Source organism: Schistocerca cancellata, chromosome 2, assembly GCF_023864275.1.
Source record: "Schistocerca cancellata isolate TAMUIC-IGC-003103 chromosome 2, iqSchCanc2.1, whole genome shotgun sequence".
NCBI classification, from domain to species: Eukaryota; Metazoa; Arthropoda; class Insecta; order Orthoptera; family Acrididae; genus Schistocerca; species Schistocerca cancellata.
The window spans coordinates 1141126576-1141703291 of record NC_064627.1 but is presented as its reverse complement, the minus strand read 5'-3'; the positions used below and the strand labels follow the sequence as shown (position 1 = coordinate 1141703291).

General features: G+C 42.6%; 2 protein-coding genes across 4 annotated transcripts; one reads left to right on the top strand and one right to left on the bottom strand.

Moving 5' to 3' along the window:
- Positions 1 to 12155: 12155 nt before the first annotated feature.
- On the top strand, positions 12156 to 87300 carry LOC126161280 (cytochrome P450 9e2-like). The gene is made up of 7 exons (XM_049917019.1): positions 12156 to 12516; positions 38686 to 38823; positions 48609 to 48811; positions 48904 to 49096; positions 57202 to 57423; positions 71573 to 71836; positions 87134 to 87300. Exons 1-7 carry the CDS (start codon positions 12156 to 12158, stop codon positions 87298 to 87300), a joined length of 1548 nt encoding a protein of 515 aa, XP_049772976.1.
- Positions 87301 to 287772: 200472 nt separating this feature from the next.
- On the bottom strand, positions 287773 to 574081 carry LOC126150178 (androgen-dependent TFPI-regulating protein-like). 3 transcript variants are annotated; one of them, XM_049915858.1, is made up of 5 exons: positions 466184 to 466435; positions 354387 to 354527; positions 309685 to 309905; positions 292091 to 292248; positions 287773 to 288418 (listed from the first exon to the last, which is right to left on the bottom strand). In XM_049915858.1, the coding sequence occupies exons 1-5, from the start codon at positions 466400 to 466402 to the stop codon at positions 288348 to 288350; spliced, it is 810 nt and encodes a 269-aa protein (XP_049771815.1). In that variant the 5' UTR covers positions 466403 to 466435; the 3' UTR covers positions 287773 to 288347. The 3 variants fall into 3 exon arrangements, with proteins under 3 accessions (XP_049771815.1, XP_049771818.1, XP_049771816.1); XM_049915861.1 differs by lacking the exon at positions 466184 to 466435 and adding an exon at positions 573882 to 574081 and having other exon boundaries at positions 287774 to 288418; XM_049915859.1 differs by lacking the exon at positions 466184 to 466435 and adding an exon at positions 412510 to 412706 and having other exon boundaries at positions 287774 to 288418.
- Positions 574082 to 576716: the final 2635 nt, after the last annotated feature.

The following is a 576716-nucleotide window of genomic DNA, read 5'->3' as shown; positions in this document are numbered from 1 at the left end:
ATTCTCTTCTTGTCCAAACTATTTATCGTCCATGTTTCACTTCCATACATGGCTACACTCCATACAAATACTTTCAGAAACGACTTTCTAACACTTAAATCCATACTCGATGTTAACAAATTTCTCTTATTCAGAAATGCTTTCCTTGCCATTGCCAGTCTACATTTTATATCCTCCCTACTTCGACCATCATAAGTTATTTTGCTCCCCAAACAACAGATCTCATTTACTACTTTAAGCGTCTCATTTCCTAATCTAATTCCTGCAGCATCACCCGATTTAATTCGACTGCAGTCCATTATCCTCGTTTAGCTTTTGTTGATGTTCATCTTATATCCTCCTTTCAAGACACTGTCCATTTCGTTCGTACGGAAATACGATGTGTGTGTGTGTGTGTTTTGCTCAGCTCCCGATACGTTTGTATGTCCCAGAACGCGAGTCATCAGTAAACAGAACATCCACACTTTGAAATTTTTTCCCATGATTAGCTTAGTAGTGATATTCTTCTCCCATTCTGATCTCCAGTGGCCAGCGGCGGTAGTCATGTAGGCTAGTGTCTTCTGTAACCTATTATTGGTAGATGGTTCTCGATGGCGTGACTGCTAGCATGTTGTGATTCAGCATTAAATGGCGAGCTGTCAACACCTTTATGATGCCCCACTGCCTGTGTTTGCAGTCCAAGCTAGACGATGGTGAATTCTGGCATGCGCGAAATTGACCACAAGGCGAGCTATCAACACCTTTTATGATACCCCACTGCCTGTGTTTGCAATCCAAGCTAGACGATGGCGAATTCTGGCATGCGCGAAATTGACCACAGCAGCTGACGCTGACCAAAGTACGTAACCCAAACGAAGTACCCACGGTGAAATGTTCCCCGGTGACCCTAAAAAGACCGTCAACTCAACAGTGAAGATACAGTTGCCCATTTCTCCGCCCTGTACTACTGTCCGAACTGTATGATGTTATTGTCAATGTTCCTGTAGCACAAGAAATAATTAAGCTGACTTATTCTCAGTATCAATGGTAAACGCAGTTGTAAATGCAGAATACTCAGTTATACTAACACGTAATGATGTTCTCTGATATGAAAGGTTGCAAATTAGAAAGTGCAACACCATTAAAGCCACCATAATGGAGCCTTGCTATTTTCAATAAAAAGAAATGTACTTTTCTTGGGCGCCTTAGTCCCAGAAACTTTAGATTTCTGAGGGCCTGTCGTTATTAGAATAATATATTTCACGTACCTTTCGTCGTTTGCAGACGCGAAGTGCCGCTCAGTAACACGAAGTGTTAAAGTGCACCAAAAGCTTGACGGTTGCGTGAAAGGCTGATTGTTGTGCGAATAATGTTAATTTCTTTTCAACTGCGAGTTTAAGCAGTCTAGCGTGTATGTTTTTAACGTATAAGACGTGAAATGTAGCAAAGCTAAATGTCGCGCACATTAAAATCCGACCAGCTTCATTGTTCTGTTAATGAGAAGAGACTCTGGGCTTTCTGTGAGGTTCGCATTGAAATCTTGTTATAGAACTGATTAAAATTCTTTGAAACTATTTTCTATTTACATCAGAATTACAATGATTTTTTATGTAGGGAACCGTGTGAGACCTGATCCGTGCTGACTGGTCCAGGCTAACACAAAAACGGTTTCTGCAATAAAATATTAATTCACTTTCAAGTGAAAGACTTAAGCCGATAATTCTCAGCGAGTGAGTTCCTATTTTTAAGCCGCGTGGCGTAATGAAAAACTTAAAATTATGTTCTCGCCCATAATGGCGTTTTTGAAACAAAATCAGCTCAGTATATGAAAACTGCAAGTTATTCAGTAATAATTATGGGATGCCTTCCCCTACACTATTGAAAGGAAAACACAAGTTTGTACATTTATAGAATTAATTATTATCATAAGAATGATTTTTCTTACAGTATTAATAGCCAACACATACCATTCTCACCAATAATCAAGAAAAAAACGAAGAGTAGGTAGTTTTTTCTCTGTCTTCCTCTTTGTTCACAGATTATCCTTGAAATACATAGTTTTCGTATTATAAGCAATTTTCATTGTTATTTTTCTATATCATTTTACAATATTTTACTGCAATAATCACAACACGTCGTCTTTATGGCTTTTATCAATATTTTCGTTATTACGGTTGTTTTTATATCGTCGCACTAGTTTCGTAAATTTCCACTATAACGTCATGGGAATGGCACAGCCACGATGACATAACAGCAAAGAAATACAATGAGTTTTCGGTGTCTTTGTGATGCGATTCTGTGCTTCGCTGTCACTGAAGGTCGGATGTCGTCACTTACGTGTAAAGCCGCACTTTTCCAGTCGTACGGAACATAGGAATGTAAGTCTCCGTGTGAGACATCGGGTACAATAATATGATGTAAACCGAGGTTACTAACTTTTCTGTGGTGAGTTCTCCATTTCTCTGAAGCAACATTAGTTAGAGCAATTATTCTGATACGATCGTGTGATCTCGCCGCCACGAAAGTAATCTTTCATGCAGATTACTAGTACATTTGTTCATCCTTCCCCAGAGCTCGGCACTGCACGGAATTATGTTCAAATTTGTTTGCCGTTTCAGTATTATTCCGAAACACACTCTACACTTCTCCTAGACACTCAGAATTTCAATTTGATGAATAGCTGTAATAAGGATAAATTTTTATTGCAGTTTTCCTATCATCAGTTTATTAACTGACGGTAGTCACGTGAGGACCCAAATCAGGCTGATTGAGGTTTTTCTATCTTCTCGTGGGTCTGTGCGTCTCCAACGAGGTAATGGTGCTGGGGACTCGATGTTTATGTTCCAGTCGCTCATCCTGTTTCGGTGACATCATAGGAAGAAGTAGTTTTTAACAATCTGGTGATAGCATTACTAATTATCCATAGTCAAGGTCACAGTCGTACTTTTTCATTAACTTGCTCAAGTAACGTAATTAAATTTAATGAAAAATTTAAAAAAAGGGGGGGGGGAGAATTTCAGTGACAGCACAAAATGGCAGTTAATGGTAATAATACACCTTGATTAGGAGATGTACTTCACTTCATTAGGAGATGCGAGCTGATAGCTGACATCGTAACTGTCTGATCAGACGAAACTTTCATCTGTGACGAAGAAAAACTTTTGCGTCACTAACACATCAGAAATGTGTCCGTAAACGTAGTAACCCATTACTTTATTCTTCTTTTTATGTTCTTTGCATTCTGTCTTTCCCACAGTTAATCCTCTCTCTGTTCTTTCAGAATACAGAAAGTACATTACTAATGGTAGTTTAATGTAAGACACAGGATATTAACATGTCCTATCGAGTGGTCCCATCTGCCCATATAATGCTACGAAGTGAGCAATCTCGTATTAGCCTTTCCCCTTCAGCAGCTTCTTTGTGTGATATGACTAATCAGCACCAGCATGAAGAACAGCGCGTGGCCAGACATTGCCTTGTAATATGGTCACGTAGTTAGATGCAGATACAACGACATTTCGGCTGTAGAAATCAGGAGACTTGCCATCTTCAGTTCTTTTTTAAGAGCAGTGAGTCGTGCCATCCTCTTTTCGGCGATAAACATAGAAATGATGCTACGAGGTTCCGGCAGAACTGAAGAGAGACCATAATAGAACAATAAAAAGTACGGGTTGAGGGTTCCATTACCATTATCATTTATACTGTGTCTGATCTAAGAAATTTAAAAGCTTCCACTACAGAAAATAAGATAAAAAATTCTTCGTGTGCTGAACACATTGTAGAGACGTATCATTCCTCTGCTGGATAAGGTGTTAATAAATAGAGCTTTCCACTACTTTTTGCCACTACCTATAGATAATACGTCTGTTATTTTGCGAATAAAACTGTAGATCGCTGGTACGTTAATAACCGGTGTAACCACTAGAATGTTAAATGCAGGCATTCAAATGTGCATGCATTGTGTGTAAGTTGCCTAGTCAGCTTCCTGTGAAAGTTTCGAGCTATTGCCAGTATACTTGGTGATTTCTGTTTTGTAGTGATTAGACTATGGTCAAAGGCACACCTAATGCATGAGAAAACCTCGGAGGCTATAAAAGGGCGTCTTCAGCAATAGTAGACGAACCTTTAGGCACTGAAACAAAGCCTCATTGCCCATATAACAGAAATCACCTTCTCAATTGTACCTACCGCAGGAAAAACCCGGGGAAACCAAGGAAACAATGGGAACTGCTACAGATTGTTTAGAGCCGACAACTTCTCTTTGTATTTTGTTTGTTTGTTCTCCATATAATTGGAACCGCACGTCATTCAGTGTTAGTCCATTGCCTATTTTATGCCCTTACATATTATAAATGGCACTTTATAAGTAAAGAAAATTAGTCGATCGCGTATTTTCTGCGCTTTTATCTAACGAAAGCAATTACTTTTGAGGCAAGTACAGTTTGCATGCTCAAATATAACAAAATACTAAATTATTGTTGTTTTTTTGTACGCAATACAAAGTGATCGAAGGGAAGAGTTTCCTGCTATTAGTGATATGCATGGAAGTTGTTTATAAATAACAGAAACAGTCCGACGAAGTATTGTAGTGATGTCTGATATATTTTTGTTTTGCAGGTTTTTTATTTCATATTTTGTGCGGGAAACTGCATTTTTTAGCGCTATATAATAAATCTGTACTGATTTCTTTATTTTTATTGCAACATCCCTGTGTTTCACGTTTCAAATGAACAATTATCGACTAAGAGCGGAATTAAACATTCACAATTTGAGTTTTGCTGTAAATAATATTCATTCTTAAGAAACAGACAGGAGGGTAACTATGTAGAACAAAAGTGTTCCGTTGGTTACCTGGCCCTGTATATATACCTTAACTCAGTTTCTAGACAGTTCACCGCTTCCGGTTTTCAGAGGAATCTGGTAACACACTGATCGCATACATAAAAAAAGCGGTTGTTATGATGTAACACCTAATAGATATGCAACACACCTAATATACATGTAATATGGGTATGACCTTAACCGACCAGAGCTGTTAGGAAAACTACCGTAGTCTTTACGTACTTATGGTAGTTTATGGTAGGCTACAGTTGTCGTACAACTCTACGTACAGCGCATGAGTCGCCGGCGGAAAGATTGCCACCATGATGTGACACAGGAGAAACCTGAACACTGCCCCATCCGACCTATGGACATTATGGTTATAATAATGAAGGCTGGGTTCAAAATGGCTCTGAGCACTATGGGACTTAACATCTATGGTCATCAGTCCCCTAGAACTTAGAACTACTTAAACCTAACTAACCTAAGGACATCACACAACACCCAGTCCTCACGAGGCAGAGAAAATCCCTGACCCCGCCGGGAATCGAACCCGGGAACCTGGGCGTGGGAAGCGTGAACGCTACCGCACGACCACGAGCTGCGGACAATGAAGGCTGGGCCCTATATATTCTCCGCCACGTTGTTTAACATGTTTTAAGTTTTGTAAGTACACATGTATTCTCATAACTAGGTGCTCATGTGTCTGTTATTACTTTGATATACAGGCGTTCAGTCACTATCATTGTTTATTTCTTGTTGTTTAGATATGCACGTAATGATGTGACTAGAAGCCACGAAACCGGTAGGGCGTAATAAAATTGGTTCAAGGTAGAGCTGTATACGGAGTTGTTGCTACAAAATGTACTAACACAGCTGATAATGCCTCAGTCACAGAGTCGTTTTTACTAGATGAGAGTTTTTTACATTATTTAGTCCAGTGAATAGTGTTTCTGTCGCATCTGTGTTTCATGTACAATTGAATCTCTGATTCTGACTATGTAAAAGATTTCATTATGCCTGTCTTAATAATCAGTATCTTGGTTGGTTGACAGGTTGTGTAGTCCCACTGCTTTTTACAGACTAAGAACACTGTTGACGACTGACGCTGTTATGTACGGGGGTCATTAGGAAAGTAGAGAACGTTTTCTTTTGCAGAAATTTATATCGGATATAATTAAACGGAACTGTATTTTACATACAATTTGATACCCAAGCTACTTTTCTACGTATCCACAGTTCAAAGTAGGCACTTGTACCATCTTACTAGCTTTTCTATGCCTTCTGCATACTCAGTTGCCGCCAAATTTTTGAACCACTGATTGACGGTTTCTTAAGTTCATCACCACTTCTGTAGCGTTGTCCACTGAAAAAATCTTTCAATTTGGTAAATAAGTGATACTTACTTGGAGCTAAGTCCGGACTGTGTGGCAGATGTTGAAACGTTTCCCACTGAAACCGTTGAAGCAAGTCCTGTGTCACCCCACTGCATGCGGACGTGCGTTATCTTAAAGGAAGATGACTCCAGTGATCAGCAATCAGCGCTGCTTGTTTTTAATGTTGCGATGATGTCGTTGAAGCGTCTGAGAGGAGGCCGCTGCATTTGTGGCCTCACCTCTGGACATGTAGTGGAAGAGCAGGACACCTTCACGATCCCAGAACACCGTAGCCATAATCTTTCTGGTGCTCAATTTTGTTGTTATTGTTGTTGTTGATTGTTTTGTTCGGGATTGCGAGTGATGCCATTCCAGTGACTGGTACTTTGTTTCTGGTGTAAATGTGATATCCAAGTCTTATCACCAGTGACAATCTGCATTAAAAATTCATCACCATTCTTTTCATAGGGACTGGGAAATGTCAATGCAGCTGGCATTCGTTTGGTTTTCTGTTCCTCTGACAAAATTCGAGAAACCCACATGGCACACACGTTTTTTTTAAGCCCAGATCTGCTGTAACAGTCTCGTACGACACAGTTCTTGGAATGTCTACATCTACATATACATGGTTACTCTGCAATTCACACTTAAGTGACTTGCAGAGGGTTCATACCATAGAACCATTTTCATACTACTTCTCCACCATTCCACACTCGAATGGCGCGTGGGAAAAAGGAAAACCTAAATCTTTCCGTTCGAGCTCCGATTTCTCTTATTTTATTGTGATGATCATTTCTCCCTACGTAGGTGGGTGTCAACAAAGTATTTTCGCTTTCGGAAGAGAAAGTTTGAAATTTCGTAAATAGATCTCACCGCAAAGAAGACCGCCTTTGTTTCAGTGACTGCCACCCCAACTTGCGTATCATATCAGTGACACTCCCACCCCTATTGCGCGATAACACGAAACGAGCTGCCCTTATTTGCAGTTTTTCGATGTCCTCCGTCATTCCTACCTGGTAAGGATCCCACACCGCGCAGCAATATTCCAACAGAGGACGGACAAGTGTAATGTACGCTGTCTCTTTAGTGTGTTTGTTGCATCTTCTAAGTGTTCTGCCAACAAAGCGCAGTCTTAGTTTCGCCTTCCCCACAATTTAAGATGCTCGTAATTGTAATTCCTAGGTGTTTAGTCGAATTGACAGCCCTTAGATTTGTGCGATTTATCGTGTACCCAAAATTTATCGGGTTTCTTTTAGCACCCATGTTTATGGCCTCGCACTTTTCTTTGTTTAGTGCCTATTGCCACTTTTCGCATATACAGAAATTCTCTCTACATCATTTTGTAATTGGAACTGATCGTCTGACGATTTTACTAGACGGTAAATTACAGCGTCATCTACAAACAGTCTAAGGGGGTTCGCAGGAGAGCTTCTGTAAGGAAGGTAGGAGACGAGATACTGGCAGAAGTAAAGCTGTGAGGACCGGGCGTGAGTCGTGCTTCGGTGGCTCAGATGGTAGAGCACTTGCCCGCGAAAGGCAAAGGTCCCGAGTTCAAGTCTCGGTCGCGCACACAGTTTTAATCTGCCAGGAAGTTTCAGTCTAAGGGGGCTTCTCAGATTATCACCTAGATCATTTATGTAAATCAGGAACAGCAGAGGGCCCATGACCCCACCTTGCGGAACGCCAGATATCACTTCTGTTCTACTCGATGATTTACCGTCTATCACTACGAACTGTGACCTTTCTGAGAGGAAATCACGAATCCAGTCACGCAACTGAGACGATATTCCATATGCACGCAATTTGAATAATAGTCGCTTGTGAGGAACGGTATCAAAAGCCGTCTGGAGATCTAGGAATATGGAATCGATCCGAGATCCCTTGGCGACAGCACTCATTACTTCATGGGAATAAAGAGCTAGCTGTGTTGCACAAGAAGATATTTTCTGAATCCGTTTTGGTTATGTATCAATAAGTCATTTTCTTCAAGCTGATTCATAATGTTCAGTACAGTATATGCTACAAAATCCTACTGCAAATTGAGGTCAGTGATATGGGTCTGTAATTCAATGGGTTACTCCTATTTCCTTTCTTGAATATTGGTCTGACCTGTGCTACTTTCCAGTCTTTAGGAACATACCTTTCGTCAAGTGAGCGCTTGTATATGATTGCTAAGAAAGGCGCTATTGTGTCTGCATACTCTGAAAGGAACCTGATTGGTATACCATCTGGACCGGAAGATGTGCCTTTCTTAAGTGATTTGAGTTGTTTCGCAACACCTAAGATATCAACTTTTATGTCACTCATGCTAACAGTTGTTCTGGTTTCGAATTCTGGAATACTTACTTCGTCTTCTTTCGTGAAGGAATTACGGAAAACTGTATTTAGTAACTCCGCTTAAGTGGCACCATCATCGGTAGTATTTCCATCGCTATCGTGCAGTGACGGTATTCTGTTTTTGCCACTGGTGTACTTTACATAATTATGACCAGAATATCATTGGGTTTTCTCGCATTGATGTCCGTGTATTTCGAGCTTCCGTGAAACTTAGCCAGTCTTGGGGATTTTGTCTTCTTCTGAATTTGGCATTTTCTGCAAAAAAATGAGTGCGTTCCACCAATTATGAAACGCCTGTCTTCTTGGATTTTCGTTGCAGTCCTCGTTTTGAGTACGTCAATCATCACAGAGGGCCGGCTAGAGCCATCTTCGTGAAGATTCTTCCGTCCGCCATTATAAATAATACAGCACTTCCGGACTGATGTTTCGTTCATTGCATAACCATAAACCTCAGTTATCTGTCCATAAACTTCGACAGGTCGGGCTTTTTGCACGTTTAAAAAGAGGATAACATTGTGCACCTCACACTTGGCGGGGTCGTCAATTTGTTCTCACATTTTAAAGTCACACAGCTAAGCAGTAGGAGCAAGCGTATTGGATCATAGCTGCCGTCAAACTGAAGTGGATGAGTACCAAGGTCAGTGGTCGATCGGCGATTGTGGTCGGTGGGACGCGGTCACGTGTCAAAGCAAAACGTTCTTTACTTTCAGAATGACCCTCTTATATACATACACTCAGTCGCAAAAGTATTCGGACAGGGGGAAATTTCACAATGAGTACTCGAGAAACACTGACTATGAAACCCAAACATATTTATTAGCAATATATATGCGTAACAACATTAATTACAAAAGAATTATTGTATTATTTCGTTTCCAAAACATAAATAACAGAAATATTAACAACAAAAATGAAACATCCTGCACACCCTGCTGCTACAAAAGTATTCGGACACTGTCCAATAAATATTCATAAGTTGTACGAGGAAGATGTCAATACCTTGTGAGTTCCCCTTTCATTTTCAATACCTCCTCCAATCTACTAGACATACTTTCCACGAGTTTTTTCGTGAAATTTGGGCCTATATTTGCCCATTCTTGGCGCAGTTTCTCTTTCAACGTCTCCGTATAGATGTCGTTTCAATTTATCCCACAAATTTTCGATTGAGTTAAGATCTGGTGATTGGGGAGGGGAGGGGGGTGCAATACTTTCAGGCAATTGAAGAGCAAACACATTTGTACAAAATGCGCGGTTTGCTTGGGATCATTATCCTGATAAAAATGAAAGTTGTTCGCAATACCTAGATGTCGTGCACTCTGCTTCAAATGTCCTCGCAGTATATTCAAATACGCTTCCTTGTTCATCATATCATCAATGAACACTAAATCACCCACACAATTGCCGGACGTGCATCGCCACACCATGATGCTCCCACCTCCAAACTTCACTGTTGGTTTGAGGTTCCTGGAATTCAGTTCTTCATTGGTCTTTCGCCACACATTTGCCTTTCCGTCGCTTTGCCATAATGTAAATTTACATTCGTCGCAAAATATCACACGATTCCACCAAGCCTGATCGTATTCGGCGTATTCCCTCGTAAACTGCGTAAGTTTCTTCTGGTTCACTGCATTTATGAATGGCTTTGGTCGTGCTGCCACTCGACCATGGTACTGCGATCGTCGTAGTAGTCTCCGCACGGTTTCGGGATGAACTTTTATACCGAGGTCTCCCTCCACCTCACTTGCAATTCTTGTGGCAGATATTTTCGGATTCTGTTGTACCTTTCGCACAATCACACGTTCATTTCACTGTGAAAATGTCCGTGGCCGTCGTGTACTGCAACGGAATTCCAATCGGTCTTCTTTCTCGAACCGTTTAATAATGTCGTGAACTGTACTTCTCTTCATGTTCACTATTGCGGCAATTTCCCTGCAGGTTTTCCCCTTCGCGTCATGATAAACGATAAGTTGCCTTTGCTCGAACGTAGAACACTTCCCTCCGCGTCCCGTCGTCGACCTGCACAGGCTCACAATACGTGTTTACTAATTATCGCTACCATCTCGCGGAAATGTCGGACACATTGCAGTCGCTTCACCCTCTGTGCGTCTCGGAATGAACTATTCTCTCACGTGGTCCCCCTTTGTCTGAATACTTTTGTTGCACCTTCCCATGCCGTTTTCAGGAAATATTACGTAAGAGACACATGTCCAACAACAATTCTTCGTATTTGACGCGTGTTTCACGTTGCGACATCGTACCCAGAGCCCCAAATACATTAAAAAGTGCAATTTCTGTATTTGTTCATGCGGCAAACTGCAAAATTATGCGCCGTTACGTGCTGTCCGAATACTTTTGCGACTGAGTGTAGATAAGGCTGCTTGTTTTATTGTTGTTTTTTATCACGCAAATGTCATTCGTCAACTTCGTACAGGTTGCAGGATACCATGAATACAAAAAGTAAGTACAGGGTTATTACAAATGTTTGAAGCGATTTCACAGCTCTACAATAACTTTATTATTTGTGATATTTTCACAATGCTTTGCACACACATACAAAAACTCAAAAAGTTTTTTAGGCATTCACAAATGTTTTTTTTTGCAGAAGAAAAAGGGGCCGTAAACTTTAAACCGTGAGATTGCACAAAACACGTTAACTTTTGGTGAATTGCGAATTTGCTGCACGAATGCGTGAGTATTCTCTACCGCCCAGATTCGCACATTGTGTCTGTTCACTTCAAAATTAAGAAAAAATGTTGCTTCATCACTGAAAACAAGTTTCGCACTGAACGGATCCTCTTCCATGAGCTGTTGCAACCGCGCCGAAAATTCAAAGCGTTTGACTTTGTCATCGGATGTCAGGGCTTGTAGCAATTGTAAACGGTAAGGCTTCTGCTTTAGCCTTTTGCGTATGATTTTCCAAACCGTCGGCTGTGGTACATTTAGCTCCCTGCTTGCTTTATTCGTCGACTTCCGCGGGCTACGCGTGAACTTGCCCGTACGCGTTCAACCGTTTCTTCGCTCACTGCAGGCCGACCCGTTGATTTCCCCTTACAGAGGCATCCAGAAGTTTTAAACTGCGCATACTATCGCGCATGGAGTTAGCAGTTGGTGGATCTTTGTTGAACTTCGTCCTGAAGTGTCGTTGCACTGTTATGACTGACTGATGTGAGTGCATTTCAAGCACGACATACGCTTTCTCGGCTTCTGTCGCCATTTTGTCTCATTGCGCTCTCGAGCGCTCTGACGGCAGAAACCGGATGTGCGGCTTCAGCCGAACAAAACTTTATGAGTGTTTCTACGTATCTGTTGTGTGTCGTGACCATATGTCAATGAATGGAGCTACAGTGAATTTATGAAATCGCTTCAATCATTTGTAATAGCCCTGTATTCTGCTTGTTAATGGCTGCTATAACCAGTCCACATAACCGAGGTCGCTAATGAATGATTGTGCGGTGTCGCTCGATTAGCAGGTAGTCTATTCAAAATTGAACAGTAAAATGAAAATTCACATTCAGTGTTTGGCTGGCAACGGCTAGTAGGGTAGCTGGATCTGCCCCTACAGTTCTCCCAGCCGGATCTTTGCCTGGTGACTGGTGTGCGACTTTCCTCCTACAGATTATGGTGGCCGAATGCTGGACAGCGATGGCGTCGCTGGCGGTGTTCTTCGCCTCGCTGGTGCTCCTGTGGTTGTACCGCTACCGCACACACTTCGCGCGCCGAGGCGTTCCGTCCCTGCCGCCTGTGCCCTTCGTGGGCAACATGCTCCCTGTGGTCCTGGCTCGCGAAGCCCTCTCCGAGAGGGTGCTGAATCTGTACCGCCAACTGCAGCCACATGCTTACGCAGGAGTTTTCTACTTCAGAGAACCCGTCTTTATGATCAACGACCCAGAGATCATTCGCGCAGTCACCGTCAAAGACTTCGACCACTTCACCGATCACTTGCCATTTGGGGTCACCGATAGAGCTAATCCATTGTTCAAGAGGATGCTCTTTTGTCTAACAGGTGAGAAGCTAATACCTTGACTGTGGAAGTTACTTGCATATCTCTTTAGTGAACACTAAATGGAAATAAGATCTATTCTGTAGATCCATAATCAACAATCAGTAAAGGGCGTGCATGCCACAAAGACAAAAATATATAATGTATATTCAGAAAATGACTGTTACCAATGTTCCTCCACAGATGCTAAGTCAAAAGTGCCACTTACTTTGCTGTTTGAATCTTGAGTGGTACATTTGCTGAGGAGTCTCCGTGCGAAATCGAATCTCTCTGATGTTGCCTTCATGGTCTTTTCGCTAGATATATGTAGAAGCAATAGGGTACACCAGGGCTGTTCCACTCATTTCAACGATAAGCCCTATATGAAGGGCTTATTTCTATAGTGGTACAAGTCCATTACCACTTTTCTGCCTATAATGCTTATCAAATTAATGATCCAAACAAACAGAACGAAAGGTTCATCTCTAGCAAGAAGCGATATGCTTGAATATTTCGCGTATCTCAATTGCAGATTCTTCAGCGCTCATTTAACTTTAGGACTTTGTATCTCAAAATGAACAAAAAAGGACTTGTACTACTATTGAAGTAAGCCATTCATATAATACTACATGAACCTTTTTAAAACAAAATCTGTTAGTGTGATACATTACAGTATGTTGATTGTGAATACATTTCAGCATATTAAAGGCCGAAATTCCTTTGCACGAACAAAGTGTTAAACAAACATCCAAAGAAGGCAGAAAGCATAATATATGAAAGTAGTGCGACAATTCTACCCAGTTAAGGGGGCTACTCCGCCCAGTGTATTTCAGTGTCAAAATCGGAAGCATTTACAAGTGAACATTTTTCGTCTTTTTTTGCACCCACGCGCACTTTAGAAACGAAGTAGCACACTTTATCCAGAGAAGCTCCCTAGAACACTTGTTATTGCTTGTTTCATATCTTCCTCAGACCATAAAGCACTTGGCTTTTTCCCCTTTGTATGTATTGACCATCTCAAAAAAAGCCAAGAAAATGTGTTCTCCACAATTTCGCAATAAAATATCAATTAAACTAATGATTTAACTGAGCGGAAATAATGACACGTTTATGAGCCAAAATAGTCCCATGTGCATACATTTCTAAAGACGCAGAAAATGAGACCATTGTGGAAAAATCCAGCAATATTTGTTGATACAAACACGATGTAATCTGTGTTCTTGTGCAGGTAACATGAAGACTTTAAAATTTCTCGTTATTGAGCTTGGTAGATCTTAATTTGTTAGGGAGTATTCTTTAAATACGGGAATAATCCATCACAATTGGCTTACTTCTATAGTTTGTTCTGTCGTGTCAATAATGTAACAGAAAACACCCTTACTACAATCACATGCCGTGTCAAAGAGAGACTGGCACACACTGAAGGCAAAACGACTTGACTCTGTGAGGAACTACCGCACTGTTGCAACATTTATTATTTCAGGCGAATTAGCCTTGTGAGGGTAAAACTTCACTGTACGCGACACTGGGTGACCCTTTTCGGTATGTTCTCTGAATTTTAACAGTGAAATATATCGAGATGCACAACACCACTTTTGAAGTGCCTGCCACTGGTGTTCGGACGACCATTTCCGCAGGGCTTTCGAGTGTACAAATCAACCCATGACGAAACAGACTTGCCACGGTGAGTGCGACTACCCTCGTCGGAGGTTCAAGTCCTCTCTCAGGCATGGGTGTGTGTGTTTCCCACAGCGTAAGTTAGTTTAATTTAGATTAAGTATTGTGTAGTCTTAGCGACCGATGACCTCAGCAGTTTGGTCCCATAAGACCTTACCACACAAATTTCCAAGTGTCCACGAAACAGACTGTCCTTCTCTAGATCTTTTGTGCTGTATCAGTCTATTCTATCTCATAAGAGTCAAAGACGAGCGTTTTGTAGAGCTACCTTCATAGTGGATGGTCAACACTTCATGAGAATTCTGCCAATAAATTTGTTCGGCACCTGCCCTCTCTACGATTTATTTGATCATTCTACTGTAATTCGCTTCCTACCCATGAAACAATGACGGGTCTTTCCACCTATTCTTGCGCAGTAGGCTACATTTTTTTATGTTAAGGGTCAACTGCAATCCCTACAGTTATCCCCTATGTTTTTATATACGAGGTGGAGCACAGGAAACGCATGTTTTTCACTATTGAATGACTGGGACACAGTTTGATAAAAATAATAAAAACAAGCATTAAGTGATAGATTTTTAATGCAGTTTTGAAATACACATACTTTAATTAGTTTCGAAAAATAAAGCCTTGGAGATGACGACCACCTTGCTGGATACAAATTTGGATCGTCTCCCGAAAGTTACCCATGGCTCTCTCCAACATTTCATCCGCCACGGCTTCAATTTCCTGACGAATGGAATTCTTCAGGTGATCGATTGTGCGAGGCTTGTTCATGTAGACTTTTGATTTTAAATATCCCTACAAAAAGAAGTCGCATTTCGACAAATCGGTTGAGCGAGAGGGCCAGTAAACACCACCATATTTCGAAATAACATGTCCTGGGAACATTTGTCGAACCACTTCCATGGTGCTCTCCCCATGTGAGCTGTGGCACCGTCCTGCTGAAACCATATTTATCTCACGTTCACTTGACGCCTTTCAAGTCCTGGACGAAGAAAGTTGTTTAACATTTTAACGTAGATCGCTGATGTTACAGTAACTGCAGTTCCGTCCTGTTTAAAAAAAATAAGGTCCAACAATCCCCTTCCTTGAAATGCAGCACCACACTGTTACTTTTAAACTGTGGAGAGGTCTTTGGTGTAATTCATTTAGGTTCTCCGGCGCCCGATACCGACAATTTTAAACGTTGACGTAACCGTCTACATGAAAATGTGCTTCATCACTCATGAAGACTGTAGCATCTGCATCTTCTGTAAAAATTTCGTCCATTACGCGACAAAACTATCTGCTCTGCACAAAATCCCCTGCACTAAGCTGCAGGACGATCATTACCTTGTACGGGTGAAGCTTAAGATCATCATGTAAGATAAGGTGAAGCGAACGACGTGACATACCCAGCGCTACAGCCTGTCGTCTAGCCGATCATTTCGGACTGGGAAGAACTGCCGTTCTCACTCGGTCTACATTTCCCGGAGTGCGAACTGAACGGGGAAGACCAGGTGGTTTCTTTTTCATCACAGATCCAGTACTTCTAAACGCTGTAACCCATTGGAGTACAGTTTTTCGTTCAGGCACTGCACCTCGACGTCCAACTCTAATAAAATTTTGACGGAAAAGACGTTGGACTGTGACTACAGAATCATTGTTTCTAAAATACTGCTCGACAACGAACACACGATGCTCTACGCTCCATAGTGACTGAAACTGCGTTGTATGGGCAGTCTGCCAACATTTATTCAAGGTCAATCCAACCCCCCCCCCCCTCTCGTCGTCGCGTACTAGCGGTTCAAAAAACATGCGTTTACTCTGCTCCACGCTGTATTTTACGCACAGTAATAGTCCTGTAACATACCCTTGGGATCCGCCTGAAGCTAGGTGAGGGGAGAATGAATGGCCCATACCGCTAATATTAAATTTGCTAATTTCATGACCCAGTTTCTCGAGAACTACTTTATACACTCTAATGAAACTTTTGCAGGTTATTTACATCAGGGGCGTCCAATAAGTAATATAACACATTTTTCCCCTGAAGGCAGGCTGGTTTTATTCAGGATTCAATTACGATTATTCCCTGTTCTTTTGGCCACAAAATCCTATTTTGTTCCATGCGACGGCCTTACGCCACCTTCCTTGTAGGGCCTACATGCCCACATGGTACCACACTAGTGGTCGGGGGCGGAGCGGACGTCTTCCTGCATAAGTAACCTCCCTATCGTCCACGTACTGTTTCCCGCGGGGTGCATTCTTCATTGGGCCAAACGGATGGAAACTGGAAGGTGCGAGATCAGGGCTGTAGGGTGGAGGAGAAAGATCATTCAAGGGAAATTTTGTGAGCTTGTAACACGCCCGGGACTGCAAATGGATGGGGTACCTTAAACTGGCTTCTCGTTCCTGCTTTTCTAGACCGTGCGCCCTGTCCACACCACGTACCTAGTAATCCCGCGGCGGTCGTACTGTTCTGCTCCACACTGCTGCTGGCTTGCCTGAAATTATCTATCGAAATATGCAAGCCGGGTTAGGGGAGCCACTCAACGTTAAAACAACACTGTTCTACGTCTGGTATGAGCAACTATATTCTGAGACGATAAAGAAACTCGCAGATTGGACTGTTTACATTCTATTTCAGAAGTGTTATCCCGATTAATGGTTGATTAACAGTCCACAATATCATTCGGACGAGCGCACGCGTAACCGACACGACGCGGGAGATTGTTGATGATGCGGAAGCCGAACGATCGGACGTAAGTTCTTACGCTCGTCACGCATACACAGATATTTGATACCAGTCCTCCTTGACACTACTAACAGATTTTAACACTGTTCACGAAGTTAAGTTTTACAGTCCTCAGTTGTACGAGCGTGCGCGTAACCGTCGCGGCGCGGCTGATTGTTGATAATGCGGAAACGCGATGACCGAACGCACCTCACGCTCGCTACAAGACACTGGCACTTGTTTGCAGTCTTTTGTGGTAACTAATTTTACTGATTTACATTAGTTCTTTCTTGGAGACCGAACACGGCACGCACTTTCCTCTGAACCATTTCCATATATATCATCAATTTACTATAAAAGCACTTCTAGCAACACGTCAACCTGAATACCAACAAAGCCTCCCATCTACAGAGCTACACACTACACAACATAACAGTTCTGTGTCCCGCACTTGACTCGACAGACGCGACTGCCTGCAAAGATACTCCACAACTAAGCCAGCGATATGATAACAGGCTTACAATCTCCTCTCGGGTGCGCTGACTTGTGTGAAGCCATGCGTTGTAATGGGAAAAGAGAAGTTCTTTTGCATTTTTGCGGCGACGAACACGCTGAAATCGTTTCTTCAATTTCCTGAGGACCTCACAGTACACTTCAGAATTGATCGTTGCACCGTGTGCGAAGACATCAAACAGAATAACCCTTTCAGAGCCCCTAAGACCGTCACCATGACTTTATCGGCTGTGGGTGCGCCTTTGAACTTTTTCTTCGGAGGAGAGCTGGTGTGCAGCCACTCCATGGACTGCCGTTTTGTTTCCGGTTCGAAGTGACGAACCCATGTTTCACTGGCTGTGTACGATAAAAATTGTCCGATCAGCCTCATAAAGCCGCAAGCAGTTCCGCACAAATGGTCCTTAGTTGCTCTTTACAGTTTTCTCTTAGGCGGCGAGGACGCCCTGCAGTCACAAACCTTTGTGTACACCAACAGGAGGACGAGTGTGTTAGCACTACCAACAGAGGCGTCAAATTGTGCAGCGAGGCGTTTGATTGTGATCCGCAGATCACCTCGAATGAGAGTGTCACAATTGTGTGCGGCCGGCCGGCACGCGAGAGGTCGGACAGGCTTTGCGCGACCTTGTTGTGATGATGACGGACGCCTCGCCCAACGACTCACCGTGCTTTTGTTCAGTGCCAGGCCTCCGCAGAGATTCTGCAAGCGCCTATGAATCTCAGTGACATTTTTTTTTTTTGCGTGGAACGCGCCTCCGTTTTGAATGCTACGTTTAGCGCCGTGGCCCATCGGATCTTCATGAAACCGTAGGAGCTGAAGTGGGAATGTTCCACGTTATTCCATAACAAATTCCGCATTTTTTTAACATAAACTGGCCGGCAAAAATGTCTTTCTTTACTTATTGAACTCCCCTCCTACATGCTTCGTATACTTACTCCCTTAGTTTGGTCGCAATATATATTCTAGGAGGTAGGACAAAATTATTTTTCTGTTGTATCTTTTCAGCTACAGTTTTCCTTAAAATTTTGTACATTTCACTGGAAATATACAGGCGATCTGTATCATTATAGAGCTGTAGTGTCACATAGGTATTATGAATTAACTTTTAAAAATCAAGAATCTATCTTTTTTAGGAGCACTGAAAGACCTAAGTCTAAACAAGGCCCCGGGAGTAGACAACATTACATTAGAGCTACTGACAGCCTTGGGAGAGCCAGGCCTAACAAAAGTCTACCATCTAGAGAGCAAGATGTATGAGACAGTCGAAATACCCTCAGACTTCAAGAAGAATATAATAATTCCAATCCCAAAGAAAGCAGGCGTTGACAGATGTGAAAATTAACGAACTGTCGGTTTAATAAGCCACGGCTGCAAAATACTAAGACGAATTCTTTACAGACGAATGGAAAAACTGGTAGAAGCCGACCTTGGGGAAGATCAGTTTGGATTCCTTAGCAATGTTGGAACACGTGAGGCAATACAGACCCTACGACTTATCTTAGAAAATAGATTAAGGAAAGACAAACCTACGTTTCTAGCATTTCTAGACTTAGATAAATGTTGACTGGAACACTCTTTCAAATTCTGAAGGTGGCAGGGGTAAAATATAGGGAGCGAAAGGCTATATACAATTTGTACAGAAACCAGATGGCAGTTATAAGACTCGAGGGACATGAAAGGGAAGCCGTGGTTGGGAAGGGAGTGAGACAGGATTGTACCCTCTCCCCGATGTTATCCAATCTGTATATTGAGCAAGCAGTAAAGCAAACAAAAAAATATGGAGTGGGAATTAAAATCCATGGTGACGAACTAAAAACTTTGAGGTTCGGCGATGACATTGTAATTCTGCCAGAGACAGCAAAGGACTTGGAAGAGTAGTTGAACGGAATGGACAATGTCTTGAAAGGAGGATATAAGATGAACATTAACAAAACAAAACGAGGATAATGGAATGTAGTCGAGTTAACTCAGGTGATGCTGAGGGAATTAGATTAGGAAATGAGACACTTAAAGTAGTAAAGGAGTTTTGCTATTTGGGGGGGGGGGGGCAAAATAACTGATGAGGGTCGAAGTAGAGAGGATATAAAATGTAGACTGGCAATGGCAAGGAAAGCATTTCTCAAGAAGAGAAATTTGTTAACATCGAGTATAGATTTAAGTCAGGAAGTCGTTTCTGAAAGTATTTGTATGGAGTGTAGCCATGTATGGAAGTGAAACGTGGACGATAAACAGCTTGGACAAGAAGAGAATAGAAGCTTTCGAAATGTGGTGCTACAGAAGAATGCTGAAGATTAGATGGGTAGATCACATAACTAATGAGGAGGTATTGAACAAAATTAGGGAGAAGAGAAATTTGTGGCACAATTTGACTAGGAGAAGGGATCGGTTGGTGGGGCATACTCTGAGGCATCAAGGGATCACCAATTTAGTATTGGAGGGCAGCTTGGAGGGTAAAAATCGTAGAGGGAGACCAAGAGCACACTAAACAGATTCAGAAGGATGTAGGTTGCAGTAGGTACTGGGAGATGAAGAAGCTTGCACAGGATAGAGTAGCATGGAGAGCTGCATCAAACCAGTCTGAGGACTGAAGACCACAACTACAACATCTTTTTTAGTTCCTAAGAAAACGGGCGTTTTGTCTGAGAAAATTTTGTTTATCATAAATGGCAGTTACAAACTAATTTAAATTAAAATTCAAAATTTAGTAAAACAACATTTAAAATGCTTGAGCACTGTAGGCTACATTACCGTCTACATTGTTCGAATGCATCCACTTCCTTCTCTTCGAAGATCTTACCTCAATTGACACTTTTTGGGCTCTTAGCTCAGCTTTGTTGACTCGCTTTTTGTACAGTTCTTCAAGTATGGTTCGTGTGTCCCAACCAGTCTTCACTCCCAGCCCCATGACTTTCAGTCTACCAGTATTACCATCATTAAATGTGATGACAGCATCATACACAGCAAACCTCGATATATGGAACCCCACAAATACAGTTTTTGGGATTTTTGTGTAAACTACTCTGCTGACTGGTTCATTCAGATTTTCTTTTTTCCCTTGATGACTGGGTGTTGTGTGATGTCCTTAGGTTAGTTAGGTTTAAGTAGTTCTAAGTTCTAGGGGACTGATGACCATAGATGTTAAGTCCCATAGTGCTCAGAGCCATTTGAACCATTTTTTTCTTTTTTCCTAGTCACATATTTCTTCAATCGATCTGTTTTTGCCAAATCCCTATAAACGCCAATAGCTTCAGGTAAAGGGTTGTTGTCGGTAAGCTTATCTGAAGTTACAGCTGATTCAGCTTATTTATATTTACACTTCTCGTCTGAACAAAGGCTGTGAATCGGCTTGTCGTCTGTTGATATTTTATGGAAAAACATGTCGTACATAGCCTTATTCATATCATCTATGTTTCTATCGGTACTTGTATTTTCTTGGCCACAATATTCTGATAGTCGATTGATGGCATTGTCTAGCCGATTCTTGCTAATAGTTTTGCCATCAGACACCCGTCCTTTAAACAACTCTGTTTCCTCCATTATAATAAGAATATGGAATGCACAACGTAAACAAGAATATGACTGTTATTCCAATCCTACCGACTTATGCAGCAAGGGTTTCCACTAGGATTTAAATCATACCACAGCCTTCTAGACCTTATGGTTCTTGAGGTATTAATTTTTAACTAAGCAATTATTTATGATATCCTAAAATCGTCCTACACAACTAACTAGATTAAATTAAATATATTTTCATTCAGCCAAATTTAATAAATTGTACACCAAATTAATCAGCAAATTCCAAGTAATATTTCTACATAAAAACAACAATTAAATTTTTTCAAGAAAATGGCCATTTATTCTCCCTTCTTGAAAAGGGGCAGTAGCCTGTTCAGTAGTTGCAGGAGCAACAGTCTGGACCACTGAAAGCCGTAATTTTTCCCAATGGCATGCAGCTCTACTGTCTGGTTAAATGATGATGGAATCCTCTTGGCTAAAATATTCCGGAGGTAAAATACTCCCCCATTCGGATCACTGGGATTTGCTGCTCAGGAAGATGTCATCAACAGGAGAAACAAAACTGGCGCTCTACGGATCGGAGCATGAAATGTTAGCTCTTTTAATCGCGCAGATTGTTTAGAAAATTTGAAAAGGGGAATGGGTAAGTTGAAGTTAGATATTGTGGGAATTAATGAAGTTCGGTGGCAAGAGGAACAGGACTTCTGGTTAGATGAATACAGGGCTATAAATACAAAATCAAATAGATGTCATACAGCAGAAGGTGTAATAATGAATAAGAAAGTAGCTACTACGAACAGCATAGCGAACGCATTATTGTAACCGAGATACGACATAAACCCAACACCCACGACAGTAGCACATGTTTATATTCCAAGTAGCTCCGCAAATAATGAAGAGATTGGACAAACGTATGACGAGATGAAAGAAATTATTCATATAGTTAAGGGAGACGGAACTTTAATTGTGGTGGGCGACTGGAATTCGATAGTGGGTAAAGGAAGAGAAGGAAAAATAGTAGGTGAACATGAAATGGAGGAAAGGAATGAAAGAGGAAGCGCTTGGCAGAATTTTGCTTAGAGCCATCGTAGATATTTGGTTTGAGAATCTTGAAAAAATACTGTGTACGTGGAAGAGACATGGAGACACCAGAAGGTTTCAGATGGATTATATAATGGTAAGACAGAGATTTCGAAACTAGATTTTAGATTGTAAGACATTTTCAGGGGCAGATGTGGACTATGACCACAATGTATTGTTTATAAACCGTAGATTAAACCTGAAGAAATTGGAAAAAGGTAGGGAATTAAAGAGATGGGGCCTGTATAAATTGAGAGAACCAGAGCTTAATGCGAAAGGAATACAGTACATGACGAATGGGTAGCTTTAAGAGATGAAATAGCGAAGACTGCAGAGGATGAAAAAAAGGCCAGGCCTAGTACAAATCCTTAGATAACACAGGAGATACCGAATTTAATTGATGAAACGAGAAAATTTAATAATGCAGCAATTGAAGTAGGTGAAAGCGAATAGAAACATCTAAAAATGATACTGAACAGGAAATGCAATATGCCTAAGCAGGAATGGCTAGAGGACAAATGTAAAGATTTAGAAGCATATTTCACTAGAGGAAAGATAGACCGCCTACAGGAAAATTAAAGAAGGCTTTGGAGACAAGAGAAGCAGTTGTATGAATATCAACAGCTCAGATGGAAAACCAGTCGTAACCAAAGAAGGCAAAACTGAAAGGTGATATTCTTAATAAAACACATTATTTGATTGTGATAAGAAATTCGATAGAAGGAATAGGATGAGTGAACTGCCAAGCAAATCTTTAAAACTTCTCTGCAGCTGCATTTGATTAATAGTTAAATTTTTTGTGGTTGCCGGCAAGTTATTTAAAATCTTTGATGCAGAATTACAGAAAGATTTCTTGACTAGTCTAACGGACAAAGATTTTATAGAGATACTTCTGGTTGATAGTAATTCGCTTAACTTAGCTGTTCGTTTGAATGAAACATTTTATTTACGACATATGTCATTAAGAAATCAATATAATGAGCAATAGTAGTGCACTCTGTTTTTCTGAACAGGTTTCTATAGTACCTTCTTGAATATAAAGCACAAATTATTTGTATTGTGCATTTGCATCGCAGAACTGCTAAGTTTGTCTAATGAATTATTCCATTAAATGGTACCATATGACGTCATGGAATGACTGAAAAAGTATCCAAGTTTTATTACCTTTACTTCACCATTCTCTGACAGTATCCACTGCCCAAACAAACATTTGTTTATGCAGTAAGCAGAATTTATTATTAAGTCACAATCTCAACATTCTAACTCTATCAACCAATTTCGTCCACAAGTCCTCATATTTTAAGCATGTGCTTGGTGGAAAGCTCTTTCACCATTTGAACAGCCTATAACGTATTTTTTTCCTGATCTACATGTAGTGAGGTTTTCCTTTTTATTAAGGTTTAGTGATAGTGAACTGGCTAGAGACTATTTATATGCTGATAAAAAATTGATTAACCGCTGTTTCTAAAACAATTTCTGATTTTACTGTATTGATTTCAAAATGTCTGTTTATGTTACTGAATGGATGTCATTCATTGACATACTAGCAAGAAAAATGAAACGTTGTGTAATGAAACCTTTTGGAACACCACATGCAGTTAGCTTTCAGTCAGGTAGGGATTCATAGATTGATTCTGGACTCTTTTCTGCTGTGACTTTCGATTCCTACGAGAGACGCACGTCAAGAAATAGAGGGTCATATTTTTAAATGTCTGAACACTATCACCATATGTTACACATGTTTAGCTGCTGCAGCAAGAACAGGACTACTTGGGAGACTCAATTGGACATTCTGTGGATCTTAAGGGGTTCTTACGTAATTTTATGGCTGGATATCACCGAGTAGCGTGTTGGTACGTTGGAAATCATTCAGCAAAAACTAGCATTCATAGTTCAGTTTCCATACTATTGTGCCCAATGTTCCGTAAGTGGAGGCTTGTGGCCAGCTTGAGACCTTATAGTTGAAGACCGTAATACATGTAGAAATTTGGAGTGCTTTATTCAACAGTAGCTGTCAAATAGCTAATGATGGTGAACGTGATGAAATTCTGTAGGTAGTGTTTGAAACAAAGTTGTTTTCTAAACAATGAAGTGAGCTATCCTCGCTTCAAACATATCTCTAACACTGAATCAACAATAAATCATCAGAGTCCGTATGATTAGACTCTACGAATAAATAACAAATGTTATAGCGTCTGTCTTTGTTCTCAATAAATATATGTCGAGTTGTTGTTGTTGTTGTTGTTGTTGTGCTCTTTAGTCCTGAGACTGGTTTGATGCAGCTGTACATGATACTCTATCCAGTGCAAGCTTTTTCATCTCTGAGTAACTACTGCAGCCTATATCCTTCTGAATCTGCTTATTGTATTCATCTCTTGGTCTCCCTCTATGATTTTTACCCTCCACGCTGCCCTCCGATACTAAATTGGTGACCCTTGATGCCTCAGAAAATGTCCTACCAACCGATCCCTTCTTCTTGTCAAGTTGTGCCACAAACTCTTCTTCTCCCCAAAGTTGTGCCACAAACTCCTCTTCTCCCCAATTCTATTCAATGCCTCCTCATTAGTTACGTGATCTACCCATCTAATCTTCAGCATTCTTCTGTAGCACCACATTTCGAAAGCTTCTATCCTCTTCTTGTCCAGACTATTTATCGTCCATGTTTCACTTCCGTACATGGCTACACTCCATACAAATACTTTCAGAAACGACTTCCTGACACTTAAATCTATACTCGATGTTAACAAATTCCTCTTCCTCAGAAACGTTTTCCTTACCATTGCCAGTCTACATTTTATATCCTCTCTACTTCGACCATCATCAGTTATTTTGCTCCCCAAATAGCAAAACTCCTTTACTACTTTAAGTGTCTCATTTCCCATTCTAATTCCCTCAGCATCACCTGAGTTAACTCGACTACATTCCATTATTCTCGTTTTGCTTTTGTTGATGTTCATCTTATATCCTCCTTTCAAGACACTGTCCATTCCGTTCAACTGCTCTTCCAAGTCCTTTGCTGTCTCTGACAAAATTACAATGTCATCGGCGAACCTCAAAGTTTTTATTTCTTCTCCATGGATTTAAATACCTACTCCGAATTTTTCTTTTGTTTCCTTCACTGCTTGCTCAGTATACTGATTGAATAACATCGGGGATAGGCTACAACCCTGTCTCACTCCCTTCCAACCACTGCTTTCCTTTCGTGCCTTTCGACTCTTATAACTGCCATCTGGTTTCTGTACAAATTGTAAATAGCCTTTCGCTCCCTGTATTTTGCCCCTGCTACCTTCAGAATTTGAATGAGAGTATTCCAGTCAACATTGTCAAAAGCTTTCTCTAAGTCTACGAATGCTAGGAACGTAGGTTTGCCTTTCCTTAATCTTTCTTCTAAGGTACGTCGTGTTCCAACATTTCTACGGAATCCAAACTGATCTTCCCCAAGGTCGGCTTCTACTACTTTTCCCATTCGTCTGTAAAGAATTCGCGTTAGTATTTTGCAACTGTGACGTACTAAACTGATAGTTCGGTAATTTTCACATCTGTCAACATCTGCTTTCTTTGGGATTGGAATTATTACATTCTTCTTGCAGTCTGAGGGTTTTTCGCCTGTCTCATACATCTTGCTCACCAGGTGGTAGAGGTTTGTCAAGACTAGCTCTCCCAAGGCTGTCAGTAGTTCTAATGGAATGTTGTCAACAGTTCATTACCAATACATTGTGGTCAGAGTCCACATCTGCCATTGGAAATGTCTTACAATTTCGAACCTGGTTCCTAAATCTCTGTCTTACCATTGTATAACCTATCTGATACCTTCTAGTATCTCCAGTATTCTTCCATGTATACAACCTTCTTTTATGATTCTTGAACCAAGTGTTAGCTATGATTAAGTTATACTCTATGCAAAATTCTCCCAGGCGGCTTCCTCTTTCATTTCTTAGCCCCAATCCATATTCACCTACTATGTTTCCTTCTCTCCCTTTTCCTACTACCGGATTCCAGTCACCCATGACTATTAAATTTTCGTCTCCTTTCACTACCTGAATAATTTCTTTTATCTCATCATACATTTCACCAATTTCTTCATCATCAGCAGAGCTAGTTGGCATATAAAATTGTACTACTGTAGTAGGAGTGGGCTTCGCGTCTATCTTGGCCACAATAATGCGTTCACTATGCCGTTTGTAGTATCTTACCCGTACACCTATTTTTTTATTCATTATTAAACCGACTCCAGCATTACACCTATTTGATTTTGTATTTATAACCCTGTATTCACCTGACCAAAAGTCTTGTTCCTCCTGCCACCGAACTTCACTAATTCCCACTATATCTAACTTTAACCTATCCATTTCCCTATTAAATTTTCTAACCTACCTGCCCGATTAAGGGTTCGGACATTCCACCCTCCGATCCGTAGAACGCCAGTTTTCTTTCTCCTGATAACGACGTCCTCCTCAGTAGTCCCCTCCCGGAGATCCGAATGGGGGACTATTTTACCTCCGGAATATTTTACCCAAGAGGACGCCATCATCATTTAATCATACAACAAAGCTGCATATATCATACACGATGTAAATAGTGTAAAAATTGTGAGTAGTTTCTCCAAACTCTTCCATTGCTTGTCTAAAGCTTGGGCAAAGAAAGCAAAATGAGAAATGAAGCGCATTATGTGAGCAAGTCTCTTTGACTGATTTTCTATCAATTGCACGTAGTTTGTTCCACAGAGGATAAGAGTCACAACGTACTACTATAAAATTGTGCAAAGTGAATTTTTCCAAGAAATCAATTTTTCCAGGAGATCCTCTAAGAGGATCTAGGCTTGTTTAACAATATAAGATAATGAACAGTTGAAAGTCTATCTCAACCAAAGTAAAACACAGGTGTACGTCTTCAAATATGGTCGACGAATGAGATATCATACACAGTTACCGGTATATTTCGTCCACAAAAAGAATTACTTAAGCGAAAGCAGTGTTTAATTTCAACTGATTTCGTTTTGCTTACTTGCTGTAGTGCTTATTTTTGTCACACAATTGTGTATACGGTGTAATTCTTATTAACCTTTAAAAATCCCTGAAGCGACTTAGATGACGCTGAGACAAGTAATTTAATATAAGGTATATGGGGTCGCAAATGTCGGGAAATACTCCAAAATTGGTTGACTTGTGATGGCACCAGATGACGTACTTCCCCGCACGTGGAGCTGTTGGGCTTGTCGATCCTACCTCGCTTGTTGGGGGCAATGCTACTTACACTTTTTTAATGGTATAGGTTTCTTTAGAACAAAGCTGCTAGTAGTTTCATTAGTGTCTATTCTTGCCATGAAAGTGCAGTAGTCGTTTTTAAATCGTAGGCCAGTATTTGAACACATTTTGTGTTAGTTACCAGCTGGATAGTCGCGATCTAGGCCTAGTTTAAAAACCTAACCCAGAAATCTTAGTAACGCGAATTCTCTCAAACCAAGACTCTACTACAGGATTCTGAGTAGGGGGGATTCATTGCCAGTGATGTAGGTAATATTTTATTTTCACTTGAGGGGGGAGGAGTAGTGTAGTGGCGAAGAACGTTAGAGAAATACAACAAGCTTTCTCTTCTGCGTCTGATATCGCACAGTATGCAGCAGGAAAATCTTGACTGAAGAGCAAGAAGGGAAAATATAGGGCCTTCAGGCAGTTCGAGGAAACAAGGAAGGAATTCATCAGCATCAAGGGAGACAGAGGGAAGGAGAGAAGTTTGGAACTGGCAGGAAGAGAGAGAATGCGATTTGATAGTTTCATTATAAACACTAAAGACAGATATCTACCAATGCCAGAGTTAAGTGGAGAAGAGCCTCATGTAGAACTAGGAGCCGGAAATGTGCAACACAGCTCAAATGGGACCAGGAGACATAGCAATATGCAAAATGTTAGGTAGAGGAAAGTACTGCTGCTAGGTGGCAACCATGGGCGATGTGTAGGCTTTCAGTTTCAGGAAACTTAAGGCAGTATACCACCCCATCAGCAATTTTAAACCAAATGCAGGACTAAGTCAAGTGATAGATGACTTACGATATTTATGTAAGGATTATTCGAAAGAGGATCTTAGTGAATGGGGCGGGTAACAGTTTGGATAGGGGTGGGTGCCCTGACTCGTGGTACTATTCCGGGTCATTATCGGCCACGCTTCAATAGAGCTGTGATAGTGATTAATGTGGGGTTAGAAACAGCACAGGTGTGCAGTCGGGAATATCAAAAGAGGGGTTTCAACTAGGCATGTCCTATATCTGAACAGGACTAGGAATGGAAGAATGGTACAGCTGATTCATGAAAGTATAAGGGGTGGATCTTGGGACATGCATCGTCAAACATTTGTTGTCATGGGTAGGAGAAGCACGTTTCTTTAAGGATAAATGCAGAAAACAGCTTTCCCTGCCTAAAACTATTTCCACCAGTTTAAAAACCCTTGTATTGAACACTCACAAGATAGAGTCTGATACAACAAATGCCGTACTCGTTACATAACATAAAAAAGCCACTCGATGAAATGACATGGGAAATTTCACAGGCTTTACAATCTTCCATCCAAATACGCAATCAATAAAAAAATAAAGTATAGCAATTTGAAGTTGAGCTCCATGCTTTGAACTGCACAGAAGTTTGTCTCACTGAGGATTTAATATTAACGTTATATGAAAGGACGCACCCTTACTGTAGGACTGCTTTAAACGGTGGATTTTCATATCGCAATTTAAATCAAGACATGACCTCAGTGTAGTATGCGATGACAAGTAGCTTGAAATAGTAGGTACTGAAATAACAGAGCTTGACATGAACAAGAAATTAATCATTTTGTTTGTGTATTGGTCATCTAATGGTCGTGTGGAACGTTTTTCAATAAATTAACAGAGGTTCTACATAAAGTTTCAACAAGAAGAAGCAACATAACTTTGTACTGAGATATAAACATAAACACAAATAGTTTTTGATGTTGCTGAGCAACAGTCGCACAGTATTTTTTAGAGGAACACACCACCATTTGACTGTTTTATTGCTTATTTACGTACAAGGACGGTTTCGGCCTTTTATTCCATTTTAAAGTATTTGATTTTCTGTCTTAAACAAATACTGCATGACATTTAATATGTTGTCAAGCTTAAAGTTGGCCATAGATTAAGAAAAATATTGGCTCCCCACGAAATGCCAGATGGTGATTTTACATCTGCTATTTCGTGGGTAGCCAATATTTTTCTTAATTTATGACCAACTTTCAGCTTGACAACTTGTTAAGTGTCCCGCAATTTATGTGAAACACACAAAATCAAGTACTTGAAAATGGCATAAAAGGCCAAAAATTGGGTTTTACTTAAATAAACGGTAAAACAATCAAATGTTGGTATGTTCCTTTAAAAAACGAACACAAATGTCACAAATGAAATTAGTAGGACCCTTGTAATGCTCCCTAGAGTGCCGAGATGCCCTTGCTGGCCAATAGTGGAACAAGGGTAAGTACAATGACCGCATCGGTAAACGACCATGTGGCCATAAATATGGATAGATAAATGTTTGATGTAGTTATCAAAGATCTTGAATTCTCAGACTTTTTCTATAAAATAATACCAGTAAAATCAAGTGTGGAAAAGTTCGTAAACTCCAGGCCTATGAAAGATGTTTTTTTCTGAAATCAAAACTGAAAAAAACTTTCGAAAAGAACTCGTAAACAAAAGCAGGAATGACTTATATAGGGAAACCAGTCAATGCAAAATTGTAAAGACATTTACAAAAGTATTAGTGTCATTAGTAATGTATCCCATAAACAAAAGGATAACAGCACGTTTTAGGGAGTCCTCTCAAACCCTTCAGTACCAGAGCTCATAAATTTCTGTCATGGGTATAAAAAGATTTCCAGGAAACTGCTGATCGTTACAAAAAGTGTTTTAATGACAAAGTATTATGAAATGCAGAGCGTAAAAACAGGACGATTGGGGATGATATTAAACAGGAAACAGGGAGAGACAAACAAAACCATAAAAATAAATTAATAAGGTAGGAGTACAGAGTAATACATGGCCCACACCACCTAGCAAACAATGTGAATGAGCATTTTTCAAGGGTTGCAGAGAAATCACAACATAAACTTCCAAAAACAAGTATATGCAAGAAGTACAATGATGTTATTACCAAACACAGGGTATGAAGTCAGTAAATGGTACAAAAACTAAAAAATTTAAAAAAATGCTGGTAAGTGCGAATAGGACCTGCGCTTTGACAATTCTGTACAAACTTCATTATGTATGTAGATGGTTCATTTGTAATCTACAGATATTGAGTGAGTTTGCATCAAAATATGTGACATAAATGGCCATATCTTTAGATCGCATTGACTCGGAAGCTTAATTTTTTTACACCTTTAAGAGGCCGCAAATCTCAATGTTTTACATAAATTTCAACTTGATACCTCTACACGTTACTGAGAAAAATGTGTCATAACAGACGGACAGACAAACTGAAAACAAAGTGGTCCTGTGTTTCCCCTTTATAGTGACTTAGGTATGGGACCCTAAAATAGTCGGTAGGCTTCGATGAGGAACCAACACGTGTGCTGCAACAAGCGCACAGGGTTCGGTATACAATCTCCCTTAAAGAACTTAATTAATGAGTCTTTCACATCAGGGAAGTTTCCTGAGGATTCAAAACAGCCAGTGTAGTGTCTCTACTAAAGAAAGGTAATGCAGAACACACAGAACACTAGACTCCCAGTTCCGTATGGCCATCATTCGCAAAAATGATAGAACCATTTAAGAAAGAAAGATTAACTAATTACTTGAATACATACAACACTGTAAGTGAACCACAGTTTGGATTCCGAAGCGTCAGAGATACTGAATCAGACATAGGAGAATTCACAAAAGTGGTAAGTGATGCACTTGACCAGGATCAGGGTGGCATACGCATACTCTTATATCTTTCTGAGAGTTTTGATACTGTTGACCACAAGATTCTACTAAATAAGCTAGCATCATCAGGAATAAAAGATGGAGCTAATGACTTTCCAGTCATACCTAGCAGATATAGTACAAACAGTAGAGGTAACAAAACGTCAGAAAAAGCTAAATATTCAGTGACAAAACTGTAAGAAACACATTAATATAAAGGTTTCTCAGGGTAGCATAGTAGGACCAATATTGTTCCATATGTACAGCAATAACTTTCCATGCAGTGTTAATCATGGAAAAAAATTCTCTTTGCTGATGACAGCAGTAATATAATCACAGAGAAAACAAGAGAACTCCTTGCAGAGAAAGCAAATGAAACTCCTCAAGGAAATTTGCAATAAGTCATTATTCAATAAGGTGACATTGAAATTTTCAGGCAGATTAAAACGGTATGTCGGACCAGGGCTTGAACATGAGACCTTTGCCTTTAACGGGAAAATTCCACGTTCGATTCCTGGTCTGGCATACAGTTTTAATCTTCCAGGAAGTTTCAAATAAGTGCACATTTTGCTAGAAAGTGAAAATTCATTCTGAAAACATCTCCACAGGCTGTGCCTAAGCCATGTCTCCGTACTATCCTTTCTTCCAGGAGTGCTAGTCTCGCAACGTATGCGGGCGAACATCTGTGAAGTATTGAAGATAGGTGATGATGTACTGACAGAAGTAAAGCAGTGAAGGCGGGTCGTGAGTCATTCTTGAATAGCTCAGTTGGCAGAACACTTGCTCGTGAGAGGCAAAGATCCCAGGTTCGAGATCCAGTCTAGCAAACAATTTTAATCAGCCAGCGCAAAATACGCTGCAGAAAGAATATTAATTCTGCTAAGTGACATCGAAAATAAATGCCACAAATTTCAAATAAATGCCACAAATGAAAATAATCAGAGGGAAAATGACGCTCTACAGACTGTGTAACAAACATAAAATTTCTATGAATGAATTCTGCTTCTCAGTTCAAGTGGTGTAAACTTACAAAGACACTTTAAAACATAATATCATCAGCATAGAGTCCTATTCACATCTACATCTACGTGTTTATCTGCTATTCACAATAAAGTGCCTGGCAGAGGGTTCAATGAACCACCTTCAAGCTGTCTCTCTACCGTTCCACTCTCGAACGGCACGCGGGAAAAACGAGCACTTAAATTTTTCTGTGCGAGCCATGATTTCACTTATTTTATCGTGATAATCATTCCTCCCTATGTGGGAGGCTGCCAACAGAATGTTTTCGCAATCGGAGGAGAAAATTGGTGATTGAAATTTCATGAGAAGATCCCGTAGCAACGATAAACGCCCATGTTTTAAGATTGCCACTCCAATACACGTATCATGTCTGTGGCACAATCTCCCCTATTCCGCGATAAAACAAAACGAGCTGCCCTTCTTTCAACTTTTTCGATGTCATCCATCAGTCCCACCTGCTGCGGATCCCACACCGCACAGCAATACTCCAGAATAGGGCGGACAAGTGTAGTGTAAGCAGTCTCTTTAGTAGAGCCGTTGCACCTTTCAAGTGTTCTACATCTACATGTACATTTATACTCCGCCACCCACCCAACAGTGTGTGGCGGAGGGCACTTTACGTGCCACTGTCATTACCTCCCTGTCCTGTTCCAGTCGCGTATGGTTCGCGGGAAGAACGACTGTCTGAAAGCCTCCGTGCGCGCTCTAATCTCTCTAATTTTACATTCGTGATCTGCTCGGGAGGTATAAGTAGGGGGAAGCAATATATTCGATACCTCATCCAGAAACGCACCCTCTCGAAACCTGGCGAGCAAGCAACACCGCTATGCAGAGGGCCTCTCTTGCAGAGTCTGCCACTTGAGTTTGTTAAACATCTCCGTAACGCTATCACGGTTACCAAATAACCCCGTGACGAAACGCGCCGCTCTTCTTTGGATCTTCTCTATCTCCTCCGTCAACCCGATCTGGTACGGATCCCACACTGATGAGCAATACTCAAGTATAGGTCGAACGAGTGTTTTGTAAGCCACCTCCTTTGTTGATGGACTACATTTTCTAAGGACTCTCCCAATGAATCTCAACCTTGTACCCGCCTTACCAACAATTAATTTTATATGATCATTCCACCTCAAATCGTTCCGCACGCATACTCCCAGATATTTTACAGAAGTAGCTGCTACCAGTGTTTGGTCTGCTGTCATATAATCATACAATAAAGGATCCTTCTTTCTATGTATTCGCAATACATTACATTTGTCTATGTTAAGGGTCAGTTGCCACTCCCTGCACCAAGTGCCTATCCACTGCAGATCTTCCTGCATTTCGCTACAATTTTCTAATGCTGCAACTTCTCTGTATACTACAGCATCATCCGCGAAAAGCCGCATGGAACTTCCGACACTATCTACTAGGTCATTTATATATATTGTGAAAAGCAATGGTCCCATAACACTCCCCTGTGGCACGCCAGAGGTTACTTTAACGTCTGTAGACGTCTCTCCATTGATAACAACATGCTGTGTTCTGTTTGCTAAAAACTCTTCAATCCAGTCACACAGCTGGTCTGATATTCTGTAGGCTCTTACTTTGTTTATCAGGCGACAGTGCGGAACTGTATCGAACGCCTTCCGGAAGTCAAGAAAAGTAGCATCTACCTGGGAGCCTGTATCTAATATTTTCTGGGTCTCATGAACAAATAAAGCGAGTTGGGTCTCACACGATCGCTGTTTCCGGAATCCATGTTGATTCCTACATAGTAGATTCTGGGTTTCCAAAAACGACATGATACTCGATCAAAAAACATGTTCTAAAATTCTACAACAGATCGACGTCAGAGATATAGGTCTATAGTTTTGCGCATCTGCTCGACGACCCTTCTTGAAGACTGGTACTACTTGTGTTCTTTTCCAATCATTTGGAACCTTGCGTTCCTCTAGAGACTTGCGGTACACGGCTGTTAGAAGGGGGACAAGTTCTTTCGCGTACTCTGTGTAGAATCGAATTGGTATTCCGTCAGGTACAGTGGACTTTCCTCTGTTGAGTGATTCCAGTTGCTTTTCTATTCCTTGGACACTTATTTCGATGTTAGCCATTTTTTCGTTTGTGCGAGGATCTAGAGAAGGAACTGCAGTGCGGTCTTCCTCTGTGAAACAGCTTTGGAAAAAGGTGTTATTATTTCAGCTTTACGCGTGTCATCCTCTGTTTCAATACCTTCATCATCCCGGAGTGTCTGGATATGCTGTTTCGAGCCACTTACTGATTTAACGTAAGACCAGAACTTCCTAGGATTTTCTGTCAAGTCGGTACATAGAATTTTACTTTCGAATTCAATGAACGCTTCTCGCATAGCCCTCCTTACGCTAACTTTGACATCGTTTAGCTTCTGTTTGTCAGAGAGGTTTTGGCTGCGTTTAAACTTGGAGTGAAGCTCTCTTTGCTTTCGCAGTAGTTTCCTAACTTTGTTGTTGTACCACGGTGGGTTTTTCCGTCCCTCACAGTTTTACTCGGCACGTACCTGTCTAAAACGCATTTTACGATTGCCTTGAACTTTTTCCATAAACACTCAACATTGTCAGTGTCGGAACAGAAATTTTCGTTTTGATCTGTTAGGTAGTCTGAAATCTGCCTTCTATTACTCTTGCTAAACAGATAAACCTTCCTCCCTTTTTTTATATTCCTATTAACTTCCATATTCACGGATGCTGCAACGGCCTTATGATCACTGATTCCCTGTTCTGCACATACAGAGTCGAAAAGTTCGGGTCTGTTTGTTATCAGTAGGTTCAAGATGTTATCTCCACGAGTCGGTTCTCTGTTTAATTGCTCGAGGTAATTTTCGGATGGTGCACTCAGTATAATGTCACTCGATGCTCTGTCCCTACCACCCGTCCTAAACATCTGAGTGTCCCAGTCTATATCTGGTAAATTGAAATCTCCACCTAAGACTATAACATGCTGAGAAAATTTATGTGAGATGTATTCCAAATTTTCTCTCAGTTGTTCTGCCACTAATGCTGCTGAGTCGGGAGGTCGGGAAAAGGAGGCAATTATTAACCTAGCTCGGTTGTTGAGTGTAACCTCCACCCATAATAATTCACAGGAACTATCTACTTCTACTTCACTACAGGATAAACTACTACTAACAGCGACGAACACTCCACCACCGGTTGCATGCAATCTATCCTTTCTAAACACCGTCTGTACCTTTGTAAAACTTTCGGCAGAATTTATCTCTGGCTTCAGCCAGCTTTCTGTCCCTATAACGATTTCAGCTTCGGTGCTTTCTATCAGCGCGTGAAGTTCCGGTACTTTACCAACGCAGCTTCGACAGTTTACAATTACAATACCGATTGCTGCTTGGTCCCTGCATGTCCTGACTTTGCCCCGCACCCGTTGAGGCTGTTGCCCTTTCTGTACTTGCCCAAGGCCATCTAACCTAAAAAAACCGCCCAGCCCACGCCACACAACCCCTGCTACCCGTGTAGCCGCTTGTTGCGTGTAGTGGACTCCTGACCTATCCAGCGGAACCCGAAACCCCGCCACCCTATGGCGCAAGTCGAGGAATCTGCAGCCCACATGGTCGCAGGACCGTCTCAGCCTCTGATTCAGACCCTCCACTCGGCTCTGTACCAAAGGTCCGCAGTCAGTCCTGTCGACGATGCTGCAGATGGTGAGCTCTGCTTTCATCCCGCTAGCGAGACTGGCAGTCTTCACCAAATCAGATAGCCGCTGGAAGCCAGAGAGGATTTCCTCCGATGCATAGCGACACACATCATTGGTGCCGACATGAGCGACCACCTGCAGATGGGTGCACCCTGTACCCTTCATGGCATCCGGAAGGACCCTTTCCACATCTGGAATGACTCCCCCCGGTATGCACACGGAGTGCACATTGGTTTTCTTCCCCTCTCTTGCTGCCATATCCCTAAGGGGCCCCATTATGCGCCTGACGTTGGAGCTCCCAACTACCAGTAAGCCCACCCTCTGCGACCGCCTGGATCTTGCAGACTGAGGGGCAACCTCTGGAACAGGACAAGCAGCCATGTCAGGCCGAAGATCAGTATCAGCCTGAGACAGAGCCTGAAACTGGTTCGTCAGATAAACTGGAGAGGCCTTCCGTTCAGCCCTCCGGAATGTCTTTCGCCCCCTGCCACACCTCGAGAAGACCTCCCACTCTACCACAGGTGAGGGATCAGCCTCAATGTGGGCAGTATCCCGGGCAGCCACAGTCGTAGCTCGATCGGGGGATGCGTGGCCGTCGAGCTGGCCGTCCCCGACAAACCCCCATCCGGACCCCCACAGTGATGCCCATTGGCAACAGCCTCAAGCTGTGCGACCGAAGCCAACACTGCCTGAAGCTGGGAGCGAAGGGATGCCAACTCAGCCTGCATCCGAACACAGCAGTTGCAGTCCCTATCCATGCTAAAAACTGTAGTGCAAAGAACGTCTGAACTAATCTACAGAGAGCGCAAACAAATCGACACAAAATTTAAACGGTTATTAAAATACAAGATTGCCTAGTAAATGCAGTAATGCTGCTACTTGCGCACTGCTGACACACTGCTCGGCGGCGGAAGGAGACTACGCGATTTTACACTGTTCAGGTACTAAAACGCGATGCAACTATCAAATACGATAATACGCCCGAAATTTATGAATTAAACAATGCAAGTACCAAAAACACGCAAAGAAATTAAGAATTAAACTATGTAACAAATGAGTGAGCTAGGAGTATACGACTTGCTGCTGCAGCTGCTTATCCAACGGCGGCAGGGAGCACACTGACTGTGACCAACCGACACTGGCCGTTCAAAACAAAAACAGAAGACAAACGACTACGCGATTTTACACCATTCAGGTACTAAAACGCGATGCTACAACTCTCAAATACTATAATACGCCCGAAATTTATGAATTAAACAATGCAAGTACCAAAAACACGCAAAGAAATTAAGAATTAAACTGTGTAACGAATGAGTGAGCTAGGAGTATACGACTTGCTGCTGCAGCTGCTTATCCAACGGCGGGAGGGAGCACATTCTGCCAATGAATCGCAGTCTCTGGTTTGCTTTACCCACAACACTATTTATGTGTTCGTTCCAATTTAAGTTATTTGTAACTGTAATTACTAAGTATTTAGTTGAATTTACAGCCTTCAGGTTTGTGTGACTTAACGCGTAATCGGAATTTAGTTTATTTCTTTTAGTACTCATGTGAATAACTTCACACTTTTCTATATTCAGGGTCACTTGCCACTTTTCGCACCGTAGCGATATCTTGTCCAAATGATTTTGCAATTCGTGTTGGTCATCTGATGACTTTACACGACGATAAATGACAGCATCATCTGCAAACAATCTAAGACGGCTATCAGATTGTCTCCTATGTCGTTAATATAGATCAGGAACAATAGAGGGCCTATAACACTTCCTTGAGGAACGCCGGATATTACTTCTGTTTTACTCGATGATTTTCCGTCTATTACTACGAACTGTGACCTTTCCGACAGAAAATCCCGAATCCAGTCGCACAACTGAGGCTATATTCCATAGGCACGCAGTTGGGTAAGGAGACGCTTTTGAGGAAATCTAAAAATGTGGAATCAATTTGATATGCCCTGTCGATAGCACTCATTACTTCATGAGTATAAATGGCTAGTTGTGTTTCACAAGAAAGGTATCTTCTGAATCCTTTTTGACTGTGTGTCAATACATCGTTTTCTTCGAGGTACTTCGTAATGATCAAACACAGTAAACGTTCCAGAACCCTACCGGAAATCGACGTTAGTGATATAGGGCTGCAATTCAGTGGATTAGTGCTACTTCCCTTTCCGGGCATTGGTGTGACTTGAGCAGTTTTGCAGTCTTTAGATACGGATCTTTCTGTGAGCGAGCGGTTGTATGTGTTTGCTAAATATGGAGCTACTGTAGCACCATTCTCTGAAAGGAACCTGACTGGTATACAATCTGGACCGCAGGCCTGTACTTCATTAAGTGATTTAAGCTGCTTTGCTACACGGAGTATATCTACTTCTATGTTTCTCATCATGGCAGTTGTTCTTGATTGGACTTCAGGAATATTTACATCGCCTTCTTTGGTGAAGGAGTTTCTGAAAACCGTGTTTAATAACTCTGCTTTTGTGGCACTGTCATCAGTGACTTCACCGTTGTTATCGCGCAGTGAAGGTATTGATTACATCTTATGTCGTAACATGCAGTCAGTTGGTGACCGAACCGCACAATAACCCTGGGTTCGGTGTGTGGGGGGGGGGGGGAGGGGGGGAGGGGGGGCGGTGGGGTGAGTGGACTGCTGTGGCCTGTTGTTGGGTTGTGGACCACTGAGGGCTACGGCGGGACGAAGCCTCTCCGTCTTTTCTAGGTTCCCATTTCCATACGCAATACACAACACACTCTCTAGGCAGATACTAATCAAATTTACTTGCGGGTCACGCAATAAAGTACCGTGTGCAATATGTTAGAAATCACAGCCATAACTGCACCCTCAACACCGGCGAGCCACACGTTCGAAAAAGTCAAGTGTGTGCTCCGACCGATAGGACCACTTGACAACTGTTTGCAGAGTATAGATGTAGTTGTAGATATCTTGTTTTCCTTTTGCTTTACGTGTATCACATTTTCTGCAGTTTTGTCATACGCTAAAAAGAACTATAAAATTATTTCAAGACGGATAATGTAACTGGCATTTCTTACAGTTCTTAATATTCTTTCTTTCCTTTACTAAGGAATTTTTTCTGCTTTTTAGGAAAGGAATGGCAGGCCATGCGCTCGACACTCTCTCCGGCTTACACGACAATGAAGATGAAGAATATGTTCGTGCTGATGTCTGAAATTGGCCAGCAAGTGGTTGACTATTTGATGAAAGTAACCAACGAAGATGAAGGTAATTTCAAATGATCAATGTTCACATTGCTTTTGGACTTACAAGAATCAGCTAATGGACGTGGAAATTACTTAGAGTACATTAAAATGATGGATGAATCTGGGACTTGGATTCACCTGTACCAGCCTCAGCAGTAACCACGTCTCATGACTTATTCTGGGAATTTTTTACATCTCTGGAACACTTCCTTATCTATGTACATCGAATGTTTTTTTAGGTGGTAGTGGAACACTTCGGTACAAATGCAATTGGATTCATCAAAATAGTTGCCATTCTGAGATCCAGCTCAGTTTTTACTAATTACTATAATCAGCTGGTGGGAGTTTATTTCAGCACAGATGATCGTGCCACTTTGAACATTGTGTTGTGACGCTCAAAATCCTTGCTTCAAGGATTACTTTTACTCATAATGAATTGAACATTTCGTTCATTGGTGAGCAACACGTGTCTGCGTCCACTGTATTACCAGTTCTTTTTTTTTTCCTTTATTGTAATTTCATTCCACCGCCCAACATGGGTTGGGGAGGGCTGGCAGCGGCACAATCTGCCGCGCTCCAGCCGAGTGGCATACAAATAACAAGAGGAGACTTACACATAAAAATGGCGGAAAAAGGGGATATAAAAACACAGTAAATGGAGACAATGGAAGTTAAAATACACACCAATAAGGAGACGTTCATTGGGGGACAGTTAAAAAAGTCGTGATCAATTTAAAATAACACATTCAGCAATTTGTGGGGCACTTAAAATACTCTGGAGTCACACACATAAGTTAAAAGTCGGACACAGAGAGAGAGAGAGAGAGAGACACTTAAAAAAATCACTGTAAGCGATGGAGCACACATGAAAAATAAAAACTGCTGTTAGGGACCTGTCGAGGGATGGGAGGTCTCAGAGGAGAGAAAAAGAAAAGAGAGGAAGGTGCAGTGGGGGGGGGGGCTGGTGGAGGGGGGGGGAAGGAAAATAGAGGGCAGGGGGCACACCAAGAGGTAGGAGATTGGCGGGGTGGGAGAGGGAAGGCAAGTCAGGAGGGAGCCCAGAGACACAGAAGGGGGCCACAGGGAAGGGGGGTGAAGGGGGGAGGAAAACTGCTCAGGGGATGAGGAGGGGAGAGAGAGCCCTGATGAGGAGGAGGGAGAAGGTGAGGTTAGAGTTTGTAGGAGGAGTAGATATCAGGGCGAAGCTTATAATCTGGGAGAGGTAGGTGCTGGAAGTTGCATTGGGAAAGGAGGTAGGGGTTGTGGAGATGGAGAGAACATGGGACACTACGGTAAAGGTGCGGCAACAGGCTGGGGCTGGAGAGGAAGGGGGGACCAGGGGGTGGGGAAGATGATGTACAGGATGTGTTCAAGGATAAGAAGAAGATGGGGGAAGGGGATGAAGTAGTAGAGGATGGACGGCAAATACGGAAGATGAGGTGGAGTGCATGGCATTGTAGGACTTGGAGGGCTTTATAGAATCTGAGAGGGGTGGAAGTCCAAGTGATGCTGCCATAACAAAGGATGGGGCGGATCAAGGATTTGTAGGTGTGAAGGATGGTGAAAGGATGCAATCCTCATGCCTGGCAGAGTCTATTGTGGGTTTTGTATTGGATTGTAAGGAGGTGGGGACTCCAGGTGAGGTGATGGTCGAGGGTGAGGCCAAGGTATTTCAGGCTAGGAGTAAGGTGGATAAGACGAGCATATAAAGTGAAGTAAAAATCGTGGAGCTGGAAGGAGCAGGTTGAATTACTTATGATGATTGCCTGGGTCTTGGAGGGATTGATGCGAAGGAGCCACTGGTTGTACCTGGTGGTGAACTGGTCGAGGTGGGATTTGATGGGTACGTTTAGACTGCTGAAGGGTAGGATAAAGGGCCAGGAAGTAGGTGTCAGCAAATTGGAGGAGGTGAACAGGCGGGGCAGATTTGGGCAGATTGGCAGTATACAGGAGATAGAGAACAGCCCTTGGGGCACACTGGCTGTGGGATAGAAGGTACAGGAGCTGGTATTGTGGATAGTGACATAGGAGGGACGATGGGAGAGGGAGGAAGCAACGAGACAGACGAAACTGATGGGAAGTGCATAGGTCTGGAGTTTGAAGGGGAGTCCAGGATACCAGACATGGTCATAAGCGTTCTGGAGGTAGAGGGAAACAAAGATAGCAGAGTGACAGGAGTTAAGTTGGAGGGACAGGAGATTGGTAAGGTTAAGGAGCTGGTTGTCAGCTAAGAAGGAGGACCAGAAGGTGGTGCTGGTTAAGGTGGTGATGAATACAACAGGAGAGTATTAACTCAAAGATGTCACTGAACATGATAAGGAAGATGGGATGATGGGAAGAGATGTCAGAGGGGGTTTTGTTGGGCTTAGGGAACAGCAGGACATGGGAAGTCTTCTATGGGTCAGGGTTAAAAGCTGGTGGAAAGGAACATGTTGTACTGGGTAGCAAGGGCAGCCAGGAAGGACAGGGGGGGGGGGGGGGAAGATTCCTTGAGTTGGCAGTAGCTGACACAGTCATGACCAGGAGCAGTGTTGCGTTTGGTGCAGAGGACAAGTTTCACATCATGTGCAGTAATGGGAGTATTTATGTCTGAAGGGGGTAACAGATCCAAGTACTGAAAACAGGTAGCAAGTGGCAGGACAAAGGTATCAGTGCATTCAAGGACAGTGGGGAAGAAGGGGTAACAAAATGGTGATCATGAGGAATGGAGAAGACCTTGGAGAGGTCAGAAGTAAAATGGTTAGCCTTACTGAGGGTGTCAGGGAAGGGGTGGTTGTGATGGTGAAGCGGGTATTGCAGGGTAGGATGGTTATCAGTAAGGCGGTGGAAAGCAGACCAGTACTTGGAGGAGTTGACAGAGAGGATGAAGTTGAGGCATGTACATGTCTGGCGCCAGACCCGGCGTTTCATTGCTGTGAGGAGGTTGAGGATGTGTTGTTATAATTGCTGGTGGTGGAGGAGTGAATTCTGGTCACAGGAGCAGAGGAAGGAGCGGTAGAGCCTGCAGGATTCATGGAGAAGAAGGTTGGCCTGTGGAGGAAGTGTTGGGTGGTGAGGGTGGATGTGTTTGGTAAGAACTTGGGCCTCCATAGAGTCAGTGATGGTCTTCTGGTGGAAGGAAGAGGCATGGGGGACATCAGCAGGATGGTGAAAGGTAAGGGGGTGGTTTTCGACATGTGAAACAATGGATTCCCAGTAGGCATCCCAGTTTCTTTGGTGGTAGTCATTGCCAGACTTCAGAGAGGCAGCAGAGCAGGTGACAGGATGGGGGCCATGGGCTGAGGAGAAGGTGAGAAGGATGGGGAGGTGGTCACTACCAATGAGATCGAGGATGTCCATGGTGATACAACCAAGAAGATTGGGGGAAGCAAGGATGACATCCAGGGTGGAGTTACTTTCAGGATGGGTGTGCTGCACGAGGGGATCAAGATCACTGTGGAGGGTTGAAAGGAACTGATGCCACCGCCAGAGGGTCATAGCTGTGGATGTTGAGGTCGGCAGCAGTCACATAGGTGGAGAAGGTATGCTCAACAAGGGAAATGAAGTTGTAGGGGAGAGGAGCTGTAGGGCAGATATAGTTGGTGGCACAGGTGATGGTGAGGGAGGGAAAAAAGATGCTGAGGAGAAGGTGTTCGGTCGGGTCATTGAGTAGGGGTTGTGGCTGGACAGGGAGATGATTGAGATGTTCAATAGTGACACCACCTCATGCCAGGGGAAGGGGGTTGGTGCAGTGAAGGAAATAGGGAGAGATGGAGACAACATGATAAGGTTGGAGGAAGGTTTCATTAAGAATGAATCAGTCGACGTGGTGCAGGACAGGGCATGCATGAAGAGATATTTGTTGGCAGCGAGGGAGCGAATGTTTAGGTAGAGGAGACGATACTGTTTTCACACCAGGAGGTGGGAGGGGGAAAGGAGTGGGGGGGGGGGGGAGGAGAAACGGGCTTAAACGAGGGTATCTAGGTGGGTGAAAGTAAAGTGGGCCTGGTTGTGGGAGGAGGTGGCGTGCAAGTAGGTATTCAAATGGAAGACAGAGGGAGCGGCGAGGGAGATTTGCTGGAGGATGTGGGGGCGTAGGAAGGGGAGGATATTCTGCAGGACGATGGTCAGGAACCAGATGATGTCTTCAACCGTAGGGGGAGGGCAGAGGGAATTGTTGGGGTGGATGGGCTGGTCGATGGGGCGAACAGGGACATTGAGCTCAGGGTTGGTGGGAGGGGGTTTTGGTTTGCATTTGGAGGAGTAGGTGGGGTGGGGTTCGTTGCAGGTGTTTCAGGAAACAGGAGGAACGAGCTTAGGACACTGTTTAAGTGAGCGAGAGGCTTTACAATGGCGGCAGGTGGAGAGGGGGTGGGGATCTTGCAATTTTGTGTGAGGTGGTCGTTGCATAGGAGACAGCATTGGCAGCGATAGGATTGAGGAGGGGAATGGGACGGGTCAACGGTGTGTCGGCGGTTGAAAATTAGGGCTCCCTGAGTGAGGGGGTGATCTATGGAGGAGGCAGACTCGGTGAAGACACGCATGAGGAAGGTAGGGCCGGAGTTGTAAATACGGCGGGTCGCGCTGATTTCGAGGGCGGAGCGGGCATCCAGTTCCGCCAACATCTCCGCCTCCGTGACCACAGGGCTGAGTTTTGTGATCACGGCGGCAGTGAGGGTCGGCGGACGACGAGGATTACCAGTTCACAATACTGAATGTCTTTGTAGGTAGAGTAGGGGAATCCTGTACTTGTTCTGGAGTCATACCCATTCCGTAACGCTAGCGCAGATTCAAAGGACAATTATTTCTGGAACATTATGTTTACACATTAATTTGACGCATATTTAGAACGGACGTATAGTTACTTTTCATTAGAACCACAACCGATTTGCATATACACTGAGATGACAGAAGTCATGGTATGGCGATATACGCGTATAGAGATGGCAGTAGTATCGCGTACACAAGGTATAAAAGGACAGAGCACTGGCGGAACTGTGTTTTTGTACTGAGCTGATTCGTGTGAAAAGGTTTCCGACGTCATTTGGCCGCACGACGGGAATTAAGAGACTGAACACGGAATGGTTGTTGGAGCTAGATGCATGGAACATTCCATTTCGGAAACGACAATATTTCGCGATCCACAGTGTCAAGAGCGTGCCGAGAATATCGCATTTCAGGCATTACCTCTCACCACAAACAACGCAGTGGCCGGCGGCCTTCAGTTAACGACAGACAGCAGCGGTGTTTGCGTAGAGCTGTTAGTGATGACAGACAAGCAACTCTGCGTGAAATAACCGCAGCAATCAATGTGGGACGTACGATAAACGTATGCGCAGGGGCAGTGCGGCGAAATGTGGCGTTAATGGGCTATGACAGCTGACGAGCGACGCGGGTGCGTTGCTAACAGAGAGACATCGCCTGCTGCACCTCTACTGGGCTCGCGACCATGTGGGTTGGACCCTAAACGACTGGAAAACCGTGGCACGATCACATGAGTCCCGATTTCAACTGATAAAAGCTAGTGGTTGGATTCGAGCGTGGTGCAGACCCTGCGAAGCCATGGACCCAAGTTGTCAACAAGGCACTGAGGAAGCTGATGGAGGCTCCATAACGATGTGGGCTTTGTTTACATGGAATGAACTGGGTTCTCTAGATGTTCGGCTACTTAGAGACCATTTGCAGCCATTCACTGACAATGTGTTTCTTAACAACGACGGAAGTTTGTAAGTAGGCTGTTTAGGTTTTTATATTGGTAACGCTCTGTATGAAAATCACTGACTGTGCTGTGTGCAGTCTGTGGATGGTTGGCATTGTTCAAATATTCGCTATTGTAGTGTTCGGCAGTTGGATGTTAACAGCGCGTAGCATTGCGCAGTTGGAGGTGAGCCGCCAGCAGTGGTGGGTGTGGGGAGAGAGATAGCGGAGTTTTGAGAGCGGATGATCTGGACGTGTGTCCATCAGAGAGAGTAAATTTCTAAGACTGGGCGTCATGAACTGATATATATATTATGAATTTTGAACACTATTAAGGGAAATACATTGTTTGTTCTCTATCAAAATCTTTCATTTGTTAACTATGCCTATCAGTAGTTAGTGCCTTCAGTAGTTAGAATCTTTTGTTTAGCTGGAAGTATTGGTCCTCGCGGTATTGCAGTAGTTCGAGTAACGAAGATTTTTGTGAGGTAAGTGATTCATGAAAGGTATAGGTTGTTGTTAGTCAGGCCCATTCTTTTGTAGGGATTATTCAAAGTCAGATTGCGTTGCGCCAAAAATATTGTGTGTCAGTTTAGTGATGATCAGAATAAGTAAAGAGAGAAATGTCTCAGTACGTTCAGTTTTGCTCAGCTGTTTGAAAATCAAATAACGTAAGGGCTTTACCATCACAGTAACTCATTAATTTTTCTGAGGGGATGTTTCAAGTTTTATAGATGACAACGCTCCTTATCATCGAGCCACAGTTGTTTGCGACTGAAGAACATTCTGGACAGTTGGAGCGACTGGCTTGGCCACCCAGATCATCCATTATGAATCCCGTCGAACATTTATAGAACAAAATCGAGATGTCAGTTCGTGCTCAAAATTCTGCACTTCAACACTTTTGCAGTTATGGGCGGCTATAGAGGCTGCATGGCCCATTACTTCTGCAGTGTTCTTCCTACGACTTGTTGAGTCCATGTCATGTCAAATTGCTGTACTAAGCCAGACAAAAGCAGATCCAACACGATAGTAGGAGGTACCCACGTCTTTTGTCACGTCAGTGTATATTTTTGATTCTGACAAGTACACCTGAATACAACGTCATACAACCATTCTCCCTGCTCTTTTAGTCACCTTAGCGCATCGTCCTGAAAGTCGACGTTCTTTGCAGGTGTTTCCACCCAAGTAATCCTTCTACTATGGAACCAAAAGCTAATGTGCCAGTTGGTGCGACACGTCGTTCGTACCACCGTTTTCATACTTTGTCTACTTATCGCTTAATTACGTTTTAGGACGTGTCGTATTACGTACGACCTAGGCCCATCGTGAGCTACACGATTATTACTATAGACGTAAGATCTTGGTAAAGTTTCAGGACGAATTAAGTTAGTCGTGAGCATAATTTCTAGCAGATATAGAAAAGTCACCATAAGTACGAGAAAGTGGAAAGGTATTTAAGAACAAAAATATTTTTTAGAAGACTCTATGTTGAGTGAAACATTCTTTACGTCATCGTTTGTGGTTTCTCTCTAATCAGTACATATTGTAAAATGAACTGCATGAAGTTTTCAACGGAACTGGATAAGACCATTCGATGGATACCTCCATCACATAAAAACTATCAACGCTTCATTGGTGCAGTAACAGCAACAGCTAAGAAGTGTATGCCAAGAGGATACCGAAAAGAATATGTTCCAGAATGGAATGATGAAAGTGAAACACTGTACCAACACTTCCACCAAAGTGCTAACCTAGGGATAACTATGGAACTCTTGTCCAGCTTGGACATGTCTCGGAGGCAGAAATGGTCAGAAACAGTCGAAAATATGGACTTTACCCAGGAAAGCATGGAGTCTTCTGAGAAAACTGGGAGGAAGTGCACCAGCATGCGGAAAAAAATTCCCAAGTAACACCAGACCAAATTGCTTTCCACATCATTACTACCTCAAGAGTACCTCCTGACAAGAAACATACAAGACATATCAGACGACAGCTTCTTGACCTGAAAAAGAAGGCATCTCCCTCATCTGAGTATACCCATCCCTTCACAGTTTCATACATTGACTCAAATCTCTTAAGGCGCCTGGATTCGATGGTATCCATCTAGAATTCCTGATCCATATGGGAGGAAAAGCTAAGAAATGGCTGGCAGAATTCTTCACTGACATCCTGCTGACTGGTCAACTTCCATAGGAGTTTAAAAAGGCGAAGATAATATATGTTCTGAAACCTGGCAAACCCAGCAACAAGGTAGAAAGCTATCGCCCCATTGCCCTACTTAGCTGCTGCTACAAGCTTTTTGAAAGGCTAATATACAACACAATAAGTAGCGCTATCCTAGAGAACGTTCCAGTTGATCAGGCAGGCTTCAGACCAGGGCGTAGCTGCTGCGACCAAGTATTGTCGCTCACATCCTTCATCGAGTCAGCATACCAAATGAAGCAGAAAACATCTGTGGCATTTGTTGATCTAACTGCAGTCTTCGACACTGTGTGGAATGAAGGCCTTATCTACAAATTTCTCCGCATCATACCATGCAGAACAATGGCTCTACTGATTAACGGCATGGTAAGCGATCGGAAGTTCCAGGTAATCACTGGAAGCAACATAAGATCTACTCCAGTTTATTGGCTTCCACTGTTAACCGGTATAATGCCTCCTGATCTACGCAGATGTACTGCCCTTATGAGAACATTCCACAAGATCTCCAGGAATTCTAGCCTACCCGTGCGTAGCGACCTGCCACTTTTTAATCGTAAGAGAATGAAATAACGCCATCCAACTATGTGCTATGCTGCTGACATTGTTGCTAAGGATTTCAAACCTCTTGAAGAATGGAAAGGTCGGTGGGAAGCAGTGACAGATGTGCACCTGCATAACATCTTCTCAGGTGCCGAACTTCCAAGTGGATTCGACCTACCACCGAAGACCTGGACTACCCTCAACAGAATCCGTACCGGCCATGGGCGATGCAGGGATGCTCTCTTTAAGTGGAAGAAGCTGCCTAATCCAGCCTGTGACTGCGGGGCTCCATACCAGACTGTTCACCACATTGTCAGTGAATGCAGGATTCGAGCCTATCACGGCGCCAAAGAGGACTTCCTGCTAGTAACTCCAGGTGCAGGACTGGATATTGAAGGACTGGATATTCAGTTGTAAAGACAAACTTAAGTTTCTTGTGTGTCAATATGTACATAAGTATATGTAATTTAATTTCATGATATGTCTGTATTAGCCATACGTTAAATAATAATATAAAATGAAAGTACGTTTGTATGAACGTATGTTCCACTTCTCCTCCTCTGGCTTGAGTCATTCGTTCCTTGGAATTTGCACGTTAGGTATCGCCCTCCTTTTCGAGAACTTCTTTATCTAGCTTACACCGTTTGGCTTATCTTGGAAGCTTATTTGCTTAGGATCTCTGTTGAAGCTGCTCTTGCTGTTTTTGCTACTCCTTCTCTACGCGTCGTTTGCGTTGGATGGCAATCAAAGAAATCGTCACTAATGCACTATTCACTATTAATATTGGTATTTGATTGTTGCAAACTGTTAACAAATTCGCTTTCTTCACCTGCGATCCAGCTCTGGCGATATGTTACAAGTTGCAAGTCTGTAGATCATCGGGAAGTTTGTACCGAACAGACCGACGGAGAGACAAGAAAGCGAGTTAATGTTGCATTGTCATCCAGTTCCGAGATATGTTTGAAATTTCAAGCCTCTAGCTCATCGGGAGGTTAGTTTAAAATCAACTGTCAAATTTGTACCGAATAGACAAACAAACAAGAGAGCGAGTTAATAAAGACGTGGTAATAGTATGCAGAAAAAACTTGCCGGCTCATTTTAAAATTAATGAGATTACCTGGATTTAATGGTTTTCACATATGATATACTCAATCTTGAAGGATTACCAAGGTTATGAATGTAATAAAATTTGCACAATAAAATGAAGATTATGGCAAACTGAGATATGAAACAAATTTAAAAAATCAGGAGGAAATTGGTATAAAAGATGGTGCTAATTCTGCTTAAGACATTTACGTACTGCTTTAGATAATATAATAAATTTAATAACTTTGGTTCTTCTTGCTAACCATATACTTTGGTGATCTGAATGCTGTGTTGCTCTAGACGGCTCAGTGACACTGGAGATGAAGGACTTCTACGCCCGCGTGACAAACGACGTAATAGCTTCAACGGCCTTCGGTTTCCGAGTTGACTCCATATCGAACCCGGACAATGAGTTCTATCGCATGGGACGCGACCTGACAAACTTCAGCGGGCTGCGGGGAATCATCGCCATAGGCTATATGATATTTCCGAGGCTTATGGAGGTATGTAGAGTTCACTTCAAGGTAAAAAAAAATATCCAAATTACTGTATGAAGAATCCAGTAAGCAAAGATGTCTCTTCTTCCGTCATCTAGTTTCTGAACATACCGTTCTTCCATCCCAGGACGGAGGGATTCTTCAGATCCCTGGTTTCTGAGGCAATCAGAGTACGTGAAGAACAGAAAATAGAGAGACAGGATTTGATTCAATTACTTATGCAGATCAGAGGTGGTGAGCGTGCATCTCAAGCAGATGAAGACGGAAGAAGCTCTGGAAGCAAGAGAACAGGTATGTAATAGTTGAGATGTAAATATACTTGGTTATGACTTTCAAGTTTACAATACGCTGTAGTGAATTCTGAACTTAATTCGTGGCGATTTGTGATACCATGCAGCCAAAACCTCATTACGTAACTGATATAACGCTTTACTAAGAATGTCCCAGCACACCATAATATCCTAGCAGATATTGATGACACTTGATGGTAGTGTGAAGATTCTGAACCTTGCAAAATGCAGAAACGTAACAAACATTTTTGCAATTTCAGTAAGCCACTACTCATACAAATGCTTAGGTGTAATACTTTCTATTATTATTAATTATGAGAACATGCGCAGTAGACTGTGCTCACTCCGTAGGTAGTCGTGTTGAGAGGTTTGGAGTGCGCTGTACTAACAAGTTAGTACAACCCGGTAATAGAACCAGTGCTCCCTGCACGAGTCAACGATGAAACGTGAAGAAAATAATCTTTTGATTCGTTGGAAACGTCGCAGTTACTCATTACTTTTTTTGTCGTTCAGCAGAGTATACGCTGTGATGGATCTCTGTAGTGACAAGTTAAAAGTGGGGTCGAACCGGGGCGGGACCCCTAGTTTTCATGGGCAGTGTGCTGCGAATAGAGCCGCACACACGGCTCGGATATTCATCCCGCTGCTCACCTCTCTCCACACCTTACGAATACACACAGCTTCTCTCACTCTGCTACTATGTGCGGTGCACTTAATTCTTAAATTATTCCATCTATGTAAACTGAGAAGGGAAAGGCCACAGATATGGCCAACCGAATCGGCTCATATTTGGCAGGTCGCTTGAGTACAATCTAAAATGAAAGAATAAGATACAGGGTGTCCCTCTCAAACCTCCCTGATTTCAAAGACCCAGGAAAAGAAACCACAGTAGCTACGACAATGAAAAATGCACCACATTGTAGAGCATCTCAAAGAACTCATTTATTTATCATCAATACACCTCTACATGTGAACCATTTGTAGTACAAAGAATATCGAGTCTATATTAAATTTCTTGCCAAGTTCTTTGTAACATTTCCTGTGTTATTGTTGCAGTCGCATTAGTGATATGATGCGCAACGTAGGAATATAGTCCACTTTGGTCGCATACACGCGGTCCTTCACGAATCCCTACATGAAGAAATCAAGCGGCGTAATGTCGGTTCAACGTGATGGCCAGGCAATGGGTCCGCCTTGTTCGATGCAACGATTGGGAAATTTCCTATCCAGGAACTTGCGAACAGCCATTGACCAATTCAGTGGAGCTCCATCTTGTTGAAAAATGATGTTGGTTTGCAAGTCTTGTATCTGACGGTACACAAACTGCTCCAGCATGTTCAGATACACTGATCCATTCACTGTTTGTTCCGAAAAGAAGAATGGTCCAACAATCCTATCATGCAATACCTCGCAACAGATGTTTAGTTTATTTCTATCACGGAGCTTTAGCCGAGCTTTAGGTCAGTCAACACAAGAAATTTCTCAGTATGGACAATCACCGTCCATCGAATCGTGGCTTTGCACCGTAACACTTGCACATTTCTTTGGAGATGATGAAGTAGTTGGGTGATCTTCGTTTTAGTTTAAACGAACAACTGTGGAATATCATCATAGTGTGATAGAACTCACAGCTGTAACTTTCTTTCAAGACGACACTGAAAAGCTGATGTACCTCCGCAACTAGCGGCACATTAATAATAGTGATTATGGTGAGAAATATCAGGCTGTAACATAAGTAATGAGCCTTTACTGCTAGTGCTGCTGTTTGTAGACATGTGATTGGGAAAGAACCACCATTAACCACTGAACGGTGGGACTGCTTACACAGTCCACTTGCTGAAGTGTCAGCCTACAAAATCTTGCTGTTATTACTGAACGGTATGCACAGCTGGCGTACTCGATTCCTTTGAAGTCCTAGAACACATAACGGGGGCATTGTGCCACTCAATGAGACGGTATACTTCTTTAATGGCCTAGTGGAGAGAATAATACATCGAACCGCTTCGGGACAGAGCCTGGGACTAGCAGGGGCATTGCTGTAGCAGGCACACCTTCTGATTTACATCATCACCGTAATGATTATCATCCCACACTTGATGTCGTCTGGGCACATGTTCTACCCAGGCGCGGTGGCAAGTGTGGGGGGGGGGAGGCATTACGGGAGTATAGCCCCCCCCCCCCAGCCATGGAGTATTGTATTACACTGGATAAAATGGCTTGAGAAATCAGAGAATACATTACTCCAACAGATTCAATCATTTTTTTTAATAATTACGCAGCAATATAGCTTACAATGTCATTTAACTTAAAATAGGTGTCTTATTATTATTATTATTATTATTATTATTATTATTATTGGTGTTTTGCCCTTAAAGAGCGCATTTGGACTAAACTACATGGCCAGTTCCTTTTGCTGCCTTCCTTGCTGCCCAAACTTCCCTCATTCGCTCGCTGTGTTTCTGTTTCCGGTCCTCTGTCCATGCTTCTTGTCGGCTTCGTGTCTTCGGCTTCATCTTGATTGCCTTTTTGGTTGCCCATATTTCTTTCATCTTCTGGCTGTGATCTTGCTTTCGTTCTTCGGTCCATTTTATGCCTGTTCGTTTGTCGCATTGTATCTCATGTAGTTTACTTTTCTTAATGATGTTTCTGAACTTTATTCTGTCGTTTATTGTGTCTGCTGTTATGTTGAGTTGGTTCAGGTCGTTTTCTACCTCTGCCACCCATTTCTTGTTTCTAGTGGTTACCCAGTCAAAGATCTGTTTGGTCAGCCTGTGTGATGGCATTCTGTATAGGTGTCCATAGAATTGTAGTCTGCGTTTTCTAATCTTTTCTGTGATTGTCTCCGTATGTTTGTACAGTTCCTCTGTATGTTTCTTGATCTATATTCCATTGTTGTTAGTTGCGCCAAATATTTTCCTAAGTATTTTCCGTTCTACTTTTTCTAATTGTCTTATACGTGTATGCCCTCGGATTAGTGTGGTCTCTGCTGCATATAGTGCCTCGGGGAGCACCACCGTGTCGTAATGGCGTAATTTGGCTTTTTGTGAGATAGACTTCTTGTTGTAATGATTCCACACTACTTTGTATGCCTTGTCCAGTTTAGTCTTTCTTTCTTCATTTGAGTCTCTGTTATGTCCACTCAGTTGTAGTGTCTTATTTTTTTATTTATTAAAATACATTTTTTTACCCTGAACTCCGAAACAATTACCAAAAACTACTTTGAGCAACACTAAATTTTTCCAATTTGTCGGAAAGGGCCCAAACTCTCCTTCTGTTGAGCGATATTCCGTTCCCCGAACCGCCCCCCCCTCCCCATTAGTTCCCCCCCCCCCTTTGACCGACTTTTAGAATAGCCTCTGGTTGAACGGAATAGACAGTGTCTTGAAAGGAGGATATAACATGAAAATCAACAAAAGCAAAACGAGGATAATGGAATGTAGTCGAATTAAGTCGGGTAATACTGAGGGAATTAGATTAGGAAATGAGACACTTAAAGTAGTAAAGGACTTTTGCTATTTGGGGAGCAAAATAACTGCTGATGGTCGAAGTAGAGAGGATATAAAATGTAGACTGGCAATGCCAAGGAAAGCGTTTCTGAAGAAGAGAAATTTGTTAACATCGAGTATAGATTTAAGTGTCAGGAAGTCGTTTCTGAAAGTATTTGTATGGAGTGTAGCCTTGTATGGAAGTGAAAAGTGGACGATAAATAGTTTAGACAAGAAGAGAATAGAAGCTTTCGAAATGTGGTGTTACAGAAGAATACTGAAGATTAGATGGGTAGATCACATAACTAATGAGGAGGTATTGATTAGAATTGGAGGGAAGAGGAGTTTGTGGCACAACTTGACTAGAAGAAGGGATCGGTTGGTAGGACATATTCTGAGACATCAAGGGATCACCAATTTAGTATTGGAGGGAAGCATGGAGGGTAAGAATCGTAGAGGGAAACCAAGAGATGAATACACTAAACAGATTCAGAAGGATGTAGGTTGCAGTAGGTACTGGGACATGAAGAACCTTTTACAGGATAGAGTAGCATGGAGAGCTGCATCAAACCAGTCTCAGGACTGAAGACCACAACAACAACACCTGGTTCTGCCCAGCTCTGTTTCGTTTTAATCAAAGCCGTAATTACATCTCCCAAGCCAGCTTTTTGCCTGACACCTTTACTCGTTTTCTTGTCTCTCGTAAGAAATCCCTTCGTGCATCTTTTCAGTGCTCACTGAACAACTCTCAATTTCTGAGTGGCATCCGTAATGAAAGTCTGTTCCTCGCTGCCCCTTTTTAATGCGTTCACTTGCTAGTGGCACACTTTAGTGCACGTAATTACGTAACTAATATTAAATCTGAGCCTTCATATTTTAACTAAACAGTAATCACACGGTAAATTGTTATTCTGGTGAACCATACCAAGCTGTCTAGCCTACCAATTATCCACAACTCTTCCCCCACAACTCCGCCGAGTCTTATAGCTTAAGTAATTGATTACCACTACTGTCACTGATAATTCACCACACGAGTTGCTGCAAATAAGCTCTGCTTGATATTCGCAGTCTGTGAACTGATAATGATAGGTCGAGAAATCGGCGATGGTCCTATGAAAGGAACGAATGCTGGGGTTCTCCTTAACAATTTTAGGTGAACCACGGGAAACAGAAATCAACAAAAATTTTAGGTGAACCTTGGGAAACAGAAATCAACAAACTAAATCAGAACTGTCTGACGAATGTTACGAGGTGCATTCAAGTTCTAAGGCCTCCAATTCTTTTTCTCCGGACTGGAAAGAGATAGAAACATGCGCATTCTTTTAAAATGAGGCCGCGTTCATTGTCAATACGTCCCAGAGATGGCAGCACCGTACGGCAGATGGAATTTTACCGCCAGTGGCGAGAATGAGAACTGTTTTAAATACTTAAAATGGCGACGATTTCCTTACTTGAACAGCGTGCAATCATTCGTTTTCTGAATTTGCATGGTGTGAAACCAATTGAAATTCATCGACAGTTGAAGGAGACATGTGGTGATGGAGTTATGGATGTGTCAAAAGTGCGTTCGTGGGTGCGACAGTTTAATGAACGCGGAACATCGTGTGACAACAAACCGAAACAACCTCGGGCTCGCACAAATCGGTCTGACGACATGATCGAGAAAGTGGAGAGAATTGTTTTGGGGGATTGCCGGATGACTGTTGAACAGATCGCCTCCAGAGTTGGCATTTCTGTGGGTTCTGTGCACACAATCCTGCATGACGACCTGAAAATGCGAAAAGTGTCATCTACAGGGTTTTTCAAAAATGACCGGTATATTTGAAACGACAATAAAAACTAAACGAGCAGCGATAGAAATACACCGTTTGTTGCAATATGCTTGGGACAACAGTACATTTTCAGGCAGACAAACTTTCGAAATTACAGTAGTTACAATTTTCAACAACAGATGGCGCTGCGGTCTGGGAAACTCTATATTTTCCACATATCCACCATGCGTAGCAATAATATGGCGTAGTCTCCGAATGAAATTACCCGAAACCTTTGACAACGTGTCTGGTGGAATGGCTTCACATGCAGATGAGATGTACTGCTTCAGCTGTTCAATTGTTTCTGGATTCTGGCGGTACACCTGGTCTTTCAAGTGTCCCCTCAGAAAGAAGTCACAGGGGTTCATGTCTGGCGAATAGGGAGACCAATCCACGCCGCCTCCTGTATGTTTCGGATAGCCCAAAGCAATCACACGATCATCGAAATATTCATTCAGGAAATTAAAGACGTCGGCCGTGCAATGTGGCCGGGCACCATCTTGCATAAACCACGAGGTGTTCGCAGTGTCGTCTAAGGCAATTTGTACCGCCACAAATTCAGGAAGAATGTCCAGATAGCGTGATGCAGTAATCGTTTCGGATCTGAAAAATGGGCCAATGATTCCTTTGGAAGAAATGGCGGCCCAGACCAGTACTCTTTGAGGATGCAGGGACGATGGGACTGCAACATGGGGCTTTTCGGTTCCCCATATGTGCCAGTTCTGTTTATTGACGAAGCCGTCCAGGTAAAAATAAGCTTCGTCAGTAAACCAAATGCTGCCCACATGCATATCGCCGTCATCAATCCTGTGCACTATATCGTTAGCGAATGTCTCTCGTGCAGCAATGGTAGCGGCGCTGAGGGGTTGCCGCGTTTGAATTTTGTTTGGATAGAGGTGTAAACTCTGGCGCATGAGACGATACGTGGACGTTGGCGTCATTTGGACCGCAGCTGCAACACGGCGAAGGGAAACCCGAGGCCGCTGTCGGATCACCTGCTGCACTAGCTGCGCGTTGCCCTCTGTGGTTGCCGTACGCGGTCGCCCTACCTTTCCAGCACGTTCATCCGTCACGTTCCCAGTCCATTGAAATTTTTCAAACAGATCCGTTGTTGTATCGCTTTTCGGTCCTTTGGTTGCATTAAACCTCCGTTGAAAACTTCGTCTTGTTGCAACAACACTGTGTTCTAGGCGGTGGAATTCCAACACCAGAAAAATCCTCTGTTCTAAGGAATAAACCATGTTGTCTACAGCACACTTGCACGTTGTGAACAGCACACGCTTACAGCAGAAAGACGACGTACAAAATGGTGCACCCACAGACTGCGTTGTCTTCTATATCTTTCACATCACTTGCAGCGCCATCTGTTGTTGAAAATTGTAACTACTGTAATTTCGAAAGTTTGTCCGCCTGAAAATGTACTGTTGTCCCAAGCATATTGCAACAAACGGTGTATTTCTATCGCTGCTCGTTTAGTTTTTATTGCCGTTTCAAATATACCGGTCATTTTTGAAACACCCTGTAGGTGGGTGCCACGAATGCTGACGGACGACCACATGGCCTGCCCGTGTGGCATGTTGCCGAGCAATGTTGATACGCAACCACAGCATGAATGGGACTTTCTTTTTATCGGTTGTGACAATGGATGAGACGTGGATGCCATTTTTCAAACCAGAAACAAAGCGCCAGTCAGCTCAATGGATGCACACAGATTCACCGCCACTGAAAAAATTTCGGGTAACCGCCAGTGCCGAAAGAATGATGGTGTCCATGTTCTGGGACAGCGAGGGCGTAATCCTTACCCATTGCGTTCCAAAGGGCACTACGGTAACAGGTGCATGCTACGAAAAGGTTTTGAAGAACAAATTCCATCCTGCATTGCTGCGCGTGTGCTGTTTCACCAAGACAACGCACCCGCACATCGAGCTAACGTTACGCAACAGTTTCTTCGTGATAACAACTTTGAAGTGATTCCTCATGCTCCCTACTCACCTGACCTGGCTCCTAGTGACTTTTGGCTTTTCCAACAATGAAAGACACTTTCCGTGGCCGCACATTCACCAGCCGTGCTGCTATTGCCTCAGCGATTTTCCAGTGGCCAAACAGACTCCTAAAGAAGCCTCCGCCGTTGCCATGGAATCATGGTGTCAGCGTTGTGAAAAATGTGTACGTCTGCAGGGGGATTACGTCGAGAAGTAACGCCAGTTTCATCGATTTCGGGTGAGTAGTTAATTAGAAAAAAGATCGGAGGCCTTAGAACTTGAATGCACCTCGTATAAGCACGTTTTTCTGTCAGTTTTCTCATGAGTGGGTCCACAGCGTCGACGTAATTTGCAAATCCCGAAACCATTTTAAATGTCCACCGTAAGCTGTCAAATTCTTTGTTCAGATGAAACCTATTGCATCATGTATTACACTACATTATTGGTCAATTTCGGCCTGTGGCCATTTTCAGTTACAGTTTTTGCTTCGTCACAATATACGCAAACACATTTCGGTTTTTCCCTTTCTACTTCTGCTCCGGTCAGTGGCTGTGGTACTGGCACTGATGCGAAACAGTATTCAGATCGACCTGGCCATTCTGATTTGGGTATTCCATAGTTTTGCAAGACGCTTGTTGTGATGTTTCAGCGGAAAAGGCGACGGCAGGTTGCTGCACCATCCTCATGCAGTCCGAAACTGTGCTGCACTTCCAATGCTCCTGTTATCGACGGGCCATTAGACCTTAGACTCCCTTCTTATTCTAGTAACCTGCGGTGGTTTCTTTGGACCTGAACCCTCTAATACAGTGCTCTGTTTGTTTTTTCAAGTCTTGGACGAAGACGGCATCGCGGCCCAAGCGATGACTTTTTTCTTCGCCGGTTTCGAGACTGTATCCACACTGATGACATTCTGCAGCTACTTGTTAGCCACGCACGAGGACGTGCAGTGGCGGCTACACCGGGAAGTGAAGGACATAGTGGAGGGCAGCGGCGGGCAGCCCAGCTATGAAGACGTCATGGGGTGCCAGTATCTCGACATGGTCATCTCAGGTGAGTTGCGGTGACCTGTGGACCGAACCAACGATGGCGAATAAAGTTGCGTGACAGTGTCTGTCGTAGTACTCATCTTTTCATTTTGCTATCGCGTAGCCGCATCACCGAAGTTAAGCGCTGTCGGGCGTGGTCGGCACTTGGATGGGTGACCATACAGGCCGCCGTGCGCTGTTGCCATTTTTCGGAGTGCACGCAGCCTCGTGATGCCAATTGAGGAGCTACTCGACCGAATAGTAGCGGCTCCGGAGACAGAAAACCACCTTACGACCGGGAGAACGGTTTGCTGACCCCACGCCCCTCCTATCCGCATCCTCCATACCGAGGACGACACGGCGGTCTAAAGTGGCCCGAAGACGGAATGTTTTTTTTTATTTTTTCATTTTTTAATCGCGTAGCCGCTAATGCGTGCTTGGAGGGGTAATTCACGAAGCTGAAGAACAGATTGCTTATCTTACAAACGAGATAATGTAACGTTTCTCTCCTCTATTTATAACCATACCTTTGGTAATTGGACGATGGCGGTGGGTTGCTTGCAACGACTATACATCGGGTAAAAATTATTTTTAATCGTGTAGTCGCACACGATTACTATCGTTACTTTTGAGATGGTCAGAAATGATCCTGACGTAAGAATTTTTCCAAATTCATCTGAACTACTTAGCTTACGTTCCAAACAATGCACTTGTGAAGCTTTTTTAAACCACAGTCATATAACTTATTTGGACACAAAATAAACTCCAAAGTTCAAAGAAGGGCAGCACGTTTTGTATTATCGTGAAATATGGGAGAGAGTGTCACTGAAATGATACAGGATTTGGGCTGGACTTCATTAAAAGAAATTCCAATCACCAACTTTCTCCTCCGAATGCGAAAATATTTTGTTGACACCGACCTACATAGGAGAAACTATCACCACGATACATTTAAGGGAAATCAGAGCTCGTACGGAAAGATATAGGTGTTCGCTCTTTGCGCGCACTATATGAGATTGGAATAATAGAGAATTTTGAAGGTAGTTCGATGAAGCCTCTGCGAGGCGCTTAAATGTGATTTGCAGAGTATCCATGTAGGTGTAGATGTAGATGTAGAAGACAAAAAAAACTATGCACCACGAATAAATTTTCTGAAGGGGACGTAAATCAGTAGATGTGACGTACATGTACGGACAAACAAATGATTACAGTTCAGAAAAACTAGATGATTTATTCAAGAGAAATAACTTCACAAATTGAGCAAGTCTATAACGCATTGGTCTACCTCTGGCCCTTATGCAAAACAGTTATTTGCCTCCGAATTGATCGACAGAGTTGTTGGATGCCTTCCTGAGGGCCAAATTCCCTCAAGTTGGCGCATTACATCTTCAAAATCCCGAGCTGACTGCACTTTTAATGTTCCAAATGTTCTGAATTGGGCAGAGATGCAGCGGCCTTGCTGGCCAAGGTAGGGTAGCAGTAGAAACTTTCGCCGTGTGCGGACGGGCATTATCTTGCTGAAATGTAAGGCCAGGATGACTTGCCATGAAAGGTAACCAAACGGGGCGTAGAATATCGTCGACGTACTGCTATGCTGCAAGGCTGCCGCGGGGTCCTGCTGTGAAGTGAAATGTCAACACGGACTGTCACTCCTGGTTCTCGAGCCAAATGGTGGGTGGCAGCCAGGATATCTCATGGACACTTCTTTGCTGGTCATTGGGCCCTGAAATCTCGCTGACCGGAGTGGAATTGTCTTCAATGACGAGTTCCTGCCTGACTGTCACCCACCACCCGCCCCCTTCCCAGAAGCGATGGTCTCGGATGCCGTCCACTTTTACAGCAGGACACCTTTGGTTTTCATTGCCGCCACCCTTACAACACAGTGGCACGTAGACGACATTCTACTCCCTGTTCTGTTGCCCTTCATAGCAAGCCATCTTGGGGTTACATTTCAACAAGACAATGCCCTTACAATGATGGTGAGAGTTTCCGCTGCGTGTCTTCGTGCTAACTAAATCCTGCCTCGGCTAGCAAGGGTGCCAGATCTCTACCCAATTGAGGACTAGTTATGGGGAGCTCGTGAATGAGTCGTTCAAATGAACGCTTCACTCCAGTTAAGTGTGAACTAACCACTCAATTTCAATGAACTGGTACTTCAAACTCTTCACAGATAGTACACTCCACACTTTTTTCTAGTTCTTTCACTCACTCTCTTCCCCTCTCCCAATACATCGGCGCTACGTCACTCATTCTCCCTTCACTTCAGTCCTCCCTCTACTGCCTGTCGACGAATCGCACGGTGTTTGTGGAAAACGATAGGTTTGCGAGGGTTTGGGGTGGTGAGGGGCGAGGGGAAAGCAGCGTCAGTTGCTTCCTGCAGTGCTGACATCATTACCCGTGACTATTTGGTACTGGTACTTCAAACTCTTCACAGATAGTACACTCCACACTTTTCTCTAGTTCTTTCACTCACTCTCTTCCCCTCTCCCTCTCCCAATACATCGGCGCTACGTCACTCATTCTCCCTTCACTTCAGTCCTCCCTCTACTGCCTGTCGACGAATCGCACGGTGTTCGTGGAAAACGATAGGTTTGCGAGGGGTTGGGGTGGTGAGGGGCGAGGGGAAAACAGCGTCAGTTGCTTCCTGCAGTGCTGACATTATTACCCGTGACTATTTGTGCAGTTACACTTCGCGTCTACGGATAGCCTACTGTTGGCAGCGCTTGCAGACAAATGAATATTAAAGATACAAACGAAGAAGCTGGCTATGTGAGCACGCACAGCCAACAGGAAAATAAAAGGTTTCTTAATAACACTGAAAGAGGGATTTTACCTGAAATCGAACCAATGACTACAGATGACAGTTTACGTTTTGTATCTGGAGGGTTATTATTCTCAACAAAAATAAAATCTACAGGAAAACTTCTGAATGATTACTTAACGTAGGTATATAGACTTTGTGACAGTGGTAAACATACTCATTCTGTTTTGGATTAAATTTTAAAAGGAACATAAAATTGGACTGCATTTCCTTGGTAGTCCTAGTTTTCAGTCAATGAATACAACAAATAATGTTTCATTTGGCAGATAAAGACTTTTTTGGGCGCTCCATGAGAAAATGCCGAGCAAGATTAAATGTAATACCTTCCTTATATGTGACAGGCTTCTCTGTTTATCTTTCCTTTGTCCCCTTCGACCATGCTCTATTTAAGTTAACTGAGGCGCTGTAAGAGCGTAAAACGTTGCGTGCACGTTACTGCATAGTTCGGCCATCTGTTGGTGAAATTGTGAAGTACTACGAAGCTTTATTGTACGAGCGAGGCGGGGCAACTTCGCCAGGCTTCCGTAATTCATGAATGAACTACTTCATTTAGTGAAATGAATGAAGTAGTTCATGGGAATGAACGAGTTCGACCCATCTCTATTGAGGACGTTTGGAGCATTACGTCCAGGCCTGTCCAACCAGTTTGCGATTTTGATGATCTGACGCGTCAGTTGGACAGAATTTGGCACGATATCCATCAGGAAGACATCTAACATATTTGCCAATCAGTGCCAAGCCGAATAACTGCTTGCATAAGGGCCAGAGGTGTACCAACGCGACCGGCCGCTGTGGCCGAGCGGTTCTAGGCGCTTCGGTCTGGAACCGAGTCACTGCTACGGTCGCAGGTTCGAATCCTGCCTCGGGCATGGATGTGTGTGACGTCGTTAGGTTAGCTAGGTTTAAGTAGTTCTAAGTTCTAGGGGACTGATGACCTCAGATGTTAAGTCCCATAGTGCTCAGAGCCATTTGAACTATTTTTGAACCAACGCGTTGTTGACTTACTCAAATTGCGAAGCTCTCTCTCTTGAATAAACCATCCGGTTTTCCTGAAACTGTAACTGTAGATCTACAAAAAATTTTCCGATTCCTGTCTTATTCGAATAATTACTTAGTGGTGCGTCGTCTTTTTTTTTTTTTTTTTTTGGGGGGGGGGGGGGGTATGACTCCACCGCTTCAAGGTTTGCCATTGCGAAATACTCTTCTGCTTATTGAAATCATTCCAAAAGACCACTGTCCCAGTAAGTTGTTGATAATGGTTGTCCGCCCCCGGTAGCTGAATGGTCAGCGTGACGGATTGTCAATCCTCTGGTCCTGGGTTCGATTCCCGGCTGGGTCGGGGAATTTTCTCCACCCAGGGACTGGGTGTTGTGCTGTCATTATCATCATTCTATCATCCTCATCGACTGCAGGTCACCACAGTGGCGTCAAATTGAAAGACCGGCACTCGGTGAACGGTGTTCCCCACGTGGGGCCCTAGCCATACGATTAAATAAATAAATTGATAATGGTATTTGCTTGGCTGAATAAGTGAATGTAAACGAAATTTGTAACACCTTCTTCCTGCTTAAACCAGGCGTAATTACGTAGAACCTGATATTTTCAGTATTTTGGTTTATCGTCTCACCTGCTGTCTTTCATTTTGGGTAGCTCTACCTGTAAAGGTAGCTAGCTACATTCTGTCACTACAGCGACACGTCGTCTGCACTGTTTTACACTGACGAACGAAAATGTATTGACCACTGCCCTCCACGAGACTGACTGCCTCCTGGTGGCACGTGAAGTTTATAAGCGTAGCAAGGCGAATGGGGAATAATTTTTGCGATAACAAGGGCTGCAAATGGGGAACTGCATTGACATAATCGACTTTGACGAAGGGCAGGTTGTTGCAGCTCGTTGCCTGGGACGAAGGAGCATCTCAAAATCGGATGAAGTAAGTCTGTTGTTGAAGTGCTTATGTCGTGAGTGTCTGTGGACAGTGGTCGAACTACGTTGAAACTACGAGTAGGCGATAAACTATTGGACGTCCACGCCTCACCACAGAACATGAAGATCGGAGGCTCGGCTGCTCTGTAAAGCAGGATAGGCAACAATGAGCTGCAGATATGGCGACGGAACAGAGTGCTGGTGCAGGCGTGAGTGTTTCGCAGCACGCTGTGCAGCGCACATTGTTGAACACGGGCCTCCGCTGCAGACGGTCCCTCCGTGTTACCGTGTTGACCCAACGACATCGTCAGTCACGACTACAAGAGGCACGACATCATCAGGAGTGGACCGTAAATCATTCGAAACATGTCATCTGGCCGCGTGAATCGCGCGTCCTTTACGCCAGGGACCTGTGGTAGTAATCAAAGGCACTATGGTGTTTATAGACCAACTAAACATTGTTGTGGACCACCTGCATCCGTTCGTACCTGACGTCTTTGCCGGCGGCGATGGCATCTTTAAGCAGGGTATCTGTCCGTGTCACAAGACCAGGATCGTGCTACAGTGATTTGAGGAGCGTGATTATGAACTCACGTTGATATCTTGGCCATCAGATTCGCCTGATCGGAGCCCAATGGAACACATCTGGGATGCCATCGGGCGTTCGTTCCGCAGCCACAACCACCGGCCCTTAACGTACGGGAAATGCGTGACCTGTGCGTAGACCAGTAACCTAACAAGCACATGTCTAATTTTAGAGACGCGGAATCGCTACTGCATTGCATTTCAAAGATGGACCAACACTCTATTAAGCAGATGGTTATAATGTTTTCGCTCATCATGTTAAATCAGCAGCATCCATGTAATTCCCATTCCCCCCCCCCCCTCCACCTCTCCCCAATAATAATCGCGTGCAGTGTGGAACATTTTTGCAAACTAGAGTTCATGGCCGTGGGAGAAAGAGAAAATAAAAGGTATTCGCAAACCGAAGCCTATCGCCGTCTCGCTTCACGGACGCGTCGGTTAGTATCAGTTTGAAGAATGCCAGAATACATAACGGATATTGAGCAATAATAAGATGGCCGCAGCCACTTATCTCAAAAGTATTTCGTAGCTGAATCCCAAATGGCTCTGCAATCTTAAGGATGTCATTCAATTCATGTCACTTTTCTCCAGATGCCACCAATATTTATAACGATTGAATTGTGAATATAGAAAGTATTTGCAAATATCTGAATGTTAACTACTTGAAAGAAAAATGATAGATACATATCTCATAGCAAATATACTATCTTCGTTAAGCGCATTGTAGGTAATAGGTAACTACACTACTGGCCATTAAAATTACTACACCACGAAGATGACGTGCTACAGACGCGAAATTTAACCGACAGGAAGAAGATGCTGTGATATGCAAATGATCAGCTTTTCAGAGCATTCACACAAGCTTGGCGCCGGTGACGATACCTACAACGTGCTGACATGACGAAAGTTTCCAACCGATTTTTCATACACAAACAGCAGTTGACCGGCGTTGCCTGGTGAAACGTTGTTGTAATGCCTCGTGTAAGGAGGAGAAATGCGTACCATCACGTTTCCAACTTTGATAAAGGTCGAATTGTAGCCTATCGCGATTGCTGTTTATCGTATCGCGACATAGCTACTCGCGTTGGTCGAGATCCAATCACTGTTAGCAGAATATGGAATCGGTGGGTTCAGGAGGGTAATACGGAACGCCGTGGTGGATCCCAACGGCCTCGTATCACTAGCAGTCGAGATGACAGGCATCTTATCCGCATGGCTGTAACGGATCGTGCAGCTGAGACAACAGATGGGGACCTTTGGAAGACAACAACCATCTGCTCGAACAGTTCGACCACGTTTCCAGCAGCATGGACTATCAGCTCGGAGACCATGGCTGCGGTTACCCTTGACGCTGTATCACAGAGAGGAGCACCTGCGATGGTGTACTCAACGACGAACTTGGGTGCACGAATGGCAAAACGTCATTTTTTCGGATGATTCCAGGTTCGGTTTACCACATCATGATGGTCGCATCCGTGTTTGGCGACATCGCAGAGAATGCGCATTGGAAGCGTGTATTCGTCATCGCCTTACTGGCATATCACCCGGCGTGATGGTATGGGGTGCCATTGGTTACACGTCTCGGCCACCTGTTGTTCGCATTGACGGCACTTTGAACAGTGGGCGTTACATTTCAGATGTGTTACGACCAGTGGCTGTACCCTTCATTGGATCCCTGCGAAACCCTATATTTCAGCAGGATAATGCACGACAGCATGTTGCAGGTCCTGTACGGTCCTTTCTGGATACAGAAAACGTTCGAGTGCTGCCCTGGCCAGCAAATTCTCCAAATCTCTCACCAACTGAAAGTCTGGTCAATGGTGGCTGAGCAACTGGCTCGTCACAGTACGCCAGTCACTATTCTTGAACTGTAGTATCCTGTTGAAGCTGCATGGGCAGCTGTACCTGTACACGCAATACATGTTCTGTTTGACTCAATGCCCAGGCGTATCAAGCCCGTTATTAAAGCCAGAGGTGGTTGTTCTGGGTACTGTTTTCTCAGGATCTATGCACCCAAATTGCGTGAAAAATCTAATCACATGTCAGTTCTAGTATAATATATTTGTCCAATGAATACCCGTTTATCACCTGCATTTCTTCTTGGTGTAGCAATTTTAATGGCCAGTCGTGTAGTATGTAAGGTGATTAGAATAAGAAACTTTGCTTTTCTTGGGAGAAATTCAGCTTTCTTCCTTCCACCTGTCCTCCTTTCTGAAACTTTTAGGACTGTACTTCCCCTCCCCCCCGCCTCCATTCTCTGTAAACTCCGCGCTGCCAGCCTCATCAGAGTGAAAATCGGCGATACTCATAAGTAGGCATGTTTTGAGTAGTTTGGTAGCTCCTGAGTGTATATTTATGAAGATTACTGTTATTTTTGAGCTGTGAAACGTGACTAACAGTGAAGTCTGTGGCTAGATTTTTATACTGAGGAGACAAAAGTCATGGGATACATCATAAAACCGTGTCGGACCTCGTTTTGCCCAGCATAGTGCAGCGCCAGGACTTAGCATGGATTCCACAAGTCGTTTGTAGTCTCCCCCCCCCCCCCCCCTGGAAATATTGAGCCATGCTGCCTCTATGGCCCTCAATAATTGCGGTGCAGGATTTTGTTCAAGAACTGGCCTGTTGATTATGTCTCACAAATGTTCGACGGGATTCATGTCGGGTGACTTGCGTGACGAAATCGTTCGCTCGAACTGTGAAAATTGTTCTTGAAACCAACCACAAACAATTGTGGCCCAGTGACGTGACACATTTTCATCCATACAAATCAGATCGTCGTTTGAGAAGATGCAGTCCATGAACGACTACAAATGGTCTCCAAATAGCCTAAAATAATCATTTCCAGTCAATGATCGGTTCAGTTGGACCAGAGGACCCGGTGCATTCCATTTAAGCACTGCCCACACATTCTGGAGCCACCATCTGCATGCATAGTCCCTTGTTGACAGCTTGGGAGCCTGGCTTCGTGGGATCTGCGCCACACCCGAACCCCACCGTCAACTGTTACCAACCGAAATCGGGACTCGTTTGACCAGATCACGGTTTCGCCTATGTTTTTATCTGCCTAAGTAATCTGCACCAGGTACACACATGGCGGGAATTCTGGCCGTGCCCATCGGCTAGTCCTGCTCGCTATTGCCTTTATAGGCGAGCTAATCTGCCACCCAGTACTGGTACGAGGTAAGATGAATTTGTTGTATAAGTGAACGCTAGCGGGCCCAAGACTCAGGGCGACCTGTATTGACAAATCCGTGGAGAAAGACGAGCAGCGTCGCCGGAAATGAGTAAATTCCAAAAGCTGGGAATTTGGACGGCTATTACTCGCATGGCCTTTGTGCAGGAGATGCACCAGCAATGGCGGGCTTTCAGACAAACTGAGAGACGGCTTTCTACACCTCTTTGAGAATGTATAATAGTTTACAGTCAAGTATTGAAGCAAATCTCAATACATGTGCGATATCATAACAATGAGGCACATCCCGTGACACAACAATATTTCAATATCTTCAAAATTACAGGAGTTAATATCCCACAGTGAATAAAGATTTTCTCCGTGAACCACTGAATTAAAAACTTTTAAAAGCTTCATTCGATTTCAACAAACGATATCTCAGATGATAGCATTGCACAACAGCTATCATCCCAGTAGGCCACTCATCTATATCTATTTCATTTACTGACGTATGACGTCTTTTGTACCAATTGTATTATGAAAATGTTTGCCAGAACATCGTATTCTCCAGAATAACATAGCGTATGCATACGGTATGAATATCTCACATATGGTATACTTGTGTAGTTATTTAATGAATAAGTTACTATTTTGCCAGTAAATTTATTTAAATGGTGACTGCAAGTGCTATTAAAAACTGTGGTAATTTAAAAATAGTCAGTCGCATATGTTAGCGGACACCACAATTGAAAAGAGACCCACAAGACGCCTTTGTCAAGAACGCATAAAACAACAAAATAATATTTAACCACAATTCGTTGTCATTTAACATGAGTGCACTTGCGGACGAATACTGAGTCAAATTATGTCTTTGGAGCTTAAGAACTATGTATTTTTTTGGGCGGGGGGCAGTCTGCAGCCATTGGAAAAGCACTCAGTAGAGGATCAGAGGATCACTATGGGAGTCAATTGAAGACTGACACTTTCCGAGTGAAAAGTTCAAGGGAGCGATTCTGGGCAATTGGATTTTCGTTCTGGAAGCAGGCAGACCTGCCTATGGTAACGATTGGTACTGATTCCGGGTGGTGAACGGCTACCGTACTTTAACTTCTGAGAGGACTTTATATTTCGAGAGGTCTGAATGTGATCCAGTGTAGGACTGGAATTTTATCCGCTTGTATTTCGGAACTGAGGATGCGCAGTGTATGAGGCACCATTCCTTGTATCGCGGTTGTCAATTTGCGATTCATCATGTTGAACACTGAACTATTGTGAGATGGTGAATATTTTGTGTATCGTGACCAGTAAATGGACTTAGGTTTCCCGTTACCTTCGATTATAATTTAGTTTGGGGGTTTTGCTACCATTCTTGTAACGCTGTCAATGTAATTTTACTTAATTTATTCTATCTGTATTTTAACTGAATATCTTGGAACCACTTACTTGTTATTTGAGATGTCCTTTCTTGCGTAAACATTATTAAAGATAATTCTCTGTTGTCTACATCAACTACAGATGCTAGAATAGAACCCATTTTTGTTAAGTTATTCATTTAACTTCTATCATGCATTTCTAAGTATTTTATTAAATCGAAATTCTAACCAGTGCGCAGACTACTTAATTGCATTATCACAGCTCCACATTATCATTTGTATCTTGTTAGATATGGGGCATGAAAGCAGTCGTGCGCGGCTCGAATCTCTGACTTCATCGAGCTGTTCTTATTTATGGATTCTTCCGTTGCTTCTTGGTAGAACAATTCCATATTTTAGGTTGAATAACAAGTTCACTGTTTTTGTTCTATTAATTTTTGTTGATATAAAACTAATTTCGACTTGTCAGGCCATCTTCAGGTAATAATTGTTGTTTCCTAAAGATGGCCTAATATGCCGAAAGCTGATTTGAAATAAACCAAAATCAGTAAAACAAAAATCGAGCTATTCTTTTTCAAATAGAGCCTTGCTTAGCTCAAGTTGTGACGGTACGTCACATAAATGGACATTTGGAGAAAGGGAAAAGAGGTTTTTGTTATGAGATGTGTGAATTATAAATTATTTCACGACTGTGTACGTGTACGCGATGTATAACAAATAGTAAAGAACGTGAGTTATTATTATTATCAAAACACAAATATCGATGTAATTAACAAAACAAAGGTTTTTGGTATAATCTCTGTGTAACATAGGCCATGAAGATCAGAGACAATGCTTTGATTGAACAAGCTCCTGTTTTTTGTTTCATCTAGAGGTAGGCCGCCATTGTAGCGCTGGGTAATATTTAGTGTAAGTTTAGTTGTAATTTAGTATAATATACTTATAATTGTTATTAGAAAGTGTGTATTATTGATTTATTTGTCACCTCTTATGATCGCAACCATTAATTACAATTAACAAAATTTTTACAGAACTTCGTAATGCAGGGAGCTCATCTCCCCTAGCAGGATTTAGTCGGCCATTACGCTGACTGTATTGTTTAATTAAAATTTCATGTATAATGTTAAATGTAAATGCGAGAGATTTCTCAGTTTTGATCTTTCATTAATTTCAAAGTAAAAAAGCGTAGTAATAAATTTCATTTTCTAAAATCCACAGCACTGAATGAGTTCAGTATGCTTCATTTTGGCCGCCTAACGGCAGATGAGATTCTCTCCAGTTTTGCCTTGCAAATAACGAACAGGAAATATTTAAAATAATTACATTCCGCGATATCTCAGTTAATCTTTGTGCAGTTTGGTACATAAATAACCAGTAACCCCTGACACCCATATTATTAATTACAGTTTGCGTAGGAATGCGTATATTTTCTTTTCTAAATAGCAGCGCTCACGCAAACTATTTATTAGAAGGCGGTGAGTCGCGCGTTGTGTTTAAAAAATGTTATAGTGTACGTACTTCGGGGCAACCGATGCCCGTACTAGTGTTATTGCGGTATAAGTTAATTAAAAGCCTCATCTAGCCCGCAATATTTAAAGCCATCCCAACCAAAATCATAAAAAATAAAAATATATAATTATCCTGTGATAAGTGGGCCCCACACACATACAAACACATATACACTTATACCATGATAAAGCACCTAAAGCACGAGTAACAACAGGTAAAGAAGCTCCTGGTTTGCTCGTAAAGACTCTGTTCCTGGGAGACGGGGCCTGTTCTCCAGCCTGGTATTCCTGTTATCCAACCAAACGGATGATGATTTGGGCCGCCATGGTGTTTTCAAGGACGTAGTGTACTGAGTTCCTTGTCGTCCATGTTGTATATTAATAACCCCTTGCGGAAAATATTAATCGTAACGTCAGACTTTTCGTAGATGATGTAGTTGTTTGCAACGAAGTACAGTCTAAACGAAACTGCACAAATATTCAGTCAGATCTCGATAAGATTTCGAAGTGCTACACTAAGTGGGGGCACAAAATGGAAAGATCACATAGGCTCAGTCGTGGGCAAAGCACGTAGAAGACTTTGATTTATTTTTAGAATACTAGGGAAATGCAATCAGTCTGCAAAGGAAACTGAATTGGTTACAAATGACTTGTGCGGTCTGTCCTAGAATATTGTTCAGTTGTATGGGATCCTACCAAATAGGACTAGAAGGGCATAATGAACGTATGCAGAGAAAGGCAGCACGAACTGTCACATGTTTGTTTGTCTCTCGGGAGAGTGTCACAGGGTACTCAACTGGCAGATTCCTGAAGATAGACATAACATATCCCGAGAAAACCGACTAGCAAAGTTTCAAGGACTGCCTATAAATGATGTCTCTAGGAATATACTTCAGCCCCCTATGTATCGCTCCTATAGTGATCGTGAGGACAAGATTAATCACAGCATACGCAGAGCCATTTAAATAATCGTTCTTCCCAAGCTCCATACGTGACTCGAAAGGGAAAAAAGCCCGATAAGTGCTACAGTGGGAAGTACCCTCTGCCGTGCACTTCGCAGCGGTTCGCAGAGTATAGATGCGAATGTAAACTGTTTGTGGCACTCAGTTGTGATTTAGTGGTAGCGGCAGCACTAACCCTGTCTCACGGGATAAGCGAACGTGGCCACCCTTATTTAGACTGATTGTATATTAACATTCATGCAGTGAATTATGAGGTTAATTCAAGTTCTAAGGCCTCCGTTTTTTTTTCTGCGGACTGGAAAGAGATAGAAACATGCACATTGTTTTAAAATGAGGCCACGTTCATTGTCAATACGTCCCAGAGATGGCAGATGGAATTTTACCGCCAGCGGCGAGAATGAGAACTGTTTTAAATACTTAAAATGGCGACGTTTTCCTTACTTGAACAGTGTGCAATCATTCGTTTTCTGAGTTTGCGTGGTGTGAAACCAATTGAAATTCATCAACAGTTGAAAGAGACATGTGGTGATGGAGTTATGGATGTGCCAAAAGTGCGTTCGTGGGTGCAACAGTTTAATGAAGGCAGAACATCGTGTGACAACAAACCGAAACAACCTCGGGCTCGCACAAGCCGGTCTGACGACATGATCGAGAAAGTGGAGAGAATTGTTTTGGGGGATCGCCGAATGACTGTTGAACAGATCGCCTCCAGAGTTGGCATTTCTGTGGGTTCTGTGCACACAATCCTGCATGACGACCTGAAAATGCGAAAAGTGCCATCCAGGTGGGTGCCACGAATGCTGACGGACGACCACACGGCTGCCCGTGTGGCATGTTGCCAAGCAATGTTGACGCGCAACGACAGCACGAATGGGACTTCCTTTTCGTCGGTTGTGACAATGGATGAGACATGGATGCCATTTTTCAATCCAGAAACAAAGCGCCAGTCAACTAATGGAAGCACATAGATTCACCGCCACCAAAAAAATTTCGGGTAACCGCCAGTGCTGAAAAAATGATGGTGTCCATGTTCTGGGACAGCGAGGGCGTAATCCTTACCCGTTGCGTTCCAAAGGGCACTACGGTAACAGGTGCATCCTACGAAAATGTTTTGAAGAACAAATTCCTTCCTGCACTGCAACAAAAACGTCCGGGAAGGGCTGCGCGTGTGCTGTTTCACCAAGACAACGCACCCGCATATCGAGCTAACGTTACGCAACAATTTCTTCGTGATAACAACTTTGAAGTGATTCCTCATGCTCCCTACTCACCTGACCTGGCTCCTAGTAACTTTTGGCTTTTTCCAACAATGAAAGACACTCTCCGTGGCCGCACATTCACCATCCATACTGCTATTGCCTCAGCGATTTTCCAGTAGTCAAAACAGACTCCTAAAGAAGCCTTCGCCTCTGCCGTGGAATCATGGCGTCAGCGTTGTGAAAAATGTGTACGTCTGCAGGACGATTACGTCGAGAAGTAACGCCAGTTTCATCGATTTCGGGTGAGTAGCTAATTAGAAAAAAAATCGGAGGCCTTAGAACTTGAAAGCACCTCGTACTCCGCGTCCACTAATAATTGGTTCCGAGAAAGTGTGCGGAACAGTAACAGTACGTCGTGTTATTTGTCTCGCGTCGCGCTCATTGTTGTGGTTCTGGCTGCGGCGCCCTACTCTACGTAACAACTGATGTAAGGACGAGAAGGGACGCCCCAAAGACATATTATCCTCATTACTCGTTTCTGCACTGCTCAAATATTTTTACTACTCAGTACATTTTCTTGTAATGCGCTCCTGCTTAGGCTTCAGCGTCCTTCTTTTGTTCACAGAGACGCTGAGACTGCACTCTCCCGGGGCTGTGCTGGATCGCCAGTGCACTCGCCCGTACGTCCTTCCAGCCACAGAGACTTGCCCAGGAGTCGAACTGCGACCTGGAGATGGCATCTGGGTGCCCGTCCACGGCATCCACCGCGACCCCATGTACTTTCCGGAGCCAGATCGCTTCGATCCGGAACGATTCAGCCCGAAGAACAAGCACCTCATCAAACCATTCACCTACTTCCCATTTGGATCTGGACCTCGCAGCTGCATTGGTGAGTTCTGTGAACAGTGAATCCAGCGAAAGCTCTAGGATTATTCCCAGCTGATTAAGGTATCCGTGAGAATCTACGATACATGTCCTCATCGATTCCAGAAATCGTTCACGTCATGATACAGCCCTTTCTTTTCGTTTAACGAGAACCATTAGTTGATTTGGAAGATAAATTCAAATCTACGACAGTACTTTATTGGCGTGTACGGTCAAATGAGTAACACATTACTCTGCTATTGCCTGTCTCTGCCATAATATTTTTATTTGTATCAATTCTATGACGGTACCATTTTCATGCTGTGATCGGATTCTTTTTAATCTTCAACTATCGCTGGCTGTAGCCCTTGAGCAAGTAACATGATCCCCTCACCTGAGCTTGTGGCAGAAGCCTTTGTATGCTAATTTTTCTCCACTTTTACGCCGTCGCTCGTCTTGACTGTCAGTCTACGTTCATCACTGTTGTGTCACATATTTCTCTCGTCATCGAAAATAATCCAGTTTTCATCAATAAACACTTCCGGGCTAAGTTGCCGTGGTCGATCTGTAGAACTACTTCTCCCTGACGTTTCGTTCTCAACTACGGAGAACATCTTCCGAGGTGAGTCGACGACTGGCTGCTGGGAGCTGGGGCCGCCGCTTATATGGATATCGCAGGGGGCGCCACCGCACGCCACGTGGCGTCGATGTGCAGCTATCTCTGGCTATCGTCTGTTCTCTCGATTGCAGCCAATCGATTGTCACGTGATTGATGCAACGTCGACCGCCATATCTTATCCAATTTTAATCCTTCTTCTTTACGATTAAAATTGTATTGATGTTTGTGGTTTTCAATTGCCTCTCTATACATACGTGTATAATAATGCGACGTCCTCGCTAGCACGCTTGTTTCACCAAATTTTATTTCGTGGTCTCCATCCTTAAAAACATGTTCCGCTACTGCCGATTTGTCGATATGTCCCAAGCGACAGTTTCTTTTGTGTTCCGTCAACCGTGTATTGATGCTTCTTTTTGTAGTTCCTATGTAAACCCTGCCACAACTGCACGGAATTTTATGTACCCCTGGGGTGGCTAGGGGGTGACGAGCATCTTTTGTTGATCTTAGGCATTCACTAATTTTCTTAGTAGGTCTGAAAATGGTCTCTACCTGAAACTTGGCTAGTACTTTCCCAATGCGATCCGTGATATTATGGCTGAACGGAAGAAATACTTTTCCAACTGAAGGTTGTTGCTCTCTCCTATTTTTAGGCATTTTTCTATTTGGGTGAAGTGCTCGGTTAATCTCGTTTTTCGTATAACCATTTTTCGCAAAGGCCTTTCGTAAATGATTTAGTTCTTCTTGTAAGTAGCCTGGTTCACAATCGAGAGAACAGACGATAGCCAGAGACAGCTGCACATCGACGCCACGTGACGTGCGGTGGCGCCCCCTACGATATCCATATAAGCGGCGGCCCCAGCTCCTAGCAGCCAGTCGTCGACTCACCTCGGAAGATGTTCTCCGTAGTTGAGGACGAAACGTCAGGGAGAAGAAGTTCTACAGATCGACCACGGCAACTTAGCCCGGAAGTGTTTATTGATGAAGACGCCAGCTGTGAAAGCCTGCATGGAATGATAATCCAGTTTTGTTCCTCTGATTTTGTAAAATTATGTTCTTAGTGTACAGGATATTTCTAATTATGGAGCTATCACTATAACGACAGTCGCTTTGTGATTTTATGTATTTTATTTGTGGACTGATTTCTCTATCTGGGGTAGTTAGAGTTATCAGGGCCCCGCCCTTACCTATCCAGGCATCTACACAGTTTACATTATGTACATCATGAAACATGTGTGAAAAGATATCTTACATGTATTATGGGATACAGCAATTAGAAATAATTGTGACATAAATAGTAGAAACATTAGTAGCTATGGTAGAAGAAAACATAATTTATATTAGTTCATGAACAATAGAACAAAACTGATAAATACGGATGCGTACATTTAAACTAAGAATCCTGACAAAAATGGTTGTGAGAAAAGAGAGAGGAGAGGAGAAGCAAAATGCACATAAAGAAGTGGCGAAAGAATGTGACGTAAATTATTGAGAAAAGAAAGGTAGAAATGCGTAAATGGGAGAAGTTTGGAATATTTGCTGTAGGCATACTGTTTGCCCACATACACTTACTGACAAAAAAAGTAAGGTACCTAGAATGCCAGGAGGGAACGGAATGAAACTTAACGAGTTGAGAGAGTATATGATTTATTTCAGTGGTTAAAAAATCGAATCACATTTGCAAATAACTTGGTAGTGTACATCCACTAATTAACATGACCAGTGGCTGCTGCAGTGCAAGAGCAGAGGAGTATGTAAACACCTTAACTTTCGACACCTTGCGGATTTATTGCTTATTTTTCTTTGAATGCTGTTAAACGTAACATAGATGTAACAGTCTGAAAGATATGGCACTTATTGTTAAATCTATCGCGCTGCTGCTCCTCTACACTCCGTAAAACTTGGGTGGCGGGCACACCTTCGCTTGTGCACGTTTTAAGGAGCCTCTGCATATGCGCAACTGGCGTGACGTAGTTGCCCGGGGCCACTCTTTAAGTTTACGTCACTGCCACCAGGTGGTAGCACACTGCAGTAAACTTTTATCTACGTTTGCCAAAAATCCCGCTAGGACACTTCACAGATATGCGAATTCACTCACTATATAGTAAAATTAGGTCGGACATCAGTACATGTATAGTTTTACTGACAGAAAAACCTAATTTGTTGGATTCGGAATGAGACATAGTACATTAAATTCTGGATTTTATCATGGAGTTAACCATTTGAGACGCTGAGTATCACAAAGCACATCATCGTCGATTGGGAGGCTGTAGCATATATTCATGCTTCTGACATCTGTCGATCTAATGGCGGGTTAGGTTTATCTGTACTGTAGGGCCACGTTGTACGTATATCTGAGCATTCACGAGTATCTGTCTGACTGGTTTCTCTGATAATCACAAAAGAAAGGGGTGTCGAAGACGGTGTCGACTTTTGGTCTTTATGGCTCTCAGCACCTCATTCGTATTGCAGTCAAGTGATTTTGTTGGTAGATAGTACTATTTGCAGTTAATCATGTACGCAAACGGCAGTTTGTGTTTGAAATAGTTTGTCGACTGTGCAGGAATAGGCTTTTATGTGGAGTGCAACATGGAGTCTGTTGATCCTGTATTAAGCGTTAATAGAAAAGAAAATTACCCAGAAAAGTTAACTGCAAACAAAGTATGGCAATCAAGATCAGATACGTTGTCTGACAAAGCGACGAAATCAAATAACTGTGACTACAAGCGAACATTTAACAAAGAAGAGTATAATAAGCCTAAATTTTTATGTGAGTGCAATATAAGAATGTCTGATTTTCAGCGCAGAAGTTAATTCGTTAACTATACATGAATTAGGGATCTTGTACACTTGTACAAAAAAAAAAAAAAAATTAGAAAAGCGCGAAAACTCCAACTTACACAAAAATGCGAAACGGAGAGTAGCGAAAGCTTTAACTTTATTTCTTTCTTCCCATAAACTGTACTTAATTGTGTACAAAGCAACAAAATTTCACAAAACAGTTCTTCCTTTTTCCAGACAAGTTATGCAAATTATTATTGACAGTGGCTGAAGTAGTACAAATATGTTAATAAGCCTGTCATGCAGCAGATGCTATTAATTTCGCACTCTCATATTTATCTGAATTTAAGAATTTGTAAACGCCCACAATGTATAGTCACGAGCCGTCCTGAGTACGACTTTGGACTCCGAGTAGCTTTAATGCACTGATACGGCTGGGTAGGGTTTCGTAAAGCCTTCGTATCATCTTTTGAGACTAACTGGGTCACAAATGTTGAAGGCCTTGATAACCAGGGTTCGGCATGACTGTAAGCGTCAGAGTTCCCTCAATCGCTAGCAGCCGAGAGCCGAAGCCACACACGATGACTGCACAAAGCATGACGTCCGAAGTAACACTACTGTGGCTCTCCAACCAGTGGGAGAATGGGACGTCTCTACAGGTCACCACACACGGCGGCGTTGGTCGGCTGGGGTAGTGCAGAACCGCGATTCATTGCATCATCATCGGTCCTTGCTTCCTTGTCACAGCACCGTTCCAAATACGGCCGTTTGTGTTTTGGTGTCAACAAAAGCCTTTGCGTGAGACTGTAATTCTCTAGTCCTGTTGGTGCTAGTTTCCGACCAGTGATTTGGGATGACATAGCATGCTCCAGTGAGTCCATTATTTGTTCTAGAGCGGCAGGTGCAAATGTGAGGGGTTACGATGTGCTTGGCGGACGATACGGTAATCCTTCCTTGTCATGGTCAACCGTGGTCGGGTGGAACCTTGACGGCGAGTTTGCCCGGCCTCACGTGCCCACGCAGTCTACTGTCGGACAAGTGTCACACTTCGATGTTCCAAAAATCTGGATATCACACGGTTCGACCAGCCGGGCAAACAGAGACCCATATACTATCAAGTACTGTGCGTGGGTTGTTCGTAACGCCGAAGGTGAACGTGTATTCCTTACAGAATCTGTTCCACATACACGTCTCGTACTATCGTCACACTTGTGAAAGTTTGCCAATCTATCCAACTGCATAATTGAGGGGTTAAAACACACCTGCTCGTTCTTCTATGAGGAAGCCGTTTTGCTTGAAAGTCAGAAGTTGGCAGCAGTGTAAGTTTAGATGCACTCAACTTTTTGGCGCTGGAGCTGTGGCCTGATTACCAGGGCAGTACAGCTCTGTATAAATGGAAGTACGGCCATCCTATTCTGCTGCATTTGTCGCCATCCGCAGTTCAGGATGGACAGAAACCACATCACGACATTAGCAGCCATTGTGGGCCCAAGCGTTATTTGTGAAGCATGGGAAGTGTTGTGTAGTTTCGAAGTTTTAAATAGAATAATGCCTCAGTGCTGTGCTTTCCGCTGTTCGTTTCGAGGCAAAAAGGGAGGAAAACTGTACAGAATTCCTTCTAAAGGGAGAGATGCAACAAGGAGGAATATATGGCTGATGAAGAACAGCAGAGCCAACTGGCAGCCCACAAGAGTCTCTTGCTTGTGTGTGGAAAGTACAGTTTTTATTTATTGGTGCAAATCACCCTCAGGTTTAAGATTTGCTGTGTAACAAACTTGCTGTATTTCGACTCACTTCGTGATCAGATTTGGTACGTCATTACACGTGGTTATCCTCAAGCTGGTGAAGTTTGTTTTTAAAAGGTGTATGCGTTTGCAAGCCTATTTTTTTGGACAATCCACAATGAAAGCTACGAATTTATAATAAATCTGTAATAAAAAAAAGCCCTCCGCCACACACCGTTGGGTGGCTTGCGGAGTATAAATGTAGAACTCGTCCCCTTGCAAACTCTGTCACATGCTGATAACATATTTTGAGACGAGCATGCGGCGTCTCTGTGTCCTACACAGCGGTCACTCAAAGTCCGACTCTGCTCACGCCCCTTACGTACTCTACCTAGCATGGTAACAATACTTAAAACGAACAACAGTAATGCGCTCTGGTTGCCGTTCTACCTGCCACAGAGAATTGCAACAATTATTATTTAGATAGCTACCGATAGTGAACAAAGTTACAATGCCATCGGACCATGTCCTGTGGCTGCTTCACTTTTTTTTGTCAGAAAGTGTTTGTTAATTTTTAGGAAAAATGTTGTGAGCGTGAGAAAAGGAAGAGCTTCAGCTTTTTCTGAAATGCAGTAGGGCATTTAAAGGAACTGAGAGTGCAGGGTAGTCTGTTCCAGATTCGAAGAGCACGAATGGAGAAGGATTTTTCGAATTGTTTTGTTCGAGGGATGTCTTAACACTTTTGCTCCTCTCACTGTAGCTGAAATGTTCACCTAGCGGTCACAAATGTAGTCAAGGTCATTGGAATTTAATTAGTTGCAGGCAAAGGAGTTATGTACGGCGAATGAAAAAGGCAAGGTTGAGAGTTGTGAAAGTGTGCCTATTACCAACCCTATGTCTCCACTCCGGTACTTTGGCATTGTTTGTAGAACTTTTCACTGAATGTTAGTAGACAATGTAATTTCCTTGGTTACAGGTAGTCTTTCATAAGAAATATTTGCAATTATAGTCACTGTGTATTACAGACCAAATTCAGACTCACAGTACTTCAGTCCGCAATTGCACTCATCACTGTCTTTAAAATACTACAGTTACATTTAGTTTGAAATATTTTTCATCGAATTTACCGAATCTTAAAAACTGTGTCAGACAAACACCATTTTTCAATATGCGCGTGCGATTACTGATATTAAACACTTGATCTAATGATCTTTCGACACATCCTCTTTCAAAAATTACATTGATTCCTCCGTATTCTTTGATTATTTCACTTGTTTTTACCGCCCTTCCACTTACCTCATTTCCGCAGTATAGGGAAAATATAGATTGCTACCTACGTACGGTAAAGATGACACAGTTAAGTTGCAGACAGGCACAACGAAAAGCCTCTCACAAATTAGTATTCGGCCAAAGCCTTCTTCAGAAAAGGAAAACATACATGTATTCACTCACATGAGCGAGCGCCTAACGCACACATGACCGCCATCTCCGGCAGCTCCCATTGTTTCGATATTTATCTCACTTTTAATTTTAATAATAATCGATATAGCTTTTTTTCTATGTCCTACAGCGCCACTCTTCCGCCCTCTACCCTCGGTTCGTATCCCCTGCCTCACCAGCGTTGCCAACCCCAGAAGATAAAATTATGGCATTTTGTATTTAAATTATCGTTTTTTATCTAAAATTTTCGTATACTGATAATCTTAAAAAAACAAAAACAATAATGCTGATAATATGTGTGACGTACACAATATTTGTTTTCAATCGCGAATGGCAGTCTTATCATCTTTTAAAATTTTTATCCATAAAACCTCCTAATTATGAACCAAAACGTCTCTAATAGCGATGCTAAGTACTAAAAATACGTTCAGAACCAGATAAACTCGGAAGGGTCCAAAGCATCACAGATTTTATGCAAGGAAAATTCGCTAACCCCGATCGAAAAGTAGTACTGTGTACGTAATATAATTAAAAATAATAATATAATTAAACTCACCCTAATAAGCATCGTTGTCGAACTCCACATCGACGAAATCGGCGTCACTATACCGATGAGATTCCTTATTCTTAGCATAAATGTTCGACGCGTTCATTGATGCAATCATTGCTCTGGTTGGTTCGAACTGTACACAATTCATCACACGCTGGCAAGTGAGCATTACTGCGCTGACTGTACCCGAGTGTAACTTATTTCTCAATGGTGTCTTCACTAGATTCATTTTTGAAAAGACCCGCTCACAATCAGCACTAGAATGTGGTAAAACTAATATATCTAGCACAAAGATTCCTATTTGGAGGAACTCTTGGTTACCATGAAGGTCCCTAGCGTTCTTTATGAACACCCAAAATTCGTCCACCTCTTTAGACCGTAGATTTTCGGTAAATTCTGCATGTGGCAACGCTCTCCACTGATCATCTATCATTTGCATAAGCCTTTTGTCTTTTGGAGAAATCCTCTGAACCGACTTTATAAGTGGAACAAGCGTTGACGGCCTTGCAGCACTGTTTGACAATGCTATTTCTGGTGTTAACCAACTCAACATTTTTAGAACACAATTGTTGAAATCATACCGTTTTTTCATCTCACAACAAGGTACTATAAGAAACTGTTGCACTCTGTAGTAGAAATCAGTCACTTTAGATGTTTTCAGATTGGCTCATGAAATCCATCACACCTACACCTAAATACATTTGCGTATAAGGCACAAGTTGGGCTGGGTTTGCTGGATCTATGTCTGTCAAATCAGTTTTATTGATATAATCAGGAGACATATAGCAGAGAAGGATTTCTTTGTACGTTTTGCACATTCTATCATGCAAAGAGCAAATTACTAATTTCTCGCTTTGAAAATATTGATTCAGAGACACAAATTTCGGTAGAATCCACTCGAGAAATATAAAAAATACACGTACAAAGTTGTCCCTGAATACCTTTGCTAACTGTTCAGCTGCATACAGTCTTTCTTCTTCCCACTTGCAAGTGAAAAATAATTGCAATGCATTCCATTGTTCTAGAATACGTGAAACAACAGTTAACAAAGATAACCATCTTGTTTGAGACGGACGCAGTATCTTGTGAGGTTCGACATTACAAAACTGTTGGAATTCCACAAACTGGGCTATTCTTTTTGGATTATGCTCCCTTGCTGTGTCTTGGTAATTGTTTGCAAGCCTCACTTGCACATAGGTGCATTGAATGACATATGCATTTCTGTATAAAAATATCAGGAAAATCTCTCATTATTAGACTAGCAACAGAATTATCTTTCCCCATCATTGTGTTGCACCCATCCGAAACAAATCCTACTAAATTTTCAGGAGGAATATTATGTACTGACAAGGCTTCACGCACGAGATCGTACAAACGATTAGCAGTGGCACCTGCATGAGCGGACTCTGCGTTTTTCTCGTCAGACAGCTGTAACAACTGCCAAAATTTAGTATGTATTTTGGAGCTATCTTCATCAAAATACCGCACACAAATACACAAATTTTTCGTAGCGGAAATGTCGGTAGATTCATCAATTATGAAACTGAACTTTTGTCTCCGTAATACTTCATTCAGTTCATCCAAATGACTATTACCTATGACATTCTTTATCACCCCTGTGGCTTTTGTTCTACCCAACTGCAAGTTCTCAACTACGAGGTGCATTCAAGTTCTAAGGCCTCCGATTTTTTTTCTAATTAACTGCTCACCCGAAATCGATGAAACTGGCGTTACTTCTCGACGTAATCGCCCTGCAGACGTACACATTTTTCACAACGCTGACGCCATGATTCCATGGCAGCGGCAAAGGCTTCTTTAGGAGTCTGTTTTCACCACTGGAAAACCGCTGAGGCAATAGCAGCACGGCTGGTGAATGTGCGGCCAGGGAGAGTGTCTCTCATTGTTGGAAAAAGCCAAAAGTCACTAGGAGCCAGGTCAGGTGAGTAGGGAGCATGAGGAATCACTTCAAAGTTGTTATCACGAAGAAACTGTTGCGTAACGTTAGCTCGATGTGCAGGTGCGTTGTCTTGGTGAAACAGCACACGCGCAGCCCTTCCCGGACGTTGTTGTTGCAACTTTTCAATTGGCTGAGGACAGCCATAGCTGAAGACAGGAGAACCACCACGAACGGAACTGGAGGTGGGAGCAAACTGCAGAAACAACGGATGTGCTACTGGGATTCCCACATTCCGTTAGTATGGGTAATATACCCATCCTGATAATTTCCATGCACACAAAGGATAATAAGCACAGTGGCTATAGCCTTACAAATAATGCCAAATAATTCGAATAAATAACAAAATATAACAGAAAAAATTTTGTCTTTCAAGGTTACTATAAATTCACCATGCTTCCCAGCCTTTCCCGTTCACCATTACACTATCAGTGATATGTCAAACAGATTGCTTGCAATTATACCTACATCAAATATGTATATATGTCTTATAACTGTCATTCTACGCCTTTTTTTATTCACAATGTTGTAGGCTTACTTGCGTTTCTTAATATGATTACTGTACATGAACAGAGAAGCGTTTGTTATAAAAAAAAGTGCAATTTAACTGAATGATTTTCACATATTTATTATTTTGAATGTGAATAGTATGCGTTGTTTTATTGTTTGGTTAGTGTTTATAAAGCAGATGTTACGCCATTTCGGGATAGGACAGTCAGCTAGAAACGAAGCTTTATTTTCGGATATCTTAAGCTTCATGCTATTGTTTGTCAAAAAGATTTCGACACTCTTGAAAGTGTTTCACGAAGTGGTATGTTGTGTTTCAGTACCTGTGCCGAGCCCGAATCTCGTCCGACACAGAGCGGAATGAAACATCACTGTTTCGATACAATTAGTCCGTTCCAAGCACAGGTGGACGGAAGCAGCCTTATTTTGAAACAACGATACAGTTTTCTGTGTCTGGCTCGAGATCGAATCTGGTCCGGTTATCCGAGAAAGGGGCGGAATGAAACACCACTCTTTCGAAACAGTGAACCACAGCCGTTCCGAAACACTGAAACAGTCCACGTATCGATACACCGTATCGAAACGTAGAAACAGTGGCCAAGTCTAGTACCCTTACAGTAGGCACAGCTTGGATACCAGGCAAGTGAGACCTTGTGTTGCAGTTATGATGACAGGTCCTTGATCTCTGATGCGAAGGAGAGAGGTGCATACGTGCTGAGGAGCTGATGGAGCGGACATAGCGCGAGGTAACCACGTTACTTGTCCGACTACAACCACCTTGTAAACCTGTGTAGTGGCACTCGACTCGGAGCTTGAGCTGTAAGAAATGACCATGTCTCGTGCTTGGTTTACAACTACAGCAGATGTGACGATGCAAACACTTCCTGATGACCAGACTGTTCGCTAGTTAACTTGCGTTAAATACCGAAATTCCCCAGTGCCTCATGCCGTTCTGCTTCGTTTTGTGCTGAGCACTCTTCGTGCAAGCATCTGCACTGGGCGCTATTTCGGCCGTCTGCCTGTCCAGCGCTTCATGTGTAGATGTGAAGTGCCGGTGACTGTGATGGATACAGCTGGAGTACGGTAAGGTGTTTCTATCGTAGGTGGTGAAAGGAGAAGTCCTAGTGTCGGTACTTAACCTCTTCGTCTGAAGTAGTACATAAGGGCTGTCGAATTTAACGTCTCCGGATCACCGTCAACAGTATGACAAGCTGTCACTCCATGGGTGACTGTAGAGATACACTGCGTGTTGTATGACAATAACGTACCTTGAAACATATTCTTACATTTGGAAATATCTTTAATTTTTCAGAGTAATATTTGTAATTTCAGAAAAGGACTACAGCACATTAAAAGAGAAAGCCACCATATACGAGGTGCATTCAAGTTCTAAGGCCTCCGATTTTTTTTCCAATTAACTACTCACCCGAAATCGATGAAACTGGCGTTACTTCTCGACGTAATCGCCCTGCAGACGTACACATTTTTCACAACGATGACGCCATGATTCCATGGCAGCGGCGAAGGCTTCTTTAGGAGTCTGTTTTGACCACTGGAAAATCACTGAGGCAATAGCAGCACGGCTGGTGAATGTACGGCCAAGGAGAGTGTCTTTCATTGTTGGAAAAAGCCAAAAGTCACTAGGAGCCAGGTCAGGTGAGTAGGGAGCATGAGGAGTCACTTCAAAGTTTTTATCACGAAGAAACTGTTGCGTAACGTTAGCTCGATGTGCGGGTGCGTTGTCTTGGCGAAACAGCACACGCGCAGCCCTTCCCGGACGTTTTTGTTGCAGTGTGGGAAGGAATTTGTTCTTCAAAACATTTTCGTAGGATGCACCTGTTACCGTAGTGCCCTTTGGAACGCAATGGGTAAGGATTACGCCTTCGCTGTCCCAGAACATGGACACCATCATTTTTTCAGCACTGGCGGTTACCCGAAATTTTTTTGGTGGTGGTGAATCTGTGTGCTTCCATTGATCTGACTGGAGCTTTGTTTCTGGATTGAAAAATGGCATCCACGTCTCATCCATTGTCACAACCGACGAAAAGAAAGTCCCATTCATGCTGTCGTTGCGCGTCAACATTGCTTGGCAACATGCCACACGGGCAGCCGTGTGGTCGTCCGTCAGCATTCGTGGCACCCACCTGGATGACACTTTCCGTATTTTCAGGTCGTCATGCAGGATTGTGTGCACAGAATCCACAGAAATTCCAACTCTGGAGGCGATCTGTTCAACAGTCATTCGGCGATCCCCCAAAACAATTCTCTCCACTTTCTCGATCATGTCGTCAGACTGGCTTGTGCGAGCCCGAGGTTGTTTCGGTTTGTTGCCACACGATGTTCTGCCTTCATTAAACTGTCGCACCCACGAACGCACTTTTGACACATCCATAACTCCATCACCACATGTCTCCTTCAACTGTCGATGAATTTCAATGGGTTTCACACCACGCAAATTCAGAAAACGAATGATTGCACGCTGTTCAAGTAAGGAAAACGTCGCCATTTTAAGTATTTAAAATAGTTCTCATTCTCGCTGCTGGCGATAAAATTCCATCTGCCGTACGGTGCTGCCATCTCTGGGACGTATTGACAATGAACGCGACCTCATTTTAAAACAATGTGCATGTTTCTATCTCTTTCCAGTCCGGATAAAAAAAAATCGGAGGCCTTAGAACTTGAATGCACCTCGTAAAAATGGAATAAGAAAATATATTAAACTTCTCTTACAGAACTGACTAGTGGCGACAGCCTGAAAAGTGTCCCAAGGTACAACATTCTCCCAAACATGGAACATAAAATAAACGCAGACCACTGTACTGTACTTTGACACACACTGCACGATGTAGGAGAAATGTCACGTAATTTGTGAAGTGATTCCACATGTCAAAATTAACCGATATAGTCCTGCGAACATGTGTCTGATTGTCGATTGCTACGGAACTGGAGCAGGTTTAAGACTACACACATCCACGAATGAATAAGGAGACAAATGTGAATATTATGTACAGAAATGCCGTGTAGGGGCTGTGGTGGACAGAATAATACTGTGACAAATGTCTGATCCATCCTACAAGATATGTTGGAGTTCTCCAACAGGTGCCAGCACTGTGACGTCACACCGAGGCAGCAGCTGAAAGTACATCCAGTATGTGCTTCTGGGTTGGATCAGTGATCAGTCGTGAGGTTGTGTCTGTGTCGTGCTTGAGTGTTGTTTAATAGAGCAATTCTGTTGTGTTTGTGAATACCAACAGGCCACATACAAGCATCCATGCAGAATACACTGACATGTTGTTTGTGTACAGGTACAGTAACGGCAGTGCCCGTGTGTCTATGACAGAATACCGTAGATTTTAGCCTGACTGATGAATCCTCCTGCACCAGATTATTTCCCAGGGTTTTTCAAACATTACATGAAACCAGAACACACATACATGTAACATCTGAATGTGTGGCTGTCCAGTCAGCTGAGGAAAGAGAAGACATTATTGTAATGGTACATCAGAGTCTTACCACCAGTACACAGCCCTTTAGCTGTCAGCTCGATATTCCACAAACTCAACTGTGGCACATGTTACATTCAGATGGCTTCAAGCATTCCGCGTGCAGGCTACGCAACATCTGTATCGAAGTAATTCAGTAAACAGACAACAGTTTTGTGAATGGTTGGCTGTACACAGAGATGTTGTGCAGTACACTTTATTTACAAATGAGGCAATGGTATCTTGAACACCCTGAAGAACCCACATGACACTGGAGAAGCAAGATTCCGAGTTAGGTCCCCAGTGAACATCTCGTGTGGTATGACTGATGATATGATAATAGGACCTGTGTTCCTTCCAAATAGAATGACAGCTACAGCTTATCCAAATTTCTTGATAGAAGGTGAGAGAACACCTATCTGCGCCTTTGGAAGACGTCTCACTGGAACAATGACAGCAAATGTACCTGTAACATGATGGATCACCGATTCATTGTACCAGACAAGTATCCCAGTATCTCAGTAACACATTTCCTTAACGGCGGATTGGCCGTAGCAGACCCATTGACTGCCGGCCGCTGTGGCCGAGCGGTTCTACGTGTTTCAGTCCGGAACCGCGCTGCTGCTACGGTCGCGGGTTCGAATCCTGCCTTGGGCATGGATGTGTGTGATGTCCAGAGGTTAGTTAGGTTTAAGTAGTTCTCAGTCTAGGGGACTAATGACCTCAGATGTTAAGTCCCATAGTGCTTAGAGCCATCTGAACCATCAGACCCATTGACTGGCCTGCCAGATCACCTGAACCAACTTCATTAGACTTCTGTTTATAGAGCTGCTTAAAGGCGGATGTGTTCGTTACGAAGGTGAAAGCTTGTCGCTCGCATCACTGTTACTGTAGCTCGCATTAAAGCCCGCCGAGGTCATGTTCGAAGTGCAACACAATATACCCTTCAACACGCTGACAAATGCACTGAAAAGTTGAGACTTTTTGAACCTTTCTTGTGGGATGGATCAGTCATCTGGGCCACTACTGCTCTGTCCACCAAAGCGCCTACACAGCATTTTGGTAAGTACTATTCACACTTGTCTTCATATTCATCTATAGATGTCTGTAGATTTCAACTCGCTCCAGTTACATAACGATCGGAAATCTGACGCACGTTCGCAGAACATTTTCAGCTTATTTTTGTGGTGTGCGTACTGTAAGAAAAAAATGGCTCTGAGCACTATGGGACTTAACATCTGAGGTCATCAGTCCCCTAGAACTTAGAACTACTTAAACCTAACTAACCTAAGGACATTACACACATCCATGCCCGAAGCAGGATTCGAACCTGCGACCGTAGCGGTTGCGCGGTTCCTGACTGAAGCGACTAGAACCACTCAGCCACACTTGCCGGCCGTACTGTAAGATCTTCGGTACACACACCATCAGATTATTTGACTTGTCGCTCTAACGAAGTAGGCGAGTGTCGGCAATATGTCTCGTGGTCTTATCGTGGCGTGTACACCTTCTGCCGTTAGGTCAGACAATAGAAATGCCACTTGCACACTTAGAGTAGCAGATTGATGGTGACCAACTCTAAACAGAACTTGATTAATTTTCACACACATTTATTAAAATAGTAACAAGGATAAACCTTATGTAACTTGATTCTGGATGCTATTTATAATTGGCAATCTGAAGTTCCTTTGGTCTTGGTACGTTAAACTTATTCTCACATATCTCTGATACTTGACAAAGTGTCTATACATTTATCTTCATGGCTATGTACAGGAATATGGTAATCTTATTAGGCGCAGACTGTAACTTGACTACAGACTGGAACAGAGAAATGCAGACTGGTACAGACTAATGGAGGCTGGCTAATTGGAGGTCTGTACACTCGTTATAATACCTCGCGCGTTTATGTATCACTGCACAAGTGTGATCCTCGAGGAGAAAAGGTTCTACGTTAGCAGCAATCTCATTGGCTGCGTTAAATATTAATACACGGATCGGCGGAAGCAGAATTTGGTCCATCTCTAAGGCAGCGCCATCTCGTAGTGTGGAGACGGACGAGCGCTGAGCCTGCGCTGTTGTGCTTAGCTGGGCGCGCTCTAGTGGGAAATTTGTGTACGCGCTGACTACACGGAACTATGTACACAACAATTTTCACATGTAGAATCACTTCACAAATTAGATGACATTCCTCCTGAACCACCCCTAATGTTTTGTCTTCTTTGAAAAAGTGAAACATCAGAAATAATATACGAATTTGTCTTTCTGCAGCTCAAAGGTTCGCCTTACTGGAGACGAAGGTGCTGCTGGTTCATCTATTGTCTCGGTTCCACCTGCAGCTGGACCCAAGGACCGTCATACCACTAGAGCTGGACACCAAGAACTTTGGGCTGAACATCAAGGGTGGGACGTGGCTGTGTCTGCGGAGGAGAAAATGACTGCTGTTCCGGAAGGCTCTTAGATAAACATCTGCGAAACAAATAACACAGATACTTACGTGTAGGCAAGGAGTGCATTTACGGCAGTGCGCCTGACAAACGGTCGTTGTTTTCTATGCCATTCACTCATCCATCCATTATGTTTCGTAGGTCCCATCAAGACAGACTGCGCATAGCGTATACGTTGTTGACAAGGCGGGAACAACTACTAGAGACTTTACCCGTATAGTGTATGAACAGTAACCTATCACTGCACATGGTGTAACAAAAAGGTATGGCCGCTCTTGCAGGAAACATTCCTCATATGTAGAGGACGAAAGTATGTTATATGCACAGTGAAACTTCTTTATTTAAATGATTGTGTCTGTACTAAAATTGCTGAATGACTGAGATGCGCAATATCCTAGCCCAACGCAATCTGACTGCTCAAAAAAATATAACCTGACTTCAATCAATTAATTCAAAACGAATGGCCCTAACTAAAAATAAATCCTAACAATAACCGATACATTTCATTAATCACTTACCTCACAAAAATTTTCATTACACGAACTACTGCAATACAGTGACCGCCAATACTGCCAGCTAAATGAAACATTCTAATTACTGAAGTCACTAAGTACTAATAGGCATATGGTTAGCAAAGGAAAGATTTTGTTGCAAACCAAGTAATGTATTTTTTTTACCTAAATAATGTGACATCCAGTTCAAACACGAATATAAATCGTCATTGACATCCAGTAAAAAGGTATATAATCATGAATAATATACAATCTCCAAGTCAGACACTTCCATATCGTTAGCTTACAATAACACTTCAGATCTCTACCCTTCATCAATGTAACTTCTCACATCTGCCATCCATCACTGGTGGCTGTTCACATCCAACTGCCCAACAGTACTTCCATCACTGCTGGCGACTAACTTCCAACTGATCAACAGTACAGGAGATTAACTTCCAACGACGAGTCCGACCAGCCACAGAGTCTCTTACAAAAAACGCGCAGTCAGAGATCCAATGCAAAGCGCTACACAGCGCTGCCAACACACAAGCAGCCTACTTACAACAGGTGTCCAGAAGCTCTGTATTTCCATGTTAAAGCTAAGTTCCTACAACTCTTAAACAGATTAATCATCTGCTTTGAAATGAAGCCTCATCCGTGAACAGCACGTTTGCACTAAAGTTGGGGTTGACACACTACTGAATGAACCATTCGTGGCCGCGCAGGAAATTTGGCTGCTGCTGAAGTTTCCTTGTCCTTCTAGGTCTCTTCAGTCTCGAGTAGTAGACGTAACCGTTCCGTGCTCCCTAAGATGACGATCAGTTGCTTCATGCACTCTCCTGTCGGAGCACCATCATTCTGGAAATCTGATCCAGAACAAACGTTGAGCGCTAAGGCCATTACCATCTGCTACTCCTACTCCGCATTTGAGTATGCATCCATTGTGCTGTACCGGAAACGAAATCCGTGATGATGGCACGTGCTTGATGTTAGTAGAGCGATGAGGTCAGTTGCACGTTAGCACTACCTTCATGTAGCTGGAGCAATTAACGCTGGTAATGAACGTAAGAATTACAGCTTACTACACATTATGGCCAAAAGCTACCAAGAAGGTATTTTGAACATTTCATCTAAGCAAACATTACGATGAGAAGTAAAAAGCTCAACAAGGAAATAAAGCGTTTCCAGACCCATGTCGATACAACACATTTTATCCCTTTGTGTGAGGGATGTTTCCTGAAAGCTTGGCCATGCCATTCTGTTACACCCTCCATTTCTGAGTTCTAGTTATGCTTAAGCTAGTAAATGTAACCTAGTAAACAAACAGGAAAATCGCATTTTCATAAAAGCTGCTGCCTTTAAAAGAGGCTGCTGCTCCCTCAGCTATATTAAATAGCTGTCGTTATGTTAATCCTGAAAATGGGAACTACTGACATAAAATACAGGATTATAAACTTATTGCTATTTGCACACGAGTAACTTTTATTATCCTCGTGCGGTTACAGGGTTCCACGAAAGAGAAAAGCCGTCGAATATAATTTTTCTTTGTATCAGCATACACTAGATAATTTGTTAAAATTAAATTCTAGTTATAAGTTTTAGTTGGAAAACTTTTAGAACTTCATTCCAGACCTACAGTTTTCAAATTAACCTACTTATAGTATCTCAGAAATACAAATCATGAACCTGGAAATTCAGTTGTAATGTGCCATGCAAGAACTTTCTTGCAAAGCTAGGTGAGTTTTTAATGGCCAAAAATAAGTGTCTTCAGACAAGAGGGTGGTCATGATATAATGAAACGTAATTGGACATTTTCGTAATTGTTTTAATTAGTTTGTTAGTTACGATTATTCCTGTATAGTAAAAAATACAAATTTAATCAAAAAGTGAACAGGAGATAACACAAAACTTAGATGAAAGCGTAATGGGTTGTCAATATTCAAAATTATTTTGAAAAAACGATGTATTCGGTCTAGATGATCACTTACTTTAATTTGTTTACGATTAAAAGGTTTAATGTGAAACTATCACCATTACGTACTGTATACGTACATAGCTGTGTTGTGAAGAACATTGTAAAATATTAAAGTTTATCAGTGCATAACGGATTGCGATTTTTCAGAGTATTGCCTTGTTCCTGCAGACATCCTTCCGCAAACGCGAACTGTTGTGAGAAACTAAAATTCTTTGGAAAACATTTTAATTAAAGAAGAAAATGTTCTAGATACAGACCAACCACATGACTGACATTTTTTTCGAGGCTAATAGCTGGTGAAGTATCGTAATAATTATTCCTCGTTTGGTTTGAAGTGATATATCAGGAAATGGACCTTACATGATGTATACGAGAAAAAAAAGATTAGTATTTGACACATCGTACAATGACAGTGTCATTTCACACAGAGCACAAATTACCTTGCTCAAGGATGTGGCAGAAAATCAGGCACGGAATTTTCAAAGGGACTATACCCGTATTCCTATGAACTTGTTTACGGAATGCACAGAACACTCGGATCAGGATTAATTAAAGAAAATTTCAACTCTGCTGCTCTCGAATGTGATTTCAGTGTCTTAAGCACGGTGCCATCTTGTATGGTTGTGCATAGTATCCAGAAATATTTACAAATATCGCAGGATACCAAAAACTGTTAGCGATATGTTAAGGCTGTCCAGTTGCTCGACAACTTTCCAGACAATTGCCACGTTAAAGCTTTCCACACAGTTTTGAACAAGAGAGGAGCCTAAATGCAAAACACCAAAATAAAGGCCGATGTGATGACTTGAAATGTTCCTTCACAAAGGAAAATGAAGTAATGTTGCAATGATACAACAGCAATACCACTGTTAAAATGAACGACTTAGTAATCGTTACTAGGGGTGAAGAAACTTGAATAAGGCCTCATGACCAGATGTGGTCCCTGACAAGTTTTGTAAAAAAATTGCAAGTAAACTAGTTCCACATAATTTACAACGGATCCGTTGAGCAGGAAGATATCCACTGTAACTGGGAATGAACGTAGGTGGCATTCATGTATGAAAAAGGAAGCTGAACTGACTTCGTATATGACTTAACATATGTTTGTAACGGGATCCTAGCACATATTATGAGCTCATAAATTACGATCTAACTAGAACAAAATTATCATTGGTTCTGAAAAAATCGAGCACGTGCGGCTGAACACCAATTTTCACATAAGATCTCATTGCCAAGTATAGAGAAACCTTGTAGTTCTGGTGTTTGTAGACTTTAGAAAAACTTTCCATGCAGTGCCACATTGTCTTGTTTTTTAAAAAAGGATGTTTGTGTAAGGTATGGAACGAGGCTGACTACTGCATTCATAACTTTTTTCAAGATGACGACGGTCCTCCTCTTTTTCTTCTTTTTTGCCAGCTATGCTTCCATTCACACAAATGACTGTGGCACAGGGCTTACCTTAACTCTGATCATTCGGTTATAGATTTTTAATATATGTACAATTTCTTACAATTTCATTCCTATTCCTACCTGCTTGCTATCTCGATGCCCCACAAGGGCATCTAGACCACTCGCGGTTCATTCCCAGTGTATCAAGATTTCTTTTCCTTGCAGTTGTTTACTCACCGACACATTGTTATGTTATTACTAATCAGCGCCACAATTTCTCTGGATGCAATTTCCTATCGTTTTGCTTTGACTGGACCAGAGCAAGGAATGAAGCGTATGGATATATTTCCATCCAAGTGTTAACCTAGTTTTTGGTTCACACACCTCTTTTTTGCAGCTTGTTAGTAACTTTATCAGTTGAAAATAATTAGTTCCACAGTTGGGAGATGGAAAAGAAAGAAAGAGAGGGAGAGGAAGAAAGAGAGGGAGAGAGAGGCAGAAAGAGAGAGAGAAAGAGAGAGAGAGAGAGAGAGAGAGAGAGAGAGAGAGAGAGAGAGAGAATTGGACACTTCTAATAATAATATTCAACAGCTTCAATTATAGTCGTACAACAATGGATTGTCGATGAGATTACGAAAACGAACGGAATGCTGACAACAGTCTGGCAGCTGGTACGAAGATATGCGTGATGCGACAGTCCAAGAAGACTACAAGATACAGATTGAAGGTGGGAAAAGAGGAGCTGTGACAACCTTCGAACACTCTCACAGTGATCTTGGTAATGGATATAAAATTCACATTGGTAAGCGAATACCAATTTTCCACACGGATATCAGGTACTGACTCTGAATTGTGTTTCACAACATTCATCGCTCTCTGGCACAGGAAGTAATGGCATCAAGTTGTTGGCCAGCGTCCTGGAACTTCGCTAAGCCACAACTGCGTCACACATAACAACAGTGGAACACGCCGTGTTCGCCTGTGCAGTCTGCGACGTGGAAAGAGCGAGTTGTTTACTTCGCTTCGCCACCCGCCGCTCACGTCTTTGTGGATGACAGTCGCGGTTTGAAGCCTATCCAGAAGCCACCGTCGATGGTCATGTTGAGTCCCCTGGTGGTGAGTCGTATGGAGGTCGGCGTCTTCTCCACCGGGTGCAGGCTGTAGCGCGACAACAGCACAGACAGCGCCACCTTGCTCTCCATCAGGGCGAAGCGTTTCGCTAGAAACCACAAACGAGAATATCACATAAGTTCAAACGTTTACTGGGACTGATTATTAATTTTTTTAGCTGTGTGTAAGGTTTGTTACTTAATAAGTAAATATAAGAAGCAGACACGAAATAGAGTTCAGTGCTGCGAGAGAGGAGGGGGCTCTCTGTGGTGTCACCGCCAGACACCACACTTGCTAGGTGGTAGCCTTTAAATCGGCCGCGGTCCGTTAGTATACGTCGGACCCGCGTGTCGCCACTATCAGTGATTGCAGACCGAGCGCCGCCACACGGCAGGTCTAGAGAGACGTCCTAGCACTCGTCCCAGTTGTACAGCCGACTTTGCTAGAGATGGTTCACTGACAAATTACGCTCTCATTTGCCGAGACGATAGTTAGCATAGCCTTCAGCTACGTGAATTGCTACGACCCAGCAAGGCGCCATTATCATTTGCTATTTATCTTGTGATGCATTTACCATCAGACCGATGTTCACCAATTATGAATTAAAGTTAAGTATTCCAGAAGCTACGAACTATTTTTGCTACTATAAATTCCCTTAAATGTTCCAGACCTCACGCCAGCCTGCGTGAGCTTAACGCGTGCCTTTCGGCTACCAATCATAGTGGCTTGGCTGTCTTGCCAAGTCACAACAGTATCATCGTATATAACTTGATGTCACGCACTTTTCTAACGAGCCACAGGTGCCTAAGATATAAAAAATTAATAACGACACATTATTCTTAATGTGTTGAAATATCTTATATAATTTGTGTACATCAGTGCTTAATACAGAGCTTCAGTATAATGTCAACAACATTACAAATCAAATAGATGCATCATCCGAAAAGCGTTTGTCCAAAAATTCGAGAAGTACCTGCGTTATGCAATTGTTTTAAGAACTGTAACCAGTGCTTTTTTTATTGGGGAACGCTGGGGGATGCCTACCCCTAAACTTCTTTGTCGCAAAGATTTATTTCACGGACATAAATTTTTTATTTCATTTTTTCGTGTTGGTAATTGCAATACGAACGATACCAGTTCAGTTATTGGTGGGAAAAGCGATGTCATTGACTGTTTCAAGCAGAAAACTAACAAACTATTTTACTTGTTCTCCTGCATCTAAATAACCAAAAACTGTCAATAATTCGTGTGCGAGTGAAAAGCCAGGAAGTTGAACATCAGTGGATGACGAAAGTGAAACTGTAAACCTGAGCACTGAACCTACGTGTGAAAATGCAGTGAACGAACGTGTGTATGATAGAAAATTAAGTGATCGTCCAGAGTGTTGGACTTTGGAACAAGTCCGATACCGAAGCTTCCTGGCAGATTAAAACTGTGTGCCCGACCGAGACTCGAACTCGGGACCATTGCCTTTCGCGGGCAAGTGCTCTACCGTCTAAGCTACCGAAGCACGACTCACGTCCGGTACTCACAGCTTTACTCCTGCCAGTACCTCGTCTCCTACCTTCCAAACTTTACAGAAGCTCTCCAGCGAACCTTGCAGAACTAGTACTCCTGAAAGAAAGGGTATTGCGGAGACATGGCTTAGCCACAGCCTGGGGGATGTTTCCAGAATGAGATTTTCACTCTGCGGCGGAGTGTGCGCTGATATGAAACTTCCTGGCAGATTAAAACTGTGTGCCCGACCGAGACTCGAACTCGGGACCTTTGCCTTTCGCGGGCAAGTGCTCTACCATCTGAGCTACCGAAGCACGACTCACGCCCGGTACTCACAGCTTTACTCCTGCCAGTACCTCGTCTCCTACCTTCCAAACTTTACAGAAGCTCTCCTGCGAACCTTGCAGAACTAGTACTCCTGAAAGAAAGGATATTGCGGAGACATGGCTTAGCCACAGCCTGGGGGATGTTTCCCGAATGAGATTTTCACTCAGCAGCGGAGTGTGCGCTGATATGAAACTTCCTGGCGAGCACTTGCCCGCGAAAGGCAAAGGTCCCGAGTTCGAGTTTCGGTCGGGCACACAGTTTTAATCTGCCAAGAAGTTTCATATCAGCGCACACTCCGCTGCAGAGTGAAAATCTCATTCTGGAAAGTCCGATATCATTTTTTTTTTTTTTTTTTTTTTTTTTTTTTTTTTTTTTTTTTTTTTTTTGGTAGTTCGGCATGTTGATGACGTCATGGCTAAAAGCAGACGGGTGGTACCCCATGCTTCAATTATAAGTATTTTTCGATGCATTACGTCCAATGTCGGAGTACCCTCAAACTTTTTTTTATAAGAAAAGCACTGACTGTAACCAACAAACATGCACAACTTTTAGTTATGCTTGACATTGTCAGGAATAGAGAAAGCGGTATTTATGTAATTTATTAAAATTAGAAAAAGTTTTTTTAGAAACATCTTTTTTAACGCCTAGACAGTATTTGCTTAAGGTAATTAAGAAAAGATAACTACCTAGTTTCGGTTCTAAATAACAACCGTCTTCAGATCATGCATATACTAAATGCGGTTTGAACACGAACTGGAAATACCAGTCGTAATCATCATCCTCTAACAGACATTGTTGTCGAAAACAAGAAGTATAAGAAAAAATTTTGAAGCTAACGATAACAATAAGACTGAGCCACTCTGTCCACCCCCGAAGTAGATCCAACGTCAACGCAATACTTGTCATCGGCTACCCTAGTATTCCAAACATCTGTTGATAAGGACTTTATTCTTGCTTCTATGCGGTAAAATTTATAATAATTTATAAAATTTCCGTACTGAGTAATTTCTGGATCATTTTCTTTGAGACACATATTGCTAACTAGCTGGCTTCATAATCCTATAACAGATTGTCTTATATCGAAATACTAGTACGACTTCGCGTAAGTAGATAAAAATTTCAGCACACCAAACTATAAAGAGCGCAATATCCGTGTTATGATTCACACACACACCCCTCCCCAGCCTCAGCTTGTTTTTTGTCAGTTTCCTGTGCCTTTAGTTTGTCGATTCCATCTCGATGGTACGTTTCCTACGGCCAGTCATGCCACAAACCAATCCACGTGGGCTAACCCCTAAGGAACGATACTGGAAAGTGTTCTGTATTAAACTGAGCTTGTAATTTTTTATAATCTCTTGCCACTTTTGGGACTTAGTTTTCACAATACTGAACTCTCTGAAAGTTATCTGAAAAATCTGAAATCCGATGTATGTAAAAAGCTTTTAGTAAAAAGTTCTATCTATCTATATCCAGATTCCGCTCCAGCTACTGCCGGGTCTGGGTGCTGACGAGTCCTCTCCATTTGGCTCGGTCCTCCCACCACTTTTCTTCCTCCACTTGCTGCCAGGTCACACCTCTCCTTTCCACAGATATTCTCACTCCCATTTTCAACCGTGTTCTTGGGCGCCCTGTAGGTCTTATCCCATCCATCTTTAGTTCTTCCATAATTTTGGGGAATCTCTGCCCATGCATCCTCTTAACATGCCCATACCATCTTAATATCTTTTTTTCAATTTCTTCTCTCATACTTTCTTGTTTAAGGTCCTTTCTGATCTCTACATTCCTTACTCTGCCAATTCTTGTTTTTCCCTTAACTGCTCTGAGAAATTTCATTTCCGCTGCTTGCAGTCCGCTCCAGTCGCTTTCTGTCATTGTCCATGTTTCTCCACCATAGGTGACAATAGGTAAGTAACAATTCTTATACATACGGAGTTTGGTTTTTCTGCAACTTCATTATTCCAAATCAGGTGTTTTATTGTTTGGTAGAAATTGCCTCCCTTCTGTAACCTCCTATTAATTTCGTTAGTTATTCTTCCACCCCTAGATATTTCACTCCCTAAATAAGTGAAACTTTCTACCACTTTGAAGGGTTCTCCATTCTAGGTAATATTTCCGTTGATCCCTTTCTCTCTTCCAAATACCACTACTTCACTCTTATATATTTTTAATCCATACCTTTTCATTATTTCCTTCCACGCATCAAGTTGTAACTGTACATCTACCTCTTTGTCACTCCATATTACCATATCATCTGCAAAAATCATCTGTTTGTCTTTTTATTTTACTATATCTTTAACTGCCCTATTCATACCCTCCATGTCAACATTATAAAGTGCAGGAGATAGAATACTTCCTTGCTTAAGTCTTTGTCTTGTTTTGAAGTATCCAGAGTTCCCCAGTGGTGTTCTATAATTGTGTCCGCTGTACACTGTCTTTATTACATTAATGTATCCATCTTCCATATCTATCTTCTTCATTTCTGCCCAGAGTCTTTCCCTGTTAACTGAGTCACATGCCTTTTCTATGTCTGTAAAAACTATTATCACTCTTTTTTATTCTTCCAATCTTTTTCCATCAGTTGACGGATAGAAAATATCAGGTCGATCGTGCTTCTTCCTTTCCTAAACCCATGCTGTTCTTCACTCAGCTCCTTTTCTATCTTTTCACTTATTCGATTTAGTAAAATTCTTTCAAAAATCTTGGCTGTATGACTCATAAGGGTTATTCCTCTGTAGTTTTTACAAAGTCTTTTATTGCCTTTTTGAAGATGGGAACAATGTCTCCTGTTCTCCAATGATCAGGTATTGTACTATTTCTCCACACGCTTGATAGTACTCTATACAGCCACTGCATTCCCACTGGACCTGCTGCTCTTATCATGTCCACTGATACTTCACCAGGTCCTGGGGCTTTCCCCCCATTCATCTTCTTCACAGCTATTTCCATTTCGTCCATTGTAATTTGTCCTAATTCTGCTTCCCAGCTTCTCTCAATTTCTCCATTATTTGTTGTTTCCTCGTGTACCTGCTCCTCAGCGTTTAACAGTTTCTGAAAATGTTCTTTCCAGAGATCTTTTATATTCCCTGGATCTTCAATCACGGTACCGTCCTCTGTTTCCATCTTTACTGGTACTTCAGAAGCCTTCCTTTTATTTTTCATCATTTTATAGAACATTTTCTTAATGCTCTTCACATCTTCTTCAAGTTTTTTTGTAAACTCTTCCTATGCCTTTTTCTTTGCTGTTTCCGCTATTTCTTTGCACTTCTTCTTTTCCTCTATATATCTTTTATGGTCTTCGTCATTTTTAGTTTTCCACCACTTTCTCCATGCTCTATTTTTTCTTCTAACTGCTTGGATTGTGGTATCATCCCACCAACTTGTCTGTCTTACTTTTTCCTTTCCAGATGTTCTACCACATACTTTTGTGCTGCTTCGACTAAAGTGTCTTTGAATAATCTCCATTCTTTTTCTACATCACAGAAAACTTCTTTAGGAAAATTTGGTGCGAATAATTCTCTGTACTTCTCAGCACTTCCACTTTCCTTCAGTTTCCAATCCCGTATCCTCATCACTTTCTTCTGTTTTCTGTTTTTCACACACTGATTCATTTTCCATTGTCCCACCAGTAAAAAGTTATTTGGTGCTAACGACCACCATGACCCCCCCTCCCGTATCCCCGGATCCACGCCTCGTAAGCAGCGCTCGTAGTATGTAGAAACATCAACTGCTAGGTGAATTACTTTTATTTTACAAGTTTCAGTCTTTCATAGCATCTTCAGGTACAAAAATATTACGACAATGTACACGTTTCACAATATGGTTTCCGAAAATTATTACCAAATAAGTTTATGTTAGAAAATCATAGTGTGGGCAGGTGTACGCAGTGATCGCGTTTTTGTACCTGAGGATGGCCTGAAAGTGTTGTAAACAAAGTAATTCACTGAGCTGCTGTTCATGTGTCTATACATTATGTGTTTCGTATAGTGCTTATCAGCTATGGCGCATCACATAGCAAAAAAATGTAATAAATATATGTTGCTGGAAGCCGTACAAAATTACGGACACGGAAGTATTACATCCGCACGGACCTAGCGACTTACAATGTAACGGTGATCAAATATCGTGACAATGGTGAAACGTAAATAATGAAAGAAAAGTCGCAGTTGTGCAGCACCAAATCACTAGTGACGTTTTCTTTATTTAATCATCGGAAAAAATGACATTCACAACTGATGAAAATATTGCGAGACCTGAGTTTCTCCTGATCTATACAATTTTCAACCAACTTACTGGTATTCGGCCAGGTAACATTTACAGCGACTGCCAATTCTTCGGCGGGAGTACACCCCGCCATTTTCAAGGCACAAACTGCAACGAAGAGGCGATGTACAAGCAAATTTAAAGCCTCGGTGCTTGGAGTAACTGAGGAAAAAAAAAAAAAAAAAAAACACACACACACACACACACACACACACTGAACACTAGTGCCACCAGAGATGAGCAAAGTCAGAAGTATCGATAGTGAAAGACTATGAACTAGCAGGTGAGGTAACATTTACTCTGTCCCTCTGTTTTTTGACAAGGGAAAGAGCAGGATTCCAAGCAGAGTTTAAACAAAAATGTCCATCCCTGTTTATAAGGTTGCTCGCTAATTTAATCTCAACAGCTTCTTTAATAACTCTGTCCCAATAGCTGGACGTGGACGCCAATATCTCGGCATTGTTAAATAAATAGGGTGACCAGTATCCAAACAATGTACGGCAATAGCAGATATACTTGGCTGCTGTAATCGTGTGTGCCGTTTATGCCCAGTACATCAGTCCTCCACGGTCCTGAGTCTGACCAATGTATTCCACGCCACAGCTACAAGGAATGCGTTTTACACCCTCCTTACGCAAACCAAGATCATCCTTAACAGAACCCAGAAGCATTCCGATTTCCGTAAAATACGACCGATCATGTTGGAAGTGCTTCCTGCGTAAGGCAAAAAGACAGTAGATTTAGATGTCGACTCAGTGTTATCATTATTCACCCGATCACAGTTGGTTGATAGCGCACCGCAAGTTAAATTGGTCTTTCACTATAACCATTTTGAGGAAATGTAACTGCAAGATGGGCCAGTCCAGCTGGCAAAGTCTCAGTGTCGGAAATGGCATGTGCCCTGTGTACCAAGATTCAAACTACGCCTTCACGCTGGGCCGGATGGTCGCAACTACACTCATGCTCATAAATTAAGGATAATTGCAGAATGTGGTGTCACACAACGTGGCACTACACAAAACAGGCGCTAATAGCGTAGGCTCATAGGGAACACACACAACACAGATCTGTAAGTCCACAGTATTAGTGATAAGCTGAGAAAACGCCACTGTTTGCTGCACATGTACCCCGACATCAATGTGGGATATGATCACCATGCATACGTACGTAGGCTGCACAACGGGTCGGCATACTCTGGATCAGGTGGTCGAGCAGCTGCTAGGGTATAGTCTCCCATTCTTGCACCAGTGCCTGTCGGAGCTCCTGAAGTGTTGTAGGGGTTTGAAGACGTGCAGCGATACGTCGACCGAGAGCATCCCAGGTGTGCTCGAAGGGGTTTAGGTCTGGAGAACAAACAGGTCACTCCATTTGCCTGATATCTTCTGTTTCAAGGTACTCCTCCACGATGGCAGCTCAGTGGGGCCATGTGTTATCATCCATCAGGAGGAAGGTGGGACCCACAGCATCCCTGAAAAGGCGGACATACTGGTGCAAAATGACGTCCCGATACACTTGACCTGTTACAGTCCCTCTGTTAAAGATATGCAGGAGTGTAAGCGCACCAATCATAATCCCACTCCACACCATCAAACCACGACGTCCATACAGGTCCGTTTGAAGGACATTAAGGGGTTGGTATCTGGTTCCTGGTTCACACCAGATGAAAACCTGGAGGCAATCACTGTTCAGACTATACTTGGACTCATCCGTGAACATAACCTGGTACCACGTACTGTGTTCTTGACACCAGGCTTTACGGGCTCTCCTGCGACCAGGGGTCAGTGCAATGCACCTTGCAGGTCCCCGGGCGAATAAACCATGTCTGTTCAGTCATCTGTAGACTGTGTGTCTGGAGACAACTGTTCCAGTGGCTGCAGTAAGGTCCCGAGCGAGGCTACCTGCAGCACTTCCTGGTGATCTGCAGGCACTGATGGTGAGATATCGGTCTTCTTTTGTTGTTGTACACTGTGCACTTCCTGTACTGTAGCGCCTGGATACGTTTCCTGTCTGCTGGAAACGTAGCCATAATCTTGAGATCACACGTTGTGGCACACAGAGGGCCTGTGCTACGACCTGCTGTGTTTGACCAGCCTCCAGTCGCCTTAGTATTCCACCCCTCATAACATCACCAGTATGTGATCTTTGAGCCATTTTCAACAAACAGTCTGAAAACGGCTGCACACTTACTCGCTGCACCGTACTCTGACATGCACCAACACACCTCTGCGTATGTGGACTGCTGCCAGCGCCACCGTGCGACGACCGCAGGTCAAATGCACCGCATGGTCATACCCCGAGGTGTTTTAAACCCGCAAACCGCCCACCAGAGCATTGTCCGACCATGTATCAGCATTATCCTTAATTTATGAGCATGAGTGTATTAGCCTGTAAATACAAGTCAGTGTGAGTACATTTCCAGTAAACTGCATGTCCCAATGGTCCAGCAACCTTCCTCGTAACCAAAATATAAAGAAAGGGAAGGCAACTACTCTCTTCCACCTCCACTGTAAAACGAATGTTCGTGTGCGTCGAGTAAACATATTCTAAAAAGGCATTCAAATTCTCCCTACCATGAGGCCAAACAGCAAAAGTATCATCAACATATCTGAAGAAACGGGCTGGTATCAAAGGCGCCGACTCCAATGCACGTTTCTCTAAGTCTGAAATATGTCATGTTTAACGCTGAGGTTAGGTGTGGTTATGTTATGGATTATTTTTGTTGCAACTGACAATTTGAAAGTTTTTACAACACAACTTTAATTTACATGAGTCTACATGGAAACGACTGAATAACAACGAAAAGTCACAATCACAAAGACAGTAAGAATTTCCTACTATGGGCAACAAAAGATAACTTCTAAGTTTCCCTCAAGAGTCCGTGGCAACACACATACACTTAATTCCAAGTCCTATTCCGATAGCGAAGACGTAGTCTTCCGTGGAGACGTCTTTGAGGTCGGTATTCGGCGTGAACTGTCGTCCGGTATTTTTTTTTTTTTTCCTTTATTGTGATTTCATTCCCCTGCCCGATATGGGCAGGGGAGGGCTGTCAGCGGCACAATCCGCCGCTCTTCAGCCGAGTGACACGACAACTTAAAATAAGAATAAAATGATACATACATAAGGAGATAAAAAAGGGGAACATAAAACAGAGTAAGGGGAGAAAATGGAGGTAAAAATAGACTGACATGGAGACATTCATGGGGGACAGTTAAAAAAAGTCACCAGAAAGTTAAAAAACACAGTTGTCGATTCTTAAAACACAGAGAAGACACTGAATGCACATGCACAGGTTAAAAGTCAGCCACAGTATTAAAAACACTCCGGAACAACATACTTAAAACCCACTTGGAGCACACACGCCGAAGAATAAAACTGCCGGGTGGGACCTGCCGAGGGAAATGTCAGAGAGGATGGAAAAGGAGGGGAGAGCAAGGGGCAGCAGGGATGAAGAGAGTAGGGGTGTCAGTGGGTACACGAAGAGGCAAGAGACACATGGGGTGGGAGATGAAGAGGGAAGACAGGGCAGGAAGGAGTGCAGAGACACTGAAAGGGGGCACAAGAGAAGGAGGGGGAGTAGGAGGGGGAAGCCACTCAGGAGGAGGGAGGGGGAGGAGAGGGAGCCCTGAGGAGGAGGCAGGAAGAGGGGATAGAGTTGGTAGGAAGGGTAGATGTCAGGGCGAAATCATCCGGGAGGGGGAGACGGTGGAAGATGCGTTGGGAAAGGAGATGGAGGGTGTGGAGATGGAGAGAGGGTGGGACACAACGGTAAAGGCGCGGCAACTGGTTGGGGGTGGAGAGGGAGGGAGACACCAGGGGGTGAGGGGGATCAAGGCTGTGGACAATACATAGTGTGCGGATGTGTTCGAGGAAAAGGAGAAGGTGGGGGGACGTTCGGTGCTGGTTCTAGCCTGTAAATAGTATTGGCCAGCCAATCACATGTTGGTGTAATATTACTTCCCGCAGGCCATCTCGAACTCCCTCTGTAGGAAGTAGTACGCGGAATGTCTGTTTCCAAAACAGCCGATATTTACCACTGCTTACGCCTTGGGCATAGACAACTTCGGTGCTGTTTGGTGTTAAATGGGTTGCCGGCCCGCAGGGGCTACCTTGGCGACGGCGTAACAATTTTGTATACGTTAAAGGTTTCGATTGAGCTGGACTGCCACAAGCAAGTCTGAAGATGAAATTGTGTCTTCAGTGTGAATTACCTACCACAAATGAAACAGCTGCATGGCTTATCACTCCTCTACTATAGAATAGTACCGCTTTAATTATTAGTATTGACCGGTTCGGCACGGGAGCGGAGAGCGCAGCGTTTATGAACGTACCGATGCAGGCCCTGGGTCCGGCTCCGAACGGCAGGTAGGCGCCCTGCGGCACCTGGTCCGGCCGCCGGAAGCGCTCGGGCAGGAAGTGCGCGGCGCGGGGGAAGAGGAGGGGGTCGGCGTGCAGGCCCTGCACGGGCACCGCCACCACGTCCCCAGCCTGCAGCCGCGGGCCGCCGCCGCCCACTGCGCATGCGCGGCCGCACCGCCTGTCCAGCAGCGGCACTGGCGGGAACAGCCGCAGGGACTCTGCGCACAACAGTCGCCTCAGTTAACAATCCACAGGTCATCACATCCATTCAGACTACTCTTTGAGGCTGTACTTTCATTTTTCCCTGCAGTTCTTTAATAATCTTATTTTATTTTCCCTACTCGGCGTAATTCAGTTAACTTTCAGATTTAGACAGAACATATTAAAATGAAACGAGTTTACTTTTACCAGATATTGTTTATTTACACTGCTCAACAAAGTATGGAGTGTAGTCGACGATACTAGACGTCTCATTTACACTACTGGCCATTAAAATTGCTACACCAAGAAGAAATGCAGATGATAAATGGGTATTCGTTGGACAAAAATATTATACTAGATCTGACACGTGATTACATTATCACCCAATTTGGGTGCATACATGCTGAGAAATCAGTTCCCAGAACAACCACCTCTGGACGTAATAACGGCCTTGATACGCGTGGGCATTGAGTCAAACAGAGCTTGGATGGCGTGTACAGGTACAGCTGCCCATGCAGCTTCAACACGATACCACAGTTCATCAAGGGTAATGGCTGGCGTATTGTGACGAGCCAGTTGCTCGGCCACCATTGACCAGACGTTTTCAATTGGTGAGAGATCTGGAGAATGTGCTGGCCTGGGCAGCATTCGAACGTTTTCTGTGTCCAGAAAGGGCCGTACAGGACCTGCAACATGCGGTCGTGCATTATCCTGCTGAAATGTAGGGTTTCGCAGGGCTCCAATGAAGGGTAGACCCACGGGTAGTAACCTGAAATGTAACGTCCACTGTTCAAAGTGCTGTCAATGCGAACAAGAGTTCACCGAGACGTGTAACCAGTGGCACCCCATACCATCACGCCGGATGATACGCCAGCATGGCGATGACGAAAACACGCTTCCAATGTGCGTTCAGCGCAATGTCGCCAAACACGGATGCCACCTTCATGAACGTGGATTTATCCGGAAAAATGACGTTTTGCCATTCGTGCACCCACGTTCGTCGTTGAGTACACCGTCACAGGCGCTCCTGTCTGTGATGCAGCGTCAAGGGTAACCGCAGCCATGGTCTCCGAGCTGATAGTCCATGCTGCTGCAAACGTCGTCGAACTGTTAATGCAGATGATTGTTGTCTTGCAAACGTCCCAATCTGTTGACTCAGGGATCGAGACGTGGCTGCACGATCCGTTACAGCCATGCGGATAAGATGCCTGTCATCTCGACTGCTAGTGATATGAGGCCGTTGGGATCCAGCACGGCGTTCCGTATTACCGTCCTGAACCCACCGATTCCATATTCTGCTAACAGTAATTGGATCTCGACCAACGCGAGCAGCAATGTCGCGAGACGATAAACCGCGATAGGCCACAATCCGACCTTTATCAAAGTCGGAAACGTTATGGTACGCATTTCTCCTCCTTAGACGAGGCATCACAACAACGTTTCACCAGACAACGCCGGTCAAGTGCTGTTTGTGTATGAGAAATCGGTTGGAAACTTTCCTCACGTCAGCACGTTGTAGGTGTCGCCACCGGCGCCAAACTTGTGTGAATGCTCTGAAAAGCTAATCATTTGCATATCACAGCATCTTCTTCCTGTCGATTAAATTTTGCGTCTGTAGCAAGTCATCTTCTGGGTGTAGCAATTTTAATGGCCTGTAGTGTATTTGAAATATTTACTCTGACATATGTTTTCATCCACTGAACCAAAGGTCTCCATAACGTTTCACGACTTACTTTAAAATTATGGTGGTGTTTTGTTATATGTTCTTTGTACTTTGAAATAGTGTTTCTGTTTTTGCTGATGTTCTTTGTACCAAGTAGTTTCCGCACACCATCTTTGTCTACGACGTGTGACCTTTTACTTATGGTGTATCACGACAGAGAGAGGAGCCTCTGACCACTGGATGTATTCTATTTTAGTTGTTTTATTTTGACATTTTCGTTTAGTTTATAATCGAAGACCACCACAGACCCATGTTCTGGAACAGTGTTTTGTTTCTCCACATGGCAGTGCAACGGGTTGCCCCAAAGTAGTAACACAGTTCACACCTCGCATTAACACATGTAAGTCCATCCGAGGATGGGGGTTTAAACCTTTGAAACGCGTTGCAGATATAAATAAACGATGACTGGTAACAGTAAAATTGTTATTTCATTGGATATAAATAACAGTCACAGTAAAGCCTAATCTAAGATATTTGCACTTAAAGTTAAACATACCATTTCCGTGCCCGCTTCGGACGAGTAATTATCCCATTTGGATGTCAGTTGTGGGGGGGGGGGGGGGATTTTACATTCATTTGTGTGTGACCCGAAAGACGGCCGCGCCTTGGTGACTCCGTCTCAGATGACGCAAGGGCAGGTGTCTGGCGAAGTTTCCGCGAACATTGTCGGGACTTTTGCTTTCTGCCTGGACCTGACGCATTGGTTTTCATTAATCCGCATAAAGTGATGCACAATGTTGTACTCCGACTGCGTTAGTCTCTCTTATGGGTTTGAGGCTTTCCAGTGAAGTCAGAGATTCTCACGGAACCATTACATCTGCATCCACATCTCTATCTATATCTACATGGATACTCTGAAAATGACATTTAAGTGCCGGGCAGAGGGTTCATCAAACCACCTTCACAATAATTCTCTATTATTCCAATCTCGTACAGCGTGCGGAAAAAAACGAACACCTGTATCCTTCGGCGGGAGCTCTGATTTCCCTTATTTTGTTATGGTCATCGTTTCTCCCTATGTATATCTTAGCATTCGGAGGAGAAAGTTGGTGATTGAAATTTCGTGAGAAGATTCCACTGCAACGAAAAACGCCTTTGTTTTAATGATGTCCACCCCAAATCCTGTATCATAATGTGCGATAATACGAAACGTGCTGCTCTTCTGTGAACTTTCTCAAACTACTTGGTTAGTCCTATCTGGCAAGGATCCCAGACCGTGCAGCATTACTCCAAAAGAGGACGGACAAGCGTAGTGTAGGCAGTCTCTTTAGCGGATCTGTTACATTTTCTAAGTGTTCTGCCAACAAAACGGAGTCTTTGGTTTGCCTTCCCCACAACATTTTCTATGTGTTCCTTCCAATTTAAGTAGTTCGTAATTGTAAAATCTACGTATTTAATTGAATTAACGGCCTTTAAATTAGACTGATTTATCGTGTAACCGAAGTTTAACGGATTAATTTTAGCACTTATGTGGATGACCTCACACTTTGCGTTATTTAGTGTCAATTTCCAATTTCAACTGACAATTTGACAGTTGAAACTTCCTGGCAGATTAAAACTGTGTGCCCGACTGGCAGAAGTAGAGCTGTGAGTACCGGACGTGAGTCGTGCTTCGGTAGCTCAGTTGGTAGAGCACTTGCCCGCGAAAGGCAAAGGTCCCGAGTTCGTCTCGGTCGGGCACACAGTTTTAATCTGCCAGGAAGTTTCATATCAGCGCACACTCCGCTGCAGAGTGAAAATCTCATTCTGGAATTTGACAGTTGATGGTTGGAGTGCTGACACATTATCTGCGAGTCCAGTAATGCTGGCAACTGATGGGTTATGCATGGGGATCGTATCAACCTGTACCGCCTCAAAACAGCCTGAAGATGACGCAATGAAGCGTCGAAACTGGTAGCGACAAAATAAAATAAAATCATACGGACTGCCTTAGGTGTTTTTATTTTTTGGCATGGCATTTCTTGGCCGTCGGCACTGTTCGCAAGCTCTATTGATGAGATTCTCGCCTCTACACGCTCCAGCAGAAAAAAATTATTTACAAAACAAATTTTTAATATAACACTTTTTTAAAATCGGACTAAAAAGTATAAAATAATTTCTTCTAGCCTCGTACATATTCCTAACCGCATAGAGATAGTTACGAAAATTTCTGCTTGTGACTTTTTATAGCTACGACAGTACTTGTAAGATTTATAACGAAAAGAGTGGAGCGCACGCAATACATAAATGATGCACGCATAGTTCACCTCCTGTCGTCTGTTGCACTTGCCCAAGTGTTTCGTTATCTCCCTATCTCTGATCCCATCCTACGCAAAGGTGTAGTGGCACCCCGTGGCAAACTCCTTGACGACTTGCCTCCATAAAACTCGGCCTTGGCTATGGCGACTTGCTTGCTGCAAGCCCATCCAGGTCAGGCGCCTAATCTAATCTATGCACCGCAATGGTGATCGTCCTTTAGGTCTTCAGTCGTCCAATTTTCCCTACACGATTGTTATTTCCGTTGCCTCTTCCCTTTTTCGTTATGAGTATTACAAATATTGAGAAACCTATTAAAAAATTATGAAGTACAAATCTTCAGGGCTATCCTGTATGCTGGTATTATTCTGTATGGGAGGGCGAGAAATTATGTTGTAGTTTTTAGTCAAATTTAGAAACGTGTTATATTAAAAATTATTCCTGTTTAAAAATTTATTTTCTGCTTTTTAGTCTGGTGTGTGTGAAATTTCTCGAGGATTTTGAAGATTTTGGTGAGGTTTTATATTTTATTTAAACAATTATTTCTGTGTATACCAGCTTTTTACGCCCAGCTTCACCTATGTACGTGCATGTTATACATATTGCGCACATATGCACCTCCACCTCTCTCTGCCAGTCTCCTCTTCCCCCCCCCTTCCCCTCTGTCAGCTGTGCCCACCCACTCACTCACTGCCTCGAAAGCACTCCAATACTACCCGCACAGCATGCTGGTCCTGCAGGGCAGCCAGGATGTTAGGCGTTACCAATATTTTTCGCCTTCACCCCGACCTTACCAGACATACCAACAGAAAACGAGGTAATATTGCATTCTCACCCAGTTCCAAAACTGGCTCATTTGGAAGTTAGTCTAAAATCAACTGCGAAGTTGTAAACTGCAGATGAGGGATTTTCTCTGCCTCGTGATGACTGGGTGTTGTGTGATGTCCTTAGATTAGTTAGGTTTAAGTAGTTCTAAGTTCTAGAGGACTGATGACCATAGATGTTAAGTCCCATAGTGCTCAGAGCCATTTGAACCATTTTTTTTTTTTTTGTAAACTGCAGACGGACAAACAAGTAAGTGATCTGATAAAAAGATGTTAAAATATAATGGGCTGAGTGACCACTAATCCGCACCTGAAAATATCTGAGCTAGGTGACGAAGAGGAAACGGTTCGTAAACGAGAGTATACTGTAACTCAACTTGCCTGCAATGACCCAGTCGAGGTAGTCGCAGCGCGTGAGGTCGTCGTGGCTGATCTGCCCGTTCGCCGCAGACCTGCACTCGTCTAGCTCCTTCTGCAGGCGCGCTTGGACGTCAGGGTGGAGGGTCAGCAGGTACGTCGTGAAGCACAGCAGGTTTGTGGTCGAGTCGAAGCCGGCCAGCAGGAAGAACATCACCTGCGCTGCCATCTCCGTGTCGGTGAGTGCTGTTTGTGGACAGAGGCGTGGGACGTAATTTTTCTTGCAGGCTCAAAGGTTCAGGTAGTTGTAAACAAGGCTATTCAGAGTACATGTAATGGCTGATAAACAAGAACGAACAAAAATACTCAAGTAAGTAAAACACAAATGCGAAAACACATATGGATACTAATAGCCTGGAAAAGTAGCGATCGAGGCAATATTATAGTAGGAAAGCTGACTAAACAACCGACGTTGCGTACTGTGTATAACCTCCCTCTTTTCATAGCGTCTATCCAGTCCTGTGGACCCGCTGTCTTCGCAGTTTGACAGATTAATATTACGCCTTTTTTACCGCCACTGTAGTCAGTTGTCCGCCGCTCGTGGTCTCGCGGTAGCGTTCTCGCTTCCCGAGCACGGGGTCCCGGGTTCGATTCCCGGCGGGGTCAGGGATTTTCACCTGCCTCGAGATGACTGGGTGTTTGTGTTGTCCTCATCATTTCATCATCATCCAGGAAAGTGGCGAAATTGGACTGAGCAAAGATTGGGTAATTGTACGGGCGCTGATAACCACGTAGTTGAGCGCCCCACAAACCAAACATCATCATCATCATAGTCAGTTAGCCTAACTGTCTGTAAATCGTCTAAAATTTCTTCTGTCTTTGAAGCTTTGGCGCTTTGCAGCTTTGATGTATGTGACGGTGCACATTTCAACATGTATACACTGTTTCTGAAACAGTACATATCTTAAGTGCCGTAATATGACGAAAAATAGATTAAGGTCCAGGCTTTCATGTAAAAGACGTTACAATACTGCTTTTGTTTTTTATTTTATTTCAAAACGGTACTTACTTTAAAATGGTACCTCGTAGTTCCCAAGAACCGCAGTTGAGGCCTAAATCGTCTGTAGTGCCTATACCGGTGATTGGAATCATGTCACATGCAAACAGGAACAACAGCATATCAAATAACTTCACTCCTTCGTTTACCGTCACACACACACATTTCTGTCGTGGGAGTGCAGAGAAAGGTGGTTCTTACTCCACAGCAGTTTTTCTAGACAGTACGTAATATGTGTATCAAGACTGATTGAAATCGGCCCAGAAGTTTTGGAGGAGTTGCAGAACATACATACATGCACATGTTTTGATTAAATAAAGTCTCTACGGTGCCCCAAGCTATGTTCAGATTACCTGCAAAAAGGCCATGAAAATTCGTCTAGTGGTTTTGGAGAAGCGTTTTCATACAGATACGACAGTTATATTCAGCTATTATTAGTATTTTACTGTTATCTATTATTAGCATTGATCAGAAACATTTTATATTTCCATGTATAAAGAAATACGATAAATGAAATATTCCAGAATGAGATTTTCACTCTGCAGCGGAGTGTGCGCTGATATGAAACTTCCTGGCAGATTAAAACTGTGTGCAGGACCAAGACTCGAACTCGGGACCTTTGCCTTTCGCGAGCAAGTGCTCTACCAACTGAGCTACCCAAGCACGACTCACGCCCCCTCCACACAGCTTTACATCTACCAGTATCTTGTCTCCTACCTTCGAAGCCATGTCTCCGCAATATCCTTTCTTTCAGGAGTGCTAGTTCTTCATGGTTCGCATGAGAGCTTCTGTAAAGTTTGGAAGGTAGGAGACGAGATACTGGCAGATGTAAAGCTGTGAGGACGGGGCGAAGGATCACAACAGGTATTGTCTATTCAGGCACATCAGGAATTGTACATGTAATATATCATTTCTTTACCGCGTGTCTGTGTATCAAAATTGTGAAGCTCGATTGGAAAGCAAAGACATTACTTACTGCATTAGCGGAAAATGGTTAAATATTGTCTCAGAGCGAGCATGGTCCCTGTACGTAGTAATTCAGACTAAGACTATTAGGGTATCTTGTGTTCTGGGCTGGACCAAGATGGAAAACAAATGGTTAGATGGACAATTAAATAAAGGATATGTTCATCAGCATTGTAATAGTACAACAGTATTATTCTTACCAAAGAAAAATAAATGGGTTTTCATCGAAGAACATTTATTTGGCGAGACTCAACTAAAAATATTTTTTTTTTTTTCGTTATCACGCTGAAGCAGGAAGTATACGACGCGACGAAATTAATCTGTATGTGATCAGAATATGACATTACATTTCAAACACACACATACAGCCAAGAACATACAATACCGTATGAAACACTTAATACACTTACTCGAGAATGACATAGAACATATTAAAATAAACGCCACAGGAAAACGCACCTTGTTTTTTAAGTTTCTTGTCAAGTTATTTTCGTTCAGCAGTATACATTTCCAGCTCCTCAAGCACACCAAGATACCGCCCACTGTCTGTTCTATGCAATGTATCCATTGTGTTATCGACAGCAGTGAATTTATAACTATGTAATCGTAAATACAAGATGGTGTTTGCCAGCCGTGGTGGCCGAGCGGTTCTAGGCGCTACAGTCTGGAATCGCGCGACCGCTACGGTCGCAGGTTCGAATCCTGCCTCGGGCATCGATGTGTGTGATGTCCTTAGTTAGTTAGGTTTAAGTAGCTCTAAGTCTAGGGGACTGATGACCTCATATGTTAAGTCCCATAGTGCTCAGAGCCATTTGAGTCATTTTTGAAGATGGTGTTTTTCATTCACTATCACTTCATTTACACGTAGATGCTTAGTTTCCAAAACATCTCTGCAGACCACGAGAGTACTTCCCAAACAACGCTCTGGATATAATGATGTTATGAGGCAGTGTTGTAATGTCAACGATGAATTAAACGATTTTGCAGAATGACCCGCAAATGACAGAAGTATAGAACAGGATACAATGCTCCATCCGCTCTGCGAGATAATTTGAAGCACAGGACCTCACAATGATGTGCACAGCGTTCAGATGTAAAAACAGCGTTATTTCAGAGTGTAACTACCGGAGAATACCACCGACAGCTGATTATTTGCGAGAAAAAAGATACATCTCACCAATCTGCTTCTAGATACGGTCTCTATAAACAGTGCAGTGCAATACTTAAGGTGTGTCACTGTCAAGCAACATATCTCAATGAAAGTTGGACCATATATACACTACTGGCCATAAAAATTCCTACACCACGAAGATGACGTGCTACAGAAGCGAAATTTAACCGACAGGAAGAAGATGCTCTGATATGCAAATGATTAGCTTTTCAGAGCATTCACACAAGGTTGGCGCCGATGGCGACACCTACAACATGCTGACATGAGGTAAGTTTCCAACCGATTTCACATACACAAACAGCAGTTAACCGGCTTTGTCTGGTGAAACGTTGTTGTGATGCCTCGTCTAAGCAGGAGAAATGCGTACCATCACGTTTCCGACTTTGATAAAGGTCGGACTGTAGCCTATCGCGGTTAATGTATCGCGATATTGCTGCTCGCGTTGGTCGAGATCCAATGACAATGGTGTACTCAACGACGTACCTGGGTGAACGAATGGCAAAACGTTATTTTTTCGGATGAATCCAGGTTCTGTTTACAGCATCACGATGGTCGCATCCGTGTTTGTCTACATCGCGGTGAACGCACATTGGAAGCGTGTATACGTCATCGCCATACTGGCGTATCACCCGGCGTGATGGTATGGGGTGCCATTGCTTACACGTCTCGGTCACCACTTGTTCGCATTGACGGCACTTTGAACAGTGGACGTTACATTTCAGATGTGTTACGTCCCGTGGCTCTACCCTTCATTCTATCCCTGCGAAACCCTACATTTAAGCAGGATAATTCACGAACGCAGGTGGCAGGTCTTGTACCGGCCTTTCTGGATACAGATAATATTCGACTGTTGCCCTGGCCAGCACATTCTCCAGATCTCTCACCAATTGAAAACGTCTCGTCATTCGTGGCCGAGCAACTGGCTCGTCAAAATACGCCAGTCAGTACTCTTGATGAACTGTGGTATCATGTTGCAGCTGCATGGGCAGCTGTACCTGTACACGCCATCCAAGCTCTGTTTGACTCAATGCCCAGGCGTATGAAGGCTTTATTACGGCCAAAGGTGGCTGTTCCGGGTACTGGTTTCTCAAGATCTATGCACCAAAATTGGATGAAAATGTAATCACATGTCAGTTCTAGTATAATATATTTGTCCAATGAATACCCGTTTATCATCTGCATTTCTTTTTGGTGCAGCAATAAAAGAAGGTTGTGTACATGGAAGAATCCTGGAGATACTAGAAGGTATCAGATAGATTATATAATGGTAAGACAGAGATTTAGGAACCAGGTTTTAAATTGTAAGACATTTCCAGGGGCAGATGTGGACTGTGACCACAACCTATTGGTTATGAACTGTAGATTAAAACTGAAGAAACTGCAAAAAGGTGGGAATTTAAGGAGATGGGACCTGGATAAAATGACTAAATCAGAGGTTGTACAGAGTTTCAGGGAGAGCGTAAGGGAATAATTGACAAGAATGGGGGAAAGAAATACAGTAGAAGAAGAATGGGTAACTCTGAAGGATGAAGTAGTGAAGGCAGCAGAGGATCAAGTAGGTAAAAAGACGAGGGCTAGTAGAAATCCTTGGGTAACAGAAGAAATATTGAATTTAATTGCTGAAAGGAGAAAATATAAAAACGCACTAAATGAATCAGGCAAAAAGGAATATAAACGTCTCAAAAATGAGATCGACGGGAAGTGCAAAATGGCTAAGCAGGGATGACTAGACGATAAATGTAAGGATGTAGAGGCTTATCTCACTAGGGGTAAGATAGATACTGCCTACAGGAAAATTAAAGAGACCTTTGGAGAAAAGAGAGCTACTTGTATGAATATCAAGAGCTCAGATGGAAACCAAGTGCTAAGCAAAGAAGGGAAAGCAGAAAGGTGGAAGGAGTATATAGATGGTCTATACAAGGGCGATGTACTTGAGGACAATATTATGGAAATGGAAGAGGATGTAGATGAAGATGAAATGAGAGATACGATACTGCGTGAAGAGTTTGACAGAGCACTGAAAGACCTGAGTCGAAACAAGGCCCCGGAAGTAGACAACATTCCATTGGAACTACTGAGGGCCTTGGGAGAGCCAGTCTTGACAAAGCTCTACCATCTGGTGAGCAAGATGTATGAGACAGGCGAAATACCCTCAGACTTCAAGAAGAATATAATAATTCCAATCCCAAAGAAAGCAGGTGTTGACAGATGTGAAAATTACCGAACTATCAGTTTAATACGTCACAGCCGCAAAATACTAACGCGAATTCTTTACAGACGAATGGAAAAACTGGTAGAAGCCGACCTCGGCGAAGATCAGTTTGGATTCTGCAGAAATGTTGGAACACGTGAGGCAATACTGACCCTACGACTTAAGGAAAGGGAAACCTATATTTCTGGCATTTGTAGACTTAGAGAAAGCTTTTGACGTTGTTGACTGGAATACTCTCTTTCAAATTCTGAAGGTGGCAGGGGTAAAATACAGGGAGCGAAAGGCTATTTACAATTTGTACAGAAACCAGATGGCAGTTATAAGAGTCGAGGGGACGAAAGGGAAGCAATGGTTGAGAAGGGAGTGAGATAGGGTTGTAGCCTCTCCCCGATGTTATTCAATCTGTATATTGAGCAAGCAGTAAAGGAAACAAAAGAAAAATCCGGAGTAGGTATTAAAATCCATGGAGAAGAAATAAAAACTTTGAGGTTCGCCGATGACATTGTAATTCTGTCAGAGACAGCAAAGGACTTGGAAGAACAGTTGGACGGAATGGACAGTGTCTTGAAAGGAGGATATAAGATGAGCATTAACAAAAGCAAAACGAGGATAATGGAATGTAGTCGAATGAGGGAATTAGATTAGGAAATGAGACAACTTAAAATAGTAGATGAGTTTTGCTATTTGGGGAGCAAAGTAACTGATGATGGTCGAAGTAGAGAGGATATAAAATGTAGACTGGCAATGGCAAGGAAAGCGTGTACGGAAGTACTATTACTTCAGCTAGTCGTAATTACACCCTGTTAGATGTTATACGCTGAGTATATTATTATTAAATTACTTGTGAACGCATGGAGCACATGACCATGAAGCTCCCCCTACCGAGGGTGCTTCGCTGCTAGTTGACTTGTTTAGCGTCAGTATACGCTCTGCTTCAAAACTACTTGTGTCACAGTCGTATGTTATTCGACACTCGCTTTCAGTTGTCAAGGCTGTACGCCTGGTTGGTTAGGAAGGAGTCGAAGTTTGTGGTGTGTAACTCATGTGACCAGATCTCATTTTTTGTAACGTTGAGACGTGTTGAGTGTGCTGTTCACTTATGTTTTGTAACAGTTGTCTGAAGATGGGTGTAATCCTGAAAGGCGTAACATGTTCTAATGAAAGAGACAGTTGAACGTCTCATGACATTATTGCGATTGTAGAGCAATGGTTGTCAGTTATTAACGTAAAAATGATCGCAAGCTTCAGACGGGATTTTGTGTCCTGTATATCATGTACTGTCCAAGTTTCATTGAGCTATGTTGGCAGTGAGACATTATGCGAAAGTTACTTTCGTCCTTAACGTTTACACACGAGTGTATTTAGGATCACTAGATTACGTTCCACAGTGCAGCCACCTGCCGTTGCGTCGCAGAGTGCTCACCTGTTCCATCCTCGTGGCGGGCCTCGATCAGCAGCTGCAGCACGTCCGGACGGCTGGAGCTGGAGGACCGCCGCCGCGCCTCCACCGCGTCCCGCACCAGCCGTAGCAGGAAGTCGCGGCTGGAGGCACGGACGAAGGGGATCCCCAGCGCCTGCAGAACACCACACGGCATCCCGCCTTACAACTGCGGCAAAGTGAGTGTGGCGATGCGGGCAGGAGAACTAGAGATGGGCAAAACTGTTCTTTTCAGAGATTGGATCAGAACTGTTCACTCCCTGAAATGAATCAGCTCTTTTTCATGACTCACCACTCATTTACAATAGAAAATAAATGGAAGGCACATTGCCCTTTAAACTTGGTTTATTCCAGTACTATACCTGTATTTTGATCTTATTTGATCCTATTTTGAAGTAACACAGATAATGAGTAAGAATTTTGTATTGTTTATTGAAATTTCCACGATATGACAAAGTTTTTGATTATTGATTTATTTTGCACTATCGTGGTTTTTTGGGTGATCGGAAAATGTTGTAACTTGAGATTTACATTAACAATATATTTGGTTATAATGTATTAAAATTTCATTAACCTCATACAAATACATCGCAAGCCATATATATTTAAAGTGAACGTTTACTTCCGAAGACGCCTAAAATCGCAAAATCCGTACCAGAATAAGAAAAAAAAATATAAATTTGACTGTAAAACGAAAGTGCTGCATATAGCCTTACGCAGAATAAAACAAGGAAAATATTGGTGTATCACATTTTGCGATACGTTTATTGGTTCGCTCGTAATTAAAGCGTAAATTCGAGTGCCCATAATAAAAATCTTATAGTAAGAGGAGTCATCAGGAACCTAATCTAATCAGTTTAAACAAATAAAAATAAAATAAAAACAATTAATGTATACATAACATAATAATGTAATATACATAGCGGTATTACTACGAAGAACAATATCCAGTAGAGACGAACTCCGATGCAGAGGCGCTGAGTCGAGCAGGTGGAGCCGCGAGCTGTATTACTGCGTGAGCTGAGACCGCAGAGACCAGAGTGACACCTGAGTCGCTTTGCTCAACGCTCTGGCTAGAGTCTAGACGGTTGGGCGAGCGTTGAGCGGGCGAGTTCCGAGGGTGGGGGGAGCGGTGAACTCACCCGCTCCGAGACAAATCGTCGGTTCCCTTACGAACAGGTTGTTGCAAGTAGTTCCTATGTTATCCGCTAGGTGGCTCTCTGTCCTGTTGCTCGCATCAACTGCCCAGAGGGCAGGACGTGCGACTGAAATGATCGCCGACAGAGTGCGATGCGAAGTTAAGCTGCGCCAGACACTGCAGGAGGCAGACGACGCACAGAGATGGCACGGCATATGTGAAAGACAAAATCCAATGGGGCACTGCACAATGCAGGCAGCCAAGGTAGAAGCAGGGCAGAGGGCGGCGCTGGCTGTGTTGTGTGGCGTGCACTGTGCTCTGACCAGCAGAGGCGCTGCTGATATGCTCCGTATCTCTCTCTCTCTCTCTCTCTCTCTCTCTCTCTCTCTCTCTCTCTCTGCCATGGGAAACGTTTGGAGCTACCGTTCTTTTTTTCTGAATCAGTGATTGTTCACTCCTTTGAAAGATTGAACTCTATGAATTAGTTCAAGAGCGGATCCCCCATCTCTAAGGAGAACACGTGTATACAGGGTGAAAAGTATTTAAACCGACAAACTCTGGGAGGTTGTAGGGGACATCAAAACAAATATTCTTCCCTAATGTCATTTTCTCCTATGAGGATTATTTAAACCGGTGGAGGCCGTATTACGCTCTTCAGTTGTAGGCAACTGCTGTCCACCAGTGATGTAGTGCATTGTCTCTGTTTACTAATGGAGCGATACACCTGGAGTGAGTACACTGACATGGTTGGTGCGTATTACGTAGCGCACCACAACGGACGAGCTTAACAGCGCGTTTATCAACAACAACATCCTAATCGCCGTATCCCGCATCATACGACCTTTGCTACTGTGTACGAACGTCTGCGTGAGACCGGTTCATTTAGCAGATTACCTGGACAGGAACGCCGTCGCACGGTAAGAACGCTGCAATTTGAGGAAGCTGTCTTGCAGCATGTGGAGCGGGATCCTTCAATCAGCACTCGTGCAACTGCACGTAACATGGGGACGAATGAGACGAATGTAAGAACAGTCCTTCGAGACCAGTTGTTACGTCCATTTCACTTACAGCGTGTCCACAACCTGGAACCAGTTGATTATCCACCCAGAGCACAGTTTTCGCAGTGGTACCTGGAACAGTGTGAAATGCATCGTACATTTCCATCCTCTGTGTTGTTTACCGATGAAGCAATGTTCGGGAGTGATGGAGTCTTCAACATGGCACAATTCACATGTTCGGAGTGAGGGCAACCCACATGCCACAGTTACTAGCGCTCATCAGGTGCGGTTCTTCGTTAATGTATGGGTCGGTGTTGTTGGGGACTGTTTAATTGGGGCGTATCTGCTACCTAGGACATTAAATGGCAGGCACTATTCCAGTTTTCTAGCCAGAGCATTGCCAGAATTGCTGGAAGAGGTCCCGCTCCCTACAAGACAACGCATGTGGTTCCAACATGACGGGACGCCGGAACATTTCAGTCGTCGTGTGCCTCGATTCCTGGACCGACGGTCCCCAGAAACGTAGATTGGCAGAGGTGGTCCTGTACCGTGGCCTGCTCGATCCCCAGATATTTCCTCTCTGGACTTTTTTGTGTGGGGAGAGATGCGCAACCTTGTTTACACAACTGCTGTTGCATCAGAAGAGAAACTGGTTGCCCGGATAGTAGCAGCAGCAGGACCAATTCAGGATACTGTCGCGTGGACGTCGAGCGGAGTAGAGATGGGCAAAACTGTTCTTTTCAGAGATTGGATCAGAACTGTTCACTCCCTGAAATGAATCAGCTCTTTTTCATGACTCACCACTCATTTACAATAGAAAATAAATGGAAGGCACATTGCCCTTTAAACTTGGTTTATTCCAGTACTATACCTGTATTTTGATCTTATTTGATCCTATTTTGAAGTAACACAGATAATGAGTAAGAATTTTGTATTGTTTATTGAAATTTCCACGATATGACAAAGTTTTTGATTATTGATTTATTTTGCACTATCGTGGTTTTTTGGGTGATCGGAAAATGTTGTAACTTGAGATTTACATTAACAATATATTTGGTTATAATGTATTAAAATTTCATTAACCTCATACAAATACATCGCAAGCCATATATATTTAAAGTGAACGTTTACTTCCGAAGACGCCTAAAATCGCAAAATCTGTACCAGAATAAGAAAAAAAATATAAATTTGACTGTAAAACGAAAGTGCTGCATATAGCCTTACGCAGAATAAAACAAGGAAAATATTGGTGTATCACATTTTGCGATACGTTTATTGGTTCGCTCGTAATTAAAGCGTAAATTCGAGTGCCCATAATAAAAATCTTATAGTAAGAGGAGTCATCAGGAACCTAATCTAATCAGTTTAAACAAATAAAAATAAAATAAAAACAATTAATGTATACATAACATAATAATGTAATATACATAGCGGTATTACTACGAAGAACAATATCCAGTAGAGACGAACTCCGATGCAGAGGCGCTGAGTCGAGCAGGTGGAGCCGCGAGCTGTATTACTGCGTGAGCTGAGACCGCAGAGACCAGAGTGACACCTGAGTCGCTTTGCTCAACGCTCTGGCTAGAGTCTAGACGGTTGGGCGAGCGTTGAGCGGGCGAGTTCCGAGGGTGGGGGGAGCGGTGAACTCACCCGCTCCGAGACAAATCGTCGGTTCCCTTGCGAACAGGTTGTTGCAAGTAGTTCCTATGTTATCCGCTAGGTGGCTCTCTGTCCTGTTGCTCGCATCAACTGCCCAGAGGGCAGGACGTGCGACTGAAATGATCGCCGACAGAGTGCGATGCGAAGTTAAGCTGCGCCAGACACTGCAGGAGGCAGACGACGCACAGAGATGGCACGGCATATGTGAAAGACAAAATCCAATGGGGCACTGCACAATGCAGGCAGCCAAGGTAGAAGCAGGGCAGAGGCCGGCGCTGGCTGTGTTGTGTGGCGTGCACTGTGCTCTGACCAGCAGAGGCGCTGCTGATATGCTCCGTATCTCTCTCTCTCTCTCTCTCTCTCTCTCTCTCTCTCTCTCTCTCTCTCTGCCATGGGAAACGTTTGGAGCTACCGTTCTTTTTTTCTGAATCACTGATTGTTCACTCCTTTGAAAGATTGAACTCTATGAATTAGTTCAAGAGCGGATCCCCCATCTCTAAGGAGAACACGTGTATACAGGGTGAAAAGTATTTAAACCGACAAACTCTGGGAGGTTGTAGGGGACATCAAAACAAATATTCTTCCCTAATGTCATTTTCTCCTATGAGGATTATTTAAACCGGTGGAGGCCGTATTACGCTCTTCAGTTGTAGGCAACTGCTGTCCACCAGTGATGTAGTGCATTGTCTCTGTTTACTAATGGAGCGATACACCTGGAGTGAGTACACTGACATGGTTGGTGCGTATTACGTAGCGCACCACAACGGACGAGCTTAACAGCGCGTTTATCAACAACAACATCCTAATCGCCGTATCCCGCATCATACGACCTTTGCTACTGTGTACGAACGTCTGCGTGAGACCGGTTCATTTAGCAGATTACCTGGACAGGAACGCCGTCGCACGGTAAGAACGCTGCAATTTGAGGAAGCTGTCTTGCAGCATGTGGAGCGGGATCCTTCAATCAGCACTCGTGCAACTGCACGTAACATGGGGACGAATGAGACGAATGTAAGAACAGTCCTTCGAGACCAGTTGTTACGTCCATTTCACTTACAGCGTGTCCACAACCTGGAACCAGTTGATTATCCACCCAGAGCACAGTTTTCGCAGTGGTACCTGGAACAGTGTGAAATGCATCGTACATTTCCATCCTCTGTGTTGTTTACCGATGAAGCAATGTTCGGGAGTGATGGAGTCTTCAACATGGCACAATTCACATGTTCGGAGTGAGGGCAACCCACATGCCACAGTTACTAGCGCTCATCAGGTGCGGTTCTTCGTTAATGTATGGGTCGGTGTTGTTGGGGACTGTTTAATTGGGGCGTATCTGCTACCTAGGACATTAAATGGCAGGCACTATTCCAGTTTTCTAGCCAGAGCATTGCCAGAATTGCTGGAAGAGGTCCCGCTCCCTACAAGACAACGCATGTGGTTCCAACATGACGGGACGCCGGAACATTTCAGTCGTCGTGTGCCTCGATTCCTGGACCGACGGTCCCCAGAAACGTAGATTGGCAGAGGTGGTCCTGTACCGTGGCCTGCTCGATCCCCAGATATTTCCTCTCTGGACTTTTTTGTGTGGGGAGAGATGCGCAACCTTGTTTACACAACTGCTGTTGCATCAGAAGAGAAACTGGTTGCCCGGATAGTAGCAGCAGCAGGACCAATTCAGGATACTGTCGCGTGGACGTCGAGCGGAGTAGAGATGGGCAAAACTGTTCTTTTCAGAGATTGGATCAGAACTGTTCACTCCCTGAAATGAATCAGCTCTTTTTCATGACTCACCACTCATTTACAATAGAAAATAAATGGAAGGCACATTGCCCTTTAAACTTGGTTTATTCCAGTACTATACCTGTATTTTGATCTTATTTGATCCTATTTTGAAGTAACACAGATAATGAGTAAGAATTTTGTATTGTTTATTGAAATTTCCACGATATGACAAAGTTTTTGATTATTGATTTATTTTGCAGTATCGTGGTTTTCTGGGTGATCGGAAAATGTTGTAACTTGAGATTCACATTAACAATATATTTGGCTATAATGTATTAAAATTTCATTAACCTCATACAAATACATCGCAAGCCATATATTTTTAAAGTGAACGTTTCCTTCCGAAGACGCCTAAAATCGCAAAATCCGTACCAGAATAAGAAAAAAAAATATAAATTTGACTGTAAAACGAAAGTGCTGCATATAGCCTTACGCAGAATAAAACAAGGAAAATATTGGTGTATCACATTTTGCGATACGTTTATCGGTTCGCTCGTAATTAAAGCGTAAATTCGAGTGTCCGTAATAAAAATCCTATAGTAAGAGGAGTCATCAGGATCCTAATCTAATCAGTTTAAACAAATAAAAATAAAATAAAATCAATTGATGTATACATAACATAATAATGTAATATACATAGCGGTATTACTACGAAGAACAATATCCAGTAGGGACGAACTCCGATGCAGAGGCGCTGAGTCGAGCAGGTCGAGCCGCGAGCTGTATTACTGCGTGAGCTGAGACCGCAGAGACCAGAGTGACACCTGAGTCGCTTCGCTCAACGCTCTGGCTAGAGTCGAGACGGTGGGGTGATCGTTGAGCGGGCGAGTTCCGAGGGTGGGGGGAGCGGTGAACTCACCCGCTCCGAGACAAATCGTCCGTTCCCTTGCGAGCAAGTTGTTGCAAGTAGTTCCTATGTTATCCGCTAGGTGGCTCTCTGTCCTGTTGCTCGCATCAACTGCCCAGAGGGCAGGACGTGCGACTGAAACGATCGCCGACAGAGTGCGATGCGAAGTTAAGCTGCGCCAGACACTGCAAGCGGCAGACGACGCACAGAGACGGCACGGCATATGTGAAACACAAAATCCAATGGGGCACTGCACAATGCAGGCAGCCAAGGTAGAAGCAGGGCAGAGGCCGGCGCTGGCTGTGTTGTGTGGCGTGCACTGTGCTCTGACCAGCAGAGGCGCTGCTGATATGCTCCGTCTCTCTCTCTCTCTCTCTCTCTCTCTCTGCCGTGGGAAACGTTTGGAGCTACCGTTCTTTTTTTCTGAATCACTGATTTTTCACTCCTTTGAAAGATTCAACTCTATGAATTAGTTCAAGAGCGGATCCCCCATCTCTAGAGCGGAGGGGACGTCGCAGCGCAGCTGACGACCGCCAGCAGCCGTAGCTCGCCCGCTACCCCCTCCAGCCGGCCGCTACCAGCGCTCTGCAGCCAGTCGCCCGGCAGCGCCCGTGGAGTGCGCATCAGCACCGCAATAGTGATGGGGAGCTCGTGAATGAGTCGTTCAAATGAACGCTTCACTCCTGTGAAGTGTGAACTAACCACTCAATTTCAATGAACTGGTACTTCAAACTCTTCACAGATGGCACACTCCACACTTTTTTCTAGTTCACTCACTCTCTTCCCCTCTCCCTCACCCACGTCACTCATCCTCCCTTCACTTCAGTCCTCCCTGTGCTGCCTGTCGACGAATCGCGCGGTGTTTGTGGGGAACGATAGGTTTAGGAGTGGCGGGGGATGTGAGGGGCGAGGAGAAGACAGCGTCAGCTGCTACCTGCAGTGCTGACATCATTACCCGTGACTATTTGTGCAGTTAAACTTCGCGTCTACGGGTAGCCTACCGTTGGCAGCGCTTGAAGACAAATGAATATTAAAGATGGAAACGAAGAGGCTATCTGTGTGAGCACGCACAGCCAACATGAAAATAAAACGTTTGTTAATAACACTGAAACAAGGATTTTACCTGAAATCGTACCAATGACTACAGGTGACAGTTTACGTTTTGAATCTAGTGGGTTATTATTGTCAACAAAAATAAAATCTACAGGAAAACTTCTGAATAATTACTTAACGTAGGTATATAGACTTTGTGACAGTGTTAAACGTACTCATTCTATTTTGGATTAAATTTTAAAAGGAACATAAAATTGGACTGCATTTCGTTGGTAGCCCTATTTTTCAGTCCATGAATACAACAAATAATGTTTCATTTGGCAGATAAAGACTTTTTTGGGCGCTTCACGAGAAAATGTCGAGCAAGATTAAATGTAGTACCTTCTTTATACGTGACAGTCTTCTCTGTTTATCTTTCCTTTGTGCCCTTCGACCATGCTCTATTTAAGATAACTCAGACGCTGTAAGAGCGTAAAACGTTGCGCGCACGTTACTCCATAGTTCCGCCATCTGTTGGTAAAATTGTGAAGTATTACGAAGCTTTATTGTACGAGTGAGGCGAAGCGAGCGTAGCAGCGGCTGAGCGGCGAACTGGGCAACTTCGCTAGGCTTCCGTACTTCACGAATGAACTACTTCATTTGAACGCTTCATGGCAAAGAGTGAAATGAATGAAGTAGTTCACGTGAATGAACGAGTTCGACCCACCTCTACACCGCAACACTCAAGTTTCACACGGAATTTGCAGTCTCCCCTCCACAACGGCCACAGGCCGGTCACGTGATTCCACCTCCACACGGACAGGAGGCGGGGCGTGACTGCCAGCGCTCCTGGTTTTACTCGAGTGTACTATGTTATTCAAAAGAACAAGTTTCCGAAGCTAATAACACACACATATTTTGGATATGCAATAGATACATAAGGTAATTCATAATAATGGCAACAGGGTTTGTCATGGCAGCAAATATATGTGGTTATTGTACAAAGCTTTAAAACCAATCAGCAGTTTGCTGAGGACGACTTTATGGAAAATATTGACAGTTCAATAATTATTGTATCCTATTTGAGCAGCAAATAGACAAAATGTTGGAAACTCATTCTTCAGCCGACTGTAAAACTCTGAAAAGTCATATGCCATGTATTGCCGAACTATGCATTAATTGTTATATCAGCCTAAGACATGGATATATTATGAACATGATGGCCGGACGTCTCTGGGCCGAAATATCGTGGCAGAATGTCGACGGGATCCGGCTGCATACCCGGAAATTATTAGAAGAAGAAATACGCCGGGAAAATTTCAGAAGAACAATGAACTGTTTGCATGTGCTAAATGCTTATGTACAAAGAAACAGCCAACTCGTTACAGCACGTTTAAGTGGAAATTTCACGAACTTGAACCTTTTTAATTGCCGTACACGAAATTAAAGCCGACTCCTTCGGCAATTTTGTCCAGACATTTTATTTTGAGCAATAAAAACATCACAGTAGAAACTCATGTTCGCTACACACGAAAGTTAATAAGAAAAATATTTATTTTGAGAAACAAAACGGAAAAAGAGTGCAAACTTTTGTTAAGTCATTTAATCTTCTAGGCTATTTTTGGGCTGTACGTTTTTGAACAACTGGTACTAAAAACCTGAAAAGAATCTGTGCAATCTGGCTGTAGTGCACTTTGCTGGTTTTGCTTACAGACACAAAGCAGGCGAGAGTGTGCTTGTTTTCTGGCGGGAAAGGCAACATAGTACACTCAAGTAAAACCAGGAGCGCTGGCAGTCACGCCCCGCCTCCTGTCCGTGTGGAGGTGGAATCACGTGACCGGCCTGTGGCCGTCGTGGAGGGGAGACTGCAAATTCCGTGTGAAATTTGAGTGTTGCCATCAGCAGCTCCCGGCGCAGCCGACCAGCGGCAACCGGCCGAGTGCCGAAGGGTTGAGTTCGCTCCCCTTCGACGCAAAGCCGCGCAACCAGTCGCGGACTGCCGCGGAAGAGTTTCGGCTCGCAGCTCCCGGTAGCCTCCGGTTACCCAACGCCCCCAACGTGATTCTCACGTCCTTTTAGGGACTCTGAGGCAGTACCAGGGCTCCTTCACGGGACCAAGCCCGCGTGCTGCAGGCCATTCTTCTTCCGCACCTCCTTTAGGTGGCGCGCTTGCACCAACAGCGCATGTTAGCATAACGTAGGGAACACCCACTTCAATAGGGAACAAGATACACTTCTCTCGCCTATCGAGAAAAGCAAAATTGTCGTTTCCCCCCTCCCACCTAATAAATAATCCTAAGCACGAGATGGCGGACGCTGCTAGCACTTCCCCTGCTGTTACCCGCAGTAAGACTGCAACGCACGAGGCGCTAGGATCGACTGCACCCGCCGAAACTCGCGCCCCGACCGCTACCGTAGGCAAGGGAGCGGCTGGCGACGCTCGACAGCTCGGCGTGAAAGCGCAAAAGCAGCTCGAGTCGCGCCGGCTAGCCACCGAACTATTTGGGGCGGACGTCTCACCCACCAAAACAGCGACACTTAATATAACCTTACACTGCCCTGTCACTGGACAGTCATCTACCATTGTCCCACCGACGCCGCAGCGTCAAGAGATCGAGGCAGCGGCGGCGGATGTGGACACAGAAAACTACTACACAGAGCCCTGGCAGGTGGAGGGCCCAAAACGCAGATCCAGGAAAAACACCGACACAAACAAGCGAGCAACCAAACTCGCTAGGCAACCGAAAGGCGCTGTTCCCTACACCTACTAGCTCACCTCAGGCTAGCAACAATATTAACACGAAACAAAACGCAAACACAGCTGTGGCGAACAACAACAAAGCACACAAAGCCACAGCGGTGCCCACACAACACAAGACTGGTTTCCCCCCCCAGTCGTTATACAAAACTATGGGAACCTTAGTGCCCCTTAACACTGCATTCGCGGAAAGGCACATAAACAGTACACTACACGCAAAGTACTCGGGGGATAGGGCCTCACCGTACGTTGCCACAGACAACGAATATAAAGATCTTCTGACCTTCCTCAAAGATCGGAAGATCGAACACTACACGTACAGAACGCTGGACGAGAGAACCCAGCAGTACGTGACCAAGGGAGTGGATCCCAGTACCCCCAACGAGACAATACAGGCGGCGCTCTGTTATCTGGGATTCGACTGTAAAAGTGCCTCCCGGATAACAGGGTTCCGCACACACGCATCGCTACCACACTACACGGTCGAGTTAGCCGACACGGCTGATTCCCGCGCCATCCTGCAGATAAAGAGCTTTCTGCGGATGGACGTACGTGTAGAACACTACGAACCACCCAACGTCCGCCAACAATGTAACAACAGCCAGCGGTTCGGCCACTCGGCCCTCCGCTGCGGCCTGGCAACTCGTTGCCGCGGATGCGCTGGCAGTCACAGATCCAACACCTGCACACAAACAAGGCCAAACCAGCGACGCTGTGAAAACTGCGGTGGGCCCCATGCGGCAAACTTCAGGCAGTGCAGCTCATACAAACAGGCGCTGAAGCGTAAACGAGACAAGAGCAGGGTACAGTACGACATTCCACGCCCAAGGTCAGCGCCGAACCCAGTAAGGAACGGCGTAACGTTTGCCATGGTTGCACGCCCTGGGGGATCGGCACAGGCCGCGGAACCTCAGCGCCCTTCACACACACGCGAAACAACCGCTGCAACAGCTACACAACAGCCACAGCCAACACCTGAAAACCAACAAGCATCGGTACCAACACCTATGCCCCCGAACAACACGACCCCACTCCCAGAAATCACGTGCTGCGAAGAAACGCACGCTATACAGGAAAACACACCCACACAAGAACCCCCAGAACCCATAGCCCAGAGGAGGAATAGACGTACACGTAAACACAGGGCGGGGAACACGAAATCACCACAACAGGCCACGCAGCAACAACAGAACAGCAACACACAGGAAAACAGTCAACAAGACACCGAGACTGTAACTCACACTACCATCCCCCTCACCACAGAAGCAACACAGGCGCCACAACCTCTGTCACAAAACATAAACACAAATGCCACTTCTAACAACACACCAATACCCGCACAAGCGGCCGCTAACTCCACAACAGCATCTCAGGCTGCCACGCCCAACACCAACACATCACCTGGGGGAATACTGGAAACACTATTCCCTCGACATACGACCGTTCAAACCCTTACCAAGGTGCTGACGGCCGTCACTACACGCATCACCCAGCTCAAGGGCGCCGAACCCGGGCAATACTGGGCTGTCATACACACTTCCATCACAACACTCTTTCAAACTGCCCGCATCTCGTGGTCGTGCGGTAGCGTTTTCGCTTCCCACGCCCGGGTTCCCGGGTTCGATTCCCGGCGGGATCAGGGATTTTCTCTGCCTCGTGATGCCTGGGTGTTGTGTGCTGTCCTTAGGTTAGTTAGGTTTAAGTAGTTCTAAGTTCTAGGGGACTGATGACCATAGATGTTAAGTCCCATAGTGCTCAGAGCCATTTGAACCATTTGAACTCTTTCAAACACTTACGTGAATAATATACCACACCCGGCCCATAACGCAAACCCGCACACACTATCACGGATCCTGTTCTGGAATGCAGACTCGATCCACAACAAAAGGGCAGAATTTGCCGCGTTCATGGAGCGCAAGGGAATCCTTGTCGCGCTACTGAGCGAGACTAAGCTTAAACCGCACAAACAATTAAACTTTCCTGGCTACTGTGTCTATCGTACCGACCGACCGGGCGACGCCGTGGCAGGTGGAACTGCAATCGTCATACACAAAGACATTGAGCACACAAACATAGAGCTCCCTGAACTGGAAAAAATCGAGGCTACGGCCGTCAGAGTCAAGTTCAATGGAGCCTACACCACACTGATATCGGTATACAACAGCCCTGTAAGCATTTCAACACGCGATATCAGCACACTACTCAACATATCACCGCGAGTAATAGTCGCTGGAGATCTGAAGGCAAAACACCCAGAATGGAATTCACGCATACGAAATCCCAGCGGCAAAAAACTGTACGAACATTCGCTAGGCAGAAACTACATTATACTAGCGCCGACTAAACCGACGCACATTCCCTATCTGAGGGGACACAGTGAAAGGTGGCTACACTGAGCCACAGCGCCAGACATTGCGCCAAAGAGTATTATTCAGCCGCCTCCACAGGCAGTTCTTGTAGTGGATGCAGTTGATGTAGTGGAGAGTGCTTGTCGAGAAGTCGTAGTGGAAAGTGCTTATCGAGATGTGGTAGCAGTGAGTCGGTGTTGAGATGTTGTAGTAGGGAGTGCTTGTTCCATGTTTTATGCAGTTTTGATGGGCTAGACAGCAGATGTTGTTCGAATGGAGATAATGTGATGATCAGAGTGCTTTTCGTCAATATATATGAAGGTAAAAAAAATTCCCTTTTCTTTTTATTATTTCAATGTCCTAAATAATGCGTCATTACAGGTTCAGTCAACAAAGCATCTGGCTTGTGTTCTTGTATTAGAGTGTAATTCTGGTTTTCTTGCGCAATTATAGTATTTCTATGTTTTTAATTACTTCAATATAAATGGTACTTAAAATTTCTTGTCATATTGAGGAAGAGCCGTGCCAGATGTGTGCGTTGAGTCACACTCCCACACACAGAACAGCTACACTTGTGCTTTGGTTTCGTACGTTTTATAGTTGCTGGGGACTTAATTAATTAATTAATTGTGTTAACGGAAGTTTTGTTTCATTCTTTGTTGTTGTTCTATGCAGTCAGATTGCGTACTAATACTGGTCAGGGCCAACCGTTTACGAGACAGGGTAACCGGACTGTCAGCTACTAAAAAAAAATTAAAAATATTTGCATAAATATTTAATTAAGCCCCCATGCAACAGGCCAGACGTGATAGACATGGCCCTCATCAAGGGCATTACAGCGACACTCAACGTCGCCGTTGAAAACGATCTGCCCTCAAACCACCAACCTGTAATACTATACATTGAGGAAACACTGCAGCACACGGAACAACGCAAGATGTTGGACTACAGGCGTGCGAATTGGACATTGTTCAAGGAAATGCTCGATAGCCACATCCCACCCATACACGAAATTAATGAAACAGCACAAATTGACGAGGCAGTAGAAACCCTCCATAACGCCGTCCAGGACGCAATGGCAGGCACCATACCTGATCGCACCTCACAACAACACAGTGCGGCCCTGTCCCAGGAATTCCTGGGCCTAATCTCAATGAGGAATCGCCTCAGGAGACAATGGCAGCGCACCAGGCGTCCGTACTTCAAACGGTACATTAACAGACTACAGCGCATCATACACGATAAAATACAAACACACAGAACACAACAGTGGAACCAAAAACTCGAAGGGCTGGACACCGCACGACCTGGCGTGTGGCAACTAGCCCGACACTTCACCAGGGAGAAAATATACACCCCAACGCTTCAAGGGCCTGACGGACTTGCATACTCAGCGGAAGAGAAAGCAGAACTAATGGCCCGAACACTCGCAGCGTCATTCACACCGAACCTGGTGCCATCAGATCCAGCGTTCACACTTGCTACTGACCAGGAGGTTACACGCATTCTAGCCCAACCATCGCGCGACGACATTCGACATGCTAGCACAGCCGAAGTCTCCTGGGCTATAATGCATTCCGCTGCTAGGAAAGCCCCTGGTCATGATGGCATTCAGAACCGTGTCCTGCTGGAGTTCACGGATGAAGCAACTGAGTACCTAACACACGTAACGAATGCCATACTAAAACACCAACACTTCCCCGCCTTTTGGAAGACGGCCAAGGTCCTGATGTTCAGGAAGCCGGGGAAAGACCACAGCCTCCCACAAAATTACCGACCCATCAGCCTTCTGAGCTTGCTCAGTAAGATTGTTGAGAAGGTGATTCTCAAACGCATCACTAGGCACTGCATAACAAATGACATCCTGAGACCGGAGCAATTCGGCTTCAGGAATCACCACTCCACAACACAACAACTCTTAAGGGTCGTTGAACATATAACATATGGCTTCAACATAAACAAAGCTACAGGGGCGGTGTTCCTGGACATCGAAAAGGCTTTCGACCGTCTATGGCACAACGGCCTCATTCGCAAACTCAGCGACGCGGGATTCCCCGACGGGGTGGTGCGTCTAATACACTCATACCTCACAGACAGGAGTTTCAACACTGACGTGCAGGGAAAACAATCAACACGACACGGTATACACGCGGGAGTACCCCAGGGAAGCATCCTAGGGCCCCTACTGTTTAACCTCTATATAAACGATCTCCCAACCACACACAACACAACGATGGCAATCTACGCGGATGACACAGCCATCCTCGGCTAGATTGGAAACCATCAAACATTACGGCACGCCTACAGACTGCACTGAGAGTGGCTGAGCCTTGGTTGGAGAAATGGCGTGTCAGAGTAAACGTCGACAAGTGCGAAGCCGTTCTGTTCACTAGAAGACCGAAGCAACTGCGCAAACATCGATACTGCAGACCAATAACTCTACATGCACGCCCAATACGTTTCCGTGAGAAAGTCAAATACCTCAGTGTCTGGCAGGACCGGAAATTACTCTGGGGGGGACCACATACAACAGATGACCAACCGAGCTAGAGCGAGGCTCAAACAGCTCTGTCCTATGCTCAACAGGCGTAGCACACTGAACAGAAGGGTGTCGAGGTCCATGTACATGACACTTATCTGACCCCTGATGACGTATGCAGCTTGTAACGCCGGAAATGCATATCCTCCTATTTCCATCTATTGCACTGCAAATTTTTTTCCTTATTTTGTTACCTGAAGATATAACATTTCTGTGTCTTTGTATATTGTAATTGTTTTACTATTTGTATGTATATGCATTTATGTCGATGTGTAATTGGCTTGTTTTGTGAATATTATTTGTATTTATACGCTGGGTCTGGCCTAGGGAAAACTATGCTATCGAACGAATACATCGATAGGTCGTGTGGAGAACCAAAGTGTTTAGGATCTTTGGTAGTGTTAACTCTGTCGCGTGGAGCGCGGGCAGAGGGGAGTCTGGCTGGAGTAGTGTAGTGGAGCAGGTGTGTTGTGTGACGCTCCCGCGAGTTGCCGCGCTTTCGGGGTCTGGCAGCATGTAATTGCGCTCGACTTGCTATGATAGTTTCTGACGCGGTGTCGCGGACGGGAAGCATTAGCTGGCGCACATCAAGAGCCCGTTTCGCCTGGTGACCGTGTCGAGAAGAAGGTGCGCGAACATCCAGCTTCTGCAACAGCGACGGCCAACAATGAGTGACTGTCGCCACCTCCTCGATCGACGGCCTCAAACCTTCAATCAACCAACAAGGAAGACTGGAAGCACGTAAAGTTTTAGAACTGTATGGCAGACCTCAGCTTTTCAAACTGTTTCATTTTCGCAACTATAATTACAGCAACTTAGAATGAACCTTTGTTACTCATTGTCCCAACTGCATTACCAAGCAACGTCCCTTCCTTTTCCGAAATGAACCCGAGTGTTGTTGAAATTCAAACGTGAGCATTAAAGTAATATCATTCCATTTCACTGCTTTAATTTCAAAGTTCAGTTAAAGTATTCACAGCTGGCTACAATATTTAGATTACACAAGCAAAAATTAAGAGTGCTAGGTTTGTTACCATATTTTAGCTTAACTGTGACTGCAGCTCAGCTTGGTACGTACTAAATTTTACTATTGTTAATTGTTCAGAATCATGTAATTCAAGTTCAAAGTTAAATCTCTTGTTTCTAAATTGCGTAGATTCAAGTAGCTTTTGAAATGATTGTTGAGGTAGGCCAAGACTAACCGTATTTTACTGAATTTCGATGTGCTTCAGAAAGAAAGCTCACTATTAATTTCGGTCACTAAATTAGCTTTCAATTTTCTGGCTTTAATAATTCTTTTGCTAAATTAAGTCAGAGTGTAGCGAAATTTATTACTTCTGACAAACTTTCAGTTTTCACACAACACGTGGCAACTGAAGGTGCTTTTAGTGCTAATTATATGTGCAATAACCTTTCTTTTTCAGTTATTATAGTAGTTGTCCGTAGGACTGGCGACCGTAATTTTCCCCGAATCTGAAATATCTAATTAACGCCAATTAATTGTTAACGTGACGACCGCACATTTACTTTCTTTATTAATTTTACCCCGTTCTCAAACTTAATTTCCACCAATGTCGTTTGCATTTTTCCTTTCATTTAGATGTAACCCTTTCCTCCCTCTTTACTGACAGATTAACTTCGGTGGCGATTGCTTTTCCCAAATTTCCATTAGGTACACGCGGTTTAATTGTTCACTGTCATTAAGGTCGATAAGTGAGGGGGAGGTTACAAGCTCCCGTCTGGGGATACGCTGCGCCTACACGCCTGCGCCGTCTGCAGCTCATACAGAAACAAAGTACTCAAAATCATAAGCGATGCTCCACGACACACATGCATCGCGGACCTTCACCGGGAATACCGACTTGAGACTCTCACGGAGGTAATCCACAAACTCACCACAAGACTATACAGAAACTCCAGACATTCGGAGAATCCGTTTATTTTGAATCTGGGGAACTACGACAACAACCATAGATGGAAACATAAAAGATCAAAAGACATACTTGTAAGGACCTAACATCTATGGCCAAGCATACGCAAACATGACGGTACAGGTGAGCCCCTGCTAATCATACGCCATTACTGGATATCCAGCTGAAATACACTGCCGAATAACTGGCACCACGCAGGGAAGCCATACCGTACACTGCATGCAGACAAGCTCCACACATCCCCCACACAGTGAGATGATCTATGGTCGATCTCCGACTACTGTATAACGATCTTGATTGTTCCTGGAATGTAGCGGCTGCAGCAACTGGGATACATCGCCATCGCTTGCCACAGTAATGATGCATGATACCAATACTAACAAATCCAACCTTGCATGAACTATCGCAGCTAGTAAGCGACTACTGCTCTTACTACTCATCCCACTGTCGCAGAGGTTTTTTCCCACGGCACGAGCCATGGCACTTTTTTCCCTCTGCTCTTCAAATCGCTACCCTCACTCGCGTTTCGTCCATTATCTATCACCTGATGGACCGTGTTGATGCGTAGTCTTACCCAGACGCACGGATAACATCACAGCCCAGCATCCTGTGATCCACTTACTAGATAACTAACATGTTTACGGAGGTGACAGTAGAACTTTTGGTTTGGTCACCACGTTCGTGCGGGCGTGGAGGGGCCCCATCTCTAAAAAAAAGCGGAAAATATTTGTCTTGATGTCCCCTACAGCCTCCTAGAGTTTGTCGGTTTAAATACTTTTCACCCTGTATATTTAGATCAGTGTGTGGCACCTGTTCATACGGGCATGCCTAATAGAACAGACACCACGCATTTCTATAATTCATTCGCCTCGATGGGCAATGAATCTACAACCTTCAGTGCGAATGCACATGTACGTTCGACCACCTGGGAGGAATCTAAAAATCGTCCAGCGTCGAGGACATGGACGGGGACTCCGTATAAGTATAGCTAGTTGGGTTCAAATGGCTCTGAGCACTATGGGACTTAACTTCTGAGGTCATCAGTCCCCTAAAACTCAGAACTACTTAAACCTAGCTAACCTAAGGACATCACACACATCCATGCCCGAGGCAGGATTCGAACCTGCGACCGTAGCGGTCGCGCGGTTCCGGACTGTAGCGCCTAGAAACGCTCGGCCACCCCGGCCGGCCAGCTAGTTGGGAATGTGTGTCAGCCAGTCCGCACATTTGCGATAAACACTGTGCCGGTTGGCGCAGTGGTCTTTCCACGAACAATACGAGACTGGAATAGAAGGGAGAACCGATAGAGGTACTGAAGGTACCCTCCGCCACACACCGTAAGGTGGCTTGCGGAGTATGGATGTAGATGCAGATGTAGAATGCAACTGCCTAGTAAGTAGGAGGTCCTGGTGAAATATGTCAACAGAAAATCAACCAGGCCAAAACATAAATAAGTCAAAGTAATAAACTGATGAAAAATATTTATAAGCTAAAAATATGTAAATAACAGTTACAGTGTGTAAGAAAAATGATTTGTAAAATTTATTTAAGTTCTTTGCATATCGATGATGACAGTGAAGTATCCGCACGAAGCTCTTTGTTGGCGGGTGAGCCCGCGCCTTGATACATAGGAAGCGCGCAGCATTGTCGACAGAACACTCTTGAGTCAATCTTTGTGCAGTGGTTTTTTTTTTTTTTTTTGTGGTTTTAGGGCGCACAACTTCAATGGTCATTAGCGCCCTGACTACTCTAAGAATGCACCGCGAGGCACAAGTTCACAACAACAACTAAAAGGGAAAACACGATAAAAGACAGACTGACAGGCATAGGATTAAAAAACAGCATCATCAAATGTCCTGAGAGAGGTTTGTCAATTTGATAAAACGAAGAACACGAGCAGCTGCTCGTGGGTCATCCGCTAAAATGGCATCGAAAGTACTTGGCAAGTTAAGATCTAGACGCAGTGTGTTAAGATCGGGACAGGACATTAAAATGTGTCGAACCGTCAGCAATTGCCCACATGGGCAGAACGGCGCCGGCGCAGCCGTCAGCAGATGGCGGTGGCTGAACCGGCAGTGCCCAATTCTTAACCGGGCCAAAACTACCTCCTCCCGCCGAGAAGGGCGTGAGGAGGACGTCCAAGCCACGGGAAGAGGTTTTAAGGCCCGAAGCTTGTTGTCGGTAAGTGCAGCCCAATCGGCATGCCACAGCGATAAAATGCCCCGACAAATGACCCTGCTAAAATCGGACGAAGGGACACAACAAGAAGCTGTCCGAGGCTGGAGGACCGCAGCCTTGGCCGCGGCATCTGCAGCTTCGTTCCCAGGGATACCGACATGGCCAGGAACCCACATAAAGCTAACCGGAGAACCGACGTCCACCAGCTGCTGAAGAGAGCGTTGGATCCGGTGTACGAAAGGGTGAACCGGGTACGGATCACTGAGGCTCTGGATGGCGCTCAGGGAGTCGGAGCAGATGACATAAGCAGAATGTCGGTGGCGGCAGATGTAAAGAACAGCCTGGCAGAGGGCAAAGAGCTCAGCTGTGAAGACCGAACAATGGCCATGGAGCCAGTATTTGAAACTTTGTGCCCCGACAATAAAGGAACACCCGACCCCGTCATTGGTCTTAGAGCCATCTGTATAAATGAAAGTTATGTTGATGAACTTCGAACGAAGTTCCAAAAAACGGGAGTGGTAGACCGAGCCGGGGGTAACCTCTTTTGGGAGCGAGCTGAGGTCAAGGTGAACGCGGACCTGAGCCTGGAGGCAAGGTGGCGTGTGGCTCTCGCCCACTCGAAAGGTTGCAGGGAGTGAAAAATTAAGGTGTTGAAGGAGGCGACGAAAGCGAACTCCAGGGGGTAGCAGGGCAGAGACATACAACCCGTATTGACGGTCGAGAGAGTCGTCAAAAAAGGAACGATAAGACGGATGGTCGGGCATTGACAGTAGCCGACAGGCATACCGACAAAGCAGTATATCGCGCCGGTAGGTGAGTGGCAATTCGCCAGCGTCAGCATGAAGACTCTCTACAGGACTAGTATAAAATGCTCCGATCGCAAGTCGTAAACCCCGATGTTGTATGGAGTTGAGGCGGCGTAAGATGGATGGCCGTGCAGAGGAGTATACGAAGCTCCCATAATCCAGCTTGGAGCGGACGATCGACCGATATAGACGAAGTAGGACGGTTCGATCCGCTCCCCACGACATACCACTGAGAACACGGAGGACATTTAAAGAACGGGTACAACGGGCGGCCAAATATGACACATGTGGAGACCAGCTAAGTTTCCTGTCAAATGTAAGGCCTAAAAATTTGGTTGTCTCCACGATTGGGAGAGCAACGGGACCGAGTCGTAAGGACGGTGGGAGAAACTCTTTGTAGCGCCAGAAGTTAATACAGACCGTCTTCTCGGCAGAAAAACGGAAGCCATTGGCGACACTCCAGGAGGAAAGACGGTCAAGAGAACGCTGAAGACAGCGCTCCAGGACACGTGTACACTGCGCGCTGCAATAGATGGTAAAATCGTCCACGAAAAGGGAGCCTGAAACATCAGCTGGGAGGCAATCCATTATTGGATTGATCGCGATGGCGAAGAGAGCGACGCTCAAAACTGAGCCCTGTGGCACCCCATTCTCCTGGCGAAAGGTGTCGGACAGGACAGAACCCACACGTACCCTGAACTGTCGATCCATTAAAAAGGATCGAATAAAAAGAGGGAGGCGACAGCGAAGGCCCCATGTATGCATGGTGCGGAGAATGCCCGCCCTCCAACAGGTGTCGTAAGCCTTCTCCAAATCAAAGAACACAGCCGCGGTCGGGCGCTTCCGCAAGAAGTTATTCATAATGAAGGACGACAAGGTAACCAGATGGTCAACAGCAGAGCGGCGCCTACGAATTCCACATTGTACATTGGTAAGTAGGCGTCGAGACTCGAGCAGCCAAACCAATCGAGAGTTAACCATTCGCTCCATCACTTTACAGACACAGCTGGTAAGCGAGATAGGTCGATAACTGGAAGGCAAGTGCTTGTCCTTCCCCGGCTTAGGAATCGGGACAACAATAGACTCGCGCCAGCACGCGGGAACATGTCCCTCAATCCAGATGCGATTGTATGTACGAAGAAGAAAACCTTTACCCGCAGGAGAAAGGTTCTTCAGCATCTGAATATGAATAGAATCAGGCCCTGGAGCGGAGGACCGTGATCGGCCAAGTGCGTTTTCGAGTTCCCGCATGGTGAATGGGGCATTATAACTTTCACAATTCGAGGAGCGGAAGTTAGGTGGCCTAGCCTCCTCTGCCTGTTTGCGGGGGAGGAAGGCAGGGTGGTAATGAGCGGAGCTCGAAACCTCTGCGAAAAAGCGGCCGAAGGCATTGGAGACAGCCTCAGGGGCCACAAGGACGTCATTGGCGACCTTCAAGCCAGAAACTGGTGAGTGGACCTTAGTGCCAGATAGCCGGCGCAGGCTACCCCAGACAACGGAAGAAGGAGTAAATCTGTTGAAGGTTCTTGTGAAAGCAGCCCAGCTGGCTTTCTTGCTTTCTTTGATAATACGACGACACTGAGCACGTAATCGTTTATAATTGATACAATTCGCCACTGTAGGGTGGCGTTTAAATGAGTCGTGTGAAGTTAGCACCCTTTTTTTCAGAAATGTATATTTTTTTCAGAGTTCTTGATAGATATGAAATAGTTCTAGAGTTCTTTGTACAAAATTTCAATAGTTCTGCAGAATTTAGCGAAGAAAACAACAATACTCGAAAAAATTTTCGTATCGAAAACATTCTTTGTCAATTTCCGCAAAATGTAAATAAGTACGACAGTTCTGAGCACAGTTCTGAATAGAGCTCAAAGAGTTCTATCGAAAATCCCAGTAACATTTTTTTGTGCAGCTAATAGTTTACGAGATAATTGCAATTTAAGGAGAAAATCTTTTCACTTACTGTGAAGTTGGCACCCTTTTTTTCAGAAATGTATATTTTTTTCAGAGTTCTTGACAGATATGCCATAGTTCTAGAGTTCTTTGTACAAAATTTCAATAGTTCTGTAGAATTTAGCGAAGAAAACAACAATATTCGAAAACATTTTCGTATCGAAAACATTCATTGTCAATTTTCGCAAAAATTAAACTCGTACAACAGTTCTGAGGACGGTTCTGAACAGAACCCCAAGAGCTCTATCGAAAATGCCAATAACATTTTTCTATGGCTATAATAGTTTATGAGATAAATTGATTTAATGTGGGACACACTTTCTCTACAGAAAATATAAATATATTCGTACAACAGTTCTGATGACAGTTCTGGACACCACGTGAAGAGTTCTATCGAAAATCCTGGTAGTATTTTTTTGTGCAGGTAATAGTTTAAGAGGAAATTGCAACATAATTAAGAACTCTATAAGAGCTCCCACTGTGAAGCTGGCACCCTTTTTTACAGAAATATATATTTTTTTCAGAGTTCTTGATAGATAAGCCATAGTTCTAGAGTTCTTTGTACAAAATTTCAATAGTTCTGCAGAATTTAGCGAAGAAAACAACAGTACTCCTAAAAATTGTGGTATCGAAACGATTTTTTGTCGATTTTTGCAAAAAGTAAATTCGTACAACAGTTCTGAGGACAGTTCTCAACAGAGCCCCAATAGTTCTATCGAAAATACAAATAACATTTTTTTGTGCAGCTAATAGTTTGCGAGATAATTGCAATTTAAGGAGAAAGTCTTTTCACTTACTGTGAAGTTGGCACCCTTTTTTTCAGAAATGTACATTTTTTTCAGAGTTCTTGATAAATATGCCATAGTTCTAGAGTTCTTTGTACAAAATTTCAATAGTTCTGCAGAATTTTGCGAAGAAAACAACAATACTCGAAAAAATTTTCGTATAGCAAACATTATTTGTTAATTTTCGCGATAAGTAAATTCGTACAACAGTTCTGAGGACAGTTCTGAACAGAACCCCAATAGGTCTACCGAATATCCTAATAACAGTTTTTTGTGCAGCTAATAGGTTACGAGATAATTGCAATTTAAGGAGGAAACCTCTTCACTTACTGTGAAGTTGGCACCCTTTTTTTCAGAAATGTACATTTTTTCAGAGTTCTTGATAGAAATGCCATAGTTCTAGAGTTCTTTGTACAAAATTTGAATAGTCCTGCAGAATTTTGCGAAGAAAACAACAAAATTCGAATAAATTTTCGTATCGAAAACATTCTTTGTCAATTTTCGAAAAAAATGAATTCGTACAACAGTTCTGAACAGAACACCAAGAGCTCTATCGAAAATCCTAATAACATCTCTTTGTGGCGGTGATAGTTTATACGGTAACTGTTTTGATGGAAGACCTACTGTATCCACAGAAAAAAATTAAATCTTGCAACAGTTTTGATGAACAGTTCTGGATAACACCCCAAGACATCTATCGATAATCATAATATTTTTTGTGGTTATAATAGTTTGTAAGATAATTGATTAATTGTGGGGCTCACTTACTCTAAAAAAAATTATGTCTATTCGTATGTTTTGATGACAGCTCTGGATAGCAATGTAAGAGTTCTATCGAAAATACTGGTAACATATTCTGTGCAAGTGTATTGTTTACGTAGTAACTGCATTTAATAAGGAATGCTTATGAGCATTTCCCGTGAAGTTGGCACCCCTTTTACGAGAAATATACATTTTTTAATAGTTCTTTATATGTATGCAATAGTTCTAGATTTCCCTGCTCAAAACACGAATAGTTCTGCAGAATTTCGGGTAGAAAACAATAACTGGGCAAAATTTTGGTATAATAAAAAATTATTTGTCAGTTTGGAAAAAATAAATTTGTATAACAGTTCTATTGGCATTTCTCGATAGCACCAGAAGAGTTGTATTGAAACTGATAAAAACAATTTTTTGGCGATAATAGTTTATACGATAATTGTTTTAATCTCATACTTTCTCTATGAAAACAAAATTCGTAGAATAGTTCTGATGACAGTTGTAAATATCACCTACAGAGTTCTACCAAAAACTATAACAACATTTTTCGTGACGATGACATTATATGAGATAATTAATGTGAGACTCACTTTTGTCATGTAAAAGTAATAAATTCGTAAAAAAAGGTCTGATGGCATTTCTTAATAGGACCCTAAGAGTTCTACCGAAAACTGTAATAACATTTTTTGTGGGGATAACAATTAATGAGATAATATCATTTACGAGAGATCCACTTGGTCTACATTATAATAAATTGGCACAACCCTTTCTGGATAGCACCGAAAGAGTTCTTTTAAAAATCCTAATAACATTTTTATGGTGCCAATAGATTATGAAATAGATTGTGTGTTCACTCTGCAGTGGGTGTGCGCCAATGTAAAACTTACTGGCAGATAAAAACTGTGTACTGGGCCGGGTCTCTAACCCCAGGCTGTGACGAAGGAACATCGTCACAATATCCTTTCTACCAGGAGTGCTACTTCTGCAATTTTCGTAGGACAACTTCTGCGAAATTGGGAAAGCAGGAGATGAGGTACTGCTAGAAGTACAGCTATGAGGACGGATCGTAAATTCTCACCTTTATTTTGAAATTATGTGAGACATAAACAATGTTACTTTGTGCAGTGCGGTACACAAGAAGCTCTTTTATCCGGACTATGTGGGACCGGAAGTAATCCGGATAACCGAAAATCTGGATGTATATTCTACTAAATACAAAAAGTCTAAATGTTCAGCACTGTACAAATACCGGTACACCTTCTTAAGACTGATTGTAGTAACTGTAGGTGGAAGCGTGGGATGTGCACGCTTAGATGATTCAAAGAGAGAAGGCTCGTCAGTGCAAAACAGATGGCTGAGAGGGCAGATACATTCACACACGCCATTAACCAGGTGGTGTCACACCTGTCGAGAAGCGCACCAGAGGTACAATGAGCTCTGGTGGAGTGCGGTTGGCGTGGTTACTATGCAACTTACTTGATGGACACCAATACACCGCTATATTAATGTACAATACTTGAGAAACAATGTCATTTAAACACTCTGAGCTCCTTTATCACTCAGTACTAGACTAAATTAGCGGCCTAGTGATAAGCAGATACAAAGATACAAAAGATACAAATCTTTAGTTTCAGTTTTCTGTAATCAACGTGTTTGCATACCGAGATACTGTTACCGGTATCTCATCCACTATTAAAGCTACATAAACAAAGCTATGGATGAATAATAATATAGTGCTTGCATACACACTGAATCACATTATTCAACAATGGATTAAGTATTTTAAGCTGCAGTATCTCATATTATGTTCTTAAATCATTAGGAGAAAAAATTTACTCTTAAAATACATTTTTTTTAAAATAATCAAAACATGAAACGTAAATATTACTGGTTTGCTGTTTCAACAATGTAATAATTCAAAGAATAAAATTTGTTTTTTATCTTTTATTTGGAATAGCGTTAAGTACATTGAACCTAAAATAACATTTACGTGAAATTCAGTATGTAAGAAAACATCAATATTCACTGCACAGATTTACAATTTTTTTCACCTGGAGCTCACAATATACCAATTCTTTGATAAAAGTTTCATTCCTGAATCTATTGACAGTCTTGCATTATTAAATTTCAAAGTACCAGTAAAAACTACAGGCTGTGATGTACAGGTCCGTCAACAACTCTTCTTCAGGATACACTAAACAATACGCTATGTAATCAATACACTTGCACAGAATATGTTACCAGTATTTTCGATAGAACTCTTACATTGCTATCCAGAGCTGTCATCAGAACATACGAATAGACATAATTTTTTTTAGAGTAAGTGAGCCCCACAATTAATCAATTACCTTACAAACTATTATTGTTTGTTGTTGTGGTCTTCAGTCCTGAGACTGGTTTGATGCAGCTCTCCATGCTACTCTATCCTGTGCAAGCTTCTTCATCTCCCAGTACCTACTGCAACCTACATCCTTCTGAATCTGCTTAGTGTATTGATCTCTTGGTCTCCCTCTACGATTTTTACCCTCCACGCTGCCCTCCAATGCTAAATTTGTGATCCCTCGATGCCTCAGAACATGTCCTACCAACCGATCCCTTCTTCTTGTCAAGTTGTGCCACAAACTTCTCTTTTCCCCAATCCTATTCAATACCTCCTCATTAGTTACGTGATCTACCCACCTTATCTTCAGCATTCTTCTGTAGCACCACATTTCGAAAGCATCTATTCTCTTCTTGTCCAAACTAGTTATCGTCCATGTCTCACTTCCATACATGGCTACACTCCATACAAATACTTTCAGAAACGACTTCCTGACACCTAAATCTATATTCGATGTTAACAAATTTCTCTTCTTGAGAAACGCTTTCCTTGCCATTGCCAGTCTACATTTTATATCCTCTCTACTTCGACCATCATCGGTTATTTTACTCCCTAAATAGCAAAACTCCTTTACTACTTTAAGTGTCTCATTTCCTAATCTAATTCCCTCAGCATCACCCGACTTAATTTGACTACATTCCATTATCCTCGTTTTGCTTTTGTTGATGTTCATCTTATATCCTCCTTTCAAGACACTGTCCATTCCGTTCAACTGCTCTTCCAAGTCCTTTGCTGTCTCTGACAGAATTACAATGTCATCGGCAAACCTCAAAGTTTTTACTTCTTCTCCATGAATTTTAATACCTACTCCGAATTTTTCTTTTGTTTCCTTTACTGCTTGCTCAATATACAGATTGAATAACATCGGGGAGAGGCTGCAACCCTGTCTCACTCCTTTCCCAACCACTGCTTCCCTTTCATGCCCCTCGACTCTTATAACTGCCATCTGGTTTCTGTACAAATTGTAAATAGCCTTTCGCTCCCTGTATTTTACCCCTGCCACCTTTAGAATTTGAAAGAGAGTATTCCAGTCAACATTGTCAAAAGCTTTCTCTAAGTCTACAAATGCTAGAAATGTAGGTTTGCCTTTTCTTAATCTTTCTTCCAAGATAAGTCGTAAGGTCAGTATTGCCTCACGTGTTCCAACATTTCTACGGAATCCAAACTGATCTTCCCCGAGGTCGGCTTCTACCAGTTTTTCCATTCGTCTGTAAAGAATTCGCGTTAGTGTTTTGCAGCTGTGACTTATTAAACTGATAGTTCGGTAACTTTCACATCTGTCAACACCTGCTTTCTTTGGGATTGGAATTATTATATTCTTCTTAAAGTCTGAGGGTATTTCGCCTGTCTCATACATCGTGCTCACCAGATGGTAGAGTTTTGTCATGACTGGCTCTCCCGAGGCCATCAGTAGTTCTAATGGAATGTTGTCTACTCCCGGGGCCTTGTTTTGACTCAGGTCTTTCAGTGCTCTGTCAAACTCTTCACGCAGTATCTTATCTCCCATTTCATCTTCATCTACATCCTCTTCCATTTCCATAATATTGTCCTCAAGTACATCGCCCTTGTATAAACCCTCTATATACTCCTTCCACCTTTCTGCTTTCCCTTCTTTGCTTAGAACTGGGTAGCCATCTGAGCTCTTGATATTCATACAAGTGGTTCTCTTCTCTCCAAAGGTCTCTTTAATTTTCCTGTAGGCAGTATCTATCTTACCCCTAGTGAGACAAGCCTCTACATCCTTACATTTGTCCTCTAGCCATCCCTGCTTAGCCATTTTGCACTTCCTGTCGATTTCATTTTTGAGACGTTTGTATTCCTTTTTGCCTGCTTCATTTACTGCATTTTTATATTTTCTCCTTTCGTCAATTAAATTCAATATTTCTTCTGTTACCCAAGGATTTCTATTAGCCCGCGTCTTTTTACCTACTTGATCCTCTGCTGCCTTCACCACTTCATCCCTCAGAGCTACCCATTCTTCTTCTACTGTATTTCTTTCCCCCATTCCAGTCAATTGTTCCCTAATGCTCTCCCTGAAACTCTCTACAACCTCTGGTTCTTTCAGTTTATCCAGGTCCCATCTCCTTAAATTCCCACCTTTTTGCAGTTTCTTCAGTTTCAATCTGCAGTTCATAACCAATAGATTGTGGTCAGAATCTACATCTGCCCCAGGAAATGTCTTACAATTTAAAACCTGGTTCCTAAATCTCTGTCTTACCATTATATAATCTATCTGAAACCTGTCAGTATCTCCAGGCTTCTTCCATGTATACAGCCTCCTTTCATGATTCTTGAACCAAGTGTTGGCTATGATTAAATTATGCTCTGTGCAAAATTCTACAAGGCGGCTTCCTCTTTCATTCCTTCCCCCCAATCCATATTCACCTACTATGTTTCCTTCTCTCCCTTTTCCTACTGACGAATTCCAGTCACCCATGACTATTAAATTTTCGTCTCCCTTCACTACCTGAATAATTTCTTTTATCTCGTCATACATTTCATCTATTTCTTCATCATCTGCAGAGCTAGTTGGCATATAAACTTGTACTACTGTAGTAGGCATGGGCTTTGTGTCTATCTTGGCCACAATAATGCGTTCACTATGCTGTTTGTAGTAGCTAACCCGCACTCCTATTTTTTTATTCATTATTAAACCTACTCCTGCATTACCCCTATTTGATTTTGTATTTATAACCCTGTAATCACCTGACCAAAAGTCTTGTTCCTCCTGCCACCGAACTTCACTAATTCCCACTATATCTAACTTTAATCTATCCATCTCCCTTTTTAAATTTTCTAACCTACCTGCCCGATTAAGTGATCTGACATTCCACGCTCCGATCCGTAGAACGCCAGTTTTCTTTCTCCTGATAACGATGTCCTCTTGAGTAGTCCCCGCCCGGAGATCCGAATGGGGGACTATTTTACCTCCGGAATATTTTACCCAAGAGGACGCCATCATCATTTAATCATACAGTAGAGCTGCATGTCCTCGGGAAAAATTACGGCTGTAGTTTCCCCTTGCTTTCAGCCATTCGCAGTACCAGCACAGCAAGGCCGTTTTGGTTAATGTTACAAGGCCAGATCAGTCAATCATCCAGACTGTTGCCCCTGCAACTACTGAAAAGGCTGCTGCCCCTCTTCAGGAACCACATGTTTGTCTGGCCTCTCAACAGATACCCCTCCGTTGTGGTTGCACCTACGGTACGGCCATCTGTATCGCTGAGGCACGCAAGCCTCCCCACCAACGGCAAGGTCCATGGTTCATGGGGGGGGACAAACTATTATAACCACAAAAAATGTTATTATGATTATCGATAGAAGTCTTGGGGTGTTATCCAGAACTGTTCATCAAAACTGTTGCAAGATTTAATTTTTTTCTGTGGATACAGTAGGTCTTCCATCAAAACAGTTACCGTATAAACTATCACCGCCACAAAGAGATGTTATTAGGATTTTCGATAGAGCTCTTGGTGTTCTGTTCAGAACTGTTGTACGAATTCATTTTTTTCGAAAATTGACAAAGAATGTTTTCGATACGAAAATTTATTCGAATTTTGTTGGTTTCTTCGCAAAATTCTGCAGGACTATTCAAATTTTGTACAAAGAACTCTAGAACTATGGCATTTCTATCAAGAACTCTGAAAAAAATGTACATTTCTGAAAAAAAGGGTGCCAAATTCACAGTAAGTGAAGAGGTTTCCTCCTTAAATTGCAATTATCTCGTAACCTATTAGCTGCACAAAAAACTGTTATTAGGATATTCGGTAGACCTATTGGGGTTCTGTTCAGAACTGTCCTCAGAACTGTTGTACGAATTTACTTATCGCGAAAATTAACAAATAATGTTTGCTATACGAAAATTTTTTCGAGTATTGTTGTTTTCTTCGCAAAATTCTGCAGAACTATTGAAATTTTGTACAAAGAACTCTAGAACTATGGCATATTTATCAAGAACTCTGAAAAAAATGTACATTTCTGAAAAAAAGGGTGCCAACTTCACAGTAAGTGAAAAGACTTTCTCCTTAAATTGCAATTATCTCGCAAACTATTAGCTGCACAAAAAAATGTTATTTGTATTTTCGATAGAACTATTGGGGCTCTGTTGAGAACTGTCCTCAGAACTGTTGTACGAATTTACTTTTTGCAAAAATCGACAAAAAATCGTTTCGATACCACAATTTTTAGGAGTACTGTTGTTTTCTTCGCTAAATTCTGCAGAACTATTGAAATTTTGTACAAAGAACTCTAGAACTATGGCTTATCTATCAAGAACTCTGAAAAAAATATATATTTCTGTAAAAAAGGGTGCCAGCTTCACAGTGGGAGCTCTTATAGAGTTCTTAATTATGTTGCAATTTCCTCTTAAACTATTTCCTGCACAAAAAAATACTACCAGGATTTTCGATAGAACTCTTCACGTGGTGTCCAGAACTGTCATCAGAACTGTTGTACGAATATATTTATATTTTCTGTAGAGAAAGTGTGTCCCACATTAAATCAATTTATCTCATAAACTATTATAGCCATAGAAAAATGTTATTGGCATTTTCGATAGAGCTCTTGGGGTTCTGTTCAGAACCGTCCTCAGAACTGTTGTACGAGTTTAATTTTTGCGAAAATTGACAATGAATGTTTTCGATACGAAAATGTTTTCGAATATTGTTGTTTTCTTCGCTAAATTCTACAGAACTATTGAAATTTTGTACAAAGAACTCTAGAACTATGGCATATCTGTCAAGAACTCTGTAAAAAATATACATTTCTGAAAAAAAGGGTGCCAACTTCACAGTAAGTGAAAAGATTTTCTCCTTAAATTGCAATTATCTCGTAAACTATTAGCTGCACAAAAAAATGTTACTGGGATTTTCGATAGAACTCTTGGAGCTCTATTCAGAACTGTGCTCAGTACTGTCATACTTATTTACATTTTGCGGAAATTGACAAAGAATGATTTGGGTACGAAAATTTTTTCGAGTATTGTTGTTTTCTTCGCTAAATTCTGCAGAACTATTGAAATTTTGTACAAAGAACTCTAGAACTATTTCATATCTATCAAGAACTCTGAAAAAAATATATATTTCTGAAAAAAAGGGTGCTAACTTCACACGACTGTTTAAATGTGCGTAAAGCACGTCGACGAGCACGTAAAGCGTCTCTACATGCTGCGGTCCACCAGGGGACCGGTACGCGACGTGGAGAAGAAGTAGGGTGAGGGATGGAATATTCAGCAGCAGCGAGAATGACTTCCGTGAGGTGTGCGACCTGACGATCGCAGCTTGTGAAGGTTTGATCCTGAAAGGTCGCCCTGGAAGAGAAGAGCCCCCAGTTTGCCTTGGAGATGGTCCAACTAGAGGAGCACGGAGAGGGGGTATGCTGCAGGAGATGGATAACACACGGGAAGTGGTCGCTCGAATATGTATCAGAAAGTGCATACCACTCAACCGGCGTGCAAGTTGGGGAGTACATATAGAGAGGTCTAAATGGGAATAGGTGTGAGATGTGTCCGAAAGAAAAGTAGGGGCGCCAGTATTGAGGCAGACAAGATTGAGCTGGTTGAAAAGGTCTGCTAACAAGGAGCCCCTCGGGCAGGATGCTGGAGAGCCCCAAAGGGGATGGTGGGCATTGAAGTCTCCAGTTAACAAAAATGGTGCAGGTAGCTGAGCAATAAGTTGCATCATGTCTGCCCTGGTAACGGCAGATGACGATGGAGTGTAAACGGTACAAATGGAAAACGTAAAAGTGGGGAGAGTAATGCGGATGGCAACTGCCTGCAGGCCGGTGTGCAACGTGATGGGATCGTAATAAATATCATCCCGGACCAGCAACATAACCCCTCCATGAGCTGGGATACCTACCACAGGGGGTAGGTCAAAACGCACAGATGTGTAGTGTGCCAAGGCAATTTGATCGCATGGGCGTAGCTTCGTTTCCTGGAGGGCTACGACGAGCGGACGGTGCAAGCGGAGCAGCAACTTCAAGTCCTCTCGGTTGGAGCGAATGCTGCGAATATTCCAGTGAATAAGTGCCATCGTAAGAAAAGGAAGATGAAAGAAGGGGTCACCTCGAAGGCCGCTGAGGGCCTGGCTTCGAGCGAGCACTGCCGCCGCTATCAGTAGGCGGACAGTCATCGTCCATTGTGTCTATAGGTTCATCGGCCATCTCGGGAGGATGGCCGGGAGGGGGAGCTTCCTCCGCCGGTGAACGGCCAGATGTACGGCTACCAGCGGTGCGGCCAGGCGAAACGGATGACGGCCTGGGGCGGCAACCGCTGGGTGGCGCAGGAGAAGAAATGCGCCGTGGCGGAGAAGGAGAACTGTGCTTCCTATGAGCCTTTTTGGAAGGACGTTTGGTGGAAGTACCGGTCGAAGGCTGGGAGGTCGAGGTACGTAGGAAGTCTGCACGGGATGGTTCCTTCTTGAAGGCCCGTGCATCTGACTTCGGGGTCTTCGTCTTAGCAGAAGCTGATGAAGGGGCTGGTGTCTGTGGAGTGATGGGAGGAAGAGGAGACGTCGACCGCGCGATCTTAGCACTGGCCGAACGGACGACCGTAGTGCTGAAGGTCAGATCGCATGTCTGGGTTGCTACCTCCCTGGTAGTCCGAGGAGAGGCGAGGACAGTACTGTATTTCCCCGCTGGGAGCAGCGCGGGCTTCCTACTAGCCAATAGCTTGCGAGCAGCCGAGGTGGACACTTTTTCTTTGACCCGAATTTCTTGGATACAGCGTTCTTCATTATAGACAGGACAGTCGCGGGAGGATGCGGCATGGTCACCCTGACAGTTCACACAACGAGGAGACGGAGGTGGACAGTCACCCTCATGCGCATCCCTGCCACAAGTGACACATTTAGCCGCATTGGAACAAGACTGTCGAGTGTGATTGAAACGCTGACACTGGTAGCAGCGCGTAGGTGTCGGGACATAGGGGCGAACAGAAATAACCTCGTAGCCCGCCTTGATGCGCGATGGCCGCTTAACACTATCGAAGGTCAAGAAAAGTGTCCGGGTCGGTACAAGGTCATTGTTGACCTTTTTCATGACCCGATGGACAGCCGTCACGCCCTGCTCAGCGAGGAAAGATTGAATCTCCCCGTCAGTCAATCCGTCGAGGGAGCTAGTATAGACTACACCACGAGACGAATTCAAAGTTCGGTGGGCCTCCACCCGGACAGGGAACGTGTACAGGAGTGTGGCCCGAAGCAGTTTTTGTGCCTGAAAGGCACTCTCAGTTTCTAGTAATAAGGTACCGTTACGCAACCTGGTACAAGATTTGACAGATCCGGCTATGGCATCTACGCCCTTCTGGATAACGAAAGGGTTGACAGAGAAAAATCCTTTCCGTCCTCAGATCGAGAAACGACGAGGAACTGTGGGGCAGGCGGTAGTACTTTTGTCACTGGTGGCTGGTCACGTTTCCGTTTTTGGGCAGAAGTCGAAAGAGATGGAGTAGAATCCATTGCGGAGGAATCCCCCATGATTGCCAGCGTCTCCGATGGCGCGCTCCTTCCTTGTGGGGACCCTCTCAGAGGGCACTCCCGCCTTAGGTGAATGTTTACACCTCAGGTCACACCTCCCGAGAAACAGACGGAGGGACCAATCGGCATGGTCAGAAGGTATCAGCTCAGGCAATCACCCCTCCCCGGGCCTGGCCTTTACCAGGGGGTACGCGCGTGCCTTACATGTCTACCCAGGGCGGGGACTTACGCGTTACCCCGTCACCGGCTACGCGTACGAACGCGTGAGTCGGCCTTCAGGCACGCACAGGGAGGAAGGAAGAAGAGGAAAAACAAGAGAGAGAGGGAGAAAGAGGACAGACTGTCTCAAACGCCGAGGCGGAGACCAGAGAAGGCAAGGAGAAGAAGGCAATGAGAAAGCAAGGAGAAGAAGGCAATGAGAAGGCAAGGAGAAGAAGGCAATGAGAAGGCAAGGAGAAGTCAAGGGAAAGAGTAAGGAAGACAGTGAGGTGGAGAAGAGCAAAGAAAGGAACCAACAAAAGGAAGGAAGAAACGAGAAGTGAAAAACCAAAAAGACCACAATTATAGGTCGTGGAACCGACCGTCTCCGGACGCAGGCGCTAACTACCCCCGTGAGGGGGATGGACTCCTTTTAGTCGCCTCTTACGACAGGCAGGAATACCTCGGGCCTATTGCAATTCCCGGACCCGCAGGGGGATTTGTGCAGTGGAGTTGTGTGTAGAGACAGAGCGGTGTGCCTGTTCGCCACCAGCTATATATTACTTGAAGAATACTATAATTGGTAATTGTTGATGAATTATTAAAAATCGACGTCATAAAGACATCAAAAGGTATTTAAGCGCTAACTGCATATTGTAAGTTCGTTGTTACATTTTTAATCTGTTTTATGTAAACGATCTCCAAACTAAAGGTTTATAAATTGAATCATTATAAAGCGTTAAAAAAATTTATATTCAATCATTTTCAGAATAGATCAGTTTATCTCAGTCAATATCGTATTATTTTTCATTGAACCCAGTAACCACAAGATTTAACTTTTGTTGATTTTTTTCTCAACTTTAATTATTTAATAATGACATTGAATTTTGCACCAGTAACTTCAATTAAAAAAGCAAATGAATCACAAATACAGTTTTAGCTCACATATTTGCAATCCTAGTAAATGAATGCCAACCCAAATAATTATCAACAATAGATCATAGTGAGTATATTCAGATATGCAGTCAGATGACGTTATCCAGAGTCGACCCAGTAAAATGAAAGGTAAGGAAAATATACATGTATGTTTTCAGGTTCACTGCATAGACAACCAGTACTAAGGGCCACGGCGTAGGCTTATGTGTTCACGTCGAAATAATGTTCTTTTGACCAGTCATGTTAATATTGCTACCAATAAAGGCGCAAGGCGTACAACATTGTGTACGCTAAAGACTATCAGATCAGACACATTGTCAAAAGCAAGTCCAGGCAGGATAGCTGCAAATCAAAAAAGTTCAATTCTCTTTCTTTCTTTCATTAGACGGAAAGTAAGTTAAATTATTTTATTCTAGACGGGAAGGTTATGGTCTAAACGCATGAAGTTCAATCATTATTTCTGTTATTTATTCGACGGGAAGGTTTCACTGGGTTCGAGTTCCGGTCTGGCACACATTTTCATTTGGTGCCACTGATTCTGCACAAAGTCCTGATGCAGCTGATGGTATTACTTCCTTCCCTTCCATTCTCCCCTCTCCCCTTCCAGTATACACAACACTTACTTCTGACAATAGCGTACTACGAGGTGCATTCAAGTTCTAAGGCCTCCGATTTTTTTTTCTAATTAACTACTCACCCGAAATCGATGAAACTGGCGTTACTTCTCGACGTAATCGCCCTGCAGACGTACACATTTTTCACAACGCTGACGCCATGATTCCATGGCAGCGGCGAAGGCTTCTTTAGGAGTCTGTTTTGACCACTGGGAAATCGCTGAGGCAATAGCAGCACGGCTGGTGAATTTGCGGCCATGGAGAGTGTCTTTCATTGTTGGAAAAAGCCAAAAGTCACTAGGAGCCAGGTCAGGTGAGTAGGGAGCATGAGGAATCACTTCAAAGTTATTATCACGAAGAAACTGTTGCGTAACGTTAGCTCGATGTGCGGGTGCGTTGTCTTGGTGAAACAGCACACGCGCAGCCCTTCCCGGACGTTTTTGTTGCAGTGCAGGATGGAATTCTTCAAAACATTTTCGTAGGATGCACCTGTTACCGTAGTGCCCTTTGGAACGCAATGGGTAAGGATTACGCCCTCGCTGTCCCAGAACATGGACACCATTTTTTCAGCACTGGCGGTTACCCAAATTTTTTTTGGTGGCGGTGAACCTGCGTCCTTCCATTGAGCTGACTGGCGCTTTGTTTCTGGATTGAAAAATGGCATCCACGTCTCATCCGTTGTCACAACCGACGAAAAGAAAGTCCCATTCATGCTGTCATTGTGCGTCAACATTGCTTGGCAACTTGGCATACAGGCAGCCATGTGGTCGTCCGTCAGCATTTGTGGCACCCACCTGGATGACACTTTTCGCATTTTCAGGTCGTCATGCAGGATTGTATGCACAGAACCCACAGAAATGCCAACTCTGGAGGTGATCTGTTCAACAGTCATTCGGTGATCCCCAAAACAATTCTCTCCACTTTCTCAATCATGTCGTCAGACCGGCTTGTGTGAGGTTGTTTTGGTTTGTTGTCACACGATGTTCTGCCTTCATTAAACTGTCACACCCACGAACGCACTTTCAACACATCCATAACTCCATCACCACATGTCTCCTTCAACTGTCGATGAATTTCAATTGGTTTCACACCACGCAAATTCAGAAAACGAATGATTGCACGCTGTTCAAGTAAGGAAAACGTCGCCATTTTAAGTATTTAAAACAGTTCTCATTCTCGCCGCTGGCGGTATAATTCCATCTGCCGTACGGTGCTGCCATCTCTGGGACGTATTGACAATGAACGCGGCCTCATTTTAAAACAATGCGCATGTTTCTATCTCTTTCCAGTCGGGAGAAAAAAAACCGGAGGCCTTAGAACTTGAATGCACCTCGTACAAATGAGATTCGTTTACTTTTTTTATATGGGACTTAACTGCTAAGGTTATCAGTCCCTAAGCTTATACACCATTTGACCTGAATTATCCTAAGGACAAACACACACACCCCTGCGAGAGGGAGGACTCGAACCTCCGCCAGGACCAGCTGCACAGTCCATGACTTCAGCGATCAAGACCGCTCGGCTAATCCCGTGCGACAGATTCGTTTACTCGTCACGTGGTCTGATACATTACCTGGCCTGCATGGCCTGTACGGTAAGTATGTGGGCAAAATCAAAAGACGGTCAAATGAAGTATGCAAACTTCTAACGCTGTAAGTGCCAAATCTCACCTTTGCCAGGAGGATCGAAAAAACTATCTAATTACTTGTATCTTAAAAAACTGGAAAGGTATTCTAGCACAACAGAATTAAGCTGTTCACCTCGTCACTGAAAAAATGATGAAACCAATTAGAAAGTAAATAATTTATTAAGAACGTTCTGAACATCATAGTAAGGAACTTACTGCTTCTGAACGCGAATAAGAAAGTGTTTGCGTCAAGTGTCACTCATATTGAGGCACCACATTTTATTTCTGATAATACAAATCGAACCTTGAAAATTATGAATATATCAAATTTTTCTTATTGCTTATTGCGACGGTTTGAAGTGTGCTTTGTGCGAATATATAAGTATTTTCGTGCAAATCGTTATTTAAGGGTTCTAGATAGCAGTTTAAATGGCAGCTTGCACAGTGTTTGCTCTGTGAATTCTCTTGCTATCATTTTGAAGCCTAGGAACATTTTTGCCTACGCTTTGAGGTTTCAGCTATTGGATACATTGTTCGTTGCCTTGCATTCCGTTGTTACCTTGAGTAATAACGTAACAAGCGTGTTTTTTATCATCAGGAAAGAAATGCCAAGATCGACCAACGGAATACTGTTCAGGTGAATCAGAGTCTGATTGACAACTAGCAGCTCTGCATCTTCACGTAGTCACGGCGCTGCGTGCTTCATTCGAAGCTTAATATATGTTTCTTTCTCTCTTCGTACCTACTCAGTCTCCAGGTAAAACCACCGGTGGCGATCGACCAGACATTATTGTACCAGTCAGAACGGCCTCTCGCTTGCCCCCAAAGCGCATGCAGAGTCTGTTGCCTGCGGTGACCAGACTGCAGAGATGATGTCCAAATTACATCTGGAAGTGGAGGTCAGACGGCAGAAAGACAGCGGAACGATTATAAATTCAAACAGGTGACCACCAGAAAGACCATCTCACATGGAACGGAAGCCGAGGACATAACAAAGTGACAACAGACGTTGGGATGAAAGCAGGGGTGCAGGAGCAGGGACACGCTGACACACCTTGAACAGGAAAAGTCTAGCAATTCACAAGCAGGAAGACCTGCAGAAAATCTTCAAAGAAACAGACCGGTATAGCAGCACGAAGTCTGATTTGGAGGCAGAACATCTCCACAAGAAGTCTAAACACAAAAACAGAGGAACAAGAGAAATATAGAACGTGGGAGAATAAACGAGTACGTACCAGGAATGTAGTAAAAATTCAAAAACACTGTAACTTGAATACAAACTCGTAACTTTCTAACCCAATGTATCTTTTCTCTGAAACTACAGGGTGATTCAAAAAGAATACCACAACTTTAGGAATTTAAAACTCTGCAGCGACAAAAGGCAGAGCTAAGCACTGTCTGTCGGCGAATTAAGGGAGCTATAAAGTTTCATTTAGTTGTACATTTGTTCGCTTGAGGCGCTGTTGACTAGGCGTCAGCGTCAGTTGATGCTAAGATGGCGACCGCTCAACAGAAAGCTTTTTGTGTTATTGAGTCAACCGTCACAATGTCTGTATATGGCGCACTGAGAATCCGCGGGAAACAACTCAGTATGAACGTGACTCGCCTAAGGTGAACGTTTTCTGTGCCATTTCAGCCAATAAAGTTTTTGGTCCCATTTTCTTCGAAGGTGCTACTGTAACTGGACTACAGTATCTGGAGATGTTAGAGAATTGGCTGTTCCCTCAGCTCGAACAAGAAGCACAACAATTCATATTTCAGGAGGATGGAGCGCCACCACATTGGCACTTATCTGTCCGTAACTACCTGAACGTCAACTACCCGAGGCGCTGGATCGGCCGCCAGGCAGCCCGTGACAGAGCACTTCATCACTGGCCTCCAAGAAGCCCTGATCTTACCCTCTGCGATTTTTTCTTATGGGGGTATGTTAAGGATATGGTGTTTCGGCCACCTCTCCCAGCCACTATTGATGATTTGAAACGAGAAATAACAGCAGCTATCCAAACTGTTACGCCTGATATGCTACAGAGAGTGTGGAACGAGTTGGAGTATCGGGTTGATATTGCTCGAGTGTCTGGAGGGGGCCATATTGAACATCTCTGAACTTGTTTTTGAGTGAAAAAAAAACCTTTTTAAATACTCTTTGTAATGATGTATAACAGAAGGTTATATTATGTTTCTTTCATTAAATACACATTTTTAAAGTTGTGGTATTCTTTTTGAATCACCCTGTATTTATCCCACAGCTGTGAGATTCAAACACTCAATTGTATTAGTACATGTGCATGAAGTGATTTGTTTTTAACTTTATAGCTGCATCATAAAGTTCCCTAAGACTTTTCTTATTTGAAGAATTTGCAGTAAAAATGCAGTTATTAAATTACAATTTTAAAATATTATTCAAAAAAATGTCAGCTTGTTAGCGGATAGTATATATGCAAGGGAAAAAAAACTTCTGTTCTAGTGTTAATACATCCTGAGAAAAGATACATTGAAAACGGCAAATTTAACATGGCGGAGGTAAAAGGTGTTCTGGCGTAACCGCAAACGCCGGAACGAAGACGAACAGAAAACCAGAGAAGGCGGTGAGGAAACGTCGGCCAATGGTGCGCGAATTGGACCGCTGCGCGCCACTGGAAGTGAGTATAAGCCTCGGTCGCTCAGATCGGCCCCGTCACCAACAGACATTTGTGCTACGGTATCAGATTGTTGTGATCCGTATCAAGTGCTTACTTGAACTTTGTGTATAGCAAGAACTTTACTGTTTTCATGTCGCCTCTTGCTAGCGATATCTGCTGTAATCGAAATTAAGTATTGTCAATATCTTTGTTGTTGTTGTTGTTGTGGTCTTCAGTCCTGAGACTGGTTTGATGCTTTATAGAAATATAACTACTATTATTATTTGTTTGAATTGTTGTATAGCATTCTGAGAACGCTGCATCACTTAGGCACCCTGTTAGCGGCGAGTGAGCAAGATCCCACAAAAGGTACAATATTGTTCTTCGCAAAAAAAAATATTTTTGCAAGCAACTTTTTTCCGCAGTCAAGAGAATGGAGCACACCCACAGAAGGTCTCTGACAGACTTCAGTTTAAAAGCTTATCTCCGAATTAGCAGTGCTCAGAAAGTGGTATTAGAGAGTGATGCTTCAGTAGAAAGCAAAATACGAGGGTAAGTCAATTATTATCCGCAAAGTAGTTGTAAAAGTTTATTGTAATCAAATAGGAAACTTGCAAGAATATCATTTCTCGACATAGTCTCCTTGGGTTTCAACGCACTTGGTCCATCAGGAATGCACCGCTTCTTTGACTGCTTCGTCCGGGGCAAATCGGCCAAACAACTGATAGTCAGAAGGGGCAAGATCGGGACTATATGGTGGACGATCCAGTATTTCAAATTTTAATTTCTGGAGCGTTTCAGCAGTGTGGGCAGCAGTATGCGGACGCGCATTGTCGTGCAACAACACAACACCATTCGACAGCAATCCTCAGTGTTTGCTTCGAATTGCGGGCTTTAGCCTGGCAGTAAGCATCTCACTGTAACGTACACTGTTTATTGTTGTGCCCCTTTCCCCATAATGTTCCAGTACTGGACCTTGTGAGCCCCAAAAAAACAGTAAGCATCAGTTTTCCTGCGAACGGTTGGGTCTTGAACTTTTTCTTGCCCGGCAAATTTGGATGTTTCCATTCCGTACTCCGCCGTTTACTCTCCAGCTCGTAACGATGGATCCATGTTTCGTCACCAGTAATGATCCTGTCTAAGATCCAAATGTTTTTTTTTGCAGAAGTCCAAGCGCGTTTGTTTATGCAACTGTGTCAGTTGTTTTGGGACCCATCTTGCACAAACTTTATGAAACCCAAGTCTGTTGTGGATGATTTCGTAGGCAGAACTGTAATTAATTTACTGATGATGTGCTACTTCGTGAATAATTAATCGTCCGTCTAAGAGAATCATTTTACGTGAACGCTCAATGGTTTCTTCATTTGTGGCGGTAAACGGTCGTCCGGCTCCTTCATCGTGCGTAACACTTGTGCGACCATTTCGGAATTTTTCAATCCATTCGTAGACACTCCGTTGTGGTAAAACACTGTTCCCGTACTGTACCGAAAGTCTTCGATGAATTTCGGCCCCTGATAAGCCTTCCGACCACAAAAAACGGATCACTGAACGTTGCTCTTCTGTGGTGCAAATAGACAGCGGAGCAGCCATGATTAACAGTACGGCAGCGATAACGAAACTAACCTAGCAGCTTGAAAATTGCAAAGATGTAACAACAAATAAATAAAGCATGCGTCATCAACGTATTTAAAGAACCAAAATACTGTAGACATTATTAAAGTTGATTGCTACCATACTCTTTTTACTCAGAGACGCTATAGAAAATTCGTAGTCATCAAGGAAGAATGGCTGGCGGCAGCAGCTATAAGTTATGCAATACAACAACTCACGTTGACTTACGAATCTGGATTATAGTGTAGTGAGAATCCATTGCGGTTACCTGTTCAAAACAATGAGCATATTCGACGTTCAGACGCAAGCTGCAGGAACAGTTACTTATCCTCTGCGCAACACAGTTTCAGGATCAAGTCATCACATGCTGATATAAAACAGTTCGGGACCATTACCTTCATGAGAGACGGGAACAGCACGTGACCGATGATAACAAGAGCTCTTATTCCGGAAAAGTCTGTGATGTCCTTCCCTCGGCGATAGAATTCGTTGTTGCGGTCTGCAAATGAGTTGCAGTCGTGTCCGAAGGCAGTGGAAGCTATGACGTCACTGCTGTATCTGTTCATCAGGTCTTCTATCTCCATGGGCACAGGGCCATCGGTAAGCTTGCCTGGAAAAACCGAGCGATTCAGGCGAGGAAAATTTTTGGGAAAGTTAATTACATTTTACTACGCTCAACGAGAAATTTACATTTGTTTGTTAACCGCAGTTGGAACAGCCTTTACGCATCTGTTTATATTTTTATTAGCTATCAATAAACTCAACCACATAACATATTAATGAGCTTCATTCCCAGATAAATAAGTTATAGGCTTTTCAAAATGATTACTGTCTGTATTAAATAGGACAGAACGCAATTATATTAAAATGTGTGATAAGACATGATAACTGGAAGATAATATTCAGAATTACGCATCGTATGCAATCAAAAATAGGAATCTCTCTGTGTCTGTCTCTCTGTGTCTGTCTCTCTGTGTCTGTCTCTCTCTGTCTGTCTCTCTCTGTCTGTCTCTCTCTGTCTGTCTCTCTCTGTCTGTCTCTCTCTGTCTGTCTCTCTCTGTCTGTCTCTCTGTGTCTGTCTCTCTGTGTCTGTCTCTCTCTGTCTGTCTCTCTCTGTCTGTCTCTCTCTGTCTGTCTCTCTCTGTCTGTCTCTCTGTGTCTGTCTCTCTGTGTCTGTCTCTCTCTGTCTGTCTCTCTCTGTCTGTCTCTCTCTGTCTGTCTCTCTCTGTCTGTCTCTCTCTGTCTGTCTCTCTCTGTCTGTCTGTCTGTCTCTGTCTGCCTCTCTCTGTCTGTCTCTCTCTGTCTGTCTCTCTCTGTCTGTCTCTCTCTGTCTGTCTCTCTCTGTCTGTCTCTCTCTCTCTCTCTTCTGTGGAGTTCCTGCAGCTTTCGCCACATCCCACATAACTTAAATTAAAAGGAAGGTCAGCGTTGGCCGTAATATTGATGTTTTTATTTATAGCAAATCCGATTTACAATCACATAGTGATCATCTTCAGTGCTGTGGTGTACAAATTAAACTCAGACACTGGTATCAAGTTATCAGTGACAAAAACTGAGAAGCGATCACAGTATTGAGAGTTTAATTTGTACACCACAGCACTGAAGATAATCACTACGTGATTGAAAATCGATTTTGCTATCAATAAAATATCAATATTAAGGCCAACGCTGACCTTCCTTTTAATTTAACATATTTGGTCGTTGTGCACACAGTACTCCATGGAGTCGCCAATCCCACATATCTGTTGTTATCGGTTTCTGTGATCCCATTCTTTCTCGTCTTCTTGTATTTCTCTTTTTCTCATGGCCTCCTTTATGTCATCTAACAGGCAACCTTCGATCTTCTCCTTCTTTCGTGAGGGTGGTACATCAAGATCTTCTCCCACCATCTGTCATTCACAGTGTATGTCCATAACAGGCAAGCTATTCTACCTAATAATTGTATTTCTTACGTGGTCTAGCCGAGATATTCTACACGATCTACTGAACTAATCCATTTCTACAACTCTGTTTGCTCTTAATTTTTTCCCCCCAGTAAGCTCCCGGCAGTCGCATCCATAGGTCGTTACAGGCCCTACAGTATCACTATAGAGCGCCTGATTTACTTTCCAAATCATCTTACAAGACCATAACAGCGGTTTTGGCTTCTCATTTGCTGTTTTCCCATGGGCTAATCGTTGCTGTATTTCCCAACTATTTCTTCCGTCTTGGAACAAATGCTACACAAATATAAAAATGTTTTAATTGCCTTGATGTGACGACCCTCTACTTTTAAATTTCCTACATTTTACCCACTACATATTCAATCTTTTGAAAATTTGCATTCAGTCCCACTTATCATATTCTCCTAATACTTTTCTTAGCATAAAACAGATGTGATCATCACTGGCCACAATTAGACTACTGGACATTAAAATTGCTACACCAAGAAGAAATGCAGGTGATAAACGGGTATTCATTGGACAAATATATTATACTAGAACTGACATGTGATTACATTTTCACACAATTTGGGTGCATAGAACCTGAGAAATCAGTACCCAGAACAACCACCTCTGGCCGTGATAACGGCCTTGATACGCCTGGGCATTGAGTCAATCAGAGCTTGGATGGCGTGTACAGGTACAGCTGCCCATGCAGCTTCAACACGATACCACAGTTCATCAAGAGTAGTGACTGGCGTATCGTGACGAGCCAGTTGCTCGGCCACCATTGACCAGACGTTTTCAATTGGTGAGAGATCTGGAGAATGTGCTGGCCAGGGCAGCAGTCGAACATTTTCTGTATCCAGAAAGGCCCTACAAGACCTGCAACATGCGTTCGTGAATTATCCTGCCGAAATGTAGGACTTCGCAGGGATCTAATGAAGGATAGAGCCATGGGTCGTAACACATCTGAAATGTAACGTCCACTGTTCAAAGTGCCGACAATGCGAAGAAGAGGTGACCGAGACGTGTGACCAATGGCACCCCATACCATCACGCCAGGTCATACGCCATGATGGCGATGACGAATACACACTTCCAATGTGCGTTCACCGCGGTGTCGCCAAACACGGAGGCGACCATGATGATGCTGTAAACAGAACCTGGATTCATCCGAAAAATGACGTTTTGCCATTCGTGCACCTAGTTTCGTCGTTGAGTACACCATCGCAGGCGCTCCTGACTGTGATGCAGTGTCAAGGGTAACTGCAGCCATGGTCTCCGAGCTGATAGTCCATGCTGCTGCAAACGTCGTCGAACTGCTCGTGCAGATGGTTGTTGTCTTGCAAACGTCCCAGTCTGTTGAATCAGGGATCGAGACGTGGCTGCACGATCCGTTACAGCCATCCGGATAAGATGCCTGTCATCTCGACTGCAAGTGATACGAGGCCGTTGGGATCCAGCACGGCGTTCCGTATTGCCCTCCTGAACCCACCGATTCCATATTCTGCTAACAGTCATTGGATATCGACCAACGCGAACAGTAATGTCGCGATATCATAAACCGCAATCGCGATAGGCTACAATCCGACCTTTATCAAAGTCGGAAACGTGATGGTACGCATTTCTCCTCCATACACGAGGCATCAGAACAACGTTTCACCAGGCAACGCCGGTCAACTGCTGTTTGTGTGTGAGAAATCGGTTGGAAACTTTCCTCATGTGAGCACGTTGTAGGTGTCGCCACCGGCGCCAACCTTGTGTGAATGCTGTGAAGAGCTAATCATTTGCATATCACAGCATCTTCTTCCTGTCGGTTAAATATCGCGTCTGCAGCACGTCATCTTCGTAGTGTAGCAATTTTAATGACCAGTAATGTATTTGTTAAGTATTTTGTTGTTATTCCTGTAAGAACTCTGAAACACGTCAAAGCATTGAAAATATTATGATTCTTTGCTTACAATTGTGCTGAACATCAACCCGTGTAGTTCTTGTATCAAATCCTGCTGGACAGTCGGTATCGCTGTGCTCCAGTTTTATTAATCCTACTTACAAAACTGAACTTTGTTAATTACGTTTGTAGTTGGTAGTTTTTGTGCGGGGGAAGGTTGGTGGGGAGAAGGGGAAGCGTTAGATTTGGCAGTTCTGCCAGAGGAGCAGGGTGAGCCTGGGATGGTTCTGATTAGGTGGGTGGATGGTGCTGGGGGTTCAGAAGTCAGGAGGTTCTGTCACGGGAGAACAATTGGTGTACAATATCGTTTGACTGTTCTATGGGAAATTTGTCGCTGGAATCAGTGACTGCTATCAAGAATATAGGAATAATATCTACATCTACATCCATACTCCGCAAGCCACCTGACGGTGTGTGGCGGAGGGTACCTTGAGTACCTCTATCGGTTCTCCCTTCTATTCCAGTCTCGTATTGTTCGTGGAAAGAAGGATTGTCGGTATGCCTCTGTGTGGGCTCTAATCTCTCTGATTTTAGCCTCATGGTCTTTTCGCGAGATATACGTAGAAGGGAGCAATATACTGCTTGACTCTTCGGTGAAGGTATGTTCTCGAAACTTCAACAAAAGCCCGTACCGAGCTCCTGCAGAGTCTTCCACTGGAGTTTATCATCTCCGTAACGCTTTCGCGATTACTAAATGATCCTGTAACGAAGCGCGCTGCTCTCCGTTGGATCTTCTCTATCTCTTCTATCAACCATATCTGGTACGGATCCCACACTGCTGAGCAGTATTCAAGCAGTGGGCGAACAAGCGTACTGTAACCTACCTCCTTTGTTTTCGGATTGCATTTCCTTAGGATTCTTCCAATGAATCTCAGTCTGGCATCTGCTTTACCGACGATCAACTTTATGTGATCATTCCATTTTAAATCACTCCTAATGCGTACTCCCATATAATTTATGGAATTAACTGCTTCCAGTTGCTGACCTGCTATATTGTAGCTAAATGATAAGGGATGGCATGGGCTAATTTAAGAGGATATTTCAACATGAAAACAATCTGTGGCGAAACCATTTACCAGTTTCAGAATCACTGAAAAATTTCTAAGGAAACGTAATTTCCCCCCCCCCCCCCTCAAAAAAAGCCTTGCAAAGCCTTCTTCTGATTAATTCGTGAGCATTGTTGAGATATTTGGTAAGGAGCTGTGCTAACGCACAAAAACTCTGGACCGCCACACCGAAATATGCTTAAGCTAATGACTACAAAACTTAATAAGTGGCTGGAGAAGTTTTCATGGTTTTTAACAGATTGCTGCAAGTACTTTTATGAAGTTACAATTGTTGCTCTGTCTTACTTGTTTTGATGATGCTGTCTATGTGGTCCACCATGTTGCGAGAAACTTGCGCCATGAGTCCCATCATGTCTTTTATTCGACCAGATGTGAACGCTGGGCTTAGAGTTGCTCTCATGCGGCGCCAACTTTCACCTGAAAAGTAAAAAAATGTTGTTTTTATCTACAATCCTGGAAATTGAAATAAGAACACCGTGAATTCATTGTCCCAGGAAGGGGAAACTTTATTGACACATTCCTGGGGTCAGATACATCACATGATCACACTGACAGAACCACAGGCACATAGACACAGGCAACAGAGCATGCACAATGTCGGCACTAGTACAGTGTATATCCACCTTTCGCAGCAATGCAGGCTGCTATTCTCCCATGGAGACGATCGTAGAGATGCTGGATGTAGTCCTGTGGAACGGCTTGCCATGCCATTTCCACCTGGCGCCTCAGTTGGACCAGCGTTCGTGCTGGACGTGCAGACCGCGTGAGACGACGCTTCATCCAGTCCCAAACATGCTCAATGGGCGACAGATCCGGAGATCTTGCTGGCCAGGGTAGTTGACTTACACCTTCTAGAGCACGTTGGGTGGCACGGGATACATGCGGACGTGCATTGTCCTGTTGGAACAGCAAGTTCCCTTGCCGGTCTAGGAATGGTAGAACGATGGGTTCGATGACGGTTTGGATGTACCATGCACTATTCAGTGTCCCCTCGACGATCACCAGTGGTGTACGGCCAGTGTAGGAGATCGCTCCCCACACCATGATGCCGGGTGTTGGCCCTGTGTGCCTCGGTCGTATGCAGTCCTGATTGTGGCGCTCACCTGCACGGCGCCAAACACGCATACGACCATCATTGGCACCAAGGCAGAAGCGACTCTCATCGCTGAAGACGACACGTCTCCATTCGTCCCTCCATTCACGCCTGTCGCGACACCACTGGAGGCGGGCTGCACGATGTTGGGGCGTGAGCGGAAGACGGCCTAACGGTGTGCGGGACCGTAGCCCAGCTTCATGGAGACGGTTGCGAATGGTCCTCGCCGATACCCCAGGAGCAACAGTGTCCCTAATTTGCTGGGAAGTGGCGGTGCGGTCCCCTACGGCACTGCGTAGGATCCTACGGTCTTGCCGTGCATCCGTGCGTCGCTGCGGTCCGGTCCCAGGTCGACGGGCACGTGCACCTTCCGCCGACCACTTCGACAACATCGATGTACTGTGGAGACCTCACGCCCCACGTGTTGAGCAATTCGGCGGTACGTCCACCCGGCCTCCCGCATGCCCACTATACGCCCTCGCTCAAAGTCCGTCAACTGCACATACGGTTCACGTCCACGCTGTCGCGGCATGCTACCAGTGTTAAAGACTGCGATGGAGCTCCGTATGCCACGGCAAACTGGCTGACACTGACGGCGGCGGTGCACAAATGCTGCGCAGCTAGCGCCATTCGACGGCCAACACCGCGGTTCCTGGTGTGTCCGCTGTGCCGTGCGTGTGATCATTGCTTGTACAGCCCTCTCGCAGTGTCCGGAGCAAGTATGGTGGGTCTGACACACCGGTGCCAATGTGTTCTTTTTTCCATTTCCAGGAGTGTACAATGCGTGCTCTGTCTCAACCAAGTTACTGAGTACGGAAGGCAAAGGTGTGTCATGCCGTAGACGTTCATGTTCCATGTTTTAATCTGTCATTCGCATTACGTATAGGCACTTTGTGGGACCTTCACGAACATTCCCCTCATTTCTGCTGCGTGGAAAGTATTGGCAGAGGATGGTTCAAATGGCTCTGAGCACTATCGGACTTAACTTCTGAGGTCATCAGTCCCCTAGAACTTAGGACTACTTAAACCTAACTAACCTATGGACATCACACACATCCATGTCCGAAGCAGGACTCGAACCTGCGACCGTAGCGATCGCGCGGTTCCAGACTATAGCGCCTAGAACTACTCGCCATCCCGGCCGACGGCAGAGGAGTGATGGGTTGCATGGAAAGGAGGGAGGGGGGGGGGGCAGGGAGGGGCAGAAGTGGAACGATGAGGACAGATACTGCAGACACAAAACAGGTACATGGCAGCGTGTCATTACCACGTGATGCTTGGAAAGAAGCGCAAGTAACATTACTGAGCAATATTTGGGAACATCGTAGTTTTCCCGATGATGTCCCCGCGGTAATACACTACACAGACGTTGGACAAAAGTGCAGGAACACCTCGAGAAATGGATGCTTGGACGTAAATGCAGGTGCTAGCCAAGCTGCAGGTTGCGCTGTTGTATTTGCCACGAGCGGCACTTGTGAAAAGCCCACAGTACGTTACAAGTATCACTCGTAGTGTAGTTGCGAGTAGGTTATGTTGGATCTAAGCGAATTCGAACGTGATAAAATTGTTGGTGCACGTAAGGTGAATGCTTCCGTAATCAAGGGAGACGAAGTGTTCGGTGTTTCAGAAGGCGCAGTATTGACTATTTATACCGTATAAAGAGAAAGAGGAAAAGCATCATCCACTAAGTCACAACAGTGGACGAAAGTGTGTGTAGAGTGGTCGTGATAGGCGGTCATTGAAGAGGATTGCGAATAAAAATAAGAGGACGACATCTGCAAAGTCACTGCAGAACTGAATGTCGGAAGATTGAAGCATGGCGGGGGTTCGGTGGTGATTCGTGCAGCCACATCGTGGTATTCCAGGGGTCCCATGCTTACTCTGCAAGGTCGGATTCCTGCGAAGATTATGTAGCCATTTCGGCTGGCCAGATCCATCCCTTGGTACACTGTTTGTCCCTCAGTGGTGATGCTGAGTTTCAAGACGATAGACCTCCTGGTGACGCAGCTCGCATTGTGCACTGCTAGTTTTGTGCGCATGCGCCACCACAATCACCAGCCCTCAATATACAGGGTGATTCAAAAAGAATACCACAACTTTAGGAATTTAAAACTCTGCAACGACAAAAGGCAGAGCTAAGCACTATCTGTCGGCGAGTTAAGGGAGCTATAAAGTTTCATTTAGTTGTACATTTGTTCGCTTGAGGCGCTGTTGACTAGGCGTCAGCGTCAGTTGATGCTAAGATGGCAACAGAAAGCTTTTTGTGTTATTGAGTACGGCAGAAGTGAATCGACGACAGTTGTTCAGCGTGCATTTCGAACGAAGTATGGTGTTAAACCTCCTGATAGGTGGTGTATTAAACGTTGGTATAAACAGTTTATAGAGAATGGGTGTTTGTGCAAAGGGAAAAGTTCTGGACGGCCGAGAACGAGTGATGAAAATGTAGCACGCATCCAGCAAGCATTTGTTCGCAGTCCAGGAAAATCGACTCGCAGAGCTAGCAGAGAGCTGCAAATTCCACAATAAACTGTATGGAGAGTCCTACGAAAACGTCAACTACCCGAGGCGATGGATCGGCCGCCAGGCAGCCCGTGACAGAGCACTTCATCACTGGCCTCCAAGAAGCCCTGATCTTACCCCCTGCGATTTTTTCTTATGGGGGTATGTTAAGGATATGGTGTTTCGGCCACCTCTCCCAGCCACCATTGATGATTTGAAACGAGAAATACCAGCAGCTATCCAAACTGTTACGCCTGATATGCTACAGAGAGTGTGGAACGAGTTGGAGTATCGGGTTGATATTGCTCGAGTGTCTGGAGGGGACCATATTGAACATCTCTGAACTTGTTTTTGAGTGAAAAAAAACCTTTTTAAATACTCTTTGTAATGATGTATAACAGAAGGTTATATTATGTTTCTTTCATTAAATACACTTTTTAAAGTTGTGGTATTCTATTTGAATCACCCTGTAATTACACCTTTGTGGTGTGCAGTGGAGAGAAGGGTGTGTGATCGCTACCCACCTCAACGATGATTAGTGAAATTCCGCTGTTAAATGCAGAACAGAAATAGATAGGGGGAAGGCGTGTATTGATGGTCTTTATGAGGGGGAGATTTGTCTAATGTGATAGAAGAAGAAACAGAAGTCGATTTAGAAGCGACAGGGGATCCGGTCTTGAATCACAATCGAAGACAGCTTTGGAGGACTTACTTTCAAATAAGGCAGAAGGGGTACGCAACATTCCATCAGAATTTCTAAAATCACTGGGGGAAGTGGCAACTAAACGACTATTCACGTTGGTGTGTAGAATGAATGAGTCTCGTGACATGCCATCTGACCTTCAGAAAAATATTGTCCACCCTACTCCGAAGAATGCAAGGGCTGACAAGTGCGAGAATTATCGCGTAATCAGCTTAACAGTTCATGCATCCAAGTTGCTGACAAGAATGATATACAGCAGAAGGGGAAAGAAAATTGAGGATGCGTTAGGTGGCGAGCCCAGTTTGGTTTTAGGAAAGGGAAAGGCACCAGAGAGTCAATTCTGACGTTGCGGTTGATAATAGAAGCAAAATTAAAAAAAAAAAATCAAGATACGTTCGTAGGATATGTCGACCTGGAAAAAGCGTTCGACAATGTAAAATGGTACAAGATGTTCAAAATTCTGAGATAAATAGGGGTAAGGTATAGGGAGAGACAGGTAATATACAATATGTACAACAGCCAAGAGGGAATAAAAAGAATGGACGACAGAGAAAGAAGTGTTCGGATTAAAAAAGATGTAAGATAGGGAGGTGGTGTTCCGCCCCTACTGTTCAACCTGTACATCGAAAAGCAGTGATAGAAATAAAAGAAAGGTTCAGGAGTGGAATGAAAATTCAAGGTGAAAGGATATTCATGATACGATTCGCTGACGACATTGCTATCCTGAGTGAAAGTGAAGAAGAATTGTATGATCTGATGAATGGAATGAACAGTTTAATGATTGCAGCATATGGACTGAGAGTAAAGAAAGACGAAAGTAATGAGAAGTAGCAGAAATGAGAACAGAGAGAAACTTAACATCAGCATTGATGGTCACGAAGCAGATGAAGTTAAGGAATTCTGCTACCTAGGCAGCAAAATAATCAACGACGGACGGAGCAAGGAGGATATTAAGAGCAGACTAGCATTTCCAAATAGGGTATTTCTGGCCAAGAAGAGTCTTCTACTATCAAATATCGGCCTTAATTTGAGGAAGAAATTTCTGGAAATGTAGGTTTGGAGCACAGCATTGTATTGGTAGTGAAACATGGATTGTGGGAAAACCGGAACAGAAGAGAATCGAAGCATTTGAGATGTGGTGCTACAGACGAATGCTGAAAATAGGTTGGACTGATAAAGTAATGAATGAGGAGGTTTGGCGCAGAATCGGCCAGGAAAGGAATATGTAGAAAATACTTATAAAGAGAAGGGACAGGATGACAGAACATCTGTTAAGCCATTAGGGAATGAATTCCGTGGTACCAGAAGGAGCTGTAGGGTCAAAAACGGTAGGCGAAGACAGATATTGGAATACGTCCAGCAAATAGTTGGGGATGTAGGTTGCAGGTGGTGTTCATAGATGAAGAGGTTGACACAGGAGAAGAATTCTCGGCGTGCCGCATCAAACCAGTCAGAAGACCGACGAGTAAAAAAAAAGTCAACCTTTCACGTCGTCCTTGCTTCACGTGGTCTGTGTTGTTTTGCTTCCAACGAAGTAGAATTCCTTGACGTCGTGGTCGGCAATTTTTATTTTAAGTTCATCGCTAATCCCATTTCCGCTGCTTCTCACTACTTTCGTCTTTATTCGATCTACTCTCAGTCCACATTCTGTAGTCATTAGACTGTTCGTTGCATTGAAGAGGTCCTGTAATTCCTCTTTACTTTCAGTGAGGACAGCAAAATCATATGCGGATTTTATCATTCATATCCTTCCACCTTCAGTTTTAATCCCACTTTTGTACCCTTCGATGTTGAGACTGAACGGTACAGGCGAAAGACTACACCCCTTTTTAATTCCATTCTTATTCTTGTCTCTTTCTTCTGGCATGTACTGTGTTGTCTGTCTTTCCTTACAGCTCCCTTTTTTCCTCGGCATTTCTAATGTATAATTGTCGGACGATTTTCTAGGTCGACAGATGCTACGAACACTTTTTGATTTTCTTAAGTCCTGTTTCCATTACCAAGTGGAAGGCCAGAACTGCCTGTCTGATGTCTTTACCTTTCCTAAAGGAAAACTAACTGTTGTAAGTGTACTGCCATATCGCTGGTTTAGTTGTGGAGTATCTTTGAGGGCAGCCGCGTCTAGAGAGTCGAGCACGGGACACCGAACTGTTATGTTGTGTAGTGTGTAGCTCTGCCTGTGACAGGCATTGTTAGCATGGAAAAAAATGTTCAAAGGTGTGTGCAATCTTATGAGACTTAACTGCTAAGGTCCTCAGTCCCTAAGCTTACACACTACTTAACCTAAATTATCCTAAGGACAAACACACACACCCATGCGCGAGGGAGAACTCGAACCTCCGCTGGGACCAGCCGCACAGTACATGACTGCAGCGCCTCAGACCGCTCGGCTAGTCCCGCGCGGCGTTAGCATGGAAGTTGAAGTGTTGCTATAAGTGCTATTACAGTAAAGTGATAAAATAAGTAAATAATTCAGAGGAAAGTGCGTCAAGAAGTAATTGCTGATAACGTATTTGTGTATCCTCTCGTTGCGTGTCGTACCGTACTGTATGAACTGTATCAATCATCCGCGTCGTGTTCGGTCTCGCAGAATGAACTGATGTGAATCAGTAGAAAAATTAGTCACCATAAAAGAGTGCAGTCAAGTTCCAGTGTCTTGTAGCGAGCGTGAGGACGTGCGTTCGATCCTCGCGTTTCCGCAGCATCAACACTCAGCCGCGCCGCGACGGTTACGCGCACGCTCGTACAACTGAGAACTGAAAAATTAACTTTACGAACAGTGTTGTATCATTACTAGTGTCAAGAAGGAGTGTTACCAGATATCTGTATGTGTGACGAGCGTAAGAACTTTCGTTCGATCATTCGGCTTCCGCATCATCAACAATCACCCGCGTCGTGTCGGTTACACGTACGCTCGTCTTGAGTGATATTGTGGACAGATAATCATCGACATTGTTAATTGGGATAAACATTTATGAATTAGAATGTAAACAGTGCAACCTGCGATTTCCTTTAATCGTCTCAGAATATAGTTGTTTATACCAGACATAGGACAGTGTTGTGTTTTAACATTGAGTGGCTCCCCTAAACCCGGTTGTATAACTCGATAGATAATTTCAGGCAAGCCAGCAGCAGTGTGGAGCAGAACAGTACGACCGCCGCGGGATTACCAGGTACGTGGTGTGGAAAGGGCGCACGGTCAAGAAAAGCAGAAGAGACAAAAAGTTTAAAGGTACCACCCCACCCATTCGTACTCCCGGGCGTGTTACACTGTCACCGAACAGATCTTCGGTTTTCGTGTCCACTCTTCTGTACATTATTGTTAGTGAACCCGAATGCATGAGCTATTAAGCTAACTGTGCGATAGTTGTCACGCTTACCTGCCCGTGCTCTATTCGGACCCTACTGTTTCCAAAATTCTGGTGGTACGTATCCAATCATATATACTCTACACACTCTACACACCACCCCGGTAGCTGAGTGATCAGCGTGGCAGACTGTCAATCCTAAGGGCCCGGGTTCGATTCCCGGCTGGGTCGGAAATTTTCTCCGCTCAGGGACTGGGTGTTGTGTTGTCCTAATCATCATCATTTCATCCCCATCGACGCGCAGGTCGCCGAAGTGGCGTCAAATTGAAAGACCTGCACCAGGCGAACGGTCTACCCGACGGGAGGCCCTAGCCACACGACATTTCCATTTTACACACCAACCTAAATAATCGTTTGGTCTAATGATTTTAGAAATTTCGAAGGGATGTCATCTATCCATTTTTGCTGTTTTGAAGTCTGACCCTTGTATTAGTAGTCTGGAACCTGGATCCTCCACCTGGGAGCGAGGTGGCGCAGTGGTTCGCACACTGGACTCGCATTCGGGAGAACGACGGTTCAATCCGGCGTCCGGCCATCCTGATTTAGGTTTTCCGTGATTTTCCTAAATCGCTCCGGACAAATGCCGGGATGGTTCCTTTGAACGGGCACGGCCGACTTCCTTCCCTAATCCGATGAGACCGATGACCTCGCTGTTTGGTCTCTTCCCCCAAACAACCCAATCCAATGCAATCCTCCACCTGGCAGCCATCTACGCTGACCGCTCCGCTACGGAGGCCTATAGCAGCATTAATACGCCAATTTTAAAATGTCACACAAACAGTACTGTTCCACTCGCATTTTTTGCAGAAAGTGGGAAAAAAAGAAATACAAAACATCTGCCAGTGCCTTGGGTTTTAACACTCTCCTTTTTTTTTTTTTTTTAAATAGAACTTTCTTTTACGAGGGCAGTTCAATAAGTAATGCAACACATTTTTTTTCTGAAACAGGGGTTGTTTTATTCAGCATTGAAATACACCAGGTTATTCCCCAATCTTTTAGCCACACAACACTATTTTTCAACGTAATCTCAATTCAATGCTACGGCCTTACGCCACCTTGAAATAAGGGCCTGTATGCCTGCACGGTACCATTCCACTGGTCGATGTCGGAGCCAACGTCGTACTGCATGAATAACTTCTTCGTCATCTGCGTAGTGCCTCCCACGGATTGCGTCCTTCATTGGGCCAAACATATGAAAATCCGACGGTGCGAGATCGGGGCTGTAGGGTGCATGAGGAAGAACAGTCCACTGAAGATTTGTGAGCTCCTCTCGGGTGCGAAGACTTGTGTGAGGTCTTGCGTTGTCATGAAGAAGGAGAAGTTCGTTCAGATTTTTGTGGCTACGAACACGCTGAAGTCGTTTCTTCAATTTCTGAAGAGTAGCACAATACACTTCAGAGTTGATCGTTTGACCATGGGGAAGGACATAGAACAGAATAACCCCTTCAGCGTCCCAGAAGATGGTAACCCTGACTTTACCGGGTGAGGGTATGGCTTTAAACTTTTTCTTGGTAGGGGTGTGGGTGTGGCGCCACTCCATTGATTGCCGTTTTGTTTCAGGTTCGAAGTGATGAACCCATGTTTCATCGCCTGTAACAATCTTTGACAAGAAATTGTCACCCTCAGCCACATGACGAGCAAGCAATTCCGCACAGATGGTTCTCCTTTGCTCTTTATGGTGTTCGGTTAGACAACGAGGGACCCAGCGGGAACAAACCTTTGAATATCCCAACTGGTGAACAATTGTGACAGCACTATCAACAGAGATTTCAAGTTGAGCACTGAGTTGTTTGATGGTGATCCGTCGATCATCTCGAACGAGTGTGTTCGCACGCTCCGCCATTGCAGGAGTCACAGCTGTGGACGGCCGGCCCGCACGCGGGAGATCAGACAGTCTTGCTTGACCTTGCGGCGATGATGACACACGCTTTGCCCAGCGACTCACCGTGCTTTTGTCCACTGCCAGATCACCGTAGACATTCTGCAAGCGCCTTTGAATATCTGAGATGCCCTCGTTTTCCGCCAAAAGAAACTCGATCACTGCCCGTTGTTTGCAACGCACATCCGTTGCAGACGCCATTTTAACAGCTCCGTACAGCGCTGCTACCTGTCGGAAGTCAATGAAACTATACGAGACGAAGCGGGAATGTTTGAAAATATTCCACAAGAAATTTCCGGTTTTTTCAACCAAAATTGGCCGAGGAAAAAAATGTGTTGCATTACTTATTGAACTGCCCTCGTAGTAGTGACAGTGTTATGATTTTGTGTTCGGGTGAGAAAGGTGGCAGCCAGCACCTCGGAGGAACATGAGGCTGCCGGCGAGTAGCGGGTCGCCGCTGACGGCGTGGTGGTCGCAGAAGTCGGCGAACGCCCGCACGGTGACGTGCCGCACCAGCTGGGTGTCCCTGAGCAGCAGCACGGAGGTGCAGGGCCCGGCGAACACGGCGGCGCACGGCAGCCCCCGCGCGCCGTCGTACAGGCGGCGCAGCAGCGCGTGGGCGGAGGCGGCGCCGGTCACCAGCGGCCAGAGGTGCCCCAGCGGGGAGCCGCCCCCGGGGGCCGCCGGCACGCCCCAGCGGCGCAGCGCCAGCCGCCGCCGCACCACGCACCACAGGTGGCCCGCCAGCGCCGCCGACACCACCACCACCACCACCAGGGCCACCACCATCTCCAGGCCGCCCACCTGCAACACACAGCGGATCAACACTTGGCATCGCGAGGAACTGAACTAAGAACCTCACAGCTGTGGTGTCACCACCAGACACCACACTTACTAGGTGGTAGCCTTTAAATCGGCCGCGGTCCGCTAGTACAGGGTTATTACAAATGATTGAAGCGATTTCACAGCTCTACAATAACTTTATTATTTGACATACGAGGGCAGTTCAATAAGTAATGCAACACATTTTTTTTCTCGGCCAATTTTGGTTGAAAAAACCTGAAATTTCTTGTGGAATATTTTCAAACATTCCCGCTTCGTCTCGTATAGTTTCATTGACTTCCGACAGGTGGCAGTGCTGTACGGAGCTGTTAAAATGGCGTCTGTAACGGATGTGTGTTGCAAACAACGGGCAGTGATCGAGTTTCTTTTGGCGGAAAACCAGGGCATCTCAGATATTCATAGGCGCTTGCAGAATGTCTACGGTGATCTGGCAGTGGACAAAAGCACGGTGAGTCGTTGGGCAAAGCGTGTGTCATCATCGCCGCAAGGTCAAGCAAGACTGTCTGATCTCCCGCGTGCGGGCCGGCCGTGCACAGCTGTGACTCCTGCAATGGCGGAGCGTGCGAACACACTCGTTCGAGATGATCGACGGATCACCATCAAACAACTCAGTGCTCAACTTGACATCTCTGTTGGTAGTGCTGTCACAATTGTTCACCAGTTGGGATATTCAAAGGTTTGTTCCCGCTGGGTCCCTCATTGTCTAACCGAACACCATAAAGAGCAAAGGAGAACCATCTGTGCGGAATTGTTTGCTCGTCATGTGGCTGAGGGTGACAATTTCTTGTCAAAGATTGTTACAGGCGATGAAACGTGGGTTCATCACTTCGAACCTGAAACAAAACGGCAATCAATGGAGTGGCGCCACACCCATTCCCCTACCAAGAAAAAGTTTAAAGCCATGCCCTCAGCCGGTAAAGTCATGGTTACAGTCTTCTGGGACGCTGAAGGGGTTATTCTGTTCGATGTCCTTCCCCATGGCCAAACTATCAACTCTGAAGTGTATTGTGCTACTCTTCAGAAATTGAAGAAACGACTTCAGCGTGTTCGTAGGCACAAAAATCTGAACGAACTTCTCCTTCTTCATGACAACGCAAGACCTCACACAAGTCTTCGCACCCGAGAGGAGCTCACAAAACTTCAGTGGACTGTTCTTCCTCATGCACCCTACAGCCCCGATCTCGCACCGTCGGATTTCCACATGTTTGTCCCAATGAAGGACGCAATCCGTGGGAGGCACTACGTGGATGATGAAGAAGTTATTGATGCAGTACGACGTTGGCTCCGACATCGACCAGTGGAATGGTACCGTGCAGGCATACAGGCCCTCATTTCAAGGTGGCGTAAGGCCGTAGCATTGAATGGAGATTACGTTGAAAAATAGTGTTGTGTAGCTAAAAGATTGGGGAATAACCTGATGTATTTCAATGCTGAATAAAACAACCCCTGTTTCAGAAAAAAAATGTGTTGCATTACTTATTGAACTGCCCTCGTATTTTCACAATGCTTTGCACACACATACAAAAACTCAAAAAGCTTTTTAAGGCATTCACAAATGTTCGATATGTGCCCCTTTAGTGATTCGGCAGACATCAAGCCGATACTCAAGTTCCTCCCACACTCGGCGCAGCATGTCGCCATCAATGAGTTCGAAAGCATCGTTGATGCGAGCTCGCAGTTCTGGCACGTTTATTGGTACAGGTGGTTTAAACACTGAATCTTTTACATAACTCCACAGAAAGAAATCGCATGAAGTTAAGTCGGGAGAGCGTGGAGGCCATGACATGAATTGCTGATCATGATCTCCACCACGACCGATCCATCGGTTTTCCAATCTCCTGTTTAATAAATGCCGAACATCATGATGGAAGTGCGGTGGAGCACCATCCTGTTGAAAGATGAAGTCGGCGCTGTCGGTCTCCAGTTGTGGCACGAGCCAATTTTCCAGCATGTCCAGATACACGTGTTCAACCGTTTCTTCGCTCACTGCAGGCCGACCCGTTGATTTCCCCTTACAGAGGCATCCAGAAGCTTTAAGGGGCTCCGGAAAGGCTCAAAATCATGAAAAGTTCAATTTTTACGTTTTTGCGTTTTCTGAATCTGCAGACTATTACCTTTTAATAGATATATAATTTATTCAATTCCGAAGACTACAACTATTTTTAAATTTTTTTTGAAATGTGTTCTACATGGGCGTGAGCCACTGTGGCGCTGTTAAACTGCTGTCAAATGGTGTTATTATTAACGTCCGTGTTCATCAGGTACATTTTAGTGATGTGAGATAAAGTATGTGTTGTGGCTAACCTATTTTCAGAGACTTAGCAGCACCTGAACTGTTGAAAAAGTGTATTCACGGAAAAACTCAAAACCCCAATGAAAGTGTAAATAGTGTTATATGGTCGAGAATCCCCAAGACTGTATTTGTTGGAATAGAAACACTTCACTTTGGTGTGTATGATGCTGTTGCGACTTTCAATGATGGCAACATTGTAAGGTGCAAGGTATTTAGAAATATGGGAATGAAGATAGGTTCTAACATGGTACGAGCGATGCTTGCTTTAGACAAGGAACGCCTTCGGGCTGCAGACAGGGCTGTAAAGAGTCTAGAAATACAAGCAAGAGTAAACAGGAGGAGGAACAAGAGGAAGCTGGAGGAGGAGTTTGCAGAGGATGAAGATAATCCATCCTATGGACCTGGAATGCACTAAAAAGTTAATCCAATGTATGTCGCTCGATTCCCAAAACTTTTATTTTCTCATACTAATTACATGTTTTCTAAGGATCTTCCAAACATATTTTTTTCAAACTTTCAGTAAATGTTACACAGTACCTTTTGCATAATTTAACACAGCCTTTTTCCAAAAAACTGTATATTTTTGAATATATAAATAAAAAATTGCAAAAAAATGTTGTGAATTTTCATTACAATTGAAAAAAAAATCATCTTTAATAACTGAACTAAAATTTTGTAAAATCCCTGTTTTAAGTTGTAGCCCATATTCCAATAAATAATCTGTAAGAAGTTCAACTTCCTACCTCAAATACTTTGTGAGGAAAGATGTAATTTATAAGCGTTATTTTAACATTGCAAGTATAGGGCGTTCCGGAGCCCCTTAAACTGCGCATACCATCGCCGAATGGAGTTAGCAGTTGGTGGATCTTCGTTGAACTTCGTCCTGAAGTGTCGTTGCACTGTTATGACTGACTCATGTGAGTGCATTTCAAGCACGACATACGCTTTCTCGGCTCCTGTCGCCATTTTGTCTCACTGCGCTCTCGAGCGCTCTGGCGGCAGAAACCTGAAGTGCGGCTTGACCCGAACAAAACTTTATGAGTTTTTGTACGTATCTGTAGCGTGTCGTGACCATATGTCAATGAATGGAGCTACAGTGAATGTATGAAATCGCTTCAATCTTTTGTAATAGCCCTGTATACGCTGGACCCGCGTGTCGCCACTATCAGTGATTGCAGACCGAGCGCGCCACACGGCAGGTCTAGTCTAGAGAGACTCCCTAGCACTCGCCCCAGTTGTACAGCCGACTTTGCTAGCGATGGTTCACTGTCTACATACGCTCTCATTTGCAGAGACGACAGTTTAGCATAGCCTTCAGCTACGTCATTTGCTACGACCTAGCAAGGCGCCCTATTTTTCAAGAATGTATTCTGAACAGATAATAATGTGAATCATGTACCGTCAAGAGCGACGTTCATCATTAATGGATTAAAGTTAAGTATCAAACTAATTACGTCCGCTTTCTGAATCCTCATTCCTTGTCATGTTCCAGACCTCACGTCAGTGTAGTTCTTCCCTCTTCACGCCAGCCTGCGTGAGCTAAAACGCGTGCATTTCTGCCTCCACTCGTAACACGGTGCTGGCTCTTATGCCAACACAACAACAACCATGTTCGGCTGGCGTTCTGGTCAGGTGACTCCTATCGCTCGTTGTGTGGTGCGATCCCTGTCTCGACCGCCAAATTTACGAAAGCTTTCGTACGGATTCGATCGCAGATAAATACAATCAGGTGACAAGAGCCATGGGATACCGATTCAAATAGCCCCATAAACCGTCATTTATTTTCAAAGAATATTCTTAAGAACTTATTTTATTTACTAGCGATCCACGAACATCAACAAAAGCAAAACGAGGATAATGGAATGTAGTCGAATTAAGTCGGGTGACGCTGAGCGAATTAGATTAGGAAATGAGACGCTTAAAGTAGTAAAGGAGTTTCGCTATTTGGGGAGCAAAATAACTGATGATGGTCGAAGTGGAGAGGATATAAAATGTGGACTGGCAATGGCAAGGAAAGCGTTTCTGAAGAAGAGAAATTTGTTAACATCGAGTGTAGATTTAAGTGTCAGGAAGTCATTTCTGAAAGTATTTGTATGGAGTGTAGCCATGTATGGAAGTGAAACATGGACGATAAATAGTTTGGACAAGAAGAGAATAGAAGCTTTCGAAATGTGGTGCTACAGAAGAATGCTGAAGATTAGGTGGGTAGATCACATAACTAATGAGGAAAATATTGAATAGGATTGGGGAGAAGAGAAGTTTGTGGCACAACTTGACCAGAAGAAGGGATCGGTTGGTAGGACATGTTCTGAGGCAGCATCAAGGGATCACCAATTTAGTATTGGAGGGCAGCGTGGAGGGTAAAAATCGTACAGGGAGACCAAGAGATGAATACACTAAGCAGATTCAGAAGGATGTAGGTTGCAGTAGGTACTGGGAGATGAAGAAGCTTGCACAGGATAGAGTAGCATGGAGAGCTGCATCAAACCAGTCTCGGGACTGAAGACCACAACAACAACAACAACGATCTATCAGGAACATTAACACATTTAATCACACTATGTAAGCATGGAAGTAGCTGCCAGGGACTAACTGATGAAATGATAACCAAATTATTTTTAACAAATGGGTAATTTATTCACTTTAATAGTGCCTAAAAGCATTTTTTAAAAGAAACAGATTTAAAATTATAGTCAGAAAGCTCCCTCTTAATATGAAAGTTACAATTTATTCAGAGGCAGAAAGAACCAAGTTTTGACTTTATGAACTTTCTGGCAGAGAACCTTGCCGCTCCGTTTTGACACGGCCGTACTTACGACCGCTCACAACAGCCTCTGAAAGACTACAGTCGTGCAAATCTGCAACATACCAGATAACGTTAAGAGTTTTAACAATTTACACAAGCACACAAGGTATGCACCCCCTGTACGAGCGATGTAAATGTTACAAAACACTAACAGTTAAAATATTAACTTGATTTTAACTTCTAAGAAAAGTCTTACGGTGAAACCGTGGCAACTTTACATACTAAAATGATCATTTAAATAAAAGCCCATGAAATGCAATCTTATATAAAATTCTGCAAGGTTGGCCAAACAATAGTTAAGATGCTCTACAGTACACAGATACCGCCTCTCAAGATCATAGGCAATAATATCAAAGTCTCCAAAGATCAAAACTTGTTTCAGGTATTAGGCCGTTACACTACAAGCAATGAATTCGTTAACACACCAAATCCGAGAAACACGACAGAGGCAGCTACTAACGTACGGTACATTGATAGGGAGATTACCGAACAACCCGAACCGCAGGTTGCTCTAACCCGCCCCTACTCCACAAGGGAGAAACCGACCACCCAAATTTTAAACAACCACCTTCCCGCAGGTGCGCAAACGGAGAAGAATGGTGGGACGACCCCAAAGCAAAACGGCTGGTGACCTCACCACGAAAACAAGTAGAATTTAACGAGAGTAAATCAAACAACGTATCACGAATCCCTTAACTTCTAATAAACTGCGATTTCTCGAGAAGACCTGGTGCAGCACCCCCAAATCGCTCTCCCGAACCGTCCGCTGCCAGCCGCTTCAACGGACGCAGGAAGGCGCGCCGATCTCCCGTCTCACGGCGTCGCAGCTCACACCGGCCAGACTGATGTCGTGGGTTGACTCCTGTTGCTGTCGCGTCGGCCGCGAAGCCACTACCCCTCGCTATACGCCGCGGCCCACTGGACTCACGTGGCGACCTCACATGCGCCGACGCTCAAGACAGACATCTTCTGTCTCAGTGTGCGACCGACCAACCAACCGATCGATCCAACCGCCAATGACCATTGCCTGAGCAAACTCGAGCAGACTGGCGGCCTAACGCGCAGACCACTCGCTGAGTTCTGTTACTGGCGGAGTGGAAAGACTCTCATTTTGCCGGCTTTAAAGGTTGATCCGAACGACAGACATACTAGCACTTCGAATGACCGACAGACACTAACTGCCTAACAAATGCGGACGATAGCCAGACTAGCAAGCTGGGGACGAGAGACTGACCCAGACTGACTCACCGGCGAGCTCAAAGCGCCCCTTAAATGCACGTGACCAGGCAACCTTTCCCCTTTCCCACTAGAGGGAGACACCAAAGCTGCGATTGCCACAGCGGCGCCACCGCCAGAAACGGAGGTCGACTGCTTCACACTACGCGCTGCGGCGCGCTCTTCAAAACAGCAATTTTTAACACGGCTCACCCATAAATATAACAGCGGAAACTTACGCAAGAATGCAATAGTTCCGCACGAGGCAGGGCACAGCGGTGAAATCTAGCGGCTCGAAATGATAACTATATTTTGACCGCCTGCTGCCACGTAATACACACATGAAATGAAGTATGAGACGTCTTGGATTTGGCTCCCATGCGTAAAGTAATGGGCACAAGAAGGCATCTAGTGAATCATAGATTGGAAATCTTGGCATAAAGGAAATATTTTATTCGTCAGAGTACTGACTATGAGACTACATCACTACTTAACAATTGACGTCTTAAAAAAATTATTTCATTACAAAATATTTGTGCAAAAACCTGTACGATTTTGGTGAACAGAAATGAAGAGCCAAAGCAAACCTCCTGTGTTGGTTTGTATACCTTCTTCCATTAGGTTTCCTGTGTTTCGTAATTTCCTGTAGGTTGATAAACTTGCCTGCCACACCGTGAGAAACATTGCTTTTAGCAGTGCTGCACTTCATTACTTTGCGTTTTAAAATACAAAACTCGGATCTGAGAGCACGAAACACTCCTTCCTGTCTCGATACTCTTTTCTGTAACATTCTACACTTTAAAATTAATGGGAAATAATTTTCACACTTTTTTTCCACTTCGGAGATGACACTATCGTCCACTTCAGCCTGAATGTCAGCGACTGATTCTTGTTGCTCTACTTCCTCTTCTAGTTTTCTCTTGTTTGGGCTTGGTCAAAAATTACTTTCCTTTCTATCGGGTACAACTAAAGGGACAGAGCCATGCCAGTTACTGAAATGAGGAGAAAAAAAATGTTATGTGTAACAGCAGTAATTTAACAAATCATTAGACAGGCGTTAAATACAGCAATTTTATTGCTTTACAAACATTTCTTGCCCTTGGCTTACTAAATTCTTGTTCCTGAGGTCTTTCTCTACAAACTGATCAGAGCATACTAAATGACTCCTATTTAAATGCTCTGGCCATTCTTCTCTAAATATTTAGTCAAGATCTGCCCTCCTACTTCGAATGACCTACTGTTTACATCCAAAAATAACAAAAACCAAGTTAGAAATAATAACTTTCTCAATTACACGGAGTACAACTTACTGAGAGACACTAACCATAAATTTACGTTAATGCTTACATTTCTTTATCACTCCTGAATCTGTAGAAAGACTTTCGATCACTTTGTTGTCGGTAATTATTACAACCACATATGGCACAACAACACCTCTGCCAGCCATTTTCAGCTCATGAACAAACAGAAACTGCCTTTCAAGTAAGCTCTCCTACGTTTGTTTACATACGCCAACCTATTAGTATTGAGACAGCAAAGGACCTGGAAGTGCAGTTGAACGGAATGGACAGTGTCTTGAAAGGAGGATATAAGATGAACATCAACAAAAGCAAAACGAGGATAATGGAATGTAGTCGAATTAAGTCGGGTGATGCTGAGGGAATTAGATTAGGAAATGAGACACTTAAAGTAGTAAAGGAGTTTTGCTATTTGGGGAGCAAAATAACTGATGATGGTCGAAGTAGAGAGGATATAAAATGTAGACTGGCAATGGCAAGGAAAGCGTTTCTGAAGAAGAGAAATTTGTTAACATCGAGTATAGATTTAAGTGTCAGGAAGTCATTTCTGAAAGTATTTGTATGGAGTGTAGCCATGTATGGAAGTGAAACATGGACGGTAAATAGTTTGGACAAGAAGAGAATAGAAGCTTTCGAAATGTGGTGCTACAGAACAATGCTGAAGATTAGATGGGTAGATCACATAACTAATGAGGAAGTATTGAATAGGATTGGGGAGAAGAGAAGTTTGTGGCACAAGTTGACCAGAAGAAGGGATCGGTTAGTAGGACATGTTCTGAGGCATCAAGGGATCACCAATTTAGTATTGGAGGGCAGCGTGGAGGGTAAAAATCGTAGGGGGAGACCAAGAGATGAATACATTAAGCAGATTCAAAAGGATGTAGGCTGCAGTAGGTACTGGGAGATGAAGAAGCTTGCACAGGATAGAGTAGCATGGAGAGCTGCATCAAACCAGTCTCAGGACTGAAGACCACAACAACAACAACATTAGTATTGATTTCCAGCCACCAGGGTACGCTTCAATCGCTGTCACACGCTCTCGATCCGAGTTCCCGCTATTACCTTTACAGGCTATTTGCCGATATGCACATATAGTAGATGGCGGCCATATCGCGTACGCAAGGTATAATGGGGCATTGTATCGGCGGAGATGTCATTTGTTCTCTGGTGATCCATCTGTAACGGTTTGCGACGTGATTATGGCCGTACGACGGGAATTAACGATCTGTGAACACGGAATCATAGTTGGAATTAGACCTATGGGTCATTCTATTTCAGAAGTCGTTAGGGAATGCATTATTCGGAGATCGATACTGTCAAGAGACTGCCGAATATATCATATTTCCGGCACTACCTCCCACCACGTACGACGGCCTACAATCAACGACCAAAAGCAGCAGCGGAGTTTGCGTAGATTTGTCAGTGTTAACAGACAAGCTAAACTGCATGAAATAGCCGCAGAAATCAATGTGGGGCCTACGACGAACGTATCCGTTAGGAAAATGCGGCGAAATTTGTCGTTAATGGGCTACGGCAGCAGACGGCCGATGTGAGTGCCTTTGCTAACAGCACGATATTGCCCGCACTGCCACTCCTGGGCTAGTGACCATATCGGCTGGACCCAAGACGACTGGAAAACCGTGACCTGGTCAGATGAGTCCAGACTTGAGCTGGTAAGAGCTGACGGTAGGGTTCGAGCGGGGCTCAGACTCCATAAAGTCGCGGACCCAAGTTGTCAACAGGGCCCTGTGCAAACTGGTGCTGGTTCGATAATGGTTCAAATGGTTCAAATGGCTCTGAGCACTATGGGACTTAACTGCTACGGTCATCAGCCCCCTAGAACTTAGAACTACTTAAACCTAACTAACCTAAGGACAGCACACAACACCCAGCCATCACGAGGCAGAGAAAATCCCTGAGCGCGCCGGGATTCGAACCCAGGAACCCGGGCGTGGGAAGCGAGAACGCTACCGCACGACCACGAGATGCGGGCGGTTCGATAATGGTTTGGGTTATGTTTACATGGAATTAACCATGCCCTTTGGTCCAACTGAACCGATCATTGACTGGAAATGGTTATGATTGGCTACTTGAAGACCATTTACATTGTTGTTGTTGTGGTCTTCAGTCCTGAGACTGGTTTGATGCAGCTCTCCATGCTACTCTATCCTGTGCAAGCTTCTTCATCTCCCAGTACCTACTGCAACCTACATCCTTCTGAATCTGCTTAGTGTATTCATCTCTTGGTCTCCCCCTACGATTTTTACCCTCCACGCTGCCCTCCAATACCAAATTGGTGATCCCTTGATGCCTCAGAACATGTCCTACCAACCGATCCCTTCTTCTGGTCAAGTTGTGCCACAAACTTCTCTTCTCCCCAATCCTATTCAATACTTCCTCATTAGTTATGTGATCTACCCATCTAATCTTCAGCATTCTTCTGTAGCACCACATTTCAAAAGCTTCTATTCTCTTCTTGTCCAAACTATTTACAGTCCATGTTTCACTTCCATACATGGCTACACTCCATACAAATACTTTCAGAAATGACTTCCTGACACTTAAATCTATACTCGATGTTAACAAATTTCTCTTCTTCAGAAACTCTTTCCTTGCCATTGCCAGTCTACATTTTATATCCTCTCTACTTCGACCATCATCAGTTATTTTGCTCCCCAAATAGCAAAACTCCTTTACTACTTTAAGTGTTTCATTTCCTAATCTAATACCCTCAACATCACCCGACTTAATTCGACTACATTCCATTATCCTCGTTTTGCTTTTGTTGACGTTCATCTTATATCCTCCCTTCAAGACACCATCCATTCCGTTCAACTGCTCTTCCGAGTCCTTTGCTGTCTCTGACAGAATTACAATGTCATCGGCGAACCTCAAAGTTTTTATTTCTTCTCCATGGATTTTAATACCTACTCCAAATTTTTCTTTTGTTTCCTTTACTGCTTGCTCAATATACAGATTGAATAACATCGGGGATAGGCTACAACCCTGTCTCACTCCCTTCCCAACCACTGCTTCCTTTTCATGCCCCTCGACTCTTATAACTAACATTGTCAAAAGCTTTCTCTAAGTCTACAAATGCTAGAAACGTAGGTTTGCCTTTCCTTAATCTTTCTTCTAAGATAAGTCGTAAGGTCAGTATTGCCTCACGTGTTCCAGTATTTCTACGGAATCCAAACTGATCTTCCCCGAGGTCGGCTTCTACTAATTTTTCCATTCGTCTGCAAAGGGCCCTGTGCAAACTGGTGGTGGTTCGATAATGGTTTGGGTTACGTTTACATGGAATTAACCATGCCCTTTGGTCCAGCTGAACCGATCATTGACTGGAAATGGTTATGATTGGCTACTTGAAGACTATTTACATACATTCATGAATTTGAATTTCCGAAACAACGATGCAAGAATGGGACCTCTCCCCACATCGCCGTCACACTCGTCAAGCATAGCCATCTGGGATAGTACAGAAGCGTGATTCATTTCGAAGACATTCGTCACCACAGCATCCCTCCTGGTCACTGGATCATGGAGCCGTATATGTTATTTTGTTAACTTCAGTCTACGCATTCGACTGTAATTCTCTATTCAAACCGGCGCCAGTATCCGTCCACTGGCGCCGGAAGACACAGAACGTTGCAAGGATCCTTTACTTATTTTCAGGCTGCAGGGGGCAGATGTGAATGCGCTACGATGTGATGACTTCAGGAACGTGTTTCACACTGTCCCGCTCTGCCGTTTAGTGAAACAAAATACCAGCTTACCGAGTATCGGAGCAGATTTGCGACTGGATTCAAGACTTTCTTGCAAACAGAACTCAAAACGTCACTCTTAACGGAACCAATCCGACTGACGTGAATATAATTTCTGGATTGCCGCAAGGAAGTGTGGTAGGATTTGTCAATAACAAAGCAGCAACGACAGAAGATAGTGACGATTTGCAGAATGACCTCCATGAATTGATGAATGATGGAGGCACTGACAGTTGACCCCGAATGTAAATAAATGTAACACATTGTACATACATAAGGAAATAAGTCCTGTACAGCTACGTTTTTGATGACAAACCGCTGGGACCAGTATCTACCGTAAAGAGTAACTATCCAGAGCGACTTAAAGTGGAATGACCACACAAAACTAATAGTGGGAAGAGCATCTACATCTACATCTACATGACTAATCTGCAATTCACATATAAGTGCTTGGCAGAGGGTTCGTCGAACCACAATCATACTATCTCTCCAACATTCCACTCCCGAACAGCGCGCGGGGAAAACGAACACCTAAACCTTTCTGTTCGAGCTCTGATTTCTCTTATTTTATTTTGATGATCATTCCTACCTATGTAGGTTGGGCTCAACAAAATATTTTCGCATTCGGAAGAGAAAGTTGGTGACTGAAATTTCGTAAATAGATCTCGCCGCGACGAAAAACGTCATTGCTGTAATGACTTCCATCCCAATTCGCGTATCATATCTGCCACAAGTGATAATACAAAACGAGCTGCCCTTTTTTGCACCCTTTCGATGTCCTCCGTCAATACCACCTGGTAAGGATCCCACACCGCGCAGCAATATTCTAACAGAGGACGAACGAGAGTAGTGTAAGCTGTCTCTCTAGTGGACTTGTTGCATCTTCAAAGTGCCCTGCCAATGAAACGCAACCTTTGGCTTGCCTTCCCCACAATATTATCTATGTGGTCTTTCCAACTGAAGTTGTTCGTAATTTTAACACCCAGGTACTTAGTTGAATTGACAGCCTTGAGAATTGTACTATTTATCGAGTAATCGAATTCCAACGGATTTCTTTTGGAACTCATGTGGATCACCTCACACTTTTCGTTATTTAGCGTCAACTGCCACCTGTCACACCATACAGCAATCTTTTCTAAATCGCTTTGCAACTGATACTGGTCTTCGGATGACCTTACTAGACGGTAAATGACAGCATCATCTGCGAACAACCTAAGAGAACTGCTCAGATTGTCACCCAGGTCATTTATATAGATCAGGAACAGCAGAGGTCCCAGGACGCTTCCCTGGGGAACACCTGATATCACTTCAGCTTTACTCGATGATTTGCCGTCTGTTACTACGAACTGCGATTTTTCTGACAGGAAATCACGAATCAAGCCGCACAACTGAGACGATACGCCATAGGCCCGCAGCTTGATTAGAAGTCGCTTGTGAGGAAAGGTGTCAAAAGCTTTCCGGAAATCTAGAAATACGGAATCAATTTGAGATCCCCTGTCGATAGCGGCCATTACTTCGTGCGAATAAAGAGCTAGCTGCGTTTCACAAGAGCGATGTTTTCTGAAACCATGCTGATTACGTATCAATAGATCGTTCCCTTCGAGGTGATTCACAATGTTTGAATACAGTATATGCTCCAAAACCCTACTGCAAACCAACATCAATTGTATAGGTCTGTAGTTAGATGGATTACTCCTACTACCCTTCTTAAACACTGGTGCGACCTGCGCAATTTTCCAATCTGTAGGTACAGATCTATCGGTGAGCGAGCGGTTGTATATGATTGCTAAGTAGGGAGCTATTGTATCAGCGTAATCTGAAAGAAACCTAATCGGTATACAATCTGGACCTGAAGACTTGCCCGTATCAAGCGATTTCAGTTGCTTCGCAACCCCTAAGGTATCTACTTCTAAGAAACTCACGCTAGCAGCTGTTCGTGTTTCAAATTCTGGAAATTCCATTCATCTTCCCTGGTGAAGGAATTTCGGAAAACTGCGTTCAATAACTCCGCTTTAGCGGCACAGTCGTCGGTAACAGTACCATCGGCACTGCGCAGCGAAGGTATTGACTGCGTCTTGCCGCTTGTGTACTTTACATACGACCAGAATTTCTTCGGATTTTCTACCAAATTTCGAGACAATGTTTCGTTGTGGAACCTATTAAAGGCATCTCGCATTGAAGTCCGTGCCAAATTTCGCGCGTCTGTAAATTTTAGCCACTCTTCGGGATTTCGCGTTCTTCTGAACTTCGCGTGCTTTTTTCCGTTGCCTCTGCAACAGAGTTCGGACCTGTTTTGTGTACCACGGGGGATCAGTTCCATCTCTTACCAATTTATGAGGTATGAATCTCTCTATTGCTGTTGCTACTATATCTTTGAATTTGAGCCACATCTCGTCTACATTTGCATAGTCAGTTCGGAAGGAATGGAGACTGTCTCTTAGGAAGGCTTCTAGTGACACTTTATCCGCTTTTTTAAATAAAATTATTTTGCGCTTGTTTCTGGTGGATTTGGAAGAAACGGTATTGAGCCTAACTACAACGACCTTGTGTCATACTCAATTTCACAGGAAGAATCTTAAAAAAAATGTAACTCATCCACGAAGGAAGCGGTTTGTAAGGCGCTTGTTCGACCGATTCTTTAGTAATTTTCATTTACCTGGGATCCCTACCAGGTAGGACTAATAGAAGATATAGAGAAGATCCAACGAAGATCGGCGCGTTTCGTCATGGGGATCATTTAGCCGGCGCTAGAGTGTTACTGAGATGCTCAACAAACCCCATTGGCAGACATTACAAGAGAGGCATTGGGCGTCACGGGGAGACTTACTACTGAAATTTCTAGACAGCACTTTCCGGGAAGAGTCGGACAACATGTTAAACCCCCCCCTCCTCCTCACCCTACATACACTCCTGGAAATTGAAATAAGAACACCGTGAATTCGTTGTCCCAGGAAGGGGAAACTTTATTGACACATTCCTGGGGTCAGATACATCACATGATCACACTGACAGAACCACAGGCACATAGACACAGGCAACAGAGCATGCACAATGTCGACACTAGTACAGTGTATATCCACCTTTCGCAGCAATGCAGGCTGCTATTCTCCCATGGAGACTATCGTAGAGATGCTGGATGTAGTCCTGTGGAACGGCTTGCCATGCCATTTCCACCTGGCGCCTCAGTTGGACCAGCGTTCGTGCTGGACGTGCAGACCGCGTGAGACGACGCTTCATCCAGTCCCAAACATGCTCAATGGGGGACAGATCCGGAGATCTTGCTGGCCTCGACGATCACCAGTGGTGTACGGCCAGTGTAGGAGATTGCTCCCCACACCATGATGCCGGGTGTTTGCCCTGTGTGCCTCGGTCGTATGCAGTCCTGATTGTGGCGCTCACCTGCACGGCGCCAAACACGCATACGACCATCATTGGCACCAAGGCAGAAGCGACTCTCATCGCTGAAGACGACACGTCTCCATTCGTCCCTCCATTCACGTCTGTCGCGACACCACTGGAGGCGGGCTGCACGATGTTGGGGCGTGAGCGGAAGACGGCCTAACGGTGTGCGGGACCGTAGCCCAGCTTCATGGAGACGGTTGCGAATGGCCCTCGCCGATACCCCAGGAGCAACAGTGTCCCTAATTTGCTGGGAAGTGGCGGTGCGGTCCCCTACGGCACTGCGTAGGATCCTACGGTCTTGGCGTGCATCCGTGCGTCGCTGCGGTCCGGTCCCAGGTCGACGGGCACGTGCACCTTCCGCCGACCACTGGCGACAACATCGATGTACTGTGGAGACCTCACGCCCCACGTGTTGAGCAATTCGGCGGTACGTCCACCCGGCCTCCCGCATGCCCACTATACGCCCTCGCTCAAAGTCCGTCAACTGCACATACGGTTCACGTCCACGCTGTCGCGGCATGCTACCAGTGTTAAAGACTGCGATGGAGCTCCGTATGCCACGGCAAACTGGCTGACACTGACGGCGGCGGTGCACAAATGCTGCGCAGCTAGCGCCATTCGACGGCCAACACCGCGGTTCCTGGTGTGTCCGCTGTGCCGTGCGTGTGATCATTGCTTGTACAGCCCTCTCGCAGTGTCCGGAGCAAGTATGGTGGGTCTGACACACCGGTGTCAATGTGTTCTTTTTTCCATTTCCAGGAGTGTACATCTCGCATTATGACTACGAGGAGAAAATTCGAGAAATTACTGTCAGTACAGAGGCTTACTGACAATCATTGGTCCCATGCGCTATTTGCGAGTGGAATAGGGTTCATGCGTTTAGTGGTACAAAAAGTACCCTCCGCCGCAAACCATTAGGTGGCTTGCCGAGTATGATGTAGATGATTGGTATACAATATGGCGGTCCTGCCTTGTGGTGGTCAGCCTGGTCGACCAGAACCATGACCACGAATATTCCAGTCTACACGTTCCCATGCAGTCCAACATCGGGCCACAATCACATCCGAATGCTCCACAAACCTAAATCCTCCACAATTTGATTACCTAGCTAAATGGAGACACAAGATAGGCCCGTTTCAGACTTTCAGATGCTGATAATGTTTTCTCATACGAGTACATGGTATCTCCACGTCCTTAAAAGTGGTCACTCAACGTCGACCCTGTTCACGTCCCTTACGACTCCAGCAGACTTGATAACAATCCAAGCACGGACTACACTAATGCATTGTGATGGACATTCTGCCTGTCACAGAGAGTGGTAATTTAAATCATTCACATTCACACTGATGGTGTGTACGTGTGCGATGTTACATTGACATCCGACAATTGTTATCGGCTACAAGCAGAAGACGTGCTTTGTTGGTGCTGCAAAGTTTTCGCAGTTTTGACAGAGATAAACTGACGCTGCAGTGTTCATCTTCGGCATGCCCTTGTATAAGTTGTCACAGAATCAGTTAAGTAAAAAATCGATGTAATACCCAAGTTTTTTTACGTACAAAATCCCACTTCCTAATTTTCTTTTGCGTCAGACCGCATGTGCAATACTCGTCTGCAGCTTCGAAATTCTAAACTGTAATACTTTGCCGCTCGCCTCGCTGTGACAATACTCGTTTGTATCCTGATAAACTGCGAACTTTCGAGTACCTGCGAGTGTCACGATAAACTCATACTGAACTTAAATTGGGTTGGTTGTTGGGTTGGGTTGTTTTGGGGAAGGAGACCAGACAGCGAGGTCATCGGTCTCATCGGATTAGGGAAGGAAGTCGGCCGTGCCCTTTCAAAGGAACCATCCCGCCATTTGCCTGGAGCGATTTAGGGAAATCACGGAAAACCTAAATCAGGATGGCCGGACGCGGGATTGAAGCGTCGTCCTCCCGAATGCGAGTCCAGTGTGCTAGAACTTAAATTGTGCTCATTTTGAAACTTTTGACAACAGTAGGCCCATTCTCGTGCAAAAGCAGTCGTTCCCTAATTTCATTGCACAATTACGTGAGAATCAGGTTAGTTTTTGAGAATTTTCGGACATCCACGAAAACATGTTTTTGAAAATTTTCGTAAGTTACGAATGATGTGCGTAACTCATTTCGTAACAAATCAACGTTTGTCTTTTACTGTTACTATCAAAGAATAATGCACCCCTAATTACAATATACAGTACATCAATGTGAATAAAGGAATATTTCTTGAGAATTTTCGGAAGTTTCCCTTGTCATTTGCATAACCTATTCCGTAGTAAATCAGCATTTGTGATTTAGTCACTGCAGCTCACTTTATAACAAACATATCACGTTACATCTAGTTTTCCCTTTCTGGAGCAGAGTATGTTATCTACGCTTACCGTAAGTTAACGCTATTTTCGAATTTGTGAGCCACTCAAAAAGTTAGGAAGCCAGGAATTTTTACCTCAAGTTATTCTGTTGCCTTAGCAAAAATCCCATTTTGCGTACTAATTGTTCCGGTTCTTAATGGAAATTAGTAAGATTATTAGCTCAACAGATTAAAAGATAGGCCGGCCGGAGTGGCCGAGCGGTTCTAGGCGCTACAGTCTGGAACCGCGCGACCGCTACGGTCGCAGGTTCGAATCCTGCCTCGGGCATGGATGTGTGTGCTGTCCTTAGGTTAGTTAGGTTTAATTAGTTCTAAGTTCTAGGGGACTGATGACCTTAGAAGTTAAGTCCCATAGTGCTCAGAGCCATTTGAAACATTTTTGATTAAAAGATAATCAGCATGCTTAAATTTATTTCCTTACTGTCCTGTAAAAGATTGCAGCAGCCACAATGCAGCCCCACTGTTAATGCTGTTCTCAAACAAGGGAAGAGTTGAGGTTCGTAAGCGGCTGCAAATTGTCCAGAGTACTGTCAAATTATTGGCAGCTGCTGCGAACTGATGTGTTGGGACTGTACGTGCTTGAGCATTGTCCTTCAAAATGATGGTCAGGTCCTGCAGAAAGTGTCATCACTTCTGTCTCTATGCTGTTCGTTTTTGGAACACAACCTACGACCAGCTTAGGGACAGAAGTGATGACACTTTCTGCAGGACCTGACCATCATTTTGCACGACAATGCTCAGGCACATACAGTGCAAGATGTTACTGATTTGTTTGAGTGATGGAGCTGCTACGTGCTATACCACCTACTACACTCCCCTGACTTAAGTCCTCGTAAGTTCAACTCTATTTCCCAACTGAAGAAAACACTTCACACTCGAACCTCGACGGGGTGGGGGAGCCTCGTGAACCGTGGCAAGGCACCCTGGACCGCACGGCTACCCTGCGCGGCAAGTCCAGATCGAAACTGGTACCAATGACCATGAGGAAGTTGTGGCAAAAATGTTTACCAAAGTAGAAAGGGTAACTAGCACAAGTAGAAAGATATATATGTTTAGTAAACTGGGTACAAAAAGCAGTAGTGCCATATCACAATGATGAACCTACAATTTTCAGCACAGGGCAGGAGCATGTAGGGGAACTACGGATCAAATTTAAAAGAACACTTGACCATCCACTGGGTAGATATGTAACGAGTAGAACAGGTCATAGTGGGAGGTATCCTCCATGGTACATTACAGCTGTAACTTCTAAAGAAACAAAGAACACCACGTAATAGGTGTAAAATAAAGCACAGAGGTATAGATGGAGAAATACTAAATAAAACGCGTTTGGATGTCAAGACAGCAATGCGTGAAGCCTTCACTGACTGCCGTAGCAGAATATTGTCAAAAGATCTTTCACAAAATCGAAAGAAATTGTAGTTCTTTGTAAAAGCTGTTAGTGGCACCAAAGGTAGCGTTCAGTCTTTCGTGAATGAGACAGGAACTGAAATTGAGAGTATCAAAGCTAAAGCAGAAATGCTTAACTCCATTTTCGGACCCGGAAGAGTTGCCACAATTTAATCCTCGCGCCTCTGAAAAGATGAATGAAATAGGTATTAGTGTCAGCTAAAATATTTAAAACTGAACAAAGTTCCAGCGTCTGGTGGAATCTCTGTCGTATTCTGTAGTGAATTTGCAATGGAGTTGACACCTCTGTTAACTGTAATTCATCGTAGATCCCTCGAACAAAACCGTGCCCAGAAGTTGGAAGAAACCACAGATCACATCCGTCCACAGGAAGACAAGTAAAAGTGACCTACAGAACTACCGTCCAAATATCCCTGACATCGATTTGCTGTAGAATCTTAGAATATATTGTGAGCTCAAACATAATGAGGTATCTTTAACAGAATGACCTCGTCCATGACAACCAGCATGGATTCCGAAAACATCGATCATCTGACACCCAACTTGCACTTTCCTCACATGACATACTGAAAGCATTGGATCAGGGCAGTCACGTAGATGCAGTATCTCTTGATTTCCGTAAAGCTTCTAACTCTGTATCAAATGTACGTTTGTTATGAAAAGTACGATCGTATGGGGTATCAGGTGAAATTTGGGATTGGACTGAGGATTTTTTGGTTAGTAGAACGCAACAAGTTTCCTTGGATGGAGAATCGCTTAGAGTGTGCCCCAGGGAAGTGTATTGGATCCTTGCTGTTCATTCTGTATGTTAATGATCTTGCGGGAAATGTTCACACTTCTTGGTGCAACGATCTATAATGAAGTGTCTGAAAGAAGCTTCACAAATATTCTGTCAGATCTTGATAAGATTTCAAAGTGATATGATGACTGCTTTAAACGCGCAGAAATGTAAAACTGTGCACTTCACAAAACGAAAAAAAAAAAACAAAACGTAATACCCTATAACTATAACATCAATGAGCCACAGTTCGAAAGGGTTAACTCACGTATCTGTTACCTGTAAAACACTTTGCACGGATATAAAACGGAATGATTACATAAGCTAGTCGTGGATAAAGCAGGTTTATTGGTAGAACACTGGGAAAATGCAATCAATTTACAAAGCAGACTGCTCACAAATCACCCATTCTAAAATTCTAGAATAATTATCAAGCTTATGGGCCCCGTACCTAGGAGGACTAACGGCTCAGTGGCTCAGTGGCTCAGTGGGACGTGCCATCTGCGATACACTTCAGAATGGTTTGCAGAGTGCAAATGCAGATGGAGATGTAGACCATGTCTCCTGGGTGCTTCACTCTTTCTTTTTTTTAATTTTTATTTGATTTTATTTTTTTACTGAGAACTTTTAACGTTATATTACGCTCCTTTGTGACACATCAGATAACGCTTTCGTTTCTGTAGAATATGCACCGTCCGGTACAGCTAGGTTATATTACTCAAATATTCACCTTTCGCATCAGTTATTTTCTAAGAGAACCCTTACGATCGCTGATGTGATACAGTGTCGTATGCATTTTGCAAAACCTAAGAGGACGCAGTCTACCTATCCACTGGTGTCTATTGTTCGCAATATGTCGAGAATAAATGAAGGAGAGTGTTTTCCACCAATAGCTTTTTTTTCAAAATTTCTGTTCATTCTTTGAGAGAACAACTGGTACTTGGTGTCCACAGTCAAATTGAATTTTTCGAAGGCTTCGTGTATAGGTCGTTGACTGTAATGTTTTATGTTTTAACGTGTTACTGCAATTTCGGCACTTGGGACATTGTCGAGCGCGCAAAACAGACCGTCAGCAAAGTCAGAAGTATCCGGTCGTCACACAAACATCGGGTAATTCGAGACTGTTGTCAAGAAGGTCCTAGGTCTGTGGTTCCCAACATGGCGGTAATTGCTCCCCAAGGGCTCAAATGAACTTTTCTGACGGGTAAAAACGTAACGGTACAACTATGTTTCGGTCGCGATGCTAAATAATCTTCGAAGACCATTACTATAATCACTATTTCGCAAGACTGTAATAATGATTACGTAAGTTACCACTAATAATTACAATTTGTTTTCAAATACTATGTTAACGTGGGACACAGTGAGCCGGTGGCTATACCTCGTCAAACGAATTTGTGAACATTATTTTCCTCACGTAGTCCGCCCACTAAAGACGTACCTTGTTCTTTGTACTATACATCACATACACAGAAATATGTTACTGAAATGCGTGTCAGAGTTGTTCGTAGTTGTCAGAACAGACTAGAAATTGCTTCATTATACAGTTCGCGATAATAAAAGAACTAATTCACAGCCAAGAGTAAGTGTACTGAGGTGTCAAATCACAGGATATCGATATGCACACATACAGATGGCGATAGTATTGCGTACAGAAGGTATAAAATGGCAGTGCACTGGCGGACCTGTCATGAAGTGGTAGTTACAGCTAGACGTATGGGTGACATACACTCCTGGAAATGGAAAAAAGAACACATTGACACCAGTGTGTCAGACCCACCATACTTGCTCCGGACACTGCGAGAGGGCTGTACAAGCAATGATCACACGCACGGCACAGCGGACACACCAGGAACCGCGGTGTTGGCCGTCGAATGGCGCTAGCTGCGCAGCATTTGTGCACCGCCGCCGTCAGTGTCAGCCAGTTTGCCGTGGCATACGGAGCTCCATCGCAGTCTTTAACACTGGTAGCATGCCGCGACAGCGTGGACGTGAACCGTATGTGCAGTTGACGGACTTTGAGCGAGGGCGTATAGTGGGCATGCGGGAGGCCGGGTGGACGTACCGCCGAATTGCTCAACACGTGGGGCGTGAGGTCTCCACAGTACATCGATGTTGTCGCCAGTGGTCGGCGGAAGGTGCACGTGCCCGTCGACCTGGGACCGGACCGCAGCGACGCACGGATGCACGCCAAGACCGTAGGATCCTACGCAGTGCCGTAGGGGACCGCACCGCCACTTCCCAGCAAATTAGGGACACTGTTGCTCCTGGGGTATCTGCGAGGACCATTCGCAACCGTCTCCATGAAGCTGGGCTACGGTCCCGCACACCGTTAGGCCGTCTTCCGCTCACGCCCCAACATCGTGCAGCCCGCCTCCAGTGGTGTCGCGACAGGCGTGAATGGAGGGACGAATGGAGACGTGTCGTCTTCAGCGATGAGAGTCGCTTCTGCCTTGGTGCCAATGATGGTCGTATGCGTGTTTGGCGCCGTGCTGGTGAGCGCCACAATCAGGACTGCATACGACCGAGGCACACAGGGCCAACACCCGGCATCATGGTGTGGGGAGCGATCTCCTACACTGGCCGTACACCACTGGTGATCGTCGAGGGGACACTGAATCGTGCACGGTACATCCAAACCGTCACCGAAACCATCGTTCTACCATTCCTAGACCGGCAAGGGAACTTGCTGTTCAAACAGGACAATGCACGTCCGCATGTATCCCGTGCCACCCAACGTGCTCTAGAAGGTGTAAGTCAACTACCCTGGCCAGCAAGATCTCCGGATCTGTCCCTCATTGAGCATGTTTGGTTCCTGGATGAAGCGTCGTCTCACGCGGTCTGCACGTCCAGCACGAACGCTGGTCCAACTGAGGCGCCAGGTGGAAATGGCATGGCAAGCCGTTCCACAGGACTACATCCAGCATCTCTACGATCGTCTCCATGGAAGAATAGCAGCCTGCATTGCTGCGAAAGGTGGATATACACTGTACTAGTGCCGACATTGTGCATGCTCTGTTGCCTGTGTCTATGTGCCTGTGGTTCTGTCAGTGTGATCATGTGATGTATCTGACCCCAGGAATGTGTCAATAAAGTTTCCCCTTCCTGGGACAATGAATTCACGGTGTTCTTATTTCAATTTCCAGGAGTGTAGTTTCGGAAGTCGTTAGGGAATTCAATATTTCGAAATCCGCAATGTCAAGAATGTGCCGAGAATAACAAATTTCAGGCATTACCTCTCACCACGGACAGCGCAGTGGCCTATGGCCACCACTTAACGACCGAAAGTAGACGCGTTTGCGTAGAGTTGTCAGTGCTAACAGACAAGCAACATGGCGTAAAATAACGGCAGAAATCAATGTGGGACGTACGACGAACATATCAGTCAGGACAGTGCGGCGAACTTTTGCGTTACTGCGCTGTGGCAGCAGACGGCCGACGCGAGTGCTTTTGCCAACAGCACGGAATCGTCTGCAGCGCCTTTCCTTGGCTCGTGACCATATCGGCTGGATCACAGACAACTGGTAAGATGAGCTCCGATACCAGTTGGTAAGTGATAATGACAGGGATTTGTGTCTGGAGCAGACCCCACTGAGCCATGGACCCAAGTTGTCAACAAGGCACGCTGCGAGCTGGTGGTTGCTTCAAAACAATGTGGGCTCTGTTTACCTGGAGTGCACTGTTTCCTCTGGTCCACCTGATGGTTCAAATGGCTCTGAGCACTATGGCACTTAACTTCTGAGGTCATCAGTCCCCTAGAACTTAGAACTACTTAAACCTAACTAACCAAAGGACATCACACACATCCATGCCCGAGGCAAGATTCGAACCTGCGACCGTAGCGGTCGCACGGTTCCAGGCTGAAGTGCCTAGAACCGCTCGGTCACACAGACCGGCGGTCCACCTGAACCGACCGTTGACTGTAAATAGTTATGTTGCGCCACTTGCAGCCATTCATGGACTTGATGTTCCCAGACAACAATGGAATTTTTTACGGATGACGATGCGCCCTGTCGCCGGGCCACAATTATTCGCGATCGGTTTGGAGAACATTATGGATAGTTCGAGCGAATGATTTGGCCATCCAGATCGCCCGACATGAGTCTCATGGAAAATTTATGGGACTGATCGAGTGGTTAGTTCGTGCACAAAATGCTGCACCGGCGACAATTTCGGAATTGTGGACGGATATAGAGGCAGTACAGCTCAGTATTTCTGCGGGGACTTCCCAGTTGTATACCACATCGATTTGCTGCGCTAAGCCAAAAGAAGATCCGACACTATATTAGGAGATGTTCCATGACTTTTGTCATCTCAGTGTGTGCAATGCCTGCTACACTGCAGTGGCGCCTACACACTACTACTACTACTACTACTACTACTATTATTATTATTATAGTGGTTATTAGTGGCAGTGGTCAGACACCAAAAATTTTCAGCTTGAAGACTTCCAGCTTCTGCCAGTTCAGAAGAAAGGGGTCCTGCTATCAACTGATTTCCAAACGGCAATTATACTGCATAAATTTTTATTTGGTTGATATTAAATTGGTTGCCGGCCGGTGTGTCAGAGCGGTTCTAGGCGCTTCAGTCTGGAACCGCGCGACCGCTACGGTCGCAGGTTCGAATCCTGCCTCGGGCATGGATGTGTGTGATGTCCTTAGGTCGCGCATGATAATGGAATGTTCGTGCTAGAACGTTTGTCTTATTAAATTTAATTTCGTGGCCGGCCGGAGTGGCAGAGCGGTTCTAGGCGCTACAGTCCGGAACCGCGCGACCGCTACGGTCGCAGGTTCGAATCCTGCCTCGGGCATGGATGTGTGTGATGTCCTTAGGACAGTTAGGTTTCAGTAGTTCTAAGTTATAGGGGACTCATGACCTCAGATGTTAAGTCCCGTAGTGCTCAGAGCCATTTGAACCATTTTTTTTTTTAAATGGGTATGCGGGATGTGCATAGAGCAAGTGTCAGTAAGGAGAGGAATGGTGCAGAGGAATCATGTTTTGTAACAGTGTCTACCCTCAATGTGGATACTTAGCTTCCTTTTCCGTAAAGAAGTTGTTTGTAGCTCTCAAGATGCACTGAGAAAGCTTCATCTTCGTATAAAAATAGTTATTAGAAATAAACAGTTCCAATTGTTTCATTGATGAATAGTTCTTGGCTTAAAAGCTACAAAAACAAAATATCATTCATCTTTCGTCGTTTTAAAAACGGAAGTGTAGAAAGAATTTGGTTTTTCATTCTAAATTTTATTTTGAACTTATGCTGATGATGGTGGTAGGGGGGGGGGGGAGAGGAGGGGGTACTAGTTCCTATCTGATTGAACTTAGGGGTAATGGTCACAGAATGTTTCTCAATCACTGGTCTAGGTGGTGTCGTAATTTGGTCTTTAAATAAAATTCCCAGGAAACGAGTGTGTCTGTGTTATCACCGCTATGTCATGTTTTCCTCCAGAAACGTCACAATGTTTGAGCTTATAATACGATCCTGCAACACACTGACATCAGCGATTATTGTCTGCAATTCTGTGAATTCGATGTTTTACCCGTTTTGTAAACAGGAGTGACCTGTGAAGCGCTAGAGACCCTGAGTTAATACAAGCTAGGGAATGAGCTAGTTCCATAGCGTATCCCTGTGCAAAATGCAACTGTGAAACGTCCCCTTAGAAAAAATTTATATTTTACTGTGCTGGAAAACCTCTACGTTATTTGATTTTCAAACAGCTGAGCAGAACTGAACGTACTCAGACATTTCGCTCTTTACCTATTCTGATCAACACTAAACTGACACACAATATTTTTAGCGCAACGCAATCTGAATTTCACTAATCCCTACGAAAGAATGGCCCTGAGTAAGAATAAGCTATACCTTTCATGAATCACTTACCTCACAAAAATCTTCGTTGCTCGAACTACTGCAATACAGCGAGTGCCAATACTGCCAGCTAAATAAAAGATTCTAACTACTGAAGGCACCAACTACTGATAGGCATAGTTGGCAAATGAAAGATTTTGATAGAGAACAAGCAATGTATTTACCTTAATAATGTTCAAAAGTCATCATATATATATCCGTTCATAATATCCAGTGTTACAAATTTACTCTTTCTGATGAACACACGTCCAGATTGTCCGCTCTCAAAATTCTGCCATCTCTCTCCCCACATCCACCACTGCTGGCGGCTCACCTCCAACTGCGCAACGCTACGCGCTGTTCGCATCCAACATTACAACAGCAAATATTCCAACAATGCAAACCAGCCACAGACTTCACACAGCGCAGTCAGTGATTTTCATATAGAGCGCTACGTGGCATTACCAACATGAAAACCTAAACAGCCTACTTACAACTGTAATTCCGATAGGGCTTGATGGCTTGTTAGATTTAAGCAGTCTTACTTGTTTTTCAGTACGGGTGTTGCTAATGTCGATATCTCTCATTTGCGAACTTGTGCGGCGGTCAAACACAGGCGCCACAGTGCCGTCATGCGTAAACACGCTGACGGAAAAAATCGCGACACCGAGAAATAATCAATGTAGAGTAATGAAAGTTCGGTGAAACGTTTGTCTAGGTAACATATTTAAGGGGCTCCGGAACGCCCTATAATTGCAATGTTAAAATAACGCTTATAAATTACATCTTTCCTCACAAAGTATTTGAGGTAGGAAGTTGAACTTTTTACAGATTATTTATTGGAATATGGGCTACAACTTAACACAGGGATTTTACAAAATTTTAGTTCAGTTATTAAAGATGATTTTTTTTTTCAATTGTAATGAAAATTCACAACATTTTTTTGCAATTTTTTATTTATATATTCAAAAATATACAGTTTTTTGGAAAAAGGCTGTGTTAAATTATGCAGAAGGTACTGTGTAACATTTACTGAAAGTTTGGAACAAATATGTTTGGAAGATCCTTAGAAAACATGTAATTAGTATGAGAAAATAAAAGTTTTGGGAATCGAGAGACAAATATTGGATTAACTTTTTAGTGAATTCCAGGTCCATAGGATGGATTATCTTCATCCTCTGCAAACTCCTCCTCCAGCTTCCTCTTGTTGCTCCTCCTGTTTACTCTTGCTTGTATTTCTAGACTCTTTACAGCCCTGTCTGCACCCCGAAGGCGTTCCTTGTCTAAAGCAAGCATCGCTCGTACCATGTTAGAACCTATCTTCATTCCCATATTTCTAAATACCTTGCACCTTACAATGTTGCCATCATTCAAAGTCGCAACAGCATCATACACAACAAAGTGAAGTGTTTCTATTCCAACAAATACAGTCTTGGGGATTCTCGACCATATAACACTATTTACACTTTCATTGGGGTTTTGAGTTTTTCCGTGAATACACTTTTTCAACAGTTCAGTTGCTGCTAAGTCTCTGAAAATAGGTTTTATCACCTCCATTATTGCATGAGGCAGACTATGCTTATGAGTGTACACTTCACCAGTTAGCAATCCTTTGTTATATTTACGCCAACTGTCTTCTTCTTTGGGACACAAGCTACGTTGGGGAGTTTCATCGGTTGAAGAAGTATGAAAAAAAGAGCCCAAACAGCCTTCTTCATTTCGTCGACACTTTGTGTATTTTGCCTAATAGCCATTCCATAATAGTTCTGTATTTTGTCAGTTACACTGTCAGTTAACCTTCCCTTCCCATCCAACCCTTTACCATCACTGAGTTTTTGTTTTTTGTACGAAGCTTTCAGTCGCCGAAGTCTTGTTCCCATTCGCTTCTGTACGTGTCCAATACACTCACATTTCTGCGCTACAGCATCATCACCATAGGGCTTCAGCCCTTGAACATGTTTGAAACTTTTAGAATCACCGTCACCAAGGTAATTAACATATCGCACAGCGCCACAGTGGGTCACGCCCATGTAGAACACATTTAAAAGAAAATTTGAAAATAGTTGTAGTCTTCGGAATTGAATAAATTATATATCTATTAAAATAGTCTGTAGATTCAGAAAACGCAAAAAAGTAAAAATTGAACTTTTCATGATTTTGAGCCTTTCCGGAGCCCCTTAAGTGATTAACGTTGCTACATCACAAGTTAATGTAAGCGCGAGGAAAGTTATTGGAAATGTTACACGCATGCATTGCGTCGTAAAGGTGTTGGATGTCAGTTTGTGGGATAGAGTTCCACGCCTGTTGTACTTGGTCATTCAATACATGGACAGTTGGTGCTGGTTATGTGTGACACTGAAGTTGCCGTCCGATGATGTCCTATTCAAAAATGGTTCAAATGGGTCTAAGCACTTATCGGACGTAACATCTGAGGTCATCAGTCCCCTAGAACTTAGAACTTCTTAAACCTAACTAACCTAAGGACATCACACACATCCATGCCCGAGGCAGGATTCGAAGCGCGGTTCTGGACTGAAGCACCTAGAACCGCTCGGCCACAGCGGCCGGCTGTCCTATTCAAGCTCAGTTGGACACAGATCTGGTGATCGAGTAGGCCAAGGCAACATGTCGACACTCTGTAGAGCATGTTGGGTTACAACAGCGGCGTGTGGGCTAACATTGACCTGTTAGGAAACAACTCCTGGAATGTTGTACACAACAGGTCGAATCTCCAGACTGACGTGATTAGATTAGAGATTAGATTTAGTTTTCGTTCCATAGGCCCAAAAAAATGAGATGATTCTCGTGGGTGTGGAACATGTCAGAAAGTATGACATAAAAATATAAAACATTTGAATATAATACTTACCGAGCGAGGTGGCGCAGTGGCTAGCACACTGCACTCGCATTCGGGAGGACTACGGTTCAATCCCGTGTCCAGCCATCCTGATTTAGGTTTTCCGTGATTTCCCTAAATCGCTCCAGGCAAATGCCGGGATGGTTCCTTCGAAAGGGCACGGCCGACTTCCTTTCCTAATCCGATGAGACCGATGACCTCGCTGTCTGGTATCCTCCCCCAAAACAATCCAATCCAATCGAATGTGATACTTACTACCCTGATCATTTGTCAGGAGATAGTCGAAAATAAGTTAATACAATGCAGTAAACTGGGACAGCTAATATTTACAGAATTAACAAACTGTTATTCACTATTAATAAATTTATCATACGAAAAATACCTAATCTTGACTGTTGTGACCAAGTATTGTCAAAACTGAGATATAACAGATATTTTTACTTAAGGTGACTTAACAGTCTCTGTTAAGATATTCATCTATGGGGTAGAAGGAGTTGCCTATCAAAAAGTCTTCCAAACTCTGTTTAAACCGCGCTTTAAACCAAATTTTTAATGGTTGCTGGCAATTTATTAAAAATGTGTGTTCCTGAATATTGGACCTCTTTTTGGACCAAGGTAAGTATTTTTAGGCCTTTATGTAGATTCTTCTTATTCCTAGCATCGATACTGTGTACTGAGTTATTGGTTGGAAATAGAGATGTATCACGTGTGACAAATTTCATTAAGGAATTACAGAAAAATATTAAAGATGCAAACAGAATAACACAACCCAAAAAGACTGACAATGGCAATGGATTGTCTACATTCATAGATAATGAATTGTTTCTGTAATCACCACCTCTCCCCCTTCTCCATCAATTTTCGAGTACATTTCTGGTGGGGAAACAGCGGTCTTGCTAAAAGTACTTTAAAAATGGATTACAAACAGTTTCGACCGCAACGTACAAATTTGCAGTCAGGGTGCCGGGATAGCCTCAAGAGTGGTCCTACTGTCATACGGAATCACATCCCAGAGCTTAACTCCAGGTGTAAGTCCAATGTGTCCAGGCCACTGACGGGTTGGTTGCAAGCACTCCGCTGCCCTCCTTCTAACCAACACAAGGCCATCATTGGCACCGAGGCAGAACCAGCTTTCATCAGAAAACAAAACAGACGTCCAATCCGTCCTCTAATGACCTGTCGCATGATACCACTGGAGTCGCAGATGGCGATGGTCTGGAGTCAGTGGAACGCACACTACGGGGTGTCTGGCACGCAGCTTCCCTTAAGGTAACCAACTTGTAACAGTTCCTTACGTCACTGTGGTGCCAACTGGTGGTCGAATGGCTGCTGCACCACAGCCGTACGTCAAAACCGACCGTCCTGCCTCTCGGTAGTGCCACGTGCTCGTCCGCAGCCAGGTCTTCTCGTAGCCGTCCGTTGACCATCGCTGGCAGCAGTCACGCACAGTGGCTACATACGAGGGCAGTTCAATAAGTAATGCAACAATTTTTTTTTTCTGAAACAGGGGTTGTTTTATTCAGCATTGAAATACACCAGGATCTTCCCCAATCTTTTAGCTACACAACACTACTTTTCAACGTAATCTCCATTCAATGCTAAGGCCTTACGCCACCTTGAAATGAGGGCCTGTATGCCTGCACGGTACCATTCCACTGGTCGATGTCGGAGCCAACGTCGTACTGCATCAATAACTTCTTCATCATCCGCGTAGTGCCTCCCACGGATTGCGTCCGTCATTGGGCCAAACATATGGAAATCCGACGGTGCGAGATCGGGGCTGTAGGGTGCATGAGGAAGAACAGTCCACTGAAGTTTTGTGAGCTCCTCTCGGGTGTGAAGACTTGTGTGAGGTCTTGCGTAGTCATGAACAAGGAGAAGTTCGTTCAGATTTTTGTGCCTAAGAACACGCTGAAGTCGTTTCTTCAATTTCTGAAGAGTAGCACAATACACTTCAGAGTTGATCGTTTGACCATGGGGAAGGACATCGAACAGAATAACCCCTTCAGCGTCCCAGAAGACTGTAACCATGACTTTGCCGGCTGAGGGTATGGCTTTAAACTTTTTCTTGGTAGGGGAGTGGGTGTGGCGCCACTCCATTGATTGCCGTTTTGTTTCAGGTTCGAAGTGATGAACCCATGTTTCATCGCCTGTAACAATCTTTGACAAGAAATTGTCACCCTCAGCCACATGACGAGCAAGCAATTCCGCACAGATGGTTCTCCTTTGCTCTTTATGGTGTTCGGTTAGACAACGAGGGACCCAGCGGGAACAAACCTTTGAATATCCCAACTGGTGAACAATTGTGACAGCACTACCAACAGAGATGTCAAGTTGAGCACTGAGTTGTTTGACGGTCATCCGTCGATCATCTCGAACGAGTGTGTTCGCACGCTCCGCCATTGCAGGAGTCACAGCTGTGCACGGCCGGCCCGCACGCGGGAGATAAGACAGTCTTGCTTGACCTTGCGGCGATGATGACACACGCTTTGCCCAACGACTCACCGTGCTTTTGTCCACTGCCAGATCACCGTAAACATTCTGCAAGCGCCTATGAATATCTGAGATGCCCTGGTTTTCCGCCAAAAGAAACTCGATCGCTGCCCGTTGTTTGCAACGCACATCCGTTACAGACGCCAATTTAACAGCTCCGTACAGCGCTGCCACCTGTCGGAAGTCAATGAAACTAAACGAGACGAAGCGGGAATGTTTGAAAATATTCCACAAGAAATTTCCGGTTTTTTCAACCAGAATTGGTCGAGATAAAAAATGTGTTCCATTACTTATTGAACTGCCCTCGTACTTGCCAAGTATTAGTGCAGTATCACGGGAGGAACATCTAGCGTCTCATAGCCCCATTACGCGACCTCGTTCGCATAGTGGTTGGTAATGGTGTTATGAAACGTCCCCTTTGAAAAATTATGAATGACTGTGCTGGTAAACTTGTGCGTCATTTGATTTTCAAACAGGAGAGCAAAACTCAACGTACTCAGATACTTTTCTCTTTACTTATTCTGATCATCACTAAATTGACACAGAGTATTTTAGCGCAACGCAATCTGACTTTCAAGAATCCCTACAAAAGAAGGCCCTGACTGACAATAACCTATACCTTTCATAAATCACTTACCTCACAAAAATCTTCGTTACTCGAACTACTGCAATACAGCGAGCGCCAATACTGCCAGCTAAATAAAAGATTCTAACTACTGAAGACACTACTGCTAGGCACAGTCAGCAAATGAAAGATTTTGATAGAGAACAAACAATGTATTTACCTTAATAGCGTTCAAAAGTCGTAATATATATATATATATATATATATATATATATATATATATATATATATAAAATTTTGTGACATCCAGTCTTACAAATTTCCTTTTTCTCACGGACACACGTCCAGATCGTCCGCTAAGAACTCTGCCATCTCTCTCCCGACATTCACCACTGCTGCCGGCTCACTTCCGCCTGCCCAACGCTACGCGCTGTTCACATCCAACAGCCCAACACTGCACAAGCGAATATTCCAACAATGAGTCCAACGAGCCACAGACTGCACACAGCACAGTCAGTGATTTTCATACAGAGCACTACGTGGCGTTACCAACATAAAAACCTAAACAGCCTACTTACACTGTTTTCGTCGTCTTAATGGCTTCACTAATAACGACTCACTGCGTCCAGCCTCGAAGGTAACTAACGCTTAGTACTGTCACAGCACGTATTTAAAGCAAACCTGATTTTCATCCTGAGAGTGTCACTACTAGCGCCACTGATAAGCTAATAGCGTGAAATTTTATTGGATGCCATCTTTCGGATGTAGAAACATTTCGACCACTTTTCGCTTATCTCGCACAGCTCCTTATTGATGCTGCGATTTTTTTTCTGTCGGTTTATCACCAGATCCGTCTGCTTAATGCAAAATGGTGACAACAAAAGAATCACCCGGTCTTGTTTAGAAAATTTCGGGGATTGCACAGCCGTAAACGTTCAGATGCGGAACCTACTGGGAAAAATCAACTGCAGTCAGTTCCCAGCAACCAACTCCGTTACTAAGTTAGATCAGAGAAAATATATCATTAAAATAGTAAATCTTTGTCTGGACGAACACCAAAGAAAACTATCGCCGCTGACACATGTAGTCGCCATTTATTATTCCTAGGCTAAACTCCATCAAACTCTGAAGGAGGCGCGTGGTTCGAAGTTAAAGAAGTTGAAAACCAAAACGCCCGCCCCTAGTCTTAAACGCAGCGAATGAACTGTGGGCCGGCCGGAGTGACCGAGCGGTTCTACGCGCTACAGTCTTGAAACCACGCGACCGCTGCGGTCACAGGTTCGAATCCTGCCTCGGTCATGGATGTGTGTGATGTCCTTAGGTTAGTTAGGTTTAAGTAGTTCTAAGTTTTAGGGGACTGATGACCTCAGAAGTTAAGTCCCATAGCGCTCAGAGCCATTTGAACCATTTTTGAATGAACTGTGCAGACACCACGTAATTCTCATGGAAAACTAACCCTCGTTGCCATCAGATGAAGGGCGATCACCTGGCAGATCTGCCACCACCGGAGAATTCCGACTCAAAGAAATATTTGATGTAACAAAACGTCCGAGGTTACTTCCAAATGTCATCAAACTGTCTGAGAACGCTCTACTAGTTTCAATAAAACAGCGTCTCAGGACAGAACCAGTCCTCTCCAAACTGCGTTTCGAATTTTAGTCACTACAGTCAGCCTCCGAGCATCTAATGAGAGTGGTCTAAGCCGCCACAGTAACCTTCAACTCAGCAGGTTACTGTGGACGTTTGTAGCCAAGGCTCTCGACACTGCCCTTCAAACAAGGCTTACCAGGACTGATATCATCGCGTACCAAAAACTCTCTTGTCAGGCAGGATGTTTGCGGTCAAGGTTGAGACTCAGCAGTCTACAAAACGACTGGGACGGACAGGGGTCACCCATAGGTACGCGTTGCAACCTGTGTTATATAAACCGTACACTGCTGACGCAAACGAGGTGCTACCTAGCCACACTTAGATATTCACAGAGGATACTGCTTTTATTGCCTGTAGTGTCTGCCGTCCCAGAGACAACTGTGTCGTAAAGACATTTAAAACAAAAAAATCTTGCAACGAGAAGTGAATTTTGCGACGGAATAAATGCACACGAGCCGTATGTGTTTCACCGACTGCATAGGAGGCGTGAAATATCCATGTTTTAGAGTAAATATTAAATTTAATCTTGGTATCAAGTAGTAAACTATTTATGTAGTAACTTCTATGAGGTTGATAAGGGAGAAGAACGCTCCTAGATTGTTCTCGTTTTCTTTCTTCGCTTGTTTCTAGTGTTGAGAAGCAGACATCTTGTAGCACAAAAGTAATGCAAGCATTTATGCTGTTAACCTTGTTAATATAGTACGTTAAAGTTTATATTTGAGTTATTTCGATATACAGTGAGCCCTTTGTCATGTTCCTTGCATTAGTTAAATTTTTCTTAAGACGTTTACAGCTGCACAATTTTAGTGGTCGCTGATCCAACGGACGCCATTAGGCGTCGATCTAAAAAGCGAAATCATAGCGGAAGCGCAGAAATCGCCCGCTTTAACATTTAACAAACATTTTTTTCACGTCGGAGAGCAACATTAGTTTCAAGATTTTACTTTTCAGCTTACGCCGAGAGCCAGGATTCAACTACCACAGCCTGAATATGATAGTAAAAGGGGTATTCTTCGAGTGTTGTGTGAGACCACAATAACTTCAATATTTGAGCCCATGCTCTTTAAAGTACGAATACGCCGAGGCTAATATAAAACTGTTCTATTTGCATTCTCACGTAATATTCTTGACAGTGAATCATTTAACAATTTTTGCATATTGAAGCACACAATTAAATTTACGCGTGATTTTACGGACACCGAACAAATAAACAAATAAATATACACCCCAAGAACAGTCACTTCAAGTGCTACCTGAGCCAGACGAAAGTCTGGACGAAAAAAAGTGTCATATGACCATAAAATGCAAGTAAACGTTTAGGCGCCTACGGAAACGCTCCCACTTACGACCGATCGCGAGTCTGCAGTTTCAAAGTCGACAAGTTAAATAAATATTTCATCGACGAGATAAATTTGGAGAACTTCTAAAACTTTTCAGCTAGAAGAATCTCTGTACACATAGTTTGTTGTCACACCCAAAGTTTGACATCTGGGAAGGAGCATCAACGGAAGACACAATTAATTCTTCTTGTTTGAGGCTCTTGCTACGCCAGGAAACTGCGGAAAGTAGATTTCTTCCTTGAATTAAGAAAATCAATTTAATCTGTGAACCATTCTACACTTCTACGTAATTCGTATGATTATGAGGTTAGAGCAAAAACTCAACCATGGTTAACATCATTTCTAGCAAATGTGATCCAGAAGTTTGTCCTACAACACCTACAAACCGAAAAACCGGAAACATTTCAACCTGAATGTGATAACATAACGTGGGGAAATAGGTGGAGGGGAGGCTGCTATAAGATTCTCTTCTAAGACCACCGATTTTCTGTGTCCGTCAGTGATTTGAATGATTTAAAAAGTACATCAATTTACACACTCCGTAAGCCACCGCATGGTGCGTAGTGGTGGGTGCCTTCTATCACTACTAATCATTCCCTTTTCTGTTCCACTCGCAAACAGAGCGAGGGGAAAATGACTGTCTATATGCCTCCGTAAGAGCCCTAATTTTTCTTATTTTCGTGTTCTTTAAAAGAATGTACGTTGCCGGCAGTAGAATCGTTCTGCACTCGGCCTCAAATGCCGATTCTCTAAGTTTTCTCAAAAGTGTTCCGCAGAAAGAATGTCGTCTTCCCTCCAGGGATTCCAACTTAAGTTCACGAAGCGTCTCCGTAATATTTGCGTGTTGATCGAAACTTTTCTTATTTTTTTTTTTCTTTCTTTCTTGAGTCATCAGTCTTGTGACTGGTTTGATGCGGCTCGCCACAAATTTCTCTCCTGTGCGAATCTCTTCATCACAGAGTAGCCCTTGCAAACTACGTTCTCAATTACTTGCTGAATGTATTCCAATCTCTGTCCTCCTCTACAGTTTTTGCCCTCTCCAGCTCCCTCTAGTACCACGGAAGCTATTCTCTGATGTCTTAATGGATATCCTATCAGCCTGTCCCTTCTCCTTGTCAGTGTTTTCCACATATCCCTTTCCTCTCCGATTCTGTGCAGAATCTCCTCGTTCCTTACCTTATCTGTCTACCTAATTTTCGTCTGTAATAACATACCTCAAATGCTTCGATTATCTTCTGTTCCGGTTTTCCAAAGTCCATGTGTCACTACCATACAATGTTGTGCTCCAAATGTACATTACCAGAAATTTCTTCCGCAAATTAATGTCTATGTTTGAGACTAGTAGGCTTCTATTGGCCAAGAATGCCCTTTTCGCCAGTGCTAATCTGCTTTTGATGACCTCCTTGCTCCCTCTGTCGTTGGTTATTTCACTGCCTAGGTAGCAGAATTTCCTAGTTACACAATGTAGGCTTTCGAGGCCGGTGTTGTCTTCAGTTGAAACTTCCGGGTTGAGAGGCCGTGGTCGATGTATAAAATTTCCACCTGACGTTTCGTCTCCATCTGTGGGAGTCATCTTCTGTGGTCGTCCGGCTGCTGCCACTGAGGCTGCAGGTACCCTCGCATTTATAGAGCGCATAGAGGGCACCACCATTCGTCACGTGATGCCGACGGAATGCCTATCTTTGAAAGGTGTCAACATTCTCGATTAAGAGTAATCGATAGTCATTCTGCTGGTGCAATGTCGACATCCATATTTTGTCCAACTTTGAAACTTCCTCTTTTCTATTAAAATTATTATGGTGTTTGTGAATCTCTATTGTTTTTCTATACATGCGCGCATGATAATGGAATGTTCGTGCTAGAACGCTTGTCTCATTAAATTTAATTTCGCGGCCGGCCGGGTTGGCCGAGCGGTTCTAGGCGCTACAGTCCGGAACCGCGCGACCGCTACGGTCGCAGGTTCGAATCCTGCCTCGGGCATGGATGTATGTGATGTCCTTAGGTTAGTTAGGTTTAAGTAGTTCTAAGTTCTAGGGGACTGATGACCTTAGAAATTAAGTCCCATAGTGCTCAGAGCCATTTGAACCATTTAATTTCGTGGTTCCCATCTCGAAAAACATGCTCAGCTACGGCTGATTTTTCGATGTTTGCTAAGCGACAGTTTCTTTTTTGTTCGGCTAAGCGGGTGTTTACACTTCTTTTCGTTATTCCAATATATACTTGTGCACAACTGCATGGAATTTTGTATACCCCAGGTGTTGCTAGGGGGTGTCGGGCGTCTTTCGGAGTTCTTAAATATTCCATAATCTCCTTGGTGGGTCTGAAGATTGTTTCGATCCCATACATCTACATCTACATCTACATCTTGGCCAGAACTTTCCCGATACGGTCCGTGACTTTATTAATGAACGGTAGGGAAATTTTTCCAGTAGGTCACCGTTGTTGCCCAGGACTTCTGGCTTCTTTTCTTCTTTGATGGAGGGCTCGATCAATTTCCTTGCTGGTATATCCGTTTTTCATGAAGGTTGACCATAAGTGATTTAGTTCATCTTGCAAGTAAGCCGGCTCGCAGATATTGTTGGCTCTGCCCACCAAGGTTTTTATGACACCTATTTTTTGCCTGGGATGATGGTGAGATGTGGAGGTATCGATCCGTGTGAGTTCTTTCTATATAGCTTGTGGCCCAGCGTCCCATCCACGCGTTTAATTACCGACACATCCAGGAAACTGAGTTGACTGTTGCTCTCTTTCTCCATCGTAAACTGTATCTTCGGCTTAATGCTGTTCAGGTGCACCAAGAAGACACCCAGCTCTTCTTCACCATGAGTCCACACTACAAATGTGTCATCAACATAGCGGTACCATTTGGCTGGCTTTTTACTGGCAGTCTGCAGCGCTCGCTGTTCGAAGATCTCCATAAATAGCCGGCCGCGGTGGCCGAGCGGTTCTAGGCGCTCAGTCCGGAACCGCGCGACCGCTACGGTCGCAGGTTCGAATCCTGCCTCGGGCATGGATGTGTGTGATGTCCTTAGGTTAGTTAGGTTTAAGTAGTTCTAAGTTCTAGGGGACTGATGACCTCAGACGTTAAGTCCCATAGTGCTCAGAGGCATTAGAAGCATTTTTTTTCTCAGGAGACAAATGACATGAAAGGGTAGATTCCAGTCAGGCACCAAAATTGTCAACATCGCGTTAAAATCATGTGAAAGGGAAGATTCAAGTCAGCTACCATAATCAAATCAACACCTCATGTTCATACAAAAATAAGAAATAAATGCTCTTCGAACGTATAGAACGATTGGTTCATGAAGCAAAACAGAATTTCTCGTTTAAGCAACGCTTTCTGACATAGTTTCAGCGTTACCTGACAAAAAACGTGAAGCGGTCAGAAAACGTTGTCGAATGTCAATGTAACTTCGTAGAGTACTCACCGTCAGCAGATAGTACCTAAATGACTAAAAGTTGCAATTTTCTGTGACTGGTAGAACGGCCACCAGAGTGCATTAGTGTTGTTCATATTTAGTGTTATGACCAGGACTGGTGGCGTATTTAAAGGACGTGAACAGCATCAGATACTGAATGATCATTATGAAGGACGCGGAGATGCCGCGTACTCGTATGAGACCGCGTTATCAGCACATGACAGAGTTTAAAAGCGGTGCCATTGTTGGTTTCCATATGGCCGGCTGGTCGAATCTTGCAACACAGAAGAGCCAAAGAAACCGGTACACCTGCCTAATATCGTGTAGGGCCCCCGGGAGCACGCAGAAGTGCCGGAAGACGACGTGGCATGGACTCGACTGATGTGTGAAGCAGTGGCGGAGGGACTTGACACCATGAATCCAGCAGGCTGTCCTTAAGGGGCTCCGGAAAGGCTCAAAATCATGAAAAGTTCAAGTTTTGCTTTTTTGCGTTTTCTGAATCTGCAGACTATTACCTTTTAATAGATATATAATTTATTCAATTCCGAAGACTACAACTATTTTTAAATTTTTTTTTAAATGTGATCTACATGGGCGTGACCCACTGTGGCGCTGTTAAACTGCTGTCAAATGGTGTTATTATTAACGTCCGTGTTCATCAGGTACATTTTAGTGATGTGAGATGCAATAATTGAGGTGATAAAACCTATTTTCAGAGACTTAGCAGCACCTGAACTGTTGAAAAAGTGTATTCACGGAAAAACTCAAAACCCCAATGAAAGTGTAAATAGTGTTATATGGTCGAGAATCCCCAAGACTGTATTTGTTGGAATAGAAACACTTCACTTTGGTGTGCATGATGCTGTTGCGACTTTCAATGATGGCGACATTGTAAGGTGCAAGGTATTTAGAAATATGGGAATGAAGATAGGTTCTAACATGGTACGATCGATGCTTGCTTTAGACAAGGAACGCCTTCGGGCTGCAGACAGGGCTGTAAAGAGTCTAGAAATACAAGCAAGAGTAAACAGGAGGAGGAACAAGAGGAAGCTGGAGGAGGAGTTTGCAGAGGATGAAGATAATCCATCCTATGGACCTGGAATGCACTAAAAAGTTAATCCAATCTTTGTCGCTCGATTCCCAAAACTTTTATTTTCTCATACTAATTACATGTTTTCTAAGGATCTTCCAAACATATTTGTTTCAAACTTTCAGTAAATGTTACACAGTACCTTCTGCATAATTTAACACAGCCTTTTTCCAAAAAACTGTATATTTTTGAAAATATAAATAAAAAATTGCAAAAAAGTGTTGTGAATTTTCATTACAAATGAAAAAAAAATCATCTTTAATAACTGAACCAAAATTTTGTAAAATCCCTGTGTTAAGTTGTAGCCCATATTCCAATAAATAATCTGTAAAAAGTTCAACTTCCTACCTCAAATACTTTGTGAGGAAAGATGTAATTTATAAGCGTTATTTTAACATTGCAAGTATAGGGCGTTCCGGAGCCCCTTAAGACCGTAAGAGAACGAGGGGGTGGAGATCACTTCTAAACAGCACGTTGAAAGGCATCCCAGATGGGCTCAATACCGTCCATGTCTGGGGAGTTTGGTGGCCAGCGGAAGTGATTGAAGAGTGTTCCTAGAGCCAGTCTGTAGCAGTTCTGGACGTAATTCTGGACTGGGGGGGGGGAGGTCGCATTGTCCTGTTGGAATTGCTCAAGTCCGTCGGCATGCACAATGGACATGATTGGATGCAGGTGATCAAACAGGACGTATCAGGGTCTCATATCACTCAAGCTGCACACGCTCCACACCATTACAGAGCCTCCGCAAGCTTGAACAGTCCCCTGCTGACATGGAGGTTCCATGGATTCATGAGGTTGTCTCCATACCCGTACACGTCCATACGCTCGATACAATTTGAAACGAGACTCGTCCGACCAGGCAACATGTTTCCAGTCACCAACAGTCCACTGTTGGTGTTAACAGGCCCAGGCCAGTCTTAAAGCTTCGTATCGTGCAGTCATCAAGGATGCACGAATGCGTCTTCGGCTCCGAATGTCCATACCGATGATGTTTCGTTGGGTGGTTCGCACGCTGACACTTGTTGATGGCCCAGCACTGAAATCTTCAGTAATTTGCGGAGGGGTTGCACTTCTGTCACGTTGATCGATTCTCTCCAGTCGTCGTTGGTCCCGTTCTGGCAGGATCTTTTTCCTGCCGCAGCGATGTCATAGATTTGATGTTTTACCGGATTCTTGATATTCACGGCACACTCGTGAAATGGTCGTACGGGAAAAATCCCCACTTCATCGCTACCTCGGAGATTCTGTGTCCCATAGCTTGTGCGCCGCCTATTACACCACGCTGAAACTCACTTAAATCTTGATAACGTGCCACTGTAGCAGCAGTAAGCGTTTTAACAACTGCGCCAGACACGTGTTGTCGTACATAGGCGTTGCCGACAGCAGGGCCGTTCTCTGCCTGTTTACGTATTGTAAGAGGTATGTGCTGCCTGCGATATGTAAGCTATAAGAGAATCTGAGATCAAAGAGCAGTGTTGACTGCAGTACGAACTGTGTAGCAGTAGCAGTAAGTTGTTGCTAGCACACGGGTGTGTCAGACCCACCATACTTGCTCCGGACACTGCGAGAGGGCTGTACAAGCAATGATCACACGCACGGCACAGCGGACACACCAGGAACCGCGGTGTTGGCCGTCGAATGGCGCTAGCTGCGCAGCATTTGTGCACCGCCGCCGTCAGTGTCAGCCAGTTTGCCGTGGCATACGGAGCTCCATCGCAGTCTTTAACACTGGTAGCATGCCGCGACAGCGTGGACGTGAACCGTATGTGCAGTTGACGGACTTTGAGCGAGGGCGTATAGTGGGCATGCGGGAGGCCGGGTGGACGTACCGCCGAATTGCTCAACACGTGGGGCGTGAGGTCTCCACAGTACATCGATGTTGTCGCCAGTGGTCGGCGGAAGGTGCACGTGCCCGTCGACCTGGGACCGGACCGCAGCGACGCATGGATGCACGCCAAGACCGTAGGATCCTACGCAGTGCCGTAGGGGACCGCACCGCCACTTCCCAGCAAATTAGGGACACTGTTGCTCCTGGGGTATCGGCGAGGACCATTCGCAACCGTCTCCATGAAGCTGGGCTACGGTCCCGCACACCGTTAGGCCGTCTTCCGCTCACGCCCCAACATCGTGCAGCCCGCCTCCAGTGGTGTCGCGACAGGCGTGAATGGAGGGACGAATGGAGACGTGTCGTCTTCAGCGATGAGAGTCGCTTCTGCCTTGGTGCCAATGATGGTCGTATGCGTGTTTGGCGCCGTGCAGGTGAGCGCCACAATCAGGACTGCATACGACCGAGGCACACAGGGCCAACACCCGGCATCATGGTGTGGGGAGCGATCTCCTACACTGGCCGTACACCACTGGTGATCGTCGAGGGGACACTGAATAGTGCACGGTACATCCAAACCGTCATCGAACCCATCGTTCTACCATTCCTACACCGGCAAGGGAACTTGCTGTTCCAACAGGACAATGCACGTCCGCATGTATCCCGTGCCACCCAACGTGCTCTAGAAGGTGTAAGTCAACTACCCTGGCCAGCAAGATCTCCGGATCTGTCCCCCATTGAGCATGTTTGGGACTGGATGAAGCGTCGTCTCACGCGGTCTGCACGTCCAGCACGAACGCTGGTCCAACTGAGGCGCCAGGTGGAAATGGCATGGCAAGCCGTTCCACAGGACTACATCCAGCATCTCTACGATCGTCTCCAAGGGACAATAGCAGCCTGCATTGCTGCGAAAGGTGGATATACACTGTACTAGTGCCGACATTGTGCATGCTCTGTTGCCTGTGTCTATGTGCCTGTGGTTCTGTCAGTGTGATCATGTGATGTATCTGACCCCAGGAATGTGTCAATAAAGTTTCCCCTTCCTGGGACAATGAATTCACGGTGTTCTTATTTCAATTTCCAGGAGTGTATTAAATGAGAAAAGAATTTGGTGGTTACATTAAATGGGAACCAATTTTGTTCAGAGGTTACACAAAAAATAGAATCATATTATTATTATTATTAATTAATTTTTTTGTGAGGTTACACAAAAATTAGAATCATTATCCAAATAATATTTAAATTATTTCGTGTGGAGAGGTTACAATATCTCCGTATTTGAATAAGCATGCCTATACTAGTTTCTTTGGCGCTTCATTGTATGTCTTGATTTGTGACACGTTCGTATGTGACAGTGGCCCTATGTTGGACTGCGTAGGAAAGTGAGGGCAAACATACTCGTCAATCTGTCAGTCGACCATGTCTCACCACGATAATGGGTGATAGTCCTATTGCGCAGTATGCACTTCCTGGCCCCTTCACACATGCGCTTGCCGTATGAGAACAAGTAATGCAGTCCCTGCAACCTTCTGTTTCATCTCACACCATTGGTCGGAAATTAGTAGCCAGACGAGGCAATTACCGTTCCATGATTAGGTTGCCATTTAGAGTGAGGCTCTGACCGGGAAGCATATGGTGGGGTACCGTGTTCAACGATGAATCATGGGCCTGTATTAAGCCAGATGACCATCTTCGGTGAGTATGGGAGTCAAACCCGTCCGGGTAGCCGTGCGGTCTACCGCACTGCTTTCTGGGAGGGAAGGCGTGCCGGTCCCCAGGACGAATCCGCCCGGCGGATTAGTGTCGGGGTCCGGTGTGCCGGCCAGCCTGTGGATGGTTTTTAAGGCGGTTTTCCATCTACCTCGTCGAATGCGGGCTGCTTCCCCTTATTCTGCCTCAGTTGCACTATGTCGGCGATTGCTGCTCAAGCACTGTCTCCACGTACGTGTACACCATAATTACTCTACCACGTAAACATTTGGGGTTTACACTCGTCTGGTGTGAGACTTTCCCGGGGGTGTCCACGGGGGGACGGGCCGCACAATCCCTGGATTCGGTGTGGGGCGGCGGTGGGGTGAGTGGACTGCTGTAGCCTGTTGTGGGGTTGTGTGCCACTGACGGCTACGGCGGGGACGAAGCCTCTCCGTATTTGCAGTGAATTACGTTGGCAATCAGTGACAAAACACAACGTGCAATAGTGTAATGTCAATCAACAGCTCCGCCATTACACCTGTGATGCAAGTGAAGCAGTAAGTTGATAAAATCGCTGTAATATCATACATAGTCAACCACAAGGAAGAAAACCAACAGAAGACATCACTGATTTCAATTTCTAGCCATACACTGCCACCCACTTCCCCCCCCCCCCCCAAATGCCACACCAGCCGCTACAGTAACAAACTATGGACAAAGAGTTCTAGATTAATCTAGTTTAAGACTGTTTCTTTTTATGCAACATTTTTCTATGTGTATGTATGTGTAAACGCCTGAAGATGAACAGAACATGTTCGAACCGCGTTGTATTATGTTACATTAAACATAAAATAAAAAAGTGACTGGTAGCAGAGATCAGAAATAGTCAACCACAAGGAAGAAAACCAACAGAAGACATCACTGATTTCAATTTCTAGCCATACACTGCCACCCACTTCCCCCCCCCCCCCAAATGCCACACCAGCCGCTACAGTAACAAACTATGGACAAAGAGTTCTAGATTAATCTAGTTTAAGACTGTTTCTTTTTATGCAACATTTTTCTATGTGTATGTATGTGTAAACGCCTGAAGACGAACAGAACATGTTCGAACCGCATTGTATTATGTTACATTAAACATAAAATAAAAAAAGTGACTGGTAGCAGAGATCAGAAATAGTCAACCACAAGGAAGAAAACCAACAGAAGACATCACTGATTTCAATTTCTAGCCATACACTGCCACCCACTTCCCCCCCCCCCCCCCCAAATGCCACACCAGCCGCTACAGTAACAAACTATGGACAAAGAGTTCTAGATTAATCTAGTTTAAGACTGTTTCTTTTTATGCAACATTTTTCTATGTGTATGTATGTGTAAACGCCTGAAGACGAACAGAACATGTTCGAACCGCATTGTATTATGTTACATTAAACATAAAATAAAAAAAGTGACTGGTAGCAGAGATCAGAAATAAATAAAGATTGTTGTAATTATAGAATTTTTCATTGATGACGATGATGAAAACATTAAGGAACGATGTTTCTTATAGTCAAGCAGAACTATGCAGTTTATCTATATCTGGTCATTCAGCTACAGAATAACAGCATAAGAAGGCTACTTCAGATTTCTCTGCTGAATTTCGTTCAACACACTCACTGGTGGATTGAAAAAGGAACTGTTGGGAGGCAAAAAGAACTTAATTTACGGAGGTTCTCACGTGACAACTTTTTCCATAAAATGTGTTAAGCAATCAAACTATAAAGCCCTCTGTCATATTTTACGAAATTAATACGTTTCCTTTCAAGAATGAGATTCAAGAAAGAAATCTTCTTTCTTCACAAGAACTAAAATAAAGATTTTCTCACTATTAAAAAAGGAAATAGCAGTTCTCTGATTTAAAGACGAAAAATACAGTCAAGAGGGGGGAGGGGGGAGGGGGAAGAAAACTACGCAGCACGAAGGAATTATCCGAATGGGACGGAAATCGGTAGATTTGATGTACACATACAAACAAATGATTGCAATTTCAGAAAAAAATAGATGATTTATTCAATAGAGAGAGATTCAAGCGGAGCGAGTCAATAACGCATTGGTCCACCTTTGGTCCTTATGCGACCAGTTATTCGGCTTGCCACTGACTGTCAGAGGGAATATTGTGCCACATTCTGTCCAATTGGCGCTATAGATCGTCAAAATCTCGAGATGGTTGGAGGGACCTGCCCACAATGTTCTTAGCGTTCTCAATTGGGCAGAGATCCGGCGACCTTGCTCGCCAAAGTAAGGATTGGCGAGCACGAAGACAAGCAATAGAAACAATTGCCGCGAGCGAGCGGTCATTATCTTGCTGAAATATAATCCCAGGGCAACAAAACGGGGCCTACGATGTCGTTGACGTGTCGCTGTGCTGTAAGCGTGTTGCGGGTGCCAACCAAAGGGGTCATGTTCTGGAAAGAAATGGTACACGAGACCATCACTCCTGGATGTCAGGTATCCCAACGCTTTTCGAGGCTCAGTTCGAAGCGTGACTCATCACTGAAGACAGTACTCTACTCCAGTCAATGATATTCCAGGCCGAAGACATATCTGCTCTGTTGAATAGGTGCTCATACTGTAAGTAGGCTGTTTAGGTTTTTCCGTTGGTAACGGCACGTAGCGGTCTGTATGAAAATCACTGACTGTGCTGTGTGCAGTCTGTGGCTGGTTGGCATTGTTGGAATATTCGCTATTGTATTGTTGGGCAGTTGTATGTGAACAGCACGTAGCATTGCGCAGTTGGAGGTGAGCCGCCAGCAGTGGTGAATGTGGAGAGAGAGATGCCCGAGTTTTGAGAGGTTATTATGAGCGAACGATCTGGACGTGTGTCCGTCAGAAAAAGGAAATTTGTAGGAGTGGATGTCATGAACTAATATATATATTATGACTTTTGAACACTATTAAGGTAAATACATTGTTTGTTCTCTATCAAAATCTTTCATTTGCTAACTATGCCTATCAGTGGTTAGTGCCTTCAGTAGTTAGAATCCTTTATTTAGCTGGCAATATTGGCGCTCCCTGTATTGCAGTAGTTCGAGTAACGAAGATTTTTGTGAGGTAAATGATTCATGAAAGGTAGAGATTATTGAAAGTCAGATTGCGTTGCGCTAAAAATATTGTCAGTTTACTGATGATCAGAATAAGTAAAGAGAGAAATGTCTGAGAAAATTCAGTTTTGTTCAGCTGTTTGAAAATCAACTAACGTAAGAGGTTTACCAGCACAGTCATTCATAACTTTTCTAAGGGGACGTTTCAGTACTCTTAAGGTATACGTTTTTGAGCTCCTGTTTACTCGACATTTTTTCTTTGATTTGTTCCATAGTAGCGCCTCTGGAAGTTGCCTACCCTACAACCTTAGCAGCAGCAGCAATGCCCGTTCTTGTATTCCAGTGTCAAATATAGCAATTTTCGCTTATAAGCTTTCGACTCTGTCGTTTCCGGACCAGCATTCGTTACCTCAATGTGACTCATTTACCCTTTTCCATAATCTCTGAAAGTTTGTCACATCATCACGGAATTACCCTCAATAACGATAGTCTTGTATCCACACACATTTTTGTAAAAGTGTACCAGTTTCTGTCGATATATCTTCAGCTGTCGCATTCCATTTCATTTTTCGAAGTTCTGAGCGTAAAACCATTTTCCAGAAATATTAGCAGTTGCCTTTCCATAAGGGGATAGAACTGCGTTGACCCGATCCGCCGATATATCCTCTGTACCAGCTAAAAATTTAATCACGTATTGTTCCTACTACTGTATACACACAAACACTAAGACTTTGTTACTTTCTTGCTTACTGCCGGTCCAATTTTGATCACCAGTAAAGTATACTGTTTTACGTAAAACAGGTAGCGTTTATAGCCAGTTCGTCTGCGTCTACATGCATACAGATGTTAGTCTCGCTAAACGAAAATGGGAAACCAGTAAACGACGCAAATAAAGGTCTAAAGATTCATGAAAATTTGGTGAAGAGTGTGTTGTACAAAACTGTGGGAAAAAAGAGCCACAAAGCTCGAAATGTACAAGCAACGAATTCAGCAGGCTCCAAGGCTAGAAACCAAAAACTGTTGTGTCGGGAAGATTGAGTAAATAGTGGTAATAAGTATAATAATAAGTGGGAGGCAGGGCTTAGTAGAGAATAGAAGCTGAGAGTAACAGCGAAATTGCGGGTGCCAGTACACGAATTTCCAACACACGGCTAGACGGCTTATACAACGCATTTATCCCTGCTTGTCTCGCTACGGGAACTTGAGAACGGGTAGTTACGCAAAATATTCCCAGCGGACTCGACAATTACGTCTGCAAAGTATAGCCCGGAAGACTCAGCAGGGAACGTGGTAGATTACTGCGATGGTGACAACAGATCAGGTGTAACAGAAATGAAATAATCTTACGTCTCAAATGCCCTATACGTCCACGCTTCATTATTTTCTGGCCTTATTACTAACAGCTCTAATTTTTTACAGCATCCATAAGTAAATAACTACAGCTACATGAAATAGCAATTTCCAACTCGAAAACAGAACGATAGAATTTCTGAAGTTACGAGTGTTTTCATAGTTTTGTTGGAATTGCAAAGGAAGAATCGGTGTGGCGTGCACCCAGAATCTTCTGACTGCTTAAGCGTAGTCATTTCCTATTACTGGCTGCCTCTTTTTTGACCCATTTCGAGAGTTCTGACATTTTCAGCCAAGCAGTCGCCACATGCTGTAGACTGTGTGTCTGGAGACAACTGTTCCAGTGGTTGCGGTAAGGTCCTGAGCAAGGCTACCTCCAGTACTCCCTGGCGGTCTGCGGGCACTGATGGTGAGATATCGGTCTTCTTGTGGTGTTGTACACTGTGGACGTCCCGTACTGTAGCGCCTGGACACGTTTCCTATCTGCTGGAATCGTTGCCGTAATCTTGAGATCACATTTTGTGGCGCACGGAGGGCCCGTGCTACGACCTGCTGTGTTTGACCAGCCTCCAGTCGCCCTAGTATTCTATCCCTCATAATGTCATCAATATGTGTTCTCTGAGCCATTTTCAACACACAGTCACCATTAGCACGTCTGAAAACGTCTGCACACTTACTCGCTACACCGTACCCTGACATGCACCAACACACCTCTGCGTATGTGGACTGCTGCCAGCGCCACCCTGAGACGACCGCAGGTCAAATGCACCGCATGGTCATACCCCGAAGTGATTTAAACCCGCAAACCGCCCACCAGAGCGCTGTTTCACCATGTATCAGCATTATCCTTAACTTGTGAGCATGGGTGTACATCGTCTGTACTATATCTGACTTTTACATTGTCGATTATGTTTTATGTTTTGTTGCAAGTGTAGGGTCACTGGAGAAATAAGGCAATTCCAGAGAGAAACTAGATAGTAAATCAGTGAATTTTTTCAAATGTTTCTCCTGTTTCTAACAACTATAGTAAATTGCATAAATACATTAAAAAACTGGAGAATATAAGAAACTAAATTTCCTGGCTATTACAATTACAAGAAACAACAACCAATATGAATTTTCTACACAAAACCCACGTCCACAATCAATGTTGCCCATAGCTCATCCAACCATCTGATGACTTATAAATATGCCAGTATCACACACATGCTTCACAGGATAAACAGAACACCTCTTAAGCCAGAGAACTAGACACACGTAGTAAATAAAATGAAACAAATCGCTGTTGAAAATGAGTTCGAAACAGACGTCATAAAGAAGCTCAACAACAACTAAAAATGAAAGATAACGATAATGGCCACCCACTCAAGAACACAACCAAAAGGTCTGAAAAGACAACTGACAACATAGCAAACCACAACACATCAGGAAAAGAAACAGATGGTACAGTCTAACACACAATAATAAAATAGCCCATAGGATTGGAAACATTGAAAAAGCAAGGGGTCCCAAAAACATTCAGAGCATACAAGACATTTCAACGAAGGCTGAAACCAGGCACTAGAACCTCAGACAAATTCAGCAATGCAAGAAAATGCTAAATCACATGTAACCCTTGTCAAGCCCAATACATAGGACTAACAAGCAGAAACTTTCGAACAAGGTACACAGAGCACTTCAGGGCTCTGAATAGTAACAGCACACATTTCACTTCCGCAGGAAACCCAATAAATCAAAACCAGCACCCCGCTAATATCGAAACTGATGTACGCGTCCTGAAACACGACAACAGTTTACACCGAAAACTAACAACATAAGAAAATTATTACACACAAAAGTCAAAAGGCTACAGTAGAAGGGAAAAACGCCACGAACCTACTACGGTGTCGTAGCAGGCGGAGAGGTGATACTCCGACGTGGCGCGTCCCAGGTGGCGGATAGGGGGGTCCTCACCGGCTTGCCGGCGGACTTGAGCGAAATAAAATAGCTCTCGCGGACCAAACACACAACATCAAGAAATCCATTAGTGTCTGTTCTGGTATCCAGCGACTAGTGGTCTGCGTCTGTTTACCTAGTTGGTGCGGCAGTGAAATATGGCTTGATCTCAACAATCAAGTCTGCAATTACCGTGATCTTGTTAAAGGTCACCACAACCAACTTCAACTTGAAGTAATCATGATGGAACAAATGGAAAGAAATCCGCTACCCCAGGCCCCAGTCAACGGACTGGACTTTCCTGGTCATCGGATTCTGGGGGACCAGGAACATCATGAGGAGAAGAGTCGGAGCTTCTCAAAACCTCTTCGCAAGCACTACCTTGGCACTCTCAATGCAAACACTCTGTTCAAACTTGGAAAACTAAAACAACTGACAGACATGCTAGATAAATTTCACATCAAAATTCTTGCCATTCAAGAGACGCGCTTCGTAGATGAAAACCATTTCGACACAGAACATTACAGGAATTACAAAGGTAAACCTGCTGTCAGAAGAGGAACACCATTATTGTTTGGTACAGGGTTTGCAGTACACAAATCAGTCATGGATAACATCATAGACTTCAATTAGATATCAGAACGTATCTCGACACTGTCCTTCAAATCAGGTAATAAAGCATACACAATTATCAACGCACATGCACCTACAAATGACCATAACAGAAAGAAGCCACAAGAAATTGAAGACTTCTGGGAAGACATGGAGGAAGTAACTAACAACGTACCAGAAAGACATGTGAAAATTCTAATGGGTGATTTCAATGCGCAGCTTGGTAAGGAGAGAAAATTCAGAGAAATAACAGGCCCATACTCAGCACATATTCGCACGAACAGAAATGGGGAACACCTCATAAAATATTGTCAAAACTCTAACCTCAAAATCATGTCAACACAATTTCAAAAACCAAGACGAAAACTTACAACATGGAAAGCACCCAACACAGTGTGGGGAGAATTTCAGATTGATCATGTGGCCATATCCAAGAAAAATTCGCGGGAAATTCTAAATGTCAGAACACGTAAAGGAGTCTTCGAGTCTGATCATTATTTGCTACAAGTTAAGATTAGGCCAATCCCAAGACTGAAACAGACAGCGCAAAACAAAATAGTCAAACCTGATCCGGAATACTTGAAGATAAACAGGGATAAAATCGTTGAAGAAATTAATAGGCATTCAATAGACACATGGACAGATCTGGCGAAGGCAGTTCAGAAGACTATGTGCTGGGGACAACCACCTAGAAAACGCAAACATAGGTGGTGGAACGCAAATTGTGATGAAGCCATTGAGAGAAGAAAGCAAGCATGGGACAAGTTCAGTAGCTACAGAAATTCAGAAACATGGAAAGAATTTCACGAAGTTCAGAAACTAGCATCGAAGGAAATCAGAAGGGAAAAACGAGCATATGACAATAACAGACTAAAAGAAATTGAGGAAGATTTCAAAAGAAATAACACAAGAAATTTTTACAGAACTTTCAAAGAAAATATTAAGGGCTATCAACCCCCTAGCCTCTGCTTCCGAAGAACAGATGGATCCCTGGAAACAAACACAAAAGAAAACTGTAAAATTCTCAAACATTACTTTGATAAACTTCTTAATTGCAAAAAACCTACAGGAAAATTAACATTCCAAAAGACCACACCTAATGCCGATTCTGATCCACCCACAATAGAAGAGGTAGAGGAAATCATAAAACAAATGAAAAATAACAGAGCTGCCGGAGAAGATGGTATTATCGCCGAGATCTGGAAACTCCAAGATGAAAACATCACCAAAAAAATCCATAAGATTATCTCCGAAATTTGGATCACAGAGAAAGTGCCAGAGGAATGGAAATGTGCATTGATCCATCCATTACACAAAAAGGGTGATAAGTCAGATCCAAACAATTACAGATGCATTTCGCTAGTACCAGTTACATACAAAATTTTCTCTAAGGTGCTATTAAACAGACTAGAACCACAAGCAGATCTGCAAATTGGGGAATACCAGGCAGGCTTCAGAAAAGGGAGATCATGCATCGAACAGATCTGGAACTTGAGAACACTTTTGAAAGTCAGACAGGCAAGAAACACTGTAGTTACCTTTGTGGACTTTAAAAAAGCATATGATTCCATAGACAGACAGACACTCTTTGACGTGCTGGAAGAATATGGTATCGACAGAAAAACCAGGGCACTTATACAACAGACGCTTACAGACACTACCTCCAAGATTAAGTTCATGGGAGAAATTTCGGAACCCTTCCACATACACACAGGTGTCCGACAAGGAGACGGGCTCTCACCAATCCTGTTCAACATGGTGTTAGACAAAATTATCAAGCAGTGGGAGGAACAAGTTAAAGGAATACAGCTGGGAAGAACACGTGAAACCAAAACAATCATAAAATGTCTGGCATTTGCAGATGATATAGCCATACTCAGCAATAATACACAGGAGGCAAAGGAAGCACTGGAATGCTTGCATGAAATAGCTGCCAAAACAGGTCTGCAGGTATCTTACGAGAAGACACAATATATGGAACGACAGACCAACAATGTACACACCATGCATACTGTATATGGATCCGTAGAAAGAGTCGAAAAATTTAAGTATTTAGGGGAGTACATACAAATGGGAGGATCAAACAAGGCGGCTAACATGGAACGAACGAAGAAACCCCAGAAGGCATACAAACGCACATGGTCACATTATAATAAGAAAAGCATATCGAGGCAGGCCAAACTTAGGCACTACAAAACAGTTGTATTACCAGAAGCATTGTACGCGTCAGAAACAACCACAATTGGAGCATCAGGCATCAAAGACACAGAAAAAATAGAACGCAAAATTCTCAGAAAAATATTTGGACCAATTCACAGAGATGGCATATGGATGAAGCGACCTACCAAAGAGCTGTACCAGCACACTGACAGACTAACAGACGCGATCAGAAAACGCAGATTAACTTTCTATGGGTACATACAGAGAATGGACAACAACCGACTTACAAAGAATATTTTTGATGTAGTAAACAGCTCAAGCAAGAAAACAAATTGGTATCATGAAATAGACGAAGACTTAAGCCAGATAGGGATCAACAGGCAAATGATAGGAGACAGGAAATACTTCAGAAACAAAGTTAGGAGTGCAAAATTTATTGTAAAGGAGAGAAAGAAGACAGGAACATTATGGACAGAGCAAAGGAAACAGGAGCACAGCCAAAGGATGAAGAGATTTTGGGAAGAGAAGAGGAAGAAAGGAAAGAAGTGAAAATTGTGTCATCATGTGATTTTCGAGTTCAAACACGGTCCATAAGGGCAACAATGAAATGAATGAATGAATGAAGAAGGGAAAAACGTAATAAATGAAAATGCTACACATAGCAACAACACACTCTTTACGGCGCTAAGAGAACTGACACAGGACACAGAGCCCGCATCTCGTGATCGTGCGGTAGCGTTCTCGCTTCAAAAAAATGGTTCAAATGGCTCTGAGCACTATGGGACTCAACTGCTGAGGTCATTAGTCCCCTAGAACTTAGAACTAGTTAAACCTAACTAACCTAAGGACATCACACACATCCATGCCCGAGGCAGGATTCGAACCTGCGACCGCAGCGGTCTCGCGGTTCCAGACTGCAGCGCCAGAACCGCGCGGCCACTTCGGCCGGCCATTCTCGCTTCCCACGCCCGGGTTCCCGGGTTCGATTCCCGGCGGGGTCAGGGATTTTCTCTGCCTCGTGATGGCTGGGTGTTGTGTGCTGTCCTTAGGTTAGTTAGATTTAAGTAGTTCTAAGTTCTAGGGGACTGATGACCATAGATGTTAAGTCCCATAGTGCTCAGAGCCATTTGAACCATTTTTGAACAGGACACAGAACAACAACAAAACACCCACCCACACACACACACACACACACACACACACACACACACACACACACACACACATCGCTTCCCCCTTACACACAGAGACGTAAATAAGGAACAGAAGTCGTCAGAACTCCTGCTACAATTTTCAAAACCTTCTCGGAATAAACGATACATTCTCGCGACACACGCGAACAGTAATGTTTTGTAATGCTTTGAATTATGACTAGGGTGTACAAGTTATCATTTTATGTGTTGAAAAGCAACTGCAGGCCGACCAACGAAAGTGAGTACATGACAAATTACGTAACATCATAGTACACTCCAAACCTGTATCGTATCCACAACACTATTGCAATTCCCAATAGCATAATGCTAACGTATATAAGTCAATTTTTCGTATTTGTTAATAACAGCTGTTCTTACAGTTACAGATAACGTGCTGTGTGACAAAGAAACGGCAAAAAACAGAAAATATGCCAGAAAGCATGACAACAAGTGTAAAAACCATGCTGTGACTTAAAGTAAATAACATATTGCAAAACTGTTGTCAGAATAAAATATTTAGAACTAAACAGTACGTTTGGAACCAAACAATATACGTGTAATAATGTTTTGCAGAGTTTAGAACGATGCTAATTTTGTATGTTTTAGAAGAAAGAAAGGTATACTGATGATGGCGATATTGGCGCTGAAACTACTCTGCGAAATAAAATAAATAAAACAAAAGTGTTTTGCATCAAGGCGGACCCACAAGTCCATATTGCTATCAAAGGTGTCTAGGATTCGCTTGCAGAACGCATTGCAGGTGGTCTTGTTACAACTATTTAGCAAACTGAGTTTGCTCTGCTTTCGTGATCATTGCCAGTGAACGTAAATCTTCTAAATGACCAGGTTGCCCCTCTTCTTCTTCAGCAAATCCACGTTTAGGCTCCTTTGCTGTTATCTTAAACTGGAGTCTTCTGGTGTCTTCTAAGTGGGCGAACGCCAATTTCGGGTTCAGATAAAAGAATGTGTTGTCCCACTTCGGATTTGAGTATAATGGGATGCAGCAACTTTGCACGTGTTTTTACAACATTAGGCAAACTACAAAGGGAAGTCAATGATTTGTATCGCATTCCGTTTTTCCACTTCTCCTGCCAAGGTTACCATTCTCCTTGTTATTTTATACTGGCTCCATGTGCGTACCGAAGCAATAAGCAATTTATCTGTCGGCAGGGAGCTTGCATAATACTGCCGCAGTCTCTGTATCTTGACACCAGTTCTCTACACAATTACCATACCTGAGCGTTGTTACTTCAAAAAATGGCTCTAAGCACTATGGAACTTAACATCTGAGGTCATCAGTGCCCTAGAGTTGGAACTACTTAAACCTAACTAACGTAAGGACATCACACACATCCATGCCCAAGGCAGGATTCGAACCTGCGACCGTAGCAGCCGCGTGGTTCGGGACTGAAGCGCCTAGAACGGCTCGGCCACAGCGGCCGACAGCGTTGTTACTGAGTAAGAGCAAATGATGTAAGAATGTGCCACGTATGTTTATCTGTTTAGCGCAAAATATGTTGGGCATATATCACCTGTATGTTTCCAACACTTAACTGGTTCTTCTGTGGGTCCTGCTAAGAGAACAGTAATTTACACAAAGATGGCAACAGAGGTAAAATAACTTCAATATGTGTATTACATTTATTGTTTCTCAGGAATTGGCCAATCATGTTCTAAAAAAATTCTGTGAGAAATCTGACAGGTACCACTCAAACAATTTTTAAAATCGAATTAAAACAATTCTTCAGCGCCATTTCCTGCTCCAGATATTAAATGGCGTCTAAGAACAACTAGTGCTTAAAATGTGATGATAAAGGAGTTGTTAATAGCATTTAATATTTATCTATTGCCATACGTATTGCGTTATGGATATACACAACTTTAACTGAATTTTGTAAATTTAATCCTGCGCAACTGCCATGTTCCATGTACGCTCTAAGACAGAAAAACGACGCACTACAAGGAATTATCCGAACGGGACGGAAATCGGTAGATGTGGAGTACATGTTCTAGGCGCTTCAGTCTGGAACCGCGCTGCTGCTACGGTCTCAGGTTCGAATCCTGCCTCGAACATGGATGTGTGTGATGTCCTTAGATTAGTTAGGTTTAAGTAGTCTAGGGCACTGATGACCTCAGATGTTGAGTTCCATAGTGTTTAGAGCCATCTGAACCACTGAGCAAGTCAATAACCCGTTGCCAGGATGAGATTTTCACTCTGCAGCGGAGTGTGAGTCGTGCTTCGGTAGCTCAGATGGTAGAGCACTTGCCCGCGAAAGGCAAAGGTCCCGAGTTGGAGTCTCGGTCGGGCACACAGTTTTAATCTGCCAGGAAGTTTCAATAACCCGTTGGTTCGCCTGTGGCCCTTATGTAAGCAGTTATTCGGCTTGGAATTGATTGATAGAGTTTTTGGACGTCCTCCTCGTGCCAGATTCTGTCCAATTGGCGCCTCAGATCGTCAGAAACCCGAGCTGGATGGAGAGCCCTGCCCACAATGCTCCAAAAGTTCTCAATTTGGGAGAGACCCGGCGATCTTGCTGGTGAAGGGATTGGCAAGCACGAACACAGGCAGTAGAAACTCTCGCCTTGTGCGGTCGAGCATGGTCTTGCTGAATTGCAAGCTCAGGATGGCTTGCCATGAACGGCAATAAAATGGGTTCCAGAATATCGTCGAAGTACCGCTGCGCTTTAAGGGTGCCGCGGAACGAAGCGATCCTGCTACGAAATGAAATGGCAAACCCAGACCATCATTCCTGGTTGTTGGGCCGCACGTTGGAGGACACTCAGGCTGGTATCGCACCGATGTCCGGGTCGTCTCTAGACCAATCTTTGGTGGTCGTCGGCGCTCATTTCGAAGCGGATCTCATCAATGAAGACAATTCACTGACATTCCAGGCGTGTCTCTACATTATTTTTGAGAAAAGGAGAATGCGAAAAAATGATTTTTAATTGATTGGTGAAAAATGAAAGAAGTTCTAAGAATACTAAAATAATTTCAAACAAAATTTACAATAAATTGTATACACGATGTGTATCCCATGATCAAACGAATAAAATTTAATCTCGCGTGTATTGGAAGGTAAATAGTAATTCAGTCTTCTATCAAATCAAAGATTCTTCTGGGTTAAACGACGGAAATGCAAACACATACCTTACTCACACGTTTCTCTGAGCCACGTGTAAGCACATAACTGTTGTGTAAACATCACAATTCATGTCATTCGTCCTGCTACTTAGTTAGTTAGTTAGTTGGTTGCATGTTCCATTGATCAATAGCACGGTACGGTAGCCTTTATGATGTGGAACGTGTCAAGTGCACAAGAAATGCGCGTATGAAACAAGATTTTTTAATATATATATTACAATACAGAGTTAAAGATTAATATTTTTATTGCTTACCCCATTCCCTTAAATGGCACAAAATGCATATACTACATTTACAGATTTATTTATTCCTATTCAAGAATTCAGCTATGGTATAGATGGAATTGTCAAGGAAATATGATTTCAATTTATTTTTGAAGCTATTACTGCTGAGTGTCAGAAATTTTATTTCATCTGGTAATTTGTCGAAAATTATTATAGCAGCTTATTTTACTCCTTTCTGTGCCAAAGATAGGTTGAGTAAAGGATAGTGTAAGTCTTTCTTTATTCTGGTATTATAATTATGAATGTCACTGTTGTTTTTAAACTGCTCCATGTTGTTGAGAACAAATTTAATTAGTGAGTAAATGCACTGTGAGGCTGTTGTAAGAATTCCCGATCTTTTAAAAAGATGCCTACAAGATGTGCGACTATGAACCCCAAATATTATTCTAACCACTTTCTTTTGACTAGTGAATACTTTATGTCTAAATGCTGAGTTACCCCCAAATATTATTCCGTGTGACATCAGAGAGTGAAAGTAATCAAAGTACGTTAGCTTACTAATTTCTATATCCTCAAAATTGGCAAGTACTCTGACTCAAAAGCTGCTGAACCTAGTCGCTTTAGAAGATACAAAATATAAATTTTCCAATTAAGATTCACATCTATATGCACACCCAAAAATTTAGTATGCTCAACCCTGCCTACTGACTTCTGTTGATGTGTTATATTTTTTGAAGGAACTGTACTTTTTGCAGCAGAAAATTGGATGTACTGCGGTTTTTCAAAGTTTAGAGCAAGCCCATATGCAGAAAACCAATTAATGACTTTTCCAAAGACCTTATTTGTATTATTTTCAATTGGAGTTTCTTTTACTGGATTAATAATTATGCTTTATTTACTTTCCCTAAAAAGGCTCTCCTTAAAGTGATGTTCCCGATACTACCAGACCACGAAAGTAACGTTTCATCTTTAAGTAAGTTGTACCTGCAGGCTCCACTATGTATTTGCTAACATTACACTGAAACGAAAAAAAGGTCATGGGATAGTGATATGCACCTATACCGGTGGTGATATAATCGCCTGCACAAGAGATAAAAGGGTAGTCCGTTGGCGTAGCTGTCATTTGTACACAGGTGATTCGTGTGAAAAGATGTCCGACGCGATTATGTCTGCACGACGGGAATTAACAGACTCCGAACTCGAAAACGTAGTTGAAGCTGGACGCATGGGACATTCCATTTCGGAAATCGTTAGGGAATCCAGTATTCCGCGATCCGAAGTGTAAAGAGTGTGCCGAGAATACCAAATTTGAGGTATTACGTCTCACCAAGGACAACGCAATGGCCGACGACCTTCACATAACAACCGTCTGCGTAAAGTTGTTAGTGGTAACAGACGAGCAACAATGCGTGAAATAACAGCAGAAATCAGTATGGGACATACGAGGAACATTTCGGTTGGGACAGTACGGCGAAATCTGGCATTAATAGACTACCGCAGTAGACGACCGAGGCGAGAGCATTTGCTAACACCACAACATCACCTGCAGCGACTCTCATGGGCTCGTGACTAACCGGTTGGACCCCAGGCGACTGGAAAACTGTGGCCTGGTCAGATGAGTCCCCATTTCAGTTGGTAGGAGCTGACGATAGTTTTCGATTGTGGCACAGACCTCACGAAGCCATGGATCCAAGTTGTCGTCAAGGCATTGTCCAAGCTGCTGGTGGCTCCATAATGGTTTAGGCTGGGTCCTCGGGTCCAACTGAACCGATCATTGACCATTTCCAGCAATTCGTGGACTTCATGTTCCCAACCAATGATGGAACTTTTATGAAAGGCAATGCGCCATGTCACTGGTCCACAGCTGTTCACGATTTGTTTGTAGAACCAGGGACAGTTCGAGAGAATCATTTGGCCGCCAATATCGCCCGACATAAATCTCATCGAACATTTGTGGGACATGATCGAGAGGTCACAAAATCCTGTACCGGCAACACTTGGCAGCTATGGACAGCTGTAGAGGCAGCGTGGCTCAATGTTTCTACAGGAGACTTCCAACCACTTGTTGGGTCCATGCTGCGCTATGCCAGTCAGATGGAGGTCCGACACATTGGAAGGTATCCCATGACTTCTGTCACTTCGCTGTATATTTCTGCCCTTTGTAACATTCAAAGTATACGAAATGTTCACCTAATCTTCCAGGGAAGCGATTCTAGACACGGGGCTTCTTTCTGAACTGTGACGCGTATTTAGGCCGAATTTCATTAAAGAATGAAAATTTGGAAAAAAAAACTCTGTCGACTGTTTTGTGAAATTAGTCTAAAAGTAAGAAATAAACTAGATTAGAGAAACATTTGACGCACATTTGAATGTTGCTCGTAATCATATACAGCAAATGAGGCACATCAGATGTTCCTCTAATCTATTTTGTTTCTTAGTTTTAGACAAATCATGTCACAAAACATTTGACAGATTTTTAAATTTTTTTCAAGTTTTATTCAGCAAACACGAAATATACTCATATATGGATCGTTATTCCGACATTACGAAAAGCGTATAGATCAAGAGAAACCAGAGTAGTTTCAATTTATGCTGTAATTTGATATTTCTGTAATTTTCTCGGCATGAATCAAATAATTCCGCTATTTCTACACCATTGTAACTCTTAATGCACAAAACTGCTGGGCTTTGAAGATATGAACTTTTTAATGTTTCATTTACATACCTAACAGCGACTGTTCATGAAATATTTCAGTTTTCCCTCAAGTCGCAAAGTTTTTCTTACTTACGCTTTCCACTTTTCCCCTCAAGTCACTAGTTTTTCTTAATTACGCTTTCCAGTTTGACGTAGTTTTCTTTTTTGAAAAATTAGACGTCACACAAGCCAAATTGATTTCTCCGTTTCCCACTATTTGCTTAGCTTTGAAAATGCGCGCAAAACATTTCTCTTCATATCACTGATTATGTTTTTTCTTAATTACCGCCATTTCTTTTCGGCAATTACATACCTCCTTGCTAAGCTACACTTCTCACTTGCCTATTTGATACTCCATTTGTCGATTACCCGCTCTTTGGTTATGAAAATTCAGTCAAATATTATCTCTCACATCACTAATCAAATTTTTCTTGAGTACTTTTTTTTTTCTAGAGAGAGCTCTACCAGATGAACGTTAGTTAACACCACACATTAGTCTAAAATATTATCTGTAGGCAGTGATACATAGCTTCATTGTATTTAAAAACCAAAAGCTGTTGTCTATTTTTTACTAGGCAAGCGATCTTCTTCAGGTCACGGATCAACAGAACATCTAATTAAAGGACGGTTTCTTCCCGTCATATACTCAACTGTCCCTTGTTGCAGCATGTGTCACACACATGTGCTTCTATTTGCTTGTATGTTTTTCACCAAAATGCAAAATTCGCCACTCTATGGCAGCAATCAGCATGCTGTCTGCCAAAACGTATCCTATCATAAAGACGTTGGCCAGATAGTGTGCCGAACACCATAACGAACTGTCGATTTTCGCTCTTCGTGACTGACGAAGAACGTATAGGAGACAGGACGCACATGTAAGTGACAGATGCCGCAACTAAAACCAGTTATGTATTTGACGAGAAGGGACCTTCCTTTAACTTCATGGAGAATTAATCTGTGCTTTGAAGGTTGTCACGTGGCCTAAGCTGGTATTTTAGCATAAATAAACGTCACAGCAGCTTCTGGGGGTCCTAGGATATAGTTCTTTAAAAATATATTAACGACGTCTCATTTTGTAGAGCGACAGCTTTCTTGCCAATAGATACGCGACTATATTACGAAATGCGAAATTCATCAGGGAATTAGAAAGACGGATTCTCAGAGTAGACGATACACTTACCGGCAGACAGACGACACGACCCGCTGCACTTCTACAAAGTCCGCGGAGCGCGCGGCGTGTGCTGTACAGTACCAGCGACTGCCCCCTCCACAGCAGGGCGCGTATTTACGTAAGCCGCTCTCCAGCGACACGCACGGCCACAATGAAACGGCTGTGTCGCCACTGTTCCTAGCTGCGCATGCGCACTGACGAGCAATAAACGCACTTAGCGCTACGGCCGCGAACTTGTCTGACAAAGGCGTTTTCTCTTTTTCTTTCATTCTTGTCCCTGCTGTCAGCCTTCATACTTATAACGTTTTATGGCCACAATTCTGCCTCATACGTAGGTATGGGCTGGTTCAAGGGCGCCCGTATTCGGAAGCAAAGGGGCGGGAGGGGGCTCGGTCCCTGTCCCTGTCGAATAGTCAGGGAAGGAAAAAAGTCCAGTGTTATCAGCGTATTTCTTTCAATAAAATAATTTAAAAGTCGGTATTGCACAGCTTTTTAACAGGGTCGGAACTGGAACAGTTTAATGTCTTTAAGTGCATGATTCAAATAGAGTATCGTGCTTCACAGGCATTCGCCAATCTACATCTATACTTTGCAAATCACCGTGAGTAGCATGGAAGATCGTACGGCCCATTGTATCAGGCACTCAAACAATCATTCTGCCATCACTCCAAGTATTAAGAGCGGGAAGAATGATTGTTTGAATCCCTTTATGCATGCAGTAATTATTCTATCTTTTCCTCACGATCTCTATGGGAGCAGCATGTAGGTTGTAGTATAAAATAGTTCAAATGGCTCTGAGCACTATGGGACTTAACTTCTGAGGTCATCAGTCCCCTAGAACTTAGAACTACTTAAACCTAACTGACTTAAGGACATCACAGATATCCATGCCCGAACAGGATTCGAACCTGCCCCGTAGCGGCCGCGCGGTTCCACATTGTAGTGCCTAGAACCGCTCGGCCACCCCGGCCGGCGGTTGTAGTATATTCCAAGAGTAATTGTTTAAAGCCGGTTTTTGAAACTTTGTTAGTAGACTTTCTCGGTACAGCTTACACCTATCTTCAAGAGTCTTCCAGTTCAGTTCCTTCAGTATCTCTGCGACATTCTCCCACGGATCAAACTAATCTGTGACCATTCATGCTGCCCCATCTCTGTATACGTTAGTCCTATCTGGTCATCGCCTGACCTGGCTGCAACAGCTCATGGTACAACGCACCGACCAGGAAGGATGTTCAAAAATGACTGAAATGGCTCTGAGCACTAAGGGACTTAACATCTGTGTTCATCAGTCCCCTATAACGTAGAACTACTTAAACCTAACGAACTTAAGGACATCACACACATCCATACCCGAGGCAGGATTCGAACCTGCTATCGTAGCGGTCGCGTGGTTCCAGACTGTAGCGCCTAGAACTTCTCGGTCCCTCCGGCCGGCAGGAAGGATGTTGTCACTCACTTCAAACTCGTTGTCTCTGAATCGTCGAAACCAATCTATACACATTCTTTCCGACAGAGTACCTTCTCCACACACTTCCAATAGCAGACAATGACTTTTCTGCAGACGATTTTCGTGTGTGTGTTGTCCTTAGTTTTAAGTTAGATTAAGTAGTGTGCAAGCCTAGGGACCGATGACCTCAGCAGTTTGGTCCCATAGAACTTACCACAAATTCCCCAATTCGCAGCCGACTTTCCCGTAAATACTGTTTTGAAGGTATAGAAACCTACACGTTCATGACACTAAATAGGTGTGATCCTTTCACTCTGCTCGAAAGCTAGACACACACCTGAAAGCCTGTTTTTATTGTTAAAGAGGTCTTGCTCCATTATACTGTACTACGTCACCAGTGAGAATTAATCCGAGCCCCCAACATTTTTTATTCACCGCTACAGAAATGTAGCCTATTACTAAATATAGTGAAGAGCCAACGAAACTAGTATACCTGCCTAATACCTTGAAAGGCCCCCTCGAGCTCGCAGAAGTGCCGCATCACGACATGGCGTGGACTCGACTAATGTGTGAAGTTAGTGCTGGAGGGAATTGACACCGTGAATCCTGCAGGGCTGTCGATAAATCCGTAAGAGTACGAGGGACTGGGAGGTCTCTTCTGAACAGCACGTTGCAAGACATCCTATATATCCTAAATAATGTTCATTTCTGGGGAGTCTGGTGTGGAGCGGAAGCCTTTAAACTCAAATGAGTGTTCCTGGAGCAACTCTGTAGCAATTCTGGACGTTTGGGGTGTCGCATTGTCCTGCTGGAATTGCCCGAGTCCGTCAGAATGCACAGTGAATATGAATGGATGCAAGTGATCAGACAGAATGTCAGACTCGTATCTAGAAGTATAGGCACACGCCCCAAGCCATTACAGAGCCTCCATCAGCTTTAACTGTCCCCTGCTGACATGCAGCGTCCACGGATACATGAGGTTGTCTCCACACCCATACACGTCTATCTGCTCGATTCAATATGAAACGAGGCCGTTCCGACCAGGCAACATGTTTCTCGAGTCATCAACAATCCAGTGTCGGTGTCGACGGAACCAAGCGAGGCGTAAAGTTTCGTATCGTGCATTCATCAAGGGTACACGAGTGGGCCATCGGCTCCGAAAACCCATATCGATGATGTTTCGTTGAATGGTTCGCACGCTAACACGTGTCGATGGCCCTGCATTGAAATGTGCAGTAATCTGCGGAAGGCTTGCGCTTCTGTCACGTTGAGCGATTCTCTTCAGTCGTCGTTCGTCTCGTTCTTGCAGGATGTTTTTGCGGCCGCAGCGATGGCGGAGGTTTGATGTTTTACCGGATTCCTGATATTCAAGGTACACTCGTGTACGGGAAGGTCCCCACGTTATCGCTACCTCGGAGATGCTGTGTCCCATCGCCATATAGGCATTGCCGACCGTATTCTGCCTGTTTACATTTATCTCTGTATTTCAATACGCATGCCTATACCAGTTTGTTTCGCGCTTCAGTGTCTATTTGTTTATGTATACTGATGAACTTATAACTGCAACGCCAGGAACGATAGAAAATGTTTGGGGAAATTATAAAGTCCATGAAACATTTCAAAAATCCAGCACAAGTAAATGCTCAAGAGTAATGTAACAAATGATACATTATGTAAACCCTTCAAGGTTTTTTTTTTTTTTACAGTGTTTATAATTCTGTATGTCCACCCTTCGTCACATGGTACACATCTAGTTGGTAGCCCATTTCTGCCGGTGTGGCCGAGCGGTTCTAGGCGCTTCAGTGTGGAATCGCGCTGCTGCTACGGTTGCAGGTTCGAATCCTGCCTCGGGCATGGGTGTGTGTGATGTCCTTAGCTTAGTTAGGTTTAAGTAGTTCTAAGTTCTAGGGGACTGATGACCTCAGAAGTTAAGTCGCATAGTGCTCAGAGCCATTTTGAACGGGGGTATTTGGGGGCCAGCACTCCTTTGACCAGAATATGTCAGCGTTATCCGAAGTTTATCTCCATGATTTTTGCAATCTCTGAATGTTTTTAGTTTTTGTAAGCGCTTTGGACTTCACTAATATTTGGACAATGGCTGGAACTCGGAAAAAAATAAGGTTGGAGACAAAAATGGAGCCGGCAGCTGTGGCCGAGCGGTCCTAGGCGCTTCAGTCCGGAACCGCGCTACTGCTACGGCCGCAGGTTCGAATCCTGCCTCGGGCATGGATGTGTGTGATGTCCTTAGTCCTTAGGTTAGTTAGGTTTAAGTAGTTCTAAGTCTAGGGGACTGATGACTCAGATGTTAAGTCCCATAGTGCCATTTTGACCATTTTGACAAAATGGAGATTTACAAAGACATTGATAACGGAATGAAAGAAGCAGTCTGGGCGAGGAAGTATGGAGTTGCACAATCAACGTTAGCTACATTCCTGAAAAAACGAAAAGAAATTGAAGAAATTTTTTTAGGTGGCAAATTTGACCTTTCAAGAAAAAGAATGAAGTCGACTGCTGCTGACGATGTGGACAGTCCTACACTATGGTGGTTTAGTGAGATGCGTGTACATAATGTACTAATTAATGATCGGTTGATATGTCGAAAAGCCTTAGATTTCGCTAAGTTGCTTGGCGATTCTAATTGTAAGACAAGTAGCGGTTGGTTGCAGATGAAAAGCTACCTACAATAAATAATGCACAAGTGGTCCGGAAAAATCATGCACACCAGGTATAAAGGTATTAACAAAAAGAAAAGAACTATTGTTTGAACTAAACATCCACATAATTTTGTAATCATTTAATAAATATGTTCACACTACAGAATAAATAAAATGGAAACGCACTGATGATGCCACAGTAAGACTGAAACTTGTTTGGGTAGTTGGAAGAAACGTTGCTTTGCGTAACTAGCGGACTTCACATCCTACAATTGAAAGAAAGCTGAGCAATACCTGCAGTTCCAGTGTGAAGAAGACTTGTGACATGATTGCTAGCTCCTGGAACAGTGTACAGCCGAAAGTGATTGTGAACTGCTGGAAAAATGCAAGAATTTCCGAAAGTGAAGATGTTGGTGAGAATGTTCTGGTGGATGAAATAACGCAGCATCATAACAAAGTGATCTGGAGATTTATTCAGCAGTTACTGGTAAAACGATAGATGCTTCAGTAGTTGAATACTTGTCAGTGGTTCGAATCCTGCCTCGGGCATGGATGTGTGTGATGTCCTTAGGTTAGTTAGGTTTAATTAGTTCTAAGTTCTAGGCGACTGATGACCACTTGTCAGTGGATGATGAGACGTTGGTGTTTGAAACATATACCGACGAATCTATCAAGTGCTCCAAATGGCTCTGTGCACTATGGGACTTACCAGCTGAGGTCATCAGTCCGACGAACCAATCATCGAGGAGTTACAGGGTAAATCGCCTGTTGAAGATTCTGACGATGACAGTGATGTGGTAAGTGCGAATCCCCCTCCTCTGATGGAGCTAATAGGTCAGTCGGAAACCATTCAGCAAGTAGCATCTTCAGTCCCCAGTGTTTCAGCGCAGCAATTGATTGCGTTAGGGAAGATAAAGACGATATTCACAAGACAATGTTTAAGAAAAAAGAAATAAAGGAAAATAAGTGAATTTTTCTGTATACAAAAGTAAGATATGCTACTGATACAGTATTAATAAATGAAGTGAACAAAATGTGTTTCATTATTTGTCTTTTAATGTTATTTTTCATCCGAAAGTACTACAGTAATGTACTTCTCACCCACGAAAACATGGCTCCTTGTTACGAGTCACGATAACAAAACCTCGTTATAACAATAACCCTGGTACAACAATATATATATATATATATATATATATATATATATATATATATATATATACTTTTTTCATTCCGAGTGTACAATATTAAAATGATGTGACAGCTGTGAGACGAAAGGAAGGTGGAAAGACAGTGATAGGAAATATATTTTAAATGAGAAGACAGTACAGTATTTACAGCGATGGTATGTCACGTTGTGTGTGTGTGTGTGTGTGTGTGTGTGTGTGTGTGTACGCAATTCAGTACACTATTTTGTATAAAAAATGATATCTATGACTTTGAAGTCATTTTAATACTGGGACACTCAGTGGAAATATATGACTTCAGCGCTCATCTTCTGCAATTTTTAAACACTCATCTATTAATCAAAATATCCACGGGTATGCTGCCGTTCTATAGTGTCCAACGGGCACAATATTTCGGCGATCAAACATGTCGCCATCATCAGGTGAACTGACGGACTGAGCTCCTGTGAACGTACCGGCACGGAGATCCGTACGCTATGGCTGCTCAGAGGGAACTGGGTTCGGTCGCGGCGGCGGCCGATTTAAATACCCTCCGCCCGCGGCGCGCTCCCTCCGCCGTCCGCGCCCAGCGCCACGGTCGCGCGGTGGAACAGATTGCGACGGCGTCTGAGATGACGTCGGTGTGATGGCTCTGTCCGCCGTGGTCGTCACAACTATACGTCTGCTCGATTTACTCTTGATTAACCCGATCGCTGGTTCCCAAGCCTTGCTAAGATTATAGCCACAGTCCCGGTTTATGAGGTCGTCATTGGTGCGAATTTCGATGGCCTCTCTAACAACGCTGTCCCAGTATCTCGACGTCTGTACCAGAATCCTCGTGCGGTCATACTCCATGGCGTGATTTTCCGACAAACAATGTTCAGCGACCGCCGACTTGCTCGGATACATCAGTCGAGTGTGCCTCTGGTGTTCACGGCATCGATCCTCGACGGTACGCATCGTCTGACCAATATACCGACTTGCCACATTGACACGGAATCTGGTACACGCCGGCCTTCCTCAAACCGAGGTCATCTTTGGCGCTCCCCACCAGTGCACGAGTTTTATTTGGAGGACAAAACACAGTTCCGACCCGGTGTTTCTTCAGAATGCGGGCGATTTTCCCCGAGAGTGCGCCTGTGTATGGAATAAATGCAGTGCCTACCTCCTCCCTCGTGACTTCATCCATCTCAACAGGTTGTGCTGCAGTGGTTGGGCGGAGAGCACGTTGAATCTGCCACTCTGAGTACCCATTTTTTCGAAATACAGTTCTCAGATGTTCCAATTCCTGGGGTAGACTCTCTGCGTCAGAGATAGTGCGCGCCCTATGTACTAGAGTTTTAAGTACCCCATTCCTCTGTGAAGGGTGGTGGCAGCTGTCTGCATGCAAATACAGATCAGTGTGCGTAGCCTTCCGATACACCCCATGACCTAGGGTGCCGTCAGCCCTTCTCTTGACCAAGACGTCAAGGAAAGGTAATTTACCCTCCGTTTCAGTCTCCATAGTGAATTTGATGTTGGGGTGTATGGAGTTTAGATGTGTAAGGAAGTCAAGGAGTTTATCCATACCATGTGGCCAGATGACGAACGTGTCGTCCACGTAACGGAAAAAGCAAGTAGGTTTCCATACGGATGACGACAGGGCTTCCTCCTCGAAGTTCTCCATGTACAAATTCGCTACCACCGGTGAGAGTGGGCTACCCATGGCGACTCCCTCCGTTTGTTCGTCATCTGGCCACATGGTATGGATAAACTCCTTGACTTCCTTACACATCTAAACTCCATACACCCCAACATCAAATTCACTATGGAGACTGAAACGGAGGGTAAATTACCTTTCCTTGACGTCTTGGTCAAGAGAAGGGCTGACGGCACCCTAGGTCATGGGGTGTATCGGAAGGCTACGCACACTGATCTGTATTTGCATGCAGACAGCTGCCACCACCCTTCACAGAGGAATGGGGTACTTAAAACTCTAGTACATAGGGCGCGCACTATCTCTGACGCAGAGAGTCTACCCCAGGAATTGGAACATCTGAGAACTGTATTTCGAAAAAATGGGTACTCAGAGTGGCAGATTCAACGTGCTCTCCGCCCAACCACTGCAGCACAACCTGTTGAGATGGATGAAGTCACGAGGGAGGAGGTAGGCACTGCATTTATTCCATACACAGGCGCACTCTCGGGGAAAATCGCCCGCATTCTGAAGAAACACCGGGTCGGAACTGTGTTTTGTCCTCCAAATAAAACTCGTGCACTGGTGGGGAGCGCCAAAGATGACCTCGGTTTGAGGAAGGCCGGCGTGTACCAGATTCCGTGTCAATGTGGCAAGTCGGTATATTGGTCAGACGATGCGTACCGTCGAGGATCGATGCCGTGAACACCAGAGGCACACTCGACTGATGTATCCGAGCAAGTCGGCGGTCGCTGAACATTGTTTGTCGGAAAATCACGCCATGGAGTATGACCGCACGAGGATTCTGGTACAGACGTCGAGATACTGGGACAGCGTTGTTAGAGAGGCCATCGAAATTCGCACCAATGACGACCTCATAAACCGGGACTGTGGCTATAATCTTAGCAAGGCTTGGGAACCAGCGATCGGGTTAATCAAGAGTAAATCGAGCAGACGTATAGTTGTGACGACCACGGCGGACAGAGCCATCACACCGACGTCATCTCAGACGCCGTCGCAATCTGTTCCACCGCGCGACCGTGGCGCTGGGCGCGGACGGCGGAGGGAGCGCGCCGCGGGCGGAGGGTATTTAAATCGGCCGCCGCCGCGACCGAACCCAGTTCCCTCTGAGCAGCCATAGCGTACGGATCTCCGTGCCGGTACGTTCACAGGAGCTCAGTCCGTCAGTTCACCTGATGATGGCGACATGTTTGATCGCCGAAATATTGTGCCCGTTGGACACTATAGACCGGCAGCATACCCGTGGATATTTTGATTATCAAATACGCCGGGAGAAACTCAAGAATCACTCATCTATTGCAAACAGTAGTTTGTTGCAATTTGAGTAAACATTTGAGACAACTCCATTACACAACCAAGCTTTGACTGCTGCATCTTAATAAGATCGGAACGGAACTGAATTGCATTTTGCAGGCAAACTGTACACAATTTCAAAAAATGGTTCAAATGGCTCTCAGCACTATGGGACTTAACTTCTAAGGTCATCAGTCCCCTAGAACTTGGAACTACTTAAACCTTACTAACATAAGGACATCACTCACATCCATGCCCGAGGCAGGATTCGAACCTGCGACCGTAGCGGTCGCGCGGTTCCAGACTGTAGCGCCTAGAACCGCTCGGCCACTCTGGCCGGCCTGTACAGAATTTGATTAATATATATTTAATGTAACGATCGATCAGTTTGTTACACTGGAACGGAAAGAGTTCTCTGTAGCAAATACAATCGTATCTATCGAACACTTCAAAAAACAAGAAAGCGTTCAGAATCTGTAAAGCACAGTCTCTGAAGTGAATGTGTTCTTCTATCATTCACTTCTGTAAGAGCATTTAGATCACCAATGACTTTATGTATGAGAACTAAACACTCTGACAAATTAAACAAGGAGCCACGACAGTCTTCTTTAAGAGTTCTAATATCAATATTCTTATATTGTTCCAACGTTGATGCATTGTGAATAGAAACTGCAAATTTTTTCGCAAAAAGTTATATATCAGTATTTTCAATATCAACTATGTCAATTACAGTATATATACGGTATCTTACACTTACTCGGATGCACCAGCAGCACCTTTCCAAATTTGACGGTGACGCGTTTCATGCTCAATATTTAAGGGACGTTCAATAAGTAGTGCAACACGGATTTTTTTTTTTTTTGCTGAAAACAGGTTGGTTTCATTTAGGATTCCAGTATACCTTATTATTCCCCATTATTCTGGCTCTAAAACTCTATTTTTCAACATAATCTCTGTTCAGTGTGGCGGCCTTATCCCACCTTACTGGGAGGGCCTGAATGAGCTCATGGTACCACTGTACTGGAGCTGACGCCTTGCTGCATCAATCCCCATCATCCATCCCGCAGAGTGCACCCTCCATTGCGTCAAACAGATGAAAGTTGGAAAGTGCAACATCCGGGTTGTAGAGTAGATGAGGAAGGACAGTGCAATGAAGTTCTCTCAGATGCGTTGACTTGTGTGAGGCCTTGCTTTGTCATGAAGGAGAAATTCGTTGGCATTTTTGTCGATTCTTCAGTTTCCTGAGAATAGTACAGTTGTGTGCTGCCGGACGACAAGCTGGAGTTAAGTTTGTGCGACTTTGTTGTTGTTTCTGATCTTCTCCCACCAGGAACACGAGTTTTCTGAGATATTCCGTGAACTGAACATCTCTGCCGGAAGTGTGTGTGTGCGTGTGTGTGTGTGTGTCCTTGGGGAGAGAGAGACGCATAAGCTGAACCTCGCTTCACCCCACTGCAACTTTGCGTTAAATAAGAAATTGTACTAAAAAATAATATTTTCCTACTCTTTAAACGCACGTAATAATTCAAGGCAGCAACACGTGTCTTACAAGAGATGGTAACACAAGCCCCCCAGCATTTGCCGCAATTTTGCAAGATAAGGTTATGGCATTATCTTGTTGCCTTATCTAGGGCACTTTCTTGCTTCTAGCTTCACACTTGTATGCGGAACTGGCTCCGTTATTTGACTAATATTTTCAGTTCTTCTGCGGAAGTGAATACAATCTGTCACCATTCGTTCCGACGCAGATCGATATGCAAAATTAGCTGCAATTATTACGGGATTGTTTCTTAACGAACTTTTCTTTTGCGCACATCTTTCGAATAACAGAATATTCTCATAAGCAACATCCCAGTCTTTCTCTTTGATGTTTTCGTCAGACGTCACAAAATTTAGGCAACAATCGAAGCTCCTCCTCAACAGATTATTTCATGAATTATTGTCTAACGCTTTTGATTAGTTCGTGTTACGGCCAAATGTCCTAGCAAAAAATTGCAAGACTGTGAAATTAGTAAGGTGTGTGCCCACACTTTGCCTTTATGAACGTTTGAATTCAGCTGGGAAGACTTTCAACAATACGTCTGAAAGTCCATGAAGAATTGGCATGTGAGGTGACAGGCTTTGAAGGGGGGGGCGGATATGAAGACCGCAGTTTCTGCAGTAAAAATCGCGGCAAAGTGGCGGTCGAGAATCTGGCGTGTTTACATCTAAGGTGGGCGCATGTGTCGTCTTGACAGCAGCAGAATCGTTCTAGTTTCGGCACTGACCGACAGATGGCGGTACTTTAAAATGAATACGGTCAGCTTGGCGTCCAGCCACGTGACGGGGAAACTCAACGGCCGGCACGCTGGCTCATGGCGGGCTTTCAAAAAAATGGTTCAATTGGCTCTGAGCAGTATGGGACTTACCATCTATGGTCATCAGTCCCCTAGAACTTAGAACTACTTAAACCTAACTAACCTAAGGGCATCACGCATGGCGGGCTTTCTCCGGGCCGCTTTTAGCATAGAGCTGAAGTGAATTTATGATGTAGAAATAAATAAAAACTGATCCCAATGTGGCACAAAGGAGCTTGTAGGCTCATTTTAAGGCAGAAAATTAGCCGGTTGTGCTCCAGTCGCCCTGGTAGTTTTCGAATGAAAATAAATTGAATATTTTAATAACTAAGTAAGATTGTAAGTTGATCATCTTGGAGACACTTTGACAAAATTTTACGAACGAGGTGTCAAATGACAGGTCTGAATGAGTAGTATTAAGATATCTATGTAACTTTTTTACGTTTTAAAAATTCAAACGAGAAGCCAGAATGTTATTTTCGTGATTAAAAATGATAAATAAAAAATAGGAACTACACTCCTGGAAATTGAAATAAGAACACCGTGAATTCATTGTCCCAGGAAGGGGAAACTTTATTGACACATTCCTGGGGTCAGATACATCACATGATCACACTGACAGAACCACAGGCACATAGACACAGGCAACAGAGCATGCACAATGTCGGCACTAGTACAGTGTATATCCACCTTTCGCAGCAATGCAGGCTGCTATTCTCCCATGGAGACGATCGTAGAGATGCTGGATGTAGTCCTGTGGAACGGCTTGCCATGCCATTTCCACCTGGCGCCTCAGTTGGACCAGCGTTCGTGCTGGACGTGCAGACCGCGTGAGACGACGCTTCATCCAGTCCCAAACATGCTCAATGGGGGACAGATCCGGAGATCTTGCTGGCCAGGGTAGTTTACTTACACCTCCTAGATCACGTTGGGTGGCACGGGATACATGCGGACGTGCATTGTCCTGTTGGAACAGCAAGTTCCCTTGCCGGTCTAGGAATGGTAGAACGATGGGTTCGATGACGGTTTGGATGTACCGTGCACTATTCAGTGTCCCCTCGACGATCACCAGTGGTGTACGGCCAGTGTAGGAGATCGCTCCCCACACCATGATGCCGGGTGTTGGCCCTGTGTGCCTCGGTCGTATGCAGTCCTGATTGTGGCGCTCACCTGCACGGCGCCAAACACGCATACGACCATCATTGGCACCAAGGCAGAAGCGACTCTCATCGCTGAAGACAACACGTCTCCATTCGTCCCTCCATTCACGCCTGTCGCGACACCACTGGAGGCGGGCTGCACGATGTTGGGGCGTGAGCGGAAGACGGCCTAACGGTGTGCGGGACCGTAGCCCAGCTTCATGGAGACGGTTGCGAATGGTCCTCGCCGATACCCCAGGAGCAACAGTGTCCCTAATTTGCTGGGAAGTGGCGGTGCGGTCCCCTACGGCACTGCGTAGGATCCTACGGTCTTGGCGTGCATCCGTGCGTCGCTGCGGTCCGGTCCCAGGTCGACGGGCACGTGCACCTTCCGCCGACCACTGGCGACAACATCGATGTACTGTGGAGACCTCACGCCCCACGTGATGAGCAATTCGGCGGTACGTCCACCCGGCCTCCCGCATGCCCACTATACGCCCTCCCTCAAAGTCCGTCAACTGCACATACGGTTCACGTCCACGCTGTCGCGGCATGCTACCAGTGTTAAAGACTGCGATGGATCTCCGTATGCCACAGCAAACTGGCTGACACTGACGGCGGCGGTGCACAAATGCTGCGCAGCTAGCGCCATTCGACGGCCAACACCGCGGTTCCTGGTGTGTCCGCTGTGCCGTGCGTGTGATCATTGCTTGTACAGCCCTCTCGCAGTGTCCAGAGCAAGTATGGTGGGTCTGACACACCGGTGTCAATGTGTTCTTTTTTCCATTTCCAGGAGTGTATAAAGATAGCGGCATTACGGAAAAAGTAGACACAAGGAAATAGGTAATACAATAATAATATCAGTTGCTTATGCAATGAAAGTATTTTAAATAATGAAAAGTTCTATATGAAGAACACATAACTTTTAATAATATGAGAATGAGATCCCGTACAGAAATTCTGATGATGAATCTGAATTCAACGGAAAATTTCCGTCGGTATAGAAGTGTTACATGCATTTCATTGTATCTATATTAAGTGTAAAAGTAAATTTTATGTGCAAAAAAACTTGATTTGACTTCAGAGTGTTCAAACTGAGGACTTTTAAGGGCGGCCATCGTCTGTGGTAGGGGGTAGTCATTCTGTTTGAGTTGAAAGGGGTAGCATGTGTGACTGCCAAAGTCCAAGCACGAATTGGACTTAGAATTCGGACCGCGAAGTCGAGTGAAACTTGTGATTTTCAGCAGTTGGGTGCTACTGGACTTTGAAGAATTCTCTGTGTTGCGTTTGTGAGACTTGTGAAAATTTCGCGCCCGAGTTGAACTTAGAATATTTTCGTACTGCGAAGTCGTGTCGAAATTTAACTCTGAACAACTGCTTGGGACATAGTGATTTCAGCTTGCGGTTGGATTCTGATTGTATTTTGGTGTATTATTATTTTTTCGAGAAGTATTCACCACTCGGAACTTTGTTCATCTTGGGGTTTCAGCTATTTTAAAAGAAATATTAAGTAAATAATTGCTGAATGATTGTGATTAGTATTTGAGTGGTGCTGTTGAACTAATTTGGTAAATATCTGAGGCCAAATCAAGAACACTTAATAGTATTTCAGTCAAATCTGTCCTGAACAAGTTGAAATAAACTCCAGTTAGTTAAAACTGTGTAGTGTTCACTTAAAATTATTCCTGCCGGCTAACATTTGTGTTTATAAACTTGACATTAATTTAAAATTACTCAGGATAGTACAGCGGATGTGGTTGGTACCCCTCAGACATAACGTAGCCAATTTAGTTAAAAAGTCCAACCACATTTTACGGAACCCCAAGGGGATTGCAAACTATGTAGATACTCGGGTGATATATATTTTTTTTTTTTCGTGCAGAAGCACGTGGGGGCTTGAGCCATCTAGTTTTACTGTATAACTGACTTTAAACTAAAATTATTATAATCACCCAGTGCAGCCAGTGTGTTTCTCCCAATCTCGCGCATAGAGAGAAACCGTAGCACGTCGCAAATGGTTTTCTCGACCCAGCGAAGCTCGCAAATGGGTATTTCTCGTCCGTAGTAGCTCGCAGGCAGTCCATTCTGCCGCAGTGGCAAAACCAGTGATATTGGATGTTCAGGTCTGTTGGCGTTCTAACTCGTTGCAAAGATGTTCCATCAGGTTTAGGTCGGGACTCAGGACAAGTCAGTCCATTTCAGTAATGTTATTGTTAACAAACACTGTCTCGCAGCTGCTGTTTTTAGACGCGGTATGTTGTTACGCTGATAAAAACAATAATTGTCCTCTACTGTTTGCTGTATGCCATTGTGTGAAATGTTTTCATATCCTTCTGCATTTAGCGTTTTCTTAAGTGCAATAAGGGGACCAAGCCGTAACCATGAAAAACAGCCCCATACTGAAACATCATGGCCTCCATACTTCACTGATGACAGGTAGTGTTCACCATACCAAATCGCTCGTTTCCAGTCATTGATTGGTCAGTGGCATTACTCTTTACACCACCTCAAGCGTCGCTTAGCAATGACCACAGGAATACGTAGAGCGCCTTGACCACTGCACTTCAGTCTTTGTACAGTTGTTGTGCTAACTGTTGGTAGCACTTACATAATGCGCACATTTCCTCGCAGAGTTCTTTCATGCAGTCCGTTGCAAGGTACTTAAAAACATTCAGCTACCTTGTCAATCGATAAACCTTCTTACATCTTTTGCAGGCCATTTCCTACACATGAAGAAAATGGATACTATTAGGGCAGTGCCATTATCTCCAAATGCATGCTTTCGTCCAACAAATACGTGATGGAAAATAAGGCTTACCTCGATGCAGTGTAAACAGTGGTAGAAGGCAATTAACTGTGATCTCTTAGTTGATCAAAATCCAAACAATCACCCAGCTAGCACTCAAGCTTATTTCAAGGTGGATATTGAGTTTAGGTTCAGTTGACAATTCAAGATTGAAAAATCAACCTGTTACACAGCTTGTTTCAAGGTGGGTATTGAGTTTAGGTTCAGTTGAAAATTCAAGATTGAAAAATCAACCTGTTACACAGTTTACATCAAGCTGTAAAAATTTAGCTTGAATTTAAATAATTTTCCCAAGCTTGAAATAAACTGTAATTTCCCTGGAGGGCTGTACAGCAGATGCGCGCGCAGCATAGCTTCCATAGACGTCCACGGGAAGCGCCACAAGCGTTTATAAGCCGTGACGTAAGGGTGTTGTCGTGTGTGACGTCATGACGGCGCGGAGTTTGGTTTGAGTGTGGCTGTCTCCAGTTCTGTTTTATCTTATTTTATTTACTTTTCTGAGCCTTGCTATGTTTACGGCCATTTTACCTTTGTGACGCGCGTTAATGGTTGTGGTTTGTTGACAAGTTTGTTTTATACTAGAAAACAGTTCGGTACGTTAATGTTACAAATGTTAAATATTACGTAACGTAATTAATTAGGTTCAATAAATTCAGATTAATATTCATATAGCTTAAAACAAGCTGTAAATACCAGGCTGTATTCCACGTGTGTAGATACAGCTGGAGCCAAGCTTGATAAGTCAAGCTTGAGATATAGCTTGAACTCTGCCAACTTTGATGTTTGTTTCAAGCTTGAATCCAGCTAACAGGCCTGAATATTCCAGCTTTGATCAAGCTTATATACTTGAACTTTACAGCTGGAAACAAGTTTGAAACCGGCTTACTGTGCTATCTGGGCACTGGTAAGATAGCTCACACTAAGCCTCTTAAATACAGAGGACTGTTGGCTCATCGCTGTGGATTAAGGGGTGGGCAACATTATTTATTTTCTTTTATGATACCTATATTATTACAAGACGTGTTACGTCACATTCATTGCCTTTGGAATTCCTTGTGGACTCAGATTTAATGTTGTTTGTAAATAAATATTGTTGTTCTGATCCGATTCATTGCTATTATTTTCAAAGAATGTTGCTTCTAGAGGCTGCAGTCCGCAGTTGGTGGCCGAGTGCGATAAGCACTTGACTAGAACTGCGTGAACAAGTCTCATGAGAAATTTCGGGGAATTCCCGGCAGAAATTTTAGAATCCTTACTCTGAGTCAGCCTCGTTCTCTGAAATTCTCTTGGAGTTCGTGCAATAATACAAATAAATATCGATGTTTAGAACCAGGTTCCATGATACTTTCAATTTAACGCAGAACTCCTGCTCTGCTTCTAGAGGCTGCAGTCCGCAGTTGGTGGCTGAGTGCGATAATCCCTTGACTAGAACTGCGTGGACAAGTCTCAAGTTGCTCCTTTTTCTTGCAGAAACTTGTCAGAGCGAGTCTCGGCTTGCTGCCTGAATGCGCTTGGTGTGTTTGTGGGAAACCGGCATTTCTGGACGTGTACTTGTGCAAGCTCTGATTCAGCACATGAGGTAAAGAAATTTTTGCTACCCCAGCAGGAAGGTTCAGAACGACTCAGAAGTATTCGAAACTTTTCGGCAGGGACGCATACGGTATAAAAAGCATAGCTTCAACTCGCTGAAGGCATTTATGTTTCTTTAGAGCCAAAATCGTGATCACATGGGCATGGGACAGAGAGCAGAGTTGGAAATACGGCGAAAGATTTAAGTCTTCTTATTTTCTTCCTGAAACCCTCTCTGCTTATGTTGTCTATCAATTATTACACACGTTTCGTTTCTACATGCTTTTTATCATGTAATGTTACAGAAATTTGTGCTCTAGTGCTCTCATCCTCCCGATCGAGCAGCACAGAACCTGGCGTCTTGCACTCTCCTGGTCGAGCAGTTGGAAGAAATAAATAAGAAGAAGCTGCAGCCGCATCAAGGAACCTGCAGAAGATTAGATTAGATTGGATTAGATTAATACTGGTTTCATGGATCATGAATACGATATTTCGTAATGATGTGGAACGAGTCAAATTTTCCAATACATAACATAATTAAGTTAATTTAACAACATACTTAAGTTAATATAACAACTTTTTCATTTTTTTGTGTTTTTTATTTTTATTTTTTTATTTTTTAAAATATATATATATATATATTTTAATTTATATCTAAAAATTCCTCTATGGAGTAGAAGGAGTTGTCATTCAGAAACTCTTTTAATTTCTTCTTAAATACTTGTTGGTTATCTGTCAGACTTTTGATACTATTTGGTAAGTGACCAAAGACTTTAGTGCCAGTATAATTCACCCATTTCTGTGCCAAAGTTAGATTTAATCTTGAATAGTGAAGATCATCCTTTCTCCTAGTATTGTAGTTATGCACACTGCTATTACTTTTGAATTGGGTTTGGTTGTTAATAACAAATTTCATAAGAGATTATATATACTGAGAAGCTACTGTGAATATCCCTAGATCCTTAAATAAATGTCTGCAGGATAATCTTGGGTGGACACCAGCTATTATTCTGATTACACGCTTTTGTGCAATAAATACTTTATTCCTCAGTGATGAATTACCCCAAAATTTGATGCCATATGAAAGCAACGAGTGAAAATAGGCGTAGTAAGCTAATTTACTAAGATGTTTATCACCAAAATTTGCAATGACCCTTATTGCATAAGTAGCTGAACTCAAACGTTTCAGCAGATCATCAATGTGTTTCTTCCAATTTAATCTCTCATCAATGGACACACCTAAAAATTTGGAATATTCTACCTTAGCTATATGCTTCTGATTAAGGTCTATATTTATTAATGGCGTCTTACCATTCACTGTACGGAACTGTATGTACTGTGTCTTATCAAAATTCGGTGAGAGTCCGTTTACAAGGAACCACTTAGTAATTTTCTGAAAGACAGTATTGACAATTTCATCAGTTAATTCTTGTTTGTCAGGTGTGATTACTATACTTGTATCATCAGCAAAGAGAAGAAGACGACCACCCTGCTACGCTGAACTTCATCGAGTAACCCAATATTATTATTATTATGCGTCAGTTGGCTGCAAAACATGTTAGCTCATATGACCTCGAGTGGATTGCTGTAGAGTCTACATCCAAAAGACGAATATGTGCTGGAGTTATGATAATAAGATTGAATCTGAGGAGCCTAGACATTTCTTGGACGCCCGTTTTCATATCTTTGAAACCAAAATTCATCAAATTAACCAACGTCTTAAGATTAATTGTTCAGTAGTTTGCAGCTTTCTTTTGTCGAGTTCAGGTGAGAAAAACAATTGTAGGCCTACCTCGACACAAAGAACGTGCTTATATCACTGTCTGCTGACATCAGACAGTGGTACTCAATCACTGTCACAAACTGACTTCTGAAAAACCTGAAAACTTTTCATATTCACGTTTCCGACTGGGTACTGAAGGAAATAAATCAGCTGCACATGAACATTAATGAAAATGAGGCATTTTAAGCAGGAGTATATACGAAACTGCCTAGTGAAGTAGCCAATGAAACCACCTGAATAAGTATTAAGTCAAAGGACAATTCCTGCTTCGTGTAGGCAGTTATAATAGGATTGTATTCCAGTAACCTGAAAGCACAGTCTTTGTTGCCCACATGAGGAGAAATTAAACTTTGCTAACATACCATTCCCTGCAGAGCTCAAATTATGTTCTCATTTTTGAAGACAAAAACGAAGATGTTTCTGTGAACGTCTACAACATCCATAATTAATGAATGACTGTGGAAGTTCATGTCACGAAACACTGTCACGACAGGCATGTGAATCTATTGGTGTTACAGGCTGATAACGCAGATATAAGCCATTTCTGTTGCATAAATAACCTGTCGAGGCTCTCATGGAGTAACTTTACTTCTTGTATTATTTTCATTTCAAGGAACCATTAGGCTCTCATTTATTTGACTGTGCACAGTTTAAACCAACCACCAGCATATATATTTGTAAAATTTACAAAGCTTAATAACTAAGTGAAAGTGGCGTTTATGATTTATGCTTATACGGAATGCGTATTGGGATCAATTACTAGTTGCAGTCATAGTACTGACTCTTGTTCGTATTCCAATCAGGTGCATTTTTATAAAACGTTCAGTATTGAATACTGCAGCCATAAACAATAACATCCTGAGTTTAAATTCTACAGAGGCAGAGACTGCATGAAATGGTTCACCGAATAGCTCAGAGCAATCGCTGAGACTGTAAATGCCTTATAACAAAATGAAACGATGATATTCAACGACGAGAAAAAAATTGCTTTCTGATTGGCAGAGATTTGCCATATTTGTTGGAAACTAATTGAGGGAGATGATGAAAATCACTGAGACTGTTGTCATTTCACCGGTGCGTGCCGAGGTGCAGCACATCCCAGATGCAGTGTGAACTACAGGCGTCACTATATAGTGCTCATCGTATACCACAATCTGAACAATTGTGACAGTCACTTCTTGATCATGAACCTATATGAACAAATGACAGTAGGTGAGAATAAAGACGAAGAGAAGCTAAATCTAAGTCACGTTTCTATTATGCCAATGAACATTATTTATTTATTTATTTATTTATTCTTTGCCCATGGACTCCAGCTGAAAATCCAGCTGAGAGTATTGGGTGTGTCATACAACAGGCTATTAACATCAAACTTGATATATATATCACTTACAAAGAGCATTTCAGTAATGCACCAAGAGATGAGATGCGATATGAATTTCTGATTTATCTAATTGCTGTGTTCACTCGAAAAGTGTGCATCATACCTGAAATCCAATGAACACAAGATAGTGAGGACGTATTTTCTCGTCGATCGAGAGTTCAGTGTAGTTCGTCGAAAGGGAATTTTCTCATATGAACGTGCGAACAATGATTAGATTTTATTTGAAGATCGCCTGCTCCCAATCGAAAACTTTAAAAGTTTATTAACTGGTGAATTGTTCATTGTTCTTGCAGGCAAGCAGTTGGCAGTAATAGATTCATGATCGATTAGGATGATAAAACACGATTCTTACATTATTTATACTGACAGGAGCAGCCTATACAGCTGTTATGCTGCAGCATCTTCCAGTGTCCAGTTCTGAATGGCTTCCATCACAGAGTGTCAAAAGTTTTGTGGTGAAGGATGTACCTAGTAATACGAACATAGTTTACATATTGGAAAGAGATCGTGAATACCCAGAGAGTACTCATGATATGCATTCAGAGAAGGAAACCAAGAAAATAGTTTTGAAACTCGAATGACAAGAAAAATTATATCATTAATTATAGACATGTGGAACAGTGTTTACAGAATAAACTGCTTTTAGAAAATATTCACCAAATCTTATCGTTTATCCAGTTTCTCTGGGTGAAGCCATATATTGAGATTAATGCACAAAATCACATTAATGCACACAATGAGTTAGAGAAGAATTTCTTCAATCTCATGAATAATACTATTTCCGGCAAAACTACGCAACATGTTGAAAAAAATAGGACATGAAACTAGCAACATTGTGGGAAGGTAGCTGCATTAATTTAAGAACCAAATTTCCGAAGAGGCAATTTGGGGCAAGCTGATACACTCTTAGGGTAATCTGACACAGTTTGCTGGCAGGTTGATAAGAAGAGAGAGAGAGAGAGAGAGAGAGAGAGAGAGAGTGTGTGTGTGTGCGTGGAGAGAGAGAGAGAGAGAGAGAGAGAGCAAAGAACTGTTTACTGTGCATGAGAGAGATCACATGTTTGTAAGGAATGCAATATTTCATAAAGGAAATACAGAGAGAAATAATTACTTTGTATGAGAGAGATCACATGTGTATAAAGAGTACAGTAGTTGATGTATGATATACAGATGGTGTGTGTATGTAGTGCATTAGGGAGGGGGGGGGGGGGTTGGAGGGGGCAGGAGGGCATTTGTTTGTACACAATTCAGTGTGACATTTCACTGAGATGGTTGAGATAAGGAATAATGAAACTGTGGAACAATCGGGTCTACTGCCGGATGTTTGTGTTGCTCTGGCACAATATTTCGGCCTTGTAACTCGTTGCCTTCTTCAGGTGCTACCTGAGACTCAGTAGCACCTGAAGAAGGCAATGAGTTACGTGGCCGAAATATTGTGCCAGAGCGACACAAACACCCGGCAGTAGACCCGATTGTTCCACATGTAAAGATCTCGCCGGGAAAGCCTGAAGAGTTACAATAATGAAACTGTTCTGCATATCATTTGAATATTACTCTGGAGGTATGTAAGTATCTTTGGCTTTTATGGAAATAATGCGTAACTTTGACTTTCGTGAGTAGGTTATGTAATTTTTACTGTCTGGAATGCAATTGTAGGAAAATTAAGAGAAGGAAAAGTAGTAGGTGAATTAGGACTGGGGGTCAGGAATGAAGGGGAAGCCGCCTGGTATAATTCTGCATACAGCGTAGCTTAATCGTAGCTAACACTTAGTTTAAGAATCGTGAAAGAAGGTTATATATATGGAAGATGCCTGGAGACAGTGGAATGTTTCAGATAGATTATATAATGGTAAGACAGAGATTTGGGAACCAGGTTTTAAATTGTAAGACATTTCCAGGGACAGATGTGGACTCTGACCACAATTTATTGCTTATGAACTGTAGATTGAAGCCAAAGAAACTGCAAAATGGTAGGATTTTAAGGAGCTGGGACCTGGATAAACTGAAAGAACCAGAGGTTATACCGAGTTTCAGACAGAGTATTAGGAAACGATAAACAAGAACAGGGAGAAGGAATACAGTAGAAGAAGAATGGGTAGCTTTGAGAGACGAAATAGTGAAAGCAAAAGAGGATCAAGTAGGTAAAAAGAATACGGCTAGTAGAAACCCTTGGGCAACAGAAGATATATTGAATTTAGTTGATGAAAGAAGAAAATATAAAAATGCAGTAAATGAAGCAGGCAAAAAGGACACAAACGTCTCAAAAATGAGATCAACAGAAAGTGCAAAATGGCTATGCAGGGATGATTAGAGGACAAATGTAAGAATGAAGCAGCATGTATAACTCGAGGTAAGATAGATACTGCCAATATGAAAATTAAAGAGACCTTTGGAGAAAAGAGAACAACCTGTATGAATATCAAGAGCTCAGATGGAAAACCTGTCCTAGCAAAGAATGGAAAGCAGAAATGTGGAAGGAGTATATAGAGGGTATATTCAAGGGCGATGTACTTGAGGACAATTTATGGAAATGGAAGGAAGGCAGATGAAATGGGAGATATGATACTGTGTGAAGAATTTGACAGAGCACTTAAACACCCTGAAATAAGGCCCCGGAAGTAGACAACAGTCCATTAGAACCACTGATAGCCTTTCGAGAGCCAGCTGTGATAAAACTCTTCCATTTGGTGAGCAAGATATATCAGACAGACGAAATACTCTTCGACCTCAAGAAGTATATAATAATTCCAATTCAAAAGAAAGGTGTTGCCAGGTGTGAAAATTATGGAACTATCAGTTTAATAAGCCATGGCTGCAAAATACTAACACTTATTCTTTACAGACAAATGAAAAGACTGGTAGAAGCCGACCTCGGGGAGGATCAGTTTGGATTCCGTATAAATGTTGTAATACGTGAGGCAATACTGACCCTATGACGTGTGTTAGAAGATATGTTAAGGAAAAGTAAACCTATGTTTCTAGCAGTTGTAGACTTAGAGAAAGCTTTTGACAATGAGGACTGGAATACTCTCTTTCAAATCCTGAAGGTGGCAGGAGTAAAATACAGGGAGCAAAAGGCTATTTACTATTTCTACAGAAACCAAATGACAGTTATAACAGTCGAGGAACACAAAAAGGAAGTAGTGATACAGAAGGGAGTGAGACAGGGTTGTAGCCTATCCCTGATCATGTTATTCAGTCTGTATATTTAGCAAGCAGTAAAGGAAACAATAGAAAAATTTGGAGTAGGATTTAAAATCCATGGAGAAGAAATATAAACTTTGAGGTTTGCTGATGACATTGTAATTCAGACAGCAAAGGACCTGGAAGAGCAGCTGAATGGAATGGACAGTGTGTTGAAAGGAGGATATAAGATGAATATCAACAAAAGCAAAAAGAGGATAATGGAATGTAGTTGAATTAAATCAGGTGATGCTGATGGTATTAGCTTAGGAAACGATACAATTAAAGTAGTAAATGAGTTTTGTTACTTGGGGAGCAAAATAACTGATGATGATCAGAGTAGAGAGGATATAAAATGTAGGCTGGCTATGGCAAGGAAAGCATTTTTGATGAAGAGAAATTTCTTAACATCGAGAATAGATTTAAGTGTAATGACTGTATTTGTATGGAGTGTAGCCATGTACGGAAGTGAAACATGGACGATGAACGGATTAGATTAGATTAGTTTTTTGTTCCATGGATCTGTATTGAGGAGATCCTCATGGATGTAGAATATGTCAATTCTTTTTTTTTAAGTTGGAATAACAATACTAATAGTATGAATATATACAATACATCATTTGTTTCTATTAAAAAATTCGTCAATGGAGTAGAAAGAGTTGGCCACTAGTAAGTCTTTCAGGCTCTTTTAAAACTGATCTTTATTTGTAACAAAATTTTTTGTGTTTGCTGGCAAATTATTGAAGATGAGTGTTCCTGAGTAGTGGACCCCTTTTTGAACTAAAGTAAGTGCAGATCATTTTTGTTCCTGGTATTGTATGTATGAACTGAGCTGTTTGTTGGAAAAAGAGATATATTATTTAGGACAAATTTCATTAAGGAGTAAATACACTGAGAGGCAATAGTTAGCATACCCAGTTCTTTGAAAGGTTTCTACAGGACGTCCATGAATTTACTCCACAAATAATACATATTACACGCTTTTGGATTCTGAAAACTTTTGTTTGACTTGAAGAGTTACCCCAAAATATTATACCGTATGACATTATGGAATGAAAGTAGGCAAAGTATGCAAGCTTTTTCATTTTTATGTCACCTTTGTCTGCTAACACTTGAATTACAAATACAGATTTATTAAGGCGTTTCTGCATTTCTGTGGTGTGCCCCTCCTAACTGAATTTATTATCAAGTTGTAATCCCAGGAATTTAAGACTGTCAACCTGCTCTTTTTCATACTTTTTGCATATGCTGGGTGGAAACCTCTTACAGGTTCTGAATTGCATATAGTGAGTCTTTTCGAAGTTTAATGTCAGTGAGTTGGCTTTAAACCATTTATTAATATCCATGAAAATATAATTAGCAGGATCTTTCTAGAACTTCACTCGACATACTATTTATTGCAATACGTGTGTCATCGGCAAACAAAATGAACTCTGCTTCTGGCAGTGTAACTGATGAGAGATCATTAATGTACGCGGTTTAGACAAGAAGAGAATAGAGGCTTTTGAAATGTGGTGCTACAGAATAATGCTCAAGATTAGATGGGAAGATCACGTAACTAATGATGAGGTACTGAATAGAATTGGGGAGAAGAGGAATTTGTGGTACAACTTGACAAGAAGAAGGGATCAGTTGGTAGGACATGTTCTGAGGCATCAAGGGATCACCAATTTAGTACTGGAGGGAAGCGTGGAAGATAAAAATTGTATAGGGAGACCAAGAGATGAATATGCTAAGCAGATTCAGAAGAATGTAAGTTGCAGTAGTTATTCAGAGATGAAGAGGCTTGCACAGAATAGAGTAGCATGTGGAACTAAGCCTTTACTTATTTTTATCGTTTAAGCACTGACCTACAGAATTTTCCCTGACAAAGACAAATCAAACTTAATCTATTCATTTATTTGTGGAAATTTGAGGTAAGTTACTATGGGACGAAACTGCTGAGATAATCAGTTCCTGTTACCCACACTATACAAGCAAAACGCTTTGTGACTGCTATACAGTGACAGCATGACTTTCAATAATTAACGCAAATGAATGGGCGTGAATTACAAGAAATCCTAACAATAACAAAAGTCCAAAAAAATATTAAAGAAACACGAAACTACTTCCAACTCTGTTAATTGCCTAAACTCATTTCAGTCATGAACCCCATTTTTTTTAAAAGTCACTTACCTCACAGAAAATCTTCATGACATGAACTACATCAATTCCAGCAAGCAGCAACTACAGCCAGCTAAATAAAAAGATTCTAACTACTATAGACTCTAAATACCAGGTAGCATATGGTTAGCAAAAGAAAGATTTTGTTGAAGAGCAAACAATGTATTTACAAAATTTTACCTTATTCATGTGACATCCAGTTCCAAAAATTATATAGTTGTCAATAATTGCACTACCCAAAAATTACCAATAATATCCATCCTCATTTTACAATGCATGTCCTACCAACACAGAATCTCCACTAAGAAAAAAACGTGTCCATTCACTTCTCTATCCACTCGCTAACTGCTAATCCGTCCAACCACAGAATCTCTTGCTGAGGGCGCAGAGTGCTATCAGCAATATTAACACAGTCTATAGCACTGCCAACACACAAACTGGCTACTTACACATTGAGAGCTGCATCAAACCAGTCTCTGGACTGAAGACCACAACAACAACAGCTGACACCATTTTAATGCATCATTTTAATGCTACTGTCTGATTGGCTGGAAAGGTAAGAGGTGAAGGGAAGACAGTTTTAATATTTTGATGTCTTAACTGTTGAGGAGGGGCGGGGAGGAGGAGGCTACAAAGTACAATCAGTATAAATACGGAGCTGTGTATGTGTACGTAATTATTGTTGAATTTCACAGAAATAATGCAATTTGTGGTAATTTTTACACCTCATTTTAATTCTTTGCTGTGATTAGCCAGGAAAAAAAGGGAACGGCGGGTGTAGAGCATAAAGCACAAATTCGCTGTTCTGTCATCTCGTATTTTTTAATTGGCTGTTTCATTTTCAATACTTTCTTGTGATTGGTTGAAGATGGAGAGGGAATGAGGGGAGGGGAGCGGAAAGGTACGTGGCTTGTCACTAATAAGGATGATGATGTCACTGACCAGAGTGATGATGTCACTAAATGAATGACTTCGGTCACTTGAAATCAAAAATGTAAACGAAGCATGGTGGCCTGCTCATAGACAAGCTGCTTACGACATTAAAATTTTTAAAACACTTTGATCCAAGAAGAAATCTTGGGAAGACTTTGGAAACAGGTTGGAGACTTTGGGTCAAGCTGCTGGAAAACCATTCTGGAGTGTAATTAGCAGTGTTCGAAAGGGAGGTAAGAAGGGAATGACAAGTATTTTGGACAGGTCAGGAAAACTGCTGGTGAATCCTGTTGATACCTTGGGCAGATGGAGGGAATATTTTGAAGAGTTGCGCAATGAAGGTGAAAATACGATCAGTAATGTTTCAGATTTTGATGTACAATGGGATAGGATCACATTTGTGGAAGTGGAGAGAATGGTCAATAGATTGCAGTGCAATAAAGCGGTTGGGGTGGATGAAATTAAATCAGAACTCATCAAATACAGTGGAATGTCAGGTATTAAATGGCTGCAGAGGATAACTGAAATGGCTTGGGAGTCGGGACAGGTTCCATCAGACTGGACGAAAGCAGTAATCACACCAATCTTTAAACATGGAAACAGAAAAGATTGTAACAACTACAGAGGTATCTCTTTAGTCAGCGTTGTGGGTAAAATCTTCTCAGGTATTGTTGAAAGGAAAGTGCGAGTATTAGTTGAGGACAAATTGGGTGAAAATCAGTGTGGGTTTAGGCCTCTTAGAGATTGTCAGAAATACAGCAAATAATGGAGAAGTGTTACGAGTGGAACAGGGAATTGTATCTATGCTTTATAGATCAAGAAAAGGCATATGACCGGGTTCCTAGGAGAAAGATATTGTCTGTTCTACGAGATTGTGGAATAGGAGGCAAACTTTTGCAAGGAATTAAAGGTCTTTACATAGATAGTCAGGCAGCAGTTAGAGTTGACGGTAAATTGAGTTCATGTTTCAGAGTAGTTTCAGGGGTAAGACAAGGCTGCAACCTGTCTCCACTGTTGTTCATATTATCTATGGATCATATATTGAAAACAATAGACTGTCTGGGTGAGATTAAGATATGTGAACACAAAATAAACAGTCTCGAATATGCAGATGACTTAGTTGTGATGGCAGATTCGATTGAAAGTTTGCAAAGTAATATTTCAGAGCTAGACCAGAAATGTAAGGATTATGGTATGAAGATTAGCATCTCCAAAAAGAAAGTAATGTCAGTGGGAAAGAGATATAAACGGATTGAGTGCTAAACAGAAGGAACAAAGTTAGAACAGGCAGACGGTTTCAAGTACTTAGGATGCATATTCTCACAGGATGGCAACATAGTGAAAGAACTGGAAGCGAGGTGTAGCAAAGCTAAGGCAGTGAGCACTCAGCTACGATCTACTCTCTTCTGCAAGAAGGAAGTCAGTACCAAGACTAAGTTATCTATGCACCGTTCAATCTTTCGACCAACTTTGTTGTATGGGAGCGAAAGCTGGGTGGATTCAGATTACCTTATCAATAAGGTTGAGGTTACGGATATGAAAGTAGCTAGGACGATTGCAGGCACTAGTAGATGCGAACAATGGCAGGAGGGTGTCCACAATGAGGAAATCAAAGAAACACTAGGAATGAACTCTATAGATGTAGCAGTCAGGACGAACAGACTTAGATGGTGGGGTCATGTTACACACATGGGAGAAGCAAGGTTACCCAAGAGACTCATAGGTTCAGCAGCAGAGGGTAGGAGGAGTCGGCGTAGACCTATTTGAAGTAATAGGCTTAACATCAGAAGAGGCACCAATGTTAGGCACCGAATAGGGGATCATGGAGGAATTTTATAAGGGGGACTATGCTCTAGACTGAATACTGAAAGGCATAATGTCTTAAATGATGATGATGGTGATGATAATGATGATGATTTGATTCATTTGGTGTGCCAGATCTCCTAGGGTGAGCTTGTGCTTGTTCTGAATTCTTGCCTGCTGAAGTCCGACTTTGTAATTTCCGTTCCACTGACTAAGAATGTGCACGATCACATGCTGCTACAATATTACCTGTTCATACGTTCCAAAATTTACATTTCTTTTTCGTAAATGCTGGAATTGATTTCTTGAAGTTTTCTGTGGAACATGAAGTTTTCACATTGATCATCAGTACGTTCTAGAATGCCAACAGACCGAAAATGGAATGGCAATGCCCCAGCAGATCACAGTGAGCGGGAGAGGACCACAGGAGGAATGCCTGGTATCACAGACGGGATTCCAAACACACCAGACAGAAGGTGGAACACCCAGCAGTGTGTCTGGTGGGCACAGGCCACAAAGAGAACACCCAGGACTGGAGCGGACGGAAAAGGGGACGGCAATGCTCCAGAAGATCACAGTGAGCGGGTGCAGACTGCAGAGGGAGCACCTGGTGAAGGGGGAAGGCCACAGGCATAAATACTGGACCAGACCCACTCGCGGAGTAGTCTCAGGTTGCACCTGATGAAGGTAACGAGTTACACTACCGAAATATCATGCAAGTATGACGCTGATATCTGGCAGAACACCCGACAACCCAAGATGTCAAGAGTAGTATTGCCTAATTTAAGCAAGAGCAGTTTATCACAGTGAGAAAATCTTGTTTTCAGTTGTGTTACTATAATTTCCAATACCTCTAAGTACACCTGTTTATATTTTTTTTATTGATGAACTGCCAATGTATTCACACCTTATTTAACTTCTGTTCATGGATGCTCTGTCTTGCAAATTAGTCAAGCTTTTCATGGAATTTAAAAAGTCAATCAATTTATCTTCATTTCTTACATTTTCCATGTAAACTATGCATTCTGGGACAGTATTGTTGCAAAACAGTGCACCATTGGTGATTTTTTTTTCTGAAGAGCCTTGAAAAGCCGTTCAGTTTTTAAAAATTTGTTTTGAAAGAGAGAGAGAAGAAAAAAAAACCAAAGTCAAAGTCTAGCAGGGTATATTTGAAACCACAGGATTCTCTTGTGGTCATTGCACTAGAGTCTGGACTGTCAATTATTTAATTTACACACTCAGTTAGCCCCAGATGGTTTTTGCGAATGGCAGATATTATTCTGGGATTACAGTTCCATCTCATTTCACTGTTCGAAGGAATGCATTTACCAACATTACTGTCAAGAGTTCCTGTACCTTTTCAGTAGTTGCAGGGGCAACAGTCTGGATGACTGACTGAACTTGCCTCATATCATTAAACAATATGGCACTGCTATGTACATTCTATGAGGGCTGAAACTAAGCAGAAACTGCAGCCATTTTGTTTCCTAAGAGCATGAATATTTCCTGTACTATTTAATGATGATGGCATCCTATTGGTAAAATGTTTTGAAGGTAAAGTAATGCTCCAGGTGGAGACTACTCAGGAGGATGCCATCTTCAGGAAAACAGATCTTGTCTTCTATGTGTGGGAGCATATCTTAAACATGTAGACATGTAAGAGAATTTAAAAAGATGAGTCATTTTCAACTTTCATGTAGTGGGAATTAGTGAAGTGCCCTGTCAGGAAGATTAGGACTGCTGATCTGGTGTTCACAGGGTTATTAGCACAGAATCAAACACAGGTATGCAAGAGTGGTCCAATAAGAAATACGAAATAGAGAATGTGGGTTAGCTGCTATGATAAACATAGCAAATGCATAATGCTCTTATACTGCCATCTGGTTTCTGTACAAATTGTAAATAGCCTTTCGCTCCCTGTATTTTACCCCTGCCACCTTTAGAATTTGAAAGAGAGTATTCCAGTCAACATTGTCAAAAGCTTTCTCTAAGTCTACAAATGCTAGAAACGTAGGTTTGCCTTTCCTTAATCTTTCTTCTAAGATAAGTCGTAAGGTCAGTATTGCAGAGTGTTATACCCAGGTACTTGTACGAGTTGGCTGATTCCAACAGCAACTCATTGATATTATTCTCATAGGATACCACATTTTTTTGTTTTGTGGAGTACAAAATTTTACTTTATTGAACATTTAGAGAAAGTTGCCAATCTCAGCATCATGTTGAAATCTTATCAAGACCTGACTGAATATTTATGAAGCTTCTCTCAGAGAGTGCATCATTATAGATAACTGATCATCTGCAAAAAGCCTCATTTTACTATTAATATTGTCTGCAAGGTCAGTAATGTACAACATGAACAGTTAGGGTCCCAATACACTTTCTTGGGGCACACCCAAAGTTACTTTTACATCTGATGATAATTCTCCGTCAAGATAACATGCTGTATTCTCCCTACCAAAACATGCTCAGTCCAGTCACAAATTTCACTTGATAGCCCATATGATTGTACTTTTGACATTAAGTGAAGGTGTGGTACTGAGTTGAATGCTTTTTGGAAGTCAAGGAATATGGCATCTATCTGACTGCCTTGAACGAAAGCTTTCAGTGTGTCACATGAGAAAAGTGTGAGTATGGTTTCACATGATCGATCTTTTCAGAATCCATGCTGGTTGGCACTGAGGAGGTTGTTCTGTTCAAGGTAGCTCATTATGTTTGAGCTCAGAATATTTTCTAAGAGTCTACAACAATTTGGCATGAAGGAAATTCAATGATAGTTTCGTGGATCACTTCTAAGACCCCATCTTGTAGATGGGTGCAATCTGTGCATTTTTCCAAGAGCTGGGCATGGTTTTTTGTTTGAGGGATCTATGACAGATTATAGTGAGAATATGAGCTAAGTCAGCCACGAATTCAATATAGAATCTGGCAGGGATTCCATCAGGGCCTGGAGCTGTGTTCATTTTTAATGAGTTCAGCTTTTTCTCACCATCACTGACACTATTATTTATTTCATTCCGCTCTTCAGTGGTACGAGAATTAAATTGGGGCAATTCTCCTGGGTTTTCTGTTGTAGAAGAACATTTGAAAATGGACTTAAGCATTTCAGCTTTCACTTTGCTACCCTCGATTTCAGTTCCTGTCTCATTCACTACAGACTGGACACTAACTTTAGTGTCATTAACAGCCTTTATATATACCCTGAATTTCTTTGGATTTTGTAAAATGTCATTTGACAATATTCTGCTAGAGTAGTCATGGAAGGCCTCATGCATTGCTCTCTTGACGGCCAAATGTGTTTCATTCAGAATTTATCTGTAGCCATATATTTTGTTTATAATAGAGGGAAACATTCCACGTGGGAAAAATATATCTAAAAACAAAGATGATGTGACTTACCAAACGAAAGTGCTGGCAGGTCGATAGACACACAAACAAACACAAACATGCACACAAAATTCAAGCTTTCGCAACAAACGGTTGCTTCATCAGGAATGAGGGAAGGAGAGGGACAGACGAAAGGATGTGGGTTTTAAGGGAGAGGAGTCATTCCAATCCCGGGAGCAGAAAGACTTACCTTAGGGGGAAAAAAGAACAGGTATACACTCGCACACACACACATATCCATCCGCACATACGTCCCCCTAAGGTAAGTATTTCCGCTCCCGGGATTGGAGTGACTCCTTACCCTCTCCCTTAAAACCCACATCCTTTCATCTTTCCCTCTCCTTCCCTCTTTCCTGATGAAGCAACCGTTTGTTGCGAAAGCTTGAATTTTGTGTGTATGTTTGTGTTTGTTTGTGTGTCTATCGACCTGCCAGCACTTTCATATATTTTGTTTCTTTTATTTGTTTATTTATTTACTTAGCATCCTTGTATCTCATCATTTTAAAAATGATATAGGATTTGTCATACATATCCTTACATAGAAAATACGACATGAAAAAACTTACAATTATATGTCGATAAATAAAATATTATTACATATAACATGAAACCATATGCATAACAATATTCATAACATGCTAAATTAGAATAAGAGATGAATACAATTTAGTTTTCAATGAGCATTTTAGGTCATTATGATGAAGGAAATAAGCTACTGTATATTGAATGCTGGTGATTTAAGTATTCCTTAACGCTATAAAAACTCTTGCTAATTAACATTTTTTAAGTTCTTTTTGAATTTGTGGAATTTTGGTATACTTTTAATTTCCTTTGGTAGTGCACTAAATAAGATTTTTGGCTGATAAAGAACACTTTTTTGATATGTGGGTTTTGTGTGACAATCTCTATTAAAGTTGTCTCTATTTCTCATTTTGTAGTTGTGAACTTGACTGTTTAACAAAGAATGTTCCTGGTGTGCCTTCATAAAATATATACCTTCATAAATACAGATACATGCCAGAGTCATGATTTGTAGTTCCTTGAAGACTTTTTTACATAATTCACTGTGTGTCATACCTCTGATTATTTATTTATTTATTTTTATTTATTTATTTATCCATCTTTAAGCATTTACATGCAATCAATGTCGTCATGAGTAATGTACAATTTACATATTAAGAAATATAACTACTGTGAGGTATCACACAAAGCTAAATTATACATTTTAAAAGAACATACATAATAAAGGAATACATTTGATACATAAAGATATCCCACATAACTAAAGTGTGCATTTTAAAGAATGTGCATAAATGTTTTCATACATAAAGATTTCTCCACATGTTTAACAGTTAAATGTAGAACTATAGAGACAAAAAAAAGCTTAGGAAGAGGTGCAAACAGAGTTGCAAGTTGTTTCGTAAGTCAGGTCTATTTTTTTGAAGAGTTTTCAAATTCCTTAACACTGTAAAAAGCTTTGTCTTTGAGCCATTTTTTAGTCTTACTTTTAATTATATTAAGAGAGACACAATGTGCCTGCACAGGTAATGTGTTGAAAAGCCTTATTCCCATGTATTCATAACTGTCTTGTGTTTTCTTGAGTCGAATTGTTGGTATGTCTATCTTAAATGTTTGACAAGTGTTATGATTATGAACGGACTGCCTAAGGTTGTAACTGTTAAAGTTTTCTTTTATGTACAAGAGGCAGATGTATGTAAAAAGAGAATTGACTGTCATTATCTGTAATTCTTTGAAGTATGACCTACATGATATGTTATTTTTGGTAATCCCAGAGATGCTCCTGTTGGCTTTCTTCAGCCAAATAAAAATTTTCCTGGACCATAGAGAATTACCCCATAGAAGAATACCATAGATAATATGGCAATGAAAGAATGCATAATAGGAATTAATCAACAGGCTTTCAGAAACACAGGTGCGTAATTTTTTCAGTAGATAGATAACTCACGAAAGCTTTCGAGATATGTTGTCTATGTGACTCTGCCAGGTTAATTTCATATGTAAGTATATGTTAAGAAGTTTGGTAGATGTGTGCTCAATATCAGCATTGGATAAGCTGAAGGATATATTTACAGTCTTTTCATAGTTAATAGCTAACTCATGGGCTTCGAACCACGTATTGGATAATCTGAGAAAATCTTTACTTTGCTCCCTCAGTTTATTTATATCCTTCCCTGAATTGATGAAAGTTGTATCATCTGCATAAAGAACAGATTTGCATGGAATATTGCTGGGCAGCTTATGTATAAATATTATAAACAGTAATGGCCCAAGCACTGAACCTTGGGGTATACCTCTAGTGACATTCAGTAACTGTGACTTTTGACCATTGTAGCTTACAGTTTGCTTTCTGTTACTGAGATATGATTTAATGAGGGAGAGTTCCAGATCCCTAATGCCATAACACCATAGTTTTTCCAACAGTATTGTGTGGTTTACAGAATCAAATGCTTTGCTTAAGTCCACTAGTGTGGCTTCAGCAGATAATTGTTGATAACTCCATATTGAGACTTAGTCAGTACATTGTTTTTTGACAAATGCATGTTCATTTGCTTTTGTATACAATATTCGATTATTTTTGAAAAAATAGGTATCAGAGAAATTGGACAATAATTATTAGTGCAGTTTTTATCACCCTTTTTGTGTAATGGAATTACTACTGTCTTCTTTAGACATTCTGGAAAAATACCACTGTCAAATATCCAGTTTGAGTGTGCAGAGAGGGAATGATATTCAGTTGATTATTTTTTTAATTACAAAATTTGAGAGGCCATAAATATCTTCTGATCTGGAGTCACTTAACTTTGCCACTGATTTAATTACATCACTATTTCCACATGTCCCCAATTACAGGTTGGCACAGTATCAGAAAAGTTTTGTAAAAACTGGTTTATATAAGTAGATTGTGAATTTGATTTTGAACTCTTCTTATGAGGAGATTAGGGATTAGGATTTGCTGCATTGATATAAAAGAGGTTAAATTCATCTGGGGTGACATTAACATCAGTTGTAACTTTTATACTATGACTACCTGTACCTAATTCTACTTTAATTACCCTCCATGCAGCCTTACACTTATTATTGGAGTTTTTAATGTAGATATCATTTGCTCTACATTTTGCTAATCTGATTTGTGATCTGTAGTGTCTCCTGAGGCTAACATATGTTGCATTGTCAACACTACCACTTTTTACCTTATCATAGCATATCAAAACCATTAATCTTAGCTTCTGTAAATATGGTGTGAACCACCTATGTGGAGTAGTTCTACCATGCTTTCTTGCCATAGTTTTGTTTCGTTTGGTAACCATTGGACAGGAGGTATTGAAAATTTCAGATAGAGTACTAACAAACCTGCTACAAGCCTCCTCAACATTGTTGAAAGCATATATTATATTATTCCAGTTTAGTACCTTCAGCTTATCCCTGAAGCTATTTATGCTTTTATCATTTAATAACCTGACATACCGGCTTGGTTCACAATCCCCCATTGTTTCATTAATTGTTAGTTTCACCCATATACCTTTGTGATCTGTCAGATGGTCGACATTAAGGAGTCCCAATTCAAAATCATCTTTATGTATATTTGTGATAAAATTGTTGAGACAAGAAAGTTGTCCTGTGGGACTATAATTTGCACAGAAGAGATTATGGGATCTTAGCATGTTAAGCAAATTAGTATTTTTGTGTGTTTTTTTCCTTACATCAAAATTTAAATCTCCTACAATTACTGTCTTGTGTTTGGTATATTTTTCTGTATGGTGAATAAGTTTATCTAAACACTCTACAAATTGATCGACATCACTATCAGGAGAATGGTATATTGAAATAACTGTGAGTTCTAATGTTGGTAGTAGCATGACAGCCGCTTCAAGAATGCCTTTAACACATATGTCCCTAACATCAAGCACAGTATATCTTAACCCTAGGTTGTCACTTATATATGTTGAGAAACGCCCATAACCTTCATTGGGTCTGCAGTAACTTGTAATTAAATTAAAACATGGTGGTACATACAGTTTTATCTCTTCTTCTCTTAACCAGTGTTCATTAATACATAATACTATTCTATTGTTTCCATTCAATACAACACCAAGTTCATCAGCTTTATATTTCAGAGATCTAATATTTATGTGCATGAATAATATTGACTTTTCACAGCAAGAGGGAAGATGCGTGGTGTCTTGGGCCCAACTTCCTTGTGGCAGGCCATAAAAAATCATTCCTTCTCTGTGGTTTTTTTTTTTTTTTGTTCTGTTTGAGGCTTGGGTGGCAGACTTTTTTATTTCACTGCCTGCGTAATTTATCTGGCATGGGGGATTTGATATAGGCCTACTTGATAACACATTAGTGTGGGATGGCTGAATTGATGCATGAGATAACACTTCACTATGGGATGGAGATGCTACAATACTTACTGAGGTTTCTGTCTTCTTATCTGCTAATTGAGGTGACATTTTCATTGTCTGTTTCTCAAGGTTCTTGTTTGTCTCACATGTTACATAGTTTATGTGGGCAGGATGAGTGGAGGCACTTGATAACACTTTGGCGTAGGATGGAGGTGGTGATGCAATACTCACTGTGGCTTCCTTCCTCTTTTCTACCAGTGACTGCAGTGGAACTGCTACAGTTGTTGTTGACACCATTTCTGCTTCTGTTGCTTGTGCTGCTGCTGTTATTTGTCTTGTTGCTTGAGCTGGTTCAGATGTTGCTGGTTTTGCTGGTGTTGCAGTTGTTACTGAATTTGATCGTGATGCTGTAGCAATTTGTGGTTCTGCAGCTGCTTTAGTTGTCTCCTTATTGCCCTCTTATGAAGCACAAACAAGTGTTTGGCCAAACTGGTATGATACCATATCTTAGTGTGCTATGTATGAGTGCAAAGTATGAACATAACACTGCATCAACTCTGTAGGAATTTTTTAGTATTCTAAGAACATAATAATACTAACTTAATTTTTTGTTTAACATTTCTGTGTGTTTCTCCCACATTAAATATTCATCTAGCCTTCCCAAGTTCTACAGTTAGGTCAGATTTTACTTTGTTTGTAATATGTCTGAAGTTCATCCAAACTGTTTTCTTGTCATTAACAATTAATTTATTGTTAGTAAACCACATGTTTGCTTCTTCTGTGGCTATTGTAACTCTTTCCAGCAAGTCAGTTTCATTTGTTGCTTTGACAAACAGACTGGTGTCGCTGGCAAACAATACTGCATCTGCTGTTGATATATGGCTTGGCAAGAACAGCCATGGCCCCAGTACAGAGCCCTGCGGCACACCATACCTGACTCTTTGGTATGCTGTATCTCTACCTTCAGATACCCAGTAGAAAGTTAGGATTTGAACCAATCATGTACTATTCCACGAACCCCGTAGCAATATAGTTTCCTAAGCAGTAAATTTGGTCAGTGACATTGAAAGCCTTAGAAAGGTCCAAAACCGGGCCGCAGTTTAATTCATTTTTGTCTACAGAATTTATTGTCAGTTTTAAAAACTTATAAATTGCTGTGTCAGTTGACCTATTTTTCCTAAAACCGTTTTGCCCATTAACTAGAATTTGATTTTTATTAGAATAGAATAGAATATTTTTATTAGCCTTTCAGTATTTTTCATACAATTGGCTTCATCAAAGTTTACAGAGGATTTTAGTTTCAGTACAATATTCAAATAGTTACAGAAGGAGGAGAAAAGTAACTAAAGACCTTATCTTCAGCATTATGTAAAACAATGTTTTATACAGTAATTAAATACACACATAAGAAAAGAATCACAGTAAGTATCAAAACATTTTCTTCATAACTTAGGTAAAACATATATTTTGATGATTAGTTTCTAAGAATTCTTCAGTTGTATAGAATTCGTTGGTTTTTAGCCAGGTTTGCAATGTATTCTTATATTTATTTAGTGGTACTGTATGAGCTGAGCATAGTAACTTATTGAAAAAAGTTTATGCTTAAGTAGTTAGTTATTATGGACTACAGCAAGCCTTGTGGAAGGCAAGTCCAGCAGGTGACTGTTTCTTGTACTGTGTGCATGCACATTACATCTCATGTTCAATTTTTTCAGATTTTCTCTGGCATATATTAAACAGTTATATATGTACATGCTTGGCACTGTCATTATGCCAAGAGATTTAAAATAATTTCTGCAGGACTCTCTGGGTGCTAACCCTTCCATGTACCTGATTGCTTTCTTCTGCCATCTGAAAATCCATTCAGCCCCTGGGGAGTTACCCCAAAGCAATATTCCATATTGCAGTTGGGAATGAAAAAAAGCATAGTATGAGTGAAGTAGCAATTGCTTACTCACACTGTTTCTTAATTTATACAATAAGAAAAGTACTTGTGCTAGTTTACTACATAGATAATTGGTGTGTCCTTCCCATGAGAGCTTTAGGTGTATGATTAGTCCAAGTAATTTCACTGTTTTTTTTTTTTTTCGTTTTTAGTTACTTTGAGATTAAATATTATTTCTTCTGTTTTTGTTTGATTTATGTACAGCTGGTTATCCTGACACCAGTAATTAGCCATTTGCATCATTTCTCTATTTTTCTCCAGTACACTCTGTAAGTTCTCTCCTGTACTTATTAATGTCATATTGTTAGCATATAGTACGTTCTTACACGGTATGTAATTCGAGAAGTCATTAACGTAGACAATGAACAGAAAAGGTCCAAGAACAGAGCCTTGGGGTGTTCCTCTTTCTATAGGGAGTATTTCTGACCTCTGCTTATTTGCATATGCAAGTTGTAACCTATTGCTTAGATGAGATTTAAATACAGAGTGTCATCTTCAATGCCATAGTATTTTAACTTTTTGATCAGTATGTCATGTGACACCGAGTCAAATGCTTTACTTAGGTCAATAAGTGTTCCAGACATTGATACCCTTTTTTTCATACCCTTCATAAACATTGCTCACCAAAGCTTCTACTGCTTTTACAGTTGATAGGTGTGACCTGAAGTCAAACTGTTGTTCATTTAAAATTTTGTTGGTTTCAAAATACCTGTATATCTGCTTATGCACACAGTTTTCTACTAACTTGGATATGATTGGTACTATTGAAATGGGTCTGTAGTTATTTGGGAGGTTTCTTTCACCTTTTTTACACACAGGCAATGTAACTGTGAGCTTAAGACAGTTGGGGAATATTCCTTCATCAAGTACTCTGATAGTGAGCGAAGTGGCATTTCAATTTCTTTTGCTATACATTTAATGATGAGATTACTGAGTCTATAATAATCTTCTGTTTTGGAATTACTTAATTTGTTTATTGACTTATGAATATCATTTAATGTGATTCGGGTTCAAGTGAACTTCTCACTTCTTGTCTGTTTTGCATAAGTGAGCAATGCTTCTGCATCAGAGAATTGATGGGTGGGGTGGTGACGCAATTTACAAAATATTCATTGAGAATATTGCAGTCAATAGGGATACTCCTTTCTTTATTGGTATTATTAATCTCCCTTTTAATGACAGTCCAGGCAGCTTTACATTTGTTTTTGGAATTTAAAATATATTCATCATTTGCACAGCACTTAGCATTTTTTATTTCTAATCTGTAAAGGTTTCTCATTTTAGTGTAATGTTCCTTGTCCCTATCACTATTATGAGATTTGTCTTTCATAATCATCAGTAGTATTCTGAGTTTGTTAAGTTGTGGGGTGTACCACTTGTTAGTATTTTGTTGCTTATGAGTAATATTACTCTGGCACCTTTTGTTTACCAAGGGGCATGTCATTTCTACTATATGCTTGATCTCTGTCAGGAAAATGGAAAAACATTTATTAATCGTTTTCTTGTTATCCATTACACGAGTCCAATCCATTTCTTTTAACTGGTTTATCATTTTGTTTACATTGGATTCACCTAGAATTCTATATGTCACTTCTCTTTCTGTAGAACTGAAGGCTGACTTTTCTATTTGAAGCCATAGCCCTGCATGATCTGATATTCCTAATTCTATTATATCACACTGTATGGAGTCTCAATGTACATTGCTAATAATGTTATCAAGGCATGCATTCAGTCCAGTGGGTTTTTCATTGAGACCATAATAGTTTAATGACTTCAGAGTGTTAAGAAAATGAGACAGTCTTTCATGCATTACCCTTTCAATTACTTTTGAAAATCCATATGACAATGATACAGGCCAGTAATTGATAAAATCAGACTGGTCACTCTTCTTGTAAATAGTCTTGACAATTGATTTCTTTAGTTTCTGTGGGAAGACTCTTGTGCTAAATGACATGTTAATCATGTCATCAAGTGGGGAATCTATGTATCTTGTACTGTTCTTTATTACCTTGTCTGGAATCCCATCACAGTCACATGTCATTTTATTTTTTAACTGACTTAATGTATTTTGTACCTCTAATGCAGTAGGAGGGTATAGAAACATGGTTTTATCATTCATTGGTAGTTACGCTCTGGAGCTGAAATCACATCTTCCTTGAATTAGTTTTGTTGTGATATTTGTGTAATGTTTGTTGAATATGTTGGCTATCTGTAGTGGGTCCTCAACTGTTTTCCCTTCAGTTTTATTTACAAGAGTGCTGTTTTTACTTTTTTGTTTACCTATGCCCCTATTTATTACCTCACAGGTTGGTTTTATTTTGTTAGTACCTTTCCTGATATATGAGTCATTATTTAGTTTCTTAGCGGCTATGATAACTTTTTTATATCCTTTCCTGTAAATTTTCACTTACGGTTTTAATGCAACAGTATTTTTTGCAGGTTTGTTTAACTTTTGCAGAGTGACTGCAGATTTTTTTATTGCCTGTGTTACACATGTCTTTGTTTTGGTTTTAATTTTGACTTGTTTAATAGGAAATGTGATATCATAACAATGCCAATAATTTGCTAGGAATGACTCAAATTTTTTATCTACATCACAGATTGATTCTGTGTCCCAAGTTTTATTTTTTAACACATGATTAAAAACCTTTATGCTGTCTTAACACATGTTATGCAGTGATCTCTGTTGCCTTAGGAGTTTCTTTACAATGACTGTATACCATGGAGGCTTCCTCCCACTTTTCTACTGGGTACATATCTATCTAGTGCATAGTCAACTATTCTTTTAAACTTGAGTCAGAGTTCCTTTACATGTTCCTCACTTGTTCTGAATGTTTCAAGTTCCTCATTAAGAAACGACACTACTGATTTTTATCTAGTTTGCTGAACATTTGTATTGTTGTGTTATGTTACAGCCCGTTTTCTTTGTAGTGTACTTTGAGTGACTAGGCCTATCATTAGAAGGCTTATCAGCATTATTCAGCAAAATCTATGGTAGATAAAGGTGTTAAGATATGAAGGAAGACAGTAGAAGGAAGATTATCATAAGAAAATAAGAAGATGAGAAATGCGGGCAAGGCCTATGTTACAGCTACCAACACCCTACTGAAGGTGAAGGATGCTCCATCACAACAAACTGTATGTCAATGCAAATACAAGTGCAAATGTCTGCCCTACGACCTAAACCTTTTTGCTCTTTGATGAATTTTTTTATAAGATGGAAAAAAAACACACAGTAGCGAAGTACACTGTTCCAAATGGTGAAGTGGAAATTGTGCAAGTTTGTAGGAATACTTCCTACATAATTTTTGCTATCTCCAGTAAAAGGTGCCAGCTTTTAGTAAAAATCAAGCAGACTGCTAATCCATTGTATGTTGAAAGAAGGAGTAATATGAAACATGATCAAAAATATATTCATGATGACAAGGCTCTTGTTTGTGAGAACATACAGTCATTATCCAGAGATGTAAGCCATTACAGGAGACAGGATTCAGGGAAGGAATATCTTTCACAACATTTGAACATTTCCAGGTTGTATGAGACTTACAAGAGAACATATCCTGACAGCTCTGTGTTGAACCATTTTTATTATCTGGTTTTTAATAAGCATTTCAAAAATTAAATATCCTTCAAGCAACCTAGAACAGATACATATACAACACTTGATCTGTTAGCCTGTCAAATCAGAACATCATCCAGTAGAGCTGAAACAGATTTCAGAAATAAATTAAAACTTCATCATTTTAAAGCTGAAAATGTGAGAAAAGAAATGATAAAATTTTTTAATGAATCTCAGATTCCTAGTAGCTGTAGTGTTTGCATTTGATTTAGGAAAAGTAATATCTTTACCGACTTCATTTTCAAAATTTGTACCCATTGCCACATTAACATCAGTGTGATGAATATGTAACATGAAGGAATGTAACGATACCAGAGAAGGCAAGTTGCTACTCACCATAAAGCAGAGATGCTGAGACGCGATAGGCACAATAAAAAGATTCACTCAATCACAGCTTTGGTCATTAAGGCCCACACACATACACACACACACACACACACACACACACACACACACACACACACACACACACATGCAAATGCAAATTGCACACATGTCAGCAGTCTCAGAGAGCTGAAACTACACTGTGAGCAGCAGCAGCACCAGTGCATGATGGGAGTGGCGACTGGGTGGGGGTAAGGAGGAGGCTGGGGTGGGAATGGGGAGGGATAGTACGGTGGGAGTGGTGGGCAGTAAAGTGTTGCAGTTTAGACTGAGGGCAGGAGAGAAGGTGCGGAGGGGGGAAGGGGTAAGTAGTAGAAAGGGGAGAAATAAAAAGAAATTAAAAAACTCATTGTTGTGATGAAATGACAACTGTGTAGTGCTGGAATGGGAACAGGGAGGGGGCTGGATGGGTGAGGACAGTGACTAACAAAGGTTGAGGCCAGGAGGGTTACAGGAATGTAGGATGTATTCCCATCTGTGCAATTCAGAAAAGCTGGTGTTGGTGGGAAGGATCCAATAGCACAGGCTTTGAAGCAGTCATTGAGCTGAGGGATATCATGTTTGGCAGTATGTTTGGCAACAGAGTGGTCCCCTTGTTTTTTGGCCACAGTTTGTCAGTGGCCGTTCATGCGGACAGACAGCTTGTTGGTTGTCATGCCTACATAGAAGGCAGCACAGTGATTGCAGCTTAGCTTGTAAATCACTTGACTCCATTTCCATAATATCGTCCTCAAGTGCATCGCCCTTGTATAGACCCTCTACATACTCCTTCCACCTTTCTGCTTTCCCTTCTTTGCTTAGAACTGGGTTTCCATCTGAGCTCTTGATGTTCATACAAGTGGTTCTCTTATCTCCAAAGGTCTCTTTAATTTTCCTGTAGGCAGTATCTATCTTACCCCTAGTGAGATAAGCCTCCACATCCTTACATTTGTCCTCTAGCCATCCCTGCTTAGCCATTTTGCACTTCCTGTCGATCTCATTTTTGAGACGTTTGTATTGCTTTTTGCCTGCTTCACTTACTGCATTTTTATATTTTCTCCTTTCATCAATTAAATTCAATATTTCTTCTGTTACCCAAGGATTTCTACTAGCCCTCTTCTTTTTACCTACTTGATCCTCTGCTGCCTTCACTACTTCATCCCTCAAAGCTACCCATTCTTCTTCTACTGTATTTCTTTCCCCCATTCCTGTCAATTGTTCCCTTATGCTCTCCCTGAAACTCTCTACAACCTCTGGATCTTTCAGTTTATCCAGGTCCCATCTCCTTAAATTCCCACCTTTTTGCAGTTTCTTCAGTTTTAATCTACAGGTCATAACCAATAAATTGTGGTCAGAGTCCATATCTGCCCCTGGAAATGTCTTACAATTTAAAACCTGGTTCCTAAATCTCTGTCTTACCATCATATAATCTATCTGATACCTTTTAGTATCTCCAGGGTTCTTCCATGTATACAACCTTCTATCATGATTCTTAAACCAAGTGTTAGCTATGATTAAGTTGTGCTCTGTGCAAAATTCTATCAAGCGGGTTCCTCTTTCATTTCTTAGCCCCAATCCATACTCACCTATTACGTTTCCTTCTCTCCCTTTTCCTACACTCGAATTCCAGTCACCCATGACTATTAAATTTTCGTCTCCCTTCACTATCTGAACAATTTCTTTTATTTCATCATACATTTCTTCAATTTCTTCGTCATCTGCTGAGCTAGTTGGCATATAAACTTGTACTACTGTAGTAGGTGTGGGCTTCGTATCTATCTTGGCCACAATAATGCGTTCACTATGCTGTTTGTAGTAGCTTACCCGCATTCCTATTTTCCTATTCATTATTAAACCTACTCCTGCATTACCCCTATTTGACTTTGTGTTTATAACCCTGTAGTCACCTGACCAGAAGTCTTGTTCCTCCTGCCACCGAACTTCACTAATTCCCACTATATCTAACTTTAACCTATCCATTTCCCTTTTTAAATTTTCTAACCTACCTGCCTGATTAAGGGATCTGACATTCCACGCTCCAATCCGTAGAACGCCAGTTTTCTTTCTCCTGATAACGACATCCTCTTGAGTAGTCCCCGCCCGGAGATCCGAATGGGGGACTATTTTACCTCCGGAATATTTTGCCCAAGAGGACACCATCATCATTTAATCATACAGTATCTCACAAGATAACAGAGTTTAAAAGTAATGGGAAAAGTTAGAGCGACAGCCATTTCTCTGCGTGTGTTTAGTAAATACAGATAATTTACCAATGTCAATAAACTCACAAACTTTCCCTCCTTGTGGTAGCCAACACAGCCATAATGTCTAGAATGTACTTGGCATCCATTTTTAACCACTGCACTAAGTGACAGAAGATTAGCAATACGTTTAGGTGCATATAACACATCTCTTACCTGAAATTTATTTTCATCATCATTCAGTATCAAACTGACATATCTAAGACTTGCTACAGGAAGCAATGTCTTGCTGGCAACAGTTATGGCAGGTGGCTGCGGGCTTCATATTCAATACATCAAATTATATTGCCTTGTCATGTGCATAGAGGCATCTGAGTCCACATACCATATGCTGGGATTCAGAGAATGTGACGAATCTGTAAAACCCAAGATTTCACCTTCTTCAGATTTTTTTCCCCTTTCACTACGTGGCACTGTGGCTGTAATTATTGCAACTTGAACACCTCATTGCCTTTTGCTGTTTTGCTTGTGCACCTGATTTCTTTGAACATGCCTTTTTCCTGTGAAGAACACTAAACTTTACGAGCCTTTTACATATAAAAGCTTTGTTTTTGTATGATCTACACTGATTCTTGTTCCTGAGCTTTCAACTCCAATCATCACTGGATTGTATGTTTGAGGCAAACTGGCTAATAAGAATGTTCCAGACTAATCATCATTGACATGAAATTTAATGTTTCTTAATTTATGAGTGACTGATATGATATTGTTCACATAATCTTCAGACAATTCCAAGGTAGTGGCAATAAGGTCCTTCAGTAACACCGTTCATCTACTGCACCACTATCATCAACAGTTTGCTCCAGTTTCTCCCAGACCTTCTTAGCTGTAGCTGCATGTTGTAGATGATTGTAAATGACTGGATCTAATAATTATATCAGATTACCTCTAGCCTTAACTACTTTCTTTACATTATTGTTTGTACTGCACACATAGTCCCAAAGTTTTTTTTGCCCTAAATACACTGGTACTGAGAACTTCCAACACACCTAATTATCACATTTAGTGTATTTCTCAATATGAAAGTAATTTTGCTTGGAACTTGACATCTTCTTGTGTTGAATACAAAAAAACATTTAGCTGTAGCTGCATGTTGGAAGTGTTTGTAATTGACTGGATATAATAATAATAATAATAATAATAATAAACCCTGTGGAGGCCCGGGAAAAGAATAGGCCTCCGGTATGTTCTGCCAGTCGTAAAAGGCGACGAAAAGAACAAACCACTAATAGGGCTAACCCCCCTTTTAGTGTGATTACTTGGTTCAGGACAGAACTAAAGAAGCCTCGGACAAGTGCCGTCATGGTCGGGGACGACGCTTGAACCCTATGCCCGCCCACAAAGGTAACGACACTGCTAGCCAACTGGAAAAGGATTTAAATCCGAATAGAGGTGTTTTGCAGGATATGCTTCCTGCAACCACCCTAGAAGGAAAACAAAGACAGAGGATGAGATGGTCAGATGAAGTTAATCGACACCTCATGTTCTGTTATTACCAAGCAACAAACCTAGGAACCAACACAACTGGATACAGATCACAAGTATACACAACATTTATTACCAGATACCCGGAATTAAAATTTTTAACAGAACAACGACTAGCTGATCAGATCCGTGTAATAATCAAAAATAACAGGATACCCCAGTCAGAATTAGAAAACATCAAACAACAAGTACAACAAATACTGGAACAAAATAATGTGCAATCAGAAGAGGAAGAAAACACAGTAATGGACTCAAACATCCCAGAGCAAACAAACAAAGACCAACACGCATCAATTAAACAATCAGAGGAAAACGAAATCTTAAGACAGCCACCAGAACAAGCACAAATAGAACACGAAGAGAGACACGTGTTAGATATAGAAGAGAAATTTCAGCTGACATATATAGAATACAAAGACACAAATACAGACATTAGACCATTTTTGCATAGACCGCCAAATAACCCACAAGTCGAAACAACAATAAAAACTATCAACACAATCATACACAACAAAATAAATGAAAACACAACTATGGAAGAGTTACAACTACTGGTTTATATAGGAGCACTCACTACACTAAATATACACACTAGGCAGAGATCAGAACAAACCAACACACAGAAGAAACACACAAAACCAGCATGGCAACACAGGTTACAGATCAGAATAGAAAAACTGAGAAAAGGTATCGGACAGCTAACACAATTTATAAGAAATGAAATATCAGACAAAAAACGAAAAAGGTTAGGTAAAATCTCACAACAAGAAGCAATAGAGCAATTAGATGAAAAAAAGCAGAAATTGCAAGCATTGGCCAAACGACTTAGAAGATACAAAAAAAGTGAAAATAGAAGGAAACAAAACCAAACATTCAACACAAACCAAAAGAGATTTTACCAAACAATGGATAACACACACATTAAAATAGACAATCCACCAAACATAACAGACATGGAACACTTCTGGAGCAGCATATGGTCAAACCCGGTACAACATAACAGGCATGCACGGTGGATACAAGCAGAAACAGACACATACAAGATGATACCACAAATGCCTGAAGTGATAATTTTGCAACATGAAGTCACCCGAGCAATTAATTCTACACACAATTGGAAAGCCCCTGGAAATGATAAAATAGCAAATTACTGGCTAAAGAAGTTCACCTCAACACATTCACATCTAACTAAATTATTTAACACTTACATTGCAGACCCATACACATTCCCTGATACACTTGCACATGGAATAACCTATCTGAAACCTAAAGATCAAGCAGACACAGCAAACCCAGCTAAATATTGCCCCATAACATGCCTACCAACAATATACAAAATATTAACTTCAGTCATCACACAGAAATTAATGACACATACAACACAGAACAAAATTATAAATGAAGAACAAAAAGGCTGCTGCAAAGGAGCACGAGGATGCAAAGAGCAACTGATAATAGATACAGAGGTGACATATCAAGCGAAAACTAAACAAAGGTCCCTACACTATGCATACATTGATTACCAAAATGCCTTTGATAGTGTACCCCACTCATGGTTACTACAGATTTTGGAAATATACAAAGTAGATCCTAAATTGATACAGTTTCTAAACACAGTAATGAAAAACTGGAAAACCACACTTAATATCCAAACAAATTCAGATAACATCACATCACAGCCAATACAGATTAAGCGTGGAATATACCAAGGAGACTCATTAAGTCCTTTCTGGTTCTGTCTTGCTCTGAACCCACTATCCAACATGCTAAATAATACAAATTATGGATACAATATTACTGGAACATACCCACACAAAATCACACATTTGCTATACATGGATGATCTAAAACTACTGGCAGCAACAAATCAACAACTCAACCAATTACTAAAGATAACAGAAGTATTCAGCAATAATATAAATATGGCTTTTGGAACAGGCAAATGTAAGAAAAATAGCATAGTCAAGGGCAAACACACTAAACAAGAAGATTACATATTGGGTAACCACAGCGACTGCATAGAAGCGATGGAAAAAACAGATGCCTATAAATACCTAGGATACAGACAAAAAATAGGAATAGATAATACAAATATTAAAGAAGAACTAAAAGAAAAATATAGACAGAGACTAACAAAAATACTGAAAACAGAATTGACAGCAAGAAACAAGACAAAAGCTATAAATACCTATGCTATACCAGTATTGACCTACTCATTTGGAGTAGTGAAATGGAGTGACACAGACCTAGAAGCACTCAATACACTTACACGATCACAATGCCACAAATATAGAATACATCACATACATTCAGCAACAGAAAGATTCACATTAAGCAGAAAGGAAGGTGGAAGGGGATTTATAGATATAAAAAACCTACATTATGGACAGGTAGACAATTTAAGAAAATTCTTTCTAGAACGAGCAGAAACTAGCAAAATACACAAAGCAATCACTCATATAAATACATCAGCTACACCATTGCAATTTCATAACCACTTCTACAACCCTTTAGATCACATAACATCAACAGATACAAAGAAAGTAAATTGGAAAAAAAAAAACACTACACGGCAAGCACCCGTATCATCTAACACAGCCACACATAGATCAAGACGCATCCAACATGTGGCTAAGAAACGGCAATATATACAGTGAGACGGAAGGATTCATGATCGCAATACAGGATCAAACAATAAACACCAGATATTACAGCAAGCATATTATTAAAGATCCCAATACCACAACAGATAAATGCAGACTTTGCAAACAACAAATAGAAACAGTAGATCACATCACAAGCAGATGTACAATACTAGCAAATACAGAATACCCCAGAAGACATGACAATGTAGCAAAAATAATACATCAACAACTTGCCATAAAACATAAACTAATAAAACAACACGTTCCCACATACAAGTACACACCACAAAATGTACTGGAGAATGATGAATACAAATTATACTGGAACAGAACGATTATAACAGATAAAACAACACCACATAACAAACCTGACATCATACTCACCAATAAAAAGAAGAAATTAACACAACTAATTGAAATATCCATACCCAACACAACAAATATACAGAAGAAAACAGGAGAAAAAATTGAAAAATACATCCAACTGGCTGAGGAAGTCAAGGACATGTGGCATCAGGATAAAGTCGACATTATCCCAATTATACTATCAACTACAGGAGTCATACCTCACAATATTCACCAGTACATCAATGCAATACAGCTACATCCAAACATATATATACAACTACAAAAATCTGTAATTATTGATACATGTTCAATTACCCGAAAGTTCCTAAATGCAATATAACATATACCATACAGTTACAAGGAAGTCACGCTTGACCGAGGTCCGCGTCACGTTCCATTTTTAACCAGACTTAAGTCTGAGAAAAAAAGTCAATAATAATAATATCAGATTACATCTAGCCTTAACTACTTTCTTTAGATTATTGTTTGTACTGCACACATAGTCCCAAAGTTTGTTTGCCCTAAATACTCTGGTACTGAGAACTTCCAACTCGCATAATTATCACATTTAGTGTATTTCTCAATATGGAATTAATTTTGATTGGAACTTGACATCTTCTTGAGTTGAATGTGGGGGGGAAAAAAATGAAGAATAACAGCCCACATACAGAGGTCGGACAAAAATATGGAAATACTGTGAGAAATGCATGGTTGAACATAAATGCAGATACTAGTCAAGCCCAAAGGTTGCACTGTTCTATTCAGCCATGAATGGCTCTTTTGTAGTGTCCTCAATACGTTGCAAGTGTCGTCATGGTCAGAACAGTATTTTGTGTAGTTGCGAGTGCATAATGTCAGAGAAAAGTGAATTCAAAAGTGGGCAGATTGTTGGTGCTCTTATGTAGGTGGTTCTGTAAGTGAGGTAGCCAAAGTGTTTGTTGTTTCAAGAGGTACCAAATAATAAAAAATTTATACCACATAAAGGGGAAGCAGAAAAACATAATCCGTTAAGTAACAACACAGACAAAAGTGTGCGCTGAGTGATTGCAATTGATAGTCACTGAAGAAGATTGTGGCAACAGCTGCAAAAATCATTGAAGAACAGAATATCATACTTGTGAAACCTGGAAATGAAGTCCCATGCTTCTTTACAGAGCCTAGGGGAACGATGCGGGAGACCCGCACTGCCTTACTAGGCAAGGTCCTAATGGAGGTGATTTGCCGTTGCCTTCCTCCGACCGTAATGGGGATGAATGATGACGATGAAGACGACACAACAACACCCAGTCATCTCGAGGCAGGAAAAATCCCTGACCCCGCTGGGAATCGAACCCGGGACCCCGTGCACGGGACGCGAGAACGCTACCGCGAGACCATGAGGGGCGGACTTGTGAAACCTATCAGCATGAAAACAACACAATGGGAGCTCCACAACCTCTTCAGTCACACTAGAAGAAAAAATTTTTATCCCTCTAAATTTCTGTTATACAGAGTACTGAAACTTATTGTGCTAGGTATGACACCTAACAGGAGGTGAGGAATGTATTGACATGTGTATCTTTGACATTACATAGGTTCTGTATTCAAATATGTCACCAGTCCATGTATCACATATGACGTGTGGGAAGTGAAGAGGATAAGCAGGGAATTAAAGGGTGAACTGTAATTTCAAAACTGCCCATCAGTGATGCAAATGCCTGTAACAGGAAAATGTGGTGCTGAAGCCAAAGAACCTGGACTATGGAACAATGGAAGAAAGACATTTTAATTCACACCATTTCAACTTATAGTCAAGTTCACATCCCAAGAGTGAAAAATGTCAGGGGTTTAGTGACAATTTGTACTGCCATATCATGTTAGACTGAAGTATGCCATTGTTATACCACTGCATAAAGAAGGGGATACATCTGATGTCAACAACTACTGCCCAATCTCATTTCTGACTGCCTTATCCAAAATTCTTGAAAAAGTAATGTATTGTAGAGTAGCTTCACACCTTTGTGAAAATAAAGTTGTAACAAAATGTCAGTTTGGTTTCCAGAAGGGTTTTTCTACGGAAAATGCTATATATACTTTCACTAATGAAATATTAAATGCTCTGAGTAACCGGAAGTCACCCGTTGGGATTTTTTGTGATCTATCAAAGGCTTTTGATTGTGTAAATCATGGAATACTTCTAGATAAGCTCAAGTACTGTGGTATGAATGGGACAGTGCTCAAATAGTTTAAGTCATACCTAACTGGAAGAATGCAGAAAGCTGAAATAAACAGTTCACATAATATGCAAAAAACTGGTGATTTCTCAAACTGGGGAACGATCAAAAATGGGGTGCCGCAAGGTTCGGTCTTGGGTCATCTGCTGTTCTTAATATATATTAATGACCTGCTATTCTATATTCATGAAGATTCAAAGCTGGTACTTTTTGCCGATGATACAAGTATAGCTATCACACCCGACAGACAAGAATTAACTGGTGAAATTGTAAACGATGTTTTTCAGAAAATCATTAAGTGGTTCTCTGCAAATGGGCTCTCGTTAAACATTGACAAAACACAGTACATACAGTTCCACACAGTAAATGGAATGACCCCATTAATAAATATAGACTTCTATCATAAATCGGTAGCTAACGTAGAATATTCAAAATTTCTAGGTGTTTGCATTGATGAGGGGCTGAACTGGAAAAAACACACTGAGGACCTGCTGAAATGTTTGAGTTCAGCTACTTATGCTATTACGGCAAATTTTGGCGATATACATCTGAGTAAATTAACTTACTACGCCTATTTTCATTCTCTGCTTTCGTATGGAATCATAATCTGGGGTAACTCATCATTGAGTAAATGAGTGTTCATTGCAAAAAAGCATGTAATCAGAATAATTACTGGAGCTCATCCAAGATCATCCTGCAGAGACTTATTTAAAGAGCTAGAAATCTTCACTGTAGCCTCACAATGGTTATAATAGAAGGAAACATTCCACGTAGGAAAAATATATCTAAAAACAAAGATGATGTGACTTACCAAATGAAAGTGCTGGCAGGTCGACAGACACACAAACGAACACAAACATACACACAAAATTCAAGCTTTTGCAACAAACTGTTGCCTCATCAGGAAAGAGGGAAGGAGAGGGAAAGACGAAAGGATGTGGGTTTTAAGGGAGAGGGTAAGGAGTCATTCCAGTCCCGGGAGCGGAAAGACTTACCTTAGGGGGAAAAAAGGACGGGTATACACTCGCACACACACACATATCCATCCACACATATACAGACACAAGCAGACATATTTAAAGACCATATATATATATATATATATATATATATATATATATATATATATATATATATATATATATATATATATATATATATATATATATATATTCACTTATGAAATTTGTTATTAAGAATCTGAATGAATTCAAAAGCAATAGCAGTGTACATGGCTACAACACTAGGAGAAAGGATGATCTTCACTACTCAAGGTTAAATCTAACTTTGGCTCAGAAGGGGGTAAATTATGCTGCCACAAAAGTCTTCGGTCACTTACCTAATAGCATCAAAAGTCTGACAGATAGCCATATAGCATTTAAAAAGAAATTAAAAGAATTTCTTAATGGCAACTCCTACTCATTAAATGAATTTTGGATATAGTAAGAGGGTAATTACCCAACCTCAACACACACACACACAAAAAAATTATTGAGTGTCATGTAATATTTTGTCTAATGCAATACCTTGTATAGACACCTTTTATTAACCTGACACGTTCCACATCATTACGAAGTGTCGTATACATGATCTATGGAACAAGTACTAATCTAATCTAATCTAATCCATGGGCCCTATGGTACTCTGCAAGGCTACTTTACTACAAAGGATTATTTTGGTTGATCAGGTTCACCCCATGGTACAATATTTGTTCCCCAATGGTTATGTTGTATTCTAAGATGACAGGGCCCTATTCACACAGTTTGCATCATCCAGGACTGGTTTTGTGAACTTGAGGATGAACTGTAGCATCTCCTGTAGCCACTGGTCAACAGATATCAATATTACTGAACCCTCTTTGGAGAGAAGGAAGGATGATAGCTACCCACCTCTATCATTGTTACCTGAACTTGCCATTATTTTGCAGGAAAAACAATATAAAATTCCACTGAAAATCATATAGGACCTGTATTTATCAATGCTGTGATGACTAGAAGGTGTTTTGAATGCCAACAGTTTTCCTAAATTATAGTAAGCATGGTAATGCCCTTCATTTTTGATGTTTGTTTTCTCCATTTTCAGTACACAATAGCTGAATTTACATTATTTATGCCATCTCAAAAGTCAACACATCAGAGTCTCCCCACTGAACTTTCAATCTCTAAGATATAATTGGATGGAAAAAATGCTGGTCTTTGCTGAAAATTTTTAACCAGCAGTTGTTTGTACTGATACAATGTATTATAATTAAATTATATTGTTTGGTTTATCTCTCAAACTTAAGGTTTATTTCAATCGTACCATCCCTTCGGTAGCACATTCTGACTACTGACCCAATCACGGTGGATTCTAATCATTTGAAGTAGTCTGTAGACTTCATTCCTATGTGTACAGAAAAAATGCAGAAATTCCTTTCTAAGGATATCATTCTTTTTTTTTCTTTTTTAAAAACAAGAAGGAAATGGAAACAGCGTTATTTGAAAATCATACAACCTTGTCACCTGAGCACAAATTACAGTGTTAAATCAATAATAGGTGGAAGGTATTCAAGGAAACCATTTTTAGGATATAGTTAATTAACTAGTGATCGAAAATAAACCAGCTGGAATGTCCGTGTTAGCCTTATTACAATCAAATATTGTATGGAGTTTAAAAGTACATATACATACAATACAGATGCCTAAATGGCTATCAAACATCTGCTTATAATTTTTTAATTTTAGAGCATGTCTAGTATGTTACTGAAGCACAGTAACTCAGAATGTGTCACCTTAGGATAACTCCTGTTGTTGTTTTTGGGGAGTAAACCAGACAGTGAGGTCATCAGTCTCATCAGATTAGGGAAGGATGGGGAAGGAAGCCCAAAGCAACCATCCCGGCATTTGCCTGGAGCGATCTAGGGAAATCACGGAAAACCTAAATCAGGATGGTCGGACGCGTGATTGAACCGTCGTCCTCCCGAGGATAACTCCTGTTTTTGTCACAGGAGGACAGCCTGAGACGACAAACAAGAGCAGGTCATTGATAGCTATCAAGAAGTTGATAGTGAGGACTCAACTACTGAGAGAGATGAGGTTGGTGTGAGTGAAGGGAAGTGGGATGACATCGATAATGATACGATGTCTTGATTTTCATTCTGAGGTATAAACGTATGGTTTTTCTTTTCTTTTCTTTTCTTTTCTTTCTTTCTTTAAGGGAGGAAATTCTAATATAATTTAGCCTTTGAATGTTGCACATTATAATCAAGTTTGTGGATGTGAAGTAATAACAAATTTGAGAAAATGGAATTTGATTGTTGATAATTATAAGACACCCTTCCCCTTTAGTGATATAATTATAACCTGGCTAAAATACAGTGTTAGTTGACTTAACAATAGGACTGTCTTATATAACATTAATTTTTCAGATGCCTATTTTTAAATATCCAGAAAATTCCTGACATGCCAATGAATAGTGGTCAATAATCACCTATTCATATGTGTTGCGCAACAGCATACTTTAAGTAGGAAAAATAAGTTTATTGTATCAGCAGTCTCAAGGGATATTAAGCATATTATTGTTGTACTTTGCCATATTTCATTGTCTGTTTAAATAAGAGCATTTTATAGATATCACATAAGTGAGTTCCATGTAGCTCTTACATTTGAAATGTTTTAATGTTAAGGATATAACAATAAGACAGAAGGAAATTTTCTACTCACCATATAGTGAAGATGCTGAGCCACGATAGGCACAATAAAAAGATTGACACAATCATAGATATTGGCCATTAAGGCCTTTGTCAGTAGTAGACACACATACACACAAGCACTCACACACACACTCAGGCAAGCGCAACTTGCACACACATCTGCAGTCTCAGAGAGCTGAAACTACACTGTGAGCAGCAGCGCCAGTGCATGATGGGAGTGGCGACTGGGTGGGGGTAAGGAGGAGGCTGGGGGGGGGGGGATAGTATGGTGGGAGTGGCGGACAGTGAAGTGTTGCAGTTTAGACAGAGGGTAGCAGAGAAGGTGCGGAGGGGAAGGGGGTAAGTAGCGGAAACACCTTTTTCCAAAGCTGTTTCACAGAGGAAGACCGAACTGCAGTTCCTTCTCTAAATCCTCGCACCAACGAAAAAATGGCTGACATCGAAATAAGTGTCCAAGGAATAGAAAAGCAACTGGAATCACTCAACAGAGGAAAGTCCACTGGACCTGACGGGATACCAATTCGATTCTACACAGAGTACGCGAAAGAACTTGCCCCCCTTCTAACAGCCGTGTACCGCAAGTCTCTAGAGGAACAGAAGGTTCCAAATGATTGGAAAAGAGCACAGGTAGTCCCAGTCTTCAGGAAGGGTCGTCGAGCAGATGCGCAGAACTATAGACCTATATCTCTGACGTCGATCTGTTGTAGAATTTTAGAACATGTGTTTTGCTCGAGTATCATGTCGTTTTTGGAAACTCAGAATCTACTATGTAGGAATCAACATGGATTCCGGAAACAGCGATAGTGTGAGACCCAACTCGCTTTATTTGTTCATGAGGCCCAGAAAATATTAGATACAGGCTCCCAGGTAGATGCTATTTTTCTTGACTTCCGGAAGGCGTTCGATACAGTTCCGCACTGTCGCCTAATAAACAAAGTAAGAGCCTACGGAATATCAGACCAGCTGTGTGGCTGGATTGAAGAGTTTTTAGCAAACAGAACACAGCATGTTGTTATCAACGGAGAGACGTCTACAGACGTTAAAGTAACCTCTGGCGTGCCACAGGGGAGTGTTATGGGACCATTGCTTTTCACAATATATATAAATGACCTAGTAGATAGTGTCGGAAGTTCCATGCGGCTTTTCGCGGATGATGCTGTAGTATACAGAGAAGTTGCAGCATTAGAAAATTGTAGCGAAATGCAGGAAGATCTGCAGCGGATAGGCACTTGGTGCAGGGAGTGGCAACTGACCCTTAACATAGACAAATGTAATGTATTGCGAATACATAGAAAGAAGGATCCTTTATTGTATGATTATATGATAGCGGAACAAACACTGGTAGCAGTTACTTCTGTAAAATATCTGGGAGTATGCGTGCGGAACGATTTGAAGTGGAATGATCATATAAAATTAATTGTTGGTAAGGCGGGTACCAGGTTAAGATTCATTGGGAGAGTCCTTAGAAAATGTAGTCCATCAACAAAGGAGGTGGCTTACAAAACACTCGTTCGACCTATACTTGAGTATTGCTCATCAGTGTGGGATCCGTACCAGATCGGGTTGACGGAGGAGATAGAGAAGATCCAAAGAAGAGCGGCGCGTTTCGTCACAGGGTTATTTGGTAACCGTGATAGCGTTACGGAGATGTTTAACAAACTCAAGTGGCAGACTCTGCAAGAGAGGCGCTCTGCATCGCGGTGTAGCTTGCTCGCCAGGTTTCGAGAGGGTGCGTTTCTGGATGAGGTATCGAATATATTGCTTCCCCCTACTTACACCTCCCGAGGAGATCACGAATGTAAAATTAGAGAGATTAGAGCGCGCACAGAGGCTTTCAGACAGTCGTTCTTCCCGCGAACCATACGCGACTGGAACAGGAAAGGGAGGTAATGACAGTGGCACGTAAAGTGCCCTCCGCCACACACCGTTGGGTGGCTTGCGGAGTATAAATGTAGATGTAGATGTAGAAAGGAGAGAAATAAAAATGAAAGAAATTAAAAGACTGGGTGTGGCGGAGAAATGACGGCTGTGTAATGCTGGAATGGGAACAGGAAGGGGGCTGGATGGGTGAGGACAGTGACTAAACAAAGGTTGAGGCCAGAAGGGTTATGGGAATGTAGGATGTATTCCCACCTGCGCAATTCAGAAAAGCTGATGTTGGTGGGAAGGATCCATATGGCACAGGCTTTGAAGCAGTCATAGAGATGAGGGATATAATGTTTGGCAGCATGTTCTGCTACAGGGTGGTCCACTTGTTTTTTGGCCACAGTATGTGGGTGGCCGTTCATGCGGACAGACAACTTGTTTGTTGTCATGCCTTCATAGAATGCAGCACAGTGGTTGCAGCTTAGCTTGTATATCACATGACTGGTTTTGCAGGTAGCCCTGTCTTTGATGTGATAGGTAATGTTAGTGACTGGACTGGAGTAGGTGGTGGTAGGAGGATGTACGGGACAGGTCTTGCATCTAGGTCTATTACAGGGGTATGAGCCATGAGGTAAGGGATTGGGAGCAGGGGTTGTGTAAGGATGGACGAGTATATTGTTTAGGTTCAGTGGATGGTGGAGTACTGTGGTAGGAGGGGTGGGAAGGATAGTGGGTAGGACATTTCTCATTTCAGGGCATGACGAGAAACAATCGAAACCCTGGCGGAGAATGTAATTCAGTTGCTCCAGTCCCGGATGGTACTGAGTTACGAGGGGAATGCTCCTCTGTGGCCAGACTGTGGGACTTTGGGAGGTGGTGGGAGACTGGAAAGATAAGGCACGGGAGATTTGTTTTTGTACAAGGATGGGAGGATATTTACGGCCAGTGCCTATCGTGGCTCAGCATCTCCGCTATATGGTGAGTAGCAACTTACCTTCTCTCATATTGTTACATTCCATCCAGGATTTCCCATTGTTTAATGGAAGGATGGAAATTTTTCTTCTCAAAAGCTGTTATCATTCAAAACATGGAGAATGGTTTAGAATTCAGTCACAAAGAACTGAAAGTAGCAAGAACATAATGTGCACATATGATCCTTCAGTGTATTACTAATATTGTCAGTATTGAGCAGGAAAAGGGAAAATACAAAGTTTGTCTTGATTTCTCCAATGACAACAAATGTAATCTCAGGTTCATAAAAAGTACAACACACTGAATTTCACAACTATGTTTTATTAAAAATAGACTATACATATTGAGAGAACTTTATTTATGATTACATAGAGAAACAGATGACATTTATGTTACAAAAATACATCCTTAAAATGATAAAAATATGAAATGGCCATCTCTTAGTGTGACCACAGTGCATGAATTAAATTTACCAAGTAAAATATCTATCAAAAAATAAAGTCTCTTGCTTGAAAGCAAGCATGCTTTCAAAGTTTCAATATTGAAACAAATAAAATCAGAGCACATGTTGCACTGTAAATTTCTTCAGGTGCAGTATATATATCTAAGATTTGTCATTTAAAGAGCTATGTAGCTCACACTGTTTTTGCATTTCTTTGGTCTGACACATCAGTTACTAAAGGAACTCACTTGTATTCAGTCTTCATAAATTCTGTAGTCCTGTAAGATCCTTGTAATTAGTATTCAGACATTATGTATCCATATCTTACTTAAATGTTCCACAATATTTTCAAAGTACACAAAACTGAAGAACCACTTTTGCAAAATTGCAGTTTTGTAATTCACATGTGGTATACTTTTGAAGTCAACAGTCTCGCCAAGGCCTCATCAAAACAGTATCAGTAGCAAATAGTCATGGAGTGTCTGGAAGTCATGGCTATTGAAGATGATTTTTGATACAATCTTGATGATATCCATTAGATGCATTCATTATTTTCTTTTGCTCACCTGAAAAAGTATTGATAATAACAGATAATGACACTGATCAGCCACACTGAAGTTGTCAACATCATAGATTGCATCTGGATACAACTGAGAGAAATATTCTTCCATATTGTAAAATAAATTACAATCTACCTGGTTAGCTTATCTCCAGTCCCTTCCACTTCAAACATTTACAATAACAATTTTTGAAGAGGAAAGAGAACAACAGAGAAAGTTAATAGCTGTCATACTAGTTAATGAGGAGCATGTGAAAAATATTTCAAAGGTAAATTAGTCCCCCACTTGGATCTCCAGGTGGAGGCTATTCAGGAGAATTTTGTCATCAGGAAAAACAAAACTATCGCTCAACTTGTCAGTGGAATCCAAGATCCCTAATTGGGCAGGTAGTTTACAAAAATTAAAAAATTAAATAGATAGGTTGAACTTACATATAGTGAATACATGAAGTTTGGTGGCCAGAGGAAAAGGACTTCTGGTCCGGTGAGAAGAGTGTTCAAATTCAAAAATCAAACAGGGATAATGCAGAAGTAGGTCTAATTATGAATATGAAAAGAGGATTACATGTAAGCTACTACATACAGTGTACACCATTGTGAATGCATTGTCACAGCTGACGGAGACATGAAGCCAACACCCACCACAGTAGTACACATTGATATTCTGAGTAGCTCTGCAGATTATGAAGAGACTGAAGAAATGTACTATGAGGTAAAAGAAACTATTCAGATAGTTAATGGAGAAAAAATTTAAGTATGCTGGGAGACTGGAACTTGATAGCAGGAAAAGGAAGAGAAGGATCAAATGATAGGTGATTGTGGTCTGGGGGTAGGTAATGAAAGAGGAAGGTGTCTTGTAAAATTTTTCACAGAGCATAATTTAATCGTCACCAACACTTTGTTTAAGAATTGTTAAAGAAGGTAGTAGACTTGGAAGGAATCTGGAAACATGTGGAAGGTTTCAGACTGATTATATAGTGGCAAGACAGAGATTTCTAAACCAGATTTTAAACCATCAGACATTTAGGGCCATATGTGTGCTCTGAAAACAATTTACAGATTATGAACTGTAGAATAAAATTGAAGAATTTCCAAAAAAGTTACAAAATTAAGGAGATGGGACTTTCATTTGTTGAAAAAACCAAGCTTGTTCAGAGTTTCAGAGAGACCAATAGGCAACAATTAACTGAAACAGGTGAAAGAAATACAATTGAAGAAAAATGGGGAATTTTGGGAGATGAAACAGTGAGGGTAGTGAAAGAGCACATAGGTGAAAAGACAAGGCCTAGCAGAAATCCTTAGATGTCACAGGAAATACTGAATTTAATTTATGAAAGAAGAAAATATAAAAATGCTACAAATGAAGCAGGTGAAAGGGAATACAAACACATAAGAAATGAGATTGATGGAAAGTGCAAAATGGCTGAGCAAAAATGGCTGTAGGACAGATGTAAGGAGGTAGAAGCACACATAAGTAGGGAAAATATAGATAGTGCCTTGAGGGAAAAAAAAGAAAGCTGTTGTGTGAATGTCAAAAGCTCAGATCAAAAGAAATACTACATATAGAAGGGAAAGCCAAAGGTGGATTTACGTGAAGTTATGTACATGCAGAAGTTTAAACTGTGACATTGCTAGCTTACTGTATTAATGACAACTTGTTGACTTAAGATGAAATTATTCTGATAAATTTATGGAGATATTGTACCACAAATCAAAAATATGTCAAATGTAATGTAAACATAAGGCTAACTTATCCTTTGTGGAGTTTATATGTAGACTAATACTAAATTTGATATTGCTCACAGAAAAGACCCAGGATTAATGCTAGCAACAAAAGTTATACTGCAGTTTCAAAGTGATTCACAGAAATAATTAGGTCACTGTAATCAATATACATTTCATAAAGTCTTAATATGAAAATTGTGATATTTCAACATACTAACTGTATCAGAGACATCAGACTCCATAATCAGTTCTACGAAAGTATATAAATATTAACTGTAAATTGTTACAGCATGGAAGTGCTGTAGCAAATCTGAACTAGAAACATAGGGTATAAAAAGGTTTTGGTTTAGTCAGAACCAGTGGCCATTTGTATAGCCATTTGAACACCTGTCTTACTGTAGCTATGTTACAGTATATTAAGCAAGGTTTGAATGACAAACTGGAGCTGGAATCCAGGCAGATTGTGGGAATCAGTTAAATCCTTTTGCTCAGGTTTTAAGTGTGATGGAATTAACACTCAGCTAAAGGCACCATCTGTATGTGCAAAAACAGTCATCCTTAAATAACTCTGGACTGGAGGAAGACAGATGGTTCAAATTTCGTCTGTCAGTGCATCAAACGTAAGATAAGTTTTAACTGTTCAAAAATTTTTGGTTCATTTGGATTTTATGTGCAAAAAAACACATATTTCTGGGAGAGTTCTGAGGTATGCCACTTCTGTTCTTCAAACTTGGCACAAAGGTAAATAAATGGATAAAGCCAAAAAAATTTTTTTATCAATAATCTTTATCCATGGTCAAGATATGAGGGTTTAAAGTCTGGCTAAATGTAGCATGTTAAATTGATATTAAGTGTTTGAAGTCTTTTTAGATATTATTTTTAGACCCAATATTACATTTGTGCACTGCACAATTTTTGAGAAAAGAGAAATATTGGTGATGACAGGGGTCATTAATGAATATCTGTATTGTGAAACAGTTCCTAAAAGAGGTATCTGCATGATTTTCTTAAACCTAGACCAGTTGTAAGTAGTAGATGTGACACTGGTGCTTTGTTGCATATTAACTTCATCCCTTTTCCTACAGTGTTGATATTCCTACACGGAGTTTCCATTGTTTGATTTAAAGTTGTTGGCTGGAATTTAGTAGCCACCTGATCCACTTGTGGAACTAAGTTTTTATTACTGAAAACTTTGGAGAGAAAGCATGAGAAGTATAAGTTAGTGCAGAAGATTTGCTTAGGCAATAAATAACATTTCTCCTCCTGTCATGTATAATTAAAAAAGAATATAGACCTTGTCTTGAATATTAAGGTAGTAAACAGAAATGCTTGTAGACTGAATCTTTCACTGTGCAGCAGCATGTGGGAGTGTGTGTGTTGCCATCTGGCCATACAATTTTAATATTTCAGGAAGTTAGAAACAGTGCAAACTTTGTTGCAGAGCAAAAGACGTATTCTGGAAACATTTATTTAGGCTGTAACAGACATTTCTTCACAATATATTTTCTTCTGGGAGTGCTAATCAAGCAAGGTATGAAGGAGAGCTTGTGAAGTTTGGAAACTGGGAAAGAGATACTGGCAGAAGTGAAGCTGTGAGAGCAGGTCATGAATTATGTTTGGACAACTCACTGGTAAGAGCATTTCCATTTCAAGAACATTCCCACAAAAGGCCAGGTTATGGGTTCAGGCTCCGGGCTGGCACACAGTGTCAATCTAGAAATGCTTGTTTTTATTTTCACAATAGAAATCCAGAACAGAATAACAACAATATTATGAAAAGAATAGACTGCCACTCACAACATAGGAGAGGCTTCAAGTCAGAGAGAGGCACAATGAAAAGACTGCTAAACATATAAGATATCACACAAAAAATGTCCTTATATAAGTGCAGCTGACACACACATGGTTACAGTCTCCAGCTGCTGTATTTGTATTCAAAGTGGCTCTTACTTACCATGTACTAAGTTGTTTATGCGCTCTGCTACAATATAACCAGCAAATCCAATGCTGATGCAAATTGCTTGAAACACGATGAATGACATCCAGTTACTGAACATAATTTTTACTATGGGATATGCCCAAGGCCCACCCAGCATGCGACAACTACTTGCCCTGCAACAAAGAAAATCACAGATAACAAATGGAGCTTACAGCTTATATGATATTTAAATTATCTCTGCTATTCATATGCACTTCACTGCAAGGATGCTGATAAAGTGATGGATGTCTTCTCACACTTTTTTTTGTCACCTTCAGAGATCTAATGAGGAGAGGAGTGAAGAGAATCCACTGTACATGTCAGTGATACAGAAAGCAGAAAGAACAAGCTACAGCTTTTAAGAACCTTCAACATCGCAGTGCGTCAGCAATCGTTAGTTAATATATTAAAAAACTAGAAACCCGCCTCGATTGCAAAAAAAGCTCCTAGTGTTAACCTAGGTTTCGGCGTAGATAACTACACCTTCTTCAGAACAATAAAACCCACAAGTGCCTAAGAAGACCTTTGTCAATGATTAAAAGAACACCATAGCTATACATTTATAAACGAAAAAAAGGAAAACACAAACAGTACATATGTACAAAGTCAAAACCACTACTTAACTTAAAGGTGTACGCTCCACCTCACACCGGCCTATGTTCGATGGGCCATGACCCTGTACTCCCAGAACAGAAGTCCTGATCCTTCTGCCATTGAATGTAATTAATACGCACCATGTCTAACTTCAATTTATCCATTTTTCTTTTCAATTTTTTAATGAACCTGCCCAATTAAGTCATCCACACTCAATCAATAGTGCCATTTTTGTTTTTCCTGATGTGACATCCTCCTGAGTAATCCCTGCCTGGAGATTAAAACAGAGGACTATTTTACCTTTGCAATGTTTTGCTAAAGAGGATGCGATCATCATTTATCATGTAGTAGAGCTACATGCCATTGCAAAAAAGAAGAAAAAGAGTGTAGTTTCTCTTGCTGTCAACTGTTTGCAGTACCAGCACACTAAAGCCAGGTTGTTTGCTGTTACAAGGCCATGTCAATCACCACTTCAGACTGTTACTCCTGCATCCAATGAGAAAGCCGCTGCCTCTCTTCATGAGCCACAAATATGTCTGGCATCTTGATAGATACCCCTCTATTGTGGTTGCACCTGCAATGTGGTTATCTGTGTCACTGGAGGATGCAAACCCCCACCACAGCAACATCTATGGTTCATACGGGGTGGCAGGGTGGAGGAAGGAAGAGATTGTTATGAAGTATAAATGGAAATAGACTGAAAATATCATCCAACTGGCTGCCAGTAGACAAAATTGACGTGTTACCAACCTATGAGCCAGGGGCATAGATATGTAGATATCTTTATATCAGACAGATAACCTTCTCCTTCTTACGTTCCTCCACATTGTGGGGACAAAATTCTCAGTCATGCTTTCTCCGCACCCCTCACACACTACTCAGGTCAAGCTTAACTTAGCACCAACAATTTATATCAACTGCTACAGATATCTATAGAGCAAAGCTGTGTCATTTGGGATAACTTAAACTTGAGATAAAAGGAACATGGCTTAAATAATATACTGTTTATCAAATATCTAAATGCTTTAGAGTGCCCTAAAGTTTTATTCATTGTGGTGTGACACAGTACACCCATAGGCATCCACAAAGCATGGCAGGAGGGGCCAATAGGACACCCTCCCCCTCTTTACCCCACACAAATTCTGGAGCACAGCTTCTTTTTATTCATATACTGAGTGGATCCCTACCCCCATGAACTATGGACCTTGCCGTTGGTGGGGAGGCTTGCGTGCCTCAGCGATACAGATGGCCGTACCGTAGGTGCAACCACAACGGAAGGGTATGTGTTGAGAGGTCAGACAAACGTGTGGTTCCTGAAGAGGGGCAGCAGCCTTTTCAATAGTTGCAGGGGCAACAGTCTGGATGATTGACTGATCTGGCCTTGCAACACTAACTAAAACTGCCTTGCTGTGCTGGTACTGCGAATGGCTGAAAGCAAGGGGAAACTACAGCCGTAATTCTTCAAGAACAATATAATAATTCCAATCCCAAAGAAAGAAGGTGTTGACAGATGTGAAAATTACCAAACTGTCAGTTTAATAAGTCACAGCTGCAAAATACTAACGTGAATTCTTTACATATGAATGGAAAAACTGGTAGAAGCCGACCTCGGTGAAGATAAATTTGGATTCCACAGAAATGTTGGAACACGTGAGGCAATACTGACCCTATGACTTATCTTAGAAAATAGATTAAGGAAAGGCAAACCTACATTTCTAGCATTTGTGGACTTAGAGAAAGCTTTTGGCAATGTTGACTGGAATACTCTCTTTGAAATTCTAAAGGTGGCAGGGTTAAAATACAGGGAGCGAAAGGCTATTTACAATTTGAACAGAAACCAGATGCCAGTTATAAGAGTCAAGGGGCATGAAAAGGAAGCAGTGGTTGGGAAGGGAGTGAGACAGGGTTGTAGCCTCTCCCCGATGTTATTCAATCTGTATATTGAGTGAGCAGTAAAGGAAACAAAAGAAAAATTCGGTGCAGGTATTAAAGTCCATGGAGAAGAAATAAAAACGTTGAGGTTCGCCGATGACATTGTAATTCTGTCAGAGACAGCAAAGGACTTGGAAGAGCAGGTTGAACGGAATGGACAGTGTCTTGAAAGGAGGATATAAGATCAACATCAACAAAAGCAAAACGAGGATAATGGAATGTAGACGAATTAAGTCGGGTGATGCTGAGGGAATTAGATTAGGAAATGAGACACTTAAAGTAGTAAAGGAGTTTTGCTATTTGGGGAGAAAAATAACTGATGATGGTCGAAGTAGAGAGGATATAAAATGTAGACTGGCAATGGCAAGGAAAGCATTACTGAAGAAGAGAAATTTGTTAACATCAAGTATGGATTTAAGTGTCAGGAAGTGATTTCTGAAAGTTTTTGTATGGAGTGTAGCCATGTATGGAAGTGAACCATGGACAATAAATATTTTAGACAAGAAGAGAATAGAATCTTTCAAAATGTGGTGCTACAGAAGAATGCTGAAGATTAGATGGGTAGATCACATAACTAATGAGGAGGTACTGAATAGAATTGGGGAGAAGAGAAGTTTGTGGCACAACTTGACAAGAAGAAGGGACCGGTTGGTAGGACATGTTTTGAGGCATCAAGGGATCACAAATTTAGCATTGGAGGGCAGCGTGGAGGGTAAAAATCGTAGAGGGAGACCAAGAGATGAATACACTAAGCAGTTTCAGAAGGATGTAGGTTGCAGTAAGTACTGGGAGATGAAGAAGCTTGCACAGGCTAGAGTAGCATGGAGAGCTGCATCAAACCAGTCTCAGGACTGAAGACAACAACAACAACAACAACAACGAGTAGATAACCATCAATTCTTTGTGAGATATATTTCTTGTGTCACCTATTTAATTTAGTTCCTATAGCACGACATGTCTTGGAACTGACCAACTCATTTACACAAAAAAATGGGAATTCTACTAAAGTCTTGCCACCACTACTGCCTCCTGGAAAAATTTCTGCAGACACCCATGAGTACACTTAACACACATACTGGACCTATTCCCAAAGACCGTACGACATCCAGCGGCTGTGTCCTAGGGTCAGTGACCAATCACTGACTGTGTACTTGTTTACCTCAATGTTAAACAATGAACAGAGTCTGTGGCAGTTTCAAAATGTTTTGTTATGCCGAAAGCAAGAAGAGCGTTGTGCACTGTGTGTTAGATTGTGTTGTTTGCCCAATTCACCAGAGGTGATATTTCATGATAATTTTTTGATTTATATTTTTGAAGAGTGACATGTTACTAAACCGTTTTGTTAATTTAATCACGCTCAGTTTACACTGATAAGCCAAAACACTGTTACCACTGCCCATAGCGACACTGAATGCCCACTGCAACATTGGATGCCACCTGTTGGCACTGTGGGCATGTGACGTGGTAACAAAAGTACAGTTTGTGAGTGGAACAAATGCAGACTGGGGATCACCCTGGTGAAGATATGCACGAAAAATGTGGAAATCCATTGACACAAGAGACTCTGACAGGGGGGAGAATATTATTATGCAGAGCCTGTGAACTAGTGTCTTGAAAACAGCGAAACTGCTCGAATGTTCACACGCTACAGTCGTGAGCATCTATGGCAAGAGGCAGATGGACAGTGAAACTACCACTAGGTGATTAACTATTGGACATCGACTACTCTTCACAGATTGTGGGGTTCAGATGCTTGTCTTCTCTGTAAAGTAGGGTCAATGGTGATCTGTGGCATCTCTGTCAAAAGTGCACAATGATGGTGCACGAAAATGTGTTTCAGAGCCCACCATTCATCATACATTGTTGAACATCGAGCTCCATTGCAGACCATCCCTATGTGTTCACATATTGATTCAATGACACCATCATTTGCTATTGCAGTGGGCCCAGGACCATTGGTATTCGATTGTCGATCAATGGAAATTTGTCAGCTCTTCAGGTGAACTACATTTTTGCTACACTAGGTCAATGGTAGTCTCCACAACTGCTGTCATTAGGATGAAGAGAGGCTCAAAACATGAAGCACTCCACGGATGCAGGCTGGTGGGAGCAGTATAGTGCTGTAGCATCGATAGCAATGTTATCTTTCAGCAGCGTAATTGTCCACGTCTCAGAGCCAGAATCATGCTACAGTGGTTTGAGGAGCATTATAGTGAACTCACGTTGATGCCTTGGTGACCACATTTGCCTGATGAATTCCTATGGAAACCACCTAGTTAGCTGTTGTTGTTGTGGTCTTCAGTCCAGAGACTGGTTTGATGCAGCTGTCCATGCTACTCTAGCCTGTGCAAGTTTCTTCGTCTCCCAGTACCTGCTGCAACCTACATCCTTCTGAATCTGCTTGGTGTATTCATCTCTTGGTCTCCCTCTACGATTTTTACTCTCCACGCTGCCCTCAAATACTAAATTTGTGATCCCTTGATGCCTCAGAACATGTCCTACCAACTGATCCCTTCTTCTAGTCAAGTTGTGCCACTAATTTCTCTTCACCCTAATTGTATTCAATACCTCCTCATTAATTGTGTGATCTACCCATCTAATCTTCAGCATTCTTCTGTAGCACCACAATCGAAAGCTCCTATTCTCTTCTTGTCCAAACTATTTATCATCCACGTTTCACTTCCATACATGGCTACACTCCATACAAATACTTTCAGAAATGACTTCCTGACACTTAAATCTATACTCGATGTTAACAAATTTCTCTTCTACAGAAATGCTTTCCTTGCCATTGCCAGTCTACATTTTATATCCTCTCTACTTTGACCATCATCAGTTATTTTGGTCCCCAAATAGCAAAACTCCTTTACTACTTTAAGTGTCTCATTTCCTAGTCTAATTCCCTCAGCATCGCCCGACTTAATTCGACTACATTCCATTACCTCGTTTTGCTTTCATTGGTGTTCATCTTATATCCTCCTTTCAAGACACTGTCCATTCTGTTCAACTGCTCTTCCAGGTCCTTTGCTGTCTCTGATAGAATTACAGTGTCATCGGTGAACCTCAAAGTTTTTATTTCTTCTCCATGGATTTTAATTCCTACTCCAAATTTTTCTTTTGTTTCCTTTACTGTTTGCTCAATATACAGATTGAATAATATTGGGGAGAGGCTACAACCCTGTCTCACTCCCTTCCCAACCACTGCTTCCCTTTCATGTCCCTTGACTCTTATAACTGCCATCTGGTTTCTGTACAAATTGTAAATAATATTTTACTCCCTATATTTTACCCCTGCCACCTTCAGAATTTGAAAGAGAGTATTCACTCAACATTGTGAAAAGATTTGTCTAAGTCTACAAATGCTATTAACATAGGTTTGCCTTTCCATAATGATCTTGTAAGATAAATCGTGGGGTCAGTATTGCCTCACGTCTTCCAACATTTCTACAGAATCCAAACTGATCTTCCCCGAGGTCAGCTTTACCAGTTTTTCCATTCAACTGTAAAGAATTTTGCAGCTGTGACTTATTAAACTGAGAGTTCAGTAATTTTTATACCTGTCAACACTTGCTTTTTTTGGGATTGGAATTATTATGTTTTTCATGAAGTCTGAGGGTATTTCGTCGGATCGGGTGCTATCACCGTGCAAATCAGTGGAATGTTATTTATGTGATTTACATGACCTGTGCATAGACATTTAACGCTACATACACCCACAAATATACTAACAAACAGTCAGATCCCAGATATGCAGAATAAGTGATGTATTTTATTCCATAACCTTTAAATTGTCTTTTTATTTATTTATCCATCTTTAAGCATTTACATGCAATCGATGTCGTCATGAGTAATGTACAATTTACATATTAAGAAATATAACTATTGTGAGGTATCACACAAAGCTAAAGTATACATTTTAAAAGAACATACATCATAAAGGAATGCATTTGATACATAAAGATATCCCACATAAGTAAAGTGTGCATTTTAAAGAATGTGCAGAATAAAATAATACATTTTATACGTAAGGATTTCTCCACGTGTTTAAGAGTTAAATGTGGAACTACAGAGACAAAAAAGCTTAGGAAGAGGTACAAACAGAGTTACAAGTTGTTTCGTAGGTCAGGTCTATTTTTGAAGAGTTTTCAAATTCTTTAACACTGTAAAAAGCTTTGTCTTTCAGCCATTTTTTAGTCTTACTTTTAAATATATTAAGAGAGACACAATGTGCCTGCACAGGTAATGTGTTGAAAAGCCTTATTCCCATGTATTCATAAATGTCTCGTGTTTTCTTGAGTCGAGTTGTTGGTATGTCTATCTTAAATGTTTGACGAGTGTTATGATTATGAACGGACTGTAAGGTTGTAACTGTTAAAGTTTTCTTTTATGTACAAAAGGCAGCTGTATATAAAAAGAGAAGGGAGTGTCATTATCTGTAATTCTTTAAAGTATGACCTACATGATATGTTATTTTTGGTAATCCCAGAGATGCTCCTGATGGCTTTTTCTTCTGCCAAATAAAAATTTTCCTGGACCATGGAGAATTACCTCATAGAAGAATACCATAGCTAATATGGCAATGAAAGAATGCATAATAGGAATTAATCAGCAGGCTTTCAGAAACACAGGTACTTAATTTTTTTCAGTAGATAGATAACTCCCGAAAGCTTTAGAGATATGTTGTCTATGTGACTCTGCCAGGTTAATTTCATATCTAAGAATATGCCAAGAAGTTTGGTAGAAGTGTACCCAATATCAGCATTGGATAAGCTGAAGTATATATTTACAGTTTTTTCATAGTTAATAACTAATTCATTGGCTTTGAACCACATATTGGATAATCTGAGAAAATCTTTACTTTGCTCCTTCAGTTTATTTATGTCCTTCCTTGAATTGATGAAAGTTGTATCATCTGCGTAAATCGCAGATTTGTCTGGCATATTGCTGGGCAGGTCATTTATAAATATTATAAACAGTAATAGCCCAAGCACTGATCCTTGGGGTATAACTCTAATGACATTCAGTAATAGTGACTTTTGACTGTTGTAGCTTACAGTTTGCTTTCTGTTACTGAGATATGATTTAATGAGGGAGAGTTCTAGAGCCCTAATGTCATAACACCATCGTTTTTCCAGCAGTATTGTGTGGTTTACATTATTAAATGCTTTGCTTAAGTCCACTAGTGCGGTTTCAGCAAATAATTTGGATTCAAAAGAAGATTGCACAATAGAAACAACATTTTCAACAGCATTAATTGTTGATAACTGTGCCCTAAACCATATTGAGACTTAGTATATTGTTTTTGACAAATGCATATTAAATTGCTTTTGTATACAATATTCGATTATTTTTGAAAAAACAGATATCAGAGAAATTGGACAATAATTATTAGTGCAGGATTTATCACCCTTTTTGTGTAATGGAATTACTACTGTCTTCTTTAGGCATTCTGGAAAAATACCACTGTCAAATATCCAGTTTATGAGTGTGTCTAGAGGGAATGATATTAAGTCGATTATTTTTTTTATCACAAAATTTGAGAGGCCATAAATAATTTCTGATCTGGAGTCACTGAACTTTGCCACTGATTTAATTACATTACTTATTTCCACATGTCCCCAATTACAGGTTGGCACGGTATCAGCAAAGTTTTGTAAAAACTAGTTTATATTAGTAGATTGTGAATTTTGATTTTGAACTCTTCTTATGAGGAGATGAGGGATTAGATTTGCCGCATTGATAAAAAAGAGGTTAAATTAATCTGTGGTGACATTAACATCAGTTGTAACTTTTACACTATGACTACCTGTACTTAATTCTGCTTTAATGACCCTCCACGCAGCCTTACACTTATTATTGGAGTTTTATGATGAAGTTATCAATTGCTCTACATTTTGCTAATCTGATTTGTGATCTATAGTGTCTCTTGAGGCTAACATACGTTGCATTGTCAACACTACCATTTTTTACCTTATCATAGCATATCAAAACCATTAATCTTAGGTTCTGTAAATATGGTGTGAACCACTTATGTAGAGTAGTTTGACCATGCTTTCCTGCCATAGTTTTGTTTCGTTTGGTAACCATTGGACAGGAGGTATTGAAAATTTCAGATAGAGTACTAACAAACCTGCTACAAGCCTCCTCAACATTGTTGGAAGCATATATTATATTATTCCAGTTTAGTACCTTCAGCTTATCCCTGAAGCTATTTATGCTTTTATCATTTAATAACCTGACATACCGGCTTGGTTCACAATCCCCCATTTTTTCATTAATTGTTAGTTTTACCCATATACCTTTGTGATCTCTCAGATGGTCGACATTAAGGAGTCCCAATTCAAAATCATCTTTATGTATATTTGTGATAAAATTGTCGAGACAAGAAAGTTGTGTTGTGGGACTATAATTTGCACAGAAGAGATTATGGGATCTTAGCATGTTAAGCAAATTAGTATTTTTGTGTGTTTTTTTCCTTAAATCAAAATTTAAATCTCCTAAAATTACTGTCTTGTGTTTGGTATATTTTTCTGTACGGTGTAAAAGTATATCTAAACACTCTACAAATTCATCGGCATCACTATCAGGAGAATGGTATATTGAAATAACTGTGAGTTTTAATGTTGGTAGTAGCATGACAGTCGCTTCAAGAATGCCTTTAACTTCTAGTGGTCTTTTAAATGCGTTAAAATATGGGGAATGCTCTGGAAGATAGACCAGTTGGGGAAAAACTCTTCAGGAGTGTAAATGTGACTTTATATATACTGAAATGACTAGGGTAACGTTCATAACGAATGGGAGATGTTGCATTACTCACTTCATTACAGGGTCGTAATTACCATGGCTGGAGGGTCCGCTGTATGAGCGAAGTGGGAGGCCATAGCGAGGCTTTCCTACAGTTTGCTGCACTAAACACAGGATGGTCAGAAACAGTCTGAAAAGCCTCTAAGGATGTTACAGGACAGGTTGTGATGAGATGTAATTTTTAAGAAAAAAATTCGATAAATTACGCCGTTTCAGAAATAATTATCACTGAAGTTAGCCAGTCAGGTTGTTGCACACGCAAATTCAAGCGGCCTGACAAAGACGGTGTCGCCAAACATGTTCTCTGTTTCCAGAATGAGATTTTCACTCTGCAGCGGAGTGTGCGCTGATATGAAACTTCCTGGCAGATTAAAATTGTGTGCCCGACCGAGACTCGAACTCGGGACCTTTGCATTTCGCGGGCAAGTGCTCTACCATCTGAGTTACCGAAGCACGACACACGCCCGGTCCTCACAGCTTTACTTCTGCCAGTATCTCGTCTCCTACCTCCCAAACTTTATAGAAGCTCTCCTGCGAACCTTGTAGAACTAGCACTCCTGAAAGAAAGGATATTGCGGAGACATGGCTTAGCCACAGCCTGGGGGATGTTTCCAGAATGAGATTTTCACTCTGCAGCGGAGTGTGCGCTGATATGAAACTTCCTGGCAGATTAAAACTGGCAGAAGTAAAGCTGTGAGTACCGGGCGTGAGTCGTGCTTCGGTAACTCAGATGGTAGAGCACTTGCCCGCTAAAGGCAAAGGTCCCGAGTTCGAGTCTCGGTCGGGCACACAGTTTTAACCTGCCAGGAAGTTTCATGTTCTTTGTTTGATTTCCCAAAACCTAACAAGAGAGCGATACAAAAATTGGACGTCGGACGGCAGTAAGGATCGAACACAAGCCACAGGCTGAGCAGTTTCGTGTGCTGTCATCAACGCTGACAGAACTAGTGACACTAACTTTATCTTGAATCAGCGCGCGCAACGGCCTGACTGGGTAACTTCAGTGCTAATTATTTCTGAAACGGTGCAACTTATCTAATTTTTTTTCTTAACAGCTATTTCTCAGCACAGCCTACCATGCAACTTACAAGCTTTTCAGACTGTTTCTGAGCACCCTGCATGTAATGTTGCTTTCGATTGATATTTCATTTTGTTAACAATTACACAGGGCTGCCGATCCTTTCCTTGATCTGTGAAACCTGCAAGTTATGCCTTAAAACACGCAGTTTTGAGAGTTTTCAAATTATGTTCATCCAGAAAAAAGTAAAAATTCATAGCGTGGTGAAGGAAACTGAAAACGTAAGAATACGGCGAAACAACTTACATCTTTTATGGCGGAAGTGTTTTTCTGCCATAAGCCAATAGCTCTCATTACGATCTGACCACTTGCTGTGACGGAAAAGACGCTAGGAAGTAACAAGGTTTCGTGAAAGCGCGTTACGGCGATGTCATATTCACATGTGATACTTATCTGTAGCTGTGAATATGAAATAAAATGAAATTAATAGCACAGCTCAAGGTGAAGAAGTTTACTGCGTATTGGCTAGTGTAGTGCAACTTCCTATCAGTTCGTGTAGGTTGGCAAGTACTGTGGCAAGCGGCACGAAAACTTACGAATGCTGCCGACGGATTCTGAGAAATACCAGGCACTGCCTCAAGAGAAGTTGGACGTGCTGTATAGGATGGTCACGTAACGCGAATGCAGTGGCTCTTAGGGCAGAAAGAAGAAACTGCAAGGTTACTTGACGCAAACACTTATGTATGAAGCGAGTTAATTGATTGGACCGCCACTACGTGTGAAAGGGAAGGAAATGGGGTGTTACATGTCCATTGCTTTTACTTTGGCGAATAAGCTATTTGATTTTAAACAACAGACTAGCGTGTCACGTATGAACAGTTGTACAGCAATCACTATTTTCAATTTCGACCCAAAAACTTCAAAATAAACGTGTAAGTTATAGAAACATAACTCGACACTCCACAGCCACACTCTTCAATTTACACGACGGAGCTAATCAATCAACGAATAAATTAATTTACTGTTCCATACGCCGGGAAAGCTTTAAACATCACAAAGTAATTTACTGACTGTCATATTAATACCTTCAAAGTTAATAGTTATCTTGTTGTAATGAATTTCAAAAATGCTGTGCTGTGCTTTTGTTGAATCGGTCCGTTATCTCGTCTGTGGAATTTTTAAACTTTAAAGTCAGTACCGCCATTAGACTGTTTATTTGCGGTTTACATTTACACTTACACGATCATGAGTTCGGCGTCGTATTTAAAATACGAGAGTATGCCATCTTAGGCACTGTATGAAACTTAAAACACTTGATAATGGCACTTTGAAGCCGAAATCATGATTGTGTAAGGGTAAATGCAACACTGCAAATAAACAAGAGTCTGATGGCGGTACCAACTTTGAAGAAATATTTTATGACTGTGGCTCCGCATTATGAAAGAATTTTTAAACAGTTCATTCTATTCAGATTACACATTAGGAAACACATACTCTATAGAATCACCTTACTTAGACTACTTTCATTCCTTTACTTTAACATAGAGTATTTTGATTATTTTAGCCCTACAGTGTCACAATATTTCAACACTGAACATTTCACATGTTTACTTCAGCATTTTTGGAACTATCGTGGAGCCAGGAGCACAATACTGACTTTCGAAGGCATCAGTTAAATCATTTTTTTTCAAGATAAAGTAGGAAAACCAGAATTACCAAGTCAACACGTTAAAGAAAGTGGTGAACATATGTTACAAATGCAGGAAGCTGGCTGTGGTTCTACCCCTTGTTCTCAGTCTGATGTAGTCAGTTCAGAACACAGGTGTCATTGTGTTAACGTTTCTCCATTTCCAAATTCAGATGTAAAAAATTACATTTCTTCGTTTGTTGACAGAAATGACTCAGCGATGGAGACATATTTGAAGTATTAAGTAATATGTTGGTAACTACGTTAAGAAACGAAGCTTGTGAAGTGGACATGCAGTTTAGAGGCGCAAAATATTCGCTGGATTACATCGTGATCAAACGGAGATTCCGGGATAAGGTATTGGACTGTAAGGTGTACGTAGGAGCGGATAGAGGCTTAGATCGCAATTTGATAATGATGTATGGTAGTCTGAAGTTTAAGAGAACCATACGAAAGAGTCAGTGTGGAAGGAAGTGGGATACTGAAGTACTGAGGAGGTATGTGGCGCCTTAATTTCGCTAAAGATGTGGGTACTGTGTTAGGGAATACCACAGTAGGCACTTCAGTTGAGGAATGGGCATCTCTAAAAAAGAGCAGTTGTTGGAAAGACAGGCGTGCGTAAAAGGAAGAAACCTTGGGTAAAAGAAGAACTGCATCAATTGATCGACGAGAGAAGGAAGTACAAGAAATGTTCAGGAAAAGACAGGAATACAATACAAATCCCTTAGGAATGACGCAAACAGCAAGGGCAGAGTCTCTCTCTCTCTATTCGTTTAGTCGGTTCCGACTCTTCGTGACCCCATGAACCAAATCACGCCACTTTTTCCTGTCTTGCACTTTCTCCCGTAGACCTTCCAGGTTGGAACACATTGCTTCTGTGATGCCATCGATCCATCTCATCCTCTGACGTCCTCTTCTTCTAGTTCCTTCAATCTTCCCCAGCATTAATGTTTTTTCCAGCGAGGCATGCCTTCGCATTGTGTGTCCAAAGTAGGTCAGCTTTTGTTTTAACATTAGACCTTCCAGGGAGAAATCTGGTTTAATTTGCTCCGATATTGATCTGTTGGTTCTCTTTGCAGTCCATGGAACTCTAATAAGTTTCCTCCAACACCACAATTCGAAGGAGTCAATTCTTCGCCGTTCAGCCTTTCTAATGGTCCAGGTCTCACATCCATAAGGGATAAGGGCAGAGTACCCAAGGCGAAATGCTGCAGGAAAGATGCGAAGGTATCGGAAAGAAAATGAGCGTCGGGAGGACTGTCTCACCATACGGAAACGTCCAAACAACCTTCTATGAAATTAAAAACAATTGTGGCCACATTAAGAGTGCAACGGGAATTCCCTTGCTAGACGCAGAGGCGAGAGCGGATATGCGGAAAGAGTACGGTAAAGGCGTTTATGAGGGGGAGGACTTGTGCGAGAGAAGAAGGAATTGGAGACATAGGGGATCCAATATTAGAGTCAGAATTTAAAAGGGCTCTGGAAGACCTGAGATCAAACGACTATTCAAGTTGGTATGTAGAATCAAAGAGACTGACGACATGCCTTCGGAAAAAAAAAAAATGTAATCCACACTGTTCCAAAGATGGCAAGGCCAGATAAGTGTAAGTCACACAATCAAAATATTTACAGCGATCTCTTAATATTTTAACTTATTTATGCATATGCATATGCGACCCCGACTGTCTTTAGTAAATATGTCACACGATCAGCTTAACAGTTTATGAATCCAAGCTGCTGACAAGGATAATATACAGAAGAATGGAAAAAAATTGACGAACTGTTGGCTGGCGATCTATTTGGCTTTACAAAAGGTGAAAGCCACCAGAGAGGCAGTTCTGACGTTGCGCTTGATAATGGAAGAAAGAGTGAACAAAAATCAGGACACTTTCATTGGACATGTCTACCTAAAAAAAAGCGTTCCACAACGAAAAAAGATGTAACACGTTCGAAATTCTGAGAAAAATATGAGTAAGCTAAGGGAGAGATGGGTAATATACAACATGTTAAAGAACCAAGACGGCTGGTCCCGGCAGAGGTTCGAGTCCTTCCTCAGGCATGAGTGTGTGTGTTTGTCCTCAGGATAATTTAGGTTAAGTAGTGCGTAAGCTTAGGGACTGATGATATCCACACGCTTCTAAAGCGGTTATACCAGGCGCAAGTCTGTATCTGGTCTAAAGCGTCGTTTCCAAAATTTTGCTGCAGTATTTGATTTCTACAGCGTTTTTCCCAAGTTTGAAGCACAACTTTTACAGACACGCTGTTCCTTAAGGTAAGCCGTCAACCAGCGCACGATGGCAAGCTTACGGAAACACAACAATGGAAACACAACAATGCAAATACGAGTAGCCACGCGGGATTAGCCTCGCGGTCTGAGGCGCTGCAGTCATGGACTGTGCGGCTTGTCCTGGCGGAGGTTCGAGTCCTCCCTCGGGCATGCGAGTGTGTGTTTGTCCTTAGGATAATTTAGGTTAAGTTGTCCTTAGGATAATTTAGGTTAAGTAGTGCGTAAGCTTAGGGACTGATGACCTTAGCAGTTAAGTCCCATAAGATTTCACACACATTTGAACTTTTTTTGAAGAACCAAGAGGGAACAATGAGATTGGAACACCAACAACAAAGTGCACGGATTAAATAGGGTAGGCCTACAAGACAGGGATGTAGTCTTTCGTCATTACTGTTCAATCTATAGATCGAAGGAAAAACGATAACGGAAATAGAAGAAAGGTTCAAGATTGAGAATAAAATTCACGGTAAGAGGATATCAATGATAACATTTGCTGAGGACATTGCTATCCTCAGTGTAACTGAAGAAGAATTACAGGATCTGTTGAATGGAATTAACAATCTAACGAGTACAGAATATGAATGGAGAATAAACCAGAAAAGGACAAAACTATTGAGAAGCAGCAGAAATGAGAAAGCGAGTGGTTTGATGTCTAAATTGGCGATTGATGTTTTCTTGTCTCGGAAGAAAAATAACCCGCGACGGGTAAAGTAAAAATGGCATAAAAAGCAGAATAATACCTGGAAGAGAGGAGATTCATGTCCAAGAAGAATCTCCTAGTACCAAACTTAGGCCTCAATTTCAGGAAGAAATTTCTGAGAATGTATGTTTGGAGTGTAGCATAATATGGTAGACAACTATCGACAGTGGCACAGCGACAATAGAGGGGCATCGAAGTGTCTGGGGTATGGTGCTACAGTTGTTGTTGTTGTTGTGGTCTTCAGTCCTGAGACTGGTTTGATGCAGCTCTCCATGCTACTCTATCCTGTGCAAGCTTCTTCATCTCCCAGTACCTACTGCAACCTACATCCTTCTGAATCTGCTTAGTGTATTCATCTCTTGGTCTCCCCCTACGATTTTTACCCTCCACGCTGCCCTCCAATACTAAATTGGTGATCCCTTGACGCCTCAGAACATGTCCTACCACCCGATCCCTTCTTCTGGTCAAGTTGTGCCACAAACTTCTCTTCTCCCCAATCCTATTCAATACTTCCTCATTAGTTATGTGATCTACCCATGTAATCTTCAGCATTCTTCTGTAGCACCACATTTTAAAAGCTTCTATTCTCTTCTTGTCCAAACCATTTACCGTCCATGTTTCACTTCCATACATGGCTACACTCCATACAAATACTTTCAGAAATGACTTCCTGACACTTAAATCGATACTCGATGTTAACAAATTTCTCTTCTTCAGAAACGCTTTCCTTGCCATTGCCAGTCTACATTTTATGTCCTCTCTACTTCGACCATCATCAGTTATTTTGCTCCCCAAATAGCAAAACTCCTTTACTACTTTAAGTGTCTCATTTCCTAATCTAATACCCTCAACATCACCCGACTTAATTCGACTACATTCCATTATCCTCGTTTTGCTTTTGTTGATGTTCATCTTATATCCATTCCATTCAACTGCTCTTCCAAGTCCTTTGCTGTCTCTGACAGAATTACAATGTCATCGGCGAACCTCAACGTTTTTATTTCTTCTCCATGGATTTTAATACCTACTCCGAATTTTTCTTTTGTTTCCTTTACTGCTTGCTCAATATACAGATTGAATAGCATCGGGTAGAGGCTACAACCCTGTCTTACTCCCTTCCCAACCACAGCTTCTCTTTCATGCCCCTCGACTCTTATAACTGCCATCTGGTTTCTATACAAATTGTAAATAGCCTTTCGCTCCCTGTATTTTACCCCTGCCACCTTTAGAATTTGAAAGAGAGTATTCCAGTCAACATTGTCAAAAGCTTTCTCTAAGTCTACAAATGCTAGGAAGATAAGTCGTAAGGTCAGTATTGCCTCACGTGTTCCAGTATTTCTACGGAATCCAAACTGAGGTGCTACAGTAGAACACTGAAAAGTAAATGAAGTGATAAGATAAGGAAAGGGGGAGGTTCACCACAGAATCGACGAAGAAGAAAAAAGGAACATTCTGAAAACAGTGACAGGAAGAAGGGATAGCATGACAGGACGTGTGTTAAGACGTCAGGGAATGGCTCTGAGCACTATGGGACTTAACTGCTGAGGTCATCAGTCTCCTAGAACTTAGAACTACTTAAACCTAACTAACCTAAGGACATCACACACATCCATGCCCGAGGCAGGATTCGAACCTGCGACAGTAGCGGTCGCGCGGTTACAGACTGTAGCGCCTAGAACCGCTCGGCCACCCCGGCCGGCCGTCAGGGAATAACCTCCATGGTACCCGAGGGGGTTGTAAAGGGTAAAAACTGTAGAGGAAGACAGATTTGAATACATCCAACAAATAATTGACGACATAGGGTACAAGCGCCACTTTGAGAGGAAGAGCTTAACGTAGGAGAGGAATTCGTGGTGGGCAGCATCAAAACAGTCAGAAGAATGATAAGAGGAGAAAAAAAATCGTGACTTACATCAGCATTAATAGGCGTCGCAATTTTTCTACTACGGTGCTTACATTTCCATTCATTTGTATGAGAATTTCCAACGTATGCAGATTGTGTTCCAATTCTAAAGATTGAAGCACGTTATGACAGTGTTGCTGATATTTGGGGATACTGACTTGAATGAACATCTTGTACTTAAACAGAACTGAACATGCCTCCCTCCCCCCACCCAACAAGGAAAAAATTATCTACGCCTCTGCTATGAGCAATACATAAACACTACCGTGTCTGTCGTTGGTCCTAATCTAGAAGTCAGCCGTAGGCAATTTATTCCTTCCCGAGCTATTTAATTTATTTAAAACTGCATGTACGTATTTAAGAGAGGTCAGGAGAGGAATCAAGAAAACTTCTTCAATGAGCAAGGAAAGAGTGGAGCTGTAAAACTTGAAGAGAAACGGTAACCTCTATTGCGCAGGTGAAAGGAAAAATTACATCTACTAATAAAGAGAGAGGCAAGATCAGCGAATACCTGGATATAAAATGTTGATTACTGTAAAAATTTCTCCATATCAAAACACCAATTTTTATAAATATTTTTAACACTAACGATATGAGTGTTTCGCTTAATTTAATATTGTTTATCCTGTTTTTAAATTTACTTACGTTATGCTGTACAGTAGTACCATCCCAACAATTGTTACGAAAGCCCGTCTTCTGCTGGGAAACTTAGGTGCACAAATGATGATCTCCATCAGACTAATAATGATAATATTTGTGTGTAGACAGTGGTTCATCCAGGACTCCAGGTAACGTTCCATTATGCCTCGATCTTCTATCATATGTGGTGCTGAGAGATACAGGCTCCAAAATAAGACCAACACAATCTGTGAAGAGAACGTAGATTTTAGAAAATGTATCAATAACATCCAATAAATACAATTAATTCGTTGATTGACTGATGTTTAACAGTACAGTAGCTACATGTGAATGGCCATATTGGATTACAGTCGTCTGCACACTCAAGAAATACCGGTACTAGCACAATGTTCTTCGTGTTGAAGCAACCAAGTGTGATGCCATCCTTCTCTCTCGCTGCGACTCATTTATTTTATATGAAAGTAAAAGTCATGGTCTAGACCATGAGTGTCCAATCCGCGGCCGAGACCAAATATGAGTGCGACCCAAAGCGTGAGCATCTATCACACAATCGGAAAAAAATCCATAGAATTCCGATAATGTACAGTTATGATAAACTGAATGTTTTCTAGTTGGAACTCTCGCCACATGATGCTGTTCTCTCATCGATCCATCCTGGTTTTTTAAAGTATATTATGCGCGGCCCAAAAATACTCGTCTTCTTTTTGTGCGGCCCAGGCAACTGTTCTGACTATAAAAATACCGGTTGATACGAATATCCTGTTTTCACCGATGTGGCGACACCGACAGAAGCGGGTAAATAACACTGCAAATAGCCTTTTATACCTGCAAAGTATTTATTTTTTATGAACAACCACGCAAAGATACCAAAACAGTAGGCCTAAAGTACTACTTACAGCGCTCACGTCATAAGAGTATCTTTTGTTTTGTATCACAGATGTGTTACATCACAGAAAAGACAGTCTGTGGTTTTTGTATACGGGACTGATGACTCAGCATTATTCATTTTCATGTAGCTAACGGTTTTCTCTGCAGTATTGCACGTCCGTGGTGAATACACGTTTTCGAGCAATAAGTCAGAAAGTGAAAGATGTTTTGGAAGTAATTGATCGTCACTGAATATACGGCAGTAAAACCAAAGACTGCGGACAATTGACAATACTTAGTAAACACTCGAGTGGTGTTACGATTAACAAAAAGATTCAAAAAGAACCGGCGATTCTTTGCGTACCGGTACCATTACTCAGCTTCATCTTGGTGTAGTGTTTACAGTCTGTGCATAAAAACCGGTATTCAAGAGCAGATTTTTAGAGGTTATAGCCGTTTTCTCGTGCGACAATTTAAATTAAGAAGCCTGCATTATGACAGATAGGGTACTATTTATTCTTCGCTCGCTTGATTCACGGACGTCGATTACACGTTTCCACGATTACAAATAACGGTGCGGTTGCGTACAAGTACAAACTGTTTGAAACTGTAATGTTTAATTTGAAAGCGACTATGACGTGTCTTCTCAGAGTAGTAATGAACGTATTACACAGTTCCAAATCGCATTCGCAGTTGAGCGTAATGGTGTACCTCTCCCTCACACAACGAACAGTTTACTGTTGTAACAAAACATGTTAGTGTACTAACTGGAACTACGATTTTGGCTTCCTGGGTGACTGAGGTAAGTGATTACTACATATCCCAGTCTCAAAACTGTCAACATCACGTATTTATCTTCGCATCATCTACCTGTTGTGAAGCAATTACGCAGTCGTCACATTATCATGCACTCCACGAGACGTTGTTGAGTTATGGCGTCTTACAGCGGCAGTCCGACGTCGTGTTCGCTCCTGACGTCTTTGAACGGAGGACGACTTAATGAGTTCCGTCTGCTATCTGATAACGCGTATGGAGAATGTGGTAATTTCCAAGAATGTTTTCCTATCGAAGCCGCGGGCTGCAAACGGTAGATATCGAACGCGCGATTGTAAATCGATCACGCGACTATGGTGGGCAGGCCGCTGTGGCCGAGCAGTTCTAGGCTCTTCAGTCTGGAACCGCGCGACCGCTGCGGTCGCAGGTTCGAATCCTGCCTCGGGCATGGATGTGTGTGATGGCCTTAGGTTAATTAGGTTTAAGTAGTTCTAACTTCTAGGGCACTGATGATCTCAGATGTTAAGTCCCATAGTGCTCAGAGCCATTTGACTATGGTGGTGGGCGTTACGATAAATTATTTGTGAGATGCTAGGAAAGCCAAAACGATTTCTGACGGTAGTTAGTGGGATGTGTGGTATTGTAGACATTTCTTCGGCAGATTGACACACGTGGAAGTATCTAATTCCATGTTCATGAAATGTAGAAAATTACTTGAATTTTTGTGGGAAATGTGACACTCTACCCATATTTTTGCGTGACATTGACAGTCTACCAATGTTACGGCAAAAATGGAATGCTTTCCGTAGCATACACATCAAATTGACTTTCTCATGACGACAACGCCGACGACGAGTGAGGTAAGTCTTTTCCTTTGCAGTTAGAACTATTTTAGTAACGCTCTCCTTTTGTTGTTTCTGTACTGACTGCTATAAACATGCTCATAACGCCCGCCACCACAGTCGCGTGGTCGATTTAGAATCGCACGTTCGACATCTATTGTTTGGACCCCGCGGCTTCGATAGGCAAACATTCTTGGAAATTACCGAGACTGTTGCAACGAGGAAGAACTTGTAACGGAACATATTAAAGGCTTTACTGTACCGAAGTATGCCATACCCTCCAAATTCAACCAGTTTAATGAGTATTTATGATTATAGAAAAGTTATTGTGTATGTTAACAAGGATTGCATAACATGTCTCCATAAACAGTCAACCCATTAAATTATACTGAATAACTGACTCACACAAAAGTTAATATCACTTGATCACTGATACAGCAAATGTCATCATGTAAAAACACTAAGTCCATCATAAATAATTAATATGAAGTACGAAAAATAGTGGCCAACTTAGGTATTTTGGATCTCCTTAAATAAAAATCACCCAGTGAAACCTATTTGTTCACTAGTAGCGTTTTCACTCAGTATTCAGGTAAGCAATCCTATTTTAGACGAAAACCAATGTAATTCTTAATAATTCATGTTATTTACTTATTTATGCAAATTAGAGAAGTCAATTGACAAATTTCTAAAAAACGGCCTTTTTGTAACAAAAAATTATTCTGTCAAGTCAACAAATCTGTCTGTCATTTTAATAACATGTTAAATTATGTCACTCGATGCAAATTAATAACTTTTCTGCACAAATTATGATAACAGATGTACATGTGACTTGTAAACTATATCTCTTTTTAGTAGTTCTTTGACAATGTTATAAATACAAGCAGCAAGAAGGGTCGGTAAGCAGTCGGAATGTCACTTTGGTAAAGTGTGTTTGTGTGTTATTGTTTGAGGTGGATAAACAATGCAAAGAACACGTAAAGGAAGTACTACTTTGTTTTGTGTCATGGTCTTTGGTGGACAGTGGAATTAAGATGGCCACCAGAGTAATAAATATTTGAAGTTTACATATTTCATGGTTTCGCTCATTCTTTATCATCAAAAGCACATAAAAAACACGGGACCTCATGTTTTTAACCCTAGACAACCAGATTTAGAGCCAGCATCAGCGTCGAGACACAGCAGCGATCCAGCAAGTAGCAGCGATTACCACAACACAATGCATTTTAATGGCGCCAACCTAACATCAAGTGCTAACAAGCTCCGTAAATGGGAGTGAAATAGTGCGATTATAGCAACTAGCAATATCTACGACCAGGCGACCATTACAAACTCGACGAAGAAAAAAAGAAGTATACTACAGGCTGGGAGTGGATTCGAACCAGGATTTCAGTCTACTGCGGTCAACAAATGGGCCACACCAGTGTGCACATGTGTTGAACCTTGAAGTTCCATTACTTTTGCTGGCAATGATACTCCAGCAAAAGGCGCCGCGGAGAGCTGAAGTTTCCTGACAAATGGTAGAAAGGAGCGCACGTGTCAAGTTTAGGATTGAAACTTTCTGGTGGATTTAAACCGTCAGTTGGACTGGGAGTCAAACCAGAAACCTCTGCCTTGTGAGGGCAAATGCTCTGCCACCCTCACATCTACACCACTCCCTCTACAGTTCACAATTAAGTGTTTGACAGAAGGTTCGCAGAATCACTTTCAGATTCATTCTCGACCGTTTCATTCCAGAATAGCACGAGGGAGAAATGAACGCCTAAATCTTCCCGTCTGAATTCTCTTATTTTCTTACGACGGTCATTTCTTCCTATCTAGATGGGGGTAAACAAAATTTTTCACATTCGGAGGAGATAACAGAACGCAGTATGTCATTCTCAATGGAGAGAAGTCTTCCGAAACAAGAGTGATTTCAGGTGTGCCGCAGGGGAGTGTCGTAGGACCGTTGCTATTCACAGTATACATAAATGACCTTGTGGATAACATCGGAAGTTCACTGAGGCTTTTTGCGGATGATGCTGTGGTATATCGAGAGGTTGTAGCAATGGGAAATTGTACTAAAATTCAGGAGGATCTGCAACGAATTGACGCGTGGTGCAGGGAATGACAGTTGAATCTCAATGTAGACAAGTGTAATGTGCTGCGAATACACAGAAAGAAAGATCCTTTATCATTTAGCTACAATATAGCAGGTCAGCAACTGGAAGCAGTTAATTCCATAAATTATCTGGGAGTACGCATTAGGAGTGACTTAAAATGGAATGACCATATAAAATTAAACGTCGGTAAAGCAGATGCCCGACTGAGATTCATTGGAAGAATCCTAAGGAAATGCAATCCGAAAAAAAGGAAGTAGGTTACAGTACACTCGTTCGCCCACTGCTTGAATATTAATCACCAGTGTCGGATCCGTACCAGATAGGATTGATATAAGAGATAGAGAAGATCCAGTGGAGAGCAGCACGCTTCGTTATAGGGTCATTTAGTAATCGCGAAAGCGTTACGGAGATGATAGATAAACTCCAGTGGAAGACTCTGCAGGAGAGACACTCAGTAGCTCGGCACGGGCATTTGTTGAAGTTTCGAGAACATACCTTCACCGAGGAGTCAAGCAGTATATTGCACCCTACTACGTATATCTCGCGAAGAGACCATGAGGATAAAATCAGAGAGATTAGAGCCCACACAGAGGCATACCGACAATCTTTCTTTTCACGAACAATCCGAGAGTGGAGTAGAAGGGAGAACCGATATAGATACTCAAAGTACCCTCCGCCACACACCGCGAGGTGGCTTGTGGAGTATGGATGTAGATGTAGATGTAGAAAGTTGTCGATTGAAATTCTGTGAAAAGATCTCGCCGCAACGAAAAATATTTATCGGTATAAGACATTATGCAAATGAATGCTCCAAACCAACTCCAACAAGGTATTATGTTTTTTTTTAATATTTTACATGACAGATCTGTTTCGGCTTATTTCTGTCATGCCTCGGTTAGTATAATACTTCCTGTAGTTACGAAACGTAAAAATACGTTTTTGTCACATATTTTGACAGTTCTTTGCTATGATGCTATATGTTTACAAAGGATATACACCTTACCAGTGATGATGCTACCTACCATTGTTCCTATTTTCCTTTAAATTTTATTATTTATTTATTTGAATGGCACTTTTAAAGAGCACGTTAAACAATACATCAATTCTTGTTTTCTTCCTTCTTCTTCCTTTTCGCCCACATTAATTTCATGCGTTCTTATCTCTGTCTTCGGAGCTCCTCAATGTTATGAGGCTGCTTTTTTTTCCCTCTCTTGTTCTTCCTTGAAGATCACCTTCTGAGTCCTGTCCCCGTATACGTTTGTGTTGTGTGTCCACTATTTCAATGTCTGCTTCTTCGAGGTCACTTAAAGTCTGTGTAAACTGCACTGCTTGTCATATATTTCCTACATGTTCGTTGATTTCCTTGTTGGGTCGTGGTCAGTTATATTCTGCTCCTGTTGTCCTTCGGCTGAGTATGCTTCTAACCAGTCTCCATTCTATTCATTTCTTTATTTTTCCCACCTTTTCATACTAGGTTTAGCGTTTAGGAACTATACATAACCTCTGTTCTCACCACTGTATTGTAGTGTTTAGTTTTGTTGCCTATGTTAATGCATTCTTCTTGTATATGTTTCTGGTGCGACGTTAACATTTTTTGCTCTTATTTCTAGACTTTCTTTCTCATTACTGTTTATGGTTTGCCACTCACCTAAAAATTTGAATGAATTGACTTTCTTGATTCTGTTTTGATTTGTGAGTAGTTTCCTTGGGCAATTTTTTATATTTATTATAAACCCTGTCTTTGTGAAAGAAGTTTGTGAAACGACTTTTCTCGCTTGCTCAATTAGGTTTTCTGCTTGGATTTTTGCATTCACCGGTGCGTCTGTGATCAGAGCAACGCCATCCTCAAATGCCAAGCAATATACAGATGTTATTCTTTCGGTTTTCCTAATTTGATGCTTTCGAATCGGATTTTCTCCTCTCTTTAATCACTTTTTCCAGGGCACAGGCAACAACTCGTCTCCCTGCCTGACTCTTGTTTTTAAATCAAAGGTTTTGGAGAAGCCTCCATAGAGCCTAACTTTAGGTGAGGTGTTTGACATTGTGTCTTTGATAACGTTTGCAGTTTTTGGATCTAAACCGAATTCTTTTACAATATTGATAAGGGATTATCTAGCAACGGAATCATACGCTTTCATGAAAAATACAAAGGTAACATTTGTTTCTTTATTTGTCTGTTTTCTCATTTCAAGGATGGTTTTTAGATCGAGATCTGTTCAATGCATGACCTATTTTTCCGAAATCCAGCTTGGTATACCCCTACTTGTGGGTCTAGTTGATGTCCCGCCCGGATGGATAGTGCTGTAAAAAGGATCTTATATGTTACTGGCAGAAGCGATATCCCCATACAATTATTTGTTTTAGTGCCTTTCTTGTGAAGAGGGTGTATGACGGCAGTTTTCCAGTCTTCCAGAATTTCTTCTTTCTCCTAGATTTTATCTATTATATTTTTAAGTTTAAGAATGATGTCATATCTAACAGCCTTCCATAGCTCTGCCTTAATCCCAAACTCACTGGCTGTCTTATAATTTTTTTAAGCGCATTGTTGTTGTTGTTGTGGTCTTCAGTCCTGAGACTGGTTTGATGCAGCTCTCCATGCTACTCTATCCTGTGCAAGCTTCTTCATCTCCCAGTACCTACTGCAACCTACATCCTTCTGAATCTGCTTAGTGTATTCATCTCTTGGTCTCCCTCTACAATTTTTACCCTCCACGCTGCCCTCCAATACTAAATTGGTGATCCCTTGATGCCTCAGAACATGTCCTACCAACCGATCCCTTCTTGTGGTCAAGTTGTGCCACAAACTTATCTTCTCCCCAATCCTATTCAATACTTCCTCATTAGTTATGTGATCTACCCATCTAATCTTCAACATTCTTCTGTAGCACCACATTTCGAAAGCTTCTATTCTCTTCTTGTCCAAACTATTTATCGTCCATGTTTCACTTCCATACATGGCTACACTCCATACAAATACTTTCAGAAACGACTTCCTGACATTTAAATCTATACTCGATGTTAACAAATTTCTCTTCTTCAGAAACGCTTTCCTTGCCATTGCCAGTCTACATTTTATATCCTCTCTACTTCGAGCATCATCAGTTATTTTGCTCCCCAAATAGCAAAACTCCTTTACTACTTTAAGTGTCTCATTTCCTAATCTAATTCCCTCAGCATCACCCGACTTAATTCGACTACATTCCATTATCCTCGTTTTGCTTTTGTTGATGTTCATCTTATATCCTCCTTTCAAGACACTGTCCATTCCATTCAACTGCTCTTCCAAGTCCTTTGCTGTCTCTGACAGAATTACAATGTCATCGGCGAACCTCAAAGTTTTTATTTCTTCTCCATGGATTTTAATACCTACTCCGAATTTTTCTTTTGTTTCCTTTACTGCTTGCTCAAAGTAAGAGCATATGGACTATCAGACCAATTGTGTGATTGGATTGAGGAGTTCCTAGATAACAGGACGCAGCATGTTATTCTCAATGGAGAGAAGTCTTCCGAAGTAAGAGTAATTTCAGGTGTGCCGCAGGGGAGTGTCATAGGACCGTTGCTATTCACAATATACATAAATGACCTGGTGGATGACATCGGAAGTTCACTGAGGCTTTTTGCAGATGATGCTGTGGTGTATCGAGAGGTTGTAACAATGGAAAATTGTACTGAAATGCAGGAGGATCTGCAGCGAATTGACGCATGGTGCAGGGAATGGCAACTGAATCTCAATGTAGACAAGTGTAATGTGCTGCGAATACACAGAAAGATAGATCCTTTATCATTTAGCTACAAAATAGCAGGTCAGCAACTGGAAGCAGTTAATACCATAAATTATCTGGGAGTACGCATTAGGAGTGATTTAAAATGGAATGATCATATAATGTTGATTGTCGGTAAAGCAGATGCCAGACTGAGATTCATTGGAAGAATCCTAAGGAAATGCAATCCGAAAACAAAGGAAGTAGGTTACAGTACGCTTGTTCGCCCACTGCTTGAATACTGCTCAGCAGTGTGGGATCCGTACCAGATAGGGTTGATACAAGACATAGAGAGGATCCAACGGAGAGCAGCGCGCTTCGTTACAGGATCATTTAGTAATCGCGAAAGCGTTACGGAGATGATAGATAAACTCCAGTGGAAGACTCTGCAGGAGAGACGCTCAGTAGCTCGGTACGGGCTTTTGTCAAAGTTTCGAGAACATACCTTCACCGAAGAGTCAAGCAGTATATTGCTCCCTCCTACGTATATCTCGCGAAGAGACCATGAGGATAAAATCAGAGAGATTAGAGCCCACACAGAGGCATACCGACAATCCTTCTTTCCACGAACAATACGAGACTGGAATAGAAGGGAGAACCGATAGAGGTACTGAAGGTACCCTCCGCCACACACTGTCAGGTGGCTTGCGGAGTATGGATGTAGATGTAGATGTAGATATACAGATTGAATAACATCGGGGAGAGGCTACAACCCTGTCCTACTCCCTTCCCAACCACTGCTTCCCTTTCATGTCCCTCGACTCTTATAACTGCCATCTGGTTTCTGTACAAATTGTAAATAGCCTCTCGCTCCCTGTATTTTACCCCTGCCACCTTTAGAATTTGAAAGAGAGTATTCCAGTCAACATTGTCAAAAGCTTTCTCTAAGTCTACAAATGCTAGAAACGTAGGTTTGCCTTTCCTTAATCTTTCTTCTAAGATAAGTCGTAAGGTCAGTATTGCCTCACGTGTTCCAGTGTTTCTACGGAATCCAAACTGATCTTCCCCGAGGTCGGCTTCTACTAGTTTTTCCATTCGTCTGTAAAGAATTCGTGTTAGTATTTTGCAGCTGTGGCTTATTAAACTGATTGTTCGGTAATTTTCACATCTGTCAACACCTGCTTTCTTTGGGATTGGAATTATTATATTCTTCTTGAAGTCTGAGGGTATTTCGCCTGTTTCATACATCTTGCTCACCAGATGGTAGAGTTTTGACAGGACTGGCTCTCCCAAGTCCGTCAGTAGTTCCAATGGAATGTTGTCTACTCCGGGGGCCTTGTTCCGACTTAGGTCTTTCAGTGCTCTGTCAAACTCTTCACGCAGTATCGTATCTCCCATCTCATCTTCATCTACATCCTCTTCCATTTCCAAAATATTGTCCTCAAGTGCATCGCTCTTGTATAGACCCTTTATATACTCCTTCCACCTTTCTGCTTTCCCTTCCTTGCTTAGAACTGGGTTTCCATCTGAGCTCTTGATGTTCATACAAGTGGTTCTCTTATCTCCAAAGGTCTCTTTAATTTTCCTGTAGGCAGTATCTATCTTACCCCTAGTGAGATAAGCCTCTACATCCTTATATTTGTCCTCTAGCCATCCCTGCTTAGCCATTTTGCACTTCCTGTCGATCTCATTTTTGAGACGTTTGTATTCCTTTTTGCCTGTTTCATTTACTGCATTTTTATATTTTCTCCTTTCATCAATTAAATTCAATATTTCTTTTGTTACCCAAGGATTTCTACTAGCCCTCGCCTTTTTACCTACTTGATCCTCTGCTGCCTTCAGTACTTCATCCCTCAAAGCTACCCATTCTTCTTCTACTGTATTTCTTTCCCCCATTCCTGTCAATTGTTCCCTTATGCTCTCCCTGAAACTCTGTTCAACCTCTGGTTCTTTCAGTTTATCCAGGTCCCATCTCCTTAAATTCCCACCTTTTTGCAGTTTCTTCAGTTTTAATCTACAGGTCATAACCAATAGATTGTGGTCAGAGTCCACATCTGCCCCTGGAAATGTCTTACAATTTAAAACCTGGTTCCTAAATCTCTGTCTTACCATTATATAATCTATCTGATACCTTTTAGTATCTCGAGGGTTCTTCCATGTATACAACCTTCTTTCATGATTCTTAAACCAAGTGTTAGCTATGATTATGTTGTGCTCTGTGCAAAATTCTACCAGGCGGGTTCCTCTTTCATTTCTTAGCCCCAATCCATATTCACCTACTACGTTTCCTTCTCTCCCTTTTCCTACACTCGAATTCCAGTCACCCATGACTATTAAATTATCGTCTCCCTTCACTATCTGAATAATTTCTTTTATTTCATCATACATTCCTTCAATTTCTTCATCATCTGCAGAGCTAGTTGGCATATAAACTTGTACTACTGTAGTAGGTGTGGGCTTCGTATCTATCTTGGCCACAACAATGCGTTCGCTGTGCTGTTTGTAGTAGCTTACCCGCATTCCTATTTCTGTTCATTATTAAACCTACTCCTGCATTACCCCTATTTGATTTTGTGTTTATAACCCTGTAGTCACCTGACCAGAAGTCTTGTTCCTCCTGCCACCGAACTTCACTAATTCCCACTATAACTAACTTTAACCTATCCATTTCCCTTTTTAAATTTTCTAACCTAACGGCCTGATTAAGGGATCTGACATTCCACGCTCCGATCCGTAGAACGCCAGTTTTCTTTCTCCTGATAATGACATCCTCTTGAGTAGTCCCCGCCCGGAGATCCGAATGGGGGACTATTTTACCTCCGGAATATTTTACCCAAGAGGACGCCATCATCATTTAATCATACAGTAAAGCTGCATGCCCTCGGGAAAAATTACGGCTGTAGTTTCCCCTTGCTTTCAGCCGTTCGCAGTACCAGCACAGCAAGGCCGTTTTGGTTATTGCTACAAGGCCAGATCAGTCAATCATCCAGACTGTTGCCCCTGCAACTACTGAAAAGGCTGCTGCCCCACTTCAGGAACCACACTTTTGTCTGGCCTCTCAACAGATACCCTTCCGTTGTGGTTGTATCGCTGAGGCACGCAAGCCTCCCCACCAACGGCAAGGTCCATGGTTCATGGGGGGGGGGGGGTTTAAGCGCATATGATTCCTTAAAGTTATTTTAAATCCGGGACCTTCGAATTGTTATTTTGAGTATAATTTTCACTAAATTTTGTATTGATTTCAGAGTTATGATAACTGTGTAAATATTCAAAATCTTTTGCTATTATGCCTCAGTTTTTCTGCTTAGGATGGACCATTTGATTGGTTTTTGGGCTCAGCAGTTGTAAAGTTGGCGGTATAAATTTGGTTAGTTCTTTCTTAAACAGTTGATAATGATTTCTCATTTTATGCCTTTTGAAATCTTCATTGATCTTCTGTAGTTCATTCATGATGAAGAGCTTCCTCTCTTAAAAATTCTAATAGCTTCGCTTTTCTTTTGTAGGAGGTTTTCTGTGTTTTCCTGACTATTGTTTGTATTCCACTTATTCCATGATTTGTGTCTTTCTTGTAGAACCTGGTTACATTGATGATTCCACGATGTCTGTATTTTACGTTTGGTATGTGGTCCCGTTCTGACCGTTGCTTCGATGATGCCATTTCTAAGATCATCCCATGTTTGAAAGTCATGGTTTTGAAGTTCTGCCTACAAACAAATCAGGGGAACGGCCATGGGAACCAGGATGGCTCCGTCCTATGCCAACCTCTTCATGGGCCACATGGAGGAGGCTTTCCTGAAGACCCAACAGCTGCTTCCCCTGGCCTGGTATAGGTTTATAGATGACATCGTTGTGGTCTGGACTCATGGTGAAGAAACACTCCTTAATTTCCTCCATAACCTCAACTCCTTTTCGAATCTGAATTTCACCTGGTCCTTCTCCAAAACCCAAGCCACCTTCCTGGATGTTGACCTTCATCTTGTTGAAGCTCACATCCACACCTCTGTCCATATCAAACCCACAAACAAACAACAGTACCTTCACTTCGATAGCTGCCATCCATTCCACATCAAACGCTCCCTTCCCTACAGCCTAGGTATTCGTGGCAAACGCATCTGCTCCAGTGATGAATCCCTCAACAATTACACCAATAACCTGACCAGTGCTTTCCTCTCCCGCAACTATCCTGCAGACCTTGTCCACAAACAGATCTCCCAAGCAATACATTCCTCCCCGTCCAACAACAATGTTCCTACCCCCAGACCACACAGAAGCGTCCCCCTTGTCTCCCAATATTATCCTGGCCTCGAAAACATCAACAAATTACTCCGCCAGGGATATGACTTTCTCAAGTCAACCCCTGAAATGAGATCATCCCTTGACAAAATTCTCCCCACACCACCCAGAGTTGCCTTTCGTCGCCCCCCTAACCTCCATAACATCCTTGTTAAACCCTACAATATTCCCAGACTACCTTCTCTACCCAGCGGTTCCCACCCCTGTAACCGACCCCGCTGCAAAACCTGCCCCATGCATCCCCCCACAACCACCTACTCCAGCCCCGCTACTGGTAAAACATACACAATTCAAGGCAGGGCCACGTGTGAAACTACACATGTCATTTATCAACTGACATGCCTGCACTGCACAGCCTTTTACATCGGCATGACAACAACTAAACTGGCTGAGCGCATGAACGGACGCAGACGAACTGTCCGCCTAGGAGATGCCCAATACCCAGTAGCGGAGCATGCCCTCCAGCATAATTCTAGGGACCTAGGAACCTGCTACACCGTATGTGTCATTTGGCTTCTCCCACCCAACAGCAGTCCCTCTGCACTACGGAGATGGGAACTTGCACTCCAACACATCCTTTCATCCCGCCATCCCCCTGGACTGAACCTACGTTAAACAACCTCACTCCCATTTACTCTTCAGTCTTCTCCTCTTTCCCTTTCCTCTTTAGCCATTCACGCATCTTTTCATCCTACATAGTTGTGTTTATCTTTATACTATATACCTCTTTACTTCTGTATGCATCCTCTTTGGTTTGAAGCTGGCACAGTACTTATAGTAGAATATCTTTGGCTTCCCTCTGACAACCATGCCTCCATCCTTGCTACCCTCCCTATTTTCCTTTCCCTGTTGCTTCATAGCCTGGGTTGTGAGTAACTGAATCTCCTTTCCCTTCTTCCCTTTCTTTCCCCTCTCTCCTCCCCGATGAAGGAACATTTGTTCCGAAAGCTAGGAATGTAAATTTTCGGTTCTGTTTTATGTGTATCTATCGGCTGTACTGAGCTGAGGTAAGTACTGGCCAGCCGCTCTATCTCTTTGTTAGTATTTGTTTCACATCTTTATATGAGATTTTCCATTAATCATTTAAAATACCTGACCAGAACGTCGCAACTACAAAAACTATTATACTTACCGAGACATGACAGAAAGTCTTTACTATAGATGCAATACGGTCGTCACTTCCAACCACACGTAAGTACCATCGTAAATGTAAACGTAAAACAGCTACAAATGGCTCTGAGCACTATGAGACTTAACATTTGTGGTGATCAGTCCCCTAGAACTTAGAACTACTTAAACCTAACTAACCTAAGGACATCACACACATCCATGCCCGAGGCAGGATTCGAACCTGCGACCGTAGCGGTCATGCGGTTCCAGACTGAAGCGCCTAGAACCGCACGGCCACACCGGCCGGCTGAAACAGCTACAATTTATGTACAAATAATCTTACTAATCGCAGGTCACTTGACAATGGCAATAAGCTGAAACGCGCCTGTCGTGTAAAATAGCTGTAAACATACAACAAGAAATATACCACAAAAAATTCACGTACTTTAGCAAAAGCAATAAAAGACATACAAATACCACCAAGTGGGAAACTTTTCTCTTTTGACAGTACAAACGTTTACATCAACATACCAGTACAGGAAACAATAGAAATTATAAAACAAAATCTGTTACAGCATAGGAAAACTTCTACTGCTCGAACTTAGGAAATCATAGATGTCCTTAAAACTACTTTATCACAAAATTATTTTGAATTCAACTGAAAGATCTACACCCAAGCAGACAGAGTAGCTATGGGAAACTGTGTAGCTGACACAATTGCAAGTATTTTTCTCAACACATTAGAAGAAAGGTTCTTTCCACTTACAGTGGCCAGTACTTAATAAGGTCATCTATTATTATAGATATTTAGATGATACGCTAATGCTGGTTGATGGAAACTATACAGTCATCAATACTGAACAACGTCCATCGCAATATCAAATTTACTATGGAATTGTAAATAGACAATTCAATAAATTACCTAGACCTGAGAATTAGGAAAGACAATAACCGCCACACATTTGACATACACAGAAAACCAACCACCACAGATAATATAATAAAGGCCAACTCTTGCTATCCTAAAATACAAAAGCATGCCTTCTTTCACTGCATTATAAACATAATAATCTATTTACTTTCAGAACCACCAGCTATAGAAAAAGAACTGAAAATACGCTGTTACATAGCCTTCCACACCGATTTTGATCAAGATATAGTAAGAAAATTGTATCAAAAACATACAAAACCGTAACCCACCTCGATAAATAATGGCATACATCTTACCAGAGACACCTTAACAAAACATTGAACAATCTACATGCCTAAAATTTGCGTGAAACGCATATTGAATAAGATAAATGAACTATTTAAATCTACGCATAGGTAACTGGTTTTACACACAAACAACAGTCTTATAACGAAATTACGTTCAAGCACGACCAAAATCTCAGAATATGCCACTTCTGGAATATGCAAAATCAATTGTGACGGTTGCAACAATTTCTATAATGGCCAAAGTGGACGTAATTTCAACAACAGATAAAAAAACAGACTAGAAACAGTGATAGTAATCCGTCAAGCTTCTACATATACTTGAAAACTCAGCACCGCAAAGCGGAGAAAATTGAACATATGTTAGAAATATTGCACAAAATACTGAAAGCATTTGCTATGCACATTGTCGAAGAACTGGAAATTTATATTCATACAAGGAAAATCCACACGAATTTTTAACTGGACACACAGATTTTAAACATGAATGCTATCTACAAAACATTAATGTCCGGTATCCATTTACAAATATGGACCGTATCCAATTACATATCTGGTACAGCACTCAGCCAGCTACTACACTCCTGGAAATTGAAATAAGAACACCGTGAATTCATTGTCCCAGGAAGGGGAAACTTTATTGACACATTCCTGGGGTCAGATACATCACATGATCACATTGACAGAACCACAGGCACATAGACACAGGCAACAGAGCATGCACAATGTCGGCACTGGCGCCTCAGTTGGACCAGCGTTCGTGCTGGACGTGCAGACCGCGTGAGACGACGCTTCATCCTGTCCCAAACATGCTCAATGGGGGACAGATCCGGAGATCTTGCTGGCCAGGGTAGTTGACTTACACCTTCTAGAGCACGTTGGGTGGCACGGGATACATGCGGACGTGCATTGTCCTGTTGGAACAGCAAGTTCCCTTGCCGGTCTAGGAATGGTAGAACGATGGGTTCGATGACGGTTTGGATGTACCGTGCACTATTCAGTGTCCCCTCGACGATCACCAGTGGTGTACGGCCAGTGTAGGAGATCGCTCCCCACACCATGATGCCGGGTGTTGGCCCTGTGTGCCTCGGTCGTATGCAGTCCTGATTGTGGCGCTCACCTGCACGGCGCCAAACACGCATACGACCATCATTGGCACCAAGGCAGAAGCGACTCTCATCGCTGAAGACGACACGTCTCCATTCGTCCCTCCATTCACGCCTGTCGCGACACCACTGGAGGCGGGCTGCACGATGTTGGGGCGTGAGCGGAAGACGGCCTAACGGTGTGCGGGACCGTAGCCCAGCTTCATGGAGACGGTTGCGAATGGTCCTCGCCGATACCCCAGGAGCAACAGTGTCCCTAATTTGCTGGGAAGTGGCGGTGCGGTCCCCTACGGCACTGCGTAGGATCCTACGGTCTTGGCGTGCATCCGTGCGTCGCTGCGGTCCGGTCCCAGGTCGACGGGCACGTGCACCTTCCGCCGACCACTGGCGACAACATCGATGTACTGTGGAGACCTCACGCCCCACGTGTTGAGCAATTCGGCGGTACGTCCACCCGGCCTCCCGCATGCCCACTATACGCCCTCGTTCAAAGTCCGTCAACTGCACATACGGTTCACGTCCACGCTGTCGCGGCATGCTACCAGTGTTAAAGACTGCGATGGAGCTCCGTATGCCACGGCAAACTGGCTGACACTGACGGCGGCGGTGCACAAATGCTGCGCAGTTAGCGCCATTCGACGGCCAACACCGCGGTTCCTGATGTGTCCGCTGTGCCGTGCGTGTGATCATTGCTTGTACAGCCCTCTCGCAGTGTCCGGAGCAAGTATGGTGGGTTGACACACCGGTGTCAATGTGTTCTTTTTTCCATTTCCAGGAGTGTATTTTGTTCAATAAACAACACTGTACTGAATGTGTTGCAGAACACCGCATCACCGTGAACATCTGTCTACAGCGCTCCAAATATCATGGAAGAAGACAGCGAACTGAGTTTCGCAAGGTCTCTGTTTGCAGAATCGATGTTGATTTTTATAGAGAAGATTTTCTTTCTTGTAGAACGTCACAGTGCATGAGCGTACATGTCCCATAATTCTACAACAGACTGACGTCACTGGTGTAACCTACAACCAGTTGAGTACCAGGGCAATAGGTACACACGTATATTCAAGCTTGTTTTACTCTATCTCCTCCTCCTCCCTCTCCCTCTCTCCGACCATCTACCTCCTCCACTGTCTCTCTGTCGATCCCTTGCACCTCATCTCTCTGTCCACCTGCTCCAACACCCACTCTATTTCCATATTCTCCGACCCTCCTCTCGTCCTACTCCTCGCTCTGTCCATATCCTCCTACTCCTCTCTCTGTTTATCTGCTCTTCCCGCCTCTGTCCATCTCTTCCTACCCCTCTCTAATTCTATCTCTTCCCCCCCCCCCCTTTCTTTGTCTATCTCCTTCTCTCCTCGTGTCTGCCCATCTCCTCCTCTTTCTCTGTACATTACTTCTTCTCCCCCCTCTTGTCCAGGTCTCTTCTCCTCATCGCCGCGCGTGATAGCCACGTGGTCAAGGGCGCCTTGTCACGGTCCGCGTGGCTCCCCCCCGTCGAAGGTTCGAGTCCTCCCTCGGGCATGGGTGTGTGTGCTGTTCTTAGCGTAAGTTAGCTTAAGTTACGTTAAGTTAGATTAAGTAGTGCGTAAGCTTAGGGACCGATGACCTCAGCAGTTTGGTCCCGTAAGACCTTACCACAACTTCCCAATTTTTTCCTCTCCTTATCTCTGTCTGTCTCCTTTCGCTTATCTGTGCCCATCTCTTCCTTCCGCCTTTCTGTCTCACCATTTGCTCCTCACCCTTGTAACTTTACGTTATCACCCTCATTCCACTTCTTACCCCGACAGTATATACTTCCAGATCGTAGATAATGTGTGTTCCAAATTTGGTTGAATTCGTTCCAGCGATTTAGGACGAGCTTTTTACATGTGGATTTACCCACATACGCACATGCTAAATATATTTCAAATATATTTAACAGATTTCACACATATTTGTGCACATATTACATCTAAATCTCCAATTTCGACCTGCAATTTCGTTTTCATGCAGCTCAATGATTATGACATTGTATCTCCTGAAATATGTGTCGTACAATACAATTTTGGAGGTATAGCCAGTGGTATACAGGGTGAGCCACTGATAGTGACCGGGCCAAATATCTCACGAAATGGAAATGGAAATGTCGTGTGGCTAGGGCCTCCCGTCGGGTAGACCGTTCGCCTGGTGCAGGTCTTTCGATTTGACGCCACTTCGGCGACCTGCGCGTCGATGGGGATGAAATGATGATGATTAGGACAACACGACACCCAGTCCCTGAGCGGAGAAAATCTCCGACCCAGCCGGGAATCAAACCCGGGCCCTTAAGATTGACAGTCTGTCACGCTGACCACTCAGCTACCGGGGCGGACAATATCTCACGAAATAAGCGTCAAACGAAAAAATTACAAAGAACGAAAGTCGTCTAGCTTGAAGGGGGAAACCAGATGGCGCTATGGTTGGCCCGCTAGATGGCGCTGCCATAGGTCAAACGGATATCAACTGCGTTTTTTTTTTTAATAGGAACCCCCCGTTTTTTTATTACACATTCGTGTAGTACGTAAAGAAATATGAATGTTTTAGTTGGACCACTTTTTTCGCTTTGTGATAGATGACGCTGTAATAGTCACAAACATGTAGCTCACAATTTTAGACGAACAGTTCGTAACAGGTAGGTTTTTTAAATTAAAATGCAGAACGTAGGTACGTCTGAACATTTAATTTCGGTTGCTCCAATGTGATACATGTACCTTTGTGACCTTATCATTTCTGAGAACGCATGCTGTTACAGTGTGATTTCCTGTAAATACCATGTTAATACAATAAATGCTCAAAATGATGTCCGTCAACCTCAATGCATTTGGCAATACGTGTAACGACATTCCTCTCAACAGCGAGTAGTTCGCCTTCCGTAATGTTCGCACAAGCATTGACAATGCGCTGACGCATGTTGTCAGGCGTTGTCGGTGGATCACGATAGCAAATATCCTTCAACTTTCTCCACAGAAAGAAATCCGAGGACGTCATATCCGGTGAACGTGCGGGCCATCCACGACCAATCCACCTGTCATGAAATATGGTATTCAGTACCGCTTCCACCGCACGCGAGCTATGTGCCGGACATCCATCATGTTGGAAGTACATCGCCATTCTGTCATGCAGTGAAACATCTTGTAGTAACATCGGTAGAGCATTACGTAGGAAATCAGCATAGGTAGCACCATTTAGACTGCTATCGATTAAATGGGAGCCAATTATCCTTCCTCCCATAATGCCGCACCATACATTACCCCGCCAACGTCGATAATATTCCACTTGTTGCTGCCGTCGTGGATTTTGCGTTGCCCAATAGTGAATATTATGCCGGTTTACGTTACCGCTGTTGGTGAATGACGCTTCGTCGCTATATAGAACGCGTGCAAAAAATCTGTCATCGTCCCGTAATTACTCTTGTGCCCAGTGGCAGAACTGTACACGACGTTCAAAGTCGTCGCCATGCAATTCCTGGTGCATAGAAATATTACGGGTGCAATCGATGTTGATGTAGCATTCTCAATACCGACGTTTTTGAGATTCCCGATTCTCGCGCAGTTTGTCTGCTACTGATGTGTGGATTAGCCGCGACAGCAGCTAAAACACCTACTTGGGCATCATCATTTGTTGCAGGTCGTGGTTGACGTTTCACATGTGGCTGAACACTGCCTGTTTCCTTAAATAACGTAACTATCCCGCGAACGGTCCGGACACTTGGATGATGTCGTGCAGGATACCGATCAGCATACATAGCACACGCACGTTGGGCATTATGATAACAATAGCTATACATCAACACGATATCGACCTTTTCCGCAACTGGTAAACAGTCCATTTTAACACGGGTAATGTATCGCGAAGCAGATACCGTCCGCACTGGCGGAATGTTGCGCGATGCCACCTACTTACATGTTTGTGACTATTACAGCGCCATCTATCACAAAGCGAAAAAAGTGGTCCAACTAAAACATTCATATTTCTTTACGTACTACACGAATATGTAATAAAAAATGGGGGTTCCTAGTTAAAAAAACGCAGTTGATATCCGTTTGACCTATGGTAGCGCCATCTAGCGCGCCAACCATAGCGCCATCTGGTTTCCCCTTTCAAGCTAGACAAGTTTCGTTCTTTGTAGTTTTTCGTTTGACGCTTATTTCGTGAGATATTTGGAGTGGTCACGGTCAATGGACCACCCTTTATATGAAGGTTGTCTGCGAAATTTGTCGCAAATATAACAGGTATCAAAGAAGTTATAAATTTAAACGTCTTGCATGACGCGACTGTTTTTCAGACGCCTCCTGAACTCTGTATCGTAAGAATATATTTCTGTAGATACGTTCAGTGACATTAGTGAACACTGTGTTCGAAACGTGTTACAAATACAGTTAGTAGCAGAGAAGTGGCAAATTTATACTCCATACATGACGTGGCACTTTCCGGGCATCTCAGTGTTTATGACGTCATATCTCCTTAACCATGTGTCGTACAAGGGCACGATTTTGCTCGTACAGGGTAGACGCTAATAATGTCTGAAAAAGGTGTGCGAATGCAAATAGCAGTAAGGAAGCAACAAATTAAAAACGCTATGCTTCATGCGGCAGTTTTGCCGCATGAAGAGCGAAAAATTCACTAAGCGACAAACTTTTTCCGTTTCGTAATTTTGCGGAGGTTGTCAGGGAGAATAAGTCTCATGAAGGTTTGAAATTCTGTGTAACGTTTGTTGCAAGTCAGTACGTGCCCTCATTTTCAAATACTGAATGACTGAAGTAGGGGTATCCGCTCGCCGTAAGCTGCAATCTTCGACCATAAATATAATAGACTGGCCCTGACGTCATTTTCGTGGCTCCAACATCTCTGGGCTAAAGTCACATGACTGTTGGCAAAACGTGGTTGTTTCGTGTTGCACTTATGGCTGTACTCAGCGTTTTGTCGGGGGAAATGGCATTACATTTCACGTATAAGTGTTTGTATGATAGTACAGATGCGTTTATTGAAATCTGCTGAAGTGACTTTTATGTTTTTTTTACACTTGAAGTAGAGTATCACGTAAATTAAAGTGTTGAAAGTGATGCGTGTAAAGTCAGACTCATATTACATTTTGGAAAGTATCTGTGATAATTCGGTTACAGAAGTAAGTATAACTGTTTCTCGTTCCTACTCATAGGTTCCCTAAGGATGAAAACCGAAGGCACATTTGGATACAGGCCCTGAAACGGAAAAACTTTAAGCCATCTGCACATACGCACCTTTTTGTATATACAAGTGAGATTATAATAAGGTAGAGCACCTATAGTCGACACATGAAGAGAATTTTTTCTACCTTCTAATACTATTAAATAAATGTAGGCTCCAAAATTATTTTCTCAAACATCAAAGTCTCACCTTTCATCTAAAATATCATTTTTTTTCAAAACTGATAGTTTAAACATTTGTAAAAATAGTAGGAACTGAACCTTTGAAGTGCACATAAAATTGATGCTCTAAAATGGACCGGCTCCTAAAGTCGACAATTTTGGCACCTATAGTTGACATAATTCCCATATCCAATATCCCATTTTCTTTTATAAGTGACTAGAGCTCAAAACGGGGCGAATACAATGTTTAAAGTTTTGACACGAGCACACTCTTACTGTTTAAAAGAATTTTAACGACATTTTACTTTAATTGATAGTTTATAGTAATTTCTTCCCGCTGCCCACCAGAGGGGCGTTCGATGTATTTGTTAGATTTTATAAATGGTACTGTGAACAAATCCAGGTCAAATGTAGTTCTGACATAATTTTTCGCAAATGAAAAAGCAATTTTTGTTGGAAGCGTTTGGCATTCAATTGAGAAATGTGGGTAAAATACGATACAAACATAGGATGGCAGATCGCTGGTTTGAAATCCTGCCACGTTTTGCCAACAGTCACGTGGTTTATGTTGGAGCCACACCAGCCCTATAGCTTCTGCACAGCAAGGCCAGTCTACTAGTATCTATGGTCGAAGGCTGCAATACTTTTTCGCCCCCACTCCCATCCACTGCCCCCCCCCCCCCCCCCCGCCCCGTTTCCACATAGTAAGTGATATGCGTAGCAAGTTCAGCTAAAATTGGTCTCGTGGTTTAGGAGATGTGGTACATTCATACATATATACACAAACACACATTTTTATAATATGCGTGGATAAGGGTTACGCGCGTCTGTCGCCGACCTATCTCGAAAATGAATGACCGGCGCTTTGTACCCAATCGCTAGTTTCCCTTTGTTGATGGCTCAAATGGCTCTGAGCACTATGGGACTTAACATCTGAGGTCATCAGTCCACTAGAACTTAGAACTACTTAAATCTAACTAACCTAAGGACGTCACACACATCCATGCCCGAGGCAGGATTCGAACCTGCGACGTGGCAGCAGCACGGTTCCGGACTGAAGCGCCTAGAACGGCACGGCCACAACGGCCGGCAAAACGGTTGCATAGCTCTAGAAAAGTCCCTTGGAAGGTGGTATTGGCTGTTTGACTGAAAACAAAGGCAGAAATCTGGGTCCATGTCCCGGTCCTCGAAACAGTTTTAAATTGTCACAAATGATTGTGTACTGTGAGATCTGAAGGATCGTTAAAACAATGACAGCACATTCTTTTGCACTCGCCACGAAACTTAGCTACTGTTTTAATATTTCACATTATTCTGTTTGTAAACTATATCAGACCTGATATGTGGAATAATGGGGTCTACTGCCGGATGTTTGTGTCGCTCTGGCACAATATTTCGGCCACGTAACTCGTTGCCTTCTTCAGGTGTCTCACGTAGCAAGCATCTGAAGAAGGCAACGAATTACGTGGCCGAAATATTGTGCCACAGCGACACAAACATCCGGCAGTAGACCCGATTATTCCACATGTCAAGATCTCGCCGGGAAAGCCTGAAGAGTTATATCAGACCTGTTCTCGATTCACCTAACGGTGATTAAACACAAATACAAACCATTACCAGCTACTGGAGCAAACGACGAATGAACTTAATATGAAAAAAAAACCTGAATATGAAGTTGAAAGATAACTGACTAATGCGCCTACAGAACTAGAATCGTAAAGATCCGCATGTAGGGAGGCAGATGGCTTCTAAGTAAGTGTCTATACATTTTAAACAATGCTCTAAGTAACTCCTTGTAAGATGTTCTAGAAGATCTACCTAAGTATTTTGCGAACTGAGAGAAAAAAATGGTTCAAATGGCTCTGAGCACTATGGGACTCAACTGCTAAGGGCATTAGTCCCCTAGAACTTAGAACTAGTTAAACCTAACTAACCTAAGGACATCACACATATCCATGCCCGAGGCAGGATTCGAACATGCGATCGTAACGGTCTCGCGGTTCCAGACTACAGCGCCTAGAACCGCACGGCCACTTCGGCCGGTGAACTGAGAGAGACTATTAGGACGTGTCGATAGATTGCTGAACTAGCAATTATACAATTTATTACATTCAACTTCTTTGCTGTGAGGGGGACAGGAAATTACTTGAGGGAAAGGGGCATTACAAAATTTCTAAAAATGTTTTCCTGGGAATACTGAAGTCGCGTCACAAATGCTTTAATTTGGACTAGCCTCACAAAACCTGTGACTTGTTTAAATTCAGTCTATCACCATATTTTTATCTTGATTTACTATTTATCTTTTATATATGGAACCCAATAAATATTTAGAACACAGGAAATCATAAACGTGTCTTTTACCTTTCGTAGAAAGATAATTCGGTGCACTTTCCTAAACTGTAGCCTATTAAAAATGTTGTTGAATAATTTGAAGCAAAGAATCTACCGCGGTTCTGCTTCACATTTCCTGGTCCTGTTCTGTACCACATGTAACGAGAAATTCGTCATTATTGCTGTGTTCAGAAGCATCATTTACGACCGAGCTCTGTTCCTGTCGCAACCGCGAGTTTAAATGTACGTACGTATAAAGCTGATTCGAAAGTGCCCTACATCATTCATCCTCGGAAACGACCTTCCCGGAAGGTCAAACACGCTACGGCGCCACCCAACATATGTGCTTCCTTTATCAGCGCTGTTATGTGACTGGCAGTCGATAACCTCACATTCTTATCCGGCAGTTCGCGTAACGGGCTTCCACATCAATGGAGAAAAACTTGGCACTACAAAACTAACACGTGTCTTGATTGCGAAAGAAGACATGCAGTCTAGTATTATTCACGATCTGGTAGCACTTGTCAGCTATTTACCTAACGAAATCCACATCTGTGTACATCCCATATATTGACCTCTATCTATTCGTTCAGCTCAGTACAAATTTCTCTAAGGCAAGTCTCTTACTGGTAACTAGGCCACCATGATATGTCCTGTACCCAATGATATTTCGTGATCTTCTTCCTGTCTGACGTCTCTGTCAACGTACAAATGTTCAAATGTGTGTGAAATCTTATGGGACTTAACTGCTAAGGTCATCAGCCCCAAAGCTTAGCCGGCCGCGGTGGTCTAGCGGTTCTAGGCGCTCGGTCCGGAACCGCGAGACTGCTTCGGTCGCAGGTTGGAATCCTGCCTCGGGCATGGATGTGTGATGTCCTTAGGTTAGTTAGGTTTAAGTAGTTCTAAGTTCTAGGGGACTGATGACCACAGATGTTAAGTCCCATAGTGCTCAGAGCCATTTGAACCATTTGAACCCAAAGCTTACACACTACTCAACCTAAATTATCCTAAGGACAAACACACACACCCATGCCCGAGGGAGGACTCGAACCTCCGCCGGGACCAGCCGCACAGTCCATGACTGCAGCGCCCCAGACCGCTCGGCTAATCGCGCGCGGCTGTCAACGTACATTTAGCGTCTTAGTTCCGATTATGTTTTTCACAAAAACATGTTGCGAATGTGAACAATCAACGTTTTGGCGAGAGTTAGTCGGAAGGTTAAATGTCACTGTGAAACTCAAATATCTGATCTATTTAGGATATACTCTATATTTAATTACGTAGCCTCTCCTACATTTCTACCTAACTGTCTCCATTGTCGACAAACTTACCGTAGCGTCGCACCAATTCTTGAGCGCCATTATTGTATTAACGTTTACTATCTGGTCAAAGGCATCCGGATATCCATATGTAATGCGGAATTGACTACTGGATGCCACGAGAAGTGGAGAGTATTGTGTTGTCAGTGGAGATGTAGTAGTAGTAGTAGTAGTAGTAGTAGTAGTAGTTGTTGTTGTTGTGCTTTTTTTTTTCCTGAACAGCAGAGTGCGTCGATCAGGAGAGCTCAGTACCGTTGAAAGAGGACCACATCTGAGCAACGGATAAATGAGGGACGTTTCAAACCATCTAAAGTCGACCAAGTCGACTCTTCGTGATTTACGTCGCGGAGTGGAAACGCGAAAAAACTATCAAAACTAAACCAAGAGCAGGCAGGCCTCACGAACTGACGGACATAGACCCTCCAGAATTCCGGAAGGGGGTTGTAAAAAATTTCATGGTATCAACAGAAGGAAGCACTGGTGAGCTTCAAAGAGCTGCCGGCAGTCCAGCTAGATTGGGAGTAGTGAGTTAGAAAGTGTTGGGTACTACGGCTGAGCAACTCCTCACAGGTCACATATTTCTATAGTCAGTGCCAAACGACGCTTCATGTGGCGTAAAGAGCGAATCCACTGGGCAGTGGATGACTGGAAACGAATGATTTGGAGTGATAAATAAACTATTAAAATACCCATACAATGACTCAGACCAATGTCTCAGAGTTTTGTGGTGGACATTGCTTCATAGTTTAATAATTGGTTTCGCAACTATCCTCTACACTTAAGAGAGCTATACACTGAAGCGCCAAAGAAAGTGGTATAGGTATGCGTATTCAAATATAGAGATATGTAAACAAGCAGAATACGGCGCTGTGGTCGGGAACGACAATACAAGACACCAAGTTTTTGGAGCAGTTGTTCGATCGGTTACCGCTGCTACAATGGCGGGTTGTCAAGATTTAAGCGAGTTTGGACGTGGTGTTATAGTCGGCGCACGAGCGATGGGACACAGCATTTCCGAGGTAGCGATGAAATGGGGATTTTCCCGTACGACCATTTCACGAGAGTACCATGAATATCAGGAATCCGGCAAAACATCAGATGTTCGACATAGCTGCGGACGGAAAAAGATCCTGCAAGAATGGGACCAAGGACGACTGAAGAGAAACGTTCAACGTGACAGAAGTGCAACCCTTCCGCAAATTGCTGCTGGTTTCAATGTTGGGCCATCAACAAGTGTCAGAGTACGAACCTTTCAACCAAACATCTGGGATGCCTTGCAACGTTCAGATGAGATCTGCACTCCCTCGTACTCTTACGGATTTATGGACAGCCCTGCAGGACTGATGGTGTCAGTTATCTCCAGCGTTACTTCAGATATTAGTCGAGCCCTTCCCACGACGTGTTGCGGCATTTCTGCCAGCTCAGGGGGGCTCCTACACGATATTATGCAGGTGTAACAGTTTCTTTGGCTCTTCAGTGCAGTTTTACCTCTAAGAAAACGTGTAAAACGATTTTGCTCTACGTTTAGCTTTAATATTTTATGGTAAGTGTCTTAGAATATCCAACCTCTGTTTCTTAATCTCATTAGTTGTATTCAGCTTTGTGAGTGTACAACAGGGCCGGCCAGAAATTCTGCACGCGTGCGGTGCTCCTGCACATGTGCAACTTCCGGGTCACAGCGTGCACGCCGCAGCCGTCAGCGTTCATGTAGTGCATGTTTCTACGCACAGATGTCGCTTTATCCACTTGCTGGGATACTCTGTACCGGCGCATTCTAGTGCTCTTTCCACAGCTTGCAAGCCAACCATGGGGAAGGTATTTCGCGTATTAAACATTTAAAATACTGTCACAGTCTACTCATTGCGACGTCTACTTTTATGTTAACAATTTAACCCAGCAAGACAAGTAATACAGTTAACAACCGTGGGTTTTTATTAAGGCAGCTTGACTGACGGCACGTAAATACGAGTAATGTTTTTGATCTAGTATTTAAGAAGAGAGCACTTAGCGATTTCAGATAACATTAAACTAATGCAAGGTTTCCTATAACTAATTCTCGGTGCCCTCAGTTACACTCACATAATTTCTGACTCACTGATCTCTGAACAGAATGATAACCGCAGACCTCTCGATGATCACCTGTTATTTCAATACCATTATTGCTGTGTCTCTCATCAGTTACGTCTGAAATCTGCATAATAACCGACAATTAGATGAATGTTACGTTTTATCGACTTCAGCTGAGCGTAGCCCTTCACACATTAAAAAAAAAACCCTGAATGTAAGTATACATTGGAACAATCGGTTTAATGACCAACTTTCCTGATGATAATGTAACATGGAGCAGAATGAGGCAATAATGCACAGTTAGTAAACAACAATTTTTAATTATGAAAGGAATAAATCCAGACACGTTTATCACTGCTCATGAGAAATGATAATCGAGTTTATGTGTCTCATCCATTTTCTTAAGGACATTTAATTTTGCTTGCCGTTCTTCACTGTTGCGTACACTACACTCGTCTTTGTGATATGTATTGTAGTGTCTTTCAATTGAAAACTTACGCTGGCCGCCTATTATTCGGCGGCATAGCAAACACTGTGAGTTTTCACCAACGGCTACAAAAAAGAATTGCAGTTCCCAGTCATTTTTAAACGACTGAGAACATAGATCTCCCGTCCTTTGCTTTTTCACAGTACTTGCCATTTCTCAGTACTTCTCTGTTAAGGTTACGGTTTCACAGGGGTAAACGAGACTGGGTATGTTGCGCTCTTCCTTGTACCACATAAACAGGGAAGTGGAGCCGCCGCCGTTCATTTAGGACACATGTCTAATTACAGATGTCGCTGTCGCTCGCTGTCGCAGACGTGCGCACATGTGCAGCACTTCCGCACCTCTGCACACTGTGCGTTTGGCCGGCCCTGGTGTACAAGCTATGGCGGGAGATTAGAGCAGCAGGTTTCCGCCGCAGAGCACGTGGCTGGCGCTTGCTTGCTACGGAGGCGTGGCGAGCGGCTAGCGTCTACGCGGCCTTGGAGAAATCCGAGCGGAAGCTTGGCAGGGGCGCGTATGGCCGTTTTGCGCGCCTGGAGGAATTTATGTGCCAGAGAAAAATACGTAAAGCTCAATTATCTAGACGCGCCACAACGGAATATAATAGTTTAAAAGTTATTGTTGTCTTAAAAAATTGTAAATTTACGAAAGTTCAAAAGTAATAAAATTATAAACAGCCGACCAGTTGCAATGGATAAAGAAATTCTTTACCTAGGTTTCGACAAATATAAATATTATGTCTTCTTCAGAAGGTAGCAATTTTACATTAGTAAACCGGTTGTGAGCTCTGCAAGATCCATGAACTATTTTATATTTACGTTACAAACCCTAATTCTAGGGCTATATTTTATTTTTGACACATGGATCTATGCCGACAATTGTAAAAACGGTGATGGTGCATAAGTCCTTACTAATGTAAAATTGCTACCTTCTCAAGAAGACAAATTTACGAGGGCAGTTCAATAAGTAATGCAACACATTTTTTTTCTCGGCCAATTTTGGTTGAAAAAACCGGAAATTTCTTGTGGAATATTTTCAAACATTCCCGCTTCGTCTCGTATAGTTTCATTGACTTCCGACAGGTGGCAGCGCTGTACGGAGCTGTTAAAATGGCGTCTGTAACGGATGTGCGTTGCAAACAACGGGCAGTGATCGAGTTTCTTTTGGCGGAAAACCAGGGCATCTCAGATATTCATAGGCGCTTACAGAATGTCTACGGTGATCTGGCAGTGGACAAAAGCACGGCGAGTCGTTGGGCAAAGCGTGTGTCATCATCGCCGCAAGGTCAAGCAAGACTGTCTGATCTCCCGCGTGCGGGCCGGCCGTGCACAGCTGTGACTCCTGCAATGGCGGAGCGTGCGAACACACTCGTTCGAGATGATCGACGGATCACCATCAAACAACTCAGTGCTCAACTTGACATCTCTGTTGGTAGTGCTGTCACAATTGTTCACCAGTTGGGATATCCAAAGGTTTGTTCCCGCTGGGTCCCTCGTCGTCTAACCGAACACCATAAAGAGCAAAGGAGAACCATCTGTGCGGAATTGCTTGCCCGTCATGTGGCTGAGGGTGACAATTTCTTGTCAAAGATTGTTACAGGCGATGAAACATGGGTTCATCACTTCGAACCTGAAACAAAACGGCAATCAATGGAGTGGCGCCACACCCACTCCCCTACCAAGAAAAAGTTTAAAGCCATACCCTCAGCCGGTAAAGTCACGGTTACAGTCTTCTGGGACGCTGAAGGGGTTATTCTGTTCGATGTCCTTCCCCATGGTCAAACGATCAACTCTGAAGTGTATTGTGCTACTCTTCAGAAATTGAAGAAACGACTTCAGCGTGTTCGTAGGCACAAAAATCTGAACGAACTTCTCCTTCTTCATGACAACGCAAGACCTCACACAAGTCTTCGCATCCGAGAGGAGCTCACAAAACTTCAGTGGACTGTTCTTCCTCATGCACCCTACAGCCCAGATCTCGCACCGTCGGATTTACATATGTTTGGCCCAATGAAAGACGCAATCCGTGGGAGGCACTACGCGGATGATGAAGAAGTTATTGATGCAGTACGACGTTGGTTCCGACATCGACCAGTGGAATGGTACCGTGCAGGCATACAGGCCCTCATTTCAAGGTGGCGTAAGGCCGTAGCATTGAATGGAGATTACGTTGAAAAATAGTGTTGTGTAGCTAAAAGATTGGGGAATAACCTGGTGTATTTCAATGCTGAATAAAACAACCCCTGTTTCAGAAAAAAATGTGTTGCATTACTTATTGAACTGCCCTCGTATATTTGTCGAGACCTAGGTAAAGAATTTCTTTATCCATTGCAACTGGTCGGCTGTTTATAATTTTATTACGTGGAAGCGTTGCTGTTGTGCAGCTATGTTTACAATATTAAAGTTCAAAAGCTAATATCTCGGCAAGGGTTTGGCCGATTAATATGAACAACGTGTTTACGGATGCGGCTAGTAGAGGTGCATCGAGCAATCATAGCCGATTTAGCAGAATATGTACCATTTTTGAATGAGAGGTCGGAATATGAGAATGTGCAGACACAAGGAGAATTGGCTGCTGTCCAAAAACATCTGGTAATAGTGTTACCACGGTCGACAGACTTCACAGTACTGCTCAAAGCTGCGGCATTGGAGGACCAATGGTGAAAGCTCGACACCTTTCATGCCATTGAAATCCCCTGGAAACTCCGCTGTCGCTGCCTCTTTTCGCAGGCAACATCTGACCAGCCTGCCTTCACTCGACGATTAGTGGTGGGCAGTGGTGGGTTCACGTGTCTCCGGGCGGAGGGTGGAAGGGGAACTGGCCACATTGCTGCCCCCTTTCGCCTTATCAACGGGTTCATGGTGCTGCGCAGCGTTGATGACACATCTGAGCCAGCACTGGATGCCTCTTATGTCGGGCCTGTGGCCGATATCGCTATCCAGTACGATCAAGTACATAGGGCGGGTGTGCTAATCACTGGGAGCTCCGACGTTAGTAGCCCCTCAGAAAAATAAGAGGGAGGTCGGGGAAGAATTCCGGTGTGCACTCGGTATCTTTGCTGGGAGGTCTTCTCTGAAATGTCGAGGAGGCTCTTCCGGAGTCTATCGAACGCACTGGCTGCAACTGGGTGCATGTTGTGGCTCATGTCGGCACGGATAACGCCTGCCGCATGGGTTCTGAGACCATCCTCGGTTCCTTTCGGCGGCCGGCTGATTTGGTGAAGGTAGCTAGCATCGCACGAGGGGTGAAAGTTCACTATTTGCAGCAGCGTTCCCAGAGTCGATCGCGGTCCTATGGTTTGGAGCAGAGTGAATGACCTAAGAAACCACCGAGCGAGGTGGCGCAGTGGTTAGACACTGGACTCGCATTCGGGAGGACGACGGTTCAATCCCGCGTCCGGCCATCCTGATTTAGGTTTTCCGTGATTTCCCTAAATCGCTCCAGGCAAATGCCGGGATGGTTCCTTTCAAAGGGCACGGCCGACTTCCTTCCCCGTTCTTCCCTAATCCGATGAGACCGATGACCTCGCTGTCTGGTCTCCTTCCCCGAAACAACCAACCAACCAGCCAACCTAAGAAACCGAAAACCGGTTAGTGAATAGATAAAAGTAATTGGAGAACAGAAATGAAGCGTCTTTCTTTGTTATAACATTATGTCTTTTAACCATATTCGTCTCATGGTCAGAACAGTAGGGACGCTAATAACCACTCTGTCATTCGCCCAAAGTGTAGAACCAGTATCGTCAAGAACCATTATTTAGTCTTTTTATTAAGGTAAGTCATCAGTCTTCTGACTGGTTCGATGCAGCTAGCCACGAATTCCTTTCTTGCGCCAAACTCTTACCTCAAGGTGGCACTTCCATCCTACTTTCTCAATTATTTGTTGGATGTATTGAAATCTCTTTCTTTCGCAACAGTGTTGCCCTCTATAGCTCCCTCTAATTCTGTGGAAGGTATTCCCTGATTTGAATATCGTTGTTATATTTCCCGTCTTTTATGGTTTGCAAAAGTAGGGATTGCCCTATGCAGCATATGCGCATCTACCGCAAAAATTGAGGGTTGGCAATGCTCTCTTAGGATGTAAAGGTTGGCTACAGCGCGCATACACGAGCTCTGGAATCTAAGATATTGTTGTCGCGCCTCGCAGCGCACGGATTAACTAGTGGCAGTTTGGAAGCCAGTGTAGGAGCCCGCCTGCTGCGGTGCGCACGTGTGTTGGGCGAGGAGTCGTCGCCGATCTGCCGTACTGCCGTGTCCGCCAGCAGCGAAACAGGATTTGGTATTGAGTTGATATTTTTTATAATTTGCAGCGTGCTTATTAATTTAAAGAAAAGGGTTTGTGTATGTGCTTAGCAGCAGATGGTAATTGTGATAATGATAAGAGTTGAATTCTTAAGGGAAACCATAGTTAGGCGAATACATTAAGTATTAATTTTTGTCATTGATTTCTTTTGTAATTGTCAGGGAATTGTTTCACTATGTATTTAATTGAGAAGTATTTCAGTGTGTCTCAAGAGTTTGATTAATTTGTAATATTGCTTTAATGCCACTGGAGGCAGATTTACATACGAAGCGATCGTTCAAAGAGCTTCTAGCGTTTTATTAATTGAATGAGAAAGAATCGCTTTCAGAATATAGTTTTTGAAAAAAGGAATTACTTTTTTGGGTTATCATTTATCGAGTTTAGATTTGACCAACCCATTTCTCTTGAATTATATGTAGTTGTAGTAAGCAGCAGCAACCGCAGCAACAGCAGGAGCCGCCATACAGAACATGCATTGCACTCAGCATGAAAAATAGGTTTTTTTATGTTTTTATTAAATTATGGAATGCAGCAGATCAAGTAGTGGCAGAAGAAAGACCAAGTAAGTTATTTGTTGCGCACAGGACCAATTAAAAAAAATAATGTTTAGGCGATCACTGTAATAGTAAAGTTAACAAGAGTACAAGCACGAGATTTTCAGTAGGAAACACGAGATAAGAAGATAGAGCACGCGACTTTCAAAATTAGAGAACGGAAATTACACTGTTGTACCTATATAATTCTCTGATTTTTGGTTTTACCTGCTGTTTGACAATGCATGGACGTATGTTCATCAAATGCCACTTTCAGGTATGATCCAGATGTATTTCGATAGTACTTTACTTAGCTCACAAGCAGACTAGTAAAAATATTGTTACTTGCTTTAAGGTTTTAGTATGAGCATTTTTATATTTTTGGAGCCACTGACGGCGGTCATCATGGCCGAAAACGGTTATGCGTGTGTCATAAAAAGTGACTGCTTAAAGAAATAAACAAAACGTAATCCCATAATTATTAGGTTATGATCTCCTTTTATACACTCAATCACCCGGTCACTATCCACATCACTTTCTCTTTCTCTTCATTTTATGCTAGCGACGTCTGCATATTTGAACTATTGTTATTGGCTTTTGTTTGCTATCTTTTCTAATGAGGACAACTATATCACTGAACTGTTCGCAGTGAGTCACGCTCTGCTCTACTCGTGACGAGTCCCACACGCGTTATACCATTTTCTGCGGCTGTCGATATTACGCTATATTTGTCTGAGCCGAAATTCCATTTCACTTCGCTGATCCCGCACTATATCTATACTGAGTCTTTGGATTACTCTCTTCAAATTAATTCCATTTCACTTCACTGATCTCGCACTACATCTAAATTGAGCCTTTGCATTTCTATTTTCAGATTTTCTGCTCTCCCTACCTTCTGACATTCTACTCTCAGTCTTTCAGTGTGTTACCCTTTCGTTGGTTACTAGATATTTTTCTCATCATTACCGACCCGTTTTCAGTCTTCCGCTAGCGGTCCAAATGGGAGACTAATCTGGAATGTTTTGTCTGTGGGGAGATCATCATGACACTTGTACCGTCTCGCATCTCAGCCGGCACAAACGGAATCCTTACTGCATCACAATGTTGTCCGCCCGTCTGCCCCCCTGTCTCCCCGACTGTTAGGATTCCTTTTTCTCAGAAACGAATAGTGATATCAAATTGAAATTGAAGTTTCTTACTAAGGTCTATGGTCTACGATCCCTTGGCTGTGTAAAAAAAATTTAAGCTTCTGCGTCAATGCAATCAAAAGATTCGACCATTTATGCTACATATTCTGAAAAATTTGTTAACATCGAGTATAGATTTAAGTGTCAGGAAGTCATTTCTGAAAGTATTTGTATGGAGTGTAGCCATGTATGGAAGTGAAACATGGACGGTATATAGTTTGGACAAGAAGAGAATAGAAGCTTTCGAAATGTGGTGCTACAGAAGAATGCTAAAGGTTAGATGGGTAGATCACATAACTAATGAGGAAGTATTGAATAGGATTGGGGAGAAGAGAAGTTTGTGGCACAACTTGACCAGAAGAAGGGATCTGTTGGTAGGACATGTTCTGAGGCATCAAGGGATCACCAATTTAGTATTGGAGGGCAGCGTGGAGGGTAGAAATCGTAGGGGGAGACCAAGAGATGAATACACTAAGCAGATTCAGAAAGATGTAGGTTGCAGTAGGTACTGGGAGATGAAGAAGCTTGCACAGGATAGAGTAGCATGGAGAGCTGCATCAAACCAGTCTCAGGACTGAAGACCACCACCACAACAACAACAACATTCTGATACTCGCAAACTCACTCATCAAAACCTATAGGGTATTTCCTGTTGACCTACAATCATGAAATTTGGCAACAAGCAATGTTTGACAGTGCAAATAAAGCAAAAATATCCGACACTGGTTAGTTTGTAATTATATCACACAAAATATTATTTTTCACCATTAGAGACGTACATTGCATTCGTAATCCATCAAAAACCTCAGCAACTACTACACTGAAGAGCCAAAGAAACTGGTACACCTGCCTCATATCGTGTAGGGCCCTGCGAGTGCGAATAAGTGACGCAAAACGACGTGGCACGGACGCGACTACTGGCTGAAGTAGTGCTGGAGAGAACTGACACCGTGAATGCTGCAGGGCTGTCTATAAATCCGTAAGAGTACGAGGGGGTGGAGATTTCTTCTGAACAGCACGTTGCAAGGTGTCCCAGATGTGCTCAGTAACGTACATGTCTGGGAGTTTAGAGGCCAGCGGAAGTGTTTAAACTCATAAGAGTGTTTATTTTGATTTAAACCAACAGCCTCAGCTGCAAGGATTACCTGGATTTACCCGGGTTTCAGTCGGGATAATTCAACCTTCTTCAGAATAAAAGTAACTACCGTTTATCCATAGTGGACATCGTTCATCGTTCAGTTCCAGTACGAAACTCGTGGCTGCCGCATCGTGGTGGCGAAGTGGGGCCGAGGCATTTTCAGATAAGTTTTTACAATCTGACGATAATTTATGGATTTGTAGTTTTAGCTTGACGATGTCCACTATGGACAAACAGTAGTTACTTTTATTTTCAAGACGGTTGGGTTATCCCGACTGAATTCTTGCAACTGAGGCTGTTTGTTTAAATTAAATATTTATACAGTTGCTGACAGGGCCGCGAAATGTTGAAAATATTCATAAAAGTGTTCCTGGAGCCACTCTGTAGCAATTCTGGACGTTTGGGGTGTCGCATTGTCCTGCTGAAATTGCCCAAGTCTGTCGGAATGCGCAATGGACATAAATGGATGCACGTAGTGAGACAGGGTGCTTACGTACGCGTCATCTGTCAGAGTCGTATCTAGAAGGACCAGGGATCCCACATTACAACAACAGCACATACCCAAAACCCTTACAGAGCCTCTACCATCTTGAACAGCCCCCTGCTGACAAGCCGAGTCCATGGATTCGTGAGGTTGTCTCCATTCACGTGCATGTCCATCTGCTCGATACAATTTCAAAGGAGACTCGTCCGACCAGGCAACATGTTTCCAGTCATCAATAATCAAGAGTCCAACGTCGGTGTTGACGGGTCCAGGTGAAGCGTGAAGCTTTTGTGTCGTGCAGTCATCAAGGGTACACGAGTGGACCTACGGCTAAGAAAGCCCATATCGGTGATGTTTCGTTGAATGGTTCGCATGCTGACACTTGTTGATGGCCCGTAATTTAAATCTGCAGCAATTTGAGGAAGGGTTGCAGTTCTGTCACGTTCAACGATTGTCTTCTGTCGTCGTTGGTCCCGTTCTTGCAGGATTTTTTTCCAGCCGCAACATTGTCGGAGATTTGCTGTTTTACCGGATTCCTGTCCGCCCCGGTAGCTGAGTGGTCAGCGTGACAGACTGTCAATCCTAAGGGCCCGGGTTCGATTCCCGGCTGGGTCGGAAATTTTCTCCGCTCAGGGACTGGGTGTTGTGTTGTCCTAATCATCATCATTTCATCCCCATCGACACGCAGGTCACCGAAGTGGCGTCAAATCGAAAGACCTGCACCAGGCGAACGGTCTACCCGACGGGAGGCGCTAGCCACACGACATTTCCATTTTTACCGGATTCCTGACATTCACGGCACACTCGTGAAATGGTCGTATGTGAAAATCCCCACTTCATCGCTACCTCCGAGACTCTGCGCCCCGTCGTTAACACCACGTCCAAACTCACTTAAATCTTGATAACCCACTATCTCAGCAGCAGTAACCGATCTAACAACTGCACCAGACACTTTTTGTCTCATACAGGCGTGCCGACCGCAGCGCCGTATTCTGCCTGTTCACATGTGTATGTATTTGAATACGCATGTCTATACCAGTTTCTTTGGCGCTTCAGTGTATAGGGTTTTTGATCTGGTATTCAGCGGTAGGTAGAGTGATTCACAAGGGAAGTTTGCGCTAACTGAGTGAGCTATGATGAAGTCACCTGCTTGTTTGAAAACTATGGCTTTGCTGTCTAGCAGTAACTAGCGTTTACGCCAGCCCGACTACCACGCTAAGCTAGTGCTAGTATCACAGGTCTGCTTGTTTTACATACAAAAATTACCTGGCAATCTTTGCCTGTGACACATACAGCATCTGTAATGTTATAAAGCAAAGTAATACTGATATTTTATGGGGGATTGCACCCCCACTGTTCGGGATGAGGTACCGATCCCCATAACGTTTCCGTTTAAGCTTTCCACAAGACAATTTTTCATTGGCGTAGCAACAACGGCTGTATGGCCAACTGTACGGTTTTCTTCTCTGGAGATTTACGTCAAATCTTCCAAGCAATCACAACATGGACGAGAGCAGACAAAGTCGTTGCATCTGCAACTGCCAATTAGCATAGCCTTATAGTGCAACTCCAAAACTTGTTAAGCAGATGAAAAATTACAATAGAGAGTGCGAAATCACACAAAAAACTTAAACTTGGAATTAAAACAATCTGGAAAGTATTAGACTTCCCATGATCAATAGCTTGCCAGTATCGATACCGATAACAGGCAAAAATCGTCGGTATTCTGGATTCCTGGCATGGATGAACTGTCTACGAGGGTTGGCCAGCAAGTAATGCACCGCATTTTTTTTTCTCAGTGGAAAACAATGCTACAAATGCGAAACGTTACTTATGTAATATTTGAAGTCTCCTAAGTGAGCGCACCAAATTTCCGTCACTTCGTTGGAAGTGCAGGACGGTTTGAAAATGGCGTCTGTAGGTGATGTTACATTACATTACATTTACCGTTTTCCATTAATTCCTTGGAGAAGAGTCTCTGGGGTGTGGAAAAAGTCAAAGTTTATTTTTTACTCAGATACATGGATATTGTACAATTCTAATGCAGACAGAGTTATGAGCTATAATCGTTGTGAAGATATTCATCGATGGAGTAGAAGGAGATGGCCAACAGGAAGTTGTTTAATTCACTCTGAAACCGATCTGTGTACGTTGCAAGCAACGTGTCGTCATTGAATTCCTCACTGCAGAGAAAGAAACTGTGGGGAATATTCACAAAAACGCTTGTGCAAAGTCTATGGAGCATCTGTTCTCGACAGAAGTCCAGTTAGTCGCCGGGCACGGAGAGTGAGGTCATCAGAAGGCAGTTTGGCGGAGTTCCACGATTTGCAGCGGTCGGGGAGACCATCCACGGCTGTCACACTTGACATGTTGCAGGAAGCTGATGTCATCCGCGAGGACATCTGTCAATCAGCAAAGGAAGTGTGGATGCAATTATCCACACTCGTGGATATTTAAAAGCGTGTGCAAGATGGATCCCGCGGTGTCTAACGGTGGATCGCAAATCGCACAGAAAACACCTTTGTCTTGATTTGTTCCAAATTTTTGAAGCTGAGGGGGGTGGCCTTGTTGTCCCGGATTTTGACAGGTGATGAAACCTGGGTTCACAATTTTGAGCCAGAAATAAAATGACAGCTGATCGAATGGCCCCATTCCCATTCCCCACGGAAGAAAAAATTCAAAGTAACTGCTTCCACCGGAAAGGTCGAGATCACCGTGTTCTGGGACTGTGGAGGTGTGATTCTCTCTGATGTGATGCCAAGAGGCAGTACCATTAATTCAGAAACATAAGTCAACACATTAACAAAACTCAAGACGCGCTTACAGCGACGTCGGCGCCACAGCCAACCAGGAGATGCTTTGCCACAACACGATAACGCTCTGCCCCACACAAGACTGAGGACTGCTGAACACATTGCAAAACAGGGTTGGACAGTTGTAAGTAGGCTGTTTATGTTTTCTTTATGTAAGTTTGCTATTTATGTTTTCTTATTGGCAACGTTACGTAGCGCTCTCTGTATAAAAATCACTGGCTGTGCTGTGTGCAGTATGTGGCTAGTTTGCATTGTTGCCTGCCATTGTTGTCATGAACTGCTATAGCTGGATGTGAACAGCAGATTGCGTTGCGCAGTTGGAGGTGAGCCGCCAGCAGTGGTGGACGTGGGGAGAGAGATGGCGGAGTTTTGATAATCTGTAAGACTGAATGTCAATTATGAATATTAAGGTAAATACATTGTTTGTTCTCTATTAATATCTTTCATTTGCTAACTATCCCTATCAGTAGTTAGTACCTTCAGTGGTTTGAATCTTTTATTTAGCTGGCAGTAGTGGCGCTCGCTGTTTTGCAGTAGCTTGAGTAGCGAAGATTTTTGTGAGGTAAGTGATTTGTAAAAGGTATAGGTTAAAGTTAGTCAGGGCCATTGTTTTGTAGGGGTTATTGAAAGTCAGATTGCGTTGCGCTAAATAATATTGTGTGTCAGGTTAAGCACAGGCTTGTATAATTGTTCTAAGTGGACGTTTCACATGTAAAATTGTTCAAAGGGGACGTTTCATATGTCGACCCTTAGCCTAGGATACCTCACTGGAATCTTCTGATTTTTTCTTGTAGTTTGTGTATTTAGTGTAGCTTTTGTTTATAGCTAGCGCGTAATTGTAGAGAGAATCTCCTTTGTAGTTGCAGTCTTTCATTGTTGTACTGTAAAACAGTTGTGGTATGCATGTAGATTTGCACCAAGTATTTCGCAGCTGCAATTAACTAGATATTATTTTCAGTGCTATGTTAATGTGTTCTCCTATTTTTGCTCTTCAAATTGTGTTTTTCTGTGTTATCGTGTGAAATATTGTCACAATAATGGCGTGTGAAAAACGTAACACTCGGCTCCAAAGTAAACTGAGAAACGACAGTGAAGACGAAAGCAATGTGTTAGCGCCACTGTGTAATGAGTTAACTAATGTTCAAAGTAGTAATTTGGTAACTGTGCATAGGGAAATGGAGCGGACGTCAAACAATGGCGTAGACAGTCAAACAGGTAGTGAACAGGGAAGCATTATCGATCGGTCGGTCGGCAACAGCTCGCCTCAGGAATCCGAAATGATAGGACACAATATTGCAAATACTGTAGATTCAGGTTTTGCGTCCTCACCGTTTTCTCAAATAAGTCAAGACACATTTTCAGCTTGTCAAAATGTGAATGTTGCCGGCGCAAATGCACTGCCGAAAAGAGTAGAGGAACAGATTCCAGACACTAATGCATTGTTATTACAACTAATGCAACAAATGGAACAAAATCAGAGACAGATGGGACAAAATCTTCAAAAGTTAGACACAATGGAACAAAATCTTAAAAAGTTAGACACAGTGGAACAAAATCTTAAAAAGTTAGACACAGTGGAACAAAATCTTCAAAAGTTAGACACAATGGAACAAAATCTTCGGAAGTTAGACACCACACTTGAACAAACACGTGAAGATCTAACTACTGAGTTACATAACATTGAATCGAAATGCCAAAAAGTCTGTAATGACGTAAAAACACAAATTTGTGAGCATTTTCAGCCTATTTTTTCGCGGCATGAAAATGCATTACAGAATCACGAAGCAGCCATAAAAGAGCTGCAAACTATTGTTCATGAAAATCATGAGACCTTGCAAGCTAAAATGGACTCAGTTGCATCTACCGATTCGGTTACGCAACTTGCAAAAACTCAGGAAAACTTAAAGGACACAGTAGAAAGACACATGGGGGAAATTAGTTCATTATCAGAGAAAGTAGCCGAACTTTCGGATCAGGTCACTAACTTATCTACAAAGGTAGATGATGATCTGAATGACACAAGACCCGTAGCCTTCACTGACACAGAAGAGTATGAACAAATTAGAAAATTCAAACAAAATCAAAATCAAATCAACACACAGTACAAAAGAGAAATGCGGGAATTACAAGATCAGCTGACACAGGTAATACAAGAATTACATATTTCAGAGGATACTCGCGCTCCAACACGGGAAGAGGAACTTAGAAATACGGAAAAGCCACAAAATAATAGCACAGGGCATTTCGGTAATTATGAAAGAAATTGGCAAGGTACACCGAATTTTGAGATGGAACCGCCGAAACGACGTGACAATGACCGACATGCTACTCGCCGACACGATGATTTTGACTATAAGCTGTTCATTACTACACGTAAATTCAAAACATTTAAGAATTCTGGCAACGACATTCATCCACAAGCATGGCTCCATCAATTCTCTCATTGTTTCCCTCCCAACTGGTCATTGGAGCACAGGTTAGAATTTATGTGTGGCTACTTAGAGAATGAACCAGCTGTAAGAATGCGATCGGTCATTCACGATTGCCACAGTGAAGGAGAATTTTACCATGCCTTCCTCTCAGCATATTGGTCTCAAGCCACACAAGACCGCGTAAAACATAGCATCATGATGATGAAACACTTTGAACAATCTGAATTTTCCAGTCTTGTCAAATATTTTGAAGACATGTTGCACAAGAATCAGTACCTATCAAACCCATACAGCCCCTCAGAACTCATCCGCATTTGCTTAATCAAACTGCCTGAACATTTACGACATATTATTTTGGCAGGACGTTGCAAAGATGACATTGAAGCTTTTCAGGGATTGTTACAAGAACTGGAAATTGACACAGACAGTCGCGGGATGCGAAAACAGGAAAACAATCACTACAGGTCACATCCGTCTCAATTCCGTGACGACAGAAACAATAAATGGCCACGACAAACCTATTCTTACAACGTAAATCGTGACCAAAACAGACACCACCCATATGATAACCACTGGCAGAGTAATAGTTACAGGGAAAGATCACCTTTCCGCGGTAATGACTATCACAGAGACAATCAGAGAAACAGACAATATGGGAACCAAAATAACTATTATCAAGGGAGGCAGAATAACTTTAGACGCAACGGTCCAGCGCGTAGTTACGATTCAAGGAGAAATTCTCCACCACGTGACCGACAAGAAAGAAACTATGGAATCTACCGACATGACGACAGACGATATGATCGTAACGACAGACCTGAATTGCATCAGAACTGGCGAAATTTAAACAGAGCTGGGCCCTCTCGGCAAGGCGAATTTGTGGAAGTTAGGCCTCCAAATCCCAATAACGACGCGCGCCAACAAAGAGACAATAGGCGATGACTCACACCACTGGCAGCCACAAGACGTACTTATGAAACGTCCCCTTTGAACAATTTTACATGTGAAACGTCCACTTAGAACAATTATACAAGCCTGTGCTTAACCTGACACACAATATTATTTAGCGCAACGCAATCTGACTTTCAATAACCCCTACAAAACAATGGCCCTGACTAACTTTAACCTATACCTTTTACAAATCACTTACCTCACAAAAATCTTCGCTACTCAAGCTACTGCAAAACAGCGAGCGCCACTACTGCCAGCTAAATAAAAGATTCAAACCACTGAAGGTACTAACTACTGATAGGGATAGTTAGCAAATGAAAGATATTAATAGAGAACAAACAATGTATTTACCTTAATATTCATAATTGACATTCAGTCTTACAGATTATCAAAACTCCGCCATCTCTCTCCCCACGTCCACCACTGCTGGCGGCTCACCTCCAACTGCGCAACGCAATCTGCTGTTCACATCCAGCTATAGCAGTTCATGACAACAATGGCAGGCAACAATGCAAACTAGCCACATACTGCACACAGCACAGCCAGTGATTTTTATACAGAGAGCGCTACGTAACGTTGCCAATAAGAAAACATAAATAGCAAACTTACATAAAGAAAACATAAACAGCCTACTTACATAAGCATGCTTGGATAGGATTTTTTTTGGTGGAAACAAATGTTGAAATAAGACGAAAGATCTATCGAATGAAGTTGTGGGGTGGACTGCAGTACCAAATGTTACACTGAAAACAAACCCTGTCCTTTCCTTTTGTGTTATCCTACTATGTGTTTGGGTACCCGTGTGTATTTGTGTTTTTCCTGTCTTTATGTGTTTAGCTGATGAGAGCTCTGTTGTAGACTTTTTCTAATAATATGTTATTTACTTTGTAAAGATGCTTAGACATTATTTATTCTGTGTTGTTTTCATGCTCATGTGTGAAGTTGACGTTTCAAAAGTGATTCTGATCTTTTATGTATGTACTCATGTCATCATTCCTGTAACACTGATGTATATGTTTATTTCTATTCTTTTGTAAAGCCCTTATTACTACAAATATTATCTGTATTGTTATGTCTTTAATGTTGTATTTTGTACCTTTGTAATTGTATTCTTACGTCATAAAATTGTAATTGACGCCAGTTAATCAAATTAAGTAACTTGTAAGCATTCATTTCACTGCACACATTCTGTTGGTCATAGTATATGGACAATATGTGAGAAGTAGGGACTGATAGTGTTTGCACGTGTGTTACTAATTCAGCAAGGGACTGGATAACAGCATTGCTGGTTCTAAGGACAATTCCAAAAACTTTGTGAGTGCACAAGTGGTGGTTATGGACTTGCTCTATTATCCGCAAGACTCTTCACTGGTGATTGTGCACCTGCACAGTCGCAACAGATGGCTGCTGGCCATCTCTACAAGGACTACAGTGGGTCTGCACCTCTGGTGGCCCACCAATACCACAATCTCTACCAGGACTACAGTGGGTCTACTCTGTGATGACCTACCTACCAATATTCTTCGAAACGTCGACTGACTCTGCTGTGGGTTTGCTCTGTTGTGGCCCATTACCTGTCAGCATGTCACGAGTCAGCACTGTCTTTCCGTTGGAAGGACAACACTACTTCTTCAAGACTGCATGGAAATCCACTACTTCCGTGTGCATTGTATTTTACTGCTCAGACTTTGAGCAAACAAACTGCAGGTTTACTCTTATGATGAATGATCAGGACTGTCTTTATGGACTGTGAGAAAATTTTAGCTTTTGACCAACATTGTATCCATAAGTGTGTGCATTGGATATCTTTGTTAGTGTAATTATGAAAAATTTTATCAAATCATTATTGGCCACTGGCCAAAAACATTTGTAAAATTTTTTGTGGGGAGCATGGGGGCTATGTAAGTAGGCTGTTTATGTTTTCTTTATGTAAGTTTGCTATTTATGTTTTCTTATTGGCAACGTTACGTAGCGCTCTCTGTATAAAAATCACTGGCTGTGCTGTGTGCAGTATGTGGCTAGTTTGCATTGTTGCCTGCCATTGTTGTCATGAACTGCTATAGCTGGATGTGAACAGCAGATTGCGTTGCGCAGTTGGAGGTGAGCCGCCAGCAGTGGTGGACGTGGGGAGAGAGATGGCGGAGTTTTGATAATCTGTAAGACTGAATGTCAATTATGAATATTAAGGTAAATACATTGTTTGTTCTCTATTAATATCTTTCATTTGCTAACTATCCCTATCAGTAGTTAGTACCTTCAGTGGTTTGAATCTTTTATTTAGCTGGCAGTAGTGGCGCTCGCTGTTTTGCAGTAGCTTGAGTAGCGAAGATTTTTGTGAGGTAAGTGATTTGTAAAAGGTATAGGTTAAAGTTAGTCAGGGCCATTGTTTTGTAGGGGTTATTGAAAGTCAGATTGCGTTGCGCTAAATAATATTGTGTGTCAGGTTAAGCACAGGCTTGTATAATTGTTCTAAGTGGACGTTTCACATGTAAAATTGTTCAAAGGGGACGTTTCACAGTGTTACCCCAGCCACCGTACGGTCCTGACCTAGCCCCCTCGGACTTCCACTTCTTTGGGTATTTAAGATGCCAGTCATGGAAGACACTTTGAGGACGATTAGGACGTAATTGACACAGTGAAGCACTGGATCCGCCACTTGGACAGGAATTGGTACCGACAGGGCATACACGCCCTAGTTTCGCGCTGTAGGAAGGTCATACAATGGGATGGAGATTACGTGGAAAAATAAGGTGTGTAGGTAAAACACCATTCTTTCGTGTGTGTAATTCTCATTAAGTTCAATAAAGACTTGTTGTAGAGAACAAATGCGGTGCATTACTTTCTGGAAAACCCTCGTATGTACGAAATAAAGTATGCACAGAACCTTCTGAGCGCGAATCCTACTGGCATTACTCAGTTCTTTTTAAATTATAGGGCACATGTCCTGTGGTGCAAACTGTCTCTTTAATGCAGTGGTTCTAATTGCCTTCTGTATCTTCACGCCGTTGATCACTGCTGATTTTCCCACCTTTCAGGGTCAGTTTCCCGAGGACAAGGTGCTGTCCTGAAACTCTTGTCAACTCCTCCGCCCTCTCTGACATGGGGGTGCTTCCTTGTACAGGGCCTCTTCGGCCGCCTCTGCTGATGGTGTTTATTCCACATTTAAGCAGTGTCTGGGTTCGAATGCGGGACCGAGAACGCGACTAGTCAAAGACGCTATCCCTCGACTATTACTTCAGTGCAGTTAAATATATCAACAAGTGAACAGAATATTTGGAATATACTTACAGTGTTGATAGGAACGACACATGCTGGGAACAGGAAGTTACGCACTGCCGAAGCGGCTTTCCTGGAGTAGGGGAAGCGTCCAGGGAACGCCTTCACAATGTCCACCCACAGGCTACTGAAGACGTACACCTGCTGGAGGACCTGTAACAAGAACGGAGGTAAGCATAGCTGTAGAGATGGTGTTTAACACATGTGGGTTAATAGCAAAGCACACTGAATTCCTTACATGCACAAGAGTTGTTTGAAATACGAAGTGGTATCCAAAAATTAGAATTTTTTTCGAACATGGTTACGTGTACACTGAAATACCGCTAGATGCCTCCTCATACATCCTTCTTGAATCTGTGTGGCACATAGCTGCGAGCTGAGTGGTTTGGTTGGCTACTGGAGAACATACTCCTATTTAAAAACGTTCAAATGTGTGTGAAATCTTATGGGACTTAACTGCTAAGGTCATCTGTCCCTAAGCTTACACACTACTTAACCTAAATTATCCTAAGGACAAACACAAACACGCATGCCCGAGGGAGGACTCGAACCTCCGCCGGGACCAGCCGCACAGTCCATGACTGCAGCGCCTTAGACCGCGAGGCTAATCCCTCGTGGCTAGACTTGGCCACTGTTTCTATGTTTCGATACAGTGTATCGATACCTGGAACTGTTTCAGTGTTTCGGAACGGCTATGGTTCACTGTTTCGAAACAGTGGTGTTTCATTCCGCCCCTGTCTCGGATCTCGAGCCAGACACAGAAACTGTATCGTTGTTTCAAAATAACGCTATTTCAGTCCACCTGTGCTTGGAACGGACTAATTGTATCGAAACAGTGATGTTTCATTCCGCTCTGTGTCGGACGAGATTCGGGCACGGCACAGGTACTGAAACACAACATACCACTTCATGAAACACTTTCAAGAGTGTCGAAATCTTTTGACAAGCAATAGCATGAAGCTTAAGATATCCGAAAATAAAGCTTCCTTTCTAGCTGACTGTCCTATTCCGAAATGGCGTTACATCTGCTTTATAAACACTAACCACACAATAAAACAACGCATACTATTCACATTCAAAATAATAAATATGTGAAAATCATTCAGTTAAATTACACTTTTTTTTATAACATACGCTTCTCTGTTCATGTACAGTGATCATATTAAGAAACGCAAGTAAGACTACAACATTTTAAATAAAAAAGGCGTAGAGTGACAGTTATTAGACATGTACATAAATTTGATGTAGGTATAATTGCAAGCAATGTGTTTGACATATCACTTATAGTGTAATGGTGAACGGGAAGCATCGTAAATTTATAGTAACGGTTCGAAACACCTTGAAACACAAAAATTTTTTTTCTGTCATATTTTGTTATTTATTCGAATTATTTGGCGTTATTTGTGAGTCTATAGTCACCATGTCTATTATCCACAATGATTCCCTTTGTGTGCATGGAAATTAGCAGGATGGGTATATTAGCCATACTAATGGAATGTGGGAATCCCAGTAGCATATCTGTTGTTTCTGCAGTTTGCTCCCACCTCCAGTTCCGTTCGTGGTGGTTCTTCTGTCTTCAGCTAAGGCTTTCCTCAGCCAATTGAAAAGTACGAAAGCCACATGACACAAAATCAGCGCATTTGCTGCAGGAAATACGAAACTGCCAAGACGCCTAAGTGATAGTTTCATACTTTCTGCGATATGATTAGCGCTCTCGCACATCATTTGTGTTTATATGGACATACTTATACAGTAGACATTCAAGATGATAAAATGTGTAGGTTTATTAGATTACAAAACACAAACTGTTTCACTGTTTCGAAACACCGTATCGAAACATTACATTGTACTATTTCATTTGTTTCGAAAAATTTACGTGTTTCAGTTTGCCCATCTCTACTCGTGGCTACTCGTATTTCCATTGTTGTGTTTCCACTGTTGTGTTTCCTTAAGCTTGCCATCGTGCGCTGGCTGTCGGCTTACCTTAAGGAACAGCGTGTGTCTTAAAAAGTTGCGCTTCAAACTTGGGAAAAACGCTGCAGAAATCAAATACTGCAGCAAAATTTTGAATACGACGCTTTAGACCAGATACAGACTTGCGCTTGGTATAATCGCTTTAGAAGCGTGTTGATATCGAGTGATGATGACGAGCGTTCCGATCGTTCGACAACTGACGTTACACCGATAAATGTTCAGTCTGAAAGATCGTAGACAGACCATTAAACACCTTTTCAGCACTTCGGGAATAAGTTACGGCACCTGTGAACGGCCGGCCGCGGTGGTCTAGCGGTTCTAGGTGCTCAGTCCGGAGCCGCGCGACTGCTACGGTCGCAGGTTCGAATCCTGCCTCGGGCATGGATGTGTGTGATGTCCTTAGGTTAGTTAGGTTTAAGTAGTTCTAAGTTCTAGGGGACTGATGACCATAGATGTTAAGTCCCATAGTGCTCAGAGCCATTTGAACCATTTTTTGAACATGTGAACGCATTCTATCAGAAGAATTCGACACGAGATGATTGCGATGGTGTTTGTGCAACGGCTGCCTTCAAGACAATCAGAAGCAAGATCCAGAATGAGATTTTCACTCTGCAGCGGAGTGTGCGCTGATATGAAACTTCCTGGCAGATTAAAACTGTGTGCCCGACCGAGACTCGAACTCGGGACCTTTGCCTTTCGCGGGCAAGTGCTCTACCAACTGGAAGTAGTAAAGCTGTGTGGACGGGGCGTGAGTCGTGCTTGGGTAGCTCAGCTGGTAGAGCACTTTCCCGCGAAAGGCAAAGGTCCCGAGTTCGAGTCTCGGTCCAGCACACAGTTTTAATCTGCTAGGAAGTTTCAGTTAGCTTGAAGTTGTAATAAGATGCAATAACATTAATAGCAATACCCTCTACTGTACCGTTCAGTAGTGTTGCACTGATGGTGCCGACGCCGTCGCTATATTTACTTCCGTGTTATGGCTAAGCCATGTCTCCACAGTATCCTTTCTTTCAGGAGTGCTAGTTCTGCAAGGTTCGCAGAAGAGCTTCTGTAAAGTTTGGAAGGTAGGAGACGAGATACTGGCAGAAGTAAAGCTGTGAGTACCGGGTGTGAGTCGTGCCTCGGTAGCTCAGATGGTAGAGCACTTGCCCGCGAAAGGCAAAGGTCCCGAGTTCGAGTCTCGGTCGGGCACACAGTTTTAATCTGCCAGGAAGTTTCAGAAGCAAGATCTCTGGAATCTGCAAGGAACTTTAAAAACTGCCCCAAGGCGATCCAGACTTTCTTCCATAGGTTGTCATTGGTGGAAAAAACGTGGGTTTATGGTTACGATCGTGAAAGTAAACAGCAGTCGACGTAAATAATGAAGGGTCTTTCTTCACAGCAGTCGCTAACTCTTAAGCTAGCATAATGGGCGCCGATCACATCCCATTTAGTAGGACTGCGAAAAGAGTGACGCCTGATCTCTTGGCTTGACAAACCCCATTCCCCTAGTCGGTCCGCCAGTAGCATCCGCAGTACGCAAGCTATTCGCTTGAAGAGAAATCAGAGTCACAAAAAGCTAGAGGACGAACCCACGGGTACTGCCAGGAAATGTCATGTTTCAAGACTTGCTCGAACAGTGCAACTGAAAGTGTGCTGGCTGTAAAAGGCACGTGTCTGGGTTCGAGTACCGAGTGAGCAAAGAAGAGTAATTTGGCGCTAATCTTCAAATTGTGTCATATTTCAAGCATCCTAAGAACACTATGGCACTAGCTGGTTATAACCAGCATGTGACTGATTACGAAGTGTACCACGTAAAGTACAAGACGTTTCAACATAACACAACGTGTTCGACAAGTGACAGAGCGAAAAGGGAAGAGAATTTTACTATATAGTTGATTGTTTTAACTATTATGCAGGGAGTTCAAAAATGGTTCAAATGGCTCTGAGCACTATGGGACTTAACATCTATGGTCATCAGTCCCCTAGAACTTAGAACTACTTAAACCTAACTAACTTAAGGACATCACACAACACTCAGCCATCACGAGGCAGAGAAAATCCCTGACCCCGCCGGGAATCGAACCCGGGAACGGGAAGCGAGAACGCTACCGCACGGCCACGAGATGCGGGCTTATGCAGGGAGTCCCAGGAAGAATGGTCAGTAATCAGTCCTATGACAGGAACGAACATTCCCAGCAAAAAAAGTTTAGTAAACGTGGACTCTAAAATGGTTGTCTTTAAGAGCTGTGAGTAGGTCTTAATTTTCGATACCGTGAAACAAATCTCATCTATTGCAAGCGCTTTCTTTCAGTATTTTGGGGGGAGGTATTATGGGCCAAAACAAGGAAAAATTGTCGAGTAAACACTGTCTCTAAAACATACACCTTAAGGGCTATGAGCACTTGTTCAATAGACGAGATATGCTTCACGGTAGTGAAGATGAACAAGTATCCATAGCTCTTAACGTATGCACTTTAGAGCCCATGTATACTTGACATTTCTTCCTTGTTTTGGCCCATACTACCACCTATCACACCATGGAAAGTAAAGAGCGTGCAGAAGGAGAGATTTGTTTCATAGTATCGAAGATGAAAAAGCGCTCTTTGCTCTTAAGGTATGTATTTTAGAGCACGGGTTTACTAGAGTTTTTCGTTCCAAATGATCGTTCCTACTCTAACAACCCTACCACAACAAAGGTCAAAAATTAATTATGATTGTAGTGTTGCTCACGCTGCTAAATATTGCATTTTCGGGCAACAACGAACTTATATTATGTGGCAGATGTCATTAGAGCACAGTTAATAAAGTCATTTCTTGAAATAATGGGTAAACTAGGCACTCATCTTTTCGTGTTTCCCACGCTGGTCTCGTTGTGAACTCATGGCTCAATCGTCGAAAATCTAGGTAGTGATGATTCCAGGCTCGGATGCAAAGAGGCCTAGGTGTTATTCTGCGATATTCAAAAGTTTTATAGATGTGTTTCATAAACCATTCTTGAAGATTAAACTTTTGCAAGTTAGAACAATGGCGATGTAAAAAAGTAATCAGCACTCCGAATTTAAGCTACACTTCTTTTTTATTACATTTGTTGCCATTTCACGTAACTTGTTCCAAAATATCACTGCACAATATAAAACATACTTGAAAATATCTTCCTCACTGTTAAAGTTCACATTTCATAAACTGACTACAATTTGTGTCTTTTTAACATGACGACCATAGCCTGACTCTCTAATAACCGCTTACGTGCCCAAAAATCAGAGTTACAAGTACGTCAATGATCATAGTGACAAAAGAAAGAATACACATGAGAATAATATCATTGCAATATATGCATATCGATGTATCGAAGTACCTCTACAGTAATGAAATCATATCTGAATGTTGTCACAGAAATATGTTAACTATTTTACAGAAACACAGTAGAATATTGCTGGTATCGAGAGGTTGAGGTGAGGTGCCGTAATGGTTACGTAATTCAAGTACCATTACACTACCACATCCATGAATCTCATCATTCGTCCTGGGACATTCTGTATTTACCATCAGAACGACGTAGCACAGTGCCTCATGGGCAGAACTTGTATTCAGGGTTGATGAGTTCCCTAAGTAACTTCAGGCAAATAGTCCACGGTTCCCCTTAGTTTTTTCCGAAAAAGTATACAGTCACTTCGTGTAGTCTTTGTCAATTGTCGAAGCTGGTGAGACACTCTCTTCAGTATCAGTCACGTGGTGCCTCAAGTGTAACAGCACAACGACACACATAAATATCTTGACACAGCACAGCACTATCAAACAGCATTAAAAATGTAACCGCTGTCAAGCAGTTTCAAAACAGAGTTGCGTAGCAGTTTTAAGTGCCTCTTGTAATGGTCGCCTGGTCGTAGATATTGCTAATTGCTATAATCGCACTATTTCACTCCAATTTACGGAGCTTGTTAGCACTTGATGTTAGGTTGGCGCCATTAAAATGCATTGTGTCGTAGTAATTGCTGCTACTTGCTGGATCGCTGCTGTCTCTCGATGCTGATGCTGGTTCTACATCTGGTTGTCTAGGGTTAAAAACATGACGTCCCGTGTTTTTTACGTCCTTTTGATGATAAAGAACGAGCGAAACCAACAAATATGTAAACTTCAAATATTTATTACTCTGGTGGCCATCTTAATTCCACTGTCCACCAAAGACCATGACTCAACACAAAGTAGTACTTCCGTTACATGTTCTTTGCATTGTTTATCCACCTCAAACAATAACACACAAACACACTTTACCAAAGTGACATTCCGACTGCTCTCCGACCGTTCTTGCTGCTTGTATTTATAACATTGTCAAAGAACTACTAAAAAGAGATATAGTTTACAAGTCACATGTACATCTGTTATCATAATTTGTGCAGAAAAGTTATTAATTTGTATCGAGTGACATAATTTAACATGTTATTAAAATGACAGACAGATTTGTTGACTTGACAGAATAATTCTTTGTTACAAAAAGGCCGTTTTTTAGAAGTTTGTCAATTGACTTCTCTAATTTGCATAAATAAGTAAATAACATGAATTATTAAGAATTACATTGGTTTTCGTCTAAAATAGGATTGATTTCGTGAGTACTGAGTGAAACCGCTCCTAGTGAACAAATAGGTTTCACTGGGTGATTTTTATTTAAGGAGATCCAAAATACCTAAGTTGTCCACTATTTTTCGTACTTCATATTAATTATTTAAGATGAACTTAGTGTTTTTACATGATGACATTTGCTGTATCAGTGATCAAGTGATATAAACTTTTGTGTGGGTCAGTTATTCAGTATAATTTAATGGGTTGACTGTTTATGGAGACATGTTATGCCATCATTGTTAACATACACAATAACTTTTCTATAATCATAAATACTCGTTAAACTGGTTGAATTTGGAGGGTATCGCATACTTCGGTAAAGTAAAGCCTTTAATATGTTCCGTTACACTCTACTTATTCATGGCTTTAAAGTGTTGTCGCCAGTCTATTCCCGGCCCGAAGCCAGCCAACGTGCGTCCCAGTCAGCTGTAGGAAGCCAAACAAGTGGTTTCACGCCTACAGGGCTGTGATATTTCGACAGGTGGATCTGACAATACGAAATGTCTGCTTTGTGAGCAAGAAGCGAAACTGATATGCTACGCTCATGATCTCCGAAAACTGCTGTTCCAGTTGTAAGTAGGCTGTTTAGGTTTTTATATTGGTAACGCCACGTAGCGCTCTGTATGAAAATCACTGGCTGTGCTGTGTGCAGTCTGTGGCTGGTTTCCATTGTTGTTTGCTATTGTAGTGTTGGGCAGCTGGATGTGAACAGCGCGTAGCGTTGCGCAGTTGCAGGTGAGCCGCCAGCAGTGGTGGATGTGGGGAGAGAGATGGCGGAGTTTTGAGAGCGGATGATCTGGACGTGTGTCCATCAGAGACAGTAAATTTGTAAGACTGGATGCCATGAACTGCTATATATATTATGACTTTTGAACACTATTAAGGAGGCCGGCCGAAGTGGCCGTGCGGTTAAAGGCGCTGCAGTCTGGAACCGCAAGACCGCTACGGTCGCAGGTTCGAATCCTGCCTCGGGCATGGATGTTTGTGATGTCCTTAGGTTAGTTAGGTTTAATTAGTTCTAAGTTCTAGGGGACTAATGACCTCAGCAGTTGAGTCCCATAGTGCTCAGAGCCGTTTGAACCACTATTAAGGTAAATAAATTGTTTGTTATCTATCAAAATTTTTCATTTGCTAACTATGCCTATCAGTAGTTAGTGCCTTCAGTAGTTTGAATCTTTTATTTAGCTGGCAGTAGTGGCGCTCGCTGTATTGCAGTAGTTCGAGTAACGAAGATTTTTTGTGAGGTAAGTGATTTGTGAAACGTATAGGTTAATGTTAGTCAGGGCCATTCTTTTGAAGGAATTATTAAAAGTCAGATTGCGTTGCGCTAAAAATATTGTGTGTCAGTTTAGTGTTGATCAGAATAAGTACAGAGAGTAATGTCTGAGTACGTTCAGTTTTGCTCAGCTGTTTGAAAAGCAAATAACGTAAGAGGTTTATCAGCACACTCATTCATAAATTTTTCAAAAGGGGACGTTTCACAGTATTGATCCTAATACAGTTCGATCCCTAGTCGGTTCGAAGGTTTTTTTCTATCTCTTATTACTTGTTTCACCTTGGGAAATGATTTGTTAATGCGAGATATGTGAAGTTGCGCCGTGGTTTTGCAGTCCACGTTAAACTACTTTAGTATACTAAAGTAGGCGGTATCTTTCCGGGTTTCTAGCCGATTTTTATGGATCTGTCGAAATCGTGTGTGCAAAATGTAATTGTCCTCTCAGCCAGAAGACCGTAAACATATCACCAATCAACCAAATACGCCGAGATAAACCTCAGAATTCATATAATCAAATAAACGAATAATCGATAAATACTGAAGCACTAATCTTCACAATGCTGCAAATAAAAGTGGATGCTTAATTTTATCCATATGTATGGTATTATTTGAAGTGTGCGACTCTGTTTTAAATTTATTAAATAATTTTAATTGTTTCAGTCACTTTTTACTAATATTGATTAGCACGACCCGTTTCGGCATCATGGTAACATTATCAGGTGCATTACAGTAACGTGCATGTCATTGTTATGCACCTGATGACTGCTGCATGATGTCAAAACGGGTCGGCCTACTAAATAATGGTAAAAAGTGACTGAAACTATTAAAATTATTTTGTAAATTTCTTAGATGGGGATGATAAATGTTCGTAGATTTGAAGCAAGCGAAAAATAAAAAATAAAAAATTATAGACCTCTAAAGATGATGTAACTATCGTTTAGTGTTACATTAGATTTTATTGTATGGAAATACAAAGATATTTCGAAGCCTCTGGATCCATTTTAAGTTGTTTATTGTTCTTTCGTAACACCAGTGCCACGTGTAAGAAACTGGAGTTATACAGTATTTTAAGCTTGAAATTATAGTTCACAGCCGGCTGCTTTAAGAGGTCAGTCGCGAGGAAGCATATTAATGCACCCGAAGATTGTCCCTAATGACGTCGTGTGCGATTAAAATGATATTATTTTATGTCTGAAGACCACGTTTGAATGTATATCCCTTACAAACATTCATGAAAACTGAAAAAACAGTATCTGAAGATAGAAAAGAGTATGTCCTTAATCACTACGAAACTGAGCATATGTATGATAGACTGAAACTGACTTAAGATCGCTGATCAGCAGTCTTCAATCAATACCTCATGTTAAAAAAAAATAATATAGAAAATTAATCTGACCGCTATTCATCAGGAGCAGAGTTTCGTTAGAATTTCAATCGCCTCTTTGACACTGAGGGCAAAAGCGAACTGATGACGAAGCTCGGCAAGAAATTGGGTGGGGAGGGGGGAGGGTGCGATAGCGGGGTGATGTGGCGAAGAAGGGAAGGGTAGAGAAGGGGAGGGGGGCAGAATCGAGGGGTTGTTGTTAAATGAACGTTCACGTCGCGCTCTCGTAGAATTTTTGCACAAAAACAGAAAACTTAAAATCAAGATGGCTTGATAGCTAATTGAGCGGGGATTTTCCCGAATACGAACCCAACATTGTGGAGTCATATTCGGCATAGAAATTGTATGGGTAGGTTAGCAGGCAGGAAAACTGTTGTGTTAGGGAAAAAGAGCCACCAATATCTCTCTTATCGCTCCGTTACTATCTGCAGTGATAAGCCGAAGAATGGAATACTAATAGCGTCAAGGCGGCACCAAAATTCTCTTAGCGAGAGGAATCTGGTCGACTAGTTTCAATTATACGAACCTTAATCTGGCTGGGTAATTCGCCGTTGAAAACATGTTATTCAAATTGTAACAGCAAGTAGCGTGGAAAAACAACATCATTAAATGAAATTCTTCATTCACGTGATGAGATATTGACTGAAGCTGTTAACAACTCTAATTATCTAGTTAGTTTTTTTATATTTTAAAATTATGAAAAAGTGTTTATTGTTTTTTACGAATTCTTCTACCAGATTCCATATGTTTTTTAAATTTTTTACTTAAACATAACCGAAAAATTTGAGTGTGAGTAATATGTCACTTTCCGCAGTGAAGTTCACATTCAGTATTTCTAGCTTGAGGGCCTTCCTTACACATCAGTTATATTGAGGGTAAATGTCAACAACAATAAACGAAATTTACATTTTTTATATTTTTTGTTATGGTCACAAAGTATACATTACTGTAAACGCACTGGTATGGTTAAGAGTGTGTTAAAGGAATTTTCAGGTTCTGAACCCTGATTTCACATCGGTACCTCTTTAAAGAGTTTATTTTAATACCATTCAATAACAATTAACGGTTTACGTTTCTTTTAAATTTTTTTTTACTGGGCACAAAATAACCCCCCCCCCAACGTTATGGAAAATGCTATGGTATTGCTAAGGCTAAAATGTTTCACAAGTCACATATCCTTTGTAGGAACAGTAAGCTGAACAAAAGTTGCATACATTCATTAAAATAATATGCTGACGGAGAGAAGTTGCAACACCAAGAAGGAGTTGTACGACATAAACGAAAGCTTTTCAATGTGAATAAACTTCACCAACAGCCGCGTGCTTTAAGATATTTTATTTTATTCTGAAAGCAACCAATTTCGGCAATTCATATTGTCATCTTCAGGCCTCATACGCTTTTATCCAAATCAACGAACTTATGGTATAGCGCCATAGAACACTAGATATCCTAAATTCCAGCCGACATTCTCTGGCCGTGATGAACCAACAGAGATTAAACGAAAACTGGTGGCCGTGTTTCTGCATCCGAAAGATGACTATTCAAATTTCGTACCAGTCGCATACTTACTTACTTTTTCGTGAACGGAAACCAGGCCACAATCTTTCAGCCCAGTATAGGGCCAAGTCCAAGGCTTCCTTTTTTGTCCAGCCATACATCGTCGGGGTTGAACCTATAAGGGCAGTTTGGGCAGGCGAGCAGATGCTCCGTATCGTGCACAACGCCACAGTCACACTAATCATCCGTGGTTCGGACACCTCACCTAATCATATTTGTCTTCACTGGGGCCACCTCTGTCCTCATTCCATTCAGTGTCCTCCACGTCTTCCAGTTTGTGCTGAATCCGCTAGGTACTACCCGTGTAGGTGGGTAATCAGCTGGTGGTTCTTCTACTGTCGTGGCTAAGAACCTTTTACGGGATTTCAATCGCCCGGGTTTACACTCGCTGCCAAAAAGGGGATGCCGGTCGTCAATAGTTTGAGTCTCTGTGAATTCATATGATGTCCTCAGAGAGTTGGGATTCACAAACCCGGCAGCTCTATATATTTTTGGTAGGAAAGTAGGTTTCATGCACACCTTTGTTAATCGACATGTTTCATTAAGACTTGTGCTGACCTTCTTTGCATGGGCTGATCTGGACCATACTGGGCAGGCATATGCGGCTGCAGAGAAGCATAAGGCTTGTGCGGTGGTTCTTAATATGGAAGGGTTAGCAGCCCATTTATCTGTTAGCTAGTTTCCGCAGAATGTTATTTCTGGCAGTTACCTTTTGTCGCGTCTTTTCGCAATGGTACCTGTATGTCAGAGATTTATCGAGCACCACGCCTAGGTAAGTTGGTTTGTCGCTATGCTCCAGTGTGGTATTATTCCAAGAGACGTTAAGTTTACGGTTAGCTTGCCAGGACCGAAGCTGGAAGACGCTGACTTGTGTTTTGGACGCATAAAATTGGCGCTAGAAGCACCACCATGAGGATGCTAATCACGTTTGCTTTAAATACACGCTGTAACGGCCGTGAGAGTTAAGTACAGGGCTATTACAAATGATTGAAGCGATTTCATAAATTCACTGTAGCTCCATTCATTGACATATGGTCACGACACACTACAGATACGTAGAAAAACTCATAAAGTTTTGTTCGGCTGAAGCCGCACTTCAGGTTTCTGCCGCCAGAGCGCTCGAGAGCGCAGTGAGACAAAATGGCGACAGGAGCTGAGAAAGCGTATGTCGTGCTTGAAATGCACTCACATCAGTCAGTCATAACAGTGCAACGACACTTCAGGACGAAGTTCAACAAAGATCCACGAACTGCTAACTCCATTCGGCGATGGTATGCGCAGTTTAAAGGTTCTGGATGCCTCTGTAAGGGGAAATCAACGGGTCGGCCTGCAGTGAGCGAAGAAACGGTTGAACGCGTGTGGGCAAGTTACACGTGTAGCCCACGGAAGTAGATGAATAAAGCAAGCAGGGAGCTAAACGTACCACAGCCGACGGTTTGGAAAATGGTGCTCCACCGCATTTCCATCATGATGTTCGGCATTTCTTAAACAGGAGATTGGAAAACCGATGGATTGGTCGTGGTGGAGATCATGATCAACAATTCATGTCATGGCCTCCACGCTCTCCCGAATTAACCTCATGCGATTTCTTTCTGTGGGGTTATGTGAAAGATTCAATGTTTAAACCTCCTCTATCAAGAAACGTGCCAGAACTGCGAGCTCGCATCAACGATGCTTTCGAACTCATTGATGGGGACGTGCTGCGCCGAGTGTGGGAGGAACTTGATTACCGGCTTGATGTCTGCCGAATCACTAAAGGGTCACATATCGAACATTTGTGAATGCCTAAAAAAACTTTTTGAGTTTTTGTATGTGTGTGCAAAGCATTGTGAAAATATCTCAAATAATAAAGTTATTGTGGAGCTGTGAAATCGTTTCAATCATTTGTAATAACCCTGTACCTTTGAGATTGGGAAGGAGCGTCTGGTGCCTGGCACAAATCCGCCCGACGGACTTCTGTCGAGGTCCGCTGAGCCGGCCAGTCTGTGGAAGGTTTTTAGGCGGTTTTCCATCTGCCTCGGCTAATGCGGACTGGTTCCTCTTATTCCGCCTCAGCTACACTATGTCGGCGATTGCTGCGCGAACAAGTTCTCCATGTACGCGTACATTACTCTACCACGCAAACATAGAGGTTACACTAGTCTGGTGTTAGACGTTCCCTGGGATGGGGGGGGGGGGGGAGGCACCGGGGGACGAACCGCACAATAACCTTGAAAGGGTGGTTCGGTGTGCGGCTGCGGCGGGGAAGGAGCCTCTCCGTCGTTTCTAGGTCCCCGGTTAACATACAATACAATACCTTTGAGGTTGGGCGTGGTGAATTACTGTTAGTCTAGAATGTCTTTAAGGGGCTCCGGAAAGGCTCAAAATCATGAAAAGTTCAATTTTTACTTTTTTGCGTTTTCTGAATCTGCAGACTATTACCTTTTAATAGATATATAATTTATTCAAATCAAAAGAGTACAACTATTTTTAAATTTTTTAAAAATTTTTTTTGAAATGTGTTCTACATGGGCGTGACCCACTGTGGCGCTGTTAAACTGCTGTCAAATGGTGTTATTATTAACGTCCGTGTTCATCACGTACATTTTAGTGATGTGAGATAAGTTTGAGTGTATTGGACACGTGCAGAAGCGAATGGGAACAAGACTTCGGCGACTGAAAGCTTCGTACAAAAAAACAAAAACTCAGTGATGGTAAAGGGTTGGATGGGAAGGGAAGGTTAACTGACAGTGTAATTGACAAAATACAGAACTATTATGGAATGGCTATTAGGCAAAATACACAAAGTGTCGACGAAATGAAGAAGGCTGTTTGGGCTCTTTTTTTTCATACTTCTTCAACCGATGAAAATCCCCAACATAGCTTGTGTCCCAAAGAAGAAGACAGTTGGTGCAAATATAACAAAGGATTGCTAACTGGTGAAGTGTACACTCATAAGCATAGTCTGCCTCATGCAATAATGGAGGTGATAAAACCTATTTTCAGAGACTTAGCAGCACCTGAACTGTTGAAAAAGTGTATTCACGGAAAAACTCAAAACCCCAATGAAAGTGTAAATAGTGTTATATGGTCGAGAATCCCCAAGACTGTATTTGTTGGAATAGAAACACTTCACTTTGGTGTGTATGATGCTGTTGCGACTTTCAATGATGGCAACATTGTAAGGTGCAAGGTATTTAGAGATATGGGGATGAAGATAGGTTCTAACATGGTACAAGCGATGCTTGCTTTAGACAAGGAACGCCTTCGGGCTGCAGACAGGGCTGTAAAGAGTCTAGAAATACAAGCAAGAGTAAACAGGAGGAGGAACAAGAGGATGCTGGAGGAGGAGTTTGCAGAGGATGAAGATAATCCATCCTATGGACCTGGAATGCACTAAAAAGTTAATCCAATCTTTGTCGCTCGATTCCCAAAACTTTTATTTTCTCATACTAATTACATGTTTTCTAAGGATCTTCCAAACATATTTTTTTCAAACTTTCAGTAAATGTTACACAGTACCTTCTGCATAATTTAACACAGCCTTTTTTCCAAAAAACTGTATATTTTTGAATATATAAATGAAAAATTGCAAAAAAATGTTGTGAATTTTCATTACAATTGAAAAAAAAAAATCATCTTTAATAACTGAACCAAAATTTTGTAAAATCCCTGTGTTAGGTTGTAGCCCATATTCCAATAAATAATCTGTAAAAAGTTCAACTTCCTACCTCAAATACTTTGTGAGGAAAAATGTAATTTATAAGCGTTATTTTAACATTGCAATTATAGGGCGTTCCGGAGTCCCTTAAGGCTACAAAGACGCCTTTATCAACACCTCACTTAGCTTGAACGAGATCGTGTAGTAGGGCTACGAGAAGTTAGATGTTCCTCTGCGATACTGCAGAAACACTGGGCAGGAGTGTAACCACTGTACGTGACTGCTGGCAACGGTGGTCACGAGAATGTAGGGTTGCAACAAGACCGGGCTGCACTTGGCGCTGTTGAAACGGAACACCATCATGCCCGGCGTATGGCTCCAGCGCCCCGTACTGCATCTGCAGCAGCAATTTGAGGAGCAGTTGGCTACCACAGTGACACAAAGCACTGTTACCAATCGGTTACTTCAGGGATACCTCCGAGCCAGGCGGCCTGTAGCGTGCATTCCACTGACACTAAACCACTGTCGTTTGCGACTTTAGTGGCTTCAAGCGAGAGCTGGTGGGGTGTGGTGGTGTGGGGGGGGGGGAGGTCTGTTGTGTTGTCCTAGGACAACTTGTTCTGCCTTGGTGCAGTGAGGCCCGTGTGTTGGGGAGAACAGGCTAGCCGAGGCCCTGCAACCAATCTGTCTAGCGTGGTAGACACTCTGGACTTAAACCTGTCGTTATGGTCTGGGGCGCTATCTCGTATGACACCAGGTGTACTCTAGTGGTTATTAGAGATGGGCAAAACTGTTCTTTTCAGAGATTGGATCAGAACTGTTCACTCCCTGAAATGAATTAGCTCTTTTTCATGACTCACCACTCATTTACAATAGAAAATAAATGGAAGGCACATTACCGTTTAAACTCGGTTTATTCCAGTACTATACCTGTATTTTGATCTTATTTGATCCTATTTTGAAGTAACACAGATAATGAGTAAGAATTTTGTATTGTTTATTGAAATGTCCACGATATGACAAAGTTTTTGATTATTGATTTATTTTGCACTATCGTGGTTTTTTGGGTGATCGGAAAATATTGTAACTTGAGATTTACATTAACAATATATTTGGCTATAATGTATTAAAATTTCATTAACCTCATACAAATACATCGCAAGCCATATATTTTTAAAGTGAACGTTTCCTTCCGAAGATGCCTAAAATCGCAAAATCCGTACCAGAAAAAAAAAGATATAAATTTGACTGTAAAACGAAAGTGCTGCATATAGCCTTACGCAGAATAAAACAAGGAAAGTATTGGTGTATCACATTTTGCGATACATTTATCAGTTCGCTCGTAATTAAAGTGTAAATTCGAGTGTCCATAATAAAAATCTTATAGTAAGAGGAGTCATCAGGAACCTAATCTAATCAGTTTAAACAAATAAAAATAAAATAAAAACAATTGATGTATACATAACATAATAATGTAATATACATAGCGGTATTACTACAAAGAACAATGTCCAGAAGGGACGAACTCCGATGCAGAGGCGCTGAGTCGAGCAGGTCGAGCCGCGAGCTGTATTACTGCGTGAGCTGAGACCGCAGAGACCAGAGTAACACCTGAGTCGCTTTGCTCAACGCTCTGGCTAGAGTCGAGACGGTGGGGTGAGCGTTGAGCGGGCGAGTTCCGAGGGTGGGGGTAGCGGTGAACTCACCCGCTCCGAGACAAATCGTCCATTCCATTGCGAGCAGGTTGTTGCAAGTAGTTCCTATGTTATCCGCTAGGTGGCTCTCTGTCCTGTAGCTCGCATCAACTGCCCAGAGGGCAGGACGTGCGACTGAAACGATCGCCGACAGAGTGCGATGCGAAGTTAAGCTGCGCCAGACACTGCATGCGGCAGACGACGCCAGAGATGGCGCGGCATATGTGAAACACAAAATCCAATGGGGCACTGCACAATGCAAGCAGCCAAGGTAGAAGCAGGGCAGAGGCCGGCGCTGGCTGTGTTGTGTGGCGTGCACTGTGCTCTGACCAGCAGAGGCGCTGCTGATATGCTCCGTCTCTCTCTCTCTCTCTCTCTCTCTCTCTCTCTCTCTCTCTCTCTCTGCCGTGGGAAACGTTTGGAGCTACCGTTCTTTTTTTCTGAATTACTGATTGTTCACTCCTTTGAAAGATTCAACTCTATGAATTAGTTCAAGAGCGGATCCCCCATCTCTAGTGGTTATCCCACGCACCCTGTCTTCGAATCTGTATGTCAATCTGGTGTTTAGACCTGTCGTGCTGTCGCTCATGAACAGCATTCCAGTGGGCGTTTTCCAACAGGATAACGCTTGCTCTACAGTCTGTCGGTATGTTACTTTGTACTGCTCTTTGCACTAGACTGACCCCAATCGAGCACGTATGGGACATCATCGAATGACAATACTAGCGTCATCCACAAAAAAGCATTAACCGTGCCTGTACTGGCCGACCACGTGCAACAGACATGGAACTTCATCCCACAAACTGACATCCGGCACCCGTGCAACACAATGAATGCACGTTTGCATGCTCGCGTTCAACATTCTGGTGGCTATAGCGGTTATTAATGCAACAGCATTTCACATTTTCAATGGCTTATCTCGCGCTTACATTAACCTGTGATACTGCAATTTTAATCACTTAAATACGCCGGTTATTAATATAACAGCATTTCACATTTTGAATGGGTTATCTCGCGCTTACATTAACCTGTGATACTGCAATGTTGATCACTTCAAGCAATGTTAATAACTTTAATATGTTACGTAGACAAACGTATTTCCGAAATTTTATTACTACATTAATAGCTTTTTGGTGTTGTGCTGTTTTCTGTCAGCGTATTTATATGACTACAGAAACGTGTTCCTGAATACCTATTCACCAACACTGGCTGAATAGTATGAAGGAGAAAACTATGCTCTAAATCAGAGAATACGACTGCCGCATCAAACGTTTTAAGCCTGCGGTTAGATTGTATTTCATTTACTCATAAGAAACAGTTACATTCACAAGAAAGCAGAGCACCTAATTTTTTTCAGCTGGTGTTGTATTTGTCGGTATCACTACAACTGTCGAAGCCGAGTGGATTGTTGGCAATACGTTTCACCAGTGAAGAAAATGTGCCGAGTAATTTTGATGATCTTGCAAAATAATTATACAAATGTCCAAAATTGTTGTTGTTGTTGTTGTTGTGGTCTTCAGTCCTGAGACTGGTTTGATGCAGCTCTCCATGCTACTCTATCCTGTGCAAGCTTCTTCATCTCCCAGTACCTACTGCAACCTACATCTTTCTGAATCTGCTTAGTGTATTCATCTCTTGGTCTCCCCCTACGATTTTTACCCTCCACGCTGCCCTCCAATACTAAATTGGTGATCCCTTGATGCCTCAGAACATGTCCTACCAACCGATCCCTTCTTCTGGTCAAGTTGTGCCACAAATTTCTCTTCTCCCCAATTCTATTCAATACTTCCTCATTAGTTATGTGATCTACCCATCTAATCTTCAGCATTCTTCTGTAGCACCACATTTCGAAAGCTTCTATTCTCTTCTTGTCCAAACTATTTACCGTCCATGTTTCGCTTCCATACATGGCTACACTCCATACAAATACTTTCAGAAATGACTTCCTGACACTTAAATCTATACTCGATGTTAACAAATTTCTCTTCTTCAGAAACGCTTTCCTTGCCATTGCCAGTCTACATTTTATATCCTCTCTACTTCGACCATCATCAGTTATTTTGCTCCCCAAATAGCAAAACTCCTTGAGTACTTTAAGTGTCTCATTTCCTAATCTAATACCCTCCACATCACCCGACTTAATTCGACTACATTCCATTATCCTCGTTTTGCTTTTGTTGATGTTCATCTTATATCCTCCCTTCAAGACACTATCCATTCCGTTCAACTGCTCTTCCAAGTCCTTTGCTGTCTCTGACAGAATTACAATGTCATCGGCGAACCTCAGAGTTTTTATTTCTTCTCCATGTATTTTAATACCTACTCCGAATTTTTCTTTTGTTTCCTTTACTGCTTGCTCAATATACAGATTGAATAGCATCGGGGAGAGGCTACAACCCTGTCTCACTCCCTTCCCAACCACTGCTTCTCTTTCATGCCCCTCGACTCTTATAACTGCCATCTGGTTCCTATACAAATTATAAATAGCCTTTCGCTCCCTGTATTTTACCCCTGCCACCTTCAGAATTTGAAAGAGAGTATTCCAGTCAACATTGTCAAAAGTTTTCTCTAAGTCTACAAATGCTAGGAACGTAGGTTTGCCTTTCCTTAATCTTTCTTCTAAGATAAGTCGTAAGGTCAGTATTGCCTCACGTGTTCCAGTATTTCTACGGAATCCAAACTGATCTTCCCCGAGGTCGGCTTCTACTAGTTTTTCCATTCGTCTGTAAAGAATTCGTGTTAGTATTTTGCAGCTGTGGCTTATTAAACTGATTGTTCGGTAATTTTCACATCTGTCCACACCTGCTTTCTTTGGGATTGGAATTATTATATTCTTCTTGAAGTCTGAGGGTATTTCGCCTGTTTCATACATCTTGTTCACCAGATGGTAGAGTTTTGTCAGGACTGGCTCTCCCAAGGCCGTCAGTAGTTCCAATGGAATGTTGTCTACTCTGGGGGCCTTGTTTCGACTCAGGTCTTTCAGTGCTCTGTCAAACTCATCATGCAGTATCGTATCTCCCATTTCATCTTCATCTACATCCTCTTCCATTTCCATAATATTGTCCTCAAGTGCATCGCCCTTGTATAGGCCCTCTATATACTCCTTCCACCTTTCTGCTTTCCCTTCTTTGCTTAGAACTGGGTTTCCATCTGAGCTCTTGATGTTCATACAAGTGGTTCTCTTATCTCCAAAGGTCTCTTTAATTTTCCTGTAGGCAGTATCTATCTTACCCCTAGTGAGACAAGCCTCCACATCCTTACATTTGTCCTCTAGCCATGCCTGCTTAGCCATTTTTCACTTCCTGTCGATCTCATTTTTGAGACGTTTGTATTCCTTTTTGCCTGCTTCACTTACGGCATTTTTATATTTTCTCCTTTCATCAATTAAATTCAATATTTCTTCTGTTACCCAAGGATTTCTACTAGCCCTCTTCTTTTTACCTACTTGATCCTCTGCTGCCTTCACTACTTCATCCCTTAAAGCTACCGATTCTTCTTCTACTGTATTTCTTTCCCCCATTCCTGTCAATTGTTCCCTTATGCTCTCCCTGAAACTCTCTACAACCTCTGGTTCTTTCAGTTTATCCAGGTCCCATCTCCTTAAATTCCCACCTTTTTGCAGTTTCTTCAGTTTTAATCTACAGGTCATAACCAGTAAATTGTGGTCAGAGTCCACATCTGCCCCTGGAAATGTCTTACAATTTAAAACCTGGTTCCTAAATCTCTGTCTTACCATTATATAATCTATCTGATACCTTTTAGTATCTCCAGGGTTCTTCCATGTATACAACCTTCTATCATGATTCTTAAACCAAGTGTTAGCTATGATTAAGTTGTGCTCTGTGCAAAATTCTACCAGGCGGCTTCCTCTTTCATTTCTTAGCCCCAATCCATATTCACCTACTACGTTTCCTTCTCTCCCTTTTCCCACACTCGAATTCCAGTCACCCATGACTATTAAATTTTCGTCTCCAAAATTAGCATGTGTGAAACGCTCATAGCAGATTATTAACTACTGTACTCTCAGATTATTAACTACTGTACTCTTTTTGCAAAAATAAGGAATTACTACGACATACCCCTGAAGATATCAAAACTGTTTGTAGTACAAAAATGCATCTTCGAGCTACTCATTTTTTGCAGAAGATTTACGAGAAAATAATCTCAAACCTATACAAGAGAGAAACACATGAACATAGTAAAGTTAAATGAAAGACAATTCCTAACCTGGTGGCAAGAAAACTATCACATATGCAAAACAAAGCCAAAAAAGAAGCTACTACTAAATGGTCAAGTGAATGTGACTAACCATTCACTATTTGCACTGACTGATCATATAATAGACGGAAATTTCAAATAGATGGTCAAAAATCCAATTTCTCTCCTAAGTATATAAATGAAAAATGGTCAAGAAAAGTCATGTATAGGAAAAAAATAAACAATAAAACAAAAAACAAAGAGTACACACAGAGACAGACACACACACACACACACACACACACACACACACACACACACACACACAGAGAGAGAGAGAGAGAGAGAGAGAGAGAGAGAGAGAGAAACCTACGTCAACATACGTATAGCCAAACAAAAATACAGTTGAAAGCAAAATATGAGAATGCTGACAACACTTACAGAAACGAATGGCACTCGGAACGCAGAAAATGGCAGTTACTGTGCTATGTTTCGAAAACAGCGACCACAAGGAAAACTGCAAGCTTTCGCTCAGTTAGCCATATGGCAGAAAGCTGTTATCGCTTACAGATTATGAATTAGAAGCTGATCTGCATACATACACTTCCACGTTTACAAAAAAAACTTCAGTTAACTGTTTTAGACCCATACCCTAATTGAGCAAAGGATAACCTACACGTACAAGATAGACAATCGTGTAGTATTTCATTATACCCACTGTGGATGCCTTGTAAATAAGCAAACACATCTGGGTGCACAAGTTAAATGAAAAAAACTTAATGTTCAGAATTCAAAAAGTGTGTTTCTTTCAACCTACTGCAATTATACACAGCTGCTGAGAAAATACGGGAATCTGTGTGTTGTATGTCAACATATGAGCACACTGACACAAAACTGGAGAAACACTGCAATTAGTCTACAACACACAAAAAAACAGAAAAAATAAAAAAAAATTGACATATCAGTCTCGTCTCTGTATTACAAGACATCCACTAAAAACAGATTTAAATCAGGCAAAGGAACAAACTGGCTTCAGAAATGTATATAGCACAATGCATCAGTTCGTGGACTAAGTTATGGATTGGTGCAATGAGTGAGGATTACCACATTATCTAGCTTTCGTAGACCTTGAGAAAGCTTTTCGTTTAAATAGAAAGTAATCTGTTCTGACAGCTGCTGAAGAAAATGTACACCAACTCTACAATTTCCACCAGAGGCCTTCGGGTTAGTGAGAAGTTCAGAATGGAAAGAGGAGTAAGGCAACGAAATCAATACCACGAAAACTACAGCCAGGACTCGTACAGGAGGTTTTCAGATCTTTAAACAAGGACGAGGAAGAAGAAGTAACACGTGTTAATGGACACTTCTGAGCCATCTTCCTTTTGCTGATGACGTAACACCGTCTGCTTCCAATGTAGACAGCTTTCAACAATTATTGGAGAAAATGATCTATGTTATGAAACCAATATCCCTGAACCCCATTCCAGTTCGAGGTTGCCTGTCTGACAGCTTCTAGGGGCAACAAACATTTTATTTTCAAAGTTTCACGCAATTATTAACCCATTTCAAAAATTTATAATACGTTCATAAGCTACTCACTTAGAGGCATCGTATGTTAAAAGTTTAACACAATTAGACAAGTAACACAATAAGAAACTGTGTTTTTGTCTTGAGGCAGCGAAACTGATGGCGCGAAAATACACGTACTATATTCATCCCGTATTGGAGAATGACATATAATTTTAAATCTTTGTGAATTTTTTTTACTCGCGCACACCACTTCCGCACATTCAAAATGATGAAATTATTAAATTTTCGCTGATCATGTAGTGGAACTTCAGCATCAGATATGACGTTTTAATTTATTATTTCTTTACTATTTGCTCTATTTGCAGCTCACTTTGCAGAGAGTATCTAAATACACTCCTGGAAATGGAAAAAAGAACACATTGACACCGGTGTGTCAGACCCACCATACTTGCTCCGGACACTGCGAGAGGGCTGTACAAGCAATGATCACACGCACGGCACAGCGGACACACCAGAAACCGCGGTGTTGGCCGTCGAATGGCGCTAGCTGCGCAGCATTTGTGCGCCGCCGCCGTCAGTGTCAGCCAGTTTGCCGTGGCATACGGAGCTCCATCGCAGTCTTTAACACTGGTAGCATGCCGCGACAGCGTGGACGTGAACCGTATGTGCAGTTGACGGACTTTGAGCGAGGGCGTATAGTGGGCATGCGGGAGGCCGGGTGGACGTACCGCCGAATTGCTCAACACGTGGGGCGTGAGGTCTCCACAGTACATCGATGTTGTCGCCAGTGGTCGGCGGAAGGTGCACGTGCCCGTCGACCTGGGACCGGACCGCAGCGACGCACGGATGCACGCCAAGACCGTAGGATCCTACGCAGTGCCGTAGGGGACCGCACCGCCACTTCCCAGCAAATTAGGGACACTGTTGCTCCTGGGGTATCGGCGAGGACCATTCGCAACCGTCTCCATGAAGCTGGGCTACGGTCCCGCACACCGTTAGGCCTTCTTCCGCTCACGCGCCAACATCGTGCAGCCCGCCTCCAGTGGTGTCGCGACAGGCGTGAATGGAGGGACGAATGGAGGCGTGTCGTCTTCAGCGATGAGAGTCGCTTCTGCCTTGGTGCCAATGATGGTCGTATGCGTGTTTGGTGCCGTGCAGGTGAGCGCCACAATCAGGACTGCATACGACCGAGGCACACAGGGCCAACACCCGGCATCATGGTGTGGGGAGCGCTCTCCTACACTGGCCGTACACCACTGGTGATCGTCGAGGGGACACTGAATAGTGCACGGTACATCCAAACCGTCATCGAACCCATCGTTCTACCATTCCTAGACCGGCAATGGAACTTGCTGTTCCAACAGGACAATGCACGTCCGCATGTATCCCGTGCCACCCAACGTGCTCTAGAAGGTGTAAGTCAACTACCCTGGCCAGCAAGATCTCCGGATCTGTCCCCCATTGAGCATGTTTGGGACTGGATGAAGCGTCGTCTCACGCGGTCTGCACGTCCAGCACGAACGCTGGTCCAACTGAGGCGCCAGGTGGAAATGGCATGGCAAGCCGTTCCACAGGACTACATCCAGCATCTCTACGATCGTCTCCATGGGAGAATAGCAGCCTGAATTGCTGCGAAAGGTGGATATACACTGTACTAGTGCTGACATTGTGCATGCTCTGTTGCCTGTGTCTATGTGCCTGTGGTTCTGTCAGTGTAATCATGTGATGTATCTGACCCCAGGAATGTGTCAATAAAGTTTCCCCTTCCTGGGACAATGAATTAACGGTGTTCTTATTTCAATTTCCCGGAGTGTATATTACTGAATTCACCTGTAAAATTATACCATTGTACAACATATAGTTCAGGAGATGTGACGTTATAAACATTCAGATGCGTGAAAAACTAGCTTTTGATTGAAATGGAGTACAAATTACCCAGACTATATTCAGCAATTGTTTCCAGAATTTGCAACAAACTTTAAGCATGATTTGAAACCTTTCCTAATTTTTTTCTAGTTTACATGCCTAAAGTCCAATAACTATTTAACACATTAACACATTTGCGAAGGAATCAAAAGCTGTTTTATAGCTGGGAGTTGGACTCTTTAAGGAATGACGGGCTTACTGGTAATGCATGTTCGAAAGTAGGACTTAAATAAAGAATAACAGGGCGGATATAATGTATACCCAACATAACGAAAAGGAATTGTACAAATTTAAAATTACGAAACAAAGTGATGAGTTTCGAAACCAGGGCAGCTTAGGACAATAACCGAATGGACAATACAAGAAACAAAGGCAAGAGTGAAACGGTATGCAGTCCTTTTGAGTAACATGGTTTGCAAAACCTGAAAAACCAAGTTTACAATAAATATGTATTTACCTTTTAAGTGCTAAAATTATTCAAATACTGACGACTCTCTGCGAGCAATGGATAGACACCGAGAATTAGTTGGAGATGTTGAGATTTACTAAGAGACCCGATAGTAAACAATATTTATTTAAACATTGCACTTACAGAAGTATTGGTACTTAAAGCAGCTTGTATGACACAAGTTTTAATTGTGTAAAATATTAAAACAATGCATTCATAAAATCATTACGAAGTGTGGATTTGACGAGTATTTGTAACAGCTAGGAAGGGATAAGAGGGAAAGAGTCAAGTAGAAGATGAAGTTGTGATAATAATGGAAAATAAATGGAGGTGTAAAGGATATTTAACAAGGTGAATGGATGGTAGGTGTATTGAGGAAGTACTTTGGGGGATTCCAAGAGACAAGGAAAGACCGAGACGACGACCTAATGGAAGACGTGTGGCTTACATTGGGAAAGATGCAGGAAAAAGAGAGACGAGTGCATCTGAGGACTGTAACGCACTGTAAATTCTATGTGTGGCCTAGTTCCAACAGTGGATGTCCAATAGGCGTTCGCTCTGAGGTCAGTAATGAATAAAAATACAAAAAAAAAAAAAATGCTGAATTTGTAATTTCTAAATGCTCAGAATCACTAATCATGCAGCGTCAAAAAGTAATTTAAAGAGTCTAACACTCTAAAGTGTAACGCTGTGTTACAATAATTGTTTCTTAGCTAAGATCAGTTACGACGTTCCTACATTAAAGAAGAGAATAAACTAACATAACGCATTTGTTCATGCACCTGCAAGCTGTAAGCTGAGAAAGTATTTTAGATATTACAGTCGTACCATGTCTATTTAGCTTAATCAAAAAATATGGTTGAATTCCACTTCGTGGTTGAAATAAAATGGTATATCATTTATATGTCAAGAAGAATAACAATGCAACGTTGTGTCCGCTATAGAACCTTGTGGAACATCGTGACAATCCAGATTCTGTTGCTCCTCTCAGCAGATTAGCTGAACAGTCTAGTACGCCGAATACTGTGAGACAAAATACTTTCATTTATCCAAACGCCGTTTGCGTGATTAACTCTTCCCCGATACCGCCAACTTTGCGAGTGGATTTGCGCCGTCAGAGTGAGTTTCCGTTCCCGGCCTGTCACGTTCATTACTGCAACTGCCAGGGGCAGACTTCGAATGAGTTGACGACCAGTGAAACCGAGTCGCTAATGACACAGAAAGTGAAACTTTTAACGCAGTTAATTGATTTCGTTGGTGATTGCTCTGCGTGACATTGGCCGGACGCTGTTTCGTTTATTGCGATCTCCTCTCGGACGGAAGTGCTACAGCGCAGCTCCGGCGTTCTAAACTTTATTTACAGCGTGACTCATTTGCAGTGAACATCCATTCCAATCGAAAGCTTCGCTGAGCTCGTAATCACGGAAAATATTCACCTCTGCCTACGAGTAGATAATGCTAAACGAAATGCAGCTTGGATACAGTATGGTAGAAGCTACTGGAAGAAGTATAGGAAAATTATAGTACACTAAAAAATGTTAGCAATTAACGCAACTATCAAAAAAGGAACAAATGAAAGAAAATAACTATCGACAGTTATTAATAATAATGTAAGCAGAAATAAATCGTATAATTAAAAACTGAAGAAAGAACTGTTGAAAAACTCATACAGATTGCTAACATATTTAATGAACATGATACAGATAGTACAGAAATTAATCAAAATCAAAACAGTCCAAATGAAAACATCATGTTTTCGTATCCAGTCACTACAACAAAATTAAGAAACGCAATCAATAAACTAAAACATAAAATATTCTGTGGTACTGATGGTATCGGAAATGAATTGATTAACTTTCAAGCAAAGAAGACTCTCATGCAACTGATATAATCAATACATAATTTAATACTAGAGAATTTTGTAGTGTACCTAGGAACATATGATGTCTCCTGGTCGGTGTTTAAATTTTCTGTCTGATTTTAGAATAATGCAATGGAATGCGCACTGGAAACAGCCATAAGCAGTTTCTGGCATTTTCTACTGTTTCTGTTGTTGTGAGGCATAAGGCTGTATTTTGTGAAGCGTTTGCAAGTATTAAGAATTCTACATATTTAATTGCTGTAAGATATTTTGAAGGTTTCTGGAGGCTGTTGTTAATTCTTCAGTTAGAAGGTTTTATGGTGAGTAATATCCCGGATATTTTTAAAAAAATAGTTATTTAACGTGTGGATGATTAAAAAAAGTACTTGGTAAGTGTGAACCATCTTGTACCTCGAAACGGAAGAAGGCCTTCCATTACAGAACAGGTGATATTCGCAAACGAACTGAGTTTCTTAAATGTCTTAACAATTTGCCCTGTATTGAAAATGTAAAGTCGTGTTAGTTGCCAATGGATTTAATTTCAAAATGTTTTTAAGTCGTAGCTGGTTTTCGATAATACTTCTATTTAATTTGATTTCTCTTTCTGATTATTAGTGTGTAGTGGAGTAATAATGCGACACACAGAGTATTACATACATTATTGACACGCTTTTCTCGATTGCACCACTTTTAAATTTGAATAGAATATTTGTTCCTAGGTACATGACCATGTTGTTGGAAGAAACGTTAAAAAAAAACACACACACACACACACATCTTGTCGGAGTAATTCTTGTCATTTCAGAAACAGACTGCAGCAGACAAGAAGTGAATCCTATAATTTAAAAACTGAATGAGAAAATATATCAAACTTCAATTACATCTATGGGCGGAAATCTGAAAAGTGTTTCAAGGTACAGCACTCTTCCCTACAAGAATATTTCCAACAAACTTAAGACAGTCGACAGTGAAGTCACTTCACAAAAAGGACGATGCAAAAGACATACAGAATTCAAGATCACTCTCACTATAATCTACCCCTTCTAAAGTAACTGAAAGAGTAGTGCGCGGAAATTAACCTTTTCAAATGAAAATAAAATTCTAGTTAATGATCCAAATGGTTTTAGGAAGAATAAATCTACTGGAACAGCTGTCTTTAACTTATTGAGGCAAGTTCTTAATGATATAGACCAATACGAGTTAAATTGTGGGATTTTTCTAGACCTATAAAAACCTTTTATTTCATCAATAATGATCTGCTGTTAAGGAAATTACACAAATATTGAGTTCGTGGACTTGCCGGCATTTTGTTTAAGTGGTAGCTTCCTGGCGGAGAATAATATAGTCTACGTCATAAAAATAAAAGTTAATTCTTAGGACATGGGAAAATTATTTACGGCCTATCTGATTTACCATACCACTTGTTCGCAGCAGAGATAGTTCAACATTTTCATTAAAGGAGATAACGAAATTGATTTACAGCGTATGGTCATTTTGACAACAGAAGAAGCAGAAAGACGGTTTAAAGGCAATTAAAGGGTGCTAAATAAGAAGAAAATTCTATGGACGAGCTTTTGATACATAAGAACGAAAGCCGAAAGCAATACAATCCTGGAACAAAACGCCTAATGACATTGAAGAAAAAGCTGACACGAACTTTCCAGGAGTTTGGCTAAATAATCGTTTAAGATGAGAAAAATATACTAACTCTCGAACGGAAGGTGAGGAAATAGTACATTGTCTTAAAGATCGCTTAAGGACTATTGTAAAATTGAAACAGTCCTGATATTGTGTGATCTTTGGAAATGCTAGTTTTACAAAACAATCTTTAAACACTGAAGAACGAGCGATAAGAATAATGAAGGGGGTCGTCAGGAGGGAGACCTGCAGGAACATTTTAAAATAATTAAGACGTCTCACTTTGCCAGCGTTTTATATTCATGAAAATGTACACGACCTTAAATCACATAGACAGTTTTCAGAATTAAATAGCCAAGTTCACAATTTTGAAACTAGAAGGAGGAACGATTTCCATGAGGAAGTACACAACAAATCCCTACACCAGGAAACAATGATCTCTTCCATGTATTATCTACAGAGATAAAGAACATGATAACATTAGATATTCTTAAGAAATAGATGAAGAAGATGCTAACATTTAGTAGCTTTTGTAGCACTGAGGAATACGAAAATAATTAGATACTTTCTCCAAGACTACATTGTGGCATTTTACTATGGCTTTCACACAACAGAATGTTTCTGCCGCTTTCTCTGGTTTCATTGTTTGAGGCGAAGAGCATTTTCACAGAGCTGTTGAAGCTAGCTTAGAGAAGATCAATAATAAATGGGTGAGAGATATTACGTAATCGAAATGGCAAGTATGTGCGCAAGTGCGTGCAGTGTGTGTGTGTGTGTGTGTGTGTGTGTGTGTGTGTGTGTGTGTGTGTTTGTGTGCTTGTGTGCACTTACGTGTGTGTACATGGTTTTAATCCGGTAGATTTAGATCGGTTTGAAACCAGAGACTAGATGCTGATTATACGTATTCAGGTAACACTCTCTCAAAAGTTACAGAGGAAGAAAAAGCTGAACTCGTACTGAGAAGAATTAAGATCGATGTGTGAGTTTTGTGTAAACGATCTTCGAATCGGAGAAACCGCAGCATTGTGTGACGAACTTCGCAACAGAGTAGGATTCCCAAGCACGGAATCTTGTTGCCTCTGACCCCAAAGCGTCGTCGGCCGCAGGGGTCATGAGAACTGGGGACCAGGCAGATCGTGTCAATAGCCCGAGCGACCGCGATCGACAGCAATTTGCCACCGTCAGATTTCCGCGCCGGCTACACTGACTGCTGGAGGTCTACGAACGGTTGTCCTCAATCTCAGGAATTCCTCCACGCAAAACATCACCATTTCTTCGCCTTACGTACTAACAAAACGTTCCGTACAAAGTAAGACCTCCGGAGGTTGTAGTTCAACATCTGTATTACTTAGCGGCTACCACGGGGCACGGTGACGAATAATATTGCAGGTTGCCTATGTAACGCCGTCCAGGAGCAACAAAAATTTGATTTTCGATACTCCATTTGATCATTGGCTGAATTAAATATTTAAATTGGTGTCATAATATACTGGCTGAGAGGTATAATCTTATGTTACAGGTTTAACGCAGTAAGACTATACCCAGAGTATATTCACCCAGTATTTGTGAATGACAGTACTTAACGACTTGCAACAAACTATAAACATATTTTCAAAGTTTTTCTAATGTTCTTCGTGCTTACACGGTTAATGTCAAATATTTAACACATTTACTCATTTGTAAAGTAATCAGAACTTTGAAATTGTTTTAATTATGACAGATTCATTCTTTAAGGAATCGGATGTTTACTCGTTTACCTATAAACAGGAACAAACTCAAGGTGTTTTTTTTTTTTCATAATCATACGAAAAGAAGAAACCGGAGCACGGCACTTTGAAATTTTATTGAAACAAATACAGGGCTATTACAAATGATTGAAGCGATTTCATAAATTCACTGTAGCTCCATTCATTGACGTATGGTCACGACACACTACAGATACGTTGAAAAACTCACAAAGTTTTGTTCGGCTGAAGCCGCACTTCAGGTTTCTACCGCCGGAGCGCTCGAGAGCGCAGTGAGACAAAATGGCGACAGGAGCCGAGAAAGCGTATGTCGTGCTTGAAATGCACTCACATCAGTCAGTCATAACAGTGCAACGACACTTCAGGACGAAGTTCAACAAAGATCCACCAACTGCTAACTCCATTCGGCGATGGTATGCGCAGTTTAAAGCTTCTTGATGCCTCTGTAAGGGGAAATCAACGGGTCGGCCTGCAGTGAGCGAAGAAACGGTTGAACGCGTGCGGGCAAGTTTCACGCGTAGCCCGCGGAAGTCGACGAATAAAGCAAGCAGAGAGCTAAACGTACCACAGGATGGTGCTCCACCGCACTTCCATCATGATCTTCAGCATTTCTTAAACAGGAGATTGGAAAACCGATGGATCGGTCGTGGTGGAGATCATGATGAGCAATTCATGTCATGGCCTCCACACTCTCACGACTTAATCCCATGCGTTTTCTTTCTGTGGGGTTATGTGAAAGATTCAGTGTTTAAACCTCCTCTACCAAGAAACGTGCCAGAACTGCGAGCTCGCATCAACGATGCTTTCGAACCCATTGATGGGGACATGCTGCGCCGAGTGTGGGAGGAACTTGATTATCGGCTTGATGTCTGCCGAATCACTAAAGGAGCACATATCGAACATTTGTGAATGCCTAAAAAAACTTTTTGAGTTTTTGTACGTGTGTGCAAAGCATTGTGAAAATATCTCAAATAATAAAGTTATTGTAGAGCTGTGAAATCGCTTCAATCATTTGTAATAACCCTGTACTGAGACTCTAAACGAGGCGCATTCGATGGATTTTACTGAGATGAATCCACAAACAATATTCATTCATCTGCGAATCGCAGCCTCAGTGTTGGAACGTACCAATAGAAAAGGCCTTACATGCACTGTACATCTGCACGTCGCACGCTGACTTACTGTGTGCTTGTGGTGTGGGGTAACTGATGTATCACTATGATTTTTGCCCTTTCCTGCACAATCCGCAAACTGTGCGAGGATGGTGCGACAGTCGGAAAGCCACCGTTACGCCAACTTCGCAGGATACAGGTTAGCGGAAATAATGCTGCTTGAATATTCTTGTAACATGTTGTTGACGTTGCTGTTGCTGTTATGGTCTTCAGTCCAAAGACCTATTCGATGCAGCGCTGTATGGTGCTCCATCGTGTGAAAACGTCTTCATCTCCGAGTAACTGCTGCAGTCTACATCTCTGCTTACTGTATTCATCTCTTGTTCTCCTTCTACGATTTTTACCCCCCCCCCCCCACTCCCGAACACACACATGTCACTCCAATACTAAATTGGGGATCCGTTGTGTCCTGTCAAACGATCTTTTCTTTTAGTCAAGTGATGCCACAACTTTATTTTCTCCTCATTGGCTACGTGATCTGCTCATGTAATATTCAGCATTTTTATGAAGCACCACATTTCAAAAAATATTCTCTTCTTCTCTGAACTGTTTATCGTGCATGTTTCGCATCTACACATGCTTCACTCCATAAAAATACTTTCAGGGAAGATTTCCTAACACTTAATTCTATACTCGATGTAAAAAATTTTTCTTCTTCAGAAACGCTTTTCTGGCCATAGCCAGTCTGTATTTTACATCTCTACTCTTCGTCTGTCACCAGTTATTTTGCTGCTCAAATGGCAAAACTCATCTACAAATTTTAGAGTCTCGTTTCCTAAGCTAATTCCCCCAGCATCACCTGATTTAATTAGACTACATTTCTTTATTTTTCTTTTGCTTTTGTTGATGATCATCTTATACACTGTCTTAAGACGATGTCCATCCCGTTCAATTGCTCTTCCAAGTCTTTTACTGTCTCTGACAGAATTATAATGATATCGGCAAATTACAAAGTTTTTATTTTCTCTCCTTGAATTTTAAGTCCTACTCCAAATTGATAATTGGTTTCCTTTACTGCTTGCTCAAAGTACAGATTGAATAACAGCGGGAATAAGTTACAATCTTGTCTCACTCCCTTCTCAAGGACTGCTTCCCTTTCATGCCCAACGACTGTATGCCGTCTGGTTTCTGTACTAGTTATATAATCCTTCCTCTTCCTGTAATTTACGCCTACTACCTTCGGCGTTACAAAAAGAGTTAGCCAGTCAACGTTGTCAAAAGCTTTCTCTAAGTCTACAAATGCAACTAAAGTAAGTTTGCCTTTCCTTAACGTATCTTCTAAGATACGCCGTAGGGTCAGTATTGGCTCTCGTGTTCCTGTATTTGTCTGCGATTCAAACTCCGAGGTCAGCTTCCACTAGTTTTTCCATTCTTCTGTAAAGAATTAGTGTTAGTATTTTGCAACCATGACTTATTAAACTGATAGTTCAGTAATAGTGACACCTGTCAGCACCTGCTTTCCTTCATATTAGAATTATTATATTTTTCTTGAAGTCTGAGAGAATTTCGCCTGTCCGATACATCTTCCACGCAAGATCGAATAGAATCTTTTAACATACGCACTCGACATTTCAGCAGTAAATCTCTCCACGACACGTGACGATTCTAGCATCTGCCTTTGCCGTAGTTAGAATTTTGTAGTCGCAACTCTTTAAATAGCCCCGGATAGCGTACTCCTTGATGCTTAACAATTTCACAAGGACCATTGATCGCCGATTGTGTTATCAGTTCGTCTTTCCGTTTATTAATGCACGATAAATGTTTATGTTGATCATCAACTGCCGGTCCCTGCACCAATCGACGATCCCTACACATTTTCCCACATTTGGCTGCAGTTTTCTGGCGTTCTGACTTCGGTGTATACAACAGCATCATCCACGAATAACCTCGAGACACTTCGTACGCTAGTCACCAGGTCATTTATATATTTCGTGAACTGTAGCAGCCCTATAGCAATCTCTTGGGACACTCCGAAAATACGATTACGTCTGACGATTTTATTCCATTAAAAACAGCCTACTAACTACTGTGGAGTCTTGAATGCAGTCACAAAGCAAATCTGATATTCTGTAGGTTCATATTTTGATCATAAGGCGACAGTGCGGAACTATCGGTTGTCTTTCGGATATCGAGAAATACGAAATCAACAGGACTGGACAAATTCATGATTCACCAGAGCCTCTAAAATTAATATTCAGGACACATTTCTCATATTAAAACAGCTTTCAATAGCCCACGGTCAATGTCGTGCAAGAATCACTTAGGAGTACGTATTCTACGATAGAAAAAAGTGTTCACTTATGTCAATTCATCTGAGATTATATCATTTGATGAGTGTGTTCCGTAGTGGAATTCAGTGTTGCAGAATATGAGAACTCACAGCTCAGTATAAGTTTCGCTGAATATTCCAAAAGTTTTCCAATAGAAAGAATTTTGCCCTTTTTTGTTAATTCCTTTTCCGTCGTTCATGTAAACTGGATATTTCAAATCTGCGACGACTGTTAAAAACTTGTTGGAATCTTTCTTAGATTCCTAGACTTACACAATATTTGCCGTATTTCCATGATATTTTTTTTCCAGTTGAGCAACATTTCAATAAACTGAGGAAGCTCATGGTATCAGCTTCATTTAGAAGATGAATATATAGGAAAAATCAGGAAGTACTGAAATGTACAGCCGTGAACTCTTTGATAATACGCCCAGTACAGTGTCTGCGAAGGACGATAAATTAAGTAATAGTTGTACCTCCTTGGCAGATTGTGTAGTACACGTAAGTTTGTAAGTCCTTTACTTGTTGATTCTACTGGGGAAGTGGCGGATTGGCAGTCTGAAATCAAATGTATGGGATGACAACAACAACAAAACAGGATCTGTAACTGTAAAATCGTTTTCAGTAGCATGATACGTTTTCCGCAGCTGTTTCGAAGAAACCACAGGATATTTAAGTCATCATCATCATTTTGTAGTAGGCTGTTTAGATTTTTATATTGGTAACGCCACGTAGCGCTCTGTTTGAAAATCACTGGCTGTGCTGTGTGCAGTCTGTGGCTAGTTTGCATTGTTGTCTGCCATTGTAGTGTTGGGCTGTTGGCTGTTAACAGCGCGTAGCGTTGCGCAGTTGGAGGTGAGCTGCCAGGAGTGGTGGATGTGGGGAGAGAGATGGCGGAGTTGTGAAATTTGTAAGACTGGATGTCATGAACTGCTATATACATTATGACTTTTCAACACTACTGAGGTAAATACATTGTTTGTTCTCTATCAAAATCTTTCATTTGCTAACTATGCCTATCAGTAGTTAATGCCTTCAGTAGTTTGAATCTTTTATTTAGCTGGCAGTAGTGGCGCTCGCTGTATTGCAGTAGTTCGAGTATCGAAGATTTTTGTGAGGTAAGTGATTTGTGAAAGGTATAGGTTAGTGTTAGTCAGGGCCATTCTTTTGTAGGGATTATTGAAAGTCAGATAGCGTTGCACTAAAAAATATTGTGTGTCAGTTTAAGCACAGTCATGTATAATTTTTCTAAGAGGACGTTTCATATGGCGACCCTGCCAGGATCATTTAAGACTGATTATGCCTTTCAGCGTTCAGTCTGGAGCATAGTCCCCCTTATAAAATTCCTCCAAGATCCGCTATTCAGTGCTAACATTTGTGCCTCTTCTGATGTTAAGCCTATTACTTCAAAATCATTCTTAACCGAATCCAGGTACCTTCTCCTTGGTCTGCCCCAACTCCTCCTACCCTCTATTGCTGAACCCATGAGTCTCTTAGGTAACCTTGATTCTCCCATGCGTGTTACATGACCCCACCATCTAAGCCTGTTCACCCTGACTGCTACATCTATAGAGTTCATTCCCAGTTTTTCTTTGATTTCCTCATTGTGCACACCCTCCTGCCATTGTTCCCATCTACTAGTACCTGCAATCATCCTAGCTACTTTCATATCCGTAACCTCAACCTTATTGATAAGGTAACCTGTATCCACCCAGCTTTCGCTCCCATACAACAAAGTTGGTCGAAAGATTGTACGGTGCACAGATAACTTAGTCTTGGTACTGACTTCCTTCTTGCAGAAGAGAGTAGATCGTAGCTGAGTGCTCACTGCATTAGCTTTGCTACACCTCGCTTCCAGTTCTTTCATTATGTTGCCATCCTGTGAGAATGTGCATACTAAGTACTTGAAACCGTCCACCTGTTCTAACTTTGTTCCTCCTATCTGGCATTCAATCCGTTTATATCTCTTTCCCACCGACATTACTTTCGTTTTGGAGATGCTAATTTTCATACCACTGTCCTTACATTTCTGATCTAGCTCTGTAATATTACTTTGCAAACTTTCAGTAGAATCTGCCATCACAACTAAGTCATTCGCATATGCGAGACTGCTTATTTTGTGTTCACCTATCTTAATCTCACCCAGCAAGTCTATTGTTTTCAACATATGCTCCATAAATAATATGTATAACAGTGGAGACAGGTTGCAGCCTTGTCTTACCGCTGAAACCACTCTGAACCATGGACTCAATTTACAGTGAAATATAACTGCTGCCTGACTATCTATGTAAAGACCTTTAATTGCTTGCAAACGTTTGCCTCCTATTACATAATCACGTAGAACAGACAATAACTTCCTCCTAGGAACCCGGTCATATGCTTTTTCTAGATCTATAAAACATAGATACAATTCCCTGTTCCACTCGTAACACTTCTCCATTATTTGCCGTAAGCTAAAGATCTGGTCCTGACAACCTCTCAGAGGCCACACTGATTTTCATCCAATTTGTCCTCAACTAATACTCGCACTTTCCTTTCAACAATACCTGAGAAGATTTTACCCATAACGCTGATCAAAGAGATACCTCTGTAGTTGTTACAATCTTTTCTGTTTCCATGTTTAAAGATTGGTGTGATTACTGCTTTCGTCCAATCTGATGGAACCTGTCCCGACTCCCAGGCCATTTCAATTATCCTGTGTAGCCATTTAAGACCTGACATTCCACTGTATTTGATGAGTTCTGACTTAATTTCATCCACCCCAGCCGCTTTATTGCACTGCAATCTATTGACCATTTTCTCCACTTCCTCAAATGTGATCCTATTTCTATCATCATTCCTGTCCCATTGTACATCTAAATCTGAGACATTACTGATCGTATTTTCACCTACATTGAGCAAGTCTTCAAAATATTCCCTCCATCTGCCCAAGGCATCAACAGGATTCACCAGCAGTTTTCCTGACCTGTCCAAAATACTTTTCATTTCCTTCTTACCTCCCTTTCGGAGACTGCTAATTACACTCCAGAATAGTTTTCCAGCAGCTTGACCCAAGGTCTCCAACCTGTTTCCAAAGTCTTCCCAAGATTTCTTCTTGGATGCTGTAATTATCTGTTTGGCTTTGTTTCTTTCTTCAACATAACTTTCTCTGTCTACCTGAGTTCTAGTATGTAGCCATTTTTGATATGCCTTCTTTTTCCATTTACAGGCTGCCTTGACTGTGTTATTCCACCAAGCTGTTTGCTTCATCCTACCTTTACGCAGTACTGTTCCAAGACATTCTTTGGCCACTTCTAGTACTGTGTCCCTGTACCTTGTCCATTACTTTTCCAGTGACTGCAATTGACTACATTCAACTAACTGGTACCTTTCTGAGATCACTGTTATGTGCTTGTGTCTGATTTCCTTATCCTGAAGTTTCTCCACTCTTATCCTCCTACACATGGACTTGACCTCCTGCACTTTCGGCCTCACAATACCAATTTCACTGCAGATTAAATAGTGTCATCAAAGAATCCCCTGAATACACGTGTGTGCCTCACAGCCTTCCTGAATTCCTGATCTGTTATTATATTGTCAATGACAGATCTGGTTCCCCTGCCTTCCCAAGAATACCGGTAAATGTTCTTATGTTTAAAACAGGAGTTTGTGATTACTAAGCCCATACAGGCACAGAAATCCAAGAGTTGTTTCCCGTTCCTGTTGGCCTCCATATCCTCTCCAAATTTACCCATAACCTTTTCATACCCTTCTGTTCGATTTCCAATCCTGGCATTAAAATCACCCATGAGCAGAACACTGTCCTTGTCCTTTACTCTAACAACTACATCACTGAGTCCGTCATAAAAACTATCCATCTTATCTTGATCTGTCCCTTCACAATGCGAATATACTGACGCAATCCTAATTTTCTTGCTAGACACTGTCAAATCTATCCACATCAGTCGTTCATTTACGTACCTTATTGCAACTACGCTTCCTGATGAAAAGCCCTACACCCCATTGTGCTATTCCTGCTTTGACTCCTGACAGGTAGACCCCTGTCTTCTCCCACTTCCTCTTCTTTCTCACCCCTTACCCGAATGTCACTAACAGCTAAAACGTCCAGCCCCATCTTACTTGCAGCCTCTGCCAGCTCTACCTTCTTCCCAGAGTAGCCCCCACTGATATTAATAGCTCCCCATCTCGTTACTATTCGTTTGTCGAGTCGTGCCTTAGGAGTCCCTGGTTTGTCAATTAGAGGTGGGACTCCGTCACCTCCAAAGGTCTGAGGCATTTTGCTCTGATTGTTGCCAGCATCATATTTAAAGTACCAGGGAAGCAGGTTGCTAGCCTTACTTGCCCCGAGTCCCATTGAGTTTTACCCCTAACGGCTGAGGGACTAACCGGTGGATTTGGTAGTCTTTGCCGTCTGAGCACAAAGGTGACCACGACTCAGAAAATGTCCGAGATGCCCAGCCTTATTCCAAAGTAACTGGTATCCCGACTGTCGGGACCACTTTCTTGGCCACTCACACGTTGCCCGTGGTTCATGAACTAGGACATGATACCAGGAACCCACATCATGAACCACAAGTAAGTAACAAAAAAATTCAAAAAGTTACATTTATCGCTGAGAGGTTCCACTACAAAAATGTCAGATTTGTCATTTTCGTCATTTAACCAAATTCGTTGAATGGCATTAATGGAAAACAATGCAGTTACAGCACGGTGTTAAATTCCTAGCGGGGAGAAGATACGCACGTTTTACTAGCTGAAAATGTATTTAGAGTCGAAGTTCGCTGTATAAATTGAGAAACTGGTAACAACTGAAGAGTCACGAATAGGCGAAAAATTTAAATATTCTGGGAATAATTGGTTTCATTCTTAAGTTTAAAAAATATTACAAATACCACGATTTTTACGAAATTATGCGTAAGATCTACATTGTGTCACTGACGGACTTGGCGACTTTCCACTTTTTCGTTTATGTATGGGCGGTCTATTACTAACGTGGTGCAAACAATTGTCTACTATAACAAACATTGTAACAATGAAATTATGAAAGATGACTTTAAATGTGAACGACGATTAATGGAATGCTGCCACGCTATTGTAAAAAGTTACAGAAATTTTCTGTGTAAATGATTTTCTGTACTCTTGTACGTGCATCAGTAAGTTTCTGCGAGAGTTCTGTCCACAAAGTGTCGTCTATAATTAATATCTATTGGTAGGTTACATGGACATATCAGCAGTACCCTGCTTGTTCATGGCTGGCCGCCATAGGGATGTTGAATACTGTGAAATGATGAAAACTGGTCAGGATACAGAAAAGGTTTTTCTAAACTTACGGTGATTAATCACGAAGTATGTACTCGCGGATGAGATTTTGTGCTTTTGAAGATTGCAACGTGAAATTATGGTGTCCAAAACTGATGGTTGTCGATGCTGTGAGCAGCGAAGTTATATTATGACCCTCTGTAAGCAAACGTAACGTTTTGAATGGCGCAACAGTGTCATAGGAGCAAGAGGGTGTTTAAGTATTTTTATTTAAATACACTTAATTCGTCAGCGAAAGTATATCCTAGCTGTGAAAAATTTTTAAACGGAAGGACTTTGTAATCATTAATTTTCTGAAATCCTTTATATTTAGTACATCATTTAAGAATTTAGGGGGAAGCAATTCAAATGCAAAAGAGTTATCGAGCATGAAATTGTTTTTATGCATTAAATGGAAATCGCCAGATTGTATTCACTATTTAAATCTCGATCGAGGGCAGTCAATCGATGTGCCCGTACCACGAGCCGTTATAAGAAAAAAGACTGTAGCCCCCACCCCCCCCAGTCTCTGTCAGTTAATGTTGGAATTAAAAAAAAAAGTTACGTGTCAGATGGATCAGCATCAACATGCTCTCCGTTATCAAAAGTAATTACTGTACAAACTCACAATTCATTGACAATTCTATGAAAGAGACTTCAGCTACATGTCAATTAATTTCGAGATCTTTTAGTATTAAGCTAGGTGCAATTGTTTCTATAAATTTGCTGCGATGCCAAGTAAATATTAGGCTCAGTGTACAGGGGATGCTGAAGTCCCTGTAACGATTTTTTAAAATTTTCCCATTGAACTTCTTATGATAATTTTAGTGAGTTACTTAAGGAATAACTAACCGAGCTACGAGAATTTAATCTGAATGCAAAACTGGCGAAAAATATTCGTTAGTGCACGACAAAACTTAGATGAACTTGCAGTAGCAATATTATTATAACCTGTTTATGTTCAGAAGTACATTGTTTTTGTTTCTACGTTGACTCACAGCAGCGAAAATTGTGTTGTGGACACCAACATGAGCACTCTCCTAAAAGATTATTTCATGCAGTCAGTTAGTTTTAGTTAAGTTGGTGAAACTGTCTGACAGAGATTCTACTCATACCAAAGAGTTCCCACTAACGTCGTTGCTTACAACATGCCATCTTTACGCGTGAAATTATACCAGGTTGTATGGTGTGCCACGTAGTGCTGCGCTATAATGAATGCTTTAGTTAAGTTTACTTTTTTTCTTCATTAGTAACCATACTTCCCGGCACGAATGAGTTCAAAGTAGTACAAGTATTCGTTCAATGCAGAATTTCAAAAAGAATTTCCATTCATTAGTGATGTTAGTTCTTCAGACTCAAAAGGGAGAGAGAGATGCAATAACTGTGCTTCTAGTTTCTCACTAAGTCGACTTGCAGATACGCAACTGCGCTTAAGGTGGCAAACATAAAAAAGCAGTCTCGCAGTAGCGTCTAGCGTAACATTAAAATCATTCTTTATATCTCTACAGCTTAGTGATCAGGAAGAGAGGTTAAGTGAAACAGGAGTCTTCGCATATCACACAACCCAACAAAACCATCGCTTCAGATCTGTGGATTGCATATAGAAGCTTCTTGAAGCAACATGAGCGCCTAAACTCGCGTGTGCACGTGCACATACTAAAACAGAGATCATAGTCGTGAATGTATTAGCTCCTCGGGCCTTCGATACGTTGAGATATGGAGCGGAAAAGGGTGAATTTATCCAACTTCTGATTGATGCAGCAAACCACAAAAACATTAAAGTGTTTCTTCTGATTGTTACATATTTTGGTTACGAAAGTGGTGTAAAAGTAAGATTATTACAGTTACAACTATTTCCTGGAAAAACATCTACTACTGTGAGTGACTATTTAACAGAGACAACAGTCTAGAAGAAAAAAATTGTTGGACTGTGTGCTCATATGCTAACTGCTGTTTTTGAGGGAATGTAGGAAGAGGTCACAACAATGTTTTACCAAACTACAAAATCAACTGGACCGATAGGGGTTGGGTTCGTTGCATATGCACTATGTGATCAAAAGTAACCGGATACCCCCAAAAACGTGCGTTTTTCGTATTAAGTGCTTTGTGCTGCCACCTACTGCCAGGTACTCCATATCAGCGGCCTCAGTAGTCATTACACATCGTGAGAAAGCAGAATGGGGCGCTCCGCGGAACTCACGGACTTAAAACGTGGTCAGGTGATTGGGTGTCACTTGCGTCATACGTCTGTACTGAGATTTCCATACTCCTAAAGATCAAAAAATGGCTCTGAGCGCTATGGGACTTAACATCTGAGGTCATCAGTCCCCTAGAACTTAGAACTACTTAAACCTAACTAACCTAAGGACATCACACACATCCATGTCCGAGGCAGGATTCGAACCTGCGACCATAGCGGACGCGCGGGTCCAGACTGAAGCTCCTAGAACCGGTCGGCCACAACGCCCAGCTCCTAAAGATCCCTGGTTCCACTGTTTCCGATGTGATAGTGAAGTGGAAACATGAAGGGACACGTACAGCACAAAAGCGCACAGGCCGACCTCGTCTGTTGACTGACAGAGGTTGCCAACAGTTGAAGAGGGTCGTAATGTGTAATAGGCAGACATCTATCCAGACCATGACACAGGAATTCCAAACTGCATCAGGATCCACTGCAAGTACTACGACAGTTAACGGGAGGTGGAAAAAACTTGGATTTCATGGTCGAGTGGCTGCTCATAAGCCACACATCACGCCGGTAAATGCCAAACGACGCCTAGCTTGGTGTAAGGAACGCAAACATTGGACGATTGAACAATGGGAAAACGTTGTGTGGAGTGAAGAATCATGGTAAACAATGTGGCGATCCGATGGCAGGGTGTGGGTATGGCTAATTCCCGGTGAACGTCATCTGCCAGCGTGTTTTTCATGGAGGGGGGCTTGCACCCATTGTTGTTTTGAATGGCATTGTCACAGCACAGGCCTACATTGATGTTTTAAGCACCTTCTTGCCTCCCACTGTTCAAGAGCAATTCGGGGATGTCGATTTCATCTTTCAGCACGATCGAGTACCTGTTCAAAATGCATGGCCGGTGGTGGAGTGGTTACACGACAATAACATCCCTGCGCAGAGTCCTGACCTGAATCCTATGTAACACCTTTGGTACGTTTTGGAACGCCGACTTCGTGCCAGGCCTCACTGACCGACATCGATACCTCTCCTCAGTGCAGCACTCCGTGAAGAATGGGCTGCCATTCCACAAGAAACCTTCCAGCACCTGATTGAAAGTATGCCTGCGAGAGTGGAAGCTGACATCAAGGATAAGGGTGGGCCAGCACCATATTGAATTCCAGTATTACCGATGGAGGGCGCCTTGAACTTGTAAGTCATTTCCAGCCAGGTGACCGGATACTTCAACCCATTTTCTGAAGTACAGTTGTAATCCGTTCACATCTAGGCTTCACCATTTCATGAAGTAGTGAAAAAAGTTGAAGGACGGACATTCACGCCATTTGAAATAATTGATTTGTAAAAGTAGGTTGAAATCTTGCTTGCAGTCGAAGATTGATGTGCAGTTTCTTCCCTAAAGTGTTAAAAAATTCTTGAAAAGAAACAGAGCAAAGTCTGTTTGCAGCAGAGGTAAAAATGCTTCTAGCGCTGTAATAATTTTCTATCAAACTTCCCCATCCTTCTTGAAACAGTGGACTGAAGAAAGTTTCCAGAACATGGGATCCTACAGTTGATTTCTCTTAAACAAAATACCTTTATGGGATTATGTGCCATGTGTTCAATATGCACAAAGTAAAATGTATGATGAGCATGTTCTGCCAAACATATTGTAACCAGTGAGAAAAACTTTGCCAAGCAAAGTATAGTTGGACATGATTTCTCATTTCAGCCACAGTCACATGTCATTCTCGTACTAGTTCTCCATCCTCAAGTTAGTGGAGTTTTTCTTCTGCCTTCCTGGCACTAATGCTGTTCCTGACAGACCATTTTCCACATGAATAATATGTGGGCTAGTATCAAAACACAGCTTGCTTTAGAAACTGTGAAAGCAATGTGATTGGCTTCAATTATGATGAAACTAGTGTTTAATTTTTCCATATGTCGTTGAGGAATACAGACAAGCTGAAGAAAATTCGTAATAGTGACAAATACAATACCTCTTTTTAGTAGGTACTAATGAAGTATAAATTAAATCACGTTTTGTAACACATTAAAGTTATATTTTGTATTTAACAGATTTGATTAAGATATTTTCAATTTTTTTTGCAATATTACAATGTATAATGTGTCCCGAATTCGGTCCAGAAGATATGATCACGTGGCCCTGTATCCCAGTTAACCATCCGGGGAAAGGGGACGTACGTCTTAACGTTGAATCGGAACCTCGTGTCGTACCTGACGACCCCTCCCATTGTTGAGAGGTCAAGGCCAGATTAAAGGCAAACGGAAAATTACCGTGGTCTGGCCAGGATTCGAGGCCGCGACCATCCGGTTTCAAGGCACGCCCTTTATCATAAGCAGGCCCGACACTTTCTATCCTGTGTCAAACTCCTCATCTCAGAGCAGCACATGCACACAACATACTCAGTTACTTGCTAGATACGTTCCAATGTCTGTCTCTCCCTACAGTTTTCGCCCTCTACAGCAAACTCCAGTATTACGGGAGTTATTCCCTGAGGTTCTCACCACATGTCCTTTCATCCTGTCCCTTCTTTTCATCGGCGTTGTTCATGTGTTTCCCTCCTCGCAGATTCTGCGGAAAAATTCTTCGTTTCTTATCAGTCTATCTAATTTTCGATATCCTTCGCGTCTCTTTTTTCCGGCTTTTCCGTAAGCCGTAGTTCACACCCATGCAATCCCGTGCTCCAAACGTAATGAGATTTCTTCCTCAAATTACCTTGAAGTTTGATACCAGTAAACTTCCTATGGCGAAGAATGCCACACAAAACGAAAAATGAGCAAAGAAAATCTCTGCCTCCAGAAAACTCTTTGGAGACAACAACAGCTACACTCTTTAGTTTGTTTATATTTTGTAAAGTATGTGGGAGTCGCCATCGGTGGAAAAGTGCCTCTTTCACTTGATGTTTAACGGTACTGGAAAGCGTACATTAAGTTCTCCAGATCAGTGCTTGCAACAAGAATAAAAACGGTGACTAATATCATCAAATTAATCTTACAGTCTTAATATTCTTCCCACATACAGTGCTCACTTTTTCGTCTCTATATTGGCCACAGATGCACGACCCCCACAAAACTGCAAACTAAATTGTCATCTAAAGATCAATGACCAGGCGATTCGAAATCGTTCATGAATAAATAAAAATCGAAGAGAAAACGGCGATTGGTTGCAGAAATTCGTGAAACCTTTAACAAGACAGTCGCAGTGTTCCAAATCCAGAGCCGACCGGTGTGAGCGTGCGGTTCTAGGCGCTGCAGTCCGGAACGGCTGGACTGCTCCGGTCGCGGGTTCGAATCCTGCCTCGGGCATGGTTATGTGTGATGTCCTTAGGTTATCTTCAATAAAATTCTTCAGGGTATCAGACCGCATCGTCATAATTTAAAATGCGCCAACGTTTCGGCCAGTGTTGCAGCTAGCCTTCCTCAGGGCCTTACGTTAAACTGCTAAATGAGACACACTTGGTTCCTTAAATAGCTGCACGAGAAAACCGTGTCGTTACTTGATTGGCTGTAAAAGGGGGAGGAGGAGGGGTGAAAGGTATGCTTTATTGGTGTTTCCTTTAATATCTGCCATTGGCTGAAATAGCTGTTTTCTATTGGTCTTTATATTAATCCACCCCATTGGAGGAGACGGACGAATAGCGAACAGGTGATGGCTGTGGCGTCACACTGTTTACATGCTGTCCAGAAGCCGGCTGCGGCGTGCCATTGCTTTGTGTGCTCGCGACCACTACTGCGGCTCTCCGCGTGTCTGCATGGGCCGCCACGGCTCTGCCGCTGCTCCGTAGCCCTGCTATTGCAGGCAGCCAAGACCTCGGAAGCTTGTACCCGTCCTCTCTATTCATGTTGTCGGGTCTTTTGGCTATTTCTATCGCCTCTCTGATCTTCCTTTTGAAAGTGAGAGGCTGTTTCGCCAGGACGCGGGCTTCTTGAAAAAATATTGGTTTCCCGCACTCGTCTCGGTGTTCCGCCACTGCTGACTTAGTGTGTTGTTTCAGGCGGATATATCTTTCATGTTCCGAGAGCCTTGTGCTAATCGGACGTCCCGTCTCACCTATGTAGACTAATCCACACGCACAACCAATTTCATACACGCCAGCTGTGTGTAGTTTGTCAACTGCATCCTTGGTAGAACCGAGCATGTCTGATATTTTGTTTCTGCTTCGGAAAATTGGTTTGATGTCGGCTTTTCGTAGAATTTTGCCAATACGTTCGGTGACCCCTTGTACATATGGTAACACAGCAATGCTCTGTGCCTCCTTCTCTTCTTCCCTATTAGTCTTCTCCCTTGTCGACATGGTGCTGTCTATCGTCTGCTGCCCATAGCCATTAGTTCAGAAGATGGACCTGAGGCGTTCAAGTTCTGTCTTCAGATGTTCTTCGTCGCTTATCCCGTACGCTCTCTTCGTTAGCGTGTGCAGGGCGGACTACTTCTGCATGGGGTGATGGTGGGAGGAGGCGTGAAGGTATCTGTCCGTACAGGTTGGTTTCCTGTACACTTTGTGGCCAAGTTTACCATCAGGTTTTCGATAAACTTCCACGTCGAGAAAAGGCAGCACCCCATTCTTCTCTGTTTCCATTGTAAACTGAATTTTCCTATGCTGTTGGTTAAGGTGCTTGTGGAAGTTCTGTAACTCCTCTTCTCCGTGGGGCCAAATGACGAAAGTATCATCGACATAGCGAAGCCAACAATTTGGACGTAATGGTGCGGACTGGAGGGCTGTTTCCTCAAATGCCTCCATGAAGATTTCTGCTGCGATAGGCGATAGGGGTGAGCCCATAGCTACACCGTCAGTTTGTTCATAAAATTGACCTCTCCACTTGAAATAGGTGGTCGTCAGACAGTGGCGCACAAGCTCACATATATCAAGTGCCACGCGTTCTTCTAGGATGTTCACAGTATCTGACACTGGGACATTCGTGAATAGGGATTTGACGTCGAAACTAACCATCAGATCTTGGTCCGTAACACGCATTTCCTTTAGGAGAGACACGAAGTGAGTGGAATCCTTAACGTAGGACTCGGTTGGATGCACTAGGTGTCGGAGCCTAGGTGCCAGTTCTTACGCTAGGTAGTAGGTCGGCGAATTTATACTGTTTACTATGGGCCTTAAGGGGAAGTCGGTTTTGTGTACCTTCGGTACACCATATATCCTTGGTGCCTGTGTCACTTGCGGGATGAATCTTCTGGCCTTGTCGAAGTTGATTCTAGAGTGCTTGAGCAGTGCCTGCGTCGTTTTGATTACCTTGGCCGTCGGAAGGATGGTCTGCATCCTTAGGTTAGTTAGGTTTAAGTAGTTCTAAGTTCTAGGGGACTGATGACCTAAGATGTTAAGTCCCATAGTGCTCAGAGCCATTTGAACCAAATCCAGAATGGATAAAAGTTTCAAGAACACTCTATTTGATTGTGCTAGTCTGCATTTTGTGTCCCACTGCTTCGTTTGTCATGTGATATGTTACCGGTATGATCTGCTACAAGCTTCCTATGTCTACAGGTGCGCAGCAGGCTGCCATAACTTTCAATGAAATTGTGTGGTACTTCTACAACACGCAGGCTTCATTCCAGATCATTGCCTTTGTAGCGAATATTATCCATGGACATCTGCATCTGTAAACCGTAAGCTACTTATTATCAAAGAAAACACGCACGACATTAAGTAATGTTATACAATATTTATTATTTTACGTTACAAACCGGTTTTCGACTGTTATACCATCGCAATCATCAGGCACAAAGATAACGCCTATCTTTGCACATGATGATGGCGTAACAGCTGAAAGCCGGTTTGCAATATAAAATAATAAATATTGCAGAATATTCCGCCAGTGTCGTGTGTGTTTTCTTTCGAGTGTATAAGATATTATACCAAGGACCGACGGAACAGTCAGTCATAGCCAGAATCATCTCTCCCCCCCCCCTTTATTTGTACATGGTATGGAACAAAAGACTCTCAACACTTCTCTAATTTTACTATCGTTGTCATTCTTCGAGAGGTGTGTTGGGGAAAGTGATTTGAGGACGACGAACGAGTCGTCACCAATGTCGACTGGTGGCTACAACATGTAAGTCACAGCAGGTTTGTCAGTAACGTCGATGAGGTGCTAGCTGCATGGTCTGCATATGTAACGAAGTCGTTGGTAAAAAATAATATATATTGTATTTAGCTGGTTCTACAGGATTCTTCTTGGCTGCATACATATAATTATAAACACATAGATATTGAGGCCTCACTTAGGCCATAAGTTACTAAGCGCCTTGTTAGAGGTTGCTTCCTATCAGATGAAGGCTGTGCTACTGTACTACTTGACGTCCCGAGCAAGAGTGGACGAGAGCTCGCTAGAAACTTGATACAAGCCGCGGAGTGACGCTGGTCTCGACTCGCGGCTCCAACGATAATAATACGGACCGCGGTCGATAACTGCAACCCCTAACAGGTGTGGTATCGAACGTTGATACCACAGAAAGCCCTATATTCCTCGACTCGTTTTAGATTGGTTGCTCTCGAAATTTCATGAGTAGGGCTGTCCGCTATGCATGGCGTTATTTCTGTACAGTCTTCCACAGCATTTCTGTGACATTCACCCTCTGACTAAACGAACCCATGACGTAATGGGTAGATCGTCTTAGCATCTTATCTGTCTATTCCTTTACTACAACTTGATAACGGTCCCAGTCTGTCGAACGAAGTTTCTATCAGCGTGCATGAATAGGATTTCCTTAAGTATTCCTCCATTGAATTTGAGCTTGGCATCTGTTTCCACCTGATTAAATTTATGTGGTAATTCTTAAACCGCTCCAGACAGGTCTGCATCTACATCACACTGCGCAAGGCACCTGATGATGTGTGCCAGAGGGTACTTCTTGTACCACGAACTGATCCCACCTACCCTTTCCCACTGCGAATGGCATGTGGGAAGAATGATTGTCGGTAAGCCCCTTTATCGGCTGTAATTTATCAGATATCTTCTTCGTGGCCATTACGCGAGATGTATGTGTGTCGAAGTAATATGTCGTCCGACTCTTCCCGGAAAGTGCTCTCTCGAAAAATCAAATGGCTCTGAGCGCTATTGGACTTAACATCTGAGGTCATCAGTCCCCTAGAACTTAGAACTACTGAAACCTAACTAACCTAAGGATATCACACACATGCATGCCAGAGGCAGGATTCGAACCTGCGACCGTAGCGGTTGCGCGGTTCCAGTCTGTAGCGCCTAGAACCGCTCGGTCACTTCGGCCAGCGCTCTCTCGAAATCTGAACAGTTAATCTGTTGGTGATGCACAACGCCTCTCTTGTAATGTCTGCGACTGGAGCTCTTTGAACTTTACTGTAACGCACTTGCGCCGACTAAACGAACCCGTGACGGAACGTGCCGCTCTTGTCGTTGGATATCTCTCTGTTTCTTCTATCAGTCGTACCTGCTAAGGATCGCATGTTAACAAACAATAACTCAAGAATCGGCCGAACCTTTTAAGACATTTCATTCGTTGATCAGTTACATTTGGTGCACCTCAATCTGGCAACTGCTTTTCCTACTGTTTGTTTTATGAGGTCATTCCAGCTAATTTGTTTTATGAGGTCATTCCAGCTAAGGTCCGTATAGTTACTCCTGGATATCTTAAGGAAGATTCCGCTTTCAGCAGTTTCTCATCAATAGTGTACTTGCACAGCAGTGGCTTTCTTTGCCTGTGTATGCGAAGTAAGTTAGATTAGTTACTTTCAGGGTCAACTACCAGAGCGTGCACTATTAATCATGTACCTGCAGCTCATTCTGCAAATTGATACTGCCTTCTGGCGTTGGTGCTTTCTTATAGACAAACGCATCATCTGCGAACAGCCTTAAAGAACTCCCCCCACTTTCTACTAAATTATTCATAGATAGATAGATACACTCCTGGAAACTGAAATAAGAACACCGTGAATTCATTGTCCCAGGAAGGGGAAACTTTATTGACACATTCCTGGGGTCAGATACATCACATGATCACACTGACAGAACCACAGGCACATAGACACAGGCAACAGAGCATGCACAATGTCGGCACTAGTACAGTGTATATCCACCTTTCGCAGCAATGCAGGCTGCTATTCTCCCATGGAGACGATCGTAGAGATGCTGGATGTAGTCCTGTGGAACGGCTTGCCATGCCATTTCCACCTGGCGCCTCAGTTGGACCAGCGTTCGTGCTGGACGTGCAGACCGCGTGAGACGACGCTTCATCCAGTCCCAAACATGCTCAATGGGGGACAGATCCGGAGATCTTGCTGGCCAGGGTAGTTGACTTACACCTTCTAGAGCACGTTGGGTGGCACGGGATACATGCGGACGTGCATTGTCCTGTTGGAACAGCAAGTTCCCTTGCCGGTCTAGGAATGGTAGAACGATGGGTTCGATGACGGTTTGGATGTACTGTGCACTATTCAGTGTCCCCTCGACGATCACCAGTGGTGTACGGCCAGTGTAGGAGATCGCTCCCCACACCATGATGCCGGGTGTTGGCCCTGTGTGCCTCGGTCGTATGCAGTCCTGATTGTGGCGCTCACCTGCACGGCGCCAAACACGCATACGACCATCATTGGCACCAAGGCAGAAGCGACTCTCATCGCTGAAGACGACACGTCTCCATTCGTCCCTCCATTCACGCCTGTCGCGACACCACTGGAGGCGGGCTGCACGATGTTGGGGCGTGAGCGGAAGACGACCTAACGGTGTGCGGGACTGTAGCCCAGCTTCATGGAGACGGTTGCGAATGGTCCTCGCCGATACCCCAGGAGCAACAGTGTCCCTAATTTGCTGGGAAGTGGCGGTGCGGTCCCCTACGGCACTGTGTAGGATCCTACGGTCTTGGCGTGCATCCGTGCGTCGCTGCGGTCCGGTCCCAGGTCGACGGGCACGTGCACCTTCCGCCGACCACTGGCGACAACATCCATGTACTGTAGAGACCTCACGCCCCACGTGTTGAGCAATTCGGCGGTACGTCCACCCGGCCTCCCGCATGCCCACTATACGCCCTCGCTCAAAGTCCGTCAACTGCACATACGGTTCACGTCCACGCTGTCGCGGCATGCTACCAGTGTTAAAGACTGCGATGGAGCTCCGTATGCCACGGCAAACTGGCTGACACTGACGGCGGCGGTGCACAAATGCTGCGCAGCTAGCGCCATTCAACGGCCAACACCGCGGTTCCTGGTGTGTCCGCTGTGCCGTGCGTGTGATCATTGCTTGTACAGCCCTCTCGCAGTGTCCGGAGCAAGTATGGTGGGTCTGACACACCGGTGTCAATGTGTTCTTTTTTCCATTTCCAGGAGTGTAGATATTCAGCGATCACAGGTCTGCAGACCACAAACTGCCTCTATTCCTTCCTGTTTTGTGCCCGGTTCCTCCAGGTGTCTTCAATTTCCAGGGCTGCTAGGTCCTTCGCCAGGTTGTCCATCCAGCGCTGCCTTGGTCGTCCAGTGGGGCGTTTGGTCTTTGGTTTCCCCTCCAGTGCCATCTTCGCCTGTCTTCCATTTGACATACGGGCTACATGGCCCACCCATTGTATTCTTTTGCTTATTTATACAAATCGTAAATATTAACGGTCCTGTCACGCTTCCTTCGAGTACTCCGGACAGTACTTACACATCTGTCGATTTTATTCCGCTAAGAACGACGTATTGAGTTCTATCTCCAAAGAAGTCTTACATCCAATCACAAATCTGGTCCGTTACCCCATAAGCTCGTATTTTTTCACTTAACAGATCTGCGGGACGGTGTCAAATGCCTTCTCGAAGTCAAGGAACATGGCATCTACCTGACAGACGTTGTGTACATCCCTATCGATCTCGTGGAGCAACAGAACGAGATGAGTTTCGCAAGATCCTAGAACTCGACATTGTGACGGGTTCTGCAGACTGATGGCCAATCGCTTGGTCAGACTACATGCTTTCATTTATTCTACTTAACCGCGTTACATACTATTTGTGCAGCTGTCGCAGCAACACCACTCAGAGCAAAAGGTGGGGCAGATGATTAGTACAAACAGTGAATGGTGATTCCAACGTTAAATTCTCTTTCTTTTGCTTGTGCCTTGTCCTGCAGTTTTCGCAGGGTTGGCATGGCTACAATCGGATTTGGCATGGTGAATTTGAAGGGGGGAGGAGGCGGATGCCCTTCTTGCCGCCACCCCGTACCCCCCCCCCCCCCCAGGACGGAATCACTGTACCCTAGATGTCTGCTTCTAGTGAAAATCATGAAATAGTGCGAATGTGTTTCAGATGTCTGCGAGTCGTGTATCTGAGGCGGGACGTGGGGACCAGCCCGGTATTTACATAGTGGGATGTGGAAAACCGCCTAAAAACCACATCCAGGCCGGGCGGATTCGAGCTGGGGCCGGCGCGCCTACCCGAGTCCAGGAAGCAGCGCGTTAGCGCTCTCGGCTACCCTGGCGGGTCGATTCCAACGTTAAATCCGTGTAACAAAAATATTTAAACATTACATGTTATTCGTTTCTAGAAGAAAACCCATGGTACGAGGTCTGTTCTTATGTCAGACTCATACGATCCCTGTAAAATGTGATGGGTCTGTTCCACGTAAACAGATAGGCCAGTTTACATAGCTAAATATTTATTGTTCGATACTTACGCTTGTAATGTAAGGAATGACGATGCAGTGATGCAGCACTGTAAGCAAGAATTGAATTATCCATACAACGAAATTACGTGCCCCTCTGTCATCATTTGTCGGAAACCTCCATTCGATGAGCAGTTCACGAAATAAATGGGCTGCAAGTTGCAGGTGAGTTGCTTTGTATATCCAGTTCCACCGTTTCTAATTATTTCTCTGTATTGACGAAATCTGGTACGTTTAAAAACCACATTCAAGTTCAAGAAGAGTATCGAATACGTTACATTTGCTTTACCATCCTGCAATCGCTCCTCTGAGGCGAATGAGACACGTCTGATGAAAATTTCTCCCGCCGACCTGATTCGTATCGCCATCCCAAATGCGTGACTTCAATAACTTTCTGATGTCTTGATGGCACTTTTTCTTTTATTTCCAAAACGACGTTACGCGTTTCGGCATTGCGTCATTTTCAAAGGCTGCAAAATACAACACAAAACCGTTATCAAAAGATGTGAAAATATATTACTTTTCATCACTGACTAGAAACGTAGTATAATGAGTAGGATATGGTTTCTAGTTTAGCCGGTGTTACGTCAGTCGCATAAAATTGTTGATTAAACATTTGTATCTCGTCAACATTCTCAGTCATGAGACAAGTGAGATAAATGCTAGGCGGCACTGGATACGTGGTACAAGCTGCATTTGTTTGTTTGCAACTACAGTTTCATCGTCAGATCGTAAAACACAATTTCATCGTTAAGCAGTTCATGAAAATCACTCTACAATGTTTTAGAAAGAGGTATTTCTTTACAAAAAAAAAATGTGTAACAGATGTTTCGATTGGTCTAAAATAGTACATTGGAAGAGCCCGTTGAGTAGTGCTGGGTTACACGAGACCAAGTATCTGTTAAGAAAAAGTTTTTTACAATTTACAGCCTATGAAGTACTAGCATCAGTAAAAGTTCATAAATATCATTTTATAAGAATTTACGAAGTCTAGAAATGCCAGCTGAGGCATGTAGCATTCACTTACGAAAAAAAAAGGGTGCACCCATGCGTTGCTATTTCGCACAATGGAAGCAAATGCATGTACACAGGAAATTCAAACAATCTGAGAAGACGCAATCTCATACATCAGCTCCACCAATAGTATATGGTAACCATCCCAGATGGCCTTATGTAATGCTGTATAACTGATAATGGTACACTGGTAATTGTGCTGCCTTACATAACTTGTTCCCTTTTACGTATGTAAGGTGGCACAATTGCTAACGTGCCATTATGAGTAATTTTGCACTGGTTTTTACATGAGTGTGTTGTGCTTTAGTTAAAGTGGAGTTAAGGAGTTTTAATTAGATTAGTCAATCTGGGATGGTCGCAATATACTATTGGTGGAACTGATGTACGGGGTTCCAAGATTGCGCCTTCTCAGATTATTTTGAATTTGCTGTATATATGCATTTGCACATTTGCTGCTACTGTTGCAAATAGCAATGCATGGGCGCAACCTGTGCTTCATAAGTGAATGGTACTTGCCTCAGCTGGTGTTTCAAGACTTTGTAAATTCTTGTTGTTGTTGTTGTTGTGGTCTTCAGTCCACAGACTGGTTTGATGCAGCTCTCCATGCTACTCCATGCTGTGCAAGCTTCTTCATCTCCCAGAACCTACTCAACCTACATCGTTCTGAATCTGCTTAGTGTATTCATCTCTTGGTCTCCCTCTATGATGTTTACCCTCCACGCTGCCCTCCAATACTAAATTAGTGATCCCTTGATGCCTCAGAATATGTCCTACCAAGCGATCCCTTCCTCTAGTCAAGTTATGCCACAAGCTCCTCTTCTCCCCAATTCTATTCAATACCTCCTGATTAGTTATGTGATCTACCCATCTAATCTTCAGCATTCTTCTGTAGCACCACATTTCGAAAGCTTCTATTCTCTTCTTGTCTAAAATATTTATCGTCCACGTTTCACTTCCGTACATGGCTACACTCCATACAAATACTTTCAGAAACGAGTTCCTGACACTTAAGTCTATACTCGATGTTAACAAATTTCTCTTCTTCAGAAACGCTTTCCTTGCTATTGCCAGTCTACATTTTATATCCTCTCTACTTCGACCATCATCAGTTAATTTTCTCCCCAAATTGCAAAACTCATTTACTAGTTCAAGCGTCTCATTTCCTAATCTAATTCCCTCAGCATCACCCGATTTAATTCGACTACATTCCATTATCCTCGTTTTGCTTTTTTTATGTTCATTTTATATTCTTATATATTATTTATAAATTCTTATAAAACAGTATTCATGAATTTTTACTGACGCTAGTAATGTATACGATGTGAGTTGTCAAAAACTATTTGTTAAGATATAGTTGGTCTTAAAATATTCAAATGTGTGTGATTTCCTAAGGGACCTAACTGCTGAGGTCATCGGTCCGTATGAAAGGTCTCTGTTGGATTACTTTGATGTTAATTTCTTAAATCTGTTGTCATTTACGGCATAAATTCCTCTTCTAAATTTACTGTGGCGTTTCTGACTAACTGGGAGGAGACTGAGTAGTGGAACGTGTTACTTTTACACACAAACAAGAACGACCTGTCACAATACTACACTTTAAAACACAGTTTATATGTAATTCATGTCACACAGTCTCATACGGAACCTACATTCGCTTTCTTTTATATACTGTATATGATAAGATACTGTCATGCCTCTTCCCTTCTGTGTGAGAGGATGAATGAGCAAATGTATTTCTAGTTGCATGCTTGAGGGTAGCAGACAAGCCTGTCTGCTAGAGAACAATAGGATCAACCTCGGAACAGGTAGCTACGCTTCCTAAAAGCAAAGAGGTTTCTATCCTTAGTATGGTCCTGTCCGTCTCTTGTCATGTTGGTATAGGAAGCTCCCCCTCTGGCCACTTCCGTTTGTATTTGTGAGCCACCCTCAGGAAGGGACCAGGCAGTCTGTCCTTGGCGAGCGTCTGAAGTGGTAAGATCTCCGGCAAAGCGTGTGAAGTTCAGAATATCTTCCGGTAGTTGCTTTGTCACTACTTTGTGAGTAAAGTGGAACCACGTGTTGATCAGTAACTCTAACTAAGATCATGAATCTTAAATGCGAATGCTCGTGTGATTATAACGTCTCATCTTGACAATATTTTTCAATATAGCAACTTTTCTTTATGTTCAACCCACGTGGGGTGTACTTTGTGAGACCACTACCACGTGCTTATATAATTGTTTGACCCATCAGGTTAATAGTAAGACGTTAGTAACCAGTTCGAGGTTTTTCTTTTGTAAATTGCTTTTCGATCTAATTTATTTTAATTATCAAAATTATTGTGGAGTTACACGCTTTGTGTAAACCAAGTTGACCACGTGAAGCATGTGGTGTAATCATCAAAGTAGCCCTCAGCTATTCTTTTCGGTAAAATGTCACAGAGAGTTAGTATGAATTTAGTATACCAGTGTGTGGTAATTACATGACGGACAGGATTGTGCTACGAACGTAACTTCTTTGGGTGAAAACTGAATCGGTTGGTTGTGGTTAATTTCCTCTTGCATATGTTTCAACGTTCTTCGTGTGTTATTGTATGAATGCAGTGTCGTATGCAGTCTCCCAATCTTGGCTCCATATTTGATGTGTTCTGTAAGATTACAAACTCACATTTTCCACAATCCTAAATAAGATATATATATATATATATATATATATATATATATATATATATATATATATATATATATATGTATCACCGATTGTCGTATGACTATTAAAAGATTATAATTAATGTTAGTCTGGTTGGGAATTTGGTAAGCTAGACTGGATACCTGGTGAAACAGTTGCGCAGTAATGCAAGGTTAACTTCCCCAGACAGCTCACAGCTTTTAACCCGCTTTTATTGTCTTATCAGTTTCGCTTACACCACAAAATAAAGCAACAACGTTACACGTAGACTTACACGCTAGTTAAACTAACTTACGCTAATTACAACACAGACACCCATGCCCGAGGGAGGAGTCGAACCTCCGGCGGGAGGGGCCGCGCGATTAGTGACATATCGCCTCTAACCGTTCGGCGACTCCGCGTGGCCATAGTTGGCTTCATATACCCAAGCGTCACTCAGCGGGCTCTTCCAATGTACTATTTTCGACCTCTCAAAAGATTTGTTACGCATAATTTTGTAAAGAAATACCTTTTTGTAAAACATTGTAGAGTGATTTCTATGAATTAATTATACGATTTAACGATGAAAACGTAGTTTCAAGCGAAAAAATGCAGCGTGTACCATGTATCCAGCGTCGCCTAGCGATTTAGTCTACTTGGTTGCCAATTTGTCCCTTGGTAGCAGTTTGCAGTCGTCTCGTGATTGAGAATGTTGACGAAATGCAATGTGTCTAATAAACAATTTTATATGACTGACATAACGTTGGTAAGCTGGAAAGCCATATTCTACTTATTATACAGGGTGTCCGAAAAGTCTTTCCCTGATTACATAAATCGATAACTCAGGCTAGAAGTAAGATACAAATATGAAACTGGTGTCTAATTGTTAAGAAACTATCAAAGTTTTTTTCACACATCAGTAAACTTCCATATGAGCATCCTTGATAGCACGTAGCACATCTAGGCGACATTCAATTTGCCAACACCACTGGAGGGATCGATTAAACGACTGTGGTTATCCGTTGCCGCAGGGTTGCAAGATCTGGTACACGTGTTCGGTAGACCTCGTCCTTGACATAACCCCATAAAAAGAAGTCTAATGGGGTTACGTCAGGAGAGCGTGGAGGCCAAACCGTTGGCCCATCACGACCAATCCATCGCCCAGGAACAGTCATATCGAGATAGGCACGGACGTGTAAATCCCAATGAGGCGGTGAACCGTCTTGCTGAAACAAGACATCGGGGTGATACTGAAGCAGCTGAGGAACAGCATACAGTTACGACATGTCCAGATACACTGCAGATGTGACGGTAGCCTCAGCGAAGAAGATTGGCCCGATAATTCTATCGTGCAATAGCGCGCACCAAACATTCACCTTTGGACTGCCTCTGGTGCACTCCACGACCTCGCCAGGGGGTTGTGAACCCCAAAGGCGCACATTATGGCGATTCACTACTCCACTGATAAAAAAGGCCGCTTCGTCGGAAAAGGCAATTCGTCTGAGATAACCATCATAGTCCTCAATACGTGACAGCATTTCGACCGCAAAGTCATATCGACGTGTACTGTCATTGGGCAACAATGGAAGTGGAAGTTTACTGATCTGTGAAAAAAACTTTGATAGTTTGTAAACAATTAGACACCACTTTCATATTTGTATGCCGGCCGGAGTGCCCGACAGGTTCTAGGCGCTACAGTCTGGAACCGCGCGACCGCTACGGTCGCAGGTTCGAATCCTGCCTCGGGCATGGATATGTCTGCTGTCCTTAGGTTAGTTAGGTTTGAGTAGTTCTAAGTTCTAGGGGACTGATGACCTCAGAAGTTAAGTCCCATAGTGCTCAGAGCCATTTGAACCAACCATATTTGTATCTTACTTCTAGCCTGTGTTATCAATTTATGTAATAAGGGACAGACTTTTCGGACACCCTGTACTACGTCTCTAATCAATGGTGAAATGAACTTATTTTCATACCTTTTGATACCAGTTGTGTTTTGTAGCGTATGAAAATTACGGAATGTAGAAGAGCTTAAGGCGATTTTGGAAATAATAAAAACTGTAGTCAAGACATCAGAATGTTACTGAAGTGCGTCCAAATACCCGCATCGTCTCACAGCATTTTCACGCAAACTGTACCAAAGACGTGAGTTAGAATACTGTACGGTTCAAATGGCTCCGACAAGGGAACCTCCCCATCGCACCCCCCTCAGATTTAGTTATAAGTTGGCACAGTGGATATGCCTTGAAAAACTGAACGCAGATCAATCGAGAAAACAGGAAGAAGTTGTGTGGAACTACGAAAAAAATAAGCAAAATATACAAACTGAGTAGTCCATGTGCAAGATAGGCAATATCAAGGATAACCTGAGCATAGGAGCGCTGTGGTCCCGTGGTGAGCGTGAGCAACTGCGGCGCGAGAGGTCCTTGGTTCAAATCTTCGCTCGTGTGAAAATTTTTCTTCCTTTATTTTCGCAAAGTTATGATCTGTCCGTTCGTTCATTGATGTCTCTGTTCACTGTAATAAGTTTAGTGTCTATGTTTTGCGACCGCACCGCAAACATACAGTTCGGAAAATATTCATTGACCTTGTCATTGAAGTCGCGAGCTATATTTGCTGGATTCATATTGCCCACGGAATACACCTCACGTATTTAATGCACTCCCGTCCAAAGTAGCGAACAGTCAACTGCCAGCCAGGGAGTCTCGTTAGCAGAAATAGTCCTCTTCCGTGCGCTGTTGTCGACTGACGTCGTGTGTTTCGATGTTTGTTTAGGTGTAGCATCCTCATACTACGGCGCAGTTACCTCGCATCGGTCGGACGGACGGACAGATAATAATTGTCTGAAAATAAAAAAAAAAACTCTTCACTCGAGGGTAGACTTGAACCAAGAACCTCTTCAACCGCAGCTGCTCACGCTAACCATGGGACCAAGACGCTCCTAAGCTCACTTCCTCCTTGATGTTGCGTATCTTGCACTTGGACTACTCAGTTTGTACATTTTGCTATTTTTTTCATAGTTCCACACAACTTCTTCCTGTTTTCTCGATTGATCTGCGTTCAGTTTTTCAAGGCCTATGCACTGTGCCAACTTATAACTAAATCTGAGGTGGGTGCGATGGGGAGGTTCCCTTGTGAGCACTATGGGACTGAACTTCTGAGGTCATCAGTCCGTTAGAACTTCGAACTACTTAAACCTAACTAACCTTAAGACAACACACAGATCCATGCCCGAGGCAGGATTCGAACCTGCGACCGTAGCGCTCGCGCGGTTCCAGACTGCAGTGCCTAGAACCACTCGGCCACCCCGGCCGGATGAATACTGTATACAGACGCGTATAAAGCAACGTAACTGCTCCTACTTTGCTGCGTGTGTCAGAGGAGGCTGCGGTCTGTCTGCGGTTCACAGGGCGAGAGGCGCCTGCTTTAATGGGATGTTTTGGAGGCCAGGCGGCGCAGCCACACGGCCGGTACCTGGTTCCAGATGGTGATGTACTCGCCGCCGCAGCAGACGACCTCGTCGTACAGCCCGGGCACGCCCCGCACTATATCGAGCACGAGGAAGAGGAAGGAGAGGTCGCTGAACAAGCTGTAGGCGGTGAGCGCGCCGTGCAGCAGCAGCGGTCCCGTCGCTGTCTGCGTCGTCATGGCGGGTGCCCGGGTGCTGCAGCCACTACCTGCTGCTGCTGCTGCTGCCGCCACCGCAGCCGCGGCCACACTGCGGCCGAACGCGGCTTCCGGAGGACTCGCCGGCGCGCGGCGCATTAGCCGGTGACGCGCTGCTAATCGACTGCCGACCGACACTACGCGGCGATGAATAGAGGCGCGCCGGCGGTTACGACAGCAGTGGCCATTCGCCCTCACGGCAGTATCCGCTTCTGCGCTCTCTAGTGTACTCACAGATCTGTTTCGGCTACATCTACATCTACAGCCATACTCCGCAAGCCACCTCACGGTGTGTGGCGGAGGGTACTTTGAGTACCTCTCTCGGTTCTCCCTTCCTTTCCAGTCTCGTATTGTTCGTGGAAAGAAAGATTGTCGGTATGCCTCTGTGTGGGCTCTAATATCTCTGATATTGTCCTCGTGGTCTCTTCGCGAGATATACGTAGGAGTTGGAGGTATATTCTCGAAACTTCAACAAAAGCCCGTACCGAGCTAGTGAGCGTCTCTACATCTACATCTACATCTACACCTACCGAAGAAATTCTGGTCGTATGTAAAGTACACAAGCGACAAGACCCAGTCAATGCCTTCGCTGCGCAGTGCCGATGGTACTGTTACCGACGACTGGTCCGCTAAAGCGGAGTTATTGAACGCAGTTTTCCGAAATGCCTTCATCAGGCTGGCTTGGCTCTGAGCTCTGTGTGACTTAACTGCTGAGGTCATCTGCCCCTAGAACTTAGAACTACTTAAACCTAACTAACCTAAGGACATCACACACATCCATGTCCGAGGCAGGATTCGAACCTGCGACCGTAGCGGTCGCGCGGTTCCACACTGTAGCGCCTAGAACCGCTCGGCCACCCCGGCCGGCCCTTCACCAGGGAAGACGAATGGAATATTCAAGAATTTCAAACACGAACAGCTGCTGCGGTCGCGCGGTTCCACACTGTAGCGGCTAGAACCGCTCGGCCATCCGGCCGGCCCTTCACCAGGGAAGACGAATGGAATATTCTAGAATTTCAAACATGAACAGCTGCTAGCATGAGTTTCTTAGAAGTAGATACCTTAGGGGTTGCGAAGCAACTCAAATCGCTTGATACGGGCGAGTCTTCAGGTCCAGATTGTGTACCGATTAGGTTCCTTTCAGATTACGCTGATACAATAGCTCCTTACTTAGCAATCATGTACAACCGCTCGCTCACCGATAGATCTGTACCTGTTGTTGTTGTTGTGGTCTTCAGTCCTGAGACTGGTTTGATGCAGCTCTCCATGCTACTCTATCCTGTGCAAGCTTCTTCATCTCCCAGTAACTACTGCAACCTACATCCTTCTGAATCTGCTTAGTGTATTGATCTCTTGGTCTCCCTCTACGATTTTTACCCTCCACACTGCTCTCCAATGCTACATTTGTGATCCCTTGATGCCTCAAAACATGTCCTACCAAACGATTCCTTCTTCTAGTCAAGTTGTGCCACAAACTTCTCTTCTCCCCAATTCTATTCAATACCTCCCCATTAGTTACGTGATCTACCCACCTTATCTTCAGCATTCTTCTGTAGCACCACATTTCGAAAGCTTCTATTCTCTTCTTGTCCAAACTAGTTATCGTCCATGTTTCACTTCCATACATGGCTACACTCCATACAAATACTTTCAGAAACGACTTCCTGACACTTAAATCTATACTCGATGTTAACAAATTCCTCTTCTTCAGAAACGCTTTCCTTGCCATTGCCAGTCTACATTTTATATCCTCTCTACTTCGACCATCATCGGTTATTTTACTCCCTAAATAGCAAAACTCCTTTACTACTTTAAGTGTCTCATTTCCTAATCTAATTCCCTCAGCATCACCCGACTTAATTTGACTACATTCCATTATCCTCGTTTTGCTTTTGTTGATGTTCATCTTATATCCTCCTTTCAAGACACTGTCCATTCCGTTCAACTGCTCTTCCAAGTCCTTTGCTGTCTCTGACAGAATTACAATGTCATCGGCGAACCTCGAAGACCAGTATCAGTTGCAAAGTGATTTAGAAAAGATTGCTGTATGGTGTGGCAGGTGGCAGTTGACACTAAATAACGAAAAGTGTGAGGTGATCCACATGAGTTCCAAAAGAAATCCGTTGGAATTCGATTATTCGATAAATAGTACAGTTCTCAAGGCTGTCAATTCAACTAAGTACCTGGGTGTTAAAATTACGAACAACTTCAGTTGAAAAGGCCACAGAGATAATATTGTGGGGCAGGCGAGCCAAAGGTTGCGTTTCATTGACAGGACACTTAGAAGATGCAACAAGTCCACTAAAGAGACAGCTTACACTACACTCGTTCGTCCTCTGTTAGAATATTGCTGCACAGTGTGGGATCCTTACCAGGTGGGATTGACGGAGGACATCGAAAGGGTGCAAAAAAGGGCTGCTCGTTTTGTATTATCACGTAATAGGTGAGAGAGTGTGGCAGATATGATACGCGAGTTGGGATGGAAGTCATTAAAGCAAAGACGTTTTTCGTCGCGGCGAAATTTCAGTCACCAACTTTCTCTTCCGAATACGAAAATATTTTGTTGAGCCCAACCTACATAGGTAGGAATGATCATCAAAATAAAATAAGATAAATCAGAGCTCGAACAGAAAGGTTTAGGTGTTCGTTTTTCCTGCGCGCTGTTCGGGAGTGGAATGGTAGGGAGATAGTATGATTGTGGTTCGATGAACCCTCTGCCAAGCACTTAAATGTGGATTGCAGAGTAATCATGTAGATGTAGAATGTACATGTAGATGTACATTTATACTCCGCAAGCCACTCTACGGTGTGTTGCGGAGGGCACTGTCATTGCCTCCCTTTCCTGTTCCACTCGCGTATGGTTCGCGGGAAGAACGACTGCCGGAAAGCCTCCGTGTGCGCTCGAATCTCTCTAATTTTACATTCGTGATCTCCTCGGGAGGTGTAAGTAAGGGGAAGCAATATATTCGATACCTCATCCAGAAACGCACCCTCTCGAAACCTGGACAGCAAGCTACACCGCGATGCAGAGCGCCTCTCTTGTAGAGTCTGCCGCTTGAGTTTGTTAACTATGTCCGTAACGCTATCACGCATACCAACTAACCCTGTGACGAAACGCGCCGCTCTTCTTTGGATCTTCTCTATCTCCTCTGTCAACCGGACCTAGTACGGGTCCCATACTGATGAGCAATACTCAAGTATAGGCCGAACGAGTGTTTTGCAAGCCACCTCCTTTGTTGATGGACTACATTTCCTAAGGACTCTCCCAATGAATCTCAACCTGGCACCCACCTTACCAACAATTAATTTATTATGATCATTCCACTTCAAATCGTTCCGCACGCATACTCCCAGATATTTTACGGAAGTAACTGCTACCAGTGTTTGTTCCGCTATCATATAATCATACAATAAAGGATCCTTCTTTCTATGTATTCGCAATACAATACATTTGTCTATGTTAAGGGTCAATTGCCACTCCCTGCACCAAGTGCCTATCCGCTGCAGATCTTCCTGCATTTCGCTGCAATTTTCTAATGCTGCAACTTCTCTGTATACTACAGCATCATCCGCGAAAAGCCGCAAGGAACTTCCGACACTATCTACTAGGTCATTTATATATATTGTGAAAAGGAATGGTCCCATAACACTCCCCTGTGTACGCCAGGGGTTACTTTAACATCTGTAGACGTCTCCCCATTGAGAAGAACATGCTGTGTTCTGTTTCCTAAAAACTCTTCAATCCAGCCACACAGCTGGTCTGATATTCCGTAGGCTCTTATTTTGTTTATCAGGCGACAGTGCGGAATTGTATCGAACGCCGTCCGGAAGTCAAGGAAAATGGCATCTACATGGGAGCCTACATCTAATATTTTCTGGGTCTCATGAACAAATAAAGCGAGTTGGGTCTCACACGATCGCTGTTTCCGGAATCCATGTTGATTCCTACAGAGTAGATTCTCAGTTTCCAGAAGTGATATGACACGCGAGCAAAAACATGTTCTAAAATTTTACAACAGTTCGAGGTCAGAGTCTTCCACTGGAGTCTATCTATCATCTCCGTAACGCTTTCGCGATTACTAAATGATCCTGTAACGAAGCGCGCTGCTCTCCGTTGGATCTTCTCTCTCTCTTCTATCAACCCTATCTGGTACGGATCCCACACTGGTGAGCAATATTCAAGCAGTGGGGGAAAGAGTCTACTGTAACCTACTTCCTTTGTTTTCGGACTGCATTTCTTTAGGATTCTTCCAATGAATCTCAGTCTGGCATCTCCTTTATCGACTATCAACTTTATATGATCATTCCATTTTAAATCACTCCTGATGCCTATTCCCAGATAATTTATAGAATTAACTGCTTTCAGTTGCTGACCTGCTATATTGTAGCTAAATGATAAGGGATCTATCTTTCTATGTATTCGCAGCACATTACACTTGTCTACATTGAGATTCAATTGCCATTCCCTGCACCATGCGTCAATTCGCTGCAGATCCTCCTGCATTTCAGTACAATTTTCCATTGTTACAACCTTTCGATACACCACAGAATCATCTGCAAAAAGCCTCAGTGAACTTCCGATGTCATCCACAAGGTCATTTATGTATATTGTGAATAGCAACGGTCCTACGACACTTCGCTGCGGCACACCTGAAATCACTCTTACTTCGGAAGACTTCTCTCCATTGAGAATGACATGCTGCGTTCTGTTATCTAGGAACTCTTCAATCCAATCACAAAATTGGTCTGACAGTCCATATGCTCTTACTTTGTTCATCAAACGACTGTGGGGAACTGTATCGAACGCCTTGCGGAAGTCAAGAAACACGGCATCTACCTGTAAACCCGTGTCTATGGCCCTCTGAGTCTCGTGGACGAATAGCGCTAGCTGGGTTTCACCCGACCGTCTTTTTCGAAACCCATGCTGATTCCTGAAGAGTAGATTTCTAGTCTTCAGAAAAGTCATTATACTCGAACATAACACGTGTTCCAAAATTCTCCAACCGATCGACGTCAGAGATATAGGTCTATAGTCCTGCACATCTGTTCGACGTACCTTCTTGAAAACGGGGATGACCTGTGCCCTTTTCCAATCCTTTGGAAAGCTACGCTCTTCTAGAGACCTACGGTACACCGCTGCAAGAAGGGGGCTGTCCATAAATCCGAAACAATACGACGGTGTAGAGATCTCTTTTGAAAAGTGGGCGATTTGTCCACAACCACACAGGTAGCTCCCCGAGTGCGTTATGTAATTGATATACAGTTGTACCACACCTTTACAGACGACAGAGGTTCCTAAGCCGAGCATTTTGAGGTAACTAATGGTCAGAAATAAATACAATGAGTGCGTCGTCGACGGAACTTTAAATCCCTCTTCTTCCCGATTACGCAATTGGATTACGATGATTTTAATATGTTGTTAATACACTGAAGGGGCAACGAAACTGGTGCACCTACCTAATATCATGTAGGGCCCCCGCGAGCACGCAGAAGTCCCTCAACACGACGTGGCGTGGACTCGAGGAATGTCTGAAGTAGTGCTGGAGGGAACTGACACCATGAAAACTGCAGGGCTGCCCGTAAATCCATAACAATACGACGGTGTATAGATCTCTTTTGAATAGCACGTTGCAAGGCATCCCAGATATGCTCAATAGTGTTCATGTCTGGGGAGTTTGGTGGGCAGCGGAAGAGTTTAAACTCAGAAGAGTGTTTCTCGAGCCACTCTGTGGCAATTCTGGACGTGTGTCGTGTCACATTGTCCTGCTGGAATTGCCCAAGTCCATCGGAATGCACGATGGACATGAATGGATCCATGAATGTAACTCCATCTTCTGGTGGAGTATGAGACTACAGCTGTTCAATGTTCAATAAAAACAATACCAATTGCCGTTATACCGGTACAGGTATATTTCTAGGGAACCAGTTTCGACGTTACACTACATCATCTTCAGGCCAAAACTGCTCCAATCCAGTAACCTTCGTGTTCCGAATACAGCAGTGCCTTCAACTGGTTTCATTACGGGCATACGTGCTCATTGTTAATTGAATGGATCCAGGTGACCAGACAGGATGCTTACCTACGAGTCACCTGTCAGAGTATCAACACGTATCATGGGTCTCATGTCACTCCAACTGCACACGCCCCACACCATTGCAGAGCCTCCACCAGCTTGAACAGTCTCCTATTGACATGCAGGGTCCATGGATTCATGAGGTAGTCTCCATATCTGTATTACTCTCGCAAACAAAGTTGACACTCGGCGCGGTGGCTGATGGGAGCGACGGTAAGGGCATTTCCCATTTCCAGTAGCTCCCGTCAGCCACCGCGCCGAGTGTCAACTTTGTTTGCGCGTGTAATACACGTCCCTCCGCTCGATACAATTTGAAACGAGACTCGTCCGAACAGGTTACATGTTTCCAGTCATCAACAGTCCAATGTCGGTGTTGACGGGCCCAGGCGAGGCGTAAAGCTTTCTGTCGTGCAGTCATCAATAGTACACGACTGGGCCTTCGGCTCCGAAAGCCCATATCGATGACGTTTCGTCGAATGGTTCGCACATCGACACTTGTTGATAGCCCAGCACTGAAATCTGCAGCAATTTGAGGAGGGTAGCACTTCTGTCACGTTGAACGATTCTCTTCAGTCGTCGTTGGTCCCGTTCTTGCAGGATATTTTTCCGGCCGCAGTAATGTCGGAGATTTGGTGTTTTACCGGATTCCTCATATTCACGGTAGACTCGTGAAATGGTCGTACGGGAAAATCCCCACTTCATAGCTACCTCGGAGATGCCGTGCCCCGTGGCTCGTGCGCCGACTATAACACCACGTTCAACTTCACTTAAATCTTGATAAGTTGCCATTGTAGCAGCAGTAATCGATCTAACAACAGCGCCAGGCACTTGTTGTCTTATATTAGGCTTTACCGACCGCCGCGTCGTATTTTGCTTTCCAAAACAAAAGTCATGTCCAACAAATGGGTCCAAGCTGGAGATGTGAAAGTCAAGGACAGTCTATTAGAAGAGGTCAGTGAATATGTCTACCTTGGCCAGATTATAAATATGAAGGGAGACATAAGGCCAGAAATCTATCGACGCATCAAGCTTGGCTGGCAAGCATTTGGGAAGAAATCAACAGTATTCATATCGAAAATGCCAGTAGATCTGAAGAAAGCAGTATTTGATCAATGCATTCTCCCTGTGATGACGTATGGCTGCGAGACATGGACACTGAACTCATTCACAAAAGGGAAACTTAGCACAGGACAGAGAGCCATGGAGAGATCAATGCTGGGCTATACAAGAAAGGACAGGAAAAGGGCAGATGACATCCGGTCTGTGACGAAGGTTAATGACATCTTAGAGAGAGTAGGTTCCTTGAAATGGCAGTGGGCTGGCCACGTCGCAAGAAGAAAAGACAACAGATGGACGAAGATAGTACTGGGGTGGAGCCCGAGAGAGCACCGGAGGCCTAGAGGAAGACCACCAGACAGATGGGACAAAGACATCAAGGAGACCGCTGGTAACACCTGGCAGAGAACTGCCCAAGACCGTCCCACTTGGAGAAGACTGCTGAAAGCCTACCTGAATCCACGACTCGAAATGGCCACATCATTTAATGATTGAATTGGCTGATGTTGACATTGTATTTGAATACGCATGCTTATACGAGTTTCATTGGCGCTTCAGCGTATGTTAATTAGTCAACGATACACTGATGGAAAAAAATCGCAACACCAAGAAGGAATTGTGCGACGTAAACGAAAGCTGGTAGGCGTGTTTCTACATCAGAAAGATGACTTCTATAGGTATTTTGCGCCTTTAGGGTAAGAGTGGCGTTAGTGGCACCGCTATGAGGGTGCAAATCAGCTTGGCTTTGAATACGAGCAGTAATGATCATGATCTTTTCTTACCTTTGAGAAATGACGTAGAGAGTTGATGTGTGTGAATAACGTGTTTAAGCAATGACGACGCCATTATCAACAGCTCACTTAGTTTGAACAATGTCGTGTAATGGGCGTACGAGGAGGTAGATATTCCTTCTGTGATAATGCAGAAAGACTTTGCAGTAATGTACCCACTGTACGTGATTACTGGCAGTGGTGGTCCCGGGAAGGTGCGTTAGCAAGAAGACCGAGTTCCGGAAGGCCACCTAGAATTAGCGAGAGGGAAGACCATCGTGTTCGGTGTGTGGCGATGGCGGACCCTACTGCGTACGCAGCACGAACTCGAGCAGCCGTAGCACCACAGCGACACAACGAAGTGTTACAAGTCGGTTACTTCAAGATAATCTACGAACCTGACGCCTTGTAGCGTTCATTCGAAACTACCACAGCTTTCAGCATCTTTGGTGTCGAGAAAGACCTCATTGCAGGGCAGGGTGGAGATCTGATGTGTTTTCTGACGAAAGCTGGTTCTGCCACGTTCCCAATTATGCCAGTATTTTGGTTAGGAGAAAGCCAGGTGAGCAGCTGCAACCAATCTGCCTGCGGCCTGGACACCACTGGACCTACACCTGGAGTTATCGTCTGGAGCGCGGTTTCGTGTGACAGCAGGAGCACTCCCTTGTTATCCCACGTGCACCCTGACTGCAAATTTGTTCGTCAGTCTGGTGATTCGACCTGTTTTGTTGCCATTCACGAGCGACAATCTAGGGGGTGTTTTCCAACAGTATAACGCTCGCCCACGTACCGATGTTGTAACTCAACACGCTCTACAGAGTGTCATCATGTTACATTGACCTGCTGCAGCCGCGCGGGATTAGCCGATAGGTCTCAGGCGCTGCAGTCATGGACTGTGCGGCTGATCCCGGCGGAGGTTCGAGTCCTCCCTCGGGCATGGGTGTGTGTGTGTTTGTCCTTAGGATAAATTAGGTTAAGTAGTGTGTAAGATTAGGGACTGATGACCTTAGCAGTTAGGTCCCATAAGGTTTCGCACACATTTGAACATTTGTTGGTCTGCTCAAGCACCAGATCTGTCTGCAATCGGGCACATAAGGGGCATCATCGTGTAACACCATAGTTAAGATACCAAATATTTTTTTCTGACTAATTATGCTTTGTGTGAAGTATGTTTTATTTAATATGTAATCTTTGATATGCTGGAAAGATGTAGAACGATGTAAAATATGTTTTCTCTTCACCGTTTAAACACTTTGCCACATTTGGAGGAGGATGACTTTAATACACACCTGGAAATGGAAAACAGAACACATTGACACCGGTGTGTCAGACCCACCATACTTGCTCCGGACACTGCGAGAGGGCTGTACAAGCAATGATCACACGCACGGCACAGCGGACACACCAGGAACCGCGGTGTTGGCCGTCGAATGGCGCTAGCTGCGCAGCATTTGTGCACCGCCGCCGTCAGTGTCAGCCAGTTTGCCGTGGCATACGGAGCTCCATCGCAGTCTTTAACACTGGTAGCATGCCGCGACAGCGTGGACGTGAACCGTATGTGCAGTTGACGGACTTTGAGCGAGGGCGTATAGTGGGCATGCGGGAGGCCGGGTGGACGTACCGCCGAATTGCTCAACACGTGGGGCGTGAGGTCTCCACAGTACATCGATGTTGTCGCCAGTGGTCGGCGGAAGGTGCACGTGCCCGTCGACCTGGGACCGGACCGCAGCGACGCACGGATGCGCGCCAAGACCGTAGGATCCTACGCAGTGCCGTAGGGGACCGCACCGCCATGGTGTGGTGAGCGATCTCCTACACTGGCCGTACACCACTGGTGATCGTCGAGGGGACACTGAATAGTGCACGGTACATCCAAACCGTCATCGAACCCATCGTTCTACCGTTCCTTGACCGGCAAGGGAACTTGCTGTTCCAACAGGACAATGCACGTCCGCATGTATCCCGTGCCACCCAACGTGCTCTAGAAGGTGTAAGTCAACTACCCTGGCCAGCAAGATCTCCGGCTCTGTCCCCCATTGAGCATGTTTGGGAGTGGATGAAGCGTCGTCTCACGCGGTCTGCACGTCCAGCACGAACGCTGGTCCAACTGAGGCGCCAGGTGGAAATGGCATGGCAAGCCGTTCCACAGGACTACATCCAGCATCTCTACGATCGTCTCCATGGGAGAATAGCAGCCTGCATTGCTGCGAAAGGTGGATATACACTGTACTAGTGCCGACATTGTGCATGCTCTGTTGCCTGTGTCTATGTGCCTGTGGTTCTGTCAGTGTGATCATGTGATGTATCTGACCCCAGGAATGTGTCAATAAAGTTTCCCCTTCCTGGGACAATGAATTCACGGTGTTCTTATTTCAATTTCCAGGCAGTGTAATATGTATTTTTTTTTTTTTGTTGAATTGCTGACACGTGTAAATCAAAGGATTTTGTAAAAGGTATGAATATACAACTATGTATATGCCGATTCACACTTAGGACTTTTGAATTGTATAAATGAAAACTTGGTGTTCTTCCCTTCTGCAACGAAAGTGAGTTAGAGCGCGCAAAACGTGGTTGGTGCGAAGGAAAAGGTGGAAACCATAGTCAGTCGGAGACTAGCAACCGGACAGTCGGCAACTAGTGACTGGAAAGTGCACAGCGCAGGTGCCGAGTGAAGCTTTCAGTATTTGGAGTTATTGTGGGAAAGCCTCGGGTGGATAAATGGCTCTAAAATATTGCTCTGTTTCTGGAAAATACCATAAAAGTTGACGATCATCGCCAAGAAGATAATAACAGAGCAAATTACTTACAACCGAAAGTCCATCTTGTGTTATGTACTCGCCACCAACATTGCCCAATCTCTCAGCACACAGGAGGAGTCAGATCTTTGTAAAGGGTGTGGATCAGCACATTTACTAAAGTATGTGCAAATACAAGGTAACTCGTGTTAAATTTATGTACCAACCTTGATTTGTTTCCTATCATGATACCTCTTAGGATCCACCTCTCTTGAACAGTGATTTCCGTGGACCCTGAGTATGAGAACTGGTGAAAATTACTTTTGCTTAATTACTTTTGCTTAAACCTGAGTGCTTAAAAGTTGCCTAAAATTACTGAGGATTTTAATGAAGTTGAGAAAGGAAGTAAATGTTGCTTTTGTGAAAGCCTCCCCAATAATCGAATTACTTTAGTTCAAAGTGTCCATGTTAGGAGAATTAACTGATTTAATTCTTTCTAAAAATATTAATGTTTGTGCTGATGAGAAATAGGCAACTCGATTTTGAGGTTAGTTAGAAGTAAATGATCTTAGTCATATTTGAAAATCCTGTTGAAAAGATCTTCTGCATTAACTATCATAAAATTCATACAAGGTGAATGAAAGTTGTGAAAGAGTTTTCCAAAGTTTGCTTTCTGTAGTTTGTTCGTAAAAGTGTGTTTAGATTGTTTTATGGAGATGGTCAAGATAAAGGGTCCCCCATTTTAAGTTGCTCAAAATGCATAAATTTACTTGGTTAACGAATATACTAAATGCATTTGAAGTTAATGTTGAGTTTTGTGTACAATGTGTGATGAAAAGTGTAATATCAGCTTGTGAGCCCCAGTTACTGTCTTTTTCTTACTGCAGATAAAGTTACTATGAGAGCCCTTACTCATGAAAACAGTCACAACATTACTTATTAAGGAATGTGTAAATCTCAATGCAAGTGAATTTTAGTTGAATTTGTGCTGTTTGGAAAGTATCTGATGAAATAGAACTAGGTCCATGTCCAATTTTTAGTTTAACATTGATTTCCATTTTTATTTTTGTTGAAATAACTTATGCCAGGTAAAGTATTTACTGTTGAGTGCTAGTGTCAATTGTGTTTGTGAGAACTTGCATTTCCTATTAAAACTGGTTATATCCACTGTACTACTTGCCTGCTTGTAGAAATGGGTTCGTTACACTTCCGTGAGAGGGAAGTATAGGTTGTGTTTTTATACAAAAAACTATTTACTGTTTATTTAACAGAAATGTTTCATATTTCTATGCCTAATTGGGCTGGCGACCGTATTCTACTTCATTTGAGTAAACATGATTAGCTAAAACATTTTCTAAATTGGATCTGCCTCTTTCTATGTCGTTAAGTGACATTGATACTCGGGTTCCATAAGCCAAACCCATTAGGTAACTCACGGTCAATTTTACTTAATTCCTCCCAGAGGGTAACATTTACTGCATCGTAATACCATAATTGGTAACACACATTGTGTGTTGATATAATACGCGATGCAGTGATAGTGTTAAAATCGGACGACAACTCTAGCATCATGCACAACCAGTATTAACCGTCCCTGTATTGACCGACCAAGTGCGACAGGGACTCCATCACACAAACTGACATCCGGCACCTGCGCGTTTGCATGCATGCGTGCACTCCACATTTTTGGCAGTTTCACCAGTTATTAATGCTCTAGCATTTCATAAATGCAATGGCTTGTCTCACGTTCATATTAAACTGTAACATTGCAACGTTAGTCACTGAAATACGTTATGTAGACAAATGTATTTCCGAGATTTTACTATTCTACTTTACTTGTCTCTTGGTGTTGTGATTTTTTCCGTCAGTGTATTTCCAAGACTATTCAGACAATTAAAAGAAACAGGACACATGTTACTACACTATCCGATCAACTGTATCCGAACATCTAACATTACAGTTTTAACTCTGCTGTGGAAACTCTCAATGAGGTATCTGAATGTCCACGGAGGAGTGGCGCCCCATTCTTCCTCAAGTAGCAAATCCAGGCAAGCCAGTGAGTTGAACGTGCTGTCTGGAGCGGAGTCGACGTTATAACTCGTCCCCTTTTGGGCGTTCCAGTCTGGCAGGCCATACCATTTAAGGATTCTTACCGTCCACGAATCACTGCTTCTACATCTACATCTACATCTACATTTATACTCCGCAAGCCACCCAACGGTGTGTGGCGGAGGGCACTTTACGTGCCACTGTCATTATCTCCCTTTCCTGTTCCAGTCGCGTATGGTTCGCGGGAAGAACGACTGTCTGAAAGCCTCTGTGCGCGCTCTAATCTCTCTAATTTTACATTCGTGATCTCCTCGGGAGGTATAAGTAGGGGGAAGCAATATATTCGATACCTCATCCAGAAACGCACCCTCTCGAAACCTGGCGAGCAAGCTACACCGCGATGCAGAGCGCCTCTCTTGCAGAGTCTGCCACTTGAGTTTGTTAAACATCCCCGTAACGCTATCACGGTTACCAAATAACCCTGTGACGAAACGCGCCGCTCTTCTTTGGATCTTCTCTATCTCCTCCGTCAACCCGATCTGGTACGGATCCCACACTGATGAGCAATACTCAAGTATAGGTCGAACGAGTGTTTTGTAAGCCACCTCCTTTGTTGATGGACTACATTTTCTAAGGACTCTCCCAATGAATCTCAACCTGGTACCCGCCTTACCAACAATTAATTTTATATGATCATTCCACTTCAAATCGTTCCGCACGCATACTCCCAGATATTTTACAGAAGTAACTGCTACCAGTGTTTGTTCCGCTATCATATAATCATACAATAAAGGATCCTTCTTTCTATGTATTCGCAATACATTACATTTGTCTATGTTAAGGGTCAGTTGCCACTCCCTGCACCAAGTGCCTATCCGCTGCAGATCTTCCTGCATTTCGCTACAATTTTCTAATGCTGCAACTTCTCTGTATACTACAGCATCATCCGCGAAAAGCCGCATGGAACTTCCGACACTATCTACTAGGTCATTTATATATATTGTGAAAAGCAATGGTCCCATAACACTCCCCTGTGGCACGCCAGAGGTTACTTTAACGTCTGTAGATGTCTCTCCATTGAGAACAACATGCTGTGTTCTGTTTGCTAAAAACTCTTCAATCCAGCCACACAGCTGGTCTGATATTCCGTAGGCTCTTACTTTGTTTATCAGGCGACAGTGCGGAACTGTATCGAACGCCCTCCGGAAGTCAAGGAAAATGGCATCTACCTGGGAGCCTGTATCTAATATTTTCTGGGTCTCATGAACAAATAAAGCGAGTTGGGTTTCACACGATCGCTGTTTCCGGAATCCATGTTGATTCCTACATAGTAGATTCTGAGTTTCCAAAAACGACATGATACTCGAGCTCGATACTGCTTTGAGGCAGGGTGCATTGTCATGATAATACGGCCGTCGTCTCCGAATTGTTCCTCTACTACACACAGTGGACAACGCCGTGAAAGGTGTTCATATCCTTCTGCATTTCAAGTTTTCTTAATAGCAATAAGGGGACTACAAACCTCGAAACACTACTGTAACACCACCTTCTGTGTACTTTCCTGCTAACACGACACTACTACAGGTAACATTGTCAGGCATTCGCTAAATCCATACCTGTTCATCAGATTGTCACAGAGTATAGAGTGATTCTTCGCTCCAAATCACTCGTTTCCAACCATCGCTTATCAGTGGCGTCCTCTTTACGCCTCTTCAAGAGTCGCTCCACATTAACTACAAGCAACATGTAGCTTCTGAGGGCCGGCCGCGGTGGTCTAGCGGTTCTAGGCGCTCAGTCCGGAACCGCATGACTGCTACGGTCGCAGGTTCGAATCCTGCCTCGGGCATGGATGTGTGTGATGTCCTTAGGTTAGTTAGGTTTAAGTAGTTCTAAGTTCTAGGGGACTGATGACCACAGATGTTAAGTCCCATAGTGCTCAGAGCCATTTGAACCATTTTTTTTAGCTTCTGAGGAAATAGTCGACCACTGTACTCCGTTCTTTTTATCTCGCTAAGTACAATCATTGCGCTACTTGGACTGCTCGAAGCACTTTGAAGGTGACGAATGATTCCCTCCGCTGATTCATGCATCCTTTTTTACAACGGCACATCCAGTGACTATTCCATGTTCGAAGTCACTTAGCTCTCCCGTCTGACCTAATCTGCGGTTGCCGCTTCTCTACTGACCACTCATTTATACTGCTGGTGACATTTGGTGCCCAGTTTCGCCATTTATTGACCAGTCTGGATACCGTTATCAGACAGTATACATGGCAATGACGGAGAATCAAACCGAACTGTACGAAATCCGAACTTGGAAGATACAGTGCATGCGCCGATGGCCAGCTTACAATCAACAGTAGTTACGTAGTTTACAGATATTTTAGTCTCCAGCATTTAAAAATGAAAATGGAACACCAAAGTATAAAATCTGGCACTGGAAACACGTATGTCGAAACACTTTAGATATTTCATAATTGTGTACTGATAGATTAATATTCTTCTTATTCAAACTCCTATAAATTCGGCCGGCCATTGTGTAATAGAATCCAATACGTAGTCCTCGATGGTGAGTGTTCATTGGAGGTGAGGGTATCATCTGGAGTGCCCCAGGGAGGTGTGGTAGGTCCGCTGTTGTTTTCTATCTACGTAAATGATATTTTGGATAGGGTGGATACAATGTGCGGCTGTTTGCTGATGATGCTGTGGTGTACGGGAAAGTGTCCTCGTTGAGTGACTATAGGAGGATACAAGATGACTTGCACAGGATTTGTGATTGGTGTAAAGAATGGCAGCTAACTCTAAATATAGATAAATGTAAATTAATGTAGATGAATAGGAAAAAGAGTCGCGTAATGTAATTAGTAGTGCAGCACTTGACACAGTCACGTCGGTTAAATATTTGGGCCTAACATTGCAGAGCGATATGAAGTGGGACAAGCATGTAATGGCAGTTGTGGGGAAGGCGGATAGTCGTCTTCGTTTCATTTGTAGAATTCTGGGCAGATGTGGTTCATCTGTAAAGGAGACCGCTTATAAAACACTAATACGACCTATTCTTGAGTACTGCTCGAGCGTTTGGGATCCCTATCAGGTCGGATTGAGGGAGGACATAGAAGCAATTCAGAGGCGGGCTGCTAGATTTGTTACTGGTAGGTTTGATCATCACGCGAGTGTTACGGAAATGCTCCCGGAACTCGGGTGGGAGTCTCTGGAAAAAAAGAGGCGTTCTTTTCGTGAATCGCTACTGAGGAAATTTAGGGAACCAGCATTTGACGCTGACTGCAGTACAATTTTATTGCCGCCAACTTATATTTCGCGGAAAGACCACAAAGATAAGATAAGAGAGATTAGAGCTCGTACAGAGGCATACACAGTCATTTTTCATCCTTTCTGTTTCGGAGTGGAACAGGGAGAGAAGATGCTAGTTGTGGTACGAGGTATCCTCCGCCACGCACCGTATGGTGGTTTGCGGAGTATGTATGCAGATGTAGTTGCCCGAGCGGTGCTAGGCGCTTCAGTCTGGAACCGCGCGACCGCTACGGTCGCAGGTTCGAATCCTGCCGCGGGCATGGATGTGTGTGATGTCCTTAGGTTAGTTAGGTTGGAGTAGCTCTAAGTTCTAGGGGACTGATGACGTCGGATGTTAAGTCCCATAGTGCTCAGAGCGATTTAAACCATTTTTTTCTTATAAATTCAGCTACGGGTGAAAACAACTGTCGCAACGACCTGCTCTCATCAGACTGGGAACAATTATTTAACCTACATCAGTCATCAAAGTCAGGCTTCACAATGACTCATCTTGACAAATTTGGGTATGAAGCGAAATACACTTGTGCGCTTTATTTTTGGCCCGCGCCATGAAGCCGCGTATTCGTGAGAAGCGGACTTCAAATTCCCATCCGACACTCCAGCTGTAGGAGCTCCGTTGTTTCCCTAAAATGCTTCAGACGAACGTCGCAAGCCATACTTCCTGTGGAAACGCTGCGACTGTTTTCCTTCCTCAATCCTGATCAATCTGTGCGCGTGCTCCGTCTTTAATGATATGGATGTCGATGGGCTATTAAATTGTAATTTTCATTCATCATTTTTCGCCTCGTCTGAGTCTTCTAGTTATAGTAATAGCCGTAGATGTTTCTCGTGTTCTCTGACACCTGACAGATCTCTTACTGTCAAGAGGGACTGCATGAAGTGCAAGTCACAAGTTTCCAACAGGAACAACCAACTGCGAAAAGAGGCTGGATCGCAGTGAGGTATTCAGCCTGAAACTATACGAACTTCTGCAATGACACTGTGTTATTCTGCGGCAGAGTACGCATGTCGTTTCTGGTATAAGGCTACACGTGCAAAAAAAGTGGACATAATCCTCTGTGGCATTTTTAGAATCGTAAGAGATTGCTTGAAATCCACTCCAGTTGAATAGTTTTAGCACCTCGCAGGGATAGCACCACTTCCTGTTCGACGAGAAACAGCTGCGAATAAGGAAAGGAAGACAGTGGGGAAGAAGCGAACCCATCCTTTGTACGGACACGAACGGCAACGACTGAAGTCAAGGAGCAGTTACCTTAGAATATCGACAGGACTTAGCCACAGCCGAAGAAGTTAGGTTGCAGATGTGGAGGGCTACTCCCTATACGTTGACGGTTCCTCGTTAGCATTCGTCGGCTCTGGGTCGACGAAATTTGACGAAACTATCAGTGTCTATACCATGAATTTCGTCAAGTAAACTTTAAGAATGACTGTCTGTAAACAGGGAAAGATGTTTCAGGACCGAATCAAAAAACTTTGTTTTTGCTGGTCCCACCCCCATTCATTGGATTAGAAAATGAGACACTTAAAGTAGTAAAGGAGTTTTGTTATTTGGGGAGCAAAATAACTGATGATGGTCCAAGTACAGAGGACATAAAATGTAGACTGGCAATGGCAAGGAAAGCGTTTCTGAAGAAGAGAAATTTGTTAACATCGAGTATTGATTTAAGTGTCAGGAAGTCGTTTCTGAAAGTATTTGTATGGAGTGTAGCCATGTATGGAAGTGAAACATGGGCGATAAATAGTTTGGACAAGAAGAGAATAGAAGCTTTCGAAATGTGGTGCTACAGAAGAATGCTGAAGTTTAGATGGGTAGATCACATAACTAATGATGAAGTATTGAATAGAAATGGGGAGAAGAGGAGTATGTGGCACAACTTGACAAAAAGAAGGGACCGGTTAGTAGGACATGTTCTGAGGCATCAAGGGATCACCAATTTAGTATTGGAGGGCAGCGGGGAGGGTAAAAATCGTAGGGGGAGACCAAGAGATGAATGCACTAAGCAGATTCAGAAGGATGTAGGTTGCAGTAGGTACTGGGAGATGAAGAAGCTTGCACAGGGTAGAGTAGCATGGAGAGCTGCATCAAACCAGTCTCAGGACTGAAGACCATAACAACAACAACAACGACCCCATTCATACGAGGCAGATGACGGGATTATAGGCAACAAGCTCAAGGTACACACACGCTATAGTGTGCCAATGCCCCTCCGTCTCTCAGGGGCATAATGAATACAAAATGCTGCGAGCAATAGGGACCAGGGAGCGTGGACGTATAGAAGTGATGGTTAAGGCGATAGCTCGCGACAAGCGGGAAAACGGGATCTAAGTCCCACTCCAGCACAAATTTTCGTGTATCATCAATAGGTAATATTTCCATGCCTAACGCAGCTGATGTCGAAAAGAATTCGCAATTGATTAATAAATTTCGTAAAACTAATACCTTCGTATCATTCCCTCACAGTGCGGACATGAAACGAAAACAGTCGCGAAGGTATAGTTGTAGGTGAAGGAAATGACACATGCTGGTAATTTGAAGTTTGTTTATGATAGAATTGTTTATAAAACACTTGTAACGATTTGTAATTAGATGTCGCTCACGTTTGTGAGATAGAATATAAGAAAGCATGAATAGTGACCGGTTAAATCTACTTATATACTCCACTAGCCATCAAGCGGTGTGTGGCGGAGGGCACAATTCGCGCCAGAGTCATATTCCCCCGCCCCCCCCCCCCCAGTTCACTCGCGGATCGTGCGAGGAAAAAACGACTGTCTGAACGAATCAGTACGAGCTCTAATTTCCCTTATCTTTGAATGGTGATCATTGCGCTATTTGAAAGTTGCTGGTAATAATATGTCCTCTACATCCTTGGCGAAGATCGGTTTTCCGAATTTAGTGAGCAGCCCCTCCAGTTTAGCGCGTCGTCTGTCTAAGTGTGTCCCACTTCAAACTTTCTGTGAGATTGGTAACGCTCGTGCGATGGCTAAATGTACCAATCACGAATCTCTCCGCTCTTCTTTGGACCTTCTCAATCTCTTGAATCAGACCCAACTGGTAAGGGTCCCATAGAGCCGAACAATATTCTAAGACTGGACGAACTAACGTATTGAAAGCAATTTCCTTTGTTGAAGGACTGCATCGCTTCAGGATTCTACCAATAAACCGCAATCTAGTGTTCGCCTTGTCCGTTGCTTGTGTAATCTGATCATTCCATTTGAGATCCTTTCGAATAGTCACACCCAGATACTTGACTGATGTTACCGCTTCCAAAGACTGGGCATTTATTTTCTACTCGTACATTAATGGGGATTTTCGCCTTGTTGTAAGCAGTAGGTTACACTTACTAGTGTTGAGAGATAACTACCAGTCATTACACCATGCATTTATTTTCTGCGAATTGTCATTGATTTGTTCACAACTTTCGTATGATACTACTTTCCTGCAGACTACAGCATCATTGGAAAACAGTGTAATGCCGCTGTCAATACCATCAACCAGATCGTTTATGTAAATCCTAAAAAAGCAGCGGACCTATTACGCTGCCCTGCGGCACACCTGAAGTTACCCTTGTTTTTGTTGAAGTCACCCCGTTCAGGACGCCATACTGCTCTCTGTCTGTCAGAAAACTTTCTACCCAGCCGCGTATGTCATCGGACAGACCGTAAGCGTGCACTTTTTGGAGCAAGCGACAGTGCGGAACTGAGTCGAACGCCTTTCCAAAGTCGAGAAATATGGCATCAACCTGGGAGCTGGTATCTAGAGCCTGTTGCATATCATGCACAAAGAGGGCCAGCTGTGTCTCGCATGACCGCTGTTTCCTAAAACCGTGCTGGTTTCTGCAGATGAGCTTCTCAGAATGTAGAAAGGTCACTATGTCTGAACACAAAATATATTCCACGATTCTACAACAAATCGACGCCAGTGAAATTGGCCGATAATTATGTGCGTCTGATTTTCTAGCCTTTTTAGAGATTGCTATGACCTGGATCTTCTTTCAGTCCCGTGGAACTTTCCGCTGTTCCAATGATCTCCGACAGATGATGGATAAGAATGGTGGTATGTTTGTGGCATAGTCAACATATAATCTTACAGGGATTCCGTCTGGGCCAGTTGCCTCCCTGGCGTCTAAGGATCTTAACTGTTTTACAATCTCAGATGTAAATTCCTCCTTCCTCAACTAGTGCTCAACTATGAAACTTCCTGGCAGATTTAAACTGTGTGCCAGACTGAGACTCGAACTCGGGACCTTTGCCTTTCGCGGGCAAGTGCTCGTCTCCTACCTTCCAAACTGTACAAAAGCTCTCCTGCGAGTGCTCAACTAGTGCGCCTGATATATACAAAGCAAAATCATACACAGTTATGTTCTAGAAACAATTTCTTATAAATTTGTGTGGTGGCTCAGTGGTTAGCACATAGGTCTTCGGGAGGACGGAGCTTCATATCTCAGGCCTGACAACGAAATTTAGATTTTCCGTGATATCCGTAAATCGCTAATGGCGAATGCCGGCTGCTTCCCGCGAAGTGGCATGGCCGTTTCCTTCCCCGGCCGGCCCGTGTGGCCGAGCGGGTCTAGGCGCTTCAGTTTGGAATCGCGCGACCGCTATGGTCGCAGGTTCGAATCCTGCTTCGGGCATGGATGTGTGTGATGTCCTTAGGTTAGTTAGGTTTAAGTAGTTCTAAGTTCTAGGGGACTGATGACTTCCCCTATTAAGTCCGATAGTGCTCAGAGCGATTTGAACCATTTTTTTTCCTTCCCTGTCTCTCTCCATCCCAAGCTTGTGCTTCGTCGCTAACGGCGTCGTCGTCAACGTACTGTTAAACCCTAATTTTCCTTTCCTTCAGGTTTTAAGACCACAGTAGATGAAAATTATTTATCTCCATAGATGTCACTACCTGTGACAATGCATCGGTCTCCTTGTCTGCGACAATGAATGCCTCTAAATCAGGGTGTACATCCCAAATGTGACCGCTACCTCCGATCGACGTCAACGTCACAGACGGCAGATGGCAGCACTGGCAGTGAAGGGTATGGATGACGTCGGAAGTTCACTGAGGCTTTTTGCGGATGATGCTGTGGTATATCGAGAGGTTGTAACAATGGGAAATTGTACTGAAATGCAGGGGGATCTGCAGCGAATTGACGCATGGTGCAGGGAATGGCAATTGAATCTCAATGTAGACAAGTGTAATACGCTGCGAATACATAGAAAGAAAGATCCTCTATCATTTAGCTACAACATAGCAAGTCAGCAACTGGAAGCAGTTAATTCCATAAATTATCTGGGAGTACGCATTAGGAGTGGTTTAAAATGGAATGATCATATAAAGTTGATCGTCGGTAAAGCAGATGCCAGACAGATTCATTGGAAGAATCCTAAGGAAATGCAACCCGAAAACAAAGGAAGTAGGTTACAGTACACTTGTTCGCCCACTGCTCGAATACTGCTCAGAAGTGTGGGATCCGTACCAGATAGGGTTGATAGAAGAGATAGAAAAGATCCAACGGAGAGCAGCGCGCTTCGTTACACGATCATTTAGTAATTGCGAAAGCGTTACAGAGATGATAGATAAACTCCAGTGGAAGACTCTGCAGGAGAGACGCTCAGTAACTCGGTACGGGCTTTTGTTGAAGTTTCGAGAACATACCTTCACCGAGGATTCAAGCAGTATATTCCTCCCTCCTACGTATATCTCGCGAAGAGACCATGAGGATAAAATCAGAGACATTAGAGCCCACGCAGAGGCATACCGACAATCCTTCTTTCCACGAACAATACGAGACTGGAATAGAAGGGAGAACCGATAGAGGTACTCAAGTTACCCTCCGCCACACAGCGTCAGGTGGCTTGCGGAGTATGGATGTAGATGTAGGTTAGTTAGGTTTAAGTAGTTCTAAGTTCTAGGGGACTGATGACCACAGCAGTTAAGTCCCATAATGCTCAGGGTCATTTTAAACCTCGACTGCGACAATTTAAACCCAAAATGCCTCTAATTCATGTGTTCGTCCCAGATGTGACCGCTACCCCCGTTCGTCGTCAACGTCACAGACGGTAGGTGGCAGCACTGGCAGTGAAGGGTACATGAAGTGTATCGAGGAGGTGGGAAACAGTACCGTCGTTGTCGTAACACCGAAACGGAACGATTTATCTGACGTCCAAAAGGACATCATCATTGGCTTTCGGGCCAAGTGTGGAAGCGAGTCGCCATGATTGCAGTGTACGGCGCATGGAATAATGGTGCTATCCAAAACCGGCGCCGAGGCAACACGGTGCACCACGGGCCTTACATAACAGGGGTGTGGGTATGGGTACTGGCGAATAGACTTGCAACTCCAGAATGAGATTTTCACTCTGCAGCGGAGTGTGCGCTGATATGAAACTTCCTGGCAGATTAAAACTGTGCCCGACCTTGATTCGAACTCGGGACCTTTGCCTATCGCGGGCAAGTGCTCTACTGGCAGAAGTAAAGCTGTGAGTACCGGGCGTGAGTCGTGTTTCGGTAGCTCAGATGGTAGTGCACTTGCCCGCGAAAGGCAAAGGTCCCGAGTTCGAGTCTCGGTCGGGCACACAGTTATAATCTGCCAGGAAGTTTCAGACTTGCAATTGTTGCGCAACTGATCGCCCAGGTCGGGCTACCATACGTCTCCTCAACGACTGTTCAGCAACCTCCGCAGCAGGTGCTTGGTCCACGCGCCCATGTTGACTGCTGTTCGTCATCAAAGAAGGCTGGAATTCACACGCCAGTACCACAGCTGGGTGTCCACTGACCGGTGACAGGTGGTCTTTTCAGATGAACCGCGTTTTATGCTCCATCGGCCAGATGGCCATTGGCGAGTACAGCTTGAACTGTCTGAAAGCAAACAGCCTGTAACAACTGTCGGAAGGGTCTAGGTCAGAGGATGAGCATTACGGTGTGGGGAAAGTTTTCGTGGCACAAGTATGCATCTAGCCTTGTATCCTTGGCGACCCTGTCCATACATACATTCAGCTGGTTTTTCCTCAGCACGACGGCATCTACCAGCAAGACAATGCAAAGTGTCACACAGCTCGCAGTTGGCGTGCGTGGTTCGAAGAGCACCTGGAGAGTTTATTGTACTCCAATGGTCACCAAACTCTCCCGATGTAAGCCCAATCGAGAATCTGTGGGACCACTTCGATTGGGCTGTTCGCGCTGTGGAACCTCAACCGAGAAACTTAGCGCCGCTGGCCGTGGCATTAGAGACAGCATAGCTCCGCATCCTTGTAGTTAGCTTTGAAACTTTTTAATTTAGATGAGTGTACTCAAACTGCTGAACAACTGAGAAGATGAAACTTCTACGTTATTTGATTCTGAAACAGCTGAATAAAAATGAACGTACTGACCCTACTTTCTCTACTTTTTCTTATCATGTCAGTACTGGCCCACAATATTCTGGCGCACTGACTGCTAAAAAAAAAATTACAACCTGACTTCAAGTAATTAATACAAAAGAATAAGACGCAATCCTGACAATAACCTATACATTTCATTAAGCACTTACCTCTCAAGAATCTTCATTACGCGAACTACTGCAATACAGCGAGCGTCAATACTGCCAACTAAATAAAATATTCTAACTACTAAAGCCACTAACTACTAACAGGCATGTGGTTAGCAAAGGAAAGATTTTGTTGCAAATCAAATAATGTACCGGGTGATCAAAAAGTCAATATAAATTTGGAAACTGAATAAATCACGGAATAATGTATATAGAGAGGTACAAATTGACACACATGCCTGGAATGACACGAGGTTTTATTAGAACCAAAAAACCCAAAAGTTCAAAAATGTCTGACAGATGGCGCTTCATCTGATCAGAATAGCAATAATTAGCGTAACAAAGTAAGACAAAGCAAAGGTGATGTTCTTTACAGGAAATGCTCAATATGTCCATCATCATTCCTCAACAATAGCTGTAGTCGAGGAATAATGTTGTGAACAGCACTGTAAAGCATGTTCGGAGCTATGTTGAGGCATTGGCGTCGGATGTTGTCTTTCAGCATACTTAGAGATGTCGGTCGATCACGATACACTTGCGACTTCAGGTAACCCCAAAGCCAATAATCACACGGACTAAAGTCTGGGGACCTGGGAGCCAAGCATGACGAAAGTGGCGGCTGAGCGCACGATCATCACCAAAAGACGCGCGCAAGAGATCTTTCGCGCGTCTAGCAATATGGGGTGGAGCGCCATCCTCCATTTTGGTTCTAATAAAACGCCATGTCATTCCAAGCGTGTGTGTCAAATTTTACCTCTCTGTCTACATTATTCCGTGGTTTATTAAATTTTCAAATTTATATTGACCTTTTGATCCCCCGGTATTTTTTACCTTAATAATGTGACATTCAGTTCAAACAAGAATATAAATCGTCATTGACATCCAGTACAAAGGTACATAATCATGAATAATTTTCAAAGTCGGTAACTTCCAGATCGTCAGCCTACGCTAGAACTTCAGACCTCTACCCTCCATCAAAGCTAACTTCTCACATTTAACATACATCACTGCTGGCTGTTCACCTCCAACTGCCATCACTGCCGGCGACTAACTTTTAACTGCCCAACACTACTGGCGATTAACTTCCCTCAACGAGTCCGACCAGCCACAGAGTCTCTTACAAAGTGCAGTCAGAGATCCAATGCAAAGCGCTACACAGCGCTGCCAACACAGAAGCAGTCCACTTACAGCTTCCTGAACCTCACTGACTCTTTTTCCCTCACGTCTCGCAGTGGTCCGTGCTGCAAAAGTTATTCAGGCTATGACAGGTGACCACATTAATGTCAGTGGATAGCGTAGTAGTTATAAGAAACATAATTTAAAAAGTTGCGCCTCCAACCGAGCGAGATAGCACTGGACTGAAACTATGCAGGACGTCGGTTTAGAAGTCCATACAACAATTCAGATATAGTTTTCGGTTAATTCCCTAAATCGCTTAAGGAAAATGGTTCCCTTTAAAAGGACATGGCTGATTTCCTTCCCCATCCTCCACTAATACGAAATTACGCCCTATCTGTATTGACCTCGTTGGCGCCGAGGTCCGTCTTGAATGGAACCAGTAATACAGGGTGTCCTGTTCGAAAGAGGCCACACAAATAAACATTTGCTTAAATTACACTTAAAGGCTTCGCATTAAAAATCAGGAAATGAACATGTCATACCTTGTTCACGGGGAAATAAAGGCGAATAACAAAAGGTGCTGGTTGTGACCGCCCTCGACTTGTAAACACAGCTGAACACGACGCTGCAGATTCTCAAATGTTGCTGCCAGAACCTCTGGTGTCACTGCCTCTATTTCACTGATGATGTCCTCTCGCTAATCTTCCAAGTTGTGAGGTTTGTTTTTTAGACCTTGCCTTTGAGGGCACCCCAGAGAAAAACGTCAGGTGGTGTTAAATCAGGTGTCCTTGGCCGCCACAGTCCTTTAGAAATCACACTGCTGGGGAAAAATGACACGACCTCAGCCATTCGGGACGTGTAGCATGTGGTGCAATCCTGTTGGTAGTGGCCGACGGTAACTTTTTCAACGTCCGACTGGTTCACAAATTCCCGAAACATTTCGATGTAAACTGCACTTGTCACAGTAGACTCGAAAAAAATAGGTCCGATGGTAAGACCAATTGGATGAAAATCAGTGTGGGTTTAGGCCTCTTAGAGGTTGTCAGGACCAGATCTTTAGCTTACGGCAAATAATGGAGAAGTGTTATGAGTGGAACGGGGAATTGTATCTATGCTTTATAGATTTACAAAAGGCATATGACCGGGTTCCTAGGAGGAAGTTATTGTCTGTTCTACGAGATTATGGAATAGGACGCAAACTTTTGCAAGCAATTAAAGGTCTTTACATGGATAGTCAGGCAGCAGTTAGAGTTGACGGTAAATTGAGTTCATGGTTCAGAGTAGTTTCAGGGGTAAGACTGTCTCCACTGTTGTTCATATTATTTATGGATCATATGTTGAAAACAATAGACTGGCTGGGTGAGATTAAGATATGTGAACACAAAATAAGCAGTCTTGCATATGCGGATGACTTAGTTATGATGGCAGATTCGATTGAAAGTTTGCAAAGTAATATTTCAGAGCCAGATCAGAAATGTAAGGACCATGGTATGAAGATTAGCATCTCCAAAACGAAAGTAATGTCAGTGGGAAAGAAATATAAACGGATTGAGTGCCAAATAGGAGGAACAAAGTTAGAACAGGTGGACGGTTTCAGGTACTTAGGATGCATATTCTCACAGGATGGCAACATAGTGAAAGAACTGGAAGCAAGGTGTAGCAAAGCTAATGCAGTGAGCGTTCAGCTACGATCTACTCTCTTCTGCAAGAAGGAAGTCAGTACCAAGACTAAGTTATCTGTGCACCGTACAATCTTTCGACCAACTTTGTTGTATGGGAGCGAAAGCTGGGTGGATTCAGGTTACCTTATCAACAAGGTTGAGGTTACGGATATGATAGTAGCTAGGATGATTGCAGGTACTAGTAGATGGGAACAATGGCAGGAGGGTGTCCACAATGAGGAAATCAAAGAAAAACTGGGAATGAACTCTATAGATGTAGTAGTCAGGGCGAACAGGCTTAGATGGTGGGGTCATGTTACACGCATGGGAGAAGCAAGGTTACCCAAGAGACTCATGGGTTCAACAGTAGAGGGTAGGAGGAGTCGGGGCAGACCAAGGAGAAGGTACCTGGGTTCGGTTAAGAATGATTTTGAAGTAATAGGTTTAACATCAGAAGAGGCACCAATGTTAGCACTGAATAGGGGATCGTGGAGGAATTTTATAAGGGGGCTATGCTCCAGACTAAACGCTGAAAGGCATAATCAGTCTAAAATGATGATGATGATGATGATAAGACACTGTGTTATTGCACAGAACACTTAAATCTTTTGTGAATGCAGGGGTTCCTCGACCACTGAATGTGGATTTTCATTGCACCACAAACGTGTATTCTGAGAGTTTTCATAGCCAGCGAGATAGAACCATGCCACATCACTGAACCATGTGTACTGCAATTTTCATGGCCTGCTGAAACCAACGGCAAAATTTAATGCGATTGTCGCTGACATTCTGTTCCTGAACAGCTGTAAACCTGTGTAGCCACATGCCGGCTTTCTTCGCTGCTTTGTCACGTGTGCTCCATGACATTGCACATTCCTGAGATAAACCTCGAACAGACTTTGCAGGAGAGGCCAACGATCGTTGTTTCGCGTCAGTCACTTTTTTCTCCGATAATGGGGACCGTGCCCCACCGTGAAAGATCCAGCACTGTTCCACTGCTCTCCATCTTCTTCACTAACATTCGTATGCAGCATTTAGACTGTATATGCTGGTCACTAAACTGTTCAATAAACATTCGCTGACAAGTCTCAATGGAACCAGCAATTCAAAATTGTTTCACAAGAAACTGTAGATTTAGATATTTACAATACTATACAAAAATCACTATAGCACGCAACGAATTTGCAAGGAAAACAGAAAGTATGCACCATTCAGACATAAGATGTTATGATAATTTGCTTGACAGAGGTGTGATCCACATTTGGCACCTAGTTTATTGTGGCAAGGAGTGTCTGAAACAGTACCGCATTGTTAGGGGTAAATGGCTCTAGAAGCTCATGCACAAGGTAAGCAACTAGAGTAGTTTGCGATATGCTTGTTTGAGAGTTGTAGATCAGGGGCCTCTGCCACGCGTACGCCTGTGGAATTTTCTGATAGATTAATGGTGAGCGTCTAGAATTCTGACGTCTGCGTTTCGCAATCGACAGCTTTATCACGGAAGTTTACAAATAGTTGGCATAACGCGTGGCCTATTGCTCCACGTGAACTCTACTCTAAACCTAAAAGGTTCCCTATCGGAAGGAAACTTCAGATCAAATATGAACGTCTCATGCTATAATAATGTGTGTTTTTAAAAATTACTCGTACTCTTGAAAACTGTCATATGCATTACATCTCTTCTTTTAGAAGCTGAGTTAGAAAGTCAAAAGCATTTTATCCATATTACCGGTAAGTGATGACAAATGAATAACTAGCCCGATGGAAGAAGAGAACGTTGAAATTTTCACTTAACAGAATAAAGTTAAGGTACTATATCCATTATGCTTAGTAGCTCGTTGAGCGGAATACTATGTGCATCAATGAACGTAGTTGTAGAGGTCTTGATGAGAAACTTGCGAATGTTGAAAGTAACAGGTGTTAGGCACTGCTACGGATGAAGTTTAAACAGTTAATCATTACTGCTCCAATAAATAATGTGTTTAGCATATAAAACAACTGTTGTTGCTGGTTTCGATCGTTAGGAGTTGTGAATATCGTTACGAGTTCCTACATTTAAATTTGGAGCGTGGGCAAGAGTTAATAAGTAAGGCACGGTCTTCAAAATATTTGGAGGTACGTAAGATAATTTAAATTGAACATCACAGTTTAACCAATTCTGCGTTTTGTATCACTACAAGTTTTGGAGGGAAAAAATAAGAAATCGAGAAACTCAACAGTCCGACCACTGAAAAAAGTAATTAACATGTACTAAACAATTATTTCTACTTCTTCTTGATATTATCACAGTAACACAGTTTTCATCGTGACGGGTTTTGAGGACCTACATGTTTTCACTTCTTACTGTTATAACTTGTCAGTTGCAGAAGAAATTTTGTAAAATCACTGAAGATTGCAAAAGATCAAGTATACGTGGAACAGCAGTATGAAGGAATCCTATAATAATGTTAAAATATATTTAATTTTAATTTTTTTAATTTCTCCCTTTAAATAACTGTTTGTGCATAGTATAGAGGAAGTGAGCAATTAGGATAATAAATGCCCAGAGAAAACTTCGACGTTGTGTCCCTTGTTGTGGTGTGGTGGCCATCAAGCAGGAAATTTAAAATCCGCAGATATTAGAAAATAAAGAAGCCCTTCTATGATTCGTTAGAATATTTGGACCCAGGAAAATGAATTCCGATTAATGCTGAAGTCCATATTATACAGGCTTTAAATGTAGCTGATAGAAATCTGAAAAGTTCGTTAAGTTAAATAAAAGTTTAGCGCGGAGTTGTAAAGATAGCAGCAACTGAGGAGCAGTCTAAGACGAAGAACCGTGCCTGGTTTCAGAGTAGTTGCTGTAATCCTAATACACAAGCAAAGTGAGGTATTAGTAAGTACCATAATTATGAAATAAAGCAAATTGGCAGCCATCATAATAGGTAGTGTATCTTACGAAGCAGCCAGACTGTTAATGTATGACTTGACTCGTTCCATATCCCTAAAGGATTTCCTTCACGATAAGGTTCACGGAATACGATTCGTGACTGAGTTAATTAATTAATACATAACAGGCATTTCAATTATGTTCATAACATTCATTTCCGAACAAGGAACTAACTTTTGTAATGACGCGGGCCTAGGAAGAACTCTTTCCGTTTAGTTTTACTGTTCATCTACTTATTATCCGTTTTTATTTCACATTTGTGTCACTATCTTCGATGCTCATATTTTCAGCTGTCACAATGAAGAAGGAAGGCAATGATGAATACTGACAGAGGTACACACATATTACTGCTGCTGAGGAGTTGAGTCGTATCACGGTGTTTTGTGAGGCTGATGCAACAACGGTGATTCTTAAACAATGTATCAGACAGTCAGCGTATGGCATTGTATAGAAACCAGTGACCTCTCATTTAATGTGTGGTTGCTGATAGAGTAGACATTTTTATTGTATGTTTTACAGAGCGTTGGTTTTATTGTAGTCGTAGAACTTGTGCAGCGTTGGTTGTGAGGAAATCCACGTGAAAAAAAGTAATATTTTTTTCCGTGGTTTATATTTAAAATATCAAAATTTTGCTACCACATGTTTCGAAATCACATCGCGGGGCTGAAGATAAGGAGTGACTTCGTTACTAAGCAGATGCGAATGGTCTTCTGTTTAACAATATTAATTTGTGTTACAAATTCACTGACAATGGCTTTTCAACATCCCTCTCACAGAAGTACGCGCCGAAATCTACGAAACATTAATGACATTGTCTTCGTTTTTTCTGCCTATAGCACGAACTTCGTAAGTTCTTTTTGAACTAGTTATGAGTAATATTAAGAGGTTTCCTGCCGATGAAATACAAAGGAACGTTTAGAAATTTACCTCGGAGAGGAAAAAACCTCAAAGCAATGCAGGAAACATTTTTTGCATGAATAATTTCATAATAAGGTCTTTGGAGTTGGGAAAAAATAATGCCCGATGTTGTGCCACCAATTCAGAGAAATACACAAGAACTAGTATTTGCATCTCACTATTAAACATACGATATACTTCATTTGGACTTCAACCGATATGATTGTAAACAACCATTGTTGTGTACAAGTTTCAGTCACGCAGTTTGCAGTCTCATTCTTATGTACATAGCACAACGTTAGTGGCACTGGTGTCTCTTTTTAAAAAAGCACTGGCTGCAGAAAGGGAGCTGTTGAGAGTAGAGGATCCTATGTCTGTCTGCAGTTCGATGGGCATGTTCTTGATGGATACCGTGAGTGATAGAGATTCCTCTGAGTCGGGAACTCGTACACATTAGATGTAAGATGTGTCATGAAACGGTTCCGCTCTGACGTCTAACCCGCATTCAAGGGCTCCGTATGTGCTCAGTCGACATTCACTTGGAGTGGTACTTGGCACACTTCAGCCCTATATATGGATTTCCCACAAGAGATGATTTAGTTTGTATAAAAACTTGATAAAAATTTCACTCTCAAGAGTCTAACATAGAAACTTTCATGTTTATACGAGTTGAAAAATGCTATTTACGATGATGGCTCAAATGGCTCTGAGCACTATGCGACTTAACTTCTGAGGTCATCAGTCGCCTAGAACTTAGAGAACTAATTCAACCTAACTAACCTAAGGACATCACACACCTCCATGCCCGGGGCAGGATTCGAACCTGCGACCGTAGCGGTCGCTCGGCTCTAGACTGCAGCGCCTAGAACCGCACGGCCACTCCGGCCGGCTATTTACGATGATCTTCAGATTAATAATCCGGTGACTAATATTCGTCCGCAGCTCGTGGTCGTGCGGTAGCGTTCTCGCTTCCCGCGCCCGGGTTCCCGGGTTCGATTCCCGGCGGGGTCAGGGATTTTCTCTGCCTCGTGATGACTGGGTGTTGTGTGATGTCCTTAGGTTAGTTAGGTTTAAGTAGTTCTAAGTTCTAGGGGACTGATGACCACAGATGTTAAGTCCCATAGTGCTCAGAGCCATTTGAACCCTTTTTTTGACTAATATTCTAAGGCGACAAAATGTTACTATTCTGTTTCGTGTAGTAACAATGTTTCCTTCCAAGTACTGGATTTAGCAAACGTTATGAAACTTAAACGCTTATTTTATGCGAAGTTGAACATGACGGCTAAAGGGGGAATTCATTTCTAATAACACAAAAAACATTTACACGTATATTTTATGAATCATTTGAAAAACAAATGCTTCCCTATCAAACTAATGGATTGTTTACTAATCCCGTGTGAACCAGATGATGTATAATAGAGCAAAGAAAGGAAATTCAGGGTAGAAAATGTAACTTTGGCGCTTATGAAATTGTGTGCCACAGAACGAACTATGAATATAAGGTTTCAAACCTTTCTCCTCCTTTATACGTCCGTATTTTAAAACTAGACCCGTCATGTTGATATTAGATGTTTCGCAGAAATTACATTTATTATAATATTACATATATAATGAAAATTAGTACTTCGATCGAATGTTTACAATCAGTGCTTGATTTCAGGCATAAACAAGAAAAGCTGCAACTATCATTTGCACTTCGCATGTGGTGTAATGGCAGGGATTCGGCCTTGATGCAATCGGAACCGGTCTTTGATATTGCTTTCCAAGTTCACTGCGGCAGAGATAGGGGTTGCGCGCTCCATACGATGTGTATCTATGATTTAAGTACATCTACATGGATACTCTGCAATTCACACTTAAATACTTGGCAGTGGGTTCATCGAACCATTTTCATACTACTTCTCTAGCATTCCACTCTCGAATGGCGCGTGGGAAAAAGGAACACTTAAATCTCTCCGTTCGAGCTCTGATTTCTCTTATTTTATTATGATGATCATTTCTCCCTACGTAGGTGGGTGTCAACAAAATATTTTCGCATTCGGAAGAGTGAGTTGGTGATTGAAATTTCGTAAATAGATCCCGCCGCAAAGAAAAACGCCTTTGTTTCAGTGTCTGCCACCCCAACTCGCGTATCATATCAGTGACACTCTCACCCCTATTGCGCGATAACACGAAACAAGCTGCCCTTCTTTGCATTTTTTCGATGTCCTCTGTCAATACTACCTTGTAAGGATCCCACACCGCGCAGCGATATTCCAGCAGAGGACGGACAAGTGTAATGTAGGCTGTCTCTTTAGTGGGTTTGTCGCATCTTCTAAGTGTTCTGCGAACTAAGCACAGTCTTTGTTTCGCCTTCCCCACAATATTATCTATGTGGTATTTCCAGTTTAAGTTGCTCGTAATTGTAATTCCCAGGTATTTAGTCGAACTGACAGCCCTTAGATTTCTGCGATTTATCGGATATCCAAAATTTATCGGATTTTTTAAGCACCATTGTGGATGACCTCGCACTTTTCTTTGTTTAGTGCCAATTGCCACTTTTCGCACCATGCAGGAATTCTCTGTAGGTCATTTTGTAATTGGAATTGATCGTCTGATAATTTTACTGGACGGTAAATTACAGCGTCATCTGCAAACAACTTGAGGGGTTGCTCAGATTATCAGCTAGATCATTTATGTAAATCAGGAACAGCAGAGGGTCTATGACACTACCTTGCGGAACGCCAGATATCACTTCTCTTCTACTCGATGATTTACCGACTGTCACTATGAACTGTGACCTCTGTGAGAGGAAATCACGAATTCAGTCACACAACTGAGACGATAGTCCATATGTACGCAATTTGATTAATAGTCGGTTGTGAGGAACTGTATCAAAAGCCTTCTGGAAATCTAGGAATATGGAATCGATCTGAGATCCCTTGTCGACAGCACTCATTACTTCATGGGAATAAAGAGCAAGCTGCGTTGCACAAGAACGATATTTTCTGAATCCGTGTTGGTTACGTATCAATAAGTCATTTTCTTCAAGGCGGTTCATAATGTTCGAGTCCAGTATATGCTCCAAAATCCTATCGCAAATTGAGGTAAATGAGGCGCGCAAGTACATCACTTGGGACTGAACAATATTACTTAGCTATGGAGGTAAGTGCAATGCTTTGACCTTTTTTACTCGCTCTCTCTACAAGTATGTGATACCCGTAAAAAAAGAAATATTGACAGAGGAAAACCAAATAACTTTTACGCAGTATACTAAGAGAATTAATCAATTACATAGAAATACCTATAGTTTTTAATAGTAAGTTTTTTTTAAATTCCTGAACTTTTTTATATCGTGATGGAAAACTGAGCCCAGCGATTTTCTGCACTGTAAGTTTTACGTGTTTGGGGTACTCAGTGAAATTGGAAAGTCGCTGATTTTTCACAAATGAGGTCGAGAACGGAGACACAGGAAGAGTGTTACTGGTGAGACATTGATTGAAATCGATCGTGCGCTACAGGCTTCTCCCAGCATTCGCCGTAACTGACTTCGAGAAACCGTGAATATCCGAAACCTAGATAATAAGCCAGGGGTTTCAAACCTGTTCTTCTAAATGTGCGTCTCTTGTGCTAACAACACACCACTCAGCACAGTACGATAGTCACGCGCTTGCTCAACGGTTGCCGTGATACTGCTGGAAGAAGTCTAATAATTATTTGCATACTTTCGCCTATCTTTTATCTTGTTTCTTAGCGTGAAAAAACTTCTGCAGTTTTGTTGCTGTGTACAACGATAACATGGATCATGCGTGGGTCTCGTTTACGTATCTAGCATTTCGATATACGCCAGTTAATTCTGTTTACATTCGGCTATCGAAATTCATTGCTTAAGCTGCTCCGTTTGTGACCAACGGTTATAGAAAGCTGAAAATTATCGTAGACCTTCCCACATATTATTTGGCTGAGCTTCTGAACTGCACATAACTCGTTTGCAAACATTTTTATGCGGTATGCTATCTGCTGAAAGCAGATGTGTACATCGGAGATAACCTCTGGGCGTACTCAACACCGAAAACAAAAAAAGGCAGTAAGATAATTAACGGAGATCCCTGTAAAAATTCTTAAACTACTCTCATGTACACCGACGTCTACATCTGATTAGCTACTCTGCAATTAATGTTTAAGTGCCTGCCAGAGGGTTCATCGATTTCTCTTTGTTCTGATTTCTCGTATTTTATTACGATGATCGTTCTACCCTATGTGGTTGGGCGCTAACAAAAGATTTTCGCATTTGGAGGAGAAAGTTGCCGACTGAAATTTCATGAAATGATTTCGCAACTCGTGTATCATATCTATGACACTCTGTCCCCTATTTCACGATAACATAAAGCGAGTTGCCCTTCCATGAACTTTTTCGATGTCCTCCATCAATCCTACCTGGAAAGCATCCCATACCGCACAGCAGTTCTATAGTAGAGTGTGGACAAGCTTACGTGACCGCTACGGTCGCAGGTTCGAATCCTGCCTCGCGTATGGATGTGTGTGATGTCCTTATGTTAGTTAGGTTTAAGTAGTTCTAAGTTCTAGGCGACTGATGACCTCAGAGGTTAAGTCCCATAGTGCTAAGAACCAGCTGAGTTGAGTCAATAAAACGGAGTCTTTGGTTCTTCTTCCCCACAACATTATCTATGTGATCGTGCCAATTTAAGTTACTCGTAATTATTATCCATAAGCATTTAACTGATTTGACAGCCTTTGTACATGTGTGTTTTCTCGTGCAAGCGCAATCTGACTTGATTAGTGCTCATATGGATGACCTCACACTTTTCATTATTTAGGATCAATTCTCAAGTATAGCATCATACAGATGTCTTTCCTACATCATTTTGCAGTTGTTTTTGATCTTCTGATGACTTTAGGAGACGGTAAATGACTGCAGCAAATGCAAACATTCTACGATTGCTGCTCACATTGTCTCCTAAATCATTTATGTAGAATGGTAACAGCAGAATGACTATAACAATTCCTTGGGTAACGCCAGCTATCGCTTTTGTCTTTCTCGATGAGTCTCCGTCAGCTACTACGAACTGCGACTTTCCTGGCAGGAAATCACGAATCAGGTCTCGCAAATGAGACGATACTCCATAGGTATGCAGTTTTATTAGAGATCGCGTGTAAGAAATTTGTATCATAAACCTTCTACAAATAGATAAACATGGAATCATTACTTCATGAGAATACAGATCTAGTTGGGTTGCACAAGAACTATATTTTCTAAATCGGTGCTCACTATGTATCAATAGATCGTTCTCATCGAACTTATTCATAATGTACGACACAACTTGTCAGCTCATTTGTGTTTGACATATCGTGATCCCTTGTATAGCTTGAAAGTAGGTCATACCACTCATTAATCGCACAAACAATGACGCAAGTGACGTATTGTGCCCCTCACACTTACGACCGTAAATAATACCAGACGCATCCTGGTCGCGTGAAGTAGCTTCCATAGAACTGCGGCTATTTTATTGGTCACCAGATTAATGATGTCACTTTCGATATTTCAACTGTTTTCCGTCTCACTTCGTGAGACCAATACTACGAATGACAGTCCGCTGAAGAACAGCAAGTGGGAGAGGAGCGGTATTGCAACAAGGTAAGGATAATTCAAGATGTACAACAGTGGCGATTTCCGCTGCAATCCCACAACTCGAGACAGCTATACTCTCCAAAACTGTTAATCCATTGATGGCGCAAATATTTTCAGTATGTTTTCTGTTTGTCGTATCTAGTAATTAATACGTTCTTCCAAATGCGTCTTTCTTAGCAGCTGCTTATGTCAGCTCAATAATTGCACCTTTTTACTCGTTGAACACTTTAGGGAAAAGATGGCCCAATTGAATAAGAGGATGAAAATATGGTAAAATTATCGGAGTGAATGACAAACGTGCTGTGAATACAGTAAAAAAATAAAATAAAAAAAGAAACCGACGCACCATGAAGGAATTACTCGGGGTTGACATAGATGTAATCTACAAATAATCAAATGGTTATAGATCAAGAAAAACTGGATGATCTATTCAAGTGAAAGAACCTCGCGAACTGAGCAAGTTCGCGATGGTCCATTTCTCGCCCTTATGGAAGCAGTTATTCGGTTGCCATTGACTGATGTTCTCCTGCAGTTTTTGTTTTTGTTTTCTTTCCCCTTCTTTCTTGAGTCATCAGTCCTCTGACTGGTTTGATGCAGTCCGCCACGAATTTCTGTCCTGCGCCAAACTCTCTTCATCTGAGATTGGCACTTGCAACCTATGTCCTCAATTATTTGCTGGGTGTATTCTAAGCTCCGTTTTCCTCTACACTTTTTACCCCCTACAGCTCGCTCTAATATCACGGAAGTTATTCCGCGCTGTCTTTACCTTATCAGTCCACATAATTTTCGATGTTCTTCTGCAGCATCACGCCTCAAATGTTCGATTCTCTTTCTTTCCGGTTTTCCCATAATACATGTTTCATTACCGTACAAGGCTGTGCTCCAAACGCACATTTTCAGAAACGTCTTGCTCAAATTAAGGCCTACGTTTGACACTAGTAGGTTCTCTTGGCCAGGAATGCCCTTTTTCCCATTGCCTGTCTGCTTTTTCTGTCTTGCTTGCTTCGTCCGTCATGGGTTATTTTGCTGTCTTAACTTCATCTACTTCGTTACCATCAGTCCTGATGTTAAGTTTCTCATTGTTCTCATTTCTGCTGCTTCTCATTACTTTCACTATTCTGTACTCATTAGACTGTTCATTCCATTCAACAGATCCTGTAAACCTTATTCACTTTCGCACACGATATCAATGTCATCAGCGAATCTTAACATTTTTTCACCTGAATTTTAATTCCACTCTTTAATATTTCTTCTATTTCCGTCATTCCTTCTTGGATGTATAGACTGAAAAGTAGAGGCCAAAGACTACATCCCTGTCTTACACCCTTTTTAGCCTGATCGCTTCGTTCGTGATCTTCCAGTCTTATTATTCCCTCTTGGCTCTCGAACATATTGTATATTACCCGTCTTTCTCTAAAGCTTTCCCTATTTTTCTCAGAATATTGAACCTGTTACGTCACTTGACGTTGTCGAACACTTTCGCCAGGACGACAGATCCTATGAACGAATCTTGATTTTTCTTTATTCTCGCTGTCATTATCAACCGCGACGACGGAACTGCCTCTCGGGTGCATTTACCTTTCCTGTAGTCAAGTTGATCGTCATCTAACAGCTCCTCAATTTTCTTTTCCATTCTTCTGTATACTATTGTTCTCAGTAACTAGGATGCATGAGCCGTGCAGTTATTTGAGCGACAATTCTCGCACTTGTCGGCTCTTGCAGTTGGAATTATGTGTATTATGTTTTTCCGAAACTCAGATGGTATATTGCCACATCATACATTCTACACATCAACGTGAATAGTCCTTTTGTTGCACTCATCTCAATGATGTTAGAAATTCTGATGGAATATTATCTATCCCTTCTAACTTATTCACTCTTACATCTTCCAAAGCTCTTTTAAATTTTGAATCTAATACACGGTCCTCTATCTCTTTTATATCGACACCTGTTTCTTCTTCTGTCACGTTATCGGACAGTCTTCCGCTTCGCAGAGGCCTTCGATGTTCACTTTCCACCGATCCGCCCTCTCCTCTGTGTTTAACAGTAGAATTCTCATTGCACTGTCAGTGTTGTTAGTGCTGCTTTTACTTTTACCGAACGTTGTTTTCACTTTTCCTTATGCTGCGTCTATCCCTCCGACAGCCATTTCTTTTTCGATTTCTTCACATTTTTCATGTAGCCGTTTCGCATTATCTTCTTGCGCTTCCTACCTATTTCATTCTTAAGTGGCTTACATTTCTGTATTCATGAATTTCCCTCGCCGTGTTTGTACTTCCTTCCTTCGCCGATCAGCTGAAGTACACTCCTGGAAATTGAAATAAGAACACCGTGAATTCATTGTCCCAGGAAGGGGAAACTTTATTGACACATTCCTGGGGTCAGATACATCACATGATCACACTGACAGAACCACAGGCACATAGACACAGGCAACAGAGCATGCACAATGTCGGCACTAGTACAGTGTATATCCACCTTTCGCAGCAATGCAGGCTGCTATTCTCCCATGGAGACGATCGTAGAGATGCTGGATGTAGTCCTGTGGAACGGCTTGCCATACCATTTCCACCTGGCGCCTCAGTTGGACTAAGGTTCGTGCTGGACGTGCAGACCGCGTGAGACGACGCTTCATCCAGTCCCAAACATGCTCAATGGGGGACAGATCCGGAGATCTTGCTGGCCAGGGTAGTTGACTTACACCTTCTAGAGCACGTTGGGTGGCACGGGATACATGCGGACGTGCATTGTCCTGTTGGAACAGCAAGTTCCCTTGCCGGTCTAGGAATGGTAGAACGATGGGTTCGATGACGGTTTGGATGTACCGTGCACTATTCAGTGTCCCCTCGACGATCACCAGTGGTGTACGGCCAGTGTAGGAGATCGCTCCCCACACCATGATGCCGGGTGTTGGCCCTGTGTGCCTCGGTCGTATGCAGTCCTGATTGTGGCGCTCACCTGCACGGCGCCAAACACGCATACGACCATCATTGGCACCAAGGCAGAAGCGACTCTCATCGCTGAAGACGACACGTCTCCATTCGTCCCTCCATTCACGCCTGTCGCGACACCACTGGAGGCGGGCTGCACGATGTTGGGGCGTGAGCGGAAGACGGCCTAACGGTGTGCGGGACCGTAGCCCAGCTTCATGGAGACGGTTGCGAATGGTCCTCGCCGATACCCCAGGAGCAACAGTGTCCCTAATTTGCTGGGAAGTGGCGGTGCGGTCCCCTACGGCACTGCGTAGGATCCTACGGTCTTGGCGTGCATCCGTGCGTCGCTGCGGTCCGGTCCCAGGTCGACGGGCACGTGCACCTTCCGCCGACCACTGGCGACAACATCGATGTACTGTGGAGACCTCACGCCCCACGTGTTGAGCAATTCGGCGGTACGTCCACCCGGCCTCCCGCATGCCCACTATACGCCCTCGCTCAAAGTCCGTCAACTGCACATACGGTTCACGTCCACGCTGTCGCGGCATGCTACCAGTGTTAAAGACTGCGATGGAGCTCCGTATGCCACGGCAAACTGGCTGACACTGACGGCGGCGGTGCACAAATGCTGCGCAGCTAGCGCCATTCGACGGCCAACACCGCGGTTCCTGGTGTGTCCGCTGTGCCGTGCGTGTGATCATTGCGCTGTACAGCCCTCTCGCAGTGTCCGGAGCAAGTATGGTGGGTCTGACACACCGGTGTCAATGTGTTCTTTTTTCCATTTCCAGGAGTGTATTTCAACTATTACCCACGGTTTCTTCGCAGTTACCTTCTTTGTACACATGTTTTTCTTTCCGGTTTCTGTGATTGCCCTTATTAGAGTTGTTCATTCCTCTTCAAATGCACTGCCTACTGAGCTATTCTTTATCACAGTATCTACAGTCTCAGAGAGCTTCAAGCGTACCTCTTCATTCCTTATTACTCGTAATTCCGCATCCCGCTTCTTCATGCAGTGATTCTTCCTGACAATTCCCTTAAACTTCAGCCTACTCTTCATCACTACCAAATTGTTATCCGAGTCTATATTTGCTCTTGGGTATGCCTTACAATGCAGTATCTGATTTCGTAGTCTCTGCCTGACCATGATGTAATCTAACTAAAATCATCCCCTGTCTCCCAGCCTTTTCCAAGTATACCTCCTCCTCTTGTGATTATATTCACTATTACTGTTTGAAATTTGTTGAAGAACTAAATTAGTCTTCCTCCTCTCTCATTCCTAGGACCAACCCTAATTCTCTCGTAACCCTTTCGTACACTCTTTCCCCTACAACTCTATTCCAATCCCCCGTGGGTATTCGAATTTTATCTCCCCTTACATACTAAATAATCCATTCGTTATCCTCATATACTTTATCTATCTCTTCATGTTCAAATTGCGGCGTCGGTGTTGGTTTGCTGAAGATTCTGGTAAGAACACCCTATCATTGCACTGTTCGCAGTGAGTCACTCTCTGCCCTGTCTTCCCATTTATAACAAATCCTACTCCCATTATACCATATTCTGCTACTGTTAGTGTTACCCTAAACCCATCTGACCAGAAATCCTTGTCTTCTTTTCACTTCACTGGTCCCTAGTATAGCTTGCTTGAGCCTTAGCATTTTCCTTTTCAGATTTTCTAGCTTCTCTATCACGTTCAGACCACTGACGTTCCACGTCCAGACGCGTAGAACATTATCTTTCGGCGGGTTATTCAGTCTTTTTCTCTTGGTCACCTCCACTTTGGCAGTCCTCTTCCGGAAATCTGAATGTGGGACTAGTCCGAAATCTTTTGCCAATGGAGAGATAATCATGACACTTTTTCCACTACAGGTGACATGTCGTGTGTATATACGCTGTTTCTTTAACCAGTGGCTTCCACTGCCTTCGCATCCCCAAGCCATTGATCATTGCTGATTCTTCTGCCTTTAGGGGCAATTTCCCAACCCAAGGGAAAGAAAGTGCCCTGAACCTCTGTCCGCCTTTCCTCCCCCTTGGATGAATGAGGGTGACTTCTGACGCCCGAAGTGGTCGACTCCCATTACTTATAATTTTTAATCAAAATTTAAGCACTGATGGGGTGCGAACCCGTGACCGAGGACTTTTTGATTACAAACCAAAGACACCACCTCTAGGCCACGGGTCACTAAGGGATATCGTCCCACGTTCTGTCCAACTGGCGCGTTAAATCGTTAAAATCCTGAAAGATTTGAGGACTCTGCCCATAATGTTCGAAAAATTCTCAATTCGGGAAGTATCCGGCAACCTTGCTGGTCAAGGTAGGGCCCACGCTGGTCGTCGGTGCTCTTTCCCAACCGATTCAGTGCAAGGCAGCCGTAAGTTCAGCCTCCTGAAGATGCCCCAAACAGCTGTGCGATACCAGCGTGACTAGCCCGCCATATGATGCGGCAGCGAGGACTGCTGGTCTGGGGTGTCACATCATTTCCGGTGCATCGACGATATTGTACGTCCCGTTTTGTTTCGCTTCATTGCCTTCTATCCTGGGCTTACATTTCAGCAAGATAATGGCCACCCTCACACTGCGAGAGTTTCAACTTCTTGTCTTCGCGCTTGCTAAACCCTACCTTGACCAGCATGTTTCCCTGATCTCTCCTCAATTGAGGACGTTTGGAGCGCTATGTGCAAGGCCTTGCAGTTAGCTTATGACATGCACTGTTTCACCAGCAAGCTAGACACTTGTTGCTGAGAACTGTGTCAGTGGGTTTACACAGTTTAGGGAGCTACTACAGCCCCCCACCCCTCTCATCACACACACACGCACACACACACACTCACACACACACACACACACAAAAGGACGGATGGTGGGGCAAAGTAATGTGAAACACTGTTCTTGCTGGCCATAACCGGAGTTTCATTGACGTTTATCTTTCATCTGAAAACTGTTGATACCAAACCTGGGATCTGTTAACGTAAAATCCGGAAGGATCCCTACCTACCGAATAGAGGTAGGGGAGGAATCTAACTGTGATTGGCCAGAGGTACCCTGGAGGTGTTTGTCCGCAGCTCGTGGTCGTGCGGTAGCGTTCTCGCTTCCCGCGCTCGGGTTCCTGGCTTCGATTCCCGGCGGGGTCAGGAATTTTCTCTGCCTCGTGATGACTGGGTGTTGTGTGATGTCCTTAGGTTAGTTAGGTTTAAGTAGTTCTAAGTTCTAGGGGACTGATGACCATCGATGTTTACCGAGCGAGGTGGCGCAGTGGTTAGCACACTGGACTCGCATTCGGGAGGACGACGGTTCAATCGCGTCTCCAGCCATCCTGATTTAGGTTTTCCGTGATTTTCCTAAATCGTTTCAGGCAAATGCCGGGATGGTTCCTTTGAAAGGGCACGGCCGATTTTCTTCCCAATCCTTCCCTAACCCGAGCTTGCGCTCCGTCTCTAATGACCTCGTTGTCGACGGGACGTTAAACACTAACCACCACCACCACGACCATCGATGTTAAGTCCCATAGTGCTCAGAGCCATTTGAACCCTGGAGGTGTAGAGTGACTCGCCAGATTGGCCGATGTTTCTTAAGTGCCCGTGGATTGGTGGGTAGACTATGGGATGGGGGATGTAGTGCAACGCCACGATTCTTTAAAAATCCGTATTTAGGTACCGTATTCAGGGAAGTTCTCAGTCAGATCGCTGTGGTGATGGCCTGCCTCGGTAAGCTCTGACTCACATGTTTTTCTCTTTTGCTGCTCTCAAAAAATGGCTCTGAGCACTATAGAACTTAACTTCTGAGGTCATCAGTCCCCCAGAACTTAGAACTACTTTAACATAACTAAGGATATCACACACATCCATGCCCGAGGCAGGATTCGAACCTGCGACCGTAGCGGTCGCGTGGTGCCAGACTGTAGCGCCTAGAACCGCTCGGCCACCCCGACCGGCCCGTGACAGCAGTACAGTACTCTTATCTTTACCTTCAATACATGTATAACGAGTCTGGAGACATTATTTTCAACGTAGAGCCGTCAGATGCCAGCATCCTGCCACACTACCTCGAAATCCTGCAACGAAGTGAGGTGTAACCATAGCAGAGATATTCAAAATAGATTCGAAAATCGTGTCAGACTTTCAATTGCAGACGTAACGTAGTACGTGTTTTCTCTTTAAAGTAAAATGTTGTTCTAGTTGTAATACTGCAAATTGTCATCTACCAGAACATTGTCATTGCAACAGCACCCACATATTAATTTAAATCCTCCCTACAATTTTTCCACTATTTAGCAACCAATTCACACGTGCTCCCAATCCCTCAGTGACTTCTTATGTAGTAGATGAATAATTCTATAAAATGAACCAAGTTACAAGTCACCATTACACGGCGCGCACGCGGACCTATCATAAATGTTCTTTGTTCTGATTGGCCGAAAGCAGCAGCTCGCGCTATATCGAATTTGGCAGCTGGTGTCCATGTGCTTGGTGGCTGGTTTGTTTACAATGTTATATGAGTTCGATGGGTTGGGTACGTCAGTCTCTTTCGAATAGCTCAGTGCACTTCCGGGAGTTTTCTGGTATAAGGTATAGGTCGAACGTACACAGCATTATTGCTTTTGAGTTGCACAGTGAATTTTATTTTATGTAATTAGTTTCACCTCAGAATCCAACACGTAGAACGTATCGTTCTCGACTAAGACGCTTAAATTCATTCAATGTAATACAGCAAAATTAGGTCACCATGTGATTACATAGTCATTTACATTATTTAAATTTATGTCGAACATTCCCTTTTTATATAGGAGCATAAATAACGTCTAGCGCGAGGCATCGATTGTCTCTACGTTATTTCCTCCAATTTCCTTTTCAGTTCTTGAAGTCTGTCCAAGGCGGCATAAAGGAATAGTCTTTACTCACATCAGTAGTTTTGTGCCGTGTATGGCGTCCAGTCCACCTAACAGATTTCGTGTTTTCGCTCCTGTGTAATACGACTCAAAAATTACCAATCTTTGCTAATGGTTCTTATTTGGGTTACCTACAGCCTATGTTGTTAATTGCACTTATTACTAATAGTCTAGAAGTTTTCAGAGTCTAATTATGCTGTGTGTTGTTCGTATTACGCGATACGTAATTGTTATACGCTAACTATAAACTGAACTGTCAAGAATGATTGGTCCAGATTGGAGAAAATAAGAACTATTATTGAATGCATGGTCTCGAGGCGATACGAATTAATAAAATCTTCTCGCGCTTCCAGCCGCCTCAGGTGGTTGAAATTTCACGTTCACGAGCTTGTGCCCGATATCTCCTCGGCCACTGTCAAGTGGTAAATGGCTGCCGTGTCACCGTGGCTCTCCGTTGTATAGCCGCGTTGCTGGCTGTGACGTCACGGGTACTCTCTCTCTCTCTCTCTCTCTCTCTCTCTATCTCGCCAAATGTGGCGATGTTTTCGTCCTGCGTCCGTCATGTCCGCTTCAACCTAGCGATGAGCGGGTCCCAGTCTGTGCTGAGGTGCAAACCGCCGTCCTTGTTGATGGTGTTTCCAGATATTTTTATTTCTACCCCTTCTTTTATAACACTATTCCAGAATCTCTTCTTCCTCGTAACAACAGGTGTTTCGGTGAAAATAATTCGGTGTCTATTTTCTAACGCGTGTTCTGCCACGGATGATTTTTCAGGATAGAGAAGGCGTAAGCACCTCATGTGTCCCGTTCGGCATTGCTTCATGACTTGATGATGGCCCAGAAGAGCTTGGTGGAAAACTCTTAGGATTTTCACCACCTGACACGGCTGGAAGCCCGAGAATATTTTATGAAGACTTATTCTTATCTTTATGGTAAGTAAGTAACAGAAAGCAAATATGGTACTTTGTAAAGGTTCCGTGCATCTTTCGCCCAGCAGCTGAAAGCATTAGCAGCTGATGTGCCTCTGGATCACGGGGTCCCGGGTTCGATTTCCGGCCGGGTAGCGGATTTTCTCTGTCCAGGGACAGATCATTCGTGACAGTGGCTAGATTGGACTGGGTAAAAGAACTGGATTGCGTAAAAGTTGGGACTTTGTACGGGCGCTGATGACCGCGCAGTTGAAAGCCACACAAACCAATCACCATCATCAGATTCTGATGTGAAGCTATACGTAAGGCTCTCACAGAAAATGATGGCTATACAGTTTTATTTCATGAGCGACGGAATGAAGGTAAGTTACATGCCCATGGATCACCTACCGGGTTTTAGCACGGTCTGGCTCGCGTTTGCGATCAGTGTTGCACAGTAACGTATCGCTCAATATTTAACATGAAAAGAATACGAATATAGATGTTCTGTGGTAATAAGGTATTTAGTCAACGGTGTTTAGGCTTATTATGTCATCTTCGGATAGTGACTGGCTGTCATCTCAGAAGAGTATATAGCACATTGGTGAACAGCTGTATAAAAAATAGTATACATGGTGAGTGAGTGATAAGTACAAGCAGCGTAAATGTCATGTTTGAAGTGCAGTTGTAGCGCAAATGAAAACATTTAAACTGAACACTAACAGACAGTGACGGTTATATATCGGGGAACATTGGACCGATTATTGAAAAAGCAGTGTTTGTGTGCAAGAACGTGGTCACAGGGGGAAGAGGATAATATGAGCAGTTACAAATTAGGCTTTGTCTCAATCCACATTTGTGACTTTCGTAAGTACTACATAATGAGTGTCCCTCCTAACAGGCGTCAGACGGTTTTTGTTTGATGGTTTGTCAGATAGTTTCCATTTCGTAGTGTGTAGTTTTCTTCTTTCATCAATTAAATTCAACAGAGAAAATATAAAAATACAGCAAATGAAGCAGGCGAAAAAAATACAAAAGTCTCAAAAATGAGATCGACAGGGAGTGCAAAATGGCTACGTTGGGATGGCTAAAGGACGAATGTAAGCATGTAGGATCATGTATCACTACGGGTAAGATAGATACTACCTACAGGGAAACTGAAGAGAACTTTGGAGAAAAGAGAAATAACTGTATGAATATCAAGAGGTCAGATGGAAAACCACTCCTATGCAGAGAAGGGAAAGCAGAAAAGTGGAAGGCGTATATAGAGGGTCTGTACAAGGGCGGTGTGCTTGAGGGCAATATTATGGAAATGGAAGAGGATGTAGATGAAGATGGATGGGAGATACGATACTGCGTGATGAGTTTGATACAGCACTGAAAGACCTAAGTGGAAACAAGGCCCTGGGAGTAGACAACATTCCATTTGAAACACTGATAGCCTTGGGAGAGCCAGTCATGACAAAACTTTACCATCTGGTGAGCACGATGTATGAGACAGGCGAAATACCATCAGACTTCGAGAACAGTAGTATAATTCCAGTCTCAAAGAAAGCAGGTGTTGACAGGAGTGAAAATTACCGAACTATCTGTTTAATAAGTCACGGTTGCAAAATACTAACACGAATTCTTTACAGACGAATGGAAAAACTGGTAGAAGTCGACATCGGGGAAGATCAGTTTGGATTCCGTAGAAATGTTGGAACATGCGAGGCAATACTGACCCTACGACTTATCTTCGAAGATAGGTTAAGAGTAGGCAAATGGAGGGAGCTAAAGGCTATTTACAATTTGTACAGGAACCAGACGACAGTTATAAGAGTCGGAGGGCACGAAAGGGAAGCAGTGGTTGGGAAGGGAGTGAGACTGGGCTGTAGCCTCTCCCCGATGTTATTCAATCTGTATATTGAGCAAGCAGTGAAGGAAACAAAAGAAAAATTCGGAGTAGGTATTAAAATCCATGGAGAAGAAATAAAATCTTTGAGGTTTGCGACGACGTTGTAATTCTGTCAGAGACGGCGAAGGACCTGAAAGAGCAGCTGAACGGAGCGGAGAGTGACTTGAAAGGAGGATATAAGATGAACATCAACAAAAGCAAAACGAGGGTAATGGAATCGAATTAAATCAGGTGATACTGAGGGAATTAGATTAGGAAATGAGACAGTTCAAGTACCGTAGTAGATGAGTTTTGCTGTTTGGGCAGCAAAGTAACTGATGATGGTCGAAGTAGAGGGAATATGAAACGTAGAGTGGCTATGGCAAGGGAAGCGTTTCTGAGGAAGAGAAATTTGTTAACACTGAATACAGATTTAAGTGTCAGGAAGCCTTTTCTGACAGTGTTTGTATGGAGTGTAGGCATGTATGGAAGTGAAACATGGCCAATAAACAGTTTAGACCAGAAGAGAATAGAAGCTTTCGAATTGTGGTATTGCTTTCTAACTGCTTTCGAAATGTGGTGCTGAAGATTAGATGGGTAGATTACGTAACTAATGAGGAGGTACTGAGCAGAACTGGGGAGGAGAGGAATTTGTGGCAGAACTTGACTAGAAGAAGGGATCGGTTGGTAGGACATCAAGGGCTCACCGATTTAGTACCGGAGGGAAGCGTGGAGGGTAAAAGTCGTAGAGGGAGACCAAGAGATGAATACACTAATCAGACTCAGAGGAATGTAGGTTGCAGTAGTTATTCGGAGATGAAGAGGCTTGCACAGGATAGAGTATGATGGAGAGATGCCTTGAAATAGACTCTGGACTGAAGAGCTGAACAACAACAACGATAGTGTGCAGTTGGGTCATCCCAAGCAAACACTGGTCATTACGACTTTCAGACGACGTCCAGTGACACCGCAAAGCATTAGATTGTTCCCTGTTACAAAAAACAAACAAAAAATGATTTTTAAAGCGGTATTTTACGTGCCCACTCGATAATCTGTGCTAAGTTAGTCTAGTACGTAATTCTTTTTATCGATATACATTAATGGAGACTGTACAGCATTAAGAGTTACCAGTACTCCGCTAGCAGCCTTTGCCCAGCTCGCCACCTGATGTGCGCCGCGCCGTCGTGAGCTGACTTAACCCGAAGCAGCAGCGCTAGTCAGTCGCTGCTGCAGTACTGTGATTTTTCGTGTTTTACTTTACCTGTTAGCACGCGTCGCTACGCCGAATATCGCACTAGACTAATCTGCGTAAAGATTGACAGGATTATCAAATGCGTTTGCAGTGCGTTCATCAAATCGGTTCCCACTAATCAATTGCTTTTTAAGGTTTCCATGAAATTGGTAACTATAAAGTTCGTTATCACCAGGGCTGTTTTTCTGGGGGGACGCTGGGGGATGCGTACCCCTAAACTTTTTCGTCGACAAAGTAATTTTTTTACCATGTTGATAACTTGGAAGAGTGCCAAAGATTTATTTTATGGACGTAATTTTTTTATTTCATTTTTTCGTGTTGGTAATTGCAATACGAACGATACCAGTGCAGTTTTTTGTGAGCGAGAAGACTACAGCAGCCATAACTAAAGACAAGTCAACTGAAGAGTCCGATACAATTTTTTTTGTAGTTCGATGGCTAAAAGCAGACGGATGGTATCCCATGCTTCAGTTATAAGTAATTTTCGCTGCATCGTATCCATTGTCGGAGTACCCTCAAACTGTTTTTTAGAAAAAAAAGCACTGGTTATCACTTATATATAACATGGTTAAAATCAAAAGAGATAAGGCAAGAACCTGCTAGATATCTCAGTTACCATAAAAAAGCTCAATCTAGAAGTCAGTGTGCGTAAATTTAGCCAAGCTCCCACGCTACTGCAGTCGATAACATTTCACAGAAATCAAAGCAAACACACTTAACTGCACGATTCTAATGGCCGTCCTCAGTTGTTTTGTCATTCAGATTTCATCATCTAATCTCTTAGAGATGAATATATTTGTTCTTACCGTATCCGCAAGTACCCTTGTTCTACTTAATAGCAACCAAATGGTTGAAATGTCTCTGAGCACTATGGGACTTAACATCTATGGTCATCAGTCCCCTAGAACTTAGAACTACTTAAACCTAACTAACCTAAGGACATCACTCAACACCCAGTCATCACGAAGCAGAGAAAATCACTGACCCCGCCGGGAATCGAACCCGGGAACCCGGGCGCGGGAAGAGAGAACGCTACCGCACGACCACGAGCTGCGGACTGATAGCAACCCTTAATAATTATAGCTGCGGAAAGATAGACATGTTTATGCTCCTCCCAGTGTGGTACTGGTGACTCCCTCGATATTTTGAATTTTTTTTTTATCATCTGGTAAGCAATGAATCGACAGACATCGAACTAGCAGAGGTTTTCTAAAAGCAAGGAAAAAGAATTTGTGGTGAGTATTGAAGAAAGAATACTAGTGTTTCTAGTGTTTATGTGGAGCACTTAGTAGCATCAAAACTAATTTCAGACAGGCCTTACGAACACACAATTCGAACACGATTTGTCGTTACAGGTTTTAGACTTATTGTGAGATAGTGTAGGTTTGCTTACAACGTGCAAACGTTCTCTATGACCGGTCTGAATTTCGAACCAGAATCTTCCAAATCCGAAATGAAGCAATTGCTGGTTACCCAAATCGAGAGATCACTGAAATTCTTTAGAAGTATAATAAACGAACAGCTGATGCCAATTTACTCCTGTTTATTATCTTTTTCTTGAGTATCATCAAGATCAAAGTGACCCAGACATACAATTTCTTTACGTATGCAGTAAAGATACGACCATTAAAATTTTCTCTCTCTTTCTCCCCCCCCTCTCCCCCCCCCCGCCCTTCGCTCCGGCCTTCTCTCTCTCTCTTTCTCTCTCTCTCTCTCTCCCTCTCTCTCTCTCTCTCACACACACACCCAACACACGTAAGCTTTCACAGTTTTTTTTACAGGAAACTATTCATTACTGTTTTTACCTGTTTTGGCCGTCGATTCGGGTAGCCACCTTAAAAACTCGTTTCATTTCATTATATTTTTACTTAATCAATTTTTTTGTTCATCCAAGGAAGCCGTTATAGGCACTGGAATTAAAATTTTAATAAGTTTCTATACTCAATTTTTTTTTCTAAATTTTCTTCTCAATGTGCTGCGTAATCTGGTAAGCTATTCTGTTTAGTTATTTACATATACTTAATACGATATGTTACTGACTGCAAAATGAAAATTATTAATTGCTCCATCGAGATTTGTTTGCTTTACTTCATAGCTGCACTTTTGGAGATGAACTGAAAATCGTTACATTGGTGGCTGTTGTTTGTTGACTGGCTTGAATTAAATCCTAACAAGGAAAGGATCCTTATTAGATTGGCGAGCTGACGAGCTGCCCAGAACCCTACGATTAAGCCCTTTAAAGGATGATGAAGAATATTTACAATTCGTATTTAATTCTTAGCACTCCGTCTTCAGGCCACGAGTGGCCTACCGGGACCATCCGACCGCCGTGTCATCCTCAGTGGAGGATGCGGATAGGAGGGGCGTGGGGTCAGCACACCACCCGGTCGTTATGATGGTATTCTTGACCGAAGCCGCTACTAATTGGTTGAGTAGGTCCTCAATTAGCATCACGAGGCTGAGTGCACCCCGAAAAATGGCAACATCTCATGGCGGCCCGGATGGTCACCCATCCAAGTGCCGACCACGCCCGACAACGCTTAACTTCGCAGATCTCGCGGGAACCGGTGTATCCACTGCGCAAGACCGTTGCCCTATTTAATTCTAACCAAATGGATATCAACAACTTTTATTTATCATCTAATTCCTGTTAGTAGCAATTTAATTAAATAATTTTGATAAAATGATGTAGCTGAGTGAAGATGAACAAATTCATTTATCTCGATATCGTAATAACACCTTCATAATTAATGTCTCTTCTGTCCAAAGAGTATCAAATTGAGGTAAAACGAAAGAAAGTAAAAAGTGAGGGTTTTGTTGAGTGAGCTGCTATAAATAACAGGTCTATCCTCGTATAAAATGAAATTAGCACTAACTACCACTGAACACGTTCCCTTGTCAACACACTGAGCTTCAAAATAGAAAAAAAATATATGTTTGTCGGAATTGACATTGACTACAGTGGGAAATTTTGTTCCATTGTTCAAATGTGTGTGAAATCTTATGGGACTTAACTGCGAAGGTCATCAGTCCCTAAGCTTACACACTACTTAACCTAAATTATCCTAAGGACAAACACACTCACCCATGCCCGAGGGAGGACTCGAACCTCCGCCGGGACCAGCCGCACAGTCCATGACTGCAGTGCCCTAGACCGCACGGCTAATCCCGCGCGGCGGAAATTTTGTAAGTTATTATTACTGTCAGGGAGTAGGATCAATGCCCCAACCCTCAACCAGGTTGACCAGGCTATTTTTCATTAAAGAATTTCAAAGTTCTTCAAGATTGCACCAAGGTGGTACAATGCTACCAACTCTCTTCAGGGCCGAAAATTGTATAGAACTTCGTTCTCACAGAGAAGCTTGAATGACGACGAGCTACAAATTGATACAAAGGTGTTCATGATCCGATATCCTCAGGAGAGGGACTGGCGAGACAGGAGCTGGAAGTCGGGAAGGGAAAAGCAGCGACGGCCGTAGAATATTCCCACAATGATAGGGATGTATGAAAATTTGACGGTTCAAAAACAGTTCAAATGGCCGAGCGGTTCTAGGCTCTTCAGTCCGGAACCACGCTGCTGGTACGGTCGCAGGTTCGAATCCTGCCTCGAGCATGGATATGTGTGATGTCCTTAGGTTAGTTAGGTTTAAGTAGTTCTAAGTCTAGGGGACTGATGACGTCAGATGTTAAGTCCCGTAGTGCTCAGAGCCATTTCTTTTAGTCTGTTAGACTTCTGTTTACCCAAAGTAAATTTTCACCATTTTACAAGTCGGTAGCTACGATTATTCCGATGTTTAGACTTACATGCACATGCTGATTTTTACGCAATGAAGAGAACGAAATCCACCCACAGACGCTCGCTGGCAGTTTTCAACTTGAGAGACTGTCTTCGAACTGACAGTACTCGAAAAGTGGTAACAGACGGTGATCATTTAGGGAAAAGCAAAACAAGTAATATTCACTGATGTTCTGTGCTTTCATGCTTGGCGTTGAAAGAAACGAAATAGAAATTTGTCAATCCGAATTTCGTCCTAAAGCGGCAGTCAACATAGGTTGCAACAGTCGTAAGAAATATCATGTTTCCTGCTCAGCTGCCCTCCATTCTCTTCATCATCAACATATTAAAAAGAATTTCATTCTCAGATGTTATTAATACAACAATCTTAAAAATAAATTTTCCATGCTGAAGCGATACATGGTTGTTCACTGCTGTGGTGTGAGCGCGAGCCAGTTCGCACGAACACCTCACATGGACTGCTATACTTCTTTGACGTGCTTGCTGCTGTGAAAAGCCGGTTAACCCCACAAGAGCCTCAGGCTCCGTGCAAATGTCACTCCGTGCAAATATTCCGACCCCACATTAAACATCTTGTCTTTGCCGGTATATCTAGTTTATTATTCTTATATTCACATTAATTTTCTGAGATATCAGTAAGTGCCAAAAATGATAGGCTGAAATCACATTTAAATTCTAGCAATTTTTGTTTGTTTACAGATTCCATTCTTTGCGGCAGAGGATCACTATTTTCATTTAATCAGTCCATGTTTCCCTTACTCGACTTCTGTTAATTGGTTGTTCGCCTGAAATGATTCAAAATATTTTTCGATAAATCGAATACGAGACCAGTTATTAACTAGAAACGGATCTGTGTAATCAATAAAATTAGCACGTTCAGCCCATCTACGGACTCGAACGTTAAAAGACAAAGCAGAATCGTTACAATTTGACATAGGCTGGGAATCATATTTCGTTATATAAATCAAAGCTGTCTTCCTACTCCTACACTTTTGCACGTCAAAAACTCTATTTATACTACCAAACATAAACTCCAGACCACTTCGTACTTCGGTTAAAAGCTTAGGTTCTTTCAATTTTAAATACGCATGTACGAGGGCTGTTCAGAAAGTAAGCTCCGATTGATCGCGAAATGGAAACGACTATGATAATCCGATAAAGCTTTGCACAGGTGTGTTGGGCAGTGTCTCTAGTATGACCCTAGATAGCATCACGTCACTCCTCTCATTTCTGAGCTCACAGTGATCGCGTAAAGTTGTCTAGAGAATAGTGTCTCCCGCCAAGTACGAGGACCTGGTGAGAAATTTCGCCTGAAGCTATACAGCCAACATTACATAACTGTCGTGCAGTTTCTTCTACAAGGCAATATTCTCAGCCGCATTATGAAGGGGCAATGAAGATGCTCCTGCATCGTTTTCAATTGGAAATGTTTGACTACCCACAATACAGCCCGTAATTGACTCCCCCTGCGTTTCATTTCTGCTCACATGAACCGCTGGCTATGAATACAACATTTTGGCACAGAAAACGAGCTGTAGGCCAGCGTAGAGAATTGGCGGAAAGCACTGGCGGCTGTCTTTTATGATGAGGGTATTGGAAAGTTGGTACAACGCTACGACAAATGTCTTAGTCAGAACGGCAACTACGTAGAGAAGTAGCTGGATGGTGTAGCTAACTGTTAAAAATAAAACATTTCTAATTTTCACTGTGGTTCCCATTTCGCGATCAATCGGAGCTTACTTTCTGAACAGCCCTCGTATATGTGTGAAGTTACCTTGTGCAAACGGCTCTTTAGATATACAATACTCAAGCAAATTTCAGATAGCCAGTAAGGTATTAACAAAGTTAGTTTTCCCGCCAACAGACGTAGCATCTACTGTAATGAGAAAGGAGTCGCTACGCCTTTTATACCCTTGACGGCAAGGCGTTGCGTCACCGTCTGGAACATGTCCAAGCCGGTCAGGCACGTCCTGGCCTGCGCGCGGTCTGCAAAAATTGATGCATATAATTGCTCATCTCGACCGATAGCGCTTGTCGAGACCTGGAATAGATTACGCAGGTTCAAAGTAGGAGTGAGAGCGATCCTGTACCTGGGGCCACATAGAGGCGTACTCGATGGTGTAGCAGGCCGTGAAGGAGTAGAACCGTAGACCGTCTCCCTGCATCTGCAGCATCAGCAGGACCATGCGAACCTGGAGCCATACGGCGTAGGCGGCTACGACGAAGTGGAAGGCGAATTCCCCGCACAGTTTCATGGTGGAAGGTGGCCAGTATGGAGTGCTGCTGTGGCGGACACTGGAGGAGGCCATATGGGACACGAAGACCGAGGCTAGGGCGGCCCGCCACTCTGACGTACAGTGCTGGCTGCTGGCTACGGCCGCTGCCCACTTGCGGGTGATAACTGTTGCGAAGCCGAAGCAAAGTCTGCGCCCACGTCACCGTGACCCGAGTTTACAACTGAGTCACGTCTGGGCCGACGACAGACGAGCACTGCGAAAGGCTGTACCCTCCAGACGACTGTATACACTGCGATACGAGCAGCAGATGAGCCGAGGGGGTATGTATGTCTTCCTGTGCAATCGCGACGCACAAGCATTTCGGAAACCCTCAGAAAAGACATTTCAGTCTTACGTGCACTTGTTTTCTGCGAAGTGGGAAGTTGAAATTCCGGGTCTTGATTTTTGCTGTGACGGCGTCATTCCTTGTGTGACAGATGCCTTACTATACTACTGGCCATTAAAATTGCTGCACCAAGAAGAAATGCAGATGATAAACGGGTATTCATTGGACAAATATATTAGACTAGAACTGACATGTGATTACATTTTCTCGCAATTTGGGTGCATAGATCCTGAGAAATCAGAAAAACCACCTCTGGCCGTAATAACGGCCTTGATACGCCGGGGCATTCAGTCAAACAGAGCTTGGATGGCGTGTACAGGTACAGCTGCCCATGCAGCTTCAACACGATACCTCACTTCATCAAGAGTAGTGTCACGTATTGTGACGAGCCAGTTGCTCGACCACCACTGACCAGACGTTTTCAATTGGTGAGAGATCTGGATAATGTGCTGGCCAGGGCAGCAGTCGAACATTTTCTGTATCCGTACAGGACCTGTAACATGCGGTTGTGCATTATCCTGCTGAAATGTAGGGTTTAGCAGGGATCGAATGAAGGGTAGAGCCACGACTCGTAACATATCTGAAATGTAACGTCCAGTGTTCAGAGTGCCGTCAATGCGAACAAGAGGTGACCGAGACGTGTAACCTATGGCACCCCATACCATAACGCCGGGTGATGCGCCAGTGCGGCGATGACGAATACACGCTTCCAATCTGCGTTCACTGCGATGTCACCAAACACGGGTCCGACCATCATGATGTTGGAAACAGAAGCCGGCGGCGGTGGCCATGCGGTTCAAGGCGCTTCAGTCCGGAACCGCGTGACTGCTACGGTCGCAGGTTCGAAACCTGCCTCGGGCATGGATGTGTGTGATTTGTTTATGTTAGTTAGGTTTAAGTAGTTCTAAGTTCTAGGGGACTGATGACCTAAGATGTTAAGTCCCATAGCGCTCAGAGCCATTCTTTGCAAACAGAACCGGCGGATAAGATGCCTGTCATCTCGACTGCTAGTGATACGAGGCCGTTGGGATCCAGCACGGCGTTCCGTATTACCCTCCTGAATCCACCGATTCCATATTCTGCTTACAGTCACTGGATCTCGACCAACCCGAGCAGCACTGTCGTGATACGATAAAACGCAATCGCGATAGGCTACAATCCGACCTTTATCAAAGTCGGAAACGTGATGGTACGCATTTCTCCTCGTTACACGTGGCATCACAACAACGTTTCACCAGGCAACGCCGGTCAACTGCTGTTTGTGTATGAGAAATCGGTTGGAAATTTTCCTCATGTCAGCACGTTGTAGGTGTCACAACCGGCGCCAACCTTGTGTGAATGCTCTGAAAAGCTAATCATTTCGTATCACAGCATCTTCTTCCTGTCGGTTAAATTTCGCGTCTGTAGGACGGCATCTTCGTGGTGTAGCAATTTTAATGGCCAGTAGTGTATTAAATTGCCTCAGAACAGGAACACACCGAATGTTTCTGTCATGATACACACTTTCACGGCGATACAGAACGGAAAAAAAGCAGGTAAAAATTCGCTTGACGCCTTCCTGGGAGACTATCTGCACTCCTTCCAAATTAACAATATACATGTAGACCACATGTGGCTTGATATCAAAGAGAGTATCGTCAGCAATTGAGAGATTTATACCAATTAAATTAACAAACGACAGAGCTGATTCCTTACGGCACACAAAACAGGCCGGAACACTGTTCCAGAAGCAACGAAAAAAACATGCCAAATTTAAACGAAGGCAAAATTCCCAAGATTGGTGATATTTTACTGAAGCTCGATATTTAGCGCAGTCATCAGAGCGAGATGATTATAATAGTTTCCACAACGAAACTTTGTTTCGAAACCTGGTAGAAAATCCAAAGATACCTCTGGTCGTATGTAAAGTATGCTAGCGGCAAGACAAAACCGGTGCCTTCTCTGCACGATAGCAATGGAAGTACTATCGATGACTCTGCTGCTAAAGCAGGGTTATTAATCACAGCCTTCCGAAATTCCTTCACCAAAGAACTTCACCGAGAGCGAAAAAACCTCGAATGAGCCAATTAAGAGTCAAAAGCGCTGATTACTTTCTTTATATGCGCAGAATTGTGTATCTTCACTGGATTCTTGAAGGTAAAACTATTGATCAACTTTACTACCTTTAGAGTCTTGCTCAACTCCATGAGAAAATAAGAAAAAAAAACCGAATTGTGGAAGGACAAGTCAGGAGTTCTGCATCAAGACAACGCACCTGTTCATATCGCGTTGTCGCTTAAGAGGTCCCTAGTGAAGGACAGCAATGCAGTTTTTCACCAGCCAACTTATTCGCCTAATCTAGCACAATGTGACTCATCTATTCCCAAGGTCAAACACGCGTTAATAAGAACAAGATATCAGACCGTTGCAGCGATGAAAGAAAAAGCAGTAGGCGTTGTCAAGGAGCTCACAGAGCAATATTTCACTGTTGTCATCAATGGAAAATTCTCACGGAGCGTTGTAGGAATAGCGGAGGGGCGTATATTGAGGGTGACAATAACTAAATGTGCATGTTTCTGAAATAAAATTTTTACAGCAATAGTCTCAAAAAATGGTTCAAATGGCTCTGAGCACTATGGGACTCAACTGCAGTGGTCATCAGTCCCCTAGAACTTAGAACTACTTAAACCTAACTAACCTAAGGACATCACTCACATCCATACCCGAGGTAGGATTCGAACCTTCGACCGTAGCGGTCGCGCGGCTCCAGACTGTAGCGCCTAAAACCGCTCGGCCACCCCGGCCGGCCGCAATAGTCTCGTTATTTTATAGCCACAGTTCATAGACAACAGTATAAATCCGCTGTTTCTATCTCTTAGACCATTTATTTGTATTTAGAGCATTATCGATCCTGTTAACCTTACTTTAGACACACCTGATTGTACTTTCGTCTCAGTCCATCTTTCTTCGTCCAGTATAACGTACTTGGTTCTGCCAGTAAAGCATTCCTCGAGTCAGTCATATACAGGTTGCACCTATTCCGAATGGTTTCCGAGATGGAACACATTTAATGTACTTTTTTTTTGGGCTAGTCATTTTAGAAGAGTGAATGATGGGACAGCATTACTTGCTTTTTTTAAAAAAAAAATCGTTTGTTGGAGGGCATTCCTTTGGTCACGCGGACTGCAACGCACTTCCAGCACGACGGTCCCCTTCCGCATTCTACCGGACGTGATAAATAACACTGAACGTTAAATGTATTCTATCTAGGAAACAATTCGGAACAAGGACTAATTCGTATAAAGTTTCTTGCTTCAAATGATCTTCCCCATGATACCCTTAATATTAAGTATTCCTCCTGGGACACACTGTACTCGCGAAGGTGTTCGTACCTTGCTTCACAGGCGGCGATGAGATACAGCGACGAAACCTTACGAGGATATAGCTACACGAAATGTACTTGCTCACCTGCGTCTACTGTTCTTTTATTGATATAGCAGCATGAGTTTCACTCAAGTGAGTTTTCCTCAATCCACGCTGTTTGTTCGAAAGAAGCTAGTTTTCCTCTACGAACTCAGTAACATTTGAGCACCGAACAACTTTTTCAGTGGATTGCGAGAGCCTACGAGGATTTGTTTGAATGTTGCAATAGCCTGTATGATTATGAATGTGGTTGTGCGGTTGCTAATGTAGTTACTAATATTTCAAGGTAAGCAAACTACACCAGATGTACTTCATCCGCGTGTGGGGACAAGAGACTCCACTAACGCTATGCAGATGACGTGATATGTACACTGCCAAGCCAGTCCTGATGTATATGTCGACCACAATATTATTGCAATTGGGAATGAGGGCGCTAAGGTAGGCTTATCGTGAGTTTGTATCGTGTTCTTTCACGAGAACACGCTGAAACACTTAATAGAGTATGCACAGCTTTCTTAAAATCATTCACAGTGCAATGCGTTTTCCCTGATCACCACAGTACTTGTTTATTGTAATGTCACCGCGTTTTTCCGACAACGGCCATGACAGACCGAGTGCTAAAATATCGTGGTCGGGTGGTACAGATACGTAAGACTGCAGTTTCTGTTTACAGGTGATATGTGCAATACAAATGGTTCAAATGGCTTATAAGCAATATGGGACTTAACACCTGAGGTCATCAGTCCCCTAGACTTAGAACTACTTAAACCTAACTAACCTAAGGACATCACACACATCCATGCCCGAGGCAGGATTCGAACCTGCGACCGTAGCAGCCGCGTGGTTCCGGATTAAGGCGCCTACAACCGCTCGGTGACAGCGGCCGGCTGAAATGTGCAATTAATCGGCCCTGGAGTTGTACCCGATTACGTAGTCAGGAAAGAAAACTGACTATGTACTAGACCACAATCAGTTTCGCTTCAAGAAAGGTAAAATCAGTTCCGATGTTGCGGTTAATAATGGAAACAAGATTGAAAAAAAATCAAGACACGTTCATAGGATTTGTTGACGTGGAAAAGGGCTTCGACAATGTAAAATGGTGCAATATGTTCGAAACTCTGAGGCAAATAGGGTTAGGCTGTAGGAAAAGACTCTTAATATACAGTATGTACAGGGACTAAGAGGGGACATTAAAAGTGGGAAACCTAGAACGTAGTGTTCGGATTAAGAAGTGTATGAGACAGGAATGCAGTCTATGGCCTCTGCTGTTCAGTCTATCCATCGAAGAAGCAATGATGGAAATAAAAGGAAGGTTCAAGACTGGAATAGAATAGGATGTTGGTTTGAAGCACAGTATTGTATGATAGTGAAATATGGACTGTGGGAAAATCGAAACAGAAGACAATCCAAGCATTTGAGATGTGGTGCTACTGAAGAATGTTGGAAATTAACTGGACGGTTAAGATGTGCAATGAGGAGGTTCTCCGTAGAATCGGAGAAAAGTAATATACAGACAAGACTGACGAGATGAAGAGACAGGACTTTTAGACGTCAGTTGAGATATCACGGAATAACTTAGATGTTACTACACGGAGCTGTAGAAGATAAAAACTGTAGATGAAGACAGAGATTATAGAGACTGGAATATATCCGTCAAATTATTGAGGACATAGGTTGGGATTGCTACTCTGAGATGGAGACGTTGGCGCAGCAGAGGAATTCGTGACGGGCTGAAGACCGCCCCCCCCCCTAAAAAAAAGCTGTGAAATTCGGGTACGGTACAAATAACTGCAGGAAATCTTACAGATTATATCGGCCCAAGCGCCAATAAATGACACAGAAAGTGACTCCAAAACTGATTCAATGGTTAAGGGACGCGGAGCAGTTATCGACTGAACGAGAGAACCCTTGCTGCATTCGGGCTTTGCGTTATGTTGAGCCGTAGGTGCTACAGCTCTTCATGCTGATCCTAATTTTCTTCTGGATGTACTTGTCTTATGCATTTTGCAAGGTGTGCTGATAAATAAAGTTATTACACAAATGTGTTTATTTGAATTTTTATCATCAGTAAAAGATCAACAGTAAATTTTAATTTTCTTTTTGTCGCTTACAATTTTCGATTCCATCATTACCGGACCAAGGTCGTAATCTGAGACTGATACATTTTTCACTTCTCCAACATCTCCGGATATTTCTAGCAATGTTACGGATACATATTGTACGTGCCACGTGTTATGGTTCAGCAAATCAGGCTACCAGCTGCCGTATCAATACCGAGCAAGCTGTCTGAAGGTGATAATATATTGAGAAATAGAAAGGTTTGTCGTGCTGCCGCCATGATGTCACCTTCTCCGTGTCGTCCTTCCTGGTATGACGATTAGAGTTGTTGATGAGTGACTCATCACTCCGCGGGCGATCCCCAACTTCTGTCTCTGTCAGTAAGTAATATTTATGAAAGATTTTCAGTAGATGGTGGGACACAATGATCTTAAGGAACTTTTAAATAACACTGTTATTAAGTCACAAGTAATAAACTTTTATTGGTGGCTAGGGATTAACATTCATTTTTTTAATAACAATGAGAAAACCCTTCAGTCATTATTTCGATACTTTCCTTCTTACTGTCCAAATTTCAGTAATTTTTAACAAATCAGACCACCCTCCATGAACCATGAACCATGCAGTTGCTGGGGAGGCTTGCATGCGTGAGCGATACAGATAACCGTACCCCAGATGTAACCACAACGGAGGGGTATCTGTTCACAAGCAAGACAAACGTATGGTTCCTGAAGAGGGGCAGCCTTTTCAGTAATTGCAGGGACAACAGTCTGTATGACTGACTGATCAACCAAAAGGGCGTTGCTGCAGTGCTATTGCGAAATGCTGAAAGCAAGGGCAGGCTACAGCCGTAATTTTTTCCGAGGGCATGCAGTTCCGCTGTACGGTTAAATGATGAAGGCATTCTCTTGGGTAAAATATTCCGGAGGTAAAATAGTCCACTATTCAGATCTCCGGGAGGGGATTACTTAGAAGTATGTCGTCGTCAGGAAAAACAAAACTAGAGTTCTACGGATCGGAGCGTGGAATGTTAGATCGCTTTATCGTGCAGATAAGGTAAAAAAATTTACAAACGGAAATGGATAGGCTGTAGTCAGATATAGTGAGAATCGGGGAAGTTCCGTGAAAGGGGGAACAGGACTTCCGATCAGGTGAATACAGGGTTACAAACAGAGGTAATGCAGGAGTAGGTTTAATAATGAAAAAGAGAATAGGAATGCGGGTAACCTGCTACGAACAGCATAGTGAATGCATTAGCGTAGCCAAATACACGCAAAGCGAACACTGTCCACAGTACTACAAGTTTATATGCTAGCTTGCTCCGCAGATGAAGAGCTTCAAGATATGTATGATGAGAGAACCGAAATTATTCAGATGGATTAAGGGGGACGAAAGTTTAACTGTGACAGGGACTAAGAACTCGAACGTAAGAAAAGGAAGTGAAAAAAAATTGCAGGTGAATATGGACTGCGGGAAAGGAATGAAAGTGGAAGCCACCTGCTAGAATTTTGCACAGAGCATAACTTAATCACAGATAACACTTGGTTTAAGAGTCATGAAACTTCTTTCTTTACGTAGAAGATGCCTGGAGACACAGGAAAGTTTCAGAATGATTATTTAATGGCAGGAGATTTAAGAATAAGATTTCAAACTTTAAGACATTTCAAGGGGCAGGTGCGGGCTCTAATCACAATTTATTGGTTATGAACTGTAAATTACTACTAAAGAAATTGCGAAAAGGCAGGAAATTAAGGGGATGGGATCAGGATAGGTTGAAAAGATATTGTTGAGAGCTTCAGAGGGAGAATCAGGCAAAGATTGACCGTAATAGGGACAAGTAATACAGTAGCAGACGAATGGGTACCTTTGAGAGATGAAACAATGAAGTCAGCAGAAGATCAAGTACGTAAAATGATGAGGCCTAGTAGAAATTCTTGGATAACACAGGAGATATATAAAAATGCAGCAAACGAAGCAGGCAAGAGTAAATACAAACCTCTAAACAATGACATTGACGGAAAGTGAAAGTATTTAAGGGCTAGAGGACAAATATAAGGATTTAGAAGCATATTTCACTAACGGGAAGATAGATACAGCCTACAGAAACATTAAAGAGGCCTTTGGAAGAAGGAGAGGAGCTGTATGAATATCAAGAACTCAGATGGAAAACCAGTCCTAAGCAAAGAAGGTAACACTGAAGGGTGGAAGGAGTATATAGAGGCTCTATACAAGGGAGATGCAGGCACTGTTATATAAATGGAAGAGGACTTAAATGAAGATGAGATGGGAAATATGGTACTGCGAGAAGAATTTGACAGAGCACCGAATAACGTAACTCGAAACGAGGCCCACGGGGTAGACGATTTCCGTGAATACTACGGACAGTCTTGGAAGAGCCAGCCACGACAAAAGACTTCCATCTGGTGTGCAAGATGTACGAGACAGGCGAAATACCCTCAGACGCCAAGAAGAATGTAATAATTATAATTCCGAAGAAACTAATTGCTGACAGGTGTGAATATTACCAAAAAATCTGCTCAATAAGTCATGGTTGCAATTAAAACACGAATCCTACACGGAATAATGTGGAAACTGGTACAAACCGAGCTTGGGGAGGTTCATTTTAGATCCCGAAGACATGAAGGAACAGGCAAAGCTACGTTTGTATGTTTGTAGGATTTGTAGACTTAGGGATAGGTTTGGACAATGTTGACAGGGGCACACTCAGTGAAATTCTGAAGGTGGCAGGAGTAAAATACAGGAAGTGAAAGGATATTTATAGCTTATACAGAAATCAGACGGCAATACGAAGGTCATGAAAGAGAAGCAGTGGTTGAGAAGGGATTGAGAGAGGTTTTTAGCCTATCCCTGCTGTTACTCAGTCTCTACATTGAACAAGCAGTAAAGGTAAACAACGTAAATTAAAGTTCAGAGAGAAGAAATAAAACTACGAGGTTTGCGGATGACACATTAATTCTGTCAGAGACAGCAAAGGACTTGGAAGAGCAGTTGAATGAAATGGACAGTGTAGTCAAAGGAGTATATATGTTGAACATCACCAAAAGCAAAACAGTGGTGATGAAATGTAATCGAATTAAGTCAGGCGAATCTAAGGGAAAAAGCTTAGGAAAGCAAACACTTAAAGTAGTAGATGAGTTTTGTTATTTGGGCATCAAAATAACTCATGATGGGCGAAGTAGAGATGTTATAAAATGTAGACTGGCAATCGTAAGAAAAGCGTTTCGTATATAGATGTAAGTGTTAGGAAGTTGGGAAGTCTTTCCTGAAATATTTGTGTGGAGTGTAGCCTTGTAGCCGGCCATTGTGGCCGAGAGGTTCTAGGCGCTTAAGTCCGGAACCGCGCTGCTGCCGCGGTCGCAGGTTCGAATCCTGCCTCGGGCATGGACGTGTGTGATGTCCTTAGGTTAGTTAGGTTTAAGTAGTTCTAAATCTAACGGACTGATGACCTCAGATGTTAAGTCCAGCCTTGTATGAAAGTGAAACATGGATGATAAACAGTGCAGACAAGAAGAGAACAGAAGCTTTTGAAACGTGTTGCTACAGAAGAGTGCTGAAGATTAGTTGGGGGGATGCCAAACCCTCTTGGCTTGTCGTCTCTCATTTATTTTCTGCAATGGCTCTCTCGGGGTATGATGACAGGAAGGCGATCGGAATCAATGACTTTAACTACTCTTTGCTCGAATTAAATCAGATAATCCATTTGCAGTAATTCTCAAGGTCTGTTGATGGACACTTTGTGTTGGAGATGCCCTTTCAACGAAACTTATGTGGAGGTACTGAATAGAATTGCGACGAAGAGAACTTTGTGGCATAACCTGACTAGGTTGGCAGAATATATCCTGAGACATCAACGGATCGCTTAGTATTGGAGGTATCAGTAATTCAGTATTGGAGGGCAGTGTGGGAGGGAAAATAATCGTAGGGGGAAACTAGAGACGAATACCGTATGCAGTTTCAGAAGAATTAAGTTGCAGTAGTTACTTAGAGATGAACAGCTTTGCACAGAATAGAGTAACATGGAGATCTGTATCAAACCAGACCTCGGAATGGAGAGCACAACAACAAACAAACCATTCCGGCCTTGTCACTAACAGGCAGCCCTATCTCCTATCGCGCGTGTGGCGCAGTCAAGGGTTATCCGGGCGCCTGCTACGCATTCGTTCCTTCGCTGCCATTCAGGAATGCAGTCGTGACTCATCGAAAGCGCCAGCGGGCAGGCTGTTGTTTACTCGTAAGTGCTGGTAGGTATAGGTTCCTTCGGTTGACAGACGTGTAATGTAATGCAGTACAATCGTTCCAACGCGGGTTTCAGCTCCCAGTTTGTTACGATTTGTTGACTGCAGGTCTGTACTTGCGTATTATGCAAACGTGGCATACAACAGGAATGTGAAGTAGAGATATTTCAAATTAAATGTTGTGTGTAGGCAATAATGAATGAAACAAATCTATTATTTGTGCAGATTTTTTTTTCTGTGAAAGAAGAGACCAAAAAAATTTCACAGTGCAATAGTCTTCGTCAAACATTACATTTCAGAAAGACTGTGTGTAATTTGAGAACACATTTGGAGCACCTGTATTCATTCAGAGACAAAGTGCTACAGTTATGCAAACAGTTTCGTTTGTTTCATGGTACTACACAGCTTAATTCGGGACCCATTAAAAAGTGATAGGTTTCGATTTCGTTAGCCTAACTGGAACAGTGTGACTTATTACTCATACTTAATAGTTCATAATCAGACACAAGAAGTTTTCAAGTACAGTGTCAGAGTGGACAAACACAGAAGGTTCCATCTCACTGCACATGACATCAAAGCCACGAGTTGGACAACGTGCTTCAATAAATGTAACTTGAAAATTATTTGGAAGATGACAATTTGGAAGAAAACACTAATATAATGAAAATGGCACTTCGTAAACAGCCGCTTTACACTTGGAATAATAGCACCTTTAGACGTCTGAAGATGTTGCATCATTATAAAAGCGTCGATGATATGATTTTAATAATTGACGGCACGTCTTGGGAAGACTGGTCTCATTTTGGTATCATAAATAAACAAACACCATCTGGATCACAACTTTTTGTTACAAAATGGTTCAAATGGCTCTGAGCACTAAGGGACTTAACTTCTGAGCTCATCAGTCCCCTAGAACGTAGAACTACTTAAACCTAACTAACCTAAGGACATCACACACATCCATGTCCGAGGCAGAATTCGAATTGCGACCGTAGCCGTCGCGCGGTTCCAAACTGTAGCGCCTAGAACCGCTCGGCCACTCCGACCAGCTTTTTATTACAGACTACCGGTTTTATACCGGTGTTGACAGCTGCACATGCGACGTTATACCTGAAGAATGTCTTCAGCACAGATTGCAACTGGTGGGCACGAATAAAAATTGTGTGTTTTTAATTTACTGCAAAGAATCGAATCATATTTCTCGTAAACAGAATCGCAAAATGGCGTCCCAGTGCAGTATAAGTTTCATATTTATCGAGTAAACGTCGTGTCAATTACGTGATGTTAAATCTCTTGTTGATTACTGAATGTATAATAATTAAATAAACAAATGCTTAAGAGCTTTCGGAATGCCGGGCGCAAAGGATACATGGATCGAAAATAACAAGTAGTTCTGGGGGACCTGCATTTTTCTATGGGGTAATTCTGCATGGCAGATCCTTTTATGCTATTTATAGATTGGTCTTTGCTAATAGTTGAGTTTTTTGCTATATTGTAGGTCATAGTATATGCAATTTGCTACATAACGTCCTAGTCCTTATATGTACCATTTCAAAGATTACTCTTCTGTCCCTTACAAGGGGATCTTCGCGGGAAATAAACGAACGATGTAGCGCATGACATCACAGGGAACAACCCTCCACCTCCCCCCCGTTTTTTTAGTCATCAGTTTTCTGACTGGTTTGATGTAGCCCGCCACGAATTCCTCTCCTGTGCCAACCGCTTCATCTCAAAGTGGCTCTTGCAATCTACGTCCTCAATTATTTGCCGGATGTATTCCAATCTCAGATTTCCTCTAGTAATAGATGTATATTCCTCTTCAACTGAACTGCCTACTCGGCTACTGCGTTTCGCTGTAATTATAGCCTCACAGAACTTCAAGAGTATCTCTTAATTTCTTAGTACTTCCGTATCGCACTTCTTTTCGTATTGATTATTCCTGATTAATCTGTTGAAGTTCACCCTATTCTTCATCACTACTAAATTGTGATGTGAGTCTGTATCTGCTCCTGGCTACGCCTTACAATACGGCATCTGATTTCGGAATGTCTGCCTCACGTAGATGTAATCTAACTGAAATCTTCTCGTACCTCTCGGATTCTAGAACATATTATTATCTATTACGAGTTGAAATTTATTGCAGACCGCTATTAGCCTTTCTCCTCTCTCATTTCTAGTGTCAAGCCCATATTCTCCCGTAACCCTTTCCTCTACTCCTTCCCCTACAACTGCATTTGCAGTACCCCATGACTATTAGGTTTTCATCCCCATTTACGTACTGAACTACCTGTGCGTATCCTCATATACTTTCTCGGCTTGCGACGTCAGTATGTATACCTGAATTATTGCCGTCGATGTTGGTTTGCTGTCATTCTGATGAGAATAACCTACGACTCAACTGTTCGCAGTGTCTTACTCTCTATCCTACCACACTGGACTCGCATTCGGGAGGACGGCAGTTCAATCCCGCGTCCGGCCATCCTGATTTAGGTTTTCCGTGATTTCCCTAAATCACTCCAGGCAAATGCCGGGATGGTTCCTTTGAAAGGGCACGGCCGACTTCCTTCTCCGTCCTTCCCTAACCCGATGAGACCGATGACCTCGCTGATTGGTCTCTTCCCCCAAACCATCCAACCATCTATCCTACCTTGCTGTTCATAACGAATCCTGCATCCGTTATAACACTCTCCGCCTCTGTTGATGTTACCCTAAACTCATCGGACACTAAATCCTTTCCATTTCACTTCACTGGCCCCCACTATGTAAGGGAATCTTGCTAAATCGAAAAAGTCCATAAATCTATCTCCTTACAGAGGACACCGTGTCGCATGGGTGTAAGTTGGAACGGACGTATTGGTAGGATTTGAAACAATTCACCTCCACTTTAATTCCCATTCCCTCTGTGCATGCTATTGATTTCTTGCAGTTGAGGCAACAACAGAATGATCAGTGCCATGTAACTAGCACAGTTACTTGAAAGACGTTGGTACTGGGTTGTCGCAACAGCGCTTACCTTGTCGCAATGGTTCTTTAATTCTAGTGTCAAACGGAAGACAAGAACCACAGCTACCAACAAGATGAAGCAGTAGCTAAAGTTAATGCCTTCTCGATACTGTGATTAGTGTGTAGCGGATATCTTGCTATTTTAGTGGAGAGTGAACGGTGCAATAAGCAAAGATCTAAAACACTACGTGATCTTCTCAGAATACTTGGGTAAAATCTAAGCTCTTTGATCAATCATTTTCCTTCAATGTAATTTTAATGTCAATTTCTCAATTACCATCACCTTCGTTCCTTTATTTGATTACTTAATTACTAAAGTAAACTTTAAGTTACTCAAAGTTTAATATATTTTTATTCACGATTCTCTATGCAGTTGCTAAATTTAAAGATTGTCACTGGGTTACACTATGTGATCAAAAGTACCCGGACACCTGGCTGAAAATGACTTACAAGTTCGTGGCGCCCTACATCGGTAATGCTGGAATTCAATATGGTGTTGGCTCATCCTTAGCCTTGATGACAGCTTCCGCTTTCGCAGGCATACGTTCAATCAGGTGCTGGAAGGTTTCTTGGGGAATGGCAGTCCATTCTTCATGGAGTGCTGCACTGAGGAGAGGTATCGATGTCAGTCGGTGAGTCCTGGCACGAAGTCGCCGTTCCAAAACATCCCGAAGGTGTTCTATGGAATTCAGGCCAGGACTCCATGCAGGCCAGTCCATTACATCGATGTTATTGTCGTGTAACCCTACCGCCTCAGGCCGTGCATTATGAGCAGGTGCTCGGTTGTGTTGACAGATGCAATCGCCATCCCCGAACAGCGTGAAGGAAGAAGGTGCTTAAAACATCAATGGAGGCCTGTGCTGTGATAGTGCCACGCAAAACAACAAGGGGTGCAAGTCTCCTCCAATGAAAACATGACCACACCGTAACACCACCGCCTCCGAATTTTACTGTTGGCGCTACACACGCTGGCAGATGACGTTCACCGAGCGTTCGCCATACCCACACCCTGCCATCCGATCGCCACATTGTGTAGCGTCTTTCATCACTCCACACAAAGTTTTTCCACTGTTCAATCGTCCAATGTTTGCGCTCCGTAGACCAAGCGAGGCGTCGTTTGGCATTTACCGGCCTGATGTGTGGCTTATGAGCAGCCGCTCGACCGTGAAAGTTTTCTCACCTCCTGCCTAACTGACACAGTACCTTCAGTGGATCCTGATGCGGTTTGGAATTCCTGTGTGGTCGTCTGGATAGATGTCTGCTTATTACACATTACGACCCTCTTCAACTGACGGCGGTCTCTGTCAGTCAACAGACGAGGTCGGCCTGTACGCTTTTGTGCTGTACGTGTCCCTTCTAGTTTCCAGTTCGCTATCACGTCTGAGACAGTGGACCTAGGGATGTTTACACGCGTGAAAATCTCACGTACAGACGTATGACACAAGTGACACCCAATCACCTGACCACGCTCGAAGTCCGTGAGTTCCGCGGAGCGCCCAATTCTATTCTCTCACGATGTCTAATGACTACTGAGGTCGCTGATATGGAGTACCTTGCAGTAGGTGGCAGCACAATGCACCTAATATGAAAAACGTATGTTTTTGGGGGCGTCCGCATACTTTTCATCACATAGCGTATATGCCCTATTATGAAGCAGTTTCACTTTAATTTTCTCAAGTTTTCTTAATTTCGCGTTAGGTTGGAATTAAAAATAATAGTGCGACTGTAAAGACGGTTCAGAGAACGGATAGGGAACGAAATAATCCATGTTCTTACGAGGAAAATACGAGTATCTCAATCAAGCAATTTAGGGAAACCACAAACTAGCAAAATCAACATAATAAGGCAGGGAGTAGAACGCTGCTCCTCTCAATGTGAATTCAGTGCTTTGACCACAGAGATATTTCACTCGACCGTCTGTGTATGATCTATTATTTAACACAAACTGAACGTGTCCAGAAGGAAGAGACCGAAGAAATTCAGAGCATCGCGAGAGGTAGGAAGTCGTTCGGGGATCTTAAATGCGCTTCGTCTGAAGACATAAAATTGGTACAATTGCTCTCCGTGGGGGGTTAGATAATTACAGTGTTAGAGACGGACTGTAATGCAACGACTATAATCCCCTCAGCGTATTTTTCACACGAAGACTGAGTAGATAAGATACAATAATACTTGTTAAAGGAGTATTTCTCTCGCGGATAGAAAAAGTGGGCGACAATATTATTACCAGTACAGTACATTCAGGGTGTTTCAAAAATGACCGGTATATTTGAAACGGCAATAAAAACTAAACGAGCAGCGATAGAAATATACCGTTTGTTGCAATATGCTTGGGACAACAGTACATTTTCAGGTGGACAAACTTTCGAAATTACAGTAGTAACAATTTTCAACAACAGATGGCGCTGCAAGTGATGTGAAAGATATAGAAGACAACGCAGTCTGTGGGTGCGCCATTCTGTACGTCGTCTTTCTGCTATAAGCGTGTGCTGTTCACAACGTGCAAGTGTGCTGTAGACAACATGGTTTATTCCTTAGAACAGAGGATTTTTCTGGTGTTGGAATTCCACCGCCTAGAACACAGTGTTGTTGCAACAAGACGAAGTTTTCAACGGAGGTTTAATGTAACCAAAGGACCGAAAAGCGATACAATAAAGGATCTGTTTGAAAAATTTCAACGGACTGGGAACGTGACGGACGAACGTGCCGGAAAGGTAGGGCGACCGCGTACGGCAACCGCAGAGGACAACGCGCAGCTAGTGCAGCAGGTGATCCGACAGCGGCCTCGGGTTTCCGTTCGCCGTGTTGCAGCTGCGGTCCAAATGACGCCAACGTCCACGTATCGTCTCATGCGCCAGAGTTTACACCTCTATCCATACAAAATTCAAACGCAGAACCCCTCAGCGCCGCTACCATTGCTGCACGAGAGACATTTGCTAACGATACAGTGCACAGGATTGATGACGGCGATATGCATGTGGGCAGCATTTGGTTTACTGACGAAGCTTATTTTTACCTGGACGGCTTCGTCAATAAACAGAACTGGCGCATATGGGGAACCGAAAAGCCCCATGTTGCAGTCCCATCGTCCCTGCATCCTCAAAAAGTACTGGTCTGGGCCGCCATTTCTTCCAAAGGAATCATTGGCCCATTTTTCAGATCCGAAACGATTACTGCATCACGCTATCTGGACATTCTTCGTGAATTTGTGGCGGTACAAACTGCCTTAGACGACACCGCGAACACCTCGTGGTTTATGCAAGATGGTGCCCGGCCACATCGCACGGCCGTCGTCTTTAATTTCCTGAATGAATATTTCGATGATCGTGTGATTGCTTTGGGCTATCCGAAACATACAGGAGGCGGTGTGGATTGGCCTCCCTATTCGCCAGACATGAACCCCTGTGACTTTTTTCTGTGGGGACACTTGAAAGACCAGGTGTACCGCCAGAATCCAGAAACAATTGAACAGCTGAAGCAGTACATCTCATCTGCATGTGAAGCCATTCCGCCAGACACGTTGTCAAAGGTTTCAGGTAATTTCATTCAGAGACTACGCCATATTATTGCTACGCATGGTGGATATGTGGAAAATATCGTACTATAGAGTTTCCCAGACCGCAGCGCCATCTGTTGTTGAAAATTGTAACTACTGTAATTTCGAAAGTTTGTCCGCCTGAAAATGTACTGTTGTCCCAAGCATATTGCAACAAACGGTGTATTTCTATCGCTGCTCGTTTAGTTTTTATTGCCGTTTCAAATATACCTGTCATTTTTGAAACACCCTGTATCTGATCATAAGAAGACCCTAGATATAAAAAAAAGTTCCACTTCCACTGCCGTTCTTCCCTATTCTCTATTCTATTGAGAATATTCAAATTTTGACAAGAACAGGCTAAAGAAAATTTCAAACTTACAGACATAATATTCAAGTGCACTAAAAAGTTAATGTGTCCCTTTTAAATCGAAAACGGTTTCCTAGATTAAGGCAATAAAATTAAGGAAAATAGTATGTCACATGAATCTGCAGTCACATGCTTTTACCTTTAATGCATATTCTAACAGCCTCTCTTCATTCCCCTCATCAGCATCATCGTCATCATCATCATCATCATCATCATCATCATCATCATCATCATCATCATCAACAACAAAACAACAGAACAAGTCTATTGCTGTTTCTTTCCTTCATGCTGCTACACCCAAAGTATACATTCTTCCGACTATCCAAGAGGCGTAACGTACCATTTTTGAATCAATTGGTTATGGATTTGCTTGAGAACACACTTGAGGCAGTTATTTGCGTTGACATACACCCCATCCTCTTCACTATCCTCCGGCGACTGTCCGTACTCGGTTTGAATTCTGCGCTACCTACTCTCGGAAAATTCTTTTCTCCAGCGTCTTAGTTCTGTTACCTTCTCGAGTAATGAAATGACGTAACTCTGCTACTATCGTTCATAATGATGCTCCAGTTCATCTTTCCCGTTTGAATCACCCCCAAAATTTACCTACAGCACTGCCTCTCTTCCTTGTAGTATGTCCTCTGATGGCACGTATGCTACAGTTAACTCAAGTTTAGCACAAATCAGTTGTGATCAGCGAACTCTTACACCTACACACCCCAGCGAGGTAACTGATATTGACCCCTGCAGTTAAAAGTGGTTACATCTTAAGTATTTAACGCTGGAGTTACTTTTATGAACGTTTTTGTCGAAAAATTCAAATACCAAAGCACCAGTAATAGAAAATACAACCAAATCAATTTATATATGTATATATGATCTATGCTGAGCATAAGTTAACGTTAGAATAGGTGCCATCAGACTATACAAAACACTGAACAGTGTCAGTACTATAGGTAAATTTTGGAGGTGATTCGAACGGGAATGATTTCATGAAACGAAAAAAAAAGGTTCAAATGGATCTGAGCACTATGGGACTTAACTGCTGTGATCATCAGTCCCCTAGAACTTAGAACTACTGAAACCCAGCTAACCTAAGGACATCACACACATCCATGCCCGAGGCAGGATTCGAACGTGCGACCGTAGCGGTCACGCGGTTCCAGACTGTAGCGCCTAGAACCACACGGCCACTCCGGCCGGCCGTTTCATGAAATGGAGCAGCAGTATGAAAACATAAACACACACACATCTTTGTATGATTCTCCTGTGTGAACGGTTTCTTGAACGTGAAATTTATAACTTCGGCTTTCGTTTTGCTGTCTTTCAGCTGCTACACCAGACTGGTCAACAACTGACTGAATGGAAGCCTTATTAAACCATGGTAGGTTTTTTCCGTCCTATGAGAGGAGTGGGGGTGAAAAAGAAGCGTAGCCCGCGACCGTTGAATTTCCAGATTTTTTTTCTTTACCCAGTATTTGAGAATGAGAACACTTGGCGACTATCAGCCAACTTTGCACATAATTTCAGCTCTATAGGAAATTTTTTCCCCGCTGACAACCCATATAAAAAGATGAAAGGAGAAAAGTTTATGGCTTACTACCATCCCACTGTTCATGCAGTAAAAGTATCGAATGGGACGCGATCTTATAATTTATTAATTCTTTACTACTGTCTGTATTTGCGACATATTTTGCAGACGATATGCACATATAGTGCTGAATGTAAATGTAAAATTACATCACTGTACGTCATTTAGTTAGGAGATATGACGTCATAAACAGGTACACGCGTGGAAAACTGCCGCGTCTTGCATGATGTTTAAATTCATTACTTCGTTGCTACTAACTCTATTCCCCACGCATTTTGCAGACGGTTTCCACATATGCCGCTGAATGCACTTGCAAAATTATATGATTGTACGACACACAGTTCAGAAGATATGACGTCATAAACATTAAGCACAAGGCCAGAAGCTGCGAGTAAGGGCGTGGGCGAACAGCTATAAATATTTTCCGAATGAGTAATATCGGGGGAAAAAAATCTTGTTTTATAGTCGGGTAGATGTGACTCGCCCCGTCTGGAACTGTCCAGAGCACTCCGGTGGATTTCAGCGTATATGCAGGGTGATTCATGAAGATATGCAAATATTTTAATATGTTGTTCTACAAGTAAACGTAAAGGAAAAAGTGCAAATAAACATAGGTCCGCAAACGTTTAGTTACGGAGTTACGGCTAGTAAAAGATTTTGCCCGGCATTTAGCAACTTCGCTAATATGAAGCCATCGCAAACCCGTACGAGGTTAAAGTAAAACACGATTTTCATTTATATTGTTGTTATTGATCTGGTGAATCTATTGAAACATGTCCCAGGCGTGTATCTGCAGTAGTTTTCCAGAATATCCAGAGAAGCAAAGACGTAGTTTCGTAAAATTTTTAATTTATTAACTACTTGGTCCAGTTTGTTTCTTAAATTCCAGACAGTTGCCCAAAGTTTTCAACAGAAGTTGTAGAGAATTTGATTTCGGAAAAACAACTGACTAACTGTTGCCAACAATGACATAAACATTTCTACATTCTTAATGGAAAGTAAACAAATTTACTTTTATAATAATCTTTGCTTCTCTGGATGTTCTGGAAAACTACTGCAGATAAACGGCTGGGACATGTTTTATTAGATTCACCAGACCAATAACAACAAAATAAATGGAAATCGTGCTTTACTTTAACCTCGTACAGGTTTGTGATGGCTTCATATTAGCGAAGTTGCTAAATCTCAGGCAAAATCTTTTATTAGCCGTAACTCCGTAACTAAACATTTGCGGACCTATAGTTATATGAACTTTTTCTTTAGTTTTTTACTTGTAGAACAACATATTAAAATATATGCATATGGTGAACTCCAACTTGACCGAAAGCATTTCGGAGGCTGTTCAGTTGCTCGTCAGAGATAGTAATTTCATTTCGTTTGATTTCCTACCCGCCTTTTACCTTTGTACCTGTATTACTCTGAAAATAACTGCACAACGATGCAAGTTTCTGCGATATGCGCTGTATTTCTCGGTTTTAAACAAACTTTTTTCATTCATTCACGGTGCTTGCTGTTGACAATAGTAACGCCCATTTCACTCTCCGTCCACAAACTTGCATTCAGTGCTGCTCGATTCAGTTCCGAATTTGTTTTTCCGGCAGTGTTTGTTGTACGTTAACAGTGACAAGCAGCATAATGGATAGGTTTACTGAGGAGTTGCTTGACACACACCTCGTGTGTGATTTCATTGAACGAAATGGTAGAGCGACACAATGGCACTATGTCTGCCTGTTCCTGAAGCGATGGCAATTTACACGTTTTGAAGATTGCATATCACAGGGTTTTCAGCTGTTTTGTGGGGTACAGTCACAGAAAAAAAATAACTATGGTAATAAAGCGAATAAACCATAACTGCATTATTACTTCATAATTATCAACCAGGGAGCACTGGGTCTCTCATGCCAAAACCAGAATAAAAGATTCTCCTATAACAGCGCGAGAAAGGTGAATATGTCCTGGGCAGAGTTGGGGATGTAATAGAAGGGAACTAGCTTTCGACATATCTGGTAACTCCAAAGACATTTAAATAAAAATATCTTGACATATCCGCGCTTTTTTACTTGTTAGTTTTAGTTCGAATTTAAGGAACATAAAGCGTCTTGTAAAGTAAAGAGACATTACACAGTATGCCATTCCACCCAGGGACAAATCCACCTCCAGAAATTTAATCCTATTTTTTTAGCCATTACATGGATACTCTTCAGTCATATGATATACATTATTTGGTATGACTGGCGATGTTCTGAATTTTTGGCACTGGATGTTGAACTGTAGCCTATAAATTAAATGCTGTACGTGTTCCAATATCTTGCAGGTAAGAGAGCTCCCTGCGCTAAAGAAGTAACGTTAACTCGTAAAAAACCGCGATATTTTAGTTTGAAATTCGTTGAAGTTGCCAGATAAGTCGAAAATCTTGTTCCCTTCTTTTACATCCCTACCTCAGCCAAGATACGTTCGCCTTTTTAGTGCTACGATAGAGGCAATTTTTCATTCTGCTCCCCAACTTCTACTCTGCCATAATTTAGACATTAGACCGCAGTAGCTTGGCAACCGATGGAGAATTTTGTAGACTCGGCCAACGACTCATCCGATAAAGGTATTTTTATAGTCTTTCAAACCATAATGTTTGTATCGTGGCAATGGCTAAAGCTTTCACAAAACTGCGGAACGACCATTAATAATATGTACTCCTCTTACAAAACTGTAACCGGTTCGTACAAGTCTGAAGTATAGAAACGGCACGCGTAAAAGACTAACAAAAACTTTAACTTTTTTTGCACTTAAAATTCAAATGAAGCTAGATTTTTGAAAACAGGTTACAATTTTATTGTAATAATTATTTTCTTTAATTTATCTGAATCACTTTAAACAGTTTCCAAGCATTCATTTCACGTGAGAATGACGCTACATTTACCTCGACTTCGAACCATAGTATCTCGACAACAGATAAAGATTATTACATAACAAAATTCTTTTTGATTTTATCTATTTACCTACCTTAGTAGAAAGTTTGAACCGTCTCGTATAAGTTTAAAGTATAGAATTTCAAAAACCACCCAGGAAAACGTGTTTCTTGCACATATGTGCACGTAAAATCCAAACAGTGCGCATACAAATGGTGCCTTCAGCTGAGCGTTAATATCAGGCCAAATAATGTCTTTTGCAAAAGGAATTAACCGATTCGCACAATTTGTCTGGTCGCCAGCTCCGGTTCGTCGTTCAAACCTTGCTCAGTAAACCGTAATACAGCTATAGTAAGACAAATGTTCGAATGGCTGTACAAATGGCCGCTGGTCTGGGCTAAATTGAAAACTTTTTACCGTATGTTCCAAGCTCAGATAGAAACCGAGTGCCAAAATACACCCCTACCCCCCACCTCTCCCCTCTCCACCAAAGTGCAATCCTACGCATGGTCTTATCAAACATACATTGACGGAAAAAAACTTCAACACCAAGAACGAGTTGAGGGACACAATCGAAAGTTGGTAGGAGCGTTTCCATATCTGAAGGAGGATGTCTTTTCAAATTTCGTGCCAGTGGCATAGGAACGGCGTTGGTAGCACCAACATGAATATGCAAATCAGTTTTGCTCAAAATATACGCTGTAAAGGTCGTGAGGCTAGTTACCATTGAGACTGGACTTATTGAGTTGAGGTTAGTCTTTAAGGCCACAAAGACGCCACTGTCAGCACCTCACTGAGTTTGAACGAGGTCGTGAAATAGGGCTAGGAGATGCTGGCTGTTCCTTCTGCTATGTTGCAGAAATGCATCCACTGTACATGATTGCTGGCAGCGATGTTCACGACAAAGTACAGTCGCAAGAAGATCGGGATGGAACATGACTACCGATTTGATGACTCGACCTGTCGTGTTGCCATTCATGAACAACATCCCAGTGGGTGTTTCCAACAGGATAACGCTCGACCACAAAATGCTGTTGTAATCCAGAGTGTTCTACAGAGAGCCAACATGTTTGTCTTGGCCTGCTCGATCACCAGATATGTCTCCGATCGAGCACATACGGGGACACCATCGGACATCTCCAGCGTCATCCAGAACCAGCTTTACCAGTAACCGTTCCAATGCTGACCGATACACCAAAGTGACATCCGGCACCCGTAGAACACAATCCATGCACATTTGCACGTTTGAATTCAACAGTCTGGCGGTTACACCGGTTACTAATGTTCAAGAATTTCTCATTTGCAGTGGCTTATCTCGCTCTTACATTAACATGTGATCTTGCAGACTTAATCACCTAAACATGTTACCTAGACAAACGTATTCACAAAATTTCGTTACTTTACATTCATTATTTTTTGATATTGTGATTTTTTCCGGCAGTGTATCTGTTATAGCGCTTCCGTGCTGAACGGTACTCAGAAAATATCGCATAACAACCACCAAAATTTTGTCGACGGATTGCGGGTTCACCCTGTAGTTTATTTATCGCACATAGACTCCGTAAACGGTTCCAGCGTTAACAGTTAATAACAGAAGTAGCACTATCAGCTTTGGAAGCCATCATAGCGATAAATTAAGAGAAAGAGTAAACTGAAGGTCTTTTAAGAAATGCCACACGCGCATACAGAACTGTATATCTACATCAATACACCGCAAGCCAGGCGGTGTGTGGCGGAGGGTACTTCTGAGAGCATATACTGGCCCCACATCCTCGTTCCATTCGTGAATGGCGAGTGGGGGAAATGATTGTCAGCAAGCCTCAGCATTGGCTCTAGTTTCTCGTATTTTAGCGTTGTGGTCACTAAGCGAGACGTATGCGGGAGGAAATAATATGTTGCTCGCGTGTTCCCGGAAAGGACTGTCGAAATTTCAATAGTAAACCTCTCTGTGATAGTTAAGGTGCAGATAACTTCGAAAGGAGTGACAATTCTATGAGCATTGGCCAGCTATTGACGCACTACACGGAAGAATTAAGGTAAACATAGAAGCATATTCGTAGAAAATGAAACAGCTACGCTATCACAGTCGTTTTAAACGTAGTCACTGCCCCGCTGACGAACAGAAATTATGCGAAATGAAAGCAGCTGTCAGAAGGACAAAAAAAAATGGTTCCAATGGCTCTGAGCACTATGGGACGTAACATCTTAGGTCATCAGTCCCCTAGAACTTAGAACTACTTAAACCTAACTAACCTAAGGACATCACACACACCCATGCCCGAGGCAGGATTCGAACCTGCGACTGGAGCGGTCGCGCGGTTCCAGACTGAAGCGCCTAGAACCGCTCGGTCACTCCGGCCGGCTGTCAGAAGGACAATGAGAGATTCTTTTAACGAATTTGAAAGCAATATATTGTCTGCAGATTCTAAAAATAATCCCAAAAAATTTTGGTCGTACGTAAAATCTATGAACGCTACAAATAATTCCATATCTCCTCTTGCTGACAGTACGGGTAATGCAACTGATGATAAACAGAAGGCCGAAATTCTAAACCTAGCTTTCAAAAACTCGTTTACGGTAGAGGACTGCAGCACCATTCCCCCTTTCAATTATCGATCAAACGAAAGGATGGCTGACAGTGTTTAATGTATCTGGGATTGTAAAACAGTTAAGATCGTTAGAAGCCAGGAAGGCATCTGGCTCATACCGTATCCCCATAAGATTTTATGTTGACTATGCTACAAATATAGCACGATTCTTATCCATCATCTATCAGAGATCATTGGAACAGCGGAAAGTTCCACCGGACTGGAAGAACGCCCGGGTCATAGCAATCTATAAAAAGGGTAGAAAATCGGATGCACATAATTACCGGCCTATTTCACTGACATCGATTTCTTGTAAAATCATGGAACATATTTTGTGTTCAGACATAATGAGCTTCCTAGACTCTGAGAAGCTCATCTGAAGAAACCAGCACGGTCTTAGGAAACAGCGGTCGTGCGAGACACAGCTGGCCCTCTTTGCGCATGATATACAACAGGCTCTAGGTACCGGCACCCGGGTTGATGCCATATTTCTCGACTTTCGAAAGGCGTTCGACTCAGTTCCGCACTGTCGCTTGCTACAAAAAGTGCGCGCTTACCGTCTATCCGATGACATATGCGGTTGGATGGAAATTTTTCTAACAGCCAAGGAGCAGTATGTCGTCCTGAACGGGGTGACTTCAACAGAAACAAGCGTAACTTCAGGTGTGCCCCAGGGCAGCGTAATAGGTCCTCTGCTTTTTACGATTCACATGAACGATGAAGTTGATGGTATTGACAGCGGCCTTAGACTGTTTGCCGATGATGCTGTAGTCTACAGGAAAGTAGTATCACACGAAAGTTGTGAACAAATCAATGACGATTTGCAGAAAATAAATGCGTGGTGTAATGACTGGCAGTTATCTCTCAATATTAGTAAGTGTAACCTACTGTGTATAACAAGGCGAAAATACCCATTAATGTACGAGTACAAAATAAATGCCCAGTCTGTGGAAGCGGTAACGTCCGTCAAGTATCTGGGTGTGACTATTCGAAATGATCACAAATGGAATGATCAGATTACACAAGTAACGGGTAAGGTGAGCTCTAGATTGCGGTTTATTGGTAGAGTCATGAAGCGATGCAGTCCTTCAACAAAGGAAATAGGTTAGTTCGTCCACTCTTGGAGTATTGTTCGTCTGTATGGGGCCCTTACCAGTTGGGTCTGATTCAAGAGATTGAGAAGGTCCAAAGAAGAGCGGTAAGATTCGCGACTGGTACATTTAGCCATTGCGCGAGCTTTACAAATCTCATAGAAAGTTTGAAGTGGGACACACTTGCACATAGAAGGCGCGCTAAACAGAAGGGGCTGCTCAATAAATTCCGAAATCCGATGTTCACCGAGGATGTAGAGTATTTATTATTACCACCAACTTTCAAATCGCGCAATGATCACCATTCGAAGATAAGGGAAATAAGAGCTCGTACTGAGGCGTTCAGACAGACGTGTTTTCCCTCGTGCGACTCGCGAGTGGAACGGGAGGGGGGGGGGATATGACTTTGGGCGCGAATTGTACCCTCCACCACACACCGCTTAGTGGCTAGCGGAGTATATATGTAGATCAACGGAAAGTTAAAAGAGGAGCTTGGTTACCTGGTTCCAGATGGTAGCGTACTCCATTGCTAAGCACCCGGTGAGGCAGTAGACGTCGAAGCCATCGTCCATCATGTGCTGGAGATTGCGGCTAATACCGATGTTGACGCCGACTTTGTAAACTGCGAGCCCAACGTGGTAGGCGCTCCGTAGGAGCAGCCTCAGAGAGACCGTACCCGTGATGATGCACATCCTGAACTGTCCACTGTCCACTGTTGCTGACTACGATTTCGGACGAAGAGGCTTGGTGGTGGGGGCTCGCGTTGTTCCGTTGCTGGAACCTCTCCCTCATTGGAAGATTCTTATGCAGTTCAAACACACGCCTGAGCTCACAATGAGTCATGTTTACTGTCCTTCGTCAACTACTGCTTGTTGTAGATAACCGCCCTTTACAGGGTGTTGGACTGGTGTGGTACTTGTCAGGTTCGTGTTTACCGAAAGCACACAACAGCCGGGAGGTATAAAGGTCAGAGATCAACATCCCGTCGATATAGAGGTCATTAGAATTGGCTAATATGGACTACCAGGACCAGTAACTGAGATAACTGAGGTTCTGAAGAACTTTTGGGCGGCGCGCTACTTGGAGCTAGCCGGCAGGAGTCCTGCTGGAGGAAAAAATTTGTATTCGTAAATGTTTGGACAGGAAGCTAGGAGAGGTCGTAAAACAGGGTTTCTGATCTCCAACCTTTGTGCCAGTGTTCTGGTCCAAATTCCAAGGCTCTCCGCAATGTCGTATGGAGTGAAACACGTGCCTCGGATAGTTGGAAACTTGGCGACCCTCTTGTTATATATCAGCATCGGTTTCATTCCTCCTCCTCTCTGACTCATCATCTTCAGCAACACACGTGACACACACTCGGTACTATCAATTTCATTAGGCGGATACGCTTAAGTCATAAGACTTACACTTTGTTAAGGAAGGCATCCTCAAACAAGCTTAATAATTATAACGGATCTTTTACGTTGGGATAAATTTATTTTATTTTTTGTTAGATGTTTTCGTTAAATAGCTGAATAAATTGTAATTATGAACAATTTAATTAAGCAGAGTAGAGAAGATAAAGTCAAAGAGATGTTCATTGGGCGGACATTGTCGTAATGTAACGTCATTGCGTTGTTAGGTTGTTAAAACAAGTCGTTTGTGTTCCGTTCTGCTGTTCGGTCGTGCGCGTATCTGAAAGGAATTAATTCGGGGACTAGAACAAACTTTCACATAATAGTTACGATTCGATGTTCCGACAAAATGTGAGTTGTGGAAGACAGTATTAGTTTTTACAGATACGTGAAAACGGACGTAACGAAAGTTGTTCGCATATCATCCTTTAACGTGATTTTTTATTTAATTAGCGATTGCGAGCTCATTAAAAGCTATTATCTCATGACTAGGATCAATTCCTCATTCCTCCTAGATAGTGATCATTCATTAACATTTATCTCATAAGAAAAAGGATTATTAATAAAAGTGATGCTAAATGACAATTACGTGTTATTCCGCTAGTGTGGAACCGACGTAATATCTCTGAAATGACATTGATATATAATTTGTGTTAAATACTGAACTGAGATAGGAAGTAAATTGAAATTGGTGAACATTTGATACTGAGACTATAGAAGCAAAAGCGCTTAAGGTTTCTCTTCTCTAAAATGGCAAAATAGGTACGAACTTTAACTTAATAGTCGACATTATGTATCGCAAAAACATTAGCATTTCATACTTATTTTAACGACGCGCTGTTAAACAAAGGAACGTTGAGTCTCTGTACGAGTAATAAAATTAAATCCAAAAACATAATTAATAACGGCGAACTCCGCTTTAACAAACTGTATTGCATGTCGTCATCGGCAATAACTGCTCAACCCTGGAGACTTGTGTGGTGAAATTGGAAGTCGGGCATATAAAACAAACTTAAAAATCCGTTCAAGCTACAGTTTAGTCGGCACAACACGACGTGGGCAGTTATATAATCCTTTAGTTGACTCCCAGTAAACAATACCATACGATTTTATGGTGTAAACAGTGGTCGACCTCTGCCACAATATCTTTTATTAATAATGCTACCAGTTTAGGAGGACTAGTTCGTCATCGTAAAGAGTGGTTTAATCCTCAGAAATTGACAGCATTATTAATGTAGGACATTTTCGCAGGGAAAGAACTTTATTTACTGCATTTAATAATTGCCATAGTCACGTCACAGAATGAGTAAACTCTTTATATGGGTCGGAATTAGGGAGAGTATTTGCAATAGCATGTCGGAGAAAATAATCCAGTATTCATCTGAATTTAAGTAAACCAAGTTGACCGATGGGAGATCTGAAAATCGTCCATTCCCAATACAAGTCCAACGTCCTGAATAAGTCGCTCCGTTTGCCCACTAAAGGGAAAGCGTAGACTATAGTCATAGGAAATGAAGGAGAATTTTGGACAGTAACTTAAGGGAGAAGAAATAAAAAATTAAGGTTTGTCCAGTGACATTGCAATTCTGTCAGAGCCTGCGAAGAACCTGGAAGAAACTTCGAACTGAATGAATGGCGTCTTAAAAATAAGTTATATGAAGAGGGAACTACATAAGGAAACGGGGCACCAAAAGTAGTAGATGAGTTTTGTTATTTGGGCAGCAAAAAATTGATGATGGCTGAAGTAGAGAGGATATAGACTGCAGACTGGCAGCAGCAAGAGAAGTGATTCTGAGAAAGAGGTTTCTGTTCATATCGAATGTAAATTTAAGTGTTTAGGAAGTCTTTTCTGAACACTGAAATTTACATTCGATATTAACATGTTTGTGGGGATTGTATCCTTGATCGAGAGTGAAACGTGAGCAATAAACAGCACCGACAAGAAGAGAATAGGAACTACAGACGAACACAGGTGATTAGATCGGTAGATAGAATAAATACTGAGAAGTACTGGGGGAAGAACTGGGGCAAGAAAACAGGTTTATGGTACATCGTGACAGCAAGAAAGGATCGCTTGATAGGGCATATCCTAAGACACCAAGGGATCGACAATTTGGTAATGGAGGGAAGTGTGGGGGTAAAGAGTGTAGAAGGAGATCAAGAGATGAAAGAGATAAGCAGGTTCAAATGGTATAGATTGAAGAAGTTATTTGGAGATCGTTTCTAATAGCGCAGAGAGGTGCATTAAACTAGTCGACAGACTGAAAACCGCCACCACAATATCAATACAACAATAACTTCAGAACGGTTATCATCAGAATATCGTTAAGCCTATGTAGCGTATGCCAAACAACTAATCATTTAAGTTTTAGGTTAATAAAACGATGTTACACTCGAAGCACATCATGTTAGGCTGCAAAATGAACTTATTTACGTCTCGTAACCAAGTAGAATCGTTTGGTATGCTAAGACGCTGCCTGCCACAGCGTTTGCGTCTGTATCCACCTGTATATGCGCGTATAATGCGGTTACTGAATAATGTTACTCTTAAATGTATGATCACCGACATCTGAGACAACATGTTGCGTAAAGCGCCCAGTTATTCTCTGAAAGGCCGTAGGAAAACAGTTCCGTCTCAGACTCCAATATCCCAGCTACGTCGCCAACTTATATGTGTGTATAGAGAACAGACCATTCAATAATCTCATAGATAATCAGGCAGTCAAAATCAACGAACTATGCAATATGATGGAGGAAGCGTGGAATGCATTAGTTGAAAATCAAACTTCAACATCTCTTCCATTATATATTTTCTTTGGTATCGAGAGAGAAGCTCCAATACATCATGTGTCAATATCAGTTGCAATCTAAGGTGTGAATTGCAACAAATTGTCTCGAATCACTAACTGCCTATTCGTTTCTTTTTGTTGTTGTACATACCTCTAGCCGTTAATATACCATTGTCGTGGTTTAAAGTTCTGAGCCTTTCATTTTTTAAATGTTACAATGCTCTGGTTTCTGTGGCATTGTTAAGGCCGGTATTACACTATCAAATTTCTTTGTCCAATATCTTTGTCCAAGATCTTTGTCAAAGATATTTGATAGTGTAATAGGGATCTTTGACAAATGTCGTCCAATATTTGATCAAATCTAGGCCGAGGCCGTATATTTGATCAAAGAAATCGCTTGTCTTCTGTTCACTGCAATGCGATATGTTACCACGCGGAGCGCTAGCATCGCTGCAGCGTTCTGTCGTCTGTAGTATTTTTATAACCATTGCCGGTAAATACAATTGGTGTGTGCCGACAACTACAGAATTAATAGAGATGTCTGAAGCTTATGAGGCGCTTTACAACGTGAGGCACCCTGAATACAAAAATAGATTACGAAGATTGGAGACCTAACCTAACCTAACATAACATAACCCTCTCCTGTAGCAAGGAATCGGAGTGTTATAGTGAGCCTGTCTTCTGAAGATGTAGCAGTTCTTAAGTGAAAATTGTGCTTTGTGATATGAGGATACACTTCATTGAGCACATACAGAAATGTATGCTCATCCATTCTTAAGTAATTGATGTACGACTTGACGTCTTCCACTGTAAGCTCACGTAACAAGTTTTGTTGAATGCTTTTATCATGTCGTCGTAAAACCCACGGCTTCACCCAGATTAGATTAGCTTTTCGTTCCATAGACCCGTGCTGAGGAGATCCTCGTGGATGTGGAACATGCCGATTTTTTTTAAGCTGAAATAAAAATACTAATAGTATGAATAAATACAATACATCATTTGTTTCTATTAAAAATTTCGCCAATGGAGTAGAAGGAGTTGGCCAGTAGTAAGTCTTTCAGGCTCCTTTTAAACTGATCTTTATTTCTAACTAAAATTTTTATGTTTCCTGGCAAATTATTGAAGATGAGAGTTCCTGATTAGTGGACCCCCTTTTGAACTAAAGTAAGTGTTTTTAAGTCCTTGTGCAGATCATTTTTGTTCCTGGTATTGTATGTATGAACTGAGTTGTTTATTAGAAAAGAGATATATTAATTACGACAAATTTTATTAAGAAGTAAATATACTGAGAGGCAGTAGTTAACCTGCGAGCCGGAAGTATAGTGAGACTCTGTCATTTGGGCCTACGAGAGTTATAGTTTTTTTTTTTGTTTGTTTCTCATGCCTAGATAACTGTACAAACATATCGTTGCATGTATTGTAATAATCATTACATATAATGATCCACATGCAACAAAATCTCTACGGAAGTATCCAGGCATGAAATACAAAACAAAAAAAGCTAACCTGCAAATCTCGTACGTCCAAACGACAGTCTCACTGTACTTCTGGCCCGCCAACAGTTTCATTTTCTTTCTTATTTTCCCCCAGTACCAATACAAGAATCTGAAGTATCCAGTTCTTTGAAGAGGTTTCTGCAGGAGGTCCGTGAATTTACTCCACAAATAATACGTATTACACGCGTTTGGACCTTGAAAACTTTTGTTTGACTTCAAGATTTATTATTATCCCATATGACATTATGGAATGAAAGTATGCAAGCTTTTTCATTTTTATGTTGCCTATGTCTGCTAACACTCGAATTGCAAATACAGATTTGTTAAGGCGTTTCTGCAGTTCTGTGGTGTGCTCCTCCCAACTGAATTTATTATCAAGTTGTAATCCCAGGACTTTAAGACTGTCAACCTCGTATGTATGGTTCCATTTTTCCCCCACTTCTTTTCCGCATGTGCACACAACGCAACTGGGGTACGTACAACTGCTGCGGTTAATAACAAGTTGTTGTCAGCCGTCTTGAACTTTGACGAAAACTTTGATGACAGTGTAATACCCCTTCTAGCGCTACGTCAAAGATCTTTGTCCAATATATTGGACGGAATATTGGATCACATCTTTGATCAAATCTTTGACAAAGAAATTTGATAGTGTAATACCGGCCTAAGATTTAACTCACAGCGATAAGAATTGTGTTCATATCTCCTACCGGTTATCCAGATTAATGTTTTCCGTCCTTTCCCAGAATCATTTTACGCGAATGCCTGGACGTATCTAGAAAACAATTCGTTCGTGAAGAGTAATAAGGGAAAGGTCTAGCAGCCGAAATAATTTCCTGCCCCGGAATTTCACGCTTGAATTAACGGACTGTTACGGCACCTACAGAAGTAAATACATGTCAGACGAACGTAGATACAGCTGCTAAAAATTTCTGGTCTGGGAATAACCTTCAGTTCTAATTTACGTTTTTCTTAACGCCTGCTTTGAAGTACTGCACGTCGCAAACGATTTCTTCCTACTTTATAGTTTTCATGTTTGTTCTAAATATTAATTTAAATGTGAAACGGTTCTGAAATAAAAGATAATTAATGCAACAGTATTTCAGGGACTGCTCGTCATTCGCACAGGTTTCAGGTTAATACGTTAATCTAAAACCCACTATCACTATGAGCCCACATATTTGCATCATACTAATTCACAAAAATTTTGCAATTATTTGTATAAAAGTTTGGCTACACTGCATTGTGGGATATCGCTCGGCAAAACAATAGACAACTGAGACGGATACCCAGGAATCAAAGGACCGTTAGTGCCCAGTTTCTTCTAGGAAGAGCGAAGCTACAGTTGAAGTCATGATAGCATTTCAAATGGTTCTAACAACGAGTTAAAATTTCATAGAGTGGCTGAGATACTAGTTACAGCGCTCCTAGCGACAACCAACGCTAACTCGGCCGCCATGTTCTCCTTAGTCAAAACATTAGGAAAGCGTTACTGTTGTTTGTGTTGGAAGTGTGTCAGCTGTTGTGATATTACTGCAATATTTAACCTTTCTAGTTGACTTTTTTGTTACAAAATATAAAGTCAACATGCCTGCAGTGTGTTCATCGTTCAACTGCACAAATCGCAGCGATAAAACAACAAATATTTCATATTATAAGTAAGTATATTAGTACCGAAATACGACACACGTTTTTTAATGTTTATTAAAGAGTCATTTGCATTGGAACTGTAATTATGCTTAAGACAAATGCAGGAAAGTAATTTATTTCTCTTTGATTACAGATTTCCTTTAAAACATAAGGAAATTACAAAAAGATGGGTTATAAATATGAAGCGAGAAAACTGGTTTCCTACTACAGCCAGTTACATCTGTTCAGCTCATTTTGAAGAGAAATGTATGTACCACACAAATGTCCAGAGGCGCCTTTTGTCAAAAGCAGTACCTACTATCTTTAACTTTCCACCACATTTACAAAAGCAAGATAAAGTATTACGACCACAACCCAGAAAGCGATCTTTCGACAATTTGCAAGATAGTGCTGTTACAGTGACATCATTAGCACAAAGTAAGGCAATAATTTAATTTTACTCCGTGTTCTTATTACTTTGAATTACATACTTTCTATTATAATCTTATGGTGTAACTCTGTTATATACTTATGATGTAACTGCATTCTTTCAGTGCCTGTCGGACCCACATCTGCTTCTGCTGACCACAGTTACTGTGTACCAAGCCCTAAGAAGTTGAAAACACAATATAACAGAGTACAAGCAGAGAATGCGCGACTAAAGAAGCGGATAAAGCAAATGAAGCAACTTAGTGTACGACACAAAAGAAGATTAGTGCAGTTACAGACTTTAGTTGCTGGTTTGAGAAGAAGGCTATGTAGTTCAGTTTCTGATATGTTAAACAGTGAACATGTAGTTGGTTTGTTGAAGGAGCTATTGGAACTTCAGTGCAGTGCTAAAGTATGCCATTATTCTCAGCAAGTAAGGGAATTTGCCCTGACCCTACACTTTTATTCTGCCAAGGCATACAGCTACTTACGAAAATTTGTGAAATTACCCCACACAAGAACGCTTCGCCGTTGGGCAATGTAACACATATTTCAAATAAATTCTCGTTCACAGTGGCTTTGACTGTTTACTTTGAAATAGCGACAAAAATATCGCATTTCTGCGCCCATTACTGTTTCTAATAGTTAACCACAGCATGTTTAGAAGTTTCACCGTAATATTCTGGTGGTACCTGCTCTAATTGCATTAATTTATGGGCAACAGGTAACGTTATAGTGGATGGACAGACTTATTTGAGTTGTCTTGTAGTGTTATCTACATCGAAAAGTTTAGCCATATTTCGACAAAAACATCCCTTTTTTCTGTCAGTGCACACTGAAATCACTGCTGTCTATTGCTTGTTTTAGAAAAAAAATAAAGCTAGTATGGGCTATTTCAAGTAAGTCAAACGCAGTTACAAGGGGGCGGGACACAGCAGTCGAATGCCTTGACTAAAGAAAACATGGCGGACGGAACTTCAATTTGCTTCAAACATGGCGGACCTATAGCCACTCTATGAAATTTTAACTCGTTGGGTTCTAAGCGCTATGGCATTTAACATCTGAGATCATCAGTCCCCTAGACTTAGCACTACTTAAACTTAACTAACTTAAGGACATCACACACATCCATGCCCGAGGAAGCATTCGAAGCAGCAGCAGCGCGGTTCCGGACTAAAGCGCCTAGAATCGCTCGGCCACAGCGGCCGGCTGGTAGCATTTGTTGGGGTTGGGAAGGCGAAGAGCGTGAGGGGGAGTCTGCTGGACCCTTTTGCTATTCCGAAGAACTGTCCTCGGTTCCGCAAACACGTGATTCAGCTCGCAGTGAGTAATGTTTACCTTCGATTTCTCATTTATGCTTGCTGTAGATAAAGCCTCTGAAGTCAGCACGTGTCTTCCTGCATCCGCGAGAACGGTGAGAGAAACCAACTGATGGCTTATGTGCACAATTCACATTAGTCCATTAATGAAACTAAGATGTTAGTATTAAACTCTTAAAGGAAATGCTTGAGCTTTATCTTTGCACCGTTGCAGAATATGATGAATGTTTCGATTTCACCACCAGATTTCATATTTCATTGGACCATCTTCTACTCCGCTGTTCTAAGATCGTCACGAATCAACATCTGACCCACTTCCAGCTTCAAGCTATGTCGTTAACTATTTGACCACGAGGTGGCTTTTCGGTAAAGTGTGCTACAAGGTGCGGTGTCGGGGACCTATGCATTTAAATTGAGATTTAGGGCATAAATCATTTGAAAATTTTAATTTAGGCTGTATAACATTAACTTCTACGTAAATTAATTACAGTTGCACAAAATTTTGTCAATTCTGTCACGGTTTCGACTGCGCTAGGGCAATCTTCATCAGAATAAAAAAATCATGGATTACAAGTAATCGCACCATGGTTAAAAAACGTCTGACCGAAAGTGCTCTCGTCAAACAGAAAATGCCACGCGAATAAAAACTAAAATGTAAAATTATAACATGTTTATGAATTGGATAAAATGTTCGCCCCCGGTAGTTGAGTGGTCAGCGCGACAGAATGTCAATCCTAAGGGCCCGGGTTCGATTCCCTGGGTCGGAGATTTCCTTCACTCACGGACTGGGTGTTGTGTGTTCTAATATCCAAATTTCATCCCCATCGACGCGCAAGTCACCGAAGTGGCGTCAAACCGAAAGACCTGCACCCGGCGAAAGGTCTACCCGACGGGAGGCCCTCGTTACACGACTTTTACAACTGGATAAAATATTCCACGGAAATACAATGGCAGCCGAAAGGCCGCTTAGGGCCAAGAGAAGCATCAACACAGCCGCTACTGTCAGACAGCTGATGTTTCTTCAATGTGTAAACTGAACAGTAGTGGCCAAAGACTGCTTCCCTGTCTTAACACACTCTTTAGTCCGAAAACTTCGTTCTTTGTCTCCCATTCTTATTTTCCTTTCTTAGTTTTTGTGCATATTGCATATTATCCTTATTTTACTGTAATTTTCTCCTATTCTTCTCGTAATTTCTAAATTTTATAGCATTTTACACTGCAACACTTTTTTTCTAGGTCGACAAATCCTAAGACTGTGCCTCCATTTTTCGTAAGTCATGTTTCCATTATCGACTGCTACATCAGAACTGCTTCTCTGGTACCTTTACCATTCCCAAAGCCAAACTGATCATCATCTAATAGTTTTATTTCTGATTCTTCTCTGAATTATTCTTTTCAGCAAATTAGATACATGAGTCGTTACGCTGAATGTGCGATGTCGTTATCTTGAGAGCGTGTATTTTTCCGGAAGCCTGACGGTATAGCTCCAGTCTCATAGATTCTGTACACAAACGTTAATAGTATTTCAGAAATTCCGAAGAAATGTCGTCCATGCCTTCCACCGTGTTTGACGGGAAGTCTTCCAAACCTCTGTTAAACTCTGACTCTAATACTGGATTCCCTATCTTTTCCATATCGGCTTCCATCTCTCATTCTATCATGTCATCTGACAAGTCTTCCCCCTCACAGAGGCCTCCAATGTACCTTCCACCTATCCGCTCTTTCCTCTGCGTTTAATAGTTCCATTCTTAATGTCCACCCCCTTGTTTTTAATTTAGTCGAAGGTTGTTTGGACTTTTCTTTGTGCTGAACCAGTTCTTTCAACAGATACTTCTTTCTCATTTCTTTATAGCTGTCCTGAAGCCATTTCCTCCTCTCTCCTGTAATTCCTTTTTATTTCATTCCTGACATATTACTGTATGGCTCTCTTCACCTGAACATATTTGTAGTTCCTTCTTTTACTTTACCCATAATTTCTTCGCAGTTATCTACATCGTACCTATGTTTGTCTATTGAACTTCTGTAATTGCCATTTTTAGAGATGCCTGTTCCTCTTCAACCGAGCTGCATACTGTAGTCTTGCAGTATCTACAGATTTAAAGATCTTCAAAATTCATCTCATCATCCTCAATAATTCAGTAACGCAGATTTATCCGTATAGATTCTCTTAAACTTTATTGTACTCTACATCATTACTACGTCCTGAGCAATGCGTATATCTGCTCCTGACTAAGTCTTATAATCCAGCATCTGGTTTCGAAATCTCTGTCTGGTCATGACCGAGTCTACGGACCTTTTCCAACTATACCTCCTCTTCTTGTCTTTTTCAGCAGTATATTTGGTTTCGTGAGCTAAAATGTATTTCATAACTCAGTTAGTCCTTTTCCTCTCTCGTTCCTACTACAAAGCCCATATTCATCGCGTAACTCGGTCCTCTGTGCCTTTCCCGACGCTTATGATTATTACGCTATCATCTGCTTTCAAGTGCTAAATCGCCCGCTGAATATCCTCATACATTTTCTCTATTTCCTTATCTTCTATCTATAGTGTCGTCATGTAGTATAACTGAACTATTGGTGTTGGCGTAAGTTCGTTGTAGATTCTGATTGGAACAGCCCTATCAATGAGGTGTTCGCAGTAAAGCGTTCTGTGCCCTACCTTCCTGCTCATAACGAATGCTATTCCAATTTTACCATTTTCTGCTGCTGTTGATGTTACCCTATATTCGTCTGATCAGACCCGTTCATATTCTTTCCGTTTCACTTCACTGATCGGCACTACATTAAGACTGAGCCTTAGCATTTCCCTTTTCGGACTTTATAACGTCCCTATCAAGTTAAAACTTCTGACTGCGCACTCTACGATTCATAAATGTTGGATGAGGAATATTTCCTAAGAATATCAAATACCGTTTTTAATTTTTAGACTGACCCTATTCTTTTTAAATATAAAGTAAAGAAAATAATTAAGATAGCTAATGAGGAATAGCTGAACGTGCTTCTGTTTGCAGATGGTATCGTTATTATTGGAAAATATAAAGATTGCCCCCAAAGATCATTATACCTGCTGAACTCAAGACACAAAAAATACAACTTAAAATTTCGAGCAAAAAAACGAAAAAAGGGACATTCCGAGGAAAATATACAGTCAAACCAAAAATAGTTGACAATTCAGTTTTGGAACAAGTGTCTCAAATCTCTTAATTAGAATGTGCTGTAAAGTTGGTTTTTAACTCTGACAACTGAAAATGAAATATAGAGATTCCAAGCTGTGTGTGATAGTATTAGCAGAATATTATGCCATAAAGTGCAAAAAGAGACCGTCGTAGAATTCTATAAAGTGATGGCGGTTCCTGTGATGTCCTTTGGAAGCGAAAGTTGGGTTATCACAAGGGGAAACAAATAAGGATGAGGTTCCTAAAGGGGACGATTGGCTGCACAAGAAGATTAGAAATGAAGACATCAGAACAGAAATATTTGCAACGTGAATGAAAAGAATTAAAAAATTTCGTCAAAATTGGAGACACCAACTCATAAGAATGCCGGGCACAGAATTCCCCAGAAGCCGAATGAGAAAAGAGATATTGGAAGACCTCGGAAAGGAAGGGTATGATTTTGAGTTCGGAACAGGCAGATGCTTCCAGAAAGGCGAAGAACATTATTATTATTATTATTATTATTATTACCAGTGACCTAAACGTCTACAGCTGACAGCGCACAGAGCTCCAGCCGTGGCGTCAGTCACCTGATAGCCTGCCGGGTCACATAACGCCAAACACCATCATGAGAGTAAAACAGACGCCAACTTCGCACATCCTAACCTCCCTGGACGCATCACTGCGAAAGTGTTTAACCGAGCTGGAAGTGACGACCTACATGCTCCAAAAGTCATCAAGATTAATTTCACAGTATCTGGTATAGCTACTGGGAACTCACAAAAGAAGTTAACTATTGACCTTCCAACATCTTGATGTCAACCATTTCAACTTCTAGTGCGGCCATGGGGTACTCACAATCAGTTCCTCTAAAACCAAGAAATAATTATTGGAGGACGCATCCACAGCCACCACATCCAAAGCTTTTACCTCATTATTTATGACCTCGCTATCCAATTAATTCACACAAGCGCCAGTTGACATACAAACCGCCGGCCGGGGTGTCCGAGCGATTCTAGGCGCTACAGTCTGGAACCGCGCGACCGCTACGGTCGCAGGTTCGAATCCTGCCTCGGGCATGGATGTGTGTGGTGTCCTTAGGTTAGTTAGGTTTAAGTAGTTCTAAGTTCTAGGGGACTGGTGACCTCAGAAGTTAAGTCCCACAGTGCTCAGAGCCACTTGAACTATTTGACATACAAACCATACCTCCTAAACATCTAGCAGAAGGCCAACACTATAATAAAACTAATGACCGACCGAATATAGGGACTGCACCACTCCACTTGCTTCGACACCTACAAAACCTTGATCCAACCGGTCCTTACCTACTCCATAGTTGTCGGTATAATCTCTGCACTAAAGCTGTACCACTTCCTCCGGTTTTTGAACACTGTGCACTAAGCCTTATATTCTACATCCTTTTACCTCTCCTCCCCTACCTCCCCTCCCCCCCCCCCGGCCATTCCTCTGCCCAACGGATTGCTTACCATTGTCGCTTAAGTTGAACTCCTCCCTACACCCTACGCCCTACCCCACCTACAAATCTGACTCCAATAAATCCAGTATTTCCCCTCTAATTTTCGACCCCGGAATGGTGCCGAGCATATGCCGATACACCCGGTCAACCATACACCTACACACACTCCACATATATGCCAGTAAAACTGGACAGACGCTCTCACCTAGGCGATTAAATGCACTTCCTTGCTGTTTGCCCGTCTTATACTTCAGGCCTCTCTCTCCTAGTCTATATCATGGCTCCCTTCCTATTCCATCTCTTCATACACGAGCCAGTCCCGATCTCACTCTCCCAGTCTATCTGTATACCGGGGGACAGCGGTTCGAATCCCTGTCCGGCTATCTAGATTTAGATTTCCTGTGGCTTCCTGAAACATCTTAAAGCGAATTAAGGGATGATTCCTACAGTCGACCTCCTTTCCAATTCATCCCAGGACTGAACTTGTGATCCGTCTCTTATCACCTCGTTGTCGATGGGACAGTAAACCCTAATCCTTCAGCCTTCTTCCTACTCCACATTTCCTACGTTCCCTCTCACAATATATCCCTTCCCAGTTTGGATTCTTTTCTGAACGCGTGTCATATTTTTAAATTTTTTCTCCAATCTGTACTACCTTTCTAATTAGAAGAGGAAATAGGAAAAAGTTCAGTTTTTAAAATCGTCAATAAAAGTAACTTTTTTAATATCTTAAAATAAATGTGAATTTCTTCAGTGCTTTGTCTGTCTTATATCCATTATTTTATTTAAAAAATAGGCTGAAGTGCGGAATGACGCAAGAGGAATGAAATAACAATAAAGATTAGTGATCAAAAGGTTGATGTGCAAGACTGAAAAACGTAACATCCAAATCCACTAATAATAGGTGCAAAATGTATCTATTCAAAAACAACAGACAGAAGTTAGATGACACCTTTTAAAAAAAAACAGTCTTCACTCTTTCCAATCTCATTATGATAGTGTAGACGAGATATCGTTTAAATTGAGGGAAACAATTCCGACGGTGATTGAGAGATATATACCAAATAAATTAATAAGTGACGGAACTGACCTCCCATGGTACACAAAACGGATCAGAAAATTGTTGCAGAAGTAACGAAAGAAAACATGCCAAATTTAAAAGAACACAAAATTTTCAATACTGGCGAAGTTTTACAGACGCTCAAAATTTGCAGACTGACCTGGACACCTTTAAGTTCTCATACGTGGAAAGAGTGCGTTGGAGATCTCTACGAAGGGGAAGCCTTGTCCCACGACGTGATAGAATAAGAAACAGGAATCGACATGGAAGCAGTACGGGATCCCGTATTAGAAACGCAGTTTAAAAGAGCTCTGGAAGACTTGAGATCAAATAAGGCAGAAGGGACTGATAGCATCCATCCGGATTTGTAAAATCATTGGGGGAAGTATTCATGTTGGTATGTAGATTGTATGATACTGGCGATATACGATCAGACTGGAAAAAGCGTTAGAAAATGTAAAATAGTGCAAGAAGTTCGAAATTCTTAGAAAAATAGGGGTAAACTATAGGGAAAGGCGGGTAATATACAATATAAGGGAACTGGGCCGTGGCCGCTTGTCGTACTGTGTCGATATCGATATAATCTTATCTTTGGCTGTAAGATGTTGCCCAGAGAATGCAACTCACTCTGATCTCTGGAGGGTCGGAGTGCTGGGCGCGCAATCGAGTATGGATTGTCTGTTCTTGGTGCGAAAGTGGACCCTCGTGTTGACGCATGGTATCAGGATTAGTGTTAAGAACCATACGACTTACGTTTGATTTGAACATTTTGGATAAATGCTATGCTCAATTTGCAGTTGTCGTTTGGTGGAAGATTAACCGTCTTTCTGGACGTGGCCCCATCGTGTGTCATTCATTGAGGCTAATGTGCTGCTCATTCTGCTTCAGGTCATGTCTACATCTACATCCACATGGATACTCTGGAAATCACATTCAAGTGCCTGGTAGAGGGTTCATCGAACCACCTTCACAATTCTCTATTATTCCAATCTCATATAGCGTGCGGGAAGAAAGAACACCTATACCTTTCCGTACAGCTCTGATTTCCCTTATTTTATCGTGGTGATCGTTTCTCCCTATGTAGGTCGGAGTCAACAAAATATTTTCGCATTCGGAGGAGAAAGTTGGTGATTGGAATTTTGTGAGAAGATCCCGTCGCAACGAAAAACGCCTTTCTTTTAATGATGTCCAGCGCAAATCCTGTATCATTTCTGTTGTGAATTGGCCGGAGCCAATTCACGGAGTTTTGATGAAGCCGAAAGGCACGCGATTAAGCTCACGCAGACTGGCGTGAGGTCTGGAACACGTCAGAGAAATAAGACTAGCAAAACAAGAGTAACTGGTAGAATACTTAACTTTAATCCACAATGGGTGAACATCTCTCGTTACTGTACAGGCTTCACAATATTAATTATCAAATGCTATGGCGCCTTGCTAGGTCGTAGCAAATGACGTAGCTGAAGGCTATGCTAACTATCGTCTCGGCAAATGAGAGCGTATTTGTCAATGTAGCATCGCTAGCAAAATCTGCTGTACAACTGGGGCGAGTGCTAGGAAGTCTCTCTAGACGTGCCGTGTGGCGGCGCTCGGTCAGCAATCACTGACAGTGGCGACACGCGGGTCCGTCGTATACTAGCGGAACGCGGCCGACTTAAAAGCTACCACCTAGCAAGTGTGGTGTCTGGCGGTGACACCACAATTTCTGTGACACTCTCTCCCATATTTCGCGATAATATAAGACGTACTGCCCTTCTTTGAACTTTTTCGGTGTACCCCGTCAGTCCTACCTGGTAATTATCCCACACCGAGCAGCAGTATTCTAAAAGAGGACGGACAAGCGTAGTGTAGGCAGTCTCCTTAGTAGATCAGTTACATTTTCTCAGTGTGTTACCAATAAAACACAGTCTCTGGTTAGCCTTGCCCACAACATGTTCTGTGTGTTCCTTCCAATTTAAGTTGTTCGTTATTGTAATACCTAGGTATTTAGTTTAATTTACGGCCTTTAGATTAGACTGATTTATCGTGTAACCGAAGTTTAACGATATTAAAAAACTAGAAACCCGCCTCGATTGCGAAAAAAGCACCTAGTGTTAACCTAGGTTTCGGCGTAGACAACTACACCTTCTTCAGAACAATAAAACCCACAAGTGCCTAAGATGACCTTTGTCAATGATCAAAAGAACACCATAGCTATACATTTATAAACGAAAAAAAGGAAAACACAAACAGTACATATGTACAAAGTAGGTTAACACTAGGTGCTTTTTTCGCAATCGAGGCGGGTTTCTAGTTTTTTAGTATATTAACCAACGATTGCTGACGTGCTGCGATGTTGAAGGTTCTTAAGTTCTAAGTTTACGGAATTCCTTTTAGCACTCATGTGGATGACCTCACACTTTTCGTTATTTAGGGTCAACTGCCAATTTTCTCACCACTCAGATATCTTTTGTAAATCGTTTAACAATTTGTTTTGATCTTCTAATGACTTTGTTAGTCGATAAACGACAGCAACATCTGCAAACAATCTAAGATGGCTGCTCAGATTGTCTCGCAAATCGTTTATATAGATAAGGAACAACAAAGGGCATTTAACACTACGTTTGGGAACGTCAGAAATCACTTCCTTTTTACTCGATTACTTTCTGTCGATTACTATGAAATGTGACCGCTCTGACAGGAAATCACAAATCCAGTCACATAACTGTAACTATATTCCATAATCACGAATTTCACGAGCCGCTTGTGTAGCCGGCCTCAGTGACCGAGCGGTTCTAGGAGCTTTAGTCCGGAACCGCGCGACTGCTACGGTCGCAGGTTCGAATCCTGCCTCGGGCATGCTCCTTAGGTTAGTTAATTTAAGTAGTTCTACGTTCCAGGGGACTGATGACCTCAGATATTAAGTACCATAGTGCTCAGAGCCATTTGAACCATTTGAACCGCTTGTGTGGTACAGTGTCAAAAGCATTCCGGAAATCCAGAAATACGGAATCGATCTGAAGTCCCTTGTCAATAGCACTCAACACTTCATGTGAATCAGGAGCTAGTTGTGTTTCACAGGAACGATGTTTTCTTAAGTTATGTTGACTGTGTGTCAATAGACAGTTTTCTTCGGGTAATTCAGAATGTTTGATAATTCAGAATGTTTGATCACAATATATGTTCCAAAATCCTGCTGCATATCGGCGTTAACGGTATGGTCTTGTAATTTACTGGATTACTCCTACTACCTTTCTTGAATATTGGTGTGATCTGTGCAACTTTCCAGTGTTTGGGTACGGATCTTCCGTCGAGCGAACGGTTGAATAGCATTGTTCAGTGTGGAGCTAATGCATCAGCATACTCCGAAAGGAACCTAATTGGTGCATATAGCGTGTTTATTTTATGGTTTGGTGGATTGTACGGAAATTTTACTTTGTTTGGCCTGTACAGTGTACGTGCCGAGGAGGCAATTGTCTCGGGGTTGGCTTAGTCATTGTTCCAAGAGGATTTGTTATAACTATTTAGTTCTGAGATTTTCTTAAGCCAACTGTATGAGGTGCTTTAAATTTTCTGCTAACTTGTTAGAAGACTTACATGTAGAGTATCGCGCCGTATGGAAGCGTTAACCATTGGGAGCGTTATCATTATTTATTATAATCTCGGCCGGCGGCTTGATCTTACACGTATTGGAATTTATTTGTGCTGCAGGGAATTTCACTGAGACTGCACGTGCTCCGGCGTCGGAGCTGTTTACCGTTCGTTGTAGGGCCCACTCATTCTGGGCCCAGCCGGCTTACACAGCCCACTGTTTTGTGCGATTCTCTGCACAAGTCCTGCGCAGCGAAAGCTCGCGCTGCCCGCCTTCTGCAGTGTTATTTGTTCCAAGCGCAGCCGTGGCCTTTAATGCTACTGTCTGAAATTAAGCTGAAATCTTAGAGCACTTGGTAATTAAAAGAGGTACCATTTTTATAACCTAGGTGCTTCTTTAAGGGGCTCCGGAAAGGCTCAAAATCATGAAAAGTTCAATTTTTACTTTTTTGCGTTTTCTGAATCTGCAGACTATTACCTTTTAATAGATATATAATTTATTCAATTCCGAAGACTACAACTATTTTAAAATTTTTTTGAAATGTGTTCTACATGGGCGTGACCCACTGCGGCGCTGTTAAACTGCTGTCAAATGGTGTTATTATTAACGTCCGTGTTCATCAGGTACATTTTAGTGATGTGAGATAAAGTATGTGTTGTGGCTAACCTGTGATGGTTCAACATATATTGCTGGTGTGATTGTCCATTGTTTCATGTTTATTTACTCTGTCGTTATCTCGAAAATATTCGTAATTAATTCTGTTTCTTGAGTCTCTGTTTTGTTGAAGTATAATAATGAGTAAAAGTAAAGTTGCTGTTGCGACTTTCAATGATGGCAACATTGTAAGGTGCAAGGTATTTAGAAATATGGGAATGAAGATAGGTTCTAACATGGTACGAGCGATGCTTGCTTTAGACAAGGAACGCCTTCGGGCTGCAGACAGGGCTGTAAAGAGTCTAGAAATACAAGCAAGAGAAAACAGGAGGAGGAATAAGAGGAAGCTGGAGGACGAGTTTGCAGAGGATGAACATAATCCATCCTATGGACCTGGAATGCACTAAAAGGTTAATCCAGTCTTTGTCGCTCGATTCCCAAAACTTTTATTTTCTCATACTAATTACATGTTTTCTAAGGATCTTCCAAACATATTTGTTTCAAACTTTCAGTAAATGTTACACAGTACCTTCTGCATAATTTAACACAGCCTTTTTCCAAAAAACTGTATATTTTTGAATATATAAATAAAAAATTGCAAAAAAAATGTTGTGAATTTTCATTACAATTGAAAAAAATCATCTTTAATAACTGAACTAAAATTTTGTAAAATCCGTGTGTTAAGTTGTAGCCCATATTCCAATAAATAATCTGTAAAAAGTTCAACTTCCTACCTCAAATACTTTGTGAGGAAAGATGTAATTTATAAGCGTTATTTTAACATTGCAAGTATAGGGCGTTCCGGAGCCTCTTAAGTTATTTAAACATTTTGCTAATGGTTGACCTCTTAATGGTCATTCTAATTAACGTAAATTTTAATTATTTGAATGTTATTGTGGAACCCTGTAAACTTTGCAGGACGGTCATAATGTGTTTCTTGCCTAATTAATATCTGTCCTGGAGGATTTGTGAGCAAAGTATTGATGAATATAAGGAAATGAAAGAAAGAAGAGACAGAGAGAAAGTTATGTACGGATGATAAAGTGTTCCCTGTAAAAAAATGAACAACGTCTTCAGAAAATAGTACAAGTTACAAGGAAAAGGGGACCTACAGTTTACGAACGAAAGCAGTTTCTTTGTTGAACAGCATATTCCAGTCAAATTGTTCTGTAGTTTATGTATTAGTATTCTGATTACTGTTAATATTCGTATGATGTTTAACTGTCATCATGCGGAAATAACTTTTTTTATAGCAGGCAACCTATATCTCGGAAGTAGAATAACGGTGTAGCACACGTCAATCCGCTACACCGGCCCCAAGGCGGGCCTCGCCTGACACCTGAACCGGGTGATGGCACCCTCTGAGGACTCTATTGTAGGGTTACAGTGGAGACTTCAGCGCCGGAACTAGCGGAAGAAACAACACAAGAAAAAAAATCTACTGTGCGTCTGATTTCCAACAAGCGGCAAAGTGGTCAGCGTCTGTCCACCAGAGGTGCGTCTGGAAAAATTCCTAAGAGCTGACAATACTGAGTTGGATCTGAAAGCTGCCTTAAAATACAAACCTGTAAAATCAGACACAGAAACGTAAATTAGCTATCCACTCTTAATGTTAAGTTCACTTTTAAAAACAGGAAAACTTCAAACTTTAATGAACTTCCTGAAGGAAAAATATAATGATAACAGTGCTGCAACAATCATGCTTCACTGATGAATAACCTTATTCAGAACGATTCAGTATATTTCAGGGAAAACCAGGAAAAGAGTCATGAAGAGAGTACAGGGGATAGGCAAAATAATGTAAACACCAGCATTTACTTGGGAATGTTTTATTAATAAGGGGCTGGACCCCCATTTGCCCGTGATACAGCTGCAATTCTTCTTGGAATACTGGCATATAATGATTGTATAGTCTCCAGTGGAATGCTATCCCACTCTTCGATCTGAACCTCTTCTAACTCATGTAGTGACGAGGGAGGCGGAAATCTGCTCCGGAGTCTGTGCCCCAATACGGCGCACAAGGGTTCGACAATGTTGTCCGGCGACTGCGCTGGCCTGGGAAGACGCTGCAGTTCAGTTACATACTCCTCATACCTTGATTGTACTGACCTGACTGTGTGGGTGGGTGCGTTATCGTCCTGAAATGTGGCATCATTGTTGGCGAACAACATTCGAATAATGTTAACACAATCGTTGGCTGTAACACGGCCTTTGAGAGCAAAGATGGGACCAGCAGAGTACCATAATAAGGCTGCCCGCACCATCTCACTTCCATCTCCATGTTTAACATTTCGGAATCAAGTCAGTCAGGACTGTAGGCTTCTTTTGGCGGTCTCCAGACGCAAAACCCGGCCCGATGTTGGAAATACCGAAAACGTTGACTCGTCGGACTATATGAAGTGTTTACGTTGATCAGCCGTCCAGGATTTATGCTCCTGACACCACGTTTTACGCTTCTTCGCGTTGGTTGTCGTCACTAATGGTTTCGATATAGTAGCTCGTCCATGAATGTTCTCTTTATGGAGATCTCGGTGGACGGTGTCGGTAGATGCGGGGTCTCAAAGATGCCTATTGAGCTCTGCAGCCACTTTAGCCGCCGTAGTTTTGTGTTGTTTGACACAACTCGTGTTAGCGTACGATGATCTCCGTCACTTAGTTTTGATTTGCGCCCAGTATTACGTTTACACGATGATCTCTTTCCATGCTTTATGTAGGGTCTCGTGAATGTTGAAGCAGTTGCTCTTGGAACATTCAGTAAGTTGACTGTGTTGGTTACTGATGCTCCAGCTAATCGGGCCCCCACAACCTGCCCTCTTTGGAACTCTGTTAGGTCTTTCATTGCACGTCGACCTCGGCCTCTGAGTGCAAATACGATGTGTCCACTACTCGTAAACAACCTGCACTGATGCCTGGTCCGTACTGAACACGCACTGTCCAATGCGACACGTGCCTTACCTGCGTTGTTGACCGTCTAACACAACCATCTCATTACTACCACTGTTCACATTATTTTGCGTATACCCTGTACGCCAATCTGGAACAGGCTTCATTGTAAACAAAAACATGTTAAACTCAACTGCAGAATTTAAATCAATTATTGAAGGATTTTCTGCTCTAACATTTAAACCATCACAGTTTACACTGTTTTAATTACACCTGCTCTAACAAACGAGAAAAACAGAACACGGAAAGAGCATGCAGTAAAGTCTTCACACACTAAATCACACTCCATCGAAAAACGCAGTATTACTACTTGCCAACAGAAAAATAACGCAAACGGGGCAGAGAGTAGAACACAGTCGTAAGATCTACACTCTTCAAAAACCTTTCCAGAAAACAAACAACATGCATATCACCAAATCCGATTTGTGGCGAAAAGCAACTCGATCACGATGCTATAAACAGACACTCTGCAATTTAGGTACTCAAAGTAAGAGTTGCCAAGACTCAAGGATTAGATTCAGATCGTTACAGATCTATCGCTAAATTCAATTTCAGACCAATATTTAGAAAGAAAAAGAATGTCCACCCAAAAAAATTGACGTACAGAAGATCCTAGAGAAAATGTTTACAAAACGAAGTTGGAAAAAACAAAATCTAAATTTTGAGAACAGTTTCAAAACAGGTGTTATCCAGACTGCAGAAGAAACTGTTCCTCTTAAAAATGAAAGGAAAAATACCTGGAGGAATGATGATTTTGATGAGCCAATTACAGGGAGACAACGAGCTTGGAATATCTGAAACGCATGTAAAAAAGATCAGAACAATGAAAATTTTATAGGAGTAAGGAAACGTGCATCAAAAGGTCTCAAGAAGACCAAAATACAACATATAAAAGATAAACTATGGTAAATAGTGTCATATTTGAAGCATAACGACACAAGGGGCTTTTACAAGACATTGAAAGGTAGTGTAAAGAAGAACACACCACCAAGTTTACAGTTTTGTAGATACCAAAACACAAAAGACTGCATGTAATGAAACTGAAAACTGTAGAATGCCTGCAAACTACTGCGAAGAACTAAAGAACTGCGACCCACCAAAAGAAGAATTTCATTTTGATAATGTAATCCAAATACAACCAGACTCAAAGCCACCAACAACAGAGGAAATCAGAAAAAAAACGTAAAACAGAAAACAAGACAATACTAGGAGAAAATAATATAGCTGCTGAATTGTGGAAGCACTCTAGTGACAACCTTATTCTATGTCTAACAGCAATCATGAATTAAATTTGGATAGCAAATAGCTTACCATCAGAATGGACATCGGCATTAGTAAATCCACTACACAAAAAGGATAGAGAAGAGATCCTAACAATCATAGAGGGATCTCCCTCTTGCTAGTGACGTATGAGATCTTTTCCATGGCGCTTTTAAAGAGAGATGAAGGTACACTCGGCCCACAACAGGGAGAATATCAAGCAGGATTTAGGAAGGGAACGTCTTGGGCACAGCAAATACTAGACCTGCAGAACATAGTATGAATGAGAAACTTGAAGCATGCAGTACCGTTCGTGTAGTTTAAAAATGCATGATAATGAATTGATACAAATGCGACTTTAACAAACACAACAACGAAAGATAAAATTGTAGGGGAACTATCAAACTCTTTTGAAATGAAATCAGGAGTGAGACAGGGAGATGTTTTGTCGTCTCTGCTTTTCAATTGCGCGTTAGAGAAGATAGTGAGGGAAAGGAGGAAAGACATCAATACTAAATGTGTTCAACTAGGAAGAAACTGAAATAGTATCATCATATATTGTCTAGCTTTTGCAGATAACGTGGAATTAATTATCGACTCTCTGGAAAGTGCGAAAGAACAAATCACGTAACTATAGAAAAAAGCAGACAAAACAGGACTAAAAATATCATTTGAGAAAAAAACACACTTCATAACAAATATCAATGATGCCCTCCAAATCAAATGGTTCACAACAACACAATACCTAAAACAAACTGTTTTAAATGCCTAGGAGAATGGATATCAAGGAATGCAAAAGAAAAGATAGCTATAGAAAAAACATATATAACAAAAACTGTTTGTCGTGCAACACAAAGCTAAGACACTGTCAACAGACGAACGGTCTGAAACGCTTTATGCGGCAGAGACACTTAAACTAAAAAGATTTGGGGATCTTGAAAAACTTGAATAGGTGAAAAAAATTCTAAGAAAAATACTTGGATTTAGAAGTAGTAGCAATACAAATTAAGATCAAATAAAGCTCTACTTGAAAACGGAAAAGCTAACTCATGTAATGAAGAAAAGAAGTCTACAGTTTTATGGATACATGTACTGAATGGTCAATATCAGACGAACCAAGCAGACCTTGAACTTACTACATAGTCAAAAATAAAAAACCACAGGGTTTAGTGAAACTGACAAAGATATGAAAAACACTGGCATTAGAAGCGACATAACAGTTATTAGATCTACAAAATTGCTTCCGCCGTTTTGCAATACATGGTTGTAGCAGCAAATGGTGGCGCAGGTGGTAGGTCGAAAGTATCATACTAGTCATACAATAAGCTTAGGCATTTGTAAAAACAGCGGTATCAAACTCAATTTTTGATTGCATCATAAGGTTATTCTCAATTGAATATGTCGACTTAGGACCCCAGTTCTCGTCATTTGCAGTATGATTCACTTTTATGCTTTAACTTGAAGAAATCTGCGCCTGAGGCTGATAAAATGCTGGGTGAGGCAGCAACTGGTGAAATACCGTGCGGAGAATGATTTCAGTGCTTCAATAACGGTCATTTTGCCGTCAGAGGCCGGCTTGGCGGTGGAAGAGAGAAGGTTCCCGAAGCTACTGAAACCGAAGGAAACTATCACAGCAGATCGTTATCGAAAGCAATCGATACGTGTCAGCCGAGCACTGAAAGACAAACGGCCACAATGCAGCGATAGGTAAGAAAATATGAGTTTTCAGCGATGCTCGAGCCCATGTTACAAAACCCATCAAGATATAACTGGAAACGTTGAAATGGCAAGTCGTGCCCCACCCGCCGTGTTCTCAAGACATTGCTCCCTTTGACTGCCACCTTTTGCAGTCAGCGGACACGACCTGGCTGATGAGCATTTCCGGTCGTATGAACAGGTGCAAAACTGCATGGATCTCCTGGTGGGATTCGTATGACGAACGAAATATGAGAGGAACTAGTGACCAGCGATGTCCGATTCTCTGAAACGTAAGTTTTTCTAAGTTTCTCACAAAAAATTCTCAAACTTCAGGAAGAAATTGCGGAAGCAAAGTTGTCGACTTACTAACAGAATACTTTTTAGAGAAGCAACAAGAAAGGCAGGATTTCCGGAAAGAAGAGGTCTACAATAGCAAGGAAATGGATCCACAAGAAGAAGGAACGACGATTTCGAAGGGTGAAAGAGGTCTAGGAGAATCGAAAATTAAACTCAAAGAGGCGAAATCAAAGTTGATTTATCACACCCTCGAAAAGGGATATTCCAATAAATTAGTAAATATACACGTCATTGTACGTAGTGAACCTTCACTTGAAAAATAGGCGAAAATGTACTAATTGGGAGGGCAATGTCTACCACCGTAGAGCTTTTTCAGCACTGTAAAATGAACTTTTAATATCTACGTAGATGCAAGTTACGAACATGAACTCTGTAGTAGAATATTTACTATTTTGTGTATTCAGAGAAAGCAGTCAAAAGCATGTGATCTGAGATATGGGTGGTAGAATTAGGAGACATCTTAAATAAGATACTAACGAACGTCAACAAAAGCTGTACAGAACCAAGAACTATGTGATTCTCTAAAAGAAGAGAGGAGAAATAACACAATGAAGCAAGACCATGTTTCACATGACGTTTGCTAATGCACTGAAGGGAAAAACTACAGAGTGGCAAAGCTTCCAGTGTCTGTCACATATTACTGACACAGCTGTGTAGGTGTGTGAAATCTTGTGGGACTTAACTACTATGGTCATCAGTCCCTAAGCTTACACACTACTTACCCTAAATTATCCTAAGGACAAACACACACACCCATGCCAGAGGGAGGACTCAAACCTCCGCCGGGACCAGCCGCACAGTCCAAGCTGTGTAGGTAAGGAGAATAACAAGTGATGGGATGGACTGTTGGGGAACGCCTTCAAAATCGGTCGAAGCACAAATGGATGAGTAAAATATAGTACCTGATTCCAGACGGATACGTATTCCAGAGAATAGCAGGCAGAGAAAGACCATACGTCTACGCCGTCCTGTATCATCCAGTACACAATTTCGGCGAGTCCCGCGTAAATCGCCAGGCTGTGGCCAGCGCAGCCGAAGTGGAAGAGAAGCGCTCGTGATAACGCCATGGAGAACGGCGGCGGCGCACGTTCGGCGTACAAGCGTCGTGAACTGTGGGCACAACTTCCAGCTGTGCCGCTCAGAATTTGTACACGTATCTCCTAACCTGACTTTGAGGCAAACACTCCGCGTCGTATTTGCTTCTGTTGCGCGCTGAGGCAGCCTCTCTGAGATAACACAGCATCCTGTGGCATTCAGCTGGACTCCGCTGGACTGAAATAGCACACCCCTGTTGGGAATGATATGAGAAACATCGTCGACTAGCAATGCGACAGTCCCCAAACCCGTATTCTATTCGCTTTAGATTCCATGTCGTGGCATGACGTAATACAGAGGATATGAAAAGCTATACGAGCCAAAAAAAAAGTATTAAACAAGACTAGGGACACTTCAGTGTTCTTCTAATTTTATCTGCTGTAATAATTATTTTGTAATGAAATACTGTATACTGATTTTAACAGTGCCATTTTCGTATTGAGACTGGAAATGGTAATTAATTAATCGGAAAAAGAACTCATTTGTCACAATGTCCTTCTCTGACTCTTGAAATAAACATTTATTTTACGATGTTGATCTTATTCATTACATCTAACCATTTTCTTTTATTTATTCGATGTCCTGGAATGGTAATATCTACACTCCTGGAAATGAAAAAAAGACCACATTGACACCGGTGTGTCAGACCCACCATACTTGCTCCGGACACTGCGAGAGGGCTGTACAAGCAATGATCACACGCACGGCACAGCGGACACACCAGGAACCGCGGTGTTGGCCGTCGAATGGCGCTAGCTGCGCAGCATTTGTGCACCGCCGCCGTCAGTGTCAGCCAGTTTGCCGTGGCATACGGAGCTCCATCGCAGTCTTTAACACTGGTAGCATGCCGCGACAGCGTGGATGTGAACCGTATGTGCAGTTGACGGACTTTAAGCGAGGGCGTATAGTGGGCATGCGGGAGGCCGGGTGGACGTACCGCCGAATTGCTCAACACGTGGGGCGTGAGGTCTCCACAGTACATCGATGTAGTCGCCAGTGGTCGGCGGAAGGTGCACGTGCCCGTCGACCTGGGACCGGACCGCAGCGACGCACGGATGCACGCCAAGACCGTAGGATCCTACGCAGTGCCGTAGGGGACCGCACCGCCACTTCCCAGCAAATTAGGGACACTGTTGCTCCTGGGGTATCGGCGAGGACCATTCGCAACCGTCTCCATGAAGCTGGGCTACGGTCCCGCACACCGTTAGGCCGTCTTCCGCTCACGCCCCAACATCGTGCAGCCCGCCTCCAGTGGTGTCGCGACAGGCGTGAATGGAGGGACGAATGGAGACGTGTCGTCTTCAGCGATGAGAGTCGCTTCTGCCTTGGTGCCAATGATGGTCGTATGCGTGTTTGGCACCGTGCAGGTGAGAGCCACAATCAGGACTGCATACGACCGAGGCACACAGGGCCAACACCCGGCATCATGGTGTGGGGAGCGATCTCCTACACTGGCCGTACACCACTGGTGATCGTCGAGGGGACACTGAATAGTACACGGTACATCCAAACCGTCATCGAACCCATCGTTCTACCATTCCTAGACCGGCAAGGCAACTTGCTGTTCCAACAGGACAATGCACGTCCGCATGTATCCCGTGCCACCCAACGTGCTCTAGAAGGTGTAAGTCAACTACCCTGGCCAGCAAGATCTCCGGATCTGTCCCCCATTGAGCATGTTTGGGACTGGATGAAGCGTCGTCTGACGCGGTCTGCACGTCCAGCACGAACGCTGGTCCAACTGAGGCGCCAGGTGGAAATGGCATGGCAAGCCGTTCCACAGGACTACATCCAGCATCTCTACGATCGTCTCCATGGGAGAATAGCAGCCTGCATTGCTGCGAAAGGTGGATATACACTGTACTAGTGCCGACATTGTGCATGCTCTGTTGCCTGTGTCTATGTGCCTGTGGTTCTGTCAGTGTGATCATGTGATGTATCTGACCCCAGGAATGTGTCAATAAAGTTTCCCCTTCCTGGGACAATGAATTCAGGGTGTTCTTATTTCAATTTCCAGGAGTGTAGGTTCCCTGTTCTTTATGCCGGCCACTGTGGCCGAGCGGTTTAGGCGCTTCAGTCCGGAACCACGCTGCTGCTACGGTCGCAGGTTCGAATCCAGCATCGGGCATGGATGTGTGTGATGTCCTTAGGTTAGTTAGGTTTAAGTACACTACTGGCAATTAAAATTGCTACACCAAGAAGAAATGTAGATGATAAACGGGTATTCATTGGACAAATATATTATACTATAACTGACATGTTATTACATTTTCACGCAGTTTGGGTGCATAGATCCTGAGTAATCAGTACCAAGAACAACCACCTGTGGCCGTAATAACGGCCTTGATACGCCTGGGCATTGAGTCAAACAGAGCTTGGATGGCGTGTACAGGTACAGCTGTCCATGCAGCTTCAACACGATGCCACAGTTCATCAAGAGTAGTCACTGGCCTATTGTGACGAGCCAGTTGCTCGGTCACCATTGACCAGACGTTTTCAATTGGTGAGAGATCTGAAGAATGTGCTGGCCAGGGCAGCAGTCGAACATACTCTGTATCCAGAAAGGCCCGTACAGGACCTTCAACATCCGTTCGTGCATTATCCTGCTGAAATGTAGGGTTTCTCAGGGATCGAATGAAGGGTGGAGTCACGGGTCGTAACACATCTGAAACGTAACGTTCACTGTTCAAAGTGCCGTTAATGCGGACAAGAGGTGACCGACACGTGTAACCAATGGCACCCCATACCATCACGCCGGGTGATACGCCAGTATGGCGATGACGAATACACGCTTCCAATGTGCGTTCACCGCGATGTCACCAAACACGGATGCGACCATCATGATGCTGTAAACAGAGCCTGGATTCGTCCGAAAAAATGACGTTTTGCCATTCGTGCACCCAGGTTCGCCTTGAGTATACCATCGCAGGCGCTCCTGTCTGTGATGCAGCGTCAAGGGTAACCGCGGTCCCCGAGCTGATAGTCCATGCTGCTGCAAACGTCGTCGAACTGTTCGTGCAGATGGTTGTTGTCTTGCAAACGTCCCCATCTGTTGACTCAGGGATCGAGACGTGGCTGCATGATCCGTTACAGCCATGCGGATCAGATGCCTGTCATCTCGACTTCTAGTGATACTATTCGCACGGTTTTGCGGTGCGGTCGCAAAACTCAGACACTAAACATATTACAGTGAACAGTGACGTCAATGAACGATCGCCAGATCATAACTTTGCGAAAATAAAGAAAGTAAATTTTTCACTTGAGGGAAGACTTGAACCAAGGACCACTCGCTCCGTAGCTTCTCACACTACCGGACCACGGCGCTACTGCGCCTGCGGTCTCCTTGATGTTGCCTATGTTGCACATGGACTACTCAGTTTGTATATTTTGCTTGTTTTTTCGTAGTTCCACACAACTTCTTCCTGTTTTCTCGATTGATCTTTGTTCAGTTTTTCAAGGCCTATCCACTGGGCCAACTTATAACTAAATCTGAGGAGGGTGCGATGGGGAGGTTCCCTTGATAGAACGATTTGAACCATTTTTGTACTTTATGCAAAAACAATTGGTGCTTCTTTTCACCGAAGAGATACATATTTTCCTGTTTTAACTGTGCTGCTTACGACGAATTAAATCTCGTCATTTTTACTGACTATATCATTGTCACCATTATTGCTGCTGTAATATGTATGTGCAAGCGCTACTCTAAGATGTGAAGGCCAGCACAGAACAGGAATTCATGGCGTCATTCATCAGTTAGAATATATAAAACGCTGTTTTTTCATTCTCTGTTAATTTCGCATATAAATGATAAACTCGCAACAGTCCGTCATCATTATCACTAGTCAATGTGCTTGTCCGCCTTAATCGCTATTGTACGTTTTTCAAAATTATGTTCTGTAACGTATTTCGGCCACAGTCATCTGCATAATTACATTTAAATCTCAGTTCTCATGATATTGTCTCTACAGTTTTAATGGTTATGTTAATTTTATTGTTGTTGTTGTTGCTGTGGTCTTCAGTCCTGAGACTGGTTTGATGCAGCTCTCCATGCTAATCTGTCCTGTGCAAGCTCCTTCATCTCCCACTACCTACTGCAACCTACATCTGCTTAGTATATTCATCTCTTGGTCTCCCTCTACGATTTTTATCCTCCACACTGCCCTCCAATACTAAATTTGTGATACCTTGATGCCTCAGAACATGTCCTACCAACCGATCCCTTCTTCTGGTCAAGTTGTGCCACAAAATTCTCTCCTCCCCAATACTATTCAATACCTCCTGATTAGTTACGTGATCTACCCACCTAATCTTCAACATTCTTCTGTAGCACCGCATTTCTAAAGCTTATATTCTCTTCATGTCCAAACTATTTATTGTCCATGTTTCACTTGCATACATGGCTAAACTCCATACAAATACTTTCAGAAACGACTTCCAGACACTTAAATCTATACTCGATGTTAACAAATTTCTCTTCTTCAGAAACGCTTTCCTTGCCATTGCCAGTCTACATTTTATACCCTCTCTACTTCGACCATCATCAGTTATTTTGCTCCCCATATAGCAAAACTCCTTTACTACTTTAAGTGTCTCATTTCCTAATCTAGTTCCCTCAGTATCACCCGACTCAATTCGACTATATTCCATTATTCTCGTTTTGCTTTTGTTGATATTCGTCTTATATCCTCCTTTCAAGACACTGTCCATTCCGTTCAACTGCTCTTCCAAGTCCTTTGCTGTCTCTGACTGAATTACAATGTCATCGGCGAACGTCAAAGTTTTTATTTCTTCTCCCTGGATTTTAATACCTACTGCAAATTTTTCTTTTGTTTCCTTTACAGCTTGCTCAATATACAGATTGAATAACATCGGGGAGAAGGTGTCTCACTCCCTTCCCAACCACTGCTTCCCTTTCATGCCCTCGACTCTTATAACTGCCATCTGGTTTCTGTACAAATTGTAAATAGCCTTTCGCTCCATGTATTTTACCCCTGCCACCTTTAGAATTTGAAAGAGAGTATTCCAGTCAATACTGTCAAAAGCTTTCTCTAAGTCTACAAATGCTAGAAATGTAGGTTTGCCTTTCCTTAATCTTCCTTCTAAGAAAAGTCGTAAGGTCAGTATTGCCTCACGTGTTCCAACATTTCTACGGAATCCAAACTGATCTTCCCCGAGGTCGGCTTCTACCACTTTTTCCATTCGTCTGTAAATAATTCGCGTTAGTATTTTGCAACTGTGACTTATTAAACTGATAGTTCGGTAATTTTCAAATCTTCCAACACCTGCTTTCTTTGGGATTGGAATTATTGTATTCTTCTTGAAGTCTGAGGGTATTTCGCCTGTCTCGTACATCTTGCTCACCAGATGGTAGAGTCTTGTCAGGACTGGCTCTCCCAAGGCCGTCAGTAGTTCTAATGGAATGTTGTCTACTCCCGGGGCCTTGTTTTGATTCAGGTCTTTCAGTGTTCTGTCAAACGCTTCACGCAGTATCGTATCTCCCATTTCATCTTCATCTACATCCTCTTCCATTTCCATAATATTGTCCCCAAGTACATCGCCTTTTATAGACCCTCTATATACTCCTTCCACCTTTCTGCTTTCCCCTCTTTGCTTAGAACTGGGTTTCCATCTGAGCTCTTGATATTCATACAAGCGGCTCTCTTTTCTCCAAAGTTCTCTTTAATTTTCCTGTAGGCAGTATTTATCTTACGCCTAATGAGATAAGCCTCTACATCCTTACATTTGTCCTACAGCCATGCCTGCTTAGCCAGTTTGAACTTCCTGTCGATCTCATTTTTGAAACGTTTGTATTCCTTTTTGCCTGCTTCATTTACTGCATTTTTATATTTTCTCCTTTCATCAATTACATTCAATATTTCTTCTGTTACCAAAGGATTTCTACTAGCCCTCGTCTTTTTACATAGTTGATCGTCTGCTGCCTTCACTACTTCATCCCTCAGAGCTACCCATTCTTCTGCTACTATATTTCTTTCCCCCATTTCTGTCCCTTACGCTCTCCTTGAAACTCTGTACAACCTCTGGTTCTTTCAGTTTATCCAGGTCCCATCTCCTTAAATTCGCACGTTTTTGCAGTTTCTTATGTTTTAATGTACAATTCATAACCAATAGATTGTGGTCAGAGTCCACATGTGCCCTTGGAAATGTCCTACAATTTAAAACCTGGTTCCTAAATCTCTGTCTTACCATTATATAATCTATCTGATACCTTTTAGTATCTCTAGGATTCTTCCATGTATACAACCTTCTTATATGATTCTTGAACCTAGTGTTAGCTATGATTAAGTTATGCTCTGTGCAAAATTCTACCAGACGGCTTCCTCTTTCATTTCTTAGCCCCAATCCATATTCACCTACTATGTTTCCGTCTCTCCCTTTTCCTACTCTCGAATTCCAGTCACCCATGACTATTAAATTTTCGTCTCCCTTCACTATCTGAATAATCTCTTTTATCTCATCATACATATCTTCAATTTCTTCATCATCTGCAGAGGTAGTTGGCATATAATCTTGTACTACTGTAGTAAGCATGGGCTTCGTGTCTATCTTGGCCACTATAATACGTTCACTATGCTGTTTGTAGTAGCTTACCCGCATTCCTATTTTCCTATTCATTATTAAACCTACTCCTGCATTACCCCTATTTGACTTTGTGTTTATAACTCTGTAGTCACCTGACCAGAAGTCTTGTTCCTCCTGCCACCGAACTTCACTAATTCCCACTATATCTAACTTTAACCTGTCCATTTCCCTTTTTAAATTTTCTAACCTATCTGCCCGATTAAGGGATCTGACATTCCACGCTCCGATCCGTAGAATGCCAGATTTCTTTCTCCTGATAACGACGTCCTCCTGAGTAGTCCCCGCCCGGAGATCCGAATGGGGGACTATTTTACCTCCGGAATATTTTACCCAAGAGGACGCCATCATCATTTAATCATACAGTAAAGCTGCATGCCCTCGGGAAAAATTACGGCTGTAGTTTGCCCTTGTTTTCAGCCGTTCGCAGTACCAGCGCAGCAAGGTCGTTTTGGTTAATGTTACAAGGCCAGATCAGTCAATCATCCAGACTGTTGCCCCTGCAACTACTGAAAAGGCTGCTGCCCCTCTTCAGGAACCAGAGATTTGTCTGGCCTCTCAACAGATACCCCTTCGTTGTGGTTGCACCTACGGTACGGCTATCTGTATCGTTGAGGCACGCAAGCCTCCCCACCAACGGCAAGGTCCATGTTTCAATGGGGGGGGGGGGGGGTTAATTTTATTACCCAATCTATTTTTACTCTCTATGAGATTTTTATATGCCGACAGCGGTGTCGGGCTTGGATAGCACTTGGATGGGTGACCGTCCGGGTCTGCTCAAAAATGGTTCAAATGGCTCCGGGCACATCTTAACATCTGAGGTCATCAGTTCCCCAGACTCAGAACTTCTTAAGCCTAACTGACGTAAGGACATCAGACACATCCATGCCCGAGGCAGGATTCGAACCTGCGGCCGTAGCAGCAGCGCGGTTCGGGACGGAAGCGCCTAGAACCCCTCGGCCACAAACCGGGTCTGCCTAGCGCTGTGAGCCCATGTCAGGCAAACTGAGGAGCTACTTGACTAAAGTAGAGGCTCCGCTCAAGAAAACAGAGCGACGTGCTAGCCGCGTGCACTTCACACACGCATCCAGTGACGCCTTCGCACTACGGATGGCAGTGCGGTCTGCCGGTACTGTTGGGCCTTCAACGCCTGTTCGGGCGGAGTTTTTTTTTCTTTATGGGATTTTTATAAGAAATTTCTAGTACTCAGATTCACTTCAAACATTTTAATAGTTTTTAATTTTTTATTCATACTTAATTTTAAAACAGTTCCTGCAGCATTTGTTGGATATTGCTGTAGGTCTTCAATTTTTTTTCGAAATTTAGCAACAGCTTTACTGACACCACGTGCAGTGCATACTTTGCTGTACAATTTTCTGTCCTGTATACGTGGAAAAATACAGTTAACTGGCAATCAAAATAATTGTCAGACATGTGTGTAACGTTTGTAGTACAATTGCGTCTTACAGTGTGGCATACAGTTGAGTTTATACCCATCTTCTCTTTAATTTTCGTAATGTCCTTATCTTTTACTCTCCGTTGTTGTTGTTGTTGTTGTGGTATTCAGTCCTGAGACTGGTTTGATGCAGCTCTCCGTGCTACTCTATCCTGTGCTAGCTTCTTCATCTCCCAGTACCTACTGCAACCTACATCCTTCTGAATCTGCTTAGTGTATTCATCTCTTGGTCTCCCCCTACGATTTTTACCCTCCACGCTGCCCTCCAATACTAAATTGGTGATCCCTTGATGCCTCAGAACATGTCCTACCAACCGATCCCTTCTTCTGGTCAAGTTGTGCCACAAACTTCTCCCCAATCCTATTCAATACTTCCTCATTAGTTATGAGGTCTACCCATCTAATCTTCAGCATTCTTCTGTAGCACCACATTTCGAAAGCTTATATTCTCTTCTTGTCCAAACTATTTACCGTCCATGTTTCATTTCCATACATGGCTACACTCCATACAAATACTTTCAGAAATGACTTCCTGACACTTAAATCTATACTCGATGTTAACAAATTTCTCTTCTTCAGAAACGCTTACCTTGCCATTGCCAGTCTACATTTTATATCCTCTCTACTTCGACCATCATCAGTTATTTTGCTCCCCAAATAGCAAAACTCGTTTACTACTATAAGGGTCTCATTTCCTAATCTAATTCCCTCAACATCACCCGACTTAATTCGACTACATTCCATTATTCTCGTTTTCCTTTTGTTATTATTCATCTTATATCCTCCTTTCAAGACACTATCCATTCCGTTCAACTGCTCTTCCAAGTCCTTTGCTGTCTCTGACAGAATTACAATGTCATCGGCGAACCTCAAATTTTTATTTCTTCTCCATGGATTTTAACACCTACTTCAAATTTTTCTTTTGTTTCCTTTACTGCTTGCTCAATATACAGATTGAATAACATCAGGGAGAGGCTACAACCCTGTCTTACTCCCTTCCCAACCACTGCTTCCCTTTCATGTCCCTCCACTCTTATAACTGCCACCTGGTTTCTGTACAAATTGTAAATAGCCTTTCGCTCCCTGTATTTTACCCCTGCGACCTTTAGAATTTGAAAGAGAGTATTCCAGTCAACATTGTCAAAAGCTTTCTCTGAGTCTACAAATGCTAGAAACGTTTATACGTACAATTGTCTTTTTATCAAAATTTCAGGTATGACTTCTCTCATGTCTCTGAATAATGTAGCACTGCGAACTAAAAAGCACAGGTGATTCCGATATATAAAAAGGCTAAAAGAACCGACGAGCATAATTACAGACCAATATCCTTTACATCGATTTTCTGTAGATTTCTTGGCAATATTTTGCGTACGAGTATAATAAATTTCCCTGAAACACAAAAGTTTCTGCCCCATATCGGCACGGGTTTAGAAAGGCTCTTTCGGTGCGAAACACGGCTTGCCGTATTCCCACTTGATATCTTACAAACCATGGGTAGAGGAAAACAGACAGATTCCATATTCGTGGATTTCCCGCAAAACGTAGGGCACAGTGTTCCACTACAGATTGTTAACAAAGGTCCATGCACACGGATAAGGTTCCCAGATGTGTGAGTGACTCGAAAACTTCTTAGGTAATAGAGCACAGTAAATTGTCCTCGATGGAATCGCTCTTGTTTTCTGTACACGAAAATGAAAAGGAGGACAGGATCAGCAGCAATTTTCTGCTGTTTGCTGATGACGCTATGGTGTGCGCAAAGGTGTCGTCATTAAGTGACTGTAGGAGGATGTAAGAGGACTTAGACATAGTTTCTAGTTGGTGTGACGAATGACAGATTGCTCTAAATGTTGAAAAATGTAAATGAATGCTGATGAGTAGGAAAAACAATGCTACTACCTTCCAGTACAGCATTCGCTCGACACAGTCACGTCGTTTAAATATGTAGACGTAACGTTGCAAAACGATATGAAACGGAAAGAGCACGTAGAGACAGTATTTGGGAAGGTGAATGGTCGACTTCGGTTTATTGGGAGAATTTTCGGGAAGTGTAACTAATCTATAAAGGAGAGCCAGTATACAACGCTAGTGCGACCAATTCTTGAGAACTGCTTGAGTGTTTGGGATCCCCACCAGGTCGGAAGAAAGGAAGACATAGAAGAAATTCAGAAAAGTTCTTTTCTTGAGGCACTATGTAGAGAACAGGCATTACTACAAATGAAGACATTAAGGGGCTCCGGAAAGGCTCAAAATCATGAAAAGTTCAATTTTCACTTTTTTGCGTTTTCTGAATCTGCAGACTATTACCTTTTAATAGATATATAATTTTTTCAATTCCGAAGACTACAACTATTTTTGAATTCTTTTTGAAATGTGTTCTACATGGGCGTGACCCACTGTGGCGCTGTTAAACTGCTGTCAAATGGTGTTATTATTAACGTCCGTGTTCATCAGGTACATTTTAGTTGAAGTATAATAATGAGTAAAAGTAAAGTTGCTGTTGCGACTTGCAATGATGGCAACATTGTAAGGTGCAAGGTATTTAGAAATATGGGAATGAAAATAGGTTCTAACATGGTACGAGCGATGCTTGCTTTAGACAAGGAACGCCTTCGGGCTGCAGACAGGGCTGTAAAGAGTCTAGAAATACAAGCAAGAGTAAACAGGAGGAGGAACAAGAGGAAGCTGGAGGAGGAGTTTGCAGAGGATGAAGATAATCCATCCTATGGACCTGGAATGCACTAAAAAGGTAATCCAATCTTTGTCGCTCGATTCCCAAAACTTTTATTTTCTCATACTAATTACATGTTTTCTAAGGATCTTCCAAACATATTTGTTTCAAACTTTCAGTTAATGTTACACAGTACCTTCTGCATAATTTAACACAGCCTTTTTCCAAAAAACTGTATATTTTTGAATATTTAAATAAAAAATTGCAAAAAAATGTTGTGAATTTTCATTACAATTGAAAAAAAAATCATCTTTAATAACTGAACTAAAATTTTGTAAAATCCCTGTGTTAAGTTGTAGCCCATATTTCAATAAATAATCTGTAAAAAGTTCAACTTCCTACCTCAAATACTTTGTGAGGAAAGATGTAATTTATAAGCGTTATTTTAACATTGCAAGTATAGGGCGTTCCGGAGCCCCTTAAAAGCCGATTTAATGGTTGAAATGGCTCTGAGCACTATGGGACTTAACATCTGAGGTCATCAGTCCCCTAGAACTTAGAACTACTTAAACGTAACTAACCTAAGGACAACACACACATCCATGCTCGAGGCAGGATTCGAACCTGCGACCGTAGCGGTCGCGCGGTTGCAGACTGAAGCGCCTAGAACCGCTCGGCCACACCGGCCGGCCCATCCGATTTAATGTATTCATTTGTAGCGATTACCTACTGCATTTGACCTAGTTATTGTGTTCAGAACTTTTCTGTTTGAGTTAAACTATGTACCTTGCATTTCGAAAAATGTGTGCTCGAAGAAGGTTCTACTTACGCAGAAGTAACAAAAAGCTTGGGTATGGGCGTGAGGAAAGTCTGCAAGCCATGTGAAGAAACAGGGCAACGAAAACTGACAGAAAACCAACACTGAGCGATGAAGACTGTCATAGGATCTGCCGTCTTCATCTGCAAGATCGTCGGTGCGCGGTGCAAGATGTTCAAGGGTTCAAGTGTCAGATCGAATGGTCAGACAAAAAATTTGTAAAAATTATTTGCGAGCAAGGACTCCGAGGAATAAGCCCTGTCTGAACAAAATGCAGAGAGAGAAACATAAGCACCGGATTGTTGCACACGGAATGCTAGTTCGAATTCTTGCACGTCTCCACTGTCATCTGCACCTATAAATCCTTGATCCGTCCCATCCCCTGTTATGTGAATGTTGCATTAATTTCCAGCCCATCCAAATTCTATCCTGGAACAGTATATACTTCGCCTCACTTTCCACATTCGTTTACCTTCCTCCATAACGGTCCTTTACCATCTCATCAAATTCCTCCTCATTCGCCCTGAACCCCTCCGAACAACCTACACCATCCTCAAACTCGACTCCAATAATCCTATTGTTTCCGCTCTACCTTCCAACCTTCGCACACACAAACCAAGAACTAGAGAAGCTGATAAACGGGCTAAGGTTTGCAGTTACCACAGCATTGCGTGCTGAGAGTGAAAAGCTGAATGGGCAAATATTTAGCATAGAATTTAGTTTTGAGCTTAATCTAAAAAAGAATCTAAAGCGATGATGTGTAAATATTAATGACATCACAAGTATTTAAAACTTTGCAATATTCATTGCAAAAAGTAAAAGATATGGGAATGCCTCATTCAATTCCTTCCATGTCGACTCCACTGGTACGGGATAATAAATTAGACGGACAAAGATACGACGAGAAGGCCTATTTTCGACGTGACCATCCCAGCAATCAACTAATCAGATTTCGGAAATCACGAAACTTCTGTATTGTTGTGAACTCATACAAATTTGCACTTCACTCTTCCTGAATACTAGTTATGCGGTATTGAAAGAATTGAAAGGGTCGCCGGAAGAAAGTGCTAACCCTCAACTTAGTAAGGATAAGTCTGATCACGCTGTCTCTTACATTCGAGTGCACCACATGCTGGCATCAAGCAGTTACATTTATACCATTATAAAAAAAGTAGAAAGAGCTGTCATTTGTCTAAATCGGTTTGTTTTATTGTATTTATGGTTTTTATTTGCCTTTAATGAAACAGTTTCAATATACGCCCTTGTGGATTAGTGCTTTCTTGCGCCGACCGCCTAAATTCAGTTATTTAGTAATTAGTATTACACACCAGGGCACTACGAGCATGTAGTTGAAAAATATTTCATTGATCAAAAGAAGTCATATGGTATCAAGTGACGAAAATTCGCAGACTTTCCAGTGAATTTTATTTATTTAAGTTACTCGGATGGGCACACAACCACATGGAAATGAAACGCAAACGAGACAAATATAGTGTTAGAGGGAGACGAAATAAGATATTACATATGACTACGAAGAATTAACACAAAGTTTGAACTGAAAACGCATTAGAAAAGAACGATTAAGAAAAAATGAGATGAAAAATCTTAACAGATGATAGACTTTCTACATCTTGTTGCGAATTTCAAGATATTTAACTTGATATTATAAGGGGCGATCAGGAAATGTCGCTTCGAAGGCCTTACGGTGCAGAATCGGTAGGCCAACAGGCAAAATGACCGTGAGTATTGAGGCAGCCATCCCACTGACACATCGTGTTGGAGATATCCTTTTGATAAAACGCTGTGTCCTGCCACGTGAAGAAGCCCGTAACTGCCTGTTACAGATCCTCTTGCGACAGGAATCGTCGATCCTTCACTGCTAGTTTCAAGAGATCGAAGACTTGATAATCACAAGGAGAGGGATCGAGACTATAGCGCGAAACAATTGGGATACTGACTGCGTGAATGTCGATTCACAGCCAAGATGACGGGGTGCCATTTTGCTCATAATGTTCCAACAACTGGCCTCTTCGTCTTCTTATGGATGGAGTCCATGCAGACAGCATACATATTACCACTGCTCGGAGCACCTTTGGAAGGTGATTACGTAAGGTTTAGAAATACTATGCGCATAATGGAATGGACAACTGTGCTGCAATTCCAAAAACATACAGTTAAAGAATTCGTAAAAACCTCAAAAATCGCAACGCAGTGACTCGTCACTGCGTATATATATATGTGGTGTCGCCGCCAGACACCACACTTGCTAGGTGGTAGCTTTAAATCGGCCGCGGTCCATTAGTACATGTCGGACCCGCGTGTCGCCACTGTCAGTACTTGCAGACCTAGCGCCACCACATGGCAGGTCTAGAGAGACGGACTAGCACTCGCCCCAGTTGTACGACGACTTTGCGAAGCATCGCTCATTAGCCGAGCAGATAGTTAGAATAGCCTTCAGCTAAGTCCATGGCTACGACCTAGCAAGGCGCCATTAGCCTTACATAGCAATTGATAATTATCGTCTAAAGCATGTCTCAACAAGAACGATGTATACCGAAAGGATGGATTAAAGTTAAGTATTCCCAAAGCAACGTACTTTTCTTTATAGCATTCATTGAGCGTCCTGTTTCAGACTTCACGATATTCTGGATGAGCTTATAGCGTGCATATCGGCCCCCTCAAAATAACACTGTGTCGGCACTTCTGTCGACACATCAATATATATGACAAATAAGGCTAGACGAGTTATAGGAGACTTTTAAGATGCGAATTCAATACAATGAGGGACGTGAATTACTGTCCAGGAAAGCGCCTAGCATGCAGCGAAGTGTAGAACACTTACGTTTTGCGGGTTGCAAACAATGAAGGCACCCATCCAAGGGAACTGAGGGAACTGTAAGTTAAAGAGAAATGATATATCACTTACGACCTGTCTCAGTTAAACTGTCGTCTGGAAACACATATAAGTTTTGCTGCAAACGAAGGAAGGCAAATTAAAGTTTAAAATTCTCGCGGCTTTGAGGACATTGGAGGCGGAGAACAAGCTGAGTTTGAGGGAACTGTGTCGGCAATTGTCGTAAATTATTTACTTAAACCACGGGAAACAGACTTTGATCTGAGCCATTGCCATCCCAAATGCGTGACAACTGTGCTAACCACTACATCATTTCATTTGATAAGTGAAATGTTCGCAACACAAGAAAACTACTACCAATTTAAAGAGAACCACTATTTGCACGAAACAAATACTGTGCTTATGAGGGCTAGTCGAAAAGTAAGGTCCGATCTGTCGTGAAACGGAAACCATTGTGAAAATTAAAAAAAGGTTTTATTTGTAATAGTGAGCAACACCTTCTAATAACTGCTCTACATAGTCGCCACTCCGACGTATGTATTCGTCGTAGCGTTGTACCAGCTTTCCAGTGCCATTGTCATAGAAGGCATTTACCTGTTCTTTTCATCAATCCACTACGCTGATCTGCAGCTTTTCGTCTGTGCCAAAGTGTTGTCTTCATAGCCAGCAGTTCATGCCAGCAGAGATGAAACCCAGGGGGAGCCAATTACGGCCAGTATGACGGGCGATCAAAAACTTCCCATCGAAAAAGCTACAGGATCGTCTCCGTTGCCCCTGCAGTGTGCTGCAGAAAATGATCATGAAGACGTAACTGTGTAACAGTTACATTATGTGGGCTGCTTGAAATCGGGCGAAATGTGCCGCAGGCACCCGTACTTAGCCGGAGACACTATTTTCTACGCATCTTTATGCGCTCAGAAGTGAAAAAAGCAATGAGTATACTAGACACATTGCCCAGCACATCTGTGGAAAGCTTCATTGGACTTTCAATGTGGTTTCCACTCCGCACTCGATTGGACCTTACTTTCTGAACAGCGCTCATAGTTTCAGTAATGAACTGGAAGCACAGTACTCAAACCTCGATGTGTGTACAATTCTGGACATTAAAATTGCAACTACAGGAAAAATGGCAAATAACGAAATTCTACTTACACTGTATATTCAGTATAGTAGGAAGAATATACTGTCAAATATGTAGATAAACTGGAGGTTATACATGGTGCGAAATATGGTACACAGAGCTGCCACATCGGGTAGCAACAACAACTCTAAACCTCGTGAGAATATAGTTAAAATGAAGTTGGATAATAGATATGGAAATGTCATCCCATGGTATTTCAGTTCTGAGCCAGAGACCATCAGTAACAGTGAAGGCATACCAGTCTCTCGGCAATGCAGGATAAGATTTATTCAGTGGGTAAGGGATCTGGAGAACATGCTGGACAGGGCAAGAATTTAACAACTTACGTTTCTAGGTAGGAAAGCACGAGCAAGAAGTAGTGTTGCGTTATCTTGCTGAAATATATCGTAATGGGGACCTGAAAGCTAGGATACAGCCACTAGCCTTATCGTCTCATAAATGTAACGCCTGCTGTCCAGATTATCGTCTATGAGAACGAGCGGAGATTTTGTTTCGCATCCTACAGCACCGTACGAGATGCTTGGTTCGTGGACGAACGCAAGCTGGTAACGTTTGTTCTCGTCAGAGCCTGCTCACTTGATTAATTCCAACCATGTTGCTGTACGCTACACTCGTACTCGTTTGAAAAGACGACATGGAGTCATCCGAGCGTCCAGTGTGGTCGTATGCACAATGCTTGGAGAGCCACTGCCGGCCGTTGTGGCCGAGCGGTTCTAGGCGCTTCAATCCGGAACCGTGCTGCTGCTACGATCGCAGGTTCGAATCCTGCCTCGGGCATGGATGTGTGTGATGTCCTTAGGTTAGTTAGGTTTAAGTACACTCCTGGAAATGGAAAAAAGAACACATTGACACCGGTGTGTCAGACCCACCATACTTGCTCCGGACACTGCGAGAGGGCTGTACAAGCAATGATCGCACGCACGGCACAGCGGACACACCAGGAACCGCGGTGTTGGCCGTCGAATGGCGCTAGCTGCGTAGCATTTGTGCACCGCCGCCGTCAGTGTCAGCCAGTTTGCCGTGGCATACGGAGCTCCATCGCAGTCTTTAACACTGGTAGCATGCCGCGACAGCGTGGACGTGAACCGTATGTGCAGTTGACGGACTTTGAGCGAGGGCGTATAGTGGGCATGCCGGAGGCCGGGTGGACGTACCGCCGAATTGCTCAACACGTGGGGCGTGAGGTCTCCACAGTACATGGATGTTGTCGCCAGTGGTCGGCGGAAGGTGCACGTGCCCGTCGACCTGGGACCGGACCGCAGCGACGCACGGATGCACGCCAAGACCGTAGGATCCTACGCAGTGCCGTAGGGGACCGCACCGCCACTTCCCAGCAAATTAGGGACACTGTTGCTCCTGGGGTATCGGCGAGGACCATTCGCAACCGTCTCCATGAAGCTGGGCTACGGTCCCGCACACCGTTAGGCCGTCTTCCGCTCACGCCCCAACATCGTGCAGCCCGCCTCCAGTGGTGTCGCGACAGGCGTGAATGGAGGGACGAATGGAGACGTGTCGTCTTCAGCGATGAGAGTCGCTTCTGCCTTGGTGCCAATGATGGTCGTATGCGTGTTTGGCGCCGTGCAGGTGAGCGCCACAATCAGGACTGCATACGACCGAGGCACACAGGGCCAACACCCGGCATCATGGTGTGGGGAGCGATCTCCTACACTGGCCATACACCACTGGTGATCGTCGAGGGGACACTGAATAGTGCACGGTACATCCAAACCGTCATCGAACCCATCGTTCTACCATTCCTAGACCGGCAAGGGAACTTGCTGTTCCGACAGGACAATGCACGTCCGCATGTATCCCGTGCCACCCAACGTGCTCCAGAAGGTGTAAGTCAACTACCCTGGCCAGCAAGATCTCCGGATCTGTCCCCCATTGGGCATGTTTGGGACTGGATGAAGCGTCGTCTCACGCGGTCTGCACGTCCAGCACGAACGCTGGTCCAACTGAGGCGCCAGGTGGAAATGGCATGGCAAGCCGTTCCACAGGACTACATCCAGCATCTCTACGATCGTCTCCATGGGAGAATAGCAGCCTGCATTGCTGCGAAAGGTGGATATACACTGTACTAGTGCCGACATTGTGCATGCTCTGTTGCCTGTGTCTATGTGCCTGTGGTTCTGTCAGTGTGATCATGTGATGTATCTGACCCCAGGAATGTGTCAATAAAGTTTCCCCTTCCTGGGACAATGAATTCACGGTGTTCTTATTTCAATTTCCAGGAGTGTAGATCTAAGGCTAGGGGACTAATGACCTCAGACGTTAAGTCTCATAGTGCTTAGAGCCATTTGAACCATTTTTTGGAGAGCCACTCGGTGCTGCCATGTGAAGAGACATTACAGTCCGTGATGCTCCAGACGCCGTTGCAGAGTCCATGTGGATACTTTGCTTGTTGCAGACTAGTGGCCGCACTATACTATACGACAGTGTTTCCAATACGTCGTACCCCTCTGACGCTAATCGAGTGGTGCCATTGAAATCCTGTATGGCACTGACTGTGGTCTTCCTGCACCCTTAGTTAAATATCTGACTATTCCAATGAATCATCCAGCCTGATTTTGCTACGCACCTCGGTGGCATGTCACGTAGATCCGTCCACATTAGTGACGGGTCTACAAATACCACAGCTCTATGCTCTAGCTGTCAGTTTTTGCTTTTGTCTGAAACCTTCGATAGCGCTATCGATACTGTAGTGACTCACCTCGTACACCCTTACGGCTTCTTCTAAGCTCTGGCCTCTCCTTCCCACTAGCCACGCGCTTCGTAAACTCTGCCGTCATCGTCCACAGAAACCGCGTGTTTATTACGCCCGTCTCCGTGTAGCTGCCAGTGCGACTGATCACAAACTTTGTTCAGTCCATGCAGGAAACTGTGGAAACTTCGATTCCATAGTCACATGAAAGCCGTGCGATTCCAACCATCCTGGGCAGCAGTATCGCAGAACGATGAGCTAGAGTCTCGAATGGCCACGTTCATCTCGTTGTCGAGTTCAGACATGTTCTGATCGACATTTGTCCTTACCCGGTGTAGGATACGGGCTTGTCACAAAATTCAAACACGATTTCTGAACGAGGAACCTGCCGCGTAATCTTTCCTATACAGAGAATGTAAATGGCGTTACCCCTACCTAGTTTTGCTGTTGCACTTAAATGCTATTCCGCTGCATATCCTTATATGTAGTGCCCTTTGTGGCAATGTGAAGTTTCTAGCATTCTCTCTTCATGGTGTTGAAATTTTGACTGTCAGCAGTGTAATTAGATCATTGAACACCATCAATATTCCCGTGCAAGCACTTTAATAATTGTGAAATATGCAGATATATATAAGAAAATCCATAAATTTATCAGAAAGCTCAATTTAGTCACTAGATTATCTTCTTTTATTTTTTAATTTTATTTCTTTATTCTTTCCGAACATCTACTGCTTTAATAATAAAGTAATCAAATAGTTGCTGCTGAAATAATAAACTTGTCGACTTTTAAATATGAAATGTGGTGGGAATTTGGTGATTGTCTTACATATATTGTTTATAACTGTTAAATATTCAGGATGGAGCACCTAACGTTTTTTACTTCAAACAACTTAAAACTCGCTGAAGATATTTTTAATGCTGCTTAACTTAAACGAGTAATGCCTAGGAGTTCATGATGCAAACATTGTCGCATTTTTGCAACTTCATTAGTTGCCGAGATACTGGCATTCGTTTATTCGTACAGAACTGTAGCATTTTTTTCACCATGGTAGAAGCGATAAAACTGTATGGATGAAGGAATCCTAGCCCTCCACTTAGTGGGGAGCATAAACACCACGTATGACATGCTTAGGCGGCGCTAGTTTCAAGGACAGTCGCAGAAACTTCCGGCAGGGACCCAGTAAGTCAGCCTCAACAACAGGACTATAGTCCCGATATTGGCAGACTGGAAAGACGAGCAATATCACTGAATTTGTCACATACACGCCTGGTACTCTGGAGCCAAAAAATATCAGTTCTAGAAACTAAAGCTAATGCTTTTACGTCGGTTTTCATGTAGATGGTACCATGCAGTTTTTATTTCATTAGCGCCTGGTCAATATTCGTGAAAACAGAGTACAACTATCCTTATCGAATATAACCACAAAGTCTTTCGCGATGAATTTCTCAGTGCACTTTAAGTGTTTATTTCAGTTGATAATCCATTTTGCGACAATATCCACAACTGTCAGCGTCAGGGAAACAATATGGCGGCAAATTCAAAGAACGTCTAACGAGCTGTTTACTTACTGATAAAACAGTCGTAAGAAATTGGGATGGACTAATATACCTCCGTTAGCGTTAGAGTTTTGACATGCGTCTTGTTTGGGTGCAATTTTTCGTATAGCATAGGGAAGACACAAGGAAAGGAACACGTCTTACTTCAAGCATAACTACCTATTTTTGCTTTGGTACTGTTTGTCAGCCTAAATAATTACATTACAGTTTGCCTTATCTGACTATTTTAAGGAGTTTACTCAATATAATATTATCATATGTAACTTAATGATATACTTTTAACCAGTTTTCATCAACTTTGTCTTTTTTCGAGTAATATATTCGTTATATAAGTAGAAAGTGCTATCTGTCGTTGATAACAAGCGTCTTTATTCATTTGAGTGTTCTTATGTAAACTGAGTTTGCTTTAAATGTGCATGTATGTAACTTTATGTTATTCTCATAACACGATTCTGCAGTATATGTGTTAAACTCGACAGGCACGTAAATATTGGCTCAACTGCAGAACTTGTTTAGACCAACTCATAAAGCTAACATCATGTCGTTTCAGAAAATCGTAGTACTACCGTACACAAACTTCCTGACGCCGCCATCTTGTTTCATCAAACTTCAGGCTTCAGTAAAAGGTGCGCCTGGCCAATCTAGTAATGTATGTCTCTGAGTAATAGAGATCACTGATTAGTGCCCACTGCGATCAGAGAGTGCACTGAAGCCACCTATGAAACACCAGTCTCAGTGTCTTTGTTTACATTATGAGACGTAACACGGGATACACTCCTGTGTAGTGCCTCAGTAACACTGCAGCATTTTATTGATCACATGGTCAGCATACAATCCAAAATTAAGTTCACAGCGGAAATGGAGAACGAAGGAAACCTGCCCTTTTTAGTCGTTCTATCGAGAAGTCTCCTGATTACTGTTATATATAATAACACCGAAAGACTGCACAGGAGTACATGCTGGCACGAATGTAATCTCTGGTCGTAATGGGCGCCACTCACTGAACTTTATACAACCTGCATATAGGTCTCTGATCTCAGAGCATGGAACTCTGACGTGCCTGCCGATTCTTGTCGTCAACATAGTCCGCCATGTTGTAACTAGGCAAAAAGGCTTCCACCGGTCTGTACGTGATAAAGAATTCTTTACTTATTTCTAACTTTGAACTTTGTATCAGTATGTGATGAACAGGCTGATCTGGGAGCAGAATCAAAAGGTATTATCATTTTACGCTCTCGTGACATTTCGTGGCAGCCATGTTGTAACCAGGCAAGAAACGAAATACAAGCATGTTGGGACAGCTGAAGTTCGAAAACCAGACAGTGAAGATATCGCTGTCTCTAGTACAGCCATTAGATCTGTGAGATTCCTTTACTGCTTCGGCGGCCATTTGCTTTCCTGACGAAGACAATGGTGGACATTTTCAAAAGCTCTGATTTTCATCAAGAACTAATGTGACAACTACATCTAATACCTTAAATACCTACCTTTGAGAGTCAAAAGTTTTGTTTTAGGTTTGAAAGTTAAACAGCGTATCTTGTGAATGAAGAGAAGTTAAAGTGATTTTTAAGGTTATGATGCGTTATGGTCGAACTGGACAGAATTTATGGACATGTGACTAGCTTTCATTCAGTGGAAGAGGGTGGGGTTATAGGGCGAGACTAGTGGTGAGGGGGGTGGGAGGTGGGGGTGACGTACTTTGCTGCTGATGTTTCTGAAGTTCATGGCCAATGCTGGCCAATGCTGTCCACCGTCTGCTACTCCAGGTTGAAGAGAGCATCGGAAATGACAATCATGCTCGGAGTGTACCGAAAAACAGCTTTTTGCCGATACTGTTGTTACGTTCAGTGAAAGTTCGAGCTCTTTGATAGTGTACTCAGAACACAAGATATCCGAGTTCTGTAGTGGTGACTTTTAGTTTCTGGAAGAAATAGTGTTTACAAACTACTGGGGCATAGTTATTTGATGTACATACATACATCAATTCTTGTTCCATAGATCATGAATACGTTATTTCGTAATGATGTGGAACGTGTCACTTTAACATAAGTTTTCTTTACACAAAATTATTAATTATATATTTTTTTACATTTACTGCGTCATATCCATCTGTACTGCGATGTCTCCCGTATAACTGCATGTTTTGACTCTCACTGGGACGTCACGGTGGTTGTCACAGGTCAGTGAAGTCCCCGAGACCCAGAAGAAATTTTTCATAATCTTCTTCTCCTTTTCCTTTTTATTCTGTGTTCACAAACTGAACTGCTGGGCATTCGTTGTTGTTGAAGCTGTCTGAACACAAATTGAAGACTAGAAATTCAAAAGGAGCTAAGCAACAAAATAAATGTTTCGAGATATTGAAATATAACCAATTTATTCCGTGTATAAAGTGTAAGTAGGCTGTTTATGTTTTCTTATTGGCAACGTTACGTAGCGCTCTGTGTGCTAGTTTGCATTGTTGTCTGCCATTGTAGAGGGGCAGCTGGATGTTAACAGCGCGTAGCGTTGCGCAGTTGGAGGTGAGCCGCCAGCAGTGGTGGATGTGAGGAGAGAGATGGCGGAGTTTTGAAATTACATATATTATGACTTTTGATGATATTAAGGTAAATATAGTGTTTGTTCTCTATTAAAATCTTTCATTTGCTAACTATCCCTATCAGTAGTTAGTGCCTTCAGTAGTTTGAATCTTTTATTTAGCTGGCAGTAGTGGCGCTCGCCGTATTGCAGTAGTTCGAGTAACGGAGATTTTTGTGAGGTAAGTGATTTGTGAAAGGTATAGTTTAATGTTACTCAGGGCCATTCCTTTGCAGGGATCTGTGATAGTCAGATTGCGTTGCGCTAAAAACACATTGTGTGTCAGTTTAAGCACAGTCGTGTATAAATTGTTCAAAGGGGACGTTTCAAAAGCCTTTACACAAATAATACGTTACTAAATCGCACTGCAGACCGCTGTGACCTGGTACGTAACTCAGAGACTTAACTGAACGACTAGTGCGCCCGTTGTATCACAAACAAAATGACAATTTGGAAAAACGCTACGACCATTGTTGTTGTGTTGTTTTTGCAATGACTATAATAGCAAGACAACAATAGCAAGACAACGCGGAATAAGAGTAGCAAATACCATCTTGTGAGATTTTACTCCAATTTACCCACAAATGTCCTGGTAAAACTGCTTGTGTTCTGGTAAATATCGTTTCATGCTTAACTGGTCCTTCTTCTTCTCTCCCGATAAGCACTCGTTGTTGTCAACTTGCTTTAGTTCCATATTTTGGAAATAGACTGCATTGCCCTTTTTCAGACCATTGAACGTGGTTCGCGCTTCCAGCTCGTTAAGAGTTCTTCGTATTCTGACCTCTCCAGGGGCAGTTAGACGAATCCACGATGCAGTTCATATCAAGGATTTGATAGTCGTGATCAAGTTTTCAACTTCTGTGTAAAAATCGTGAAAGTGCGAAAACAATGAATGGCGTTGCATGACGTTATCAAGTCACTATCTTCATAAAATCACCCGGAATAAAACATTTCACTGTTTCTTTCTCTTTTCAATGGTTGCAAAATCTCGATCGCATGCCAGAAAGTTATGTCTAGAAACGATATTTTTGTGGGCAACACATTCAAACATACCACGAGACGCAAGAAATATGTACATGAATAAAAGAATTCGGTTTTCATTTTGCAAGCAGCAGTTGTCACTCCATACACACAGTTTCTTCTTGACTGTGAAGCTAGGTACTTGGCTGAGAAATGCAAATAAACGGGATCCGATTTCATTTGATCCCCTGCCACCTTCCGTCGCATTCCACATACAAATCGTAGCATCACCAGTATCACGCATATGTCCACCGAAACTGTAACAAGAGAGGTAGGTGCCTCAGAAAGAACGTAACTGAATGTAAAAGGAAAAGTACGAACATAATCTGTTGGTGACCAATGAATAGCTTTCAGATATCAGTGTTTGGTAACGTTGCAACAAGGGCTTCACTTCTTTAACTATTATGCGGCCCTTTCGGCTTTGCGGTCGTGCAATTCAAGTTCTTGCTTAGCTTTGTCAGCAATCTGGTGGTTTGTCTTACATTCTACAGGTAATCGGTCGCATGTTCGACATGTGTCTGACCGTGGCTTTCTGAAGGATACGTACGGAAAACCCGCAACGAGAACTTTTCTATAAAATTTATACGTCACTGTACCACTGGATTAGATTAGATTAGAAAAGATTAATACTAGTTCCATGGATCATGAATACGATATTTCATAATGATGTGGAACGAGTCAAATTTTCCAATGCATGACATAATTAAGTTAATTTAACAACATACTTAAGTTAATATAACAACTTTTTCATTTTTTTGTGTTTTTATTTTTATTTATTTTTTTTTATTTTTTAAATATTTTTTTTAAATTTATATCTAAAAATTCCTCTATGGAGTAGAAGGCGTTGTCATTTAGAAATTCTTTTAATTTCTTCTTAAATACTTGTTGGTTATCTGTCAGACTTTTGATACTATTTGGTAAGTGACCAAAGACTTTAGTGCCAGTATAATTCACCCATTTCTGTGCCAAAGTTAGATTTAATCTTGAATAGTGAAGATCATCCTTTCTCCTAGTATTGTAGTTATGCACACTGCTATTACTTTTGAATTGGGTTTGGTTGTTAATAACAAATTTCATAAGAGAGTATATATACTGAGAAACTACTGTGAATATCCCTAGATCCTTAAATAAATTTCTGCAGGATGATCTTGGGTGGACTCCAGCTATTATTCTGATTACACGCTTTTGTGCAATAAATACTTTATTCCTCAGTGATGAATTACCCCAAAATATGATGCCATATGAAAGCAACGAGTGAAAATAGGCGTAGTAAGCTAATTTACTAAGATGTTTATCACCAAAATTTGCAATGACCCTTATTGCATAAGTAGCTGAATTCAAACGTTTCAGCAGATCATCAATGTGTTTCTACCAATTTAATCTCTCATCAATGGACACACCTAAAAATTTGGAATATTCTACCTTAGCTATATGCTTCTGATTAAGGTCTATATTTATTAATGGCGTTATACCATTCACTGTACAGAACTGTATGTACTGTGTCTTATCAAAATTCAGTGAGAGTCCATTTACAAGGAACCACTTAGTAATTTTCTGAAAGACAGTATTGACAATTTCATCAGTTAATTCTTGTTTGTCAGGTGTGATTACTATACTTGTATCATCAGCAAAGAGAACTAACTTTGCCTCTTCATGAATATAGAATGGCAAGTCATTAATATATATTAAGAACAACAAAGGACCCAAGACTGACCCTTGTGGAACCCCATTCTTGATAGTTCCCAGTTTGAGGAATGTGCTGATCTTTGCGTATTATGAGAACTACTTATTTCAACTTTCTGCACTCTTCCAGTTAGGTACGAATTAAACCATTTGTGCACTGTCCCACTCATGCCACAATACTTGAGCTTGTCTAGCAGAATTTCATGATTTACATAATGGATATTATACTTTGAATGTAGTGAAGGTCTTGTTCATATTGAGATGGGGGCTTAAGTACTCCTTCATTGTGTGCTTTCTACTGTAGTGTTTCACATTTCTCAGCAACATGTGAATGTAAGCCCGAACAATCTGCCGATCTTCATCTGTGTATTTTCTATTAAATGCTCCACCCCTTTTGTTTTTGAAAACATTATCACCGGTCTTTTTCTTCTGTGCCATGATCTCTGTTTTTTTTTCTTTGAGATACCGAAAACATCCATAAAGGTCTTTTTTTTACATAGCTGTTTATGTGCAGCCTCATCATCAGGTACCGTGAAAACCAATGTACTCTGGCGGCGACTATGGCGTTGGATCGGCTTACATTCCATTTTCCCTTTGTTCTACTGGGAAAACGTCCGTGAGTCCATTAAGAACGTACTTCGTGTCTGCTAATCTTGCTATAGATTGTAGAAAACATGTTCGTCTTATTTTTAGCAGACAAGACAGTAAAACCCACATCGCAGGTAAACTAAAAATAAATATTGTGACACATTATAATATTACAATACTGTATTATTGTTTTCAGTCATAAGAGTCTCACGTAGATTTATTGTGGAGCATTAACGTTTTAAGTACTGATCCCATACCTGCGTGCTTGGCTGTTGCTTGGGAGGTCGTTCTTTCCCTTTGTATGATAAACCAGACACTCTTCTTTTCTTCTTCACTACTTTCTCACGTACACTTTCATATTGTCTCTTGATTGCTTTTGGACCATCACAGTATTCAGACTCACAATACATCGTAACCTCAGCCATCTTCATTAACAAATGTCAACTTTTGAAATGCAAAGCGTCAGAGGTAGCACGTGGACTTAGCGCATATAGACATTCGTCATAGGTTGAACGCCATCTACGAGCGGTCGTATAAAACTAACGGGAACACGTATAGACATAGCACCTCTCGTCAGGTAATGGCCTTAATACGTACCTCCTATCGACAGCAAAATCTCATTTTTCACAAAAATGGTACTTAGCCCCTTTTGAATTTCTATTGTTCATGCTGCCTGGACAGAAATCGATGAAAACAAGTAACAAGTATGCTGCCTCGCTTCACTCGCTAAATTACTTACGCAGTTCTTAACTGCGTGAATACAAGTCTAGAATGACTAAAATCAGTAGATGTAAGATCTTTGAAAGTAAGTGTTTACAACGTAACAGCTTATCGCAACCGTTGGGTTTTGGAGGCAGCAAAACGCGTCACCCTCTACGCACGCTTGTACGTGTGTAGGGAAGCACACTCAGCCAATTTCCGTTGATGCCTTCAATGCCGAGGCAAATTCACAGTGTACCGGAAATGCAAAACACAGCTACTTACAGATACTACAGGCGTCGCAAGCGTTATCTACGTTAATCCTTTTCACATTACCAACATAACAAGCAGTATATAGGCCTTCAGCTCAAGGACTGCATTTGCAAGTCACACACACTCGGAACGAATTTCGGAAGGCCTCCACCAACAAACATTAGCATTCACTATCATCGATCAGAGCGAGTCTCGTCTTTCGCAAATGGGTACCTCGAATCTTCAGTATCTACCTGTATAAGAATTGTATAGTTTCAACTGAAAGCTGGTACAGATCGTGACGTAAGACCAGAAACGATCTTTAGAGACAGTCACGAAAGGCGAAATTCAGTAGAGCAGTGTGTGCCTTCTTGGATTGCACTTCATTGAGTTGAAACGTCCCCTTAGAACAATTTCTGAATTACTGTGCTGATAAACCTCTTACACTATTTGCTTTTCAAACAGCTGAGCAAAACTGAACGTACTCAAACATTCACTAAAGTGACACACAATATTTTTAGCGCAACGCAATCTGACTTTCAAAAATCCCTACAAAAGAATGGCCCTGACTAACATTAACCTATACCTTTCACAAATCACTTACCTCACAAAAATCTTCATTATTCGAACTACTGCAATACAGCGAGCGCCACTACCGCCAGCTAAATAAAAGATTCAAACTACGAACTTAATAGTGTCCAAAAGTCATAATGTATATAGCAGTTCATGATATCCAGTATTACAAATTTCAAAACTCCGCCATCTCTCTCCCCACATCCACCACTGCTGGCGGCTCACCTCCAACTGAGCAACGCTACGCGCTGTTAACAGCCAACTGCCCAACAGTACAATAGCAGACAACAATGCAAACTAGCCACAGACTGCACACACTGCCAGTGATTTTCATACAGAGCGCTACGTGGCGTTACCAATAAGAAAACCTAAACAGCCTACTTAAAGAGTCCTTAGGGAGTTTTGTGGGAAACGAATAATAGCTTGTTTCCAATTATGACGTTATATATTCCTCCTACTTTCGTATGTCACTGAATTGCTAACACTTACGTAGTAGATATTATGAACAGTGCTTCAAACTCATGCCTCAATGGACGCTATGAAAATAATTTTGCAGCAAAGGAAAGGTCCAGAAAAGCGATCTTGGGTTTTTAGCCGCACTGGCCGAGGAATATCGTGTTTTTATTGACTATGTAGCTCTTAAATCTACTCTGTGTCGAGAAATCACTTTGCAGTACCGGTGGTTCTTTATGCCTCCTGTTTTCTCTATTTCTCTTTGGCTGAAGATTTGTCAGGATTAGCAGAAGACATCCTGAGGTATCTTGTCGAATATCTTCTAAGACTACCGTCTGTAATTATAGACGGAAGCGTCTTTCAGATAAGTTTAGAGAACAGTTTGCAGTTCTACGGAACAGTCGAGAATTACAATCGAAAAGCAAAATATTGACTTCCTTAGACAGTATTACTTAATTTTAATTACCATCTTTCAACATACAAGGCCACCATGAGACTTGGACTGCCTATCGCCGTCAAAAAAGGTGCAAATTTCGTGAACGACACTGAAAAGAGTGGGGTACATCAAGAGTATGGTACGAAGTATGTCATCCTTGACAGGGCGTTGGTAAAAATGTTAAAGGGACAAACCAGAAAAACACAACATTGAATTCTAAAACAGTGTATATATAACGGGTTCGAGTGATAATCCCAATAAAATAAAATTAATGCGCGACAGTAGTGAAGAAGAATGGCATGAAAGGATTTGATATGGACGGTGATGCAGAACAGAGTTAAGGATACAATAAATAATTGTAGTAACAAAATATATGGAGTATATCAAAAATAAATAAATTCCGAAAAAATAAAATAAATAAATTAATATAAAATGCAGAAATACTGAGGGAAACATGGGAAAACGGTGGGGATTAAGTGACATTTAGAGGAGGGGGAGTATTGTGCTGTGCTTGGTCATTTGGTATTAAATCAGGACTGTGGCCCAGATGTTTGTTGATTTTCAGGGCTCTCAACAGATTGTGTGTGGGACAGTCGCTCGTAGTTGTGGCTTCACTCAGTACATGTTTGGCAAACGTGGAGTCTTAATTCTGCAGCTTACAGTTGAGTTCATGTTCAGTCAACCCAGTTGTCCTGTAAACCATTCACCCACCGAATATCAAGCGCCATTTAGCTGCGTTGTGTGCGTCTCAGTCTTAGAGATGTGTAAAGATTGAAGATTAAATCACATGTAGAAGGAAAGGACATTCTTCTTTGCGAATCAGCTGTTTGCTGTGTTTAGTTACAGTTTTTGACAATGACCTGTGCACTCGTATAGTTGCTAAGCGAGCAGCTGCACACGCGCTCTGCCCGTGGGAAAGGCGGCATGTTCTGAGGTGGAGCAGAGTGGCTGACTGTGTTTGTACAGAGCGTTTAGTTTCGTATTTTATCACGAGCGTCTGTCATATTATTTGCGTGCTTACATGGATTGACTAGGAGTTAGGTACATTTTCTAAGTGCCTACTTTTGTGTGAACTGACTTTCTAATGAAAGTAAACTATTTATGTATCTGTTTTCGCCAGTGTCATTTTGGTTTGTTTTCAGAATATGTAGCTCTTACTCTTTTATGAGCAGATTTTAGTGCTATGTTCTTTAAAATTTATTTTTATCGTTAACATTGTATGTGTATCCTAACTACAGCGGAGCTATAGTGAGGTACTTTTATCTCTTGCTACGGTCTTTTTTCTCTTCCTCAATTAGTCCTACCTGCTTTGTTGGAATTTTTTGAGATTTTGTACAGCCTTTTATCAGTACGAAATGGATAGGGACTGTGGTGGTTGTGTGCGGACACGAGGAGAGGTTTAGTCACCGTTCGGAAGCTGTTGGAAGCTGCGCTGGCCACGACTTAGGTTGCGCTGACACAAGATCACCGGTGGCAAAAGTTGAGAATCTTTGGTGCCGTTGTAACCCAATGAAAAAACCTGTTGTCACTGCGTCTTCCGATATAAGCAACGTCTGTCTTCACTAGAGGGTGAAATGGCGAACAGTAACGTTTTTCCGTGTCCGATAATATTGAGTGCCGTTATTGCGGATTCCGAATGACAAATAATGAGGGTGAATTTCAGCATCAACGGTGGATCGGGCATGGTAATCGGGAGAGCTGTGATTGGAAATTTGTGGTAAGTTCCTATGGGACCAAACTGCTGAGGTCATCGGTCCATAGGCTTACACACTTACTTACTCACTCGTCATACCGGACTCGAAAGTCCATTACCGCAGCAACGTATTTTCGCAATCTGTCCCCGTCTTGGGCTATTTCCTTCCATTCAATACCTAGCCCCCATCAAATCAGCCTTCACATTGTCCTCCCATCTATGCCTCGGTCTCCCCACAGGACGTTTTCCCTGTAGGTGCCCTACCAGTACTCTGCGCGCTGCCCCGCCCTCATCCATTCGAGCTACGTGACCCGCCCATCGCAGCCTACGTGATTTAATAATACTGATTATGTCAGGGCTTGAATAGAGTTCGTGAAGCTCTTCGTTATGCAGTTTTCGCCACTCTCCGCTAATGTCATCCCTTTTTGCTCCGAAAATTCTCCTCAAAATTTTATTTTCGAATACTCGGAACGGCTTTTCATTTTGCACAGTGAGAGACCAAGTCTCACACCCATACAGCATTACTGGTAGAATGATAGTTTTGTATATTCTAATCTTTAAATTCCTAGACAATTGAAACGTTTCCCTTAGAAACATTATTGAATTACTGTGCAGGTAAACCCCTTACGTTATTTGAATTTCAAACAGCTGAGCAAAACTGAACGTACTCAGACGTTTCTCTCTTTGCTTATTCTGATCATCACTAAACTGACACACAATATTTTTAGCGCAACGCAATCTGACTTTCAAACATCCCTACAAAAGAATGGCCCTGACTAACAATAACCTATACCTTTCATTAATCACGTACCTCACAAAAATCTTCATTACTCGAACTACTGCAATATAGCGAGCGCCAATACTGCCAGCTAAATAGAAGATTCTAACTATTGAAGTCACTAACTACTGATAGGCATGGTTATCAAATGAAAGATTTTGATAGAGAACAAACAATGTATTTACCTTAATAGTGCTAAAAAGTCATTATATATATATATATATATATATATATATATATATATATCAGTTCATGACATCTGATGGACACACGTCCAGATCATCCGCTCTCAAAACTCCGCCATCTCTCTTCCCACATCCACCACTGCTGGCGGCTCACTTCCAACTGCGCAACGCTACGCGCTGTTAACAGCCAACTGCCCAACACTACAATAGCGACTATTTCAACAATGCTCACCAGCCACAGACTGCACACAGCACAGCAGCACAGCCAGTGATTTTCATACAGAGCGCTAGGTGACTTTACCAACATAAAAACCTAAACAGCCTACTTACACAATATCCGTGATGAAAGTAATCTATTCAGTGAGAAGTAGCACGCGTTTCCCGCCCGCAATCTATTCTTCAGCTCGGATTCAATCTCATTTCTCGAAGTGATGTCCACGCCTAGACACTTAAACGTGTTCACTTCTTCAAACTGCATGTCTCCAACTCTTAACATTTCCTGATCTACTGCTGTTGGCATTCTAGTAGTAACCAGGTATTTAGTTTTGTCTTCACTTATCCTTAGACCTACATCTTCACTAGCCTTGATTAACGCATTCGCATTTGCTGTTACAGATTCTTTCCTATCGCTAATGATGTTTAGATCATCTGCATACCCTAATATCTTAATATTTCGATTTAACTCCACACCCTCTGAATTATCTGCTGCCATTCGTTCAATATATTCTAGGACTAAATTAAAAAGTAGAGGAGACAGGGCATCTCCCTGCTTAAGTCCGTTCTTTATTACAAATTCTTTTGACTCCAATTTCCCCACACGTACTCTACCTTTTGTGTTTTTCAAACTCGCTTCTATAAGTATAACATACTTCTTTGGTATTCCAAGTTCCAAAAGAATTCTGTACAATTCTGACTGCAATACTGAATCATATGCTTTTGTAAAATCTATGAAAATATTATGAACTGGTTTATTGTATTCCCATTTCTTTTCCAAAATTTGACGCAGGGTGAATATTTGGTCTATAGTTGATCTGTTCCTCCGAAAGCCGGCTTCGTAATCCCCCACAATTTCATCTGCATATGGTGTAAGCCTGCTGAGCAGAATATTCGAGAAAATTTTGGAACATACTGGTAATAGCGATGTTGTTGTTGTTGTGGTCTTCAGTCCTGAGACTGGTTTGATGCAGCTCTCCATGCTACTCTATCCTGTGCAAGCTTCTTCATCTCCCAGTACCTATTGCAACCTACATCCTTCTGAATCTGCTTAGTGTATTCATCTCTTGGTCTCCCCCTACGATTTTTACCCTCCACGCTGCCCTCCAAAACTAAATTGGTGATCCCTTGATGCCCCAGAACATGTCCTACCAACCGATCCCTTCTTCTGGTCAAGTTGTGCCACAAACTTCTCTTCTCCCCAATCCTATTCAATACTTCCTCATTAGTTATGTGATCTACCCATCTAATCTTCAGCATTCTTCTGTAGCACCACATTTCAAAAGCTTCTATTCTCTTCTTGTCCAAACTATTTACCGTCCATGTGTCACTTCCATACATGGCTACACTCCATACAAATACTTTCAGAAATGACTTCCTGACACTTAAATCTATACTCGATGTTAACAAATTTCTCTTCTTCAGAAACGCTTTCCTTGCCATTGCCAGTCTACATTTTATATCCTCTCTACTTTGACCATCATCAGTACTTTTGCTCCCCAAATAGCAAAACTCCTTTACTACTTTAAGTGTCTCATTTCCTAATCTAATACCCTCAACATCACCCGACTTAATTCGACTACATTCCATTATCCTCGTTTTGCTTTTGTTGATGTTCATTTTATATCCTCCCTTCAAGACACCATCCATTCCGTTCAACTGTTCTTCCAAGTCCTTTGCTGTCTCTGACAGAATTACAATGTCATCGGCGAACCTCAAAGTTTTTATTTCTTCTCCATGGATTTTAACACCTACTCCGAATTTTTCTTTTGTTTCCTTTACTGCTTGCTCAATATACAGATTGAATAACATCGGGTAGAGGCTGCAACCCTGTCTCACTCCCTTCCCAACCACTGCTTCCCTTTCATGTCCCTCAACTCTTATAACTGCCATCTGGTTCTGGCGATGTAGGTCCCCGAAAATCGTCTGTGTACCGCATTCCATGCGAATCTACATCTACATCTTCATTTATACTCCGCAAGCCACCGAACGGTGTGTGGTGGAGGGAACTTTACGTGACACTGTCATTACCTCCATTTCCTGTTCCAGTCGCGTATGGTTCGCGGGAAGAAAGACTGCCGGAAAGCCTCTGTGCGCGCTCGAATCTCTCTAATTTTACGTTCGTGATCTCCTCGGGAGGTATAAGTAGGGGGAAGCAGTATATTCGATACCTCATCCAGAAACGCACCCTCTGGAAACCTGGACAGCAAGCTACACCGCGATGCAGAGCGCCTCTCTTGCAGAGTCTGCCACTTGAGTTTGGTAAACATCTCCGTAACGCTAGCACGGTTACCAAATAATCCTGTTACGAAACGCGCCGCTCTTTTTTGGATCTTCTCTACCTCCTCCGTCAACCCGATCTGGTACGGATCTCACACTGATGAGCAATACTCAAGTATAGGTCGAACGAGTGTTTTGTAAGCCACCTCCTTTGTTGATGGACTACATTTTCTAAGGACTCTCCCAATGAATCTCAACCTGGTACCCGTCTTACCAACAATTAATTTTATATAATCATTACACTTCACATCGTTCCGCACGCATACTCCCAGATATTTTACAGAAGTAAGTGTTACCAGTGTTTGTTCCGCTATTATATAATCATACAATAAAGGATCCTTCTTTCTATGTATTCGCAATACGTTACATTACATTTGTGCATCAGGGGGACGTTTACTATTGAAATGCCAGGAGAGCACGTTCCGGGCAACATATTACTTCCTCCCGTGTACGTCTCGCGAAATGACCACAAGCAGAAAATCTGAGAAGCTGGAGTTTTTATGGAGGTTCACTGTTCATCGTTCTTCCCACGTTTCACACGCGATTGGGACAGGGAAGAGGGGACCAGACAGTGGTACCACAAGGTCCTCCGCCACACATCATAATGTGGCTTGCCGAACATAGCTGTAGATGTAGAGGTAGATAGGCACGTGAAAAGAATAAACCTAACAGATTTCACCGGAAGAATTAATTGGGAGAACGCTTATGCTACGTGAGTCCATGATCTGTTGAATTCTGACCGAAATCAAATGTAAAAACGAGCTTATCCTCATGGTTTGAACAACCTAAAAAAAAAAAAATGGTTCAAATGGCTCTGACCACTATGGGACTTAACTTCTGAGGTCATCAGTCCCCTAGAACATAGAACTACTTAAACCTAACTAACCTAAGGACATCACACAGATCCATGCCCGAGGCAGGATTCGAAACTGCGACCGTAGCGGTCGCGCGGTCCCAGACTGTAGCGCCTAGAACCGCTCGGCCACCCCGGCCGGCTGAACAGTCTAAGCTGATTTCATCCTTTACTTTATGGATCCACCACCTCACACCAAAATACAGCAATAATTAAAACTGTGGATATAATCCGGTTGAAGGGTAAAGAAACCGTGAAACTGATTTTATCTGCTAGAATGGTAAGGACCGGTGTTTTCTGTGATAGAAAATACACCATTCTTACTGAATACCTTGTAAATGATGAAATAGTAACTCGCGAATACTATTCAATACATCAGAACTACCTAGATACAGCTGTACTGCAGTTCCGGATTGTGAAATAAAAATTAAAATCTTCCATTATGACAATTCATCTCTTCAGAAGGGTACCTTTGGCAATGGTAAAACTGATAATTTTAAGTAGATCTGTCGGGTCATCTGTTCACCTAATTTAGCACCCTCTGACTCATACCCATATCTTAAATACGGAAATCTGGGGCTGGAAGATGCTGAGAGTAATGGGAGGGGGGCTATATCAGCCATAAATGGATGTTTTGAATCCGTTATAGAATTACACTCCAGGAACACAATCAAATCACTGTAAGAACGTTGGAAAAAGAGAATTTATCTATAAGTGAACTAAAACCAAAAGTAAGTCCAATTTTGGCGTTAAAAAAATGGTTATTCAGTGTTAAGGCGACAACTTTTCATTTTGCTCTCCTTATTGGAAACAAACCAGCTTCAACTTTTTTTAAAAAGTAGTTGGTATTAGTTCTGCGGGATGCTTCTCTCTAATGTATTTAGATTTTTGAAGAAATAATGTGAACACACTGATAGAAGCATATAATTTTTGGAGCTTGTTTCATAAAATGTATTAGGCATCGATGTACTGCCAGTGTACGTTGTTTTGGCCTTGTAATATAATATTTTTACAAATATTCTGAGTCTTTCATATATTTGTGGCTGTTGTGAAGATGTGCCTAAAGTATCCTATTATCATCCTCTGCAGTATCCAACGGGGCGGAGTCCACTGACTTGGAGCGTCCGTGAATTTAGTCGCAAATCTACGTAGGGTGTTTAATGCTATTGTGTACGTATCTGCATTTACACCTTCACTGTGCCAGCCGCCGTGTGTGGTGTTTCGTAGGTTAGATAATGTACTATATAATTCATCCTTCTTTTCATTCAGGCAATATACTGGTAAATATGAACCTGCTAACGCACGATTGTGCATTTGCGTCGATTCGAAGGTTAGCTGCTTCAAGTTTTTGAATGGAAGGAATTTCACAGTCAGTATTTGGTGAGTGAGGAGAGGACATGAAATAGCGTTTAGTTCCTGGTCATCAGACTTTGCATCAATATCGTGGATGAAATTACAGACTGCAGTGTCTCATGAATGAAGACATGGGAAACTATCGATTGGGATTCGTAGGTTAGATCAACACTCGCGGATTAACGAGATGCTTTGTGAACTTAGATGGAAATCCGTGGAAGGAAGACGAAGTTCTTTTCACGAAACTCTATTAAGAAAATTCATACTGACAATTGAAGCTGACTACAGAACGATTCTACTGCCGCCAAAGAACATATCACGTAAGTATCATGAAGATACGATGAAGTAGGGCTCACCTTACCCAGGAAAGGAAGCAGCTAATAGCGGTACAAGGTGCCCTCAGCCATGCACCATTCGGTGGCTTGCGGAGAGTGTGTGTGAATGTAGGTGTTAAGCGCAGCGGTCCCTTTGCTGCTATTTCAGAGAAGTAGACTGCATGCCAGAACCTGCATTCACTCTCTCCCTTCATCATCACACAAGCTAAAAGTGTCACCACACCACACCGTTACACTCAGTCACGCTCAATAAATACTAGTGCGACACAAACTCTCGTGTATCCGAGAGAGAAGAAATCACTGTGCGTGGAGGTAGGCGTTCATTTCCGATTAGGGGCTGAACCTGCCCCTCGGTGTGAGCCAGCCAACAACACCACACGGCTCTTTATTTATACGAAACCGAATTTTCAAATTTTAACATCGTAATTATTTCGTAAATATGTGAACGCGAGGGAGTATTACGTTTATCTATTTGTTTTGGAACGTCATCTCTTTGGTGACTGAGGATCTGCGCGATGCACCTCTTTCTTTGTAACGTTTTGCATTGTCTGTTGTTAAGCACTTCTGCAATACTCCCACGGTGACTAAACAGTACCATGATGAAGAGTGGAAATCTTCTTTGAAAATACCTTAGTTCGTCCAGTATTAGAGTATTTGCTCGTCTGTATGGGACCCTTACCAGTTGGGTCTGATTCAAGAGATTGAGAAGGTCCAAAGAAGAGAGGCAAGATTCGTGACTGGTACATTTAGCCATCGCGAGAGCGTTACAGATCTCATAGAAAGTTTGAAGTGGGACACACTTGCAGATATACGGCGCGCTAAACGGAAGCGGCTGCACAGGAATATGACTTTGGCGCGAATTGTGCCCTCCGCCACACACCGCTTGGTGGCTAGCGGAGTGTATATGTAGATGTAGAAAATGAAACATTTTTTGTGGGCGGTGCTGTTCACCTTTGACAAGGTTAAAAATGGAATAGGAAATTAGTTAGCTGTACTTTATTGTTTTAAATAAGGATGACCGATTTCAGTCATGAATCTGACCATTCTCGAGTAAAAAAAAAGGTAATCAGCTATGCCTTAAACAACTGCAGTAACAACGAAAATCTTCAAATGTTTCGTTCTCAACCCCGCTGGTAGTGTATAACAATCACGTCGCTTGTCAATCATATGAATACTCACGATTTTCTCGAACTAGGACCGTGCAAGCTACCTCTTCCGTTCCTGAATTACACTTCCTTAGCATTCTTCTAGCAAGCCAGGGCCCACCATTTGTCTTCCCCAAGGCTGAATTTGTGAGCTCGTTTCACCTTGAATTGTTCTGGACAGAGACGGTTAGATACGTGAAGGCTGTGATGTGACTCCTAGTGTGCTAACGCCGGTGCGTAATCAGATGCTGTCGGGTTGTTTCGCTATTTACACGCCTTACTTTACATTTATCAATGTTGTGTGGGTCAGCTTCCAATATTTGCATAACGTACCGATCATTTGCTTGTTGTTCCGCATTTCGTAAGTATGTCGCCTCGCTGTACACAACCACGTAGTCTGTTAGCTGCTATCTGGAAGGCTATTTACTTATGTCTGTCGTGAACACTAGCATTACTCAGAGGTACGCTGAAGGCTAACCCTTCTTCTGACGAAGTTGTTCCATTAAGTATGACATGTTGAGTACAATTTTCTGGGATTTCTGGAGTCGCATATCTGTTAAAGCATTCTGTATTAATATATTTGGTTTACTAGCGACGGTGCAGAAGTGCACACCGATGGCTTTGTGGACACCAACAAGCAAAGCATAAACGTGGTCTCCTCTGCCTGCTGCCATGTCAGCTTCAAGATCCTACAAAACGAGATGGGTTTTACACGATCACTGCTTGCGAAAGCCATGTTGGTAACTACGTAGGGGTTGCTCGGCCTCGGAAATGAGAACTGAGTTTATAAAAAATAGGTCATCTACGAAATACAATAAGTTGAGGACAACTGAAATAAGTGATACACACAGAACCGTATTGTTTAAAGTAGGAAGACTGCTACAGAAAAGCAGCAGTTGAGTTTATTGCATTCTGCAGAACACACTATCAACGAAATTATTGTAAATTTTTAACATTTAGTGAGGGTATCAGTTTATGTGACTTGTTGCTCTACAAAAGGAAATATAAACACGTCTAATGTGACAAGATAAATTTGTATTTCTGCTAAATTCAAGAATAACACTAACACCATTAATTCTGGACACGTTAAACCTTCGATTAGATGAACAAATCAGGATGTACAAGCTGGATTTAGTAATAGTAGATTCTGTCCAGAGCCAGTTCTAAATGTTAAATATCATGTAGTTTTACACGCAATTACATGTTTCAATGCTAAATGTTGGAGATCTCTGAATAAAAAACAAATAATGTAATGATGGCTAACGAAACCCAACTGATTAAACTGGAAGCTGATGGTTGTACTAAAGTATCTCAATTGGTCGTAGAACTACCAGGTGTAGAAGTACGAAACCGGTATTATTTTATTCAAAATAATCTCCATTGCTATTTATACATTTCTCCCACCTCTCCGGCAGGCTATGAATGCTACGCACAAAAAAAAAAAAAAAAATTCTTCTTTTAAAGCGAACCAGTCAGCGAGCTATTTACGTACATTTTCATAAGAATTGAAGCGTTATTCAGCGAGAGCATGTCCCAGTGACGCAAACAGATCGTAATCGGACGGAGCCAAGTCTGGAGAATAAGCCATGCCCTAGTATTTCCAAACTGAACGCCTCGATCGCATCCCTGACCCGTTTTGTGGTGGGGCGTTATCATGGAGCAATATGACTTTTTGCATATTCTGATCGTTTTTCACGTAACGCTCGATTAAATCGATCATTTGTCGTTGGTAGCGGTCAGTGATAACGGTTTCTCCCGGTTTTAGCAGCTCATAATAGATGACGCCCTTATGATCCCACCAAACACAGAGGATTGTCTTCCTTCCAACGCGATTTGGTCTTGTAGTGGAATAAAAAGAATTCCTGCGATCTCGGCTACCAGTTTATTGTTTAACAACCATCTAGATTGCTCCCACATGAGCACAATGTGTTCCATACAAAATACAATACAGAATGGATGCTGACAAATTGTATAACGTTGAGAGGGGACAACGATTAAAAGTTTTAGTTTTTAAAAGTTTCGTTAAATATATGTTTGTTTGCCAGGTCTGTTAGTTCATTGACGAGACGTGCTGAGATGTAAGGAGCTATTAAACATTCAGATGGACATAGAGAGGGGAAGGAGGAGATGGACAGAGTAAGGAGAAGGAAGCTGTGCACAAAGAGATGGGATAGGAGGAGATGTACGCAGTGCTGAACATTCAGACGGACAAAGAGAGAGAGAAGGAGAAGATGGGCACAGAGAGGGTTGGAGATCATGCACAAAGAGATGGGGCAGGAGGAGATATACAGAAAGAGAGGGAGAATGAGAAGATGGGCTGAGAGAGGAGGGGCAAGGAATTTAGAATGTATACGCAATTCCCACACAAATTTACTAATAGCGAAGCGATGCTAGGTCCGCTAGTATCAAATAAAAATCTGTTGGTTTCAAAAAAGTTTATGATCTGTTTGACAAAGATTCTTTTTTTACAAACGTGAAAGTGTTTGCAATTGACAGCACAACTCTGGAAATAATTAAACAAACACTTACAAACACAGTATTTAAAGTTATATATCCTTGTAAAAGCTTCTGCTCCCATCCAAACTGTATCAGTAATCAGGTAACGAGACTTTTTATCACCACTATTACTCAATTGTGTTTCGGATACAGTTTGGAGAATCGGAAATAGAGAAACGAAAACGAAAAGTTAACAACGGCGGAAAGGCGGGTAAATCGAAAGAAACAATAAGTTATTTGGCCTTTGCAGGCAGTCTTCTTATAAGAGAAGAAACTTTAGAGAATAAAAAGAAAATACTAAAAGAAGTATGACAACATCAAGAAAAAAGATAACTTTAAATATCTGTATGAAAATGTAAACACAAAAAGTGAAAAAGAAGTAAATAAAATCAGAAATGGAAAAACGAAAAGAGCACACATGGAAGTGAGAAGTCTGTAAAATGAAAAATCTTTTTTCTACAGACATTAAATTAAGGCATTACAATGCAATTGAAAATCCAGAAATCCTTCATGCGTCGGAAACACTAGATGAAAATTGCATTAAGATTTGAAAAGAAAGCAAAAGCTTGTGAAAAATCTTATGTTCTATAAAGAACAAAGATGACATTTAAGAGTTGAGGCCAGATAAGGAAATAGTCTCATTCTACATTAAAATAAGAAGGACGATGAGGAAAAGATGTGTTACACTCTTATGAACATCTAGTGAAAATGCAGAAGACAGATTAGCAAAGAAGATACACACTTTCTTTCAAAACACAGAGAAAGAAAATGGGTGGGGAGCAAGGCATGAAGAAATGTAGATTGAACAGGATAGCCTAATCTTCAGAGGCAAATCCAGAAATTCGAAGTTTTTAGTAAGATAAAACAATAATAAAAACTGTTGTCAAATGGTTAGATGAGAAAAAGAGCCCAGTCTAAAAAAGTGAAAACAGTTTTGGAGAGTGATGAAGGAAACGAGAAACAAATAGATATCTTCACAAGGTCGTCAGTTGGCCTGAAAAGAAATTTAAAAAAAAAGAAGAAAAAAGATGTCTATGGAAAGGAAATATTAACAGCATGGTCAAAAACAAAATAAAATATTATACTGGAAAATACTTAAAATGTAATATTCATTCATATATTCATAAAAGGATCGCCTCATAATAATATAGTATTAGTCAATGTAATACACTGCAAATCAAGAATCCAAAATGTACAACACACAAAACACATAACATGCTTTATAAGGATGGGACAGGTAGCGAATGGAGGTAAGACGGGTGGTCGGCTGTGGCCTCGATTAAGGAACCATTTCGGCATTTGCCTTAGCGCCGACCTCTGTGGCCGAACGGTTCTAGGCGCTTGAGTCTGGAACCGCGCGACCGCTACGGTCGCAGATTCGAATCCTGCCTCGGGCACGGATGTGTGTGAAGTCCTTAGGTTAGTTAGGTTTAAGTAGTTCTAAGTTCTAGGGGACTGATGACCTCAGATGTTAAGTCCCATTGAGCTGGAAACTGTCTCCAGTACTCAAATTAATTCTTCCCTTAAACACTTTTATTACCGACTAATTCTGTTCTGGTCAAGGTAATACTCAAGTCCTGGTACCAGCTATACCAGGTGTTTGGGATTTACGTTATCTTAAGCAACCGCATGGGCTTATGGTGGTCGGTAAAAGCCCAATCTCCACGTCCCAAACAATAATAAAAGAAATAAAAGTAAAATGGGAATCACTGTTAAATACATGTATTAAACTCACTGATTGCTCTATTACAAACAAAATTCAACGCCTGGAAGAGCCTAACTACTGGGAATTATGGCAGCGAGCCAAGGAGTTTTATGACGGAATCATGGAAAATAGAGGGTTGGTTAACTACCAGTGGAGAGACACATGCTGGGAATTACCACGAGACACAGAAAACCCAGTGACAGGAGCAAAGGACGAACTGGAGCGGACGATATAATGAAATGAAATGGATTTGCGTGTGACATTTAGTCATGCGAATGGACAGTTGGTGAACTGATGAAGTTCTTTGCTTGAGTCCAAGACGCAAGGAAAGACAAATAAGACGACCCAGAGCGAGTATAGTACATGACATTAGAAAACATACCGGGGCAACATGAATGCCTGTAGCTGAAGACCATAAAGTGCGAGGGATTTTGGTGGAGGCCCTTATGAACAGGGTACTTCACATGGCTGCTGGTGATGAATTCGATATGTTACGACCGTCCAAAAAGTATTGAGACTGATTTTATTCCTGGCGTATATGTGACGTCAGCGCAGTAAATGCCATTTGGACTAAGAACTATAAACAACAGATGAGCATTCAACCTGTCAGATGTAATCAGGCAGTGTTACTTAGCGGACATGGGACCGTAGTGTGTTAATGTTGTTGCGTCACAAATAGCAATAGAGCAAATATCTCTAAATAAAATGTTCAAGCTATGCTCCTGCAAAGCTTGGCCTACACACCTTTGAATCCCGAACAAAAACAATGATGCATGGACACTTGCCTAGAGTTGATTGTAATGCAAAACGCGGTCAATTCTTTATTTCAAAAAATCATTACAAACGACGAGACATGCCGTTTTTAATGTGAACCTACCACAAATCGACACACTGAAAAGATTCACATAATGGGCGAACGAGTTGGCGTCATGACCGACACTCAAGGTAACGTGACTCGCGTGTTGAACAACATCGCAAAGAAGGACTTTTCTGATAATTTCGTGTGTTTATAAGAGCGTTCTGTGCGTTGTACTTGAGTGGAATGGAGGTTACCATCTCAGCGACTTCCTATTTTTTTTTTCACCCAATTACGAAAGTTTTTGGAGTTATGGGGTATGAGACCACAGTAGGGGCAGCCAAATGAAAAGGGGACGGAATATATACCGAGCATGGCGCATCTACATCTACATCTACATCTGCATCTCCATGGATACTCTGCAAATAACATTTATGTGCCTGGTAGAGGGTTCATCGAACCACCTTCACAATGCTCTTTATTGTTCCAATCTCGTATAGCACGCGGAAAGAATGAACATCTACATCTTTCCGTACGAGCTCTGATTTCCCTTATTTTATCGTGGTGATCGTTCCTCCCTATGTAGGTCGGTGTCAACAAAATATTTTCGCATTCGGAGGAGAAAGTTGGTGACTGGAATTTCGTGAGAAGATTCCGTCGCAAAGAAAAATGATGTCCGGACCAAATCCTGTATCATTTCTGTAACACTCTCTTCCATATTTCGCGGTAATACAAAACGTGCTGCCTTTCTTTGAACTTTTTCGATGTACTCCGCCAGTTCTATCTGGTAAGGATCCCACACCGCGCAGCAATATTCTAAAAGATGACGGACAAGCGTAGTGTAGGCAGTCTCCTTAGTACTTCTGTTACATTTTCCATGTGTCCTACCAATAAAACGAAGTCTTCGGTTAGCCTTCCCCACAACATCTTTATGTGTTCCTTCCAACTTAAGGTGTTCGTAACTGTAATACCTAGGTATCTAGTTGAATTTACTTCTTTTACATTAGACTGATTTACCGTGTAACCGAAGTTTAAAGAGTTCCTTTCAGCACTCATGTAGACGACCTCACACCTTTCGATATTTAGGGTCTGCTGCCACTTTTCTCGCCATTCAGATATCATTTTTAAATCATTTTCCAGTTTTTTTGATCTTCTGATAACTTTATTAGTCGATAAACGACAGCGTCATATGCAAACAACCTAAGACGGCTGCTCAGATTGTCTCCTACATCGTTTATATAGCAAAGGGCCTATAACACTACCGGGAGCTCCAGAAATCACTTCTGTTTCACTCGATGACTTCCCGTCAATTACTACGAACTGTGACCTCTCTGACAGGAAATCACAAATCCAGTCACATAACTGAGACGATATTCCATAAGCACGCAATTTTAGTACGAGCCGCTTGTGTGGTACAGTGTCAAAAGCCTTCCGGAAATCCAGAAATACCGAATTGATCTGAAATCCCTTGTCAGTAGCACTCAAAGCTTTATGTGAATAAAGAGCTAGTTGTGTTCCATAGGAACGATGTTTTCTAAACCCATGTTGACTGTGTGTCAATAGACCGTTTTCTTCGAGGCAATTCATAATGTTCGAACACAATATAATGTGTTCCAGAAACCTGCTGCATATCGACGTTAATTATACAGGCCTGTAATTTAGTGGATTACTCCTACTACCTTTCTTGAATATTGGTGCGACCTGTGCTACTTTCCAGTCTTTGGGTACGGATCTTTCGTCGAGCGAACGGTTGTATACGATTGTTAAGTATGGAGCTAATGCATCAGCATACTCCGAAAGGAACCTAATTGGTATACAGTCTGGACCAGAAGACTTGCTTTTATTAAGTGATTTAAACTGCTTCACTATTCCGAGAATATTTACTTCTACGTTACTCATGTTGGCAGCTGTTCTAGATTCGATTTCTGGAATATTTATTTCGTCTTCTTTTGTGAAGGCATTTCGGAAGGCTATGTTTATATGTCGATGTGTGTACAAAAGCGTCTCTACTGGGAATCAGGTACACCGCGAACGTTCACCGCAATGCCATTGAGTCGAGCTTGACGTGAGGTCAGCTGGCGTGTGAGCACCCGACTTCACTATGGAGACCGGTAGAGAGGAAAAGCGAGGTGTAGTGTGGTCTCTGACTGAGGACGTGCGCGATAATGCGCGTGGAATAAACCATTTCGAGAAGGTCGTGTGTCGTAGAAAGACAGCAGTCAGCGGGGACAGCTCATGGGGTCATCAGCCCTTCTGTCATTGCTGCAGTGCCTTCAGAAATGATGGACGGCAGATGTTGGAAGACATTCGGCTCATGTTGGGCTCGGTACCGCTCAGGCCATTACCACAGACCATCTGAAGTTCCGGAAAGTCTGTGCGCGGTGGGTTCCCAACAGCCAGACGGAAGAGCAGAACTAAGTGTCGACACCACTGCAACATTTGGAACGGTATCACAATGAAGAATATCGTTTCCCGCCCCGTTTCTTCGCGGGAGATAAATCATGGTGTCATCATTTTGAACAACACAACAGGTGTCAAGCCACCAAAGAAAGCACATTGCTTCACGGCCACCGAAAAAACCCCTTGCCGTGCGCACCAGCCCCGATAATGGCGTGACGACCTTTTGCTTTGGCTGCAAGGGCCCGCTCTTCATTGACTTTCTGGATCACTGTGCCATAAACACCGCACAGTGGTTCGTGGACGCTTTGAAACGCTCCACCAAATCCAAAAGCCCAGGAATGTTGACGGAGCCATCATTCTGTCGCAGGAGAATGCCCACCAACGTATTGACAAGGCTGTTTCGACTTTGCAGCAGGAACTTCGATGGCAAGCCCTTTCACGTCCTCCATACAGTCCAGATCTCTCCCCAAGCGTCCATATTTTTGAAGCGCTGGAGAAAGACATTCGTGGCCTCCGACTTTTTCGAAGAAGTGTACGCTTGGGTACAATCAAGATTCCATAGTGTAACCACTTTGTGGTTATACAGTGACGATATTAGATTAAATTACGTAATACGAAATGGCCTAAGAGCCGAAAAACGGTAGTAGTACTTCGAAGTAATAGTTAGTTAAAATTTTAGGAAGAGTAAAGATTCGAAACAGAGTAACGGAAAGTAGTACAAAGGGAATCCAAGGGAGGCATAACAGAGCTGCGTTTTGTTTTGAATGTAATATATAAACCAGTGCGCAACATTGTTAGGTCTCTAGAGTTTTTGTCTTCAGCGGTGGAGAGTGTGTTCGCAGTTCTTCCGTGGTAGTCGGAATTTTGGGATTAGAAGCCCAATTAAATTGCATTCTTAGAACTGGATTAGACATTGGAGTGGTGAAGAATAGATTATTTTGGGATAAATTCAAAGACGCAGTCAATTAGAGGTGATTGGGTGTCCGAACATTGATATTCAGATGAATGGTGTTTGTACGTGTTAAACGAAACGCTACGCTCGTATACTTACGATTATGAAGGAATTTATTGACAATACGCAAACTTTAATTTGAATTAGGACCTTGTTCGCTGTATGCGAATTATTAGAGAGTATTGGGACCGAAAAGAGTTTGTACCTTATCACACTAGTATCTTTGCCGCTTGTTCCGCTAATAAACGAGAAGTGAAAAATAGTACCCGTTGAAAGATTAAACTTGTACTGAACAGACATAGAAAGGATTCGAACCCATCATTAATATCGTGTCATGAGAATTGAGAAGCTTAGACATTGTAAGGCCCAGCGAAATATTTGTAATTTATCGGACATTTATGGCAAAGGACAGTTTCATGGGAAAGCATATCTTTGGTGATAGGTACACGAAGGAATGTAGTACTGATTAACTGTTATCATACCGAAACAATACACTCTAGGGTCAACTCTCCTTTCATTGATTCCCCAGTGCCATCTCTCATTAATTTAAGAACTTAATTGTGTCAATAAAACAGAAATATACGACAAATTCCTAGTGTTTACTGAATTCCAGAAACAGCTTGTACATAGACAATAATATCTGTGAACATTCAAGGGTTACTGAAGGACGCTGGTAAACCTTTTTACAAACAGATTTAATACGATTCAACGAATGCATACAGACTGCTAAAGTAACTAAATCATATTACTCAGGGAAACAAATTAGTAAAAACAGTCTGGACCTCAATTGATATCTTACTGCACAGTAATAAAAATAAAAACAAAACTGTCTTTGGATCCGTCGTGGTTGAAAGTGTATGAAATATCTCTGGAAAAACGCGATCAATTTTCAACTGCTAGTTCACACGACTAGATTCACAACGTGATTCAGAGATGTTTTATGCCCGATCCACACGGCAGGGAATGCTTCTTAACTAGCCGGGACAATATATACGCAAACTTTTGAGATCAGCTCCGATGCCGGGTTGGGAGGGGGGGGCGGGGGGAGGAGAGGGGAACGGCGAATCGATATCGATATCTGTGACGTCGCGACGACGGTGTGTGTGCGGGCATAATAGACAACCGCAAACATTTTTCTATGAAGACAGTGACCGTCTTGTCCGACAGCGGGATGAATGTATTAAAAATTACGGAGACTACTGTTGCAATAATAAGCAGTTTAATTACTTTTTCCGTCTGTCTCGTTTTCATTCCTGTTACAAAGTCTCGTCTGAATCACACTTTAAATCCACATATTTCAGAGGAAGCCAACTGCAAAAATCGGGATTATAGTGTATCGGTACACATTTACATGTTACAAAAACGAGTACATTCAGGAACCATAGTAGTGATTTTGTTAGCACTTGTACATCGAAAGACTTGTAATGAAAGAAACAATGTGTCCTTCGGAATCACCGGTTTAAGCGTTATCGATGGAATGTGGTCAACATCTGATAAGGAATTGGAGCCCATGACTTTGTGAAGAATGGTATAAGCTCCCAATCCAGAACCGTTCAGAAGTTACACATATTCATTGTCAGCAGTTAGCATTCTATAACGCCGGCCAGTGTGGCCACGCGGTTAAAGGCGCTTCAGTCTGGAACCGCGGTCGCAGGTTCGAATCCTGCCTCGGGCATGGATGTGTGTGATGTCCTTAGGTAAGTTAGGTTTAAGTAGTTCTAAGTTCTAGGGGACTCATGACCTCAGATGTTAAGTCCCATAGTGCTCAGAGCCATTTGAACCATTCTATAACGTTTCTGGATTGTGGTCCGCCTGTTATGCAAACAACTATTCTTTTTAATGTTCAGATATGTTTAGCACAAGCGGTGTGCTTTCGGGTGTTCAGCCGAGTCGTTGATTCATTTTTTGCACGAAATTTTGACAACCGACGTAGTCTTCTGCAGGTGCGGCGACCTGTATAGTTACGCGTAATCGCCTCCCGGAAACGTGGCTTCCAATGTGTTGCGCTCCCGTCAAGAAATATAAAAAGTACTCCTTACAGCGGTCTAAGGCGCTGCAGTCTTGGACTGTGCGGCTGGTCCTCCCTCGGGCATGGGTGTGTGTATTTGTCCTTCGGATAATTTAGGTTAGGTAGTGTGTAAGCTTAGGGACTGATGACCTTAGCAGTTAAGTCCCATAAGATTTCACACACATTTGAACATTTTTTTCCTTACAACGTGGAAGGCGATGTAGGCCCCGAAAATTGTCTGTGTACCGCATTCCATGCGAATCTACATCTACATCTTCATTTATACTCCGCAAGCCATCCAACGGTGTGTGGTGGAGGGAACTTTACGTGACACTGTCATTACCTCCATTTCCTGTTCCAGTCGCGTATGGTTCGCGGGAAGAAAGACTGCCGGAAAGCCTCCGTGCGCGCTCTAATCTCTCTAATTTTACATTCGTGATCTCCTCAGGAGGTATAAGTAGGGGGAAGCAATATATTCGATACCTCATACAGAAACGCACACTCTCGAAACCTGGCGAGCAAGCTACACCGCGATGCAGAGCGCCTCTCTTGCAGAGTCTGCCACTTGAGTTTGTTAAACATCTCCGTACGCTATCACGGTTACCAAATAACCTTGTGACGAAACGCGCTGCTCTTCTTTGGATCTTCTCTATTTCCTCCGTCAACCCGATCTGGTGCGGATCCCACACTGATGAGCAATACTCAAGTATAGGTCGAACGAGTGTTTTGTAAGCCACCTCCTTTGTTGATGGACTACATTTTCTAAGGACTCTCCCAATGAATCTCAACCTGGTACCCGCCTTACCAACAATTAATTTTATATGATCATTCCACTTCAAATCGTTCCGCACGCATACTCCCAGATATTTTACAGAAGTAACCGCTACCAGTGTTGGTTCCGCTATTATATAATCATACAATAAAGGATCCTTCTTTCTGTGTCTTTCTATGTTTCTGTGCTATGTGTCACGTGGGGCAGGCTATTACGACAGTCGAGAAGACGTGAAAGGAACATTAGCGACATGTTGTTGTTGTTGTTGTGGTCTTCAGTCCTGAGACTGGTTTGATGCAGCTCTCCATGCTACTCTATCCTGTGCAAGCTTCTTCATCTCCCAGTACCTACTGCGACCTACATCCTTCTGAATCTGCTTAGTGTATTCATCTCTTGGTCTCCCCCTACGATTTTTACCCTCCACGCTGCCCTCCAATTAGCGACATATCCCACTCAAATGACCAAGAAAATCAGTTGCCGCCGAGCACTGCCTGGAATGTGATTATGAAATGAAACACTAAGAGGCCAACATCGTTGTGTCATTGGGAAGTTTCCGGGACAGAGCAGTTACGAACAGTATCGACATTAAAGGTGCCGGAAAACTTAATAAACCGAAACTGAGATTTCAATTTAAGGAGTGCTTAGGGATTGGTAGCCAATTAATAAAATATCGCTGGCCATGTTATCCAACAGAGTTAAAAATCAGTGCAGGCTCAGAAAAGCAAGTGAATGTCAGAGGTCGTATCTGGCACCGGGAGCCAAACGCGGCCGCAAATAGAGGCGGCCCACCAACAATTACAGTCTGGCTGGAGTCCAGGCAACAAGTACGCGTGACCAAACAGCTCGCGGCGTCTAAATAATATTACTGGGTAGCAAATCGAAGTATTATCAACACAATACAGTCAACAATTCAACTGTATACCTAACAGGATATTGTCTATCAATTCCAGAAGATCATGTGTTTCGGCATATTAGTGCCATCATCAGTGAATTGTTTTATTCATGTCTTATCCTCTAGAGTGTTACGTCACGTAGACCTTCCTTTACATTATTATGCAACTCGTCGTATTTTCGCGCTACCTGTCCTTGCCTTCCTGTTCATCTGTTGTAGAAATACACACAGAAACATGGTGCACGCTTTTATCGAATCACATTTGCAAGTTAAAATTTTGAATTTCAGAAAACACCATGTTTGTAGGTGCTGTGCTGTCATTCCCTGCTGACGTCTACAGGGACATAATACAGCTGCATAATAATGTAAACTAATTTATTTATTTATTTATTGTTCCGTGGGACCAAATTAAGGAGAAGTCTCCATGGTCATGGAACGAGTCAATACATGAAATTATAACACGATATTAGAAACAGATAAAATGAAATATAAAAAAAACATATTCAGGTGACAAGTCGTAAGTTTAAATGAAGACAATCAACAATGTAACACTGGAATTTGCTTAATTTTTTAGCTCTTCCAGGAGCTCCTCGACAGAATAGAAGGAGTGAACCATGAGGAAACTCTTGAGTTTAGACTTAAAAGAGTTGGGCTACTGCTAAGATTTTTGAGTTCTTGTGGAAGCTTATTGAAAATGGATGCAGCAGAATACTGCACTCCTTTCTGCACAAGAGTCAAGGAAGTGCATTCTACATGCAGATTTGATTTCTGCCTAGTATTAACTGAGTGAAAGCTGCTAAATCTTGGGAATAGGCTAATATTGCTAACAACAAACGACATTAAAGAAAATGTATACTGTGAGGGCAATGTCAGAATTCCCAGACTATTGAATAGGGGTTGACAAGAGGTTCTCGAACTTACACCACATATAGCTCGAACAGCCCGTTTTTGAGCCAAAAATACCTTTTTGAATCAGAAGAATTACCCCAAAAAATAATACCATACGACATAAGCGTATGAAAATATGCGAAGTAAACTACTTTTCGTGTTGAAGTGTCACTTATTTCAGATACTGTTCTAATGGTAAATAAAGCAGCATTTAGCTTCTGAACAAGATCCTGGACATGGGCTTGCCACAACAGCTTACTATCTATCTCAACGCCTAGGAATTTGAACTGTTCCGTCTCGCTTATAATATGCTCATTCTGTCTGATCAAAATATCGGTTCTTGTTGAATTGTGAGTTAAAACTGTAAAAACTGAGTCTTACTGTGATTTAGCATTAAATTATTTTCCAAAAGCCACGAAATTATTTCATGAACTACATTATTTGTTACTATTTCAATATTACACACAAGATCCTTCACTATCAAGCTGGTGTCATCAGCAAACAGAAATATTTTTGAATCATCTGTAATACTAGGAGGCATATCATTTATATAAATAAGAAACAGCAGTGGCCCCAGCACCGACCCTTGGGGAACGCCCCACTTAACAGTGCCCCATTGGGACTGAACATCACTACCACTCTCAATATAGCGGAGAATTACCCTCTGCTTTCTGTTCTTAAAGTAAGAGGCGAACCAGTTGTAAGCTACTCCCCTTACTCCATAATGGTCCAACTTCTGCAGTAATATTTTGTGGTCAACACAGTCAAAAGTCTTCGTTAAATCAAAGAAAACACCTAGCGTTCGCAACCTTTTATTTAATCCGTCCAAAACCTCACAGAGAAAAGAGAATATAGCATTTTCAGTTGTTAAACCATTTCTAAAACCAAACTGAACATTTGACAGCAAATTATGTGAATTTAAATGCTCCAGTAACATTGTATATACAACCTTCTCGATAACTTTAGCAAACACCGATGGCATAGAAATAGGTTTAAAATTTTCAACATTATCAATGTCTCCCTTTTTATAATGTGGCTTCACTATCTAGTACTTTAATCGGCCAGGAAACCGACCACTCCTAAAGGAAAAGTTACAGATATGGCTGAGAACTGGGCTAACATACATAGAACAATACTTCAGTATTCTGCTAGATACCCCGTCATATCCATGAGAGTTCTTGGTCTTTAGTGACTTAATTATTAACTCAATCTCCCTCTTGTCAGTATCATGGAGGAGCATTTCAGGTAACAGTCTCGGAACACTTTTTTCTAAGAGCGCTATATGATTCCCTGTTGGGACTAGGTTTCTAATGTCCTGCAGAACCTAATATTGTTGTTTGAATTTTAGCTGGACATGAATTCCCATTATTTAGTTTGCAAACACGGTTGCTATTACAGGTTAGAAACCAAACTATGACTGTTCTTTAACCGATGTCAAAAATCGTCTCTCATAATAATGGTGGGCTGCATGTTAGATGGGATTTGCTTATCTCTTATTCCATGTCCCCAAGAGAGACTCCTCGTCTTAGGAGTGTACAGAAGAATGGTCGAAAGATTGGAGAAAAAGAATACACTCCTGGAAATGGAAAAAAGAACACATTGACACCGAGTGTCAGACCCACCATACTTGCTCCGGACACTGCGAGAGGGCTGTACAAGCAATGATCACACGCACGGCACAGCGGACACACCAGGAACCGCGGTGTTGGCCGTCGAATGGCGCTAGCTGCGCAGCATTTGTGCACCGCCGCCGTCAGTGTCAGCCAGTTTGCCGTGGCATACGGAGCTCCATCGCAGTCTTTAACACTGGTAGCATGCCGCGACAGCGTGGACGTGAACCGTATGTGCAGTTGACGGACTTTGAGCGAGGGCGTATAGTGGGCATGCGGGAGGCCGGTTGGACGTACCGCCGAATTGCTCAACACGTGGGGCGTGAGGTCTCCACAGTACATCGATGTTGTCGCCAGTGGTCGGCGGAAGGTGCACGTGCCCGTCGACCTGGGACCGGACCGCAGCGACGCACGGATGCACGCCAAGACCGTAGGATCCTACGCAGTGCCGTAGGGGACCGCACCGCCACTTCCCAGCAAATTAGGGACACTGTTGCTCCTGGGGTAACGGCGAGGACCATTCGCAACCGTCTCCATGAAGCTGGGCTACGGTCCCGCACACCGTTAGGCCGTCTTCCGCTCACGCCCCAACATCGTGCAGCCCGCCTCCAGTGGTGTCGCGACAGGCGTGAATGGAGGGACGAATGGAGACGTGTCGTCTTCAGCGATGAGAGTCGCTTCTGCCTTGGTGCCAATGATGGTCGTATGCGTGTTTGGCGCCGTGCAGGTGAGCGCCACAATCAGGACTGCATACGACCGAGACACACAGGGCCAACACCCGGCATCATGGTGTGGGGAGCGATCTCCTTCACTGGCCGTACACCACTGGTGATCGTCGAGGGGACACTGAATAGTGCACGGTACATCCAAACCGTCATCGAACCCATCGTTCTACCATTCCTAGGCCGGCAAGGGAACTTGCTGTTCCAACAGGACAATGCACGTCCGCATGTATCCTGTGCCACCCAACGTGCTCTAGAAGGTGTAAGTCAACTACCCTGGCCAGCAAGATCTCCGGATCTGTCCCCCATTGAGCATGTTTGGGACTGGATGAAGCGTCGTCTCACGCGGTCTGCACGTCCAGCACGAACGCTGGTCCAACTGAGGCGCCAGGTGGAAATGGCATGGCACGCCGTTCCACAGGACTACATCCAGCATCTCTACGATCGTCTCCATGGGAGAATAGCAGCCTGCATTGCTGCGAAAGGTGGATATACACTGTACTAGTGCCGACATTGTGCATGCTCTGTTGCCTGTGTCTATGTGCTTGTGGTTCTGTCAGTGTGATCATGTGATGTATCTGACCCCAGGAATGTGTCAATAAAGTTTCCCCTTCCTGGGACAATGAATTCACGGTGTTCTTATTTCAATTTCCAGGAGTGTATATCAAAACTGGTAATGGAAAACGTTCTAACTGGCATTTTTTTCAAAAAACATATTTCCAGTGCTATTGTGTTCTCGGTACTCCGTGGCATGTCCCTAGACTTGTTAAGGTGCCACACCACGGGGAAAGTCTTTCAAATACGCGTTAGTAGATGGCGCGTGGTCTTCGTGCGAAGCTGTGCTTTCAGAACTTGAAAGATATGACAAGTGGTTTTATTGATTACAATTCTTTTAGCAGAGAACATAATGCTGAATTTCTGTATTTGTATTGCCACAAATAAAACGTAGCGGCTCAGTATTGATGGCAGTTGGAGCACAAACTTTCTTACTGCTATTTTGTGGCTCTGTACTTGGTACGACACTTGTATAAAGAAAACAGCAACCAGCCACTGTTTATGCTATTTATTTACACAAGTAGCAGTTACGAAACGACAGGTTCATCTTCAACCGGCTATCGACGCTTACGTTTCATTTGCTGCTGTTTACATTAGTTGCAGAAAAAACTGCCAACAAGTAATGCAAACAACAATAAATGTAATGCGGTGAGCAGGCAATTTAAGATAAATCTCTCGTTTCGTAATCGATAATGGTGCTGTTTAGGTAAATAAATAGCATTATTGACACTGCTGTTTTCTTCGCATGAAACAACAAATTTACTATTACCAGTCGCTGTTTATTTGTTTCGAAAGCCCCTTTCAAAGGTTTAAACTTCCGTCATCAAGTAGATTAAGTGGTGTTAATAAGACATGTGTGTGTTGTGTTACGACTTTGGGGTAACCTGTGGAGCTGCGTAGTGGAGAAGCAACATGGCTTTGTGCAGATCGTCGACTAAAAAGTAAATGTAAATGTGAAAAGAAAACAAATAGAATACTTTGCTCTCCTTCTAGCACTCCTTTTATTCTTTCTCTCAGAATGGCAGAAAAAATTGTTATTTATTTTGCAACGGTTGGCAACACAGTTATTGGACTTAACGTTTTTCAACTTCCCACTTGATCACATAAACGAATGCCATTTTAAGCTGTCTAATCTTCACAGAAAAGAATTTGTATACCACTTGAAATATTCACTCTAACGTATGTATTCATCAACTCAACCAAATAACTCCACAGTACTTTAAGACTCTGAAGTAATGGTGTTGTTGTGCTGTATGTCCTTTGAACTCTGAAACTGGGTTTCTGTTTTTGCTGTGTGTTCTTTGCACCTAGCAATTTCCAGACAGCATTATTGTTTACAAAGAGTGACAGTTTATGTGTGATGATTTCCGACGGTGGAAGAAGGTATTGAGTTGTGGTTATTTTATTTTCACAAATTTCATTTACGTTTAGTTTTTAACAAAGACCTGCAGAGAGGCACGTTCTGAAATGTGGTTTTGTTTCTTCGTTAGACAGTGCCACAGGTTATCTCAAATTCGTAACAAAACACATATGTGGTATTCACACATAAATCCATCTGACGATGGCGGTTTAAGCCTTCGAAAGGCGTTTTGGATGCAAATAAACAGTGACTGACAACAGTAAATTTGTTTTTCATTGATATGAATAAAAGTTACAGTAAAGCCTAACCTAAAATGTTCATGTTTAAAATGACTGTTTTCTTCTTTGCAATAATCATCATTTAAAAATTTTCTTAATGGCACCTACAACTTGTCAGTTTCCTGATATTTCATTTCGAATCTTCTTAATAAAGTTTTCATTTTGTAACTTGAAGTGATGCTGTGAGGAACATAATTCTAGTCGGCCGGAGTGGCCGAGCAGTTCTAGGCGCTACAGTCTGGAACCGTGCGACCGCTACGGTCGCAGGTTCGAATCCTGCCTCGGGCATGGATGTGTGTGATGTCCTTAGGTTAGTTAGGTTTAAGTAGTTCTAAGTTCTAGGGGAATGATGACCACTGCAGTTAAGTCCCATAGTGCTCAGAGCCGTTTGAACATAATTCTATGATGTCAGAATTCCTTCTCAAGTTTTTGGATAGAAATCAGTTACGTGCAGGGATACACATATTTTTCAGTCTCCTGACAAACGTCAGATTTGGTATTTGGACAGTTTTGCGTTTCTACACTTTCTGTACCTTACAAAGTGTCACATTACTGGAAATAACGCTGATTCTGAAACTTTCTGGCAGATTAAAATTATGTGCCGGACCGAAAATTTAACGCAGGTCCTTTGCCTTTTGCTGACAATTGCTCTTCTAACTCAATTAGCCAAGAACGACTCAGAAAAGCCGGCCGGAGTGGCCGAGTGGTCAAAGGCGCTTCAGTCTGGAACCGCACGACCGCTACGGTCGCAGGTTCGAATCCTGCCTCGGGCATGGATGTGTGTAACGTCCTTAGGTTAGTTAGGTTTAAGTAGTTCTAAGTTCTAGGGGACTTATGACCACAGCAGTTGAGTCCCATAGTGCTCAGAGCCATTTGAACCAGTTGACTAACAAAAAATCCTGACAGCTTTACTTTCACCATTACCTCGTCTCCTACCTTACAAACTTCACAGAAGCTCTCCTCCGAAACCTACAGAACTATCACTGCTAGAAGAAAGGATTATGCGGAGACATGGCTTTGCCGCAGCCTGGGGGATGCTGCCAGATTGAAATTTACACTCTGCAGCGGAGTGTGCGCTGATATGAAACTTCTTGGCACATTAAAACTGCAAGCTGCACCGATACTGCCGGCCGGAGTGGCCGAGCGGTTCTAGGCGCTACAGTTTGGAACGGCGCCACCGCTACGGTCGCAGGTTCGAATCCTGCCTCGGGCATGGTGTGTGTGATGTCCTTAGGTTAGTTTGGTTTAAGTAGTTCTACGTTCTAGGGGACTGATGGCCACAGCAGTTAAGTCCCATAGTGCTCAGAGCCACTTGAACCATTTTTTTGCACCAAGACTCGAACTCGGGACCTTTGCCTTTCGCGGGCAAGTTCTCTATCAACTGAGTTTCGCAGGAGAACTTGTGTGAAGTTTGGAAGGTTGGAGACGAGGTACTGGCGCAAGTAAAGCTATGAGGAGGGGTCGTGAGTCATGCTTGGGTAGCTCAGTTGGTAAAGAACTCGCCCGCGAAAGGCAAAGGTCCCTTGGTCGAGTGTCGGTGCAGCACACAGATTTAACCTACCAGAAAGTTTCATATCAGCTAACACTCCTCTGCAGGGTGAAAATTTCATTCTGGGAACACCGATTCCCCTCGTCATTCAGACGATAGCGGTTTACGTAGGTGCATCGTAAGTGACTCTCGGAATGTGAACGTAAATGGGTGGTGGTACCTGGTTCCAGACAGTGGTGAAGTCGAGCCCGTAGCAGAACATGATGGTGTGCATGTGCTCGGTGATCCTGAGGAGGCGCCTGACGGTGTGGAACACGCAGAAGTCCAGCCACAGGTAGTAGGCGGCCTGGGAGGCGTGCAGCGCGAGCCCGGGGTCACGCATGGCGCAGCTCGGCGCAGCTCGGCTCTGCGTGGCCTCCAGGCACGGTCGGCGTCGGCACTGCCGGACACGGAGTGGCTTCGCCTGCGTAGCCGCCGGTCGCCGCGTGCGACGCGCTGCGGCGCCGTGTGGTGGGGCGAGGTTTTCGGCTATGCGCACCTCCCGCCGCTCTGTGCAGCCGAGGTGCTGACCGCTTCAAGACGTACCTGTCGGGTTTAGCGCGTCCGTAGGTTACGTCACGAAGGGTAGCTAATGTCCTCTCGCCCAACTCGTGGGTGGTTCTCGTTTTATTGATGAATCCTGAAGCTAGGCTGATGTACACTACTGGCCATTAAAATTGCTATACCAAGAAAAAATGCAGATGATAAACGGGTATTCATTGGACAAATATACAGGGTGATTCAAAAAGAATACCACAACTTTATAAATGTGTATTTAATGAAAGAAACATAATATAACCTTGTGTTATACATCAGTACAAAGAGTATTTAAAAAGGTTTTTTTTCACTCAAAAACAAGTTCAGAGATGTTCAATATGGCCCCCTCCAGACACTCGAGCAATATCAACCCGATATTCCAACTCGTTCCACACTCTCTGTAGCATATCAGGCGTAACAGTTTGGATAGCTGCTGTTATTTCTCGTTTCAAATCACCAATGGTGGCTGGGAGAGGTGGCCGAAACACCATATCCTTAACATACCCCCATAAGAAAAAATCGAAGGGGGTAAGATCAGGGCTTCTTGGAGGCCAGTGATGAAATGCTCTGTCACGGGCTGCCTGGCGGCCGATCCATCGCCTCGGGTAGTTGACGTTCAGGTTTTCGTAGGACTCTCCATACAGTTGATTGTGGAATTTGCAGCTCTCTGCTAGCTCTGCGAGTCGATTTTCCTGGGCTGCGAACAAATGCTTGCTGGATGCGTGCTACATTTTCATCACTCGTTCTCGGCCGTCCAGAACTTTTCCCTTTGCACAAACACCCATTCTCTGTAAACTGTTTATACCAACGTTTAATACACCACCTATCAGGAGGTTTAACACCATACTTCGTTAGAAATGCACGCTGAACAACTGTCGTCCATTCACTTCTGCCGTACTCAATAACACAAAAAGCTTTCTGTTGAGCGGTCGCCATCTTAGCATCAACTGACGCTGACGCCTAGTCAACAGCGCCTCAAGCGAACAAATGTACAACTAAATGAAACTTTATAGCTCCCTTAATTCGCCGACAGATAGTGCTTAGCTCTGCCTTTTGTCGTTGCAGAGTTTTAAATTCCTAAAGTTGTGGTATTCTTTTTGAATCACCCTGTATTATACTAGAACTGACATGTGATTACATTTTCAAGCAATTTGGGTGCATAGATCCTGAGATCTCTATATTGAGCAAGCAGTGAAGGAAACAAAAGAAAAATTTGGAGTAGATATTAAAATCCATGGAGAAGAAATACAAAACTTTGAGGTTCGCCGATGACATTGTAATTCTGTCAGAGACAGAAAAAGGACTTGGAAGAGCAGTTGAACGGAATGGATAGCGTGTTGAAAGGGGGATATAAGATGAACATCAACAAAATCAAAACGAGGATAATGAAATGTAGTACAATTAAGTCGGGTGATGCTGAGGGAATTAGATTAGGAAATGAGACACTTAAAGTAGTAAATGAGTTTCGCTATTTGGGGAGCAAAATAACTGATGATGGTCGAAATAGAGAGGATATAAAATGTAGACTGTCAATGGCAAGGAAAGCGTTTCTGAAGAAGAGAAATTTGTTAACATCGAGTATAGATTTAAGTGTCACGAAGTCGTTTCTGAAATTATTTGTATGGAGTGTAGCCGTCTATGGAACTGAAACATGGACGATAAATAGTTTGGACAAGAATAGAATAGAAGCTTTTGAAATGTGGTGCTACAGAAGAATGCTCAAGATTAGATAGGTAGACCCCATAACTAATGAGGGGGCATTGAATAGAATTGGGGAGAAGAGAAGTTTGTGGCACAACTTGACTAGAAGAAGGGATCGCTTGGTAGGACATGTGTTGAGGCATCAAGGGATCACCAATTTAGTATTGGAGGGCAGCGTGGAGGGTACAAATCGTAGAGGGAGACCAAGAGATGAATACACTAAGCAGATTCAGAAGGATGTAGGTTGCAGTAGGTACTGGGAGATGAAGAACTTGCAGAGGATAGAGTAGCATGGAGAGCTGCATCAAACCAGTCTCAGAACTGCAGACCACAACAACAACAACAAACAAGATCCTGAGAAATCAGTACCCAGAACAACCACCTCTGGCCATAATAACGGCCTTGATACGCCTGGGCATTGAGTCAAACAGAGCTTGGATGGCGTTTACAGGCACAGCTGCCCATGCAGCTTCAACACGATACCACAGTTCATCAGGAGTAGTGATTGGCGTATTGTCACGAGCCAGTTGCTCGGCCACCATTGACCAGACGTTTTCAGTTGGTGAGAGATCCGGAGAATGTGCTAGGCCAGGGCAGCAGTCCAACATTTTCTGTATCCAGAAAACCCCTACAGGACATGCAACATGCGGTCGTGCATTATCCTGCTGAAATGTAGGGTTTCGCAGGGATCGGATGAAGAGTAGAGCGACAGGTCGTAACACATCTGAAATGTAACGTCCACTGTTCAAAGTGCCGTCAATGCGAACAAGAGGTGACC

Excerpts from the sequence above, each read along its gene's own strand:
- LOC126161280 (XM_049917019.1), top strand. The coding sequence starts at position 12,156 with ATGGCGTCGCTGGCGGTGTTCTTCGCCTCGCTGGTGCTCCTGTGGTTG. Across the intron at positions 12,517-38,685 it reads GATGCTCTTTTGTCTAACAG|GAAAGGAATGGCAGGCCATG; the intron begins GTGAGAAGCTAA and ends TCTGCTTTTTAG. Across the intron at positions 38,824-48,608 it reads AGTAACCAACGAAGATGAAG|ACGGCTCAGTGACACTGGAG; the intron begins GTAATTTCAAAT and ends GTGTTGCTCTAG.
- LOC126150178 (XM_049915858.1), bottom strand. The coding sequence starts at position 466,402 with ATGGCCTCCTCCAGTGTCCGCCACAGCAGCACTCCATACTGGCCACCT. Across the intron at positions 309,906-354,386 it reads GTGTCGTTCCTATCAACACT|ATTGTGTTGGTCTTATTTTG; the intron begins GTAAGTATATTC and ends TTCTCTTCACAG. Across the intron at positions 292,249-309,684 it reads GTACTACTGTACAGCATAAC|GGCAAGTAGTTGTCGCATGC; the intron begins GTAAGTAAATTT and ends TCTTTGTTGCAG.